Source organism: Aphelocoma coerulescens, unplaced genomic scaffold (assembly GCF_041296385.1).
Source record: "Aphelocoma coerulescens isolate FSJ_1873_10779 unplaced genomic scaffold, UR_Acoe_1.0 HiC_scaffold_77, whole genome shotgun sequence".
NCBI classification, from domain to species: Eukaryota; Metazoa; Chordata; class Aves; order Passeriformes; family Corvidae; genus Aphelocoma; species Aphelocoma coerulescens.
The window spans coordinates 1,409,084-1,955,990 of record NW_027184063.1 but is presented as its reverse complement, the minus strand read 5'-3'; the positions used below and the strand labels follow the sequence as shown (position 1 = coordinate 1,955,990).

Here is a 546,907-nt window from a genome sequence, read left to right as displayed (position 1 = left end):
ATATTTTGGGGATATTTTGGGAATATTTGCGGATATTTTCTGAATATTTTGGGGATATTTTGGAATATTTTGGGGATATTTTGGGGTATTTTGGGAATATTTTGGGGATGTTCGGGGAATATTTCAGGAACATTTTGGGGGATTTGTGGGAATATTTCAGGGACATTTTGGGAAAATGTTGGGAATTTTTTGGGGATATTTCTGGAATATTTCTGGAGCATTTTCGGGGTTTTTTTGGGGAATATTTTGGGAATGTTTTTGGGGATATTTTGGGAATATTTTGGGGATATTTTCTGAATATTTTGGGGATATTTTGGGGTATTTTGGGAATATTTCTGGAATATTTCTGCAACATTTTGGGGTTTTTTTGGGAATATTTTGGGAATATTTTGGGACTAATTCTGGAATATTTGGGGAATATTTTGGGAGTATTTTGGGGATATTTTGGGGATATTTCTGGAATATTTTGTGCATATTTTGGGGATATTTTGGGGACATTTTGGCCGTATTTCTGGAATTTCCCAAGGACATTTCCAGGACCATTTTGGGACCATTTTGGGGCCCATTCCGGACCCGGGTGGGGGGATGGGGGGTGGGGATGGGAAAACCAAAGATTTTGGGATTTTTTTGGAAATTTTTGGGAATATTTCGGGAACATTTTGGGGATGTTTTGGGAACATTTTGGGGATATTTTGGGGATATTTCAGGAATATTTTGGGGATCTTTTAGGAATATTTTGGGAATATTTTGGAAATATTTTGGGGTTATTTTGGGGATATTTTGGGAATTTTTTGGGAATTTTTTTGGAACATTTTGGGGACATTTTTTGGGATATTTTGGGAATATTTCCGGAATATTTTGGGAACGTTTTGGGGATATTTTGGGACTATTTCAGGAACAATTTGGGGGATTTGTGGGAATATTTTGGGGATATTTTGGGAACATTTTGGGGATATTTTGGGGGATTTGTGGGAATATTTTGGGGATATTTTCTGAATATTTTGGGGATATTTTGGGGTATTTTGGGAATATTTTGGGGATGTTCGGGGAATATTTCAGGAACATTTTGGGGGATTCTGTGGGAATATTTCAGGGACATTTTGGGAAAATTTTGGGAATTTTTTGGGGATATTTCTGGAATATTTCTGGAACATTTTGGGGTTTTTTTTTGGAAACATTCTGGGAATATTTTGGGACTAATTCTGGAATATTTGGGGAACATTTTGGGAATATTTTGGGGATATTTTGGGAATATTTCTGGAATACTTGACAGATATTTTGGGAATATTTTGGGAATATTTTGGGGATATTTTGGGACTATTTCAGGAACATTTTGGGGATTTGTGGGAATATTTTGGGAATATTTTGGGAAAATTTGGGGAATTTTTTGGGGGTATTCCTGGAATATTTCTGGAACATTTCTGGAACATTTTGGGGTTTTTTTGGGGAATATTTTGGGAATGTTTTGGGGATATTTTGGGAATATTTTGGGGATATTTTGGAGCATTTTGGGAATATTTTGGGGATGTTTGGGGCATATTTCAGGAACATTTTGGGGATTTGTGGGAATATTTTGGAGACATTTTGGGAAAATTCTGGGAATTTTTTGGGAAAATTTCTGGAATATTTCTGCAACATTTTGGGGTTTTTTTGGGGAACATCTTGGGAATATTTTGGGACTAATTCTGGAATATTTGGGGAATATTTTGGGAGTATTTTGGGGATATTTTGGGAATATTTCTGGAATATTTTGTGCATATTTTGGGGATATTTTGGGGACATTTTGGCCGTATTTCTGGAATTTCCCAAGGACATTTCCAGGACCATTTTGGGACCATTTTGGGGCCCATTCCGGACCCGGGTGGGGGGATGGGGGGTGGGGATGGGAAAACCAAAGATTTTGGGGATTTTTTTGGAAATTTTTGGGAATATTTCGGGAACATTTTGGGGATGTTTTGGGAACATTTTGGGGATATTTTGGGGATATTTCAGGAATATTTTGGGGATCTTTTAGGAATATTTTGGAATATTTTGGAAATATTTTGGGGTTATTTTGGGGATATTTTGGGAATTTTTTGGGAATTTTTTTGGAACATTTTGGGGACATTTTTGGGATATTTTGGGAATATTTCCGGAATATTTTGGGAACGTTTTGGGGATATTTTGGGACTATTTCAGGAACAATTTGGGGGATTTGTGGGAATATTTTGGGGATATTTTGGGAACATTTTGGGGATATTTTGGGGGATTTGTGGGAATATTTTGGGGATATTTTGGGAACATTTTGGGGATATTTTGGGGGATTTGTGGGAATATTTTGGGGATGTTTGGGAATATTTCAGGAACATTTTGGGGAATTTGTGGAATATTTTGGAGACATTTGGGGAAAATTCTGGGAATTTTTGGGGATATTTCTGGAATATTTCTGGAACATTTCGGGGTTTTTTTGGGAATATTTTGGGAATGTTTTGGGGATATTTTGGGAATATTTTGGGGATATTTTCTGAATATTTTGGGGATATTTTGGGAATATTTCTGGAATATTTCTGAACATTTTGGGGTTTTTTTTGGAAACATTCTGGGAATATTTTGGGACTAATTCTGGAATATTTGGGGAATATTTTGGGAATATTTTGGGGATATTTTGGGAATATTTCTGGAATACTTGACAGATATTTTGGGAATATTTTGGGAATATTTTGGGGATATTTTGGGAATATTTGGGGAACATTTTGGGAATATTTCTGGAATATTTGGGGAATATTTGGGGAATATTTTGTGGATATTTTGGGGGGTTTTTTGGGGATATTTTGGGGACATTCTGGCAATATTCCTGGAATTTCCCAAGGACATTTCAGGACCATTTTGGGACCATTTTGGGGGCCCATTCCGGACCCGGGGGGGGGGGATGAGGGGGTGGGGGATGGGAAAACCAAAGATTTTGGGGATTTTTTTTGGAAATTTTTGGGAATATTTTGGGAACATTTTGGGGATGTTTTGGGAACATTTTGGGGATGTTTTGGGGATATTTCAGGAACATTTTGGGGATCTTTTAGGAATATTTTGGGAATATTTTGGAAATATTTTGGGGATATTTTGGGAATTTTTTGGGAATTTTTTTGGAACATTTTGGGGACATTTTTGGGATATTTTGGGAATATTTCCGGAATATTTTGGTAATATTTTGGGGTATTTTGGGACTATTTCAGAAACATTTTGGGGGATTTGTGGGAATATTTTGGGGATATTTTGGGAATATTTTGGGGATATTTTGGGGGATTTGTGGGAATATTTTGGGGATATTTTGGGAATGTTTTGGGATATTTTGGGGGATTTGTGGCAATATTTTGGGGATATTTTGGGAACATTTTGGGGATATTTTAGGGGATTTGTGGGAACATTTTGGGGATATTTTCTGAATATTTTGGGGATATTTTGGAGTATTTTGGGAATATTTTGGGGATGTTCGGGGAATATTTCAGGAACATTTTGGGGAATTTGTGGGAATATTTTGGAGACATTTTGGGAAAATTTTGGGAATTTTTTGGGGATATTTCTGGAATATTTCTGGAACATTTTGGGGTTTTTTTTGGAAACATTCTGGGAATATTTTGGGACTAATTCTGGAATATTTGGGGAATATTTTGGGAATATTTTGGGGATATTTTGGGAATATTTCTGGAATACTTGACAGATATTTTGGGAATATTTTGGGAATATTTTGGGGATATTTTGGGATTATTTCAGGAACATTTTGGGGGATTTGTGGGAATATTTTGGGAATATTTTGGGAAAATTTGGGGAATTTTTTGGGGGTATTCCTGGAATATTTCTGGAACATTTCTGGAACATTTTGGGGTTTTTTTGGGGAATATTTTGGGAATGTTTTGGGGATATTTTGGGAATATTTTGGGGATATTTTGGAGCATTTTGGGAATATTTTGGGGATGTTTGGGGAATATTTCAGGAACATTTTGGGGGATTTGTGGGAATATTTTGGAGACATTTTGGGAAAATTCTGGGAATTTTTTGGGAAAATTTCTGGAATATTTCTGCAACATTTTGGGGTTTTTTTGGGGAACATCTTGGGAATATTTTGGGACTAATTCCGGAATATTTGGGGAATATTTTGGGAGTATTTTGGGGATATTTTGGGAATATTTCTGGAATACTTGGCAGATATTTTGGGAATATTTTGGGAATATTTTGGGGATATTTTGGGAATATTTGGGGAACATTTTGGGGATGTTTTGGGAATATTTTGTGGATATTTTGGGGGGTTTTTTGGGGATATTTTGGGGACATTCTGGCAATATTCCTGGAATTTCCCAAGGACGTTTCCAGGACCATTTTGGGCCCATTTTGGGGCCCATTCCGGACCCGGGGGTGGGGGATGGGGAGGAATGGGGGGGGATGGGGGAGGGGTCTCACCCGTCTCCGCCGCCGCCGCCGCTCCGCTCTGGGGGGGTCCCGGGCTGGGGGTGGGGGAGGGGTTGGGTGGGGGAGGGGCGGCCGGCAGCACCCTCAGCAGGGGGGGCCGGCCGGGGGCGGGGCTGGGGGCGGGGGAGGGGCCGGGGGGAGGGGGAGGGGCGGCCGGGGGGGGTCCCTGGCGCACCACGATCTTCACCACCCCCCCGCTGTTCACCAGCGGCGCCGGCACTGGGGGAGGGGAGCCAGAACGGAACCCGGTCAGGGACCCCACCCCCCCCCCAAAAAAAAATCATCCACGGGGGGGGGTGGGACCCCCCAAAAATGGGGATCCCCCCCCCAAAAAAACACCCACAGGGATCAGGACCCCCCCAAAGTCACCCACGGGGCTGGGACCCCCCAAAAATGGGGATTCCCCCCCCCAAAAAACACCCACAAAGGGGCTGGGACCCCCCCAAGAATTGGGATCCCCCCCCAAAATCACCCAGAGGACTCAGGAGCCCCCCAAAGTCACCCAGAGAGGGCTGGGACCCCCCAAAATCGGGATCCACCCCCCAAAAAACACCCACAGGGATCAGGACCCCCCCCCCAAAATCACCCACGGGGCTGGGACCCCCCCAAAAATCGGGAACCGCCCCCCAAAAAACACCCACGGGGATCAGGACCCCCCCCCAAAGTCACCCAGAGGGAGCTGAGACCCCCCAAAAATGGGGATCCCCCCCCAAAATCACCCAGAGGGGTCTGGGAGGGGGAGAATTGAAGGGGGAGGGTCCCTAAATGGGTCTGGGGGGGGGTCCCAGGGGGCTTTGGGGGGGTCCTGGAGAGGTTTTGGGGTCTCTAAATGGGTCTGGGGTCTCTGGGGGGGTCCCGGGGGGATTTTGGGGTCCCCAAATGGGTTTGGGGTCTCTAGGGGGGGGTCCCCAAATGGGTCTGGGCTCCCCAAATGGGTCTGGGGGGTGTCCCCAAATGGGTCTGGGGTCTCTCGGGGGGGTCCCAGGTGGATTTTGGGGTCCCCAAATGGGTCTGGGGGTGTCCCCAAATGAGTATGGGGTCCGCAAATGGGTCTGGGGTCTCTGGGGGTGTCCCAGGGGGGGATTTTGGGGTCCCCAAATGGGTCTGGGGTCTCTCGGGGGGGTCCCCGGTGGATTTTGGGGTCCCCAAATGAGTCTGGGGTCTCTGAGGGGTTCCCCAAATGGGTCTGGGGTGTCCCCAAAACGGGTCTGGGGTCTCTGAGGGAGTCCCCAAATGGGTCTGGGGGGGTCCCAGGGGTGATTTTGGGGTCCCAAATGGGTCTGGGGGGGGTCCCCAAATGGGTCTGGGGTCTCTGAGGGGGTTCCCAAATGGGTCTGGGGGGGTCCCAAGATTGTCCCAGGGGGGATTTTGGGGTCCCCAAATGAGTCTGGGGTCCCTCCCTCTCCCCCTCCCCCCCTTACCTTGAGCGGCCGCCAGGGGGAGTCCCAGGGCCGGGGGGGGGCTGGGCCGGGCTGGGCGCCCCTCCCCCCCCAAATGAGTCTGGGGTCCCCAAATGGGTCTGGGGGCGTCCCAAGGGTGTCCCAGGGGGGATTTTGGGGCCCGCAAATGGGTCTGGGGTCTTTGGGTGGGGGTGTCCCCAAATGGGTCTGGGGTCTCTCGGGGGGGTCTCCGGTGGATTTTGGGGTCCCCAAATGGGTCTGGGGGGGGTCCCAGGGGGGATTTTGGGGTCCCAAATGGGTCTGGGGTCCCAAATGGGTCTGGGGGTGTCCCAGGGGGGATTTTGGGGTCCCCAAATGGGTCTGGGGTCTCTGAGGGGGGTTCCCAAATGGGTCTGGGGTCTTTGGGTGGGGGTGTCCCCAAATGGGTCTGGGGGGTGTCCCAGGGGGGATTTTGGGCTCCCCAAAATGAGTCTGGGGTCCCTCCCTCTCCCCCTCCCCCCCCTTACCTTGAGCGGCCGCCAGGGGGAGCCCCAGGGCCGGGGGGGGCTGGGCGCCCCTCCCCCCCCCAAATGAGTCTGGGGTCCCCAAATGGGTCTGGGGGCGTCCCAAGGGTGCCCCAGGGAGGAGTTTGGGATCCCCAGATGGGTCTGGGGTCTTTGGGGTGTCCCCAAATGAGTCTGGGGGGGTCCCAAGAGGGTCCCAGGGGGGATTTTGGGGTCCCCAAATGGGTCTGGGGTCTTTGGGTGGGGGTGTCCCCAAATGGGTCTGGGGGTGTCCCAGGGGGGATTTTGGGGTCCCCAAATGGGTCTGGGGTCTTTGGGGTGTCCCCAAATGGGTCTGGGGGTGTCCCAGGGGTGATTTTGGGGTCCCCCAAATGGGTCTGGGGTCTCTGAGGGGGTTCCCAAATGGGTCTGGGGGGGTCCCAAGAGGGTCCCAGGGGGGATTTTAGGGTCCCCAAATGGGTCTGGGGTCTTTGGGGTGTCCCCAAATGGGTCTGGGGGTGTCCCCAAATGGGTCTGGGGTCTCTGGGGGAGGTCCCAGGGGGGATTTTGGGGTCCCCAAATGAGTCTCGGGTCCCTCCCCTGTCCCCAAATGAGTCTGGGGTCTCTCCCCCCCCTCCCCCCCTTTACCTTGAGCGGCCGCCAGGGGGAGCCCCAGGGCCGGGGGGGGCTGGGCGCCCCTCCCCCCCCCAAATGAGTCTGGGGTCCCCAAATGGGTCTGTGGGGGTCCCAGGGGGGGATTTTGGGGTCCCCAAATGGGTCTGGGGGGGTGTCCCCAAATGGGTCTGGGGGGGTCCCAGGGGGGGATTTTGGGGTCCCCAAATGGGTCTGGGGACTTTGGGGTGTCCCCAAATGGGTCTGGGGGGGGTCCCCAAATGGGTCTGGGGTCTCTGAGGGGGGTCCCAAATGGGTCTGGGGGTGTCCCAGGGGGAATTTTGGGTCCCAAATGGGTCTGGGGTCTTTGGGGTGTCCCCAAATGGGTCTGGGAGGGGTCCCAGGGGGGATTTTGGGGTCCCAAATGGGTCTGGGGGGGGTCCCAAGAGGGTCCCAGGGGGAATTTTGGGGGTCCCCAAATGGGTCTGGGGGGGTGTCCCCAAATGGGTCTGGGGTCTCTCAGGGGGGTCCCCGGTGGATTTTGGGGTCCCCCAAATGAGTCTGGGGGTCCCTCCCCCCCAAATGAGTCTGGGGTCCCTCCCCCCCTCCCCAAATGAGTCTGGGGTCTCTCCCCCTCCCCCCCCTTACCTTGAGCGGGCCGCCAGGGGGAGCCCCAGGGCCGGGGGGGGCTGGGCCGGGCTGGGCGCCCCTCCCCCCCCCAAATGAGTCTGGGGTCCCCAAATGGGTCTGGGGGGGGTCCCAGGGGGATTTTGGGGTCCCCAAATGGGTCTGGGAGGGTCCCCAAATGAGTCTGGGGTCTCTGAGCGGGGTCCCCAAATGGCTCTGGGAGGGTCCCACGGGGAATTTTGGGGTCCCCCAAATGAGTCTGGGGTCCCTCCCCCCCCCCCCAAATGAGTCTGGGGTCCCTCCCCCGTCCCCAAATGAGTCTGGGGTCTCTCCCCCCCCCAAATGAGTCTGGGGTCTCTCCCCCTCCCCCCCTTACCTTGAGCGGCCGCCAGGGGGAGCCCCAGGGCCGGGGGGGGCTGGGCCGGGCTGGGCGCCCCTCCCCCCCCAAATGAGTCTGGGGTCCCCAAATGGGTCTGGGGTCTTTGGGGTGGCCCCAAATGGGTCTGGGGGGGTCCCCAAATGGGTCTGGGGTCTCTGAGGGGGTTCCCAAATGGGTCTGGGGGGGTCCCAGGGGGGATTTTGGGGTCCCCAAATGGGTCTGGGGTCTCTGAGGGGGGTTCCCAAATGGCTCTGGGAGGGGTCCCAGGGGGGATTTTGGGCTCCCCAAATGAGTCTGGGGTCCCTCCCCCTCCCCCAAATGAGTCTGGGGTCCCTCCCCCCCCCCAAATGAGTCTGGGGTCCCTCCCCCTCCCCCCCTTACCTTGAGCGGCCGCCAGGGGGAGCCCCAGGGCCGGGGGGGGCTGGGCCGGGCTGGGCGCCCCTCCCCCCCCAAATGAGTCTGGGGTCCCCAAATGGGTCTGGGGGGGGTCCCAGGGGGGATTTTGGGGGTCCCAAATGGGTCTGGGGTCCCTCCCTCCCCCTCCCCCAAATGAGTCTGGGGGTGTCCCAGGGGGGATTTTTGGGTCCCAAATGGGTCTGGGGTCTTTGGGGTGTCCCCAAATGGGTCTGGGGGTGTCCCCAAATGGGTCTGGGGTCTCTGGGGGAGGTCCCAGGGGGGATTTTGAGCTCCCCAAATGAGTCTGGGGTCCCTCCCCCCCCCAAATGAGTCTGGGGTCTCTCCCCCTCCCCCCCCTTACCTTGAGCGGCCGCCAGGGGGAGCCCCAGGGCCGGGGGGGGCTGGGCCGGGCTGGGCGCCCCTCCCCCCCCAAATGAGTCTGGGGTCCCCAAATGGGTCTGGGGTCTTTGGGGTGGCCCCAAATGGGTCTGGGGGGGTCCCCAAATGGGTCTGGGGTCTCTGAGGGGGTTCCCAAATGGGTCTGGGGGGGGTCCCAGGGGGGATTTTGGGGTCCTCAAATGGGTCTGGGGTCTCTCAGGGGGGTTCCCAAATGGCTCTGGGAGGGGTCCCAGGGGGGATTTTGGGCTCCCCAAATGAGTCTGGGGTCCCTCCCCCATCCCCCAAAATGAGTCTGGGGTCTCTCCCCCTCCCCCAAATGAGTCTGGGGTCCCTCCCCCATCCCCCAAAATGAGTCTGGGGTCTCTCCCCCTCCCCCAAATGAGTCTGGGGTCCCTCCCCCATCCCCAAAATGAGTCTGGGGTCTCTCCCCCGTCCCCAAATGAGTCTGGGGTCCCTCCCCCCCCCCAAATGAGTCTGGGGTCTCTCCCCCTCCCCCCCTTACCTTGAGCGGCCGCCAGGGGGAGCCCCAGGGCCGGGGGGGGCTGGGCCGGGCTGGGCGCCCCTCCCCCCCCAAATGAGTCTGGGGTCCCCAAATGGGTCTGGGGTCCCCAAATGGGTCTGGGGGGGGTCCCAGGGGGGATTTTGGGGTCCCCAAATGGGTCTGGGGGGGTGTCCCCAAATGAGTCTGGGGTCTCTCAGGGGGGTCCCCGGTGGATTTTGGGGTCCCCAAATGGGTCTGGGGTCTCTGAGGGGGGTCCCCAAATGGCTCTGGGAGGGGTCCCAGGGGGGATTTTGGGCTCCCCAAAATGAGTCTGGGGTCCCTCCCCCATCCCCCAAATGAGTCTGGGGTCCCTCCCCCATCCCCCAAAATGAGTCTGGGGTCTCTCCCCCTCCCCCAAATGAGTCTGGGGTCCCTCCCCCCTCCCCCAAATGAGTCTGGGGTCCCTCCCCCGTCCCCAAATGAGTCTGGGGTCCCTCTCCCCCCTCCCCAAAATGAGTCTGGGGTCTCTCCCCCTCCCCCCTTACCTTGAGCGGCCGCCAGGGGGAGCCCCAGGGCCGGGGGGGGCTGGGCCGGGCTGGGCGCCCCTCCCCCCCCCCCCCACGGGCGCCAGCAGCGTCACCTGAGGGGGAGGGGCCAGCAGGTGCGGGGCGCCCCCCGCGGCCACCAGGTGCAGCACGTTCCCTGGGGGGGGAGGGGAAACGGGGAGGGGTCACCAAGGGGGATTTGGGGAGGGGGGGTCTCTTCCTCCCCACCCCCACCTCGGTTTTGGGGCGTTTTGTGTCTTTTTTGGGGTTTTTTGTTCCAAAAAAAATCCAAAAAAAATTCCCCCGAAAGTTGATAAATGGCTGAATTTGCCCCAAATTTGCCGCCAAATGTCCTCAATTTCCCCCCCCAAAATCAAAAAAAATTCCCCCAAAATTCCCCAGAATTCCCCAAAATTCCCTAAAATTCCCCAAATCCCCACGTTTCTCCCAAATCCCCAAATTTGCCGCCAAACCTCCCCAATTTTCCCAGCTAAAAACCAAAAAAAACCCCCAAAAATCAAAAAAAAAATTGAAGAAATCACCAAAAAAAATTCCCAAGAAATTCCCAAAAAATTCCTGAAAATCCCCAAAGAATTCCCAAAAGTTCCCAAATTTCCACAGTCCCCAAATTCCTCAATTTTCCCTTAAAAAGTTCAAAAAAAACCCCAAAAAAGCCCCAAAAAATCAAAAAAAATTCCCCACCAGGTGCAGCACGTTCCCTGGGGGGGGAGGGGAAACGGGGAGGGGTCACCAAGGGGGATTTGGGGAGGGGGGGTCTCTCTTCCCCACCCCCACCTCGGTTTTGGGGCGTTTTGTGTCTTTTTTGGGGTTTTTTTTTGGGTTTTTTAGGTCAAGAAACGCCCCAAATTTGCCCCAAATTTGCCGCCAAACGTCCTCAGTTTTCCCTTAAAAAGTTAAAAAAAAACCCCAAAAAAGCCACAAAAAATCAAAAAAAATTCCCCAAAATTTCCTAAAATTCCCCAAATCCCCACATTTCTCCCAAATCCCCAAATTCCCGCCAAACCTCCCCAATTTTCGCAGCCAAAAACCAAAAAAAAACCCCAAACCCCCCCAAAATAAAAAAAGTTTAAAAAAGTAAAAAAAAAAAACTCCCAAAAAATTCCACAAAAATTCCACAAAAATTGCCCGAAAGTTCCTAAAAAATTCCCAAAAGATTCCCAAAAATTTCCTCAAATCCCTAAATTTCCCCAAAACCCCCAAATTCCCTCTAAAACACCCCAATTTCCCCCCCAAAAATAAAAAAAAAAACCAAAACACCCCCCGAAAATCGAAAAAAATTTCAAAAATAAGTCCAAAAAAAATTCAGAAAAAATCCCAAAAAATTCCAGAATATTCCCCAAAAATTCCCCCAAAATTCCCAAAATTTCCCAATTCCCTCAAATTCCCAAATTCCCGCCAAAACACTTCCCAAAAACCCTCAAAAAAACCCAAAAAGCCCCCAAAAAATCAAAAAAAAATCAAAAAAAACTCCAAAAAAATTTTTAAAAAACCCCAAAAAATTCCCAAAAATTCCCCAAAAAATCCCTCAAAAAATCCCAAACATTTCCACAAAAATTCCCCTAAAATTCCACAAAAATTCCCAGAAATTCCACTAAAATTCCCAGAAATTCCCCAAAATTCCCAGAAATTCCACAAACACTACCCAAAAGTTCCTAAAATTTCCCCAAAAACTTCACCCAAAATTCCCAAGATTCCAAAAAAATTCCCCCAATCCCTAAATTTCCCCAGAACCCCCAAATTCCCACCAAAACACCCCCAAAAAAACTCCCCCAAAATTCCTCAAAAAACCCCAAACACCCCCAAAAAATCTAAAAAAAAATCCAAAAAAATCCCAAAAAATCCCGAAAAATTCCAAAAAAATCCCAAAAATTCCCAAAAAATCCCAAAAACTCCCCAAAATCCCAAATCCCCCTAATTCCCAATTTCCCACCAAAATACTTCCCAAAAACCCTTAAAAACCCCCAAAACCCCCCAAAAATCCCCAAAAAAATCCCCAAAAAATCAAAAAAAAATCCCCAAAAAATCAAAAAAAAATCCCCAAAAAATCCCCAAAAATTCCCAAAAATTCCCCGCCCCTCCCCCACCCCCCCCCGGGTACTCACGCGCCACTCCGCGGTGTGGGGGAGGGGCGGCGGCCAGCGCCAGCTGCCGCAGGGGGGGGGGAGGGGGCCAAGGTCAATTTGCCAAAAAACCTCCCCCCCAAAAATCCCGCAAAAATCCCCCAAAAAAATCCCCCAAAAAATCCCCCAAAAATCCCAAAAAAATCCCAAAAATTTCCACTGAAATTCCCCTAAAATTCCACAAAAATTCCCAGAAATTCCCCCAAAATTCCCAGAAATTCCACAAAAAATCCCCCAAAGTTGCTAAAAAATTCCCAAAAGATTCCCCAAAATTCTGAAAAAATTCCCCAAAAATTCCCAAAATTTCCCAAATCTCCCAAATTCCCAAATTCCCTCCAAAACACTTTCCCAAAACCCTCAAAAAAACCCAAAACCCTCCAAAAAATCCCCAAAAAAATAAAAAAAAATCCAAAAAAAATACCAAGAAAACCCCAAAAAATCCAAAAAAATCCCCAAAACTCCCCAAAATCCCAAATCCCCCAAATTCCCAAATTCCCTCCAAAACACTTCCCAAAAACCCTCAAAAAAAACCCAAAACCCCCCCAAAAAAATCCCCAAAAAATCAAAAAAAAATCAAAAAAAATCCCAAAAAATCCCCAAAAAATCCCCAAAAAATCCCAAATATTCCCCAAAATCCCAAATCCCCCTAATTCCCAAATTCCCTCCAAAATACTTCCCAAAAAACCCCAAAAACCCCAAAACCCCCCAAAAAACTCCACAAAAATTCAAAAAAAAATTCTAAAAAATTAAAAAAAAAATCAAAAAAATCCCAAAAAATTCCCCAAAAAATCCCCAAAAATTCCCAAAAATTCCCCGCCCCTCCCCCACCCCCCCCGGGTACTCACGCGCCACTCCGCGGTGTGGGGGAGGGGCGGCGGCCAGCGCCAGCTGCCGCAGGGGGGGGAGGGGGCCAAGGTCAATTTGCCAAAAAACCTCCCCCCCAAAAATCCCCCAAAAATCCCCCAAAAAAATCCCTCAAAAAATCCGCCAAAAATCCCCAAAAAATCCCAAAAATTTCCACTGAAATTCCCCTAAAATTCCACAAAAATTCCCAGAAATTCCCCCAAAATTCCCAGAAATTCCACAAAAAATCCCCCAAAGTTGCTAAAAAATTCCCAAAAGATTCCCAAAAATTCTGAAAAAATTCCCCAAAAATTCCCAAAATTTCCCAAATCTCCCAAATTCCCAAATTCCCTCCAAAACACTTTCCCAAAACCCTCAAAAAAACCCAAAACCCTCCAAAAAATCCCCAAAAAATAAAAAAAAATCAAAAAAAATCCCAAAAAATTCCAAAAAATCTCAAAAAATTCCTAAAAAAATCCCAAAAATTCCCCAAAATCCCAAATCCCCTAAATTCCCAAATTCCCTCCAAAACACTTTCCCAAAACCCTCAAAAAAACCCAAAACCCTCCAAAAAATCCCCAAAAAATAAAAAAAATCCCCCCCAAATCCCAAAAAATCCCGAAAAATTCCCAAAAAATTCCCAAAAATTCCCCAAAATCCCAAATCCCCCTAATTCCCAATTTCCCGCCAAAACACTTCCCAAAAACCCTCAAAAAAACCCAAAAAATTCTCAAAAAATCCCCAAAAAAATAAAAAAAATCCAAAAAAATCCCCAAAAAATCCCAAAAAAATCCAAAAAAATCCCCAAAAAATCCCCAAAAATTCCCCAAAATCCCAAATCCCCCTAATTCCCAATTTCCCGCCAAAATACTTCCCAAAAACCCTCAAAAACACCCAAAAACCCCCCAAAAATCCCCAAAAAAATCCCCAAAAAATCAAAAAAAAATCAAAAAAAATCCCAAAAAATTCCCCAAAAAATCCCCAAAAATTCCCCAAAATTCCCCGCCCCTCCCCCACCCCCCCCGGGTACTCACGCGCCACTCCGCGGTGTGGGGGAGGGGCGGCGGCCAGCGCCAGCTGCCGCAGGGGGGGGGGAGGGGGCCAAGGTCAATTTGCCAAAAAACCTCCCCCCCAAAAATCCCGCAAAAATCCCCCCAAAAATCCCCCCAAAAATCCCAAAAATTTCCACAAAAATTCCCCTAAAATTCCACAAAAATTCCCAGAAATTCCACAAAAACTCCCAAAAAATCCCCCAAAAATTCCCAATAATTTCCACAAAAAGTTCCCAGAAATTCCACAAAAATTGCCCCAAAGTTCCTAAAATTTCCCCAAAATCTTCCCCAAAAATTCCCAAAAATTTCCCCAAAACGCTAAATTTCCCCAAAATCCCCAAATTCCCACCAAAACACCCCCAAAAAAACTCCACCAAAATTCCTCTAAAAAACCCCAAACACCCCCCGAAAATCGAAAAAAAATCCAAAAAAATCTAAAAAAAATCCCGAAAAAATCCCCAAAATCATCCCAAAAATTCCCAAAAAATCCCAAAAACTCCCCAAAATCCCAAATCCCCCAAATTCCCAAATTCCCTCCAAAACACTTCCCAAAAAAATCCCCAAAAAATCAAAAAAAAATCAAAAAAAATCCCAAAAAACCCCCAAAAAATTCCCCAAAAAATCTCCAAAAATCCCCAAAAATTCCCCGCCCCTCCCCCACCCCCCCCGGGTACTCACGCGCCACTCCGCGGTGTGGGGGAGGGGCGGCGGCCAGCGCCAGCTGCCGCAGGGGGGGGGAGGGGGCCAAGGTCAATTTGCCAAAAAACCTCCCCCCCAAAAATCCCGCAAAAATCCCCCAAAAAAATCCCCCAAAAAATCCCCCAAAAATCCCAAAAAAATCCCAAAAATTTCCACTGAAATTCCCCTAAAATTCCACAAAATTTCGCAGAAATTCCCCCAAAATTCCCAGAAATTCCACAAAAAATCCCCCAAAGTTGCTAAAAAATTCCCAAAAGATTCCCAAAAATTCTGAAAAAATTCCCCAAAAATTCCCAAAATTTCCCAAATCTCCCAAATTCCCAAATTCCCTCCAAAACACTTTCCCAAAACCCTCAAAAAAACCCAAAACCCTCCAAAAAATCCCCAAAAAATAAAAAAAAATCAAAAAAAATCCCAAAAAATTCCAAAAAAATCCCAAAAAATTCCTAAAAAAATCCCAAAAATTCCCCAAAATCCCAAATCCCCTAAATTTCCAAATTCCCTCCAAAACACTTCCCAAAAACCCTCAAAAACACCCCAAAACCCCCCAAAAAATTCCCAAAAAAATAAAAAAAAATCCAAAAAAAATCCCAAAAAAATCCCAAAAAAATCCCAAAAAATCCCCAAAAAATCCCAAAAATTCCCCAAAATCCCAAATCCCCCTAATTCCCAATTTCCCACCAAAATACTTCCCAAAAACCCTTAAAAACCCCCAAAACCCCCCAAAAATCCCCAAAAAAATCCCCAAAAAATCAAAAAAAAATCCCCAAAAAATCAAAAAAAAATCAAAAAAAATCCCAAAAAATTCCCCAAAAAATCCCAAAAAATCCCCAAAAATTCCCCGCCCCTCCCCCACCCCCCCCGGGTACTCACGCGCCACTCCGCGGTGTGGGGGAGGGGCGGCGGCCAGCGCCAGCTGCCGCAGGGGGGGGGAGGGGGCCAAGGTCAATTTGCTGCCCTGGAGCTGCAGCGTCAGCGGGGGCGGGGCCGGGGCCCCGGGGGGCGGGGCCAGAGGGGGGAGGGGCGCGGCTTTGGCCCCTCCCCCTCCCGCCGAAGCCCCGCCCCCTTGGGGGGGGCGCTGCTGGGCCAGGGCCGCCAATTGGCCCAGGCTGACGACTTCTCCCGCTGGAAGATTTTTGGGGGGAAAAAAAACCAAAAAATGGGAATTAGAGAGGCTGGAATTGTTTTTTTGGGGAAGTGGGGGAGGGTGGGGAGGGGATCGGGGAAAAAAATTGGGGGTGGTTATGCAAATGAGGTGTTAATTAGGGGGGTAATGAGGGAGTTTGGAGGAAATTTACGGAGATTTTTGGAAAAATTTGGTGGATTTTAGAGGGAAAATGGGAATTGGGGAGGCTGGAATTGGTTTTGGGAAGTGGGGGAGGGTGGGGAGGGGATTAGCAAAAAAATTTGGGGGGAATTATGCAAATGAGGTGTTAATTAGGGGGGTAATGAGGGAGTTTGGAGGAAATTTACGGAGATTTTGGGAAAAATTTGGGGGATTTTAGAGGGAAAATGGGAATTAGAGAGGCTGGAATTGGTTTTTGGGAGAAGTGGGGGAGGGTGGGGGGAAGATCAGCAAAAAAATTGGGGGGAATTATGCAAATGAGGTGTTAATTAGGGGGGTAATTAGGGAGTTTGATGAGTTCTCGGGGGGGGGTTGAAGAGATTTAGGGAGATTTTTGGGAAGAATTTTGGGAAATTTGGGGGGAAAAATGGGAATTAGAGAGGCTGGAATTGGTTTTGGGAAGTGGGGGAGGGTGGGGAGGGGATCGGGGGAAAAAAATTGGGGGTGGTTATGCAAATGAGGTGTTAATTAGGGGGGTAATGAGGGAGTTTGGGTGAATTTTAGGGGGTTTTGGGAAGGATTTTGGGGAAATTTGGGGGAATTTGGGGTGAAAAAGGGGAATTAGAGAGTCCCTAAATTATTTTTGGGAAGTGGGGGAGGGCGGGGAGGGGATTGGGAAAAAAAATTTGGGGGCAATTATGCAAATGAGGTGTTAATTAGGGGGGTAATGAGAGAGTTTGGAGGAGATTTACGGAGATTTTGGGAAAAATTTGGGGGATTTGGGGGGGAAAATGGGAATTGGGGAGGCTGGAATTGGTTTTTTGGGAAGTGGGGGAGGGTGGGGGGAAGACCAGCAAAAAAATTTGTGGGAAATTATGCAAATGAGGTGTTAATTAGGGGGGTAATTAGGGAGTTTGATGAGTTCTGGGGGGGGGTTGAAGAGATTTAGGGAGATTTTTGGGAAGAATTTTGGGAAATTTGGGGGGAAAAATGGGAATTAGAGAGGCTGGAATTAGTTTTGGGAAGTGGGGGAGGGTGGGGAGGGGATCGGGGAAAAGAATTAGGGGTGATTATGCAAATGAGGTGTTAATTAGGGGGGTAATGAGGGAGTTTGGAGGAAATTTACGGAGATTTTGGGAAAAATTTGGGGGATTTTGGGGGGAAAATGGGAATTGGGGAGGCTGGAATTGGTTTTGGGAAGTGGGGGAGGGTGGGGAGAAGATCAGCAAAATAATTTGGGGGGAATTATGCAAATGAGGTGTTAATTAGGGGGGTAATGAGGGAGTTTGGAGGAGATTTACGGAGATTTTTGGAAAAATTTGGGGGATTTTAGAGGGAAAATGGGAATTGGGGAGGCTGGAATTGGTTTTTGGGAAGTGGGGGAGGGTGGGGAGAAGATCAGCAAAAAAATTTGGGGGGAATTATGCAAATGAGGTGTTAATTAGGGGGGTAATGAGGGAGTTTGGGTGAATTTTGGGGGGGTTTGGGAAGGATTTTGGGGAAATTTGGGGGAATTTGGGGTGAAAAAGGGGAATTAGAAAGTCCCTAAATTATTTTTGGGAAGTGGGGGAGGGTTGGGAGGGGATTGGCAAAAAAATTTGGGGGGAATTATGCAAATGAGGTGTTAATTAGGGGGGTAATGAGGGAGTTTGGGTGAATTTTGGGGGGGTTTTGGGAAAAATTTGGGGAAATTTGGGGGAATTTTTGGGGCAATTTGGGGCCATTTTGGGGTGAACTTGGGGCCAATTTAGAGGCACAGGGAGGAGCTTCTACAAATTTATGCAAATGAGATGCTAATGAGAAAGTTCCCATTGCTTTTGTGGGGAGATTTGGGGAATTTTGGGGCGATTTTAGGGGAATTTTGGGGGAATTTGGCGCCATTTTGGGGTGAACTTGGGCCCAATTTAGAGGCACTGGGAGGAGCTTCTACAAATATATGCAAATCAGATGCTAATGAGAAAGTTCCCATTGCTTCTGTGGGGAAATTTGGGGAATTTTGGGGCGATTTTGGGGGAATTCAGGGCTATTCTGGGGGTGAACTTGGGGCCAATTTAGAGGCACTGAGAGAAATCTTTACAAATTTATGCAAATGAGATGCTAATGAGGCACATTAAACCCGTTCCAGGCACAAATTCGGGGAATTTTTGGGGCGATTTGGGGCCATTTTGGGGCAACTTTGGGGGGGGCTTGGAACCATTTAGGACGTGCTAAAAGCAGCTTTTGTGTATTTATGCAAATGAGATGCTAATGAGAAAGTTCCCATTGCTTCTGTGGGGGGATTGGGGGAATTTTGGGGCGATTTTAGGGGAATTTTGGGGGAATTTGGCGCCATTTTGGGGTGAACTTGGGGCCAATTTAGAAGCACTGGGGGGAGCTTCTACAAATTTATGCAAATGAGATGCTAATGAGACGCATTAAACTCCTTCCAGCCACAAATACGGTGAATTTTTGGGGCGATTTTGGGGCAATTTGGGGCCATTTCGGGGCGAACTTGGGCCCAATTTAGAGGCACTGGGAGGCGTTTTTACAAATATATGCAAATGAGATGCTAATGAGAAATTTCCCATTGCTTCTGTGGGGAGATTTGGGGAATTTTGGGCCGATTTTAGGGGAATTTTGGGGCCATTTTGGGGGAATTTTGGGGGAATTTGGCGCCATTTTGGGGCGAACTTGGGGCCAATTTAGAGGCACTGGGAGGAGCTTCTACAAATTTATGCAAACGACATGCTAATGAGACGCATTAAACCCCTTCCACCCACAAATTCCGCGAATTTTTCGGCGCTTTGAGGCCGTTTTGGGGCCAATTTTCGGGATTTTTTCCAACGGACTAACACCGCGAATGAACTACCGCGAACGACGCGCATGCAAATGAGATGCAAATGAAGAGGAAAGGGGGGGCGTGGCTTACAGGGCAGCCTGGCCTGCATGTCCGGGGCCAGCAGGAGCCGCTGGGGCAGCGCGAAGGTGGCCACGGGCGGGGGAGGCGGCGCCGGCCCCGCCCCTTTGCCCATATTTGGCGAGGGCGTGGCCGCGGGGGCGGGGCCTCCCGGAGGGGTGGGCGTGGCCAAGGAGGCGGCCGGAAGGGCTGGGGGAAAGGGGGGAGGGGAGAGCTCAGAGGCCACGCCCACCTCGTTTGCATACAACAAGCCCCACCCGCTTTCTCAGAGCCCTGTTTATGCAAATTAACCCGTGCTAACCCCGCCCCCTCATTAATTCCAGCCGTAATTAAGCCCCACCCTCAATTAAACCCCACTCGGAGCCCCTCCCCCCCTCATTAAGCCCTGCTTTAATTAAACCTCGCTCATTCAGTACCTCCCACTCAATTAACAGTGAACCTAATTAAGCTTTGCCGGCTAATTAAGTGCTACCTCTCATTAAGCTCCTCTTCATTAAGCCCCTCCCACCGCAACCCCCACCCTTCCTCATTAAGGCCCAATCCTTCATTAACCCCACACCCTCATTAACCCCACCCCAATTAACCCCCACCCCCTCATTAACCCCACCCCAATTAACCCCCACCCCCTCATTAACCCCACCCCAATTAACCCCACCCCTATTAACCTCCACGCCAATTAAACCCCACACCCTCATTAACCCCACCCCAATTAACGCCACCCCAATTAACCCCACCCCACTTAACCCCACCCCCATTAACCCCCACCCTCATTAACCCGACTCCCTCGTTAACCCCACCCCAATTAACCCCACCCCCATTAACCCCCACCCTCATTATCCCCACCCCAATTAACCCCACCCCCTCATTAACCCCACCTCAAATAACCCCCATTAACCCCCACCCTCATTAACTCCACCCCCTTATTAACCCCTCCCCAATTAACCCCACCCCAATTAACCCCCACCCCCTCATAAACCCCACCCCAATTAATCCCCACCCCAATTAGCCCTAATTAATCCCCACCCCAATTAACCCCAACTAAGCCCACCCCAACTAACCCCACCCCAATTAACCCCATCTCAATTAACCCCAATTAACCCCACCTCAATTGACTCCCATTAACCCCACCCTCATTAACCCCACCCCAATTAACCTCAATTAACCCCACCCCCTCATAAACCCCACCCCAATTAACCCCACCCCAATTAACCCCACCCCAATTAATCCCCACCCTCTCATTAACCCCAATTAACCCCAATTAACCCCCACCCCAATTAACCCCAATTAACCCCACCCCAATTAACCCCAACCCCTCATTAACCCCACCCCAATTAACCCCACCCCCTCATTAACCCCACCCCAATTAACCCCACCCCAATTAACCCCAATTAACCCCCACTCCCCATTAACCCCACCCCCATTAACCCCACCCCAATTAACCCTCACCCTCTCATTAACCCCACTCCCTCATTAACCCCCATTAGCCCCATTCTCTCATTAACCCCACTCCCTCATTAACCCCACCCCAATTAACCACAATTAACCCCCAGCCCCCATTCACCCCACCTCAATTAACCCCACCCCAATTAACCCCACCCCAATTAACCCCAATTAACCCCCACCCCCCAATTAACCCCCACCCTCATTACCCCCCCCATTAACCCCACCCCCTCATTAACCCCCCACCCCAATTAACCCCAATTAAACCCTCCCTCATTAACCCCCCCACCCCCTCACCGTGGGCGGGCCCGGCGGGGGGCGGGGCCAGCAGAGTGGGCGTGGCCCGGGGCGGGGCCAGAGCCAATCCCAGCCCCAGGTTCAGCCCCGCCCCCTGCGACGTCACCAAGGGGGCGGGGCCGGCGCCGGGGGGCGGGGCCTGGGCGGGGCCGAGGGCCACGAGGGGCGGGGCCACCAGCAGGGGGGCGGGGCCGGGGGCCGGGGGGGCGGGGCCGGGGGCCGGGGGGGCGGCAGGGGAGGGGCGGGGGGCGGGGAGCAGCAGCACCGCCCGGGGCTCCGCCTTCGGCACCGGCTGCAGCATCCTGGGGGGGGGGGATGGGAAGGGGGGGGAAAAGGGGGGGGTGGGGTCAGCCGGGGAGAGTCGGTGGGGTGCGGGGGGGACCCCAAAAACTCCCCCGGGGGACCCCAAAATCCACCCCAAAATCTCCCCGGGGTGACCCCAAAATCCCCCCCAAAAAACTCCCCCGGGTGACCCCAAAATCCCCCCCAAAAAACTCCCCCGGGGGACCCCCAAAATCCCCCCCAAAAAACTCCCCCGGGGGACCCCCAAAATCCCCCCCAAAAACTCCCCCGGGGGACCCCAAAGTGACCCCAAAATCCACCCCAAAAACTCCCCTGGGGGACCCCAAAATCCCCCCTAAAATCTCCCCTGGGTGACCCCAAAATCCCCCCCAAAAAACTCCTCCGGGGGACCCCAAAGTGACCCCAAAATCCACCCCAAAAACCCCCCTGGGTGACCCCAAAGTGGCCCCAAAATCCCCCCAAAAACTCCCCCGGGGGACCCCAAAGTGACCCCAAAATCCACCCCAAAAACCCCCCTGGGTGACCCCAAAGTGGCCCCAAAATCCCCCCAAAAAACTCCCCCGGGTGACCCCAAAGTGACCCCAAAATCCACCCCAAAAACTCCCCTGGGTGACCCCAAAGTGACTCCAAAATCCCCCCCTAAAATCTCCCCTGGGTGACCCCAAAATCCCCCCCCAAAAACTCCCCCAGGGGACCCCAAAGTGACCCCAAAATCCACCCCAAAAACTCCCCCGGGGGACCCCAAAATCCCCCCTAAAATCTCCCCCGGGTGACCCCAAAATCCCCCCCAAAAACTCCCCCAGGTGACCCCAAAATCCCCCCCAAAAACTCCCCCGGGGGACCCCAAAATCCCCCCTAAAATCTCCCCTGGGTGACCCCAAAATCCCCCCCAAAAACTCCCCCGGGGGACCCCAAAGTGACCCCAAAATCCACCCCAAAAACTCCCCTGGGGGACCCCCAAAATCCCCCCTAAAATCTCCCCGGGGTGACCCCAAAATCCCCCCCAAAAACTCCCCCGGGTGACCCCAAAATCCCCCCAAAATCTCCCCTGGGTGACCCCAAAGTGACCCCAAAATCCCCCCCAAAACACTCCCCCGGGGGACCCCAAAGTGACCCCAAAATCCACCCCAAAAACTCCCCCGGGGGACCCCAAAGTGACCCCAAAATCCACCCCAAAAACTCCCCTGGGTGACCCCAAACTGACCCCAAAATCCCCCCCAAAAACTCCCCCAGGTGACCCCAAAATCCCCCCCAAAAACTCCCCCAGGTGACCCCAAAGTGACCCCAAAATCCCCCCCCAAAATCTCCCCCGGGTGACCCCAGAATCCTCCTCAGGTGGCCCCAAAATCCCCCTCAGGTGACCCCAAAATTCTCCCCCCAAAATCCTCCTCAGGTGACCCCCAAAAACCCCCCCAAAATCTCCCCCGGGTGACCCCAAAGTGACCCCAAAATGCCCCCCAAAAACTCCCCCGGGGGACCCCAAAATCCCCCCCAAAAACTCCCCTGGGTGACCCCAGAATCCTCCTCAGGTGACCCCAAAAACCCCCCCAGGTGACCCCAAAATTCCGCCCCAAAATCCCCCTCAGGTGACCCCCAAAAACCCTCCAAGGAGACCCCAAAGTGACCCCAAAATCCACCCCAAAAACTCCCCCGGGGGACCCCAAAGTGACCCCAAAATCCACCCCAAAAACTCCCCTGGGTGACCCCAAAGTGACCCCAAAATCCCCCCCTAAAATCTCCCCTGGGTGACCCCAAAATCCCCCCCAAAAAACTCCCCCGGGTGACCCCAAAGTGACCCTAAAATCCCCCCCCAAAATCTCCCCTGGGTGACCCCAGAATCCTCCTCAGATGGCCCCAAAATCCCCCTCCGGTGACCTCAAAATTCTCCCCCCAAAGTTCTCCTCAGGTGACCCCAAAAACCCCCCCAAAATCACCCCCAAAACTCCCCCGGGTGACCCCAAAATCCCCCCCAAAAAACTCCCCCGGGGTGACCCCAAAATCCCCCCCAAAAAACTCCCCTGGGTGACCCCAAAGTGACCCCAAAATCCCCCCTAAAATCTCCCCCAGGTGACCCCAAAATCCCCCCCAAAAAACTCCCCCGGGGGACCCCAAAGTGACCCCAAAATCCACCCCAAAAACTCCCCTGGGTGACCCCAAAGTGACCCCAAAATCCCCCCCTAAAATCTCCCCTGGGTGACCCCAAAATCCCCCCCCAAAAACTCCCCCAGGGGACCCCAAAGTGACCCCAAAATCCACCCCAAAAACTCCCCCGGGGGACCCCAAAATCCCCCCTAAAATCTCCCCCGGGTGACCCCAAAATCCCCCCCAAAAACTCCCCTGGGTGACCCCAAAATCCCCCCCAAAAAACTCCCCCGGGGGACCCCAAAATCCCCCCTAAAATCTCCCCGGGATGACCCCAAAATCCCCCCCAAAAAACTCCCCCAGGGGACCCCAAAGTGACCCCAAAATCCACCCCAAAAACTCCCCCGGGTGACCCCAAAATCCCCCCCAAAAACTCCCCCGGGTGACCCCAAAATCCCCCCCAAAAAACTCCCCCGGGGGACCCCCAAAATCCCCCCCAAAAAACTCCCCCGGGGGACCCCCAAAATCCCCCCCAAAAACTCCCCCGGGGGACCCCAAAGTGACCCCAAAATCCACCCCAAAAACTCCCCTGGGGGACCCCAAAATCCCCCCTAAAATCTCCCCCGGGTGACCCCAAAATCCCCCCCTAAAATCTCCCCTGGGTGACCCCAAAATCCCCCCCAAAAAACTCCTCCGGGGGACCCCAAAGTGACCCCAAAATCCACCCCAAAAACCCCCCTGGGTGACCCCAAAGTGGCCCCAAAATCCCCCCAAAAACTCCCCCGGGGGACCCCAAAGTGACCCCAAAATCCACCCCAAAAACTCCCCTGGGTGACCCCAAAGTGACCCCAAAATCCCCCCAAAAAACTCCCCCAGGTGACCCCAAAGTGGCCCCAAAATCCCCCCAAAAAACTCCCCCAGGTGACCCCAAAGTGACCCCAAAATCCCCCCAAAAAACTCCCCCGGGTGACCCCAAAGTGACTCCAAAATCCCCCCCTAAAATCTCCCCTGGGTGACCCCAAAATCCCCCCCCAAAAACTCCCCCAGGGGACCCCAAAGTGACCCCAAAATCCACCCCAAAAACTCCCCCGGGGGACCCCAAAATCCCCCCTAAAATCTCCCCCGGGTGACCCCAAAATCCCCCCCAAAAACTCCCCTGGGTGACCCCAAAATCCCCCCCAAAAACTCCCCCGGGGGACCCCAAAATCCCCCCTAAAATCTCCCCTGGGTGACCCCAAAATCCCCCCCAAAAACTCCCCCGGGGGACCCCAAAGTGACCCCAAAATCCACCCCAAAAACTCCCCTGGGGGACCCCCAAAATCCCCCCTAAAATCTCCCCGGGGTGACCCCAAAATCCCCCCCAAAAACTCCCCCGGGTGACCCCAAAATCCCCCCAAAATCTCCCCTGGGTGACCCCAAAGTGACCCCAAAATCCCCCCCAAAACACTCCCCCGGGGGACCCCAAAGTGACCCCAAAATCCACCCCAAAAACTCCCCCGGGGGACCCCAAAGTGACCCCAAAATCTACCCCAAAAACTCCCCTGGGTGACCCCAAACTGACCCCAAAATCCCCCCCAAAAACTCCCCCAGGTGACCCCAAAATCCCCCCCAAAAACTCCCCCAGGTGACCCCAAAGTGACCCCAAAATCCCCCCCCAAAATCTCCCCCGGGTGACCCCAGAATCCTCCTCAGGTGGCCCCAAAATCCCCCTCAGGTGACCCCAAAATTCTCCCCCCAAAATCCTCCTCAGGTGACCCCCAAAAACCCCCCCAAAATCTCCCCCGGGTGACCCCAAAGTGACCCCAAAATGCCCCCCAAAAACTCCCCCGGGGGACCCCAAAATCCCCCCCAAAAACTCCCCTGGGTGACCCCAGAATCCTCCTCAGGTGACCCCAAAAACCCCCCCAGGTGACCCCAAAATTCCGCCCCAAAATCCCCCTCAGGTGACCCCCAAAAACCCTCCAAGGAGACCCCAAAGTGACCCCAAAATCCACCCCAAAAACTCCCCCGGGGGACCCCAAAGTGACCCCAAAATCCACCCCAAAAACTCCCCTGGGTGACCCCAAAGTGACCCCAAAATCCCCCCCTAAAATCTCCCCTGGGTGACCCCAAAATCCCCCCCAAAAAACTCCCCCGGGTGACCCCAAAGTGACCCTAAAATCCCCCCCCAAAATCTCCCCTGGGTGACCCCAGAATCCTCCTCAGATGGCCCCAAAATCCCCCTCCGGTGACCTCAAAATTCTCCCCCCAAAGTTCTCCTCAGGTGACCCCAAAAACCCCCCCAAAATCACCCCCAAAACTCCCCCGGGTGACCCCAAAATCCCCCCCAAAAAACTCCCCCGGGGTGACCCCAAAATCCCCCCCAAAAAACTCCCCTGGGTGACCCCAAAGTGACCCCAAAATCCCCCCTAAAATCTCCCCCAGGTGACCCCAAAATCCCCCCCAAAAAACTCCCCCGGGGGACCCCAAAGTGACCCCAAAATCCACCCCAAAAACTCCCCTGGGTGACCCCAAAGTGACCCCAAAATCCCCCCCTAAAATCTCCCCTGGGTGACCCCAAAATCCCCCCCCAAAAACTCCCCCAGGGGACCCCAAAGTGACCCCAAAATCCACCCCAAAAACTCCCCCGGGGGACCCCAAAATCCCCCCTAAAATCTCCCCCGGGTGACCCCAAAATCCCCCCCAAAAACTCCCCTGGGTGACCCCAAAATCCCCCCCAAAAAACTCCCCCGGGGGACCCCAAAATCCCCCCTAAAATCTCCCCGGGATGACCCCAAAATCCCCCCCAAAAAACTCCCCCAGGGGACCCCAAAGTGACCCCAAAATCCACCCCAAAAACTCCCCCGGGGGACCCCAAAATCCCCCCTAAAATCTCCCCCGGGTGACCCCAAAATCCCCCCCAAAAACTCCCCCAGGTGACCCCAAAATCCCCCCTAAAATCTCCCCTGGGTGACCCCAAAATCCCCCCCAAAAACTCCCCCGGGGGACCCCAAAATCCCCCCCAAAAACTCCCCTGGGTGACCCCAGAATCCTCCTCAGGTGACCCCAAAAACCCCCCCAGGTGACCCCAAAATTCCGCCCCAAAATCCCCCTCAGGTGACCCCCAAAAACCCTCCAAGGAGACCCCAAAGTGACCCCAAAATCCACCCCAAAAACTCCCCCGGGGGACCCCAAAGTGACCCCAAAATCCACCCCAAAAACTCCCCTGGGTGACCCCAAAGTGACCCCAAAATCCCCCCCTAAAATCTCCCCTGGGTGACCCCAAAATCCCCCCCAAAAAACTCCCCCGGGGGACCCCAAAGTGACCCCAAAATCCACCCCAAAAACTCCCCTGGGTGACCCCAAAGTGACCCCATAATTCCCCCCTAAAATCTCCCCTGGGTGACCCCAAAATCCCCCCCCAAAAAACTCCCCCGGGTGACCCCAAAGTGACCCTAAAATCCCCCCCCAAAATCTCCCCTGGGTGACCCCAGAATCCTCCTCAGATGGCCCCAAAATCCCCCTCCGGTGACCTCAAAATTCTCCCCCCAAAGTTCTCCTCAGATGACCCCAAAAACCCCCCCAAAATCACCCCCAAAACTCCCCCAGGTGACCCCAAAATCCCCCCCAAAAAACTCCCCCGGGGTGACCCCAAAATCCCCCCCAAAAAACTCCCCTGGGTGACCCCAAAGTGACCCCAAAATCCCCCCTAAAATCTCCCCGGGGTGACCCCAAAATCCCCCCCAAAAAACTCCCCCGGGGGACCCCAAAGTGACCCCAAAATCCACCCCAAAAACTCCCCTGGGTGACCCCAAAGTGACCCCAAAATCCCCCCCTAAAATCTCCCCTGGGTGACCCCAAAATCCCCCCCAAAAACTCCCCCAGGGGACCCCAAAGTGACCCCAAAATCCACCCCAAAAACTCCCCCGGGGGACCCCAAAATCCCCCCTAAAATCTCCCCGGGGTGACCCCAAAATCCCCCCCAAAAAACTCCCCCGGGGGACCCCAAAGTGACCCCAAAATCCCCCCAAAAACTCCCCTGGGTGACCCCAAAGTGACCCCAAAATCCCCCCCTAAAATCTCCCCTGGGTGACCCCAAAATCCCCCCCAAAAACTCCCCCAGGGGACCCCAAAGTGACCCCAAAATCCACCCCAAAAACTCCCCCGGGGGACCCCAAAATCCCCCCTAAAATCTCCCCCGGGTGACCCCAAAATCCCCCCCAAAAACTCCCCTGGGTGACCCCAAAATCCCCCCCAAAAAACTCCCCCGGGGGACCCCAAAGTGACCCCAAAATCCACCCCAAAAACTCCCCTGGGTGACCCCAAAATCCCCCCCAAAAACTCCCCCGGGGGACCCCAAAGTGACCCCAAAATCCACCCCAAAAACTCCCCTGGGTGACCCCAAAATCCCCCCCAAAAAACTCCTCCAGGAGACCCCAAAGTGACCCCAAAATCCACCCCAAAAACTCCCCCGGGGGACCCCAAAATCCCCCCTAAAATCTCCCCGGGGTGACCCCAAAATTCCCCCCAAAAACTCCCCCAGGTGACCCCAAAATCCCCCCCAAAAAACTCCCCCAGGTGACCCCAAAATCCCCCCCAAAAAACTCCCCCGGGGGACCCCAAAATCCCCCCCAAAAACTCCCCCGGGTGACCCCAAAATCCCCCCCCCAAAAAACTCCCCCGGGGGACCCCAAAATCCCCCCCAAAAACTCCCCCAGGTGACCCCAAAGTGACCCCAAAATCCACCCCAAAAACTCCCCCGGGTGACCCCAAAATCCCCCCTAAAATCTCCCCCGGGTGACCCCAAAATCCCCCCCAAAAACTCCCCCAGGTGATCCCAAAGTGACCCCAAAATCCACCCCAAAAACTCCCCCAGGTGACCCCAAAATCCCCCCCAAAATCTCCCCCAGGTGTCCTCAGGTGACCCCAAAATCCTCCTCAGATGACCCCAAAAACCCCCCCAGATGACCCCAAAATCCCCCCCAAAAATGCTCACAAGTGACCCCAAAATCCCCCTCAGATGACCCCAAAAACCCCCACAGGTGACCCTAAAATTCCCCCCCAAAATCCCCCTCAGGTGGCCCCAAAACCCCCACAGGTGACCCCAAAATTCCCCCCAGATGACCCCAAAACCCCCCCGGGTGACCCCAAAATCCTCCTCAGGTGACCCCAAAAACTCCCCCAGGTGACCCCAAAATTCTCCCCCCAAAATCCCCCCCAGGTGTCCTCAGGTGACCCCAAAATCTGCCCCAGATGGCCCCAAAATCACCCCCAAAACCCCCCCAGGTGACCCCAAAACTTCCCAGGTACCCCCCAGGTGCCCCCAACCCCCCCCAGGTGCCCTCCAGGTGTCCCCACACTCCCCCCAGGGGACCCCAACACCCCCCAAGTGACCCCAAAACCCCCCCAGGCGTCCTCAGGTGTCCCCCAACCCCTCCCCAGGTGACCCCAAAACCCCCCAGGTGCCCCCCAGGTGCCCCCAGGTGCCCCCAACCCAGCCCAGGTGCCCCCCAGGTGCCCCCAACCTCGCCCAGGTGCCCCCCAGGTGACCCCAATCCCCCCTGGGTACCCCCCAGGTGCTCCCAACCCCCCCCAGGTGACCCCAAAACCCCAAAACCCCCCCCAAAGTCCTCCTCAGGTGCCCCCAAACCCCCCCAGGTGCCCCCCAGGTGACCCCAAAACCCCCCAGGTGACTCCAAACCCCCCCCAGGTGCCCCCAACCCCACCCAGGTGCCCCCCAGGTGCCCCCAACCCCCCAGGTACCCCCCAGGTGCCCCCCAGGTGCCCCCAAACCCCCCAGGTGACTCCAAACCCCCCCCAGGTGCCCCCAACCCCACCCAGGTGCCCCCCAGGTGCCCCCAACCCCCCAGGTACCCCCCAGGTGCCCCCCAGGTGCCCCCAAACCCCCCAGGTGACTCCAAACCCCCCCCAGGTGCCCCCAACCCCACCCAGGTGCCCCCCAGGTGCCCCCAACCCCCCAGGTACCCCCCAGGTGCCCCCCAGGTGCCCCCAAAACCCCCCAGGTGACTCCAAACCCCCCCCAGGTGTCCCCAACCCCCCCAGGTGACCCCAAACCCCCCCCAAAGTCCTCCTCAGGTGCCCCCAAACCCCCCCAGGTGCCCCCCCAGGCACCCCCCAGGTGTCCCCCAGGTGACCCCAAAACCCCCCAGGTGCCCCCCAGGTGACCCCAATCCCCCCAGGTGTCCCCAACCCCCCCCAGGTGACCCCGAAACTTCCCAGGTACCCTCCAGGTACCCCCCAATTGACCCCAACCCCCTCCCCCAGGTAACCCAACCCCCCCCAGGTGCCCCCCAGGTGACCCCAAAACCCCCCAGGTGCCCCCAACCCCCCCCAGGTGCCCTCCAGGTGTCCCCACACCCCCCAGGTGGCCCCCAGGTGCCCCCAACCCCCCCCAGGTGCCCTCCAGGTGTCCCCACACCCCCCCCAGGTGACCCCAACCCCCCCAGGTGACCCCAAAACCCCCCCAGGTACCCCCCCAGCTGCCCCCAACCGCCCCCAGGTGCCCCCCGGGTGACCCCAAAACCCCCCAGGTGACTCCAAACCCCCCCCAGGTGTCCCCAAACCCCCCAGGTGCCCCCAACCCCCCCAGGTGACCCCAAAACCCCCCCCGAAGTCCTCCTCAGGTGCCCCCAAACCCCCCCAGGTGACCCCCAGGTGCCCCCAATCCCCCCCAGATGACCCCAAAACCCCCCAGGTGCCCCCCAGGTGCCCCCAATCCCCCCCCAGGTGACCCCAAAACCCCCCAGGTGCCCCCCAGGTGCCCCCAACCGCCCCCAGGTGCCCCCAACCCGGCCCAGGTGCCCCCCAGGTGTCCCCAAACCCCCCAGGTGCCCCCAACCCCCCCAGGTGACCCCCAAACCCCCCCCAAAGTCCTCCTCAGGTGCCCCCAAACCCCCCCAGGTGCCCCCCAGGTGACCCCAAAACCCCCCAGGTGACTCCAAACCCCCCCTAGGTGCCCCCAACCTCGCCCAGGTGCCCCCCAGGTGCCCCCAAGCCCCCAGGTACCCCCCAGGTGCCCCCCAGGTGCCCCCAAACCCCCCCAGGTGCCCCCCAGGTGCCCCCAAATCGCCCCAGGGTGCCCCCCAGGTGCTCCCAACCCCCCCAGGTGACCCCAAAACCCCCCCCGAAGTCCTCCTCAGGTGCCCCCAAACCCCCCCAGGTGCCCCTCAGGTGCCCCCAAATCCCCCCAGGGTGCCCCCCAGGTGCCCCCAACCCCCCAGGTACCCCCCAGGTGCCCCCCAGGTGCCCCCAAATCCCCCCAGGGTGCCCCCCAGGTGCCCCCAACCCCCCAGGTACCCCCCAGGTGCCCCCCAGGTGCCCCCAACCCCCCCAGGTGACCCCAAACCCCCCCCCAAAGTCCTCTTCAGGTGCCCCCAAACCCCCCCAGGTGCCCCCCAGGTGCCCCCCCAGGTGCCCCCCAGGTGCCCCTCACCTGTTGACCTTCATGCGGACGGGTTTGGGGCGCGGGGGGGGGGTCGGGGGCGGCGGCCACGTCCTCCACGAGGCGCCGGGTGACGCGGAAGCGCGGCAGGAACCAATCGGCCGCGTAGCGCGACAGGTGAGCCTCCAGGGCCACCAGCTCGAAGGGCGACAGGTCCACCTGCTGCGGGGGCACACCTGGGCATCACCTGGGGCACCTGGGCATCACCTGAATGAGCCCTGCCACACCTGGGATCACCTGGGCCATCTACAGCACACCTGGGCATCACCTGGGGCACCTGGGCCATCTACAGCACACCTGGGCATCACCTGAGTGATCTGTGCCACACCTGGGCACACCTGGGCAGCCCCAGGGACAGGTGAGCCTCCAGGGCCACCAGCTCGAAGGGAGACAGGTCCACCTGCTGCGGGGGCACACCTGGGCATCACCTGGGGCACCTGGGCATCACCTGAGTGACCTCTGCCACACCTGGGCATCACCTGAGTGACCTCTGCCACACCTGGGCACACCTGGGCAGCCCCAGGGACAGGTGAGCCTCCAGGGCCACCAGCTCGAAGGGCAACAGGTCCACCTGCTGCGGGGGCACACCTGGGCATCACCTGGGCCATCTACAGCACACCTGGGCATCACCTGAGTGACCTCTGCCACACCTGGGTGACCTCTGCCACACCTGGCATCACCTGGGCCATCTACAGCACACCTGGGAAGCCCCAGGGACAGGTGAGCCTCCAGGGCCACCAGCTCCAAGGGCAACAGGTCCACCTGCTGCGGGGGCACACCTGGGCATCACCTGGGGCACCTGGGCATCACCTGAGTGACCTGTGCCACACCGGTGCACACCTGGGCACACCTGAGTGACTTCTGCCACACCTGGGCATCACCAGAGTGACCTGTGCCACACCGGGGCACACCTGGGCACACCTGAGTGACCTGTGCCACACCGGTGCACACCTGAGTGACCTCTGCCACACCTGGGCACACCTGAGTGACCTCTGCCACACCTGGGCATCACCTGAGTGACCTCTGCCACACCTGGGCATCACCTGAGTGACCTCTGCCACACCTGGGCAGCCCCAGGGACAGGTGAGCCTCCAGGGCCACCAGCTCCAAGGGAGACAGGTCCACCTGCTGCGGGGGCACACCTGGGCATCACCTGGAGCACCTGGGCCATCTACAGCACACCTGGGCATCACCTGAGTGATCTGTGCCACACCTGGGCACACCTGGGCAGCCCCAGGGACAGGTGAGCCTCCAGGGCCACCAGCTCCAAGGGCGACAGGCCCACCTGCTGCGGGGGCACACCTGGGCATCACCTGGGGCACCTGGGCCATCTACAGCACACCTGGGCATCACCTGAGTGACCTGTGCCACACCTGAGTGACCTCTGCCACACCTGGCATCACCTGAGCCATCTACAGCACACCTGGGCACACCTGGGCAGCCCCAGGGACAGGTGAGCCTCCAGGGCCACCAGCTCCAAGGGCGACAGGTCCACCTGCTGTGGGGGCACACCTGGGCATCACCTGGGGCACCTGGGCATCACCTGAATGAGCCCTGCCACACCTGGGATCACCTGGGCCATCTACAGCACACCTGGGCATCACCTGAGTGACCTCTGCCACACCTGGGCACACCTGGGCAACCCCAGGGACAGGTGAGCCTCCAGGGCCACCAGCTCGAAGGGCGACAGGTCCACCTGCTGCGGGGGCACACCTGGGCATCACCTGGGGCACCTGGGCCATCTACAGCACACCTGGGCATCACCTGAGTGATCTGTGCCACACCTGGGCACACCTGGGCAGCCCCAGGGACAGGTGAGCCTCCAGGGCCACCAGCTCCAAGGGCGACAGGTCCACCTGCTGGGGGGGCACACCTGGGCATCACCCGGGGCACCTGGGCATCACCTGAGCCGTCTACAGCACACCTGGGCATCACCTGAGTGACCTCTGCCACACCTGGGCACACCTGGGCAGCCCCAGGGACAGGGGAGCCTCCAGGGCCACCAGCTCGAAGGGAGACAGGTCCACCTGCTGCGGGGGCACACCTGGGCATCACCTGGGGCACCTGGGCCATCTACAGCACACCTGGGCATCACCTGAGTGACCTCTGCCGCACCTGAGTGACCTCTGCCACACCTGGCATCACCTGGGCCATCTACAGCACACCTGGGCAGCCCCAGGGACAGGTGAGCCTCCAGGGCCACCAGCTCCAAGGGCGACAGGTCCACCTGCTGCGGGGGCACACCTGGGCATCACCTGGGGCACCTGGGCATCACCTGAGTGACCTGTGCCACACCGGGGCACACCTGAGTGACCTCTGCCACACCTGGGCACACCTGAGTGACCTCTGCAACACCTGGGAACACCTGGGCACACCTGAGTGACCTCTGCCACACCTGGGCACACCTGGGCAGCCCCAGGGACAGGTGAGCCTCCAGGGCCACCAGCTCCAAGGGCGACAGGTCCACCTGCTGCGGGGGCACACCTGGGCATCACCTGGGGCACCTGGGCATCACCTGAGTGACCTGTGCCACACCTGGGCATCACCTGAGTGACCTCTGCCACACCTGGGCACACCTGGGCAGCCCCAGGGACAGGTGAGCCTCCAGGGCCACCAGCTCCAAGGGCGACAGGTCCACCTGCTGCGGGGGCACACCTGGGCATCACCTGGGGCACCTGGGCCATCTACAGCACACCTGGGCATCACCTGAGTGACCTCTGCCGCACCTGAGTGACCTCTGCCACACCTGGCATCACCTGGGCCATCTACAGCACACCTGGGCAGCCCCAGGGACAGGTGAGCCTCCAGGGCCACCAGCTCCAAGGGCGACAGGTCCACCTGCTGCGGGGGCACACCTGGGCATCACCTGGGGCACCTGGGCATCACCTGAGTGACCTGTGCCACACCGGTGCACACCTGGGCGCACCTGAGTGACTTCTGCCACACCTGGGCATCACCTGAGTGACCTCTGCCACACCTGGGCACACCTGGGCAGCCCCAGGGACAGGTGAGCCTCCAGGGCCACCAGCTCCAAGGGCGACAGGTCCACCTGCTGCGGGGGCACACCTGGGCATCACCTGGGGCACCTGGGCATCACCTGAGTGACCTCTGCCACACCGGGGCACACCTGAGTGACCTCTGCCACACCTGGGCACACCTGAGTGACCTCTGCAACACCTGGGAACACCTGGGCAGCCCCAGGGACAGGTGAGCCTCCAGGGCCACCAGCTCGAAGGGCGACAGGTCCACCTGCTGCGGGGGCACACCTGGGCATCACCTGGAGCACCTGGGCCATCTACAGCACACCTGGGCATCACCTGAGTGACCTCTGCCACACCTGGCATCACCTGGGCCATCTACAGCACACCTGGGCAACCCCAGGGACAGGTGAGCCTCCAGGGCCACCAGCTCCAAGGGCGACAGGTCCACCTGCTGCGGGGGCACACCTGGGCATCACCTGGGGCACACCTGAATGACCTCTGCCACACCTGGGGCACACCTGAGTGATCTCTGCCACACCTGGGCATCACCGGAGTGAGCTCTGCCACACCTGGGTCACCTCCAGGTGTCTCCAAACCATCTCCAGGTGCACCCAAACCCCTTTTGGTGCCCCCAAACCATCTCCAGGTGCCCCCAAACCATCTCCAGGTGTGTCCAAACCATCTCCAGGTGTGTCCAAACCATCTCCAGGTGTGTCCAAACCATCTCTAGGTGTGTCCAAACCATCTCCAGGTTCTCCCAAAACATCTCCAGGTGTCTCCAAACCATCTCCAGGTGTGTCCAAACCCTCTCCAGGTGTGTCCAAACCCTCTCCAGGTGCTCCTGAACCATCTCCAGCTGCTCCAGGACCATCTCCAGGTGTGTCCAAACCATCTCCAGGTGTGTCCAGACCATCTCCGGCTACATCCAAACCCCTTTCGCTGCCCCTGAACCATCTCCAGGTGCTCCTAAACCATCTCCAGGTGTGCCCAAACCCTCTCCCGGTGTGTCCAAACCATCTCCAGGTGTTCCTGAACCATCTCCAGGTGTCTCCAAATGTTCTCCTACCGCCTTCAAGTCCTTCTTGGTGCCCCCAAACCTTCTCCAGGTACTCTGAGACTTTCTCCAGGTGTCGCCAAACCATCTCCAGGTGTGACCAAACCATCTCCAGGTGTCTCCAAACCATCTCCAGGTGTGACCAAACCCTCTCCAGGTGTTCCAGAACCATCTCCAGGTGTTCCAGAACCATCTCCAGGTGTTCCAGAACCATCTCCAGGTGTGACCAAACCATCTCCAGGTGCATCCAAATGTTTTTCAGACACCTTCAAGTCCTTTCTGGTGCCCCCAAACCATCTCCAGGTGCCCTCAGACTCTCTCCAGGTGTTTCCAAACCATCTCCAGGTACCCCCGAACCATCTCCAGGTGCCCCCAAACCATCTCCAGGTGTGTCCAAACCATCTCCAGGTGCGCCCAAACCATCTCCAGGTGTGTCCAAACCATCTCCAGGTGCGCCCAAACCATCTCCAGGTGTGTCCAAACCATCTCCAGGTGTGTCCAAACCATCTCCAGGTGCGCCCAAACCATCTCCAGGTGTGTCCAAACCATCTCCAGGTGTGTCCAAACCATCTCCAGGTGTGCCCAGACCATCTCCAGGTGTCTCCAAACCATCTCCAGGTGTGCCCAGACCATCTCCAGGTGTGTCCAGACCATCTCCAGGTGTGTCCAGACCATCTCCGGCTACATCCAAACCCCTTTCGGTGCCCCTGAACCTTCTCCAGGTGTTCCTGAACCAGCTCCAGGTGTTCCTGAACCAGCTCCAGGTGCATCCAAATGTTCTCCTGACACCTTCAAGTCCTTTTTGGTGCCCCCAAACCTTCCCCAGGTACTCTGAGACTCTCTCCAGGTGTCGCCAAACCATCTCCAGGTGTGTCCAAACCATCTCCAGGTGTTCCTGAACCAACTCCAGGTGTTCCTGAACCATCTCCAGGTGTGTCCAAACCATCTCCAGGTGTCTCCAAACCATCTCCAGGTGTTCCTGAGCCATCTCCAGATGTTCCTGAACCATCTCCAGGTGTTCCTGAACCATCTCCAGATGTTCCTGAACCATCTCCAGGTGTTCCTGAACCATCTCCAGGTGCCCCCAAACCATCTCCAGATGTTCCTGAACCATCTCCAGGTGTTCCTGAACCATCTCCAGGTGCCCCCAAACCATCTCCAGATGTTCCTGAACCATCTCCAGGTGTTCCTGAACCATCTCCAGGTGCCCCCAAACCATCTCCAGGTGTCCAAACCATCTCCAGGTGTCTCCAAACCATCTCCAGGTGTTCCTGAACCATCTCCAGATGTTCCTGAACCATCTCCAGGTGTTCCTGAACCATCTCCAGGTGTTCCTGAACCATCTCCAGGTGTCTCCAAACCATCTCCAGGTGTGTCCAAACCCTCTCCAGCTGCATCCAAACCATCAGCTGGAGACTCCCGACCCTCTCCAGGCATGTCCAAACAGTCTCCAGATTTGCCCCCACCATCTCCAGGTGTCTCCAAACCTGCTCCAGGTGTGCCCAAGTTCCTCCAGGTGCTCTTAAGCCCTCTCCAGGTGCATCCAAACCCCTTTTGGTGCCCCTAAACCACCTCCAGCTGCTCCTGAACCGTCTCCAGGTGTGCCCAAATTTCTCCACACGTGTCCAAACTTCTCCAGGTACCCCTAAACTGTCTCCAGCTGTGTCCAAACCATCTCCAGGTGCCTCCAAGCTCTCTCCAGGTGTCTCCAAACCGTCTCCAGATGTGTCCAAAACCCTCCAGGTACATCCAAACTCCTTTTGGTGCCTCCAAACCATCTCCAGGTGTCTCCAAACCGTCTCCAGATGTGTCCAAAACCCTCCAGGTACATCCAAACTCCTTTTGGTGCCTCCAAACCATCTCCAGGTGTATCCAAACCATCTCCAGCTGCTCCTGAACCATCTCCAGGTGCATCCAAAACATCTCCAGGTGTATCCAAACCCTCTCCAAGTGTTCCTGAACCATCTCCAGATGTTCCTGAGCCATCTCCAGCTGCTCCTGGACCATCTCCAGGTGTCTCCAAACCATCTCCAGGTGTGTCCAAACCATCTCTAGGTGTTCCTGAGCCATCTCCAGATGCTCCTGAACCATCTCCAGGTGTGTCCAAACCATCTCCAGGTGCACCCAAGTCCTTCTTGGTGCCCCCAAACCTTCTCCAGGTGCCCCCAAATCCCTTTTTGGTGCCCCCAGCCCCTCGTGCTCACCTGGAAGGGGCGTGGCTCACCCGGAAGGGGCGTGGCTCACCCGGAAGGGGCGTGGCTCACCTGGAAGGGGCGTGGCTCACCCGGAAGGGGCGTGGCTCACCCGGAAGGGGCGTGGCTCACCTGGAAGGGGCGTGGCTCACCTGGAAGGGGCGTGGCTCACCCGGAAGGGGCGTGGCTCACCCGGAAGGGGCGTGGCTCACCCGGAAGGGCGTGGCTCACCTGGAAGGGGCGTGGCTCACCCGGAAGGGGCGTGGCTCACCTGGAAGGGGCGTGGCTCACCCGGAAGGGGCGTGGCTCACCCGGAAGGGGTGTGGCTCACCCGGAAGGGGCGTGGCTCACCTGGAAGGGGTGTGGCTCACCCGGAAGGGGTGTGGCTCACCCGGAAGGGGCGTGGCTCACCTGGAAGGGGTGTGGCTCGAGGGCTCGCAGCACCAGGGCGGGGGTGGCGAGGCTGAGGCCGGGCGTGACCAGCGGGGAGGTGACCGGGCGCGGCTCGGGCAGAGCCCCTCAGGTGTGCCCAGGGCACCGCCAGGTGTGCCCAGAGCCCTCCAGGTGTGTCCAAACCCTCTCCAGGTGTGTCCAAACCATCTCCAGGTGTGACCACACCATCACCTCATCACCCCAAACCCTTCCCAGGTGAACCTGAACCTTCTCCAGGTGCATCCAAACCATCTCCAGGTGTGACCAGACCATCTCCTCATCGCCCTAGACCACCTCCAGCTGCTCCTGGACCTTCTCCAGGTGTGACCAGACCATCTCCAGGTGTATCCAAACCCTCTCCAGGTGTTCCTGAACCATCTCCTGATGTTCCTGAGCCATCTCCAGGTGTGTCCAAACCATCTCCAGGTGTGTTCAAACTATCTCCAGATGCGTCCAAATCCTCTCCAGGTGTTCCTGAACCATCTCCAGGTGCATCCAAACCATCTCCAGCTGCTCCTGAACCATCTCCAGGTGCATCCAAATCATCTCCAGGTGCATCCAAAACATCTCCAGGTGTTCCTGAGCCATCTCCAGCTGCTCCTGGACCATCTCCAGGTGTTCCTGAACCATCTCCAGGTGTTCCTGAACCATGTCCAGGTGTGTCCAAACCATCTCCAGGTGTCTCCAAATCATCTCCAGGTGTGTCCAAAGCATCTCCAGTTGCTCCTGAACCATCTCCAGATGTTCCTGAACCATCTCCAGGTGTTCCTGAACCATCTCCAGATGTTCCTGAACCATCTCCAGGTGTCTCCAAACCATCTCCAGGTGCATCCAAGTCCTTCTTGGTGCCCCCAAACCTTCTCCAGGTGCCCTCAAATCCCTTTTTGGTGCCCCCAACCCCTCGTGCTCACCCGGAAGGGGCGTGGCTCACCCGGAAGGGGCGTGGCTCACCCGGAAGGGGCGTGGCTCACCCGGAAGGGGCGTGGCTCACCCGGAAGGGGCGTGGCTCACCCGGAAGGGGCGTGGCACACCCGGAAGGGGCGTGGCTCACCCGGAAGGGGCGTGGCTCACCCGGAAGGGGCGTGGCTCACCCGGAAGGGGCGTGGCTCACCTGGAAGGGGCGTGGCTCACCTGGAAGGGGTGTGGCTCGAGGGCTCGCAGCACCAGGGCGGGGGTGGCGAGGCTGAGGCCGGGCGTGACCAGCGGGGAGGTGACCGGGCGCGGCTCGAACAGGTCGGGGTGGTTGCAGACCTTGCGCAGCTGCATCAGGACGTTGATGACGCTCATGAAGTGGCCACTGGCCAGCGTGGCCTTGGTGCTGCGGGGGAGGGGAGGCAGAGGTCAGCGGGGGTCACCGGAGGAATTTGGGAGGGGGGGTTTGAGGGGGAAATTCGGGGATTTGGGAGGAAATTTTAGAGATTTCGACCGAAATTTGGGGATTCCGAAGAAAATTCGGGGATTTTAAGGGAGAAATTGGAGAATTTAAGAGAAAAACTTGAAGATTTAAGACAAAATTTTGGAGATCTTGGAGGAAATTTGGGGATTTTGGGGGGAAATTTAGGGATTTAGGAGGAAATTTGGGGGTTTTGGAGGAAATTTGGGGGTTTTGGGGGGAAATTGGGGGGTTTTGGAGGAAATTTCGGGGTTCGGGGAGGCCTTGGTGCTGCGGGGGAGGGGAGGCAGAGGTCAGCGGGGGTCACCGGAGGAATTTGGGAGGGGGCTTGAGAGGGAAATTTGGGGATTTGGGAGGAAATTTTAGAGATTTTGTCCAAAATTTGGGGATTCCGAAGAAAATTCGGGGATTTTAAGGGAGAAATTGGAGAATTTAAGAGCAAAATTTGAAGATTTGAGACAAAATTTTGGAGGTCTTGGAGGAAATTTGGGGATTTGGGAGGAAATTCGGGGATTTTGGAGGAAATTTGGGGATTTGGGAGGAAATTTGGGGATTTGGGAAGAAATTTGGGGGTTTTGGAGGAAATTTGGGGGTTCGGGGAGGCCTTGGTGCTGCGGGGGAGGGGAGGCAGAGGTCAGCGGGGGCCACCGGAGGAATTTGGGAGGGGGTTTGAGGGGGAAATTTGGGGATTTGGGAGGAAATTTTGGGGATTTGGGAGGAAATTTTGGGGATTTAGGAAGAAATTTTGGGGATTTAGGGGAAAAATTGGGTGGTTTAAGAGAAAATTTGGGGGATTTAGGGAAAAATTTGGACATTTTGGAGGAATTTTTGGGGATTTGGGAGGAAAATTTTGGGGATATGGGAGGAAATTTTGGGGATTTGGGAGGAAATTTGGGAGATTTAGGATGAAATTTTGGGGGTTTAAGGAATGAATTTGAAGATTTAAGGGGAAATTTGGGGACTTGGGAGGAAATTTGGGGGTTTGAGGAAGGAATTTGAGGATTTAAGGGAAAATTTTGGAGATTTAAAGGAAAAATGTGGGGATTTAAAAGAGAAATTTGGGGGATTTAAGAAAAAAATTGGAAGTTTGGGGGAAATTGGGTGATTTAGGAGAAAATTTGGGGATTTAGGAGGAAATTTTAGAGATTTTGACCAAAATTTGGGGATTCAGAACAAAATTTGGGGATTTTAAGGGAGAAATTGAAGAATTTAAGACCAAAATTTGAAGATTTAAGAAAAAACTTTGGAGATCTTGGAGGAAATTTGGGGATTTAGGAGGAAATTTGGGGATTTCGGGTGTTTTGAGAAGAAAATTCGGGGATTTAGGAGAAAATTTTGGGATTTAAGAAAAAAATATGAGAATTTAAGAAAAAAATCTGGAGTTTTAGGATAAAATTTTGGGGGTTTTGGAGAAAATTTGGAAATTTAGAGGAAAAATTTGGGGATTTGTGGAGAAATTTTGGGATCTAGGAGAAAATTTTGGGGATTTAGAGAAAAATTTGGGAATTTAGAAAGAAATTCTGGACTTTTAAGAGAAAATTTTTGGTATTTAGAAGAAAATTTTGGAGGTTTAAGAGAAAATTTGGGGATTTTGGAAGAAATTTGGGGATTTTGGAGGAAATTTAGGAGATTTAGGATGAAATTTTGGGGGTTTAAGAGAAAATTTGGGAATTTAGGAGGAAATTTTGGGGGTTTGAGGAAAAAATTTGAGGATTTAAGAAAAAATTTAGGGGATTTAGAGGAAAATTTGAAGATTTAAGAGAAAATTTTGGGGGTTAAGGGAAAAATTTGGGGGATTTAGGAGAAAATTTGAGGATTTAAGAGAGAAATTTGGGGATTTAGACAAAAATTTGGGGATTCAGGGAAAAATTCGGAGATTTAAGAGGAAATTTGGGGGATTTGGAGGAAAAATTTCAGGATTTGGGAGGAAATTTGGAGATTCGGGGGGAAAAATTCAACAGGAATTTGGGGAATTTCCAGGAATTTTGGGTGCCCAGGGGTGCCCAGGTGTGCCCAGCTGTGCCACCCTCACCTGGCCAGGCCTGTGACGTCATCAGAGACCTCAAACAGGTGGATTTGGGGTGGATTTTGGGTGAATTTGGGCAAAATTTAGGCAAAATTTCACAAAACTTGGGCAGAATTCAACGGGAATTTGGGGAATTTCCAGGAATTTTGGGTGCCCAGGTGTGCCCAGGTGTGCCCAGCTGTGCCACCCTCACCTGGCCAGGCCCGTGATGTCATCAAAGACCTCAAACAGGTGAATTTGGGGTGGATTTTGGGTGAATTTGGGCAAAATTTAGGCAAAATTTCACAAAATTTGGGCAGAATTCAACGGGAATTTGGGGAATTTCCAGGGATTTTGGGCTCCCAGGTGTGCCCAGGTGTGCCCAGCTGTGCCACCCTCACCTGGCCTGGCCCGTGACGTCATCAGAGACCTCAAACAAGCGGATTTGGGGTGAATTTTGCGTGAATTCGGGCAAAATTCCGGCAAAATTTCACAAAATTTGGGCAGAATTCAACGGGAATTTGGGGAATTTCCAGGAATTTTGGGTGCCCAGGTGTGCCCAGGGGTGCCCAGGTGTGCCCAGCTGTGCCACCCTCACCTGGCCTGGCCCGTGATGTCATCAAAGACCTCAAACAGGTGAATTTGGGGTGGATTTTGGGTGAATTTGGGCAAAATTTAGGCAAAATTTCACAAAATTTGGGCAGAATTCAATGGGAATTTTGGGAATTTCCAGGAATTTTGGGCTCCCAGGTGTGCCCAGGGGTGCCCAGGTGTGCCCAGCTGTGCCACCCTCACCTGGCCAGGCCTGTAGCATCACCAGAGACCTCAAACAAGCGGATTTGGGGTGGATTCAATAGAATTTGGGGTGGATTTGGGCAGAATTTGACAGAATTTGGGCAAAATTCAACGGGAATTTGGGGAATTTTGGGCTCCAGCTGTGCCCAGCTGTGCCCAGCTGTGCCACCCTCACCTGGCCTGACCCGTGACGTCATCAGAGACCTCAAACAGGTGGATTTGGGGTGGATTCAATGAAATTCGGGGTGGATTTTATGGGATTTGGAGTGGATTTGGGCAGAATTCAACGGGAATTTGGGGCTCCCGGGTGTGCCCAGGTGTGCCCAGGTGTGCCACCCTCACCTGGCCTGGCCCATGACGTCATCAGAAACCTCAAACAGGTGGATTTGGGCTGAATTTAGGGCAGATTTGGGCAGAATTCGACAGAATTTAGGCAGAACTCAACAGGAATTTGGGGAATTTCGGGCTCCAGCTGTGCCCAGGTGTGCCCAGGTGTGCCCAGCTGTGGCCCCCTCACCTGGCCTGGCCCGTGACGTCATCAGAGACCTCAAACAGGTGGATTTGGGGTGGATTCAATGAAATTTGGGGTGGATTTGATGGGATTTGGGGTGGATTTGGCCACAATTCAATGGGAATTTGGGGAATTTGGGGCTCCCAGGTGTGCCCAGGTGTGCCCAGGTGTGCCCAGCTGTGCCACCCTCACCTGGCCTGGCCCGTGGCGTCATCAGAGACCTCAAACAGGCGGATTGGGGCAAAACTTGGGCAAAATTTGATGGAATTTGGCCAGAATTCAATGGGAATTTGGGGAATTTCGGGCTCCAGCTGTGCCCAGCTGTGCCCAGGTGTGCCCAGGTGTGCCCAGGTGTGCCACCCTCACCTGGCCTAGCCCATGACATCATCAGAGACCTCAAACAGGTGGATTTGGGGTGGATTCAATGAAATTTGGGGTGGATTTGATGGGATTTGGGGTGGAATTGGCCACAATTCAATGGGAATTTGGGGAATTTTGGGGCTCCAGGTGTGCCCAGGTGTGCCCAGGTGTGCCCAGCTGTGCCCAGCTGTGCCACCCTCACCTGGCCTGGCCCATGACATCATCAGAAGCCTCAAGCAGGTGGATTTGGGCTGAATTTAGGGCAGATTTGGGCAGAATTCGACAGAATTTAGGCAGAACTCAACAGGAATTTGGGGAATTTGGGGCTCCCAGGTGTGCCCAGGTGTGCCCAGGTGTGCCCAGCTGTGCCACCCTCACCTGGCCTGACCCGTGACGTCATCAGAGACATCAAACAGGCGGATTTGGGGTGGATTCAATGAAATTTGGGGTGGATTTGATGGGATTTGGAGTGGATTTGGGCAGAATTCAACGGGAATTTGGGGAATTTGGGGCTCCCAGGTGTGCCCAGGTGTGCCCAGGTGTGCCCAGCTGTGCCACCCTCACCTGGCCTGGTCCATGACGTCATCAGAAGCCTCAAGCAGGTGGATTTAGGGTGGATTCAATAGAATTTGGGGTGGATTTGGGCAGAATTTGACAGAATTTGGGCAAAATTCAACGGGAATTTGGGGAATTTTGGGCTCCCAGGTGTGCCCAGGTGTGCCCAGGTGTGCCACCCTCACCTGGCCTGGCCCATGACGTCATCAGAAACCTCAAACAGGTGGATTTGGGCTGAATTTAGGGCAGATTTGGGCAGAATTCGACAGAATTTAGGCAGAACTCAACAGGAATTTGGGGAATTTTGGGCTCCAGGTGTGCCCAGGTGTGCCCAGGTGTGCCCAGCTGTGCCACCCTCACCTGGCCTGGCCCGTGACGTCATCAGAGACCTCAAACAAGCAGATTCAGGGTGAATTTGGGCAGAATTCGACAGAATTTGGCCAGAATTCAACGGGAATTCTGGGAATTTCGGGCTCCAGCTGTGCCCAGGTGTGCCCAGGTGTGCCACCCTCACCTGGCCTGGCCCATGACGTCATCAGAGACATCAAACAGGCGGATTTGGGGTGGATCCAATGAAATTTGGGGTGGATTTGATGGGATTTGGGGTGGATTTGGGCAGAATTCAACGGGAATTTGGGGAATTTGGGGCTCCCAGGTGTGCCCAGCTGTGCCCAGGTGTGCCCAGGTGTGCCACCCTCACCTGGCCTGGCCCATGACGTCATCAAAAACCTCAAACAGGTGGATTTGGGCTGAATTTAGGGCAGATTTGGGCAGAATTCGACAGAATTTAGGCAGAACTCAACAGGAATTTGGGGAATTTGGGGCTCCCAGGTGTGCCCAGGTGTGCCCAGGTGTGCCCAGCTGTGCCACCCTCACCTGGCCTGGCCCGTGGCGTCATCAGAGACCTCAAACAGGCGGATTGGGGCAAAACTTGGGCAAAATTTGATGGAATTTGGCCAGAATTCAACGGGAATTTTGGGAATTTCAGGCTCCAGCTGTGCCCAGGTGTGCCCAGGTGTGCCCAGGTGTGCCCCCCTCACCTGGCCTGGCCCATGAAGTCGTCGTAGAGGAACCTCTGGCGCTTGGACAGGCGGCACCTGAGCACGTGCTCGTACTTCTTGGGCATCTGCTTCTCCACGTCCACCTTGAGGCGCCGCAGCAGGAACGGCCGCAGCACCTGCGGGCACCGCCACCGCTGGGCACCGCGGCCGCCCAGGTGTGCCCAGGTGTGCCCAGGTGTGCCCCAGGTGTGCCCAGGTGTGCCCCAGGTGTGCCCAGGGGTGCCCAGGTGTGTCCCAGGGGTGCCCAGGTGTGCCCAGGGGGGCCCAGGTGTGTCCCAGGGGTGCCCAAGTGTGCCCAGGTGTATCCCAGGTGTGCCCCAGGTGTGCCCCAGGGGTGCCCAGGTGTGTCCCGGTGTGCCCAGGTGTGTCCCAGGTGTGCCCAGGTGTGCCCCAGGTGTGCCCAGGGGTGCCCAGGTGTGTTCAGGGGTGCCCAGGGGTGCCCAGGTGTGCCCCAGGTGTGCCCAGGTGTGCCCAGGTGTGCCCAGGTGTGTCCCAGGGGTGCCCAAGTGTGCCCAGGTGTATCCCAGGTGTGCCCCAGGTGTGCCCAGGTGTGTCCCAGGTGTGCCCCAGGTGTGCCCAGGGGTGCCCAAGTGTGTCCCGGTGTGCCCAGGGGTGCCCCGGGGGTGCCAGATGTGCCCAGCTGTATCCCAGGGGGGTCCCAGCTGTACCCAGGTGTGCCCAGGTGTGCCCAGGTACCTTGTGGAGCCGTTTGACCAGGCTCTCGTTGTACTCCTGGCTGCCCTCGATCCCACCCGCCCCAGGTGTGCCCAGCTGTACCCAGGTGTGCCCAGCTGTACCCAGGTGTGCCCAGCTGTACCCAGGTGTACCCAGGTGTACCCAGGTGTATCCAGCTGTACCCAGGTGTGCCCAGGTGTGCCCAGGTACCTTGTGGAGCCGTTTGACCAGGCTCTCGTTGTACTCCTGGCTGCCCTCGATCCCACCTGCCCCAGCTGTACCCAGGTGTGCCCAGGTGTGCCCAGGTGTATCCCAGGTGTATCCCAGCTATACCCAGGTGTGCCCAGGTGTACCCCAGGTGTGCCCAGGTGTGCCCAGGTACCTTATGCAGCCTCTTGACGAGGCTCTCGTTGTACTCCTGGCTGCCCTCGATCCCACCCACCCCAGCTGTACCCAGGTGTGCCCAGGTGTGCCCAGGTGTGCCCAGGTGTATCCCAGCTGTACCCAGCTGTACCCAGGTGTGCCCAGGTGTGCCCAGGTGTGCCCAGGTACCTTATGGAGCCTCTTGACCAGGCTCTCGTTGTACTCCTGGCTGCCCTCGATCCCACCCGCCCCAGGTGTGCCCAGGTGTGCCCAGGTGTATCCCAGCTGTACCCAGGTGTGCCCAGGTGTGCCCAGGTGTGCCCAGGTACCTTATGGAGCCTCTTGACCAGGCTCTCGTTGTACTCCTGGCTGCCCTCGATCCCACCCGCCCCAGGTGTATCCAGCTGTACCCAGGTGTATCCAGCTGTACCCAGGTGTGCCCAGGTGTATCCCAGCTGTACCCAGCTGTACCCAGGTGTGCCCAGGTGTGCCCAGGTACCTTGTGGAGCCGTTTGACCAGGCTCTCGTTGTACTCCTGGCTGCCCTCGATCCCACCCACCCCAGGTGTGCCCAGCTGTACCCAGGTGTATCCCAGCTATACCCAGGTGTGCCCAGGTGTATCCCAGCTGTACCCACCTGTGCTCAGCTGTACCCAGGTGTGCCCAGGTGTACCCCAGCTATACCCAGGTGTGCCCAGGTACCTTATGCAGCCTCTTGACGAGGCTCTCGTTGTACTCCTGGCTGCCCTCGATCCCACCTGCCCCAGCTGTACCCAGGTGTACCCAGGTGTGCCCAGGTGTGCCCAGGTGTGCCCAGGTGTATCCCAGGTGTATCCCAGCTATACCCAGGTGTGCCCAGGTGTATCCCAGGTGTGCCCAGGTGTGCCCAGGTACCTTATGCAGCCTCTTGACGAGGCTCTCGTTGTACTCCTGGCTGCCCTCGATCCCACCCGCCCCAGGTGTGCCCAGCTGTACCCAGGTGTATCCCAGCTGTACCCAGGTGTGCCCAGGTGTACCCAGGTGTATCCCAGCTGTACCCAGGTGTGCCCAGGTGTGCCCAGGTGTATCCCAGCTATGCCCAGGTGTGCCCAGGTACCTTGTGGAGCCGTTTGACCAGGCTCTCGTTGTACTCCTGGCTGCCCTCGATCCCACCCGCCCCAGCTGTACCCAGGTGTACCCAGGTGTGCCCAGGTGTGCCCAGGTGTACCCAGGTGTATCCCAGCTGTACCCAGGTGTACCCAGGTGTATCCCAGCTGTACCCAGGTGTGCCCAGGTGTGCCCAGGTACCTTGTGGAGCCGTTTGACCAGGCTCTCGTTGTACTCCTGGCTGCCCTCGATCATGCCGGTGAGGGGGTTGTGGAACCACTCGCGGAACTCGCGGTGCGACTGGAAGACGCGCGGCATCAGGAAGTGCATCAGCGACCAGAGCTCCATCAGCGAGTTCTGCAGCGGCGTCCCCGTCAGCAGCAGCCGCCGCTGGCTGCCCACGCGCACCGGGGACACAGGGGGGACACAGGTGAGCCGCAGGTGAGCCGCAGGTGAGACACAGGGGACATAGGTGAGACACAGGTGAGCCGCAGGTGAGCCGCAGGTGAGACACAGGGGAGACACAGGGGACAGGCATGGGACACAGGGGACACAGGTGAGCCACAGGTGAGCCACAGGGGAGCCACAGGGGACAGACATGGGGCACAGGGGAGCCACAGGTGAGCCACAGGGGAGCCACAGGGGAGACACAGGTGAGACACAGGAGACAGGGGACAGACATGGGGCACAGGGGACACAGGTGAGCCACAGAGGAGACACAGGTGAGCCGCAAGTGACCCACAGGGGAGCCACAGGTAGCCACAAGTGACAGGTGACAGACACGGAGCACAGGTGAGGCACAGGTGAGAGGTGACAGACATAGGACACAGGTGAGCCACAGGTGAGCCACAGGGGAACCACAGGGGACAGACATGGGAAACAGAGGACACAGGTGAGTCACAGGGGAGCCACAGGTGACAGACATGGGGCACAGGGGACACAGGTGAGCCACAGGTGAGCCGCAGAGGAGACACAGGGGACAGACATGGGACACAGGGGACACAGGGGGGGACACAGGTGAGCCGCAGGTGAGCCACAGGTGAGACACAGGGGACAGGGGACAGACATGGGGACACAGGTGAGCCGCAGGTGAGCCACAGGTGAGCCGCAGGGGAGCCACAGGGGAGCCACAGGGGACAGACATGGGGCACAGGTGAGCCACAGGGGACAGGCATAGGGCACAGGGGACACAGGTGAGCCACAGGGGAGCCACAGGTGAGCCACAGGTGAGCCAAAGGTGAGCCACAGGGGACAGGGGACAGACATGGGGCACAGGTGAGCCACAGGGCACAGACATGGAGCACAGGGGACACAGGTGAGCCGCAGGTGAGCCACAGGTGAGACACAGGGGACAGGCATGGGGCACAGGGGACACAGGGGGGGACACAGGTGAGCCACAGGTGAGCCACAGGTGAGCCACAGGGGAGCCACAGGGGAGCCACAGGTGAGCCACAGGGGAGCCACAGGGGACAGGCATGGGACACAGGGGACACAGGGGGACACAGGTGAGCCGCAGGTGAGCCGCAGGGGAGCCACAGGGGACACAGGTGAGCCGCAGGTGAGACACAGGTGAGCCACAGGGGACAGGGGACAGACATGGGGACACAGGTGAGCCACAGGGGACAGACATGGGGACACAGGTGAGCCACAGGTGAGCCACAGGGGACAGACATGGGACACAGGGGACACAGGTGAGCCAAAGGTGAGCCGCAGGTGAGCCGCAGGGGACAGGCATGGGACACAGGGGACACGGGGGGACACAGGTGAGCCACAGGTGAGCCGCAGGTGAGACACAGGGGAGCCACAGGGGAGCCACAGGTGAGCCGCAGGTGAGCCACAGGGGAGCCACAGGGGAGCCACAGGTGAGCCACAGGTGAGCCACAGGTGAGACACAGGTGAGACACAGGGAACACAGGGGACAGGTGACAGATATGGGACACAGGTGAGCCACAGGCGAGACACAGGGGACAGACATGGGACACAGGGGACGGCATGGGACACAGGGGACACAGGGGGGGACACAGGTGAGCCGCAGGTGAGCCACAGGTGAGCCACAGGTGAGCCGCAGGTGAGCCACAGGGGACAGGCATGGGACACAGGGGACACAGGGGGGGACACAGGTGAGCCGCAGGTGAGCCACAGGTGAGCCGCAGGTGAGCCACAGGGGAGCCACAGGGGAGCCACAGGGGAGCCACAGGTGAGCCACAGGGGAGCCACAGGGGAGCCACAGGTGAGCCGCAGGTGAGCCACAGGGGACAGACATGGGACACAGGGGACACAGGTGAGGAACAGGTGAGGAACAGGTGAGCCACAGGGGAGCCACAGGTAGCCACAAGTGACAGGTGACAGACACGGAGCACAGGGGAGGCACAGGTGAGAGGTGACAGACATAGGACACAGGTGAGCCGCAGGGGAACCACAGGGAACAGGGGACAGACATGGGACACAGGGGACACAGGTGAGCCAAAGGTGAGCCAAAGGTGAGACACAGGTGAGACACAGGTGAGACACAGGTGAGACACAGGGGAGCCACAGGGGAGCCACAGGGGACAGGGGACAGACATGGGACATGGGGGACACAGGTGAGCCACAGGGGAGCCACAGGTGAGAGGTGACAGACATGGGGCACAGGGGACACAGGTGAGCCACAGGTGAGCCACAGGGGACAGGGGACAGACATGGGGCACAAGTGAGCCACAGGTGAGCCACAGGGGACAGACATGGGGCACAGGTGACACAGGTGAGCCACAGGTGAGACACAGGTGAGCCACAGGGGACAGACATGGGGCACAGGGGACACAGGTGAGCCACAGGTGAGCCACAGAGGAGCCACAGGTGAGAGGCGACAGACATAGGACACAGGTGAGCCACAGGTGAGCCACAGGGGAGCCACAGGGGAGCCACAGGGGACAGGCATGGGGCACAGGGGACACAGGGGGGGACACAGGTGAGCCACAGGGGAGCCACAGGTGAGAGGCGACAGACATAGGACACAGGTGAGCCACAGGTGAGCCACACGGGGAGCCACAGGGGAGGGACAGGTGAGAGGTGACAGACATGGGGCACAGGTGAGACACACGGGGCACAGGTGAGAGACACCAGGGCACAGGTGAGAGACATGGAACAGGTAGGGGACAGGGGAGAGGTGAGAGACACGGGGCACAGGTGAGACACACAGGGCACAGGTGAGAGACACACGGGGCACAGGTGAGACACACGGGGGACAGGTGAGACACAGGGGACAGGTGAGACACACAGGGCACAGGTGAGAGACATGGGGCACAGGTGAGAGACACAGGGGACAGGTGAGACACACAGGGCACAGGTGAGAGACACGGGACAAGTGAGAGACACACAGGGCACAGGTGAGAGACACACGGGGCACAGGTGAGACACACAGGGGACAGGTGAGAGACACACGGGGCACAGGTGAGACACACAGGGGACAGGTGAGAGACACACGGGGCACAGGTGAGAGACGCGGGACAGGTGAGAGACACGGCACAGGTGAGAGACACCAGGGCACAGGTGAGACACATGGGGCACAGGTGAGACACACGGGACAGGTGAGAGACACGGGACAGGTGGGGGACAGGGGAGAGGTGAGAGACACGGGGGACAGGTGAGAGACACGGGGCACAGGTGAGACACACGGGCACAGGTGAGAGACACCAGGGCACAGGTGAGACACACAGGGGACAGGTGAGAGACATGGGACAGGTGAGAGACACCAGGGCACAGGTGAGAGACATGGGACAGGTGAGAGACACGGGGGACAGGTGAGAGACACAGGGGACAGGTGAGAGACACAGGGCACAGGTGAGACACACGGGGCACAGGTGAGACACACGGGACAGGTGAGAGACATGGGACAGGTGAGAGACACAGGACAGGTGAGAGACACGGGGCACAGGTGAGACACACGGGGGACACGTGGGGACACAGGTGAGAAACGCAAGGGACAGGTGAGGGAGGGGTGAGGGACAGGTAGGAACACAGGTGGGAGACACGTGAGAGACACGGGGGACAGGTGAGGGACAGGTGAGGGACAGGGGAGAGACACAGGTGAGAAGTGGGAAACACAGAGGAACAGGTGAGGGACAGGTGGGGACAGGTGAAGGATGGGAGGGACAGTGGGGGGACACAGGTGAGAGACACGGGACAGGTGAGGGACAGGTGAGGGACAGGTGAGGAACGGGGGAGGGACAGGTGAGGGACAAATGAGAGCAGGTGGGGACACGGAACACAGGTGGGACAAGTGAGACAGGTGAGACCGGTAAGGACAGATGAGACAGGTGAGAGAAGTGTGACAGGTGAGGACAGGTGGGACAGGGGGGACAAGTGGGACAGGTGAGGACAGGTGGGACAGAGGGGACAGGTGGGACAGGTAAGACAGGTGAAGACAAGCGCGACAGGTAGGACAGGTAAGACAAGTTAAGACAAGTAAGGACACGTAAAAACAAGGGCAGGTGAGGGAGAGGTGAGGAACAGGTGAGGGACAGGTGAAGACGCGGAACACAGGTGGGACAAGGGAGACAGGTGAGATGGGCAAGGAGAGATGAGGCAGGTGAGAGAAGCGACAGGTGAGGACAGGTGGGACAGGTGGGACAGGTAGGACAGGTAAGAGGTTAAGACAAGTAAGGACACATGAAAACAAGTAAGGACAGGTAAGGACAGGTGAGGGACAGGTGAGGACAAGTGAGGACAGGTGAGCACAGGTGAGGGACAGGTGAAGACGTGGAACACAGGTGGGACAAGTGAGACAGGTGAGATGGACAAGGAGAGATGAGGCAGGTGAGAGAAGCGACAGGTGAGGACAGGTGGGACAAGTGGGACAGGTGGGACAGGGGGGACAGGTGGGACAGGGGGGACAGGTGGGACAGGTGAGGGAGGACACGTGAGACAGATGAGAACAGGTGAGGGCAAGTGCGACAGGTGAGAACAAGTGGGGCAGGTGAGAACAGGTGAGGGCAAGTGAGAACGAGACAGGTGAGGACAGGTGAGGACAAATGAGGGCACGTGGCACAGGTGAGAACAGGTGGGGCAGGTGAGGACAGGTGAAGACAAATGAGGGCAGATGGCACAGGTGAGAACAGGTGAGAACAGGTGAAGACAGGTGAGAACAGGTGAGAACAGGTGAAGACAGGTGAGAACAGGTGGCACAGGTGAGAACAGGTGAGGATGAATGAAAACAGGTGAGAACAGGTGGGGCAGGTGAGAACAGGTGGCACAGGTGAGGACAGGTGAGGATGAATGAAAACAGGTGAGAACAGGTGGGGCAGGTGAGAACAGGTGGCACAAGTGAGGACAGGTGAGGACAAATGAGGGCAGATGGCACAGGTGAGAACAGGTGAGAACAAGTGAAGACAGGTGAGAATGGGTGGCACAGGTGAGAACAGGTGGCACAGGTGAGGACAGGTGAGGATGAATGAAAACAGGTGAGAACAGGTGGAGCAGGTAAGGGCGGGAGAACAGGTGAGGACAGGTCAGGCACGTAAGGACAGGTAAGGACAGGTGAGGACAGGTGGGAGAAGTAAGGACAGGTAAGGACAGATAGAGACAGGTGGGACAGGTGAGGACAGGTAAGGACAGGTGAGCACACGTGGAATAGGTGAGAACAGGTGAGCACACATGGGACAGGTGAGGACAGGTGAGAACAGGTGAGCACAGGTGGGACAGGTGAGGACAGGTGAGCACAGGTGAGGACAGGTAAGGACAGGTGAGCACAGGTGAGGACAGGTGAGGACAGGTGGGACGGGCACAGGTGCCCCCTGGGCATCCCCAAGTGCCCCCGTGGCCACAGCTCCATCGGGGCCTTCTGGAGAGGCTCCAACTCAGATCAGCCACCCCCCTGCCCAGCTGTGCCCAGGTGTGCCCAGGTGTGCCCAGGTGTATCCCAAGTGTGCCCAGCTGTGCCCAGGTGTATCCCAGGTGCCCCCAGGTGCTCCCAGATGTACCCCAGGTACCCCCAGGTGCCCCCAGGTGTACCCACATGTAACCCATATACACCCAGGTGTGCCCAGGTGTGCCCAGGTGTACCCAGGTGCACCCCAAGTGCCCCAAAGTCCACCCCAGGTGTCCCCAGGTGCACTGAGGTGGAACCCAGGCACACCAAGGCGTGCCCCAGGTGTGCCCCGGTACCCCCAGCCGTGCCCAGGTACCCCCAGGTGTGCCCCAGGTGGGCCCAGCTCTGCCCAGGTGTGCTCAGCTGTCCCCAGGTGCCCCCAGCTGTGCCCAGCAGTCAGCAGGTGTGCCCAGATACCCCCAGCTGGGCCCACCTGTCCCCAGGTGCCCCCCAGTGTCCCCAGGTACCCCCAGGTGTCTCCAAGTGCCCCCAGGTGTGCCCCAGGTGCCCCCAGGTGCACCCAGGTGTGCCCAGGTGCCCCCAGTGTCCACAGCTGTGCCCAGGTGTCCCCAAGTGCCCCCAGGTGTGCCCAGGTGTCCACAGCTGTGCCCAGCTGCCCCCAGGTGTCTCCAAGTGCCCCCAGGTGTGCCCCAGGTGCCCCCAGCTGTGCCCCAGCTGTGCCCCAGGTGTGCCCCAGGTGTTCCCCAGTACCCCCAGGTGCCCCCACCTGTCCCCAGGAGGCCCCAGGTGTCTCCAAGTGCCCCCAGGTTTCCCCAGGTGCCCCAGCTGTGCCCAGGTGGCCCCAGGTGTTCCCCAGTGCCCCCAGCTGTCGCCAGGTGCCCCCAGGTGTGCCCCAGGTGCCCCAGCTGTGCCCAGGTGTCCCCAAGTACCCCCAGATGGCCCCAGGTGTGCCCAGGTGTCCCCAGGTACCCCCAGGTGTTCCCCAGGTGTCCCCAGGTGCCCCCAGGTGTGCCCCAGCTGTGCCCAGGTGTCTCCAAGTGCCCCCAGCTGTGCCCAGGTGTCCCCAGGTGTTCCCCAGTGCCCCCAGCTGTCCCCAGGTGCCCCCAGGTATGCCCAGGTACCCCCAGGTGCCCCCAGTGCCCCCAGCTGCCCCCAGCTGCCCCCCAGCGCCCCCAGGTACGCCCAGGTGCCCCCAGGTGCCCGGGCAGGTGCCCGCCAGGCCTCACCTGTTGAAGTTGAGCAGGGACTGCCAGCGCTGGGATTTGAAGTTCTTGATGTTCTGCGCCTCGTCCAGGATCAGGTACTTCCAGTTCTTCCGGCGGAACGCCTGGTGGTCCTGCAGCACCAGCTTGTAGGAGGTGATGCACACGTGGAACGCGTTCGGCTTCGTCCAGCCCTGCACAGGTGGGACAGGTAACACAGGTGGGACAGGTGAGGTCAGAACCCCAAAAAAAAACAGTCTTAAAATACCCTAAAACACCCCCAGGTGTGCCCCCAGGTGTGCCCAGGTGTGCCCCCAGGTGTGCAGCACCAGCCTGTAGGAGGTGATGCACACGTGGAACGCGTTCGGCTTCGTCCAGCCCTGCACAGGTGAGACAGGTGGGACAGGTGAGGTCACAACCCCAAAAAAACCAGTTCAGAATGTCCTAAAATGCCCCCAGCTGTGCCCCAGGTGTGCCCCCAGGTGTGCAGCACCAGCCTGTAGGAGGTGATGCACACGTGGAACACGTTCGGCTTCGTCCAGCCCTACACAGGTGAGACAGGTGGGACAGGTGAGGTCACAACCCCAAAAAAACCCCATCTAAAACACCCCCAGGTGTGCCCAGCTGTGCCCAGGTGTGCAGCACCAGCCTGTAGGAGGTGATGCGCACGTGGAACGCGTTCGGCTTCGTCCAGCCCTGAGCAGGTGGGACAGGTGAGGTCAGAACCCCAAAAAAAACTAGTCTAAAATGCCCTAAAACACCCCCAGGTGTGCCCAGGTGTGCCCAGGTGTGCCCAGGTGTGCCCAGGTGTGCCCCCAGGTGTGCAGCACCAGCCTGTAGGAGGTGACGCACATGTGGAACGCGTTCAGCTTCATCCAGCCCTGAGCAGGTGGGACAAGTAACACAGGTGAGGTCAAAACCCCAACAAAACCCCATCTAAAACACCCCCAGATGTCCCCAGATGTCCCCAGGTGTGCCCAGGTGTGCCCAGATGTGCAGCACCAGCCTGTAGGAGGTGATGCACACGTGGAACGCGTTCGGCTTCGTCCAGCCCTGAACAGGTAACACAGGTGAGACAGGTGAGGTCAGAACCCCCAAAAAAAACGGTCTTAAAATACCCTAAAACACCCCCAGGTGTGCCCAGGTGTGCCCAGGTGTGCCCAGGTGTGCAGCACCAGCCTGTAGGAGGTGATGCACACGTGGAACGCGTTCGGCTTCGTCCAGCCCTGCACAGGTGGGACAGGTGAGACAGGTGAGGTCAGAACCCCAAAAAAAACCCCATCTAAAACACCCCCAGGTGTGCCCCAGGTGTGCCCAGGTGTGCAGCACCAGCCTGTAGGAGGTGATGCGCACGTGGAACGCGTTTGGCTTCGTCCAGCCCTGAGCAGGTGGGACAGGTGAGACAGGTGGCACAGGTGAGGTCAGAACCCCAAAAAAACCCCATCTAAAGCACCCCCAGGTGTGCCCAGGTGTGCCCAGCTGTGCCCAGGTGTGCAGCACCACCTTGTAGGAGGTGATGCACACGTGGAACGCGTTCGGCTTCGTCCAGCCCTGAGCAGGTGGGACAGGTGAGGTCAGAACCCCAAAAAAAACTAGTCTAAAATGCCCTAAAACACCCCCAGGTGTGCCCAGGTGTGCCCAGGTGTGCCCAGGTGTGCCCCCAGGTGTGCAGCACCAGCCTGTAGGAGGTGACGCACATGTGGAACGCGTTCAGCTTTGTCCAGCCCTGAGCAGGTGGGACAGGTAACACAGGTGAGGTCAAAACCCCAACAAAACCCCATCTAAAACACCCCCAGCTGTGCCCAGGTGTGCCCCAGGTGTGCCCAGGTGTGCAGCACCAGCCTGTAGGAGGTGATGCACACGTGGAACGCGTTCGGCTTCGTCCAGCCCTGAACAGGTGGGACAGGTGAGGTCAGAACCACCCTAAAACACCTCCAGATGTGCCCAGATGTGCCCTCACACCTTCTCCAGGTGTTCCAACCCCATCCAGGTGCCAGCACAGCTGCTCCAGGTAACCAAAAACCACCCAAAACCCACCCAAAACCTCCCAAAAATAACACAAAGGCTCCCAAAAATGACAGAAACCCACCCAAAATCGCTCCAAAACTGCCTCAATCTGCCCCAAAATCTCCCCCAGCTGTGCCCAGGTGCCCCCAGGTGCCCTCACACCTTCTCCAGGTGTTCCAACCCCCCCTCAAACCCCACCCAGGTGGCACCACGGCTGCTCCAGGTAACCAAAAACCACCCAAAAATTACTCCAAACTACCCAAAAATGACCCCAAACCACCCAAAATTACTCCAAAACAGCCAAAACAGCCTCAATCCGCCCCAAAATCTCTCCCAGGTGCCCCCAGCTGTGCCCAGATGTGCCCTCACACCTACTCCAGATGTTCAAACCCCATTCAGGTGTCACCACAGCTGCTCCAGGTAACCAAAACCACCCAAAAATGACCCAAAACCACCCGAAATCACTCCAAACCGCCCAAAACCGCCTCAATCTGCCCCAAAATCTCCCCTAGCTGTGCCCAGCTGTGCCCAGGTGCCCCCAGGTGCCCTCACACCTTCTCCAGGTGTTCCAAACCCCCCCTCAAACCCCAGCCAGGTGTCACTGCAGCTGTTCCAAATAACCAAAAACCACCCAAAAATGACCCAAAACCTCCCAAAACCACCTCAGTCTGCCCCAAAATCTCTCCCAGGTGCCCCCAGCTGTGCCCAGATGTGCCCTCACACCTTCTCCAAGTGCCCAAACCCCACCCAGGTGTCACCGCAGCTGCTCCAGGTAACCAAAAACCACCCAAAAATGACAGAAAACCACCAAAAAATGACCCAAAACCACCCAAAATCACTCCAAACCACCCAAAACCGCCCCAATCTGCCCCAAAACCTCACCCAGCTGTGCCCAGCTGTGCCCAGGTGCCCCCAGGTGCCCTCACACCTTCTCCAGGTGTTCCAAACCCCCCCTCAAACCCCAGCCAGGTGTCACTGCAGCTGTTCTAAGTAACCAAAAACCACCCAAAAACGACCCAAAACCTCCCAAAACCACCTCAGTCTGCCCCAAAATCTCTCCCAGGTGCCCCCAGCTGTGCCCAGATGTGCCCTCACACCTTCTCCAGATGTTCCAACCCCATCCAGGTTTCACCACAGCTGCTCCAGGTAACCAAAAACCACCCAAAAATGACAGAAACCCACCCAAAATCACTCCAAAACCGCCTCAATCTGCCCCAAAATCTCCCCCAGCTGTGCCCAGGTGCCCTCACACCTTCTCCAGATGTTCCAACCCCCCCTCAAACCCCACCCAGGTGGCACCACAGCTGCTCCAAGTAACCAAAAACCACCCAAAAATTACTCAAAACTACCCAAAAATGACACAACCCCCCCCAGAAATGACACAAAACCTCCCAAAATCACTCCAAACCACCCAAAACCGCCTCAATCTGCCCCAAAATCTCGCCCAGCTGTGCCCAGCTGTGCCCAGGTGCCCTCACACCTTCTCCAGGTGTTCCAACCCCCCCTCAAACCCCACCCAGGTGGCACCACAGCTGCTCCAAGTAACCAAAAACCACCCAAAAATTACTCCAAACTACCCAAAAATGACCCCAAACCACCCAAAATTACTCCAAAACAGCCAAAACTGCCTCAATCTGCCCCAAAATCTCTCCCAGGTGCCCCCAGCTGTGCCCAGATGTGCCTTCACACCTTCTCCAAGTGCTCAAACCCCACCCAGGTGTCACCGCAGCTGCTCCAGGTAACCAAAAACCACCCAAAAATGACAGAAAACCACCCAAAAATGACCCAAAACCTCCCAAAATCACTCCAAACCGCCCCACACCGCCTCAATCTGCCCCAAAATCTCCCCCAGCTGTGCCCAGCTGTGCCCAGGTGCCCCCAGGTGCCCTCACACCTTCTCCAGGTGTTCCAAACCCCCCCTCAAACCCCAGCCAGGTGTCACTGCAGCTGTTCTAAGTAACCAAAAACCACCCAAAAATGACCCAAAACCTCCCAAAACCACCTCAGTCTGCCCCAAAATCTCTCCCAGGTGCCCCCAGCTGTGCCCAGATGTGCCCTCACACCTTCTCCAGATGCTCCAACCCCATCCAGGTTTTACCACAGCTGCTCCAGGTAACCAAAAACCACCCAAAAATGACCCAAAACCTCCCAAAATCACTCCAAACCACCCAAAAATGACAGAAACCCACCCAAAATCACTCCAAAACTGCCTCAATCTGCCCCAAAATCTCCCCCAGCTGTGCCCAGGTGCCCTCACACCTTCTCCAGGTGTTCCAACCCCCCCTCAAACCCCACCCAGGTGGCACCACAGCTGCTCCAAGTAACCAAAAACCACCCAAAAATTACTCAAAACTACCCAAAAATGACCCCAAACCACCCAAAATCACTCCAAAACAGCCAAAACCGCCTCAATCTGCCCCAAAATCTCTCCCAGGTGCCCCCAGCTGTGCCCAGATGTGCCCTCACATTTTCTACAGGTGCTCAAATTCCACCCAGGTGTCATCACAGCTGCGCCAGGTAACCAAAAACCACCCAAAAATAACTCAAAACCACCCCAAATCACTCCAAAACTGCCTCAATTTGCCCCAAAATCTCTCCCAGGAGCCCCCACGTGTGCCAGCTGTGCCCAGGTGCCCTCACACCTTCTCCAGGTGTTCCAACCCCCCATTAAACCCCAGCCCAGGGTCATCACAGCTCCTCCAGGTAACCAAAAACCACCCAAAAACGACAGAAAGCCACCCCAAAAATGACACAAAACCTCCCAAAACCACCTTGATTGGCCCCAAAATCTCGCCCAGCTGTGCCCAGGTGTGTCCAGGTGTGCCCAGCTGTGCCCAGGTGCCCTCACACCTTCTCCAGATGTTCCAACCCCCCCTCAAACCCCAGCCAGGTGTCACCACAGCTGCTCCAAGTAACCAAAAACCACCCAGAAACCACCTAAAACCGCCTCGATTTGTCCCGAAATCTCTCCCAGCTGTGCCCAGGTGTGCCCCAGGTGTGCCCAGGTGTGCCCAGGTGCCCTCACCTGTCTCTTGAGGCGCCGCTCCTTCTGGGCTCCGTAGTAGGTGAGGATTTTGAAGCTGGGGCACCAACGCTTGAGCTCCATCTCCCAGTTCAGCATCACCGAGGTGGGCACGATGATCAGGTGAGGGCCCCAGCTGCCTGCCAAAGGCACCCAAAAATGAGCCAAAAACACCCAAAAATGGCCAAAAACACCCCAAAAAAGGGGCTCAGGCGAGGCCCCAGCTGCCTGCCAAAGGCACCCAAAAATGAGCCAAAAACACCCAAAAACACCCCAAAAATGGGGCTCAGGTGAGGCCCCAGCTGCCTGCCAAAGGCACCCAAAAATGAGCCAAAAACACCCAAAAACACCCCAAAAATGGGGCTCAGGTGAGGGTTCAGCTGCCTGCCAAAGGCACCCAAAAACGGCCAAAAACACCCCAAAAAAGGGGCTCAGGTGAGGGCCCCAGCTGCCTGCCAAGGGCACCCAAAAATGACCCAAAAATGACGTAAAATACCCCAAAAAAGGGGCTCAGGTGAGGCCCCAGCTGCCTGCCAAAGGCACCCAAAAATGAGCCAAAAATGAGCCAAAAATAACCTAAAATGAGCCAAAAACACCCAAAATCACCCCAAAAAAGGGGCTCAGGTGAGGCCCCAGCTGCCTGCCAAAGGCACCCAAAAATGAGCCAAAAACACCCAAAAACACCCCAAAAATGGGGCTCAGGTGAGGCCCCAGCTGCCTGCCAAAGGAACCCAAAAATGAGCCAAAAACACCCAAAAACACCCCAAAAATGGGGCTCAGGTGAGGGCCCAGCTGCCTGCCAAAGGCACCCAAAAATGAGCCAAAAAACACCCAAAAACACCCCAAAAATGGGGCTCAGGTGAGGCCCCAGCTGCCTGCCAAAGGCACCCAAAAATGAGCCAAAAACACCCAAAACCACCCCAAAAATGGGGCTCAGCTGAGGGCCCAGCTGCCTGCCAAAGGCACCCAAAAATGAGCCAAAAATAACCTAAAATGAGCCAAAAACGGCCAAAAACACCCCAAAAAGGGGCTCAGGTGAGGCCCCAGCTGCCTGCCAAAGGCACCCAAAAATGACCCAAAAACGGCCTAAAATACCCCGAAAAAGGGGCACAGGTGAGGGCCCAGCTGCCTGCCACAGGCACCCAAAAATGAGCCAAAAATGGCCAAAAACACCCCAAAAATGGGGCTCAGGTGAGGGCCCAGCTGCCTGCCAATGGCACCCAAAAATGAGCCAAAAATGAGCCAAAAATGGCCAAAAACACCCCAAAAATGGGGCTCAGGTGAGGCCCCAGCTGCCTGCCAAAGGCACCCAAAAACGAGCCCAAAATGACCCAAAAATGACCCAAAAACACCCAAAAACACCCCAAAAAAGGGGCTCAGGTGGGCCCAGTTACCTGTGCACAGGTGAGGGACAGGAGAGCCTCAAAAACCCCAAAAAAACCCAAAAAAGACCCAAAAATGACCTAAAACACCCCAGAAAAAGGGGCTCGGGTGGGTCCTGCAGACCCCAAAGGTGCCCTGGTACACTGAGCTGCGTCCAGGTGTGCCCAGGTGTGCCCAGGTGTGCCCAGGTGTAACCCAGGTGTGCCCAGGTGTGCCCAGGTGTGCCCAAGTGTATCCCAGGTGTATCCCAGGTGTATCCCAGGTGTGCCCAGGTGCCCCCAGGTGTAACCCAGGTGTGCCCCGGTGTGCCCAGGTGTATCCCAGGTGTACCCCAGGTGTATCCTAGGTGTGCCCAGGTGTATTCCAGGTGTATCCCAGGTGTGCCCAGGTGTGCCCAGGTGTAACCCAGGTGTATCCCAGGTGTAACCCAGGTGTGCCCAGGTGTACCCCAGGTGTGCCCAGGTGTGCCCAGGTGTACCCCAGGTGTACCCCAGGTGTGCCCAGGTGTGCCCAGGTGTGCCCAGGTGTATTCCAGGTGTATCCCAGGTGTGTCCCAGGTGCCCCCAGGTGTATCCCAAGTGTATCCCAGATGTGCCCAGGTGCATCCCAGGTGTATCCCAGGTGTGCCCAGGTGTATCCCAGGTGCCCCCAGCTGTCCCAGGTGTATCCCAGGTGTATCCCAGGTGCCCCCAGGTGTACCCCAGATATCCCAGGTGTATCTCAGGAGTACCCCAGGTGTCCCAGGTGCACCCTACAACGTGTCCCAGGAGTACCCCAGGTGTCTCAACTGTATCCCAGGTACCTCAGGGGTACCCCAGGTGTATCCCAGGTGTATCCCAGGTTTCTCAGGTGTATCCCAGGTGTATCCCAAGCACCCCCAGGTCTCTCAGGTGTATCCCAAGTGCCTCAGATACATCCCAGGTGTATCCCAGGTGCCCCCAGATACACTCAGATGTGTGCCAGGTGTATCCTAAGTACACTCAGGTATCTCAGGTGTATCCCAGGTGCATCCCAGGTGTATCCCAGGTGTATCCCAGGTATATCCCAGGTGTCCCCAGGTGCATCCCAGGTATCTCGGTGGTATCCCAGGTGTAACCCAGGTGTGCCCAGGTACACTCAGATGTGTGTCAGATGTATACTAAGTACACCCCAGGTGGCTCAGGTGTATCCCAGCTGTGCCCAGGTGCCCCCAGGTGTATCCCAGATGTATTCCAAGTGCCCCCAGGTGTATCCCAGGTGTATTCCAAGTGCCCCCAGGTGTATCCCACATGTATCCCAGGTGCATCCCAACCACCCCCAGGTATACCTCACATATCCCAGGTACATCCCAGGTGTGCCCAGGTACCCCCAAGTGCCTCAGGTGTATCCCAAGTGCCCCCAGGCGTATCCCAGGTGTATCCCAAGTGCCCCCAGGTGCATCCCAAGTGCTCCCAGGTGTACTCCAGGTGCCTCAGGTGTATCCCAAGTGCCCCCAGGTGTATCCCAGGTGCACCACAGGTACCTCAGGTGTATCCCAAGTGCCCCCAGGTGTATCCCAGGTGTATCCCAGGTGTACCCCAGGTGCCTCAGGTGCATCCCAAGTGCCCCCAGGTGTACCCCAGGTGTATCCCAGGTGTATCCCAGGTGTATCCCAAGTGCCCCCAGGTGTATCCCAGGTGCCTCAGGTGTATCCCAGGTGTACCCCAAGTATATCCCAAGTGCCCCCGGGTGTATCCCAGGTGTATCCCAGATGTATCCCAAGTGCCCCCAGGTGTATCCCAGATATCCCACGTGTATCCCAGGAGTACCCCAGGTGTCTCAAGTGCATCCCAGGTGCCTCACGTGTGCCCCAGATGTACCCCAGGTATCCCAGGTGTATCCCAGGTGTATCCCAGGTGTAACTCAGGTGTAACCCAAGCGGCCCCAGGTGTATCCCATGTATCTCAGGTGTATCCCAGGTGCCTCAGGTGCATCCCAAGTGCCCCCAGGTGTATCCCAGGTGTGTCCCAGGTGTACCCCAGGTGCCTCAGGTGTATCCCAAGTGCCCCCAGGTGTGTCCCAGGTGTACCCCAGGTGTATCCCAAGGGCCCCCAGGTGTACCCCAGATGCACCACAGGTGCCTCAGGTGTATCCCAAGGGCCCCCAGGTGTGTCCCAAGTGCCCCCAGGTGTATCCCAGGTGTGTCCCAGGTGTACCCCAGGTGTACCCCAGGTGCCTCAGGTGTATCCCAAGGGCCCCCAGGTGCACCCCAGGTGTACCCCACGTGCCTCAGGTGTATCCCAAGTGCCTCCAGGTATGTCCCAGGTGTATTTCAAGTGCCCCCAGGTATATCCCAAGTGCCTCCAGGCATACCCCAGCTATCCGAGGTGTGCCCCAGGTGTGCCCAAATGCGCCCCAGGTGTGCCCAGGTGTGCCCCAGCTGTGCCCAGCTGTGCCCCAGGTGTGTCCCGGGCGTATCCCAAGCACCCCCAGGTGTATCCCAAGCGCTCCCAGGCGTACCCCAGCTATCCCAGCTGTGCCCCAGCTGTGCCCAGCTGTGCCCAGGTGTGCCCCAGCCGTGCCCAGGTGCGCCCGGCTCACCTTTCTCGCAGGCCAGGTGTGCCAGCAGGGAGATGGTCTGGATGGTCTTGCCCAGCCCCATCTCGTCGGCCAGGATCCCGTTGAGCTTCTTCTCGTACATGGTCACCAGCCAGTCCAGGCCGATGTGCTGGTACTCGCGCAGGGTGCCCCGCAGCAGGTGAGGGATCGGCGTCTTCACCTGCCCAGGTGTGCCCACAGGTGAGCCCAGGTGTGCCCAGGTGTGCCCAGGTACCCCTGTCACTGCCAGCCCACCCCCGGTGCTGGTACTCGCGCAGGGTGCCCCGCAGCAGGTGAGGGATCGGCGTCTTCACCTGCCCAGGTGAGGGCACTGGGGTGTCCCCACACCCCCAGGTGTGTCCCTATGGATCCCCAGCTGTGTCCCTATGGATCCCCAGATGTGTCCCTATGGATCCAGGTGCGTCCCTATGGATCCCCAGCTGTGTCCCTATGGATCCCCAGCTGTGTCCCTATGGATCCAGCTGTGTCCCTATGGATCCCCAGATGTGTCCCTATGGATCCCCAGCTGTGTCCCTATGGATCCCCAGCTGTGTCCCTATGGATCCCCAGCTGTGTCCCTATGGATCCAGATGTGTCCCTATGGATCCCCAGCTGTGTCCCTATGGATCCCCAGATGTGTCCCTATGGATCCAGGTGCGTCCCTATGGATCCCCAGCTGTGTCCCTATGGATCCCCAGCTGTGTCCCTATGGATCCAGCTGTGTCCCTATGGATCCCCAGATGTGTCCCTATGGATCCCCAGCTGTGTCCCTATGGATCCAGCTGTGTCCCTATGGATCCCCAGCTGTGTCCCTATGGATCCCCAGATGTGTCCCTATGGATCCAGGTGTGTCCCTATGGATCCCCAGCTGTGTCCCTATGGATCCCCAGCTGTGTCCCTATGGATCCAGGTGTGTCCCTATGGATCCAGGTGTGTCCCTATGGATCCCCAGCTGTGTCCCTATGGATCCCCAGCTGTGTCCCTATGGATCCCCAGCTGTGTCCCTATGGATCCAGCTGTGCCCCTATGGATCCCCAGCTGTGTCCCTATGGATCCAGCTGTGTCCCTATGGATCCAGGTGTGTCCCTATGGATCCCCAGCTGTGTCCCTATGGATCCAGCTGTGTCCCTATGGATCCAGGTGTGTCCCTATGGACCCCCAGGTGTGTCCCTATGGATCCCCAGATGTGCCCCTATGGATCCCCAGCTGTGTCCCTATGGATCCAGCTGTGTCCCTATGGATCCAGGTGTGTCCCTATGGACCCCCAGCTGTGTCCCTATGGATCCAGCTGTGTCCCTATGGATCCAGGTGTGTCCCTATGGATCCCCAGCTGTGTCCCTATGGATCCCCAGCTGTGTCCCTATGGATCCAGCTGTGTCCCTATGGATCCAGGTGTGTCCCTATGGATCCCCAGCTGTGTCCCTATGGACCCCCAGGTGTGTCCCTATGGATCCCCAGCTGTGTCCCTATGGATCCAGCTGTGTCCCTATGGATCCCCAGATGTGTCCCTATGGATCCCCAGCTGTGTCCCTATGGATCCAGCTGTGTCCCTATGGATCCCCAGGTGTGTCCCTATGGATCCCCAGATGTGTCCCTATGGATCCCCAGCTGTGTCCCTATGGATCCAGGTGTGTCCCTATGGATCCAGCTGTGTCCCTATGGATCCCCAGCTGTGTCCCTATGGATCCAGGTGTGTCCCTATGGATCCAGCTGTGTCCCTATAGATCCCCAGCTGTGTCCCTATGGATCCAGCTGTGTCCCTATGGATCCCCAGATGTGTCCCTATGGATCCAGGTGTGTCCCTATGGATCCCCAGCTGTGTCCCTATGGATCCCCAGATGTGTCCCTATGGATCCCCAGCTGTGTCCCTATGGATCCCCAGATGTGTCCCTATGGATCCCCAGCTGTGTCCCTATGGATCCAGCTGTGTCCCTATGGATCCAGGTGTGTCCCTATGGATCCAGCTGTGTCCCTATGGATCCCCAGCTGTGTCCCTATGGATCCCCAGCTGTGTCCCTATGGATCCAGCTGTGTCCCTATGGATCCCCAGCTGTGTCCCTATGGATCCAGATGTGTCCCTATGGATCCCCAGGTGTGTCCCTATGGATCCCCAGCTGTGTCCCTATGGATCCAGCTGTGTCCCTATGGATCCAGCTGTGTCCCTATGGATCCCCAGCTGTGTCCCTATGGATCCAGCTGTGTCCCTATGGATCCCCAGGTGTGTCTCTATGGATCCCCAGCTGTGTCCCTATGGATCCCCAGCTGTGTCCCTATGGATCCAGGTGTGTCCCTATGGATCCAGGTGTGTCCCTATGGATCCCCAGCTGTGTCCCTATGGATCCAGGTGTGTCCCTATGGATCCAGGTGTGTCCCTATGGATCCAGGTGTGTCCCTATGGATCTCCAGATGTGTCCCTATGGATCCAGATGTGTCCCTATGGATCCAGGTGTGTCCCTATGGATCCCCAGCTGTGTCCCTATGGATCCCCAGCTGTGTCCCTATGGATCCCCAGCTGTGTCCCTATGGATCCCCAGCTGTGTCCCTATGGATCCAGGTGTGTCCCTATGGATCCAGGTGTGTCCCTATGGATCCCCAGCTGTGTCCCTATGGATCCCCAGCTGTTTCCCTATGGATCCCCAGGTGTGTCCCTATGGATCCAGCTGTGTCCCTATGGATCCAGCTGTGTCCCTATGGATCCCCAGCTGTGTCCCTATGGATCCAGGTGTGTCCCTATGGATCCAGCTGTGTCCCTATGGATCCCCAGCTGTGTCCCTATGGATCCAGGTGTGTCCCTATGGATCCAGCTGTGTCCCTATGGATCCCCAGCTGTGTCCCTATGGATCCAGATGTGCCCCTATGGATCCCCAGCTGTGTCCCTATGGATCCAGCTGTGTCCCTATGGATCCCCAGATGTGTCCCTATGGATCCAGCTGTGTCCCTATGGATCCCCAGGTGTGTACCTGTGCCCCCAGGTGTGTCCCTATGGATCCAGGTGTACCCCTAGAGCTCCAGATGCCCCCAGGTGTGCCCCTATAGCTCTCGGTACCCCCCAGGTGTGCCCCGATAGCTCCAGCTGCACCCCAGGTGCCCCCCAGGTGCCCCCAGGTGTGCCCCTAGAGCTCCAGCTGCCCCCAGGTGCCCCCCAGGTGCCCCCCAGCTGCCCCCAGGTGCCCCCCAGCTGCCCCCCAGCTGCCCCCAGGTGCCCCCCAGCTGCCCCCCAGCTGCCCCCAGGTGCACCCCAGCTGCCCCCAGGTGCCCCCAGGTGCCCTCAGGTGCCCCCCAGGTGCCCCCAGGTGTGCCCCTATAGCTCCAGCTGCCCCCAGGTGCCCCCAGGTGCCCTCAGCTGCCCCCCAGGTGCCCCCCAGGTGCCCCCAGCTGCCCCCAGGTGCCCCCAGGTGCCCCCAGCTGCCCCCAGGTGCCCCCAGGTGTGCCCCTAGAGCTCCAGCTGCCCTCAGCTGCCCTCAGGTGCCCCCAGGTGCCCCCAGGTGCCCCCAGGTGCCCTCACCTGCGTGGTGGCCAGGGTGTAGCCCTTGGGCTGGAGGCTCTCGGCGGCCGCCGCGATGTCGCTGATCTCCTTCTTGGGGGCGGGGCCGGCGGCCGCGGCCGGGGCCACCTGGGCTACCTGGGCCGGGGCGGGCGGGGCCGGGCCCCCGGGGGCCGCCCCTCCCCCTCCCCCGCCGCCCTCCTGCCCCTCCCCCTCCTCCTCCTCCTCCTCGTCGTCGGCCTCGTCGTCGTCCTCGTCCTCGTCGTCGTCGTCGTCGTCCTCCTCCTCCTCCTCCTCGCTGTCGCCGCCAGGTGAGTCTGGGGGTGGGGGGAGGGGGACAGGTGAGGGCGAGGGTGGCACCTGGGGGGGTGGGGAGTACCTGGGAGGGGTTTGGGCACAGCTGGGAGGGGGTCGGGCACACCTGGGTGGGGGTCAGGAGACCTGGGAGGGGTTTGGGGCACCTGGGAGGGGTTTGGGCACACCTGGGAGGGGTTTGGGGCACAGCTGGGTGGGGTTTGGGGCACACCTGGGCGGGGTTTGGGGCACCTGGGAGGGGATGGGGCACACCTGGGAGGGGTTTGGGCACCTATGAGGGGTTAGGGCACACCTGGGAGAGGGTGGGGACACTTGGGCAGGGTTTGGGGCACACCTGGGAGGGGTTTGGGGCACACCTGGGAGGGGGTCAGAGGACCTGGGTGGGGTTTGGGGCACAGCTGGGCGGGGTTTGGGCACACCTGGGCGGGGTTTGGGGCACACCTGGGCGGGGTTTGGGGCACACCTGGGTGGGGGTCAGGAGACCTGGGTGGGGTTTGGGGCACACCTGGGCGGGGTTTGGGCACACCTGGGAGGGGTTTGGGGCACACCTGGGCGGGGAATGGGCACACCTGGGTGGGGTTTGGGGCACACCTGGGAGGGGGTCAGAGGACCTGGGTGGGGTTTGGGCACACCTGGGTGGGGTTTGGGCACAGCTGGGCAGGGTTTGGGGCACACCTGGGCAGGGTTTGGGGCACACCTGGGCTGGGTTTGGGCACACTTGGGCAGGGTTTGGGGCACACCTGGGAGGGGTTTGGGCACACCTGGGTGGGGGTGGGGACACCTGGGTGGGGGTTTGGGCACACCTGGGCAGGGTTTGGGCACACCTGGGCAGGGTTTGGGGCACACCTGGGCAGGGTTTGGGCACACCTGGGCAGGGTTTGGGCACACCTGGGTGGGGTTTGGGGCACACCTGGGAGGGGTTTGGGGCACACCTGGGCAGGGTTTGGGCACACCTGGGCCGGAGTTTGGGCACACCTGGGCAGGGGTTGGGGCACACCTGGGAGGGGTTTGGGGCACACCTGGGTGGGGTTTGGGGCACACCTGGGGAGGGGTTTGGGGCACACCTGGGTGGGGTTTGGGGCACACCTGGGAGGGGTTTGGGGCACACCTGGGAGGGGTTTGGGGCACACCTGGGTGGGGTTTGGGGCACACCTGGGGAGGGGTTTGGGGCACACCTGGGCAGGGTTTGGGCACACCTGAACGGGGTTTGGGCACACCTGGGCAGGGATTGGGCGCACCTGGGCAGGGATTAGGCGCACCTGGGAGGGGTTTGGGGCACACCTGGGTGGGGTTTGGGGCACACCTGGGCAGGGTTTGGGCACACCTGGGCGGGGTTTGGGCACACCTGGGCAGGGATTGGGCGCACCTGGGCAGGGATTAGGCGCACCTGGGCGTGCCCCTGGCACACCTGGGAGGGGTTTGGGCACACCTGGGCATGCCCCTGGCACACCTGGGCAGGGATTGGGCGCACCTGGGCAGGGTTTGGGGCACACCTGGGCGCGCCCCTGGCACACCTGGGCAGGGCTGGGCACTCACCTGAGCGGGGTTTGGGGCACACCTGGGCGCGCCCCTGGCACACCTGGGCAGGGCTGGGCACTCACCTGAGCGGGTGCTGCTGGCGCCGGGCGCGGAGTCGCAGTCGGAGTCGGTGAAGGCGCCGCGGTAGCGCTGCAGCAGCTCCTCCATGGGCAGCGCCCCTGCAACGGCAACGCCCGCTCACCGCGGGCACCTGGGCACACCTGGGCACCGCCGGCACACCTGGGGCACACCTGGGGTACAGCTGGGGCACCTGCGGGCACCTGCGGGCACCTGGGCACCGCTGGCACACCTGGGGCACAGCTGGGGTACAGCTACGGCTCACCTGGGGCACACCTACGGCTCACCTGGGGCACCTGCGGGCACCTGGGCACCACTGGCACACCTGGGGCACACCTGGGGTACAGCTATGGCTCACCTGGGGCACCTGCGGGCACCTGGGCACCACCGGCACACCTGGGGCACACCTACGGCTCACTTGGGCACACCTGCGGGCACCTGGGCACCGCTGGCACACCTGGGGTACAGCTACAGCTCACCTGGGGCACACCTGCGGCTCACCTGGGGCAGCTGCGGGCACCTGGGCACCGCTGGCACACCTGGGGTACACCTACGGCTCACCTGGGGCACCTGTGGGCACCTGGGCACCGCTGGCACACCTGGGGTACACCTACGGCTCACCTGGGGCACCTGGCACACACTTGGGGCAGGTGGCACATACCTGGGGCACCTGGGCACACCTGGGCACACCTGGGGGGCACCTGGGGGCACCTGGGCACACCTGGGCACACCTGGGCCGGGCTGTGGGTCCCGAGGCCTTTTTGGGGTATTTTGGGGTATTTAGGATAATTTGGAGGTGATTTTGGGGTGTTTGGGATGATTTTGGGTTATTTGGGGGGATTTTGGGGCATTTTGAGGTGATTTTGGGGTGATTTTGGGGCTATTTTACAGAGTTTGGGGTATTTCGGGGTAGTTTGGGTGTTTTTCAGCATTTTGGGTGGGTTTGGGGATTTTGGGGTGGTTTATGGTAATTTTTGGATGATTTTGGGTTATTTGGGGGGATTTTGGGGCATTTTGGGGTGGTTTTAGGGTGATTTTGGGGTATTTTGGGGTATTTAGGATAATTTGGAGGTGTTTTGGGGTGTTTGGGATGATTTTGGGTTATTTGGGGTGATTTTGGGGTGATTTTGGGGCATTTTGGGGTGGTTTTAGGTTGATTTTGGGGTGGTTTTGGGGTATTTAGGGTGTTGTGGGGTGGTTTGGGTGTTTTTTGGCATTTTGGGTGGGTTTGGGGATTTGGAGGCGATTTTGGGGTGGTTTAGGGAGATTTGGGATGATTTTGGGGTGTTTGGGTTGGTTTTGGGGTGATTTTGGGGCATTTTGAGGTGATTTAAGGTGGTTTTGGGGTGATTTTGGGGTGACTGCGGTATTTTGGGATGGTTTGGGGTGATTTTGGGGTATTTTTTCGGCATTTTGGGTGGGTTTGGGGATTTGGAGGCGATTTTGGGGTGATTTAGGGAGATTTGGGATGATTTTGGGTTAATTGGGTTGGTTTTGGGGTGATTTTGGGGCATTTTGAGGTGATTTTGGGGTGGTTTTGGGGAATTTAGGATAATTTGGAGGTGATTTTGGGGTGTTTGGGATGATTTTGTGTTATTTGGGGTGATTTTGGGGTGATTTTGGGGCATTTTGGGGTGGTTTTAGGGTGATTTTGGGGTGGTTTTGGGGTGATTTTGGGGTGACTCTGCGGTATTTTCGGATGGTTTGGGGTGATTTGGGGGATTTTTTGGCATTTTGGGTGGGTTTGGAGATTGAGATGATTTTGGGGTGGTTTAGGGGGATTTTAGGATGATTTTGGGTTATTTGGGGGGATTTTGGGGTGATTTTGGGGCATTTTGAGGTGATTTTGGGGTGTTTTAGGGTATTTAGGATAATTTGGAGGTGATTTTGGGGTGTTTGGGATGATTTTGGGTTATTTGGGGGGATTTTGGGGGGATTTTGGGGCATTTTGAGGTGATTTTAGGGTGATTTTGGGTGGTTTTGGGGTGATTTCGGGGTGACTGCGGTATTTTGGGATGGTTTGGGGTGATTTTGGGGGTTTTTTGGCATTTTGGGTGGGTTTGGGGATTTGGAGGCGATTTTGGGGTGGTTTAGGGGGATTTTAGGATGATTTTGGGTTGATTTTGGGTTGATTTGGGGGCATTTTGAGGTGATTTTGGGGTGTTTGGGGTGATTTTGGGGCTATTTTACAGCGTTTGGGATGTTTCGGGGTAGTTTGGGTGTTTTTCAGCATTTTGGGTGAGTTTGGGGATTTTGGGGTGGTTTATGGTAATTTTGGGATGATTTTGGGTTATTTGGGGTGATTTTGGGGGGATTTTGGGGCATTTTGGGGTGGTTTTAGGTTGATTTTGGGGTGGTTTTGGGGTATTTAGGGTGCTGTGGGGTGGTTTGGGTGTTTTTTGGCATTTTGGGTGGGTTTGGGGATTTGGAGGCGATTTTGGGGTGATTTAGGGAGATTTGGGATGATTTTGGGGTGTTTGGGCTGGTTTTGGGGGGATTTTGGGGCATTTTGAGGTGATTTAAGGTGGTTTTGGGGTGATTTCGGGGTGACTCTGCGGTATTTTGGGATGGTTTGGGGTGATTTTGGGGTTTTTGGCATTTTGGGTGGGTTTGGGGATTTTGAGGCGATTTTGGGGTGGTTTAGGGAGATTTTGGGATGATTTTGGGTTGTTTGGGTTGGTTTTGGGGTGATTTTGGGGCATTTTGAGGCAATTTTGGGGTGGTTTTGGGGTATTTAGGATAATTTGGAGGTGATTTTGGGGTGTTTGGGATGATTTTGGGTTATTTGGGGGGATTTTGGGGGGATTTTGGGGCATTTTGAGGTGATTTTAGGGTGATTTTGGGTGGTTTTGGGGTGATTTCGGGGTGACTGCGGTATTTTGGGATGGTTTGGGGTGATTTTGGGGGTTTTTTGGCATTTTGGGTGGGTTTGGGGATTTGGAGGCGATTTTGGGGTGGTTTAGGGGGATTTTAGGATGATTTTGGGTTGATTTTGGGTTGATTTTGGGGCATTTTGAGGTGATTTTGGGGTGTTTGGGGTGATTTTGGGGCTATTTTACAGAGTTTGGGGTATTTTGGGGTAGTTTGGGTGTTTTTCAGCATTTTGGGTGAGTTTGGGGATTTTGGGGTGGTTTATGGTAATTTTGGGATGATTTTGGGTTATTTGGGGTGATTTTGGGGGGATTTTGGGGCATTTTGGGGTGGTTTTAGGTTGATTTTGGGGTGGTTTTGGGGTATTTAGGGTGCTGTGGTGTGGTTTGGGTGTTTTTCGGCATTTTGGGTGGGTTTGGGGATTTGGAGGCGATTTTGGGGTGGTTTAGGGAGATTTGGGATGATTTTGGGGTGTTTGGGTTGGTTTTGGGGTGATTTTGGGGCATTTTGAGGTGATTTTGGGTGGTTTTGGGGTGATTTTGGGGTGACTCTGAGGTATTTTGGGATGGTTTGGGGTGATTTTGGGGCATTTTGGGGTGGTTTTAGGTTGATTTTGGGGTGGTTTTAGGGTGATTTTGGGGTGGTTTTGGGGTATTTAGGGTGTTGTGGTGTGGTTTGGGGGTTTTTTGGCATTTTGGGTGGGTTTGGGGATTTTGGGGGGATTTTGGGGTGGTTTAGGGGGATTTTGGGATGATTTTGGGTTATTTGGGGCGATTTTGGGGCATTTTGAGGTGATTTTGGGTGGTTTTAGGGTGATTTTGGGGTGGTTTTGAGGTATTTAGGATAATTTGGAGGTGATTTTGGGGTGTTTGGGGTGATTTTGGGTTATTTGGGGTGATTTTGGGGGGATTTTGGGGCATTTTGGGGTGGTTTTAGGATGATTTTGGGTGGTTTTGGGGTGATTTTGGGGTGACTCTGCAGTATTTTGGGATGGTTTGGGGTGATTTTGGGGTATTTTTTTGGCATTTTGGGTGGGTTTGGGGATTTGGAGGCGATTTTGGGGTGGTTTAGGGGGATTTTAGGATGATTTTGGGTTGTTTGGGTTGATTTTGGGGGGATTTTGGGGCATTTTGAGGTGATTTTGGGGTGTTTGAGGTGATTTTGGGGTGTTTGGGGTGACTTTGGGCTATTTTACAGCGTTTGGGGCGAGTTTTTGGGGCCATTTTGGGCTATTTTGGGGAATTTAGGATAATTTGGAGGTGATTTTGGGGTGCTGGGATGATTTTGGGTTGTTTGGGTTGATTTTGGGTTGATTTTGGGGCATTTTGAGGTGATTTTGGGGTGTTTGGGGTGACTTTGGGCTATTTTACAGCGTTTGGGGAGAGTTTTTGGGTGGTTTTGGGGTATTTTGGGGTATTTAGGATAACTTGGAGGTGATTTGGGGGTGTTTTGGGGTGATTTGGGGGTGTTTGGGGTGCCTCACCCTCCCTGGCGAGGTCATCGAGCTCCTGCTGGGGGTTTTGGGGTATTTTGGGTGATTTTGGGGTGATTTGGGGGTGTTTTAGGGGTATTAAGGATGATTTGGAGGTGATTTGGGGGTGTTTTGGGTAATTTTGGGGTGTTTTAGGGTGGTTTCAAGGTATTTAGGATGATTTGGAGGTGATTTTGGGGTGTTTTGGGGTGATTTAGGGGTGTTTTGGGGTGATTTAGGGGTGTTTGGGGTGCCTCACCCTCCCTGGCGAGGTCATCGAGCTCCTGCTGGTGGCTTTGGGGTATTTTGGGTGGTTTTGGGGTGTTTTAGGGTGGTTTTGGGGCGTTTGGGCTGTTTTGGGTAATTTTGGGGTGGTTTTGGGGGGTTTTAGGGGTATTTAAGATGATTTGGAGGTGATTCAGGGCTGTTTTGGGGTGATTTTGGGGTGTTTTAGAGTGGTTTTGAGGTATTTAGGATGATTTGGAAGCTATTTGGAAGTGTTTTAGCGTGGTTTTGGGGTGTTTGGGATGATTTGGAGGTGATTTTGGGGTGATTTAGGGGTGTTTTGGGGGTGTTTGGGGTGCCTCACCCTCCCTGGCGAGGTCGTCGAGCTCCTGCTGGTGGTTTTGGGGTATTTTGGGTGATTTTGGGTATTTTTGGGTGATTTTGGGGTGTTTTAGGGTGGTTTTGGGGTGTTGGGGGTGGTTTTGGGTAATTTTAGGGTGGTTTTGGGGTGTTTTAGGGGTATTTATGATGACTTGGAGGTGATTTTGGGGTGTTTTGGGGTGATTTGGGGGTGTTTGGGGTGCCTCACCCTCCCTGGCGAGGTCGTCGAGCTCCTGCTGGGGGTTTTGGGGTATTTTGGGTGGTTTTGGGGTGATTTTGGGGTGTTTTAGGGTGGTTTCAAGGTATTTAGGATGATTTGGAGGTGATTTTGGGGTGTTTTGGGGTGATTTGGGGGTGTTTGGGGTGCCTCACCCTCCCTGGCGAGGTCATCGAGCTCCTGCTGGTGGTTTTGGGGTATTTTGGGTAATTTTGGGGCGTTTGGGGGTGTTTTAGGGGTGTTTTAGGGTGGTTTTGGGGTGTTTGGGGTGATTTTGGGGTGTTTTGGGGTGATTTTGGGGTGTTTTGGGGTGATTTGGGGGTGTTTTGGGGGTGTTTGGGGTGCCTCACCCTCCCTGGCGAGGTCGTCGAGCTCCTGCTGGTGGTTTTGGGGTATTTTGGGTGATTTTGGGTATTTTTGGGGTGATTTGGGGTATTTTTGGAGGTGATTTTGGGGTGTTTTGGGGTGATTTGGGGGTGTTTGGGGTGCCTCACCCTCCCTGGTGAGGTCATCGAGCTCCTGCTGGTGGTTTTGGGGTATTTTGGGTGGTTTTGGGTGATTTTGGGGTGTTTTAGGGTGGTTTTGGGGCGTTTGGGCTGTTTTGGGTCATTTTGGGGTGGTTTTGGGGGGTTTTAGGGGTATTTAAGATGATTTGGAGGTGATTTAGGGCTGTTTTGGGGTGATTTTGGGGTGTTTTAGAGTGGTTTTGAGGTATTTAGGATGATTTGGAAGCTATTTGGAAGTGTTTTAGCGTGGTTTTGGGGTGTTTGGGATGATTTGGAGGTGATTTTGGGGTGTTTTAGGGTGGTTTTGGGGCGTTTGGGGTGGGTTTGGGTAATTTTGGGGTGGTTTTGGGGGGTTTTAGGGGTATTTATGATGACTTGGAGGTGATTTAGGGGTTTTTTGGGGTGATTTTGGGGTGTTTGGGGTGCCTCACCCTCCCTGGCGAGGTCGTCGAGCTCCTGCTGGGGGTTTTGGGGTATTTTGGGTGGTTTTGGGGTGATTTTGGGGTGTTTTAGGGTGGTTTCAAGGTATTTAGGATGATTTGGAGGTGATTTTGGGGTGTTTTGGGGTGATTTGGGGGTGTTTGGGGTGCCTCACCCTCCCTGGCGAGGTCATCGAGCTCCTGCTGGTGGTTTTGGGGTATTTTGGGTAATTTTGGGGCGTTTGGGGGTGTTTTAGGGGTGTTATAGGGTGGTTTTGGGGTGTTTGGGCTGTTTTGGGTAATTTTGGGGTGGTTTTGGGGGGTTTTAGGGGTATTTATGATGACTTGGAGGTGATTTAGGGGTTTTTTGGGGTGATTTTGGGGTGTTTGGGGTGCCTCACCCTCCCTGGCGAGGTCGTCGAGCTCCTGCTGGGGGTTTTGGGGTATTTTGGGTGATTTTGGGGTGATTTTGGGGTGTTTTAGGGGTATTAAGGATGATTTGGAGGTGATTTGGGGGTGTTTTGGGTAATTTTGGGGTGTTTTAGGGTGGTTTCAAGGTATTTAGGATGATTTGGAGGTGATTTTGGGGTGTTTTGGGGTGATTTAGGGGTGTTTGGGGTGATTTTGGGGTGTTTGGGGTGCCTCACCCTCCCTGGTGAGGTCGTCGAGCTCCTGCTGGTGGTTTTGGGGTATTTTGGGTGGTTTTGGGGTGTTTTAGGGTGGTTTTGGGGCGTTTGGGCTGTTTTGGGTCATTTTGGGGTGGTTTTGGGGGGTTTTAGGGGTATTTAAGGTGATTTGGAGGTGATTTTGGGCTGTTTTGGGGTGATTTTGGGGTGTTTTAGAGTGGTTTTGAGGTATTTAGGATGATTTGGAAGCTATTTGGAAGTGTTTTAGCGTGGTTTTGGGGTGTTTGGGATGATTTGGAGGTGATTTTGGGGTGTTTTAGGGTGGTTTTGGGGGTGTTTGGGGTGCCTCACCCTCCCTGGCGAGGTCGTCGAGCTCCTGCTGGGGGTTTTGGGGTATTTTGGGTGGTTTTGGGTGGTTTTGGGTGATTTTGGGGTGTTTTAGGGTGGTTTTGGGGCGTTTGGGCTGTTTTGGGTAATTTTGGGGTGGTTTTGGGGGGTTTTAGGGGCATTTAAGATGATTTGGAGGTGATTTAGGGGTGTTTTGGGGTGATTTTGGGGTGTTTTGGGGTGTTTAGGGGTGTTTGGGGTGCCTCACCCTCCCTGGTGAGGTCATCAAGCTCCTGCTGGTGGTTTTGGGGTATTTTGGGGTGATTTTGGGGTGTTTTAGGGGTATTTAGGATGATTTGGAGGTGATTTGGGGGTGTTTTGGGGTGATTTTGGGGTGATTTTGGGGTGTTTTAGGGTGGTTTTAAGGTATTTAGGATGATTTGGAGGTGATTTTGGGGTGTTTGGGGTGATTTGGGGGTGTTTGGGGTGCCTCACCCTCCCTGGCGAGGCCATCGAGCTCCTGCTGGGGGTTTTGGGGAATTTTGGGTAATTTCGGGGTGATTTGGGGGTGTTTTAGGGGTGTTATAGGGTGGTTTTGGGGTGTTTGGAGTGATTTTGGGGTGTTTGGGGTGATTTTGGGGTGTTTGGGGTGATTTTGGGGTGTTTTAGGGTGATTTGGGGGTGTTTGGGGTGCTTTTGGGGTGTTTTGGGGGTGTTTGGGGTGATTTTGGGGTGTTTGGGGTGCCTCACCCTCCCTGGCGAGGTCGTCGAGCTCCTGCTGGTGGTTTTGGGGTATTTTGGGTGATTTTGGGTATTTTTGGGGTGATTTGGGGTATTTTTGGAGGTGATTTTGGGGTGTTTTGGGGTGATTTGGGGGTGTTTGGGGTGCCTCACCCTCCCTGGTGAGGTCATCGAGCTCCTGCTGGTGGTTTTGGGGTATTTTGGGTGGTTTTGGGTGATTTTGGGGTGTTTTAGGGTGGTTTTGGGGCGTTTGGGCTGTTTTGGGTAATTTTGGGGTGGTTTTGGGGGTTTTAGGGGTATTTAAGATGATTTGGAGGTGATTTAGGGCTGTTTTGGGGTGATTTTGGGGTGTTTTAGAGTGGTTTTGAGGTATTTAGGATGATTTGGAAGCTATTTGGAAGTGTTTTAGCGTGGTTTTGGGGTGTTTGGGATGATTTGGAGGTGATTTTGGGGTGTTTGGGGTGACTTTGGGCTATTTTACAGCGTTTGGGGCGAGTTTTTGGGGCCATTTTGGGGTATTTTGGGGTATTTAGGATAATTTGGAGGTGATTTTGGGGGTGTTTGGGGTGATTTTGGGTTATTTGGGGTGATTTTGGGGGGATTTGGGGGCATTTTGAGGTGATTTTGGGGTGTTTGAGGTGATTTTGGGGCTATTTTAAAGAGTTTGGGGTGTTTTGGGGTGGTTTTGGGGGATTTTGGGGTGGTTTGGTTGTTTTTTGGCATTTTGAGTGGGTCTGGGGATTTTGTGGTGATTTTGGGGTGGTTTAGGGGGATTTGGGATGATTTTGGGGTGTTTGGGCTGGTTTTGGGGTGATTTTGAGGTGATTTTGGGGTGTTTGGGGTGATTTTGGGGTGACTGCGGTATTTTGGGATGGTTTGGGGTGATTTTGGGGGTTTTTTGGCATTTTGGGTGGGTTTGGGGATTTGGAGGCGATTTTGGGGTGGTTTAGGGGGATTTTAGGATGATTTTGGGTTATTTGGGTTGATTTTGGGGGGATTTTGGGACATTTTGAGGTGATTTTGGGGTGTTTGGGGTGACTTTGGGCTATTTTACAGCGTTTGGGGCGAATTTTTGGGGGGATTTTGGGGTATTTTGGGGAATTTAGGATGATTTGGAGGTGATTTTGGGGTGTTTGGGATGATTTTGGGTTATTTGGGGTGATTTTGGGGGGATTTGGGGGCATTTGGAGGTGATTTTGGGGTGTTTGGGGTGATTTTGGGGCTATTTTACAGAGTTTGGGGTGTTTTTGGGGGATTTTGGGGTGGTTTGGGTGTTTTTCGGCATTTTGGGTGGGTTTGGGGATTTGGAGGCGATTTTGGGGTGATTTAGGGAGATTTGGGATGATTTTGGGGTGTTTGGGTTGGTTTTGGGGTGATTTTGGGGCATTTTGAGGTGATTTTGGGTGGTTTTGGGGTGATTTTGGGGTGACTCTGAGGTATTTTGGGATGGTTTGGGGTGATTTTGGGGCATTTTGGGGTGGTTTTAGGTTGATTTTGGGGTGGTTTTAGGGTGATTTTGGGGTGGTTTTGGGGTATTTAGGGTGTTGTGGTGTGGTTTGGGGGTTTTTTGGCATTTTGGGTGGGTTTGGGGATTTTGGGGGGATTTTGGGGTGGTTTAGGGGGATTTTGGGATGATTTTGGGTTATTTGGGGCGATTTTGGGGCATTTTGAGGTGATTTTGGGTGGTTTTAGGGTGATTTTGGGGTGGTTTTGAGGTATTTAGGATAATTTGGAGGTGATTTTGGGGTGTTTGGGGTGATTTTGGGTTATTTGGGGTGATTTTGGGGGGATTTTGGGGCATTTTGGGGTGGTTTTAGGATGATTTTGGGTGGTTTTGGGGTGATTTTGGGGTGACTGCAGTATTTTGGGATGGTTTGGGGTGATTTTGGGGTATTTTTTTGGCATTTTGGGTGGGTTTGGGGATTTGGAGGCGATTTTGGGGTGGTTTAGGGGGATTTTAGGATGATTTTGGGTTGTTTGGGTTGATTTTGGGGGGATTTTGGGGCATTTTGAGGTGATTTTGGGGTGTTTGAGGTGATTTTGGGGTGTTTGGGGTGACTTTGGGCTATTTTACAGCGTTTGGGGCGAGTTTTTGGGGCCATTTTGGGCTATTTTGGGGAATTTAGGATAATTTGGAGGTGATTTTGGGGTGTTTGGGATGATTTTGGGTTGTTTGGGTTGATTTTGGGTTGATTTCGGGGCATTTTGAGGTGATTTTGGGGTGTTTGGGGTGACTTTGGGCTATTTTACAGCGTTTGGGGCGAGTTTTTGGGTGGTTTTGGGGTATTTTGGGGTATTTAGGATAACTTGGAGGTGATTTGGAGGTGATTTTGGGGTGTTTTGGGGTGTTTTGGGGTGATTTTGGGGTGTTTGGGGTGCCTCACCCTCCCTGGTGAGGTCATCGAGCTCCTGCTGGTGGCTTTGGGGTATTTTGGGTGGTTTTGGGGTATTTTGGGTGATTTTGGGGTGTTTTAGGGTGGTTTTGGGGTGTTTGGGGTGGTTTTGGGTAATTTTGGGGTGGTTTTGGGGTGTTTTAGGGGTATTTATGATGACTTGGAGGTGATTTTGGGGTGTTTTGGGGTGATTTGGGGGTGTTTGGGGTGCCTCACCCTCCCTGGCGAGGTCGTCGAGCTCCTGCTGGTGGTTTTGGGGTATTTTGGGTGGTTTTGGGGTGATTTTGGGGTGTTTTAGGGTGGTTTCAAGGTATTTAGGATGATTTGGAGGTGATTTTGGGGTGTTTTGGGGTGATTTGGGGGTGTTTGGGGTGCCTCACCCTCCCTGGCGAGGTCATCGAGCTCCTGCTGGTGGTTTTGGGGTATTTTGGGTAATTTTGGGGCGTTTGGGGGTGTTTTAGGGGTGTTTTAGGGTGGTTTTGGGGTGTTTGGGCTGTTTTGGGTAATTTTGGGGTGGTTTTGGGGGGTTTTAGGGGTATTTATGATGACTTGGAGGTGATTTAGGGGTTTTTTGGGGTGATTTTGGGGTGTTTGGGGTGCCTCACCCTCCCTGGCGAGGTCGTCGAGCTCCTGCTGGGGGTTTTGGGGTATTTTGGGTGATTTTGGGGTGATTTGGGGGTGTTTTAGGGGTATTAAGGATGATTTGGAGGTGATTTGGGGGTGTTTTGGGTAATTTTGGGGTGTTTTAGGGTGGTTTCAAGGTATTTAGGATGATTTGGAGGTGATTTAGGGGTGTTTTGGGGTGTTTTGGGGTGTTTTGGGGTGATTTTGGGGTGTTTGGGGTGCCTCACCCTCCCTGGTGAGGTCATCGAGCTCCTGCTGGTGGCTTTGGGGTATTTTGGGTGGTTTTGGGGTATTTTGGGTGATTTTGGGGTGTTTTAGGGTGGTTTTGGGGTGTTTGGGGTGGTTTTGGGTAATTTTGGGGTGGTTTTGGGGTGTTTTAGGGGTATTTATGATGACTTGGAGGTGATTTTGGGGTGTTTTGGGGTGATTTGGGGGTGTTTGGGGTGCCTCACCCTCCCTGGCGAGGTCGTCGAGCTCCTGCTGGGGGTTTTGGGGTATTTTGGGTGGTTTTGGGGTGATTTTGGGGTGTTTTAGGGTGGTTTCAAGGTATTTAGGATGATTTGGAGGTGATTTTGGGGTGTTTTGGGGTGATTTGGGGGTGTTTGGGGTGCCTCACCCTCCCTGGCGAGGTCATCGAGCTCCTGCTGGTGGTTTTGGGGTATTTTGGGTAATTTTGGGGCGTTTGGGGGTGTTTTAGGGGTGTTTTAGGGTGGTTTTGGGGTGTTTGGGCTGTTTTGGGTAATTTTGGGGTGGTTTTGGGGGGTTTTAGGGGTATTTATGATGACTTGGAGGTGATTTAGGGGTTTTTTGGGGTGATTTTGGGGTGTTTGGGGTGCCTCACCCTCCCTGGCGAGGTCGTCGAGCTCCTGCTGGGGGTTTTGGGGTATTTTGGGTGATTTTGGGGTGATTTGGGGGTGTTTTAGGGGTATTAAGGATGATTTGGAGGTGATTTGGGGGTGTTTTGGGTAATTTTGGGGTGTTTTAGGGTGGTTTCAAGGTATTTAGGATGATTTGGAGGTGATTTTGGGGTGTTTTGGGGTGATTTAGGGGTGTTTTGGGGTGATTTTGGGGTGTTTGGGGTGCCTCACCCTCCCTGGTGAGGTCATCGAGCTCCTGCTGGTGGCTTTGGGGTATTTTGGGTGGTTTTGGGTGGTTTTGGGGTGTTTTAGGGTGGTTTTGGGGCGTTTGGGCTGTTTTGGGTAATTTTGGGGTGGTTTTGGGGGGTTTTAGGGGTATTTAAGATGATTTGGAGGTGATTTAGGGCTGTTTTGGGGTGATTTTGGGGTGTTTTAGAGTGGTTTTGAGGTATTTAGGATGATTTGGAAGCTATTTGGAAGTGTTTTAGCGTGGTTTTGGGGTGTTTGGGATGATTTGGAGGTGATTTTGGGGTGTTTGGGGTGATTTGGGGGTGTTTGGGGTGCCTCACCCTCCCTGGCGAGGTCGTCGAGCTCCTGCTGGTGATCGACGTCGCCCTCGAGGCGCTCCTGGGCCTCGATCGTGTCCTCCTCATCCTCACCTGCCGGGGACAGCGTCACCAAACGGCCCCAAACCGCCCCAAAATGGCCCCAAAATGCCCCAAACCGCCCCAAACCGCCCCAAAATGGCCCCAAACCGCCCCAAAATGGCCCCAAAATGCCCCAAACGGCCCCAAACCACCCCAAAATGGCCCCAAAGTGGCCCCAAACGCCCCCAAAATGACCCCAGATGGCCCCAAAATGGCTCCAAATAACCCCAAAATGGCCCTAAACAATCCCAGGATGTCCCAAAATGGCCCTAAAACGGCCCCAAATGTCCCCAAAACGGCCCCAAATGTCCCCAAAATGTCCCCAAACAGCCCCAAAATGTCCCCAAACAGCCCCAAAATGTCCCCAAAATGGCCCCAAATGGCCCCAAAATGGCCCCAAAAGATCCCAGAATGTCCCAAAATGTCCCAAAATGGCCCCAAGTAACCCCAAAATGGCCCTAAACAATCCCAGGATGTCCCAAAATGGCCCTAAAACGGCTCCAAATGTCCCCAAAATGTCCCCAAACAGCCCCAAAATGGCCCCAGACAGCCCCAAAATGTCCCCAAATGGCCCCAAAATGGCCCCAAAATGTCCCCCAATGGTCCCAAACGGCCCCAAAATAACCCCGAAATGGCCCCAAATGATCCCAAAATGTCCCCAAATGGCCCCAAATAACCCCAAAACAGCCCCAAATGTCCCCAACGGCCTCAAAATGGCCACAAACAATCCCAGAATGTCCCAAAATGGCCCCAAATAACCCCAAAATGGCCCCAAAATGGCCCCAAGCGATCCCAGAATGGCCCCAAACGATCCCAGAACGTCCCAAAATGGCCCCAAATAACCCCAAAATGTCCTCAAATGGCCCCAAAACAGCCCCAGACAGCCCCAAAATCTCTCAAATTGACCCCAAACAGCCCCAAAATAGCCCCAAATGGCCCCAAAATGTCCCCAAACGCTCCCAGAATGTCCCAAAATGACCCTAGACAGGCCCTAAATGTCCCCAAATGGCCCCAAAATGACCCCAGATGGCCCCAAAATGGCCCCAAAAAACCCCAAAATGGCCCCAAAATGGTCCCAGAATGTCCCAAACAGCCCCAGACAGCCCCAAAATGACCCCAAATAACCCCAAAATGGCCCTAAACAATCCCAGGATGTCCCAAAATGGCCCCAAAACAGCCCCAAATGTCCCCAAAACGTCCCAAATGTCCCCAAAATGTCCCCAAACAGCCCCAAAATGTCCCAAAATGGCCCCAGACAGCCCCAAAATGTCCCCCAATGGTCCCAAACGGCCCCAAAATAACCCCGAAATGGCCCCAAATGATCCCAAAATGTCCCAAAATGGTCCCAAATAACCCCAAAACGGCCCCAAATGTCCCCAACGGCCTCAAAATGGCCACAAACAATCCCAGAATGTCCCAAAATGGCCCCAAATAACCCCAAAATGGCCCCAAAATGGCCACAAGCGATCCCAGAATGGCCCCAAACGATCCCAGAACGTCCCAAAATGGCCCCAAATAACCCCAAAATGTCCTCAAATGGCCCCAAAACAGCCCCAAACAGCCCCAAAATGTCTCAAATTGACCCCAAACAGCCCCAAAATAGCCCCAAATGGCCCCAAAATGTCCCCAAACGCTCCCAGAATGTCCCAAAATGACCCCAGACAGCCCCTAAATGTCCCCAAATGGCCCCAAATGGCCCCAAAATGCCCCCATCAGCCCCAAAATGGCCCCAAAAAACCCCCAAATGGCCCCAAACGATCCCAGAATGTCCCAAAATGACCCCAGACAGCCCCAAAATGACCCCAAATAACCCCAAAATGGCCCTAAACAATCCCAGAATGTCCCAAAATGGCCCCAAAACAGCCCCAAATGTCCCCAAATGGCCCCAAATGTCCCCAAAACGTCCCCAAACAGCCCCAAAATGTCCCAAAATGACCCCAGACAGCCCCAAAATGGCCCCAAAATGCCCCAAAATGGCCCCAAAAGATCCCAGAATGTCCCAAAATTACCCCAGACAGCCCCTAAATGTCCCCAAATGGCCCCAAATGGCCCCAAAATGCCCCCATCAGCCCCAAAATGGCCCCAAAAAACCCCCAAATGGCCCCAAACGATCCCAGAATGTCCCAAAATGACCCCAGACAGCCCCAAAATGACCCCAAATAACCCCAAAATGGCCCTAAACAATCCCAGAATGTCCCAAAATGGCCCCAAAACAGCCCCCAATGTCCCCAAACGGCCCCAAATGTCCCCAAAACGTCCCCAAACAGCCCCAAAATGTCCCAAAATGACCCCAGACAGCCCCTAAATGGCCCCAAAATGACCCAAAATGACCCCAGACGGCCCCAAAATGGCTCAAAATGACCCCAGACGGCCCCAAAATGGCTCCAAATAACCCCAAAATGGCCCTAAACAATCCCAGGATGTCCCAAAATGGCCCCAAAATGGCCCCAAAATGCCCCAAACGGCCCCAAACCGCCCCAAAATGGCCCCAAAATGCTCCAAAATGGCCCCAAAGTGGCCACAAACGCCCCCAAAATGACCCCAGATGGCCCCAAAATGGCTCCAAATAACCCCAAAATGGCCCTAAACAATCCCAGGATGTCCCAAAATGGCCCTAAAACGGCCCCAAATGTCCCCAAAACGTCCCAAATGTCCCCAAAATGTCCCCAGACAGCCCCAAAATGTCCCAAAATGACCCCAGACAGCCCCTAAATGGCCCCAGACAGCCCCTAAATGGCCCCAAAATGACCCAAAATGACCCCAGATGGCCCCAAAATGGCTCCAAATAACCCCAAAATGGCCCTAAACAATCCCAGGATGTCCCAAAATGGCCCTAAAACGGCCCCAAATGTCCCCAAAACGTCCCAAATGTCCCCAAAATGTCCCCAGACAGCCCCAAAATGTCCCAAAATGACCCCAGATGGCCCCAAAATGGCTCCAAATAACCCCAAAATGGCCCTAAACAATCCCAGGATGTCCCAAAATGGCCCTAAAACGGCCCCAAATGGCCCCAAAACGTCCCAAATGTCCCCAAAATGTCCCCAAACAGCCCCAAAATGGCCCCAGACAGCCCCAAAATGTCCCCAAATGGCCCCAAAATGGCCCCAAAATGTCCCCCAATGGTCCCAAACGGCCCCAAAATAACCCCGAAATGGCCCCAAATGATCCCAAAATGTCCCAAAATGGCCCCAAATAACCCCAAAACAGCCCCAAATGTCCCCAACGGCCTCAAAATGGCCACAATCAATCCCAGAATGTCCCAAAATGGCCCCAAATAACCCCAAAATGGCCCCAAAATGGCCACAAGCGATCCCAGAATGGCCCCAAACGATCCCAGAACGTCCCAAAATGGCCCCAAATAACCCCAAAATGTCCTCAAATGGCCCCAAAACAGCCCCAGACAGCCCCAAAATCTCTCAAATTGACCCCAAACAGCCCCAAAATGTCCCAAAATGGCCCCAAAATGTCCCCAAACGCTCCCAGAATGTCCCAAAATGACCCTAGACAGGCCCTAAATGTCCCCAAATGGCCCCAAAATGACCCCAGATGGCCCCAAAATGGCCCCAAAAAACCCCAAAATGGCCCCAAACGATCCCAGAATGTCCCAAACAGCCCCAGACAGCCCCAAAATGACCCCAAATAACCCCAAAATGGCCCTAAACAATCCCAGGATGTCCCAAAATGGCCCCAAAACAGCCCCAAATGTCCCCAAAACGTCCCAAATGTCCCCAAAATGTCCCCAAACAGCCCCAAAATGTCCCAAAATGGCCCCAGACAGCCCCAAAATGTCCCCCAATGGTCCCAAACGGCCCCAAAATAACCCCGAAATGGCCCCAAATGATCCCAAAATGTCCCAAAATGGTCCCAAATAACCCCAAAACGGCCCCAAATGTCCCCAACGGCCTCAAAATGGCCACAAACAATCCCAGAATGTCCCAAAATGGCCCCAAATAACCCCAAAATGGCCCCAAAATGGCCACAAGCGATCCCAGAATGGCCCCAAACGATCCCAGAACGTCCCAAAATGGCCCCAAATAACCCCAAAATGTCCTCAAATGGCCCCAAAACAGCCCCAAACAGCCCCAAAATGTCTCAAATTGACCCCAAACAGCCCCAAAATAGCCCCAAATGGCCCCAAAATGTCCCCAAACGCTCCCAGAATGTCCCAAAATGACCCCAGACAGCCCCTAAATGTCCCCAAATGGCCCCAAATGGCCCCAAAATGCCCCCATCAGCCCCAAAATGGCCCCAAAAAACCCCCAAATGGCCCCAAACGATCCCAGAATGTCCCAAAATGACCCCAGACAGCCCCAAAATGACCCCAAATAACCCCAAAATGGCCCTAAACAATCCCAGAATGTCCCAAAATGGCCCCAAAACAGCCCCAAATGTCCCCAAATGGCCCCAAATGTCCCCAAAACGTCCCCAAACAGCCCCAAAATGTCCCAAAATGACCCCAGACAGCCCCAAAATGGCCCCAAAATGCCCCAAAATGGCCCCAAAAGATCCCAGAATGTCCCAAAATTACCCCAGACAGCCCCTAAATGTCCCCAAATGGCCCCAAATGGCCCCAAAATGCCCCCATCAGCCCCAAAATGGCCCCAAAAAACCCCCAAATGGCCCCAAACGATCCCAGAATGTCCCAAAATGACCCCAGACAGCCCCAAAATGACCCCAAATAACCCCAAAATGGCCCTAAACAATCCCAGAATGTCCCAAAATGGCCCCAAAACAGCCCCCAATGTCCCCAAACGGCCCCAAATGTCCCCAAAACGTCCCCAAACAGCCCCAAAATGTCCCAAAATGACCCCAGACAGCCCCTAAATGGCCCCAAAATGACCCAAAATGACCCCAGACGGCCCCAAAATGGCTCAAAATGACCCCAGACGGCCCCAAAATGGCTCCAAATAACCCCAAAATGGCCCTAAACAATCCCAGGATGTCCCAAAATGGCCCCAAAATGGCCCCAAAATGCCCCAAACGGCCCCAAACCGCCCCAAAATGGCCCCAAAATGCTCCAAAATGGCCCCAAAGTGGCCACAAACGGCCCCAAAATGACCCCAGATGGCCCCAAAATGGCTCCAAATAACCCCAAAATGGCCCTAAACAATCCCAGGATGTCCCAAAATGGCCCCAAAATGGCCCCAAATGTCCCCAAAACGGCCCCAAATGTCCCCAAAATGTCCCCAAACAGCCCCAAAATGTCCCCAAACAGCCCCAAAATGGCCCCAAATAACCCCAAAATGGCCCCAAACGATACCAAATTTCCCCAAACAGCCCCAAAATGGCCCAAAATGGCCCCAAAATGGCCCCAAATAACCCCAAAATGTCCCAAAATAACCCCAAATTGGGTTCAACCCCCCAAAAATGGGTAAAAAAACCCAAAAATTGGACAAAAACCCCTCAAAAATGGGTAAAAAACCCCCCAGAAATCAGATATAAAAAAACCCCCAAAATTGGGTGAAAACCCTCAAAAATCGGGTGAATACCCCCCAAAATTGGGCAAAAACCTCTCAAAAATGGGTAAAAAACCCTCCAGAAATTGGATAAAAAAAACCCCAAAATTGGGTTAAAAAACCTCCAAAAATTTAGTGAAAAACCCCCAAAAATTGGGTGAAAAACACCAAAAATTGGGCAAAACTCCCTCAAAAATGGGTAAAAAACCCCCCAGAAATTGGATTAAAAAAAACCCAAAATTGGGTTAAAACCCCCCCCAAAATTGGGTGAAAACCCCCAAAAATTGGGCTAAAAACTTCCAAAATTGGATAAAAACCCCCCAAATTGGGCAAAAAACTCTCAAAATTGGGTGAAAGACCCCCCAAAAATTGGATAAAACCCACCCCAAAATTGAGTAAAAAAACCCCAAAAATTGGGAAAAAAAAACCCCAAAATTGAGTGAAAACCCCCCAAAATTGGGGAAAAAAACCCAAAAATGGGTAAAAAAACCCCAAAAATGGGTAAAAAACCCCCAAAAATTGGGAAAAAAACCCCCAAAATTGGCAAAACCCCCCCAAATCGGATAAACCCCCCCAAAAATTGGGTGAAAAGCCCCAAAAATTGGGAAAAAAAAACCCAGAATTGGGTTAAAACCCCCCAAAATTGGAGAAAAAACCCCAAAATTGGATAAAAAATCCCCCAAAATTGGGTTAAAAACTTCCAAAATTGGATAAAAACCCCAAAAATTGGGTGAAAACGCCCAAAAATTGGATAAAACCCTCCCAAATTGGGCGAAAACCCCCCAAAATTGGGGAAAAAAACCCCAAAAATGGGTAAAAACCCCCCAAAAATTGGGAAAAAAAACCCCAAAATTGGGCAAAACCCCCAAAATCGGATAAAACCCCCCAAAAATTGGGTGAAAACCCCCAAAAATTGGGAAAAAAAACCCCAAAAAATGGATAAAAAAAACCCCAAAAATTGGATAAAAACCCCCCAAAATTGGATAAAACCCCCCCAAAATTGGGGAAAAAAACCCCCAAAATTGGGGAAAAAAACCCCCAAAATGGGTAAAAAACGCCCAAAATTGGGAAAAAAACCCCAAAAATTGGGAAAAAAAACCCCAAAAATTGGGGAAAAAAAACCCAAAAATGGGTAAAAAAACCCCAAAAATTTGATAAAAACCCCAAAAATTGGATAAAAACCCCCAGAAATTGGGTAAGAAACCCCCAAAATTGGGTTAAAAACCCCCCAAATTGGGAAAAAAACCCCAAAACTTGGGAAAAAAACCCCCAAAATTGGGAAAAAAACCACCCAAAATTGGATAAAAAACCCCCAAAATTGGGTAAAAAAACCCCAAAAATGGGTAAAAAACCCCAAAAATGGGATAAAAAACCCCCAAAAATTGGGGAAAAAATCCCCAAAATTGGGTAAAAAAAACCCCAAAAAATGGGTAAAAAACCCCCAAAATTGGGTAAAAACCCCCCAAAAATTGGATAAAAAAAACCCCAAAAATTAGATAAAGAACCCCAAAAATTGGATAAAAAAACCCCCAAAATTGGGAAAAAAACCCCAAAATTGGATAAAAAAAGCCCAAAAATTGGGAAAAAAGCCCCCAAAATTGGATAAAAAAAACCCCAAAATTGGGTAAAACCCCCCAAAATTGGAAAAAAACCCAAAAATGGGTAAAAAACCCCCAAAATTGGGAAAAAAACCCAAAAATTGGGAAAAAAAACCCAAAATTGGGTAAAAAAACCCCAAAAATGGGTAAAAAACCTCAAAAATTGGGAAAAAAAAACCCCCAAAAATTGGATAAAAAAACCCCCAAAAATTAGATAAAGAACCCCAAAAATTGGATTAAAAAAACCCCAAAATTGGGAAAAAAACCACCAAAATTGGATAAAAAAAGCCCAAAAATTGGGAAAAAAGCCCCCAAAATGGATTAAACCCCCCAAAATTGGGGAAAAAAACCCAAAAATGGGTAAAAAACGCCCAAAATTGGGTAAAAAAAACCCCAAAAAATTGGGAAAAAAACCCCAAAAATTGGATAAACCCCCCCCAAAATTGGGTGAAAACCCCCAAAAATGGGATAAAAAACCCCCAAAAATTGGAAAAAAAACCCCCAAAATTGGATAAAAAAACCCCCCAAAATCGGATAAACCCCCCCAACACGGGGTGCCCCCCCCTCCCCCCAGCCCCTCCCCCCAGCCCCTCCCCCCCTCACCCTCCTCCTCCTCGGCCTCGAACTCTTCGTCCTCCTCGCGGGGGCCCCAGGGTGGGGGAGGGGCCCGGTCCCGCTCCCTCCTCAGCACCTGGGGGGGGGTGGGGGAGGGGCGCCGTGAGGGGGGTGGGGGAGGGGCCCGGGGGGGGCCCCAGGGTGGGGGAGGGGCGGGGGAGGGGCGGTACCTGCGGGGGGAGGGAGCCCAGGAGGTCCCCGAGGGGGCGGGGGGGGCCCTCGGCGGAGGCTGCGGAGGGGGGAGGGGAAAGGAGGGGGGGGGGGGGTCAGGGTCACCTGGGTGAGCAACAGGGGGCACCTGGGCTACCAAAGGTGGCACCTGGGTAACCAATAGGGGACCCTGGGCAACCAAAGGGGGCACCTGGGCGACCAAAGGGGGCACCTGGGCGACCAACAGGGGGCACCTGGGTAACCAAAGGGGGCACCTGGGCTACCAAATGTGGGCACCTGGGTGACCAAAAGTGGGACCTGGGCGACCAATAGGGGACCCTGGGCAACCAAAAGTGGGACCTGGGCTACCAAATGTGGGATCTGGGCTACCAAGAGTGGGACCTGGGCAACCAAAGGGGGCACCTGGGCGACCAACAGGGGCACCTGGGTGACCAAAGGGGGCACCTGGGCGACCAACAGGGGGCACCTGGGTGACCAAAAGTGGGACCTGGGCTACCAAGAGTGGGACCTGGGCAACCAAAGGGGGCACCTGGGCAACCAATAGGGGACCCTGGGCAACCAAAGGGGGCACCTGGGCGACCAATAGGGGACCCTGGGCGACCAAATGTGGCACCTGAGCAGTCAAAGGGGGCACCTGGGCAACCAAAGGGGGCACCTGGGCGACCAACAGGGGGCACCTGGGCGACCAATAGGGGATCCTGGGCAACCAAAGGTGGCACCTGGGCAGCCAAAAGTGGCACCTGGGCTACCAATAGGGGACCCTGGGCTACCAAAGGGGGCACCTGGGTGACCAAAAGTGGGACCTGGGCTACCAATAGGGGACCCTGGGCAACCAAAAGTGGGACCTGGGCTACCAAATGTGGGATCTGGGCTACCAAGAGTGGGACCTGGGCAACCAAAGGGGGCACCTGGGCGACCAACAGGGGCACCTGGGCAACCAAAAGTGGGATCTGGGCAACCAATAGGGGACCCTGGGCAACCAATAAGGGACCCTGGGCAACCAAAGGGGGCACCTGGGCAACCAAAAGTGGGACCTGGGCTACCAAGAGTGGGACCTGGGCAACCAATAGGGGACCCTGGGCAACCAAAGGGGGCACCTGGGGGACCAAAGGGGGCACCTGGGCAACCAAAAGTGGGACCTGGGCTACCAAAAGTGGGACCTGGGCGAGCAAAGGGGGCACCTGGGCGACCAACAGGGGGCACCTGGGCGACCAAAAGTGGGACCTGGGCTACCAAGAGTGGGACCTGGGCAACCAAAGGGGGCACCTGGGCTACCAAATGTGGGATTTGGGTGACCAATAGGGGACCCTGGGCACTCAAAGGTGGCACCTGGGCAGCCAAAAGTGGCACCTGGGCAACCAAAGGGGGCACCTCGGTGACCAATAGGGGACCCTGGGCAACCAAATGTGGCACCTGAGCAGTCAAAGGTGGCACCTGGGCAACCAATAGGGGACCCTGGGCAACCAAAGGGGGCACCTGGGCGACCAACAGGGGGCACCTGGGCGACCAAAGGGGGCACCTGGGCGACCAACAGGGGGCACCTGGGCGACCAAAGGGGGCACCTGGGCGACCAACAGGGGGCACCTGGGCGACCAAAGGGGGCACCTGGGCAACCAAAGGGGGCACCTGGGCAACCAATAGGGGACCCTGGGCACTCAAAGGGGGCACCTGGGCGACCAAAGGGGGCACCTGGGCAATCAAAGGGGGCACCTGGGCTACCAAATGTGGGACTTGGGTGACCAATAGGGGACCCTGGGCAACCAAAGGTGGCACCTGGGCGACCAAAAGTGGCACCTGGGCTACCAAAAGTGGAACCTGGGCTACCAAAAGTGGCACCTGGGCTACCAAAGGGGGCACCTGGGTGACCAAAAGTGGGACCTAGGCTACCAAATGTGGGATCTGGGCTACCAAGAGTGGGACCTGGGCAACCAAAGGGGGCACCTGGGCAATCAAAGGGGGCACCTGGGCAAGCAAAGGGGGCACCTGGGCTACCAAATGTGGGACTTGGGTGACCAATAGGGGACCCTGGGCAACCAAAGGTGGCACCTGGGCGACCAACAGGGGCACCTGGGTGACCAAAAGTGGGACCTGGGCTACCAAGAGTGGGACCTGGGCAACCAAAGGGGGCACCTGGGCAACCAACAGGGGGCACCTGGGCGACCAACAGGGGGCACCTGGGCTACCAAAAGTGGGACCTGGGCTACCAAGAGTGGGACCTGGGCAACCAAAGGGGGCACCTGGGCGACCAAATGTGGGACTTGGGTGACCAATAGGGGACCCTGGGCAACCAAAAGTGGCACCTGGGCAACCAAAGGGGGCACCTGGGCGAGCAAAGGGGGCACCTGGGCGACCAATAGGGGACCCTGGGCGACCAAAGGGGGCACCTGGGCACCCCCAGGTGACCCCCAGACCCTCCAGGTGCCACCTAAACACCCCCAGGTGCCACCTGAACCCCCCCAGGTGACCCCCAAACCCCCCCAGGTGACCCCCAAACCCCCCCAGGTGCCACCTAAACCCCTCCCAGACCCCTCAGACGCCCCCCACCTCCCCCAGGTGACCCCCAAACACCCCCAGGTGGCCACCAAACCCCCCCAGGTGACCCCCAAACACCCCCAGGTGGCCCCCAAACACCCCCAGGTGGCCACCAAACCCCCCCAGGTGACCCCCAAACCCCCCCAGGTGACCCCCAAACACCCCCAGGTGACCCCCAAACACCCCCAGGTGCCACCTAAACCCCTCCCAGACCCCTCAGACGCCCCCCACCTCCCCCATGTGACCCCCAAACCCCCCCAGGTGCCCCCAAACCCCCCCAGGTGACCCCGAAACACCCCCAGGTGGCCCCCAAACCCCCCCAGGTGACCCCCAAACCCCCCCAGGTGCCCCCCAAACCCCCCCACGTGGCCACCAAACCCCCCCAGGTGACCCCCAAACCCCTCCCAGACCCCCCCATTCCCCCCCCACTCCCCCCCCCCCCGCGGCGTTGGGGCGCACCAGGACGGGCGGCGCTGCCGGTGGCCGTGGCGGTGGCCGGGTCGGTAGCCACGCCGGTAGCCACGGCGGTAGCCACGCCGGTAGCCACGCCGGTAGCCGTGCCGGTAGCCACGGCGGCGGCCCCGGGGGGGGGCGCGTTGAGGCTGCGGCTCAGCAGGTCCGAGTAGCGCTCGGTCTGGCCCACGATGAAGTCGAGCTGCAGGTCCAGAGCCTTCTTGCGCTTCTCCTCCAGCCGCGAGTGCTGCTTGAACTGCACCACCTGGGGGGGAATGGGGGAACTGGGGGGGACTGGGGGCACTGGGGGGGTACTGGGGGGTCAGCAATGGGCACTGGGGGGCACTGGGGGGTCAGCAATGGGCACTGGGGGGCACTCTGCTTGAACTGCACCACCTGAGGGGGAACTGGGGGTACTGGGGGGTACTGGGGGGTACTGGGGGCACTGGGGGCACTCTGCTTGAACTGCACCACCTGGGGGGGAACTGGGGGTACTGGGGGGTACTGGGGGGTACTGGGGGCACTGGGGGGCACTCTGCTTGAACTGCACCACCTGGGGGGGAACTGGGGGTACTGGGGGGGACTGGGGGGGCACTGGGGGTACTGGGGGGGACTGGGGGACTGGGGGTACTGGGGGCACTGGGGGGGACTGGGGGGGACTGGGGGCACTCTGCTTGAACTGCACCACCTGGGGGGGAACTGGGGGTACTGGGGGCACTGGGGGCACTGGGGGGGCACTGGGGGGTACTGGGGGGGACTGGGGGGCACTGGGGGGGCACTCTGCTTGAACTGCACCACCTGGGGGGGAACTGGGGGTACTGGGGGCACTGGGGGGCACTGGGGGGCACTGGGGGGGCACTCTGCTTGAACTGCACCACCTGGGGGGGAACTGGGGGTACTGGGGGGGACTGGGGGCACTGGGGGGCACTGGGGGGATGGGGGTACTGGGGGGCACTGGGGGCACTCTGCTTGAACTGCACCACCTGAGGGGGAACTGGGGGTACTGGGGGCACTGGGGGGACTGGGGGGGCACTGGGGGGAATGGGGGGACTGGGGGGCACTCTGCTTGAACTGCACCACCTGGGGGGGAACTGGGGGGTACTGGGGGGGACTGGGGGGGCACTGGGGGTACTGGGGGGGACTGGGGGCACTGGGGGGCACTGGGGGGCACTGGGGGGGCACTGGGGGCACTCTGCTTGAACTGCACCACCTGGGGGGGAACTGGGGGTACTGGGGGGCACTGGGGGGGCACTGGGGGGTACTGGGGGGTCAGCAATGGGCACTGGGGGGCACTCTGCTTGAACTGCACCACCTGAGGGGGAACTGGGGGTACTGGGGGGTACTGGGGGGTACTGGGGGCACTGGGGGCACTCTGCTTGAACTGCACCACCTGGGGGGGAACTGGGGGTACTGGGGGCACTGGGGGGAATGGGGGGGACTGGGGGGGACTGGGGGCACTCTGCTTGAACTGCACCACCTGGGGGGGAACTGGGGGTACTGGGGGGGACTGGGGGGGACTGGGGGGGACTGGGGGGGCACTGGGGGGGCACTGGGGGGCACTCTGCTTGAACTGCACCACCTGGGGGGGAACTGGGGGTACTGGGGGGGACTGGGGGGCACTGGGGGCACTGGGGGGTCAGCAATGGGCACTGGGGGGCACTCTGCTTGAACTGCACCACCTGGGGGGAACTGGGGGGTACTGGGGGGCACTGGGGGGGACTGGGGGGGCACTGGGGGGTCAGCAATGGGCACTGGGGGGCACTCTGCTTGAACTGCACCACCTGGGGGGGCACTGGGGGTACTGGGGGGGACTGGGGGGCACTGGGGGGCACTGGGGGGTCAGCAATGGGCACTGGGGGCACTCTGCTTGAACTGCACCACCTGGGGGGGAACTGGGGGGGACTGGGGGGACTGGGGGGGACTGGGGGGGAATGGGGGCACTCTGCTTGAACTGCACCACCTGGGGGGAACTGGGGGTACTGGGGGGGACTGGGGGTACTGGGGGCACTGGGGGGATGGGGGGCACTCTGCTTGAACTGCACCACCTGGCGGGGGAACTGGGGGGTACTGGGGGGACTGGGGGCACTGGGGGGGACTGGGGGGGCACTGGGGGGCACTCTGCTTGAACTGCACCACCTGGGGGGGAACTGGGGGGTACTGGGGGCACTGGGGGGTACTGGGGGGTACTGGGGGGTACTGGGGGGAATGGGGGCACTGGGGGGAATGGGGGGGATGGGGGGGACTGGGGGGCACTGGGGGGGCACTCTGCTTGAACTGCACCACCTGGGGGGGAATGGGGTACTGGGGGGCACTGGGGGGAATGGGGGGGCACTCTGCTTGAACTGCACCACCTGGGGGGGAACTGGGGGTACTGGGAGGGACTGGGGGCACTGGGGGGCACTGGGGGGCACTGGGGGCACTGGGGGCACTCTGCTTGAACTGCACCACCTGGGGGGGAACTGGGGGGTACTGGGGGGGCACTGGGGGGCACTCTGCTTGAACTGCACCACCTGGGGGGGAATGGGGAACTGGGGGGACTGGGGGCACTGGGGGGCACTGGGGGGCACTGGGGGACACTGGGGGGATGGGGGGCACTGGGGGGTACTGGGGGCACTGGGGGGCACTGGGGGGTACTGGGGGGGCACTGGGGGGCACTGGGGGGACTGGGGGGCACTGGGGGGCACTGGGGGGGCACTGGGGGGTACTGGGGGGGCACTGGGGGGGCACTGGGGGGCACTGGGGGGACTGGGGGGCACTGGGGGCACTGGGGGGATGGGGGGCACTGGGGGGCACTGGGGGGCACTGGGGGGTACTGGGGGGCACTGGGGGGCACTGGGGGGTACTGGGGGGCACTGGGGGGATGGGGGGCACTCTGCTTGAACTGCACCACCTGGGGGCGGAACGGGGGTACTGGGGGCACTGGGGGCACTGGGGGCACTGGGGGGAATGGGGGGTACTGGGGGGCACTGGGGGGACTGGGGGGCACTGGGGGGCACTGGGGGGGCACTGGGGGCACTGGGGGGCACTGGGGGGACTGGGGGGCACTGGGGGGACTGGGGGGCACTGGGGGGCACTGGGGGGCACTGGGGGGGCACTGGGGGGGCACTGGGGGGCACTGGGGGGCACTGGGGGGGCACTGGGGGGGCACTCTGCTTGAACTGCACCACCTGAGGGGGACGGGGTACTGGGGGGACTGGGGGGAACGGGGGGAATGGGGGGCACTGGGGGCACTGGGGGGCACTGGGGGGCACTGGGGGGTACTGGGGGGGACTGGGGGCACTGGGGGGCACTGGGGGAACTGGGGGGAATGGGGGGAATGGGGGGAATGGGGGCACTGGGGGGACTGGGGGGAATGGGGGCACTGGGGGGACTGGGGGGTACTGGGGGGGCACTGGGGGAATGGGGGCACTCTGCTTGAACTGCACCACCTGGGGGGAATGGGGTACTGGGGGGACTGGGGGTACTGGGGGGGAATGGGGGGGACTGGAGGCACTGGGGGGCACTGGGGGGAATGGGGGGCACTGGGGGGCACTGGGGGGTCAGCAATGGGCACTGGGGGGCACTGGGGGCACTGGGGGCACTGGGGGGAATGGGGGCACTGGGGGCACTGGGGGCACTGGGGGCACTGGGGGGCACTGGGGGGCACTGGGGGGGCACTGGGGGGAATGGGGGGCACTCTGCTTGAACTGCACCACCTGGGGGGGGAATGGGGTACTGGGGGGGGACTGGGGGGTACTGGGGGGGGAATGGGGGGCACTGGGGGCACTGGGGGGCACTCTGCTTGAACTGCACCACCTGGGGGGAAGGGGGTACGGGGGGGACTGGGGGGACTGGGGGGAATGGGGGGGCACTGGGGGGGGCACTGGGGGGTCAGCAATGGGCACTGGGGGGGCACTCTGTTTGAACTGCACCACCTGAGGGGGAACGGGGGGGTACTGGGGGCACTGGGGGGCACTGGGGGGACTGGGGGGAATGGGGGCACTGGGGAAATGGGGGGCACTGGGGGGAATGGGGGCACTGGGGGGCACTGGGGGGCACGGGGGGCACTGGGGGGCACTGGGGGGGCACTGGGGGGCACTGGGGGGCACTGGGGGGGCACTGGGGGGGCACTCTGCTTGAACTGCACCACCTGGGGGGGAACTGGAGGGGGTACTGGGGGGACTGGGGGGAATGGGGGGGTACTGGGGGGAATGGGGGGGACTGGGGGGCACTGAGGGGGCACTGGGGGCACTGGGGGGCACTGGGGGTCATTAGGGGCCATCCCCGGCCATCACTTGCCACCATTGGCCATCACTGGCCACCATTGGCCACCAACTGCCCCTGACGGCCACCCACGACCCCCAGAACCTGCTGAGACCGTCCCTGCCCACGGCCCCCATCCCCCGGTGCCCCCAGGTGTGCCCAGGTGTGCCCAGGTGTGCCCAGGTGTGCCTGACCTATCCCAGGTGTGCCCAGGTGTGCCTGACCTATCCCAGGTGCCCCCAGGTGCCCCCAGGTGTGCCCAGGTGTGCCCGACCTATCTCAGGTGCCCCCAGGCACCCCCAGGTCTGTCCCAGGTGCCCCCAGGTGTGCCCAGGAGCGCCCCAGGTGTGCCCAGGTGTGCCCCATGTCTGTCCCAGATGCCCCCAGGTGTCTCCAGGTGTGCTCCAAGTGTATCTCAGGTGCCCTCAGGTACCCCCAGGTGCCCCCATCTGCCCCTAGGTGTGCCCAGGTGTGTTCCAGGTGTGCCCAGGTGTGTTCCAGGTGCGCCCCAGGAGTGCCCCAGGTGCCCCCAGGTGTGCCCAGGAGTGCCCAAGTGTGTCTGACCTATCCCAGGTGTCCCCAGGTGCCCCCAAGTGCATCTCAGCTGCCCCCAGGTGTATCTCAGGTGCCCCCAGGTGTGCCCAGGTGCCCCCAGCTGTGCCCCCAGCTGTGCGCCCCAGGTGTGTCTCAGGTGTGCCCAGGTGCCCCCAGGTGTATCTCAGGTGCCCCCAGCTGTGCCCAGATGCCCCCATCTGCCCCCAGCTGTGCCCCAGGTGTGTCCCCAGGTGTGCCCAGCTGTGCCCAGGTGCCCCAGATGCGCCCAGGTATATCCCAGGTGTGCCCAGGTGCCCCCAGCTTTGCCCCCAGCTGTGCCCATCTGCCCCCAGCTGTGCCCCAGGTGTGCCCAGGTGCCCCCATCTCCTCCCAGGTGCACCCAGGTGTGCCCAGGTGTGCCCCAGGTGCTCCCAGGTGTATCTCAGGTGCCCCAGATGCCCCCAGCTGTGCCCAGGTGCCGCCAGCTGTGCCCAGGTGTGCCCCCAGGTGTGTCCCAGGTGTGCCCAGGTACCCCCAGGTGTGTCCAGATGCCCCCAGCTGTGCCCCAAGGGCCCCCAGGGGCCCCCATCTGTGCCCCAGGTGTGCCCAGGTGTGCCCCCAGGTGCGCCCAGCCGTGCCCAGGTGTGCCCCAAGTGCCCCCATCTGCCCCCAGCTGTGCCCCTAGGTGTGCCCAGGTGTGCCCATCTGCCCCCAGCTGTGCCCAGGTGCCCCCATCTGCCCCTAGGTGTGCCCCAGGTGTGCCCCAGGTGTGCCCAGGTGCCCCCAGCTGTGCCCCAGGTGTGCCCAGGTGTGCCCATCGGCCCCTAGGTGCCCCCAGGTGTGTCCCAGGTGTGCCCAGGTGCCCCCAGGTGTGCCCAGGTGCCCCCAGCTGTGCCCAGCTGTGCCCCAGGCGTGCCCAGATGTGTCCCAGGTGTGCCCAGGTGTATCTCAGGTGCCCCAGGTGTGCCCAGGTGTGCCCAGGTGTGCCCATCTGCCCCTAGGTGCCCCTAGGTGCCCCCAGGTGTGCCCAGGTGTGCCCAGGCGTGCCCGCGGTACCTTCTCCACGCTGCTCCAGAAGTGGCGCACCTCGCGGGCGATGGCGGCCGCCACCCGGCGCAGCTTGGCCTGCTCCTCGCGCTTGGCGCGCTCCTGGCGCTGCCGCTGCTCCTCGTGGTGCCGCATCACCATGCGCACCACCTGTGCCAGGGCGGGGCAGGGCAGGGACAGGTGAGGGGCACGGCAAAGAAACCCCAAAAAAACCCCAAAAAAACCCCAAAATCTGACCCCAAACCCAACGGAATCGGCACAAAAATCCACGAAATGACCCCAAAATTCATGGGAATTCGCCCCAAAACGGCCCAAATTCGGCACCTCCGGCTCCTCCTGGGACAGGGCACGGACAGGGCAAAGAAACCCCAAAAAAACCCCAAAATCTGACCCCAAACCCAACAAAAACAGCCCCAAAAAGCAACGAAATGACCCCAAAATCCACCCCAAAACGGCCCAAATTTGGCACCTCCGGCTCCTCCTGGGACAGGGGAGGGGCACGGCAAAGAAACCCCAAAAAAACCCCAAAATCTGACCCCAAACCCAACGAAATCGGCACAAAAATCAATGAAATGACCCCAAAATCCATCCCAAAACTGCCCAAATTCGGCACCTCCGGCTCCTCCTGGGACAGGGCAGGGACAGGGCAAAAAAACCCCAAAAAAACCCCAAAATCTGACCCCAAACCCAACGGAATCGGCCCAAAAATCAACGAAATGACCCCAAAATCCATCAAAACTCTGCCCAAATTCAGCATTTTGGGGTTCTGGGGACAGGGCGGGGACAGGGCAAAGAAACCCCAAAAAAACCCCAAAATCTGACCCCAAACCCAACGGAATCGGCACAAAAATCAACGAAATGACCCCAAAATTCATTGGAATTCACCCCAAAACGGCCCAAATTCGGCACCTCCGGCTCCTCCTGGGACAGGGGAGGGACAGGGCAAAGAAACCCCAAAAAAACCCCAAAATTTGACCCCAAACCCAACGGAATTGCCCCAAAAATCAATGAAATGACCCCAAAATCCATCAAAATTCTGCCCAAATTCAGCATTTTGGGGTTCTGGGGACAGGGCAGGGACAGGGCAAAGAAACCCCAAAAAAAACCCAAAATTTGACCCCAAAATGCAACAAAAACAGCCCTAAAAATCAACGAAATGACCCCAAAATTCACCGAAATCTGCTCCTAAATCACCCCAAATTCGGCACCTCCGGCTCCTCCTGGGACAGGGCAAAAAACCCCAAAAGGGTTAAAAACAACCCCAAAATTCGATCCCAAACCCAACGGAATCGGCCCCAAAAAGCAACGAAATGACCCCAAAATTCACCCCAAAATGGCCCAAATTTGGCACCTCCGGCTCCTCCTGGGACAGGGGAGGGGCACAAGAAAGAAACCCCAAAAAAAACCCCAAAATTTGACCCCAAACCCAACAAAAACAGCCCCAAAAATCAACGAAATGACCCCAAAATCCACCCCAAAATCATCCCAAATTCGGCACCTCCGGCTCCTCCTGGGACAGGGCAGGGACAGGGCAAAGAAACCCCAAAAAAACCCCAAAATTTGACCCCAAACCCAACGGAATTGGCACGAAAATCAACGAAATGACCCCAAAATCCATCGAAATTCCACCCAAATTTGGCACCTCCGGCTCCTCCTGGGACAGGGGAGGGGCATGGCAAAAAAAATCCCAAAAAACCCCAAAATCTGACCCCAAACCCAACGGAATCGGCACAAAAATCCACGAAATGACCCCAAAATTCACCGAAATCTGCTCCTAAATCACCCCAAATTCGGCACCTCCGGCTCCTCCTGGGACAGGGTAAAAAACCCCAAAAGGGTTAAAAACAACCCCAAAATTCGATCCCAAACCCAACGGAATTGGCACAAAAATCCACGAAATGACCCCAAAATTCACCCCCAAATGGCCCAAATTCGGCACCTCCGGCTCCTCCTGGGACAGGGGAGGGACAGGGGAAAGAAACCCTAAAACAACCCCAAATTTGACCCCAAACCCAATGGAATTGCCCCAAAAATCAATGAAATGACCCCAAAATCCATCAAAATCTGCTCCTAAATCACCCCAAATTCGGCACCTCCGGCTCCTCCTGGAACAGGGGAGGGGCACAGGAAAGAAACCCCAAAAAAAAACCCAAATCTGACCCCAAACCCAACGGAATTGGCACAAAAATCAATGAAATGACCCCAAAATTCATTGGAATTCACCCCAAAATGGCCCAAATTCGGCACCTCCGGCTCCTCCTGGGACAGGAGAGGGGCACGGCAAAGAAACCCCAAAAAAAACCCAAAATTTGACCCCAAACCCAACAAAAACAGCCCCAAAAATCAACGAAATGACCCCAAAATCCATCAAAATTCACCCCAAAACTGCCCAAATTCGGCATTTTTGGGTTCTGGGGACAGGAGAAGGACAGGGCAAAGAAACCCCAAAAAAACCCCAAAATCTGACCCCAAACCCAACAAAAACAGCCCCAAAAATCAACAAAATGACCCCAAAATCCAACAAAATCCACCCCAAAACTGCCCAAATTTGGCACCTCCGGCTCCTCCTGGGACAGGGGAGGGACAGGGCAAAGAAACCCCAAAAAAACCCCAAAATCTGACCCCAAACCCAACAAAAACAGCCCCAAAAATCAACAAAATGACCCCAAAATTCACCGAAATCGGCTCCTAAATCACCCCAAATTCGGCACCTCCGGCTCCTCCTGGGACAGGGCAAAAAACCCCAAAAGGGTTAAAAACAACCCCAAAATTCGATCCCAAACCCAACGGAATTGGCACAAAAATCCACGAAATGACCCCAAAATTCACCCCCAAATGGCCCAAATTCGGCACCTCCGGCTCCTCCTGGGACGGGGAGGGACAGGGGAAAGAAACCCTAAAACAACCCCAAATTTGACCCCAAACCCAATGGAATTGCCCCAAAAATCAATGAAATGACCCCAAAATCCATCAAAATCTGCTCCTAAATCACCCCAAATTCGGCACCTCCGGCTCCTCCTGGAACAGGGGAGGGGCACAGGAAAGAAACCCCAAAAAAAACCCCAAAAGCTGACCCCAAACCCAACAAAATCGACCCAAAAATCAACGAAATTACCCCAAAATCCATCAAAAACCACCCCAAAACTGCCCAAATTTAGCACCTCCGGCTCCTCCTGGGACAGGGAACGGACAGGGGAAAGAAACCCCAAAAAAACCCCAAAATGCAACAAAAACAGCCCCAAAAATCCACAAAATGACCCCAAAATCCACCCCAAAACTGCCCAAATTCTGCATTTTTGGGTTCTGGGGACAGGGCAGGGACAGGGCAAAGAAACCCCAAAAAAACCCCAAAATCTGACCCCAAACCCAACGGAATCGGCCCAAAAATCAACGAAATGACCCAAAAATCCACCCCAAAACGGCCCAAATTCGGCATTTTGGGGTTCTGGGGACAGGGCAGGGACAGAGGTGCCCAGGTGTGCCCAGGGGTGCCCAGGGGTGCCCAGGGGTGCCCAGGGGTGCCCAGGTGCCACCTGAGCTTCTCCAGGTGCTCAGAACCCACCTGAGATGCCACCAGGCAACCAGAAACCATCAAAAATCACCCAAAAATCACCCGAATTTCACCCAAACTCCACCCAGGTGTGCCCAGGGGTGCCCAGGTGTGCCCAGGGGTGCCCAGGTGCTCAGAACCCACCTGAGATGCCACCAGGCAACGAACAAACACCATAAATCACCCAAAAATCACCCAAAAATCACCCGAATTTCACCCGAACTCCACCCAAACTCCACCCAGGTGTGCCCAGGGGTGCCCAGGGGTGCCCAGGTGCTCAGAACCCACCTGAGATGCCACCAGGCAACTAAAAACCACCAAAACCCACCGAAAAATCACCCAAAAATCACCCAAATTTCACCCAAACTCCACCCAGGTGTGCCCAGGTGTGCCCAGGGGTGCCCAGGTGCCACCTGAGCTTCTCCAGATGCTCAAAACCCACCTGAGATGCCACCAGACAACCAGAAACCATCAAAATTCACCCAAAAATCACCCAAAAATCACCCAAACTCCGCCCAAACTCCGCCCAAACTCCACCCAAACTCTGCCCAGGGGTGCCCAGGTGCTCAGAACCCACCTGAGATGCCACCAGGGAACCAAAACCCACCAAAAATCACCCAAAAATCACCCGAATTTCACCCAAACTCCACCCAGGGGTGCCCAGCAGTGCCCAGGTGCCACCTGAGCTTCTCCAGGTGCTCAGAACCCACCTGAGATGCCACCAGGCAACCAAAACCCACCATAAATAACCCAAAAATCACCCCAAAATCACCCGAATTTCACCCAAACTCCACCCAAACTCCGCCCAGGTGTGCCCAGGTGAGCCCAGGTGTGCCCAGGGGTGCCCAGGTGCCACCTGAGCTTCTCCAGGTGCTCAGAACCCACCTGAGATGCCACCAGGGAACCAAAAAACACCAAAAATCACCCAAAAATGTCCCAAAACTCAACCAAAATTGATCCAAATTTCAGCCAAACTCCACCCAAATTTCACCCAAACTCTGCCCAAACTCTGCCCAGGTGTGCCCAGGTGTGCCCAGGTGCTCAGAACCCACCTGAGATGCCACCAGGCAACCAAAAACCACCAAAAATCACCCAAAAATCACCCAAAAATCACCCGAATTTCACCCAAACTCCACCCAAACTCCGCCCAGGTGTGCCCAGGGGTGCCCAGGGGTGCCCAGGTGCCACCTGAGCTTCTCCAGGTGCTCAAAACCCACCTGAGATGCCACCAGGGAACTAAAAACCACCAAAAATCACCCAAAAAATCACCCAAAAATCACCCAAAAATCACCCAAAAATCACCCAAAAAATCACCCAAATTTCACCCAAACTCCACCCAGGTGCCACCTGAGCTTGTCCATGTGTCCAAACCCACCTGAGATGCCACCAGGGAACCAAAAAACACCAAGAATCACCCAAAAATGTCCCAAAACTCAACCAAAATTGATCCAAATTTCAGCCAAACTCCACCCGAATTTCACCCAAACTCCGCCCAAACTCCGCCCAAACTCCGCCCAGGGGTGCCCAGGGGTGCCCAGGTGCCACCTGAGCTTCTCCAGGTGCTCAGAACCCACCTGAGATGCCACCAGGCAACCAGAAATCGCCCAAAAATCACCCGAATTTCACCCAAAAATCACCCGAATTTCACCCAAACTCCACCCAAACTCCACCCAGGTGTGCCCAGGTGTGCCCAGGGGTGCCCAGGTGCCACCTGAGCTTCTCCAGATGCTCAGAACCCACCTGAGATACCACCAGGGAACTAAAAACCACCAAAAATCACCCAAAAATCACCCAAAAATCACCCAAATTTCACCCAAAAATCACCCGAATTTCACCCAAACTCCGCCCAGGTGTGCCCAGGGGTGCCCAGGGGTGCCCAGGTGCCACCTGAGCTTCTCCAGATGCTCAAAACCCACCTGAGATGCCACCAGGCAACCAAAACCCACCATAAATCACCCAAAAATCACCCAAAAATCACCCAAAAATCACCCAAACTCCACCCAAACTCCACCCAGGTGTGCCCAGGGGTGCCCAGGGGTGCCCAGGTGCCACCTGATCTTCTCCAGATGCTCAAAACCCACCTGAGATGCCACCAGGGAACTAAAACCCACCATAAATCACCCAAAAATCACCCGAATTTCACCCAAACTCCACCCAAACTCCGCCCAGGTGTGCCCAGGGGTGCCCAGGGGTGCCCAGGTGCCACCTGAGCTTCTCCAGGTGCTCAAAACCCACCTGAGATGCCACCAGGCAACCAAAACCCACCATAAATCACCCAAAAATCACCCAAAAATCACCCAAAAATCACCCAAACTCCACCCAAACTCCACCCAGGTGTGCCCAGGTGCTCAGAACCCACCTGAGATGCCACCAGGCAATGAACAAACACCAAAAATCACCCAAAAATCACCCAAAAATCACCCGAATTTCACCCAAACTCCACCCAGCAGTGCCCAGGTGTGCCCAGGGGTGCCCAGGTGCTCAGAACCCACCTGAGATGCCACCAGGCAACCAGAAACCACCAAAAATCACCCAAAAATCACCCGAATTTCACCCAAACTCCACCCAAACTCCGCCCAGGTGTGCCCAGGTGTGCCCAGGGGTGCCCAGGGGTGCCCAGGGGTGCCCAGGTGCCACCTGAGATTCTCCAGATGCTCAGAACCCACCTGAGATACCACCAGGCAACCAGAAACCACCAAAAATCACCCAAAAAACACCCAAAAATCACCCGAACTTTACCCAAACTCCACCCAAACTCCGCCCAGGTGTGCCCAGGGGTGCCCAGGTGCCCACCTTCCTGGCCACGCCCCTCTTCCAGCGGCGCTCCTGGGCGAAGTCGGCCGCCAGCCACTGCATCTCCTCGCACAGGTAGTCCCAGTGCACCTTGGGCCGCGCCGGCTCGGGCACCTTGGGCAGGCGCCGCAGCGACCAGAAACCCTCGCGCTTCATCTCGGCCACGCGGTGCTCGACCTCGGCCTCCTGGCATTGGGGGGGGAAAAACGACCCCAAAAGGGTTAAAAACGACCCCAAAAAGGGTTAAAAACGACCCCAAAAGGGTTAAAAACGACCCCAAAAATGGTTAAAAACAACCCCAAAAAGGGTTAAAAACAACGACCCCAAAAAGGGTTAAAAACGACCCCAAAAAGGGTTAAAAACAACCCCAAAAAGGGTTAAAAACAACGACCCCAAAAGGGTTAAAAACGACCCCAAAAAGGTTAAAAACGACCCCAAAAATGGTTAAAAACAACCCCAAAAAGGGTTAAAAACGACGACCCCAAAAGGGTTAAAAACGACCCCAAAAATGGTTAAAAACAACCCCAAAAAGGGTTAAAAACAACGACCCCAAAAGGGTTAAAAACGACCCCAAAAAGGTTAAAAACGACCCCAAAAAGGGTTAAAAACAACGACCCCTAAAGGGTTAAAAACGACCCCAAAAAGGTTAAAAACGACCCCAAAAATGGTTAAAAACAACGACCCCAAAAAGGGTTAAAAACGACGACCCCAAAAGGGTTAAAAACGACCCCAAAAGGGTTAAAAACGACCCCAAAAAGGGTTAAAAACAACCCCAAAAAGGGTTAAAAACAACGACCCCTAAAGGGTTAAAAACGACCCCAAAAATGGTTAAAAACAACCCCACAAAGGGTTAAAAACAACGACCCCAAAAAGGGTTAAAAACAACGACCCCAAAAGGGTTAAAAATGACCCCAAAAAGGTTAAAAACGACCCCAAAAATGGTTAAAAACGACCCCAAAAAGGGTTAAAAACAACGACCCCAAAAAGGGTTAAAAACAACCCCAAAAAGGGTTAAAAAAAACGACCCCAAAAGGGTTAAAAACGACCCCAAAAATGGTTAAAAACAACCCCACAAAGGGTTAAAAACAACGACCCCAAAAAGGGTTAAAAACAACCCCAAAAAGGGTTAAAAACAACCCCAAAAAGGGTTAAAAACAACGACCCCAAAAGGGTTAAAAACGACCCCAAAAATGGTTAAAAACGACCCCAAAAAGGGTTAAAAACAACGACCCCAAAAGGGTTAAAAACGACCCCAAAATTCGATCCCGAACGCAAAAAAAAGGGCCCAAAAATTCAATGAAATGAGCCCAAAATCGGCTCTGAAATCATCCCAAATTCAGCATTTTGGGGTTCTGGGGATAAGGGAGGGACAGTGGAAAGAAACCCCAAAAGGGTTAAAAACAACCCCAAAAAGGGTTAAAAACGACGACCCCAAAAGGGTTAAAAACGACCCCAAAAATGGTTAAAAACAACCCCACAAAGGGTTAAAAACAACGACCCCAAAAAGGGTTAAAAACAACCCCAAAAAGGGTTAAAAACAACCCCAAAAAGGGTTAAAAACAACGACCCCAAAAGGGTTAAAAACGACCCCAAAAATGGTTAAAAACAACCCCAAAAAGGGTTAAAAACAACGACCCCAAAAAGGGTTAAAAACTACCCCAAAAAGGGTTAAAAACAACCCCAAAAAGGGTTAAAAACGACGACCCCAAAAGGGTTAAAAACGACCCCAAAAAGGGTTAAAAACAACGACCCCAAAAAGGGTTAAAAACGACCCCAAAAAGGGTTAAAAACAACGACCCAAAAAGGGTTAAAAACGACCCCAAAAGGGTTAAAAACGACCCCAAAAATGGTTAAAAACGACGACCCCAAAAGGGTTAAAAACGACCCCAAAAGGGTCAAAAACGACCCCAAAAAGGGTTAAAAACAACGACCCCAAAAGGGTTAAAAACGACCCCAAAAATGGTTAAAAACGACCCCAAAAATGGTTAAAAACAACCCCAAAAAGGGTTAAAAACAACCCCAAAAGGGTTAAAAACGACCCCAAAAGGGTTAAAAACGACCCCAAAAAGGGTTAAAAACGACCCCAAAAGGGTTAAAAACGACCCCAAAAAGGGTTAAAAACGACCCCAAAAATGGTTAAAAATGACCCCAAAAAGGGTTAAAAACAACCCCAAAAAGGGTTAAAAACAACGACCCCAAAAGGGTTAAAAACGACCCCAAAAGGGTCAAAAACGACCCCAAAAAGGGTTAAAAACAACGACCCCAAAAGGGTTAAAAACGACCCCAAAAAGGGTTAAAAACAACGACCCAAAAAGGGTTAAAAACGACGACCCCAAAAGGGTTAAAAATGACCCCAAAAAGGGTCAAAAACGACCCCAAAAAGGGTTAAAAACAACCCCAAAAAGGGTTAAAAACGACCCCTAAAGGGTTAAAAACGACCCAAAAAAGGGTCAAAAACAACCCCAAAAAGGGTTAAAAACGACCCCAAAAGGGTTAAAAACGACCCCAAAAAGGGTTAAAAACAACGACCCCTAAAGGGTTAAAAACGACCCCAAAATTCGATCCCAAACGTAAAAAAAACGGCCCAAAAATTCAATGAAATGAGCCCAAAATCCATCAAAATTCACCCCAAAATGGCCCAAATTCGGCATTTTTGGGGTTCTGGGGACAGGGCAAAGAAACCCCAAAAAACCCCAAATTTGACCCCAAATGTAAAAAAATCGGCCCAAAAATTCAACGAAATGACCCCAAAATTCCATCGGAATCGGCTCCTAAATCACCCCAAATTCGGCACCTCCCAGTGCCCCCCAGTGCCCTCCAGTCCATCCCAGTGCCCCCAGTGCCCCCCAGTCCATCCCAGTGACTCCCAGTCCATCCCAGTGTCTCCCAGTGCCCCCCAGTCCATCCCAGTGACTCCCAGTGCCTCCCAGTGCCTCCCAGTGCCCCCCAGTGCCCCGCAGTGCCCCCCAGTGCCCCCCAGTCCATCCCAGTGTCTCCCAGTGCTCCCCAGTCCCTCCCAGTCCATCGCAGTGCCCCCTGTGCCCCCCCGTGACTCCCAGTGCCCCCAAATCCCCTCCCAGTGCCCCCAAATCTCCTCCCAGTCCCTCCCAATCCCCTCCCAGTCCCTCCCAGTGCCCCCCAATCCCCTCCCAGTCCTCTGCAGTCCATTCCCAGTCCCTCCCAGTCCATTCCAGTGCCCCCAAATCCCCTCCCAGTCCCCCCCAATCCCCTCCCAGTCCATCCCAGTGCCCCCAAATCCCCTCCCAGTGCCCCCCAAACCCCTCCTAATCCCCTTCCACTGCCCCCAATCCCCTCCCAGTCCCTCCCAGTGCCCCCCAGTCCCTGCCAATCCCCTCCCAGTCCATCCCAGTGCCCCCAAATCCCCTCCCAGTGCCCCCAAATCCCCTCCCAGTGCCCCCAAATCCCCTCCCAGTCCATCCCAGTGCCCCCAAATCCCCTCCCAGTCCCTCCCAATCCCCTTCTAACCCCCTCCCAGTGCCCCCAAATCCCCTCCCAGTCCCTCCCAATCCCCTCCCAGTCCATCCCCGTGCCCCCAAATCCACTCCCAGTCCCTCCCAATCCCCTCCCAGTCCCTCCCAGTCCATCCCAGTGCCCCCAAATCCCCTCCCAGTCCCTCCCAGTGCCCCCCAAATCCCCTCCCAGTCCCTCCCAATCCCCTCCCAGTCCATCCCAGTGCCCCCCAAATCCCCTCCCAGTCCCTCCCAATCCCCTCCCAGTCCCTGCCAATCCCCTCCCAGTGCCTCCCGGTCCCTCCCAGTGCCCCCCAGTCCCTGCCAATCCCCTCCCAGTGCCCCCCAGTCCCTGCCAATCCCCTCCCAGTCCCTCCCAGTGCCCCCCAAATCCCCGCCAATCCCCTCCCAGTCCATCCCAGTGCCCCCCAAATCCCCTCCCAGTCCCTCCCAATCCCCTCCCAGTCCCTGCCAATCCCCTCCCAGTGCCTCCCGGTCCCTCCCAGTGCCCCCCAGTCCCTGCCAATCCCCTCCCAGTGCCCCCCAGTCCCTGCCAATCCCCTCCCAGTCCCTCCCAGTGCCCCCCAAATCCCCGCCAATCCCCTCCCAGTCCATCCCAGTGCCCCCAAATCCCCTCCCAGTGCCCCCAAATCCCCTCCCAGTCCCCCCCAAACCCCTCCTAATCCCCTCCCAGTGCCCCCAAATCCCCTCCCAGTCCATCCCAATCCCTTCCCAGTGCCTCCCAGTCCATCCCAGTGCCCCCAAATCCCCTCCCAGTCCCTCCCAGTGCCCCCAAATCCCCTCCCAGTCCCTCCCAATCCCCTCCCAGTCCCTCCCAGTGCCCCCCAGTCCCTGCCAATCCCCTCCCAGTGCCTCCCAGTGCCCCCCAGTCCCTGCCAATCCCCTCCCAGTGCCCCCCAGTCCCTGCCAATCCCCTCCCAGTCCCTCCCAGTGCCCCCAAATCCCCTCCCAGTGCCCCCCAGTCCCTGCCAATCCCCTCCCAGTCCCTCCCAGTGCCCCCCAGTCCCTGCCAATCCCCTCCCAGTGCCCCCCAGTCCCTGCCAATCCCCTCCCAGTGCCTCCCAGTGCCCCCCAGTATCCCTTACGTGCTTGGCCTGCTCGGCGATCTCGGCGTGGCTGCGCTCCCACAGCCAGGGGGGCTCGGGGGGGCCGGGGGGGCCCTCGGGGGGGCCCTCGGGGGGAGCGTCCGGCCGGGGGGGCCCGGGGGGGGAGGGGCTGCCGGGGGACCCCGCGGACGAGGCCGGGGACACGGGGCTGGAGCCGGTCATTCTGCCCGCCGGGACCTGGGGATTTGGGGGGACAGGGGGGTTTGGGGGGGTTTGGGGGGGATTTGGGGGGATTTTGGGGTGATTTGGGGGGGATTTGGGGGGATTTGGGGGGGTTTGGGGGGATTTTGGGGGGATTTAGGGGGGGTTTGGGGACCCCGCGGACGAGGCCGGGGTCACGGGGCTGGGGCCGGTCATTCTGCCCGCCGGGACCTGGGGGGCACAGGGGGGGTTTGGGGGGGTCCTGAGGGGATTTGGGGGGTTTTGGGGTGATTTGGGGGGGTTTGGGGGGATTTTGGGGTGGTTTGGGGGGGTTTGGGGACCCCACGGACGAGGCCGGGGACACGGGGCTGGAGCCGGGCATTCTGCCCGCCGGGACCTGGGGGGGACAGGGGGGTTTGAGGGGGTTTGGGGGGGTCCTGAGGGGATTTGGGGGGATTTTGGGGTGATTTGGGGGGGTTTGGGGGGATTTTGGGGTGATTTGGGGGGATTTGGGGGGGTTTGGGGGGATTTTGGGGTGGTTTGGGGGGGTTTGGGGACCCCACGGATGAGGCCGGGGCCACGGGGCTGGGGCCGGTCATTCTGCCCGCCGGGACCTGGGGATTTGGGGGGACAGGGGGGGTTTGGGGGGGTCCTGGGAGGATTTTGGGGGGTCCAGAGGGGTTTTGGGGTGGTCCAGAGGGGATTTGGGGGGGTTTGGGGGGGTCCTGGGAGGGTTTGGGGGGGTTCGAGGGCACTTTGAGAGGGTCTGGATGGGATTTGGGGGGGTCTTAGGATGATTTTGGGGTGGATTTGAGGGGTCTTGGGAGAGTTTAGGGGGTCCTAGAGAGGGTTTGGGGGGTCCTGGGGGGAACTTTGGGGGATCCAGAGGGGTTTTGGGGTGATTTGGGGGAATTTGGGGGGATTTTGGGGGGGTTTGGGGGGGTTTGGGGACCCCGCGGACGAGGCCGGGGACACGGGGCTGGAGCCGGTCATTCTGCCCGCCGGGACCTGGGGATTTGGGGGGCACAGGGGGGGTTTGGGGGGGTTTGGGGGGGTCCTGGGAGGATTTTGGGGGGGTTTGGGGGGATTTGGGGGGGATTTGGGGACCCCACGGACGAGGCCGGGGTCACGGGGCTGGGGCCGGTCATTCTGCCCGCCGGGACCTGGGGGGCACAGGGGGGGTTTGGGGGGGTCCTGAGGGGATTTGGGGGGATTTTGGGGTGATTTGGGGGGGTTTGGGGGGATTTTGGGGTGATTTGGGGGGATTTGGGGGGGTTTGGGGGGATTTTGGGGTGGTTTGGGGGGGTTTGGGGACCCCACGGATGAGGCCGGGGCCACGGGGCTGGGGCCGGTCATTCTGCCCACCGGGACCTGGGGATTTGGGGGGACAGGGGGGGTTTGGGGGGGTCCTGGGAGGATTTTGGGGGGTTTTGGGGTGGTTTGGGGGGGATTTGGGGGGATTTTGGGGGGATTTGGGGGGGGTTTGGGGTGGTTTGGGGGGGTTTGGGGTGGTTTGGGGACCCCACGGATGAGGCCGGGGCCACGGGGCTGGGGCCGGTCATTCTGCCCGCCGGGACCTGGGGATTTGGGGGGACAGGGGGGGTTTGGGGGGGTCCTGGGAGGATTTTGGGGGGTTTTGGGGTGGTTTGGGGGGGATTTGGGGGGATTTTGGGGGGATTTGGGGGGGGTTTGGGGTGGTTTGGGGGGGTTTGGGGGGGTTTGGGGACCCCACGGATGAGGCCGGGGCCACGGGGCTGGGGCCGGTCATTCTGCCCGCCGGGACCTGGGGATTTGGGGGGACAGGGGGGGTTTGGGGGGGTCCTGGGAGGATTTTGGGGGGTCCAGAGGGGTTTTGGGGTGGTCCAGAGGGGATTTGGGGGGGTTTGGGGGGGTCCTGGGAGGGTTTGGGGGGGTTCGAGGGCACTTTGAGAGGGTCTGGATGGGATTTGGGGGGGTCTTAGGATGATTTTGGGGTGGATTTGAGGGGTCTTGGGAGAGTTTAGGGGGTCCTAGAGAGGGTTTGGGGGGTCCTGGGGGGAACTTTGGGGGATCCAGAGGGGTTTTGGGGTGATTTGGGGGAATTTGGGGGGATTTTGGGGGGGTTTGGGGGGGTTTGGGGACCCCGCGGACGAGGCCGGGGACACGGGGCTGGAGCCGGTCATTCTGCCCGCCGGGACCTGGGGATTTGGGGGGCACAGGGGGGGTTTGGGGGGGTCCTCAGGGGATTTTGGGGGGTTTTGGGGTGATTTGGCGGGGTTTGGAGGGATTTGGGGGGGTTTGGGGACCCCACGGACGAGGCCGGGGACACGGGGCTGGAGCCGGGCATTCTGCCTGCCGGGACCTGGGGATTTGGGGGGCACAGGGGGGGTTTGGGGGGGTCCTGGGAGGATTTTGGGGGGTCCAGAGGGGTTTTTGGGGGGTTTGGGGGGGTTTGGGGGGATTTTGGGGGGGTTTGGGGACCCCACGGATGAGGCCGGGGACACGGGGCTGGAGCCGGGCATTCTGCCCGCCGGGACCTGGGGATTTGGGGGGACAGGGGGGGTTTGGGGGGGTCCTGGGAGGATTTTGGGGGGTCCAGAGGGGTTTTGGGGGAGTTTGGGGGGATTTGGGGGGATTTTGGGGTGGTTTGGGGGGGTTTGGGGGGATTTTGGGGGGGTTTTGGGGGGTTTGGGGACCCCATGGACGAGGCCGGAGCCACGGGGCTGGGGCCGGGCATTCTGCCCGCCGGGACCTGGGGGGCACAGGGGGGGTTTGGGGGGGGTCCTGAGGGGGTTTGGGGGGGTCCTGAGGGGATTTGGGGAGGATTTTGGGGGGTTTTGGGGTGATTTGGGGGGATTTGGGGGGATTTTGGGGTGGTTTGGGGGGGTTTGGGGACCCCGCGGACGAGGCCGGGGACACGGGGCTGGGGCCGGTCATTCTGCCCGCCGGGACCTGGGGGGCACAGGGGGGGTTTGGGGGGGTCCTCAGGGGGTTTTGGGGGGGTCCAGAGGGGTTTTGGGGGGATTTGGGGGGATTTTGGGGGGATTTGGGGGGATTTGGGGGGATTTTGGGGGGATTTTGGGGTGGTTTGGGGGGATTTGGGGGGATTTTGGGGTGGTTTGGGGGGGTTTGGGGACCCCGCGGACGAGGCCGGGGCCACGGGGCTGGAGCCGGGCATTCTGCCCACCGGGACCTGGGGGGGACAGGGGGGTTTGGGGGGGTCCTGGGAGGATTTTGAGGGGTTTTGGGGTGATTTGGGGGGGGGTTGGGGGGATTTTGGGGTGGTTTGGGGTGGTTTGGGGGGGTTTGGGGATCCCGTGGACAAGGCCGGGGCCACGGGGCTGGGGCTGGGCATTCTGCCCGCTGGGACCTGGGGGGGGCAGGGGGGATTTGGGGGGGTCCTGGGAGGATTTTGGGGGGTTTTGGGGTGATTTGGGGGGATTAGGGGGGATTTGGGGTCCCCACGGACGAGGCCGGGGTCACGGGGCTGGGGCCGGGCATTCTGCCCGCCGGGACCTGGGGAGGGGGCACAGGGGGGTTTGGGGGGGTCCTGGGAGGATTTTGGGGGGTTTTGGGGTGATTTGGGGGGGGGGGTTGGGGTGATTTGGGGGGGTTTGGGGTGATTTGGGGGGGTTTGGGGGGGTCCTGGGAGGGTTTGGGGGGATTTGGGGGCGCTTTGAGAGGGTCTAGATGGGATTTTGGGGGGTCTCAGGATGATTTTGGGGTGGATTTGAGGGGTCTTGGGAGAGTTTAGGGGGTCCTAGGGAGGGTTTGGGGGGTCCTGGGGGGGACATTGGGGGGGTGCAGAGGGGTTTTGGGGGGGTTTGGGGGAATTTGGGGGGATTTTGGGGGGTTTGGGGACCCCACGGATGAGGCCGGGGCCACGGGGCTGGAGCCGGGCATTCTGCCCGCCGGGACCTGGGGAGGGGGCACAGGGGGGTTTGGGGGGGTCCTGGGAGGATTTTGGGGGGTCCAGAGGGGTTTTGGGGTGGCTTGGGGGGGTCCTGGGGGACTTTGGGGTGGTTTGGGGGGTCTTGGGAGGGTTTGGCTGGGTCCAGAGGGGGTTTGGGGGGTCCTAGGGGGGACTTTGGGGGGCTCCAAAGGGGGTTTGGGGTGGTTTGGGGGGGGCCTAGAACAATTTGGGGTGGTCTGGGGGGTCCAGGGAGGGTTTGGGGTGGTCTGGGGGGTCCAGGGAGAGTTTGGGGTGGTTTGGGGGGTCCTGGGGGGGTTTGGGGGCGCTTTGAGAGGGTCTGGATGGGGTTTGGGGGGGTCTTAGGATGATTTTGGGGTGGATTTGAGGGGTCTTGGGAGAGTTTAGGGGATCCCAGGGGGGACTTTGGGGTGGTTTTGGGGGGTCCTGGGGGGACTTTGGGGGGTCCAGAGGGGTTTGGGGGAGGGTTTGGGGTGGTCTTGGGGGGGGTCCTGGGGGGGTTTTTGGGGTGGTTTGGGGGGGTTGGGGGGGGCCCAGAGGGGATTTGGGGGGACCCAGAGGGGATTTGGGGGGGTTTGGGAGGGTCCTAGAACAATTTGGGGGGGGTCTGGGGGGTCCAGAGTAGTTCTGGGGGGGTTTTGGGGGGTCCTGAGAGGGTTTGGGGGATCCTAGGGGGAACTTTGGGGGGTCCTGGGGGGGACTTTGGGGGGTCCAGAGAGGATTTGGGGTGGTTTGGGGGGTCCTGGGGGGGTTTGGGGGCGCTTTAAGAGGGTCTGGATGGGATTTGGGGGGGTCTTAGGATGATTTTGGGGTGGTTTTGAGGGGTCTTGGGAGAGTTTAGGGGATCCTAGGGGGGAGTTTGGGGTGGTTTTGGGGGGTCCTGGGGGGACTTTGGGGGGTCCAGAGGGGTTTGGGGGAGGGTTTGGGGTGGTCTTGGGGGGGTCCTGGGGGGGTTTTTGGGGTGGTCTGGGGGGATTTGGGGGGGTTTGGGGGGGTCCTAGAACAATTTTGGGGTGGTCTGGGGGGTCCTGGGAGGGTTTGGGGGGTCCTAGGGGGAGCTTTGGGGGGTCCTGGGAGGGTTTGGGGGGGTCCAGAGGAGATGTGGGGTGGTTTAGGGGGGGTCCTGGGATGATTCTGGGGTGGTTTTGGGGGGTCCTGAGAGGGTTTGGGGGGGTCCAGAGGGGATTTGGGGTGGTCCCAGGACGATTTCGGGGTGGTTTGGGGGTCCCGGGAGGGTTTGGGGAGGCTCCAAAGTGGATTTGGGGTGGTTTGGGGGGGTCCCAGAACGATTTTGGGGTGGTTTGGGGGGTCCTGGGGGGACTTTGGGGGGTCCTGGGGGGAACTGTGGGGGGTCCAGAGAGGATTTGGGGTGGTTTGGGGGGGGCCTAGAACAATTTTGGGGTGGTTTGGGGGGTCCTGGGATGATTTTGAGGGGGTCCAGAGAAGGTTTGGGGGGTCCTGGGATGATTTTGGGGGGTCCTGGGGGGTTTGGGGGGGGGGGTGGGGGGTCCAGAGGGGTTTTGGGGTGGTTTGGGGGGGTCCTGGGAGGGTTTGGGGGGTCCTAGAGGGGACTTTGGGGGTCCTGGGACAATTTTGGGGGGTCCAGAGGGAGTTTGGGGTGGGTTTGGGGGGGTCCTGGGGGGATTTGGGGGCTCCAGAGAGGATTTGGGGTGGTTTGGGAGGGTCCTAGAACAATTTTGGGGGGGTTTTGGGGGGTCCTGGGACGATTTTGGGGTGGTTTTGGGGGGTCTTGAGAGGGTTTGGAGGACCCGAGGAAGGATTTTGGGGGGGTTTTGGGGTGCGTTGAGAGGATCCGGATGGGATTTGGGGGGGTCTTAGGATGATTTTGGGGTCCTGGGAAGGGACTTGGGGGGTCCTAAAATAATTTTGGGGTGGTTTTGGGGGGTCCCGGAAGGGCTTGGGGGGTCCTGAGAGGGTTTGGGGGGCTCCAAAGGGGATTTGGGGTGGTTTTGGGGGGTCCTGGGATGATTTTGGGGGGGTCCTGGGACGATTTTGGGGGGGTTTGGGGGTCCTGAGGTGATTTTGGGCCGATTTTAGGGAGGTCCTGGGATGATTTTGGGGTGGTTTGGGGGGATCCTGGGGCGATTTTGGGGTGGTTTGGGGGGTCCTGGGACGATTTTGGGGTGGTTTGGGGCGGTTTTTGGGGGGTCCAGAGGGGTTTTGGGGTGGTTTGGGGGGGTCCTGGGGGGATTTGGGGGCTCCAGAGAGGATTTGGGGTGGTTTGGGGGGGTCCTAGAACAATTTTGGGGTGGTTTTGGGGGGTGCTGGGGCGATTTTGGGGGGTCCTGGGACGATTTTGGGGTGGTTTGGGGGGTCCTGGGATGATTTTGGGGGATCCTGGGGCGATTTTGGGGTGGTTTGGGGGGTCCTGGGGCGATTTTGGGGTAGTTTGGGGGGGTCCTGGGACGATTTCGGGGTGGTTTTGGGGTGGTTTGGGGGGTCCTGGGACGATTTTGGGGGGTCCTGGGGTAATTTTGGGGTGGTTTGGGGGGTCCTGGGGCGATTTTGGGGGTCCTGGGGTGATTTTGGAGGGGTTTTGGGCCGATTTTTGGGGGATCCTGGGACAATTTTGGGGTGGTTTGGGGGGTCCTGGGACGATTTTGGGGTGGTTTTGGGAGTCCTGGGACGATTTTGGGGGGGTTTTGGGGTGGTTTTGGGGGGTCTTGGGATGATTTTGGGGGGTCCTGGGATGATTTTGGGGTAGTTTGGGGGGTCCTGGGACTATTTTGGGGGATCCTTCGGCGATTTTGGGGTGGTTTGGGGGGTCTTGGGGCAATTTTGGGGGGTCCTGGGGCAATTTTGGGGGGTCCTGGGACGATTTTGGGGTGGTTTTGGGGGTCCTGGGATGATTTTGGGGGGTCCTGGGATGATTTTGGGGTGGTTTGGGGGGTCCTGGGGCAATTTTGGGGTGGTTTTGGGGGGTCCTGAGATAATTTTGGGGGGTCCCAGGGCGATTTTGGGGTGGTTTGGGGGGTCCTGGGATGATTTTGGGGTGGTTTGGGGGGTCCTGGGACGATTTTGGGGGGGTTTTGGGGTGGTTGGGGGGTCTTGGGACGATTTTGGGGGGTCCTGGGGCAATTTTGGGGTGGTTTTGGGGAGTCCTGGGGCTATTTTGGAGTGGTTTTGGGGGGTCCTGGGATGATTTTGGGGGGTCCTGGGATGATTTTGGGGTAGTTTGGGGGGTCCTGGGACGATTTTGGGGGATCCTTCGGCGATTTTGGGGTGGTTTGGGAGGTCTTGGGGCAATTTTGGGGGGTCCTGGGGCAATTTTGGGGGGTCCTGGGACGATTTTGGGGTGGTTTTGGGGATCCTGGGATGATTTTGGGGGGTCCTGGGATGATTTTGGGGTGGTTTGGGGGGGTCCTGGGGCAATTTTGGGGTGGTTTTGGGGGGTCCTGAGATGATTTTGGGAGGTCCCAGGGCGATTTTGGGGTGGTTTGGGGGGTCCTGGGACGATTTTGGGGGGGTTTTGGGGTGGTTTGGGGGGTCTTGGGACAATTTTGGGGGGTCCTGGGACGATTTTGGGGTGGTTTTGGGGGGGTCCTGGGGAGATTTTGGGGTGGTTTTGGAGTGAGTTTGGGGGGATTTGGGGGCTCCCAAAAGGATTTTGGGGGGTCCTAAAGGGAATTTGGGGCCATTTTAGGGTGATTTTGGGGGGTTTTGGGGCCAGTTTTGGGTCGTTATAGGATCAGTTTTGGGGTCAGTTTTGGGGCTGTTCTGGGGGATTTTAGGGCCATTTGGGGTCAGTTTTGGGGGGCTCTTAGGGGGATTTTGGGGTCAGTTTTGGGAAGTTTTTAGGAGGATTTTAGGGTCAGTTTTGGGGTGATTTTAGGGGAATTTCGGGGTCAGTTTTGGGGTGGTTTTAGGGGGTTTTGGGGGCAGTTTTGGGGGGATTTTAGGGGGATTTTGGGGTCTGTTTTGGGGTGATTTTAGAGGATTTTGGGGTCTGTTTTGGGGTGATTTTAGGGGATTTTAGGGTCAATTTTGGAGTGATTTTAGGAGGATTTTGGGGTCAGTTTTGGGGTGATTTTAGGGGGTTTTGGGGTCAGTTTTGGGGTGATTTTAGGGGGATTTTGGGGTCAGTTTTGGGGTGGTTTTAGGGGGATTTTGGGGTCAGTTTTGGGGTGGTTTTAGGGGGTTTTGGGGTCAGTTTTGGGGGGATTTTAGGGTCATTTTTGGGGAGATTTTAGGGTCAGTTTTGGGGTGATTTTGGGGTCAGTTCTTGGGCAATTCAAAGGCATTTTAGGGTCAGTTTTGGGGCGTCTTTAGGAGATTTTGGGGTCAGTTTTGGGGTGATTTTAGGGGAATTTTGGGGTCAGTTTTGGGGTGGTTTTAGGGGGTTTTGGGGTCTGCTTTGGGGGGCTTTGGGGGGGATTTGGGAGAAGATTTTGGGGCATTTTGGGGGAGATTTTGGGCTGTTTTGAGGGGATTTTGGGTTGATTTTGGAATCACTTCAGGTGAATTTTGGGGCTGTTTTGGGGTCATTTTGAGAGAATTTTGTAACCATTTCGGGGGGATTTTGGGGCCTTTTTAAGAAAAATTCTAGGGTCACTTTTTGGGAGATTTTGATCTGTTTTAGGGGGGATTTTGGGGCCATTTAGGGGGGTTTTGGGGGAATTTTTGGGGAGATTTTAGGACCATTTTTGGGGTGATTTTGGGGCCATTTGGGGGGATTTTGAGGAAGTTTCGGGACCAATTTAGGAGAAATTTTGGGGATATTTTGGGGTGATTTTGGGGCATTTTAGTGAAGATTTCGGGGCCACTTTAAGGGGGAATTTTTGGGCCATTTTGGGGAATTTTGGGGCTGTTTTGGGGGAATTTGGGGCCATTTTAGGGATGAATTTGGGGCCACTTTAGGGGGAATTTTTGGGCCATTTTGGGGCTGTTTTGGGGCCACTTTAGGGGACGTTTTGGGGCCATTTTAAAGGGAATTTTTGGGCCACTTTGAGGAATTTTGGGGGGAATTTGGGGCCACTTTAGGAGAAATTTTGTGGCTATTTTAGAGACAATTTTTGGGCCATTTTGGGGAATTTTGGGGCCACTTTAGGGGGAATTTTGGGGCCTTTTTAGAGGGAATTTTTGGGCCATTTTAGGGAAGTTTGGGGCTGTTTTGACGCCACTTTAGGAGCAATTTTGGGGCCATTTTAAAGGGAATTTCAGGGCCACTTTGGGGAATTTTGGGACTGTTTTGGGGTTGCTTTATGGGAACTTTTGGGGCCATTTCAAGGTGAATTTTTTGGCCACTTTGAGGAATTTTGGGGGGAATTTTTGGGCCACTTTGGGCGGAATTTTTGGGCCACTTTGGGGAATTTTGGGGGGAATTTTTGGGCCACTTTAGGAGGAATTTTGGGGCCATTTTAAGGGGAACTTTTGGGCCACTTCGGGTATTTTTGGAGGAAATTTGGGGCCATTTTAGGGAGGGTTTTGGGGCCATTTTAGGGGGAATTTTTGGGCCATTTTGGGGAGTTTTGGGGGGAATTTGGGGTCATCTTAGGGATGATTTTGGAGCCATTTTAAAAGCAATTTTTGGGCTATTTCGGGGAATTTTTCGGCCATTTCAGGGGAATTTTTGGGCCACTTTGGGGAATTTTGGGGCTGTTTTGGGGCCACTTTACGGAGGAATTTTTGGGCTATTTCAGGGGAATTTTTGGGCCACTTTGGGGAATTTTGGGGGGAATTTTTGGGCCACTTTGGGGAATTTTGGGGGGAATTTTTGGGCCACTTTGGGGAATTTTGGGGCCACTTTACGGAGGAATTTTGGGGCCATTTCAGGGAAATTTTGGAGCCGTTTTTTGGGGATCCCCGAGCGGATTCGGAGAGGAATTTTGGGGTATTTGGGGTCCCCCCTCCCCCCCCCCCCGCCCCTCCCCCGCTTACCTGGGGGTGCAGGGGTGGGTGGGGGTGGGGCGGGGGGGCCCCGGGGCTGCCCCCCCCCCCCGGCCGCAGGGGCTGCTGGGTAGGGGGCGCCTCATGCTGGGGGGGGGCGCCCGGGCGGCCCAGCCTCACCTGCGCCGCGGCACCTGCACAGGTGAGAGCCCACCTGAGACACCTGAGCCCCCCCACATCCACCTGAACCCCCCCAGATCCACCTGAGCCCCCCCAACCTCACCTGAACCCCCCCAGATCCACCTGAGCCCCCCCAGCCTCACCTGAGCCCCCCCACATCCACCTGAGCCCCCCCAGCCTCACCTGCGCCGCGGCACCTGCACAGGTGAGAGCCCACCTGAGACACCTGAACCCCCCCAGATCCACCTGAGCCCCCCCAGCCTCACCTGAACCCCCCCACATCCACCTGAGCTCCCCCAACCTCATCTGAGCCTCCCCAGCCCTACCTGAACCCCCCCAGATCCACCTGAACCCCCCCAGATCCACCTGAGCCCCCCCAGATCCACCTGGGAGCTCACTTGACCCCCCCCAGATCCACCTGAGCCCCCCCAGCCTCACCTGAACCCCCCCCACATCCACCTGAGCCCCCCCAGCCTCACCTGAACCCCCCCCAGATCGAGCTGAGATTTCACCTGGGACCTCACCTGAACCCCCAGCCCCACCTGGAGCCCCCCCGGCCCCACCGGTGCCGCAGCACCTGCACAGGTGAGAGCCCACCTGAGACACCTGGGAGCTCAGCTGAACCCCCCAGATCCACCTGACACACCTGCGGCCTCACCTGGGACCTCACCTGAACCCCCCCAGCCCCACCTGAGGCCCCCAAATCCACCTGAACCCCCCTGGCCTCACCTGCACAGGTGAGAGCGCACCTGAGACCTCACCTGCCCCGCTCAGCCCCACCTGAGACACCTGGGAACTCCTCTGGGCCCTCACCTGAGACCCCCCAGATCCCCCTGAGACATCCGGGAGCTCACCTGAGCCCCCCAGATCCACCTGAGCCCCCCAGATCCACCTGAGACCCCCCAGATCCCCCTGAGACATCCAGGAGCTCACCTGAGCCCCCCAGATCCACCTGAGCCCCCCAGATCCACCTGAGACCCCCCAGATCCCCCTGAGACATCTGGGAGCTCACCTGAAGCCCCCCAGATCCACCTGAGGCACCCCCAGATCCACCTGAGGCCTCACCTGAGGCACCCCAGATCCACCTGAGCCCCCCCAGATCCACCTGAGCCCCCCCCAGATCCACCTGAGCCCCCCAGATCCACCTGAGGCACCCCCAGATCCACCTGAGGCACCCCCAGATCCACCTGAGCCCCCCCCAGATCCACCTGAGCCCCCCAGATCCACCTGAGGCACCCCCAGATCCACCTGAGGCACCCGCAGCCTCACCTGAGCCCCCCCAGATCCACCTGAGCCCCCCCCAGATCCACCTGCACAGGTGACAGCACACCTGAGATGCCTGGGGCCTCACCTAAGCCCCCCCAGCCCCACCTGAGCCTCACCTGAACCCCCCCAACCCCCCCGAGCCTCACCTGAGCCCCCCCCAGCCTCACCTGCGCTCCCCCAGCCTCACCTGAGACACCTGAGAGCTCATCTGGGACCTCACCTGAGCCCCCCCAGCCTCACCTAACCCCCCCCAGCCCCACTTAAGCCCCCCCAGCCCCACCTGAGCCCCCCCAGCCCCACCTGAGCCCCCCCAGCCTCACCTGAGCCCCCCCAACCTCACCTGAGCCCCCCCGGCCCCACCTGAACCCCCTCAGCCCCACCTGAGACACCTGAGAACTCATCTGGGCCCTCATCTGAGACCCCCCAGATCCCCCTGAGACATCCGGGAACTCACCTGACCCCCCCAGCCCCACCTGACCCCCCCGAGCCCCCCCTGAGCCTCACCTGAGCCCCCCCAGCCCCACCTGAGCCCCCCTAGCCTCACCTGAGCCTCACCTGAGCCCCCCAGCCCCACCTGAACCCCCCCAGCCCCACCTGAACCCCCCCAGCCCCACCTGAGCCTCACCTGAGCCCCCCCAGCGCCACCTGAGTCCCCCCATCCCCACCTGAGCCCCACCTGAGCCCCCCCAGCCCCACCTGAGCCCCCCTAGCCTCACCTGGAGCCCCACCTGAGCCCCCCAGCCCCACCTGAGCCCCCCCAGCCCCACCTGAGTCCCCCCAGCCCCACCTGAGCCCCACCTGAACCCCCCCAGCCCCACCTGAGCCCCCCCAGCCCCACCTGAGCCCCCCCAGCCTCACCTGGAGCCCCCCATCCCCACCTGAGCCCCACCTGAACCCCCCCAGATCCACCTGAGCCCCCCCAGCCTCACCTGACACCCCCCAGCCCCACCTGAACCCCACCTGAACCCCGCCAGCCCTGAACCCCCCCAGCCCCACCCGAATCCCTCCAACCTCACCTGAAATACTTGGGAGCTCACCTGAGCCCCCCCAGCCCCACCTGAGCCCCCCCCAGCCCCCCCTGAACCCCACCTGAGCCCCCCCAACCCCACCTGAGCCCCCCCAGCCCCACCTGAGCCCCCCCAGCCTCACCTGAGCCCCCCTAGCCTCACCTGAGCCTCACCTGAACCCCCTCAGCCCCACCTGAACCCCTCCAACCTCACCTGAAATACCTGGGAACTCACCTGAGCCCCCCCAGCCTCACCTGAACCCCCCCAGCCCTACCTGAGCCCCCCAGCCCCACCTGAGTCCCTCCAACCTCACCTGAAATACCTGGGAGCTCACCTGAGCCCCCCCAGCCCCACCTGAGCCCCCCCAGCCCTACCTGAGCCCCCCCAGCCCCCCCTGAACCCCACCTGAGCCCCCCCAGCCCCCCCTGAACCCCACCTGAGCCCCCCCAGCCCCACCTGAGCCCCCCCAGCCCCCCCTCACCTGTGTGCGCGGGGCCCTCCTCCTCCTCCTCACACTCCACTTCCACGGTGCCGGTGAGGCGGGGGGGGCGTCCTGGGGGGAGGGGACAGCGCGGTCGGGGGGGGCACACACCTGGGGGGCACACACCTGGGGGGCACACACCTGGGGGGCACACACCTGAGAACACCTGGGGGGCACACACCTGGGGGGCACACACCTGGGGGGCACACACCTGGGGGGCACCTGGGGGCACCTGGAGGGCACCTGGGGGCACCTGGGGGGCACCTGGGGGCGTCCTGGGGGCGTCCTGGGGGGAGGGGACAGCGTGGTCGGGGGGGGCACACACCTGGGGGCACCTGGGGGGCACCTGGGGGGGAAACTGAGAACACCTGGGGGCACCTGGGGGGTCCTGAGAACACCTGGAGGGCACCTGGGGGCACTTGGGGGGTACCTCGGGGGCACCTGGGGGTTCCTGAGAACACCTGGGGGCACCTGGGGGCACTTGGGGGCACCTGGGGGGCACCTGGGGGCATCTGGGGGCGTCCTGGGGGAGGGGACAGCGTGGTCGGGGGGGGCACACACCTGGGGGGCACCTGGGGGGGGAACTGAGAACACCTGGGGGCACCTGGGGGCACCTGGGGGTTCCTGAGAACACCTGGGGGCATCTGGGGGCACCTGAGAACACCTGGGGGGCACCTGGGGGGGGAACTGGGAACAGCTGGGGGGCACCTGGGGGCACCTGGGGGGTCCTGAGAACACCTGGGGGGCACCTGGGGGGTCCTGGGGGCACCTGGGAGCATCTGAGGGCACCTGGGGGGCACCTGGGGGAGGGGACAGCAGGGTCAGGGGCGGGCACACACCTGGGGGGCACCTGGGAGGTCCTGAGAACACCTGGGGGCACCTGGGGGGTACCTGGGGGAGGGAACAGCGCAGTCAGGGGTGGGGCACACACCTGGGGGCACCTGGGGGGCACCTGGGGGCACCTGGGATGTCTGGGGGGGGGGGGTCCTGAAGGCACCTGGGGGGGTGTGGAGGGATCCTGGGGGCACCTGGGGGGTCCTGAGGGGTCCTGGGGGGCACCTGAGGGCACCTGGGCGGCACCTGGGGGGTGTTGGAAGGGCCCTGGGGGCACCTGGGGGGGGGGGCACCTGGGCACACCTGGGCACACCTGGGGCTACCTGGGCGCACCTGGGCGCACCTGGGCACACCTGGGCACACCTGGGTGCTCCTGGGCACACCTGGGCGCACCTGGGTGCTCCTGGGCACACCTGGGCACACCTGGGCACCTGTGAGGTTCCCCCCCCTCCTCAGGTGCCCTCTGAACTTTGACCTTGGGGGGGAGGGGACAGCGCAGATTTGGGGGGCACCTGGGGGCACCTGGGGGCACCTGTCCCACACGGGGACCCCCAGACCCCAAAGTGACCCCAAAATCCTCACTGGGACCCCAAAATAACCACAAAGTGACCCCAAAGTGACCCCAAAATCCTCACTGGGACCCCAAAGTGACCTCTGACCCCAAATTGGGACCCCAAAGTGACCCCTGACCCCAAAGTGACCCCTAACCCCAAACGGGGACCCCAAACTCCAAACAGGGACCCCAAAGTGACCCCAGACCCCAAAGTGACCCCTGACCCCAAATTGGGACCCCAACCTATAAACTGGGACCCCCAAGTGACCCCTGACCCCAAACTGGGACCCCAAAGTGACCCCAAACTGGGACCCCAAAATCCTCACTGGGACCCCAAAGTGACCCCAGACACCAAACTGGGACCCCAAAGTGACCCCAAAGTGACCCCTGACCCCAAACTGGAACCCCAAAGTGACCCCAAAGTGACCCCTGACCTCAAACTGGGACCCCAAACTCCAAACTAGGACCCCAAAGTGACCCCAGACCCCAAACCGGGACCCCAAACAGGGACCCCAGACCCCAAAGTAACCCCAGACCCCAAACGGGGACCCCAAACTCCAAACTGGGACCCCAAAGTGACCCCAAAATCCCCACTGGGACCCCCAAAGTGACCCCAGACACCAAACTAGGACCCCAAACTGGGACCCCAAACTGGGACCCCTGACCCCAAAGTGAGACCCCAAAGTGACCCCAAAATCCTCACTGGGATCCCAAAGTGACCTCTGACCCCAAACTGGGACCCCAAAGTGACCCCTGACCCCAAAGCGACCCCAAACTCCAAACCGAGACCCCAAAGTGACCCCAAAATCCCCACTGGGACCCCCAAAGTGACCCCTGACCCCAAACCGGGACCCCAAAGTGACCCCTGACCCCAAACTGGGACCCCAAAGTGACCCCAGACACCAAACCGGGACCCCAAAGTGACCCCTGACCCCAAACTGGGACCCCAAAGTGACCCCAAACTCCAAACTGGGACCCCAAAGTGACCCCAGACACCAAACCGAGACCCCAAAGTGACCCCAAACTCCAAACTGGGACCCCAAAGTGACCCCAGACACCAAACCGGGACCCCAAAGTGACCCCAAAGTGACCCCTGACCCCAAACCGGGACCCCAAAGTGACCCCAAACTCCAAACTGGGACCCCAAAGTGACCCCTGACCCCAAACCGGGACCCCAAAGTGACCCCTGACCCCAAACTGGGACCCCAAAGTGACCCCAAACTCCAAACGGGGACCCCAAAGTGACCCCTGACCCCAAACCGGGACCCCAAAGTGACCCCTGACCCCAAACTGGGACCCCAAAGTGACCCCAAACTCCAAACGGGGACCCCAAAGTGACCCCACACCCCAAAATGACCCCAAAGTGACCACAAAATCCTCAAACTGGGATCCCAAAACGACCCCTGACCCCAAACTGGGACCCCAAAGTGACCCCTGACCCCAAACTGGGACCCCAAAGTGACCCCAGACACCAAACCGGGACCCCCAAAGTAACCACAAACCCCAAACCGACCCCAGACCCCAAAGTGACCCCTGACCCCAAACTGGGACCCCAAACTCCAAACCGGAACCCCTAAAGTGACCCTAAAGTGACCCCAGACCCCAAACTAATCTCTGACCCCAAAGTGACCCCAATGTGACCCCAAAATCCTCACTGGGACCCCAAAGTGACCCCTGACCCCACACTGGGACCCCAAAGTGACCCCTGACTGACCCCAGACCCCAAAGTGGGACCCCCAAACCCCGCACGGGGGTCTCAAGCCCCACTCCAGCCCCTCACCCCACACTGGGACCCCCAAACCCCACACCGGGACCCCCAAACCCCTCACGGGGGTCTCAGGCCCCTCACCCCACACTGGGGGTCCCTCACCCCACACCAGGACCCCCAAACCCCACCCTGGGGGTCCCTCTGGGTGCTCCCACCCTGGGGGTCTCTGACCCCACACTGGGACCCCAAAACTGACCCCAAACCCCACACTGGGACCCCCAAACTGACCCCAAACCCCACACGGGGACCCCCAAACCCCACACTGGGACCCCCAAACTGACCCCAAACCCCACACTGGGGTCTCAGGCCCCACTCCAGCCCCTCACCCCACACTGGAGACCCCAAACGCCACACCGGGACCCCCAAACCCCTCACGGGGGTCTCAGGGGGGTCTCAGGCCCCTCACCCCACACTGGAGACCCCAAACCTCACACCGGGACCCCCAAACCCCTCACGGGGGTCTCAGGGGGGTCTCAGGCCCCTCACCCCACACTGGGACCCCCAAACCCCTCACGGGGGTCTCAGGCCCCTCACCCCACACTGGGACCCCCAAACCCCACACTGGGACCCCCAAACTGACCCCAAACCCCTCACTGAGACCCCCAAACCCCATACGGGGGTCTCAGGCCCTCACCCCACACTGGGGGTGCCTCACCCCACTCCAGTCCCAAACCCCACACTGGGACCCCCCTGACCCCAAACCCCACACTGGGACCCCCAAACCCCAAACCCCTCACTGGGACCCCCAAACTGATCCCCAAACCCCACACTGGGACCCCCAAACTGACTCCCAAACCCCACACTGGGACCCCCAAACTGACTCCCAAACCCCTCACTGGGACCCCAAAACCCCACACTGGGACCCCCAAACTGACCCCAAACTCCACACTGGGACCCCCAAACTGAGCCCCAAACCCCACACTGGGACCCCCAAACTGACCCCAAACCCCTCACTGAGACCCCAAAACTGATCCCCAAACCCCACACTGGGACCCCCAAATTGAACCCCAAACCCCTCACTGGGACTCCCAAACTGACCCCAAACCCCACACTGGGACCCCCAAACTGACCCCAAACCCCTCACTGGGGTCTCAGGCCCCACTCCAGCCCCTCACCCCACACTGGAGACCCCAAACCTCACACCGGGACCCCCAAACCCCTCACGGGGGTCTCAGGGGGGTCTCAGGCCCCTCACCCCACACTGGGACCCCCAAACCCCTCACGGGGGTCTCAGGCCCCTCACCCCGCACGAGGACCCCCAAACCCCACACTGGGACCCCCAAACTGACCCCAAACCCCTCACTGAGACCCCCAAACTCCATACGGGGGTCTCAGGCCCTCACCCCACACTGGGGGTGCCTCACCCCACTCCAGTCCCAAACCCCACACTGGGACCCCCCTGACCCCAAACCCCACACTGGGACCCCCAAACTGACCCCAAACCCCACACTGGGACCCCCAAACTGATCCCCAAACCCCACACTGGGACCCCCAAACTGACCCCAAACCCCACACTGGGACCCCCAAACCCCACACTGGGACCCCCAAACTGACCCCCAAACCCCACACTGGGACCCCCAAACCCCACACTGGGACCCCCAAACTGACCCCCAAACCCCACACTGGGACCCCCAAACCCCACACTGGGACCCCCAAACTGACTCCCAAACCCCTCACTGGGACCCCAAAACCCCACACTGGGACCCCCAAACTGACCCCAAACCCCTCACTGGGACCCCCAAACTGATCCCCAAACCCCACACTGGGACCCCCAAACTGACCCCAAACCCCACACTGGGACCCCCAAATTGAGCCCCAAACCCCACACTGGGGTCTCAGGCCCCACTCCAGCCCCTCACCCCACACTGGAGACCCCAAACCCCACACCGGGACCCCCAAACGCCCTCATGGGGGCCTCAGGGGGGTCTCAGGCCCCTCACCCCGCACTGGGGGTCCCTCACCCCACACTGGGACCCCCAAACCCCTCACGGGGGTCTCAGGCCCCTCACCCCGCACGAGGACCCCCAAACCCCACACTGGGACCCCCAAACTGACCCCAAACCCCTCACTGACACCCCCAAACCCCATACGGGGGTCTCAGGCCCTCACCCCACACTGGGGGTGCCTCACCCCACTCCAGTCCCAAACCCCACACTGGGACTCCCCTGACCCCAAACCCCTCACTGAGACCCCCAAACCCCATATGGGGGTCTCAAGCCCTCACCCCACACTGGACACCCCCAAACCCCACACTGGGACCCCCAAACTGACCCCCAAACCCCACACCGGGACCCCCAAACTGACCCCCAAACCCCACACTGGGACCCCCAAACTGACCCCCAAACCCCACACCGGGACCCCCAAACTGACCCCCAAACCCCACACTGGGACCCCAAAACCCCACACTGGGACCCCCAAACTGATCCCCAAACCCCACACTGGGACCCCCCTGACCCCAAACCCCACACTGGGACCCCCAAACTGACCCCAAACCCCTCACAGGGGTCTCAGGCCCCACTCCAGCCCCTCACCCCACACTGGAGACCCCAAACCCCACACTGGGACCCCCAAACCCCTCACGGGGGTCTCAGGCCCCTCACCCCGCACTGGGGGTCCCTCACCCCACACTGGGACCCCCAAACCCATCACGGGGGTCTCAGGCCCCTCACCCCGCACGAGGACCCCCAAACCCCACACTGGGACCCCCAAACTGACCCCAAACCCCTCACTGACACCCCCAAACCCCATACGGGGGTCTCAAGCCCTCACCCCACACTGGACACCCCCAAACCCCACACTGGGACCCCCAAACTGACCCCCAAACCCCACACTGGGACCCCCAAACCCCACACTGGGACCCCCAAACTGACCCCCAAACCCCTCACTGGGACCCCCAAACCCCATACGGGGGTCTCAGGCCCTCACCCCACACTGGAGACCCCCAAACCCCTCATGGGGGTCTCAGACCCCACCCCAGCCCCTCACCCCCTACCACAGACCCCCAGACCTCGCACCGGGACCACCGGGCTGCCCCACATGGGAGCCCCCAAGCCCCACACCGGGACCCCCAAACGCCCCATTGGGGACTCAGGCCCCTCACCCCACACTGGGGGTTCTTCACCCCCTATCGGGGACCCCCAAACCCCACACTGGGGGTCTCTCACCCCACACTGGGACCCCCAAGCCCCACACTGGGGGTCTCTCACCCCCTATCAAGGACCCCCAAACCCTACACTGGGGGTCTCTGACCCCACACTGGGACCCCCAAACCCTACACTGGCGGTCTCTCACCCTACACTGGGACCCCCAAACCCCACACTGAGACCCCCAAACCCCACACTGGGGGTCTCTGACCCCACACTGGGACCCCCAAACCCCACACTGGGGACTTGGACCCCTCACCCCACACAAGACCCCCCTCACCCCACACTGACACCCCCAAACCCCACCCTGGGGGTCCTTCATCCCCTATCAGGGACCCCCAAACCCCTCACGGGGCTCTCAGGCCCCACTCCAGCCCCAAACCCCACACTGGGACCCCCAAATCGAGCCCCAAACCCCACACTGGGGACCCTCTGGGTGCTCCCACCCTGGGGGTCTCTGACCCCACACCAGGACCCCCAACTTGGCCCACGGCCCCACACCGGGGCCCTGCGGCTGCCCCACACTGGGGGTCCCTACAGCAGGGCCCCCAAACCCCTCACAGCCCCCTCACCCCACAGCGGGACCCCCAAACCCCTCAGAGCCCCCTCACCCCAAACCAGGCACCCCCAAACCCCTCACAGCCCCCTCACCCCACAGAAAAGGCCCCCCAAACCCCTCACAGCCCCCTCACCCCACAGCAAGACCCCCAAACCCCTCACAGCCCCCTCACCCCACAGCAGGACCCCCAAGCCCCTCACAGCCCCCTCACCCCAAACCAGGGACCCCCAAACCCCTCACAGCCCCCTCACCCCACAGAAAAGGCCCCCCAAACCCCTCACAGCCCCCTCACCCCAAACCAGGCACCCCCAAACCCCTCACAGCCCCCTCACCCCAAACCAGGCACCCCCAAACCCCTCACAGCCCCCTCACCCCACAGCAAGACCCCCAAACCCCTCACAGCCCCCTCACCCCACAGCAGGACCCCCAAGCCCCTCACAGCCCCCTCACCCCAAACCAGGGACCCCCAAACCCCTCACAGCCCCCTCACCCCACAGAAAAGGCCCCCCCAAACCCCTCACAGCCCCCTCACCCCACAGAAAAGGCCCCCCAAACCCCTCACAGCCCCCTCACCCCAAACCAGGCACCCCCAAACCCCTCACAGCCCCCTCACCCCACAGCAGGACCCCCAAACCCCTCACAGCCCCCTCACCCCACAGCAGGACCCCCAAGCCCCTCACAGCCCCCTCACCCCAAACCAGGGACCCCCAAACCCCTCACGGGGCCCTCACCCCAAACCAGGCACCCCCAAAACCCTCACAGCTCCCTCACCCCAAACCAGGCACCCCCAAACCCCTCACAGCTCCCTCACCCCACAGAAAAGGCCCTCCCAAGCCCCTCAGAGACCCCTCACCCCAAACCAGGCACCCCCAAACCCCTCACAGCCCCCTCACCCCAAACCAGGGACCCCCAAAGCCCTCACAGCCCCCTCACCCCAAACCAGGCACCCCCAAACCCCTCACAGCCCCCTCACCCCAAACCAGGCACCCCCAAACCCCTCACAGCCCCCTCACCCCAAACCAGGGACCCCCAAGCCCCTCACAGCCCCGTCACCCCACAGAAAAGGCCCCCCCAAGCCCCTCCCGGGGCCCTGCGGCCTCCCGGGCCGCCCCTCCCCCCTCGGGGCTCCCTCCCCCCACACGGGGCCCCCCAAACGCGGGGGCTCCCGGGCCCCCTCCCCGCTCGCTCGTTACCGATCGCTCCCGGCCGGTCCCGGCGCCTCACGGAGGGGGGGAGGGGGAGCCGGGGTGGGGGGGGGGGCGGAGGAGGAGAAGGAGGAGGCGGAAGGACGGGAGGGGAGGGGGGGGGCCCCGGGGAGGCGCCTCCGCTCCCGCTCCGCCTCCAACGCCAAATGGCGGCCGGGTCCCCCTCCCCCTCCTCGATACCAGCCCCCTACACCCCCAGAGCCCCCCCTGGACCCCCCCAAGCCCCCCCCCGGGCCGTCCTTCCCCCCCCTTTCTCCACATCCCCCCCCCCCCCCCTCCCTCAGGGCTCACGGGAAATGGAGTCCGGGGACTGAGGGAGACGCCGGCAAAATGGCGGCGGTCGCGCGCGCGCCCGCCGAGCTCTCGCGAGAGCGCAACGCTTCCCTACGGGAGATCTCGCGAGATCTCGCTCCGTCCTCACCGCCCCCCCCCGCCTCCACCTCCCGCCTTTCCCCTTTCCCGCCCTCTCTACCCGCCCCCCCTCAGGTCTCGCGAGATCTCCCATGGACACGCATTGCGATCTCGCGAGATCTTGCCCCCCGCCCGTCTTCGGCCTTCGCTCGCTCCTCCTTCCCGCCCTCCCGCCACGCAAAATCTCGCGAGATCTCCAATTGCGTTGCATAGCGATCTCGCGAGATCTCGCTCCCCACCTCCTCGCCCCTCACGCCCTCCTCCTTCTCGGCCTCCCGCCACTCAAAGTCTCGCGAGAGCGCTGTGCGTTTCAATGGGAGCTCTCGCGAGATCTCGGCCCTGCTCCTCCCCCACCGCCTTCCCCGCTCGCTCCTCCTTCCCGCCCTCCCGCCACGCCAAGTCTCGCGAGATTCTAACGTTTCCCTATGGGCGCTCTCGCGAGATTTTAGCCGCCTCCTGCTTTCCGTCCTTCCTTCAGGCGTCCCTCAGGCCTTCTTCCCCGCCCTCATCCTCCTCCCGCCACACCACGTCTCGCGAGATCCTACCGCTTCTCTAGGGGCTCTCTCGCGAGATTTCAACACCCTCAGAAAGGGATGCTTTTCCCTCACTCGCGCCTCCTCCTCTCCTCTCTCCCGCCTCCTTCCCGCCCTCCACGCCGAGTCTCGCGAGATCGCCATGCCTCTCCATGAGTGTTCTCGCGAGAATTCCCCCCCTTTCCGTTCTCCCGCCGCTCCAAACCTCGCGAGACCCACGACGCGACTCAATGGGTGTTCTCGCGAGATCTTCCCCCTCCGCCTTTTCCCGCCCTCCCGACTCTCGCGAGATCCTCAACGCCTTTCTATGGGCGGTCTCGCGAGGTTTCGCTCCGATCCGACTCCCCCCCATTCCCGCCTCTCCCGCCCCCGCCTCCCGCGCGCTCTCGCGAGATTTGGCGTGAGGACAGCGGGAGGCCCGTGGTTGGCCACGCCCCTTTGTGGGCGTGGCTTAACCAAGGGGCGTGGTCAGTCCCGAACGTCACAGACGCACCCCCACTTCCGGTCCGCGCCACTGCTTCCGGTGAGGGCGCCGCCATCTTGGCCCCTCGCCCACGTGGAACCCAGCGCGCCGCCATCTTGGCCCGCGGGCGCCGCCATCTTGGCCGTGCCGCTGAGGCTGCCGGGATTGGCCCCTTGCCCATCCCCCACCTCCCCCTCCCCCCCCCCCCCATTTCCCGAAAGTTCCGGACAAATTTTGGGCGATTTTTGAACTTTTTTTTATCCAAACGGAGCCAAAACGGGGCAGAAACACAAAAAAAAACCAAACCCCCAAATTTCCCCGTTTTCGCCCCAAAACGCGCGCGGGGGGGAGGGGGGGGGGGGAGGGGACCCAGCCGGGGGCGGGGCAGGGTCCCCCAAAAGTCATGGGCGGCCCCAGGGGTCACCTGGGGTCACCTGGGGGCGGGGGGGGTCCTCAAAACGCACCCAGGGGTCACCCAGGGGTCACTGAGGGGTCACCCAGCCTCGTCCATGCCCCAGATGTGCCCCAGGTGTGCCCAGGTGTGCCCAGGTGAGCCCAGGTGTGCCCACAAGTTCCCCCAGGTCTCCCCCAGGTGCCCCAGGTATGCCCAGGTGTGCCCCAGGTGCCCCCAGGTGTGCCCCAGGTGTGCCCCCAGGTATGCCCAGGTGTGCCCCAGGTGTACCCAGGTGTGTCCCCCAGGTGTACCCAGAAGCCCCCAGGTGTGCCCAGGTCTACCCCAGGTACCCCCAGGCGCCACAGGTGCCCCCAGGTGTGCCACCAGGTGCTTCCAGGTACTCCCAGGTGTGCCCCAGGTCTATCCCAGGTGTGCCCAGGTGTGCCCCGGTGCAGCCAGGTGTGCCCCCAGGTACCCCCAGGTCTATCCCAGGTGCCCCCCGGTGTGCCCAGGTCTATCCCAGGTATGCCCAGGTACTCCCAGATGTACCCCCAGGTGACCCAGGTGCCCCCAGGTCCCCCAGGTGTGCCCCCAGGTGTGCCCAGGTGTGCCCAGGTACTCCCAGGTGTGCCCAGGTCTATCCCAGGTATACCCAGGTACTCCCAGATGTACCCCCAGGTGCCCCCAGGTGTGCCCCCAGGTGTGCCCAGGTGTGCCCAGGTACTCCCAGGTGTGCCCAGGTACTCCCAGGTGTGCCCAGGCGCCCCCAGGTGTATCCCAGGCGTATCCCAGGTGTGCCCCCAGGTGCCCCCAGGTGTGCCCCAGGTGCGCCCCAGGTGCTCCCAGGTGTACCCCCAGGTGTACCCCAGGTGTACCCAGGTGCCCCCAGGTGCCCCCAGGTGCGCCCCAGGTGCTCCCAGGTGTACCCCCAGGTGTACCCCAGGTGTACCCAGGTGCCCCCAGGTGCGCCCAGGTGTGCCCCGGTCTATCCCAGGTGCCCCCAGGTGTGCCCAGGTGCCCCAGGTGCCCCCAGGTGTGCCCCCAGGTGCGCCCAGGTGTGCCCAGGTGTGCCCAGGTGCCCGCGGGTCACAGGAAGTAATCCGCCACGGGTTTCTTGGCGGGGATGCCGCGCGTCTCCTGCGGCGCCGCCTCGAAGATGATGAACTCCTTCTGCAGGTGCTCGTCCAGCTCCAAGATGGCCGCCACGTTCCCGCACCTGCCGCGCGGCAGCGGCTCATTTGCATCTCATTTGCATCTCATTTGCATCTCATTTGCATCTCATTTGCATCTCATTTGCATCTCATTTGCATATTTAAAGCTCTAACTTGCATTCTTTAAATGTGGTTTCAGCACGCTCTGACCTGCCCGGCTCACCTGCAGCCCCCAGCCCCACCTGAGCGCCCCCAGCGCAATCCCCTCTGTGTCTCAGCTCACCTTCGCATCTCATTTGCATCTCATTTGCATCTCATTTGCATATTAAAGCTCTAATTTGCATGCTTTCAATGCGCTTTCAGCACGCCCTCACCTGCCCGGCTCACCTGCAGCCCCCAGCCCCACCTGAGCGCCCCCAGCCCAATCCCTGCCCACCATCATCCACACCTCATTAGCATCTCATTAGCATACCGGCAGCAGCAATCAGGCTCCGGTCCCACCCCTGGCCTGAGCCCCTCCCCCGGATCCCGCCCAGGTGTGCCCCACCCCCACCTGTACCCCATGTAACCCACACCTAATTATGACCTCATTAGCATCTCATTAGCATCTCATTAGCATACCGGCAGCAGTAATTAGGCGCTGCCCACACACTGAGCACGCTCTCACTGAGGAGCCACCTGTGCCCCTCCCTCCCGCCCAGGTGTGACACCTGGCCCCCATTCGCACCCCATGCAACCCCTGCCTAATTTCCCCGTCATTATCAACTCATTAACATCTCATTAGCATACCAGGTGCAGTAAGTAGGTGCTGCCCACACGCTCTCCCTGAGGTGCCACCTGTGCCCCTCCCTCCTGCCCAGGTGTGACACCTGTCCCCCATTCAACCCCCACCCAATGACCCTCTAATTCCCCTCTCATTAGCATCTCAGTAGCACCTCATTAGCATACCAGCAGCAGTAATTAGGCGCTGCCCACACGCTGAGCACGCTCTCCCTGAGGTGCCACCTGTGCCCCTCCCTCCTGCCCAGGTGTGACACCTGTCCCCCATTCAACCCCCACCCAATCACCCTCTAATTCCCCCCTCATTAGCACCTCATTAACATCTCATTAGCATACCAGGTGCAGTAAGTAGGTGCTGAGCACGCTCTCACTGAGGTGCCACCTGTGCCCCTCCCTCCTGCCCAGGTGTGACACCTGGCCCCCATTCAACCCCCATGTAACCCCCACCTAATTCCCCCCTCATTAGCATCTCATTAGCATCTCATTAGCATACCAGCAGCAGTAATCAGGTGCTGCCCACACACTGAGCACGCTCTCCCTGAGGTGCCACCTGTGCCCCTCCCTCCTGCCCAGGTGTGACACCTGGCCCCCATTCGTACCCCATGTAACCCCCACCTAATTCCTCCCTCATTACCCCCTCATTAGCATCTCATTAGCATACCAGCAGCAGTAATTAGGTGCCAACCACACACTGAGCACGCTCTCGCCGAGGTGCCACCTGTGCCCCTCCCTCCTGCCCAGGTGTGACACCTGGCCCCCATTCGCAACCCATGCAATCCCCACCTAATTCCCCCCTCATTAGCATCTCATTAGCATACCGGCAGCAGTAATTAGGCACTGCCCACACACTGAGCACGCTCTCACTGACGAGCCACTTGTGCCCCTCCCTCCTGCCCAGGTGTGACACCTGGCCCCCATTCAACCCCCACCCAATGACCTTCTAACTCCCCCCTCATTAGCATCTCATTAGCACCTCATTAGCATGCCAGGTGCAGTAAGTAGGTGCTAAGCACGCTCTCCCTGAGGTGCCACCTGTGCCCCTCCCTCCTGCCCAGGTGTGACACCTGGCCCCCATTCGCACCCCATGCAACCCCCACCTAATTCCCCCCTCATTAGCATCTCATTAGCATCTCATTAGCATACCAGCAGCAGTAATTAGATACTGCCCACACACTGAGCACGCTCTCCCTGAGGTGCCACCTGTGCCCCTCCCTCCTGCCCAGGTGTGACACCTGTCCCCCATTCAACCCCCACCCAATCACCCTCTAATTCCCCCCTCATTAGCATCTCATTAACATCTCATTAGCATGCCAGGTGCAGTAAGTAGGTGCTGAGCACGCTCTCACTAAGCAGCCACCTGTGCCCCTCCCTCCTGCCCAGGTGTGACACCTGGCCCCCATTCGCACCCCATGCAACCCCCACCTAATTCCCCCCTCATTACCCTCTCATTAGCACCTCATTAGCATCTCATTAGCATCCCAGCAGCAGTAATCAGGCGCTGCCCACACGCTCAGCACGCGCTCCCTGATGTGCCACCTGTGCCCCTCCCTCCTGCCCAGGTGTGACACCTGTCCCCCATTCAACCCCCACCCAATGACCCTGTAACTCCCCCCTCATTCCCCCCTCATTAGCATCTCATTAGCATACCGGTAGCAGTAATTAGGCGCCGACCAGACGGTGAGCACGGTCTCGCCGAAGTGCCACTTGTAGCCCTCCATGACGAGCTGGTGGGCGCGGCAGATCATGGACACCTCGTTGGCCGCGTTGAACTGGGCGACCACGTCCGAGCCGAACAGGTACCCGGCACCCCGGGGAGACACGCCCCAACCTGTGGTGTCTGACAGGTGAGAGACAGGTGAGAGACAGGTGAGAGACAGGGGAGAGACAGGGGAGAGACAGGTGAGAGACAGGTGAGAGACAGGTGAGGGACAGGTGAGAGACAGGTGAGAGACAGGGGAGAGACAGGTGAGAACACACCTGGGACAGGTGAGAGACAGGTGAGAACACACCTGGGACAGGTGAGAACAGGTACCCGGCACCCCGGGGGGAAACGCCCCAACCTGTGGTGTCTGACAGGTGAGAGACAGGTGAGAGACAGGTGAGAGACAGGTGAGAGACAGGGGAGAGACAGGTGAGAGACAGGTGAGACAGGTGAGGGACAGGTGAGAGACAGGGGAGAGACAGGGGAGAGACAGGTGAGAGACAGGTGAGACAGGTGAGGGACAGGTGAGAGACAGGGGAGAGACAGGTGAGGGACAGGTGAGAGACAGGTGAGAGACAGGGGAGAGACAGGTGAGAGACAGGTGAGAGACAGGTGAGAGACAGGTGAGACAGGTGAGGGACAGGTGAGAGACAGGGGAGAGACAGGGGAGAGACAGGTGAGAGACAGGTGAGACAGGTGAGGGACAGGTGAGAGACAGGTGAGAGACAGGGGAGACACACCGGGGACAGGTGAGAGACAGGTGAGAGACAGGGGAGACACACCGGGGACAGGTGAGAGACAGGTGAGAGACAGGTGAGACAGGTGAGAGACACCTGGGGCAGGTGAGAGACAGGTGAGGGACAGGTGAGAGACAGGTGAGAACACACCTGGGACAGGTGAGAACAGGTACCCGGCACCCCGGGGGGACACGCCCCAACCTGTGGTGTCTGACAGGTGAGAGACAGGTGAGACACACCTGGGACAGGTGAGAGACAGGTGAGACACACCTGGGACAGGTGAGAGACAGGTGAGAGACAGGGGAGAGACAGGTGAGACAGGTGAGACAGGTGAGAGACACCTGGGGCAGGTGAGAGACAGGTGAGAGACAGGTGAGAGCACACCTGGGACAGGTGAGAACAGGTACCCAGCACCCCGGGGGGACACGCCCCAACCTGTGGTGTCTGAGACACCTGGGACAGGTGAGACAGGGGGAAGGACAGGTGAGATACACCTGAGACAGGTCAGACATGGGAGAGACAGGTGAGAGACAGGTGAAAACACACCTGGGGCAGGTGAGAACAGGTGAGACGGGGAGACAGGTGAGGGACAGGTGAGAGACAGAGGAGACATGGGGAGACAAGGGAGACAGGGAGGGGCACCTGGGACAGGTGAGATGGGGAGACAAAGGAGATACACCTGGGACAGGTGAGAGACAGGTGAGACAGGTGAGACACACCTGGGACAGGTGAGAGACAGGTGAGAGACAGGTGAGAACACACCTGGGACAGGTGAGAACAGGTACCCGGCACCCCGGGGGGAAACACCCCAACCTGTGGTGTCTGACAGGTGAGAGACAGGTGAGAGACAGGTGAGAGACAGGTGAGGGACAGGTGAGAGACAGGTGAGACACACCTGGGACAGGTGAGATGGGGAGACAAAGGAGATACACCTGGGACAGGTGAGAGACAGGTGAGAGACAGGTGAGAGACAGGTGAGAACACACCTGGGACAGGTGAGGGACAGGTGACACACCTGGCTCAGGTGAAGGACAGATGACATACCTGACTCAGGTGAGGGACAGGTGACACACCTGGGACAGGTGAGGGACAGGTAAGAACACACCTGGGACAGGTGAGGGACAGGTGACACACCTGGCTCAGGTGAAGGACAGGTGATTTTTGGGACAAATTAATGTTTTTTTTTTTTTTTTTTGAGGCATTTCCGTGAAGTTTGGGGTCAGATTTTGGGATTTTTGGGATTCTTTCAGGAGCGTTCCTGGGGGGTCTGGGAACGCCCAACCCTCCCCTGTCCCTGCCCTGTCCCCAAAACCCCAAAACACCAAATTTGGGCACTTTTGGGGTGGATTTCGATGGATTTTGGGGTCATTTTGTTGATGTTTGAAGCAATTTTGTGGCATTTGGGGCAAAATTTTGAGGCTTTTGGGGATTTTTGGGGGTTTTTTTTGCCCTGTCCCTCCCCTGCTCCTCCAGAACCCCAAAAATGCCGAATTTGGGCCATTTTGGGGTGGATTTAGATGGATTTTGGGGCGCTCTCGTTGCTTTTGGGGCCGTCTCAGCGAGTTTTGGGGCAGAACCCAGGAGTTTTTGAGGTTTTTTGGGTTTTTTTTTTTGCCCTGTCCCTGCCCTGTCCTCCAGAACCCCAAAACTGCCAAATTTGGGCCATTTTGGGGTGGATTTCGATGGATTTGGGGGCGTTCTCGTTGCTTTTGGGGCCGTTTCAGTGAATTTTGGGGTAGAACCCAGGAGTTTTTGGGGTTGTTTTTTGCCCTGTCCCTCCAAACCCCAAAACGCCGAATTTGGGCCGTTTTGGGATGGATTTCGATGGATTTTGGGGTCATTTTGTTGATTTTGGGGTGGATTTTGTGGCGTTCGGGGTCAAATTTTGGGGTTTTGGGGGTTTTTTTTTGCCCTGTCCCTCCCCTGTCCCCAAACCCCAAAGTGCAGAATTGGGGCAGTTTTGGGGTGAGTTTCGATGGATTTGGGGGTCATTTCGTTGATTTTTGGGCCATTTCAGTGAATTCTGGGGTAAAATTTTGGGGTTTTTTGAGGTTTTTTTGCCCTGTCCCTGCCCTGTCCCCCAGAACCCCAAAAATGCCGAATTTGGGCAGTTTTGGGGTGGATTTTGATGGATTTGGGGGCGCTCTCGTTGCTTTTGGGGCCATTTCAGTAAATTTTGGGGTAGAACCCAGGGGTTTTTGGGGTTTTTTTCGCCCTGTCCCTCCCCTGTACCCAGAACCCCAAAGTGCAGAATTTGGGCAGTTTTGGGGTGGATTTTGATGGATTTGGGGGCGCTCTCGTTGCTTTTGGGGTCATTTCAGTGAATTTTGGGGCAGAACCCAGGGGTTTTTTGGCGTTTTTTTTTTGCCTGTCTCTCCCCTGTCCCCAAAACCCCAAAACTCCGAATTTGGGGAGTTTTGGGGTGGATTTCGATGGATTTTGGGGTCATTTCGTTGATTTTTGGGCTGTTTTAGTGAATTTTGGGGCAAAATTTTGGGGTTTTTTGCCCTGTCCCTCCCCTGTCCCCAGAACCCCAAAGTGCAGAATTTGGGGAGATTTTCAGTGAATTCAGGTGATTTTTTGGGACAAATTATCGGGATTTGGGGTGATTCTGTGACTTTTGGGGTCAAATTTGGGTTTTTTTTTGATTTTGGGGGGCTTTTTTGGGATCTGGGAATGTCCAACCCTCCCCTGTCCCTACCCTGTCCCCAAACCCCAAAAATGCCAAATTTGGGCAGTTTTGGGGTGGATTTTGATGGATTTTCAGATCATTTCGTTGATTTTTGGGCCATTTTAGGGAGTTTTGGGGCAAAACTTTGGGGTTTTGGGGGATTTTTGGGGGTTTTTTTTGCTCTGTCCCTCCCCTGCTCCTCCAAACCCCAAAATGCCGAATTTGGGCAGTTTTGGAGTGGATTTTGATGGATTTTGGGGTCATTTCATTGATTTTTGGGCTGATTTTGGGGCGCTCGGGGTCAAATTTTGGGGTTTTGGGGGCTTTTTTTTGCCCCGTCCCTCCCCTGTCCCCAACCCCAAAATGCCAAATTTAGGCAGTTTTGGGGTGGATTTCGATGGATTTGGGGGCGTTCTCGTTGCTTTTGGGGCCGTTTCAGTGAATTTTGGGGTAGAACCCAGGAGTTTTGGGGGTTTTTGGGGTTGTTTTTGCCCTGTCCCTGCCCTGTCCCCAAACCCCAAAACACCGAATTTGGGCAGTTTTGGGGTGCATTTTGATGGATTTTGGGGTCATTTCGTTGATTTTTGGGCCATTTCAGTGAATTCTGGGGTAAAATTTTGGGGTTTTTTGAGGTTTTTTTGCCCTGTCCCTGCCCTGTCCCCCAGAACCCCAAAAATGCCGAATTTGGGCAGCTTTGGGGTGGATTTCGATGGATTTGGGGGCGCTCTCGTTGCTCTTGGGGCCGTTTCAGTGAATTTTGGGGTAGAACCCAGGGGTTTTTGGGGTTGTTTTTGCCCTGTCCCTCCCCTGTCCCCAAACCCCAAAACACCGAATTTGGGCAGTTTTGGGGTGGATTTCGATGGATTTGGGGGCGCTCTCGTTGCTTTTGGGGCCGTCTCAGCAAGTTTTGGGGCAGAACCCAGGAGTTTTTGGGTTTTTTGGGGTTTTTTTTTTGCCCTGTCCCCAAACCCCAAAACTCCGAATTTGGGCAGTTTTGGGGTGGATTTCAATGGATTTGGGGGCGCTCTCGTTGCTTTTGGGGCCGTCTCAGCGAGTTTTGGGGCCAAATTTTGGGGTTTTTTTTGCCCTGTCCCCAAACCCCAAAACACCGAATTTGGGCAGTTTTGGGGTGGATTTTGGGGGCGCTCTCGTTGCTTTTGGGGCCGTCTCAGCGAGTTTCGGGGCAGGCCCCGGGGGTTTTGGGGTCCCCGGCCGTACCCTCGGGGTCGGACCAGAGCAGGTCGCACATGGGGCCGTCGTGGGGCACCTCCTGCTTGCGGTCGATGGTGCGGATCTGGTCCAGGGTCTGGATGGACGGAGAGAGGCCGCCGTGGACGCAGAAAATCTGGGGACAGACGGACAGAGGGATGTCAGGGGACAGACGGACAGAGGGACACGGGGTCTGGATGGACGGAGAGAGGCCGCCGTGGACGCAGAAGATCTGGGGACAGACGGACAGAGGGATGTCAGGGGACAGACGGACAGAGGGGACAGACGGACAGAGGGGAGGTCAGGGGACAGACGGACAGAGGGACAGAGGGACACGGGATGTCAAGGGACAGACAGAAGGACAGAGAGACAGAGAGGACAGAAGGGACAGACGGACACGGGGAGGTCAGGGGACAGACGGACAGAGGGACAAGGGACAGACAGAGGGGATGTCAGGGGACAGAGGGACAGAGGGACAGAGGGACAGACAGAGAGACAGAGGGGATGTCAGGGGACAGACGGACAGAGGGACAGAGGGACAGAGGGACAGATGGACACGGGGACGTCAGGGGACAGACGGACGGACACAGGGGATGTCAGGGGACAGACGGACAGAGAGGACAGGGTCTGGATGGACGGAGAGAGGCCGCCGTGGACGCAGAAGATCTGGGGACAGACGGACACGGGGACGTCAGGGGACAGACGGACAGAGGGGAGGTCAGGGGACAGACGGACACAGGGGATAGAGGAACAGAGGGACAGACAGACGGACAGAGAGGACAAGGTCTGGATGGAGAGAGGCCGCTGTGGACGCAGAAAATCTGGGGACAGAGGGGACGTCAGGGGACAGACGGACACGGAGATGTCAGGGGACAGAGGGACAGAAGGACAGAGGGACAGAGGGGACATCAGGGGTCAGAGGAACAGAGGGACACAGGACACACAGAGAGGAGAGAGAGGACAGACGGACACAGGGGACGTCAGGGGACAGACAAACAGAGGGACAGAGGGACAGGGGATGTCAGGGGACAGACAGAGGGACAGAACAGAGAGGACAGACAAAGGGGACAGAGGGACAGAAGGGACAGACGGACACAGGGGATGTCAGGGGACAGACGGACGGACACAGGGAACCTCAGGGGACAGAGGGACAGAGGGGAGAGAGGGACAGACAGAGGGACACAGGGGACAGAAGGACACGGGATGTCAGGGGACAGAGGGACAGAGGGGACACAGGGGACAGACAGACAGAACGACAGAGGGACAGAGGGACAGAAGGGACAGACGGACACAGGGGACATCAGGGGTCGGACAGAGGGGACAGAGAGGACACAGGGACACGGGACAGACAAAGGGACAGAGAGGACAAATGGACACAGGGGACAGACAGAGGGACAGAGGAACACAGGAGGTGTCAGGGGACAGAGGGACAGACAGACGGACAGAGGGGACAGGGTCTGGATGGACGGAGAGAGGCCGCTGTGGATGCAGAAGATCTGGGGACGGACGGACAGAGGGACGTCAGGGGACAGACGGACAGAGGGACAGAGGGGACAGAAGGACACGGGACAGACAGAGAGGACAGAGGGACAGACGGACAGAGGGGACAGAGGGGACAGAGAGGATGTCAGGGGACAGACGGACAAAGGCACAGAGGGACACAGGGGACGTCAGGGGACAGAGAGAGGGACAGACAGACAGACGGGACATCAGAGGTCGGACAGAGGGACAGAGGGACACAGGGGAGGTCAGGGGACAGACAGAGAGGACAGAAGGGACAGACGGACACAGGGACAAAGGGGACAAACAGAGGGGATAGAGGGGACAGACGGACAGACAGAGAAACAGAGGGGATGTCAGGGGACAGACAGACAGACAGAGAAACAGAGGGGATGTCAGGGGACAGACGGACAGAGGAGACAGAGGAACAGAGGGACACAGGGACACAGGGGATATCAGGGGGACAGACGGACACAGGGACAGAGAAACAGAGGGGACAGACAGACAGAAGGGACAGAGGGACAGAGGGGAGATCGGGGACACTGGGAGTGATTGGGGTCATTGGGGGGATTTGGGGACATTGGGGGGATTTGGGGACATTGGGGGATTTGGGGACATTGGGATCAGTGGGGGGGATGGGGGACATTGGGGACATTGGGGACATTGGGGGGATTTGAGAACATTGGGGACATTGGGGGGATTTAGGGACATTGGGGACATTGGGGGATTTGGGGACATTGGGATCAGTGGGGGGGATTGGGGACATTGGGGAAATTAGGGGTGATTGGGGACATTTGGGGACACTGGGGATGATTGGGGTGATTGGGGACACTGGGATCAATGGGGATACTGGGATCAATGGGGACACTGGGGGACATTTGGGGACACTGGGGATGATTGGGGTGATTGGGGACACTGGGGACATTTGGGGTGATTGAGGACGTTGGGGACACGGGGATCAACGGGGGATATTTGGGGACATCAGGGCCATCAAGGGACATCGGGGGACACTGGGGGTGTCGGGGTCATTGGGGACACTGGAGAATATTTGGGGACATTGGGGACACTGGGAGTGATTGGGGTCATGGGGGACATTGGGGTCATTGGGGTCATTGGGGTCATGGGGGACATTGGGGTCATTGGGGTCATGGGGGACATTGGGGTCATTGGGGGCGTTGGGGTCATTGGGGTCATTGGGGACATTGGGGGCGTTGGGGTCATTGGGGGTGTTGGGGTCATTGGGGTCATTGGGGTCATTGGGGACACTGGGGTCATTGGGGACATTGGGGACATTGGGGTCATGGGGGACATTGGGGACATTGAGGTCATGGGGGACATTGGGGACATTGGGGACATTGGGGTCATGGGGGACATTGGGGTCATTGGGGTCATTGGGGACATTGGGGGCGTTGGGGTCATTGGGGTCATTGGGGGCGTTGGGGTCATTGGGGTCATGGGGGACATTGGGGACATTGGGGTCATTGGGGGCGTTGGGGGCGTTGGGGACATTGGGGTCATTGGGGGCGTTGGGGGCGTTGGGGGACATTGGGGTCGTTGGGGGCGTTGGGGGACAGAGAAGCATTGGGATCAATGGGGATATTTGGGATCACTGGGGATATTTGGGGACACTGGGATCACTGGGCACACTGGGGGATATTTGGGATCGGTGGGGGACATTTGAGGACACTGGGATCACCGGAGATATTTGGGATCACTGGGAATATTTGGGGACGCTGGGGACACTGGGACACTGAGGGATATTTGGGGGTACTGGGATCACTGGGATCACTGGGGACACTGGGATCACTGGGATCATGGGGATCACTGGGATCACTGGGGACACTGGGATCACTGGGATCATGGGGATCACTGGGGATATTTGGGATCACTGGTGACACTGGAGACACTGGGATCACTGGGGATATTTGGGACACTGGGATTACTGGGGACACTGGGGACACTGGGGACACTGGGATCAATGGGGACACTGGGGACACTGGGGACACTGGGGATCACTGGGATCAATGGGGACACTGGGGACACTGGGGACACTGGGATCACTGGGGATCACTGGGGATCACTGGGATCAATGGGGACACTGGGGACACTGGGATCACTGGGGATCACTGGGATCACTGGGGATCACTGGGATCAATGGGGACACTGGAATCACTGGGATCACTGGGATCACTGGGCTCACTGGGAACACTGGGGACACTGGGGACACTGGGATCACTGGGGATCACTGGGATCAATGGGGACACTGGGGACACTGGGATCACTGGGATCACTGGGGATCACTGGGATCAATGGGGACACTGGAATCACTGGGATCACTGGGATCACTGGGATCACTGGGCTCACTGGGAACACTGGGGACACTGGGGACACTGGGATCACTGGGATCAATGGGGACACTGGGCTCACTGGGAACACTGGGGACACTGGGGACACTGGGATCACTGGGGATCACTGGGATCACTGGGCTCACTGGGAACACTGGGGACACTGGGGACACTGGGATCACTGGGGATCACTGGGATCAATGGGGACACTGGGGACATTGGGGGTGCCCCAGGTGTGCCACCCCCGCCACCTGCCCCAGGTGTGCCCCAGCTGTGCCCGGGTGCCCCCAGGTGTGCCCCAGCTGTGCCCCAGGTGTGCCCAGGTGTGCCACCTGCCCCAGCTGTGCCCCAGGTGTCCCTAAGTGCCCCCAAGGTGCCCCCAAGTCTGTCCCAGATACCCTCCGGTGTATCCAGATGTGCCCAGGTGTGCCCAGGTGTGCCCCAAGTACCCCCAGGTGGCCCTGAGTGCCCCTAAGGTGCCCCCAAGTCTATCCCAGATACCCCCAGGTGTGCCCAGGTGCCCCCAGGTGCACCCAGCTGTGCCGCAGATGCCCCCAGGTGTGTCCAGCTGTGCCCCAGGTACCCCCAGGTGCACCCAGCTGTGCCCAGGTGCCCCCAGATGCCCCCAGGTACCCCCAGGTGTCCCCCAGGTACCCCCAACTGTATCCCAGGTACCCCCAGATACCTCCAGGTGCCCCCAGATACCTCCAGGTGCCCCCAGATGCCCCCAGGTGCCCCCCAGCTGTACCCCAGGTACCCCCAGGTACCCCCAGCCATACCCCAGGTACCCCCAAATACCTCCCAGTACCCCCAGGTACCCCCAACCGTACCCCAGGTGCCCCCAGGTATCCCCCAGCTACCCCCAAATACCTCCAGGTGTCCCCCAGGTGTCCCCCAGGTGCCCCCCAGCTGTACCCCAGGTACCCCCAAATACCTCCAGGTACCCCCAGGTGTGCCCAGCTATACCCCAGGTACCCCCCAGCTATACCCCAGGTACCCCCAGATACCCCCAGGCACCCCCAGGTGTCCCCCAGGTACCCCCCAGCTGTACCCCAGGTAGCCCCAAATACCCCCAGGTGTCCCCCAGGTGCCCCCAGGTGCCCCCAGCTGTACTCCAGGTGTGACCCAGTTGTACCCCAGGTACCCCCAAATACCTCCAGGTACCCCCAGGTGTCCCCCAGGTGTCCCCCAGGTGCCCCCCAACTGTACCCCAGGTAGCCCCAGGTACCCCCAGGTGTCCCCCAGGTGTGCCCCAGCTGTACTCCAGGTACCCCCAAATACCTCCAGGTACCCCCAGGTACCCCCAGATGCCCCCAGGTGCCCCCAGCTGTACCCCAGGTGTGCCCCAGTTGTACCCCAGGTACCCCCAAATACCTCCAGGTGCCCCCAGGTGTCCCCCAGGTGCCCCCAGCTATACCCCAGGTGTGCCCCAGTTGTACCCCAGGTACCTCCAGATACCCCCAGGTGCCCCCCAGGTGCCCCCCAGCTGTACCCCAGGTGCCCCCAGATGCCCCCAAGTACCCCCAGCTGTACCCCAGGTACCCCCAGATACCTCCAGGTACCCCCAGGTGCCCCCCAGCTGTACCCCAGGTGCCCCCAGATACCCCCAGGTGCCCCCAGGTGTCCCCCAGGTGCCTGCCACCCCCCCAGGCGCCCCCAGGTGTCCCCCAGGTACCCCCAGCTGTACCCCAGGTACCCCCAGCTACCCCCAGCTACCCCCAGGTACCCCCAGGTGTCCCCCAGGTACCCCCAGGTGTCCCCCAGGTACCCCCAGGTGTACCCCAGGTACCCCCAGCTACCCCCAGCTACCCCCAGGTGCCCGTCACCCCCCCAGGTGTGCCCCAGTTGTACCCCAGGTACCCCCAGGTACCCCCAGGTGCCCCCAGGTGCCCGGCCCCCCCCCAGGTGCCCGCGCGGTGCCCACCTTGCCGTCGATGATGGCCGACAGGCTCAGGTAGTCGAAGATCTCGGTGCAGTAGCGCCACACGGTGACCGAGCCGTACTTGCGCAGGCACTCGTCGTAGAAGCCGTAAACCTGCGTGATCTGCCGGGACTCGTGGTTCCCCCGGATCAGCGTGATCCGGTCCGGGTACCGCACCTGGGCACACACACACACACCTGGGTCACACCTGGGCACGGGGACACACCCAGAGAACCACCTGTGCCACCTGTGCCACCTGTGCCAGGTGTGCCCCTACACCTGCGTGATCTGCCGGGACTCGTGGTTCCCCCGGATCAGCGTGATCCGGTCTGGGTACCGCACCTGGGCACAGGTGAGACACACCTGGGTCACACCTGGGCACACCTGGGCACACCTGGGTTACACCTGGGCACGGGGACACACCCAGAGAACCACCTGTGCCACCTGTGCCACCTGTGCCAGCTGTGCCAGGTGTGCCCCTACACCTGCGGGAGCTGCCGGGACTCGTGGTTCCCCCGGATCAGCGTGATCCGGTCCGGGTACCGCACCTGGGCACACACACACACACCTGGGTCACACCTGGGCACACCTGGGCACACCCACACAGCCACCTGTGCCACCTGTGCCAGGTGTGCCCCTACACCTGCGGGATTCACCCTGGGCACACAGTGACACACCTGGGTCACACCTGGGTCACACCTGGGCACACCTGGGCACACCCACAGAGCCACCTGTGCCACCTGTGCCACCTGTGCCAGGTGTGCCCCTACACCTGCGGGAGCTGCCGGGACTCGTGGTTCCCCCGGATCAGCGTGATCCGGTCCGGGTACCGCACCTGGGCACACACAGACACACCTGGGTCACACCTGGGCACGGGGACACACCCACAGAGCCACCTGTGCCACCTGTGCCACCTGTGCCAGCTGTGCCAGGTGTGCCCCTACACCTGCGGGAGCTGCCGGGACTCGTGGTTCCCCCGGATCAGCGTGATCCGGGCCGGGTACCGCACCTGGGCACAGGTGAGACACACCTGGGTCACACCTGGGCACACCTGGGCACACCCACACAGCCACCTGTGCCACCTGTGCCAGGTGTGCCCCTACACCTGCGGGATTCACCCTGGGCACACAGTGACACACCTGGGTCACACCTGGGTCACACCTGGGCACACCTGGGCACACCCACAGAGCCACCTGTGCCACCTGTGCCACCTGTGCCAGGTGTGCCCCTACACCTGCGGGAGCTGCCGGGACTCGTGGTTCCCCCGGATCAGCGTGATCCGGTCTGGGTACCGCACCTGGGCACACACACACACACCTGGGTCACACCTGGGCACACCTGGGCACACCCACACAGCCACCTGTGCCACCTGTGCCAGGTGTGCCCCTACACCTGTGTGATCTGCCGGGACTCATGGTTCCCCCGGATCAGCGTGATCCGGTCCGGGTACCGCACCTGGGCACAGGTGAGACACACCTGGGTCACACCTGGGCACACCTGGGCACACCCACACAGCCACCTGTGCCACCTGTGCCAGGTGTGCTCCTACACCTGCGGGAGCTGCCGGGACTCGTGGTTCCCCCGGATCAGCGTGATCCAGTCCGGGTACCGCACCTGGGCACAGGTGTGACACACCTGGGCACACCTGGGCACAGGGACACACCCACACAGCCACCTGTGCCACCTGTGCCACCTGTGCCAGGTGTGCCCCTACACCTGCGTGATCTGCCGGGACTCATGGTTCCCCCGGATCAGCGTGATCCGGTCCGGGTACCGCACCTGGGCACAGGTGAGACACACCTGGGTCACACCTGGGCACACCTGGGCACAGGGACACACCCACACAGCCACCTGTGCCAGCTGTGCCACCTGTGCCAGGTGTGCCCCTACACCTGCGGGATCTGCCGGGACTCGTGGTCACCCCGGATCAGCGTGATCCGGTCCGGGTACCGCACCTGGGCACAGGTGAGACACACCTGGGTCACACCTGGGCACACCCACAGAGCCACCTGTGCCACCTGTGCCACCTGTGCCAGGTGTGCCCCTACACCTGCGGGAGCTGCCGGGACTCGTGGTTCCCCCGGATCAGCGTGATCCGGTCCGGGTACCGCACCTGGGCACACACACACACACCTGGGTCACACCTGGGCACACCTGGGCACACCCACACAGCCACCTGTGCCACCTGTGCCAGGTGTGCCCCTACACCTGCGGGATTCACCCTGGGCACACAGTGACACACCTGGGTCACACCTGGGTCACACCTGGGCACACCTGGGCACACCCACAGAGCCACCTGTGCCACCTGTGCCACCTGTGCCAGGTGTGCCCCTACACCTGCGGGAGCTGCCGGGACTCGTGGTTCCCCCGGATCAGCGTGATCCGGTCTGGGTACCGCACCTGGGCACAGGTGAGACACACCTGGGTCACACCTGGGCACACCTGGGCACACCTGGGCACGGGGACACACCCACACAGCCACCTGTGCCACCTGTGCCAGGTGTGCCCCTACACCTGCGGGATCTGCCCTGGGCACACAGTGACACACCTGGGCACAGGGACACGGCCATGGTGTCACCAAAATGGGCTTGGAGGCACCTGGCACACCTGGCACACCTGGGCAGGTGAGCTGAGGGCAGTGACGCACCCACAGGGTCACAGAGGTGAGGCTGGGGCACACCTGGGGCACACCTGGGCACACCTGGGGCACACCTGGGCACAGAGACAGGCCCACGGTGGCACTAAAGCGGGGTGTGACGCACCTGGGCACATCTTGGCACATCTGGGCACACCTGAGCTCACCTGGGCTCACCTGTTGTGCCAGCTGGAGCAGAAAAGTGCCCACGCTGTCCCACCTGTCCCTCACCTGTCCCTCACCTGTTCCAGATGTGTCCCAGATGTGCCCCAGGTGTGTCCCACCTATCCCATACCTGCCCCAGGTGTGCCCAGGTGTGCCCACCTGTCCCATACCTGTCCCAGCTGTGTCCCAGGTGTGCCCAGGTGTGCCCACCTGTCCCATACCTGTCCCAGCTGTATCCCAGGTGTGCCCAGGTGTGTCCAGGTGTGCCCAGGTGTGTCCCTCACCTTCAGTGCCAGCAGCAGCAGGAAGGTCTCCACACTGTCCCACCTGTCCCATACCTGTCCCACCTGTCCCAGGTGTGTCCCAGCTGTGCCCAGGTGTGCCCAGATGTGTCCCACATGTCCCACCTGTCCCTCACCTGTCCAGGTGAGCTCACCTTCAGTGCCAGCAGCAGCAGGAAGGTCTCCACGCTGTCCCACCTATCCCATACCTGTCCCGGGTGTGCCCAGGTGTGCCCAGCTGTATCCCAGCTGTGTCCCAGCTGTGTCCCAGGTGTGTCCCAGGTGTGTCTCTCACCTTCAGCACCAGCAGCAGGAGGAAGGGGCTGTGACCCCTCACCTGCCCCATACCTGTCCAGGTGTGTCCCAGGTGTGCCCAGGTATGCCCAGGTGTGTCCCAGGTGTGTCCCACCTGTCCCATACCTGTCCCAGCTGTGTCCCAGGTGTGTCCCTCACCTGTCCAGGTGAGCTCACCTTGAGTGCCAGCAGCAGCAGGAAGGTCTCCACGCTGTCCCACCTGTCCCATACCTGTCCCACCTGTCCCATACCTGTCCCGGGTGTGCCCAGGTGTGCCCAGGTGTATCCCAGGTGTATCCCAGGTGTATCCCAGGTGTGTCCCAGCTCTGTCCCAGGTGTGCCCAGGTGTGCCCAGGTGTGCCCAGGTGTGTTTCTCACCTTCAGTGCCAGCAGCAGCAGGAAGGTCTCCACGCTGTCCCACCTGTCCCATACCTGTCCCGGGTGTGCCCGGGTGTGCCCGGGTGTGCCCAGGTGTGCCCAGGTGTATCCCAGGTGTATCCCAGGTGTGTCCCAGCTCTGTCCCAGGTGTGCCCAGGTGTGCCCAGGTGTGCCCAGGTGTATCCCAGGTGTGCCCAGGTGTATCCCAGGTGTGCCCAGGTGTGCCCAGGTGTGCCCAGGTGTATCCCAGGTGTGTCCCAGCTCTGTCCCAGGTGTGCCCAGGTGTGCCCAGGTGTGCCCAGGTGTGTTTCTCACCTTCAGTGCCAGCAGCAGCAGGAAGGTCTCCACGCTGTAGAAGCCGCGGTCGACGAAGTCGCCCATGAACAGGTAATTGGTCTCAGGGACGTCCCCGCCCACCTGGGGACAGGGGAGGGACAGGTGAGGGACAAAAACCCCAAAAGGACCCAAAAAGGACCTAAAACACCTCAAAAAAGGGGCTCAGGTGAGTCCTGGAGTGCTCAGGTGAGGGCCCAGCTACCTGTGCACACGTGAGGGACAGGGGAGCCTCAAAAACCCCAAAAGGACCCAAAAATGAGCCAAAAAATGACCTAAAACACCCCAAAAAAGGGGCTCAGGTGAGGCCCCAGCTGCCTGCCAAAGGCACCCAAAAATGACCCAAAAACGGCCAAAAACACCCCAAAAAAGGGGCTCAGGTGAGGGCCCAGTTACCTGTGCACAGGTGAGTGACAGGGGAGCAGCAAAAACCCCAAAAATGACCCAAAAATGACCCCAAAATGACCCAAAAACACCCCGAAAAAGAGGCTCAGGTGAGGACTCAGTTACCTGTGCACAGGTGAGGGACAGGGGAGCCTCAAAAACCCCAAAAATGACCCAAAAATGACCCAAAAAGGACCCAAAAACGGCCAAAAACACCCCAAAAAAGGGGCTCAGGTGAGGCCCCAGCTGCCTGCCAAAGGCACCCAAAAGTGAGCCAAAAATGAGCCAAAAATGGCCAAAACCACCCCAAAAAAGGGGCTCAGGTGAGGGCCCAGCTACCTGTGCACAGGTGAGGGACGGGGGAGCCTCAAAAAACCCAAAAACGACCCAAAAATGACCCAAAAATGACCCAAAAAAACCCCAAAAAAGGGGCTCAGGTGAGGGCCCAGTTACCTGTGTACAGGTGAGGGACAGGGGAGCCTCAAAACCCCCAAAAATGACCCAAAAAGGACCCAAAAAATGACCCAAAAATGACCAAAACCACCCCAAAAAAGGGGCTCAGATGAGGGCCCAGCAGCCTGCCAAAGGCACCCAAAAATGACCCCAAAATGAGCCAAAAAAGACCCAAAAATGACCTAAAACACCCCAAAAAAGGGGCTCAGGTGAGGGCCCAGTTACCTGTGCACAGGTGAGGGACAGGGGAGCCTCAAAAACCCCAAAAATGACCCAAAAATGACCCAAAAATGACCCAAAAATGAGCCAAAAACGGCCAAAAACACCCCAAAAAAGGGGCTCAGGTGAGGCCCCAGCTGCCTGCCAAAGGCACCCAAAAATGAGGCAAAAATGACCCAAAAACGGCCAAAACCACCCCAAAAAAGGGGCTCAGGTGGGCCCCAGGTGCTCGGGGCAGGGCCAGGGGAGGGCCCAGCTCCAAAAAGCCCCAAATTTGATCCCAAAATTGACAAAATCGGCCCCAAAATCAACGAAAAAGCCCCAAAATCCATCGAAACCACCCCAAAACGGCCAAAGGTCACTCAGGGGTCACTGAGGGGTCACTGAGGGGTCACTCCGGGGTCACGCAAGGGTCACTCAGGGGTCACTCAGAGGTCACTCAGGGGTCACTCAGAGGTCACTCAGAGGTCACTCAGGGCTCACTCAGGGGTCACTCAGGGGTCACTCAGAGGTCACTCAGGGGTCACTCAGGGCTCACTCAGGGGTCACTCAGGGGTCACTCCGGGGTCACTCAAGGGTCACTCAGAGGTCACTCAGGGGTCACTCAGAGGTCACTCGGGGTCATTCAGGGGTCACTCAGAGGTCACTCAGGGGTCACTCAGGGGTCACTCAGGGGTCACTCCGGGGTCACTCCGGGGTCACTCAGGGGTCACTCCGGGGTCATTCAGGGGTCACTCAGGGGTCATTCAGGGGTCACTCAGGGGTCACTCCGGGGTCACTCCGGGGTCACTCACCCGGAAGAGCTCCTTGAGGTCGTAGAACTGCCCGTGGATGTCCCCGCACACCTGGGGGGGCACAGACCCCAAAATTACCCCAAATTCGCCCCAAATCCACCCAAAATCGCCCCAAAATTGCCTAGAAATCGCCCCAAATCCACCCAAATCCACCCAAAATCGCCCAAAATCCACCCAAAATCACCCCAAATCCACCCCAAAATCACCCAAAATCACCCCAAATCCACCCAAAATCCACCCAAATTCACCCCTAATCCCCCCAAATCCACCCAAAATCCACCCAAATCCCCCCAAAATCACCCCAAATCCACCCCAAATCGCCCCAAATCCCCCCAAAATCGCCCCAAATCCCCCCAAAATCCCCAAAATTCCCAAAAATATCCCCCCAAATTTTCCCCCAAACCCCAAAAAATGGCTCTAGAATTCCCCCAAAACTCCCCAAATCCACCCAAAATTCCCCAAATTTTCCCCCAAACCCTCCCAGGATCCCCAAAACTTTGCTAAAAATTCCCAAAATTCCCCAGAAATTCCCAAAATCCCCCTATTCCCCAAAAAATTGCCCTCAAATTCCCCCAAAACTCCCCAAATTCACCCAAATCCCCCCAAATTTCCCCCAAACCCTCCCAGGATTCCCCCAAATTCCTAAAAACTCCCAAAATTCCCCCCAAAACCTCCAAAATTTGCTCTAAATTTCCCCCAAAATTCCTCAAATCCTCCCCAAATCCCCCAAAATTTCCCCCAAATCTTCCCAGAACTCCTGAAATTCCCAAAATATTCCCAAAATTCCCAAAAATTCCCAAAAATTCCCCAAAATTCCCAAAAAATCCCTTCAAAATTGCTCTAAAATACCCCAAAACTCCCCAAATCCTCCCCAAACCCCCCAAAATTTCCCCCAAAACCCTCCCAGAATCCCCAAAATTCCCCAAAATTCCCCAAAAATTCCCAAAAAATTCCCAAAAAATTCCCAAAAATTCCCAAAATCCCACCAAAATCCCCCTATTCCCCCAAAAAATTGCCCTCAAATTCCCCCAAAACTCCCCAGATCCACCCAAAATTCCCCCAAATTTCCCCCAAACCCTCCCAGGATCCCCCAAAATTCCTAAAAAACTCCCAAAATCCCCCCCAAAATCTCCTAAATTTGCTCTAAATTTCCCCCAAAACTCCCCAAATCCACCCAAAATTCCCCAAATTTTTCCCCCAAACCCTCCCAGAACCCCCAAAAATTCCCAAAAAATTCCCAAAATTTTCCCAAAATCCCCCAATTCCCCCCCAAAATTGCTCTAAAATCCCCCCAAAACTCCCCAAATCCTCCCCAAATCCCCCAAAAATTTCCCCCAAAACCCTCCCAGCATCCCCAAAATTCCCCAAAATTCCCCAAAAATTCCCAAAAATTCCCCAAATTCCCCAAAATCCCCCAAATCCCCCCAGTCCCCGCGGGGCTCACGGTGACGGGCGAATCCACCCTCTGCACGTTGCTCTCCTCCACCAGGATCTCCCTGCAAAGCCCCAATTAACGCCAATTAGCGCCAATTAGCGCTCAATTAGCGCTCAATTAGGGCACAATTAGCGCTCAATTCGTGCCCAGTTAGTGCCCAATTAGTGCGCAATTAGCGCTCAATTAGCGCTCAATTAGGGCCCGATTAGCGCCCAATTAGCTCCCAATCAACAGGCAATTAGCGACCAATTAGGGCCCAACTAGAACCCAATTAGAGCCCAATTAGTGCCCAATTAGCACCCGATTAGCACCCAATTAGGGCCCAATTAGTGCACTATGAGTGCCCAATTAGCACCCAATCAGGGCCCAACTAGAGCCCAATTTGTGCCCAATTAGCGCCCAGTTGGCGCTCAATTAGCGCCTGATTAGCGCCCAATTAGGGCCCAACTAGAGGCCAATTAGCGCACAATTAGTGCCCAATTAGCGCCCAATTAGCGCACAATTAGCGCCCAATTAGGGCCTAACTAGAGGCCAATTAGCGCACAATTAGCGCCCAATTAGCGCACGATATGCACCCAATTAGCGTGCAAATAGGGCCTAATCAGGGGTCAACTAGAGCCCAATTAGCGCGCAATTAACACCCGATTAGCGCCCGATAAGCGCCCAATCAGCACCAATTAGGGCCCAACTAGAGCCCAATTAGTGCTCAATTAGCGCCCGATTAGCACCCAATTAGTGCACAATTAGTGCCCAATTAGTGCCCGATAAGCATCCAATTAGGGCCCAACTAGAGCCCAATTAGCGCACAATTAACACCTGATAAGCACCCAATTAGGGCCCAACCAGAGCCCAATTAGCGCCCAGTTGACGTTCAATTAGCGCCCAATTAGCGCCCAATTAGGTCCCAACTAGAGCCCAATTAGCACCCAATTAGCGCCTGATAAGCGCCCAATTAGTGCCCAGTTAGTGTCCAATTAGCATCCAATTAACGCCCAATTAGAACACAATTAACACCCAATTAGTGCCCAATCAGCGCCAAATGAGCACACAAATAGTGCCCGATTAGCACCCAATTACCGCCCAATTAGGACCCAGTTAACACCCAATTAGCGCCTAATTGACCCCCCCATTAGTGTCCAATTAGCATCCAATTAACGCCCAATTAGAACACAATTAGCACCCAATTAATGCCCACTTAGAGCTCAATTTGTGCTTAATTAGTGCCCGATTAGTGCCCAATTAACGCCCAATTAATGCCAATTACCACCCAATTAGCGCCCACTCAACACCCAATTAGCACATGATCAGTGCCCAATTAGTACCTGATTAGCACCCAATTAATGCCCAATTAGGGCCCAATCAGCGCCCGATTAACGCCCAATTAATGTCAATTAGCGCCCAATTAGCGCCCAATTAACGCCCCCTCCCCTGGGGCAGCCAGGGCTCCACCAGGCATTAATGAGATGTTAATTAGGGGTTAATTAGGCATTAACCAGGAGTGAACTAGGGGTTAATTAGCGGTTAATTAGCGGTTACTTAGGAGTTCATTAGGGGTTAATTAGGGGTCAATTAGGGGCTTGCTAAGGGTTCATTGGGGTTCATTGGGGTAAATTAGGGCTCATTAAAGGTTTGTTAGGGGTAAATTAGGGGTTCACTAGGGGTTAATTGGGGTTTCACTAGGGGTTCATTAAGGGTTCATTAGGGGCTCATTAGGGCTCCATTAGGAGTTCATTAAGGGTTCATTAGGGGCTCCGTTAGGGGTTCATTCGGGGTAAATTAAAGGTTCATTTGGGGTAAATTAGGGGTTCATTAGGGGTTCATTAAGGGCTCATTAAGGGTTCATTGCGGTAAATTAAGGGTTCATTAGGAGCTCATTAGGCGTTCATTAGGGGTCCATTAGGAGTCCATTAGGAGTTCATTAAGGGTTCATTAAGGGTTCATTAGGAGTCCATTAGAGGTAAATTAGGGGTTAATTAGGGGTAAATCAGGGGTTCATTAAGGGTTTATTAGGGGTCCATTAGGAGTCCATTAGGAGTTCATTAGGGGTTCATTGAGGGTTCATTAGGGGTTCATTAGGAGTTAATAAGGGGTTCATTAAGCGTTCATTAGGGGTCCATTAGGGTTTCATTAGGGCTCCATTAGGGGTTCATTAAAGGTAAATTAGGGGTTACTTAGGGGTAAATTAGAGGTTCATTAGGGGATCATTAGAGCTCCATTAGGGGTTCATTAGGGGTCCATTAAGGGTTCATTAGGGGTTCATTAGGAGCTCATTTGGGGTTTATTAGGGGTTCATTAGTGGTTCATTAGGGCTCCATTAGGGGTTCATTAGCAGTTAATTAGGAGTTCATTAGGGGCTCATTAAGGGCTCCATTAGGGGTTCATTAGGGCTCCATTAGGGATTCATTAAGGGTTCATTAGGGGCTCATTAGGGGTTCATTTAGGGGTCCATTAGGGCTCCATTAGGGGCTAATTAGGGGTTCATTAGGGGTTCATTAGGAGCTCATTAGGAGTTCATTAGGGCTCCATTAGGGATTCATTAAGGGTTCATTAGGGCTCCATTAGGGGCTAATTAGGGGTAAATTAAAGGTTCATTCAGGGTAAATTATGGGCTCATTAGGAGTTCATTAGGGGTTCATTAAGGGCTCATTAGGGGTTCATTGCGGTAAATTAAGGGTTCGTTAGGGGCTCATTAGGGGTTCATTAGGGGTAAATTAGCGGTTCATTAGCAGTTCATTAGGGGTTCAATAGGGGTTCCTTAGGGCGAATTAGGGGTTCATTAGGGGTCCATTAGGAGTTAATTAGGAGCTCATTAGGGGTTCATTAAGGGCTCATTAGCGGCCCATTAAGGGCTCATTAAGGGTTCATAAGTGGTTCATTAGGGGTTCATTAAGGATCCATTAGCAGTTCATTAGGGGTTCTTTAGGAGTTCCTAAGTGGTTAATTAGGAACTCATTAGGGGTTCATTAGGTGCTCATTAGGAGTTCATTAGGTGCTCATTAGGAGTTCATTAGGAGTTCATTAGGGCTCCATTAGTGGTTCATTAGGGGCTCATTAGGGGCTCATTAGGGCTCCATTAGGGGTTCATTAGGGGTTCATTAGGGCTCCATTAGGGATTCATTAAGGGTTCATTAGGGGCTCATTAGGAGCTCATTAGGAGCTCATTAGGAGCTCATTAGGGCTCCATTAGTGGTTCATTAGGGATTTATTAGGAGCTCATTAGGGGCTCATTAGGAGCTCATTAGGGCTTCATTAGGGGTTCATTAGGGGTTCATTAGGAGCTCATTAGGGGTTCATTAGGGGTTCATTGGGGTCCATTAGGGGTTCATTAGGTGTTCATTAAGGGTTCATTAGGGGTCCATTAGGGGCTAATTAGGGGTAAATTAAAGGTTCATTCAGGGTAAATTAGGGGGTCATTAGGGGTTCATTAGTGGTTCATTAGGGGTTCATTAAGGGCTCATTAGGGGTTCATTGCGGTAAATTAAGGGTTCGTTAGGGGCTCATTAGGAGTTCATTAGGGGTAAATTAGCGGTTCATTAGCAGTTCATTAGGGGTTCATTACGGGTTCAATAGGGGTTCCTTAGGGCGAATTAGGGGTTCATTAGGGGTCCATTAGGAGTTAATTAGGAGCTCATTAGGGGTTCATTAAGGGCTCATTAGGAGCTCATTAGCAGCCCATTAAGGGTTCATTAAGGGTTCATTAGTGGTTCATTAGGGGTCCGTTAAGGGTTTATTCGGGGTTCATTAGGGATCCATTAGCATTTCATTAGGGGTTCATTAGGAGCTCATTAAGGGTTCATTAGGAGCTCATTAGGGGTTCATTAGGGCTCCATTAGGAGTTCATTAGGAGCTCATTAGGGATTCATTAGGGGCTCATTAGGAGTTCATTAGGGCTCCATTAGGGATTCATTAAGGGTTCATTAGGGGCTAATTAGGGCTCCATTAGGGGTTCATTAGAGCTCCATTAGTGGTTCATTAGGGGTTCATTAGTGGTTCATTAGGGGCTCATTAAGGGTTCATTAGAGCTTCATTAGGGATTCATTAAGGGTCCATTAGGAGCTCATTAGGGATTCATTAAGGGTTCATTAGAGCTCCATTAGGAGCTCATTAGGGGTTCATTAGGGGCTCATTAGGAGTTCATTAGAGCTCCATTAGGGGTTCATTAGAGCTCCATTAGGAGTTCATTAAGGGCTCATTAGGGGCTCATTAGGAGCTCATTAGGGGTTCATTAGAGCTCCATTAGGGGTTCATTAGAGCTCCATTAGGGGCTCATTAAGGGCTCATTAGGGGTAATTAGGGGCTCGTTACCGGGCCTTGGCGCACAGGGCCTTGACCTCGCTCTCCTTGATGAGCTCGCAGCGCCGCAGCTGCTCGATCTGCCGGTCCAGGTCGCTCAGCTCCCCCATGGCGGCGCTAATTAACCCCTAATTCATTAATTAGGACCCTCATTAATCAATCTGCCTCCCCCCTGCCGAGTTTGAGGGTAATTAATGAGCCCCGAGGGTAATTAAGCCCCAGTTTCCCATGAAAAAGGGTGGGAAAAAGGGGATTAAAGCCTCGTGGATGCATTAATTTACCCCCTAATTAATTAATTAGGACCCTCATTAATCAATCTGCCTCCCCCCCGCCGAGTTTGAGGGTAATTAATGAGCCCCGGGGGTAATTAAGCCCCAATTTCCCATGAAAAGGGGTGGGAAAAGTGGCTTGGAAAGGGTTAAAAGTCTCAGGGATGTGTTAATTAAAGCCTAATTTAATCAATTAGGGCCCTCATTAATTGATTAAGGTGACCCAGGGGGAGTTTGAGGCGTTCTGGGGGTAATTAATGAGCCCTGGGGGTAATTAAGCCCCAATTTCCCATTAAAAAGGGTGGGAAAAAGGGGATTAAAGCCTCGTGGATGCATTAATTAACCCCCTAATTAATTAATTATCTCATTAATTACCCCAAAATCGCTCCTCCCCAACCCCAAAGACCCCCTGGGACCACCCAAAATCCATCAGGGGCTCCCAAATCCCCCAAAATCGCCCCAAAATTCCCCCAAATCCTCCCAAAATCCCCCCAAATCCCCCCAAAATTCCCCCAAATCCCCCCAAAATCCCCCCAAAATCCCCAAAATCCCCCGAAAATTCCCCAAAATTCCCCAAAATCCCCAAAATCCTCCCAAAATTCCCCCAAATCCCCCCAAAGTTCCCCAAAATCCCCCTAAAATCCCCCCAAAATCCCCCAAATCCCCCCAAAATCCCCCAAATCCCCCCAAAATCCCCCCCAAAACCCCAAAATCCCCCAAATCCCCCCAAAATCCCCCCAAAATTCCCCCAAATCCCCCCAAAATTCCCCAAAATCCCCAAAATCCTCCCAAAATTCCCCCAAATCCCCCCAAAGTTCCCCAAAATCCCCTCAAAATCCCCAAAATCCTCCCAAAATCCCTCAAAGAAATCCCCAAATCCTCCAAAAAAACCCCAAAAATCCCAAAGTCCCCAAAATAACCCCCGAAAAACCCCAATATCCCCCAAAAAAACCCCAAACCTCCCCAAAACGTCCCCAAAAAAACCCAAAACCCCCCGAAAAAAACCCCAAAACCTCCCAAAAAACCCCAAAATTCCCTCCAAAAAACCCAAAATCCCCCCAAATCCCCCCAAATCCTCCCCAAAAAGCCCCAAATCCACCCAAAAAGCCCCAGATTCCCCAAAAAACCCCAAAATTCAAAAAAAACCCGAATTTCCCCCCAAAAATCCCAAATTCCCCCCAAAACCTTCCCTAAAACCCCAAAATCCCTCCAAAAAACCCAAAATCCCCCAAAATAACCCCAAAACCTCCCTAAAAAAACCCAAATCCCCCAAATAACCCCAAAATTGCCCCCAAAAACCCCAAAAATCTCCCCCAAAATCCCCCCGAAAAAAAAACCAAAATTCCCTCCAAAGAAACCCAAAAATCCTCCAAATAACCCCAAAATTCCCCCCCAAACTTCCCCAAAAAGCCCCAAATGCTCCCAAAAATCCCAAAACCTCCCCAAATAACCCCAAATAACCCCAAAATGCTCCCAAAAAACCCAAATTTCCCCCCAAATCCCCAAAATCTCCCCCAAAACCTGCCCAAAAACCCCAAAATCCCCCCAAAATCTCCCCAAATCCCTCCAAAATCTCCCAAAATTCCCCAAAATCCCCCCAAAATCGCCCCAAAATCCCCTCCAGGACCCCCCAAATCCCTCCCAAAACCTTTGGGACCCCCCAAAATCGCCCCAAATCTGACCCCAGACCCCCCAAATGCCCCCAAAATCCCCCAAAAATCCACCCAAAGTGCCCCAAAATTCCCCCTTTTCCCCCCAAAACCCCTCCCAGACCCCGCAAAATCCACCCAAAATCCCCAAAATTGCCCCAAATCCCCCCAAAATCCCCCAAATCCCCTCCCAGACCACCCAAATCCACCCAAAATCCCTCACTGAACCCTCAGGACCCCCCAAAATCTCCAAAAATCCCCTCAAAACCCCCAAAATCCCCCCAAATCCACCCAAAATCCCCCAAATTCCCTCCCAGACCCCCCCAAATCCACCAAAATCCCCCCAAAATGCCCCAAAATCCACCCAAATCCCCCAAAACCCCCCAAATTTCCCCTCCACGACCACCCAGGACCCCCCAAATTCCCCCCAAAACTTTCCAGACCCGCCCCAAAAATCTCCCCCAAATGCCCCCAAAATCCCTCCCAGAACCCCCAAAACGCCCCAAAATCTCCCCAAAATCCCCCCCAGGCACCCCAAAATCCCTCAGAAAACCCTCGAGAGCCCCCAAATCCCCCAAAATCCCTCCCAGAGCCCCCAAAATCCCCCAAATCCCCCCAAAATCCCCCAAAATTGCCCAAAATCCCCCCAAAATCCCCCCAAATCCCCCCCAAATCCCCCCAAAATCCCCCAAAATCCCCCCAAATCGCCCCAAATCCACCCAAAATCGTGCCAAATCCCCCCAAAATTGCGCCAAATCCCCCAAAATCGCCCAAATCCCCCAAAATCCCCCCAAATCCCCCCCAAATCCACCTAAATCCCCCAAAATCCCCTCTCAAGACCCCCCAAAATCCCCCCAAATCCCCTCAAAGTCACCCCCAAAATCCCCCAAATCTCCCCCAAATCCACCTCAACCCCCCCAAATCCCCCTCAATGCCCCCCAAATCCCTCACGGACCCCTCCAATTCCCCCCAAAATGCCCCAAAAATGCCCCAAAATCCCGGCCCAGACCCCTCAAATTCCCCCAAATCCCCTCAAAGACCCCCCCCCAAACTCCCCAAAATCTGCCCAAAATCTGCCCAAAATGCCCCAAAATTCCCTCTTTTCCCCCAAATCCCCTCAGAGACCTCCCCAGATCCCCCCAAATCCCCCCAAAATCCCCCATGGAACCCTCAGGACCCCCCAAAAATCCACCCAAATCCCCTCAGAAACCCCCAAAATTCACCCAAATCCTCACAAAATCCCCCCAAAATCTCCCAAATCCACCTGAATTCCACCCCAAATCCCCCAAATCCCCCCAAAATCCTTCACAGAACCCTCAGGACCCCCAAAAATGGCCCCAAATCCCTTCAGAAACCCCCAAAATTGCTCCAAATCACCCCAAAATTGCCCCAATTCCCCCGAATTCCTTCCCAGACCCCCCAAAATCCACACGAAATCCCCCCAAAATGGCCCAAAATCTCCCCAAAATCCACTCAAATTCCCTCCCAGACCCCCAAATCCACCCAAAATCCCCCCAAATCCACCCAAAATACCCCCAAATCCTCCACAGACCCCCCAAAATCTGTCCAAATCCACCCAAATCCCCCAAATTCCCTCCCAGACCCCCCAAATCCACCAAAATCCCCCCAAAATGCACCCAAATCTCCCCCAAAATCCACCTGAACCCCCCCAAAATCCCCCAAATCCACTCACAGACCCCCCAAATCCCCCCAAAAATCCTCAAATCCCCTCAGAAACCCCCAAATCCCCCCAAAATCCCCCCAAAATCTCCCAAATCCCCTCCCAGACCCACCAAATTCACTCAAATTCCCCCAAAATGACCCAAACCTCCCCAAAATCCCCCCCAAAATTCACCGAAATCCCCCCCAAAATCCCCCAAATCCCTCACAGACCCCCCAAAATCCCCCCAAAATCCCTCACAGAACCCTCAGGACCCCCAAAAATCCCCCAAAATCCCCTCAGAAACCCCAAATCCACCAAAATCCCCCCAAATTCTCCCAAATCCCCTCCCAGACGCCCCAAATTCACCCAAATTCCCCCAAAATGACCCAAATCTCCCCAAAATCCACCCAAAATTCACCCCAAAATCCCCTCCAGACCCCCCAAAATCCCTCACAGAACCCTCAGGACCCCCAAAAATCCCCCCAAATCCCCTCAGAAATCCCCAAAATCCCCCCAAATTCCCTCCCAGACCCCCCAAATCCACCCAAAATGCCCCAAATCTCCCCAAAATCCACCCAAATCCCCCCCCAATTCACCTAAATTCCCCCCAAACCCCCCCAAATTCCCTCACAGACCCCCCAGGGCCCCCCCAAATCCCTCATGGAACCCTCAGGACCCCCAAATCCACCCAAATCCCCCCAAAATCCACCCAAATCTCCCCAAAATTCACCTGAAGCCCTCCCAAACCCCCCCAAAATCCCCCAAATTCCCCCCACGTTCACCTAAATCCCCCCAAATCTCCCCAAAATCCACCCAAAATCCCCCAAATCCCCTCAGAAACCCCCAAAATCTCCCCAAATCCACCCAAAATGCCCCCCCCCAAATCCCCCAAATCCCCCCAAAATCTCCCCAAATCCACCCAAAATGCCCCCCCCAAAATCTCCCCAAATCCCCCCAAAATCCCCCAAATCCCCTCCCAGACCCCCCAAAATCCCCCCCAGTCCCTCACGGAACCCTCCAATTCCCCCCAAAATGCCCCAAAATCCCAGCCCGGACCCCCGAAATCCCCTCAAAGACCCCCAAAACCCCCCAAAATCTGCCCAAAATGCCCCAAAATTCCCCAAATTCCCTCCCAGACCCCCTCCCCCCAAATACACCGAAACGCCCCCAAAATCCACCTGAATCTCCCCAAAATCCCCCAAATCCCCTCACAACCTCCCCAAATCCCTCAAATCCCCCCAAAAATCACCCAAATCCCCCCCCAAGCCCTCACGGGATCCTCCAATTCCCCCCAAAATGCCCCAAAATGCCCCAAAATCGCCCCAAAATCCCAGCCCGGACCCCCCAAATCCCCCCCCCAGAGCGCTCAGGATCCCCGCGGACCCCACAAATCCCCCCCCAAACCCCTCCGAGAGCCCCCAGAGCCCTCCCAAAACCTCCGAGAGCGCCTCAAATCGCCCCCAAATGGCCCAAAATGACCCAAAATCACCCAAAATCGCCCCAAAATCCCAGCCCGGACCCACCGCCGGCCCCGCCACCGCCTCCGTTGCGTCACTTCCGGCCACGCCCACCAGGAAGCGGAGGGAACCGGAAGAGGCCGGAAGAGGGAGGGTCCCAAAATGGCGCCCGGGAAGCGCGAAAAAAGTCGCGGTAAAGGCGGGCCTGGAAACGCGGCGCGAAAAAAGTCCCCGAAAGTGAGGGGAAAAGGGCCCCAAAATGAGGCGAAATCGCAGAATTTGGGGGGAAAAAGGGACCCCAAAAGATCCGGGACGGCAAAATTGGGGTGAGAAAAGGAATCTGAACCTCCCTGGGAGCCCCAAAAGCTCCGAATTTGGGGGAGAAGGGACCCTAAAATCACCCGGGAGCCCCAAACCGAGGGGAAAAGGGACCCAAAAAATCCCCGAAATCCCCAAAATTGTGGGGAAATGGGAGCCGAAAAATGCCCGGGACCCCCAAAATTGGGGTGAAAAGGGACCCAAAATGACCCAAAACCGCTCGGTTTGTGGGGGAAAGGGTCCTGAAGGAGTCGGGACCCCAAAATTGAGATTAAAAGGGTCCCTGAAGCTCCCCGGGACCCCCAAATTTGGGATGGAACCCCCCAAAACCCCCCCAGAACCCCCAAATTTGGGATGGAACCCCCCAAAACCAGCCCAGAACCCCCAAATTTGGGATGAAACCGCCCCAAAACCCCCCCCAGAACCCCCAAATTTGAAGTGAAACCTCCGAAAGCCGCCCCAGGACCCCCAAATTTGGGATGAAACCCCCCAAAATGCCCCCAAATTTGGGATGGAAGAGGTCCCCAAACGCCTCTGGGACCCCTAAAATTGGGGTGAAACCCCCAAAACCCCAAAAATGGGGCTGAAGCTCCTCAAAACCAGCCCAGAACCCCCAAATTTGGGGTGAAACCCCCCGAGGCCTCCCCAGGACCCCCAAATTTGGGGTCAAAACCCCCCAAAACCAGCCCAGAACCCCCAAATTTGGGCTGGAAAAGGTCCCCAAACTCCTCTGGGACCCCCAAATTTGGGGTCATAGCACCCCAAAGCCGCCCCAGGACCCCCAAATTTTGGCCAAACCCCCCAAAACCCCACCAGGATCCCCAAATTTGGGATCAGAACACCCCAAAACCACGCCAGGACCCCCAAATTTGGGGTGAAACCCCCCGAGGCCTCCCCAGGACCCCCAAATTTGGGGTCAGACCCTCCTAAGCCCCCCCAAAACCCCCAAATTTGGGCTGGAAAAGGTCCCCAAACTCCTCTGGGACCCCCAAATTTGGGATGAAACCTCCGAAAGCCCCCCCAGAACCCCCAAATTTGGGATGAAACCCCCCAAAATGCCCCCAAATTTGGGCTGGAAAAGGTCCCCAAACTCCTCTGGGACCCCCAAATTTGGGGTCAAACCCCCCACAACCCCACCCGGACCCCCAAATTTGGACTGAAACACCCCAAAACCACCCCAGGACCCCCAAATTTGGGGTCAGACCCTCCTAAGCCCCCCCAGAACCCCAAATTTCGGCTGGAAAAGGTCCCCAGACTCCTCTGGGACCCCCGAATTTGGGGTGAAACCCCCCCAAGGACCCCCAAATTTGGGCTGGAAAAGGTCCCCAAATGCCCCCAGGACCCCCAAATTTTGGCCAAACCCCCCCAAACACCCCCAGGACCCCCAAATTTGGGATTAAACCCCCAAATCACCCAAATTTGGGCTGGAAAAGATCCCCAAACTCCTCTGGGACCCCCAAATTTGGGTTGAAACCCCCCCCAAACCCCCCCCAGAACCCCCAAATTTGGGGTGATATCCCCCAAAACCACCGCAGGACCCCCAAATTTGGGGTCAAGCCCCCCCCAGAACCCCCAAATTTGGGGTGAAATCCCCCAAAACCACCGCAGGACCCCCAAATTTGGGGTCAAGCCCCCCCCAGAACCCCCAAATTTGGGGTGGAGCCCCCCCAAAAAAGCCCCCCCGGAGCCTCCTGGGTTCATCCGCGACCTTTTTATTGCTGGGGGGGGGAGGGGAGGGGGCGGGGCCTGGCCGGGTGGGCGTGGCCACGGCGCGGGCAGTGGGCAGGGGGCAGTGGGCACTGGTCAGTGGGCACAGGGCAGGGGTCAGCGGTGGGCAGCGGGCACTGGTCAGCGGTCAGGGGGCAGTAGTCAGTGGGCACTGGTCAGCGGTCAGGGGGCAGTAGTCAGTGGGCACAGGGCAGTGGTCAGTGGGCACAGGGCAGTGGGCAGGGGGCACTGGTCAGCGGGCAGTGGGCAGGGGTCAGTGGGCACAGGGCACTGGTCAGCGGGCAGGGGTCAGTGGGCACAGGGCAGGGGTCAGTGGTGGGCAGGGGTCAGTGGGCACAGGGCAGGGGTCAGCGGGCAGTGGGCACGGGTCAGTGGGCACAGGGCAGGGGTCAGTGGTGGGCAGGGGTCAGCGGGCACTGGTCAGCGGTCAGTGGGCACAGGGCACTGGTCAGCGGGCAGTGGGCAGGGGTCAGCGGGCACAGGGCAGGGGTCAGTAGGCACAGGGCACTGGTCAGCGGGCAGTGGGCAGGGGTCAGTGGTGGGCAGTGGTCAGCGGGCAGGGGGCAGGGGTCAGCGGGCACAGGGCACTGGTCAGTGGGCACAGGGCAGTGGTCAGCGGGCACAGGGCAGGGGTCAGCGGGCAGTGGGCACTGGTCAGCGGGCAGGGGGCAGGGGTCAGTGGTGGGCAGGGGTCAGCGGGCAGGGGGCAGGGGTCAGTAGGCGTGGTTGGACACGAAGAGGGACTCGCTGGCGGCCGCCCCCGCGGTGCCACTCGGGGTGTACTTGCCCTGGCACGCCAGAGAGTTGGCCTGGGGACAGACGGACGGACGGACGGACGGACATCAGGGAGGGACGGGGATGGACGGGGGGACAGACAGACAGACAGACAGATGGACATCAGGGACAGAGAGGACACAGGGGGGACTGGGCCCATTGGGGCCGTTGGTGTCCCCAGGGTGTCCCCAGGTGCCCCCAGGTGCCCCCAGGTGCCCCAAGGTGTCCCCAGGTGCCCCCAGGTGCCCCAAGGTGCCCCCAAGGTGTCCCCAGCTGTCCCCAGGGTGTCCCCAGGTGCCCCCAGGTGCCCCAAGGTGTCCCCAAGGTGCCCCCAGGTGCCCCCAGGTGTCCCCAGGTGCCCTCAGGTGCCCCCAGGATGTCCCCAGCTGTCCCCAGGTGCCCTCAGGTGCTCCCAGGTGCCCCCAGGTGCCCTCAGGTGCCCCCAGCTGTCCCCAGAGTGCCCCCAGTGTCCCCAGGTGCCCCCCAGTGCCCCCCACCAGCGCTCTCTTCACGTGCTCCTCCTGGGCCACCTGGGTGTTGTCCCCATCCCTGTCCTTGTGTCCCCACCTGTCCCCAGGTGCCCCCAGGTGCCCCCAGGTGCCCCCAGGTGCCCTCAGGTGCCCCCAGCTGTCCCCAGATGCCCCCAGGTGCCCCCAGTGCCCCCAGAGTGTCCCCAGGTGTCCCCAGGTGTCCCCAGGTGCCCTCAGGTGCCCCCAGGTGCCCCCAGGTGCCCCCAGGTGTCATCCCCAGCTGTCCCAGTTGTCCCCCAGGTGCCCCCAGCTGTCCCCAGGTGTCCCCCAGAGTGCCCCCAGCTGTCCCCAGGTGCCCTCAGGTGCCCCCAGGTGCCCCCAGGTGTCATCCCCAGATGCCCCAGTTGTCCCCCAGGTGCCCCCAGCTGTCCCCAGGTGTCCCCCAGAGTGCCCCCAGCTGTCCCCAGGTGCCCTCAGGTGCCCCCAGGTGCCCCCAGGTGTCATCCCCAGCTGTCCCAGTTGTCCCCCAGGTGCCCCCAGCTGTCCCCAGGTGTCCCCCAGAGTGCTCCCAGGTGCCCCCAGGTGCCCTCAGGTGCCCCCAGCTGTCCCCAGATGCCCCCAGGTGTCCCCAGGTGCCCCCCAGGTGCCCTGTACCAGCGCTCTCCTCACGTGCTCCTCCTGGGCCACCTGGGTGTTGTCCCCATCCCTGTCCTTGTGTCCCCAGGTGCCCCCAGGTGCCCTCAGGTGCCCCCAGCTGTTCCCAGAGTGTCCCCAGGTGTCCCCAGGTGCCCCCAGATGCCCCCAGGTGTCCCCAGGTATCCCCAGGTGCCCCCAGGTGCCCTCAGGTGCCCCCAGCTGTCCCCAGGTGTCCCCCCAGTGCCCCCCAGTGCCACCTACCAGCGCTCTCCTCACGTACTCCTCCTGGACCACCTTGGTGTTGTCCCCATCCCTGTCCCCCAGTGCCCCCAGGTGTCCCCAGGTGCCCTCAGGTGCCCCCAGTGTGCCCCCAGCTGTCCCCAGTGCCCCCAGCTGTCCCCAGTGCCCCCAGGTGCCCCCAGAGTGCCCCCAGTGCCCCCAGCTGTCCCCAGTGCCCCCAAGTGCCCCCAGTGCCTCCAGGTGCCCTCAGGTGCCCCCAGATGCCCCCAGCTGTCCCCAGGTGTCCCCAGGTGCCCCCAGAGTGCCCCCAGTGCCCCCAGATGCCCCCAGTGCCCCCCAGTGCCCCCCAGTGCCACCTACCAGCGCTCTCTTCACGTACTCCTCCTGGGCCACCTTGGTGTTGTCCTTCTTGCCGGCCCAGGCCTTGAGGGCCGAGGCCTGCAGGGCGCGGCCGTAGGAGAAGGTCAGAGCCCAGGGCCGCGGCAGAGGGCAGCGGTTGATGGCGTTGAGGTTCAGGGACGCCTCCTCCTCGCTCTGCCCGCCCGACAGGAACGTGATCCCTGCGCGGGGACAGAGGGACAGACGGACAGGGGACAGTCAGACAGGGCTTGGGGACAGGGGACAGTCAGAGAGGGACATGGGGGGACAGAGGGACAGAGGGACAGAGGGACACGGGGACAGAGGGACAGGGGACAGTCAGACAGGGACAGGGGAGGGACAGTCAGACAGGGACATGGGGGGACAGAGGGACAGAGGGACAGAGGGACAGGGACACGGGGACAGAGGGACAGAGGACAGTCAGACAGGGACAGGGGAGGGACAGTCAGACAGGGACACGGGGGACAGAGGGACAGGGGACAGTCAGACACGGCTTGGGGACAGGAGAGGGACAGTCAGACAGGGACACGGGGGGACAGAGGGACAGAGGGACAGAGGGACAGGGACACGGGGACAGAGGGACAGGGGACAGTCAGAGAGGGACATGGGGACAGAGGGACAGAGGGACAGAGGGACAGGGACACGGGGACAGAGGGACAGGGGACAGTCAGAGAGGGACACAGAGGGACAGAGGGACAGGGGAGGGACAGTCAGACAGGGACACGGGGACAGGGGGGGACAGTCAGACAGGGACACGGGGGGACAGAGGGACAGAGGGACAGAGGGACAGAGGGACAGGGACACGGGGGGACAGAGGGACAGAGGGACAGAGGGACAGAGGGACAGGGACACGGGGGGACAGAGGGACAGAGGGACAGAGGGACAGAGGGACAGGGACACGGGGACAGAGAGAGGACACTGAGGGGACACTCAGCGCTCAGGGACACGGGTGTGCCACAGGCACACAGGTGGCACAAAGGTGACGCACACAGGTGGCACAGAGCTGGCACAGAGCTGGCACCAAGAGGTGACACACAGGTGGCACACACAGGTGGCACACAGGTGACACACAGGTGGCACACAGGTGGCACACGGGTGGCACAGAGGGGGTGGCACAGAGGAGGTGACACAGAGGTGGCACAGAGGGGGTGACACACACAGGTGACACAAAGGTGTCATAGAGGTGGCACAGAGGGGATGACGCACAGGTGACAGACAGGGATGGCACAGAGGGGTGGCACAGAAGGGGTGACACACAGGTGGCACACACAGGTGGCACACAGGGGTGGCACAAAGGGGATGGCACAGAGGGGGTGACACACACAGGTGACACACAGGTGGCACACAGGGGTGGCACACAGGTAACAGACAGGGATGGCACACAGGGGTGGCACACAGGGGGTGACACACACAGGTGACACACAGGTGGCACAAAGGTGGCACAGGTGACACACGGGTGGCACACACAGGTGACACACACAGAGGTGACACACAGGGGTGGCACACAGGGGTGGCACACAGGGGTGGCACAGAGGGGATGGCACACACAGGTGGCACACACAGGTGGCACACACAGGTGGCACACACAGGTGACACAGAGGGGTGGCACAGAGGGGGTGGCACACACGTGGCACACAGAGGAGACACAAACACAGGTGGCACACACAGGTGGCACAGAGGTGGCACAGAGGGGGTGGCACAGAGGGGGTGACACACACAGGTGACACACCCAGGTGGCACACAGGGGTGGCACAGAGGGGGTGGCACACACAGGTGACACACAGGGGTGACACACACGGGTGGCACAGAGGGGGTGACACACACAGAGGTGGCACACAGGGGTGGCACACACAGGTGACACACAGGTGACACAGGGGTGACACACACAGGGGTGGCACAGAGGGGGTGACACACACAGCTGGCACACACAGGTGGCACACACAGGTGGCACAGAGGGGGTGACACACACACAGGTGACACACAGGGGTGGCCCAGAGGGAGTGGCACACACAGGTGACACACACACAGGTGGCACACACAGGTGGCACACAGGGGTGGCACACAGGGGTGGCACACACAGGTGAGACACACAGGTGGCACAGAGGGGGTGGCACAGAGGGGGTGGCACACACAGGTGACACACACAGGTGGCACAGAGGGGGTGGCACAGAGGGGGTGGCACACAGGTGGTACACAGGGGTGACACAGAGGGGGTGACACACACAGGTGGCACACACAGGTGGCACACAGGGGTGACACACAGGTGGCACACAGGTGGCACAGGGGGTGGCACACAGGTGGCACAGAGGGGGTGGCACACAGGTGGCACAGAGGGGATGGCACACACAGGTGACACACAGGTGGCACAGAGGGGTGGCACACAGGGGTGGCACACACCGGTGACACACACAGGTGGCACACAGGGGTGGCACACACAGGGGTGGCACACACAGGTGGCACACACAGGTGACACACAGGTGACACACACAGGTGGCACACAGGGGTGGCACAGAGGGGGTGACACACACAGGTGGCACACAGGTGGCACACAGGGGTGGCACACACAGGTGGCACACACAGGTGACACAGGGGTGACACACACAGGGGTGGCACAGAGGGGGTGACACACACAGGTGGCACACACAGGTGGCACAGAGGGGGTGACACACACACAGGTGACACACAGGGGTGGCCCAGAGGGGGTGGGACACACAGGTGGCACACAGGGGTGGCACACAGGGGTGGCACACACAGGTGACACAGAGGGGGTGACACGCACAGGTGGCACAGAGGGGGTGACACACACGGGTGGCACACACAGGTGGCACACACAGGTGGCACAGAGGGGGTGGCACAGAGGGGGTGGCACACAGGTGGTACACAGGAGTGACACAGAGGGGGTGGCACACACAGGTGGCACACACAGGTGGCACACACAGGTGACACACACAGGTGACACACACGGGTGACACACACAGGTGACACACAGGGGTGGCACACAGGGGTGGCACACACAGGTGGCACACACAGGTGGCACACACAGGTGACACACACGGGTGACACACACAGGTGACACACACAGGTGACACACAGGGGTGGCACAGAGGGGGTGACACACACACGGGTGGCACACACAGGTGACACACACAGGTGACACACACAGGTGACACAGAGGGGGTGGCACACACAGGTGACACACAGGGGTGGCACACAGGGGTGGCACAGACCAGGCACGGCGGGTGACACACACGGGTGACACACACAGGGGTGGCACACAGGGGTGGCACAGACCGGGCACGGCGGGTGACACACACAGGTGACACACACAGGGGTGGCACACAGGGGTGGCACAGACCGGGCACGGCGGGTGGCACGGTGCGGCGCAGGGCGGTGACCGTTGCCATGGCGATCTCCTCGGGGCTGTACTTGGTGCTGCAGGCGTGGCCACCGGTCACCATGTTGGGCTTGAGCAGCGTCCCCTCGAGGTACACGTGGTGGTCACTGAGGGCTTTGTACACGGCTGCCAGGACCTGGGGGCACCAATGGGGACATTGGGTACACGTGGTGGTCACTGAGGGCTTTGTACACAGCTGCCAGGACCTGGGGGCACCAATGGGACACGTGGTGGTCACTGAGGGCTTTGTACACAGCTGCCAGGACCTGGGGGCACCAATGGGACACGTGGTGGTCACTGAGGGCTTTGTACACAGCTGCCAGGACCTGGGGGCACCAATGGGACACGTGGTGGTCACTGAGGGCTTTGTACACAGCTGCCAGGACCTGGGGGCACCAATGGGACACGTGGTGGTCACTGAGAGCTTTGTACACAGCTGCGAGGACCTGGGGGCACCAATGGGACACGTGGTGGTCACTGAGGGCTTTGTACACAGCTGCCAGGACCTGGGGGCACCAATGGGACACGTGGTGGTCACTGAGGGCTTTGTACACGGCTGCCAGGACCTGGGGGCACCAATGGGACACGTGGTGGTCACTGAGAGCTTTGTACACGGCTGCCAGGACCTGGGGGCACCAATGGGGACACGTGGTGGTCACTGAGGGCTTTGTACACGGCTGCCAGGACCTGGGGGCATTGGGGACACGTGGTGGTCACTGAGGGCTTTGTACACGGCTGCCAGGACCTGGGGGCATTGGGGACACGTGGTGGTCACTGAGGGCTTTGTACACGGCTGCCAGGACCTGGGGGCACCAATGGGGACATTGGGTACACGTGGTGGTCACTGAGGGCTTTGTACACGGCTGCCAGGACCTGGGGGCACCAATGGGGACACGGGGTGGTCACTGAGGGCTTTGTACACAGCTGCCAGGACCTGGGGGCACCAATGGGACACGTGGTGGTCACTGAGGGCTTTGTACACGGCTGCCAGGACCTGGGGGCACCAATGGGGCACTGGGAGGGGACTCAAAGCCACCCAGGTGCCACCAAACCCTCCCAGGTGCCACCTCCCGGTGCCACCCCACGAACCGGAACCCCCCCAGCGGCCTGGGGCCACTCGGGGCCACTCAGGGACCCTCGGGGCCACTTGGGGAGCCTCAGGGCCACTCAGGGCCAACCAGGGGCTGCCCGGGGCCACCGCTCGGTGGCACTCGTGGCCAGTGCCCGGTGGCATCCGTGGCCTGCACTCGTGGCATTCATGGCCTGCACTCGTGGCACTCGTGGCCAGCACTCGGTGGCACCTGTGGCCAGCACTCGGTGGCACTCGTGGCCAGTACCAGTGGCACCCATGGCCAGCACTCGTGGCTCCCGTGGCCAGCGCTCGGTGGCACTCGGGGACACTCAGTGGCACCCATGGCCAGTGCTCGGTGGCATCCGTGGCCAGCGCCCGGTGGCACTCGCGGCCAGCCTGTGGCACCCATGGGCCAGCACTCGTGGCACCCATGGCCAACACTTGGTGGCACTCGTGGCCTGCTCATGGCACCCATGACCAGTGCCGGTGGCACTCGTGGCCAGCACTCAGTGGTACCCATGGCCAGCGCTCGGTGGCACCCGTGGCCAGCCCATGGCACCCGTGGCCAGCACTTGTGGCACCCGTGGCCAGCACTCGGTGGCACCCGTGGCCTGCCCGTGGCACCCGTGGCCAGCACTTGTGGCACTCATGGCCCGCTCGTGGCCCCCATGGCCAGTGCCGGTGGCACCTGTGGCCAGCACTCGGTGGCATCCGTGGCCAGCGCTCAGTGGCACCCATGGCCCGCCCGTGGCACCCGTGGCCCGCCCGTGGCACCCATGGCCAGCACTCGGTGGCATCCATGGCCAGCGCTCAGTGGCACCCGTGGCCAGCACTTGTGGCACCCGTGGCCTGCCCATGGCACCCAGGGCCTGCGCTCAGTGGCACCCATGGCCCGCCCGTGGCACCCGTGGCCAGCGCTCGGTGGCAGTTGTGGCCGGCTCTCGGTGGCACCCATGGCCCGCCCGTGGCATCCATGGCCAGCGCTCAGTGGCACCCGTGGCCAGCACTTGTGGCACCCGTGGCCTGCCCGTGGCACCCACGGCCAGCGCTCAGTGGCACCCATGGCCCGCCCGTGGCACCCGTGGCCAGCGCTCGGTGGCAGTTGTGGCCGGCTCTCGGTGGCACCCATGGCCCGCCCGTGGCAGCCGTGGCCAGCGCTCAGTGGCAGCTGTGGCCCGCCCATGGCAGCCATGGCCAGTGCTCGGTGGCACTCGTGGCCCGCTCGTGGCACCCATGGCCAGTGCCCAGTGGCACCTGTGGCCCGCGCTCAGTGGCTCCCGTGGCCAGCGCTCGGTGGCACCCATAGCCAGTGCCAGTGGCACGGCCCGCTTGTGGCACCCGTGGCCAGCGCTCGGTGGCATTCATGGCCAGCGCTCGGTGGCACCTGTGGCCAGCGCTCGTGGTACTTGTGGCCCGCCCATGGCACCCGTGGCCAGCGCTTGGTGGCACTTGTGGCCAGCGCTCGGGGCACCCGTGGCCCGCCTGTGGCAGCTGTGGCCAGCACTCAGTGGCACTCGTGGCCAGCACTCGTGGCACCCAGGACCAGTGCTTGGTGGCACTCGTGGCCCGCTCGGTGGCACCCATGGCCAGCGCTCATGGCACTCGTGGCCAGCGCTCGGTGGCACTCAGTGACACTCGGTGGCACTCCTGGCCAGCACTCATGGCCCGCTCATGGCACCCATGGCCAGCGCTCGGTGGCACCTGTGGCCAGCGCCCAGTGGCACCCATGGCCAGCACTCGGTGGCACCCGTGGCCAGCACTTGGTGGCACTTGTGGCCCGCTCAGTGGCAGTCGTAGCCAGTGCTCGGCGGCACCCGTGGCCAGCACTCGGCAGCACTTGTGGCCCGCTCGGTGGCTCCCGTGGCCAGCACTTGTGGCACTCATGGCCCGCTCGTGGCACCCGTGGCCAGTGCCCGGTGGCACTCGTGGGCAGCGCTCGTGGCACCCACAGCCCGCTCATGGCACCCGTGGCCAGCGCTTGGTGGCACTTGGGGCCCGCTTGTGGCACCCGTGGCCAGCACTCGGTGGCACTCGTGGCCAGCACTCATGGCACTCGGGGACACTCAGTGGCACCCATGGCCAGCGCTCGGTGGCACTTGGGGACACTCGTTGGCACTCGTGGCCCGCTCGCGGTACTCGTGGCCAGCACTCGGTGGCACTCGTGGCCAGTGCCCGGTGACACCCAAGGCCAGTGCCCGGTGGCACTTGTGGCCCGCCCGTGGCACGCGTGGCCAGCGCTCGGAGGCACCCGTGGCCCACCTGTGGCCTGCCTGTGGCACCGGTGGCACCCATGGCCCGCCCATGGCCCGCCCATGGCCCACCCGTGGCCCACCCGTGGCCCGCCCGTGGCCCGCCCGTGGCACCGGTGGCACGCACCTTCTCGGTGACGTACTGGCACGTCTTGAGGTCGTGGTCGCCGTCCGGGAGGATCTCGGGCTCCACGATGGGCACGATGCCGTTCTGGGGGCACGGAGGGCACGTTGGGCACAGCCCAGGGCAAGGGCACCAGGTGGCCCCAGGGCACTGACGTGCCACCAAACCCCGCCCAGGTGCCACCAAACCCACCCAGGCACCACCAGACTCTCTCTAGGTGCCACCAAACCCCGCCCAGGTGCCACCAAACCCACCCAGGTGCCCCCAAACCCTCTCTAGATGCCACCAAACCCCGCCCAGGTGCCACCAAACCTTCTCTAAATGTCCCTAAACCCCACCCAGGTGCCACCAAACTCTCTCTAGGTGCCACCAAACCCTCTCCAGATGCCACCAAACCCTCTCTAGATGCCACCAAACCCTCCCAAGTGCCATCAAACCATCTCTAGATGCCACCAAACCTTCCCAGGTGCCACCAGCTATCACCAAACCCCTCCCAGGTGCCACCAAACGCCACCCAGGTGCCACCAAACCCTCTCTAGATGCCACCAAACCCACCCAAGTGCCACCAAACCCTCTCTAGATGCCACCAAACCCCGCCCAGATGCCACCAAACCCTCTCTAGATGCCACCAAACCCACCCAGGCACCACCAAACTCTCTCTAGATGCCACCAAACCCTCTCTAGATGCCACCAAACCCCTCCCAGGTGCCACCAAACCCACCCAGGTGCCACCACACCCCACCCAGGTGCCACCAAACCCTCTCTAGATGCCACCAAACCCCGCCCAGGTGCCACCAAACCCCACCCAGGTGCCACCAAACCTTCCCAGGTGCCACCAAACCCCGCCCAGGTGCCACCAAACCCTCTCTAGATGCCACCAAACCCCTCCCAGGTGCCACCAAACCCTCTCTAGATGCCACCAAACCCTCTCTAGATGCCACCAAACCCCTCCCAGGTGCCACCAAACCTTCCCAGGTGCCATCAAACCCCGCCTAGATGCCACCAAACCCTCTCTAGATGCCACCAAACCCTCTCTAGGTGCCACCAAACCCCACCCAGGTGCCACCAAACCCCCCCAGCCGCCCCTTTCGACGCCGTGGCCGCCGCGGTGGGACCTGCTGGCAGATGCTGGCGTAGCGCGCCAGGACGTTGGCGTTCTCCATGACCGCCAGGCGCGTCGGGGTGTGCGCCGAGATCTTCAGCACGCAGCGCCACTTGGCAAAGTCCGCGCCGTCCTTCTTGTACTGGGCACAGCGCTCCATCAGCCCGTCCAGCCCTGCCGACACAGCGGGGGTTGGGCACAGCGCGGGGGCGTCGGGGACACTGAGGGCGTCAGGGACAGCGGGGGTGTTGGGGACAGCGGGGACATCGGGGACATGGGGGGCATCGGGGGCGTCAGGGACACCAGGGGACATCGGGGACATTGAGGATATTGGGGGCGTTGGGGGGGACATTGGGGGCATTGGGGGAGTTGGGGACATTGGGGGTGTTGGGGACATTGGGTACATTGGGGACATTGGGGGACATTGGGGTCATTGGGGGACATTGGGGGACATTGGGGGACATTGGGGGACATTGGGGACATCGGGGACATTGGGGGGACGTTGGGGACATTGGGGGACATTGGGGTCATTGGGGGACATTGGGGACATCGGGGACATTGGGGGGACGTTGGGGACATTGGGGGACATTGGGGACATTGGGGGCGTTGGGGACATTGGGGGACATTGGGGACATTGGGGGTGTTGGGGACATTGGGGGACACTGGGGACATTGGGGACATGGGGGACATTGGGGGACATTGGGGGACATTGGGGGCGCTGGGGACATTGGGGGCGTTGGGGACATTGGGGGACATTGGGGACATTGGGAGCGTTGGGGCATTGGGGACATTGGGGGGATTGGGGACATTGGGGGACATTGGGGGACATTGGGGACATTGGAGGCGTTGGGGGCATTGGGGGCATTGGGGACATTGGGGACATTGGAGGCGTTGGGGGTGTTGGGGACATTGGGGACACTGGGGACACTGGAAACATCAGGGGTGTTGGGGGCATTGGGGGACATTGGGGACACCGGGGACATCGGGAGCATTGGGGGCATCGGGGACATCGGGGACATTGGGAGCTTTGGGGGCATCGGGGGCATCGGGGACACTGGGGACAGCGCAGGGTGTTGGGGACAGTGGGGACGTTGGGGGCAGTGGGGACATTGGGACATGGGGGGAGTTGAGGGCATTGGGGGTGTTTGGGGGCATTGGGGACGTTGGGGGCATTGAGGGTGTCGGGGACATCAGGGGCATCGGGGACCTTGGGGACATGGGGGGTGTCAGGGACATCGGGGGCATCAGGGGCATTGGGGAGCATTGGGGACATCGGGGACCTTGGGGACATTGGGGGCGCTGTGGACGTGGGGGCATTGGGGGCGTAGGGGACATCAGAGGACATTGGGGACATCGGGGACACTGGGGGCATTGGGGACATTGGGGACATCGGGGACATTGGGGACACTGGGGGCATTGGGGACATTGGGGACATCGGGGACACTGGGGGCATTGGGGACATCGGGGACATGGGGGACATTGGGGACATGGGGAGTGTTGGGGACATCAGGGGACATCAGGGGCATCGGGGGCATTGGGGACATTGGAGGTGTTTGGGGGCATCGGGGGCATTGGGGACATCGGGGGTGTTGGGGACAGTGGGGACGCTGGGGGCAGTGGGGACATCGGGGACATCGGGGACACTGGGGACATGGGGGATGTTGGGGACATCAGGGGTGTTGGGGACACCGGGGGACATTGAGGACATTGGGGACATCAGGGGTGTTGGGGACATTGGGGACATTGGGGACATTGGGGACATTGGGGACATTGGGGGGCGTCAGGGACACCAGGGGACATTGGGGACATCGGGGACATCGGTGGGACAGAGGACACGGGGCACTGAGGGGGTTCAATAAGGTCGTCCAGCCCTGGGGACATCGGGGACGGAGGGGACAGAGGGGACATCAGGGACAGCACAAGGACAGGGATGGGGTTGGGAAGGTGACACAGGGATGGGGACACGGGGGTGACATCGGGGATGGGGACAGGGGTGACATCGGGGATGGGGACACAGCGGTGACACAGGGATGGGGACAGGGGGGTGACACTGGGATGGGGACACGGGGGTGACATCGGGGATGGGGACAGGGGGGTGACACAGGGATGGGGACACGGGGGTGGTACAGGGATGGGGACAGAGGGGTGACACAGGGATGGGGTTGGGAAGGTGACACAGGGATGGGGACGGGGGGTGGCACAGGGATGGGGACGGGGGGTGACATCGGGGATGGGGACACGGGGGTGACATCAGGGATGGGGACACAGGGATGGGGACAGGGGGGTGGCACAGGGATGGGGACAGGGGGCTGACATCGGGGATGGGGACCCAGGGATGGGGACACAGCGGTGACATCAGGGATGGGGACACAGGGGTGGCACAGGGGACATGAGAGTGACATCGGGGATGGGGACACGGGGGTGACACAGGGATGGGGACACGGGGGTGGCACAGGGGACATGAGGGTGACACAGGGATGGGGACACGGGGGTGACACCGGGATGGGGACAAGGGGTGACATCGGGGATGGGGACAGGGGGGTGACATCAGGGATGGGGACGGAGCGGTGACACAGGGATGGGGACGGGGGTGGCATCGGGGACAGGGCTGTGGCAAGGACAGGGGCATGGTGGTGGCATCAGGGACAGGGTGGTGGCATCAGGGACAGGGCAGTGGCATTGGGGACAGCGCTGTGACATCGGGGACAGGGCTGTGACAGGGACAGGGTGGTGGCATCGGGGACAGGGCAGTGGCATTGGGGACAGCGCTGTGACATCGGGGACAGGACTGTGACAGGGACAGGGACACAGCAGTGGCATCAGGGACAGGGCGGTGGCATCGGGGACAGGGCGGTGGCATTGGGGACAGGGCTTTGACAGGGACAGGGACACGGTGGTGGCATCAGGGACATGGCAGTGGCATCGGGGACAGGGCGGTGGCATCGGGGACAGGGCTGTGACAGGGACAGAGACAGGGTGGTGGCATCAGGGACGTGGCGGTGACATGGGGGACAGAGCTGGGACAGGGACGCGGTGGTGGCATCAGGGACAGGGTGGTGGCATCGGAGACAGGGCTGTGACAGGGACAGGGATGCGGTGGTGGCATCAGGGACAGGGTGGTGACATGGGGGACAGGGCTGTGACAGGGACAGGGACGCGGTGGTGGCATCAGGGACAGGTGGTGGCATCGGGGACAGGGCTGTGACAGGGACACAGGGGTGGCATTGGGGACAGGGTGGTGGCATTGGGGACAGGGCTGTGACAGGGACAGGGCGGTGGCATCGGGGACAGGGCTGTGACAGGGACAGGGACAGGGTGGTGGCATCAGGGACATGGTGGTGGCATTGGGGACATGGCTGTCACTCACCCTGGGTCGTGGTCTCGCCATCAGTGCCAGCCAGGGGCACCACTCCTTTGTCCACCTGGGGACAGCGACAGCGTCACCGCGGCCACCAGGGCCACCAGGGCCACCAGGGCCACCCTGCTCCGTGTCCCCGCCCTGGGGTGACCGAGCTGGGTCACAGAGCACCCAACCTCCCCGAGCCCCCTGACGTCCCCAGGGTGTCCCCAACACCCCAAAGATGTCCCCAAGGTGTCCCTGATGTCCCCAAGATGTCCCCAACACCCCGATGACATCCCCAAGGTGTCCCTGACACCCCCAAGGTGTCCCCAACACCCCAATGATGTCCCCAAAGTGTCCCTGACACCCCTGAGGTGTCCCCAACACCCCTGAGGTGTCCCCAACATCCCAATGACGTCCCCGAGCCCCCTGACGTCCCCAAGATGTCCCCAACACCCCAAAGATGTCCCCAAGGTGTCCCTGACACCCCTGAGGTGTCCCCAACACCCCTGACGTGTCCCCAACATCCCGATGATGTCCCCAAGGTATCCCCAACACCCCCAAGGTGTCCCCAACACCCCAAAGACATCCCCAAGGTGTCCCTGAAGTCCCCAAGGTGTCCCTGACGTCCCCAAGGTGTCCCTGACACCCCTGAGGTGTCCCCAACACCCCAAAGACATCCCCAAGGTGTCCCTGACGTCCCCAAGGTGTCCCTGACGTCCCCGAGGTGTCCCCAACACCCCCAAGGTGTCCCCAACACCCTGATGACATCCCCAAGGTGTCCCTGACATCCCCGAGGTGTCCCTGACACCCCTGAGGTGTCCCCGACACCCCAAAGACATCCCCAAGGTGTCCCTGACGTCCCCAAGGTGTCCCCACCACCCCGAGGTGTCCCCACCGCCCCGAGGTGTCCCCACCTCTCTCTCCAAACCCACCACGGCCCTCTCGGACCCGGTCCCGCCGTGGCCACCGCTGACCCCACGCGCTGACCGCCCCCCACCCCCCGAGGCGTCCCCGAGGCACCCCCGAGGTGCCCACCCACCTTGATGCCCACCAGGGCGCCCTTGTCGCGGATAACCTGCGGGAAGGGGCGGCCGTCGTCGGCCTTCTGGTACATGGTCTCGTGGAAGAGGATGACGCCGCCGATGCACGGCTCCACGCGCTTGTCGGCCGTGAAGAGCAGCTGCCGGTACCAGCGCCGGTTCTCCTCCGTGTTCTCGGCGCCCACCGAGCTCAGCCGCTTGGCGATGCTGCCTGCGGGGCGGGGCGGGGCGGGAACAATGGGATGGGGTGGGATCAATGGGATGGGATGGGATGGGATGGGATGGGATGGGATGGGATGGATGGGGTGGGGTGGGGTGGGATGGGATGGATGGGGTGGGGTGGGGTGGGATCAATGGGATGGGGTGGGGTGGGATGGGATGGGGTGGGATCAATGGGATGGGGTGGGATGGGGTGGGATGGATGGGGTGGGGTGGGATGGATGGGGTGGGATGGGGTGGGGTGGGATGGGATGGATGGGGTGGGGTGGGATGGATGGGGTGGGATGGGGTGGGGTGGGGTGGGATCAATGGGATGGGGTGAGGTGGGATGGGATGGGATGGGATGGGGGGATGGGATGGGGTGAGGTGGGATGGGATGGGATGGGGTGGGATGGGATGGGATGGATGGGATGCGGGGGATGGGATGGATGGGATGGGATGGGATGGGATGGGATGGGATGGGATGGGATGGGATGGGATGGGGTGGGATGGGGTGGGATGGGATGGGATGGGATGGGATGGGATGGGGTGGGATGGGATGGGGTGGGATGGGATGGGATGGGATGGGGTGGGATGGGATGGGATGGGATGGGTGGGATGGGATGGGGCGGGGTGGGATTGGGATGGGATGGGATGGATGGGATGGGATGGGATGGGGGGGATGGGATGGGATGGATGGGATGGGATGGGATGGGGGGATGGGATGGGATGGGGGGGATGGGATGGGATGGATGGGATGGGATGGGATGGGATGGGATGGGATGGGATGGGGTGGGATGGGATGGGATGGGATGGGATGGGATGGGATGGGATGGGATGGGATGGGATGGGATGGATGGGATGGGGTGGGATGGGATGGGATGGGATGGGATGGGAGGGGATGGGATGGGATGGGATGGGATGGGATGGGATGGGATGGGATGGACGGGATGGGATGGAGCGGTTAGAACCGGTATGGAGCGGCTAGAACCGGTATGGAGCGGTATGAACCGGTATGGAGCAGGTGGTGCCCAGTAGAAACCAGTACCGGTGTGTCCCAGTGCCTCCCAGTAGCTCCCAGTTCAGCCTCAGGACCACCCTCAAGTCCCCAGATGGTCCCCCAGGCACCCAGTCGCCATCCCAGTATAAACCAGTATAAACCAGTATAAACCAGTATAAACCAGTATAAACCAGTGTAGACTAGTTAGGACCAGTACAAACCAATTACAATCAATTAGGACAAGGATGGAGGTGTTAGGACCAGTTAGGACCAGTACAGGTCAGTTGGGCCCAGTACAGACCAGTACAGACCAGTTACACCCAGTATGGACCAACAGTATACATCAGTCGGAACCAGTATAGACCAGTTACGACCAGTATCAATCTGTTTAGACCAGTATGGAGCGTTTAAGACCAGTACGGACCAGTATGAACCAGTATGGAGTGGTTAGAGCTGGTACGGAGCAGGGGGTGCCCAGTAGAAACCAGTACTGGTGTGTCCCAGTGCCTCCCAGTAGCTCCCAGTTCAGCCTCAGGACCACCCTGAAGTCCCCAGATGCTCCCTCAGGCACCCAGTCGCCATCCCAGTATAAACCAGTATAAACCAGTATAAACCAGTACACACCAGTATGAACCAGTAACACTTACTGATCTCCCTTTTCTGCCCCAGTGCCTCCCAGTAGCTCCCAGTTCAGCCTCAGGACCACCCTCAAGTCCCCAGATGCTCCCCCAGGCACCCAGTCGCCATCCCAGTATAAACCAGTATAAACCAACATAAACCAGTATAAACCAATATGGAGTAATTAGCTTCTGGTAGAAACCAGTCAGGACCAGTATGGAGCTGGGGGTGTGGCACGGGTTCAGGGTCTCCCAGTAGCTCCCAGTACAGCTTCAGGAGGTCCCAGTGACACCCTGAAGTCCCCAGATGCTCCCCCAGCCCATCCCAGTATAAACCAGTATAAACCAGTATAAACCAGTATAAACCAGTACACACCAGTATAAACCAGTACACACCAGTATGAACCAGTAACACTTACTGATCTCCCTTTTCTGCCCCAGTGCCTCCCAGTAGCTCCCAGTTCAGCCTCAGGACCACCCTCAAGTCCCCAGATGCTCCCCCAGGCACCCAGTCGCCATCCCAGTATAAACCAGTAAAAACCAGTATAAACCAGTATGGAGTAATTAGCTTCTGGTAGAAACCAGTCAGGACCAGTATGGAGCTGGGGGTGTGGCACGGGTTCAGGGTCTCCCAGTAGCTCCCAGTACAGCTTCAGGAGGTCCCAGTGACACCCTGAAGTCCCCAGATGCTCCCCCAGCCCATACCAGTATAAACCAGTATAAACCAGTACACACCAGTATAAACCAGTACACACCAGTATGAACCAGTAACACTTACTGATCTCCCTTTTCTGCCCCAGTGCCTCCCAGTAGCTCCCAGTACAGCTTCAGGAGGTCCCAGTGACACCCTGAAGTCCCTAGATGCTCCCCCAGCCCATCCCAGTATAAACCAGTATAAACCAGTTTATCCCAGTATAAACCAGTTTATCCCCAGTATAAACCAGGAACCCAAACCAGGCTCCGGGCATTGCGTCGGTGCTTCCCAGTGCTCCCCCAGTGCCTCCCAGTAACTCCCAGTGCTCCCCCAGTAGCTCCCAGTGCCTCCCAGTATGCCACAACCCCCTTCCCAGTCACTTCCAGTGCTTCCTCATCTCATTCCAGTCCCTCCCAGTCTGTCCCAGTCCCTCCCAGTCTGTCCCAGTCCCTCCCAGTGCCTCCTTATCTCTCCCCAGTCCCTCCCAGTTTACCCCAGTCCCTCCCAGTGCCCTTGCACGGACTCTCAGTCCCCTCCCAGTTCCCTCCCAGTGCCCCCAGTCCCTCCCAGTCCCCTCCCAGTGCTCCCAGTCCCTCCCAGTGACTCCTTATCAGTGCCCTCCTTATCTCATCCCAGTCCCTCCCAGTCATTCCCAGCGCTTCCTCATCTCATTCCAGTCCCTCCCAGTTTACCCCAGTGCCTCCCAGTGCCCTCGCACGGACTCTCAGTCCCCTCCCAGTTCACTCCCAGTGCCCCCAGTCACTCCCAGTTCACTCCCAGTGCTCCCAGTCACCCCCACTGACTCCTTATCAGTGCCCTCCTTATCTCGTCCCAGTGCCCTTCCAGTGCCTCCGGTCACTCCCAGTCCATTCCCAGTCCCTCCCAGTCTGTCCCAGTCCCTCCCGTTTACCCCAGTCCCTCCCAGTTCACTTCCAGAACCTCCAGTCCATTCCCAGTCCATTCCCAGTGGCTCCCAGTCCATTCCCAGTGCCCCCCAGTCCATTCCCAGTCCATTCCCAGTGACCCCCAGTGCCCCCCAGTCCATTCCCAGTCCATTCCCAGTGGCTCCCAGTCCCTCCCAGTGGCTCCCAGTCCATTCCCAGTGCTCCCAGTCCGTACCAGTGGACTCATCGGCGGCCAGGATGCCCTTGCCGGGGGCCACGATGCGCTGGGCGATGGTGGCCACTGACCCCCAGTGCCCCCCAGTCCCTCCCAGTCCATTCCCAGTCCATCCCAGTCCATTCCCAGTGCTCCCAGTCCGTACCAGTGGACTCATCGGCGGCCAGGATGCCCTTGCCGGGGGCCACGATGCGCTGGGCGATGGTGGCCAGTGACCCCCACTGCCCCCCAGTCCCTCCCAGTCCATTCCCAGTGCCCCCCAGTCCATTCCCAGTGCCCCCAGTCCCTCCCAGTCCATTCCCAGTGCCCCCCAGTCCATTCCCAGTGCCTCCCAGTCCATTCCCAGTGCTCCCAGTCTGTACCAGTGGACTCATCGGCAGCCAGGATGCCCTTGCCGGGGGCCACGATGCGCTGGGCGATGATGGCCAGTGCCCCCCAGTGCCCCCCAGTCCATTCCCAGTGGCTCCCAGTCCCTCCCAGTCCATTCCCAGTGCTCCCAGTCCATTCCCAGTCCCTCCCAGTCCATTCCCAGTGCTCCCAGTCCGTACCAGTGGACTCATCGGCAGCTAGGATGCCCTTGCCGGGGGCCACGATGCGCTGGGCGATGGTGGCCAGTGCCCCCCAGTGCCCCCCAGTGCCCCCCAGTCCATTCCCAGTCCATTCCCAGTGGCTCCCAGTCCCTCCCAGTCCATTCCCAGTGCTCCCAGTCCGTACCAGTGGACTCATCGGCGGCCAGGATGCCCTTGCCGGGGGCCACGATGCGCTGGGCGATGGTGGCCACTGACCCCCAGTGCCCCCCAGTCCCTCCCAGTCCATTCCCAGTGCCCCCCAGTCCATTCCCAGTGGCTCCCAGTCCGTTCCCAGTGCTCCCAGTCCATTCCCAGTGCTCCCAGTCCGTACCAGTGGACTCATCGGCGGCCAGGATGCCCTTGCCGGGGGCCACGATGCGCTGGGCGATGGTGGCCAGTGACCCCCAGTGCCCCCCAGTCCATTCCCAGTGGCTCCCAGTCCATTCCCAGTCCATTCCCAGTGCTCCCAGTCCGTACCAGTGGACTCATCGGCGGCCAGGATGCCCTTGCCGGGGGCCACGATGCGCTGGGCGATGGTGGCCACTGACCCCCAGTGCCCCCCAGTCCCTCCCAGTCCATTCCCAGTGGCTCCCAGTCCATTCCCAGTGCCTCCCAGTCCATTCCCAGTCCCTCCCAGTCCGTTCCCAGTGCTCCCAGTCCGTACCAGTGGACTCATCGGTGGCCAGGATGCCCTTGCCGGGGGCCACGATGCGCTGGGCGATGGTGGCCACTGACCCCCAGTGCCCCCCAGTCCCTCCCAGTCCATTCCCAGTCCCTCCCAGTCCATTCCCAGTGGCTCCCAGTCCATTCCCAGTGCTCCCAGTCCGTACCAGTGGACTCATCGGTGGCCAGGATGCCCTTGCCGGGGGCCACGATGCGCTGGGCGATGGTGGCCAGTGACCCCCAGTGCCCCCCAGTGCCTCCCAGTCCATTCCCAGTGCCCTCCCAGTGCCTCCAGTTGCTCCCAGTCCATTCCCAGTGCCCCCCAGTCCATTCCCAGTTGCTCCCAGTCCATTCCCAGTGCTCCCAGTCCGTACCAGTGGACTCATCGGCGGCCAGGATGCCCTTGCCGGGGGCCACGATGCGCTGGGCAATGGTGGCCACTGACCCCCAGTGCCCCCCAGTCCCTCCCAGTCCATTCCCAGTGCCCTCCCAGTGCCTCCCAGTCCATTCCCAGTGCTCCCAGTCCGTACCAGTGGACTCATCGGCGGCCAGGATGCCCTTGCCGGGGGCCACGATGCGCTGGGCGATGGTGGCCAGTGACCCCCAGTGCCCCCCAGTCCATTCCCAGTGCCCCCCAGTCCATTCCCAGTGACCCCCAGTGCCCCCCAGTCCATTTCCAGTCCCTCCCAGTCCATTCCCAGTGCTCCCAGTCCGTACCAGTGGACTCATCGGCGGCCAGGATGCCCTTGCCGGGGGCCACGATGCGCTGGGCGATGGTGGCCACTGACCCCCAGTGCCCCCAGTCCCTCCCAGTCCATTCCCAGTGGCTCCCAGTCCATTCCCAGTGCCCCCAGTCCGTACCAGTGGACTCATCGGCGGCCAGGATGCCCTTGCCGGGGGCCACGATGCGCTGGGCGATGGTTGCCAGCTCCTTCTTCTGCTCGGGGCTCAGCGCGGGCACGGGCGGGGCCATGGCGGCTGCGGGACAGCGGCGCTGACTCAGCACCTGCCCGACGGGGGGAGGGGACACGGGGACCCCCCCAAAGGGTGTCCCCAAAAACGGGGGCACTGGGGAGCACTGGGAGGGACTGGGAGTGAACTGAGGGCACTGAAAGTGAACTGGGAGGGGACTGAGGGCATTGGGAGTGAACTGGGAGGACATTGGGGGACACTGGGGGGGCACTGGGGGGGCACTGGGGGGACACTGGGGGACACTGGGGGGCACTGGGGGGGCACTGGGGGACACTGGGGGGACACTGGGGGGACACTGGGGGGCACTGGGAGTCACTGGGGGGCACTGGGGACACTGGGAGGGCACTGGGGACACTGGGGGCACTGGGGGGCACTGGGGGGGCACTGGGGGACACTGGGGGACACTGGGGGGCACTGGGGGGGCACTGGGGGGACACTGGGGGGAACCCCAGGATTTGGGCGGGAGAACCCCCAGGATTTTGGGGAAGAACTCGGAGATTTTGGGACAGGGGAAGCGCAGGATTTTTGGGGGAAGAACCCCAGGATTTGGGGAGGGGGAACCCCAAAATTTGGAAAAACCCCAAGATTTTAGGGAAAAACCCCCAAGATTTTAGGGAAAAAAAACCAAATTTGGAAAGTAAAAACTGCAAGATTTTAGGGAAAAACTCCAAGATCTGGAAGGGAAAAAACCCCCAAAATTTGGAAGGTAAAAACCCCAAGTTTTTAGGGAAAAAACCCCCAAGGTTTTAGGGAAAACCCCCAAATTTGGAAGGTAAAACCCCCACGATTTTAGGGGAAAACCCCAAGATTTTAGGGAAAAACACCAAGATTTCAAGGAGGAAATACCCCCAAGATTTGGAAGGTAAAAACCCCACGATTTTAGGGGAAAACCCCCAAATTTGGAAGGAAAAACCCCAAGATTTTAGGGAAAAACCCCCAAGGTTTCAGGGTAAAACCCCCAAATTTGGAAAGGAAAAACCCCAAGATTTTAGGGAAAAACCCCCAAGGTTTCAGGGTAAAACCCCCAAATTTGGAGGAGGAAAACCCCCAAGATCTTAGGGAAAAATCCCCAAGATTTCAGAGTAAAACCCCCAAATTTGGAAGGGAAAACCCCCACGATTTTACGGAAAAAACCCAAGATTTTAGGGAAAAAAAACCCAAATTTGAAGGGAAAAACTCCAAGATTTTACGGAAAAACCCCAAGATTTGGAAGGTAAAAACCCCAAGATTTTAGGGAAAAACCCCCAAATTTGGAGGAGGAAAACCCCCAAGATTTTAGGGAAAAACTCCAAGATTTTAGGGAAAAAACCCCAAGATCTTAGGGAAAGATTCCAAGATTTTAGGGAAAAACCCCAAGATTTGGAAGGTAAAAACCCCAAGATTTTAGGGAAAAACTCCAAGATTTTAGGAAAAAAAACCCCAAGATTTTAGGGGAAAAAACCCCAAATTTGAAGGGAAAAACTCCAAGATTTTAGGGAAAAACCCCAAGATTTGGAAGGTAAAAACCCCAAGATTTTAGGGAAAAACTCCAAGATTTTACGGAAAAAACTCCAAGATCTTAGGAAAAACTCCAAGATTTTAGGGAAAAACTCCTACGATTTGGAAGGTAAAAACCCCAAGATTTTAGGGAAAAACCCCAAGATTTGGAAGGTAAAAACGCCAAGATTTGGAAGGTAAAACCCCCAAGATTTTAGGGAAAAAACCCCAAATTTGAAGGGAAAAACTCCAAAATTTTAGGGAAAAATCCCCAAGATCTTAGGGAAAAACTCCAAGATTTTAGGGAAAAACCCCAAGATTTGGAAGGTAAAAAACCCCAAGATTTGGAAGGTAAAAAACCCCAAGATTTTAGGGAAAAACCCCCAAATTTGGAAGGAAAACCCCCAAGATCTTAGTGAAAAACCCCGAAGGTTTCAGGGTAAAACCCCAAGATTTGGAAGGTAAAACCCCCAAGATTTTAGGGAAAAAACCCCAAATTTGAAGGGAAAAACTCCAAAATTTTAGGGAAAAATCCCCAAGATCTTAGGGAAAAACTCCAAGATTTTAGGGAAAAACCCCAAGATTTGGAAGGTAAAAAACCCCAAGATTTGGAAGGTAAAAAACCCCAAGATTTTAGGGAAAAACCCCCAAATTTGGAAGGAAAACCCCCAAGATCTTAGTGAAAAACCCCGAAGGTTTCAGGGTAAAACCCCAAGATTTGGAAGGTAAAACCCCCAAGATTTTAGGGAAAAACTCCAAGATTTTAGGGAAAAACCCCTAAGATTTGGGGCAAGGGAAGAACCCAGGATTTTTCGGGGGGGGTGGGGGCACCGACCGAGTGTCCGGGAGTGTCCGGCGGTGTCCGGGAGTGTCCGGAGGTGTCCGGGAGTGTTCGGCGGTGTCCGGGAGTGTCCGGAGGTGTCCGGGAGTGTTCGGGAGTGTCCGGGAGTGTCCGGAGGTGTCCGGGAGTGTCCGGCGGTGTCCGGGAATGTCCGGGAGTGTTCGGCGGTGTCCGGAGTGTCCGGGAGCTGCGGGAGCCGAGCCGGGAATGCCTCAGGGGGGGCCCCGAAATCCGGGAATGGCCCCGGGCCGGCCCCGCCCCCCCCAAGGGCGTTTCAAGGGGAGGAGGAGGAGGAGGAGGAGGAGGAAGGAAAAAAAACCAGGAAGGGACCGGGAAGGGGCCCCTCCCCTCCCCCACCGCCGCTTTCACCCCAAAATCGCGGCTTTCACCCCCAAATTCCGCCTTTTTCACCCCTCAAATTCGACTTTTGCACCCCAAAATCTGCCCCCTTCACCCCCGAATTTGTAATTTTCACCTCGGATTTCACCTTTTTCACCTCAGGTTTGACCCTTCCTGCCCCAAATCGGACTTTTTGCAGCCCCAAATCTCCCTCCAAGCAGCAAAAGCAGCTTTTTAACCCCAAATCTGCCCCTTTTCACCCCAGATTGCCCATTTTAACCCCAAATCTGCGCCTTTTCACCCCAAATTTCCCATTTTTACCCCAAATCTGCCCCTTTTTGCCCCAAATTTCCCATTTTTACCCCAAATCTGCGCCTTTTTGCCCCAATTTTGCCATTTTTACCCCAAATCTGCCCCTTTTTGCCCCAAATTTCCCATTTTTAACCCCAAATCTGCCCCTTTTTGCCCCAATTTGGCCATTCTCACCCCAAATCTGCCCCTTTTTGCCCCAAATTTCCCATTTTTAACCCCAAATCTGCCCCTTGTTGCCCCAATTTGGCCATTCTCACCCCAAATCTGCCCCTTTTCACCCCAAATTTCACATTTTTACCCCAAATCTGCCCATTTTTAACCCCAAATCTGCCCCTTTTTGCCCCAATCTGGCCATTTTTACCCCAAATCTGACCCTTTCCACCCCAAATTTCCCATTTTTACCCCAAATTTGCCCCTTTTTGCCCATTTCTGCCCCAAAATCTCCCTTTTTGCCTCAAAATCCGACTTTTTAGCCCCAAATCTGCCCCCCAGGCACAAAAATCTGCCATTTTCACCCCAAATCTGCCCTTTCCACCCCAATATTGACCTTTTACACCTCAAAATCTCCGTCCAGGCACCAAAATCTGCCCCTTTCACCCCAAAATCTGCATTTTCTGCCCAAAACCTGCTCCAGCCCCCCTCAAATCTTCATTTTCACCCCAAAATCTGTGGCCAGACCCCAAAATCTCATTTTTTTGCCTCAGAATTTTCTCCCCAAATCCCAAGATTTACCTTTTCACCCCAAAATCTGCATTTTTACCTCAAAATTTGTCCTTTTTACCCAAAATTCTGCCTTTTCAACCTCACAATTTCCTACCACACACCCAATTCTGCATTTTTTTACTCCCAAATCGGCCCCAGATGCCCCAAATCTGCGTTTTTTAACCCCAAAATCCACCCCAATCCCCAAATCTGCACTTTTTCCCTCAAAATCTGCTCCTTTCACCTCAGGATTTCCTTCCAACACCCCAAATTTGCAGTTTTTACCTCAAAATTTGCATTTTTTACCCCACGATTTCCTCCCACACCCCAAAATCTGCCCCAGACCCCAAAATCTGCACTTTTCATCACAAAATCTGCACTTTTCTACCTCAGGATTTCCTCCCAAACCCCAAAATTTGCATTTTTTACCAGAAAATCTACTTTTTTACCTCAAAACCTGCACTTTTTACCTCACAAATTGCTCCCATCCCCAAAACCTCCCCGCAGATACCAAAATCTGCCCTTTCTCTCCCAAATTTCGCCTTTTTCACCCCAAATTCAGCCCCTTTTCCCTCACAACTCCCCACCCACCCCCAAAATCGCCCTTTTTCACCCCAAAATCTGCCCCACACCCCAAAATTTGCATCTTTTACCTCAAAATCTGAACTTTTTGCCTCACAATTTCCTCCCACTCCCCAGAATCTGCCTCAGACCCCAAAATCTGCACTTTTCACCTCAAAATCTCCACTTTTCACCCGAAAATCTTCACTTTTGTACTTCAGGATTTCCTCCCAAGCAACAAAATTTCCATTTTTTACCTCAAAATCTGCTTTTTGCCTCACCATTTCCTCCCACTCCCCAAAATCCGCCCCAGACCCCAAAATCTGCACTTTTCATCTCAAAATCTGTACTTCTGCACTTCAGGATTTCACCCCACGCCCCAAAATCTGCCTTTTTCACCCCCAAATCTGCATTTTTATCTCAAAATCCGCACTTTCTACCTCAAAACCTGCACTTTTTACCTCAGACCCCGAACTTTTTACCTCACCATTTCCCCCCACTTCCCAAAACCTCCTCCAGGACCCCCAATTTTGCCTTCACCCCCCAAATTCCGCCTTTTCCACTCCAAATTCAGACCCTTCTCCCTCACAACTCCCCGCCCGGCCCTAAAATCGCCCTTTTTCACCCCAAAATCTGCCCCGCACCCCAAAATTTGCATCTTTTACCTCAAAATCTGCTCCTTTCCCCTCATGATTTCCTCCCACTCCCCAGAATCTGCCTCAGACCCCAAAATCTCCACTTTTCACCTCAAAATCTGCACTTTCTTACTTCAGCATTTCATCCCAAGCCCCAAAATCTGCCTTTTTCATCCCCAAATCTGCATTTTTATCTCAAAATCCGCACTTTCTACCTCAAAACCTGAACTTTTTACCTCACCATTTCCTCCCAATCCCCAAAACCCGACCCCAAACCCCAAAGTCTGCCTCAGACCCCAAAATCTTCACTTTTCACCTCAAAATCTGCACTTTCTTACTTCAGCATTTCATCCCAAGCCCCAAAATCTGCCTTTTTCATCCCAAAATCTGCATTTTTATCTCAAAATCCGCACTTTCTACCTCAAAACCTGAACTTTTTACCTCAAAACCTGAACTTTTTACCTCACCATTTCCTCCCACCTCCCAAACCCTTCCCCAGGACCCCAAATCTTCACTTTTCACCTCCAAATCTGCACTCTTTTACTTCAGCATTTCATCCTAAGACCCAAAATCTGCCTTTTTCACCCCAAAATCTACTTTTCTACCTCAAAACCTGCACTTTTTACCTCAGACCCCAAACTTTTTACCTCACCATTTCCCCCCACCTCCCAAAACCTCCTCCAGGACCCCCAATTTTGCCTTCACCCCCCAAATTCCGCCCTTTCCACCCCAAATTCAGCCCCTTTTCCCTCACAACTCCCCACCCACCCCCAAAATCGCCCTTTTTCACCCCAAAATCTGCCCCACACCCCAAAATTTGCATCTTTTACCTCAAAATCTGCACTTTTTACCTCACGATTTCCTCCCAGACCCCAAAATCTGCCCCAGACCCCAAAATCTCCACTTTTCACCTCAAAATCTGCACTTTCTTACTTCAGCATTTCACCCCACGCCCCAAAATCTGCCTTTTTCACCCCCAAATCTGCATTTTTATCTCAAAATCCGCACTTTCTACCTCAAAACCTGGACTTTTTACCTCAAAACCTGAACTTTTTACCTCACCATTTCCTCCCAATCCCCAAAACCCGACCCCAGACCCCAAACTCTGCCTCAGACTCCAAATCTGCACTTTTCACCTCCAAATCTGCACTTTTCACCTCAAAATCTGCACTTTTTTACTTCAGCACTTCATCCTAAGACCCAAAATCTGCCTTTTTCACCCCAAAATCTACTTTTCTACCTCAAAACCTGCACTTTTTACCTCAGACCCCGAACTTTTTACCTCACCATTTCCCCCCACTTCCCAAAACCTCCTCCAGGACCCCCAATTTTGCCTTCACCCCCCAAATTCCGCCATTTCCACCCCAAATTCAGACCCTTCTCCCTCACAACTCCCCGCCCGGCCCTAAAATCGCCCTTTTTCACCCCAAAATCTGCCCCGCACCCCAAAATTTGCATCTTTTACCTCAAAATCTGCACTTTTTACCTCACGATTTCCTCCCAGACCCCAAAATCTGCCCCAGACCCCAAAATCTCCACTTTTCACCTCAAAATCTGCACTTTCTTACTTCAGCATTTCACCCCACGCCCCAAAATCTGCCTTTTTCACCCCCAAATCTGCATTTTTATCTCAAAATCCGCACTTTCTACCTCAAAACCTGAACTTTTTACCTCAAAACCTGAACTTTTTACCTCACCATTTCATCCCATCCCCCAAAACCCGACCCCAGACCCCAAACTCTGCCTCAGACTCCAAATCTGCACTTTTCACCTCCAAATCTGCACTCTTTTACTTCAGCATTTCATCCTAAGACCCAAAATCTGCCTTTTTCACCCCAAAATCTACTTTTCTACCTCAAAACCTGCACTTTTTACCTCAGACCCCGAACTTTTTACCTCACCATTTCCCCCCACTTCCCAATACCTCCTCCAGGACCCCCAATTTTGCCTTCACCCCCCAAATTCCGCCATTTCCACCCCAAATTCAGACCCTTCTCCCTCACAACTCCCCGCCCGGCCCCAAAATCGCCCTTTTTCACCCCAAAATCTGCACCGCACCCCAAAATTTGCATCTTTTACCTCAAAATCTGCTCCTTTCCCCTCATGATTTCCTCCCACTCCCCAGAATCTGCCTCAGACCCCAAAATCTGCACTTTTCACCTCTAAATCTGCCCTTTCTTACTTCACGATTTCACCCCACGCCCCAAGATCTGCCTTTTTCACCCCAAAATCTGCATTTTTATCTCAAAATCTGCACTTTCTACCTCAAAACCTGGACTTTTTACCTCAAAACCTGAACTTTTTACCTCACCATTTTCTCCCACCTCCCAAACCCTTCCCCAGGACCCCAAATCTGCACTTTTCACCTCCAAATCTGCACTTTTCACCTCAAAATCTGCACTTTTTTACTTCAGCACTTCATCCCAACCCCCAAAATCTGCCTTTTTCACCCCAAAATCTACTTTTCTACCTCAAAACCTGCACTTTTTACCTCAGACCCCGAACTTTTTACCTCACCATTTCCCCCCACTTCCCAATACCTCCTCCAGGACCCCCAATTTTGCCTTCACCCCCCAAATTCCGCCATTTCCACCCCAAATTCAGACCCTTCTCCCTCACAACTCCCCGCCCGGCCCCAAAATCGCCCTTTTTTACCCCAAAATCTGCTCCGCACCCCAAAATTTGCATCTTTTACCTCAAAATCTGCTCCTTTCCCCTCATGATTTCCTCCCACTCCCCAGAATCCGCCTCAGACCCCAAAATCTGCACTTTTCACCTCTAAATCTGCCCTTTCTTACTTCACGATTTCACCCCACGCCCCAAAATCTGCCTTTTTCACCCCAAAATCTGCATTTTTATCTCAAAATCTGCACTTTTTACCTCAAAACCTGAACTTTTTACCTCACCATTTTCTCCCACCTCCCAAACCCTTCCCCAGGACCTCAAATCTGCACTTTTCACCTCCAAATCTGCACTTTTCACCTCAAAATCTGCACTTTTTTACTTCAGCATTTCATCCTAAGACCCAAAATCTGCCTTTTTCACCCCAAAATCTACTTTTCTACCTCAAAACCTGCACTTTTTACCTCAGACCCCGAACTTTTTATCTCACCATTTCCCCCCACCTCCCAAAACCTCCTCCAGGACCCCCAATTTTGCCTTCTCCCCCCAAATTCCGCCATTTCCACCCCAAATTCAGACCCTTCTCCCTCACAACTCCCCGCCCGGCCCCAAAATCGCCCTTTTTCACCCCAAAATCTGCCCCGCACCCCAAAATTTGCATCTTTTACCTCAAAATCTGCTCCTTTCCCCTCATGATTTCCTCCCACTCCCCAGAATCTGCCTCAGACCCCAAAATCTGCACTTTTCACCTCTAAATCTGCGCTTTTGCACTTCAGGATTTCACCCTAACCCCCAAAATCTACACTTTTCACCCCAAAATCTACATTTTTGTCTCAAAATCCGCACTTTCTACCTCAAAACCTGAACTTTTTACCTCAAAACCTGAACTTTTTACCTCACCATTTCCCCCCACTTCCCAAAACCTCCTCCAGGACCCCCAATTTTGCCTTCACCCCCCAAATTCCGCCCTTTCCACCCCAAATTCAGACCCTTCTCCCTCACAACTCCCCGCCCGGCCCCAAAATCGCCCTTTTTCACCCCAAATTCCGCCTCCCCCCCTCCCCCCCCCCCCCACCTGGGCCCGGCAGTGGCGCTCGGGGGACGGCGCGGGGCTTGTGGCGGTGACGTCACCGCGTACCCGCCCCAAGTGGGCGGAGCCTTAAAAGGGCAACGCCGCGAGCTGAGTCACGGTGGGGCCCACCCGGGGTCTGGGGGTCCCCGGGGGGATTTTGGGGTTCCCTGGAGAATTTTGGGGTTCCCGAGGGGATTTTGGGGGGGTCCAAGAGGAATTCGTGGTTTCTGAGGGGTGGCCCTGAGGTTTCTGGCGTTCAGGGGGTGTCCGGGTGTTTGGGGAGGGTCATTTTTGGGGTACAAAGGGGAGACTTTGAGGGGTTCGGGCGGCGTTTTGGGGTTCAGAGGGGGTCGTTTTTGGGGGTTCTTGGCGGAGTTTTGGGGTTCAGGGTCAATTTTGGGGTCCAGGGAAATTTTGGGGGTTCGGAGGGATCAGTTTTGGGGTTCAGACGGGGCAAATTCGGGGCTCACGAGGGTCAGTTTGGGGGTTCGGGGGGGGTAAAAAATGGGGGGTTCGGCGGCAGTTTTGGGGTTCAGGGTCAGTTCTGGGGTCCCGGGGGGTCATTTCTGGGGTTTTGGGGGGGTCAGGAAGGGAATTTTGGGGTCCAGTGTGGGTTTTGTGGTGCCCGGGATCAAGTTTGGGCACTGGGGGCAGGTTTGGGGTGCAGGGGGATTTTTGGGGGTGTCCCAGCCCCATCTCGGGGGGGGGAATTTGGGGTTTGGGCGGGATTTTGGGTCTGAGGGGGATTTGGGGACAATCCCGGGGGGATTTTGGGGTCTGAGGGGGATTTGGGGACAATTCCGGGGGGATTTTGGGGTCCGGGGGGGGAATTTGGGGACAATCCCAGGGGTGATTTTGGGGTCCGGGAGGATTTTGGGGTCCGGGGATAATTTGGGGTGCGGGAGGATTTTGGGGTCCGAGGGGGATTTGGGGACAATCCCGGGTGGATTTTGGGGTCTGAGGGGATTTGGGGACAATCCCGGGGGGATTTTGGGGTCTGAGGGGGATTTGGGGACAATTCCGGGGGGATTTTGGGGTCCCGGGGGGGGAATTTGGGGACAACCCCGGGGGGATTTTGGGGTCTGAGGGGGATTTGGGGACAATCCCGGGGGGATTTTGGGGTCCCGGGGGGGAATTTGGGGACAATTCCGGGGGGATTTTGGGGTCTGAGGGGGATTTAGGGACAATCCCGGGGGGATTTTGGGGTCTGAGGGGGATTTGGGGACAATCCCGGGGGGATTTTGGGGTCCGGGGGGATTTGGGGACAATCCCGGTGGGGATTTTGGGGTCCCGAGGGGGGATTTGGGGACAATCACGGGTGGATTTTGGGGTCCCGGGGGGGGATTTGGGGACAATCCCGGGGGGATTTTGGGGTCCCGGGAGGGATTTTGGGGACAATCCCAGGGGTGATTTTGGGGTCCGGGAGGATTTTGGGGTCCAGGGATAATTTGGGGTGCGGGAGGATTTTGGGGTCCGAGGGGGATTTGGGGACAATCCCGGGGGGATTTTGGGGCCCCCGGGGGGGATTTGGGGACAATCCCGGGGGGATTTTGGGGTCCCGGGGGGGAATTTGGGGACAATCCCGGGGGGATTTTGGGGTCCCGGGGGGGGGATTTGGGGACAATCCCGGGGGGATTTTGGGGTCCCGGGGGGGAATTTGGGGACAATTCCGGGGGGATTTTGGGGCCCCCGGGGGGGATTTGGGGACAATCCCGGGGGGATTTTGGGGCCCCCGGGGGGGATTTGGGGACAATCCCGGGGGGATTTTGGGGTCTGAGGGGGATTTGGGGACAATCCCAGGAGGGATTTTGGGGTCTGAGGGGGATTTTGGGACAACCCCGGGGGGATTTTTGGGGCCCCCGGGGGGGAATTTGGGGACAATCCCGGGGAGGTTTTGGGGTCTGAGGGGGATTTGGGGACAATCCCGGGGAGGTTTTGGGGTCCCGGGGGGGAATTTGGGGACAATCCCGGGGGGATTTTGGGGTCCGAGGGGGATTTGGGGACAATCCCGGGGGGATTTTGGGGTCTGAGGGGGATTTGGGGACAATCCCGGGGGGATTTTGGGGTTCCGGGGGGATTTGGGGACAATCCCGGGGGGATTTTGGGGTCCGGGGGGATTTGGGGACAATCCCGGGGGGATTTTGGGGTCTGAGGGGGATTTGGGGACAATCCCGGGGGGATTTTGGGGTCTGAGGGGGATTTTGGGGTCCGAGGGGGATTTTGGGGACAATCCCGGGGGGATTTTGGGGTCTGAGGGGGATTTGGGGACAATCCCGGGGGGATTTTGGGGTCCGAGGGGGATTTGGGGACAATCACGGGGGGATTTTGGGGTCTGAGGGGGATTTTGGGGTCCGAGGGGGATTTTGGGGACAATCCCGGGGGGATTTTGGGGTCTGAGGGGGATTTGGGGACAATCCCGGGGGGATTTTGGGGTCTGAGGGGGATTTGGGGACAATCCCGGGGGGATTTTGGGGTCTGAGGGGGATTTGGGGACAATCACGGGGGGATTTTGGGGTCCCGGAGGGGGATTTGGGGACAATCCCGGGGGGATTTTGGGGTCCCGGGGGGGATTTGGGGACAATCCCAGGGAGGTTTTGGGGTCCCGGGGGGGGATTTGGGGACAATCCCGGGGGGATTTTGGGGTCTGAGGGGGATTTGGGGACAATCCCGGGGGGATTTTGGGGTCTGAGGGGGATTTGGGGACAATCCCGGGGGGATTTGGGGGTCTGAGGGGGATTTGGGGACAATCACGGGGGGATTTTGGGGTCCCGGAGGGGGATTTGGGGACAATCCCGGGGGGGATTTTGGGGTCTGAGGGGGGGAATTTGGGGACAATCCCGGGGGGGATTTTGGGGTCTGAGGGGGGGAATTTGGGGACAATCCCAGGGAGGTTTTGGGGTCCGGGGGCATTTGGGGACAATCCCGGGGGGATTTTGGGGTCCCGGGGTGGGGGATTTGGGGACAATCCCGGGGGGATTTTGGGGTCCGGGGGGGGGAATTTGGGGACAATCCCAGGGGTGATTTTGGGGTCCGGGAGGATTTTGGGGTCCGGGGATAATTTGGGGTGCGGGAGGATTTTGGGGTCCGAGGGGGATTTGGGGACAATCCCGGGGGGATTTTGGGGTCTGAGGGGGATTTGGGGACAATCCCAGGGAGGTTTTGGGGTCCCGGGGGGGGATTTGGGGACAATCCCAGGGAGGTTTTGGGGTCCGGGGGGATTTGGGGACAATCACGGGTGGATTTTGGGGTCCGGGGGGATTTGGGGACAATCCCGGTGGATTTTGGGGTCCCGGGTGGGGATTTGGGGACAATCCCCCCCTCCCCCTCCCCCAGGCGGATTTTGGGGGGGTTTTTTTTGGGGGGGGTCACTCACCGTGGGGTGTCCGGGGCCGCGAGGGGACCCCGGGGGCTCCCCCTTATATCGGGGTGGGGGGGCCCCCCCTTCCCGTGACCTTCTCGGGTCCCCTCTGCCCTTTCGGGAGCCCAAAATAGCCCCGCCCCTCCCCCACCCCTGCTCCGGGACGGTGGGGGAGGGGTGCGGCCCCCGCCCCTCCCCCTCCAACCCCCCCCCGAGGCGATTTTGGGGACCCCTCCCCCCTTTATTTAACCCCAATTTTTGGGGCTTTCCTTCCTTTTTTGGGGACCCCTTTTGCGGCCCCTCCCCCACTTTTTTAGGACCCCTCCAATTTTGGGGGCCCCTCCCCCTCTGTTTTTTGGTCCCAACCCCCGGTTTTGGGGACCCCCCTTCCCTCCCAGTTCCCCAATTTTGGGGAACCCCCCCTTTTCCCCCTCCCCCCATTTTGGGGTGGAATCCCCCACCCTCTTTTTGCCCCTCCCCTCCCCCATTTTGGGACCCCCCCCCCCACCTCAATTTTGGAGACCCCTTTTTACCCCTCCCCCCATTTTAGGGGCACCCCCTTTTAGCCCCTCCCCCCTCATTTTGGGACCCCTCCCCAAATTTTGGGGGTCCCCCTTTTACCCCGCCCCCTCTTTTGGGGGGTGTTCAATGAGGGGGCGTGGCCTCTGCCACGAGGGGCGTGGCCACCTCCCATTCCCCCAGCGTCACTATTAAACCTCTCATTAATATTCATGAGCGCCGCGTCGCGTGTTTAATTGTACTATGCTAATTACATCGCGCGTAGCCCCGCCCCGCTCATAAATATGCAATAAAAATGGCGCCGTCGCCATGGCAACCCCTCCCCGCGGGCCCCCATTGGCCGCCCGCCCCTCAAACCCCGCCCCTCTCCCCGTAGCCAATCAGCGCCGCTCCCTTTCCCTCCTCAGCCAATCAGAGCTGCCCGCCCCGCTAGCCCCCCCGCTCTGCCCGGCAACGCCCTCTGATTGGCTGCCGCCCCTGGCCAATCAGCGCGCGCGGCGTTCCCGCCGTTGCTGTGGAGACGCCGCGGCCGCCTGAGGGGAGGGGGAGCGGCGCGCATGCAAATTTATGTAAATGAACCGCGGGACGGCCCCGCTGAATATTCATGAGGCGTTGAAGGAGGCCGCAGACCCGCCCGGGTGTCGGTGAGGGGGAGATTTATGCAAATTAAGCGTGGGGGGAGGGGGGAGAGACAGGGGTGGGCCTGTGAGGGGGAGGGGCTTCGGGATTGGCCACGCCCCCTTAGGCCACGCCCCTTTCGCAGCCCACAGACCACGCCCACTTCCGCGGTCACCCCCTTATTGAGCCACAAGCCCCGCCCCCACTGGCCACGCCCACCGGTCAGGCCCCGCCCCCTCAGCCCCTCATCGGAAGCCACGCCCCTTACACCGAGGCCCCGCCCCTTCCCGCCGGCCCCGCCCCCCAGCCTGTCCCCTTGTCCCCACCCCCGTTGACCCCTCCCCTTAAGCCACGCCCCTTCCCCAAGCCACGCCTCCTTCCCCAAGCCACGCCCCCTCACCCATTCCCGTTATCCCGGTGTCCCTTCCCTTGTCCCTCCTGCCCCTCCCAGTGTCCCCCTTGTCCCCTCCCCCACTGACCCCTCCCCCACTGACCCCTCCCCCTTTATCCCCGCCCCCTTAAGCCCCGCCCCACCCCTGCTGTCCCCTCCTGCCCTTCCCAGTGTCCCCCCTGTCCCCTCCCCCACTGACCCCTCCCCCTTTATCCCCGCCCCCTTAAACCCCGCCCCACCCCTGCTGTCCCCTCCTGCCCTTCCCAGTGTCCCCCCTGTCCCCTCCCCCACTGACCCCTCCCCCACGTAGCCCCGCCCCCTCAAGCCCCGCCCCCTCCATCCCTGCCATTATCCCGCTGTCCCCTCCTGTCCCTCCGCTGTCCCCTCGTCCCTTCCCCCACTGACCCCTCCCCCCCACTGACCCCTCCCCCCACTGACCCCTCCCCCCACTGACCCCTCCCCCCACTGACCCCTCCCCCCACTGACCCCTCCCCCACCGGCCCCGCCCCCTCCGGCCATGCCCGTTCTCGCCGCTGTCCCCGCGCTGTCCCCGCGCTGTCCCCTCGCTGTCTCCCCGTCCCAGCCGCTGTCCCCCCGCCGCCCATCCCCCTCCCGGCCGCCGAGCCCCCTCCCCCTGACGCCCCTCCCCCCCCCGGCAGGCCCCGCCCCGCCCGGCCATGCCCGGGGGCGCGTTGTCGCCGCCGTTGTCGCCGCCGTTGTCGCCGCCGTTGTCGCCGCCGGTGTCGCCGCCGGTGTCGCCGCCGCTGTGGCTACCGGTGTCGCTGCTGTGGCTACCGGGGCTCCTGTTCTTCCCGGGGCTCTTCCTGCTCGCCCGTCACGCGCTCGGCGCCATCGCCGGCTGTCCCCGAGCCAGGGCCACCGTGCTGGCAGCCAGGTGACAGCCGGGACAGGGCGGGGGGACAGCGGGGGGGGGCGGGGATGGGGACAGGGATGGGGACAAGGAAGGGACAGGGATGGGGCAGGGATGGGGCAGGGATGGGGACAGAGATGGGGACAGGGATGGGGCAGGGATGGGGCAGGGATGGGGACAAGGAAGGGACAGGGATCGGGACAAGGAAGGGACAGGGATGGGGACAAGGAAGGGACAGAGATGGGGCAGGGATGGGGCAGGGATGGGGACAAGGAAGGGACAGAGATGGGGACAGGGATGGGGACAAGGAAGGGACAGGGATGGGGACAGGGATGGGGCAGGGATGGGGACAAGGAAGGGACAGAGATGGGGCAGGAATGGGGCAGGGATGGGGACAGGGATGGGGACAAGGAAGGGACAGAGATGGGGCAGGGATGGGGCAGGGATGGGGACAGAGATGGGGCAGGGATGGGGACAAGGAAGGGACAGAGATGGGGCAGGAATGGGGCAGGGATGGGGACAGGGATGGGGACAAGGAAGGGACAGGGATGGGGACAGGGATGGGGCAGGGATGGGGACAAGGAAGGAACAGAGATGGGGCAGGGATGGGGCAGGGATGGGGCAGGGATGGGGACAGGGATGGGGACAGGGATGGGGCAGGGATGGGGCAGGGATGGGGACAGGGACGGGGATGGGGGAGGACAACGGAGGGACAGAGATGGGGACAGGGAAGGGACAAGGAGGGGGATGGGAGGGACAGGGAGAGGACAAGGAGGGGACAGGGAAGGGACAGCGATGGGATAGGGAAGGGACAAGGAAAGGACAGGGAGGGGGATGGGAGGGACAGGGATGGGACTTGAAGGGGACAAGGAGGGGACAGGGAAGGGACAAGGAGGGGACAGGGATGGGGACAGGGATGGGGGCAGGGATGGGGACAGAGAGAGCGATGGAGGGGACGAGGAGGGGACAGGGATGGGGACAACGGGGGAACAGGGATGGGGGCAGGGAGGGGACAAGAAAGGGACAGCGATGGGGACAAGGAAGGGACAGGGATGGGGACAGGAGGGGGACAAGGAAGGGACAGGGATGGGGGACAGGGATGGGGGACAGGAGGGGGACCCCCCCCAGGGCCACCGTGCTGGCGGCCAGGTGGGCTTGGGGACAGCCAGGGGACAGGGATGAGGACAGGGATGGAGATAAGGAGGGAGATAAGGAGGGAGATAAAGAGGGGGAGGGGACGGGGACATGGAGGGGACAAGGAGAGGACAGGGAGGGGGATGGGAGGGACAGGGATGGGACCTGGAGGGGACAAGGAGGGGACAGGGATGGGGACAGGGATGGGGACAGGGATGGGGACAGGGATGGGGACAAGGAGAGGACAGGGAGAGGGATGGGAGGGACAGGGATGGGACCTGGAGGGGACAGGGATGGGGACAAGGAGAGGACAGGGTTGGGGATGAGAGGGACAGGGAGAGGACAAGGAGGGACAGGGATGGGGGCAGGGATGGGGACAGGGATGGGGACAAGGAAGGGACAGGGATGGGGGCAGGGATGGGGACAGGGATGGGGACAGGGATGGGGACAGGGAGGGGGACAAGGAGGGGACAAGGAGGGGACAGGGATGGGGCAGGGATGGGGACAGGGACAGGACAGGGAGGGGGATGAGAGGGACAGGGAGAGGACAAGGAGGGGACAGGGCTGGGGACAGGACTGGGGACAGGGATGGGGACAGGGATGGGGACAAGGAGGGACAGGGATGGGAACAGGGATGGGGACAAGGAGAGGACAGGGAGGGGGATGAGAGGGACAGGGAGAGGACAAGGAGGGGACAGGGATGGGGACAGGACTGGGGACAGGGATGGGAACAGGGATGGGGACAAGGAAGGGACAGGGCTGGGGACAGGGATGGGAACAGAGATGGGGACAAGGAAGGGACAGGGATGGGAACAGGGATGGGGACAGGGAGAGGACAGGGAGGGGGATGGGAGGGACAGGGAGAGGACAAGGAGGGGACAGGGCTGGGGACAGGACAAGGCCAAGGCCGGAGGTGGCCCCGGGAGGGGACAGGGCTGGGGACACCAACAGGGATGGGTGGCACCGGGCCAGGGATGGGGATGGAGGGGACACAGGGAGGGGACACAGGGAGGGGACACAGGGAGGGGACACAGGGAGGGGACAGGGCCACCTCCAGGGCTGTGGCAGTGACAGTGACGAGGCCAGGCCGGCCGGGGGGGTTGGGGACAATCCGGGCCGGGGGATCAGGGCCAGGACGGCGACAATCCGGGGGGGGGGGGGGCAGGGCGGGATTAGCCGCAGCTCACGGCCGGTGACGCGGGGACAGCGCGGGGACAGCGCGGGGACAGCGCGGGGACAGCGCGGGGGACACGGGGACACGGCTTAGGGACGTCAGCGCGGAGCCTCGGCCCATCCCCCACCCCCCGTGTGTCACCCGTGTCCCCCCGTGTCCCCCCGTGTCCCTCCGTGTGTCACCCCGTGTCCCCCCGTGTCACCCCGTGTCCCCCCGTGTCACCCCGTGTCACCCCGTGTCTCCCAGTGTCCCCCCGTGTCCCCCCGTGTCCCCCCGTGTCACCCCGTGTCACCCCGTGTCTCCCAGTGTCCCCCCGTGTCCCCCCGTGTCCCCCCGTGTCACCCCGTGTCCCCCCGTGTCACCCCGTGTCCCCCCGTGTCACCCCGTGTCACCCCGTGTCTCCCAGTGTCCCCCCGTGTCCCCCCGTGTCCCCCCCGTGTCCCCCCGTGTCACCCCGTGTCTCCCAGTGTCCCCCCGTGTCCCCCCGTGTCCCCCCGTGTCACCCCGTGTCCCCCCGTGTCTCCCAGTGTCTCCCCGTGTCCCCCCGTGTCACCCTGTGTCCCTCTGTCCCCTCCGTCACCCCGTGTCCCCCCGTGTCCCCCATCCCTCTGTGTCCCTCTGTGTCCCCCCGTGTCACCCCGTGTGTCACCCCGTGTGTCACCCCGTGTGTCACCCGTGTCCCCCCGTGTCACCCCGTGTCCCTCCTTGTGTCACCCGTGTCCCTCTGTCCCCTCCGTCACCCCGTGTCCCCCGTGTCCCCCCGTGTCACCCCGTGTCCCTCTGTCCCCTCTGTCACCCCGTGTCCCTCTGTCCCCTCTGTCACCCCGTGTCACCCCGTGTCCCCCGGTGTCCCCCCGTGTCCCCCCGTGTGTCACCCGTGTCTCCCAGTGTCCCCCCGTGTCCCCCGTGTCCCTCTGTCCCCTCTGTTATCCCGTGTCCCCCCGTGTCCCCCCGTGTCCCCCATCCCTCAGTGTCCCTCTGTGTCCCTCCGTGTCCCTCTGTGTCCCTCTGTGTCCCCCCGTGTCCCCCCGTGTCCCTCTGTCCCCTCCGTCACCCGTGTCCCCCCGTGTCCCTCTGTCCCCTCCGTCCCCCCGTGTCCCCCAGTGTCCCCCCGTGTCTCCCCGTGTCACCCCGTGTCACCCCGTGTCACCCGTGTCACCCCGTGTCACCCCGTGTCCCTCTGTGTCCCTCTGTGTCCCTCTGTGTCTCCCATGTCCCCCTGTGTCCCCCCATGTCCCCCCGTGTCCCCCCATCCCTCTGTGTCTCCCGTGTCCCCCAGTGTCTCCCGTGTCCCCCTGTGTCCCCCCGTGTCCCCCAGTGTCCCCCCGTGTCCCCCCGAGTCACCTCGTGTCCCCTGACGTCCCCCGGTGTCCCCCCGTGTCCCCCCGTGTCCCCCCGTGTCCCCCCCGTGTCCCCCCGTCTCCCCCCGTCTCCCCCGTGTCCCCCCGTGTCCCCCCGTCTCCCCCGTGTCCCCCCGTGTCCCCCCGTGTCCCCTGACGTCCCCCCGTGTCCCCCCGTGTCCCCCCGTGTCCCCCCGTGTCCCCCCCGTGTCCCCCCGTGTCCCCCCGTGTCCCCTGACGCCCCCCGGTGTCCCCCCGGTGTCCCAGGCTGGTGTCATCGGTGCAGGCAGTGATGGCGTCCACGGCCGGGTACATCATCTCCAGCTCGTGCCAGCACGTCATCGATGACCAGTGAGTGACACCCTGGGGACACCCTGCAGACACCCTGGGGACACCCCCAGACCCTCAGGGACACCCTGGGGACACCCCCAGACCCTCAGGGACACCCTGGGGACACCCTGCGGACACCCTGGGGACACCCCCAGACCCTCAGGGACACCCTGGGGACACCCCCAGACCCTCAGGGACACCCTGGGGACACCCCCAGATCCTCAGGGACACCCTGGGGACACCCTGCGGACACCCTGGGGACACCCCCAGACCCTCAGGGACACCCTCGGGATACCCCAAAACCCCTGGGGACACCCCCAGATCCTCAGGGACACCCTGGGGACACCCCAAAACCCCTGGGGACACCCTGGGGACACCCTGGGGACACCCCCAGACCCCCAGGGACACCCTGGGGACACCCCCAGACCCTCAGGGACACCCTCGGGATACCCCAAAACCCCTGGGGACACCCCCAGATCCTCAGGGACACCCTGGGGACAGCCTGGGGACACCCTGAGGACACCCCAAACCCACAGGGACACCCTGGGGACACCCTGGGGACACCCCCAGACCCTCAGGGACACCCCAAACCCACGGGGACACCCTGGGAACACCCCCAGGAACACCTGAAACCCACAGGGACACCCTTGGGGACAGCCCCAGGGACACCCCAAAACCCTGGGGACACCGCAAACCCACAGGGGCACCCTGGGGACAGCCCCGGGGACACCCCAAACCCACAGGGCCAGCCTGGGGACACCCCAAAACCCTGGGGACCCTGCAAACCCACAGGGGCACCCTGGGGACAGCCCCGGGGACACCCCAAACCCACAGGGCCAGCCTGGGGACACCCCAAAACCCCTGGGGACACCCCAAACCCACAGGGACACCCTGGGGACAGCCCCAGGGACACCCCAAACCCCTGGGGACACCCCCAGGGGACACCCCCAGACCATGGGGACACCCTGGGGACACCCCCAGACCCTCAGGGACACCCCCAGGGACACCCCAAACCCACAGGGACACCCTGGGGACAGCCCCAGACCCTCAGGGACACCCCCAGACCATGGGGACACCCCCAGGGACACCCCCAAACCCACAGGGACACCCCCTGACCCCCAGGGACACCCCCAGACCATGGGGACACCCCCAGGGACACCCCCAAACCCACAGGGACACCCCCTGACCCCCAGGGACACCCCCAGACCATGGGGACACCCCCAGGGACACCCCCAAACCCACAGGGACACCCCCAGCCCCCTGGGGACACCCTTGGGACACCCCCAGATCCTCAGGGACACCCTCAGGGACACCCCAAACCCACAGGGACACCCCCAGACCCTCAGGGACACCCCCAGACCCCTGGGGACACCCTGGGGACACCCCCAGACCCTCAGGGACACCCCCAGGGACACCCCCAGACCATGGGGACACCCCCAAAACCCAGGGGACACCCCCTGACCCCCAGGGACACCCCAAACCCCCAGGGACACCCCCAGCCCCCTGGGGACACCCTGGGGACACCCCAGACCCTCAGGGACACCCCCAGCCCCCTGGGGACACCCCCAGACCCTCAGGGACACCCTCAGGGACACCCCAAACCCACGGGGACACCCTGGGGACACCCCCAGACCTGGGGTGTCCCCAAATTTTGGGGGGGGGGCGGTTCCAGCTCCCCTCCACACCTGGGGACACCTGGGACCCCCCAAATTGGGGTCACTCGGGGTCACCTGGGGGTCCCCAGGGGTGTCCCCAAGGTCCTGGGGGTCACCTCAGTCCCTGAATTTGGGGTCCCCTGCACACCTGGGACCCCCCCAAATTGGGGTCCCCAAGGCCACCTGGTCACCTGGGGCACAGCTGGGCACAGCTGGAGCTCACCTGGGCACCCCTGGGGCACCTGGGATCCCCAAACTGGGGTCACTCAAGGTCACCTGCACATCTGGGTGTCCCCAGGGGTGTCCCCACGGTCACCTGCACACCTGGGACCCCCCAAATTTGGGTCCTCAAGGTCTCTGGGTCACCTGGGCACACCTGGGACCCACCTGGGCACACCTGGGGCACACCTGGGGCACACCTGGGGCACACCTGGGGCACCTGAGACCCCCAAATTGGGGTCCCCAAGGTCTCTGGGTCACCTGGGCACACCTGGGACCCACCTGGGCACACCTGGGGCACACCTGGGGCACCTGAGACCCCCAAATTGGGGTTCCCAAGGTCTCTGGGCACACCTGGGACCTCCCAGGTTGGGGTCCTTGGGACCTCTGGGTCACCTGGGACCCCCAAAATGGGGTCACTCGAGGTCACCTGCACACCTGGGCACACCTGGGGCACACCTGGGGCACACCTGGGCACACCTGGGGCACACCTGGGGCACCTGAGACCCCCAAAGTGGGGTCACTCGGGGTCACCTGCACACCTGGGTGTCCCCAGGGGGTGTCTCCAGGGTCCCTTGCACATCTGGGCACAGCTGGGCTCACCTGGGCTCACCTGGGCGCATCTGGGGCACATCTGGGCACACCTGGGCAGACCTGGGGACACCTGAGACCCCTAAATTTGGGTCCCCATGGTCTCTGGCACAGCTGGGCACACCTGGGGCACACCTGGGGCACACCTGGGGCACACCTGGGGCACCTGGGACCCCCAAAGTGGGGTCACTCGGGGTCACCTGCACACCTGGGTGTCCCCGGGGGTGTCCCCAAGGTCGCTGAGGTCACCTCGGTACCTGAATTTGGGGTCACCTGCACAGCTGGGCACACCTGGGCACACCTGGGGCACACCTGGGCACACCTGTCCCACCTGGGCTCACCCGGTGTGCCGGTGTCCCCGCAGGCACGGGCTGGCCGTTCATGGGGCACACCTGGGCACACCTGGGGCATACCTGGTATACACCTGGGCACACCTGGGCACACCTGGGCACACGTGGGGCATACCTGGTATACACCTGGGCACACCTGGGCACACCTGGGGCACACCTGGGGCACACCTGGGCACACCTGGGACACACCTGGGCACACCTGGGCACACCTGGGGCACACCTGGGCACACCTGGGGCACACCTGGGACACACCTGGGGCACACCTGGGGCACACCTGGGGTACACCTGAGCCCACCCTGGCACACCTGGGGCACACCCGGACACACCTGGGGCACACCTGGGACACACCTGGGGCACACCCGGGCACACCTGGGCACATCTGTGGCACATCTGAGGCTCCCCCGTGTGCCCGCAGGCACTGGCTGGCCATTCATGGGGCACACCTGGGGCACACCTGGGACACACCTGAGGCACTCCCGGGCACACCTGGGCTCACCTGGGCACAGCTGGGGCACACCCGGGCATACCTGTGGCACACCTGAGCACACCCGGGCACACCTGGGCTCACCTGGGACACACCCGGGCACACCTGGGAGCATCTGGGGCACACCCGGGCACACCTGGGCACACCTGGGGCACACCTGGGGCACACCAGGGGCACACCCGAGCACACCTGGGCACACCTGGGCTCACCTGGGCACACCTGGGGCACACCTGAGCACACCTGGGCACACCTGGGCTCACCTGGGCTCACCTGGGCACACCTGGGGCACACCTGGGGCACACCTGGGGCACACCTGTGGCTCCCCCGTGTGCCCACAGGCACTGGCTGGCCGTTCATGGGGCACACCTGGGGCACACCTGGACACACCTGGGGCACACCTGAGGCTCCCCCGTGTGCCCGCAGGCACTGGCTGGCCGTTCATGGGGCACACCTGGGGCACACCCGGGCACACCTGGGCACATCTGTGGCACATCTGAGGCTCCCCCGTGTGCCCGCAGGCACTGGCTGGCCATTCATGGGGCACACCTGGGGCACACCTGGGACACACCTGGGGCACACCTGAGGCTCCCCCGTGTGCCCGCAGGCACTGGCTGGCCGTTCATGGGGCACACCTGGGGCACACCCGGGCACACCTGGGCACATCTGTGGCACATCTGAGGCTCCCCCGTGTGCCCGCAGGCACTGGCTGGCCATTCATGGGGCACACCTGGGGCACACCTGGGACACACCTGGGCACACCTGGGGCACACCTGGGGCACACCTGGGGCACACCCGGGCACACCTGGGCTCACCTGGGCACAGCTGGGGCACACCCGGGCACACCTGTGGCACACCTGGGCTCACCCGGGCACACCTGGGCTCACCTGGGGCACACCCGGGCACACCTGGGAGCATCTGGGGCACACCCGGGCACACCTGGGCACACCTGGGGCACACCTGGGGCACACCTGGGGCACACCTGGGCTCACCTGGGCACACCTGGGGCACACCCGAGCACACCTGGGCACACCTGGGCTCACCTGGGCTCACCTGGGCACACCTGGGGCACACCTGGGGCACACCTGTGGCTCCCCCGTGTGCCCACAGGCACTGGCTGGCCGTTCATGGGACACACCTGGGCACACCTGGGGCACACCTGGGGCACACCTGGGGCACACCTGAGGCTCCCCCGTGTGCCCGCAGGCACTGGCTGGCCGTTCATGGGGCACACCTGGGGCACACCTGGGCACACCTGGGGCACACCTGAGGCTCCCCCATGTGCCCGCAGGCACTGGCTGGCCGTTCATGGGGCACACCTGGGGCACACCCGGGCACACCTGGGCTCACCTGGGCACACCTGGGGCACACCCGGGCATACCTGGGCATACCTGGGGCACACCTGGGCACACCTGGGAGCATCTGGGGCACACCTGGGGCACACCTGGGGCACACCTGGCGCACACCTGAGGCTCCCCCGTGTGCCCGCAGGCACTGGCTGGCCGTTCATGGGACACACCTGGGCACACCCGGGCACACCTGGGCTCACCTGGGCACACCTGGGGCACACCCGGGCATACCTGGGCATACCTGGGGCACACCTGGGCACACCTGGGAGCATCTGGGGCACACCCGGGCACACCCGGGCACACCTGGGCTCACCTGGGCACACCTGGGCACACCCGAGCCCACCTGGGGCACACCCGGGCACACCTGGGCTCACCCGGGCACACCTGGGGCACACCTGGGCACACCTGGGGCACACCTGGGCTCACCTGGGCACACCTGGGGCACACCTGGGCTCACCTGGGGCACACCTGAGGCTCCCCCGTGTGCCCGAAGGCACTGGCTGGCCATTCATGGGGCACACCTGGGGCACACCCGGGCAAACCTGGGCTCACCTGGGCACACCTGGGGCACACCTGGGGCACACCCGGGCAAACCTGGGCTCACCTGGGCACACCTGGGGCACACCTGGGGCACATCCGAGCACACCTGGGCACACCTGGGCTCACCTGGGCACACCTGGGCACGCCTGTGGCACACCTGTGGCACACCTGAGGCTCCCCCGTGTGCCCGCAGGCACTGGCTGGCCGTTCATGGGACACACCTGGGGCACACCCGGGCACACCTGTGGCACACCTGAGCACACCTGGGCATGCCTGGGACACACCTGGGCACACCTGGGGCACACCCAAGCACACCTGTTGCACACCCGAGCACACCTGGGGCACACCTGGGCACACCTGGGCTCACCTGTGGCACACCTGAGGCCCCCCCGTGTGCCCGCAGGCACTGGCTGGCCGCGGCCTACCCGCCCTTCGCCGTGCCCTACTTCGTGTACGACGTGTACGCCATGTACCTGTGCCACCGGCAGCGCGCCCAGGTGAAGGGGCACGGGGACGCCCCCCTGGCACCGCGCGCCGCCGCCGCCGCCTTCCTGCGCCACGAGCTGCTGATGGTGCTGCACCACGCCGCCATGGTGCTCGTCTGCTTCCCCGTGGCCACCGTGAGCCGGCGCGGGGCTACCGCCCGCCGTGGCGCACACCTCCGGGGCACCGGGGGGGGGCACCTGGGGGGCACCTGGGGGGCACCTGAAACACCTGGGGGGCACCTGCGGGGCACCGGGGGGGGCACCTGGGGGGCACCTGGGGGGGTGGGATGCACCTGCGGGGCACGGGGGGGCACCTGGGAGGGGGTGGGACACACCTGGGGGGCACCTGGGGGGGTGGGACACACCTGGGGGCACCGGAGGGGGGTGGGACACGCCTGGGGGCACCTCTGTGGGTGGGACAGACCTGGGGGGCACCAGAGGGGGGTGGGACACACCTGGGGGCACCTGCGGGCACCTGGGGGGCACCTGGGGGGGGTGGGACGCACCTGCGGGGCACCGGAGGAGTGGGACACGCCTGCGGGGCACCTGGGGGTACCTGAGGGATGAAACACACCTGGGGGGCACCTGGGGAGGGTGGGACACACCTGGGGGGGCACCTGCGGGCACTTGCGGGGCACACCTGGGGGACACCTGGGGGGGCACCTGGGGGGCACCTGCAGGCACCTGGGGGGTTGGGACACACCTGGGAGGCACTGCGGGCACCTGCGGGCACCTGCGGGGGGTGGGACACAGCTTGGGGTGGAGGAGGAGGGGGGGAAAGGTGGTGGTGGCATCTCGGGGGGGTTTGGGGGCGACAATGGGGACACTCCGGAAGGGACCCCGAGGTGGTTCTGGGGGTTGGGGAGGTTTGGGAGGGAATTTCTGGGGAATTTGGGGGTTTTTGGAGGAATTTGGGAGGAGAATTTGGGGGGTTGGGGGGGGTTGGGGCCACCTGGGGCCACCCTGTGGCCAGCTCGGGGTGACGCCGGTGTCCCCGCAGCTGTGGCGGCAGGGCAAGGGCGACTTCTTCCTGGGCTGTCTGCTGATGGCCGAGCTGAGCACCCCCTTCGTGTGCCTGGGCAAGGTCCTCATCCTGGTGAGATGGCCCCCAACGGCCCCAGATGGCCACAAATGGCCCCAGATGGCCACAAATGGCCACAAATCCCAAAAAATCCCCCCCCCAAATGGGGCAAATCCCAAAAAAATTGGGGAAAATCCACCCCAAATCCACCCCAAACTCCACCCCAAACTCCACCCCAAAACCCCCTCGTGGGCCTGGGCAAGGTCCTCATCCTGGTGAGATGGCCCCAGATGGCCAAAGATGGCCCCAGATGGCCCCAAATGGCCCCAGATGGCCCCAAATGGCCCCAAATGGCCCCAAATCCCAAAAAATCCCCCCCAAATGGGGCAAATCCCACAAAAATTGGGGAAAATCCCAGAAAAATCCACCCCAAATCCACCCCAAAACCCCCTCGTGGGCCTGGGCAAGGTCCTCACCCTGGTGAGATGGCCCCAGGTGGCCCCAAATGGCCCCAAATGGCCCCAAATCCCAAAAAATCCCCCTCAAAATGGGGCAAATCCCACAAAAGTTGGGAAAAAATCCCAGAGAAATCCACCCCAAATCCACCCCAAAATCCCCTCGTGGGCCTGGGCAAGGTCCTCACCCTGGGGAGATGGCCCCAAACGGCCCCAGATGGCCCCAGATGGCCCCAAATGGCCCCAAATCCCAAAAAATTCCCAAATCGCCCCAAAAATGGCCAAGAAATGAGAAAATCCCATAAAAATCCCACAAAATGTCCCCAAACCCCCCCAAAAACTTAGAGGAGACCCCGAAATCCCCTCCAAATATCCCAAAAATATCCCCAAAAATCCCCCAAAAAATCCGCAGACCCCAAAAAATCCAAAATCCCCCAAAAACAAATAAAAAAATCCCACAAAAATGGGAAAGTCCCATAAAAATGCCACAAATTATCCCCCAAATCCCTCCAAAAACTTAGAGGAGACCCCGAAATCCCCTCCAAATATCCCCAAAAATCCCAAAATCCCCAAAATTCCGAAACCCCCAAAAATCCCCCCAAAATCCCCCAAAAACCTGAAAAAATCCCACAAAAAATGCGAAAATCCCATTAAAATCCCACAGATTGTCCCCAAAGACCCCCAAAAACTTAGAGGAGACCCCGAAATCCCCTCAAATATCCCAAAAATATCCCCAAAAATCCCCCAAAAAATCCCAATACCCCAAAAAATCCAAAATCCCCCAAAATCCCACAAAACCAGAAAAAATCCCACAAAAAATGCAAAAATCCCATAAAAATGCCACAAAATATCCCCAAAATCCCCTAAAAACTCAGAGGAGACCCCAAAATCCCCTCCAAATATCCCAAAAATATCCCAAAAAATCCCCAGACCCCAAAAATTCCAAAATCCCAAAAAATCCCCCCAAAATCCCCCAGAAAATGAAAAAATCCCCCCAAACCCCGAGGTGAGACCCCAAAAATCCCCAAATTCCCCAAAATCCCAAAAAAAGCCCCCAAAACCGGGAAAGGCCCCAAAACCTCCCCCAAAATCCCAGAAAATCCCCCCAAAAACCCCAAAATCCCCCAAAAACCCCAAACTCCCCCCAAAAAACCCAAAATCCCCCCAAACCCCCAAATTCTCCCCCCAAATTCCTCCAAAAACCCCCAAATTCCCCAGAAATTCCCTCCAAACCTCCCCAGCCCCCAGAACCACCTCGGGGTCCCTTCCGGAGTGTCCCCATTGTCGCCCCCAAACCCCCCCGAGATGCCACCACCACCTTTCCCCCCCTCCTCCTCCACCCCAAAAACCTTTTTGGGGTCTCCCCGTGTCCATCCCAGCCCGGAGACCCCATAGCACCTTTGGGGTCCTCAGCCGGGGGTCCTTCCTTGTCCCCCCCCAAACCCCCCCGAGATGCCACCACCACGGTTCCTTCACCCCATGGCCACCCCGCGGACCCTTTTAGGGTTTCCCTGTGCCCTCAGCCCTCAGACACCCCACAACCACATCGGGGTCCCCTCCAGAGTGTCCCCATTGTCCCCTTCCAAACCCCCTGAGATGCGACCACCACCATTTCCCCCCTTCATTCTCCTCCCACCGCACCCTTTGACATCTCCTTGGCTTCCCCGACCCCCAGAGACCCCAGAACCACATCGAGGTCCCCTTTCCCATCCCCATTTGGTTCCTCCCCCAAACCCCCTTGAGATGCGACCACCACGGTTCCTTCACCCCATGGCCACCCCACGGACCCTTTTAGGGTTTCCCTGTGCCCTCAGCCCCCAGAGACCCCAGAACCACATCGAGATCCCCTTTCCCACCCCCATTTGGTTCCTCCCAAACCCCCCCGAGATGCCACCACCACCATTTCCCCCCTTTATTCTCCTCCCACCGCACCCTTTGACATCTCCTTGGATTCCCCAACCCTTGTAGACCCCAGAACCACATTGAGATCCCCTTTCCCACCACTCAATGGTTCCTCCCAAACCCCCCTGAGATGCCACCACCACCCTTTTCCCCCCTTCATCCTCCTCCCACCGCACCCTTTGACCCCTCCCTGTGTTCCCCACCCCCCGCAGACCCCATAACCACATTGGGGTCCCCTTTCCCACCTCTCAACCGGTTCCTCCCCCAAACCCCCCCGAGATGCGACCACCACGGTTCCTTCACCCCGTGGCCACCCCACGGACCCTTTTAGGGTTTCCCTGTGCCCTCAACCCCCAGAGACCCCACAACCACATCGGGGTCCCCTTTCCCACCTCTCAACCGGTTCCTCCCAAACCCCCCCGAGATGCCACCACCACCATTTCCCCCCTTCATCCTCCTCCCACCGCACCCTTTGACATCTCCTTGGATTCCCCAACCCTTGTAGACCCCATAACCACATTGAGATCCCCTTTCCCACCACTCAATGGTTCCTCCCAAACCCCCCCGAGATGCCACCACCACCCTTTCCCCCCTTCATCCTCCTCCCACCGCACCCTTTGACCCCTCCCTGTGTTCCCCACCCCCCGCAGACCCCATAACCACGTCCCCGCCCCCGCTGTGTCCCCTCTCTGTGCCCGCAGTTCCGGCGCCAGCACACGGCGCTGCACAAGCTCAACGGGCTGGCGCTGCTGGTGACCTTCCTGGGCTGCCGCGTGCTGCTCTTCCCGTACCTGTACTGGGCCTACGGGCGGCAGCGGGGGCTGGCGCTGCTGCGCGTCCCGGCCGCGCTGCCCCCGTCCTACAACGCGGCCGCCGCCGCCCTGCTGGCCCCGCAGCTCTACTGGTTCGGCCTCATCTGCCGCGGGGCCTGGCGGCTCTTCCGGCCCGCGGGGGGGACCCCGCCCCGGCCACCCTGAGGGGGGCGCTGGGGGGGATGGGGGGGGGGGGGGGGGGACGACACGGAGCCCGGAGAGCTGGGGGAGGGGGTGGAGGGGGGGGGTGGGGTGTCCTGGGTGGTCCTGGAGTGGTTGTGGGGTCACTGTGGGGCACTGTGGGGTGTCCATGGGGTGTCCTGGAGTGGCTGTGGGGTCACTGTGGGGCAGCCTGGGGTGTCCATGGGGTGTCCTGGAGTGGCTGTGGGGTCACTGTGGGGCAGCCTGGGGTGTCCATGGGGTGTCCTGGAGTGGCTGTGGGGTCCCTGTGGGGCAGCCTGGGGTGTCCATGGGGTGTCCTGGAGTGGCTGTGGGGTCCCTGTGGGGCACCTTGAGGGGTCTTGGAGTCCCTATGGAGCAGCCTGGGGTGTCCATGGGGTGTCCTGGGGTGTCCTGTGGGGTCCAGGAGTGGCTCCAAAAAAGCAGGAAAAGAACCCAAAATAAGAGAGCCGAAAAATCCCCCGAAGATGTCCATGGGGTGTCCATGGGGTGTCCATGGGGTGTCCATGGGGTGTCCTGGAGTGGCTGTGGGGTCCCTGTGGGGCAGCTTGAGGGGTCTTGGAGTCCCTGTGGGGCAGCCTGGGGTGTCCATGGGGTGTCCATGGGGTGTCCTGGATTGTCCTGGGGTGTCCATGGGGTGTCCAGGAGTGGCTGTGGGGTCCCTATGGGGCAGCCTGGGGTGTCCATGGGGTGTCCTGTGGGGTCCTGGAGTGGCTGTGGGATCACTGTGGGGCACCATGAGGGGTCTTGGAGTCACTATGGGACACCGTGAAGTGTCCATGGGGTGTCCTGGGGTTTCCTGGGGTGTCCTGGGGTTTCCTGGGGTGTCCTGGAGTGGCTGTGGGGTCACTGTGGGGCAGCCTGGGGTGTCCATGGGGTGTCCTGGAGTGGCTGTGGGGTCCCTATGGGGCACCTTGAGGGGTCTTGGAGTCCCTGTGGGGCAGCCTGGGGTGTCCTGTGGGGTCCTGGAGTGGCTGTAGGGTGCCTATGGAGCAGCCTGGGGTGTCCATGGGGTGTCCATGGGGTGTCCTGGGGGGTCCAGGAGTGGCTCTGAAGAAGCAGGAAAAGAACCCAAAATAAGAGAGCCGAAAAATCCCCCAAAGATGTCCATGGGGTGTCCGTGGGGTGTCCTGGGGGGGTCCTGGAGTGGCTGTGGGGTCCCTGTGGGGCACCGTGGGGTGTCCATGGGGTGTCCTGTGGGGTCCTGGAGTGGCTGTGGGGTCCCTGTGGGGCAGCTTGAGGGGTCTTGGAGTCCCTATGGGGCAGCCTGAGGTGTCCTGGAGTGTCCATGGGGTGTCCTGGGGTGTCCTGGAGTGGCTGTGGGGTCACTGTGGGGCAGCCTGGGGTGTTCATGGGGTGTCCTGAAAGGTCTTGGAGTCACCTGGGGCATCTATGGGGCACCCTGGGGTCCCTATGGGGCACCCTGGGGCATCTATGGGGCACCTTGACGGGTCCCTATGGGGCACCCTGGGGGATCTATGGGGTGTCCTGGGTCCCCTGTGGGGCACCTTGAGGGGTCTCGGAGTCCCTATGGGGCAGCCTGGGGTGTCCATGGGGTCCTGGGGTCCCTGTGGGGTCTCTATGGGGTCTCTGTGGGGCTTCTATGGGGTTCCTGTGGGGTCTCAGTGGGGTCCCTGTGGGGTCTCAGTGGGGTCCCTGTGGGGTCTCTGTGGGGTCTCTGTGAGGCAGGCCCGGGGTCCCTGTGGGGTCTCTGTGGGGTCCCTGTGGGGTCTCTATGGGGTCTCTGTGGGGTTTCTATGGGGTCCCTGTGGGGTCTCAGTGGGGTCCCTGTGGGGTCCCCCCTCCCCTCCCCTCCCCTCCCCTCCCCTCCCCTCCCCGCCCCTCCCCCATTAAAGAGCTTCTGGGCACTTTTGGGGTCTCGAAGCCTCGTTCTTGGGGGGGGAGGGGCAGCGGGACCCAAAGGGACCCGGGAGTGACCAATGAGTGACCTCTGAGTGACCCCTGAGTGACCCCTGAGTGACCTCTGAGTGACCTCTGAGTGACCCCTGAGTGACCAATGAGTGACCCCTGAGTGACCCCTGAGTGACCTCTGAGTGACCTCTGAGTGACCCCTGAGTGACCCCTGAGTGACCCCCGAGTGACCCCTGAGTGACCCCTGAGTGACCAATGAGTGACCCTGAGTGACCCCTGAGTGACCCTGAGTGACCTCTGAGTGACCTCTGAGTGACCCCTGAGTGACCAATGAGTGACTCCTGAGTGACCCCTGAGTGACCAATGAGTGACCCTGAGTGACCCCTGAGTGACCCTGAGTGACCTCTGAGTGACCCCTCAGTGACCCCTGAGTGACCCCTGACCTCTGAGTGACTCCTGAGTGACCCCTGAGTGACCCCTGAGTGACCCCTGAGTGACCAATGAGTGACTCCTGAGTGACCCCTGAGTGACCCCTGAGTGACCCCTGAGTGACCCCGGAGTGACCCCTGAGTGACCGATGAGCAACCACTGACCTCTGAGTGCCCCCTGACCCCTGAGTGACCGATGAGTGACCGATGAGTGACCCCTGAGTGACCCCCGAGTGACCCCTGAGTGACCCCTGAGTGACCCCCGAGTGACTCCGACCCCTGAGTGACCCCTGAGTGACCGATGAGTGACCCCTGACCCCCGAGTGACCCCCGAGTGCCCCCTGCACATGGGAGAACCCCGGGAACAAAAATTCCCAAAAATTCCCAAAAATTCCAAATTAAAAGAAAAAAAATTCCAAAGGAACCCCCAAATTCCGAAGAAATCCCCAAATTCCGAAGAAATCCCCAAATTCCGAAGAAATCCCAACATTCCAAAGGAATCCCCAAATGCCGAAGGAATCCCCAAATTCCGAAGGAATCCCCAAATTCCGAAGGACCCGCGGTGGGCCCGGCCGGAGGGGGAGCTGTGGGGTGGGAAAGGGGGGGTTGGGCTCAAAGGGGGGAGGGGAAACCAAAGAAAGGGAGGAGACCCCAAAAAAACCAGGAAAGGAACCCCAAAAATCCCCAGGAGACCCCAAAAATCACCAGAAGACCCCAAAAACCCAGGAGAAGAACCCCAAAAATCACCAGGAGACCCCAAAACCAGGAGGAGACCCCAAAAATCACCAGGAGACCCCAAAAACCACCAGGAGACCCCAAAAATCACCAGAAGACCCCAAAAAACCCAGGAGAAGAACCCCAAAAATCACCAGGACACCCCAAAGTCAGGAGGAGACCCCAAAAATCACCAGAAGACCCCAAAATCAGGAGAAGACCCCCAAAAACCCAGGAAAGGAACCCCAAAAATCACCAGGAGACCCCAAAATCGGGAGGAGACACAAAAATCCCCAGGAGACCCCAAAATCGGAAGGAGACCCCAAAAATCACCAAGAGACCCCAAAATCAGGAGAAGACCCCCAAAAACTCAGGAGATCCCAAAAATCACCAGGAGACCCCAAAATCCCAGGAAAGGAACCCCAAAAATCACAAGAAGACCCCAAAATCAGGAGGAGACCACAAAAATCACCAGGAGGAGACCCCAAAAATCACCAGGAGACCCCAAAACCAGAAGGAGACCCCAAAAATCACCAAGAGACCCCAAAAACCACGAGAGCACCCCAAAAATCACCAGGAGACCCCAAAAAACCCAGGAAAAGAACCCCAAAAATCACCAGGAGACCCCAAAACCAGGAGGAGACCCCAAAAATCACCAGAAGACCCCAAAATCAGGAGAAGACCCCCAAAAACCCAGGAAAGGAACCCCAAAAATCACCAGGAGACCCCAAAATCGGGAGGAGACACAAAAACCCCCAGGAGACCCCAAAATCACCAGGAGACCCCAAAAATCACCAAGAGACCCCAAAATCAGGAGAAGACCCCCAAAAACTCAGGAGATCCCAAAAATCACCAGGAGACCCCAAAATCCCAGGAAAGGAACCCCAAAAATCACAAGAAGACCCCAAAATCAGGAGGAGACCACAAAAATCACCAGGAGGAGACCCCAAAAATCACCAGGAGACCCCAAAACCGGGAGGAGACCCCAAAAATCACCAGAAGACCCCAAAAACCACGAGAGCACCCCAAAAATCACCAGGAGACCCCAAAACCAGGAGGAGACCCCAAAAAGCCCAGGAGACCCCAAAAATCACCAGGAGACTCCAAAACCAGGAGGAGACCCCAAAAATCACCAGGAGACCCCAAAAACCACCAGGAGACCCCAAAAATCACCAGGAGACCCCAAAAAACCCAGGAGAAGAACCCCAAAAATCACCAGGACACCCCAAAGTCAGGAGGAGACCCCAAAAATCACCAGGAGACCCCAAAATCAGGAGAAGACCCCCAAAAACCCAGGAAAGGAACCCCAAAAATCACCAGGAGACCCCAAAATCGGGAGGAGACACAAAAATCCCCAGGAGACCCCAAAATCACCAGGAGACCCCAAAAATCACCAGGAGACCCCAAAATCAGGAGAAGACCCCCAAAAACTCAGGTGATCCCAAAAATCACCAGGAGACCCCAAAAAACCACGAGGAGACCCCAAAATCCCAGGAAAGGAACCCAAAAAATCACCAGGAGACCCCAAAATCAGGAGGAGACCCCAAAAATCACCAGGAGACCCCAAAAACCACGAGGAGACCCCAAAAACCCAGGAAAAGAACCCCAAAAATCCCCAGGAGACCCCAAAATCAGGAGGAGACCCCAAAAAACCCAGGAGACCCCAAAAATCACCAGGAGACCCCAAAATCGGGAGGAGACCCCAAAAACCACGAGGAGACCCCAAAAAAACCGAGGAGAAGAACCCCAAAAATCACCAGGAGACCCCAAAGTCAGGAGGAGACCCCAAAAATCCCCAGGAGACCCCAAAATCAGGAGAAGACCCCAAAAAACCCAGGAGAAGATCCCCAAAAATCACCAAGAGACCCCAAAAAACCCAGGAGAAGAACCCCAAAAAACCATGAGAAAACCCCAAAATCCTGGAAAAAAAAAAAACCCTAACCCCAGAAAAAATCCCAAAGAAGCCCCAAGAAGAGCCCAACAAAGCCCCGAGACCCCAAAAATCTTGAGGAGACCCCAAAAACCACCAGGAAGATCCCAAAAAAGAAAAACCCCACGGAAAGACCCCGAAAAAGCCACGAGGAGACCCTGGAAAAGCAGGAAAAGAACCCAAAATAAGGAGGAGAGCCCCAAAATCCCCAAAAGATCCCAAAAGACCCCAAAAAACCCCACGAGGAGACCCCAAAAACCCCAAAGGAAACCCCAAAACCCCAAAGGAACCCCAAAACCCCAAAGGAGACCCCAAAACCCACGCGGAGACCCCAAAAAGCCACATGGAGACCACAAAATTCCCAAGGAGACCCCAAAAACCACGAGGAGACCCCGAAACCCCACCGAGAGACCCCAAACGTCCTTGAGGAGACCCCAAAATCCTCAAGGAGACCCCAAAACCACAAGAAGACCCCAAAAAAACACGAGGAGACCCCCAAAAAACCACAAAAAGACCCCAAAACCCACGAGGAGACCACAAAAAACCCAAGGGGACCCCAAAACCCCAAAGGAAACCCCAAAACCCCAAAAGAACCCCAAAAATCCAAAGGAGACCCCAAAACCCCAAAGGACACCCCAAAACCCACGAGGAGACCCCAAAACCCCCCAAGAAAACCCCAAAACCTCAAGGAGACCCCAAAAACCACGAGAAAACCCCAAAAAACCCCAAAGGAGACCCCAAAGCCCCAAATGAGACCCCAAAAACCCCAAATGAGACCCCAAAACCCCAAAAGAACCCCAAAAACCCCAAAGGAGACCCCAAAAACCCCAAAGGAACCCCAAAACCCCAAGGGAACCCCAAAACCTCAAGGAGACCCCATAAAATCACGAGAAAACCCCAAAAAACCCAAAGGAACCCCAAGAACCCCAAAGGAGACCCCAAAAACCCCAAGGGGACCACGAGAAAACCCCAAATGAGACCCCAAAACTCCCAAGGAGACTCCAAAAACCACGAGAAAACCCCAAAAACCCCAAAAAACCCAGAAAACCTCAAGGAGACCCCACAAGATCCTGAGGAATCCCAAAAAACCCCAAGGGAACCCCAAAAACCTCAAGGAGACCCCCAAAACCCCAAAGGAGACCCCAAAATCCCCAAATGAGACCCCAAAAAAGCCACATGGAGACCCCAAAACTCCCAAGGAGACCCCAAAAACCACGAGAAAACCCCAAAAACCTCGAGGAGACCCCGAAACCCACAAGGAGACCCCAAAACCCCCCAAGAAAACCCCATCAAACCTCGAGGAGATCCCAAAAAACCACGAGAAAACCCCAAAGCCACGAGGAGACCCCAAAACCCCACCGAGAGACCCCAAACGTCCTTGAGGAGACCCCAAAATCCTCAAGGAGACCCCAAAACCACAAAAAGACCCCAAAAAAACACGAGGAGACCCCAAAAAAACACAAAAAGACCCCCAAACCCCAAAGGAGAGCCCAAAAACCCCAAAGGAACCCCAAAAACCCCAAAGGACACCCCAAAACCCCAAGGGAACCCCAAAACCTCAAATGAGACCCCAAAACCCCAAAAGAACCCCCAAAACCCCAAAGGAGACCCCAAAAACCCCAAAGGAACCCCAAAAACCCAAAGGAAACCCCAAAACCCCACGAGGAGACCCCAAAACCCCAAAAGAACCCCAAAAACCCAAAGGAAACCCCAAAAACCCCAAAGGAGACCCCAAAACCCACGAGGAGACCCAAAACCCGCCAAGAAAACCCCAAAACCTCAAGGAGACCCCATAAAACCACGAGAAAACCCCAAAAACCCCAAAGGAAACTCCAAAAACCCCAAAGGAAACCCCAAAACCCCACGGAAAGACCCCAAAACCCCACGAGGAGACCCCAAGAACCCCAAGCGAACCCCAAAACCCCAAAGGAGACCCCAAAACCCCAAGGGACCCCAAAAACCTCAAAGGAGACCCCAAAAACCCCAAGGGGACCCTACAAGGTCTTGAGGACCCCCAAAAAAACCCAAAATCCCAAAACCCCCCAAAACCCCAAAGGAGACCCCCAAAAACCCCAAAGGAGACCCCAAAACCCCAAGAGAGACCCCACAAAACCTTGAGGAACCCCAAAAACCCCACGAGACCCAAAAACCCCACGAGGAGACCCCAAAAAACCCCAAAGGAGACCCCAAAAACCCCAAAGGAGACCCTAAAACCCCAAAGGAGACCCTAAAACCCCCAAGGAGACCCTAAAACCCCCAAGGAGACTCCAAAACCCCAAAGGAAACCCCAAAACCCCAAAGGAAACCCCAAAACACGAGGAGACCCCAAAAACCCCAAGGGAACCCCAAAACCTCAAGGAGACCCCAAAAACCACGAGAAAACCCCAAAAAACCCAAAGGAAACCCCAAAAACCCCAAAGGAGACCCCAAAAACCCCAAGCGAACCCCAAAACCCCAAAGGAGACCCCAAAACCCCAAGGGACCCCAAAAACCTCAAAGGAGACCCCAAAAACCCCAAGGGGACCCTACAAGGTCTTGAGGACCCCCCAAAAAACCCAAAATCCCAAAACCCCCCAAAACCCCAAAAGAGCCCCCAAAACCCCAAAAGAGCCCCAAAAAACCCCAAAGGAGACCCCAAAACCCCAAACCCCAAATCCCAAAACCCCAAGGAAGCCCCAGGGGGAGGGGCCACGGTGGGGATTTGGGGTTTGGGGTTTTTGGGGTTTTTGGGGTTTGGGGTTTTTGGGGTTTGGGATTTTTGGGGTTTGGGGGGGTTGGGGGTTTTGGGGGGGGGTTGGGTTTTTGGGGTTTTGGGGGTTTTGGAGGTTTGGTGGTTTGGGGTTTTGGGGTTTTTGGGGTTTTTGGGTTTTGGGGGTTTGGTGGTTTCGGGGTTTGGGGTTTTTGGGGTTTGGGGTTTTGGGGGTTTTTGGGTTTTGGGGATTTTTGGGGTTTTGGGGTTTTGGTGGTTTTGGGTTTTTGGGGTTTTTGGGGTTTTAGGGTTTTGGGGATTGTGGTTTTTGTGGGGTTTGGGGTTTGGGGTTTTTGGGTTTTTGGGGTTTGGTGGTTTCGGGGTTTGGGGTTTTTGGGGTTTGGGGTTTTGGGGGTTTTTGGGTTTTGGGGATTTTTGGGGTTTTGGGGTTTCGGTGGTTTTGGGGTTTTTGGGGTTTTAGGGTTTTGGGGAATGTGGTTTTTGTGGGGTTTGGGGTTTTTGGGTTTTGGGGTTTTTGAGGTTTTTGGTGTTTTGTAGTTTTGGGGTTTGGGTTTTTTGGGGTTTGGGGTTTTGGGGGGTTTTTGGGGTTTTGGGGGTTTTTTGGGGGGTTTGGGGTTTTGGGGTTTTGGTGGTTTTGGGGTTTTTGGGGTTTTTGGGTTTGGGGTTTTGGGGTTTTTTTGGGGTTTTGGGATTTTTTTTAGGTTTTGGGGTTTGGGGTTTTTGGATTTTGGGAATTTGGGGGTTTGGGGGGGTTTGGGGTATTTTGGGGTTGTCTGGGGATTGTGGAGGTTTGGGATTTGCAGGTTTTGGGCTCTTGGGGGTTTTGGGATTTTGGGGCGTTTTGGGTTTTTGGGATTTTGGGGGTTGGGATTTGGGGGTTTTGGGGGGGATTGGAGTTTTTGGTGGGTTTGGGGGTTTTGGGCGTGGATTTGGGATTTGGGGCTTTTGGGATTTCAGGGTTTTGGGGGTTGGGGGTTTTGGGGTCTCTTTGGGTTGTTTTGGGGTCGGGGTGGTCGGGGGAGCTGGGTGATCCTACAGAGGTTCCTCGTCCATGGGGAGAAGTTCCCGACGTCCTTGGGGACAACGTCGGTGCCACCTCCACCTCGGTGCCACCCTGACCTCAAGGAGACCCCAAAATACCCCAAGGAGACCCCAAAACCCTCAAGGAACCCCCCAAAAACCCCAAAGGAACCCCAAAAACTGCAGTGGTGCCACCCCCTCCTTGGTGCCACCCTCGCCTTGGTGTCACCCTGACCTTGGTGTCACCTTCCAAGGTGCCACCCTGTCCTCGGTGCCACCCTGACCTCGGTGCCACCCTCACCTCGGTGTCACCCTCACCTTGGTGCCACCTTCACTTTGGTGTCACCTTCATTGGTGCCACCCTGACCTCGGTGCCACCTTCACTGGTGCCACCAGCCTCAGTGTCACCCTCACCTTGGTGCCACCTTCCATGATGTCACCAGCTCCTCAATGCCACCCTCTCCTTGGTGCCACCACCTCCTCAGTGTCACCCTCTCCTTGCTGTCACCCTGGCCTTGGTGCCACCTTGACCTTCGTGTCACCAGCCTCGGTGTCACCTTTACGTTGGTGTCACCTTCATTAGTGTCACCCCCTCCTTGGTGCCACCCCCTCCTTGGTGCCGCCCTCCTTGGTGCCACCTTCTCCTCTGCACCAGCCCCTCCTTAGCGTCACCCTGTCCTTGGTGTCACCTTCACCTCGGTGTCACCTTCCATGGTGTCACCAGCCTCGGTGTCACCATAACCTTGGTGCCACCCCCTCCTCGGTGCCACCTTCATTGGTGTCACCCTCGCCTTGGTGCCACCTTCTCCTCCGCACCACCCCCTCCTTAGTGTCACCCTGTCCTTGGTGCCACCTTCACCTCGGTGTCACCTTCCGTGGTGTCACCAGCCTCGGTGTCACCCTCACCGTGGTGTCATCCCATCCTCGGTGCCACCTTCGCCTCGGTGCCACCCACGTTGGTGTCACCCCCACCCCAGTGTCACCCTCAGTGGTGCCTCCTCGGTGTCACCCTCTCCTTGGTGCCACCTTCTGCCCCTGTGCCGCCTTCTCCTCAGTGCCACCCTGTCCTTGGTGTCACCCTCGCCAGCCTCGGTATCGCCCTCACCTTGGTGTCACCCCCACCTCAGTGCCACCCCCACCTCAGTGCCACCCCCTCCTTGGTGCCACCCTCACCTTGCTGTCACCCTCACCTCGGTGTCACCTCCTCACTGGTGCCACCCTCACCTTGGTGTCACTCCCTCCTCAGTGCCACCTCCTCATTGGAGTCACCCCCCCTCGGTGCCACCTCATAGGTGCCACCCTCCCCTTGGTGCCACCTCCTCATTGGTGTCACCCCCTCATTGGTGTCACCCTCACTGATGTCACCCCCCTCCTTGGTGCCACCTCCTTGGTGCCACCCTCCCCTTGTTGTCACCTCCTCATTGGTGCCACCCTCCCCTTGGTGCCACCTCCTCATTGGTGCCACCTTCATTGGTGTCACCCTCACCTTGGTGTCACCCTCATTGATATCACCCCCCCCTTGGTGCCACCTCCTTGGTGTCACCTCCTCATTGGTGCCACCTCCTCATTGGTGCCACCTCCTCATTGGAGTCACCCTCACCTCGGTGTCACCCTCACCGATGTCACCTTCACCTTGGTGCCACCCCCTTCTCAGTGCCACCCCCTCCTTGTTGTCACCTCCTCATTGGTGCCACCTCCTCATTGGTGCCACCCTCACCTTGGAGTCACCCTCACCTTGGTGCCGCCTCCTGCGTGTCACCTCCTCATTGGTGCCAACCTCACCTTGGTGTCACCTCTTTGATGTCACCCTCATCTTGGTGCCACCTCCTCATTGGTGCCACCCTCACCTTGGTGCCACCTCCTGGGTTTCACCTCTTTGATGTCACCCTCACCTCGGTGTCACCCTCATCGATGTCACCCCCTCCTCGGTGCCGCCTCCTTGGTGTCACCGCCTTTATGTCACCCTCACCTTGGTGCCACCCCCTCCTCGGTGCCACCCCCTCCTTGGTGTCACCTCCTCATTGGTGCCACCCTCATCTTGGTGTCACCCTCACCTTGGTGCCACATCCTGGGTTTCACCTCCTCACTGGTGCCACCCTCACCTTGGTGTCACCTCCTCATTGGTGTCACCTCCTCATTGGTGCCACCCTCACCTTGGTGTCACCTCCTCATTGGTGTCACCCTCATTGGTGCCACCTCCTCCTTGGTTTCACCCTCACCTTGGTGCCACCTCCTCAGTGTCACCTCCTCACTGGTGTCACCTCCTCATTGGTGTCACCCTCATTGGTGCCACCTCCTCATTGGTGCCACCCTCACCTTGGTGTCACCCTGATTGATGGCACCCCCTCCTCGGTGCCACCTCCTTGGTGTCACCGCCTTTATGTCACCCTCCTCATTGGTGCCACCCCCTCCTTGGCGTCACCTCCTCACTGGTGCCACCCTCACCTTGGTGTCACCCTCATTGATATCACCCCCTTCTTGGTGTCACCTCCTCATTGGTGCCACCCTCATTGGAGTCACCCTCACCTTGGTGCCACCCCCTCCTCGGTGCCACCCCCTCCTTGTTGTCACCTCCTCACTGGTGCCACCACCCTCACCTTGGTGTCACCCTCAACTTGGTGCCACCTCCTCAGTGTCACCTCCTCATTGGTGCCACCCTCACCTTGGTGTCACCCTCAACTTGGTGCCACCTCCTCAGTGTCACCTCCTCATTGGTGCCACCCTCACCTTGGAGTCACCCTCATCGTGGTGCCACCTCCTCATTGGTGTCACCCTCACCTTGGTGCCACGTCCTGGGTTTCACCTCCTCACTGGTGCCACCCTCACCTTGGTGTCACCTCCTCCTTGGTGTCACCCTCACCTTGGTGTCACCCTCATCGATATCACCCCCTCCTCAGGGCCACCTCTTCATTGGTGCCACCTCCTCAGTGTCACCTCCTCATTGGGGCCACCCTCATTGGTGTCACCGTCACCTTCGTGTCACCTCCTGGGTTTCACCTCCTCACTGGTGCCACCCTCACCTTGGTGTCACCTCCTCATTGGCGTCACCCTCAGCTTGGTGCCACCTCCTCAATGTCACCTCCTCATTGGTGCCACCCTCACTTTGGGGTCACCCTCATTGATGTCACCCCCTCCTCGGTGCCACCTCCTTGGTGTCACCGCCTTTATGTCACCCTCACCTTGCTGCCACCCCCTCCTCGCTGCCACCCCCTCCTCCCTCTCCCCACCCCCAAACCTCCCAAATTCCCATTTTTCCCCCCCCCAAAATTCCCTCGGGATCCTCCCAACCCCTCCCCCAACCTCAGGGTCCAACCCCGAATGTCCCCAAATGTCGCAAGAGCCACCCTTGAGTCACCTCCCGGCCGTGGCGTCACCGGGCGCGGCCGGCGATGGGGATTGCGCCACTTTTCCATCGGATTTGGGGCCGCTTCCTCTTTTTCCGAGAGTTTCGGGGTCACGTGAGGGGAGGGGACGGGGACGGCCGGGGACCAGCCATGGAGCTCCGGAGCTTCGTCCCGGTCCTCGGTGAGGCCTCCTCGTCCTCCTCCTCTTCTGCCTCTTTGCCCAGTTTTCCCCTTTTCCCCCCCATTTCCGTGCCCTTCATCCCAACTCATCCTCTTCCTCCTCCATCCCTTTTTTCCCAGTTTTCCCCTTTTCCCCCCCATTTCCGTGCCCTTCATCCCAACTCCTCCTCTTCCTCCTCCATCCCCATTTTTGGCCCCCATTTTTCCCTTTTTTCTCCCCATTTCCGTGCCCTTCATCCCAACTCCTCCTCTTCCTCCTCCATCCCTTTTTTACCCAATTTTCCCTTTTTCTCTCCCAGTTTCCGTGCCCTTCATCCCAACTCCTCCCGTCCCACTCATCCTCTTCTTCCTCCTCCTCTTCCTCCTCCATCCCCTTTTACCCAATTTCCCCCTTTTTTCCTCATTCTCTGCCCATTTTCCCAACTCCTCCTCTTCCTCCTCTATCCCCATTTTTTTGGCCCCCAATTTCCCCTTTTCCCCCCCATTTCTGTGCCCTTCATCCCAACTTCTCCTCTTCCTCCTCTTCCTCCTCTATCAGTTTTTTCACCCAATTTTCCCCTTTTTCCCCCATTTCTGTGCCCTTCATCCCAGCTCCTCCCATCATCCTCATCCTCTTCCTCCTCCCGTCCCCCTCCTCCTCTTCCTCCTCCATCCCCATTTTTGGCCCCCATTTTTCCCTTTTTTCTCCCCATTTCCGTGCCCTTCATCCCAACTCCTCCTCTTCCTCCTCCATCCCTTTTTTACCCAATTTTCCCTTTTTCTCTTCCAATTTCCGTGCCCTTCATCCCAACTCCTCCCGTCCAACTCATCCTCTTCTTCTTCCTCCTCTTCCTCCTCCTCTTCCTCCTCCATCCCCTTTTACCCAATTTCCCCCTTTTTTCCTCATTCCCTGCCCATTTTCCCAACTCCTCCTCTTCCTCCTCTATCCCCATTTTTTTGGGCCCCCAATTTCCCCTTTTCCCCCCCATTTCTATGCCCTTCATCCCGACTCCTCCTCTTCCTCCTCTTCCTCCTCTATCAGTTTTTTCACCCAATTTTCCCCTTTTTCCCCCATTTCCGTGCCCTTCATCCCAATTCCTGCAGTCCTCCTCATCCTTTTCCTCCTCTTCCCCCTCCTCTTCCTCCTCCATCCCCATTTTTGGCCCCCATTTTTCCCTTTTTTCTCCCCATTTCCGTGCCCTTCATCCCAACTCCTCCCATCCTCTTCCTCCTCTTCCTCCTCCATCCCTTTTTTCCCAATTTTCCCCCTTTTTCCCCCCATTTCTGTGCCCTTCATCCCAACTCCTCCTCTTCCTCCTCCATCCCTTTTTTACCCAATTTTCCCTTTTTCTCTCCCAGTTTCCGTGCCCTTCATCCCAACTCCTCCCGTCCCACTCATCCTCTTCTTCCTCCTCCTCTTCCTCCTCCATCCCCTTTTACCCAATTTCCCCCTTTTTTCCTCATTCTCTGCCCATTTTCCCAACTCCTCCTCTTCCTCCTCTATCCCCATTTTTTTGGCCCCCAATTTCCCCTTTTCCCCCCCATTTCTGTGCCCTTCATCCCAACTCCTGCCATCCTCCTCATCCTCTTCCCCCCATCCTCTTCCTCCTCCCCTTCCTTCTCCATCCCTTTTTTCCCAATTTTCCCCCTTTTCCCCCCATTTCCGTGCCCTTCATTCCAACTCCTGCCATCCTCCTCATCCTCTTCCTCCTCTTCCCCCTCCTCCTCTTCCTCCTCTTCCTCCTCCATCCCCATTTTTGGCCCCCAATTTTCCCCCCCATTTTTGTGCCCTTCATCCCAACTCCTCTCGTCGTCCTCATCCTCTTCCTTCTCCTCTTCCTCCTCTTCCTCCTCTTCCTCCTCTTCCTCCTCTTCCTCCTCTTCCTCCTCTTCCTCCTCCATCCCCATTTTTGGCCCCCAATTTTCCCTTTTTTCTCCCCATTTCCGTGCCCTTCATCCCAACTCCTCCTGTCCCCCTCCTCTTCCTCCTCCTCCTCTTCCTCCTCTTCCTCCTCTATCCCCATTTTTGTCCCCCAATTTTCCCTTTTTTCTCCCAATTTCCTTGCCCTTCATCCCAACTCCTCCTCTTCCTCCTCCATCCCTTTTTTCCCCAATTTTCCCCCTTTCCCCCCATTTCCGTGCCCTTCATCCCCACTCCTCATCCTCTTCCTCCTCCTCTTCCTCCTCCATCCCTTTTTTCCCATTTTCCCATTTTTTCCCGATTTTCCCTTTTTTCCCCCCATTTCCGTGCCCTTCATCCCAACTCCTCCTGTCCCCCTCCTCTTCCTCCTCCTCCTCTTCCTCCTCCTCCTCTTCCTCCTCTATCCCCATTTTTGGCCCCCAATTTTCCCTTTTTTCTCCCAATTTCCTTGCCCTTCATCCCAACTCCTCCTCTTCCTCCTCCATCCCTTTTTTCCCAATTTTTCCCCATTTTTTCCCATTTTTCCCCATTTTCCCTTTTCTCCCCCATTTCCGTGCCCTTCATCCCAACTCCTCCTCTTCCTCCTCCTCCATTTTCCTCCATTTTTTCCCCAATTCTCTTTTATTTTCCCCTAAACCCTCATTTTTTAACTCTTTTCTTGCCATTGTTTTGCCTTTTCCCCCATTTTTTCCCTCGTTTTCCCCCCATTCCTTTCACTTTTCCCCATATTTTGCTTTTCCCCCATTTTTTTTCCCTTTTTCCCACTTTTTTTTCTTTTTTTCCCCCATTTCCTCCTTTTTAAAATCCCCTCGGAGCCATTTTGGGGCTTTTCCTTTTTCTTGGACTTTTTCCTTCTTTTTATTTGAAAATTTCATTCAATTTCTTTTTCTTTTTCATTTCCTTTTATTTGAAAATTTCTTTTTAATTTTAAAATTTCTTTCTATTTTTAATTTTGTTTCACTTTAAAATCCATTTTTAATTTATTGTCATTTTGTAATTCTTCTTATTTTGGATTTCCTCTTAATTTCTTTTTATTTTAAAATTTATTTTATTTTAAAATTTCTTTTAATATTTAATTTTTTTTAAAAATTTCCTTTTTCTTTTTAATTTCTTTTAAATTTCCTTTTATTTTAAATTTCCTTTAATTTTTCTTTTTTCTTTTTAATTTCTTTTTAATTTCTATAATTTTTAATTTCCTTTTATTTTTAATTTCTTTGTCACTTTTTCTTTATTTTTTAAATTTCATTTTATTCTAAATTTCATTTTAATTTTTAATTGCTCATCATTGAAAATTTATTTTTAAAAAATTCTTTTTATTTTAAATTTCTTTTATTTTTAATTTCCTTTTATTTTTAACTGTCATTTTAAACTTCTTTTATTTTTAAATTTCTGTTAAATTTTAATTCCTTTTATTTTTAAATTTTATTTTGTTTTTAATTTCCTTTTATTTTTAATTTCTCATCATTTTAAAATTTTTTAATGTTTAAATTTCTTTTTATTTTTAATTTCGTTTTATTTTAAATTCATTTTTAATTTTCAATTTCTTTTAGTTTTTAATTTAGTTTTGAAAATTCTTTTTATTTTCTTTAAAAATTTTTATTTAAAAATTTCTTTTCCTTTAAAATTTCTTTTATTTGTTAATTTGCTTTAATTTTGAATTTTCAATTTCTTTTCTTTTAATTTTCTTTTATTTTAAAATTTCTCTTAAATTTTAATTTTTTTTTATTTTTTAATTTTTAATTTTTAAATTTATTTTTTATTTTTGATTTCTCATATTTTAAAATTTCTTTTAATGTTTAAATGTCTTTATTTTTAAATTTCCTTTTAATTTGAATTTATTTTTAATTTTCAATTTCCTTCATTATTCAATTTAATTTTGAACCTATTTTTTAATTTTAAATTTCTTTTTGCTTTTAATTTCCTTTTATTTTTAATTTATTTTTAATTTTTATTTTAAAATTTCTTTCCTTTAAAAATTTCTTTTATTTTTAATTTCCTTTAATTTTTAATTTTTAAGTTTTAATTTCTTGTCATTTTTAATTTTTCTAATTTTTAAATTTCTTTTATTTTTCAATTTCTTTAAAATTTTTTTTAATTTTTAATTTTTTTTAATTTTACTTTCTTTTTATTTTTAATTTCTTTTTAATTTTTAATTTCTTTTTAATTTTTAATTTCTTGTCATTTTGAACGTCTTATACTTTTAAAATTTCTTTTTATTTTAAATTTCCTTTTATTTTAAATTTCTTTTAAATTTTTATTTTAAAATTTCTTTCCTTTAAAATTTTCTTTTATTTTTAAATTGCCTTTAGTTTTTAATTTATTGTCATTTTTAATGCCTCTGATTTTTAAATTTCTTTTATTTTTCAATTTCTTTAAATTTTTTTTAATTTTTGGATTTCTTTCATTTTTAATTTCTTTTCATTTTAAATTTCCTTTTATTTTTAATTTCCTTTTATTTTTAATTTCTTTTTAATTTTAAATTTCTTGTCATTTTCAATTTCTTTGACTTTTAAAATTTCTTTTTATTTTTAATTTCCTTTTATTTAAAATTTCTTTTAAACTTTCTTTTATTTTTTAATATCCTTTAATTTTTAATTTTTTTTCATTTTTAATTCCTCCGATTTTTAAATTTCTTTTATTTTTCAATTTCTTTTAAAATTTTTTTAATTTTAAAATTTCTTTTATTTTTAATTTCTTTTAATTTTTAATTTCTTGTCATTTTCAATTTCTCTTAAAATTTCTTTTATTTCTTCATTTCCTTTGGTTTTATTTCCTTTTCTTCAAATTTCTTTTACATTTCCTTTTTAAATTTTTTAAAATTTCCATTGTAAATTTTATTTCGAATTTTTAATGTTTAATTAATTTTTAATTTCTTTAAAATTTCTCTTTATTTTCAATTTAATTTTTTTAACTTGATTTTTAATTTCGTTTCCCTGTTTAATTCCCCTTTTCCCACCTTTTCCTTTTTCCCTTTCTTTTCCCATCCCCATTTTTCTTTTTTTACCCTTTTAAATTTTCCTTTTTTCCCCTTTTTCCTCTCATTTTCCATTTCTTCTTTTCCAGGTAATTTTTTCTTCGAATTTCTCTTTTTCCCCCCCAGTTTTCCTCCTTCTTTTTTTTCTCTTTCCATTTTTTCCCAATTTCCTCCTTTTTCATTTAATTTTCTTTTACTTTTCATTTCCTCGCAATTTCCCTTTTCCCTCCCATTTTTCCCTATTTATTAATTAATAAATAATTTGATTGATTTCCTTTTTATTCCCAATTTTTCCGTTTCCCTTTTTCCTCCCATTTCCCCTTTTTTTTATAATTTCTTCTCTTTTATCTCAATTTCCCCTTCACATTTTCCCCTTTTCCCCCCCCATTCTTTCCCTTCCTTTCTCCCATTTTTCCTCCTTTTCCCCATTTTTTTTTTCACTTTTCCCATTTTTTTCCTCTTTTCCAGCCTCTCTTCCGATCCTTTTCCCATCGGTGACACCTGCAGGTAACACAAATTTCCCACAAAAATCGGGATTTTGGGAAAAACTGGGTGCTTCCTCTCCATCTTCTCCATTTCCACCTCCAAAATGTGGAATTTTGGGCCATTTTTAGGCCTTTCCGGACCCAATCCAAACCCCAAAATCTTCCCGGGCTTGGTGGCACCTCCAGGACCATCCAGGTGGTTCCAAACATCTTCTGGCCGCCAAAAATTGGGATTTGGGGAAAAACTGGGTGATTCCTCTCCATTTTCTCCACCCCCACCTCCAAAATGTGGAATTTTGGGCCATTTTTTGGCTTTTTTGGGCCCAATCCAAGCCCAGCCCAAGCAGGGTCATGGTGGCACCTCCAGGACCATCCAGGTGGTTCCAAACCTCTTCCAGACAGCAAAAATTGGGATTTTGGTAAAAATTGGGTGGTTCCTCTCCATCTTCTCCATCTTCTCCATTTCCACCTCCTCCAACTCCCAAAATGTGGCATTTTTGGGCCATTTTTAGGCTTTTTTGGGCCCAATCCAAGCCCAGCCCAGCAGGGTCATGGTGGCACCTCCAGGACCCTCTCGGTGGTTCCAAACCTCCTCCAGACACCAAAAAAATTGGGATTTTGGGAAAACCTGGGTGCTTCCTCACCATCTTCTCCATTCCCACCTCCAAAACATTGGATTTTTGGGCCATTTTTAGGCTTTTTTGGACCCTTTTTCCTCCCCAGACCTCCCTCCCCCCGCCCCCAACATCTCGGTGACGCCGGCAAAGCTGCGGTTCCTCATCGGCGACACCGTGTCCATCATCTGCACCGCGCCGGGGAGCAAGGACAGGATCCAAGGGTTCCGCTTTTCCGGGACGGCCGGTTGGGCCACGGACTTCCGGTCATCCAAGAGGACCTTTGTCCACACCTTCAACGTCACCGGCCCGCGGGACGGCGGCTTCCACACCTGCTCCTACACCGTCTTCCGGCCATCCCACGGCCCCACCCAGTCCCTGAACAGCCAGGCCGTGGTCATCAACGTCCAAGGTTTGGGGACACCTCGGGTGTCACCTCCCCGCCTTGGGGTTTTGAGGGTTTTGTCTCCAAATTCGTCCCTGTTGACCAAAAATGTTGGCTTTGGTCCAATGGGGGTGTTTTTATCCCAAAATTTGTCCCCGTTGAGGTCCAACGTTGACTGTTTCACCCAACTGGGCATTTTTATCCCAAAATTCATCCCTGTTGACCAAATTGTGGGGTTTTGGTCCGACGGGGGTGTTTTTATCCCAAATTCATCCATGTTGTGGCCCAACATTGACTTTTCCACCCAATGGGGGCGTTTTTATCCCAAAATTTGTCTCTATTGAGGTCCAAACTCGACTTTCCCGTGCAACGTTGACTTTTCCACCCAATTGGGCATTTTTATCCCAAATTCATCTCTGTTGAGCTCCAACATTGACTTTTCCACCCAATTGGGCATTTTTATCCCAAATTCATCTCTGTTGAGCTCCAACGTTGACTTTTCCATCCAATTGGGCATTTTTATCCCAAAATTCATCCCCGTTGATGTCCAACGTTGACTTTTCCATCCAATTGGGCATTTTTATCCCAAAATTCATCCCCGTTGATGTCCAACGTTGACTTTTCTCCCCAATGGGGCGTTTTTATCCCAAATTCATCCCAACTGAGGTCCCATGTTGACTTTGGGTCTTCTTCTCCCACCAGATCGTCCAACCCAACCCAACTTGACGGTGACACCTTCCAGTGTCACCGTTGAAGGGCAGCCCCTTGTCTTCTTCTGCGTGGCCCCACCGGGCGATGCCGAGAGGAGATTTGGGCTCTTCCAGGAGGAACTCAAGGTCACGGATGGGATCCAAGAAGATTCCGGAGGCGCCGGCATCCGGCTGCGGGTGGAGAAGAGTGGCCTGAACCAGACCGGGAATTTCAGCTGCCGCTACGAGGAGATGACTGAGGGACGTTGGATCGAGTCCTACCCCAGTGACTCCATCCAGGTCATCGTCAAAGGTGATTTTGGGGATAAATCCGTGTTTTCCAGGCACGGGGATGGGCATGGAGCAACCTCAGGGTTGGGTTTGGAGGAGGTTGAGGAGATGCGAAAGTTGGGTCATGGTTGGGTTTGGTTGGGCAGTGGTTGGGTCATGGTTGGGTCATGGTTAGGTCATGGTTGGGCCACGGTTGGGTCATGGTTGGGCCATGGTTGGGCCATGGTTAGACAATGGTGGGGTCATGGTTGGGTTTAGTTGGGTCAATGTTGGGTCATGGTTGGACCATGGTTTGGTCATGGTTGGGTCATGGTTGGGCCATGGTTGAGGTCATGGTTGGACCACAGTTGGGTCATGGTTAGACAATGGTTGGGTCATGATTGGGCCATGGTTGGGTCATGATTGGCCATGGTTGGGCCATGGTTGGGCTGTGGTTGTGTTTGGTTGGGTCATGGTTGGGCCATGGTTACACAATGGTGGGGTCATGGTTGGGTTTGGTTGGGTCAATGTTGGGCCATGGTTGGGTCACGATTGGCCATGGTTGGGTCATGGTTGGGCCATGGTTGGACAATGGTTGGGTCATGATTGGCCATGGTTGGGTCATGGTTGGGCCATGGTTGGGCTGTGGTTGTGTTTGGTTGGGTCATGGTTGGGCCATGGTTACACAATGGTGGGGTCATGGTTGGGTTTGGTTGGGTCAATGTTGGGCCATGGTTGGGTCACGATTGGCCATGGTTGGGTCATGGTTGGGCCATGGTTGGACAATGGTTGGGTCATGATTGGCCATGGTTGGGTCATGATTGGGCCATGGTTGGACAATGGTTGGGTCATGATTGGGCCATGGTTGGGCCATGGTTGGGCCATGTTTGGGTCATGACCCCAAAACTCCTGAATGTCCAAAATTGAGGATTTCAAGGTATTTTCCTGACTTTTGTTGGGAAGCTCTGCCCGCGTGCCCAAGATTGAGGATTTCAAGGGGTTTTCCCAATTTTTCCAAAATACTGAAGTTTTTGGGGGCCATTTTTAGCCCTTTTTGGACCCAATCCAAGCCCAACCCAAGCAGGGTCATGGTGGCACCTCCAGGACCCTCTGGGTGGTTCCAACACTCCTTCCGCCACCAAAAATTTGGGATTTTGGTAAAAATTAGGTGGTTCTTCTCCATCTTCTCCATTTCCACCTCCAAATCATTGAATTTTGGGGCCATTTTTAGGCCATTTTGACCCAAACCAAGCCCAACCCAAGCAAGGTCATTGTGGAACCTCCGGGACCATTCAGCTGGTCCCCAACCTTCGCCAGATGACAAAAATGGGGATTTTGAGGAAAATTTGGGTGGTTCTTCTCCATCTTCTTCATTTCCCCCTCCAAAACATCAAATTTTCCAGCCCTTTTAAAGCCTTTTTAGACCCAACCCAAACAGAAAGGAAAATTGACGGTTCCAAGGGTTTTTTCCCAATTTTTCCCCCCTGCCCCAGATCCGTGTCCTCCCCCACACCTGTCCGTGGAGCCGTCCTCGGGCGTGGTGGCCGTGGGTCACTGGCTCCGCCTGACCTGCGCCGCACCCCGGGACGACTTCCGGCGGCGCTTCCGCTTCTTCCGGGACGGGGCCGAGGTGACATTGGGCACCGGCGACACCAGGGACACCGGGGATGGCGCCGAGCTGCTCTTCCCACAGATTTCCCAGGAACTCGCCGGGAATTTCAGCTGCCGAGTGGAGGAGGAGGTGGGCGGGGCCTGGGTGGAGGCCCCGCCCAGCCGGGGCGTGGTCGTGGTGGTCAGGGGTATGTGGGGACTTTGGGGAGAAAAGTGGATTTGGGGAAAAGGGACAGCGGACGGTTCGGGGGGGAGGGGTACGGGCGCCATCTTGGGAGGGGAGGTTCGGGCACTGAGATTCATCGGCGTGGCCACGACCACACCATTGGCCACGCCCTCCCAACTGACCACTCCCACCCCAATGACCGCACCCCAACATTGACTACGCCTCTCCCATTGACCACACCCATCCCAATGGCCACACCCCACTGACCACCCCATTGACCACACCCCAATGCCCACACCCCCATTGACCACACTGACCCCACTGACCACCCCCATTGACCACACCCCACTGACAACCTCCTACTGACCACCTCCTACTGACCACCCCCATTGACCACACCCCACTGACCACCTCCTACTGACCACCCCATTGACCACACTCCATGGACCACCCTCAATGACCACACCCCAATTGACCACACTGACCCCACTGACCACCTCTTACTGACCACCTCCTACTGACCACCCCCATTGACCACACCTCATTGACCACCTCCTACTGACCACCCCATTGACCACAATCAATGACCACACCCCAATGCCCACACACCCATTGACCACACTCAATGACCACACTCCCATTGACCACAGCCACCCCAATGACCACACCCCCATACTGACCAAACCCATCCTATTGACCACACCCCCATTGACCACACCTCACTGACCACCTCCTACTGACCACCCCATTGACCACAATGGCCACATCCCAATGCCCTCACACCCACTGACCACTCATTAACTACACCTCACTGACCACATCCTCCCTAATGACCACACCCCCCTTGACCACATCCCAATTGACCACACCCCCTTATTGCCACACTCTTACTGACCACACCCTCAATGCCCATTCCCCCACTGACCACCCATATTGACTACCCCACTGACCACGCCCCCTATGACCACCCCCATTTGCCACATCCCCTTGGACCACCCCAATGACCACATCCATTGACCACACCTCCATACTGACCACGTGCAGCCCAATGACCACTCTCCCATATTGTCCACACCCTCCCTAATGACCACGTGCAGCCCAATGACCACACCCCTATTGACCACTCTCAATGCCCACACCTCCATTGACCACACTGTAATGACCACACCCACCCCATTGACCACATCCCACTGGCCACACCCCCATTGACCACACCCCCACTGTCCACACCCACCCCAATGACCACACCCCTTGCATTGACCACACCCACTGACCACCCCCCACTGGCCACACCCTTCCCGTGTCCCCCAGGCCCTCCCTCCCAGCCCGTCCTCCTCCCCTTTTACCACATCCAGACCTGAGTGACCACACCCCTCCCATTGACCACCCCCTTACACTGACCATCTCCACCCCAACGACCACCACCATTAACCACACCCATTGACCACATCCCATTGACCTCTCCCACTGACCACTCCCTCAATGACCACACCCCAATGACCACACCCCTCCCATTCACCACACCCCACTGACCACCCCCATTGACCACACCCCAAGCCCACACTCCACTGACCACCGCCACTGACCACCCAGATTGACCACACCCCACTGACCACCCCCACTGACCACCCTACAATGACCACGCCCCACTCCATTGCCCATGCCCACAAAATGACCACGCCCCACCCCATTGCGCACACCCAACCCAATGACCACACCCATTGAAATGACACCTATCTCAATGGCCACACCCCCACTGACCACAGCCACCCAAATGACCACAGCCTCGTGACCACACCCCTTTAATTGCCACACCCTCACTGACCACACCCACCCCCAAACCAGCACCCCACTCATTGACCACACCCCAATGACCACACCCCTTTATTACCACACCCTCGCTGACCACACTGTCCATAATGACCACACCCACCCCAATGGCCACACCCCTCCCCTTGACCACACCCCCAACTGACCCCACCCCAATGACCACACCCCTTTATTACCACACCCTCGCTGACCACACTGTCCATAGTGACCACACCCACCCCAATGGCCACACCCCTCCCTTTGACCACACCCCCAACTGACCACACCCCAATGACCACACCCCCATTGACCACACCCCCCTGGCCACACCCCTCCCATTGGCCACTCCCTTGCCATTGATCACAGTGACCCCAATGACCACCACACCCGCTCTCAATGACCTCACCCTCACTGACCACGCCCACCCCAATGGCCACACCCCAACTGACCACAGCCCAATGACCACACCCCCTTTATTACCCACCCTCAACTGACCACACCCTCCTTAATGACCGCACCCACCCCAATGACCACACCCCTCCCATTGACCACACCCCACTGACCACACCCCATATTGACCTCACCCACCCCACTGACCACACCCCACTGATTTACCACACCCCACTGACCACCCCCGCTGACCACACCCCACTGACCACACCCCACTGACCACCCCTGCTGACCACCCCCACTGACCACACCCCACTGACCACACCCCACTGACCACCCCCACTGACCACCCCCTTCCCGTGTCCCCCAGGCCCTCCCTCTCAGCCCGTCCTCCTCCTCTCCCCTCCCTCGGACCCTCCGGATGGCTCCGAATCCCAAATTTCCCTCACCTGCCTCGTCCCCTCCCCCTCCGGCCACGCCCGGCGCCGCTTTCGCTTCTACCACGACGGCTCCGAGACCACCACGAGCCTCCTGGCCGAAATCTCCATCCCTGTCCCCTCTCCGGCCACGGCCGGAACCGGACACTTCAGCTGCCAGTACGAGGAGGAGCTGGACGGCCGCTGGGTGCTGTCCCCACCCAGCGCCCCCGTCACCGTCCCCGCCCCCGCCCCCGGTGAGGCCCTAAATTGGGGTGCGGGACCTCGAGGAGGTCAAAAATGGGGGGAAATGGAGAATTTTGGGGTGGGGTAATGAGGCCAGAATTGGGGTCAGGATTGGGGTGTCCAGAATTCGGGGTCAGCACGAGGGGTTGGGGGGATTTTAGGGGGGTTTTTGGGTATTGCTTGACCCAGGGGGAGTTTTGGGGGGTTTTTGGTTCACCTGGGGGGGGGTTGGGATCTTTTGGGGGGATTTTGGGGGGATTTTCCGGGGTTTTGGTAAACGTGGTGGTTTTGTAGGGGGGCTTTGGGGTTTCTCAGTTCACCTTGGGGGTTTGGGTTTTTTTTGGGGGGGGTTTTGGTTGATCTTGGGGGTTTTTGGGGTGTGTTGGTTGACCTGGGAGGTTTTGGGATCTTTTGGGGGGATTTTGGTCAATGTGGGGGGGGAATTTTTTGGGATTTTCAGGGGTTTTGGTTTACCTGGGGGGGGGCTTTAGGGGTTTTGGGGTTTTTTGGGGGGGGAAGTATTGGTTGACCCATGGGGTTTGGGGGGGAAGTTGTGTTTTTTTGGGGGCTGTTGGCTGCCCCAGTGGTTTTGTGGGGGAACTTTGGGGATTTGGGGTTTTGGGGGGAATTTTTGGTTGATCTTGGGGGTTTGGGGGGGGTGTTGGTTGACATGGGGGTGTTTGAGGAGGTTTTTGAGGGTTTTTGGGGGGTGTTGGTTGACCTGGGGAAGTTTTTTTGTTTTTTAGGGGGGACGGTTGGGGCTTTTGGGGAGTTTTGGGTTTTTTGGGGGGCATTTCCTGAACTGGGTTTTGTTGGGTTTTTTGAGGGGCTTTGGGGTTTTTGGGTTTTTTTTTAGGGGGGCGGATTTGGTTGACCGGGGAATTTTTGGGGAATTTCTGGGAGTGTTTGATGAGCAGGGGTTTTTGGGGGGAGGTTTTTGGGTGGTGTTGGTTGACCTGGGGAATTTGGGGTTTTTTTTGGGGAGGTTTTTGGGGGTTTCGGGGGGTTCTGGGTTGATGCAGAAGGGTTTGAGGGGGGGATTTTTTGGGGTGTTTTGGGGTTTTCAGGGTTGACCCAGAGGTGTTTTGGGGATCTTTGTTGACCTGGGCGGTTTTGGGGGGGTGTTGGTTTACCTGGGGAGGATTTTGGGGGGAGTTTTTGGTTTTGGGGCGTACTTGCTCATCCAGGGGTTTTTTGGGGTGGTTTTGGGGTATTTTCTGACCATGGGGGTTTTTTTGGAGTGGTTTCGTGGGGTCTTTGGGATATTTGCTGACCCAAATTTTTTTTTGGGGGGGGTTTCTCAGCCCCAGATCAGTTTGGGCTCCTCCCATTGGTCATCGGCATCGTCGTAGGCGTGGCCGTGCTGCTCCTGGGGCTCCTATTGGCTGCTTGGCTGTGCTGGAGGAGGAGGGGTCAGTGGGGGGAGGGGAGGATTTTGACCCCAAATCATCCCCAAATTTCCCATTTCAAAATCCGATATTGACCCTTTTTGCCCCCAAATTTCCCATTTCAACCCCAAAATTGTCCATTTTAACCCAAAATTGGCCCTTTGCCCCAAAATCGCCCATTTTGACCCTGAAATGCCCATTTTGACCCCAGTTTCTCCATTATAATCCAAAATTTGACCCTTTTGCCCCCCAAATCGTCCATTTTGACCCCAAAATTGTCCCCAAATTCCCCATTTTACTCCAGAATTGACCCTTTTGTCCCCAAATTCCCCATTTTGACCCCATATTGCTTCCAAATTGTCCATTTTTACCTCTAAATTTTTCCATTTTAGTCCGAACTTTGGCGCTTTCGTTCCCAAATTGTCCATTTTGACCCAAAGGTCTCCATTTGAGTCCCAAAATCGATCCTTTTTCCCCCAAATTGCCCATTTTGATCCCAAATTTTCCCCAAATCGCCCATTGTGACCCCAAAATTGTCCTCTTTAGTCCAAAAATGGATTCTTTTGCCCCCAAATTGCCCATTTTTACATCAAAATTGTCCATTTTACTCCAAAATTGCCCATTTTTCCCCCAAATTGCTAATTTTGACCCCCAAATCATCCATTTTGACCCAAGTTTGTCCATTTTATCCCAGAATTTGCCCCAAAATTACCCCTAAATTGTCCATTTTTACCCCAAAATTGTTTTACTCCAACATTGACCCTTTTGCCCCCAAAATTGCCCATTTTGACCCCCAAATTGCCCCTCAAAGTGCCAATTTTAACCCAAATTTCTCCATTTCAGTCCAAAAATTGACTCTCTTGCCCCCAAATCGCCCACTTGGACACCAAATTTCCCATTTTGAGCCCAAATTTCCCCCAAATCTCCTGTTTTAACCCTGGAGTTGGTCATTTTGACCCCCAAATCACCCATTTTGACCCCAAAAATGCCCCCAAATCCCCAATTCTGACCCCAAATTCCCCATTTCAGCCCAAAAATTGACTCTTTTATCCCCAATTCGCCCATTTTAACCCAAATTTGTCCATTTAACCCCAAAATTGACCCTTTTGCCCTGAAAGCGCCCATTTTGACCGTCCAATCGAGCCCTTTGGTCCAAAAATTGACCATTTTGCCCCAAATTTAAACTCCAGTTTGTCCATTTTACCCCAAAATTGGCCATTTTCCCCCCAAATTGTCCTTTCCTGTCCCCCAATTGCCACTTTGACCCTCAAATTCCCAAATTTCTCACCAAAAAAGTCTCTCTTGCCCTAAAATGCCCCTTTTAACACTGAAATTCAGCTCTTCTCACCCCAAATTTCTCATTTTTTGGCTAAAATCACCCATTTAGCCCCAAACGTTGCTCCTTTGTCCTCAAATCGCCCATTTCAATCCCAAATTCCCCATTTTCATCCCCAAATCGCCCATTTTGATCCCAAAATTCCCCATTTCCCCCCAAATCGCCACTTTTCCCCCACAAATTCCCATTTTCACCCCAATTTTTCCCACTTTCCTCCCCACCCAAAACCTTCCCCCTCTAAACTCCCAATTTTCAGCCCCAAATCGCCCCAAAATTGCCTTTCTTTGCCCTCAAATCGCCCACTTTTACCCCAAATTCTCTATTTTGAGCCTAAAATCTCCTTTTTGCCCCAGAATCTCCCATTTTACTCCAAAATCACCCATTCTGCCCCAAAATTTCCCCTTTCCCCCCAAACTTGTCTCATTTTGTCTCCACACCACCTCAGCTCGACGCCGAAATCGCCCAATTTAACCCCAAAATCTCCTTTTTCCCCCCTAAAAATCCTCAATGCGCTCCAAATTTGTTTCTTTCCCCCAAAACTTCCTGTGTTTTTTCTCCAAAATGGATCTTTTTGCCCCCAAATCTTCCATTTTCTGCCCCATCCAGGTGGTTCCCGCTGGCGGGGGCTGCGCCCCGGGGACGACACCGGGGCCTTCCCCATGGGGGACGTCGAAGTGGCCACCTGAGCCTGGCCACGCCCACCAAGATGGCCGCCGCTGCCGCCGAGACCACGCCCCCAAAATGGCCGAATCCACGCCCCCAAGGTGGCCAAAACCACGCCCCCAAGGTGGCCAAAACCACACCCCCAAAATGGCCAAAACCACGCCCCCAAGGTGGCCAAAACCACACCCCCAAAATGGCCAAAACCACACCCCAAGGTGGCCACCAGCACAAAAGACACGCCTACAAAATGGCGCCGAGACCACGCCCCAAGATGGCCGCCAGAATAAAGGACACGCCCCAAATATGGCTGACAAGATGGCGGCGGTGGGCGGGGCCGGGCCAAGGCAGCCAATGAGGATTGGTGGAGCCTGGCGGCGCCGTGTACTGATTGGTCGATTCTGGGCTGTGTGTGGATTATGCAAATGAGATGCTAATGAGGGGGTGCAAATGGTCTCTGCAGGGGGTCCTGGGGAGCTTGGGGGTATTTATGCAAAGGAGATGCTAATGAAGGGTGTGGGAGAGTCTCTGGATGGGTTTTGAGGAGTTATGGAAATGAGATGCTAATGAGGGGCACGGGATGGTTTCTTGAGGGGCCTGGGTGGATTTGGGGGCTATCAAGGCACGTTTATGCAAATTCGATGCAAATTAGGGGCACAGGGAGGGTCTCTGGGGGTGTTTTGTGGAGATTTAGGGGAAATTAAGGAGTTCTTATGCAAATGAGATGCTAATGAGGGGCTGCAGTCTCTGCAGGAGTCCTGGGGCATTTGGGGGGTGTTTATGCAAATGAGATGCTAATGAGGGGCATGGGTAGGTTTCTTGAGGGGTCCCGGGGGGATTTGGGGGCTATCAAGGTCTGTTTATGCAAATTAGATGCAAATGAGGGGCACAGGGAGGGTCTCTGGGGGTGTTTCGGGGGAAATTAAGGGTTTCTTGTGCAAATGAGATGCTAATGAGGGGCGTGGTCAGGACGGGGTCAGGTTTGGGGGAGGGGGGAGGAGGGAGGATCCGGGATCCGCCAGGTCTGGGATGGACAGGAGCCGGGATGATCCGGAACTGGAATCTCCGGGATCCGGGATGGATGGGCCGGGATGATCCGGAACTGGAATCTCCGGGATCTGGGATGGATGGGCTGGGATGATCCGGAACTGGAATCTCCGGGATCCCGGATGGATGGGGCGGGATGATCCGGAACTGGAATCTCCGGGATCCAGGATGGATGGGGCGGGATGATCCGGAACTGGGATCTCCAGGATCCGGGATTGGCCGGGTCTGGGATGGATGGGGACCAGGATGATACGGAACTGGAATCTCCGGGATCTGGGATGGATGGGCATCGGGATGATCCGGAACTGGAATCTCTGGGATCTGGGATCTGATGGGTCTGGGATGGACGGGCACCGGGATGATCTGGAACTGGAATCTCCAAGATCCAGGATGGATGGGGGCTGGGATGATCTGGAACTGGAATCTCCAGGATCCGGGATGGACGGGCACTGGGATGATCCGGAACTGGAATCTCCGGGATCCGGGATCGGCCGGGTCTGGGATGGACGGGGGCGGGGTGATCCGGAACTGGAATCTCGCACATCCAGGATCTGCCGGGTCTGGGATGAATGGGGTCTGGGATGATCCGGACCCAGAATCTCCGGGATCTGGGATCTGCCAGGTCTGGGATCTGCTGGAACTGGGATGGACGGGGACTGGGATCTGCTGGGCTTGGGATCTGCTGGAACTGGGATCTGCTGGGCTTGGGATCTGCTGGAACTGGGATCTGCTGGGTCTGGCATGATCTGGAACTGGAATCTTTTAGATCTGGGATCTCCTGGATCTGGGATCTGCCGGGGTTGGGATCTGCTGTACTTGGGATCTGCTGGGTCGGGATTAGATCCGGGATCTGCTGGGGTTGGGATCTGCCGGGGTTGGGATCTGCCGGGTCAGGGATCAGATCTGGGATCTTCCAGGTTGGGATCAGATCCAGGGTCTGCCGGGGTTGGGATCTTCTGGGTCAGGGATCAGATCTGGGGTCTGCTGGGTCAGGGATCAGATCCAGGATCTGCCAGGGTTGGGATCTGCTGAGTGAGTCAGGGATCAGATCCAGGATCTGCTGGGGTTGGGATCTGCCGGGATTGGGATCTGCCGGGTCAGGGATCAGATCTGGGATCTTCTGGGTTGGGATCAGATCCAGGATCTGCTGGGGTTGGGATCTGCTGGGTTGGGACCAGATCCAAGATCTGCCGGGGTTGGGATGAGCAGCTGCTGGGGTGATCCGGAACTGGGATCTCTGGGATCTGGGATCTGCTGGACCTGGGGCAGTCGCTCTGTGGGGATCCGGAACTGGGATCTGCTGGGTCAGGGAGGTGCAGGGCTGGGACCCGCTGGGGTCTGGAGGGGTGGGACTGGGATCCGCCAGCCCTGGGATCTCTGGGATCCGGGACCTGCTGGGATTGAGAGATGCAGAGGCGGGATCTGCTGGGGCTGGGATCTGCTGGGTTTGGGATCTACAGGAGTTGAGAACGGTGGCTCTGGGATCTGCTGGACCTGGGATCCGCTGGCAGCTTTGGTCTGGGAGCAACCCCTGGATATTGGGAATTTGGGAGGTGGAATCCCAGTTTTGGCCACGGGCACCTTGTTGAGAAGGACGGGATTTTTCCATGTGCAAGAAAAGCACAAATTCCAGGTGTTTGGGAAGAAGATGAGAGGTGGCCGCCATGGGCGAGGGGAGCCAGACCTGTCTCTCATGGCAGCTTTGGCCTGGGAGCCATCCAGGGAAATCCGGAAATTTGGGGGTGGATTCTTTTAGAGGGGGGGGAGGTCCCGGGTGCAGGGGAACCAGCTGGAGACACGAACGCCAATATGATTTGAGCATCGTGCTCCAGTTTTATTGTTTACTTACACCAAGTTATACTTTGCAAAGGTCACGCCCCTTTCCCATGAGAAAGCCTCTAAGCAGTGGGGGAGCTGACCAGTGTATACCCTTTGCCAAGGCTGTTCAAGGCTGCCGGCTAGCAGGCGCCTTGCAAGCCTATCTTCAGCCTGAGGCCCCGTCAGGGTTGCTTCTGCAACAACCCTGGGGTGCCCAAGCTCTCCTGGGGTATCATATGCCCCCATTCCACAAGGAATTCCTCTACATATCCTTTGTTTTCTTTTTGGGCAATCCAGGCCTGGTCGATGATTTTTCGCAGCCCAACTTTAAGGCAAGAAAAAATACACCCAAGTACTATTAAGCCTAATCTAACTACAAATAGCAATTGGCAGCCTTTTACTTCTAAGGTACGCAGCCATCCGGTGATACTCAGACCCTTAAGCCCATTTCCAATAGGGTTGTCATTCTCCCAAAGCTTGTGCAGGCCCCTCTGGAGGTCAGAGAGGTGCTTGTGAATTGAGACAGAGTGGTCAGAAAGATTCATACAGCACATTCTCTGGAACTTTTCATCGCTGCGGCCGTGAGCTAGTAGTAGAAAATCAATGGCTACTTGATTTTGTAATACTGCATGTCTAACACTAGTAACATCTGTGCTTAGCTCATTAAGCATCTGCAAAGTTATGTTTAGCTCATCCCTCACCCAGCAAGCAAGTTTATGCAAAATAGCGTCAGCCTTGGCTGCTGAAGCACCAGGTACAAACATAGATGCTTGCCAAATTATACTACGATTCCAAAAGACGGGATCTTCATTCCTTTTACGTTTGAGCTCATGGATTGAACGCTGCACCTTGCTTTTAGTGCGGTGGGTGATATTTAAGAGTCGATGCAGGCCTGGATGGAACAGAGTGAGTTTCCCTAAGTAGCACGGTCCTCCATGTGGGCTGGCTGGAACCCCATTCCGCGCGCGGTCACCGCATATTAAGAACGTACCACTGGGGAGGCGTTTCAGGGCTTGACCCGCGAGGTTGATTCGGTTGTAAATTGCTTCGGACTCGTGGTTTCTCAGAAACCAGTCTGCAAGAGGGTCGACAGTGGCCCAAAGGCGCCTATTAACATTTAATTGACGGGTAGCGGGAGGCTCGAATGTCATGTAACCATCCCCAGTTTGGTTTGTGGAACCCAGTAGATCTAACTCTTCTGGTGTTCCCATGGTGACATTGATGCTTATCAAGAATGCACCTTGCCAGCAGGCAGGCTGCTGCGCAGGCTTGAGTCCGGTCAGCCCTGAACACTTGCCATTGTTTGTGCCGTTCCCTATCAGGGAGCTGCTGTTTAGCATCCCTCGGAAGTCTTGCGGGTTAAAATGTGGGACCCCGATTAAACAGGTGCAAAATGGGTCCCCTGGCGTGGCCAGGCTCAGACACATGGAGCCTTGCCCCATTAAATCAGCTAGGGTGACCCACATGTTTTGTCTCTTCCGGATTGCTGTCAACATTGCGCGGGACCCGGTTAGGATGCTTACGAGAAGCAAACCTCTCCGAATGTTTGCATTACGGACAACTCCACTCCATCTCCGTCACAATGGATCAGTCCTCGCCGTCAGGGCTGACGGAGGCGATGGCTGCACCTCCTCTCGCAGGAAGGGAGGGGCCGTAGGCACTGTGCTCGGTTCTCCCGACGGGAACGCAGGAGTTCTGGTGGCTCTCTTGACCGGTGGGTGCACAGGACGCCATGGTGCTGATGGTGTGGTTTCGCAAGCCTTAGACTCCAGCGCGTCCTGACGTGTAGGCAATTCAGCAAGCTTCTTGATTACTTCATGCATCATCTCTCGGTGGTTCTCCTCCTCTTGAGGCTGACCCCCGGCAGCCCTGGCTGGCTCTGGCTCTGTGGGTGACAAAGCCGTAGAGGCTGCTTCACCGTCGGACGATGATCCGCTGTCCGGCAGAGGGGAGTGGTGCGGTGCCATTTGCGGCCGGGAGCTAGGACTGCTCGTTTCTCCTCTGCTCCACCCCCAGGGTCGGGAGCCTGCGCTTCCACCTTTGCAGCCATTTCTCCCTCAGACTTTGGAGGGGTAACTTCACCTCGTCGGTACCATTAATGAAGCGACACTCAGACTTTACCACGTGCTGGAAGAGCCCTGTGTATGCAGGACACAGGTCAGGGGGTGCCCCCCCAGCAGCCCCAAGCACCCCACAGCAAGCCAAGAGCTCAGGGGGCCACCCCAGATCCCCACTCCACAACCCCTTGCTCCACGGCCGCCATGGGACCTTCCTTCCTGCAGTCCCACCCTCATTTCCACCCTTTTTCTCTTTTCTCCCCTCCTTTCCTATCAATCCCCAGCTGCCAGCCCCAGCCCCCATCAGTTTGGGGGTCCCAGTCCCCCCTTTTAACCCTTTCCCAACCCTTTTCACACAATCCTCCCAATCCCCACCCCCCTCCTGCCCAGTTTTGAGATCCCATCCTTCCATTCCCCAATTTCTAAGCTTTTCCACGCCTCTCCCATCATCCCCCAGTCCTCATCCACCTTCCCATTCTTGCTTTAGGGGGTCCCACTCCTTGGCTCACCTCAGAGCTCCATGCCTGTGGCCAGGGGGGCTCCCAGAACCACCAGTGCCACCAGTATGGCCCCAGCTGCCCCAACCCCAGCTCTGGGCAGGTGCTGAAACCTCCCCTCTCTCCCTTAATTCTGCTCCCGGGGGGCACTGGAGGAGAGGGGGGCCCAGGTGGGGAGGTCTTTGTGCAGCAGATCTGCCTGGCACCTGGGCAGTCATCAGCGAGAAAAGCTCAGAGTGGCTCAAAATTGTTTAGTGACTTCTTTGGTTGGCTGAGGAAAGGCCCAGGAGCTGAGATAAGGACCAGGAGAGCTCCTGCCCTGATCACCAGCACGGAAAAACAGACCCAGTCTGGGGACAGGGATTGCATTTCTTAGCAATGAAATCAGAGCACGAGAATGAGAAGGGAAATAAATCTCTCAAACATCTTCCCCCCACAATGGGGATCATCTGGAACAGGGGTCACCAGGTCTCTGCCCAACGGGGGTCACTCTGGATCACCCCACAGGGATCCTCTGCTGCGAGATGAAGTTGGAGCAGTGCACAAAGCTTTTCCTGCACTCGGGGCACTCGCAGGGCTTCCCTTACTGGTGGGACCGTTGGTGTCTGGTCAAGTGAGAGCTCTGGCTGAAGCTCTTCCCACACTCGGGACACTCGTAGGGCCTCTCCCCAGTGTGGATCCTCTGGTGGCAGCTAAGACTATATCTCTGCCTGAAGCTCTTCCCACACTCGGGACACTCGTAGGGCCTCTCGCCGGTGTGGATGCCTTTGTGCCTGATGAGGTGGGAGTTGCTCTTGAAGCCCTTCCCGCAGTCGGGGCAGCGGAAGGGCCTCTCATCTGTGTGAATCCGCTGGTGCAGGAGAACTCTGGAGCTGGTCTGAAACGTCTTCCCACATTCGCCACACTCGTAGGGCCTCTCGCCAGTGTGGATCTTCTGGTGGTGAATCAGGCTGGAGCTCTGTCTGAAGCTCTTCCCACATTCCCCACACACATAGAGCCGTTCCCCAGTATGAATCAACCGGTGTTGGATCAGGTTGGAGCTCTGTCTGAAGCTCTGCCCACATTCCCCACACACGTAGGGCCGTTCCCCAGTATGGATCAACTGGTGGTGGATCAGGTTGGTGCTCCGGCTGAAGCTCTTCGCATATTCCAAGCACTTGTAGCGTTTCTCCCTAGCGTGACGCTGCTCATGGACCACCACGTCTGAATGCTGGCTGGATCTCTGGCCACCTTCCTGGCACAGGGTGGGTCTTTCCTCCTCACAACTCCCTGGGCTGCGTTTGCAGCCCCTCCTCCTGCACGATCTCCGGTGGTTTTCCTCCCCGTTGGATTCCTGCACTGTGGAGCTGCTCAAAACGGCCTCTTCCACCAGGTGTTGCCGTGGGGATTTGTCCTCCCTGGGCTCCATCCTCAGCTCCTTGTCTGGGGAGGAAGGACAAGGAGACGATGGGATTTGCCTCCGTGCCAGAGGGAAGGGGAAGGAGATCCCCCCAGTCCATCCCCGGCAGGATGGCATCGGCAGCGGGGTTGTCCTGCAGCCGGGGGTGATGCTGGGCTGGGAGATGGAGCAGGAGAGAGGGGGAAAGGGGCAGGGACTTCCTCCTCACCTGTCTGGGTGTCCCGGGGCATCTTCCTCTTTCTCACAGCCTCCTCCTCCATCTGGCCAAGGTTTGGGAGTGGGAAATCCTGGTTTGGAGGGAAAAACAAGGTGTGAGAGTGTTGGCTTAGGGGTTGCTCCCGCCCATGTCCTTCTCTAGAAGTCACCGGGCATATCATGACTGTAAAATCCTCTCAAACACCGTGCTGGTTTAACTGGCACGAGAAATAAACCCCACTGATCTGCCCCAAGAGAGATGAAGGTGGGAGTTACAATTCACCAAAGAGATGACAAGAAATACCATGATACAGCTGTAACCCACAAAGGCTGAGTATAACCAGGCACCCTGGGACAAGAGCAGAACGGTGGTGGTTAGTTCCTGTGCTGAGCACCACCTGGTCCCGCTGCATGCAAAGCAAAAGGAAAGAAAACAAAACCTGTTGGTTGCAGTGGTAGACACACTGTCCTGTCCAAGTGATGGGTGCAGTCTTGTCGACAGCAGTGGCCACAGTCCTGTTGGAGTTCTGCTCCTGCCCTGGATCTGCTGAGTGTTGCCAGAAGGCCTCAAACCCAGATTTTATATGCTCAGGTTCAGGTGGGAATGCTCAGCCCCTCCCCCAGGGTGGGCAGTTTCACAATGGAATGATGTCATCCTGGGAGTCATGGGATATTTTGGGAGCCCTGATGGTCTCAGTCCTTGCAGCTGCCCATTGTGCTGGGGCCATTCAGTCCATGATGGCCCATCAGCAGAGGTGAGCCCTCAGGCTGGGTGGGACTGTGCTGCTGCTGCTACCCCCGAGGGAGTTATCACAGCTGAGTCATTGGTGTGCAGAAAAAGAAACACTGCCCTGCCTCCCAGGGTTTGCCTCTCCTTCCTTATCTCATTTAACAGCCAGCTCCTCATAGCCTGAGGGGTCGGGGGTGCACTGGGCAGCTTCCTGCAAAGGACCCATCATGAACAGCTCATCAGAAATGAGATAAGGGGAGTGGAATGCACAGTTTGGTCCCACCCACAGAGGGCTAAAGTGGCACCCTGCTCCTGTCAGCAGCACAGGCTGGCAGGGAGATGGCATTGTAAGGTCTTGCTCCACTTGGCTTTCAGCCCACTAACCCACGGGCAGGGTCCCTTCCCACCCCAATCCTTCTGGGCTTCTGGCAGGGACTCGCTTCCCTTTCCTTCCTCCCTCTGCTTCCAGCTGGGAATGTGCTGGGAAATGTCCAGCAAAGCAGCCTTTGCTGTCTGCTCTGGGAGCCCACCCAGCTGCTGCACCTTGTCCCCTGGCCATGCACAGCTCCCGTGGGAGGCACGGCAGGACCAGCACCATGCGAGCCTCGGGAATGCCCCTCTGGCATCCACGGCACACCCTCCAGGCATCTGGAATTCCAGTTCCCAGCAAGGAGAAAATGTTCCTGCCCTTGAAGGCAAAGCTCTCAGGAAGGAGCCAAAAGCCAAGTGCAGCAAGATCTTCCAGTGACATTTCACTGCCAGCCTTCATCACCTCATCCATGGTTGTTTTAGCTGGTGGATTGGGAACAAAATCAGGGACGGGCCTTTGGTGGGAGCTGCCCTGGCTCCAGAGAGACACTGAGAGACAAACAGAGCAGGCAAAGAAAGGCAGAAGGGAAAGGAGAACACAAATACAATCAGCTGAGAAGGTGGCACTCTGGAAACCAGACCAGAACTGACTGAAAATGAACGAGACAGAAAGAAAGAATTTGGAATTGTGATTTCCTATCAAAATACAATTTCCTGCCTTTCTCACAAACCTCCTCCTGCTGTCATTCAGCAGGGCTTTCACAAAGTGCTCTGCTGGGAGTGGATGTTCCAGGCTGCAGACACAAGGAAACCTGGAATGGGCTTCTTCCTGCTCCTGGGGAGTTTGACATCCTCAGCCGAGGAGATGAGGAGGCAGCAGAAGAAAAGGGCAGCTGGGCTTCACCCTTCCACAGGAATAAGAGGGGGAAAGTCTCTCGTCCTCTCTGTCTCTGCTCCGCCAGGGATGTGAAGGCTGATCCCAGACCCCCAAGGGTGACAGTCAGGGCTGCCTTCCTGGAATGCTCATGTGGAATGGCGGGGCAGCGTGGCAGCACCTGGATCTTGGACCACCGAGCTGCCCCCCATGATTGGAGGTGCCTGAGGGGGGCTGGGACAGAACCAGGGACATCGTGCAGTGACACCTCAGCTGTCCCACTCTGCGTGCGCTCAGTCCCAAACCTCACCCTGATCCTGATCTCAATCTCACTCCACGTTTAGACACACTCACAGTCCCATGTTTAATCTCATCCCAGTCCCAGACTCATCTAGTCCCAGACCCAATCCCAACCCCAGCCCTAAAGCCAATCCCATGTTTAGCCTTAACCCCAATCCCAGCTCTAATCCAAATCTCAGCCCTAACTCCAACCCCAGCCCTAATCCCATCCCCTTTCTAAACCCTCAGCCCCAAAACAAATCCCACATTTAGCCCGACTGGCAATCCCAGCTGCAATTCCAGCCTCTTCCCCAGCCTCCAGCCTTATCCCAAATCCCACGTTCAGCCCTAACTCCAAACCCAGCCTCCATCTTTATCCCAAATACCACATTCAGCCCTAACTCCAAACCCAGCCTCCATCTTTATCCCAAATACCACATTCAGCCCTAACTCCAAACCCAGCCTCCATCTTTATCCCAAATCCCACATTCAGCCCTAACTCCAAACCCAGCCCCAATTCTAACTCTAACCCCAACCCCAGTGCCAAATTTAGCCCTAACTCCAGCCTCAACACCAGCCCCGGCCCACACTCCAGTACCACATTTAGCTCTAAATCCAAACCCCACCCTAGCGGCTGACCACATCCCATACCATTATTAGAGCTAATCCCAATCCCTGTTCCAGCCCCAATCCCAGCCCCAGCCCTCACCCCAATCCCACCTGTCGTGGGTTAGCAAAGCATCGTCTCGGGAGTGATGTTCTTGCAAAGGGGTGCTTACAGCTTCCTCTGTGACCTTACAGAACCTATCAGCTGGCCAGTTTGAATATGGACAATTCTTTAAACCACTTAAAATTGTGACCGCCTCTGTGATCCACATGTAAGAATAGACAAAGCCCAGGCAGAGCTCTCTCTTGTTTCTGGCGCTGGGACAGGTGGCTGCAGGCGCCGTGCAGGGGCTGCTCGGGCCAGGCCAGGTGCGGCCACGGCCATCCTGGAGCAGAATGGGCCCTGTTCCACCCGCGGAACCCCCCCACAGCCCTGCCCTGTGAAGACGCGCTCCCCCTCTCCAGTGTGGCCAAGATTCAGCTGAAGCTGCCCTGCTGTCTGGCAAAGATCATGTCAGCAACAGCGATAAGCGACATTCCAGCTGTAAGGCCTGGGTGACATTAACCCTTTTAGTGCTGTGAAGAGCTGAAAACCTGAGGGAAGAGAAAGAGGAGATGCTTGAAGCTGAAATTCTGTTGGAAAGCTATGATGTATCAGAGTACCCGTTGTAATTTCATGAAGGCATGGGGGGGTGGAGCGTTCAACTTGTGCTTGAGAGCAAAAGCAGCTGCGCTGAGATAGGCAGATGCTGAAGCAGCTGTAATTTCAAGAGAAGTTTGAACAGGGAGAGATGGAAGCGATGAAGACCTTTGCTCCAAATGGAAAAGGAGAAGACCTCAGTTCCTAGAGGTGCTCCCAGAGATAGTCCTAGAGATGAAGATGAGGAAGACCCTTTGCTCCCAGGGAAGGAGAAGGGCCTCTGTTCTTAGAGATGAAATGCTCCCAGAGATGGGTGAAGAGAACTTTTGTTTCTGGACGGCTCAACCTTAAAATTGCACCCCAGTAGCTCAAGATTGGACCCTCAAAGGCAGTTGTGGGAAAAGCTGCAGGTCGTGGGAGGGGACTCTCACATGATGTGAGCAGAGAACCAACCCGGGCAGCTGTCTCGTTGTGATAATGTTTTCATAGCATGGGCAAGAGAGACTCCTCTTCCTAAATGGACTGGACAAGGTTATTATGGAAGTGGTAAACAGACTGAACATCTCAAGGGTTGTCTTTTTACACTGTCAGAGGAAGAAGGGAGAAAGGTGTGGGGGGGAAGAGAAGTGTTCAGAAGGTGTGGTATGATTTTTTTATTCTTTTAGGTCAGTTAATAAACTTCTTTATATTCTTTCAAGTTTGGTGCCTGCTCTGCTTTTCTCCTAATTCTTATCTCACAGAAGGTAAACAGTAATGAGTATTTTGGACCAAACCACTACATACCTTTAGCCCTGACCCCAGTCCCAGCTCTAAGCCCACCCTCTGCCCCGTCCCCAGCCCCCTCTCAGCCCCAATCCCAGCCTAATCCAGCCCAAATCCCGGTTTCACAGCAACCCCTCCCCAACCCCATTCCTGGCCCCACTCCTGCCTGAAGCCACGCCCACCCCATCCCTCTCAGAACCTGCGCCCTCTCGACCAACCATGTTTCTTTCTCATGTTCTTTGCTCCGCCCCTCATTATTTGTCCCTCGACATCCATTGGCTGCTGCCATGGGGGGGCGGGGTTCCCATACCCATATAAAGGGGCGATCGGGGGCTGTTGTTTAGTGCGGGATCTGGTGCTGCTGCGGCACAGAGGAGCGGGGAGAGAGGAGTGGAGAGGGGGGAGAGGAGCAGGGTGAGCAGAGTGGAGTGGGCAGAGTGCAGGGGTGAGAGCCGAGCGGAGAAGACAGAGCCGAGAAAAGCTCTGCGCCCTCGGCCCCGAATGGCGGGAACCCCGAGACCAGCTCTGGCTGGAGGGTGTGTGGTTGGTTGGGGGGAGGTGGGAGCAGCGCCCGCCCCGTGGGCCCAATCACAGCACGATGTGGAGGGGGAGCCCCACCCCAGCTCCCTCGTGCCCCGAGCCGCCACTGTGCCATGTGTCGCTGCTGCCGGTAACGGGTGCATGGGCTGTACACCAGCGGCCACAGTGAGCAGAGCAAGAGGGACGGAGAGCTCCCTCTCCGAGGGCACAGACACGGAGAGCCCCACACCCCCCCACGTATGGATGGAGGATGAAGGACACCCCCAGCTCTCCCCAAAGGGGAGAAGGACAGAGACCTCCTGGTCCAGCCGGAGTGGAAGTGGATGGACAGCACTGCGGTTCCCCTCATGGTTCCCCCAAGGGTGAGGAAGATGTAGACCCCCTTGGGCCCCCTAAAGGGGAAGATGACAGAGACCTGCCTGTGGCCTTTCCCCTGGGCAAGAAGGGTGGAGACCACCCCCAGCCCCCCTAAAGGTAAAGAGGATGGAGACCATCCCAGGGTCCCCCCTAAAGAGGAAGAGGATGGAGGCCTCCCTGAGGCAAGAAGAACAGGGACCACTAGGGTTGCACCAAAGGTAAGGAGGAAGCAGAATCCCCCAGGGCAACAAGGACAGAGTCCACCCCTGTCCCCCTGCAAAGGTAAGGAGAATGGAGTCCAGGCACTGTCGCCCCAAAGGAAAGGAGGATGGGGATGCCTTGGCCCCCCTCAAATGGGAGGAGGACAGAGATAACCCTGGCCCCACATTTGGGATAGGAGCACAGCAATCCCCCCGATCCATCCCGTGGAAGAGGAGGACACACAGCCCAGGGTTGTCTCTGTCCCTCTCCTACCTGGGGAGTCCTGGGGGGGTCTCCAAGCCTCTCTTGTCTGGGAACGATTCGGGGCTGGGGATGGTCTCTGTCCCTCTCACCCCACTCAGTGCCTGGTGAGGGTCTCTGTCCATCTCCCCTTGGAATTCTCGGGAGGTGCTTATGGGAGCTTTGGGGGTATCTCTATCACTCTCACCCCAATGGTGCTTGGGCAGGGTCACCCCAGGGGTGAGAGGGACAGAGACCCCCAGGGCTTCACCAGGTATGAGAAGGTCAGAGAGCACCAGAGTGCACTCAGCAGTGTGAGGGACATAGAGCCTCTGGTCCCAGCCCTGCACAAGCATTCCCTAGGGCAAGAGGGATGGAGATACCCAAGCGTCCCCAAGGGGGAAAGGGACAGGGATAACCCCTCAGGAATGCCCTGGGGTGAGAGCGACAGGGACACACTCTTGTGAATGCCCTGCAGTTAAAGGGACAGGGACAACTCCTCGGGAATGCCCTGGAGTGAGAGGGACAGGGACAACCCCACCAAGCCCCTCCCCAGCATCCCCCAGGGAGAGAGGCACACAGACCCCTTGAGCATCCCCTGGGCACCGGACAAAATAAACTTGGCAGAAATCAAACTTAACTCTACCGAAAATGCTTGGAGGAATGTTTGCTCTTCCCACAAGTCACTTGTGATGAAAACGCAAACAAACCCCAACCATGAATGAACCGACAGCACAAGCAGTTATGGTGGCAATTCAAAGGTCCAGTGGTTCCCGCACAGCTCCAGCTCAGCTGCTGGCAGGTTCCTGTCAAAGAAAAGTGAAAGTTCGGCCCAATACAGATGATTTAAAGGAAGGATAAACTCTGTGTAGCTGCCACAGAGGTGACAGGGATGAAGAGAAAAATGATTCTCATATTTGGCAAAGGCCCCCAGCCTGTGAAAGAGAAGAGGGGGGAGAGCAAGGGAGTGACAGGGACAGAGACCTCCCCTGGGGAGGGGCGAGTGTGACACTGTCCCCTGTGTGTGTGGCCTTCCCGGGGTGGGGGTTTCACAGCGGAGCCAGTCTGGGTAAGGGGGGTGGTGTTCACTCCCCCTGGGCTGGGGTTACCCCACACCCCCAAACTCTCCTCCTGCCCCCTTGGTTGGGGGATGGGGGTGCAAACCTGGCCTCAGCAAATGGGTCTGGGGGCTGGGGCCTCCCCCAGCCAGGGCTGATTTTCAGGACAGCTCTGGCCTTGGCTTTCTGGTGGATTCATTCTCCTCCCTCAGCCTTGTTTCCTTCTCCCTAGACCTGAGATCCCTGGCTAAGAGTCCCCCTTTCCCTGATCTCAAGGTCCCTTAGCTCAACTCGCAGCTCAAAGTTCCCCTCAGGAGGCACATTCAGGGACAGGGGGTGCTTGGGTGGTGGCAGCTCCTTTATACAGTTCTGCCATAATGGGCAAAAAGCTCTTCCTGACAAAGTTTCAGCTGTGAACCACAACATTTCAGTCTCTCAGCTGCCCACAGAGTGTTGTTTGTTCTGTTGTGCTCTCTGTATTTTATAGCAAAGAGCTGTTCCTCCTTTTCCTGCATTTTTGCTTAGGAGCCCTGTAATTTTGGAATTGGATGCAAGGGGATCATCGGGGCACTGCTGGGCCCCATGGAAGCAAGGGGCCAGTGTGATTCTGAGAGGCCCCATGGATCCAAGGAGACCATTGTGCTCCTGCAGGTCCTCATGGAATCACAGAGTCCATTGTGACACTGCTGGGCCCCCTGGAACCAAGGACACTTTTGTGACACTGAGGGGCCCTGTGGAACCAAGGGAACCTGGAACAGCTCTGGCTGCCTTGGCCTCCTGGTGGTCACCTGACAGCTCCAGCTGATCTTGGAATGTTGAGAGTCGCTTCTCATCTGCCCCTGGAGCTCTGGGCCTCCGTGCTTTCCTTCCTATGGAACAGATCTGTCCTTCTCCTCCAGGGGCCCATGGCCAAAACTGAGATTCCTCTTCCAAATTTCTGTGTATCCAAGGACTGTTGCCAGATGAAACCTGCCAGGACAATCAGATCTGTCTGGCTTTGCCTCCCAGAGACCCCCTCTCCTCTGCCTTTGTGACACTGAAGTCTGTTTGGCGTCAGGCTGTTCCGCAGGCTATCCCGCTTCCTTCAGGGCTGCTGTTGCCCCTGTGCCCACTGCCCCCCAAAAGAACAGGCTGCCCTGTGGGGGAACAAATGCTGCTTCTCCTGGGGAAAGCCTCAGCGAGGGCTCAGTTTGACATTGGTCATTGCGGTGACTGCAGGAAAGGGGCACCCCACCATGGGGCATTTCTTGGTCAGCTCCAGACATAAAGAGTGGGAAACTGTCTGAGACTCGGGTTGTGGCCTCGAAGGCACCGCTGTGGTTTGCAGGGAGCTGCAGGGTGGCACGGCCCTGGCAGTGCCCCGGAGCGGTCACTTTGGAGGTGGTGTTGGATCTGATGGGGACAAGGGGTGCCCTGTGGGGCAAGGGGCTGGGGGTGGCCTTGAGAGTCTCCATGGCACTGAGGAGGAGCTCCATAGATGGTGGTTGGTGTCTGGGGCTGAGGGGCCATAGGGGATTGGGAGAGCTGTACCTGGCCAGGGGAATGTGTGTTGGGGGGAAGCCGTGACCTCTCGGCCCAGTATGTCCTCCAGAGCCACCGTTTCCACTCTGTCTCTGTCCCCAGCCATCACCCCAAAGCTGCTCAGGGGCTCTGGGGAATGGGCAAAGATTCATTCGGGACAGGGGCAGGAAGACCATGGGGGTGTCCTCAAACTGGGCACTGTGCGGGTCCCAGGCGGGGACAGGACTCAGTGGGTGGGAGGAGCGGGACTGGGCTGGGCTGTGCCCAGGCTGGGGGGATGTGTCCGAGGGTCCCCGACCCCTGTGGTGTGGGGGTGCATTGGGGGCCCCTCTGTGGCCTGTGGGGGTGCTGGAACCCCCCACCCATGGGTGCTGTTGCTGCAGGTTCTGGGTGTCTCTGCTGTGCTGTGTGCCACAACAACTCCTCCAGCCGTCATTTCATGTCACCGAGGGGCTGGATACCACTTGCATGACCCTGGGGACAAGAGGAGAAGACTGGGGACAGTCACTTCAGATGGAAGGAGAGAGAGTTGCACATTTTGATCGAGCCCCACGAGGGCCAGTACAAGGTGAGACCCCCAGCAGTGGCAGATCAGCTCCCCATGGCAGGCACAGCCGTGCTCCTGGGGGCATCGGTCACCCACTGTCCCTGATGTCCCTGCTGTCCCCTCTGTCCCTGCCATCCCCATGTCCCTGCAAATCACGGTGAACCAACAGAAATTGCTGTGGAAAGTGGAAACATCCTGTCCTCGGGCCGGGCTCTCAGGGTGGCAGGAGATGTCACCCTGGAGCTCGTGGAATGGAACCCACATGACTGGTGCTGGTATGGGTGGGGACCTGCTGGGCTGGGGACCTCCAGGGGGACAGGGACCTCTAGGGATGGTTGTGGACTCCTCCAGGAGGCTGAGGAGGTCCATGGACTGGAGATCCCCAGGGGCTCAGAGGACACACAGAGGTGGGGAATGGGGTGGGTGAGGTCGCTGTGCCACGATGGCCCTGTTCCCAGCTCCATGTGCCTCTGCTCCCCCTCACACATGGCTGCAGGTGTCAGGGATGCCTGGACAGGGTGGGAGGGGTGTCAGAGTGGGGGGTACCTTGGAATAGCCCACGTGGGTTGTGGGGTGGGGGGCACAGGAGGGTCTGTGGACAGATGGGTACCTGGCTGCACGGGCCCCTGGGAGTACCCTGGCCGTCCCACCATGCTCGTGTTTCCCAGCCCCTACCTGAGCCTGTGGGGGCACCTGTGGAGGACCAGGTGACTCAGAATGTCTCCTAGTGGGGCCTGATGGAACACAGGAGACCATAGTGAGGGTATGGAGCCCCATTGATCCAAGGGTCCAGTGTGACACAGAGGAGCCTCATGGAAGCCAAGGGACCAGAGAAAGGTTATGGAACCTCATGCAACCATGGCTCCACTATGACACACCAGGGCCTAATGCAGCTTCAGGAGACCACATTGAGGTTCTGGAACCTCATGGAAAAAAGCCTTAAAATGACACAGTGTGGCCTCACGGAACCCAGGATACCATAACCACTGTATAGAACCTCACGGAACCAAGGCTGCAGTGGGACACAGCGGGTCCTCACGGAACCCAATAGTCCATAGTGAGGTTATGGAAACTCCTGGAACCAAGGCTATATAGCAACGAACCAGGGCCTCATGGAACACAGGAGACCATTCTGAGGCTGTGGAATCCCATGGAACCAAGGCAACAGTATGTTTCAGCAGGGCATAACACAGCTCAGGAGACCACAGTGAGGTCTTGGAACCTCATGGAAGCAAGGCTCTGATTTGACACAGTGAGGCCTGATGGAATAAAAGAGACCACAGTGGAGTTCTGGATCCCAATGGAACCAGGGCTCTACTGTGACTCAACGGAGCCTCATGGAACCCAAGAGACCACAGTTGTGGAATATGGGATTACATTTGTTAAAGTGATTGAAGCTTATGCTCAGCAGAAGGCCCTGTGGGAAAGGCCCCGCTGCGGGCTGGGCGGTTGGAAGTTGGGTGAAGGGTGAGAGGCAGCTGCGAGTGAGGAGAGAGTCGGTTGAGTGACAATTGGCAGAGGGACTGTGATTGGCTGGAGGAAGGTTTGCACAGCATATGAGCGGGAAGCTGACTGGCTGATAGGACGCGTGGACCGCAGCACGGCAGCTGTGCCAGCCAATGGGTGCCCTTCTGCTGTTAAGTTCTGTTATGGTTCTTCAGTTTGGTTTCATTTGAGATAAAGGGTATAAAGAGGGGGTGATTCTGGAAATAAAGGGATCTTCTTGGGTCATACAAGGGGGTCTGTTGTCTTTGTTCCCCATTGCTGCAAGTGGCTGGCCCGAATTGGGACCAATAAAAGCGGTGAAGGGTGTGCACCACTCCGATAGCAATTTCCACTGTGTTAGGAATTGGTTGATCGGGAAGAGTTCGGGGAAGGAACTCAAGGAATTCAAGTGCGCGCACCTCACCTATCAGGTGAGTAACCAGTGGAAGCGATATGGGAGGTGGAATATCCCTGGAACAAAGAAGGAGATTGGACCTGTATGGCGGCTCCTACATCGGCAAACTACTGATATTGCGGATGTGAAATTAAGCACCCTGCAGGACTGGCTGCCCGATCACTTTAGAGATTTTCCCTTCAGTGTGCCCCTTCAATCAGAAGCCTGACAAGTGGTAGGGCAGAGACTTTTTGATATCGCCAGGGACAGCAATGCCGAAGCTTGCGGGCACCTCGCTACATGGGGAACGATCATGGCGGACTTTAAGGGAAGTTCCATGGATGTTGGCCATTACGCAGCTTCAGAAGCTGATTCCCCTGAGCCCTCAGCACCTCCTGAACCCGTATCCAATGCATCTGGCTACGCTGAGATTAACCCATCCCCTAGGGAATTGCTTTACCCTGATAAAAAAATCCCTACACACTTGGCTGCCTCAGCGGTGAACTCCCAGACCGCGAGCAAGCATCGGACTCCCTTCCTGACCACAGTTATGACATTGTAACCCAGCACTCATGGAAGTGTAGGGAAGCCGCGATGGAGGAGGGCGACCTTGCAGTCGTTACTGCCTGTCCGGTTATATATGCGCCGAAGCAACGCCCGGCCTACAGGGAACTAGACTATAAAGTAATCAAAGAACTGAGGACGCTAGTAATGAAAAGCAGTGTATCCTCCTGTCACGTCCTAACTTACCTAGAGTCCATAAGTACCACGTACATCCTCGTACCTAATGACTGCAAAAGCATAATGAGAATGATCTTGACCGTGACGCAGTTTGCAGGCTGGCTCACCGACTACCGTGAGCTGTGTACTACCCAGGCGGAAGTGCTGCAAGACAGAAATCCACCCATCGTTGCCGCACAGCTGACCGGAGAGGGTTCGTACGCTGTCATTACAGCACATACAGGCTATCTGTGTGACGTCTATGATATCATCACCCACCTAGCCCGGCAAGCCCTGCGGCGACTCTTGGGGACGGGTATTGATGCTAACGTGTCTTTTGCTAAGATCTTACAGGGTCTGGCGGAGTCGTTTGTACAGTTCCTGGACAGACTGCAAGCCGCACTCTGCTGGAGAGCCAGTAAGGATGAGGCCAGAGCTTTTCTGTTGCAGCAGCTTGCTTTGTAAATGCAAATGAAGACTGCAGAAAAGCATTGCTCGCTGTTCGTAACCCGCACACTTGCGACATAGCAGATATGGTTAGAGCATGCCAAAATGTGGGTTCTGCCACTCATGGAACCAAGGCTCTGATGTGACACCGTGGGGCCTATGTGAACACAGGAATCCATTGTGACTCTATGGAATCTTCTGGACCAAGGCTCCAAAGTGACACAGCGAAGCCTCATGGAACCAGGAGACCACAGCCACCAAATGGAACCTCATGGAATTAAGCATCCAGTGGGACAGAGCGGGGCCTAATGCAGCTCAAGACTGAGTCCATAGTGAGGTTATGGAACCTCATGGAGCCAAGGCATAAAGCTGATAGGGACTGAAATGGTTCATGCCTTAAACATTGTTATGAAGGAGTTTTGCCCATTCTAGCAAAAACTGTATCAAGAAGCTACAGCCACAGAAGCCCAGCCCTCCTTGAAGATGCCTGACTGGCACTTTGGACTGGGAGTTCAGTCACAGAGCTAAGAGAAAGGGGACACTACTGTGCAATCATCTCAGGTTCTAGGCAGAAGTAATCAAGGCTGAGGGAAAAGAACGCATCCACAAGAAAACCAAAGAGCACAAAAGCATGGCTGGCTGGGTTTGGGGTGGAGGAGACCACAGTCCACAGAGGGCTTACACAGGTTTACACAGACTCCCCTGCCACTGAGGGGGGACAAGGAGGTTTCAGGTCTGTGGTGCTACCTCCGGTCAGAGGCACTGAACACCCATCCTCCCTTACACAAACTGGCCCAGCTGGGAAACCTCCAACACTGGAAAGCCCATATCCATGGGACATTCACATGAGAGGCAGCTGAGGGGGTGTCATAATCCATCAAAGACCTCCCAAAGTGCTCCCAAAACTTATTCCTGAAGCCTTGCTCCACAGGACTGCACATGATGCAAAGTGATGCAGCAGACCCAGAGTCTTCTGCAAGAGACAGTGTCCAAGTACCCTCCCCCAGGTGCCTTCTTTCTACTGGGCCTTGCAATGTTTCTGTGGCCGCTGTGTTCCATGAGGCCCCTCTCTATAACAACCGGCCCTTGATTCCATGAGATTCCATTGCATCACAAAGATGTTCTGGGTTCCATGAAGCCCCACTGTGTCACAAGGACACTGGGTTCCATGAGTGGTGGCACTGTTTCCACATCACCTCTGTCTGAAGAGGCCCCACTTTGTCACAATTGACTCTGGGTTCCATGGGCTGGGAAGAGCAGAGGTGGGAAGAGGCCCGGCCATTGTCCCTGGCTGTGCTGCTGTGCTGGGAGTCTCTTCCCTCCAGCTGTGCCCACAGGCACTGCCCCTGCAGAGCCAGAGAAGGGCTGAAGAACAAACCTTGGACACACAAGTCAGGGCAGACACTCCTTTTGATTCAAATGCACAGGGAAGAAGCCTCGTGAAAGTCTTTGTGTTTCCAAAGAAAGGCAGACGTTCATCTAGAAATGCTAAGAGCAGTACTACAGGATTTTATAAAAAACAGCATAACACTAGAAAAAGAAGAAAAGAAGGCACCAATGAAAAAATGGACAAATAGGAAAAAAAAAGCTGAGATTGTAAAGAGTTACATTCTGAAGGTTCTGGGGCAGAAAAGAGAGAGTTTATTGCTTCTGAAAAGATACAGTCATCATTTTCCTCAGGGCATCCTTGAGCTCCTGGTTCCTCAGGCTGTAGATGAGGGAGTTCAGGGCTGGAGGCACCACCGAGTTCAGAACTGACACCACCACATCCAGGGATGGGGACGAGATGGAGGGGGGCTTCAGGTGAGCAAATGTGCCAGTGCTGAGAAACAGAGAGACCACGGCCAGGTGAGGGAGGCACATGCAAAAGGCTTTGTGGCAGCCCTGCTCAGAGGGGATCCTCAGCACGGCCCTGAAGAACTGCACATAGGAGAAAAGCATGAACAAAAAACAACCCAAAAAAGGAGAAGTACTAAATGCAAGAAGCCCAAATTCCCTCAGGTATGTGTTGGAGCAGGAGAGCGTGAGGATGTGTGGGATTTCACAGAAGAACTGGCCCAGGGCATTGTCCTGGCATAGGGGCAGAGAAAATGTATTGGCCGTGTGCAGCAGAGCAGTGAGAAAGCCACTGGCCCAGGCAGCTGCTGCCATGTGGGCACAAGCCCTGCTGCCCAGGAGGGTCCCGTAGTGCAGGGCTTTGCAGATGGACACGTAGCGGTCATAGCACATGAGGGTGAGGAGGAAATCCTCTGTTCCAAGAAAGAAGACAATCAGAAACACCTGAGCAGCACATCCTGTGTAGGAGATGTGGCTGGTGCCCCAGAGGGAATTGTGCATGGCTTTGGGGACAGTGGTGCAGATGGAGCCCAGGTCGCTGAGGGCCAGGCTGAGCAGGAAGAAGAACATGGAGCTGTGCAGGTGCTGGCTGCAGGCTCCAGCACTGATGATGAGGCCGTTGGCCAGGAGGGCAGCCAGGGAGATGCCCAGGAAGAGGCAGAAGTGCAGGAGCTGCAGCTGCCGCGTGTCTGCCAATGGCAGCAGGAGGAAGTGGCTGATGGAGCTGCTGTTGGACATTGCTGTGTCTGGCCATGGGCACCTGTTCATGGAGAAAGGACAGTGACAAGTCAGGACAGGCTGCTTGGAGCCAAACCTGTGCCATTCCCTGCAGACTGTGCCGCTGGGACTGCCCCACCTTTGTTCCTGCTCTGGGAAAACCTTCACCCAGTTGCCTGCCTGAGCTCCACTTGTGCTGTCTGAGTGTGCCAGGAGCAGCCAGGCCTGTGCCTGGGGGCTCTCGAGGAGCCATTGCTGCCCCGCTGCCCTGGGTTTGTGGCCGTGTGGCAGAGGGACAAGGCTGGAGAGTCAGGATTTGTCAGTGCAATCCCTCCTAGAAAGGCTTGGTAGCAGTTTTACTCTCAGTTCCACAGGACAGGGATGGCAGGAGTGAGTTTTAGGAAAGGTTTTCCTACCCACACATCATTCCTGCTTCTCTGAGGTCAGAAATCCCCAGCATTTCTGCTGCACTCCACCTTTGCCACTGAGAGAGGTGAGAGGCAAAGGATTCCCTGTGGCTCAGGGCAAGCTGAGGGGCTGCATGGGCTTGTTCCCAACTGCCCTGGGCTTGCCCCTTTGGCTGCTGTCCGAGCACAATCACACTCCCGGCTCACCCTGGCATAAACCAGACCCTGCCCAGAGCACAGGGATCCCTGAATGTCTCACCCTCTCTAAAGGTCTCTGAGCAAGGTCTCAGCACGCCCTTCTGCCAGGGATACTCACGCTGCCCTTGGCAAACTCAGCAGCATTTCCTCAGCTGTGGCATCTCTGCACTTCCCCGGGGGACATTCAGGGCACGCCGAGAGGCTCTGGCACAGATTTGCACCCAGGAGGGCAGCTCAGAGCTTGGAAGGACACAGTGAGGAGAGCTCTGGGTGTACCCATGATGGTATCTCCGGGAGGGAGGTTCAGCTCATTCCCCTTTCCCATGGACTGCTTTGCCCACAGCCCCACAGGGCACTGGAAAGCTCGGACACCCCATTCCCATGGACAGCCCTGTCTGGCAGGAATCCCAAGGGCAGAGCCTGACTCAGCTGCTGCAGATCCCAGCGCCCCCCTGAGAGCACCAGATAGCAGTGACAATGTCAGAGGAGTAATAATAATAACAACTATAACAAGGACAATAGCAGAGACTCAGAATGTTCTGTCATTCTGGGATTCCAACTCCTGTTCTGCTTCTCTCATCCCGCAACCTTCCCATCCTGCTCCAAGCAGGAAATTCAAACAGGCTCAGGAATGCTCCTAATCTTGACAGCAATCCCTGGCTTACCTTCTTTTGGGAAGTTCCTCTGGAGCTGTGGCCAGGCTGGTGTGGAGCTGGGAGCAGCCCTGCCCCAGCCAGCAGCTCTCAGCAGCAGCACCTGCCCTGCTCAGGGTCACTCCTTCCCCCCACAGCTCCTCCCCCAGCGCTGGCAGCAGCTCCCCGGGCCGGCTGAGAGCTGCCCCTGGCAGGCAGCAGAGTCCCTGCCCCAGCACAGCGCCCTGGGCTGCAGGACCCTGCTCTGCAGGACAGCCCTGGCCACCCCTGGCTGCAGCCCCAGCCGAGAGGTCACTGCCGTCCTCACACACATTCCCCTGGCCAGGTACAGCTCTCCCAATCCCCTATGGCCCCTCAGCCCCAGACACCAACCCACATCTATGGAGCTCCTGCTCAGTGCCATGGAGACTCTCAAGGCCACCCCCAGCCCCACAGGGTACACCCTTGTCCCCATCAGATCCGACACCACCTCCAAAGTGACCGCTCCCGGGCACAGCCAGGGCTGTGCCACCCTGCAGATCCCTGCAAACCACAGCGGTGTCTTCGAGGCCACAACCCGAGTCTCAGACAGTTTCCCACTCTTTATGTCTGGAGCTGACCAAGAAATGCCCCATGGTGGGGTGCCCCTTTCCTGCAGTCACCGCAATGACCAACGTCAAACTGAGCCCTCGCTGAGGCTTTCCCCAGGAGAAGCCGCGTTTGTTCCCCCACAGGGCAGCCTGTTCTTTTGGGGGGCAGTGGGCACAGGGGCAACAGCAGCCCTGAAGGAAGCGGGATTGCCTGCGGAGTCTGCTGGTTCCACTCCAGTGTACAAAGGCAGAGGAGAGGGTGTCCCTGGGAGGCCAAGCCAGACAGATCTGATTGTCCTGGCAGGTTTCATCTGGGAACCGTCCTTGGATACACAGACATTTGGAAGAGGAATCTCAGTTTCGGCCATGGGCCCCTGGAGGAGAAGGACAGATCTGTTCCATAGGAAGGAAAGCACAGAGCCCCAGAGCTCCAAGGGCAGATGAGAAGTGACTCTCAACATTCCAAGATCAGCTGGAGCTGTCAGGTGGCCACCAGGAGGCCAAGGCAGCCAGAGCTGTTCCAGGTTCCATTGGTTCCACGGGGTTCCTCAGTGTCACAAAGGTGCCCTTGGTTCCAAGGGGCCCAGCAGTGTCACAATGGACCCTGTGATTCCATGAGGACCTGCAGGAGCACAATGGTCTCCTTGGATCCACGGGGCCTCTCAGAATCACACTGGCCCCTTACTTCCATGGGGCCCAGCAGTGCCTCAATGATCCCCTTGCATCCAATTCCAAAATTACAGGGCTCCTAAGCAAAAATGCAGGAAAAGGAGGAACAGCTCTTTACTATAAAATACAGAGAGCACAACAGAACAAACAACACCACGGGAACAGAAGGCTCCCACCTGCCAAGCACAAACCATCATGGGATACTGCATCCCTGACTCAGCCCCAAGACAGGTTTGAGAAATGAGCCTTATGGTAGCCCACCTGCCACAGAGGATTTTCCATCTGGCAACACCGGGGATGCTCTGGGGGCTGCTGAGAGACTGAAATATTGTGGTTCACGGCTGAAACTTTGTCAGGAAGAGCTTTTTGCCCATTATGGCAGAACTGCATAAAGGAGCTGCCACCACCCAAGCACCCCCTGTCCCTGAATGTGCCTCCTGAGGGGAACTTTGGCCTGCAAGTTGAGCTAAGGAACCTTGAGATCAGGGAAAGGGGGACTCTTAGCCAGGGATCTCAGGTCTAGGGAGAAGGAAACAAGGCTGAGGGAGGAGAATGAATCCACCAGAAAGCCAAGGCCAGAGCTGTCCTGAAAACCAGCCCTGGCTGGGGGAGGCCCCAGCCCCCAGACCCATTTGCTGAGGCCAGGTTTGCACCCCCATCCCCCAACCAAGGGGGCAGGAGGAGAGTTTGGGGGTGTGGGGTAACCCCAGCCCAGGGGAGTGAACACCACCCCCCTTACCCAGACTGGCTCTGGTGTGAAACCCCCACCCCGGGAAGGCCACACACACAGGGGACAGTGTCACACTCGCCCCTCCCCAGGGGAGGTCTCTGTCCCTGTCTCTCCCTTGCTCTGCCCCCTCTTCTCTTTCACAGGCTGGGGCCTTTGCCAAATGTGAGAATCATTTTTCTCTTTATCCCTGTCACCTCTGTGGCAGCTACACAGAGTTTATCCTTCCTTTAAATCATCTGTATTGGGCCGAACTTTCACTTTTCTTTTACAGGAACCTGCCAGCAGCTGAGCTGGAGCTGTGCGGGAACTGCTGGACCTTTGAATTGCCACCATAACTGCTTGTGCTGTCGGTTCATTCATGGTTGGGGTTTGTGCGCATTTTCATCACAAGTGACTTGTGGGAAGAGCAAACATTCCTCCAAGCATTTTCGGTAGAGTTAAGTTTGATTTCTGCCAAGTTTATTTTGTCCGGTGCCCAGGGGATGCTCAAGGGGTCTCTGTGCCTCTCTCCCTGGGGGATGCTGGGGAGGCGCTTGGTCCCTGTCCCTCTCACTCCAGGGCATTCCCAAGGCAGTGTCCCTGTCCCTTTCAGCCTTGGGGATGCTCGGGCATCTCCATCCCTCTTGCCCCAGGGAATGCTTGTTCGGGACTGGGGACCAAGGGCTCTGTGTCCCTCACACTGCTGAGTGTGCTCAGGGGCTCTCCAACCTTCTCATACCTGGGGAGGCTGGGGGAGTCTCTGTCCCTCTCAACCCTGCAGTGACCCTGCCCAAGCACCATCGTGGTGAGAGCGACACAGACACCCCCAAAACCCCTCACACGCGCCTCCTGAGAATCCCAAAGGGGAGAACTACAGAGACCCTCACCAAGCACTGAGTGGGGTGAGAGGGACAGAGACCATCCCCACCCCCCAATCATTCCCAGACAAGAGAGGCTTGGAGACCGCCCCGGGACTCCCCAGGTAGGAGAGGGACAGAGAAACTAAACTTGGGGGGGCAGCTGGGTGGTCCAAGATCCGGGTGCTGCCACGCTGCCCCTCCAATCCACACGAGCATTCCAGGAAGGCAGCCCTGAATGTGACCCTTGGGGGTCTGGGATCAGCCTTCACATCCCTGTGGGAGCAGAGACAGAGAGGACAAGAGACTTTCCCCCTCTTATTCCTGTGGAAGGGTGAACCCCAGCTGCCCTTTTCTTCTGCTGCCTCCTCATCTCCTCGGCTGAGGATGTCAAACTCCCCAGGAGCAGGAAGAAGCCCATTCCAGGTTTCCTTGTGTCTGCAGCCTGGAACATCCACTCCCAGCAGAGCACTTTGTGAAAGCCCTGCTGAATGACAGCAGGAGGAGGTTTGTGAGAAAGGCAGGATATTGTATTTTGATAGGAAATCACAATTCCAAATTCTTTCTTTCTGTCACATTCATTTTCAGTCAGTTCTGGTCTGGTTTCCAGAGTGCCACCTTCTCAGCTGATTGTATTTGTGTTCTCCTTCCTCTTCTGCCTTTCTTTGCCTGCTCTGTTTGTCTCTCAGTGTCTCTCTGGAGCCAGGGCAGCTCCCACCAAAGGCCCTCCCCTGATTTTGTTCCCAATCCACCAGCTAAAACAACCATGGATGAGGTGATGAAGGCTGGCAGTGAAATGTCACTGGAAGATCTTGCAGCACTTGGCTTTTGGCTCCTTCCTGAGAGCTTTGCCTTCAAGGGCAGGAACATCTTCTCCTTGCTGGGAACTGGAATTCCAGATGCCTGGAGGGTGTGCCGTGGATGCCAGAGGGGCATTCCCGAGGCTCGCATGGTGCTGGTCCTGCCGTGCCTCCCACGGGAGCTGTGCAGGGCCAGGGGACAAGGTGCAGCAGCTGGGTGGGCTCCCAGAGCAGACAGCAAAGGCTGCTTTGCTGGACATTTCCCAGCACATTCCCAGCTGGAAGCAGAGGGAGGAAGGAAAGGGAAGCGAGTCCCTGCCAGAAGCCCGGAAGGATTGGAGTGGGAAGGGACCCTGCCCGTGGGTTAGTGGGCTGAAAGCCAAGTGGAGCAAGACCTTACAATGCCATCTCCCTGCCAGCCTGTGCTGCTGACAGGAGCAGGGTGCCACTTTAGCCCTCTGTGGGTGGGACCAAACTGTGCATTCCACTCCCCTTATCTCATTTCTGATGAGCTGTTCATGATGGGTCCTTTGCAGGAGCTGCCCAGTGCACCCCCGACCCCTCAGGCTATGAGGAGCTGGCTGTTAAATGAGATAAGGAAGGAGAAGCAAACCCTGGGAGGCAGGGCAGTGTTTCTTTTTCTGCACACCAATGACTCAGCTGTGATAACTCCCTCGGGGGTAGCAGCAGCAGCACAGTCCCACCCAGCCTGAGGGCTCACCTCTGCTGATGGGCCATCATGGACTGAATGGCCCCAGCACAATGGGCAGCTGCAAGGACTGAGACCATCAGGGCTCCCAAAATATCCCATGACTCCCAGGATTACATCATTCCATTGTGAAACTGCCCACCCTGGGGGAGGGGCGGAGCATTCCCACCTGAACCTGAGCATATAAAATCTGGGTTTGGGGCCTTCTGCCAACACTCAAGAGATCCAGGGCAGGAGCAGAACTCCAACAGGACTGTGGCCACTGCTGTCGACAAGACTGCACCCATCACTTGGACAGGACCCTCTCCACCACTGCGACCAACAGGTTTTGTTTTCTTTCCTTTTGCTTTGCATGCAGCGGGACCAGGTGGTGCTCAGCACAGGAACTAACCACCATCGTTCTGCTCTTGTCCCAGGGTGCCTGGTTATACTCAGGCTTTGTGGGTTACAGCTGTATCATGGTATTTCTTGTCATCTCTTTGGTGAATTGTAACTCTCACCTTCATCCCTCTTGGGGCAGATCAGTGGGGTTCATTTCTCATGCCAGTTAAACCAGCACGGTATTTGAGAGGATTTTACAGTCATGATACGCCCGGTGACTTCTAGAGAAGGACTTGGGCAGGAGCAACCCCTAAGCCAACACTCTCACACCTTGTTTTTCCCTCCAAACCAGGATTTCCCACTCCCAAACCTTGGCCAGATGGAGGCGGAGGCTGTGAGAAAGAGGAAGATGCCCCAGAACACCCAGGCAGGTGAGGAGGAAGTCCCTGCCCCGTTCCCCCTCTCTCCTGCTCCATCTCCCAGCCCAGCATCACCCCCGGCTGCAGGACAACCCCACTGCCGACGGCGTCCTGCCGGGGACAGACTGGGGGGATCTCCTTCCCCTTCCCTGTGGCACGGAGGCAAATCCCATCCTCTCCTTGTCCTTCCTCCCCCAGACAAGGAGCTGAGGATGGAGCCCAGGGAGGACAAATCCCCACGGCAACACCTGGTGGAAGAGGCCATTTTGAGCAGCTCCACAGTGCAGGAATCCAATGGGGAGGAAAACCACTGGAGATCCCGCAGGAGGAGGGGCTGCAAACGCAGCCCAGGGAGCTGTGAGGAGGAAAGACCCACCCTGCGCCGGGAAGGTGGCCGGAGATCCAGCCAGCATTCAGACTTGGTGGTCCATGAGCAGCGTCACGCTAGGGAGAAACGCTACAAGTGCTTGGAATGTGCGAAGAGCTTCAGCCAGAGCACCGACCTGATCCACCACCAGTTGATCCATACTGGGGAACGGCCCTACGTGTGTGGGGAATGTGGGCAGAGCTTCAGACAGAGCTCCAACCTGATCCAACACCGGTTGATTCATACTGGGGAACGGCCCTATGTGTGTGGGGAATGTGGGCAGAGCTTCAGACATAGCTCCAACCTGATCCAACACCGGTTGATTCATACTGGGGAACAGCCCTATGTGTGTGGGGAATGTGGGAAGAGCTTCAGACAGAGCTCCAGCCTGATTCGCCACCAGAAGATCCACGCTGGCGAGAGGCCCTACGAGTGTGGCGAATGTGGGAAGACATTTCAGACCAGCTCCAGAGTTCTCCTGCACCAGCGGATTCACACAGATGAGAGGCCCTTCCGCTGCCCCGACTGCGGGGAGTGCTTCAGGTACAGCTGCAGCCTCACCAGGCACAATCGAATCCACACAGATGAGAGGCCCTTCCGCTGCCCCGACTGCGGGGAGTGCTTCAGGTACAGCTGCAGCCTCACCAGTCACAAACGAATCCACACTGGGGAGAGGCCCTATGAGTGTCCTGAGTGTGGGAAGAGCTTCAGGCAGAGATGTCACCTTATCTGCCACCAGAGGATCCACACTGGGGAGAGGCCCTACAAGTGTCCTGAGTGTGGGAAGAGCTTTATCCAGAGCTCTCACTTAACCAGACACCAACGGTGCCACCAGTAAGGGAAGCCCTGCGAGTGTCCCGAGTGCAGGAAGAGCTTTGTGCACTGCTCCAACTTCATCTCGCAGCAGAGGATCCCTGTGGGGTGATCCACAGTGACCCCCGTTGGGCGGAGACCTGGTGACCCCTGTTCCACATGATCCCCATTGTTGGGGAGGATGTTTGAGAGATTTATTTCCCTTCTCATTCTCGTGCTCTGATTTCATTGCTAAGAAATGCAATCCCTGTCCCCAGACTGGGTCTGGTTTTCCGTGCTGGTGGTTGGGGCAGGAGCTCTCCTGGTCCTTATCTCAGCTCCTGGGCCTTTCCTCAGCCAACCAAAGATGTCACTAAACAATTTTGAGCCACTCTGAGCTTTTCTCGCTGATGAGTGCCCAGGTGCCAGGCAGATCTGCTGCACCCAGACCTCCCCACCTGGGCCCCCCTCACCTCCAGTGCCCCCCGGGAGCCAAAATAAGGGAGAGAGGGGAGGTTTCAGCACGTGCCCAGAGCTTGGGATGGGGCAGCTGGGGCCATACTGGTGGCGCTGGTGGTGCTGGGAGCCCCCTGGCCACAGGCATGGAGCTCTCAGGTGAGCCGACGGGGGTGGGAAGAGGAGTCCAGGTATGGTGGGAAAGGTGGGGAGAGGAGGGAAAATGGGTGTGTGGGACCCATAAAAGGAGTTGGAGGGGGAGTGGGACCCCCTAAAGACAGAATGGGAAGGGGGCTGAGGACTGGGGGATGATGGGAGAGGCATGGGAAAGCTTAGAAACTGGGGAATGGAAGGGTGGGATCGCAAAACTGGGCAGGAGGGGGCCGGGGATTAGGAGGATTGTGTGAAGAGGGTTGGGAAAGGGTTAAAAGGGGGGACTGGGACCCCCAAACTGATGGGGGCAGGGGCTGGCAGCTGGGGATTGATGGGAAAGGAGGGGAGAAAAGAGAAAAAGGGTGGAAATGAGGGTGGGACTGCGGGAAGGAATGTCCCATGGCGGCCATGGAGCAAGGGGTTGTGGAGTGGGGATCTGGGGTGGCCCCCTGAGCTCTTGGCTTGCTGTGGGGTGCTGGGGGCTGCTGGGGGGGCACCCCCTCACCTGTGTCCTGCATACACAGAGCTCTTCCAGGACATGGTAAGGTCCAACTGTTGTTTCATTAATGGTACTGACCAGGTGGGGTTTGTGGTGAGGTTCAGCTCCAGCCTGGAGCAGCTCCTGCACTTGGACAGCAATGTGGGGCACTGCGTGGGGGACACACTGTATGGGGAGAAACAGGCCCGCTACTGGAACACTGTCCTGGGGTGATGTTATGAGGCTGCTTTATTCCTTAACCCTCTGCTCAATGCCCAATGATGCTGTGTCTTTAGGATGGACCTGGGGGTGGGGCCAGAGCCATGGGACACGGGTGAGGGTCAGTTCAATGGCTAGAGCCCAACGGCTCAGGGGCTCCTGGGTCTCGACAGGGTCTGGGAGGGTGTGCGCCGGGGGCGTTGTGCGGCTCCTTGGGTTTTTGGTGTTGTGGCTAGCTGGAAGAAGGTTCTGTTGGGTTTTCTTGTTCTTTTTCCCTTCCCTCCCCCTTGCCTCACTGCCTCCCTTCCCTTCCCTCTTGTCCGGGGAGCCTGCAGGGTGGCCCCAGCGGGCCCGCGGGGTGTCCCCGGCTGGTCCGAGCCCGTGTGTCTGTTCCCTCTCCAGGAATTTGTTGTATTTCGGGGTTTGTTTCCCCTGTTCTACCCTGCTTTGTTTGGTGTTAATAAACAGTTTGGGGTTTTTCCCACTTTACGTTCTTGTGACCCACTTGTCTTACTGGTGGAGGAAATGGGGAGGTCCTTTTCCCTTTGGAGGAGACACTCATTCCAGAGTGTTTCCTCCTGAAGTCTTGTCTCCAAAACCGAGACATAAATTTGGCACCCAACTTAAGGGGCACGTGGAATTGGGGGAAAAAAATCAAAACCATTTTGGTTTGAATCACTTTTGTATTGAGGTACAGCAGTAAGACCATGCTGTTTGATTTAATAATTTTTCTGTGGAAGCTAGCCATAAGTACATGTCTGTCGGGGTCTCCTCCCCCCGCCATGTAGCCCTGAGGGGAGACACGGGGTTTCCCTGCCCCTGGTCAGCCTCGTTCCCCATTGGTTGGTTTGTGTTTCCTGCGCAGGCAAGGACCCTCGGTTCCTCCTGCCTGTAACAGTTCCTGGGCAGAGCCTGGCCATGTGGCTGGGGAAATAAACATCTCTGAAACATCTATCAAGAATCCGTCTATATGTATTTCTTTTCCACGGGACTCCTGGTTTGATATAGGCGTGTTACAGTATCCCCACTGCAACAAAATGGTGGGGAACTGTGAGCAGAACAATCCCCAATCCCTAAGCAACCGATTTGTGTGAGTAAACCCTAGAAACTTTGGATTCCTCTTCTTGGCTTTGTTTTGCTATTCCATATCTAAACTATGGAGGAACCGTGGGAAGACTCTTGGCTTTCAGAGCCGCATATGGACATTTATCTTAAACTTAAAATGATTCTTGAACAACGATTTGTAAATTTTAGCTTGATTCAAGCTCAAAAAGAACTGAAACACTTCCTGGCATGGTTGTTTAAGAACTTTTTCTATGTTTCTTGGGATTTAGCTCTTACCAAGGGCTTTTGGAAGACCGTTTGGACACAGTTAATATTTGAGTCAAAATATATGCCAATGGAACAGTATTTTCGTGAATATTATTTAATTACCAAGACTGTTGAGCAATGTCAGCTGTGTCCTGGTGAAGGGAATCCTGGCTCAGGGACCGTGCGACCCAGGCCACGTGCACCGAGCGCTCTGCGAGCAGCAGCGAGGCAGCTCCCGCGCACGGGCAGAGGCACGCGAGCCGCAGTGTCAGTGGTGGAGCGGGGAGCGGCGGGAGCGGCACTGCCCAGCGGTGCCCGCCCGGCCCCGTGCAGCGCGTGGTGGAGCGAGCCCCGTGAACGCCCGAACGAGAGGGGCGGCGCGCGGGCGGCGGCTGGTGGCGGTGGCGGTAGAGCGGAGCTGCGCCCAGCCGAAACGCGCGCTGGAGCAGGGCACGGGGGGGTCATCGCTTGGGGGCGCAGAGACGTGGGTGCAGCCCCAGGCAGCGGCAGCAAAGCTGCGACCAGAGGAGGCGAGGCATGGCAAACAGAGCGGCGCGGCTTGGCCCGGCCCGCGCGGCCCCGAATGTGATCCCGGGAAAGGCGCGCAGGAACCAGCAGCGCCGACAATTCCAAAATGGGAGCGACCAAAAGAGAGAGCAAAGACACAGCGAGACACAAAACAGCAGCCACTCGGAAAAAGGAAAAGACCATAGTAGCTAAGAACTTAGGGATAGTGAAATGGTATAATGTTAAACAAAATTACGGTTTTATAACAAGATGTGATAACCAGCAAGACATATTGGTGCATAGAACTGCTATTAAAAAGAATAACCCTGAAAAATGCATCCCAAGCTTGGGAGATGGAGAGGTGGTGGAATTCAAAATCATACAAGGTAGAAAAGGGTTACAAGCATCGCAGGTCACTGGGCCTGATGGTGTTCCTGTGAAAGGCAGTATATATGCTAAAAATCGTAGTCATGTTAGACAATATCTCCTTGGTAGGCCCCCCTACAGTCTCCCTTTCCTAATCCCACCTTTCCCTTTTACCCTATGTCCTATTACCCCCAGTGTATTCCAAATCCGTTTTTCCATCCATGGTTTCCCTCACAAAACCATACCTTTGCCAATTGTTTCCCCAAAAATCCCTTTCCAATGCCGAGAGGGGGATGAAAAGGGGGAGGGAAGAAATTAAACCCTCTCCTGCCTCAGTTTCCCTACAAAGCATGCTCAGAGAGTTCTGTCTCCCTTCTGTCAGCCCTAAGATGTTCTACAGAATCTGTTTGGACATTTAAAGACTCAGGAGGGTGGCTTGTTTTGTTTTGAAACTGTTCTTGTTATGTTTATCCAGTTGTCTTCATTCTCCGTTTATTAAAATAAAACGGGGGAAATGTCGGGGTCTCCTCCCCCTGCCATGTAGCCCTGGGAGAGGGGCCCTGAGGGCACAGAAACACGGGGTTTCCCTGCTGTTACAGTGGGGATACTGCAACACGCCTATATCAAACCACGAGTCCCGTGGAAAACAAATATATATGGACGGATTCTTGCTAGATGTTTCAGATATGTTTATTTCCCCAGCCGCATGGCCGGGCTCTGCCCAGGAACTCTTACAGTCAGCACCCGAGCTCCTTTGCCCGCGCAGGGAAACACAAACCAACCCATGGGGATGAGGCTGACCAGGGGCAGGGAAACCCCGTGCCTCCCCTCAGGGCTCCCGGGGCTACATGGCGGGAAGAGGAGACTCCGACACCCTGCCCCGGTCAGCCTCATTCCCCATGGGTTGGTTTGTGTTTCCTGCGCGGGCAAGGACCCTCGGTTCCCTGTGACTCTAAATGTTCCTCAGCAGAGCCCGGCCGTGCGGCTGGGGAAATAAACATCTCTGAAATATCTATCAAGAATCCGTCTGTATATATTTCTATTCCACGGGACTCCTGGTTTGGTATAGGCATGTTACAGTATCCCCACTGCAACACATGTCCACAGCTATGGGCAGTTGGGTCCCTGGCTTACACTTTTAGAAGTCAGGAATAAGAATCAGCACTGCCATTTTAATATGCCTGGTGCCAGTGATTCATCGAAGTTTTGCTGGAGTAATGGAAGCCATGGAGAAGGTGTATGTCATGTTGTTTTCCCATTCTGGCCTTGGTAGTTTCCTTTTGGAATGTATTAGAAATTACACCCAGCTTGTTAGGGGAAAAGCAGGGGATGATAATTCCCAGCCCTTCATCTCCTTCTTCCCCTTCAGATCTGGCACGTCACCTTTTGAAAGTGTCCAGTTTCCCCTGGATGTCAAAGATGCCACCTCCTTGTTATGTTATCTTGCAGGGTTTCTCAATGTGGTCTCCAGTTTGTCTAAAATAAGGGCTGAGATTTCCAGAGGGGTTGCCCAGACACCTGCCCCAGTTGCAGAAAATCCTAAGTGCTGTGGGGTATGGGAGGACATAGGCCTGACCCTGAAGCACTTTTCTGACCCAGGAGCCTGGAACCTCCCCCCTGAACAAATTCAGAATCCAGCTGAGGTGGGGAAGTATCTGAAGGAAAACTGCAATAACAACACTGATGAAAAGGAAAAGCTCATTGCCATGTGCTGGGTCCTGGCTAATGCTAACCGCACGCTGCTGGATTCTGTAGGGCAGAAGATACAGCCAGAGGGGCAGGAGAATAAGGCAGCAGACACCCCAATCACTCCAGCTGCAGCTAAAGCAGATGGGGAGCCTAAACCAACAACAATTGCCCCTGTCCAGAGAAAGAAACACAAAGCCAAATCCATTTGCCCGCTGGATGATGATGGGCAGCCAGGACCTTCACAGCCAGCAGAGCAAGTGGAACCTGAAATCATTACCGAGTCCCTGTCCATAGAGGGCCTTCGTACCCTGAGGAAGGATTACACCCAACGGCCTGATGAAACTATATTAAGTTGGATGGTCCAAATCTGGGACGCTGCAAGCGATGGTATATTCTGGATGGCACTGAAGCGAGGCATTTGGGGTCCCTGTCACTTGATCTAAGTATCGACCAAGGGATGACAAGGGGCCCTGAAGCTCTCAGTTTCTGGACAGTCTTACTGCTGTACCTCAATACAAAAGTGAGTCAAACCAAAATGATTTTAATATGTTTTTCCGCTTCCACGTGACCCTTAAGTTGGGCACCAAATTTATGTCTTGTTTTTGGAGACAAGACTTCAGGAGGAAACACTCTGGAATGAGTGTGTCCTCCAAAGGGAAAAGGGCCTCCCGTTTTCCTCCAGCAGTAAGACAAGTGGGTCACAAGAACTGAAAGTGGAAAAAAAACCCCAAACTGTTTATTAACACCAAACAAAGCACGGTAGAATAGGGGAAGAAACCATGAAATACAACAAATTCCTGGAGAGGGAACAGACGCACAGGCTCAGACCAGCTGGAGCCACCCCGCAGGCCCACTGGGGCAAACCAGCAGGCTCCCTGGACTGGTGGGAAGGGAAGGGAGGCAGTGAGGCAAGGGGGAGGGAAGGGAAAATGAACAAGAAAACCCAACAGAACCTTCTTCCAGCTAGCCAGAAAACCAAAAACCTGAGTCGCACAGCGCTCCCAGCTCACTCCCTCCCAGACCCTGCCGAGACCCAGGAGCCCCTGAGCCGTTGGGCTCTAGCTGTTGAACTGACCCTCACTCGCGTCCCGTGGCTCTGGCCCCACCCCCAGGTCCATCCTAAAGACACAGCGTCCTTGGGCATTGAGCGGAGGGTTAAGGAATAAAGCAGCCTCATAACATCACCCCAGGACAGTGTTCCAGCACTGGACCTGTTTCTCCCCATACAGCGTGTCCCCCACGCAGTGCCCCACATTGCTGTCCAAGTGCAGGAGCTGCTCCAAGCTTTAGCTGAACCTCACCACAAACCCCACCTGGTCTGTACCATTAATGAAACAACAGTTGGACTTTACCATGTGCTGGAAGAGCTCTGTGTATACAGGACACAGGTCAGGGGGTGCTCCCCCTGAAACCCAACACCCCACAGCAAGCCAAGAGCTCAGGGAGCCACCCTGGATCCCCACTCCACAACCCCTTGCTCCACGGCTGCCATGGGACCTTACTTCCTGCAGTCCCACCCTCATTTCCACCCTTTTTCTGTTTTCTCCCCTCCTTTCCCATCAATCCCCAGCTGCCAGCCCCTGCCCCCATCAGTTTGGGGGTCCCAGTCCCCCCTTTTAACCCTTTCCCAACCCTTTTCACACAATCCTCCCAATCCCCGGCCCCCGTCCGGCCCAGTTTTGGGATCCCACCCTTCCATTCCCCAATTTCTAAGCTTTCCCATGCCTCTCCCATCATCCCCCAGTCCTCAGCCCCCTTCCCATTCTTGCTTTAGGGGGTCCCACTCCCCCTCCAACTCATTTTATGGGTCCCACACACCCATTTTCCCTCCTCTCCGTACCTTTCCCACCATACCTGGACTCCTCTTCCCACCCCCTCGGCTCACCTCAGAGCTCCATGCCTGTGGCCAGGGGGGCTCCCAGCACCATCAGTGCCACCAGTATGGCCCCAGCTGCCCCAACCCCAGCTCTCGGCAGGTGCTGAATTCTCCCCTCTCTCCCTTAATTTGGCTCCCGGAGGGCACTGGAGGTGAGGGGGCGCCCAGGCGGGGAGGTCTGGGTGCAGCAGATTTGCCTGGCACCTGGGCAGTCATCAGCAAGAAAAGCTCAGAGTGGCTCAAAATTGTTTAGTGACTTCTTTGGTTGGCTGAGATAAGGCCCAGGAGCTGAGATAAGGGCCAGGAGAGCTTCCGCCTTGATCACCAGCACGGAAAAGCAGACCCAGTCTGGGGACAGGGATTGCATTTCTTAGCAATGAAATCAGAGCACGAGAATGAGAAGGGAAATAAATCTCTCAAACATCCTCCCCCCACAATGGGGATCATCTGGAACAGGGGTCACCAGGTCTCTGCCCAATGGGGGTCACTGTGGATCACTCGACCTGGATCCTCTGCTGCGAGATGAAGTTGGAGCAGTGCACAAAGCTCTTCCCGCACTCGGGGCACTCGTAGGGCATCCCTTACTGGTGGCACCGTTGGTGTCTGGTCAAGTGAGACCTCTGGATAAAGCTTTTCCCACACTCAGGACACTTGTAGGGCCTCTCCCCAGTGTGGATACTCTGGTGGTAGATAAGGTGACATCTCTGCCGGAAGCTCTTCCCACACTCAGGACACTCGTAGGGCCTCTCGCCAGTGTGGATCTTCTGGTGGTTGATAAGGTGACATCTCTGCCTGAAGCTCTTCCCACACTCGGTACACTCGTAGGGCCTCTCGCCAGTGTGGATCCTCTGGTGGTGAATCAGGCTGGAGCTCTGTCTGAAGCTCTTCCCACATTCCCCACACACATAGGGCCGTTCCCCAGTATGGATCAACCGGTGGTGGATCAAGTCGGTGCTCCGGCTGAAGCTCTTCGCACATTCCAAGCACTTGTAGCGTTTCTCCCTAGCGTGATGCTGCTCATGGACCACCAAGGTTGAAGGCTGGCTGGATCTCTGGCCGCCTTCCTGGCACAGGGTGGGTCTTTCCTCCACACCACTCCCTGGGCTGCATTTGCAGCCCCTCCTCCTCTGGGATCTCCGGGGCCTTTCCTCCACTGTTGAGCTGCTCAAAATGGCCTCTTCCACCAGGTGTTGCCGTGGAGATTTGTGCTCCCGGGGCTCCATCCTCAGCTCCTTGTCTGGGGGAGGAAGGACAAGGAGAGGATGGGATTTGACTCTGTGCCACAAGGAAGGGGAAGGAGATTCCCCCTATCCGTCCCCGGCAGGACGGCCTCGGCAGCAGGGTTGTCCTGCAGCCGGGGGTGATGCTGGGCTGGGAGATGGAGCAGGAGAGAGGGAAAAGGGGCAGGGACTTCCTCCTCACCTGTCTGGGTGTCCTGGGGCATCTTCCTCTTTCTCAGAGCCTTCGCATCCATCTGGCCAAGGCTTGGGAGTGGGAAATCCTGGTTTGGAGGGAAAAACAAGGCGTGAGTGTGTTGACTTAGGGGTTGGCTTAGTTCTTCTTAGAGGTTGGCTTAGTCCTTCTCTAGAAGTCACCGGGCATATCATGACTGTAAAATCCTCTCAAATACCGTGCTGGATTTAACTGGCGCGAGAAATGAACCCCACTGATCTACCCCAAGAGAGATTAAGGTGAAAGTTACAATTCACCAAAGAGATGAGAAGAAATACCATGATACAGCTGTAACCCACAAAGGCTGAGTATAACCAGGCACCCTGGGACAAGAGCAGAACGGTGGTGGTTAGTTCCTGTGCTGAGCACCACCTGGTCCCGCTGCATGCAAAGCAAAAGGAAAGAAAACAAAACCTGTTGGTCGCAGTGGTAGACACACTGTCCTGTCCAAGTGATGGGTGCAGTCTTGTCGACAGCAGTGGCCACAGTCCTGTTGGAGTTCTGCTCCTGCCCTGGATCTCTTGAGTGTTGGCAGAAGGCCCCAAACCCAGATTTTATATGCTCAGGTTCAGGTGGGAATGCTCCGCCCCTCCCCCAGGGTGGGCAGTTTCACAATGGAATGATGTCATCCTGGGAGTCATGGGATATTTTGGGAGCCTTGATGGTCTCAGTCCTTGCAGCTGCCCATTGTGCTGGGGCCATTCAGTCCATGATGGCCCATCAGCAGAGGTGAGCCCTCAGGCTGGGTGGGACTGTGCTGCTGCTGCTACCCCGCAGGGAGTTATCACAGCTGAGTCATTGGTGTGCAGAAAAAGAAACACTGCCCTGCCTCCCAGGGTTTGCCTCTCCTTCCTTATCTCATTTAACAGCCAGCTCCTCATAGCCTGAGGGGTCGGGGGTGCACTGGGCAGCTCCTGCAAAGGACCCATCATGAACAGCTCATCAGAAATGAGATAAGGGGAGTGGAATGCACAGTTTGGTCTCACCCACAGAGGGCTAAAGTGGCACCCTGCTCCTGTCAGCAGCACAGGCTGGCAGGGAGATGGCATTGTAAGGTCTTGCTCCACTTGGCTTTCAGCCCACTAACCCACGGGCAGGGTCCCTTCCCACCCCAATCCTTCTGGGCTTCTGGCAGGGACTCGCTTGCCTTTCCTTCCTCCCTCTGCTTCCAGCTGGGAATGTGCTGGGAAATGTCCAGCAAAGCAGCCTTTGCTGTCTGCTCTGGGAGCCCACCCAGCTGCTGCACCTTGTCCCCTGGCCCTGCACAGCTCCCGTGGGAGGCACAGCAGGACCAGCAAAATGCAAGCCTCAGGAATGCCCCTCTGGCATCCACGGCATGCCCTCCAGGGATCTGGAATTCCAGTTCCCAGCAAGGAGAAGATGTTCCTGCCCTTGAAGGCAAAGCTCTCAGGAAGGAGCCAAAAGCCAAGTGCAGCAAGATCTTCCAGTGACATTTCACTGCCAGCCTTCATCACCTCATCCATGGTTGTTTTAGCTGGTGGATTGGGAACAAAATCAGGGGAGGGCCTTTGGTGGGAGCTGCCCTGGCTCCAGAGAGACACTGAGAGACAAACAGAGCAGGCAAAGAAAGGCAGAAGAGGAAGGAGAACACAAATACAATCAGCTGAGAAGGTGGCACTCTGGAAACCAGACCAGAACTGACTGAAAATGAATGTGACAGAAAGAAAGAATTTGGAATTGTGATTTCCTATCAAAATACAATTTCCTGCCTTTCTCACAAACCTCCTCCTGCTGTCATTCAGCAGGGCTTTCACCAAGTGCTCTGCTGGGAGTGGATGTTCCAGGCTGCAGACACAAGGAAACCCGGAATGGGCTTCTTCCTGCTCCTGGGGAGTTTGACATCCTCAGCCGAGGAGATGAGGAGGCAGCAGAAGAAAAGGGCAGCTGGGGTTCACCCTTCCACAGGAATAAGAGGGGGAAAGTCTCTCGTCCTCTCTGTCTCTGCTCCGCCAGGGATGTGAAGGCTGATGCCTGACCGCCAAGGGTCACATTCAGGGCCGCCTTCCCGGAATGCTCTTGTGGAATGTATGGGCAGCGTGGCAGCACCTGGATCTTGGACGACCCAGCTGCCCCCCAAGTTTAGTTTCTCTATCCCTCTCCTACCTGGGGAGTCCCGAGGGGGGTCTCCAAGCCTCTCTTGTCTGGGAATGATTCGGGGCAGTGGGGATGGTCTCTGTCCCTCTCACCCCACTCAGTGCCTGGTGAGGGTCTCTGTCCTTCTTCCCTTGGGATCCTTGGGAGGTGCTTGTGTGGGTTTGGGGGTGTCTGTGTCGCTCTCACCACGATGGTGCTTGGGCTGGGTCACCCCAGGGGTGAGAAGGACAGAGACTCCCCCGGCATCCCCAGGTATGAGAAGGTTGGAGAGCCCCTGAGCACACTCAGCAGTGTGAGGGACACAGAGCCCTTGGTCCGCAGTCCCGAACAAGCATTCCCTGGGGCAAGAGGGATGGAGATGCCTGAGCATCCCCAAGGCTGAAAGGGACAGGGACACTGCCTTGGGAATGCCGTGGAGTGAGAGGGACAGGGACAGCCCCACCAAGCCCCTCCCCAGCATCCCCCAGGGAGAGAGGCACAGAGACCCCTTGAGCATCCCCTGGGCACCGGACAAAATAAACTTGGCAGAAATCAAACTTAACTCTACCGAAAATGCTTGGAGGAATGTTTGCTCTTCCCACAAGTCACTTGTGATGAAAACACAAACAAACCCCAACCATGAATGAACCAACAGCACAAGCAGTGATGGTGGCAATTCAAAGGTCCAGCGGTTCCCGCACAGCTCCAGCTCAGCTGCTGGCAGGTTCCTGTCAAAGAAAAGTGAAAGTTCGGCCCAATACAGATGATTTAAAGGAAGGATAAACTCTGTGTAGATGTCACAGAGGTGACAGGGACGAAGAGGAAAATGATTCTCACATTTGGCAAAGACCCCAGCCTGTGAAAGAGAAGAGGGGGGAGAGCAAGGGAGTGACAGGGACAGAGACCTCCCCTTGGGAGGGGCAAGTGTGACACTGTCCCCTGTGTGTGTGGCCTTCCCGGGGTGGGGGTTTCACAGCGGAGCCAGTCTGGGTAAGGGGGGTGGTGTTCACTCCCCCTGGGCAGGGTGTACCTCACACCCCCAAACTCTCCTCCTGCCCCCTTGGTTGGGGGATGGGGGTGCAAACCTGGCCTCAGCAAATGGGTCTGGGGGCTGGGGCCTCCTCCAGCCAGGGCTGATTTTTAGGACAGCTCTGGCCTTGGCTTTCTGGTGGATTCATTCTCCTCCCTCAGCCTTGTTTCCTTCTCCCTAGACCTGAGATCCCTGGCTAAGAGTCCCCCTTTCCCTGATCTCAAGGTCCCTTAGCTCAACTTGCAGGCCAAAGTTCCCCTCAGGAGGCACATTCAGGGACAGGGGGTGCTTGGGTGGTGGCAGCTCCTTTATACAGTTCTGCCATAATGGGCAAAAAGCCCTTCCTGACAAAGTCTCAGCTGTGAACCACAACATTTCAGTCTCTCAGCAGCCCCCAGAGCATCCCCCGCGTTGCCAGATGGAAAATCCTCTGTGCCAGGTGGGCTCCCACAAGGCTCATTTCTCAAACCTGTCTTGGGGCTGAGTCAGGGATGCAGTATCCCATGATGGTTTGTGCTCAGCGAGTGGGAACCTTCTGTTCCCGTGGTGTTGTTTGTTCTGTTGTGCTCTCTCTGTATTTTATAGTAAAGACCTGTTCCTCCTTTTCCTGCATTTTTGCTTGGGAGCCCTGTAATTTTGGAATTGGATGCAAGGGGATCATCGGGGCACTGCTGGGCCCCATGGAAGCAAGGGGCCAGTGTGATTCTGAGAGGCCCCATGGATCCAAGGAGACCATTGTGCTCCTGCAGGTCCTCATGGAATCACAGGGTCCATTGTGACACTGCTGGGCCGCATGGAACCAAGGACATTTTTGTGACATTGAGGTGCCTATGGAAGCAAGGGAACCTGGAACAGTTCTGGCTGGCTTGGCCTCCTGGTGACCACCTGACAGCTCCAGCTGATCTTGGAATGTTGAGAGTCGCTTCTCATCTGCCCCTGGAGCTCTGGGCCTCCGTGCTTTCCTTCCTATGGAACAGATCCGTCCTTCTCCTCCAGGGGCCCATGGCCAAAACTGAGATTCCTCTTCCAAATTTCTGTGTATCCAAGGACTGTTCCCAGATGAAACCTGCCAGGACAGACAGCTCTGCCGGGCTTGGCCTCCTAGAGACCCCCTCTCCTCTGCCTTTGTGACACTGAAGTCTGTTTGGCGTCAGGCTGTTCCGCAGGCAATCCCGCTTCCTTCAGGGCTGCTGTTGCCCCTGTGCCCACTGCCCCCCAAAAGAACAGGCTGCCCTGTGGGGGAACAAATGCTGCTTCTCCTGGGGAAAGCCTCAGCGAGGGCTCAGTTTGACGTTGGTCATTGCGGTGACTGCAGGAAAGGGGCACCCCACCATGGGGCATTTCTTGGTCAGCTCCAGACATAAAGAGTGGGAAACTGTCTGAGACTCGGGTTGTGGCCTCGAAGACACCACTGTGGTTTGCAGGGATCTGCAGGGTGGCACGGCCCTGGCAGTGCCCAGAAGTGGTCACTTTAGAGGTGGTGTCGGATCTGATGGGGACAAAGGGGATTCTGTGGGGCTGGGGGTGGCCTTGAGAGTCTCCATGGCACTGATGGGGAGCTCCATAGATGGTGGTTGGTGTCTGGGACTGAGGAGCCATAGGGGGTTGGGAGAGCTGTACCTGGCCAGGGGAATGTGTGTGAGGACAGCAGTGACCTCTCAGCCAGGGCTACAGCCAGGGGTGCCCAGGGCTTTCCTGCAGAGCAGGGTCCTGCAGCCCAGGGCGCTGTGCTGGGGCAGGGACTCTGCTGCCTGCCAGGGGCAGCTCTCAGCCGGCCCGGGGAGCTGCTGCCAGCGCTGGGGGAGGAGCTGCGGGGGGAAGGAGTGACCCTGAGCAGGGCAGGTGCTGCTGCTGAGAGCTGCTGGCTGGGGCAGGGCTGCTCCCAGCTCCACACCAGCCTGGCCACAGCTCCGGAGGCACTTCCCAAAAGAAGGTAAGCCAGGGATTGCTGTCAAGATCAGGAGCGTTCCTGAGCCTGTTTGGATTTCCTGCTTGGAGCAGGATGGGAAGGTTGCGGGATGAGAGAAGCAGAACAGGAGTTGGAATCCCAGAATGACAGAACATTCTGAGTCTCTGCTATTGTCCTTGTTATTGTTATTATTATTACCCCTCTCACATTGTCACTGTTAATCTGGTGCTCTCAGGGGGGCTCTGGGATCTGCAGCAGCTGAGTCAGGCTCTGCCCTTGGGATTCCTGCCAGACAAGGCTGTCCATGGGAATGGGATGTCCAAGCTTCCCTGTGCCCTGTGGGGCTGTGGGCAAAGCAGTCCATGGGAAAGGGGAATGAGCTGAGCCTCCCTCCTGGAGATACCATCATGGGTACACCCAGAGCTCTCCTCACTGTGTCCTTCCAAGCTCTGAGCTGCCCTCCTGGGTGCAAATCTGTGCCAGAGCCTCTCGGCGTGCCCTGAATGTCCCCCGGGGAAGTGCAGAGATGCCACAGCTGAGGAAATGCTGCTGGGTTTGCCAAGGGCAGCGTGAGTATCCCTGGCAGAAGGGCGTGCTGAGACCTTGCTCAGAGACCTTTAGAGAGGGTGAGACATTCAGGGATCCCTGTGCTCTGGGCAGGGTCTGGTTTATGCCAGGGTGAGCCGGGAGTGTGATTGTGCTCTGACTGCAGCCAAAGGGGCAAGCCCAGGGCAGTTGGGAACAAGCCCATGCAGCCCCTCAGCTTGCCCTGAGCCACAGGGAATCCTTTGCCTCTCACCTCTCTCAGTGGCAAAGGTGGAGTGCAGCAGAAATGCTGGGGATTTCTGACCTCAGAGAAGCAGGAATGATGTGTGGGTAGGAAAATCTTTCCTAAAACTCACTCCTGCCATCGCTGTCCTGTGGAACTGAGAGTAAAACTGCTACCAAGCCTTTCTAGGAGGGATTGCACTGACAAATCCTGACTCTCCAGCCTTGTCCCTCTGCCACACGGCCACAAACCCAGGGCAGCGGGGCAGCAATGGCTCCTCGAGAGCCCCCACGCACAGGCCTGGCTGCTCCTGGTACACTCAGACAGCACAAGTGGAGCTCAGGCAGGCAACTGGGGGAAGGTTTTCCCAGAGCAGGAACAAAGGTGGGGCAGTCCCAGTGGGACAGTGTGCAGGGAATGGCACAGGTTTGGCTCCAAGCAGCCTGTCCTGACTTGTCACTGTCCTTTCTCCATGAACAGGTGCCCATGGCCAGACACAGCAATGTCCAACAGCAGCTCCATCAGCCACTTCCTCCTGCTGCCATTGGCAGACACGTGGCAGCTGCAGCTCCTGCACTTCTGCCTCTTCCTGGGCATCTCCCTGGCTGCCCTCCTGGCCAACGGCCTCATCATCAGCGCCGGAGCCTGCGGCCAGCACCTGCACAGCCCCATGTTCTTCTTCCTGCTCAGCCTGGCCCTCAGCGACCTGGGCTCCATCTGCACCACTGTCCCCAAGGCCATGCACAATTCCCTCTGGGGCACCAGCCACATCTCCTACCCAGCATGTGCTGCTCAGGTGTTTCTGATTGTCTTCTTTCTTGGAACAGAGGATTTCCTCCTCACCCTCATGTGCTACGACCGCTATGTGTCCATCTGCAAAGCCCTGCACTACGGGACCCTCCTGGGCAGCAGGGCTTGTGCCCACATGGCAGCAGCTGCCTGGGCCAGTGGCTTTCTCACTGCTCTGCTGCACACGGCCAATACATTTTCTCTGCCCCTGTGCCAGGACAATGCCCTGGGCCAGTTCTTCTCTGAAATCCCACACATCCTCAGGCTCTCCTGCTCAGACACATACCTGAGGGAATTTGGGCTTCTTGCTTTTAGTACTTTTCCTTTTTTGGGTTGTTTTGTGTTCATGCTTTTCTCCTATGTGCAGATCTTCAGGGCCGTGCTGAGGATCCCCTCTGAGCAGGGCTGCCACAAAGCCTTTTGCACGTGTCTCCCTCACCTGGCCGTGGTCTCTCTGTTTATCAGCACTGGCACATTTGCTCACCTGAAGCCCCCCTCCATCTCGTCCCCATCCCTGGATGTGGTGGTGTCAGTTCTGAACTCGGTGGTGCCTCCAGCCCTGAACCCCCTCATCTACAGCCTGAGGAACCAGGAGCTCAAGGATGCCCTGAGGAAAATGATGACTGTATGTTTTCAGAAGCAATAAACTCTCTCTTTTCTGCTCCAGAACCTTCAGAATGTAACTCTTTACAATCTCAGGGGTTTTTTTCTATTTGTCCATTTTTTCATTGGTGCCTTCTTTTCTTCTTTTTCAAGTGTTACGCTGTTTTTTATAAAATCCTGTAGTATTGCTCTTAGCATTTCTACATGAACATCTGCCTTTCTTTGGAAACCCAAAGACTTTCAGGAGGCTTCTTCCCTGTGCATTTGAATCAAAAGGAATGTCTGCCCTGACTTGTGTGTCCAAGGTTTGTTCCTCAGGCCTTCTCTGGCTCTGCAGGGGCAGTGCCTGTGGGCACAGCTGGAGGGAAGAGACTCCCAGCACAGCAGCACAGCCAGGGACAATGGCCCAGCCTCTTCCCACCTCTGCTCTTCCCAGCCCATGGAACCCAGAGTCAATTGTGACAAAGTGGGGCCTCTTCAGACAGAGGTGGTGTGGAAACAGTGCCACCACTCAGGGAACCCAGTGTCCATTGTGACACAGTGGGGCTTCATGGAACCCAGAACATCTTTGTGATGCAATGGAATCTCATGGAATCAAGGGCCAGTTGTTATAGAGAGGGGCCTCATGGAACACAATGGCCACAGAAACATTGCCAGGCCTAGTAGAAAGAAGGCGCCATTGTGGCACAGCAAGGCTTCATGGGACCTAGGAGAGCACAGGGTCACAATGGAGTTTCATGGAACCAGTGGTCAATTGTGACATGGCAGGGTCTCATGGAACCCAGATTCCACTGGGACATTGCCAAGGCTGGTGCAATCAAGGGTCCACTGTGACACAGAAAGGCCCCGTGGCACCCAGGAGACCAGTGTGGGGCAATGGATTCTCATGCATCCAAGGCGCCATTGGAACAAAGCAGGGCCTGAGGGCCAGCCAGTGCCACTGGGACATCTCCAGCCTTTGAGGAAGCAAGTGTCCATGGTGACACAGCACAGCCTGATGAATCACAGGAGAGCACAGTGACGCCATGGAATCTTGGGGAACCAAGTGTCCATTGTAAAGACAGTGGGGCCTCAATGAAGCCAGGAGACCATTGTGATGCAATAGAACCTCCGGGAAGCAAGTCTCAGTTGTTCCAAAGAGGGGCTGCATGGAAACCAGGAGACCATTGGAACACCGAGGAAACCGATGGGAGCAAATGTCCACTGTTTGATGTTGTGGCCTCACAGAGCACTGGAAGCCATTGACACACAATGGAAAAACATGGAACTACGGCTCCCTAGTGGCAGAGGAGGGCCTCATGGAACCAAGGAGACTTCTGTGATGCAATGGAATCTCCAGGAACCAAGAGTCAATTGTCAACACATCAGCCTCTCCTGAAACTAAGGAGAACATTGTGATGCAGTGAAATCTCATGGAACCAAGTGTCAATTGTGAACACAGCAGCGCCTCATGGAAGCCAGGTGCAACTGGGACCGTGGCATGGCTCATGGATGGAAGGGGCTATTGTGACACAGTGGGGCCTCTTGGAACCCAGGAAACCATTGGGGGCAATGGAATCTCATGGAACCAAGGCTCTATTGTGACACAGTGGGGCCTCTTGGAACCCAGGAGAACATTGTCACACAGAGATATCTCATGGAACTAAGTGTAAACTCTCAGCACAGCAGGATGTCACAGTCCAATCTTGAAAGGAATTAGAAATGCCTCTGCCCAAATTAAGGTGCAAACAAGACCAAGACCAAAGTCAATAGTATGGGCTTTATTTAATAGCAAATATGAGAGAGAGAGAGAGAGAGAGACAGAAGAGAAAGATAGAAAAGAGGTTGGGGGGGCAGAGAGTGAAAGAGACAGATGAAAGAAAATACACCACTCCACAGATCCCACTGGGATCCCAATGATGCTCTCCAGCTGGTCTTTTTGGTGGTAAGAGTCCCCCTAAAAGCACAGAATCCAATGGATTAATATATGCTCAGGGCAGGTGGGAATGCCCAGGTACCTCCCCTGGGGGAGGGCACTTGCACACTGTCTCTTGCAGCAGACTCTGGGTCTGCTGCATCACTTTACATCACGTGCAGTCCTGTGGAGCAAGGCCTCAGGAATAAGTTTTGGGAGCACTTTGGGAGGTCTTTGATGGATTATGACACCCCCTCAGCTGCCTCTCATGTGAATATCCCGTGGATATGGCCTTTCCAGTGTTGGAGGTTTCCCAGCTGGGCCAGTTTGTGTAAGGGAGGATGGGTGTTCAGTACCTCTGACCAGAGGTAGCACCACAGACCTGAAACCTCCTTGTCCCCCTCAGTGGCAGGGGAGTCTGTGTAAACCTGTGTAAGCCCTCTGTGGACTGTGGTCTCCTCCACCCCAAACCCAGCCAGCCATGAAACTTTGTCAGGAAGGGCTTTTTGCCCATTATGGCAGAACTGTATAAAGGAGCTGCCACCACCCAAGCACCCCCTGTCCCTGAATGTGCCTCCTGAGGGGAACTTTGGCCTGCAAGTTGAGCTAAGGAACCTTGAGATCAGGGAAAGGGGGACTCTTAGCCAGGGATCTCAGGTCTAGGGAGAAGGAAACAAGGCTGAGGGAGGAGAATGAATCCACCAGAAAGCCAAGGCCAGAGCTGTCCTGAAAATCAGCCCTGGCTGGGGGAGGCCCCAGCCCCCAGACCCATTTGCTGAGGCCAGGTTTGCACCCCCATCCCCCAACCAAGGGGGCAGGAGGAGAGTTTGGGGGTGTGGGGTAACCCCAGCCCAGGGGGAGTGAACACCACCCCCCTTACCCAGACTGGCTCCGCTGTGAAACCCCCACCCCGGGAAGGCCACACACACAGGGGACAGTGTCACACTCGCCCCTCCCCAGGGGAGGTCTCTGTCCCTGTCACTCCCTTGCTCTCCCCCCTCTTCTCTTTCACAGGCTGGGGACGTTTGCCAAATATGAGAATCATTTTTCTCTTCATCCCTGTCACCTCTGTGACAGCTACACAGAGTTTATCCTTCCTTTAAATCATCTGTATTGGGCCGAACTTTCACTTTTCTTTGACAGGAACCTGCCAGCAGCTGAGCTGGAGCTGTGCGGGAACCGCTGGACCTTTGAATTGCCACCATAACTGCTTGGGCTGTCGGATCATTCATGGCTGGGGTTTGTTTGCGTTTTCATCACAAGTGGCTTGTGGGAAGAGCAAACATTCCTCCAAGCATTTTCGGTAGAGTTAAGTTTGATTTCTGCCAAGTTTATTTTGTCCGGTGCCCAGGGGATGCTCAAGGGGTCTGTGTGCCTCTCTCCCTGGGGGATGCTGGGGAGGGGCTTGGTGGGGTTGTCCCTGTCCCTCTCACTCCAGGGCATTCCCAAGGCAGTGTCCCTGTCCCTTTCAGCCTTGGGGATGCTCGGGCATCTCCATCCCTCTTGCCCCAGGGAATGCTTGTGCGGGACTGGGGACCAAGGGCTCTGTGTCCCTCACACTGCTGAGTGCGCTCAGGGGCTCTCCAACCTTCTCATACCTGGGGAGGCCGGGGGAGTCTCTGTCCCTCTCACCCCTGGGGTGACCCAGCCCAAGCACCATTGGGGTGAGAGCGACACAGACACCCCCAAACCCACACAAGCACCTCCCGAGGATCCCAAGGGGAGAAGGACAGAGACCCTCACCAGGCACTGAGTGGGGTGAGAGGGACAGAGACCATCCCCAGCCCCGAATCATTCCCAGACAAGAGAGGCTTGGAGACCGCCCCGGGACTCCCCAGGTAGGAGAGGGACAGAGAAACTAAACTTGGGGGGGCAGCTCGGTGGTCCAAGATCCGGGTGCTGCCACGCTGCCCCTCCAATCCACACGAGCATTCCAGGAAGGCAGCCCTGAATGTGACCCTTGGGGGTCTGGGATCAGCCTTCATATCCCTGTGGGAGCAGAGACAGAGAGGACGAGAGACTTTCCCCCTCTTATTCCTGTGGAAGGGTGAACCCCAGCTGCCCTTTTCTTCTGCTGCCTCCTCATCTCCTCGGCTGAGGATGTCAAACTCCCCAGGAGCAGGAAGAAGCCCATTCCGGGTTTCCTTGTGTCTGCAGCCTGGAACATCCACTCCCAGCAGAGCACTTTGTGAAAGCCCTGCTGAATGACAGCAGGAGGAGGTTTGTGAGAAAGGCAGGAAATTGTATTTTGATAGGAAATCACAATTCCAAATTCTTTCTTTCTGTCACATTCATTTTCAGTCAGTTCTGGTCTGGTTTCCAGAGTGCCACCTTCTCAGCTGATTGTATTTGTGTTCTCCTTCCTCTTCTGCCTTTCTTTGCCTGCTCTGTTTGTCTCTCAGTGTCTCTCTGGAGCCAGGGCAGCTCCCACCAAAGGCCCTCCCCTGATTTTGTTCCCAATCCACCAGCTAAAACAACCATGGATGAGGTGATGAAGGCTGGCAGTGAAATGTCACTGGAAGATCTTGCAGCACTTGGCTTTTGGCTCCTTCCTGAGAGCTTTGCCTTCAAGGGCAGAAACATTTTTCCTTGCTGGGAACTGGAATTCCAGATCCCTGGAGGGTGTGCCGTGGATGCCAGAGGGGCATTCCCGAGGCTCGCAGGGTGCTGGTCCTGCCGTGCCTCCCACGGGAGCTGTGCAGGGCCAGGGGACAAGGTGCAGCAGCTGGGTGGGCTCCCAGAGCAGACAGCAAAGGCTGCTTTGCTGGACATTTCCCAGCACATTCCCAGCTGGAAGCAGAGGGAGGAAGGAAAGGGAAGCGAGTCCCTGCCAGAAGCCCGGAAGGATTGGGGTGGGAAGGGACCCTGCCCGTGGGTTAGTGGGCTGAAAGCCAAGTGGAGCAAGACCTTACAATGCCATCTCCCTGCCAGCCTGTGCTGCTGACAGGAGCAGGGTGCCACTTTAGCCCTCTGTGGGTGGGACGAAACTGTGCATTCCACTCCCCTTATCTCATTTCTGATGAGCTGTTCATGATGGGTCCTTTGCAGGAGCTGCCCAGTGCACCCCCAACCCCTCAGGCTATGAGGAGCTGGCTGTTAAATGAGATAAGGAAGGAGAGGCAAACCCTGGGAGGCAGGGCAGTGTTTCTTTTTCTGCACACCAATGACTCAGCTGTGATAACTCCCTCGGGGGTAGCAGCAGCACAGTCCCACCCAGCCTGAGGGCTCACCTCTGCTGATGGGCCATCATGGACTGAATGGCCCCAGCACAATGGGCAGCTGCAAGGACTGAGACCATCAAGGCTCCCAAAATATCCCATGACTCCCAGGATGACATCTATCTATTGTGAAACTGCCCGCCCTGGGGGAGGGGCTAAGCATTTCCCACCTGAACCTGAGCATATAAAATCTGGGTTTGGGGCCTTCTGGCAACACTCAAGAGATCCAGGGCAGGAGCAGAACTCCAACAGGACTGTGGCCACTGCTGTCGACAAGACTGCACCCATCACTTGGACAGGACAGTGTGTCTACCACTGCAACCAACAGGTTTTGTTTTCTTTCCTTTTGCTTTGCATGCAGCAGGACCAGGTGGTGCTCAGCACAGGAACTAACCACCACCGTTCTGCTCTTGTCCCAGGGTGCCTGGTTATACTCAGCCTTTGTGGGTTAGAGCTGTATCATGGTATTTCTTGTCATCTCTTTGGTGAATTGTAACTCCCACCTTCATCTCTCTTGGGGCAGATAAGTGGGGTTCATTTCTCATGCCAGTTCAATCCAGCACGGTATTTGAGAGGATTTTACAGTCATGATATGCCCGGTGACTTCTAGAGAAGGACATGGGCAGGAGCAACCCCTAAGCCAACACACTCACACCTTGTTTTTCCCTCCAAACCAGGATTTCCCACTCCCAAACCTTGGCCAGATGGAGGCGAAGGCTGTGAGAAAGAGGAAGATGCCCCATGACACCCAGGCAGGTGAGGAGGAAGTCCCTGCCCCTTTCCCCCTCTCTCCTGCTCCATCTCCCAGCCCAGCATCACCCCCGGCTGCAGGACAACCCCACTGCCAAGGCCGTCCTGCCGGGGACGGACGGGGGGGATCTCCTTCCCCTTCCCTGTGGCACGGAGGCAAATCCCATCCTCTCCTTGTCCTTCCTCCCCCAGACAAGGAACTGAGGATGGAGCCCAGGGAGGACAAATCCCCACAGCAGAACCTGGTGGAAGAGGCCATTTTGAGCAGCTCCACAGTGCAGGATACCAACGGGGAGGAAAACCACCGGAGATCGTGCAGGACGAGGGGCTGCAAACGCAGCCCAGGGAGTTGTGAGGAGGAAAGACCCACCCTGCGCCGGGAAGGTGGCCAGAGATCCAGCCAGCATTCAGCCTTGGTGGTCCATGAGCAGCGTCACGCTAGGGAGAAACGCTACAAGTGCTTGGAATGTGCGAAGAGCTTCAGCCGGAGCACCAACTTGATCCACCACCAGTTGATCCATACTGGGGAACGCCCCTACGTGTGTGGGGAATGTGGGCAGAGCTTCAGACAGAGCTCCAACCTGATCCAACACCGGTTGATTCATACTGGGGAACGGCTCTATGTGTGTGGGGAATGTGGGAAGAGCTTCAGACAGAGCTCCAGCCTGATTCACCACCAGAAGATCCACACTGGCGAGAGGCCCTACGAGTGTGGCGAATGTGGGAAGACGTTTCAGACCAGCTCCAGAGTTCTCCTGCACCAGCGGATTCACACAGATGAGAGGCCCTTCCGCTGCCCCGACTGCGGGGAGTGCTTCAAGAGCAACTCCCACCTCATCAGGCACAAACGCATCCACACCGGCGAGAGGCCCTACGAGTGTCCTGAGTGTGGGAAGAGCTTCAGGCAGCGACATAGTCTTAGCTGCCACCAGAGGATCCACACTGGGGAGAGGCCCTACGAGTGTTCTGAGTGTGGGAAGAGCTTCAGCCAGAGCTATAGTCTTAGCTGCCACCAGCGGATCCACACCGGGGAGAGGCCCTACGAGTGTTCTGAGTGTGGGAAGAGCTTCAGCCAAAACTCCAGTCTCCTCTGCCACCAGAAGATCCACAGCGGGGAGAGGCCCTACGAGTGTCCCGAGTGTGGGAAGAGCTTCTCCAGGAGCTCTCACTTGACCAGACACCAACGGAGCCACCAGTAAGGGAAGCCCTGTGAGTGCCCCGAGTGCAGGAAAAGCTTTGTGCACTGCTCCAACTTCATCTCGCAGCAGAGGATCCATGTCGGGTGATCCACAGTGACCCCCGTTGGGCAGAGACCTGGTGACCCCTGTTCCAGATGATCCCCATTGTGGGAGGAGGATGTTTGGGAGATTTATTTCACTTCTCATTCTCGTGCTCTGATTTCATTGCTAAGAAATGCAATCCCTGTCCCCAGACTGGGTCTGGTTTTCCGTGCTGGTGATCAGGGCAGGAGCTCTCCTGGTCCTTATCTCAGCTCCTGGGCCTTTCCTCAGCCAACCAAAGAAGTCACAAAATAATTTTTAGCCACTCTGAGCTTTTCTCACTGATGACTGCCCAGGTGCCAGGCAGATCTGCTGCACCCAGACCTCCCCACCTGGGCCCCCTCCGCTCCAGTGCCCCCCGGGAGCAGAATTAAGGGAGAGAGGGGAGGTTTCAGCACGTGCCCAGAGCTTGGGATGGGGCAGCTGGGGCCATACTGGTGGCACTGGTAGTGCTGGGAGCCCCCCGGCTACAGGCATGGAGCTCTCAGGTGAGCTGAGAGGGGGTGGGAAGAGGAGTGCGGGTATGGTGGGAAAAGTGGGGAGAGGAGGGAAAATGGGTGTGTGGGACCCATAAAATGAGTTGGAGGGGGAGTGGGACCCCCTAAAGACAGAATGGGAAGGAGGCTGAGGACTGGGGGATGATGGGAGAGGCATGGGAAAGCTTAGAAATTGGGGAATGGAAGGGTGGGATCGCAAAACTGGGCAGGAGGGGGCCGGGGATTGGGAGGATTGTGTGAAAAGGGTTGGGAAAGGGTTAAAAGGGGGGACTGGGACCCCCAAACTGATGGGGGAAGGGGCTGGCAGCTGGGGATTGATAGGAAAGGAGGGGAGAAAAGAGAAAAAGGGTGGAAATGAGGGTGGGACTGCAGGAAGGAAGGTCCCATGGAGGCCGTGGAGCCAGGGGTTGTGGAGTGGGGATCTGGGGTGGCCCCCTGAGCTCTTGGCTTGCTGTGGGGTGCTGGGGGCTGCTGGGGGGGCACCCCCTCACCTGTGTCCTGCATACACAGAGCTCTTCCAGCACATGGTAAAGTCCAACTGTTGTTTCATTAATGGTACCGACCAGGTGGGGTTTGTGGTGAGGTTCAGCTCCAGCCTGGAGCAGCTCCTGCACTTGGACAGCAATGTGGGGCACTGCGTGGGGGACACACTGTATGGGGAGAAACAGGCCCGGTGCTGGAACACTGTCCTGGGGTGATGTTATGAGGCTGCTTTATTCCTTAACCCTCCGCTCAATGCCCAAGGACGCTGTGTCTTTAGGATGGACCTGGGGGTGGGGCCAGAGCCACAGGACGTGAGTGAGGGTCAGTTCAACGGCTAGAGCCCAACGGCTCAGGGGCTCCGGGGTCTCGACAGGGCCTTGTAGGGAGTTCGCCGGGGGCGTTGTGCGGCTCCTTGGGTTTTTGGTGTTGTGGCTAGCTGGAAGAAGGTTCTGTTGGGTTTTCTTGTTCTTTTTCCCTTCCCTCCCCCTTGCCTCACTGCCTCCCTTCCCTTCCCTCTGGTCCGGGGAGCCTGCAGGGTGGCCCCAGCGGGCCCGCGGGGTGTCCCCGGCTGGTCCGAGCCCGTGTGTCTGTTCCCTCTCCAGGAATTTGTTGTATTTCGGGGTTTGTTTCCCCTGTTCTACCCTGCTTTGTTTGGTGTTAATAAACAGTTTGGGGTTTTTCCCACTTTACGTTCTTGTGACCCACTTGTCTTACTGGTGGAGGAAATGGGGAGGTCCTTTTCCCTTTGGAGGAGACACTCATTCCAGAGTGTTTCCTCCTGAAGTCTTGTCTCCAAAACCAAGACATAAATTTGGCACCCAACTTAAGGGGCACGTGGAATAGGGGGAAAAAAATCAAAACCATTTTGGTTTGAATCACTTTTGTATTGAGGTACAGCAGTAAGACCATGCTGTTTGATTTAATAATTTTTCTGTGGAAGCTAGCCATAAGTACATGTCTGTCGGGGTCTCCTCCCCCCGCCATGTAGCCCTGAGGGGAGACACGGGGTTTCCCTGCCCCTGGTCAGCCTTGTTCCCCATGGGTTGGTTTGTGTTTCCTGCGCAGGCAAGGACCCTCGGTTCCTCGTGACTGTAACAGTTCCTGGGCAGAGCCCGGCCATGTGGCTGGGGAAATAAACATCTCTGAAACATCTATCAAGAATCCGTCTATATGTATTTCTTTTCCACGGGACTCCTGGTTTGATATAGGCGTGTTACAGTATCGCCACTGCAACAAAATGGTGGGGAATTGTGAGCAGAACGATCCCTGATCCCTTAGCAACCGATTTGTGTGAGTAAACCCTAGAAACTTTGGATTCCTCTTCTTGGTTTTGTTTTGCTATTCCATATCTAAACTATGGAGGAACCGTGGGAAGACTCTTGGCTTTCAGAGCCGCATATGGACATTTATCAAACTTAAAATGATTCTTGAACAACGATTTGTAAATTTTAGCTTGATTCAAGCTCAAAAAGAACTGAAACACTTCCTGGCATGGTTGTTTAAGAACTTTTTCTATGTTTCTTGGGATTTAATTCTTACCAAGGGCTTTTGGAAGACCGTTTGGACATAGTTAATATTTGAGTCAAAATATATGCCGATGGAAGAATATTTTCGTGAATATTATTTAATTACCGAGACTGTTGAGCAATGTCAGCTGTGTCCTGGTGAAGGGAAGCCTGGCTCAGGGACCGTGCGACCCAGGCCACGTGCACCGAGCGCTCTGCGAGCAGCAGCGAGGCAGCTCCCGCGCACGGGCAGAGGCACGCGAGCCGCAGTGTCGGTGGTGGAGCGGGGAGCGGCGGGAGCGGCACTGCCCAGCGGTGCCCGCCCGGCCCCGTGCAGCGCGTGGTGGAGCGAGCCCTGTGAACGCCCGAACGAGAGGGGCGGCGCGCGGGCGGCGGCTGGTGGCGGTGGCGGTAGAGCGGAGCTGCGCCCAGCCGAAACGCGCGCTGGAGCAGGGCACGGGGGGGGCATCGCTTGGGGGCGCAGAGACGTTGGTGCAGCCCCAGGCAGCGGCAGCAAAGCTGCGACCAGAGGAGGCGACGCACGGCAAACGGAGCGGCGCGGCGCGGCCCAGCCCGCACGGCCCCGAAGCTGACCCCGGGAAAAGCGCGCAGGAACCAGCAGCGCCGACAATTCCAACATGGGAGCGACCAAAAGAGAGAGCAAAGACACAGCGAGACACAAAACAGCAGCCACTCGGAAAAAGGAAAAGACCATAGTAGCTAAGAACTTAGGGATAGTGAAATGGTATAATGTTAAACAAAATTACGGTTTTATAACAAGATGTGATAACCAGCAAGACATATTGGTGCATAGAACTGCTATTAAAAAGAATAACCCAGAAAAATGCATCCCAAGCTTGGGAGATGGAGAGGTGGTGGAATTCAAAATCATACAAGGTAGAAAAGGGTTACAAGCATCGCAGGTCACTGGGCCTGATGGTGTTCCTGTGAAAGGCAGTATATATGCTAAAAATCGTAGTCATGTTAGACAATATCTCCTTGGTAGGCCCCCCTACAGTCTCCCTTTCCTAATCCCACCTTTCCCTTTTACCCTATGTCCTATTACCCCCAGTGTACTCCCAATCCGTTTTTCCATCCATGGTTTCCCTCACAAAACCATACCTTTGCCAATTGTTTCCCCAAAAATCCCTTTCCAGTGCCGAGTGGGGGATGAAAAGGGGGAGGGAAGAAATTAAACCCTCTCCTGCCTCAGTTTCCCCACAAAGCATGCTCAGAGAGTTCTGTCTCCCTTCTGTCAGCCCTAAGATGTTCTACAGAATCTGTTTGGACATTTAAAGACTCAGGAGGGTGGCTTGTTTTGTTTTGAAACTGTTCTTGTTTTGTTTATCCATCCAGTTGTCTTCATTCTCCTTTTATTAAAATAAAACGGGGGAAATGTCGGGGTCTCCTCCCCCTGCCATGTAGCCCTGGGAGAGGGGCCCTGAGGGCACAGAAACACGGGGTTTCCCTGCCTCTGGTCAGCCTCATTCCCCATGGGTTGGTTTGTGTTTCCTGCGCGGGCAAGGACCCTCGGTTCCCTGTGACTCTAACAGTTCCTCAGCAGAGCCCGGCCGTGCGGCTGGGGAAATAAACATCTGAAATATCTATCGAGAATCCATCTATATATATTTCTTTTCCACGGGACTCCTGGTTTGATATAGGCGTGTTACAGTATCCCCACTGCAACACATGTCCACAGCTATGGGCAGTCGTGTCCCTGGCTTACATTTTTATAAGTCAGGAATAAGAATCAGCACTGCCATTTTAATATGCCTGGTGGCAGTGATTCATCGAAGTTTGGCTGGAGTAATGGAAGCCATGGAGAAGGTGTATGTCATGTTGTTTTCCCATTCTGGCCTTGGTAGCTTCCTTTTGGAATGTATTAGCAATTACACCCAGCTTGTTAGGGGAAAAGCAGGGGATGATAACTCCCAGCCCTTCATCTCCTTCTTCCCCTTCAGATCTGGCACGTCACCTTTTGAAAGTGTCCAGTTTCCCCTGGATGTCAAAGATGCCACCTCCTTGTTATGTTACCTAGCAGGGTTTCTCAGTGTGGTCTCCAACTTGTTTAAAACAAGGGCTGAGATTTCCAGAGGGGTTGCCCAGACACCTGCCCCACTTGCAGAAAATCCTAAGTGCTGTGGGGTATGGGAGGACATAGGCCTGACCCTGAAGCACTTTTCTGACCCAGGAGCCTGGAACCTCCCCCCTGAACAAATTCAGAATCCAGCTGAGGTGGGGAAGTATCTGAAGGAAAACTGCAATAACAACACTGATGAAAAGGAAAAGCTCATTGCCATGTGCTGGGTCCTGGCTAATGCTAACCGCACGCTGCTGCTGGATTCTGTAGGGCAGAAGATACAGCCAGAGGGGCAGGAGAATAAGGCAGCAGACACCCCAATCACTCCAGCTGCAGCTAAAGCAGATGGGGAGCCTAAACCAACAACAATTGCCCCTGTCCAGAGAAAGAAACACAAAGCCAAATCCATTTGCCCGCTGGATGATGATGGGCAGCCAGGACCTTCACAGCCAGCAGAGCAAGTGGAACCTGAAATCATTACCGAGTCCCTGTCCATAGAGGGCCTTCGTACCCTGAGGAAGGATTACACACAACGGCCAGATGAAACTATATTAAGTTGGATGGTCCAAATCTGGGACACTGCAGGTGATGGTACAATTCTGGATGGCACCGAAGTGAGGCATTTGGGGTCCCTGTCACGTGATCTAAGTATCGACCTAGGGATGACAAGGGGCCCTGAAGCTCTCAGTCTCTTGACACGGCTCTTAAGAAGGAAAGATGCCTGTGCCGGGAAGATCTCCAGAGTCAGCTAAACCCCTGCCAGACCAAGGAACAGGGGATCCAATGCCTGAGGGAACTGGCAGTGATAGAGATCATATTCTCAGATGACCAAGCAATTAGGAGCCCTGACATGGTAAAATGTACACCGGTGATGCGGCTGAAACTTGCACGACACACACCACCAGAATACACCCCTGCTTTAGCAATGATGACGTGGAATGACGGGGACGAGACAGTGAGTTCTGTGGTGAGGAGGCTCCGGGCGTATGCAGACACTGTGCAAGGCCCAACACAAGCAAGAATCGCAGCTGTGGAAAAGAGTCTTTCAGAGACCATAGAGAAGATGGAAGATAGGATGGACAAGACTCATCAGAAACTCAGGAAGGAGCTGAAAGAGGGCCTTTTCCAAATCGCATCAGTGCAGACCAGAGGCCCTGTTACCAGAAGCAGACGTCCCACGGCTAGAAGAGAGGGAACACCCCAAGAACTGAACTATGGTTCTTCCTGTGTGACAGTGGGGAAGACATGAGGAGGTGGGATGGAAAACCAACTTCTGTCCTGGCAGCACGGGTGTGTGAATTGAAGGATGGTAATGCTGAGAGAGGAAGTTACCCCAGAAGGGAAGTAGCAAGAGTTTTGAATGATAACCAGCACTAGAGGGGCCCTGCCTCTAGCCAGGTAGAGGTCAGGGAAAATTGCATCTTTTGGGCAGTGTGGGTCCGATGGCCTGGCACATCAGAACCACAGAAATAGGAAGCCTTGGTTGGCATGGACGTGCAGTGCACCTTGATTCCATTGCGACACATCAGGGCAGAGCCGGTTTCTACTTCTGGAGTGACAGAGGGATCGCAGCAGTTGACCCTGCTTGAAGCTGACGTGAGCCTAACTGGACAAGAGTGCAAGAAACATCTCATTGTGACTGGCCCAGGGGCCTCGTGTATTCTGGGCATAGACTTTCTCCGGAGTGGGTATTTCAAAGACCTGAGGGGACTCAGGTGGGCCTTTGGAATCTGCTGTGGAGGCAGAGGGCATTAGGCAATTGAACACCTTGCCTGGGTGTAGCGGGTTGGGTTTGTAACCAGGCAGAAACACCAATTTAGTGCTTTGGTCCAAGATACTCATTACTGTTTACCTTCTGTGAGATAAGAATTAGGAGAAATGCAAAGCAGGCACCAAACTTGAAAGAATATAAAGAAGTTTATTAACAGACCTAAAAGAGGGAAAAAAAATATTATACCATACTTTTAGAACTCTCCTCCTCCCCCCACCTTCCTCCCTTCTCCCACTGACAATGTGAAAAAAGACAACCCTTAAGATGTTCAGTCTGTTTACCACTTCCATAATAACCTTGTTCAGTCCATTTGAAAGAGAAGTCTCTTCTTGCTCATGCTATGAACACATTATCACAACGAGACAGCCACCCACTTCCAAATATTGTTCAGTCCATTTAGGAAGAGGTCTCTCTGCTCGCATGTGAGTCCCTTCCCCCAACCTGCAGAGCTTTTCCCACAACTGCGTTTGAGGGTCCAATCTTGAAGTTTTTTGGGGTACAATTTTAATGTTGAGCCGTTCAGAAACAGAAGTTCTCTTCACCCATCTCTGGGAGCATTTCATCTCTAAGAACAGAGGCCCTTCTCCTTCCCTGGGAGCAAAGGGTCTTCCTCATCTTCATCTTTAGGACTATCTCTGGAGGCACCTCTAGGAACTGAGGTCTTCTCCTTTTCCATTTGGAGAAAAAGTCCTCATCTGGTTCATCTCTTCCTGTCCAAACTTCTCTTGAAATTACAGCTGCTTCAGCATCTGCCTATCTCATCACAGGTGATTTTGCTCAGGAGTTGAACACTCCACCCCCCATATCTTCATGAAATTACAATGGGATACTCTGATATACCATAGCTTCACAACAAAATTTCAGCTTTAAGCATCTCCTCTTTCTCTTCCCTCAGGTTTTCAGCTCTTCACAGCAATAAAAGGGTTAATCTCACCTCAGCCTTGCAGCTGGAATGTGGCTTCTCGCTATTGGTCACCTGACCTCTGCCAGACAGCGGTGCCGCTTTTGCTGAAATCTTGGCCGCAGTGGAGGGGTGGGTTGGGGGGGGGGAAGCCGAGCCGCTCTGGCTGCCCACAGCCCTGCTGGGGGCAGGGGGGCGAGGTTCATCCTGGAGCCATGGCCCGGCCTGGCCCGAGCAGGCCTGGGCGTGGCCCACTGGCTCCCCACTCAGGCCCTGCAACCACCTGTCCCAGCACCGGAAATGAGAGAGAGCTTGAGGAGGAGTTTGTCTATTCTTAAGTGTGTATCACAGAGGCAGTCACAATTTTAAGTGGCTTAAAGAATTGTCCATATTCAAACTGGCCATCTGATAGGTCCTGTGCAGTCATAGAGGAAGCTGAAAGAAGAACATCAATTCCGAGACCCAGCTTGCTAACCTATGACAACTGGGCTAACCAAGAATCCTTCTGCAGTTGGGCTCCTGAAAGTAGAAGAGCATTGAGTGCCAATGGCCACCTCAACAGTGCATCACCGGCAGTACCGAACAAATAGAGATGCCATAATTCCCAGCCACATGACGATCCGTGAGCTGGAGAGCCAAGGGGTTCTCAACAAGACCCACTCACCCTTCAGCAGCCCCATGTGGTCTGTGCGCAAGTCTGACGGGGAATGGTTATTGACTGTGGACTATCGTGCCTTGAATGAAGTGACTCCACCATTGAGCGCTGCCGTACCGGACATGTTGGAGCTCCAGTACAAGCTGGAGTCCAAAGCAGTGAAGTGGTATGCCACTATTGACATTGCCAATGCATTTTTCTCCATTCCTCTGGCAGCAGAGTGCAGGCCTCAATTTGCTTTCACCTGGAGGGGTGTGCAGTACACCTGGAACCAACTGCCCCAGGGGTGGAAGCACAATCCCACCATCTGCCGTGGACTGATCCAGACTGCACTGGAAAAGGGTGAGGCTCCAGAACATCTGCAGTACATCGACGACATCACTGTGTGTGGGAACACAGCAACAGAGGTATTTGGGAAAGGAGAGAAAGTCATCCAGATTCTCCTGGAAGTCGGCTTTGCCATCAAGAAGAGCAAAGTCAAGGGACCTGCTGAATAGATTCAGTTCCTGGGCCTGAAGTGGCAAGATGGACGGCATCAGATTCCCACTGAGGTCATCAAGAAGATCACAGTGATGTCTCCACCAACCAACAAGAAGGAAACACAAGCTTTCCTAGGTGTCATAGGCTTTTGGAGGATGCACCTTCCCGAGTACAGACAGATCGTGAGCCCTCTCTACCTGGTCACCCGTAAGAAGTATGATTTCCACTGGGGCCCTGAACAGCAGCAAGCCTTTGCCCAGATCAAGCAGGAAATCGCTCATGCGGTAGCCCTGGGCCCGGTAAGGACAGGAGCAGAGGTGAAGAACGTGCTCTACTCTGCAGCTGGGAACAATGGTCTGTCCTGGAGCCTGTGGCAGAAGGTGCCTGGTGAGACTTGGGGTCGACCACTGGGATTCTGGAGCCAAAGCTACAGAGGCTCAGAATCCCACTGCACTCCAACAGAGAGGGAAATCCTGGCAGCCTATGAAGGAATCCAAGCCGCTGAGGAGGTCATTGGCACTGAAGCACAACTCCTCCTGGCACCCAGACTACCGGTGCTGGGGCGGATGTTCCAAGCAAAGGTTCCCTCTACCCACCACACCACCGATGCTACATGGAACATGTGAATTGCTCTCATCACACAACTCGCCTTGGAAACCCAAATTGCCCTGGGACCTTAGAAATAATCACAAATTGGCCCAAACGTGAAAGCTTTGGTCTCAGTGACGAAGAAGAACAGGAACAAGTGACACGCGCTGAGGACGCTGCACCGCACAACCAACTGCCAGAACAAGAAACACACTACGCTCTTTCCACTGATGCTTCTTGTCGCATTGTAGGGATGAAATGAAAATGGAAAGCAGCCATATGGAGTCCCACACGGCAGGTTGCAGAAGCCACTGAGGGAGAAGGTGGATCGAGCCAACTTGCCGAACTCAAAGCCATCCAGTTGGCTCTGGACATTGCTGAAAGAGAGAAGTGGCCAGAGCTCTACCTCTACACTGATTCATGGATGGTAGCCATCCATAGCCCTGTGGGGGTGGCTGGAAAGGTGGAAAAAGGCCAACTGGCAGCTCAAGGGAAAATCAATCTGCGCCGCTGATGAGTGGAAAGGCATTGCCACTTGGGTAGAGAAGCTAGCCGTGAGAGTCCGCCATGTAAATGCCCATGTCCCAAAGAGTGGGGCTGATGAAGAACACGGAAACAATGAACAGGTAGATCAGGCTGTGAAAATAGAGGTGTCCAAGATAGATTTGGGTTGTCAGCACAAGGGAGAGTTGTTCCTAGCGTGATGGGCCCATGATGCCTCAGGCCATCAAGGCAGAGATGCCACCTGTAAGTGGGCACAAGGCTGAGGGGTGGATCTAACCATGGACAGTATCTCCCAGGTTATCCATGGCTGTGAGACATGCGCTGCAATCAAGCAGGCCAAGCAGGTGAAGCCTCTGTGGTACGGTGGGTGATGGTCCAAATACAAGTATGGAGAGGCCTGGCAGGTTGATTACATCACACTGCCTCAAACCTGCCAAGGCAAGCGCTATGTGCTCACAATGGTGGAAGCCACCACTGGATGTTGGGGTCCCTCCCCCCTGCCATGGAGCCCTGGGAGAGGGGACCTGGGGGAAAACCATGAAGTTTCCCTGCCCCTGGTCAGCCTCATTCCCCATTGGTTGGTTTGTGTTTCCCTGTGTGGCCAAGGACCCTCGGGTCCCGTGACTGGAGGAGTTCCTCAGCAGAGCCCCGGTCATGCGACTGGGGAAATAAACATCTCTGAAACATCTACCACAAATCTGTCCATATATATTTTTTTCCACGGGACTCCTGGTTTGATATATGCATGTTACTGTAATCCCCGCTGTAACAAACTGGTGGAGGAATGCGGGGGACGACACCGATCCCTGAGGAAAATTCGTGAGTAAAAACCACTCTAGTCCTCTCTCGTCTCATCTTGGTTTGGATATTCTCTCTAGACTATGGAAGAATCGTGGGAAATGGGGCTCTCTGAGCCACAGAAAAAATGTATCTAGAAGTAAAAGGAATCCTTGAACAACAAAACAAAAAAGTATTGGAACCGGGCAATCTAGAACATTTTTTAACTGGCTTTTCAAAACGTTCTTTTATATTTCTTGAGACTTACTTTTTGATATTGAACCTCCTGGATCTTGTCAGGGGTGTTTCTGGGACGAGATCTGGGATAAGGTAAGGGATCAACCAGAACATGGACTAGCGATAGAAGCTCTCCGTGCACCCCTTACAATCAGTGAAGCTCTTGAGGAGCATTTGTATGGTCCAATTACCCCTAAAGCAGAGGATCATACTTATCCCGTGGCCGAGACCGCACGGCCGCCATCCCAGGGGTACGTGACTGCAGCCGTGCCAGCGGAGGTGCCTGTGCTGGATGCACACCCCCCCCCCTCGAGAGCACACGCCTTATTGCAGACCCCATCCCTGTCTCGGGGTCCCCAGCCACATGACCGCGAGTGAGGGAGTGATGCTGCAGGCGCCGTGGGTGTCATGGGCCACGAGCAGCCAGGAACCGGGCATTGGCGTGGCAGGCCGCTCTGAGCAGCTGGCTCGGAGAGCCCTGTGGAGGGAGAAACGGCGGTTCCCACAGCGACACAAGAAGCCGCGCAGCGCAGTGCCAAGCCAAAAAGAGGCCGCTCTCAAAGCAACGTGGAGTTTGCAGAGCGGAACCACTCACAGGGCACGGGGCCAGCGGCGATGGCAATGCGGGGCCACGCAGAGCCGAGACATGCGCCAGAGCAGAGTCACTTGGAGAACGCGGCGCAGCCGCAACGTGGGCGCCTGGCTGAGACGTCAGAGTCAGCGAGGCGGCGGCCACGCGGAACCGGCACCCACGACGAACACGCAAGCATGTGATAGGAGAAGTTATAGCAACGAAAATCACAGGAACTGTGAAATGGTACAATGCAAAAAACAACTATGGATTTATAACACGAGATGATACAGGGGAAGATTTATTCATCCATAGAACTGCCATTAAAAGGAATAACCCTAAAAATTACCTGCAAAGTGTAGGAGATGGGGAAGTTGTGCAGTTTGATATAGTGCAAGGAAAGAAGGGTTTACAAGCAGCAAATGTTACTGGGCGTGGAGGTATTCCCGTCAAAGGCAGCCGTTATGCACAAAATTATAAACAATATCCATCCCAGCAATTTGCCTACCCACAGCCTACTTTCCCCTTTTACCCTATACCCAATATGAACCCTTTCCTAAGTTTACCCCATCCCCAGTTTATTCCTAATCCGTTTTTCACCCCATGGCTTCCCTGTACAATTCCCTTTCCCTACAATTCCTCTCCGATGCCGAGGGGGGGATGAAAAGGGAGAGGGAAGAAATTAAACCCCCTCCGGCCTCAGTTTCCCCACAAAGCATGCCCGGAGATTTCTGTCTCCCTTTGGTCAGCCCTAAGATGTTCCACAGAATCTGTTTGGACATTTAGGGACTCAGGAGGGTGGCTTGCTTTGTCTTGAAACGGTTCTTGTTATGTTTATCCAGTTGTTTTCATTCTCCTTTTATTAAAATAAAACGGGTGAGATGTTGGGGTCCCTCCCCCCTGCCATGGAGCCCTGGGAGAGGGGCCCTGGGGGGGAAAAACACGGGGTTTCCCTGCCCCTGGTCAGCCTCATTCCCCATTGGTTGGTTTGTGCTTCCCTGTGTGGCCAAGGACCCTCGGGTCCCGTGACTGGAGGAGTTCCTCAGCAGAGCCCCGGTCATGCGGCTGGGGAAATAAACATCTCTGAAACATCTACCACAAATCTGTCCATATATATTTCTTTTCCACGGGACTCCTGGTTTGATATATGCGTGTTACCGTAATCCCCGCTGTACCAACTGGATGGTTGGAGACCTACCCTGCGCCTCACGCTACTGCCCGGAACACCATCCTGGGCCTGGAAAAGCAAGTCCTTTGGAGGCATGGTACCCCTGAGAGAATTGAGTCTGACAATGGGACTCATTTCAAGAACAGCCTTATCAACACCTGGGCTAGAGACCATGGCATTGAGTGGGTATACCACATCCCTTACCATGCACCAGCAGCTGGGGAAGTGGAACAGTGCAATGTCCTGCTCAAAACCACCTTGAAGGCACTGGGTGGGGGAACTTTCAAAACCTGGGAGGTGCATTTAGCTAAGGCCTCATGGTTGGTGAACACCTGAGGCTCCACCAACCGAGCAGGGCCTGCCCAATCCAAACCCCTGCATATAGTAGGGACATGGTCCCAGCAGTGCATGTCAGGGGACTCTTGGGAAAAACTGTTTGGATTACTTCCGCATTGAGTACAGACAAACCCATCCGTGGGGTTGTCTTTGCTCAGGGGCCAGGTTGTACATGGGGGATAATGCAGAAGGATGGAGAAACACATTGCATACCGCAGGGAGATTTGATGGTGGGTGAGAACCGCTTGTAATTTCTGAATGCCTGTACATGTTTGTTGAGTGTCACTGCCACTGTTTGTATATAGCTGTATAAATATGGATAAATGTGTGTGTTTTGAGTTGAAATGTATTAATTTGGGCATTGAGCAGACGGTATGGAATAAGGGGTGGAATGTCCTGGGATGATGTTGTGAAGCCGCTTTATTCCTTAACCGTCTGCTCAATGCCCAAGGAGGCTGCATCTTTAAGGTGGACCCCGGGGGCACGGCCAGAACCATGGGACCGAGTGGGGGTCGGTTGAATGGTGGGGGCCCAATGGCTCAGGGGCTTGAGAGTCTCGGCGGGGCCTGGGAGGGAGTGCGCTGGGAGTGCTGTGTGGCTCTTTGGGGTTTTGTTCTGGCTAGCTGGAAAAAGGTTCAGTTGGAGATTTTTGGTCTTTTTCCCTTCCCTCAACCTTGCCTCACTTCCTCCCTTCCCTTCCCTCTGGTCTGGGGAGCCTGCGGGGTGGCCTCAGCGGGCTTGCAGGATGGCCCCAGCTGGTCCGAGCCTCTGTGTCTGTTCCTTCTCTGGGCATTTGCTGTATTTTGAGGTTTGTTTTTTCCTCTTCTACCCTGTTTTCTTTTGTGTTAATAAACTGTTTGGGGTTTTTTCCCACTGTCACTTGCTGTGAACAATTGGTCTCATTGGTGGAGGAAAAGGGGAGGCCCTTTTCCCTTTGGAGGAGGGGCTCATTCCGGAGCACTTCTGATGCCTTAAGAGGCCTCCTAGAAACAGAGACTAGACAGGAGTAAGGGAATAAAAGTAGGTATTTATTTGAAAGGCCTTCAAAGGTACCCCCTGGGGAGCCAGAGGCTAGTGCCAAGTTGGACCCCAAGATGGATGACAGCTCACAAGTTCTTCACACTTTTATAGGTTTGGTTCATTTACATAGCAGGCTTAATTCTCCAATTAAAGCTTCAGTTTAATGACGTCATTTTCCCTCTGCTTCCTCCCCTTAGAGGCTCTTTGGGTGATACTTTTTGGGCCTAGGATGGTCTGGGTGTCCTTGAAGAGCAGGCCCAGAGAGGCTTTGTTATGTCTACCTAGCACGAGAGAGCAGAAATGAACAGGCTACAAGAAACTTCCGAGTTACACACTAAGCAGTACAGAATTTGAAAAATAGAGAAGGTAAAACCTAAGGCATCACTTCCTCCTAAAATTTTGTCTCAAAAAACCGAGAGACTGGTCAAGGAGGAACCTGTGCCTTTCTAGGACAGGAATGTTCACTTCTACCAGTGATGGGTTTGAAGTCCAACAATCAGGAATCACCTCGATAGAAAGAGCAGTAGAAGAGTGACAGGAAGAAGAAAATTCTTCTTGGTGTCATTGGCTTCATGGCTGCCAAATTGGAGGCTGCTGTGCAATGCATTTGTGGCAGTCACTGTAATCACTGCAGTGTGAGCACTTGGTGTGTTATGATTCCATGTGAGAGCTCTTGTGACACTTTGGGCTGGGAAATGGAGCACTGAGACTTGTCTAAAAAGAGACACAGTCTCAAGAAAAAAGGTGGATATGAATATAATAACAGAGAATAGTGACTAATTAGGCGTGTTTTAAAAAGAATGTGAATTATAGCTCTGGGTAAAGAACTTGAAGAGAACTTAATTGAAGAACAAGAGGCGATGCTGTACTAGTTGGAAAACAAACTAGTGGGAGACACCAAGTCAGAATAACAATTTAATAGGAAAACAAAAATAAAGGCAGAAAACACTGGTTCAGACTGACAGAGTCAAGATACAACCTGAGTCCCTGTTAATCAGGGTGGTGGTAGCAGTCTGGTAGAATGGTGGCTGCAGTCCTCTGAAGTGGTGATGCTGTAGAAAAAAGGGTCTGCTCTTCCTCAGGTCCAGTGGTGGCTGAGTAGCTCCTGTCCTCTGGAAATCCAGTGGAAGGGTAGTTTCTGGTGTTCAGAATCTCAGATTATATCCAGGATGGAATGCTTGGTTCCTCCCTCTGGGTGGAACATCTCACAATGGGGTAATGAGTCATGAGGCCAAGTGTTGATTAGGCTCATTAACAGAAGATAGCCTGGAGGGAGTTATCTCTGAGTCATGGGCCAGGACAATGATGGGCCATTAACAGCAAGATAGTCTGGGGGGAGGAGGCAAGGAAACACTGCCCCACCTGATTTCCACTGCTCATGAGGATGGTAATAGAACACACTGCAACCCAGGACAGATGCCTTTATGCCTAATACTTAAATCGAAGGTTCTATTATCGAAAGAATTGGTATGCAGGTTGTAATTCATCTGTAGGTCCAAGCACGGATTAAAGCAGCAAGGCCTGAACAACAGGCCCTGAGTCAAAGTTGACCTCTAGATGAACCTTCCAACCAAAAGTTATCTTTGTATCTGCTCATTCATGAAGCATTATGAGCAATATGATCTCTCTATGTGTTCATTGGTGAAAGGTGGATTTACCTTTCTGTGTTTGAAAACCAGACAAGACCCCATCTGGCCTTGTTTGGGGGTGAAGGATCAAAGTCAACTCCCTTGGCTCCTCCTTGAGCCCTGGCCAGGCTTTAGGAGAAGCCAAAGAGAAGACTGAAACCAAATGTTCCCACACTGGAAGTGATGTCAGCTTGTTTGTTTGACAGTGTAAAAGCTGGGCCCCTCTCACAGCGAGGGTGGAGCCTCGTTGCCTGCAAAGGTGGAGGCACTGCAGGAATTCCCAGTGTGCAGGAGTGGCTCTGCAGTCCTTGGCTGGGACAGTTTCCCCCAGCTGATGGGTGGGTCTGGCTGATGGTAAAGTCTGAGGGTTACAGGGGATGGAGCTTGGTTAATCACTGCAGGCAATCTTTGGCAGTGATGATTGGGGGCATTGCTGAGCTTAACCTTTTGTAATTATTTGCTAATGATTGTGTGCTTTGCTGAGCTTCCCTTTTTGTAATTCTTTGCAGTTTTGCATTATATAAATTACACAATTCCATCAGTTGGTGTCTGTGTCTTTGGTGCTGACCCTGCCCACTGGCAAAACAGGACCCCATCCTGCCTAAGAGTTACCTGGGAAAACACAAACCCTCACTCCAAATGTCCCCCCTTCCTCCTTGTTCCCCCCACTTATACACTGGCCATGATGTCCTGTGGTCTGGGATATCCCTGAGGTCACTTGGGGTCACCTGTCCTGGCTGTGACCCCTGCCAAGCTCCCCCGCACCCCCAGCCCCTCCCCAGCATGGCCGGATGATGGGCAGGAAAGGCCTTGGCTCTGTGCAGGCTCAGCAAGAACAAAACCATCTCTCTGTGATCAATGCTGTGCTCAGCGCAGACCCAAACACAGCCCCTCAGAAAGGCCTGGCAAGGAAATTCCCTCTGCCATAGCCCACAGCAGCACCCTGTGGCCATCCACCATCACCACGGCTCCATGGGCTCCTTTCCATGACCCTGGCCCTGGCCACGGGACCTTGGGCTGGTGGCCACGGCAGCCAACTGTGGCACAGGGCTCCGTGCCCGTGTCCATGGCAGCAGTGCCCGGCCACGGGCCCTGAGTGCAGGTGACCGTGCCAATCCCCATGGCAGCGGGGCCAAGCGTTGGTGTCCGTGGCACCAAAGTGAGGAACGGGTCCCTGTGGCCGCTGCCGTGGCACCTGAGGGCATCAGCGAGTGTCACTGCAATTGTAGCTGGCACCAGCCCCGGCACTGCTCTGTCCTGAGGGCTGCCATGGCAGCCGAGGGCAGCCACAGGTCTGCGGGCAAGTGGCCACGGACCCTGACTGCAGCAAAGGGTCCTGGCAGGGTTTCCAAGGGAATTGGAACTGCTGAGGGTTGCCATGGCATCCAACCCCTGCAGTAGGGGTCAGTGTCCATGGCCACAGCATTGGTCAGTGTCCATGACCACAGTCCCTTGCAATGGCCCAGTGCAGGTTGGGATGATCATCCACCCTCACAGCTGGCCCAGGCCATGCCTGGAGTGGTCTTGGTGACACCTTGGGCTTGGCACACTTTGAGAAGGGTGCCTGTTTTCAGTGGGGAAACTTAGGAATTTCAGATTCTTTAAAAAAAAAGAAGGAAACCCCTCCTTGGCTGAGTGCAGCCAGTTCTCCAAGCAAAGCGGGTCCCAGGTGAGTGAGGAGAGACAGCATGGGCTTGGGGATGTGGAGCAGCGTTGTCCACACTGGGTCAGACCTCAAGGCACAGCTTCTGTGACCAGGCCAGACCTCCTGAGGAGAGACCCTGCACCAATAGCAATCACAGAATGCTGCAATCACCTCTTCTCTAAAGAGAACAGCAATGAAATACACCCCTTAAAACAAGAATACGTATTTATTGGAAGCTCTTTGAAATATTTCTCCACAACTGCAGTAGGAAACTTTCCTAATGAACTGCACTCGAGCAGAGGGAAATCAAGGCCGAGCCGCGGTTTGTCAGGACTTGCTTGATCCTAATGAGCCCCGTGGTGCATTTGATGCTGAGCCCTGGAACCTCAGGGCCTGAGAGGAGATTGCACAAACCTCTCATAGTGTTGGTATCAAAAGGGAAGCACCAAGTACTTACAAAACAGAAGCACCTTCTGAAGCATTAATGAGCCCCACTGAGTGTTGGTACTGACAAAGGCTCTCCAGGGACTAATTAAAGCAGATAATTGGGGGCCTGGATTGCACAAACCTCTCCTAGAGTTGGTATCAATAGGGAAGCACCAAGTACTTACCAAACAGAAGCACCCTGATGTTGCAAAATGAATCGACGACTTAGGTGAGGAGAGACATTGCAGGCAACCCATACGATTGATATATGCAAGCTCCGTTTATTAGCAATACAAAGGCACTTATATAGAGTATTGAATACAAGCTTATCAGTTCTTTAATTAGTTGAAACTTATAAAAGCACATTCTGACCTCTACATAATCGGGTTAGATAAAAGACTACATTTGGCAAGCTTCTTATTGTTTATGTTTTGTCTTGAGAGATCAAAGATCTTCCTCCCTTCTTAGGGATAGTCCATCTTATCAGCACAGCTGCACCTCTCAAAACTCCCTTCTGGTTCCCAGGTTGGTTTCTCACACAGGGATTTGTCTCATGCAGAATTTTTCTCACACAGGCCTTTTTACTCGTAGGGTTGGATTATTGATCCAATCATTCTATCAATGAGCCATGTCCCTGCTCCTCTAACCATTCTCCAATACCCTGAAGCAATAATGAGCCCCACTGAGTGTTGTTACTGACAAAGGCTCTCCAGGGACTAATTAAAGCAGATAATTGGAGGCCACGATTGCACAAAGCTCTCAGACATTCCAAGACAAAAGCCAAAGCCAAAGTCCTTTGGAAAACCTGCAGTCCCTGGGAGCATTCAGGAGCCCCCCAGGGCCATTCCTGACCAAGGCTCCCCAGGGACTCCTTCCAGCACTGGGATGTAGGAGGGGATGCTGAGAGCAGGACAAGGGGCTGACAGTGCCCATCACAGCCCTTGGTGGCACAGATGCTGCTGTGCCCCAGGGTACCAAGACTTGGCTTCTCTTTGTCCACTCCTGTCCTCCCTGCCTCCAGTTCTCTGCTCTGACTGCAGCCTGGGGACACTTTCTCAGTCATGTCCCTCACTGAGACCCATTAACAGTGTCAGGAATTTTGAGTTTGAATCTGACTCAGAATTCTTGAGAGGTTTTTGCCAGTCCCTATCAGGGACTGATGTTCAGGGCCTCAGCACCAAGCCCTGAGAAGGTCATTACAGTCCTTGTGCTGTATCTGTGCTGCTGAGCTGGGCCGGGCTCCTGGCACACAGGCAGCACTTGGCAAGTGGCAGCGCTGCAGAGAGACAGCTCTGGCCAGGAGCAGCTCCTGGGCACAGCCCAGCAGGGCTGGGGCACTGCCTGTAGCCAGCCCGGGCACAGCACAGAGGCACACAGGGCTTCAACTCAGCCGGGGCTGGGAGCACAGAGCAGAGCTCACTGAGGGCTCACCAGAGCAGAAATCCTCAGAGAGTTTGAAACAGTCATTGTCTGGCTGTGGGAAGAGAAGCTGCAGCTCCTGGAGGCATCTCCTGAAGCTGGCCCATCCCACAGCTTTTCAGAGCTTTGCAGAGCACTCCCAGAGTTGCTGCAGTCTGGGGGATGTGGCCCTAGGGCAGGGCTGGGTTTCCGTGCTGCAGCACCCAAGGCCCAGCACAAGGCAGCTCCTGCTGCCAGGCTCTGCTGCAGGGCTGAGCAGCCGGGGCTGCAGCCAGGGGTGCCCAGGGCTGTCCTGCAGAGCAGGGTCCTGCAGCCCAGGGCGCTGTGCTGGGGCAGGGACTCTGCTGCCTGCCAGGGGCAGCTCTCAGCCGGCCCAGGGAGCTGCTGCCAGCGCTGGGGGAGGAGCAGTGGGGGGAAGGAGTGACCCTGAGCAGGGCAGGTGCTGCTGCTGAGAGCTGCTGGCTGGGGCAGGGCTGCTCCCAGCTCCAGACCAGCCTGGGCACAGCTCCGGAGGCACTTCCCAAAAGAAGGTAAGCCAGGGATTGCTGTCAAGATCAGGAGCGTTCCTGAGCCTGTTTGGATTTCCTGCTTGGAGCAGGATGGGAAGGTTGCGGGATGAGAGAAGCAGAACAGGAGTTGGAATCCCAGAATGACAGAACATTCTGAGTCTCTGCTATTGTCCTTGTTATAGTTATTATTATTACTCCTCTGACATTGTCACTGCTATCTGGTGCTCTCAGGTGGGCTCTGGGATCTGCAGCAGCTGAGTCAGGCTCTGCCCTTGGGATTCCTGCCAGTCAGGGCTGTCCATGGGAATGGGATGTCCAAGCTTCCCTGTGCCCTGTGGGGCTGTGGGCAAAGCAGTCCATGGGAAAGGGGAATGAGCTGAGCCTCCCTCCCTGAGATACCATCATGGGTACACCCATGGCTCTCCTCGCTGTGTCCTTCCAAGAACCTCAGAGAAGCAGGAATGATGTGTGGGTAGGAAAATCTTTCCTAAAACTCACTCCTGCCATCCCTGTCCTGTGGAACTGAGAGTAAAACTGCTACCAAGCCTTTCTAGGAGGGATTGCACTGACAAATCCTGACTCTCCAGCCTTGTCCCTCTGCCACACGGCCACAAACTCAGGGCAGCGGGACAGCAATGGCTCCTCGACAGCCCCTAGGCACAGGCCTGGCTGCTCCTGGCACACTCAGACAGCACAAGTGGAGCTCAGGCAGGCAACTGGGTGAAGGTTTTCCCAGAGCAGGAACAAGGGTGGGGCAGTCCCAGCGGGACAGTGTGCAGGGAATGGCACAGGTTTGGCTCCAAGCAGCCTGTCCTGACTTGTCACTGTCCTTTCTCCATGAACAGGTGCCCATGGCCAGACACAGCAATGTCCAACAGCAGCTCCATCAGCCACTTCCTCCTGCTGCCATTGGCAGACACGCGGCAGCTGCAGCTCCTGCACTTCTGCCTCTTCCTGGGCATCTCCCTGGCTGCCCTCCTGGCCAACAGCCTCATCATCAGCGCCGGAGCCTGCGGCCAGCACCTGCACAGCCCCATGTTCTTCTTCCTGCTCAGCCTGGCCCTCAGCGACCTGGGCTCCATCTGCACCACTGTCCCCAAGGCCATGCACAATTCCCTCTGGGGCACCAGGCACATCTCCTACACAGGATGTGCTGCTCAGGTGTTTCTGATTGTCTTCTTTCTTGGAACACAGGATTTTCTCCTCACCCTCATGTGCTACGACTGCTATGTGTCCATCTGCAAAGCCCTGCACTACGGGACCCTCCTGGGCAGCAGGGCTTGTGCCCACATGGCAGCAGCTGCCTTGGCCACTGGCTTTCTCACTGCTCTGCTGCACACGGCCAATACATTTTCTCTGTCCCTGTGCCAGGACAATGCCCCGGGCCAGTTCTTCTCTGAAATCCCACACATCCTCAGGCTCTCCTGCTCAGACACATACCTGTGGGAATTTGGGCTTCTTGCTTTTAGTACTTTTCCTTTTTTGGGTTGTTTTGTGTTCATGCTTTTCTCCTATGTGCAGTTCTTCAGGGCCGTGCTGAGGATCCCCTCTGAGCAGGGCCGGCACAAAGCCTTTTGCACGTGCCTCCCTCACCTGGCCGTGGTCTCTCTGTTCTCAGCACTGGCACATTTGCTCACCTGAAGCCCCCCTCCATCTCGTCCCCATCCCTGGATGTGGTGGTGTCAGTTCTGAACTCGGTGGTGCCTCCAGCCCTGAACCCCCTTGTAGGTGACTAGGGACAGGCGTTCGGAAGATATCGCGTTGTACGGGACAGGTAAAACCCCTCCCCTCTACAGGTGATAGGTGAGCAGAAGGAAGTGACGTGGCAAACCCAGGTTATTTAACCCTATGTAATCCACGAATAAACGCCCTTTTGCCGTCCACCACATTGGTGTCTGTGAGCTGATGGTCCAAACGACCTGAGGTGGTCGTCGTGCCGTTCCTGAACCAGGTCGCTACGCCTCCGAGAGGCAACAAGTGGTGCCGAAACCCGGGAACCAGAATCGGAATCGGGATCGGGAATTCGCCTGGACGGGTGAACGGCGGCCGGTGCAGCAGGACCAGCCCGGCGGGGAGGACGCTCCCGGACCAGCGAGGAGGATGGAAGCTCTCGCGAAGGTCGTATCTCAGATTCATAAGCAATGGGGTATCGATTGCAAACCGAAAGATTTTACACTCGCTGTTGCGAGGCTATTGGAAATTGGGGTCATAGACCGACCGGTGGATATCCTCCACCCAGAAGTATGGGACAGATGTACTAAGGCTCTAGCCGATGAAACAATGTCCTCGGGTTCGGGGAAATACCTTAAATTATGGGGAAAAGTCGTGCAGGCTTTGCGTAAGGCCCTGCGAGAGCAGGAGACCTGGAAAGCCGCACGGAACTGTTTGCTGGCCACACCGCGGTTGGGAGTTGGTGCGGCCACGCAAACTACAGATGAAAGCTGCCCTGCCGAGCGCACAGACTCGCAGGAGCAAGCACCCTCTCCACGGCCCCCCAGCCCAACCCTACCTACAGAGGGAAAGGAGCGGGTGCAGTCATTCTGGGGAGGGCTGGTGGAGGAAGCCAGGGAGGCTGCCATTAAAGCGGAGTCCGAAACGGCATGGACGAGACCCCCGCCCTATGCCCCGCAGAATGGCGCCGACCCCGGAGGGCATGGGGGGTGCACACACGCGGCCGGTGGGAGCGGGGGTGATGCGCCGGGGTGCACACACGCGGCCGGCGGGAGCGGCGGTGGTCCGCCGGGGTGCACACACGTGGCCGGCGGGAGCGGCGGAGGTTCGCCGGGGTGCACACACGCGGCCGGCGGGAGCGGCGGAGGTTCGCCGGGGTGCACACACGTGGCCGGCGGGAGCGGCGGAGGTCCGCCGGGGTGCACACACGCGGCCGGCGGGAGCGGCGGAGGTTCGCCGGGGTGCACACACGCGGCCGGCGGGAGCGGCGGAGGTTCGCCGGGGTGCACACACGTGGCCGGCGGGAGCGGCGGAGGTCCGCCGGGGTGTGCGCACGTGGCCGGCGGGAGCGGGGGTGATGCGCCGGGGTGCACACACGCGGCCGGCGGGAGCAGCGGTGGTCCGCTGGGGTGCACACACGTGGCCGGCGGGAGCAGCGGAGGTTCGCCGGGGGGCACACGCGTGGCCGGCGGGAGCGGCGGAGGTTCGCCGGGGTGCACACACGTGGCCGGCGGGAGCGGCGGAGGTCCGCTGGATGCCGCAGATGCGCGTGAACGGAAAAGGGGAGGGAATCCCGGAGGGGGAGCCAAGGCCAACCAGAGCGCTCGCCCGGAAACGTGCCCTTATATAGCAAGAGCCTCCCTCAGCAGGAGGCGGGGCGAGCCCAGGGGGAAGGAGCGGCCCAATCCTAAGAGAAGGGGGCGGGGTAGAAGCCCGGGGAAAAAGCTCCGGAGCCCGGAAGTATCCAGTCAGTCGACTTCCGGCTCCGAGTCGGACTATAGCTGGAGCGAGTGGCTTGACGAACGGTCCGTAACCGACTCCGACTCTGACAAAGATGATTTCAGAATAGATAAAAGCTATAACCACCGCGCTCCTACCCGGGCCAAGGGGAAATTTGAAAAAGAACGTACTCCGCTTACAGACTGGAGAAAGATAAAAACAGCCTGTGCTGAATGGGCCCCTTCAGCCTCGCTAGCTTTCCCGGTCCGAGTAGGAGGGCAAGCCGGAAACCAGAGGATTTACTCACCGATAAATCCTAAAGATATACAAGCAATTGTTAAAGCAATTGCAGACAAAGGGATCAATTCGGCTATGGTTTCCACCCTCATTGACAGCGTTTTTGGAGGGGATGACCTGCTCCCATTTGACATTAAACAAACCTGCAGATTAATTTTTGATGGGGCAGGGATGATTGTTTTCAAACAAGAATGGGAGGACAATTGCGCAAAGCAACTAGCCCTAGTAACTGGGGCAGACCACCCCCTCCACGGGTCCAGCCTACAGCGGCTAATGGGCACGGACCCGACCATGATCACCCCTCAGGCGCAGGCCGAGGGCCTACGGGCCCACGAAGTCACGGCAACTACCCGTGCCGCTAGAGAAGCTATCCGCTCTGCTTCCAGAGTTATTGCTAGACCATCGCCATGGTCCACAATAAAGCAGAGCGAGAGTGAAAGTTTCACACAGTTTGTGGACCGCCTCCAGGCAGCGGTTGATTCCTCTAACTTGCCCTCAGAAGCAAAGGGCCCTGTGGTGGCAGAATGCTTGCGCCAACAATGCAACTCTACCACTAAGGACATTTTACGGTCATTACCAGCCGGGTCCAGTATTGCAGATATGATTAAGCATGTCGCAAAAGAAGAACATCTGGCCCCAATCCAGGCAGCCGTCCGCACTGCGATAACGAGTGTAATGGCATGCTTTAAGTGTGGCCAGGCAGGCCACGCTGTAACAAATTGCCCCCAATTGGAGCCTCCATCAACAGCAGTTCCCCCACACCAGACGCGACCTAGAGGGCCATGCTGGGCATGTGGGAAAAAGGGGCATTTTGCCAGAGAATGCAGATCCAAGCTCCAGGGAAACGGGAGGGGGAGGGGGCATCCGGGCCGCACACAGCTCCCTCCCACTCGGGACATGAAGCGGCCCAGCTATGCCAATCCTCAATGGGCCGTGGAGCTCCCGCACCCACTGCCCCCCCGGGAAATGACCAATTCCACAGCTCAACCAATGGCTCAGTTAAACCTGTCTGCACTCCAGGCACAGCAGGAACAACCCCCTGGGAGCGAGACCCCTGGGTGGCTTTGGCCATGAAAGTGGGCAGCCACCCGCCGATAGTGTGGGGAGTTTGCTGTCTCCACAACAACCCAGGTGACCCTGCTATTCGTCTCCCCTTTTTGATTGATACGGGATCAGATGTTACTGTCATCCCAGAAACGTACTGGCCTATACACTAGGAACTGGAGGAGGCCCCCATGGTGGGTGGAGTTGGGGGATTATCTCGGGCCCAAAAAAGCACCCAACTGATAGCGATAACGCTCCGCACCGAAAAAGGACCGGAGAAAACTATCACCCTTTTCCCATATGTTATGCCAAAATGTCCACCCTTGTTGGGGAGGGATGCCCTTGCCCTGCTGAAAGTCAGGGTGACAAATTTATTCTAAGGGCCACTGCCGCATACCCACCGCTGCCCATCAAACTGGTATGGAAATCGGTTGACCCGGTGTGGATCGAGCAGTGGCCCTTGTCGAAGCCTCGAATGACCGCCCTCCTTGAGCTCGTTAGCCGCGAGCTACAGCGGGACCATATAGAGCCCTCCACAAGCCCATGGAACACCCCGGTTTTCATAATACCCAAACGATCTGGCGAGGGCTTCCGCCTCCTGCACGACCTGCGGGAGGTGAACAAGAAAATCCAACCAATAGGTCCGGTCCAAACCTTGCTGCCCATGAACTCGATGATACCAAAAGGGCAGCCCTGCGCGGTGCTTGACATTAAAGACTGTTTCTTTTCCATACCCCTGCATGATGAAGACAAAGAGCGGTTTGCCTTTTCCATCGTCTTCCCGAACAGCCAACGGCCTAACCTGCGCTTCCAGTGGAAGGTGTTGCCCCAAGGGATGGTCAACTCCCCCACCATCTGCCAAATCACGGTTGACCGAGCACTAGCACCAGTCCGCCACAGCGACCCAGCCGCAACCATTATTCAGTACATGGATGACATCCTGATTGCCGCGCCATCAGCGAGCCAGGTAGACCGACTAGTGTCAACAGTCTCAGAGACCCTGAAAGCAAATGGCTTTGAAATCGCGAGCGCGAAAATAAAAAAGGGACCATGTGTAACCTTTCTAGGAGTAGGAATTACAAGCTCCTACATAACCCTGCTCCAGATAAAAATTCGCAGAGATATCAAGACGCTCCATGATATGCAGCAGCTAGTGGGATCTCTACAATGGCTCCGTAACATCATCCTGATTCCTCCCGAGGTCATGGACCCCTTGAACGACCTCCTGAGAGGAAAAAACTCATGGGAACAGAAAGCTCTGACACCAGAAGCGACTAGCTCGCTCGACTTTATCGAGCAGCAAATATCTGTGAGTACGCTTGCTAGGTGGGACCTGGGAGCACCACTTGATTTATATGTACACTTTACAAAGAAAGGAGGGGTAGGAGCGCTAGCCCAGGGGCCCCCTGACAGAGCCCAGCCGATACAGTGGGTAGTCTTGGGAAAACCGTCACGCGCATTCTCCCCGGGAGTTGAGTGTCTTGGCAACCTTATCATGAAAGGGAGAAGACTTGCCCTAAGGCACTTGGGCACGGAGCCCGCCAGGATATACCTACCCTTCCGCAAGCAGCTCTCCGCGCAATCACCGACAATATCAGAGCTTTTAGCCATAGCCCTCACTGGTTTTGGAGGAGAGATTCGCTATGCTGCAAAACCCCCATGGACCCAGCTCCTTGCGATCATCGACATCGATCTCCCGCCAAAAGTCATCGACCGACCGCTACCAGGACCGACAGTCTTCACAGACGCATCGTCGCTGACCTCAACTGCAGCAGCGGTATGGCAGTCGGGAGAGCAGTGGCAGTGCATCAAAGCAACCGACCCTACGCTCTCGGTCCAGCAACTCGAAGCAGCCGCCGTAGTGCTGGCGTGTGGACTGTTCCCGGAGGAGCACCTCAACATTGTGACTGACTCTATGTTTGTAGCTAAGCTTTGCCTAGCCATGTCAGGGCCTGGCGTGTCAGTGTCCACGGTGGCTGTGATGCTTGAAGAAGCACTCTCTTCGCGGAAGGGCACCATATCTGTCATCCACGTTAACAGCCATAATTCGGTTAAAGGATTCTTTCAAATCGGAAACGACAAAGCAGACGCCGCCGCAAAAGGACTGTGGACACTGAGAGATGCCCGTCAGCTACATGAGTCTGTCCACATCGGAGCTAAAGCACTGGCAAAAAGATGTGGGATTTCGACCACTGACGCGAAACACATCGTAGCCACGTGCCCCCACTGTCAAAAATCACCGCTGTGGTCCAGTGGAGTCAACCCCAGAGGCCTTAAAGCCTCAGAAATATGGCAAACAGACTTTACACTATGTCATCTACTGAAGCCCCGAGCATGGCTTGCTGTAACTGTGGACACATATAGCGGAATGATTGTGGCCACACAACACCTAAGAACTGATTCTAAAGCAACCATCCAACATTGGCTGACAGCTATGGCGTGGCTCGGCGTTCCGAAGCAGATCAAGACAGACAACGGCCCGAACTTTATTTCAAAATCGAGCCAAACATTTGTTTCAAAGTGGGGTATCACTCTGGTACATGGCATCCCGTACAATAGCACCGGGCAGGCCATTGTTGAGCGGGCAAATCAAACCCTAAAAACCAAATTGGAAGTGCTAGCAAAAACAGAGGGCTTTACCAATTCCATTCCCCCAGGGGACCAGGCACGCATACTGGCAACTGCCCTGCTAGCACTGAACCAATTCCCTAGGGGGGATGAGACAAATAGTCCCGCTCAAAAACACTGGGTCACTCGAGCACTAGACGAAGGCCCGCAAGTTGTAATCAAAAACGAGTTGGGGGAATGGGAACAAGGCTGGAGACTAGTGCTCACGGGGCGAGGGTACGCGGCTGTTAAAAAAGATGGTAGAGTCAAATGGTGTCCACTTAGGTCAATCAAACCTGACCTTCAGAATAAGACTAATGAAAACTGCGAGGTTTTGTTTGCAGGACTGGATCTTTGGATGCCTCCATGACCGATACATCCCAGTGCGCAAAGAGAGCGACAAGTCATCGAGCAGCCCGACAGCGCCCGAGAATCCTGCACCAGTGAAATCCAAACAACAACGGTATCTTTGCGTAATTTTGCTTTTACAGCTTCTTGGCAGAGGGCAAGCCAATGCAGAACATCATCCTCACCAGCCATTCAGGTGGGTCCTACGCCACCTTTTGAGTGATAACCCAATCAAAGAAACCATCACACCAGGCAGTCCATCGTTTGATTTTAAGCTAAAAGACATTTTTCCCTCGTATCTACAATTCCCTAATTTTGGTGATTCCTCACTGTACCAAACCTATTGGTGTCCCGCTTCAAACCCAGGTAAAGACTACTGTAACTATCCAGGGTATGGACATTGTGGGTATTGGGGGTGTGAGACTATCGTGACAGGCAATAGATGGCAACCACAGCCACCTGATGAGTTCCTCCAAGTTAAGTATGCACCTCAAGGCTGTCGCGAACCAAAATTCTCACTTGACAAGCGAATATACCTGCCCCAAGATGGGAGTAGACACACTTGCGAACACTATAGAATGACAATTCTACAGCTGGCCCATAAGAGTTGGGCCTCGGGTAGAGCATGGACAGTGTATGTTCACGCCCCTACCAGCTATTGGGTGAACGTACAAATTGTCAAGCTCCTACCGTCAGAATCCCAACCAGTCGGGCCTAATCCGATTCTTACAGTAAATAGAAATCCCATCTTCTCCCCACGTGGCCCATTAGCTACCCACCAAACACCTAAATCAGCTCCTTACGATCAGTTTCTCAGCGTACTAAACGCTACCTTTTTGTCATTGAATCAATCAAACCCAAACTTTACAGAATCATGCTGGTTGTGTTATGATGCGCAACCCCCTTTTTACGAAGGCATTGCACTCAATGTTCCTCTTGGCTACTCAACAGCACTAAATCCACATCAGTGCAGGTGGGACGCCCCCCGAAGGGGAGTTACTCTGAGTCAGATCACAGGCCGAGGCAAGTGCTTTGGCAATGCGGCCTTAGCAAAACGAATAGGCAATGTCTGTACTGAATTTGTCAAACTTAACAAAACGATCAATAAGTGGGTGGTCCCATTCGCATCAGGGATGTTTGTTTGCCAGCGATCCGGAATAAGCCCCTGTGTGCTTCTTGATAAGTTCGATAACTCTACTGACTTTTGTGTCCAAGTTTTAATTGTTCCTAGAGTCCTGTATCACCAAGAAGAAGAAATGTACCACCTTCTTGAAGAACCTAGCCGGCTCCACAAGAGAGAAATAATAACAGGCATAACCATCGCAATGCTGCTCGGCCTCGGAGCCACCGGCGCAGCCACAGGTGTTTCAGCCCTCGTGACCCAACACCAGGGACTTTCTCAGCTGCAGATGACTATTGATGAGGACTTACAAAGAATCGAAAAATCCATCTCCTTTCTAGAGAAATCTGTCTCCTCTCTCTCAGAAGTCGTCCTGCAGAACAGGCGAGGACTGGACCTCCTGCTCATGCAACAAGGAGGCCTGTGTGCCGCCTTGAAAGAAGAATGCTGCTTTTATGCAGACCACACCGGAGTCGTACGGGACTCAATGACTGAACTAAGGGAAAGGCTAGCCCAGAGGAAAAGAGAAAGAGAAGCCCAACAAGGATGGTTCGAGTCATGGTTTAACCAGTCTCCATGGCTGACCACCCTTGTTTCCACTCTAATAGGCCCCCTCACTATGTTACTCCTAACGTTGATTTTTGGGCCTTGCATACTAAACAAATTGGTGTCATTTGTTAAAAGCCGGTTAGAAAAGGTTAACATTCTATTTGTTGACCGCCAACAATTGCTCTAGAGCGCATCTATTTTGTAAATGTTATACCACTTTTTATAACTTGTTATGTAGGTTTTACTAGTTCTTGAAATTTTATAGCATTTATACTTTGTATGTTTCTTAAATAAATCATGGTGGGGGGGAAATGCGGGTAATTCAGGATAGAGGGGGGGAAATGTAGGTGACTAGGGACAGGCGTTCGGAAGATATCGCGTTGTACGGGACAGGTAAAACCCCTCCCCTCTACAGGTGATAGGTGAGCAGAAGGAAGTGACGTGGCAAACCCAGGTTATTTAACCCTATGTAATCCACGAATAAACGCCATTTTGCCGTCCACCACATTGGTGTCTGTGAGCTGATGGTCCGAATGACCTGAGGTGGTCGTCGTGCCGTTCCTGAACCAGGTCGCTACGCCTCCGAGAGGCAACACCCCCTCATCTACAGCCTGAGGAACCAGGAGCTCAAGGATGCCCTGAGGAAAATGATGACTATATCTTTTCAGAAGCAATAAACTCTCTCTTTTCTGCTCCAGAACCTTCAGAATGTAACTCTTTACAATCTCAGGGGTTTTTTTCTATTTGTCCATTTTTTCATTGGTGCCTTCTTTTCTTCTTTTTCTAGTGTTATGCTGTTTTTTATAAAATCCTGTAGTACTGCTCTTAGCATTTCTACATGAACATCTGCCTTTCTTTGGAAACACAAGGACTTTCAGGAGGCTTCTTCCCTGTGCATTTGAATCAAAAGGAGTGTCTGCCCTGACTTGTGTGTCCAAGGTTTGTTCCTCAGGCCTTCTCTGGCTCTGCAGGGGCAGTGCCTGTGGGCACAGCTGGAGGGAAGAGACTCCCAGCACAGCAGCACAGCCAGAGACAATGGCCCAGCCTCTTCCCACCTCTGCTCTTCCCAGCCCATGGAACCCAGAGTCAATTGTGACAAAGTGGGGCCTCTTCAGACAAAGGTGGTGTGGAAACAGTGCCACCACTCATGGAACCCAGAACATCCATTGTGACACAGTGGGGTTTCATGGAACCCAGAACATCTTTGTGATGCAATGGAATCTCATGGAATCAAGGGCCAGTTGTTATAGAGTGAGGCCTCATGGAACACAATGGCCACAGAAACATTGCCAGGCCCAGTAGAAAGAAGGCGCCATTGTGGCACAGCAAGGCTTCATGGGATCTAGGAGAGCACAGGGTCACAATGGAGTCTCATGGAACCAGTGGTCAATTGTGACATGGCAGGGTCTCATGGAACCCAGATTCCACTGGGACATTGCCAAGGCTGGTGCAATCAAGGGTCCACTGTGACACAGAAAGGCCCCGTGGCACCCAGGAGACCAGTGTGGGGCAATGGATTCTCATGCAACCAAGGCGCCATTGGAACAAAGCCGGGCCTGAGGGCCAGCCAGTGCCACTGGGACATCTCCAGCCTTTGAGGAAGCAAGTGTCCATGGTGACACAGCACAGCCTGATGAATCACAGGAGAGCACAGTGACGCCATGGAATCTTGGGGAACCAAGTGTCCATTGTAAAGACAGTGGGGCCTCTTGGAACCCAGGAGAACATTGGCACACAGAAATATCTCATGGAACTAAGTGTAAACTCTCAGCACAGCAGGATGTCACAGTCCAATCTTGAAAGGAATTAGAAATGCCTCTGCCCAAATTAAGGTGCAAACAAGACCAAGACCAAAGTCAATAGTATGGGCTTTATTTAATAGCAAATATGAGAGAGAAAAGAGAAAGAGATAGAAAAGAGGTTGGGGGGCAGAAAGAGAGTGAGAGAGACAGATGAAAGAAAATACACCACTCCACGCATCCCACTGGGATCCCAATGATCCCCTCCAGCTGGTCTTTTTGGTGGTAAGAGTCCCCCTAAAAGCACAGAATCCAATGGATTAATATATGCTCAGGGCAGGTGGGAATACCCAGGTACCTCCCCTGGGGGAGGGCACTTGCACACTGTCTCTTGCAGTAGACTCTGGGTCTGCTGCATCACTTTGCATCATGTGCAGTCCTGTGGAGCAAGGCCTCAGGAATAAGTTTTGGGAGCACTTTGGGAGGTCTTTGATGGATTATGACACCCCCTCAGCTGCCTCTCATGTGAATATCCCGTGGATATGGCCTTTCCAGTGTTGGAGGTTTCCCAGCTGGGCCAGTTTGTGTAAGGGAGGATGGGTGTTCAGTACCTCTGACCAGAGGTAGCACCACAGACCTGAAACCTCCTTGTCCCCCTCAGTGGCAGGGGAGTCTGTGTAAACCTGTGTAGGCCCTCTGTGGACTGTGGTCTCCTCCACCCCAAACCCAGCCAGCCATGAAACTTTGTCAGGAAGGGCTTTTTGCTCATTATGCCTGAACCGTATAAAGGAGCTGCCACCACCCAAGCACCCCCTGTCCCTGAATGGTCCTCCTGAGGGGAACTTTGGCCTGCAAGTTGAGCTAAGGAACCTTGAGATCAGGGAAAGGGGGACTCTTAGCCAGGGATCTCAGGTCAAGGGAGAAGGAAACAAGGCTGAGGGAGGAGAATGAATCCACCAGAAAGCCAAGGCCAGAGCTGTCCTGAAAATCAGCCCTGGCTGGGGGAGACTCCAGCCCCCAGACCCATTTGCTGAGGCCAGGTTTGCACCCCCATCCCTCAACCAAGGGGGCAGGAGGAGAGTTTGGGGGTGTGGGGTAACCCCAGCCCAGGCGGAGTGAACACCACCCCCCTTACCCAGACTGGCTCCGCTGTGAAACCCCCACCCCGGGAAGGCCACACACACAGGGGACAGTGTCACACTCGCCCCTCCCCAGGGGAGGTCTCTGTCCCTGTCACTCCCTTGCTCTCCCCCATCTTCTCTTTCACAGGCTGGGGACGTTTGCCAATTACGAGAATCCTTTTTCTGTTTATACCTGTCACATCTATGACAGCTACACAGAGTTTATCCTTCCTTTAAATCATCTGTATTGGGCCGAACATTCACTTTTCTTTTACAGGAACATGCCAGCAGCTGAGCTGGAGCTGTGCGGGAACCGCTGGACCTTTGAATTGCCACCATCACTGCTTGTGCTGTCGGTTCATTCATGGTTGGGGTTTGTTTGCGTTTTCATCACAAGTGACTTGTGGGAAGAGCAAACATTCCTCCAAGCATTTTCGGTAGAGTTAAGTTTGATTTCTGCCAAGTTTATTTTGTCCGGCACCCAGGGGATGCTCAAGGGGTCTGTGTGCCTCTCTCCCTGGGGGATGCTGGGGAGGGGCTTGGTGGGGTTGTCCCTGTCCCTCTCACTCCAGGGCATTCCCAAGGCAGTGTCCCTGTCCCTTTCAGCCTTGGGGATGCTCGGGCATCTCCAACCCTCTCGCCCCAGGGAATGCTTGTGCGGGACTGGGGACCAAGGGCTCTGTGTCCCTCACACTGCTGAGTGCGCTCAGGGGCTCTCCAACCTTCTCATACCTGGGGAGGCCGGGGGAGTCTCTGTCCCTCTCACCCCTGGGGTGACCCAGCCCAAGCACCATTGGGGTGAGAGCGACACAGACACCCCCAAACCCACACAAGCACCTCCCGAGGATCCCAAGGGGAGAAGGACAGAGACCCTCACCAGGCACTGAGTGGGGTGAGAGGGACAGAGACCATCCCCACCCCCGAATCATTCCCAGACAAGAGAGGCTTGGAGACTGCCCCGGGACTCCCCAGGTAGGAGAGGGATAGAGAAACTAAACTTGGGGGGGCAGCTGGGTGGTCCAAGATCCGGGTGTTGCCACACTGCCCCTCCAATCCACACGAGCATTCCAGGATGGCAGCCCTGAATGTGACCCTTGGGGGTCTGGGATCAGCCTTCACATCCCTGGGGGAGCAGAGACAGAAAGGACGAGAGACTTTCCCCCTCTTATTCCTGTGGAAGGGTGAACCCCCAGCTGCCCTTTTCTTCTGCTGCCTCCTCATCTCCTCGGCTGAGGATGTCAAACTCCCCAGGAGCAGGAAGAAGCCCATTCCAGGTTTCCTTGTGTCTGCAGCCTGGAACATCCACTCCGAGCAGAGCACTTGGTGAAAGCCCTGCTGAATGACAGCAGGAGGAGGTTTGTGAGAAAGGCAGGAAATTGTATTTTGATAGGAAATCACAATTCCAAATTATTTCTTTCTGTCTCGTTCATTTTCAGTCAGTTCTGGTCTGGTTTCCAGAGTGCCACCTTCTCAGCTGATTGTATTTGTGTTCTCCTTTCCCTTCTGCCTTTCTTTGCCTGCTCTGTTTGTCTCTCAGTGTCTCTCTGGAGCCAGGGCAGCTCCCACCAAAGGCCCGTCCCTGATTTTGTTCCCAATCCACCAGCTAAAACAACCATGGATGAGGTGATGAAGGCTGGCAGTGAAATGTCACTGGAAGATCTTACTGCACTTGGCTTTTGGCTCCTTCCTGAGAGCTTTGCCTTCAAGGGCAGAAACACTTTTCCTTGCTGGGAACTGGAATTCCAGATCCCTGGAGGGTGTGCCGTGGATGCCAGAGGGGCATTCCCGAGGCTCGCAGGGTGCTGGTCCTGCCGTGCCTCCCACGGGAGCTGTGCAGGGCCAGGGGACAAGGTCCAGCAGCTGGGTGGGCTCCCAGAGCAGACAGCAAAGGCTGCTTTGCTGGACATTTCCCAGCACATTCCCAGCTGGAAGCAGAGGGAGGAAGGAAAGGGAAGCGAGTCCCTGCCAGAAGCCCAGAAGGATTGGGGTGGGAAGGGACCCTGCCCGTGGATTAGTGGGCTGAAAGCCAAGTGGAGCAAGACCTTACAATGCCATCTCCCTGCCAGCCTGTGCTGCTGACAGGAGCAGGGTGCCACTTTAGCCCGCTGTAGGTGAGACCAAACTGTGCATTCCACTCCCCTTAGCTCATTTCTGATGAGCTGTTCATGATGGGTCCTTTGCAGGAGCTGCCCAGTGCACCCCCAACCCCTCAGGCTATGAGGAGCTGGCTGTTAAATGAGATAAGGAAGGAGAGGCAAACCCTGGGAGGCAGGGCAGTGTTTCTTTTTCTGAACACCAATGACTCAGCTGGGATAACTCCCTCCGGGGTAGCAGCAGCACAGTCCCACCCAGCCTGAGGGCTCACCTCTGCTGATGGGCCATCATGGACTGAATGGCCCCAGCACAATGGGCAGCTGCAAGGACTGAGACCATCAGGGCTCCCAAAATATCCCATGACTCCCAGGATGACATCATTCCATTGTGAAACTGCCCACCCTGGGGGAGGGGCTGAGCAGTCCCCACCTGAACCTGAGCATATAAAATCTAGGTTTGGGGTCTTCTGGCAGCACTCAACAGATCCAGGGTGGGAGCAGAACACCAACAGGACTGTGGCCACTGCTGTCGACAAGACTGCACCCATCACTTGGACAGGACAGTGTGTCTACCACTGCGACCAACAGGTTTTGTTTTCTTTCCTTTTGCTTTGCATGCAGCGGGACCAGGTGGTGCTCAGCACAGGAACTAACCACCACCGTTCTGCTCTTGTCCCAGGGTGCCTGGTTATACTCAGCCTTTGTGGGTTACAGCTGTATCATGGTATTTCTTGTCATCTCTTTGGTGAATTGTAACTCCCACCTTCATCTCTCTTGGGGCAGATCAGTGGGGTTCATTTCTCATGGCACTTAAAACCAGCATGGTGTTTGAGACGATTTTACAGTCATGATATGCCCGGTGACTTCTAGAGAAGGACATGGGCAGGAGCAACCCCTAAGCCAACACACTCACACCTTGTTTTTCCCTCCACACCAGGATTTCCCACTCCCAAACCTTGGCCAGATGGAGGCGGAGGCTGTGAGAAAGAGGAAGATGCCCCGGGACACCCAGGCAGGTGAGGAGGAAGTCCCTGCCCCTTTCCCCCTCTCTCCTGCTCCATCTCCCAGCCCAGCATCGCCCCCGGCTGCAGGACAACCCCGCTGCCGACGCCGTCCTGCCGGGGATGGACTGGGGGGATCTCCTTCCCCTTCCCTGTGGCACAGAGGCAAATCCCATCGTCTCCTTGTCCTTCCTCCCCCAGACAAGGAACTGAGGATGGAGCCCAGGGAGGACAAATCCCCGTGGCAGAACCTGGTGGAAGAGGCCATTTTGAGCAGCTCCACAGCGCCGGAATCCAACGGGGAGGAAAAGCCCCAGAGATCCCGCAGGAGGAGGGGCAGCCCAGGGAGTTATGAGGAGGAAAGACCCACCCTGTGCCAGGAAGGCGGCCAGAGATCCAGTCAGAGCTCAAATCTGGTCGTCCATGGGCAGTGTCATGCTAGGGAGAAACGCTACAAGTGCTTGGAATATGCGAAGAGCTTCAGCCGGAGCACCAACCTGATCCACCACCAGATGATCCACATCGCAGAAAGGCCCTATGTGTGTGGGGAATGTGGGAAGAGCTTCAGCCAGAGCTCCTACCTAAACCGACACTGCCAGGTCCACACCGGGGAACGGCCCTATGTGTGTGGGGAATGTGGGAAAAGCTTCAGCACGAGCTCCTACCTGATTCGCCACCAGATGATCCACACTAGGAAACGGCCCTTCAAGTGTGGCGAATGTGGGAAGAGGTTTCAGACCAGCTCCAGTCTCCTCCTGCACCAGCAGATTCACGAGGATTAGAGGCCCTTCCGCTGCCCTGACTGCGGGAAGGGCTTCAGGTACCAACTCCAACTTCACCAGGCACAAATGAATCCACACTGGGGAGAGGCCCTACGAGTGTCCTGGGTGCAGGAAGAGCTTCTCCAGGAGCTCTCACTTGATCACACACCAACAGTGCCACCAGTAAGGGAAGCCCTGCGAGTGCCCCGAGTGCAGGAAGAACTTTGTGCACTGCTCCAACTTCATCTCGCAGCAGAGGATCCATGTCAGGTGAACCCCGTTGGGCAGAGACCTGGTGACCTCTGTTCCAGATGATCCCCATTGTGGGGGGAGGATGTTTGGGAGATTTATTTCACTTCTCATTCTCGTGCTCTGATTTCATTGCTAAGAAATGCAATCCCTGTCCCCAGGCTTGGTCTGTTTTTCCGTGCTGGTGATCAGGGCGGGAGCTCTCCTGGTCCTTATCTCAGCTCCTGGGCCTTTCCTCAGCCAACCAAAGATGTCACTAAACAATTTTTAGCCACTCTGAGCTTTTCTCGCTGATGAGTGCCCAGGTGCCAGGCAGATCTGCTGCACAAAGACCTCCCCACCTGGGCCCCCCTCACCTCCAGTGCCCCCCGGGAGCAGAATTAAGGGAGAGAGGGGAGGTTTCAGCACCTGCCCAGAGCTGGGGATGGGGCAGCTGGGGCCATACTGGTGGCACTGGTGGTGCTGCGAGCCCCCTGGCCACAGGCATGGAGCTTTCAGGAGAGCTGAGGGGGTGGGAAGAGGAGTCCAGGTATGGTGGGAAAGGTGGGGAGAGGAGGGAAAATGGGTGTGTGGGACCCATAAAATGAGTTGGAGGGGGAGTGGGACCCCCTAAAGACAGAACGGGAAGGGGGCTGAGGACTGGGGGACAATGGGACAGGCACGGGAAAGCTTAGAAACTGGGGATTGGGAAGGGTGGGATCCCAAAAGTGGGCAGGATGGGGGTGGGTATTACAAGAATTGTGTGAAAAGGGTTGGGAAAGGGTTAAAAGGGGGGACTGGGACCCCCAAACTGATGGGGGCAGGGGCTGGCAGCTGGGGATTGATGGGAAAGGAGGGGAGAAAACAGAAAAAGGGTGGAAATGAGGGTGAGACTGCAGGAAGGAAGGTCCCATGGAGGCCGTGGAGCAAGGGGTTGTGGAGTGGGGATCTGGGGTGGCCCCCTGAGCTCTTGGCTTGCTGTGGGGTTCTGGGGGCTGCTGGGGGGCCACCCCCTCACCTGTGTCCTGCATACACAGAGCTCTTCCAGCACATGGTAAAGTCCAACTGTTGTTTCATTAATGGTACAGACCAGGTGGGGTTTGTGGTGAGGTTCAGCTCCAGCCTGGAGCAGCTCCTGCACTTGGACAGCAATGTGGGGCACTGCGTGGGGGACACGCTGTATGGGGAGAAACAGGCCCGCTACTGGAACACTGTCCTGGGGTGATGTTATGAGGCTGCTTTATTCCTTAACCCTCCGCTCAATGCCCAAGGACGCTGTGTCTTTAGGATGGACCTGGGGGTGGGGCCAGAGCCACGGGACCCGGGTGAGGGTCAGTTGAACGGCTAGAGCCCAACAGCTCAGGGGCTCCGGGGTGTGGCAGGGCCTGGGAGGGAGTGCGCTGGGAGCGTTGTGCGACTCAGGTTTTTGGTGTTCTGGCTAGCTGGAAAAAGGTTCTGTTGGGTTTTCTTGTTCTTTTTCCCTTCCCTCCCCCTTGCCTCACTGCCTCCCTTCCCTCCAGTCCAGGGAGCCTGCTGGTTGGCCCCAGTGGGCCCACGCTGTGGCTCCGGCTGGTCTGAGCCTGTGTGTCTGTTCCCTCTCCAGGAATTTGTTGTATTTCGTGGTTTCTTCCCCTATTCTACCGTGCTTTGTTTGGTGTTAATAAACGGTTTGGGTTTTTTTTCCACTTTCAGTTCTTGTGACCCACTTGTTTTACTGGTGGAGGAAATGGGGAGGCCCTTTTCCCTTTGGAGGAGACACTCATTCCAGAGTGTTTCCTCCTGAAGTCTTGTCTCCAAAACCGAGACATAAATTTGGTGCCCAACGTAAGGGTCACGTGGAAGCGGGAAAAAAAATTAAAATCATTTTGGTTTGAATCACTTTTGTATTGAGGTACAGCAGTAAGACTGTCCAGAGACTGAGAGCTTCAGGGCCCCTTGTCATCCCTCGGTCGATACTTAGATCAAGTGACAGAGACCCCAAATGCCTCACTTTAGTGCCATCCAGAATATACCATCGCTTGCAGTGTCCCAGATTTGGACCATCCAACTTAATATAGTTTCATCAGGCCGTTGGGTGCAATCCTTCCTCAGGGTACAAGGGCCATCTATGGACAGGGACTCGGTAATGATTTCAGGTTTCACTTGCTCTGCTGGCTGTGAAGGTCCTGGCTGCCCATCATCATCCAGTGGGCAAATGGATTTGGCTTTGTGTTTCTTTCTCTGGACAGGGGCAATTGTTGTTGGTTTAGGCTCCCCATCTGCTTTAGCTGCAGCTGGAGTGATTGGGGTGTCTGCTGCCTTATTCTCCTGCCCCTCTGGCTGTATCTTCTGCCCTACAGAATCCAGCAGCGTGCGGTTAGCATTAGCCAGGACCCAGCACGTGACAATGAGCTTTTCCTTTTCATCAGTGTTGTTATTGCAGTTTTCCTTCAGATACTTCCCCACCTCAGCTGGATTCTGAATTTGTTCAGGGGGGAAGTTCCAGGCTCCTGGGTCAGAAAAGTGCTTCAGGGTCAGGCCTATGTCCTCCCATACCCCACAGCACTTAGGATTTTCTGCAAGTGGGGCAGGTGTCTGGGCAACCCCTCTGGAAATCTCAGCCCTTATTTTAGACAAGCTGGAGACCACATAGAGAAACCCTGCTAGATAACATAACAAGGAGGTGGCATCTTTGACATCCAGGGGAAACTGGACACTTTCAAAAGGTGATGTGCCAGATCTGAAGGGGAAGAAGGAGATGAAGGGCTGGGAGTTATCATCCCCTGCTTTTCCCCTAACAAGCTGGGTGTAATTGCGAATACATTCCAAAAGGAAGCTACCAAGGCCAGAATGGGAAAACAACATGACATACACCTTCTCCATGGCTTCCATTACTCCAGCCAAACTTCGATGAATCACTGGCACCAGGCATATTAAAATGGCAGTGCTGATTCTTATTCCTGACTTCTAAAAGTGTAAGCCAGGGACACGACTGCCCATAGCTGTGGACATGTGTTGCAGTGGGGATAATGTAACACGCCTATACCAAACCAGGAGTCCCATGGAAAAGAAATACATATAGACGGATTCTTGATAGATATTTCAGAGATGTTTATTTCCCCAGCCGCATGGCTGGGCTCTGCTGAAGAACTGTTAGAGTCACAGGGAACCGAGGGTCCTTGCCCGCGCAGGAAACACAAACCAACCCATGGGGAATGAGGCTGACCAGAGGCAGGGAAACCCCGTGTGTCTGTGCCCTCAAGGCTCCCAGGGCTACATGGCAGGGGGAGGAGACCCCGACATTTCCCCCGTTTTATTTTAATAAAAGGAGAATGGAGACAACTGGATAAACATAACAAGAACAGTTTCAAAACAAAACAAGCCACCCTCCTGAGTCTTTAAATGTCCAAACAGATTCTGTGGAACATCTTAGGGCTGACAGAAGGGAGACAGAACTCTCTGAGCATGCTTTGTGGGGAAACTGAGGCAGGAGAGGGTTTAATTTCTTCCCTCCCCCTTTTCATCCCCCACTCGGCACTGGAAAGGGATTTTTGGGGAAACAATTGGCAAAGGTATGGTTTTGTGAGGGAAACCATGGATGGAAAAACGGATTGGGAATACACTGGGGGTAATAGGACATAGGGTAAAAGGGAAAGGTGGGATTAGGAAAGGGAGACTGTAGGGGGGCCTACCAAGGAGATATTGTCTAACATGACTACGATTTTTAGCATATATACTGCCTTTCACAGGAACACCATCAGGCCCAGTGACCTGCGATGCTTGTAACCCTTTTCTACCTTGTATGATTTTGAATTCCACCACCTCTCCATCTCCCAAGCTTGGGATGCATTTTTCTGGGTTATTCTTTTTAATAGCAGTTCTATGCACCAATATGTCTTGCTGGTTATCACATCTTGTTATAAAACCGTAATTTTGTTTAACATTATACCATTTCCCTATCCCTAAGTTCTTAGCTACTATGGTCTTTTCCTTTTTCCGAGTGGCTGCTGTTTTCTGTCTCGCTGTGTCTTTGCTCTCTCTTTTGGTCGCTCCCATGTTGGAATTGTCTGCGCTGCTGGTTCCTGCGCGCTTTTCCCGGGGTCACACTCGGGGCCGCGCGGGCCAGGCCGCGCCGCGCCGCTCCGTTTGCCGTGCGTCGCCTCCTCTGGTCGCAGCTTTGCTGCCGCTGCCTGGGGCTGCACCAACGTCTCTGCGCCCCCAAGCGATGACCCCCCCATGCCCTGCTCCAGCGCGCGTTTCGGCTGGGCGCAGCTCCGCTCTACCGCCACCACCGCCAGCCGCTGCCCGCGCGCCGCCCCTCTCGTTCAGGCGTTCACGGGGCTCGCTCCACCACGCGCTGCACGGGGCCGGGCGGGCACCGCTGGGCAGTGCCACTCCCGCCGCTCCCCGCTCCACCACTGACACTGCGGCTCGCGTGGCTCTGCCCGTGCACGGGAGCTGCCTCGCTGCTGCTCGCAGAGCGCTCGGTGCACGTGGCCTGGGTCGCACGGTCCCTGAGCCAGGCTTCCCTTCACCAGGACACAGCTGACATTGCTCAACAGTCTCGGTAATTAAATAATATTCACGAAAATATTCTTCCATCGGCATATATTTTGACTCAAATATTAACTATGTCCAAACGGTCTTCCAAAAGCCCTTGGTAAGAATTAAATCCCAAGAAACATAGAAAAAGTTCTTAAACAACCATGCCAGGAAGTGTTTCAGTTCTTTTTGAGCTTGAATCAAGCTAAAATTTACAAATCGTTGTTCAAGAATCATTTTAAGCTTGATAAATGTCCATATGCGGCTCTGAAAGCCAAGAGTCTTCCCACGGTTCCTCCATAGTTTAGATATGGAATAGCAAAACAAAACCAAGAAGAGGAATCCAAAGTTTCTAGGGTTTACTCACACAAATCGGTTGCTAAGGGATCAGGGATCGTTCTGCTCACAATTCCCCACCATTTTGTTGCAGTGGCGATACTGTAACACGCCTATATCAAACCAGGAGTCCCGTGGAAAAGAAATACATATAGACGGATTCTTGATAGATGTTTCAGAGATGTTTATTTCCCCAGCCACATGGCCGGGCTCTGCCCAGGAACTGTTACAGTCACGAGGAACCGAGGGTCCTTGCCTGCGCAGGAAACACAAACCAACCAATGGGGAATGAGGCTGACCAGGGGCAGGGAAACCCCGTGTCTCCCCTCAGGGCTACATGGCAGGGGGAGGAGACCCCGACAGACATGTACTTATGGCTAGCTTCCACAGAAAAATTATTAAATCAAACAGCATGGTCTTACTGCTGTACCTCAATACAAAAGTGATTCAAACCAAAATGGTTTTGATTTTTTTCCCCCTATTCCACGTGCCCCTTAAGTTGGGTGCCAAATTTATGTCTTGGTTTTGGAGACAAGACTTCAGGAGGAAACACTCTGGAATGAGTGTCTCCTCCAAAGGGAAAAGGACCTCCCCATTTCCTCCACCAGTAAGACAAGTGGGTCACAAGAACATTGTGGGAGTGTTTATGTTGGTTCAGTCGGGGCATTCCCCTTAAGTTCTGTGTATTTGGTTTATCCCAGTTGGCGCCCTCCCTGTTTTATGTAAATCTCCCTATCTATCAGTTTTGTCTCCTCCCGGGGCTCTGTCTGTCACTCTGGTTCACCTCCCAGGCGTCTAGAAAGTTCTAGCCAGGGGGCCAGGCGATTGGTCCTGGGATAGGAGCCCCTCCCTTACTTTGTTACCATTTGTTCCTGTAAGTGTTCATCACCCTGTTTGCCCTACCCTTCCCCTGCCCTATTGGTTCTTTTGTAACCCCTCCCTTGACCACCACCCCCCCATAAAATCCCTTGCATGCCTTGGCTCAGTGCCATAGAGCTGGGCTCCCCTGGTTGGTGAGGACCTCTGTCTGGGGGTACAATAAACCTTCTGGATTCTACCCAACTCTAGGCCTGCCTCCTTTCCTCCGCCACCTGCTTCGGTCCCTGTGGTCCCCCGGAAGGATCCACGAGCCAGACCTCCGGTCACTCCTACACCGGAGGCTGGTCCCCGCAGCCTGCTGTGTCCAGAGCTGACCGGGCGTGGTAGGACCTGCTCTTACTGGACACAGAGGCAGAACATAAAGTGGGAAAAAACCCAAACTGTTTATTAACACCAAACAAAGCAGGGTAGAACAGGGGAAACAAACCCCGAAATACATCAAATTCCTGGAGAGGGAAGAGATGCACCAACTCAGACCAGCCGGGGCCACCCCGCGGGCCCACCGGGGCCAACCCACAGGCTCCCCGGACCAGAGGGAAGGGAAGGGAGGCAGTGAGGCAAGGGGGAGGGAAGGGAAAAAGAACAAGAAAACCCAACAGAACCTTCTTCCAGCTAGCCAGAACACCAAAAACCCAAGGAGCCGCACAACGCCCCCGGCGCGCTCCCTCCAAGGCCCTGTCGAGACCCAGGAGTCCCTGAGCCGTTGGGCTCTAGCCGTTGAACTGACCCTCACTCACGTCCCGTGGCTCCGGCCCCACCCCCAGGTCCATCCTAAAGACACAGCGTCCTTGGGCATTGAGCGGAGGGTTAAGGAATAAAGCAGCCTCATAACATCACCCCAGGACAGTGTTCCAGTAGCGGGCCTGTTTCTCCCCATACAGCGTGTCCCCCACACAGTGCCCCACATTGCTGTCCAAGTGCAGGAGCTGCTCCAGGTTGTAGCTGAACCTCACCACAAACCCCACCTGGTCTGTACCATTAATGAAACAACAGTTGGACTTTACCATGTGCTGGAAGAGCTCTGTGTATGCAGGACACAGGTGAGGGGGTGGCCCCCCAGCAGCCCCCAGCACCCCACAGCAAGCCAAGAGCTCAGGGGGCCACCCCAGATCCCCACTCCACAACCCCTTGCTCCACGGCCGCCATGAGACTTTTCTTCCCGCAGTCCCACTCTCATTTCCACCCTTTTTCTGTTTTCTCCCCTCCTTTCCCATCAATCCCCAGCTGCCAGCCCCTGCCCCCATCAGTTTGGGGGTCCCAGTCCCCCCTTTTAACCCTTTCCCAACCCTTTTCACACAATCCTCCCAATCCCCGGCCCCCTCCTGCCCAGTTTTGGGATGCCACCCTTCCATTCCCCAATTTCTAAGCTTTCCCGTGCCTGTCCCATTGTCCCCCAGTCCTCAGCCCCCTTCCCATTCTGTCTTTAGGAGGTCCCACTCCCCCTCCAACTCATTTTATGGGTCCCACACACCCATTTTCCCTCCTCTCCCCACTTTTCCCACCATACCCGCACTCCTCTTCCCACCACCTCGGCTCACCTGAGAGCTCCATGCCTGTGGCCGCGGGGCTCGCAGCACCACCAGTGCCACCAGTATGGCCCCAGCTGCCATATCCCCAGCTCTGGGCAGGTGATGAAACCTCCCCTCTCTCCCTTAATTCTGCTCCCGGGGGGCACTGGAGGTGAGGGGGGCCCAGGTGGGGAGGTCTGGGTGCAGCAGATCTGCCTGGCACCTGGGCACTCATCAGTGTGAAAAGCTCAGAGTGGCTAAAAATTGTTTAGTGACATCTTTGGTTGGCTGAGGAAAGGCCCAGGAGCTGAGATAAGGACCAGGAGAGCTCCCGCCCCGACCACCAGCACGGAAAAAAAGACCCAGTCTGGGGACAGGGATTGCATTTCTTAGCAATGAAATCAGAACACGAGAATGAGAAGTGAAATAAATCTCCCAAACATCCTCCCCCCACAATGGGGATCATCTGGAACAGAGGTCACCAGGTCTCTGCCCAACGGGGGTCACTGTGGATCACCCGACATGGATCCTCTGCTGCGAGATGAAGTTGGAGCAGTGCACAAAGCTCTTCCTGCACTCGGGGCACTCACAGGGCTTCCCTTACTGGTGGCTCCGTTGGTGTCTGGTCAAGTGAGAGCTCCTGGAGAAGCTCTTCCCACACTCGGGACACTCGTAGGGCCTCTCCCCGCTGTGGATCTTCTGGTGGCGGAGGAGACTGGAGTTTTGGCTGAAGGTCTTCCCACACTCAGAACACTCGTAGGGCCTCTCCCCGGTGTGGATCCGCTGGTGGCAGCTAAGACTATAGCTCTGGCTGAAGCTCTTCCCACACTCAGAACACTCGTAGGGCCTCTCCCCGGTGTGGATCCTCTGGTGGCAGCTAAGACTATAGCTATGGCTGAAGCTCTTCCCACACTCAGAACACTCGTAGGGCCTCTCCCCAGTGTGGATCCTCTGGTGGCAGCTAAGACTATGTCTCTGCCTGAAGCTCTTCCCACACTCAGGACACTCGTAGGGCCTCTCGCCGGTGTGGATGCGTTTGTGCCTGATGAGGTGGGAGTTGCGCTTGAAGCCCTTCCCGCAGTCGGGGCAGCGGAAGGGCCTCTCATCTGTGTGAATCCGCTGGTGCAGGAGGAGACTGGAGCTGGTCTGAAACGTCTTCCCACATTCGCCACACTCGTAGGGCCTCTCGCCAGTGTGGATCTTCTGGTGGTGAATCAGGCTGGAGCTCTGTCTGAAGCTCTTCCCACATTCCCCACACACATAGAGCCGTTCCCCAGTATGAATCAACCGGTGTTGGATCAGGCTGGAGCTCTGTCTGAAGCTCTGCCCACATTCCCCACACACGTAGGGCCGTTCCCCAGTATGGATCAACTGGTGGTGGATCAGGTTGGTGCTCTGGCTGAAGCTGTTCGCACATTCCAAGCACTTGTAGCGTTTCTCCCTAGCGTGACGCTGCTCATGGACCACCAAGTCTGAATGCTGGCTGGATCTCTGGCCGCCTTCCTGGCACAGGGTGGGTCTTCCCTCCTCAGAGCTCCCTGGGCTGCGTTTGCAGCCCCTCCTCCTGCGGGATCTCCGGTGGTTTTCCTCCCCGTTGGATTCCTGCACTGTGGAGCTGCTCAAAATGGCCTCTTCCACCAGGTGTTGCCGTGGGGATTTGTCCTCCCTGGGCTCCATCCTCAGCTCCTTGTCTGGGGGAGGAAGGACAAGGAGAGGATGGGATTTGCCTCCGTGCCACAGGGAAGGGGAAGGAGATCCCCCCCATCCGTCCCCGGCAGGACGGCCTCGGCAGCGGGGTTGTCCTGCAGCCGGGGGCGATGCTGGGCTGGGAGATGGAGCAGGAGAGAGGGGGAACGGGGCAGGGACTTCCTCCTCACCTGACTGGGTGTCCCGGGGCATCTTCCTCTTTCTCACAGCCTCCGCCTCCATCTGGCCAAGGTTTGGGAGTGGGAAATCCTGGTTTGGAGTGAAAAACACGGTGTGAGTGTGTTGGCTTAGGGGTTGCTCCTGCCCATGTCCTTCTCTAGAAGTCACCGGGCATATCATGACTGTAAAATCGTCTCAAACACCATGCTGGTTTTAACTGCCATGAGAAATGAACCCCACTGATCTGCCCCAAGAGAGATGAAGGTGGGAGTTACAATTCACCAAAGAGATGACAAGAAATACCATGATACAGCTGTAACCCACAAAGGCTGAGTATAACCAGGCACCCTGGGACAAGAGCAGAACGATGGTGGTTAGTTCCTGTGCTGAGCACCACCTGGTCCTGCTGCATGCAAAGCAAAAGGAAAGAAAACAAAACCTGTTGGTCGCAGTGGTAGACACACTGTCCTGTCCAAGTGAAAGTTGCAGTCTTGTTGACAGCAGTGGCCACAGTCCTGTTGGAGTTCGGCTCCTGCCCTGGATCTCTTGAGTGTTGCCAGAAGGCCTCAAACCCAGATTTTATATGCTCAGGTTCAGGTGGGGACTGCTCAGCCCCTCCCCCAGGGTGGGCAGTTTCACAATAGAAAGATGTAATCCTGGGAGTCATGGGATATTTTGGGAGCCCTGATGGTCTCAGTCCTTGCAGCTGCCCATTGTGCTGGGGCCATTCAGTCCATGATGGCCCATCAGCAGAGGTGAGCCCTCAGGCTGGGTGGGACTGTGCTGCTGCTGCTACTCCGGAGGGAGTTATCACAGCGGAGTCACGCAGCAGAGGTTTGCCTCTCCTTCCTTATCTCATTTAACAGCCAGCTCCTCATAGCCTGAGGGGTCGGGGGTGCACTGGGCAGCTCCTGCAAACGACCTATCATGAACAGCTCATCAGAAATGAGATAAGGGGAGTGGAATGCACAGTTTGGTCCCGCCTACAGAGGGCTAAAGTGGCACCCTGCTCCTGTCAGCAGCACAGGCTGGCAGGGAGATGGCATTGTAAGGTCTTGCTCCACTTGGCTTTCAGCCCACTAATCCACGGGAAGGGTCCCTTCCCACCCCAATCCTTCTGGGGTTCTGACAGGGACTTGCTTCCCTTTCCTTCCTCCCTCTGCTTCCAGCTGGGAATGTGCTGGGAAATGTCCAGCAAAGCAGCCTTTGCTGTCTGCTCTGGGAGCCCACCCAGCTGCTGCACCTTGTCTCCTGGCCCTGCACAGCCCCCGTGGGAGGCACGGCAGGACCAGCACCCTGCGAGCCTCGGGAATGCCCCTCTGGCATCCACGGCACACCCTCCAGGGATCTGGAATTCCAGTTCCCAGCAAGGAAAAATGTTTCTGCCCTTGAAGGCAAAGCTCTCAGGAAGGAGCCAAAAGCCAAGTGCAGTAAGATCTTCCAGTGACATTTCACTGCCAGCCTTCATCACCTCATCCATGGTTGTTTTAGCTGGTGGATTGGGAACAAAATCAGGGACGGGCCTTTGGTGGGAGCTGCCCTGGCTCCAGAGAGACACTGAGAGACAAACAGAGCAGGCAAAGAAAGGCAGAAGGGAAAGGAGAACACAAATACAATCAGCTGAGAAGGTGGCACTCTGGAAACCAGACCAGAACTGACTGAAAATGAATGTGACAGGAAGAAATAATTTGGAATTGTGATTTCCTATCAAAATACAATTTCCTGCCTTTCTCACAAACCTCCTCCTGCTGTCATTCAGCAGGGCTTTGCCAAGTGCTCTGCTCGGAGTGGATGTTCCAGGCTGCAGACACAAGGAAACCCAGAATGGGCTTCTTCCTGCTCCTGGGGAGTTTGACATCCTCTGCCGAGGAGATGAGGAGGCAGCAGAAGAAAAGGGCAGCTGGGGTTCACCCTTCCACAGGAATAAGAGGGGGAAAGTCTCTCGTCCTCTCTGTGGCTGCTCCCACAGGGATGTGAAGGCTGATCCCAGACCCCCAAGGGTCACATTCAGGGCTGCCTTCCTGGAATGCTCGTGTGGAATGGAGGGGCAGCGTTGCAGCACCCGGATCCTTGACGACCCGGGCGATCCCCAAGTTTAGTTTCTCTATCCCTCTCCTACCTGGGGAGTCCCGGGGGGGGGTCTCCAAGCCTCTCTTGTCTTGGAATGATTCCGGACTGGGGATGGTCTCTGTCCCGCTCACCCCACTCAGTGCCTGGTGGGGGTCTCTGTCCTTCTCCCCTTGGGATTTTTGGGAGGTGCTTGTGTAGGTTTGGGGGTGTCTGTGTCGCTCTCACCCCAATGGTGCTTGGGCTGGGTCACCCCAGGGGTGAGAGGGACAGAGACTCCCCCAGCCTCCCCAGGTATGAGAAGGTTGGAGAGCCCCTGAGCACACTCAGCAGTGTGAGGGACACAGAGCCCTTGGTCCCCAGTCCCGCACAAGCATTCCCTGGGGCGAGAGGGTTGGAGATGCCCGAGCATCCCCAAGGCTGAAAGGGACAGGGACACTGCCTTGGGAATGCCCTGGAGTGAGAGGGACAGGGACAACCCCACCAAGCCCCTCCCCAGCATCCCCCAGGGAGAGAGGCACAGAGATCCCTTGAGCATCCCCTGGGCACCGGACAAAATAAACTTGGCAGAAATCAAACTTAACTCTACCGAAAATGCTTGGAGGAATGTTTGCTCTTCCCACAAGTCACTTGTGATGAAAACGCAAACAAACCCCAACCATGAATGAACCAACAGCACAAGCAGTGATGGTGGCAATTCAAAGGTCCAGTGGTTCCTGCACAGCTCCAGCTCAGCTGCTGGCAGGTTCCTGTAAAAGAAAAGTGAAAGTTCGGCCCAATACAGATGATTTAAAGGAAGGATAAACTCTGTGTAGCTGTCACAGAGGTGACAGGGATAAAGAAAAAAATGATTCTCATATTTGGCAAAGGGCCCAGCCTGTGAAAGAGAAGAGGGGGGAGAGCAAGGGAGTGACAGGGACAGAGACCTCCCCTGGGGAGGGGCGAGTGTGACACTGACCCCTGTGTGTGTGGCCTTCCCGGGGTGGGGGTTTCACACCTGAGCCAGTCTGGGTAAGGGGGGTGGTGTTCACTCCGCCTGGGCTGGGGTTACCCCACACCCCCAAACGCTCCTCCTGCCCCCTTGGTTGGGGGATGGGGGTGCAAACCTGGCCTCAGCAAATGGGTCTGGGGGCTGGGGCCTCCCCCAGCCAGGGCTGATTTTCAGGACAGCTCTGGCCTTGGCTTTCTGGTGGATTCATTCTCCTCCCTCAGCCTTGTTTCCTTCTCCCTAGACCTGAGATCCCTGGCTAAGAGTCCCCCTTTCCCTGATCTCAAGGTTCCTTAGCTCAACTTGCAGGCCAAAGTTCCCCTCAGGAGGACCATTCAGGGACAGGGGGTGCTTGGGTGGTGGCAGCTCCTTTATACGGTTCAGGCATAATGAGCAAAAAGCCCTTCCTGACAAAGTTTCATGGCTGGCTGGGTTTGGGGTGGAGGAGACCACAGTCCACAGAGGGCTTACACAGGTTTACACAGACTCCCCTGCCACTGAGGGGGACAAGGAGGTTTCAGGTCTGTGGTGCTACCTCTGGTCAGAGGTACTGAACACCCATCCTCCCTTACACAAACTGGCCCAGCTGGGAAACCTCCAACACTGGAAAGGCCATATCCACGGGATATTCACATGAGAGGCAGCTGAGGGGGTGTCATAATCCATCAAAGACCTCCCAAAGTGCTCCCAAAACTTATTCCTGAGGCCTTGCTCCACAGGACTGCACATGATGCAAAGTGATGCAGCAGACCCAGAGTCTGCGGCAAGAGACAGTGTCCAAGTGCCCTCCCCCAGGGGAGGTACCTGGGTATTCCCACCTGCCCTGAGCATATATTAATCCATTGGATTCTGTGCTTTTAGGGGGACTCTTACCACCAAAAAGACCAGCTGGAGAGCATCATTGGGATCCCAGTGGGATCCATGGAGTGGTGTATTTTCTTTCATCTGTCTCTCTCACGCTCTTTCTGCCCCCCAACCTCTTTTCTATCTCTTTCTCTTCTCTCTCTCTCTCATATTTGCTATTAAATAAAGCCCGTACTATTGACTTTGGTCTTGGTCTTGTTTGCACCTTAATTTGGACAGAGGCATTTCTAATTCCTTTCAAGATTGGACTGTGACATCCTGCTGTGCTGAGAGTTTACACTTAGTTCCATGAGGTATCTCTATGTGACAATGTTCTCCTGGGTTCCAAGAGGCCCCACTGTGTCACAATAGAGCCTTGGTTCCATGAGATTCCATTGCCCCCAATGGTTTCCTGGGTTCCAAGAGGCCCCACTGTGTCACAATAGCCCCTTCCATCCATGAGCCATGCCACGGTTCCAGTTGCACCTGGCTTCCATGAGGCGCTGCTGTGTTCACAATTGACACATGGTTCCATGAGATTTCACTGCATCACAATGTTCTCCTTAGTTTCAGGAGAGGCTGACGTGTTGACAATTGACCCTTGGTTCCTTGAGATTCCGTTGCATCACAGAAGTCTCCTTGGTTCCATGAGGCCCTCCTCTGCCACTAGGGAGCCGTAGTTCCATGTTTTTCCATTGTGTGTCAATGGCTTCCAGTGCTCTGTGAGGCCACAACATCAAACAGGGGATATTTGCTCCCATCGGTTTCCTCGGTGTTCCAATGGTCTCCTGGTTTCCATGCAGCCCCTCTTTGGAACAACTGAGACTTGCTTCCCGGAGGTTCTATTGCGTCACAATGGTCTCCTGGCTTCATTGAGGCCCCACTGTCTTTACAATGGACACTTGGTTCCCCAAGATTCCATGGCGTCACTGTGCTCTCCTGTGATTCATCAGGCTGTGCTGTGTCACCATGGACACTTGCTTCCTCAAAGGCTGGAGATGTCCCAGTGGCACTGGCTGGCCCTCAGGCCCGGCTTTGTTCCAATGGCGCCTTGGTTGCATGAGAATCCATTGCCCCACACTGGTCTCCTGGGTGCCACGGGGCCTTTCTGTGTCACAGTGGACCCTTGATTGCACCAGCCTTGGCAATGTCCCAGTGGAATCTGGGTTCCATGAGACCCTGCCATGTCACAATTGACCACTGGTTCCATGAGACTCCATTGTGACCCTGCGCTCTCCTAGATCCCATGAAGCCTTGCTGTGCCACAATGGCGCCTTCTTTCTACTAGGCCTGGTAATGTTTCTGTGGCCATTGTGTTCCATGAGGCCCCTCTCTATAACAACCGGGCCTTGATTCCATGAGATTCCATTGCATCACAAAGATGTTCTGGGTTCCATGAAACCCCACTGTGTCACAATGGACACTGGGTTCCATGAGTGGTGGCACTGTTTGCACACCACCTCTGTCTGAAGAGGCCCCACTTTGTCACAATTGACTCTGGGTTCCATGGGCTGGGAAGAGCAGAGGTGGGAAGAGGCTGGGCCATTGTCCCTGGCTGTGCTGCTGTGCTGGGAGTCTCTTCCCTCCAGCTGTGCCCACAGGCACTGCCCCTGCAGAGCCAGAGAAGGGCTGAGGAACAAACCTTGGACACACAAGTCAGGGCAGACATTCCTTTTGATTCAAATGCACAGGGAAGAAGCCTCCTGAAAGTCTTTGTGTTTCCAAAGAAAGGCAGACGTTCATGTAGAAATGCTAAGAGCAGTACTACAGGATTTTATAAAAAACAGCATAACACTAGAAAAAGAAGAAAAGAAGGCACCAATGAAAAAATGGACAAATAGAAAAAAACCCCTGAGATTGTAAAGAGTTACATTCTGAAGGTTCTGGAGCAGAAAAGAGAGAGTTTATTGCTTCTGAAAAGATATAGTCATCATTTTCCTCAGGGCATCCTTGAGCTCCTGGTTCCTCAGGCTGTAGATGAGGGGGTTCAGGGCTGGAGGCACCACCGAGTTCAGAACTGACACCACCACATCCAGGGATGGGGACGAGATGGAGGGGGGCTTCAGGTGAGCAAATGTGCCAGTGCTGAGAAACAGAGAGGCCAGGTGAGGGAGGCACATGCAAAAGGCTTTGTGGCAGCCCTGCTCAGAGGGGATCCTCAGCACGGCCCTGAAGAACTGCACATAGGAGAAAAGCATGAACACAAAACAACCCAAAAAAGGAAAAGTACTAAAAGCAAGAAGCCCAAATTCCCTCAGGTATGTGTCTGAGCAGGAGAGCCTGAGGATGTGTGGGATTTCACAGAAGAACTGGCCCAGGGCGTTGTCCTGGCACAGGGGCAGAGAAAATGTATTGGCCGTGTGCAGCAGAGCAGTGAGAAAGCCACTGACCCAGGCAGCTGCTGCCATGTGGGCACAAGCTCTGCTGCCCAGGAGGGTCCCGTAGTGCAGGGCTTTGCAGATGGACATGTAGCAGTCGTAGCACATGACGGTGAGGAGGAAATCCTCTGTTCCAAGGAAGAAGACAATCAGAAACACCTGAGCAGCACATCCTGTGTAGGAGATGTGGCTGGTGCCCCAAAGGGAATTGTGCATGGCCTTGGGGACAGTGGTGCAGATGGAGCCCAGGTCAGTGAGGGCCAGGTTGAGCAGGAAGAAGAACATGGGGCTGTGCAGGTGCTGGCCGCAGGCTCCGGTGCTGATGATGAGGCCGTTGGCCAGGAGGGCAGCCAGGGAGATGCCCAGGAAGAGGCAGAAGTGCAGGAGCTGCAGCTGCCGCGTGTCTGCCAATGGCAGCAGGAGGAAGTGGCTGATGGAGCTGCTGTTGGACATTGCTGTGTCTGGCCATGGGCACCTGTTCATGGAGAAAGGACAGTGACAAGTCAGGACAGGCTGCTTGGAGCCAAACCTGTGCCATTCCCTGCAGACTGTGCCGCTGGGACTGCCCCACCCTTGTTCCTGCTCTGGGAAAACCTTCACCCAGTTGCCTGCCTGAGCTCCACTTGTGCTGTCTGAGTGTGCCAGGAGCAGCCAGGCCTGAGCGTGGGGGCTCTCGAGGAGCCATTGCTGTCCCGCTGCCCTGGGTTTGTGGCCGTGTGGCAGAGGGACAAGGCTGGAGAGTCAGGATTTGTCAGTGGACTCCCTCCTAGAAAGGCTTGGTAGCAGTTTTACTCTCAGTTCCACAGGACAGGGATGGCAGGAGTGAGTTTTAGGAAAGGTTTTCCTACCCACACATCATTCCTGCTTCTCTGAGGTCAGAAATCCCCAGCATTTCTGCTGCACTCCACCTTTGCCACTGAGAGAGGTGAGAGGCAAAGGATTCCCTGTGGCTCAGGGCAAGCTGAGGGGCTGCATGGGCTTGTTCCCAACTGCCCTAGGCTTGCCCCTTTGGCTGCTGTCCAAGCACAATCACACTCCCGGTTCACCATGGCATAAACCAGACCCTGCCCAGAGCACAGGGATCCCTGAATGTCTCACCCTCTCTAAAGGTCTCTGAGCAAGGTCTCAGCACCCCCTTCTGCCAGGGACACTCACGCTACCCTTGGCAAACTCAGCAGCATTTCCTCAGCTGTGGCATCTCTGCGCTTCCCTGGGGGACATTCAGGGCACGCCGAGAGGCTCTGGCACAGATTTGCACCCAGGAGGGCAGCTCAGAGCTTGGAAGGACACAGTGAGGAGAGCTCTGGGTGTACCCATGATGGTATCTCAGGGAGGGAGGCTCAGCTCATTCCCCTTTCCCATGGACTGCTTTGCCCACAGCCCCACAGGGCACAGGGAAGCTTGGACATCCCATTCCCATGGACAGCCTTGTCTGGCAGGAATCCCAAGGGCAGAGCCTGACTCAGCTGCTGCAGATCCCAGAGCCCAACTGAGAGCACCAGATAGCAGTGACAATGTCAGAGGAGTAATAATAATAACAATAACAAGGACAATAGCAGAGACTCAGAATGTTCTGTCATTCTGGGATTCCAACTCCTGTTCTGCTTCTCTCATCCCGCAACCTTCCCAGCCTGCTCCAAGCAGGAAATCCAAACACGCTCAGGAACGCTCCTGATCTTGACAGCAATCCCTGGCTTACCTTCTTTTGGGAAGCGCCTCCGGAGCTGTGCCCAGGCTGGTCTGGAGCTGGGAGCAGCCCTGCCCCAAACAGCAGCTCTCAGCAGTAGCACCTGTCCTGCTCAGGGTCACTCCTTCCCCTCACTGCTCCTCCCCCAGCGCTGGCAGCAGCTCCCCGGGCCGGCTGAGAGCTGCCCCTGGCAGGCAGCAGAGTCCCTGCCCCAGCACAGCGCCCTGGGCTGCAGGACCCTGCTCTGAAGGACAGCCCTGGGCACCTCTGGCTGCAGCCCCGGCCGAGAGGTCACTGCTGTCCTCACACACATTCCCCTGGCCAGGTACAGCTCTCCCAACCCCCTATGGCCCCTCAGCCCCAGACACCAACCCACATCTATGGAGCTCCCCCTCAGTGCCATGGAGACTCTCAAGGCCACCCCCAGCACCACAGAGTCCTCCTTGTCCCCATCAGATCCAACACCACCTCCAAACTGACCGCTCCGGGGCACTGCCAGGGCCGTGCCACCCTGCAGATCCCTGCAAACCACAGTGGTGTCTTCGAGGCCACAACCCGAGTCTCAGACAGTTTCCCACTCTTTATGTCTGGAGCTGACCAAGAAATGCCCCATGGTGGGGTGCCCCTTTCCTGCAGTCACCGCAAGGACCAATGTCAAACTGAGCCCTCACTGAGGCTTTCCCCAGGAGAAGCAGCATTTGTTCCCCCACAGAGCAGCCTGTTCTTTTGGGGGGCAGTGGGCACAGGGGCAACAGCAGTCCTGAAGGAAGCGGGATTGCCTGCGGAACAGCCTGACACCAAACAGACTTCAGTGTCACAAAGGCAGAGGAGAGGGGTTCCCTGGGAGGCCAAGGCAGGCAGATCTGATTGTCCTGGCAGGTTTCATCTGGGAACAGACCTTGGATACACAGAAATTTGGAAGAGGAATCTCAATTTTGGCCATGGGCCCCTGGAGGAGAAGGACAGATCTGTTCCATAGGAAGGAAAGCACAGAGCCCCAGAGCTCCAGGGGCAGATGAGAAGCGACTCTCAACATTCCAAGATCAGCTGGAGCTGTCAGGTGGCCACCAGGAGGCCAAGCCAGCCAGAGCTTTTCCAGGTTCCCTTGCTTCCATGGGCCCCTCACTGTCACAAACGTGTCCTTGGCTCCAGCAGTGTCACAATGGACCCTGTGATTCCATGAGGACCTACAGGAGCACAATGGTCTCCTTGGATCCACAGGGGCTCTCAGAATAACACTGGCCCCTTGTTTCCATGGAGCCCAGCAGTGCCCTGATGATCCCCTTGCATCCAATTCCAAAATTATAGGGCTCTTAAGCAAAAAATGCAGGAAAAGGAGGAACAGCTCTTTACTATAAAATACAGAGAGCACAACAGAACAAACAACACCACGGGAACAGAAGGTTCCCACTCGCTAAGCACAAACCATCATGGGATACTGCATCCCTGACTCAGCCCCAAGACAGGTTTGAGAAATGAGCCTTGTGGGAGCCCACCTGGCACAGAGGATTTTCCATCTGGCAACACGGGGGATGCTCTGGGGGCTGCTGAGAGACTGAAATGTTGTGGTTCACAGCTGAGACTTTGTCAGGAAGAGCTTTTTGCCCATTTTGGCAGAACTGTATAAAGGAGCTGCCACCACCCAAGCACCCCCTGTCCCTGAATGTGCCTCCTGAGGGGAACTTTGAGCTGCAAGTTTAGCTAAGGAACCTTGAGATCAGGGAAAGGGGGACTCTTAGCCAGGGATCTCAGGTCTAGGGAGAAGGAAACAAGGCTGAGGGAGGAGAATGAATCCACCAGAAAGCCAAGGCCAGAGCTGTCCTGAAAATCAGCCCTGGCTGGGGGAGCCCCCTGGCTGGGGGAGGCCGCTGCCCCCAGACCCATTTGCTGAGGCCAGGTTTGCACCCCCATCCCCCAACCAAGGGGCAGGAGGAAAGTTTGGGAATGTGGGGTAACCCCAGCCCAGGGGGAGTGAACACCACCCCCCTTACCCAGACTGGCTCAGGTGTGAAACCCCCACCCCGGGAAGGCCACACACACAGGGGACAGTGTCACACTCGCCCCTCCCCAGGGGAGGTCTCTGTCCCTGTCACTCCCTTGCACTCCCCCCTTTTCTCTTTCACAGGCTGGTGGCCTTTGCCAAATGTGAGAATCATTTTTCTGTTTATACCTGTCACCTCTGTGACAGCTACACAGAGTTTATCCTTCCTTTAAATCATCTGTATTGGGCCAAACTTTCACTTTTCTTTTACAGGAACCTGCCAGCAGCTGAGCTGGAGCTGTGCGGGAACCACTGGACCTTTGAATTGCCACCATCACTGCTTGTGCTGTTGGTTCATTCATGGTTGGGGTTTGTTTGCGTTTTCATCACAAGTGACTTGTGGGAAGAGCAAACATTCCTCCAAGCATTTTCGGTAGAGTTAAGTTTGATTTCTGCCAAGTTTATTTTGTCCGGTGCCCAGGAGATGCTCAAGGGGTCTGTGTGCCTCTCTCCCTGGGGGATGCTGGGGAGGGGCTTGGTGGGGTTGTCCCTGTCCCTCTCACTCCAGGGCATTCCCAAGGCAGTGTCCCTGTCCCTTTCAGCCTTGGGGATGCTCGGGCATCTCCATCCCTCTTGCCCTAGGGAATGCTTGTGCGGGACTGGGGACCAAGGGCTCTGTGTCCCTCACACTTCTCAGTGTGCTCAGGGGCTCTCCAACCTTCTCATACCTGGGGAGGCTGGGGGTCTCTGTCCCTCTCGCCCCTGGGGTGACCCAGCCCAAGCACCATTGGGGTGAGAGCGACACAGACACCCCCAAACCCACACAAGCACCTCCCGAGAATCCCAAGGGGAGAAGGACAGAGACCCTCACCAAGCACTGAGTGGGGTGAGAGGGACAGAGACCATCCCCACCTCTGAATCATTCCCCAACAAGAGAGGCTTGGACACCCCCGCGGGACTCCCCAGGTAGGAGAGGGACAGAGAAACTAAACTTGGGGGGGGAGCTGGGTGGTCCAAGATCCGGGTGCTGCCACGCTGCCCCTCCATTCCACACGAGTATTCTGGGAAGGCAGCTCTAAATGTGACCCTGCCAGAAGCCCAGAAGGATTGGGGTGGGAAGGGACCCTGCCCGTGGGTTAGTGGGCTGAAAGCCAAGTGGAGCAAGACCTTACAATGCCATCTCCCTGCCAGCCTGTGCTGCTGACAGGAGCAGGGTGCCACTTTAGCCCTCTGTGGGTGGGACCAAACTGTGCATTCCACTCCCCTTAGCTCATTTCTGATGAGCTGTTCATGATGGGTCCTTTGCAGGAGCTGCCCAGTGCACCCCCAACCCCTCAGGCTATGAGGAGCTGGCTGTTAAATGAGATAAGGAAGGAGAGGCAAACCCTGGGAGGCAGGGCAGTGTTTCTTTTTCTGCACACCAATGACTCAGCTGTGATAACTCCCTGCGGGGTAGCAGCAGCAGCACAGTCCCACCCAGCCTGAGGGCTCACCTCTGCTGATGGGCCATCATGGACTGAATGGCCCCAGCACAATGGGCAGCTGCAAGGACTGAGACCATCAAGGCTCCCAAAATATCCCATGACTCCCAGGATGACATCATTCCATTGTGAAACTGCCTGCCCTGGGGGAGGGGCTGAGCATTTCCCACCTGAACCTGAGCATATAAAATCTGGGTTTGAGGCCTTCTGGCTACACTCCGCAGATCCAGGGTGGGAGCAGAACTCCAACAGGACTGTGGCCACTGCTGTCGACAAGACTGCACTCATCACTTGGACAGGACAGTGTGTCTACCACTGCAACCAACAGGTTTTGTTTTCTTTCCTTTTGCTTTGCATGCAGCGGGACCAGGTGTTGCTCAGCACAGGAACTAACCACCACCGTTCTGCTCTTGTCCCAGGGTGCCTGGTTATACTCAGCCTTTGTGGGTTACAGCTGTATCATGGTATTTCTTGTCATCTCTTTGGTGAATTGTAACTCCCACCTTCATCTCTCTTGGGGCAGATCAGTGGGGTTCATTTCTCGTGCCAGTTAAAACCAGCACGGTGTTTGAGACGATTTTACAGTCATGATACGTCCGGTGACTTCTAGAGAAGGACTTGGGCAGGAGCAACCCCTAAGCCAAGACTCTCACACCTTGTTTTTCCCTCCAAACCAGGATTTCCCACTCCCAAACCTTGGCCAGATGGAGGCAGAGGCTGTGAGAAAGAGGAAGATGCCCCAGGACACCCAGGCAGGTGAGGAGGAAGTCAGTGCTCCTTTCCCCCTCTCTCCTGCTCCATCTCCCAGCCCAGCATCACCCCCGGCTGCAGGACAACCCCACTGCCGATGCCGTCCTGCCGGGGACGGACGGGGGGGATCTCCTTCCCCTTCCCTGTGGCACGGAGGCAAATCCCATCGTCTCCTTGTCCTTCCTCCCCCAGACAAGGAGCTGAGGATGGAGCCCAGGGAGGACAAATCCCCACGGCAACACCTGGTGGAAGAGGCCATTTTGAGCAGCTCCACAGTGCAGGAATCCGACAGGGAGGAAAACCACCGGAGATCCCACAGGAGGAGGGGCTGCAAACGCAGCCCAGGGAGTTGTGAGGAGGAAAGACCCACCCTGCACTGGGAAGGTGGCCGGAGATCCAGCCAGCATTCAGACTTGGTGGTCCATGAGCAGCGTCACGCTAGGGAGAAAGGCTACAAGTGCTTGGAATGTGCGAAGAGCTTCAGCCAGAGCACCGACCTGATCCACCACCAGTTGATTCATACTGGGGAACGCCCCTACGTGTGTGGGGAATGTGGGCAGAGCTTCAGACAGAGCTCCAACCTGATCCAACACCGGTTGATTCATACTGGGGAACGGCTCTATGTGTGTGGGGAATGTGGGAAGAGCTTCAGACAGAGCTCCAGCCTGATTCACCACCAGAAGATCCACACTGGCGAGAGGCCCTACGAGTGTGGCGAATGTGGGAAGACGTTTCAGACCAGTTCCAGTCTCCTCCTGCACCAGCGGATTCACACAGATGAGAGGCCCTTCCGCTGCCCCGACTGCGGGAAGGGCTTCAAGCGCAACTCCCACCTCATCAGGCACAAACGCATCCACACCGGCGAGAGGCCCTACGAGTGTCCTGAGTGTGGGAAGAGCTTCAGGCAGAGACATAGTCTTAGCTGCCACCAGAGGATCCACACTGGGGAGAGGCCCTACAAGTGTCCCGAGTGTGGGAAGAGCTTCAGCCATAGCTATAGTCTTAGCTGCCACCAGCAGATCCACACTGGGGAGAGGCCCTACGAGTGTTCTGAGTGTGGGAAGACCTTCAGCAACAACTCCAGTCTCCTCCGCCACCAGAAGATCCACAGCGGGGAGAGGCCCTACGAGTGTCCCAAGTGTGGGAAGAGCTTCTCCAGGAGCTCTCACTTGACCAGACACCAACGGAGCCACCAGTAAGGGAAGCCCTGTGAGTGCCCCGAGTGCAGGAAGAGCTTTGTGCACTGCTCCAACTTCATCTCGCAGCAGAGGATCCATGTGGGGTGATGCACAGTGACCCCCGTTGGGCAGAGACCTGGTGACCCCTGTTCCAGATGATCCCCATTGTGGGGGGAGGATGTTTGAGAGATTTATTTCACTTCTCATTCTCGTGTTCTGATTTCATTGCTAAGAAATGCAATCCCTGTCCCCAGACTGGGTCTGTTTTTCCGTGCTGGTGGTCAGGGCAGGAGCTCTCCTGGTCCTTATCTCAGCTCCTGGGCCTTTCCTCAGCCAACCAAAGAAGTCACTAAACAATTTTTAGCCACTCTGAGCTTTTCTCGCTGATGACTGCCCAGGTGCCAGGCAGATCTGCTGCACCCAGACCTCCCCACCTGGGCCCCCCTCACCCCCAGTGCCCCCCGGGAGCGGAATTAAGGGAGAGGGGAGGTTTCAGCACCTGCCCAGAGCTGGGGATGGGGCATCTGGGGCCATACTGGTGGCGCTGGTGGTGCTGGGAGCCCCCTGGCCACAGGCATGGAACTCTGAGGTGAGCCAAGGAGTGGGACCCCCTAAAGCAAGAATGGGAAGGGGGCTGAGGACTGGGGGAATGATGGGAGAGGCGTGGGAAAGCTTAGAAATTGGGGAATGGAAGGGTGGGATCCCAAAACTGGGCAGGAGGGGACCGGGGATTGGGAGGATTGTGTGAAAAGGGTTGGGAAAGGGTTAAAAGGGGGGACTGGGACCCCCAAACTGATGGGGGCAGGGGCTGGCAGCTGGGGATTGATGGGAAAGGAGGGGAGAAAACAGAAAAGGGTGGAAATGAGGGTGGGACTGCGGGAAGGAATGTCCCATCGTGGTTGTGGAGCAAGGGGTTGTGGAGTGGGGATCTGGGGTGGCCCCCTGAGCTCTTGGCTTGCTGTGGGGTGCTGGGGGCTGCTTGGGGGCCACCCCCTGAACTGTGTCCTGCATACACAGGACTCTTCCAGCACGTGGTAAAGTCCGAGTGTCGCTTCATTAATGGTACCGACGAGGTGAAGTTACCCCTCCAAAGTCTGAGGGAAACATGGCTGCAAAGGTGGAAGCGCAGGCTCCCGACCCTGGGGGTGGAGCAGAGGAGAAACGGGCAGTCCTAGCTCCCAGCCGCAAATGGCACCGCGCCACCCCCCTCTGCCGGACAGCGGATCATCGTCCGACGGTGAAGCAGCCTCTACGGCTTTGTCACCCACAGAGCCAGAGCCAGCCAGGGCTGCCGGGGGTCAGCCTCAAGAGGAGGAGAACCACCGAGAGATGATGCATGAAGTAATCAAGAAGCTTGCTGAATTGCCTACACGTCAGGACGCGCTGGAGTCTAAGGCTTGCGAAACCACACCATCAGCACCATGGCGTCCTGTGCACCCACCGGTCAAGTGAACCACCAGAACTCCTATGTTCCCGTCGGGAGAACCGAGCACAGTGCCTACGGCCCCTCCCTTCCCGCGAGAGGAGGTGCAGCCATCGCCTCCGTCAGCCCTGACGGCGAGGACTGATCCATTGTGACGGAGATGGAGTGGAGTTGTCTGTAATGCAAACATTCGGAGAGGTTTGCTTCTCGTAAGCATCCTAACCGGGTCCCGCGCAATGTTGACAGCAATCCAGAAGAGACAAAACATGTGGGTCACCCTAGCTGATTTAACGGGGCAAGGCTCCATGTGTCTGAGCCTGGCCACGCCAGGGGACCCATTTTGCACCTGTTTAATCGGGGTCCCACATTTTAACCCGCAAGACTTCCGAGGGATGCTAAACAGCAGCTCCCTGATAGGGAACGGCACAAACAATGGCAAGTGTTCAGGGCTGACCGGACTCAAGCCTGCGCAGCAGCCTGCCTGCTGGCAAGGTGCATTCTTGATAAGCATCAATGTCACCATGGGAACACCAGAAGAGTTAGATCTACTGGGTTCCACAAACCAAACTGGGGATGGTTACATGACATTCGAGCCTCCCACTACCCGTCAATTAAATGTTAATAGGCCCCTTTGGGCCACTGTCGACCCTCTTGCAGACTGGTTTCTGAGAAACCACGAGTCCGAAGTAATTTACAACTGAATCAACCTCGCGGGTCAAGCCCTGAAACGCCTCCCCAGTGGTACGTTCTTAATATGCGGTGACCGCGCGCGGAATGGGGTTCCAGCCAGCCCACATGGAGGACCGTGCTACTTAGGGAAACTCACTCTGTTCCATCCAGGCCTGCATCGACTCTTAAATATCACCCACCGCACTAAAAGCAAGGTGCAGCGTTCAATCCATGAGCTCAAACATAAAAGGAATGAAGATCCCGTCTTTTGGAATCGTAGTATAATTTGGCAAGCATCTATGTTTGTACCTGGTGCTTCAGCAGCCAAGGCTGACGCTATTTTGCATAAACTTGCTTGCTGGGTGAGGGATGAGCTAAACATAACTTTGCAGATGCTTAATGAGCTAAGCACAGATGTTACTAGTGTTAGACATGCAGTATTACAAAATCAAGCAGCCATTGATTTTCTACTACTAGCTCACGGCCGCAGCGATGAAAAGTTCCAGAGAATGTGCTGTATGAATCTTTCTGACCACTCTGTCTCAATTCACAAGCACGTCTCTGACCTCCAGAGGGGCCTGCACAAGCTTTGGGAGAATGACAACCCTATTGGAAATGGGCTTAAGGGTCTGAGTATCACCGGATGGCTGCGTACCTTAGAAGTAAAAGGCTGCCAATTGCTATTTGTAGTTAGATTAGGCTTAATAGTACTTGGGTGTATTTTTTCTTGCCTTAAAGTGGGGCTGCGAAAAATCATCGACCAGGCCTGGATTGCCCAAAAAGTAAACAAAGGATATGTAGAGGAATTCCTTGTGGAATGGGGGCATATGATACCCCAGGAGAGCTTGGGCACCCCAGGGTTGTTGCAGAAGCAACCCTGATGGGGCCTCAGGCTGAAGATAGGCTTGCAAGGCGCCTGCTAGCCGGCAGCCTTGAACAGCCTTGGCAAAGGGTATACACTGGTCAGCTCCCCCACTGCTTAGAGGCTTTCTCATGGGAAAGGGGCGTGACCTTTGCAAAGTATAACTTGGTGTAAGTAAACAATAAAACTGGAGCACGATGCTCAAATCATATTGGTGTTCGTGTCTCCAGCTGGTTCCCCTGCACCCGGGACCTCCCCCCCGCTAAAAAGAATGATGGGAGAGGTGTGGGAGAGCTTAGAAATTGGGGATTGGGAAGGGTGGGATCGCAAAACTGAGCAGGCGGGGGCCAGGGATTGGGAGGATTGTGTGAAAGGGTTGGGAAAGGGTTAAAAGGGGGGACTGGGACCCCCAAACTGATGGGGGCAGGGGCTGGCAGCTGGGGATTGATGGGAAAGGAGGGGAGAAAAGAGAAAAAGGGTGGAAATGAGGGTGGGACTGCGGGAAGGAAGGTCCCATGGCAGCCGTGGAGCAAGGGGTTGTGGAGTGGGGATCTGGGGTGGCCCCCTGAGCTCTTGGCTTGCTGTGGGGTGCTGGGGGCTGCTGGGGGGGCACCCCCTGACCTGTGTCCTGCATGCACAGAGCTCTTCCAGCACGTGGTAAAATTTGAGTATTGCTTCATTAATGGTACCAAACAGGTGAGGTTCATGGTGAGGTTCAGCTACAATCTGGAGCATCTCCTGCACTTGGACAGCAATGTGGGGCACTGCGTGGGGGACACGCTGTATGGGGAGAAACAGGCCCGCTACTGGAACACTGTCCTGGGGTGATGTTATGAGGCTGCTTTATTCCTTAACCCTCCGCTCAATGCCCAAGGATGCTGTGTCTTTAGGATGGACCCGGGGGTGGGGCCAAAACCACGGTACCCGGGTGAGGGTCAGTTCAATGGCTAGAGCTCAACGCCTCAGGGGCTCCTGGGTCTCGACAGGGCCTTGGAGGGAGTGCGCCGGGAGCGTTGTGCGGCTCCGTGGGTTTTTTGGCGTTCCAGCTAGGTGGAAGAAGGTTCTGTTGGTTTTTCTTGTTCTTTTTCCCTTCCCTCCCCCCTTCCTCACTGCCTCCCTTCCCTCTGGTCCACGGAGCCTGCGAGTTGGCCCCGGTGGGCCCGCGGGGTGGCCCCGGCTGGTTCAAGCCCGTGTGTCTTTTCCTTCTCTGGGAATTTGTTTTATTTCGTGGTTTATTTCCCCTGTTCTACCCTGCTTTGTTTGGTGTTAATAAACAGTTTGGGGTTTTTTCCCACTTTACGTTCTTGTGACCCACTTGTCTTACTGGTGGAGGAAAAGGGGAGGTCCTTTTCCCTTTGGAGGAGACACTCATTCCAGAGTGTTTCCTCCTGAAATCTTGTCTCCAAAACCAAGACATAAATTTGGCACCCAACTTAAGGGGCACGTGGAATTGGGGGAAAAAATCAAAACCATTTTGGTTTGAATCACTTTTGTATTGAGGTACAGCAGTAAGACCATGCTGTTTGATTTAATAATTTTTCTGTGGAAGCTAGCCATAAGTACATGTCCACAGCTATGGGCAGTCGGGTCCCTGGCTTACACTTTTATAAGTCAGGAATAAGAATCAGCACTGCCATTTTAATATGCCTGGTGCCAGTGATTCATCGAAGTTTTGCTGGAGTAATGGAAGCCATGGAGAAGGTGTATGTCATGTTGTTTTCCCATTCTGGCCTTGGTAGCTTCCTTTTGGAATGTATTAGCAATTACACCCAGTTTGTTAGGGGAAAAGCAGGGGATGATAACTCCCAGCCCTTCATCTCCTTCTTCCCCTTCAGATCTGGCACGTCACCTTTTGAAAGTGTCCAGTTTCCCCTGGATGTCAAAGATGCCACCTCCTTGTTATGTTATCTAGCAGGGTTTCTCAATGTGGTCTCCAGCTTGTCTAAAATAAGGGCTGAGATTTCCAGAGGGGTTGCCCAGACACCTGCCCCAGTTGCAGAAAATCCTAAGTGCTGTGGGGTATGGGAGGACATAGGCCTGACCCTGAAGCACTTTTCTGACCCAGGAGCCTGGAACCTCCCCCCTGAACAATTTCAGAATCCAGCTGAGGTGGGGAAGTATCTGAAGGAAAACTGCAATAACAACACTGATGAAAAGGAAAAGCTCATTGCCATGTGCTGGGTCCTGGCTAATGCTAACCGCAGGCTGCTGGATTCTGTAGGGCAGAAGATACAGCCAGAGGGGCAGGAGAATAAGGCAGCAGACACCCCAATCACTCCAGCTGCAGCTAAAGCAGATGGGGAGGCTAAACCAACAACAATTGCCCCTGTCCATAGAAAGAAACACAAAGCCAAATCCATTTGCCCGCTGGATGATGATGGGCAGCCAGGACCTTCACAGCCAGCAGAGCAAGTGGAACCTGAAATCATTACCGAGTCCCTGTCCATAGAGGGCCTTCATACCCTGAGGAAGGATTACTCCCAACGGCCTGATGAAACTATATTAAGTTGGATGGTCCAAATCTGGGACACTGCAGGCAATGGTACAATTCTGGATGGCACTGAAGCGAGGCATTTGGGGTCCCTGTCACTTGATCTAAGTATTGACCAAGGGATGACAAGGGGCCCTGAAGCTCTCAGTCTCTGGACAGTCTTACTGCTGTACCTCAATAAAAAAGTGAGTCAAACCAAAATGATTTTAATTTTTTTTTCCCCAATTCCACGTGACCCTTACGTTGGGGGCCAAATTTATGTCTCGGTTTTGGAGACAAGACTTCAGGAGGAAGCACTCTGGAATGAGTGTCTCCTCCAAAGGGAAAAGGACCTCCCCTTTTCCTCCACCAGTAAGACAAGTGGGTCACAAGAACGTAAAGTGGGAAAAAACCCCAAACTCTTTATTAACACCAAACAAAGCAGGGTAGAACAGGGGAAATAAACCTCGAAATACAACAAATTCCTGGAGAGGGAACAGACACATGGGCTCTGAGCAGCTGGGGCCACCCCGCGGGCCCACCGGGGCCAACTCTCAGGCTCCCTGGACTGGAGGGAAGGGATGGGAAGGGAGTGAGGCAGGGGGGAGGGAAGGGAGAAAGAACAAGCAAACCCAACAGAACCTTCTTCCAGCTAGCCAGAACACCAAAAACCCAAGGAGCTGCACAGCGCTCCCAGCTCACTCCCTCCCAGGCCCTGCCACACCCCGGAGCCCCTGAGCCGTTGGGCTCTAGCCATTGAACTGACCCTCACTCACGTCCCGTGGCTCCGGCCCCACCCCCAGGTCCATCCTAAAGACACAGCGTCCTTGGGCATTGAGCGGAGGGTTAAGGAATAAAGCAGCCTCATAACATCACCCCAGGACAGTGTTCCAGTAGCGGACCTGTTTCTCCCCATACAGTGTGTCCCCCACGCAGTGCCCCACATTGCTGTCCAAGTGCAGGAGCTGCTCCAGGTTGTAGCTGAACCTCACCACAAACCCCGCCTGGTCTGTACCATTAATGAAACAACAGTTGGACTTTACCATGTGCTGGAAGACCCCTGTCTATGCAGGACACAGGTGAGGGGGTGCTCCTCCAGCAGCCCCAGCACCCCACAGCAAGCAAAGAGCTCAGGGGGCCACCCCAGATCCCCACTCCACAACCCCTTGCTCCATGGCCGCCATGGGACCTTCCTTCCCGCAGTCCCACCCTCATTTCCACCCTTTTTCTGTTTTCTCCCCTCCTTTCCCATTAATCCCCAGCTGCCAGCCCCTTCCCCCATCAGTTTGGGGGTCCCAGTCCCCACTTTTAACGCTTTCCCAACCCTTTTCACACAATTCTTGTAATACCCACCCCCGTCCTGCCCACTTTTGTGATCCCACCCTTCCCAATCCCCAGTTTCTAAGCTTTCCCATGCCTCTCCCATCATCCCCCAGTCCTCAGCCCCCTTCCCACTCTGTCTTTAGGGGGTCCCACTCCCCCTCCTACTCATTTTATGGGTCCCACACACCCATTTTCCCTCCTCTCCCCACCTTTCCCACCATACCTCGACTCCTCTTCCCACCCCCTCTCAGCTCACCTGAGAGCTCCATGCCTGTGGCCAGGGGGCTCCCAGCACCACCAGTGCCACCAGTATGGCCTCAGCTGCCCCATCCCCAGCTCTGGGCAGGTGCTGAAACCTCCCCTCTCTCCCTTAATTTGGCTCCTGGGGGGCAGAGGAGCGGAGGGGGCCCAGGTGGGGAGGTCTGGGTGCAGCAGATCTGCCTGGCACCTGGGCAGTCATCAGCGAGAAAAGCTCAGAGTGGCTAAAAATTGTTTAGTGACTTCTTTGGTTGGCTGAGATAAGGCCCAGGAGCTGAGATAAGGACCAGGAGAGCTCCTGCCCCGATCACCAGCACGGAAAAACAGACCCAGTCTGGGGACAGGGATTGCATTTATTAGCAATGAAATCAAAACACGAGAATGAGAAGTGAAATAAATCTCCCAAACATCCTCCCCCCACAATGGGGATCATCTGGAACAGAGGTCACCAGGTCTCTGCCCAATGGGGGTCACTGTGCATCACCCCACATGGATCCTCTGCTGCGAGATGAAGTTGGAGCAGTGCACAAAGCTCTTCCTGCACTCGGGGCACTCGAAGGGCTTCCCTTACTGGTGACACTGTTGGTGTGTGGTCAAGTGAGAGCTCCTGGAGAAGCTCTTCCTGCACTCAGGACACTCGTAGGGCCTCTCCACAGTGTGGATTCGTTTGTGCCTGGTGAGGTTGGAGTTGGTACCTGAAGCCCTTCCCGCAGTCAGGGCAGCGGAAGGGCCTCTAATCCTCGTGAATCTGCTGGTGCAGGAGGAGACTGGAGCTGGTCTGAAACCTCTTCCCACATTCGCCACACTTGAAGGGCCGTTTCCTAGTGTTAATCATCTGGTGGCGAATCAGGTAGGAGCTCGTGCTGAAGCTTTTCCCACATTCCCCACACACATAGGGCCGTTCCCCGGTGTGGACCTGGCAGTGTCGGTTTAGGTAGGAGCTCTGGCTGAAGCTCTTCCCACATTCCCCACACACATAGGGCCTTTCTGCGATGTGGATCATCTGGTGGTGGATCAGGTTGGTGCTCCAGCTGAAGCTCTTCGCACATTCCAAGTACTTGTAGCGTTTCTCCCTAGCGCGACACTGCCCATGGATGACCAGATTTGAGCTCTGACTGGATCTCTGGCCACCTTCCTGGCACAGGGTGGGTCTTTCCTCCTCACAGCTCCCTGGGCTGCGTTTGCAGCCCCTCCTCCTGTGGGATCTCTGGCGCTTTTCCTCCCCGTTGGATTCCTGCGCTGTGGAGCTGCTCAAAATGGCCTCTTCCACCAGGTTCTGCCGCAGGGATTTGTCCTCCCTGGGCTCCATCCTCAGCTCCTTGTCTGGGGGAGGAAGGACAAGGAGACGATGGGATTTGCCTCTGTGCCACAGGGAAGGGGAAGGAGATCCCCCCAGTCCATCCCCGGCAGGACGGCATCGGCAGCGGGGCTGTCCTGCAGCCGGGGGTGATGCTGGGCTGGGAGATGGAGCAGGAGAGAGGGGGAACGGGGCAGGGACTTCCTCCTCACCTGCCTGGGTGTCCTGGGGCATCTTCCTCTTTCTCACAGCCTCCTCCTCCATCTGGCCAAGGTTTGGGAGTGGGAAATCCTGGTTTGGAGGGAAAAACAAGGCGTGAATGTGTCTGCTCAGGGGTTGCTCCTGCCCAAGTCCTTCTCTAGAAGTCACCGGGCGTATCATGACTGTAAAATCCTCTCAAACACCGTGCTGGATTGAACTGGCATGAGAAATGAACCCCACTGCTCTACCCCAAGAGAGATGAAGGTGGGAGTTACAATTCACCAAAGAGATGTCAAGAAATACCATGATACAGCTGTAACCCACAAAGGCTGAGTATAACCAGGCACCCTGGGACAAGAGCAGAACGGTGGTGGTTAGTTCCTGTGCTGAGCACCACCTGGTCCCGCTGCATGCAAAGCAAAAGGAAAGAAAACAAAACCTGTTGGTCGCAGTGGTAGACACACTGTCCTGTCCAAGTGATGGGTGCAGTGGTCACAGTCCTGTTGGAGTTCTGCTCCTGCCCTGGATCTGTTGAGCGTTGCCAGAAGACCCCAAACCCAGATTTTATATGCTCAGGTTCAGGTGGGAATGCTTAGCCCCTCCCCCAGGGCGGGCAGTTTCACAATGGAATGATGTCATCCTGGGAGTCATGGGATATTTTGGGAGCCCTGATGGTCTCAGTCCTTGCAGCTGCCAATTGTGCTGGGGCCATTCAGTCCATGATGGCCCATCAGCAGAGGTGAGCCCTCAGGCTGGGTGGGACTGTGCTGCTGCTGCTACCCCGGAGGGAGTTATCCCAGCTGAGTCATTGGTGTGCAGAAAAAGAAACACTGCCCTGCCTCCCAGGGTTTGCCTCTCCTTCCTTATCTCATTTAACAGCCAGCTCCTCACAGCCTGAGGGGTCGGGGGTGCACTGGGCAGCTCCTGCAAAGGACCCATCATGAACAGCTCATCAGAAATGAGATAAGGGGAGTGGAATGCACAGTTTGGTCCCACCCACAGAGGGCTAAAGTGGCACCCTGCTCCTGTCAGCAGCACAGGCTGGCAGGGAGATGGCATTGTAAGGTCTTGCTCCACTTGGCTTTCAGCCCACTAACCCACGGGCAGGGTCCCTTCCCACCCCAATCCTTCCGGGCTTCTGGCAGGGACTCGCTTGCCTTTCCTTCCTCCCTCTGCTTCCAGCTGGGAATGTGCTGGGAAATGTCCAGCAAAGCAGCCTTTGCTGTCTGCTCTGGGAGCCCACCCAGCTGCTGGACCTTGTCCCCTGGCCCTGCACAGCTCCTGTGGGAGGCATGGCAGGACCAGCACCATGCGAGCCTCAGGAATGCCCCTCTGGCATCCACGGCACAACCTCCAGGCATCTGGAATTCCAGTTCCCAGCAAGGAGAAGATGTTCCTGCCCTTGAAGGCAAAGCTCTCAGGAAGGAGCCAAAAGCCAAGTGCAGCAAGATCTTCCAGTGACATTTCACTGCCAGCCTTCATCACCTCATCCATGGTTGTTTTAGCTGGTGGATTGGGAACAAAATCAGGGGAGGGCCTTTGGTGGGAGCTGCCCTGGCTCCAGAGAGACACTGAGAGACAAACAGAGCAGGCAAAGAAAGGCAGAAGAGGAAGGAGAACACAAATACAATCAGCTGAGAAGGTGGCACTCTGGAAACCAGACCAGAACTGACTGAAAATAAATGTGACAGAAAGAAATAATTTGGAATTGTGATTTCCTATCAAAATACAATTTCCTGCCTTTCTCACAAACCTCCTCCTGCTGTCATTCAGCAGGGCTTTCACAAAGTGCTCTGCTGGGAGTGGATGTTCCAGGCTGCAGACACAAGGAAACCCGGAATGGGCTTCTTCCTGCTCCTGGGGAGTTTGACATCCTCAGCCGAGGAGATGAGGAGGCAGCAGAAGAAAAGGGCAGCTGGGGTTCACCCTTCCACAGGAATAAGAGGGGGAAAGTCTCTCGTCCTCTCTGTCTCTTCTCCCACAGGGATGTGAAGGCTGACCTCAGACCCCCAAGGGTCACATTCAGGGCTGCCTTCCTGGAATGCTCGTGTGGAATGGAGGGGCAGCGTGGCAGCACCTGGATCTTGGACCAGCCAGCTGCCCCCCATGTTTGGAGGTGCCTGAGGAGGGCTGGAATGGTTCCAGGGACATCCTGCAGTGACACCTCAGCTGTCCCACTTTGCGTCCGCTCAGTCCCAATCCTTACCCTGATCCTGATCTCAATCTCACTCCACATTTAGACAAACTCAAAGTCCCGTGTTTAATCTCATCCAAGTCCCAGACTCCTCTAGTCCTAGACCCAATCCCAACCCCAGCCCTAAAGCCAATCCCACGTTTAGCCTTAACCCCAATCCCAGCTCTGATCCAAATCTCAGCCCTAACTCCAACCCCTGACCCAATCCAGGCCCCTTCCTAAACCCCCACCCCCAAACCAAATCCCACCTTTAGCCCGAGCTGCAATCCTGGCTGCAATTCCAGCCCCTGCCCCTGCTCCAGCCTTATCCCAAATCCCACGTTTAGCCCTTACTCCAAACCCAGCCCCAATTCCAACTCTAGCCCCAACCCCAGTGCCAAATTTAGCCCTAACTCCAGCCTCAACACCAGCCCTGGCCCACAATCCAGTCCCAAATTTAGCTCTGGCCCACACTCAGCCCTAGCGGCAGCCCATACCCCATACCATTATTAGAGCTAATCCCAATCCCAGCCCCAATCCAGCCCCAATCCCAGCCCCAGCCCTCTACCCAATCCCACCTGTCGTGGGTTAGCAAAGCATCGTCTCGGGAGTGATGTTCTTGCAAAGGGGTGCTTACAGCTTCCTCTGTGACCTTACAGAACCTATCAGCTGGCCAGTTTGAATATGGACAATTCTTTAAACCACTTAAAATTGTGACCGCCTCTGTGATCCACATGTAAGAATAGACAAAGCCCGGGCAGAGCCCTCTCTTGTTTCTGGCACTGGGACAGGTGGCTGCAGGCCCCGTGCAGGGTCCGGCAGGCCTGGCCCATGCCTTGCTCGGGCCACGCCAGGTGCGGCCACGGCCATCCTGAAGCAGAATGGGCCCCGTTCCACCCACGGAACCCCCCCACAGCCCTGCCCTGTGCAGACGCGCTCCCCCTCTCCAGTGTGGCCAAGATTCAGCTGAAGCTGCCCTGCTGTCTGGCAAAGATCATGTGAACAACAGCGATAACTGACATTCCAGCTGTAAGGCCTGGGTGACATTAACCCTTTTAGTGCTGTGAAGAGCTGAAAACCTGTGGGAAGAGAAAGAGGAGATGCTTGAAGCTGAAATTCTGTTGGAAAGCTATGATGTATCAGAGTACCCGTTGTAATTTCGTGAAGGCATGGGGGGTGGAGCGTTCAACTTGTGCTTGAGAGCAAAAGCAGCTGCGCTGAGATAGGCAGATGCTGAAGCAGCTGTAAATTAATGAGAAGTTTGGACAGGGAGAGATGGAAGCGATGAAGACTTTTGCTCCAAATGGAAAAGGAAAAGACCTCAGTTCCTAGAGATGCTCCCAGAGATAGTCCTAGAGATGAAGATGAGGAAGACCCTTTGCTCCCAGGGAAGGAGAAGGGCCTCTGTTCTTAGAGATGAAATGCTCCCAGAGATGGGTGAAGAGAACTTCTGTTTCTGGACGGCTCAACCTTAAAATTGCACCCCAGTAGCTCAAGACTGGACCCTCAAAGGCAGTTGTGGGAAAAGCTGAAGGTCGTGGGAGGGGACTCTCACATGATGCGAGCAGAGAACCAACCTGGGCAGCTGTCTCGTTGTGATAATGTTTTCATAGCATGGGCAAGAGAGACTCCTCTTCCTAAATGGACTGAACAAGGTTATTATGGAAGTGGTAAACAGACTGAACATCTCAAGGGTTGTCTTTTTACACTGTCAGAGGGAGAAGGGAGAAAGGTGTGGGGGGGAAGAGAAGTGTTCATAAGGTGTGGTATGAGTTTTTTCTTCTTTTAGGTCAGTTAATAAACTTCTTTATATTCTTTCAAGTTTGGTGCCTGCTCTGCTTTTCTCCTAATTCTTATCTCACAGAGGGTAAACAGTAATGAGTATTTTGGACCAAACCACTACACACCTTTAGCCCTGACCCCAGTCCCAGCTCTAAGCCCACCCTCAGCCCTGCCCCCTGCCCCCAGCCCCCTCTCAGCCCCAATCCCAGCCTAATCCAGCCCAAATCCCGGTTTCACAGCAACCCCTCCCCAACCCCATTCCTGGCCCCGCCCCTGCCTGAAGCCACGCCCACCCCATCCCTCTCAGAACCTGTGCCCTCTCGACCAACCATGTTTCTTTCTCATGTTCTTTGCTCCGCCCCTCATTATTTGTCCCTCGACATCCATTGGCTGCTGCCATGGGGGGGGCGGGGCTCCCATGCCCAAATAAAGAGGCGATCGGGGGCTGTTGTTTAGTGCGGGATCTGGTGCTGCTGCGGCACAGAGGAGCGGGGAGAGAGGAGCAGAGCGGAGAGAGAGGAGCGGGGTGAGCGGAGTGGAGTGGGCAGAGTGCAGGGGTGAGAGCCGAGCGGAGAAGACAGAGCCGAGCAGAGCTCCGCGCCCTCGGCCCCGAAAGGCGGGGGTCTCCAATCTTCTCTTGTCTGGGAATGATTCGGGGGTGGGGATGGTCTCTGTCCCTCTCACCCCACTCAGTGCCTGGTGAGGGTCTCTCTCCTTCTCCCCTTGGCATTCTCGGGTGGTGCTTGTGAGGGATTTTGGGGTGTCTCTGTCGCTCTCACCCCGATGGTGCTTGGGCAGGGTCACCCCAGGGGTGAGAGGGACAGAGACCCCCCCGGCCTCCCCAGGTAAGAGAAGGTTGGAGAGCCCCTGAGCACACTCAGCAGTGTGAGGGACACAGAGCCCTTGGTCCCCAGTCCCGCACAAGCATTCCCTGGGGCAAGAGGGATGGAGATGCCCGAGCATCCCCAAGGCTGAAAGGGACAGGGACACTGCCTTGGGAATGCCCTGGAGTGAGAGGGACAGGGACAACCCCACCAAGCCCCTCCCCAGAATCCCCCAGGGAGAGAGGCACAGAGACCCCTTGAGCATCCCCTGGGCACCGGACAAAATAAACTTGGCAGAAATCAAACTTAACTCTACCGAAAATGCTTGGAGGAATGTTTGCTCTTCCCACAAGTCACTTGTGATGAAAACACAAACAAACCCCAACCATGAATGAACCGACAGCACAAGCAGTTATGGTGACAATTCAAAGGTCCAGTGGTTGCCGCACAGCTCCAGCTCAGCTGCTGGCAGGTTCCTGTAAAAGAAAAGTGAAAGTTCGGCCCAATACAGATGATTTAAAGGAAGGATAAACTCTGTGTAGCTGTCACAGAGGTGACAGGTATAAACAGAAAAATGATTCTCACATTTGGCAAACGTCCCCAGCCTGTGAAAGAGAAGAGGGGGGAGATCAAGGGAGTGACAGGGACAGAGACCTCCCCTGGGCAGGGGCGAGTGTGACACTGTCCCCTGTGTGTGTGGCCTTCCCGGGCTGGGGGTTTCACACCTGAGTCAGTCTGGGTAAGGGGGGTGGTGTTCACTCCCCCTGGGCTGGGGTTACCCCACACCCCCAAACTCTCCTCCTGCCCCCTTGGTTGAGGGATGGGGGTGCAAACCTGGCCTCAGCAAATGGGTCTGGGGGCTGGGGCCTCCCCCAGCCAGGGCTGATTTTCAGGACAGCTCTGGCCTTGGCTTTCTGGTGGATTCATTCTCCTCCCTCAGCCTTGTTTCCTTCTCCCTAGACCTGAGATCCCTGGCTAAGAGTCCCCCTTTCCCTGATCTCAAGGTTCCTTAGCTAAACTTGCAGGCCAAAGTTCCCCTCAGGAGGCACATTCAGGGACAGGGGGTGCTTGGGTGGTGGCAGCTCCTTTATACAGTTCTGCCATAATGGGCAAAAAGCCCTTCCTGACAAAGTTTCAGCTGTGAACCACAACATTTCAGTCTCACAGCAGCCCCCAGAGCATCCCCCGTGTTGCCAGATGGAAAATCCTCTGTGCCAGGTGGGCTCCCACAAGGCTCATTCCTCAAACCTGTCTTGGGGCTGAGTCAGGGATGCAGTATCCCATGATGGTTTGTGCTCAGCGAGTGGGAACCTTCTGTTCCCGTGGTGTTGTTTGTTCTGTTGTGCTCTCTCTGTATTTTATAGTAAAGAGCTGTTCCTCCTTTTCCTGCATTTTTGCTTAGGAGCCCTGTAATTTTGGAATTGGATGCAAGGGGATCATCGGGGCACTGCTGGGCCCCATGGAAGCAAGGGGCCAGTGTGATTCTGAGAGGCCCCATGGATCCAAGGAGACCATTGTGCTCCTGCAGGTCCTCATGGAATCACAGAGTCCATTGTGACACTGCTGGGCCCCATGGAGCCAAGGACACTTTTGTGACACTGAGGTGCCCTGTGGAACCAATGGAACCTGGAACAGCTCAGGCTGGCTTGGCCTCCTGGTGGCCACCTGACAGCTCCAGCTGATCTTGGAATGTTGAGAGTCGCTTCTCATCTGCCCCTGAAGCTCTGGGGCTCTGTGTTTTCCTTCCTATGGAACAGATCCGTCCTTCTCCTCCAGGGGCCCATGGCCAAAACTGAGATTCCTCTTCCAAATTTCTGTGTATCCAAGGACTGTTGCCAGATGAAATCTACCAGGACAATCAGATCTGCCGGGCTTGGCCTCCCAGGGATCCCTTCTCCTCTGCCTTTGTGACACTGAAGTCTGTTTGGCGTCAGGCTGTTCCGCAGGCAATCCTGCTTCCTTCAGGGCTGCTGTTGCCCCTGTGCCCACTGCCCCCTGAAAGAACAGGCTGCCCTGTGGGGGAACAAATGCTGCTTCTCCTGGGGAAAGCCTCAGCAAGGGCTCAGTTTGCCGTTGCGGTGACTGCAGGAAAGGAGCACCCCACCATGGGGCATTTCTTGGTCAGCTCCAGACATAAAGAGTGGGAAACTGTCTGAGACTCGGGTTGTGGCCTCGAAGACACCACTGTGGTTTGCAGGGAGCTGCAGGGCAGCACAGCCCTCTCTGTGCCCAGGAGCGGTCACTTTGGAGGTGGTGTTGGATCTGATGGGGACAAGGGTGTACCCTGTGGGGCTGGGGGTGGCCTTGAGAGTTTCCATGGCACTGAGGAGGAGCTCCATAGATGGGGGTTGCTGTCTGGGGCTGAGGGGCTGTAGGGGATTGGGAGAGCTGTACCTGGCCAAGGGAATGTGTGTTGGGGGGAAGCCGTGACCTCTCGGCCCAGTATGTCCTCCAGAGCCACCGTTTCCACTCTGTCTCTGTCCCCAGCCATCACCCCAAAGCTGCTCAGGGGCTCTGGGGAATGGGCAAAGATTCATTGGGGGCATGGGCAGGAAGACCATGGGGGTGTCCTCAAACTGGGCACTGTGCGGGTCCCAGGCGGGGACAGGACTCAGTGGGTGGGAGGAGCAGGACTGGGCTGGGCTGTGCCCAGGCTGGGGGGATGTGTCCGAGGTTCCCCGACCCCTGTGGTGTGGGGGTGCATTGGGGGCACCCCCCCGTGGCCTGTGGGGGTGCTGGAACCCCCCACCCATGGGTGCTGTTGCTGCAGGTTCTAGGTGTCTCTGCTCTGCCATGTGTCACAACAACTCCTCCAGCCGTCATTTTATTTCACCGAGGGGCTGGATACCACTTGCATGACCCTGGGGACAAGAGGAGAAGACTGGGGACAGTCACTTCAGATGGAAGGAGAGAGAGTTGCACATTTTGATCGAGCCCCACGAGGGCCAGTACAAGGTGAGACCCCCAGCAGTGGCAGATCAGCTCCCCATGGCAGGCACAGCCGTGCTCCTGGGGGCATCGGTCACCCACTGTCCCTGATGTCCCTGCTGTCCCCTCTGTCCCTGCCATCCCCATGTCCCTGCAAATCACGGTGAACCAACAGAAATTGCTGTGGAAAGTGGAAACATCCTGTCCTCGGGCAGGGCTCTCAGGGTGGCAGGAGATGTCACCCTGGAGCTCGTGGAATGGAACCCACATGACTGGTGCTGGTATGGGTGGGGACCTGCTGGGCTGGGGACCTCCAGGGGGACAGGGACCTCTAGGGATGGTTGTGGACCCCAGGAGGCTGAGGAGGTCCATGGACTGGAGATCCCCAGGGGCTCAGAGGACACACAGAGGTGGGGAATGGGGTGGGTGAGGTCCCTGTGCCACGATGGCCCTGTTCCCAGCTCCATGTGCCTCTGCTCCCTCCCACACATGGCTGCAGGTGTCAGGGACATCTGGACAGGGTGGAAGGGATGTCAGAGTGGGGGGTACCTTGGAATAGCCCACGTGGGTTGTGGAGTGGGGGGCACAGGAGGGTCTATGGACAGATGGGTACCTGGCTGCATGGGCCTCTGGGATTACCCTGGCTGTCGCACCATGCTCATGGTGCCCTTCCCTTCCCCCACCTGAGCCTGTGGGGGTACCTGTGGGGGACAGGGTGACTCAATGTCTCCTAGTGGGGCCTGATGGAACACAGGAGACCATAGTGAGGGTATGGAGCCCCATTGATCCAAGGGTCCAGTGTGACACAGAGGAGCCTCATGGAAGCCAAGGGACCAGAGAAAGGTTATGGAACCTCATGCAACCATGGCTCCACTATGACACACCAGGGCCTAATGCAGCTTCAGGAGACCACATTGAGGTTCTGGAACCTCATGGAAAAAAGCCTTAAAATGACACAGTGTGGCCTCACGGAACCCAGGATACCATAACCACTGTATAGAACCTCACGGAACCAAGGCTGCAGTGGGACACAGCGGGTCCTCATGGAACCCAATAGTCCATAGTGAGGTTATGGAAAGTCCTGGAACCAAGGCTATATAGCAACGAACCAGGGCCTCACGAACACAGGAGACCATTCTGAGGCTGTGGAATCCCATGGAACCAAGGCAACAGTATGTTTCAGCAGGGCATAACACAGCTCAGGAGACCACAGTGAGGTCTTGGAACCTCATGGAAGCAAGGCTCTGATTTGACACAGTGAGGCCTGTTGGAATAAAAGAGACCACAGTGGAGTTCTGGATCCCAATGGAACCAGGGCTCTACTGTGACTCAACGGAGCCTCATGGAACCCAAGAGACCACAGTTGTGGAATATGGGATTACATTTGTTAAAGTGTTTGAAGCTTATGCTCAGCAGAAGGCCCTGTGGGAAAGGCCCCGCTGCGGGCTGGGTGGTTGGAAGTTGGGTGAAGGGTGAGAGGCAGCTGCGAGTGAGAAGAGAGTCGGTTGAGTGAATATCCCTGGAAAAAAGAAGGAGATTGGACCTGTATGGCGGCTCCTACATCGGCAAACTACTGATATTGCTGATGTGAAATTAAGCACCCTGCTGGACTGGGTGTCCGATCAGGTTAGAGATTTTCCCTTCAGTGGGCCCCTTCAATCAGAAGCCTGGCAAGTGGTAGGGCAGAGACTTTTTGATATCGCCAGGGACAGCGATGCCAAAGCTTGCAGGCACCTCGCTACATGGGGAACGATCATGGCGGTCTTTAAGTGAAGTCGAATGGATGTTGGCCATTACGCAGCTTCAGAAGCTGATTCCCCTGAGCCCTCAGTGCCACCAGAACCTGTATCCAATGCATCCGGCTACCCCGAGATTCTCCCATCCCCTACGGGATTGATTTACATGATAAAAAAAATCCCTACACAGTTGGCCCCCTTGGCACGGAAGTCCCAGACCGCAAGCAAGCATCGGACTCCCTTCCTGCCCAGAACGATGACATTGTAACCCAGCACTGGCGGAAGTGTAGGGAAGCCGCGATGGAGGAGAACGACCTGGCGGTCGTTACTGCCTGTCCGGTTATATATGCGCCGAAGCAACGCCCGGCCTACAGGGAACTAGATTATAATCAAAGAACTGAGGATGCTAGTAAAGGAAAGCGGCGTATCCTTCTGTGATGTCCTAACTTACCTGGAGTCCATAAGTACCGTGTACGTCCTCGTACCTAATGACTGCAAAAGCATAATGAGAATGATTTTGACATTGGCGCAGTTTGCAGGCTGGCTCACCGACTACCGTGAGCTGTGTACTACCCAGGCGGAAGTGCTGCGAGACAGAAATCCACCCATCGTTGCCGCACAGCTGACCGGAGAGGGTCCGTACACAGTCCCTACAGCGCAGACAGGCTATCTGTGTGACGTCTATGATATCATCACCCACCTAGCCCGGCAAGCCCTACGGCGACTCTCGGGGACGGGTATTGATTCTAATGTGTCTTTTGCTAAGATCTTACAGGGTCTGGCGGAGTCATTTGTACAGTTCCTGGACAGACTGCAAGCCGCACTCTGCCGGAGAGCCGGTAAGGATGAGGCCAGAGCTTTTTTGTTGCAGCAGCTTGCTTTGTAAATGCAAATGAAGACTGCAGAAAAGCATTGCTTGCTGTTCGTAACCCGCACACTTGCGACATAGCAGATATGGTTAGAGCATGCCAAAATGTGGGTTCTGCCACTCATGGAACCAAGGCTCTGATGTGATACCGTGGGGCCTATGTGAACACAGGAATCCATTGTGACTCTATGGAATCTTCTGGACCAAGGCTCCAACATGCCACAGTGGAGCCTCATGGAACCAGGAGACCACAGCCACCAAATGGAACCTCATGGAATTAAGCATCCAGTGGGACAGAGCAGGGCCTAATGCAGCTTGAGACTGAGTCCATAGTGAGGTTATGGAACCTCATGGAGCCAAGGCATAAAGCTGTCAGGGACTGAAATGGTTCATGCCTTAAACATTGTTATGAAGGAGTTTTGCCCATTCTAGCAAAAACTGTAACAAGGAGCTACAGCCACAGAAGCCCAGCCCTCCTTGAAGATGCCTGACTGGCACTTTGGACTGGGAGTTCAGTCACAGAGCTAAGAGAAAGGGGACACTACTGTGCAATCATCTCAGGTTCTAGGCAGAAGTAATCAAGGCTGAGGGAAAAGAATGCATCCACAAGAAAACCAAAGAGCACAAAATCATGGCTGGCTGGGTTTGGGGTGGAGGAGACCACAGTCCACAGAGGGCTTACACAGGTTTACACAGACTCCCCTGCCACTGAGGGGGGACGAGGATGTTTCAGGTCTGTGGTGCTACCTCTGGTCAGAGGCACTGAACACCCATCCTCCCTTACACAAACTGGCCCAGCTGGGAAACCTCCAACACTGGATAGGCCATATCCATGGGACATTCACATGAGAGGCAGCTGAGGGGGTGTCATAATCCATCAAAGACCTCCCAAAGTGCTCCCAAAATTTATTCCTGAGGCCTTGCTCCACAGGACTGCACATGATGCAAAGTGATGCAGCAGACCCAGAGTCTGCTGCAAGAGACAGTGTCCAAGTGCCCTCCCCCAGGGGAGGTACCTGGGCATTCCCACCTGCCCTGAGCATATATTAATCCATTGGATTCTGTGCTTTTAGGGGGACTCTTACCACCGAAAAGACCAGCTGGAGAGCATCATTGGGATCCCAGTGGGATCCGTGGAGTGGTGTATTTTCTTTCATCTGTCTCTCTCACTCTCTGCCCCCCCAACCTCTTTTCTATCTTTCTCTTCTGTCTCTCTCTCTCTCTCTCTCTCATATTTGCTATTAAATAAAGCCCATACTATTGACTTTGGTCTTGGTCTTGTTTGCACCTTAATTTGGGCAGAGGCATTTCTAATTCCTTTCATGATTGGACTGTGACATCCTGCTGTGCTGAGAGTTTACACTTAGTTCCATGAGATATTTCTGTGTGACAATGTTCTCCTGGGTTCCAAGAGGCCCCACTGTGTCACAATAGAGCCTTGGTTCCATGAGATTCCATTGCCCCCAGTGGTTTCCTGGGTTCCAAGAGGCCCCACTGTGTCACAGCGGCCCCTTGCTTCCACAAGCCATGCCACGGTCCCAGTTGCACCTGGCTTCCATGAGGCGCTGCTGTGTTCACAATTGACACTTGGTTCCATGAGATTTCACTGCATCACAATGTTCTCCTTAGTTTCAGGAGAGGCTGACGTGTTGACAATTGACCCTTGGTTCCTTGAGATTCCGTTGCATCACAGAAGTCTCCTTGGTTCCATGAGGCCCTCCTCTGCCACTAGGGAGCCGTAGTTCCATGTTTTTCCATTGTGTGTCAATGGCTTCCAGTGCTCTGTGAGGCCACAACATCAAACAGTGGACATTTGCTCCCATCGGTTTCCTCGGTGTTCCAATGGTCTCCTGGTTTCCATGCAGCCCCTCTTTGGAACAACTGAGACTTGCTTCCCGGAGGTTCTATTGCGTCACAATGGTCTCCTGGCTTCATTGAGGCCCCACTGTCTTTACAATGGACACTTGGTTCCCCAAGATTCCATGGCGTCACTGTGCTCTCCTGTGATTCATCAGGCTGTGCTGTGTCACCATGGACACTTGCTTCCTCAAAGGCTGGAGATGTCCCAGTGGCACTGGCTGGCCCTCAGGCCCGGCTTTGTTCCAATGGCGCCTTGGTTGCATGAGAATCCATTGCCCCACACTGGTCTCCTGGGTGCCACGGGGCCTTTCTGTGTCACAGTGGACCCTTGATTGCACCAGCCTTGGCAATGTCCCAGTGGAATCTGGGTTCCATGAGACCCTGCCATGTCACAATTGACCACTGGTTCCATGAGACTCCATTGTGACCCTGCGCTCTCCTAGATCCCATGAAGCCTTGCTGTGCCACAATGGCGCCTTCTTTCTACTAGGCCTGGTAATGTTTCTGTGGCCATTGTGTTCCATGAGGCCCCTCTCTATAACAACCGGGCCTTGATTCCATGAGATTCCATTGCATCACAAAGATGTTCTGGGTTCCATGAAACCCCACTGTGTCACAATGGACACTGGGTTCCATGAGTGGTGGCACTGTTTCCACACCACCTCTGTCTGAAGAGGCCCCACTTTGTCACAATTGACTCTGGGTTCCATGGGCTGGGAAGAGCAGAGGTGGGAAGAGGCTGGGCCATTGTCCCTGGCTGTGCTGCTGTGCTGGGAGTCTCTTCCCTCCAGCTGTGCCCACAGGCACTGCCCCTGCAGAGCCAGAGAAGGGCTGAGGAACAAACCTTGGACACACAAGTCAGGGCAGACACTCCTTTTGATTCAAATGCACTGGGAAGAAGCCTCCTGAAAGTCTTTGTGTTTCCAAAGAAAGGCAGACGTTCATCTAGAAATGCTAAGAGCAGTACTACAGGATTTTATAAAAAACAGCATAACACTAGAAAAAGAAGAAAAGAAGGCACCAATGAAAAAATGGACAAATAGAAAAAAACCCCTGAGATTGTAAAGAGTTACATTCTGAAGGTTCTGGAGCAGAAAAGAGAGAGTTTATTGCTTCTGAAAAGATATAGTCATCATTTTCCTCAGGGCATCCTTGAGCTCCTGGCTCCTCAGGCTGTAGATGAGGGGGTTCAGGGCTGGAGGCACCACCGAGTTCAGAACTGACACCACCACATCCAGGGATGGGGACGAGATGGAGGGGGGCTTCAGGTGAGCAAATGTGCCAGTGCTGAGAAACAGAGAGACCACGGCCAGGTGAGGGAGGCACGTGCAAAAGGCTTTGTGCCGGCCCTGCTCAGAGGGGATCCTCAGCACGGCCCTGAAGAACTGCACATAGGAGAAAAACATGAACACAAAACAACCCAAAAAAGGAGAAGTACTAAAAGCAAGAAGCCCAAATTCCCTCAGGTATGTGTCTGAGCAGGAGAGCCTGAGGATGTGTGGGATTTCACAGAAGAACTGGCCCAGGGCATTGTCCTGGCACAGGGGCAGAGAAAATGTATTGGCCGTGTGCAGCAGAGCAGTGAGAAAGCCACTGGCCCAGGCAGCTGCTGCCATGTGGGCACAAGCTCTGCTGCCCAGGAGGGTCCCATAGTGCAGGGCTTTGCAGATGGACACGTAGCGGTCGTAGCACATGAGGGTGAGGAGGAAATCCTCTGTTCCAAGAAAGAAGACAATCAGAAACACCTGAGCAGCACATCCTGTGTAGGAGATGTGCCTGGTGCCCCAGAGGGAATTGTGCATGGCCTTGGGGACAGTGGTGCAGATGGAGCCCAGGTCGGTGAGGGCCAGGCTGAGCAGGAAGAAGAACATGGGGCTGTGCAGGTGCTGGCCGCAGGCTCCGGCGCTGATGATGAGGCCGTTGGCCAGGAGGGCAGCCAGGGAGATGCCCAGGAAGAGGCAGAAGTGCAGGAGCTGCAGCTGCCGCGTGTCTGCCAATGGCAGCAGGAGGAAGTGGCTGATGGAGCTGCTGTTGGACATTGCTGTGTCTGGCCATGGGCACCTGTTCATGGAGAAAGGACAGTGATAAGTCAGGACAGGCTGCTTGGAGCCAAACCTGTGCCATTCCCTGCAGACTGTGCCGCTGGGACTGCCCCACCCTTGTTCCTGCTCTGGGAAAACCTTCACCCAGTTGCCTGCCTGAGCTCCACTTGTGCTGTCTGAGTGTGCCAGGAGCAGCCAGGCCTGAGCGTGGGGGCTCTCGAGGAGCCATCCCTGCCCCGCTGCCCTGGGTTTGTGGCCGTGTGGCAGAGGGACAAGGCTGGAGAGTCAGGATTTGTCAGTGGACTCCCTCCTAGAAAGGCTTGGTAGCAGTTTTACTCTCAGTTCCACAGGACAGGGATGGCAGGAGTGAGTTTTAGGAAAGGTTTTCCTACCCACACATCATTCCTGGTTCTCTGAGGTTCTTGGAAGGACACAGCGAGGAGAGCCATGGGTGTACCCATGATGGTATCTCTGGGAGGGAGGCTCAGCTCATTCCCCTTTCCCATGGACTGCTTTGCCCACAGCCCCATAGGGCACTGGGAAGCTTGGACACCCCATTCCCATGGACAGCCCTGACTGGCAGGAATCCCAAGGGCAGAGCCTGACTCCGCTGCTGAAGATCCCAGAGCCCCCCTGAGAGCACCAGATAGCAGTGACAATGTCAGAGGAGTAATAATAATAACAATAACAAGGACAATAGCAGAGACTCAGAATGTTCTGTCATTCTGGGATTCCAACTCCGGTTCTGCTTCTCTCATCCCGCAACCTTCCCATCCTGCTCCAAGCAGGAAATCCAAACACGCTCAGGAACGCTCCTGATCTTGACAGCATTCCCTGGCTTGCCTTCTTTTGGGAAGTGCCTCCGGAGCTGTGCCCAGGCTGGTCTGGAGCTGGGAGCAGCCCTGCCCCAGCCAGCAGCTCTCAGCAGCAGCACCTGCCCTGCTCAGGGTCGCTCCTTCCCCCCACTGCTCCTCCCCCAGCGCTGGCAGCAGCTCCCCGGGCCGGCTGAGAGCTGCCCCTGGCAGGCAGCAGAGTCCCTGCCCCAGCACAGCGCCCTGGGCTGCAGGACCCTGCTCTGCAGGACAGCCCTGGGCACCCCTGGCTGCAGCCCCGGCTGCTCAGCCCTGCAGCAGAGCCTGGCAACAGGAGCTGCCTTGTGCTGGGCCTCGGGTGCTGCAGCACGGAAACCCAGCCCTGCCCTAGGGCCACATCCCCCAGACTGCAGCAACTCTGAGAGTGCTCTGCAAAGCTCTGAAAAGCTGTGGGATGGGCCAGCTTCAGGAGATGCCTCCAGGAGCTGCAGCTTCTCTTCCCACAGCCAGACAATGACTGTTTCAAACTCTCTGAGGATTTCTGCTCTGGTGAGCCCTCAGTGAGCTCTGCTCTGTGCTCCCAGCCCCGGCTGAGTTGAAGCCCTGTGAGCCTCTGTGCTGTGCCTGGGCTGGCTGCAGGCAGTGCCCCAGCCGTGCTGGGCTGTGCCCAGGAGCTGCTCCTGGCCAGAGCTGTCTCTCTGCAGCGCTGCCACTTGCCAAGTGCTGCCTGTGTGCCAGGAGCCCGGCCCAGCTCAGCAGCACAGATACAGCACAAGGACTGTAATGACCTTCTCAGGGCTTGGTGCTGAGGCCCTGAACATCAGTCCCTGATAGGGACTGGCAGAAACCTCTCAAGAATTCTGAGTCAGATTCAAACTCAAAATTCCTGACACTGTTAATGGGTCTCAGTGAGGGACATGACTGAGAAAGTGTCCCCAGGCTGCAGTCAGAGCAGAGAACTGGAGGCAGGGAGGACAGGAGGGGACAAAGAGAAGCCAAGTCTTGGTACCCTGGGGCACAGCAGCATCTGGGCCACCAAGGGCTGTGAGGAGACACCTTGTCCTGAGGCACCGGGGCCTCCTGGGCACAGCCCCAGCAAGGCTGGGCACTGTCAGCCCCTTGTCCTGCCCTCAGCATCCCCCCCACATCCCAGTGGCCTCAGGGATCTGCTGGAAGGAGTCCCTGGGGAGCCTTGGTCAGGAATGGCCCTGGGGGGGCTCCTGAATGCTCCCAGGGATTGCAGGTTTTCCAAAGGACTTTGGCTTTGGCTTTTGCCTTGGAATGTCTGAGAGCTTTGTGCAATCGTGGCCTCCAATTATCTGCTTTAATTAGTCCCTGGAGAGCCTTTGTCAGTAACAACACTCAGTGGGGCTCATTATTGCTTCAGGTTATTGGAGAAGGGTTAGAGGAGCAGGGACATGGCTCATTGATAGAATGATTGGATCAATAATCCAACTGTACAAGTAAAAAGGCCTGTGTGAGAAAAATTCTACATGAGACAAATCCCTGTGTGAGAAACCAACCTGGGAACCAGAAGGGAGTTTTGAGAGGTGCAGCTGTGCTGATAAGATGGACTATCCCTAAGAAGGGAGGAAGATCTTTGATCTCTCAAGACAAAACATAAACAATAAGAAGCTTGCCAAATGTAGTCTTTTTATCTAACCCAATTATGTAGAGGTCAGAATGTGCTTTTATAAGTTTCAACTAATTAAAGAACTGATAAGCTTGTATTCAATACTCTATATAAGTGCCTTTGTATTGCTAATAAACGGAGCTTGCATATATCAATCGTTATCGGTTGCCTGCAATGTCTCTCCTCACCTAAGTCGTCGATTCATTTTGCAACATTTGGCGCCCGAGCAGAGACTGGGACTTCGTTTTCTTGTCGAGGTGAGCGGCCGAGAGGCTTCGATAGCAGCGATCGAAAGGCAAAAGATCAGCGGCTGCAGGCAAGCGCCTGATCCGTGCCTGGGCTGACCTTAACAAGAGGGGTCCGCCGATACGGCTGACAAGGGCTAAACCTGGGAAAAGGCTGCACAACTCCTGTCGACAGGGAAAGCAGTAAGAGGCTGAGATTGCGGTAAAGACGCAGATATGGAAACAAAGGTGGCCCTTAATTTATTTTTACGCTTTTTAGAAAAGCGGGGACTTAAGTATACCTTTATAAGGAACTAGCTGATCCAAGATCGTTTAAAATGAAAGCTACAGAAACAAGAGCTCTCAAAGTCACCTGGAGAGCAGTAACCAGCACTTTCGCAGAAGTAAAAACAAAAAAGACAGTTGCCGTGGTTGCCATAGAGACTGTAGAGAGCGGCAGCGCGGGCTGTAGCAGCTCCGCGAAAGAAACAGACGTGGGACGTCCGGCAGCAGCGCGGCTTCTACGGTTTCGTCAGCTGCAGAGCCAAAGCCGGCCGGGGCGGCTCGAAAACAGCCCCAAAAGAAAGAGAAGTACCAACAAATGATACAAAAAGTAATTAAAAAGCTTGCTGACTTATCTACACAAAGCATTCTGCAGTTTATCTTTACAGCAGATGTCCTGTGTCCAAATGATTGCATCAGCATCACACAGTTGTTATTAACCCCTTCACAGTTCCTGCTCTGGGAACGAAAGTGCACTGCAACACTGCAGAATATCCTGCAACAACACGGACAAGTCATCGATACATCACTGACCAGAGAGGTGCCCAGCAAAGTGGTGCCATGCTACAGGACCCCGAAACGAGACGGCGCAGTCAGCATCAGCTCCTGAGAACAGTGATGCCACTACCATAACAGCTGGGACTGTGAGACCTGTCCTGAGGAGCCTTGAGAGAGGCTGAGACGTGGCTGAGTGAAGGAGCTGAGGACTTGCCAGATCCACCACTCTCCATAGCAGGAGAAATAGTGAGACTCTGGGGTGAATGTAACAGCTGCCCTAGGTGTTTGCTAGTGACTTGTGGTGGGTGTCAGAGAACTCTTTCCAAAGACAAAACTAAGAAAAATAATTGCATAAATTTTTGGGTATATTACATAAATTTTGGAGTATAACACCAAACTCAGAAGTAAAGTGAAAAATTGTTTTTCATCTGCCTTGAAATAAGAGTATTAGCAGGCATTTTCAATCAGCTGCCTGCCCATTTAGATCAAGTGAAAGCAGTCAATTTAGCAATTAGTTATGCATTTATGTTTTTACCTAGTGTTTTAGCAAACAAGCTTTATGCTATTTTGCTTAAACTTGCTTGCTGGAAGATGTTATGTTTAAGTTCTGTTACATTTAAGTTCTGTTAAGTTAAGTTCTTTTAACTTTAATTTCTGTTAAGCTTGAGTTCTGCAGAATTTAAGTGATAAGGTTAAGTTGTGTAACGTTTAAGTAGTGTTAAGGTTAATTCGTGTTAAGTGTTGTTAAGTTTAAGCAAAGTTAAGTTTATGTGAAGTTAATTTTAAGTTCTGCTAAGTTGAAGTTCTGTAAAGTTTAAGTGATGTTAAGGTTAAGTTCTGTTAAGTTTAAGTGATGCTAAGGTTAAGTACTGCTGGGTATTTGGCATAAACTGTTGGCCCAGTCTGGGCCCAGTTTAATATGGAGTTGAGGGATAAGTTGAATATAACCTTGCAAATGCTTAATAAGTTAAGTGTGTGTGTTATTAGTGTTAGACATATAATATTATAAAGTTAAGTAGCCATTGATTTTCTACTATTAGCCCACAGCCCCGGCTGTGAAAGGTTCCAAGGCTTGTGCTGTTTAAATCTTTCTAACCACTTTTTCCTACTTCACTAATAGATAAGTGAGTTACATCAATTAACTACGTAATTATAGAAAAAAAGAAGACGGTTTCAACTTAGAGGGATGGTTAAAGTCATTAGGTTTAAAATCATAACTAGTTTTATTTGTGTAGCATTTGATTACTGTAGGACTAGTAATACTATTAGCAATAGTGTGCTTACTGTGTTTGTGCCAGTGCTTGCAAAAAATGATATACAAAATTACTACATCTGTAGCCAATCAAATATTGCCTTTACAAAAAGAAAAAAGGGGAATTATTGGAGAATGGTTAGAGGAGCAGGGACATGGCTCATTGATAGAATGATTGGATCAATAATCCAACTGTACAAGTAAAAAGGCCTGTGTGAGAAAAATTCTACATGAGACAAATCCCTGTGTGAGAAACCAACCTGGGAACCAGAAGGGAGTTTTGAGAGGTGCAGCTGTGCTGATAAGATGGACTATCCCTAAGAAGGGAGGAAGATCTTTGATCTCTCAAGACAAAACATAAACAATAAGAAGCTTGCCAAATGTAGTCTTTTTATCTAACCCAATTATGTAGAGGTCAGAATGTGCTTTTATAAGTTTCAACTAATTAAAGAACTGATAAGCTTGTATTCAATACTCTATATAAGTGCCTTTGTATTGCTAATAAACGGAGCTTGCATATATCAATCGTATCGGTTGCCTGCAAGATCTCTCCTCACCTAAGTCGTCGATTCATTTTGCAACATCAGGGTGCTTCTGTTTGGTAAGTACTTGGTGCTTCCCTATTGATACCAACTCTAGGAGAGGTTTGTGCAATCAAGGCCCCCAATTATCTGCTTTAATTAGTCCTTGGAGAGCCTTTGTCAGTACCAACACTCAGTGGGGCTCATTAATGCTTCAGGGTGCTTCTGTTTTGTAAGTACTTGGTGCTTCCCTTTTGATACCAACACTATGAGAGGTTTGTGCAATCTCCTCTCAGGCCCTGAGGTTCCAGGGCTCAGCATCAAATGCACCACGGGGCTCACCTGGGACCTGCTTTGCTTGGAGAACTGGCTGCACTCAGCCAAGGAGGGGTTTCCTTCTTTTTTTTTAAAGAATCTGAAATTCCTAAGTTTCCCCACTGAAAACAGGCACCCTCCTCAAAGTGTGCCAAGCCCAAGGTGCCACCAAGACCACTCCAGGCATGCCCTGGGCCAGCTGTGAGGGTGGATGATCATCCCAACCTGCACTGGGCCATTGCAAGGGACTGTGGTCATGGACACTGACCAATGCTGTGGCCATGGACACTGACCCCCACTGCAGGGGTTGGATGCCATGGCAACCCTCAGCAGTTCCAGTTCCCTTGGAAACCCCCCCCAGGACCCATTTCTGCACTCAGGGTCCGTGGCCACTTGCCCGCAGACCTGTGGCTGCCCTCGGCTGCCATGGCAGCCCTCAGGACAGAGCGGTGCCGGGGCTGGTGCCAGCTACAATTGCAGTGACACTCGCTGATGCCCTCAGGTGCCACGGCAGCAGCCACAGGGACCCGTTCCTCACTTTGGTGCCACGGACACCAACGCTTGGCCCCGCTGCCATGGGGATTGGCACGGTCACCTGCACTCAGGGCCCGTGGCCGGGCACTGCTGCCATGGACACGGGCACTGAGCCCTGGGACACAGTTGGCTGCCGTGGCCACCAGCCCAAGGTCCTGTGGCCAGGGCCCGGGGCATGGAAAGGAGCCCATGGAGCCGTGGTGATGGTGGATGGCCACAGGGTGCTGCTGTGGGCTGTGGCAGAGGGAATTTCCTTGCCAGGCCTTTCTGTGGGGCTGTGTTTGGCTCTGTGCTGAGCACAGCGTTGATCACAGAGAGATGGTTTTGTTCTTGCTGAGCCTGCACAGAGCCAAGGCCTTTCCTGCCCATCGTCCGGCCATGCTGGGGAGGGGCTGGGGGTGTGGAGGAGCTTGGGAGGGGTCACAGCCAGGACAGGTGACCCCAGGTGACCTCAGGGATATCCCAGACCACAGGACATCATGGCCAGTGTATAAAGTGGGGGGAACAAGGAGGAAGGGGGGACATTTGGAGTGAGGGTTTGTGTTTTCCCAGGTAACTCTTAGGCAGGATGGGGTCCTGTTTTGCCAGTGGGCAGGGTCAGCACCAAAGACACAGACACCAACTGATGGAATTGTGTAATTTATATAATGCAAAACTGCAAAGAATTACAAAAAGGGAAGCTTAGCAAAGCACACAATCATTAGCAAAGAATTACAAAAGGTTAAGCTCAGCAATGCCCCCAATCATCACTGCCAAAGATTGCCTGCAGTGATTAACCAAGCTCCATCCCCTGTAACCCTCAGACTTTACCATCAGCCAGACCCACCCATCAGCTGGGGGAAACTGTCCCAGCCAAGGACTGCAGAGCCACTCCTGCACACTGGGAATTCCTGCAGTGCCTCCACCTTTGCAGGCAACGAGGCTCCACCCTCGCTGTGAGAGGGGCCCAGCTTTTACACTGTCAAACAAACAAGCTGACATCACTTCCAGTGTGGGAACATTTGGTTTCAGTCTTCTCTTTGGCTTCTCCCAAAGCCTGGCCAGGGCTCAAGGAGGAACAAGGGAGTTGACTTTGATCCTTCACCCCCAAACAAGGCCAGATGGGGTCTTGTCTGGTTTTCAAACACAGAAAGGTAAATCCACCTTTCACCAATGAACACATAGAGAGATCATATTGCTCATAATGCTTCATGAATGAGCAGATACAAAGATAACTTTTGGTTGGAAGGTTCATCTAGAGGTCAACTTTGACTCAGGGCCTGTTGTTCAGGCCTTGCTGCTTTAATCAGTGCTTGGACCTACAGATGAATTACAACCTGCATACCAATTTTTTCGATAATAGAACCTTCGATTTAAGTATTAGCCATAAAGGCATCTGTCCTGGGTTGCAGTGTGTTCTATTACTGTCATACATGAAATCCCTATTTGTGCTTGGTCTTTGCGTATTAAGTGCCTTAATTAATTTGAGCTTAATATTTTTAAATTGAATGTTAAAATTAACCCATCAGCCCAGGTACACAGATCAAGTTTTTATGGTCTTCCTGTGTTTACTGTATACTTTTACAAGTGATTTAAGATGTGTTGGATGTATTTTTTTATGTTTTACTTGTACCTTGGTTTCAAGGCAGATTTTAAAATCCCCGGTTGCAACAAACAGCCCAGCCCCCATAGCCATACCCCGGTAAGCTCCATGACTCTTATCTCAACTAATACCACCCCTCTGACAAGGAGGAGCCATTGGTTGACAGAGGTAATCTGTCAAAGGGAAAACACCAATCACCTTAAACTGTGGGCAGACTGTGGGTGGAGCAAAAGCTATAAAGGTGCAAGAGAAAGACACGTCCTCTCTCATTTCCCTTTCCCCTCCAGCTTGCTAAGTTCAGTGCTGGAGAAACCTACTCCTTTTCAGGGGCCTTTAGAAATATATATATTTCTTTTTGACCAGCCTAGCACTGCAAGTTTTTTTTCTCTACTTGAGGTTCAGAGCTGCCTAAGCCTGAAGCTCCCGAATCCCTGCGCTCCTGGGGCATACCTCCTGAGCCACTAGGATCCCAAATTTTTATATTTTGTTAATTTTTGCAATTTTTCAATTTTTCTGTTTTAATAAATTGTTTTAATTTCTACAAAGAGTTGTCTCATTCCTCACAATTACCATCCTCATGAGCTGTTGAAATCAGGTGGGGCAGTGTTTCCTTGCCTCCTCCCCCCAGACTATCTTGCTGTTAATGGCCCATTCCTGCCCCATGACTCAGAGATAACTCCCTCCAGACTATCTTCTGTTAATGAGCCTAATCAACACTTGGCCTCATGACTCATTACCCCATTGTGAGATGCTCCACCCAGAGGGAGGAACCAAGCATTCCATCCTGGATATAATCTGAGATTCTGAACACCAGAAACTACCCTTCCACTGGATTTCCAGAGGACAGGAGCTACTCAGCCACCACTGGACCTGAGGAAGAGCAGACCCTTTTTTCTACAGCATCACCACTTCAGAGGACTGCAGCCACCATTCTACCAGACTGCTACCACCACCCTGATTAACAGGGACTCAGGTTGTATCTTGACTCTGTCAGTCTGAACCAGTGTTTTCTGCCTTTATTTTTGTTTTCCTATTAAATTGTTATTCTGACTTGGTGTCTCCCACTAGTTTGTTTTCCAACTAGTACAGCATCGCCTCTTGTTCTTCAATTGAGTTCTCTTCAAGTTCTTTACCCAGAGCTATAATTCACATTCTTTTTAAAACATGCCTAATTAGTCGCTATTCTCTGTTATTTATCAAATCCACCTTTTTTCTTGAGACTGTGTCTCTTTTTAGACAAGTCTCAGTGCTCCATTTCCCAGCCCAAAGTGTCACAAGAGCTCTCACATGGAATCATAACACACCAAGTGCTCACACTGCAGTGATTACAGTGACTGCCACAAATGCATTGCACAGCAGCCTCCAATTTGGCAGCCATGAAGCCAATGACACCAAGAAGAATTTTCTTATTCCTGTCGCTCTTCTACTGCTCTTTCTATCGAGGTGATTCCTGATTGTTGGACTTCAAACCCATCACTGGTAGAAGTGAACATTCCTGTCCTAGAAAGGCACAGGTTCCTCCTTGACCAGTCTCTCGGTTTTTTGAGACAAAATTTTAGGAGGAAGTGATGCCTTAGGTTTTACCTTCTCTATTTTTCAAATTCTGTACTGCTTAGTGTGTAACTCGGAAGTTTCTTGTAGCCTGTTCATTTCTGCTCTCTCGTGCTAGGTAGACATAACAAAGCCTCTCTGGGCCTGCTCTTCAAGGACACCCAGACCATCCTAGGCCCAAAAAGTATCACCCAAAGAGCCTCTATGGGAGGGAGCACAGGGAAAATGCCGTCATTAAACTGAAGCTTTAATTGGAGAATTAAGCCTGCTATGTAAATGAACCAAACCTATAAAAGTGTGAAGAACTCGTGAGCTGTGTGAAGAACTCGTGAGCTGTCATCCATCTTGGGGTCCATCTTGGCAATAGCCTCTGGCTCCCCAGGGGGTACCTTTGAAGGCCTTTCAAATAAATACCTACTTTTATTCCCTTACTCCTGTCTAGTCTCTGTTTCTAGGAGGCCTCTTAAGGCATCAGAAGTGCTCCAGAATGAGCGTCTCCTCCAAAGGCAAAAAGGCCCTCCCCTTTTCCTCCACCAATGAGACCAATTGTTCACAGCAAGTGACAGTGGGAAAAAACCCAGTTTATTAACACAAAAGAAAACAGGGTAGAACAGGAAAAAACAAACCTCAAAATACAGGAAATGCCCAGAGAGGGAACCGACACAGAGGCTCGGACCAGCTGGGGCCATCCTGCGAGCCTGCTGAGGCCACCCCGCAGGCTCCCCAGACCAGAGGGAAGGGAAGGGAGGCAGTGAGGCAAGGTTGAGGGAAGGGAAAAAGAACAAAAAAACTCCAACTGAACCTTTTTCCAGCTAGCCAGAACAAAACCCTAAAGAGCCACACAGCACTCCTGGCGCACTCCCTCCCAGGCCCCGCCGAGACTCTCAAGCCCCTGAGCCATTGGGCCCCCACCATTCAACCGACCCCCACTCGGTCCCATGGTTCTGGCCGTGCCCCCGGGGTCCACCTTAAAGATGCAGCCTCCTTGGGCATTGAGCAGACGGTTAAGGAATAAAGCGGCTTCACAACATCATCCCAGGACATTCCACCCCTTATTCCATACCGTCTGCTCAATGCCCAAATTAATACATTTCAACTCAAAACACACACATTTATCCATATTTATACAGCTATATACAAACAGTGGCAGTGACACTCAACAAACATGTACAGGCATTCAGACATTACAAGCGGTTCTCACCCACCATCAAATCTCCCTGCGGTATGCAACGTGTTTCTCCATTCTTCTGCATTACCCTCCATGTACAACCTGGCCCCTGAGCAAAGACAACCCCACAGATGGGTTTGTCTGTACTCAATGCAGAAGTAATCCAAACAGTTTTTCCCAAGAGTCCCCTGACATGCACTGCTGGGACCATGTCCCTACTATATGCAGGGGTTTGGATTGGGCAGGCCCTGCTCGGTTGGTGGAGCCTCAGGTGTTCACCAACCATGAGGCCTTAGCTAAATGCACCTCCCAGTTTTTGAAAGTTCCCCCACCCAGTGCCCTCAAGGTGGTTTTGAGCAGGCCATTGCACTGTTCCATTTCCCCAGCTGCTGGTGCATGGTAAGGGATGTGGTACACCCACTCAATGCCATGTTCTCTAGCCCAGGTGTTGATAAGGCTGTTCTTGAAATGAGTCCCATTGTCAGACTCAATTCTCTCAGGGGTACCATGCCTCCAAAGGACTTGCTTTTCCAGGCCCAGGATGGTGTTCCGGGCAGTAGCGTGAGGCGCAGGGTAGGTTTCCAACCATCCAGTTGTTACAGCGGGGATTACTGTAACACGCATATATGTACCAGGAGTCCCGTGGAAAAAAATATATATGGAGAGATTCATGGTAGATGTTTCAGAGATGTTTATTTCCCCAGCCGTATGGCCGGGGCTCTGCTGAGGAAGTCCTCCAGTCATGGGACCCAAGGGTTCTTGGCCACACAGGGAAGCACAAACCAACCAATGGGGAATGAGGCTGACCAGGGGCAGGGAAACCCCATGTCTCCCCCCCAGGGCCCCTCTCCCAGGGCTCCATGGCAGGGGGGAGGGACCCCAACCTCCAGTGGTGGCTTCCACCATTGTGAGCACATAGCGCTTGCCTTGGCAGGTTTGAGGCAGTGTGATGTAATCAATCTGCCAGGCCTCTCCATACTTGTATTTAGACCATCGCCCACCATACCACAGAGGCTTCACCTGCTTGGCCTGCTTGATTGCAGCGCATGTCTCACAGCCATGGATAACCTGGGAGATACTGTCCATGGTTAGATCCACCCCTCAGCCTTGTGCCCACTTACAGGTGGCATCTCTGCCTTGATGGCCTGAGGCATCATGGGCACATCAAGCTAGGAACAACTCTCCCTTGTGCTGACAACCCAAATCTATCTTGGACACCTCTATTTTCACAGCCTGATCTACCTGTTCATTGTTTCAGTGTTCCTCATCAGCCCCACTCTTGGGGACATGGGCATCTACATGGCGGATTCTCACAGGTAGCTTCTCTACCCAAGTGGCAATGCCTTTCCACTCATCAGCAGCGCAGATTGATTTTCCCTTGAGCTGCCAGTGTGCCTTTTTCCACCTTTCCAGCCACCACCACAGAGCATTGGCTACCATCCATGAATCAGTGTAGAGGTAGAGCTCTGGCCACTTCTCTCTTTCAGCAATGTCCAGAGCCAACTGGATGGCTTTGAGTTCGGCAAGTTGGCTCGATCCACCTTCTCCCTCAGTGGCCTCTGCAAGCTGTTGTGTGGGACTCCATATGGCTGCTTTCCACTTTTGTTTCATCCCTACAATGCGACAAGAAGCATCAGTGGAAAGAGCGTAGCGTGTTTGTTCTGCTGGCAGTTGGTTGTATGGTGGAGCGTCCTCACGCATGTCATTTGTTCCTGTTCTTCTTCGTCACTGAGACCAAAGCTTTCACATTTGGGCCAATTTGTGATTATTTTTATGGTCCCAGGGCAATTTGGGTTTCCAATACAGGCGCGCTGTGTGATGAGAGCAATCCACATGTTCCATGTAGCATCAGTGGTGTGGTGGGTAGAGGGAACCTTTGCTTTGAACATCTGGCCCAGCACTGGTAGTCGGGGTGCCAGGAGGAGTTGTGCTTCGGTGCCAATGACCTCCTCAGCGGCTTGGATTCCTTCATAGGCTGCCAGGATTTCCCTCTCTGTTGGAGTGCAGTGGGCTTCTGAGCCTCTGTAGCTTTGGCTCCAGAATCCCAGTGGTTGACCCCAAGTCTCACCAAGCACCTTCTGCCACAGGCTCCAGGACAGACCATTGTTCCCGGCTGCAGAGTAGAGCACGTTCTTCACCTCTGGTCCTGTCCTTACCGGGCCCAAGGCTACTGCATAAGTGATTTCCTGCTTGATCTGGGCAAAGGCTTGCTACTGTTCAGGGCCCCAGTAGAAATCATTCTTCTTATGGGTGACCAGGTAGAGAGGGCTCACGATCTGTCTGTACTCGGGAAGGTGCATCCTCCAAAAGCCTATGACACCTAGGAAAGCTTGAGTTTCCTTCTTGTTGGTTGGTGGAGACATCACTGTGATCTTATTGATGACCTCAGTGGGAATCTGATGCCATCCATCTTGCCATTTCAGGCCCAGGAACTGGATCTCTTAAGCAGGTCCCTTGACTTTGCTCTTCTTGATGGGCAAAGCCGACTTCCAGGAGAATCTGGATGATTTTCTCTCCTTTCCCAAATACCTCCGTTGCCATGTTCCCATGCACAATGATGTCGTCGATGTACTGCAGATGTTCTGGAGCCTCAATCTTTTTCAGTGCAGTCTGGATCAGTCCATGGCAGATGGTGGGATTGTGCTTCCACCCCTGGGGCAGTCGGTTCCAGGTGTACTGCACACCCCTCCAAGTGAAGGCAAACTGAGGCCTGCACTCTACTGCCGGAGGAATGGAGACAAATGCATTAGCAGTGTCAAAATTGGTGTACCCCTTCGCTGCTTTGGACTCCAGCTCATACTGGAGCTCCAACATGTCCGGTACGGCAGCGCTCAATGGTGGAGTCACTTCATTCAAGGCACGATAGTCCACAGTCAATAACCATTCCCCGTCAGACTTGCACACAGAACAAATGGGGCTGTTGAAGGGTGAGTGGGTCGTGCTGACCACCCCTTGGCTCTCCAGTTCAGGATCGTCGTGTGGCTGGGAATTACGGCATCTCTATTTGTTCGGTACTGCCGGTGATGCACTGTTGAGGTGGCCATTGGCACTCAATGCTCTTCTACTTTCAGGAGCCCAACTGCAGAAGGATTCTTGGTTAGCCCAGTGTCATAGGTTAGCAAGCTGGGTCTCGGAAGTGAAGTTCTTCTTACATCTTCCTCTATGACTGCACAGGACCTATCAGATGGCCAGTTTGAATATGGACAATTCTTTAAGCCACTTAAAATTGTGACCGCCTCTGTGATACACACTTAAGAATAGACAAACTCCTCCTCAAGCTCTCTCTCGTTTCCAGTGCTGGGACAGGTGGTTGCAGGGCCTGAGTGGGGGGCAAGTGGGCCATGCCCAGGCCTTCTCAGGCCAGGCTGGGCCAGGCCACGGCTCCAGGATGACCCCCCCCCCAGCAGGGCTGTGGGCAGCCAGAGCAGCTCGGCTCTCCCCTCCCCCACCCCTCCACTGCGGCCAAGATTTCAGCAAAATCGGCACCGCTGTCTGGCAGAGGTCAGGTGACCAATAGCGAGAAGCCACATTCCAGCTGCAAGGCCGAGGTGAGATTAACCCTTTTAGTGCTGTGAAGAGCTGAAAACCTGGCGGAAGAGAAAGAGGAGATGCTTAAAGCTGAAAGTCTGTTGTGAAGCTATGATATATCTGAGTGTCCTGTTGTAATTTCATGAAGATATGGGGGGTGGAGTGTTCAACTCCTGAGGAAAAGCAGCTGCGCTGAGATAGGCAGATGCTGAAGCAGCTGTAATTTCAAGAGAAGTTTGGACAGGGAGACATGAACCAGGTGAGGACTTTTGCTCCAAATGGAAAAGGAGAAGACCTCAATTCCTAGAGATGCTCCCAGAGATAGCCCTAAAGATGAAGATGAGGAAGACCCTTTGCTCCCAGGGAAGGAGAAGGGCCTCTGTTCTTAGAGATGAAATGCTCCCAGAGATGGGTGAAGAGAACTTTTGTTTCTGGATGGCTCAACTTTAAAAGAGTACCCCAAAAACTTCAAGATTGAAACCTCGAAAGCAGTTGTGGGAAAAGCTCTGCAGGTTGGGGGAAGGGACTCACATGCGAGCAGAGAGACCTCTTCCTAAATGGACTGAACAATATTTGGAAGTGGGCGGCTGTCTCGTTGTGATAATGTTTTCTTAGCACGAGCAAGAAGAGACTTCTCTTTCAAATGGACTGAACAAGGTTATTATGGGAGTGGTAAACAGACTGAACATCTTAAGGGTTGTCTTCTTACATTTGTCAGTGGGAGAAGGGAGGAAGGTGGGGAGGGGAGGAGAGTTCTGAACGTATGGTATAAGTTTTTTTTTCCCTCTTTTAGGTCAGTTAATTAACTTCTTTATATTCTTTCAAGTTTGGTGCCTGCTTTGCATTTCTCCTAATTCTTATCTCACAGAAGATAAACAGTAATGAGTATTTTGGACCAAGCCACTACACTAAATTGGTGTTTGTGCCCGGGGGCAAACCGAACCCGCTACAGGCACTAAATTTATGTCTCGGTTTTGGAGACAAGACTTCAGGAGGAAACACTCTGGAATGAGTGTCTCCTCCAAAGGGAAGAGGACCTCCCCATTTCCTCCACCAGTAAGACAAGTGGGTTACAAGAACTGAAAGTGAGCAAAAAAACCCAAACTGTTTATTAACACCAAACAAAGCAGGGTAGAACAGGGGAAGAAACCACGAAATACAACAAATTCCTGGAGAGGGAACAGACGCACGGGCTCAGACCAGCTGGAGCCACCCCGCAGGCCCACTGGGGCCAACCAGCAGGCTCCCTGGACTGGAGGGAAGGGAATCAGTGAGGCAAGGGGGAGGGAAGGGAAAAAGAACAAGAAAACCCAACAGAACCTTCTCCCAGCGAGCCAGAACACCAAAAAACCCAAGGAGTCGCACAACACTCCCAGCTCACTCCCTCCAAGGCCCTGCCGAGACCTCAGAGCCCCGGAGCCATTGAACTGACCCTCACCCACGTCCCGTGGCTCTGGCCCCACCCCCAGGTCCATCCTAAAGACACAGCATCCTTGGGCATTGAGCGGAGGGTTAAGGAATAAAGCAGCCTCATAACATCACCCCAGGACAGTGTTCCAGTAGCGGGCCTGTTTCTCCCCATACAGCGTGTCCCCCATGATGTGCCTCATGTTGCTGTCCAAGTGCAGGAGCTGCTCCAGGCTGGAGCTGAACCTCACCATGAACCTCACCTGTTTGGTACCATTAATGACGTGACACTCAGACTTTACCATGTGCTGGAAGACCCCTGTCTATACAGGACAGAGGTGAGGGGATGCCCCCCCAGCAGCCCCCAGAACCCCACAGCAAGCCAAGAGCTCAGGGGGCCACCCCAGATCCCCACTCCACAACCCCTTGCTCCATGGCTGCCATGGGACCTTCCTTCCCACAGTCCCACCCTCATTTCCACCCTTTTTCTGTTTTCTCCCCTCCTTTCCCATCAATCCCCAGCTGCCAGCCCCAGCCCCCATCAGTTTGGGGGTCCCAGTCCCCCCTTTTAACCCTTTCCCAACCCTTTCACACAATCCTCCCAATCCCCGGTCCCCTCCTGCCCAGTTTTGAGATCCCACCCTTCCATTCCCCAATTTCTAAGCTTTCCCATGCCTATCCCATCATCCCCCAGTCCCCAGCCCCCTTCCCATTCTGTCTTTAGGGGGTCCCACTCCCCCTCCAACTCATTTTATGGGTCCCACACACCCATTTTCCCTCCTCTCCCCACCTTTCCCACCATACCTGGCCTCCTCTTCCCACCCTCTCAGCTCACCTGAGAGCTCCATGCCTGTGGCCAGGGGGCTCCCAGCACTACCAGTGCCACCAGTATGGCCCCAGCTGCCCCATCCCCAGCTCTGAGCAAGTGCTGAAACCTCCCCTCTCTCCCTTAATTCTGCTCCCGGGGGGCACTGGGGGTGAGGATGCCCCAGGTGGGGAGGTGTGGGTGCAGCAGATCTGCCTGGCACCTGGGCAGTCATCAGTGAGAAAAGCTCAGAGTGGCTCAAAATTGTTTAGTGACTTCTTTGGTTGGCTGAGGAAAGGCCCAGGAGCTGAGATAAGGACCAGGAGAGCTCCCACCCAAACCACCAGCACGGAAAAACGGACCCAGTCTGGGGACAGGGATTGCATTTATTAGCAATGAAATCAGAGCACGAGAATGAGAAGCGAAATAAATCTCGCAAACATCCTCCCCAACAATGGGGATCATCTGGAACAGGGGTCACCAGGTCTCTGCCCAACGAGGGTCACTGAGCATCACCCCACAGGGATCCTCTGCTGCGAGATGAAGTTGGAGCAGTACACAAAGCCCTTCCTGCACTCGGGACACCCGCAGGGCTTCCCTTACTGGTGGCTCCGTTGGTGTTTGGTCAAGTGAGAGCTCTGGATAAAGCTCTTCCCACACTCAGGACACTCGTAGGGCCTCTCCCCAGTGTGGATCCTCTGGTGGTAGATAAGGTGACATCTCTGCCTGAAGCTCTTCCCACACTCAGGACACTCGTAGGGCCTCTCCCCAGTGTGGATTCGTTTGTGCCTGCTGAGGCTGCAGCTGTACCTGAAGCACTCCCCGCAGTCGGGGCAGCGGAAGGGCCTCTCATCTGTGTGAATCCGCTGGTGCAGGAGAACTCTGGAGCTGGTCTGAAACCTCTTCCCACATTCGCCACACTCGTATGGCCTCTCGTCAGTGTGGATCTTCTGGTGGCGAATCAGGCTGGAGCTCTGTCTGAAGCTCTTCCCACATTCCCCACACACATAGAGCCGTTCCCCAGTATGAATCAACCGGTGTTGGATCAGGCTGGAGCTCTGTCTGAAGCTCTTCCCACATTCCCCACACACGTAGGGCCGTTCCCCAGTATGGATCAACTGGTGGTGGATCAAGTCGGAGCTCTGGCTGAAGCTCTTCGAACATTCCAAGCATTTGTAGCGTTTCTCCCTAGCGTGACGCTGCTCATGGACCACCACATTTGAATGCTGGCTGGATCTCCGGCCGCCTTCCTGGCACAGGGTGGGTCTTTCCTCCTCACAGCTCCCTGGGCTACGTTTGCAGCCCCTCCTCCTGCGGGATCTCCGGTGGTTTTCCTCCACTGTGGAGAGGCTCAAAATGGCCTCTTCCACCAGGTTCTGCTGTGGGGATTTGTCCTCCCTGGGCTCCATCCTCAGTTCCTTGTCTGGGGGAGGAAGGACAAGGAGAGGATGGGATTTGACTCCGTGCCACAGGGAAGGGGAAGGAGATCCCCCCAGTCCGTCCCCGGCAGGACGGCCTCGGCAGCGGGGTTGTCCTGCAGCCGGGGGCGATGCTGGGCTGGGAGATGGAGCAGGAGAGAGGGAAAAGGGGCAGGGACTTCCTCCTCACCTGCCTGGGTGTCCCGGGGCATCTTCCTCTTTCTCACAGCCTCCGCCTCCATCTGGCCAAGGTTTGGGAGTGGGAAATCCTGGTTTGGAGGGAAAAACAAGGTGTGAGTGTGTTGGCTTAGGGGTTGGTTTAGTCCTTCTTAGGGGTTGGCTTAGTCCTTCTTAGAAGTCACCGGGCATATCATGACTGTAAAATCCTCTCAAAGACTGTGCTGGATTGAACTGGCATGAGAAATGAACCCCACTGATCTGCCCCAAGAGAGATTAAGGTGAGAGTTAAAATTTACCAAAGAGATGACAAGAAATACCATGATACAGCTGTAACCCACAAAGGCTGAGTATAACCAGGCACCCTGGGACAAGAGCAGAACGGTGGTGCTTAGTTCCTGTGCTGAGCACCACCTGGTCCCGCTGCATGCAAAGCAAAAGGAAAGAAAACAAAACCTGTTGGTTGCAGTGGTAGACACACTGTCCTGTCCAAGTGATGGGTGCAGTCATGTCGACAGCAGTGGCCACAGTCCTGTTGGAGTTCTGCTCCTGCCCTGGATCTCTTGAGTGTTGCCAGAAGGCCTCAAACCCAGATTTTATATGCTCAGGTTCAGGTGGGAATGCTTAGCCCCTCCCCCAGGGTGGGCAGTTTCACAATGGAATGATGTCATCCTGGGAGTCATGGGATATTTTGGGAGCCTTGATGGTCTCAGTCCTTGCAGCTGCCCATTGTGCTGGGGCCATTCAGTCCATGATGGCCCATCAGCAGAGGTGAGCCCTCAGGCTGGGTGGGACTGTGCTGCTGCTACCCCGGAGGGAGTTATCCCAGCTGAGTCATTGGTGTGCAGAAAAAGAAACACTGCCCTGCCTCCCAGGGTTTGCCTTTCCTTCCTTATCTCATTTAACAGCCAGCTCCTCATAGCCTGAGGGGTTGGGGGTGCACTGGGCAGCTCCTGCAAAGGACCCATCATGAACAGCTCATCAGAAATGAGATAAGGGGAGTGGAATGCACAGTTTGGTCCCACCCACAGAGGGCTAAAGTGGCACCCTGCTCCTGTCAGCAGCACAGGCTGGCAGGGAGATGGCATTGTAAGGTCTTGCTCCACTTGGCTTTCAGCCCACTAACCCACGGGCAGGGTCCCTTCCCACCCCAATCCTTCTGGGCTTCTGGCAGGGACTCGCTTCCCTTTCCTTCCTCCCTCTGCTTCCAGCTGGGAATGTGCTGGGAAATGTCCAGCAAAGCAGCCTTTGCTGTCTGCTCTGGGAACCCACCCAGCTGCTGCACCTTGTCTCCTGGCCCTGCACAGCTCCCGTGGGAGGCACAGCAGGACCAGCACCCTGCAAGCCTCGGGAATGCCCCTCTGGCATCCACAGCACACTCTCCAGGCATCTGGAATATCAGTTCCCAGCAAGGAGAAGATGTTCCTGCCCTTGAAGGCAAAGCTCTCAGGAAGGAGCCAAAAGCCAAGTGCTGCAAGATCTTCCAGTGACATTTCACTGCCAGCCTTCATCACCTCATCCATGGTTGTTTTAGCTGGTGGATTGGGAACAAAATCAGGGGAGGGCCTTTGGTGGGAGCTGCTCTGGCTCCAGAGAGACACTGAGAGACAAACAGAGCAGGCAAAGAAAGGCAGAAGAGGAAGGAGAACACAAATACAATCAGCTGAGAAGGTGGCACTCTGGAAACCAGACCAGAACTGACTGAAAATGAATGTGACAGAAAGAAAGAATTTGGAATTGTGATTTCCTATCAAAATACAATTTCCTGCCTTTCTCACAAACCTCCTCCTGCTGTCATTCAGCAGGGCTTTCACAAAGTGCTCTGATGGGAGTGGATGTTCCAGGCTGCAGACACAAGGAAACCCGGAATGGGCTTCTTCCTGCTCCTGGGGAGTTTGACATCCTCTGCCGAGGAGATGAGGAGGCAGCAGAAGAAAAGGGCAGCTGGGGTTCACCCTTCCACAGGAATAAGAGGGGGAAAGTGTCTCGTCCTCTCTGTCTCTGCTCCCCCAGGGATATGAAGGCTGATCCCAGACCCCCAAGGGTCACATTCAGGGCTGCCTTCCTGGAATGCTCATGTGGAATGCAGGAGCAGCGTGGCAGCACCCGGATCTTGGACCACCCAGCTGCCCCCCAAATTTAGTTTCTCTGTCCCTCTCCTACCTGGGGAGTCCCGGGGCGATCTCCAAGCCTCTCTTGTCTGGAAATGATTCAGGACTGGGGATGGTCTCTGTCCCTCTCACCCCACTCAGTGCCTGGTGGGGGTCTCTGTCCTTCTCCCCTTGAGATTTTTGGGAGGTGCTTGTGTGGGTTTGGGGGTGTCTGTGTCGCTCTCACCCCAATGGTGCTTGGGCTGGGTCACCCCAGGGGTGAGAAGGACAGAGACTCCCCCGGCCTCCCCAGGTATGAGAAGGTCAGAGAGCACCTGAGCACACTCAGCAGTGTGAGGGACACAGAGCCCTTGGTCCCCAGTCCCGCACAAGCATTCCCTGGGGCAAGAGGGATGGAGATGCCCGAGCATCCCCAAGGCTGAAAGGGACAGGGACACTGCCTTGGGAATGCCCTGGAGTGAGAGGGACAGGGACAACCCCACCAAGCCCCTCCCCAGCATCCCCCAGGGAGAGTGGCACAGAGAACCCTTGAGCATCCCCTGGGCACCGGACAAAATAAACTTGGTAGAAATCAAACTTTACCGAAAATGCTTGGAGGAATGTTTGCTCTTCCCACAAGTCACTTGTGATGAAAACGCAAACAAACTCCAACCATGAATGAACCAACAGCACAAGCAGTTATGGTGGCAATTCAAAGGTCCAGCGGTTCCCGCACAGCTCCAGCTCAGCTGCTGGCAGGTTCCTGTAAAAGAAAAGTGAAAGTTCGGCCCAATACAGATGATTTAAAGGAAGGATAAACTCTGTGTAGCTGTCACAGAGGTGACAGGGATAAAGAAAAAAATGATTCTCATATTTGGCAAACGTCCCCAGCCTGTGAAAGAGAAAAGGGGGGAGATCAAGGGAGTGACAGGGACAGAGACCTCCCCTGGGGAGGGGCGAGTGTGACACTGTCCCCTGTGTGTGTGGCCTTCCCGGGGTGGGGGTTTCACAGCGGAGCCAGTCTGGGTAAGGGGGGTGGTGTTCACTCCCCCTGGGCAGGGTGTACCTCACATCCCCCAAACTCTCCTCCTGCCCCCTTGGTTGGGGGATGGGGGTGCAAACCTGGCCTCAGCAAATGGGTCTGGGGGCTGGGGCCTCCCCCAGCCAGGGCTGGTTTTCAGGACAGTCTTGGGGCTGAGTCAGGGATGCAGTATCCCATGATGGTTTGTGCTTGGCAGGTGGGAAACTTCTGTTCCCGTGGTGTTGTTTGTTCTGTTGTGCTCTCTCTGTATTTTATAGTAAAGACCTGTTCCTCCCTTTCCTGCATTTTTGCTTAGGAGCCCTACAATTTTGGAATTGGATCCAAGGGGATCATCGGGGCACTGCTGGGCCCCATGGAAGCAAGGGGCCAGTGTGATTCTGAGAGGCCCCATGGATCCAAGGAGACCATTGTGCTCCTGTAGGTCTTCATGGAATCACAGGGTCCATTGTGACACTGCTGGGCCCCGTGGAGCCAAGGACATTTTTGTGACACTGAGGTGCCCCGTGGAAGCAAGGGAACCTGGAACAGCTCTGGCTGGCTTGGCCTCCTGGTGGCCACCTGACAGCTCCAGCTGATCTTGGAATGTTGAGAGTCGCTTCTCATCTGCCCCTGGAGCTCTGGGGCTCCGTGCTTTCCTTCCTATGGAACAGATCCGTCCTTCTCCTCCAGGTGCCCATGGCCAAAATTGAGATTCCTTTTCCAAATTTCTGTGTATCCAAGGACTGTTCCCAGATGAAACCTGCCAGGAAAATCAGATCTGCTGGGCTTTGCCTCCCAGGGACCCCCTCTCCTCTGCCTTTGTGACACTGAAGTCTGTTTGGCGTCAGGCTGTTCCGCAGGCAATCCCGCTTCCTTCGGGGCTGCTGTTGCCCCTGTGCCCACTGCCCCCCAAAAGAACAGGCTGCCCTGTGGGGGAACAAATGCTGCTTCTCCTGGGGAAAGCCTCAGCGAGGGCTCAGTTTGCCGTTGCGGTGACTGCAGGAAAGGGGCACCCCACCATGGGGCATTTCTTGGTCAGCTCCAGACATAAAGAGTGGGAAACTGTCTGAGACTCGGGTTGTGGCCTCGAAGGCACCACTGTGGTTTGCAGGGAGCTGCAGGGCAGCACAGCCCTCTCTGTGCCCAGGAGCGGTCACTTTGGAGGTGGTGTTGGATCTGATGGGGACAAGGGTGTACCCTGTGGGGCTGGGGGTGGCCTTGAGACTCTCCATGGCACTGAGGAGGAGCTCCATAGATGGTGGTTGCTGTCTGGAGCTGAGGGGCCATAGGGGGTTGGGAGAGCTGTACCTGGCCAAGGGAATGTGTGTGGGGGGCTGCCGTGACCTCTCGGCCACCGTTTCCACTCTGTCTCTGTCCCCAGCCATCACCCCAAAGCTGCTCAGGGGCTCTGGGGAATGGGCAAAGATTCATTGGGGACAGGGGCAGGAAGACCATGGGGTGTCCTAAAACTGGGCACTGTGAGGGTCCCAGGAGGGGACAGGACTCAGTGGGTGGGAGGAGAGGGGCTGGGCTGGGCTGTGCCCAGGCTGGGGGGTTGTGTCCGAGGTTCCCCGACCCCTGTGGTGTGGGGGTGCATTGGGGGCCCCTCCGTGGCCTGTGGGGGTGCTGGAACCCCCCACCCATGGGTGCTGTTGCTGCAGGTTCTGGGTGTCTCTGCTCTGCCGTGTGTCACAACAACTCCTCCAGCTGTCATTTCGTGTCACCGAGGGGCTGGATGCCACTTGCATGACCCTGGGGACAAGAGGAGAAGACTGGGGACTGTCACTTCAGATGGAAGGAGAGAGAGTTGCACATTTTGATCGAGCCCCACGAGGGCCAGTACAAGGTGAGACCCCCAGCAGTGGCAGCTCAGCTCCCCATGGCAGGCACAGCTGTGCTTCTGGGGGCATCGGTGTCCCCACTGTCCCTGATGTCCCTGCTGTCCCCTCTGTCCCTGCCATCCCCATGTCCCTGCAAATCACGGTGAACCAACAGAAATCGCCGTGGAAAGTGGAAACATCCTGTCCTCGGGCAGGGCTCTCAGGGTGGCAGGAGATGTCACCCTGGAGCGCGTGCAATGGAACCCACATGGCTGGTGCTGGTATGGGTGGGGACCTACAGGGGCTGGGGACCTCCAGGGGGACAGGGACCTCTAGGGATGGTTGTGGACCCCAGGAGGCTGAGGAGGTCCATGGACTGGAGATCCCCAGGGGCTCAGAGGACACACAGAGGTGGGGAACGGGGTGGATGAGGTCGCTGTGCCACGATGGCCATGTTCCCAGCTCCATGTGCCTCTGCTCCCTCCCACACATGGCTGCAGGTGTCAGGGACATCTGGACAGGGTGGAAGGGATGTCAGAGTGGGGGGTACCTTGGAATAGCCCACGTGGGTTGTGGAGTGGGGGGCACAGGAGGGTTTGTGGACAGATGGGTACCTGGCTGCATGGGCCTCTGGGATTACCCTGGCCGTCGCACCATGCTCGTGGTGCCCTTCCCTTCCCCCACCTGAGCCTGTGGGGGCACCTGTGGGGGACAGGGTGACTCAGAATGTCTCCTAGTGGGGCCTGATGGAACACAGGAGACCATAGTGAGGGTATGGAGCCCCATTGATCCAAGGGTCCAGTGTGACACAGAGGAGCCTCATGGAACCCAAGGGACCAGAGAAAGGTTATGGAACCTCATGCAACCATGGCTCCACTATGACACACCAGGGCCTAATGCAGCTCAGGAGACCACAGTGAGGTTCTGGAACCTCATGGAAAAAAGCCTTAAAATGACACAGTGTGGCCTCACGGAACCCAGGATACCATAACCACTGTATAGAACCTCACGGAACCAAGGCTGTGGTGGGACACAGCGGGTCCTCATGGAACCCAATAGTCCATAGTGAGGTTATGGAAAGTCCTGGAACCAAGGCTATATAGCAACGAACCAGGGCCTCACGAACACAGGAGACCATTCTGAGGCTGTGGAATCCCATGGAACCAAGCCTCCAATATGTTTCAGCAGGGCATAACGCAGCTCAGGAGACCACAGTGAGGTCTTGGAACCTCATGGAAGCAAGGCTCTGATTTGACACAGTGAGGCCTGTTGGAATAAAAGAGACCACAGTGGAGTTCTGGAACCCAATGGAACCAGGGCTCTACTGTGACTCAACGGAGCCTCATGGAACCCAAGAGACCACAGTTGTGGAATATGGGATTACATTTGTTAAAGTGATTGAAGCTTATGCTCAGCAGAAGGCCCTGTGGGAAAGGCCCCGCTGCGGGCTGGGTGGTTGGAAGTTGGGTGAAGGGTGAGAGGCAGCTGCGAGTGAGAAGAGAGTCGGTTGAGTGAATATCCCTGGAAAAAAGAAGGAGATTGGACCTGTATGGCGGCTCTTACATCGGCAAACTACTGATATTGCTGATGTGAAATTAAGCACCCTGCTGGACTGGTTGTCCGATCAGGTTAGAGATTTTCCCTTCAGTGGGCCCCTTCAATCAGAAGCCTGGCAAGTGGTAGGGCAGAGACTTTTTGATATCGCCAGGGACAGCGATGCCAAAGCTTGCAGGCACCTCGCTACATGGGGAACGATCATGGCGGTCTTTAAGTGAAGTCGAATGGATGTTGGCCATTACGCGGCTTCAGAAGCTGATTCCCCTGAGCCCTCAGTGCCACCAGAACCTGTATCCAATGCATCCGGCTACCCCGAGATTCTCCCATCCCCTACGGGATTGATTTACATGATAAAAAAAATCCCTACACAGTTGGCCCCCTTGGCACGGAAGTCCCAGACCGCAAGCAAGCATCGGACTCCCTTCCTGCCCAGAATGATGACATTGTAACCCAGCACTGGCGGAAGTGTAGGGAAGCCGCGATGGAGGAGAACGACCTGGCGGTCGTTACTGCCTGTCCGGTTATATATGCGCCGAAGCAACGCCCGGCCTACAGGGAACTAGATTATAATCAAAGAACTGAGGATGCTAGTAAAGGAAAGCGGCGTATCCTTCTGTGATGTCCTAACTTACCTGGAGTCCATAAGTACCGTGTACGTCCTCGTACCTAATGACTGCAAAAGCATAATGAGAATGATTTTGACATTGGCGCAGTTTGCAGGCTGGCTCACCGACTACCGTGAGCTGTGTACTACCCAGGCGGAAGTGCTGCGAGACAGAAATCCACCCATCGTTGCCGCACAGCTGACCGGAGAGGGTCCGTACGCAGTCCCTACAGCGCAGACAGGCTATCTGTGTGACGTCTATGATATCATCACCCACCTAGCCCGGCAAGCCCTACGGCGACTCTCGGGGACGGGTATTGATTCTAATGTGTCTTTTGCTAAGATCTTACAGGGTCTGGCGGAGTCATTTGTACAGTTCCTGGACAGACTGCAAGCCGCACTCTGCCGGAGAGCCGGTAAGGATGAGGCCAGAGCTTTTTTGTTGCAGCAGCTTGCTTTGTAAATGCAAATGAAGACTGCAGAAAAGCATTGCTTGCTGTTCGTAACCCGCACACTTGCGACATAGCAGATATGGTTAGAGCATGCCAAAATGTGGGTTCTGCCACTCATGGAACCAAGGCTCTGATGTGATACCGTGGGGCCTATGTGAACACAGGAATCCATTGTGACTCTATGGAATCTTCTGGACCAAGGCTCCAACATGCCACAGTGGAGCCTCATGGAACCAGGAGACCACAGCCACCAAATGGAACCTCATGGAATTAAGCATCCAGTGGGACAGAGCAGGGCCTAATGCAGCTTGAGACTGAGTCCATAGTGAGGTTATGGAACCTCATGGAGCCAAGGCATAAAGCTGTCAGGGACTGAAATGGTTCATGCCTTAAACATTGTTATGAAGGAGTTTTGCCCATTCTAGCAAAAACTGTAACAAGGAGCTACAGCCACAGAAGCCCAGCCCTCCTTGAAGATGCCTGACTGGCACTTTGGACTGGGAGTTCAGTCACAGAGCTAAGAGAAAGGGGACACTACTGTGCAATCATCTCAGGTTCTAGGCAGAAGTAATCAAGGCTGAGGGAAAAGAATGCATCCACAAGAAAACCAAAGAGCACAAAATCATGGCTGGCTGGGTTTGGGGTGGAGGAGACCACAGTCCACAGAGGGCTTACACAGGTTTACACAGACTCCCCTGCCACTGAGGGGGGACGAGGATGTTTCAGGTCTGTGGTGCTACCTCTGGTCAGAGGCACTGAACACCCATCCTCCCTTACACAAACTGGCCCAGCTGGGAAACCTCCAACACTGGATAGGCCATATCCATGGGACATTCACATGAGAGGCAGCTGAGGGGGTGTCATAATCCATCAAAGACCTCCCAAAGTGCTCCCAAAATTTATTCCTGAGGCCTTGCTCCACAGGACTGCACATGATGCAAAGTGATGCAGCAGACCCAGAGTCTGCTGCAAGAGACAGTGTCCAAGTGCCCTCCCCCAGGGGAGGTACCTGGGCATTCCCACCTGCCCTGAGCATATATTAATCCATTGGATTCTGTGCTTTTAGGGGGACTCTTACCACCGAAAAGACCAGCTGGAGAGCATCATTGGGATCCCAGTGGGATCCGTGGAGTGGTGTATTTTCTTTCATCTGTCTCTCTCACTCTCTGCCCCCCCAACCTCTTTTCTATCTTTCTCTTCTGTCTCTCTCTCTCTCTCTCTCTCATATTTGCTATTAAATAAAGCCCATACTATTGACTTTGGTCTTGGTCTTGTTTGCACCTTAATTTGGGCAGAGGCATTTCTAATTCCTTTCATGATTGGACTGTGACATCCTGCTGTGCTGAGAGTTTACACTTAGTTCCATGAGATATTTCTGTGTGACAATGTTCTCCTGGGTTCCAAGAGGCCCCACTGTGTCACAATAGAGCCTTGGTTCCATGAGATTCCATTGCCCCCAGTGGTTTCCTGGGTTCCAAGAGGCCCCACTGTGTCACAGCGGCCCCTTGCTTCCACAAGCCATGCCACGGTCCCAGTTGCACCTGGCTTCCATGAGGCGCTGCTGTGTTCACAATTGACACTTGGTTCCATGAGATTTCACTGCATCACAATGTTCTCCTTAGTTTCAGGAGAGGCTGACGTGTTGACAATTGACCCTTGGTTCCTTGAGATTCCGTTGCATCACAGAAGTCTCCTTGGTTCCATGAGGCCCTCCTCTGCCACTAGGGAGCCGTAGTTCCATGTTTTTCCATTGTGTGTCAATGGCTTCCAGTGCTCTGTGAGGCCACAACATCAAACAGTGGACATTTGCTTCCTTCGGTTTCCACAGTGTTCCAATGGTCTCCTGGTTTCCATGCAGCCCCTCTTTGGAACAACTGAGACTTGCTTCCCGGAGGTTCTATTGCGTCACAATGGTCTCCTGGCTTCATTGAGGCCCCACTGTCTTTACAATGGACACTTGGTTCCCCAAGATTCCATGGCGTCACGGTGCTCTCCTTTGATTCATCAGGCTGTGCTGTGTCACCATGGACACTTGCTTCCTCAAAGGCTGGAGTTGTCCCAGTGGCACTGGCTGTCCCTCAGGCCGCGCTTGTTCCAATGGCACCTTGGTTGCATGAGAATCCATTGCCCCACACTGGTCTCCTGGGTGCCACGGGGCCTTTCTGTGTCACAGTGGACCCTTGATTGCACCAGCCTTGGCAATGTCCCAGTGGAATCTGGGTTCCATGAGACCCTGCCATGTCACAATTGACCACTGGTTCCATGAGACTCCATTGTGACCCTGTGCTCTCCTAGGTCCCATGAAGCCTTGCTGTGCCACAATGGCGCCTTCTTTCTACTAGGCCTGGCAATGTTTCTGTGGCCATTGTGTTCCATGAGGCCTCACTCTATAACAATTGGCCCTTGATTCCATGAGATTCCATTGCATCCCACAGATGTTCTGGGTTCCATGAAACCCCACTGTGTCACAATGGACACTGGGTTCCATGAGTGGTGGCACTGTTTCCACACCACCTCTGTCTGAAGAGGCCCCACTTTGTCACAATTGACTCTGGGTTCCATGGGCTGGGAAGAGCAGAGGTGGGAAGAGGCCCGGCCATTGTCCCTGGCTGTGCTGCTGTGCTGGGAGTCTCTTCCCTCCAGCTGTGCCCACAGGCACTGCCCCTGCAGAGCCAGAGAAGGGCTGAGGAACAAACCTTGGACACACAAGTCAGGGCAGACACTCCTTTTGATTCAAATGCACTGGGAAGAAGCCTCCTGAAAGTCTTTGTGTTTCCAAAGAAAGGCAGACGTTCATCTAGAAATGCTAAGAGCAGTACTACAGGATTTTATAAAAAACAGCATAACACTAGAAAAAGAAGAAAAGAAGGCACCAATGAAAAAATGGACAAATAGAAAAAACCCCCTGAGATTGTAAAGAGTTACATTCTGAAGGTTCTGGAGCAGAAAAGAGAGAGTTTATTGCTTCTGAAAAGATATAGTCATCATTTTCCTCAGGGCATCCTTGAGCTCCTGGCTCCTCAGGCTGTAGATGAGGGGGTTCAGGGCTGGAGGCACCACCGAGTTCAGAACTGACACCACCACATCCAGGGATGGGGACGAGATGGAGGGGGGCTTCAGGTGAGCAAATGTGCCAGTGCTGAGAAACAGAGAGACCACGGCCAGGTGAGGGAGGCACGTGCAAAAGGCTTTGTGCCGGCCCTGCTCAGAGGGGATCCTCAGCACGGCCCTGAAGAACTGCACATAGGAGAAAAGCATGAACACAAAACAACCCAAAAAAGGAGAAGTACTAAAAGCAAGAAGCCCAAATTCCCTCAGGTATGTGTCTGAGCAGGAGAGCCTGAGGATGTGTGGGATTTCACAGAAGAACTGGCCCAGGGCATTGTCCTGGCACAGGGGCAGAGAAAATGTATTGGCCGTGTGCAGCAGAGCAGTGAGAAAGCCACTGGCCCAGGCAGCTGCTGCCATGTGGGCACAAGCTCTGCTGCCCAGGAGGGTCCCATAGTGCAGGGCTTTGCAGATGGACACGTAGCGGTCGTAGCACATGAGGGTGAGGAGGAAATCCTCTGTTCCAAGAAAGAAGACAATCAGAAACACCTGAGCAGCACATCCTGTGTAGGAGATGTGCCTGGTGCCCCAGAGGGAATTGTGCATGGCCTTGGGGACAGTGGTGCAGATGGAGCCCAGGTCGGTGAGGGCCAGGCTGAGCAGGAAGAAGAACATGGGGCTGTGCAGGTGCTGGCCGCAGGCTCCGGCGCTGATGATGAGGCCGTTGGCCAGGAGGGCAGCCAGGGAGATGCCCAGGAAGAGGCAGAAGTGCAGGAGCTGCAGCTGCCGCGTGTCTGCCAATGGCAGCAGGAGGAAGTGGCTGATGGAGCTGCTGTTGGACATTGCTGTGTCTGGCCATGGGCACCTGTTCATGGAGAAAGGACAGTGATAAGTCAGGACAGGCTGCTTGGAGCCAAACCTGTGCCATTCCCTGCAGACTGTGCCGCTGGGACTGCCCCACCCTTGTTCCTGCTCTGGGAAAACCTTCACCCAGTTGCCTGCCTGAGCTCCACTTGTGCTGTCTGAGTGTGCCAGGAGCAGCCAGGCCTGAGCGTGGGGGCTCTCGAGGAGCCATCCCTGCCCCGCTGCCCTGGGTTTGTGGCCGTGTGGCAGAGGGACAAGGCTGGAGAGTCAGGATTTGTCAGTGGACTCCCTCCTAGAAAGGCTTGGTAGCAGTTTTACTCTCAGTTCCACAGGACAGGGATGGCAGGAGTGAGTTTTAGGAAAGGTTTTCCTACCCACACATCATTCCTGGTTCTCTGAGGTTCTTGGAAGGACACAGCGAGGAGAGCCATGGGTGTACCCATGATGGTATCTCTGGGAGGGAGGCTCAGCTCATTCCCCTTTCCCATGGACTGCTTTGCCCACAGCCCCATAGGGCACTGGGAAGCTTGGACACCCCATTCCCATGGACAGCCCTGACTGGCAGGAATCCCAAGGGCAGAGCCTGACTCCGCTGCTGAAGATCCCAGAGCCCCCCTGAGAGCACCAGATAGCAGTGACAATGTCAGAGGAGTAATAATAATAACAATAACAAGGACAATAGCAGAGACTCAGAATGTTCTGTCATTCTGGGATTCCAACTCCGGTTCTGCTTCTCTCATCCCGCAACCTTCCCAACCTGCTCCAAGCAGGAAATCCAAACACGCTCAGGAACGCTCCTGATCTTGACAGCAATCCCTGGCTTGCCTTCTTTTGGGAAGTGCCTCCGGAGCTGTGCCCAGGCTGGTCTGGAGCTGGGAGCAGCCCTGCCCCAGCCAGCAGCTCTCAGCAGCAGCACCTGCCCTGCTCAGGGTCGCTCCTTCCCCCCACTGCTCCTCCCCCAGCGCTGGCAGCAGCTCCCCGGGCCGGCTGAGAGCTGCCCCTGGCAGGCAGCAGAGTCCCTGCCCCAGCACAGCGCCCTGGGCTGCAGGACCCTGCTCTGCAGGACAGCCCTGGCCACCCCTGGCTGCAGCCCCGGCTGCTCAGCCCTGCAGCAGAGCCTGGCAACAGGAGCTGCCTTGTGCTGGGCCTCGGGTGCTGCAGCACGGAAACCCAGCCCTGCCCTAGGGCCACATCCCCCAGACTGCAGCAACTCTGAGAGTGCTCTGCAAAGCTCTGAAAAGCTGTGGGATGGGCCAGCTTCAGGAGATGCCTCCAGGAGCTGCAGCTTCTCTTCCCACAGCCAGACAATGACTGTTTCAAACTCTCTGAGGATTTCTGCTCTGGTGAGCCCTCAGTGAGCTCTGCTCTGTGCTCCCAGCCCCGGCTGAGTTGAAGCCCTGTGAGCCTCTGTGCTGTGCCTGGGCTGGCTGCAGGCAGTGCCCCAGCCCTGCTGGGCTGTGCCCAGGAGCTGCTCCTGGCCAGAGCTGTCTCTCTGCAGCGCTGCCACTTGCCAAGTGCTGCCTGTGTGCCAGGAGCCCGGCCCAGCTCAGCAGCACAGATACAGCACAAGGACTGTAATGACCTTCTCAGGGCTTGGTGCTGAGGCCCTGAACATCAGTCCCTGATAGGGACTGGCAGAAACCTCTCAAGAATTCTGAGTCAGATTCAAACTCAAAATTCCTGACACTGTTAATGGGTCTCAGTGAGGGACATGACTGAGAAAGTGTCCCCAGGCTGCAGTCAGAGCAGAGAACTGGAGGCAGGGAGGACAGGAGGGGACAAAGAGAAGCCAAGTCTTGGTACCCTGGGGCACAGCAGCATCTGGGCCACCAAGGGCTGTGAGGAGACACCTTGTCCTGAGGCACCGGGGCCTCCTGGGCACAGCCCCAGCAAGGCTGGGCACTGTCAGCCCCTTGTCCTGCCCTCAGCATCCCCCCCACATCCCAGTGGCCTCAGGGATCTGCTGGAAGGAGTCCCTGGGGAGCCTTGGTCAGGAATGGCCCTGGGGGGGCTCCTGAATGCTCCCAGGGATTGCAGGTTTTCCAAAGGACTTTGGCTTTGGCTTTTGCCTTGGAATGTCTGAGAGCTTTGTGCAATCGTGGCCTCCAATTATCTGCTTTAATTAGTCCCTGGAGAGCCTTTGTCAGTAACAACACTCAGTGGGGCTCATTATTGCTTCAGGTTATTGGAGAAGGGTTAGAGGAGCAGGGACATGGCTCATTGATAGAATGATTGGATCAATAATCCAACTGTACAAGTAAAAAGGCCTGTGTGAGAAAAATTCTACATGAGACAAATCCCTGTGTGAGAAACCAACCTGGGAACCAGAAGGGAGTTTTGAGAGGTGCAGCTGTGCTGATAAGATGGACTATCCCTAAGAAGGGAGGAAGATCTTTGATCTCTCAAGACAAAACATAAACAATAAGAAGCTTGCCAAATGTAGTCTTTTTATCTAACCCAATTATGTAGAGGTCAGAATGTGCTTTTATAAGTTTCAACTAATTAAAGAACTGATAAGCTTGTATTCAATACTCTATATAAGTGCCTTTGTATTGCTAATAAACGGAGCTTGCATATATCAATCGTTATCGGTTGCCTGCAATGTCTCTCCTCACCTAAGTCATCGATTCATTTTGCAACATTTGGCGCCCGAGCAGAGACTGGGACTTCGTTTTCTTGTCGAGGTGAGCGGCCGAGAGGCTTCGATAGCAGCGATCGAAAGGCAAAAGATCAGCGGCTGCAGGCAAGCGCCTGATCCGTGCCTGGGCTGACCTTAACAAGAGGGGTCCGCCGATACGGCTGACAAGGGCTAAACCTGGGAAAAGGCTGCACAACTCCTGTCGACAGGGAAAGCAGTAAGAGGCTGAGATTGCGGTAAAGACGCAGATATGGAAACAAAGGTGGCCCTTAATTTATTTTTACGCTTTTTAGAAAAGCGGGGACTTAAGTATACCTTTATAAGGAACTAGCTGATCCAAGATCGTTTAAAATGAAAGCTACAGAAACAAGAGCTCTCAAAGTCACCTGGAGAGCAGTAACCAGCACTTTCGCAGAAGTAAAAACAAAAAAGACAGTTGCCGTGGTTGCCATAGAGACTGTAGAGAGCGGCAGCGCGGGCTGTAGCAGCTCCGCGAAAGAAACAGACGTGGGACGTCCGGCAGCAGCGCGGCTTCTACGGTTTCGTCAGCTGCAGAGCCAAAGCCGGCCGGGGCGGCTCGAAAACAGCCCCAAAAGAAAGAGAAGTACCAACAAATGATACAAAAAGTAATTGAAAAGCTTGCTGACTTATCTACACAAAGCATTCTGCAGTTTATCTTTACAGCAGATGTCCTGTGTCCAAATGATTGCATCAGCATCACACAGTTGTTATTAACCCCTTCACAGTTCCTGCTCTGGGAACGAAAGTGCACTGCAACACTGCAGAATATCCTGCAACAACACGGACAAGTCATCGATACATCACTGACCAGAGAGGTGCCCAGCAAAGTGGTGCCATGCTACAGGACCCCGAAACGAGACGGCGCAGTCAGCATCAGCTCCTGAGAACAGTGATGCCACTACCATAACAGCTGGGACTGTGAGACCTGTCCTGAGGAGCCTTGAGAGAGGCTGAGACGTGGCTGAGTGAAGGAGCTGAGGACTTGCCAGATCCACCACTCTCCATAGCAGGAGAAATAGTGAGACTCTGGGGTGAATGTAACAGCTGCCCTAGGTGTTTGCTAGTGACTTGTGGTGGGTGTCAGAGAACTCTTTCCAAAGACAAAACTAAGAAAAATAATTGCATAAATTTTTGGGTATATTACATAAATTTTGGAGTATAACACCAAACTCAGAAGTAAAGTGAAAAATTGTTTTTCATCTGCCTTGAAATAAGAGTATTAGCAGGCATTTTCAATCAGCTGCCTGCCCATTTAGATCAAGTGAAAGCAGTCAATTTAGCAATTAGTTATGCATTTATGTTTTTACCTAGTGTTTTAGCAAACAAGCTTTATGCTATTTTGCTTAAACTTGCTTGCTGGAAGATGTTATGTTTAAGTTCTGTTACATTTAAGTTCTGTTAAGTTAAGTTCTTTTAACTTTAATTTCTGTTAAGCTTGAGTTCTGCAGAATTTAAGTGATAAGGTTAAGTTGTGTAACGTTTAAGTAGTGTTAAGGTTAATTCGTGTTAAGTGTTGTTAAGTTTAAGCAAAGTTAAGTTTATGTGAAGTTAATTTTAAGTTCTGCTAAGTTGAAGTTCTGTAAAGTTTAAGTGATGTTAAGGTTAAGTTCTGTTAAGTTTAAGTGATGCTAAGGTTAAGTACTGCTGGGTATTTGGCATAAACTGTTGGCCCAGTCTGGGCCCAGTTTAATATGGAGTTGAGGGATAAGTTGAATATAACCTTGCAAATGCTTAATAAGTTAAGTGTGTGTGTTATTAGTGTTAGACATATAATATTATAAAGTTAAGTAGCCATTGATTTTCTACTATTAGCCCACAGCCCCGGCTGTGAAAGGTTCCAAGGCTTGTGCTGTTTAAATCTTTCTAACCACTTTTTCCTACTTCACTAATAGATAAGTGAGTTACATCAATTAACTACGTAATTATAGAAAAAAAGAAGACGGTTTCAACTTAGAGGGATGGTTAAAGTCATTAGGTTTAAAATCATAACTAGTTTTATTTGTGTAGCATTTGATTACTGTAGGACTAGTAATACTATTAGCAATAGTGTGCTTACTGTGTTTGTGCCAGTGCTTGCAAAAAATGATATACAAAATTACTACATCTGTAGCCAATCAAATATTGCCTTTACAAAAAGAAAAAAGGGGAATTATTGGAGAATGGTTAGAGGAGCAGGGACATGGCTCATTGATAGAATGATTGGATCAATAATCCAACTGTACAAGTAAAAAGGCCTGTGTGAGAAAAATTCTACATGAGACAAATCCCTGTGTGAGAAACCAACCTGGGAACCAGAAGGGAGTTTTGAGAGGTGCAGCTGTGCTGATAAGATGGACTATCCCTAAGAAGGGAGGAAGATCTTTGATCTCTCAAGACAAAACATAAACAATAAGAAGCTTGCCAAATGTAGTCTTTTTATCTAACCCAATTATGTAGAGGTCAGAATGTGCTTTTATAAGTTTCAACTAATTAAAGAACTGATAAGCTTGTATTCAATACTCTATATAAGTGCCTTTGTATTGCTAATAAACGGAGCTTGCATATATCAATCGTATCGGTTGCCTGCAAGATCTCTCCTCACCTAAGTCGTCGATTCATTTTGCAACATCAGGGTGCTTCTGTTTGGTAAGTACTTGGTGCTTCCCTATTGATACCAACTCTAGGAGAGGTTTGTGCAATCAAGGCCCCCAATTATCTGCTTTAATTAGTCCTTGGAGAGCCTTTGTCAGTACCAACACTCAGTGGGGCTCATTAATGCTTCAGGGTGCTTCTGTTTTGTAAGTACTTGGTGCTTCCCTTTTGATACCAACACTATGAGAGGTTTGTGCAATCTCCTCTCAGGCCCTGAGGTTCCAGGGCTCAGCATCAAATGCACCACGGGGCTCACCTGGGACCTGCTTTGCTTGGAGAACTGGCTGCACTCAGCCAAGGAGGGGTTTCCTTCTTTTTTTTTAAAGAATCTGAAATTCCTAAGTTTCCCCACTGAAAACAGGCACCCTCCTCAAAGTGTGCCAAGCCCAAGGTGCCACCAAGACCACTCCAGGCATGCCCTGGGCCAGCTGTGAGGGTGGATGATCATCCCAACCTGCACTGGGCCATTGCAAGGGACTGTGGTCATGGACACTGACCAATGCTGTGGCCATGGACACTGACCCCCACTGCAGGGGTTGGATGCCATGGCAACCCTCAGCAGTTCCAGTTCCCTTGGAAACCCCCCCCAGGACCCATTTCTGCACTCAGGGTCCGTGGCCACTTGCCCGCAGACCTGTGGCTGCCCTCGGCTGCCATGGCAGCCCTCAGGACAGAGCGGTGCCGGGGCTGGTGCCAGCTACAATTGCAGTGACACTCGCTGATGCCCTCAGGTGCCACGGCAGCAGCCACAGGGACCCGTTCCTCACTTTGGTGCCACGGACACCAACGCTTGGCCCCGCTGCCATGGGGATTGGCACGGTCACCTGCACTCAGGGCCCGTGGCCGGGCACTGCTGCCATGGACACGGGCACTGAGCCCTGGGACACAGTTGGCTGCCGTGGCCACCAGCCCAAGGTCCTGTGGCCAGGGCCCGGGGCATGGAAAGGAGCCCATGGAGCCGTGGTGATGGTGGATGGCCACAGGGTGCTGCTGTGGGCTGTGGCAGAGGGAATTTCCTTGCCAGGCCTTTCTGTGGGGCTGTGTTTGGCTCTGTGCTGAGCACAGCGTTGATCACAGAGAGATGGTTTTGTTCTTGCTGAGCCTGCACAGAGCCAAGGCCTTTCCTGCCCATCGTCCGGCCATGCTGGGGAGGGGCTGGGGGTGTGGAGGAGCTTGGGAGGGGTCACAGCCAGGACAGGTGACCCCAGGTGACCTCAGGGATATCCCAGACCACAGGACATCATGGCCAGTGTATAAAGTGGGGGGAACAAGGAGGAAGGGGGGACATTTGGAGTGAGGGTTTGTGTTTTCCCAGGTAACTCTTAGGCAGGATGGGGTCCTGTTTTGCCAGTGGGCAGGGTCAGCACCAAAGACACAGACACCAACTGATGGAATTGTGTAATTTATATAATGCAAAACTGCAAAGAATTACAAAAAGGGAAGCTTAGCAAAGCACACAATCATTAGCAAAGAATTACAAAAGGTTAAGCTCAGCAATGCCCCCAATCATCACTGCCAAAGATTGCCTGCAGTGATTAACCAAGCTCCATCCCCTGTAACCCTCAGACTTTACCATCAGCCAGACCCACCCATCAGCTGGGGGAAACTGTCCCAGCCAAGGACTGCAGAGCCACTCCTGCACACTGGGAATTCCTGCAGTGCCTCCACCTTTGCAGGCAACGAGGCTCCACCCTCGCTGTGAGAGGGGCCCAGCTTTTACACTGTCAAACAAACAAGCTGACATCACTTCCAGTGTGGGAACATTTGGTTTCAGTCTTCTCTTTGGCTTCTCCTAAAGCCTGGCCAGGGCTCAAGGAGGAACAAGGGAGTTGACTTTGATCCTTCACCCCCAAACAAGGCCAGATGGGGTCTTGTCTGGTTTTCAAACACAGAAAGGTAAATCCACCTTTCACCAATGAACACATAGAGAGATCATATTGCTCATAATGCTTCATGAATGAGCAGATACAAAGATAACTTTTGGTTGGAAGGTTCATCTAGAGGTCAACTTTGACTCAGGGCCTGTTGTTCAGGCCTTGCTGCTTTAATCAGTGCTTGGACCTACAGATGAATTACAACCTGCATACCAATTTTTTCGATAATAGAACCTTCGATTTAAGTATTAGCCATAAAGGCATCTGTCCTGGGTTGCAGTGTGTTCTATTACTGTCATACATGAAATCCCTATTTGTGCTTGGTCTTTGCGTATTAAGTGCCTTAATTAATTTGAGCTTAATATTTTTAAATTGAATGTTAAAATTAACCCATCAGCCCAGGTACACAGATCAAGTTTTTATGGTCTTCCTGTGTTTACTGTATACTTTTACAAGTGATTTAAGATGTGTTGGATGTATTTTTTTATGTTTTACTTGTACCTTGGTTTCAAGGCAGATTTTAAAAACCCCGGTTGCAACAAACAGCCCAGCCCCCATAGCCATACCCCGGTAAGCTCCATGACTCTTATCTCAACTAATACCACCCCTCTGACAAGGAGGAGCCATTGGTTGACAGAGGTAATCTGTCAAAGGGAAAACACCAATCACCTTAAACTGTGGGCAGACTGTGGGTGGAGCAAAAGCTATAAAGGTGCAAGAGAAAGACACGTCCTCTCTCATTTCCCTTTCCCCTCCAGCTTGCTAAGTTCAGTGCTGGAGAAACCTACTCCTTTTCAGGGGCCTTTAGAAATATATATATTTCTTTTTGACCAGCCTAGCACTGCAAGTTTTTTTTCTCTACTTGAGGTTCAGAGCTGCCTAAGCCTGAAGCTCCTGAATCCCTGCGCTCCTGGGGCATACCTCCTGAGCCACTAGGATCCCAAATTTTTATAGTTTGTTAATTTTTGCAATTTTTCAATTTTTCTGTTTTAATAAATTGTTTTAATTTCTACAAAGAGTTGTCTCATTCCTCACAATTACCATCCTCATGAGCTGTTGAAATCAGGTGGGGCAGTGTTTCCTTGCCTCCTCCCCCCAGACTATCTTGCTGTTAATGGCCCATTCCTGCCCCATGACTCAGAGATAACTCCCTCCAGACTATCTTCTGTTAATGAGCCTAATCAACACTTGGCCTCATGACTCATTACCCCATTGTGAGATGTTCCACCCAGAGGGAGGAACCAAGCATTCCATCCTGGATATAATCTGAGATTCTGAACACCAGAAACTACCCTTCCACTGGATTTCCAGAGGACAGGAGCTACTCAGCCACCACTGGACCTGAGGAAGAGCAGACCCTTTTTTCTACAGCATCACCACTTCAGAGGACTGCAGCCACCATTCTACCAGACTGCTACCACCACCCTGATTAACAGGGACTCAGGTTGTATCTTGACTCTGTCAGTCTGAACCAGTGTTTTCTGCCTTTATTTTTGTTTTCCTATTAAATTGTTATTCTGACTTGGTGTCTCCCACTAGTTTGTTTTCCAACTAGTACAGCATCGCCTCTTGTTCTTCAATTGAGTTCTCTTCAAGTTCTTTACCCAGAGCTATAATTCACATTCTTTTTAAAACACGCCTAATTAGTCGCTATTCTCTGTTATTTATCAAATCCACCTTTTTTCTTGAGACTGTGTCTCTTTTTAGACAAGTCTCAGTGCTCCATTTCCCAGCACAAAGTGTCACAAGAGCTCTCACATGGAATCATAACACACCAAGTGCTCACACTGCAGTGATTACAGTGACTGCCACAAATGCATTGCACAGCAGCCTCCAATTTGGCAGCCATGAAGCCAATGACACCAAGAAGAATTTTCTTCTTCCTGTCGCTCTTCTACTGCTCTTTCTATCGAGGTGATTCCTGATTGTTGGACTTCAAACCCATCACTGGTAGAAGTGAACATTCCTGTCCTAGAAAGGCACAGGTTCCTCCTTGACCAGTCTCTCGGTTTTTTGAGACAAAATTTTAGGAGGAAGTGATGCCTTAGGTTTTACCTTCTCTATTTTTCAAATTCTGTACTGCTTAGTGTGTAACTCGGAAGTTTCTTGTAGCCTGTTCATTTCTGCTCTCTCGTGCTAGGTAGACATAACAAAGCCTCTCTGGGCCTGCTCTTCAAGGACACCCAGACCATCCTAGGCCCAAAAAGTATCACCCAAAGAGCCTCTATGGGAGGGAGCACAGGGAAAATGCCGTCATTAAACTGAAGCTTTAATTGGAGAATTAAGCCTGCTATGTAAATGAACCAAACCTATAAAAGTGTGAAGAACTCGTGAGCTGTGTGAAGAACTCGTGAGCTGTCATCCATCTTGGGGTCCATCTTGGCAATAGCCTCTGGCTCCCCAGGGGGTACCTTTGAAGGCCTTTCAAATAAATACCTACTTTTATTCCCTTACTCCTGTCTAGTCTCTGTTTCTAGGAGGCCTCTTAAGGCATCAGAAGTGCTCCAGAATGAGCGTCTCCTCCAAAGGCAAAAAGGCCCTCCCCTTTTCCTCCACCAATGAGACCAATTGTTCACAGCAAGTGACAGTGGGAAAAAACCCAGTTTATTAACACAAAAGAAAACAGGGTAGAACAGGAAAAAACAAACCTCAAAATACAGGAAATGCCCAGAGAGGGAACCGACACAGAGGCTCGGACCAGCTGGGGCCATCCTGCGAGCCTGCTGAGGCCACCCCGCAGGCTCCCCAGACCAGAGGGAAGGGAAGGGAGGCAGTGAGGCAAGGTTGAGGGAAGGGAAAAAGAACAAAAAAACTCCAACTGAACCTTTTTCCAGCTAGCCAGAACAAAACCCTAAAGAGCCACACAGCACTCCTGGCGCACTCCCTCCCAGGCCCCGCCGAGACTCTCAAGCCCCTGAGCCATTGGGCCCCCACCATTCAACCGACCCCCACTCGGTCCCATGGTTCTGGCCGTGCCCCCGGGGTCCACCTTAAAGATGCAGCCTCCTTGGGCATTGAGCAGACGGTTAAGGAATAAAGCGGCTTCACAACATCATCCCAGGACATTCCACCCCTTATTCCATACCGTCTGCTCAATGCCCAAATTAATACATTTCAACTCAAAACACACACATTTATCCATATTTATACAGCTATATACAAACAGTGGCAGTGACACTCAACAAACATGTACAGGCATTCAGACATTACAAGCGGTTCTCACCCACCATCAAATCTCCCTGCGGTATGCAACGTGTTTCTCCATTCTTCTGCATTACCCTCCATGTACAACCTGGCCCCTGAGCAAAGACAACCCCACAGATGGGTTTGTCTGTACTCAATGCAGAAGTAATCCAAACAGTTTTTCCCAAGAGTCCCCTGACATGCACTGCTGGGACCATGTCCCTACTATATGCAGGGGTTTGGATTGGGCAGGCCCTGCTCGGTTGGTGGAGCCTCAGGTGTTCACCAACCATGAGGCCTTAGCTAAATGCACCTCCCAGTTTTTGAAAGTTCCCCCACCCAGTGCCCTCAAGGTGGTTTTGAGCAGGCCATTGCACTGTTCCATTTCCCCAGCTGCTGGTGCATGGTAAGGGATGTGGTACACCCACTCAATGCCATGTTCTCTAGCCCAGGTGTTGATAAGGCTGTTCTTGAAATGAGTCCCATTGTCAGACTCAATTCTCTCAGGGGTACCATGCCTCCAAAGGACTTGCTTTTCCAGGCCCAGGATGGTGTTCCGGGCAGTAGCGTGAGGCGCAGGGTAGGTTTCCAACCATCCAGTTGTTACAGCGGGGATTACTGTAACACGCATATATGTACCAGGAGTCCCGTGGAAAAAAATATATATGGAGAGATTCATGGTAGATGTTTCAGAGATGTTTATTTCCCCAGCCGTATGGCCGGGGCTCTGCTGAGGAAGTCCTCCAGTCATGGGACCCAAGGGTTCTTGGCCACACAGGGAAGCACAAACCAACCAATGGGGAATGAGGCTGACCAGGGGCAGGGAAACCCCATGTCTCCCCCCCAGGGCCCCTCTCCCAGGGCTCCATGGCAGGGGGGAGGGACCCCAACCTCCAGTGGTGGCTTCCACCATTGTGAGCACATAGCGCTTGCCTTGGCAGGTTTGAGGCAGTGTGATGTAATCAATCTGCCAGGCCTCTCCATACTTGTATTTAGACCATCGCCCACCATACCACAGAGGCTTCACCTGCTTGGCCTGCTTGATTGCAGCGCATGTCTCACAGCCATGGATAACCTGGGAGATACTGTCCATGGTTAGATCCACCCCTCAGCCTTGTGCCCACTTACAGGTGGCATCTCTGCCTTGATGGCCTGAGGCATCATGGGCACATCAAGCTAGGAACAACTCTCCCTTGTGCTGACAACCCAAATCTATCTTGGACACCTCTATTTTCACAGCCTGATCTACCTGTTCATTGTTTCAGTGTTCCTCATCAGCCCCACTCTTGGGGACATGGGCATCTACATGGCGGATTCTCACAGGTAGCTTCTCTACCCAAGTGGCAATGCCTTTCCACTCATCAGCAGCGCAGATTGATTTTCCCTTGAGCTGCCAGTGTGCCTTTTTCCACCTTTCCAGCCACCACCACAGAGCATTGGCTACCATCCATGAATCAGTGTAGAGGTAGAGCTCTGGCCACTTCTCTCTTTCAGCAATGTCCAGAGCCAACTGGATGGCTTTGAGTTCGGCAAGTTGGCTCGATCCACCTTCTCCCTCAGTGGCCTCTGCAAGCTGTTGTGTGGGACTCCATATGGCTGCTTTCCACTTTTGTTTCATCCCTACAATGCGACAAGAAGCATCAGTGGAAAGAGCGTAGCGTGTTTGTTCTGCTGGCAGTTGGTTGTATGGTGGAGCGTCCTCACGCATGTCATTTGTTCCTGTTCTTCTTCGTCACTGAGACCAAAGCTTTCACATTTGGGCCAATTTGTGATTATTTTTATGGTCCCAGGGCAATTTGGGTTTCCAATACAGGCGCGCTGTGTGATGAGAGCAATCCACATGTTCCATGTAGCATCAGTGGTGTGGTGGGTAGAGGGAACCTTTGCTTTGAACATCTGGCCCAGCACTGGTAGTCGGGGTGCCAGGAGGAGTTGTGCTTCGGTGCCAATGACCTCCTCAGCGGCTTGGATTCCTTCATAGGCTGCCAGGATTTCCCTCTCTGTTGGAGTGCAGTGGGCTTCTGAGCCTCTGTAGCTTTGGCTCCAGAATCCCAGTGGTTGACCCCAAGTCTCACCAAGCACCTTCTGCCACAGGCTCCAGGACAGACCATTGTTCCCGGCTGCAGAGTAGAGCACGTTCTTCACCTCTGGTCCTGTCCTTACCGGGCCCAAGGCTACTGCATAAGTGATTTCCTGCTTGATCTGGGCAAAGGCTTGCTACTGTTCAGGGCCCCAGTAGAAATCATTCTTCTTATGGGTGACCAGGTAGAGAGGGCTCACGATCTGGCTGTACTCGGGAAGGTGCATCCTCCAAAAGCCTATGACACCTAGGAAAGCTCGTGTTTCCTTCTTGTTGGTTGGTGGAGACATCACTGTGATCTTATTGATGACCTCAGTGGGAATCTGATGCCATCCATCTTGCCATTTCAGGCCCAGGAACTGGATCTCTTAAGCAGGTCCCTTGACTTTGCTCTTCTTGATGGCAAAGCCGACTTCCAGGAGAATCTGGATGATTTTCTCTCCTTTCCCAAATACCTCCGTTGCCATGTTCCCATGCACAATGATGTCGTCGATGTACTGCAGATGTTCTGGAGCCTCAATCTTTTTCAGTGCAGTCTGGATCAGTCCATGGCAGATGGTGGGATTGTGCTTCCACCCCTGGGGCAGTCGGTTCCAGGTGTACTGCACACCCCTCCAAGTGAAGGCAAACTGAGGCCTGCACTCTACTGCCGGAGGAATGGAGACAAATGCATTAGCAGTGTCAAAATTGGTGTACCCCTTCGCTGCTTTGGACTCCAGCTCATACTGGAGCTCCAACATGTCCGGTACGGCAGCGCTCAATGGTGGAGTCACTTCATTCAAGGCACGATAGTCCACAGTCAATAACCATTCCCCGTCAGACTTGCACACAGAACAAATGGGGCTGTTGAAGGGTGAGTGGGTCGTGCTGACCACCCCTTGGCTCTCCAGTTCAGGATCGTCGTGTGGCTGGGAATTACGGCATCTCTATTTGTTCGGTACTGCCGGTGATGCACTGTTGAGGTGGCCATTGGCACTCAATGCTCTTCTACTTTCAGGAGCCCAACTGCAGAAGGATTCTTGGTTAGCCCAGTGTCATAGGTTAGCAAGCTGGGTCTCGGAAGTGAAGTTCTTCTTACATCTTCCTCTATGACTGCACAGGACCTATCAGATGGCCAGTTTGAATATGGACAATTCTTTAAGCCACTTAAAATTGTGACTGCCTCTGTGATACACACTTAAGAATAGACAAACTCCTCCTCAAGCTCTCTCTCGTTTCCGGTGCTGGGACAGGTGGTTGCAGGGCCTGAGTGGGGGGCAAGTGGGCCATGCCCAGGCCTTCTCAGGCCAGGCTGGGCCAGGCCACGGCTCCAGGATGACCCCCCCCCCAGCAGGGCTGTGGGCAGCCAGAGCAGCTCGGCTCTCCCCTCCCCCACCCCTCCACTGCGGCCAAGATTTCAGCAAAAGCGGCACCGCTGTCTGGCAGAGGTCAGGTGACCAATAGCGAGAAGCCACATTCCAGCTGCAAGGCCGAGGTGAGATTAACCCTTTTAGTGCTGTGAAGAGCTGAAAACCTGGCGGAAGAGAAAGAGGAGATGCTTAAAGCTGAAAGTCTGTTGTGAAGCTATGATATATCTGAGTGTCCTGTTGTAATTTCATGAAGATATGGGGGGTGGAGTGTTCAACTCCTGAGGAAAAGCAGCTGCGCTGAGATAGGCAGATGCTGAAGCAGCTGTAATTTCAAGAGAAGTTTGGACAGGGAGACATGAACCAGGTGAGGACTTTTGCTCCAAATGGAAAAGGAGAAGACCTCAATTCCTAGAGATGCTCCCAGAGATAGCCCTAAAGATGAAGATGAGGAAGACCCTTTGCTCCCAGGGAAGGAGAAGGGCCTCTGTTCTTAGAGATGAAATGCTCCCAGAGATGGGTGAAGAGAACTTTTGTTTCTGGATGGCTCAACTTTAAAAGAGTACCCCAAAAACTTCAAGATTGAAACCTCGAAAGCAGTTGTGGGAAAAGCTCTGCAGGTTGGGGGAAGGGACTCACATGCGAGCAGAGAGACCTCTTCCTAAATGGACTGAACAATATTTGGAAGTGGGCGGCTGTCTCGTTGTGATAATGTTTTCTTAGCACGAGCAAGAAGAGACTTCTCTTTCAAATGGACTGAACAAGGTTATTATGGGAGTGGTAAACAGACTGAACATCTTAAGGGTTGTCTTCTTACATTTGTCAGTGGGAGAAGGGAGGAAGGTGGGGAGGGGAGGAGAGTTCTGAACGTATGGTATAAGTTTTTTTTTCCCTCTTTTAGGTCAGTTAATTAACTTCTTTATATTCTCTCAAGTTTGGTGCCTGCTTTGCATTTCTCCTAACTCTTATCTCACAGAAGATAAACAGTAATGAGTATTTTGGACCAAGCCACTACACTAAATTGGTGTTTGTGCCCGGGGGCAAACCGAACCCGCTACAGGCACTAAATTTATGTCTCGGTTTTGGAGACAAGACTTCAGGAGGAAACACTCTGGAATGAGTGTCTCCTCCAAAGGGAAGAGGACCTCCCCATTTCCTCCACCAGTAAGACAAGTGGGTTACAAGAACTGAAAGTGAGCAAAAAAACCCAAACTGTTTATTAACACCAAACAAAGCAGGGTAGAACAGGGGAAAAAACCACGAAATACAACACATTCCTGGAGAGGGAACAGACGCACGGGCTCAGACCAGCTGGAGCCACCCCGCAGGCCCACTGGGGCCAACCAGCAGGCTCCCTGGACTGGAGGGAAGGGAATCAGTGAGGCAAGGGGGAGGGAAGGGAAAAAGAACAAGAAAACCCAACAGAACCTTCTCCCAGCGAGCCAGAACACCAAAAAACCCAAGGAGTCGCACAACACTCCCAGCTCACTCCCTCCAAGGCCCTGCCGAGACCTCAGAGCCCCGGAGCCATTGAACTGACCCTCACCCACGTCCCGTGGCTCTGGCCCCACCCCCAGGTCCATCCTAAAGACACAGCATCCTTGGGCATTGAGCGGAGGGTTAAGGAATAAAGCAGCCTCATAACATCACCCCAGGACAGTGTTCCAGTAGCGGGCCTGTTTCTCCCCATACAGCGTGTCCCCCATGATGTGCCTCATGTTGCTGTCCAAGTGCAGGAGCTGCTCCAGGCTGGAGCTGAACCTCACCATGAACCTCACCTGTTTGGTACCATTAATGACGTGACACTCAGACTTTACCATGTGCTGGAAGAGCCCTGTCTATACAGGACAGAGGTGAGGGGATGCCCCCCCAGCAGCCCCCAGAACCCCACAGCAAGCCAAGAGCTCAGGGGGCCACCCCAGATCCCCACTCCACAACCCCTTGCTCCATGGCTGCCATGGGACCTTCCTTCCCACAGTCCCACCCTCATTTCCACCCTTTTTCTGTTTTCTCCCCTCCTTTCCCATCAATCCCCAGCTGCCAGCCCCAGCCCCCATCAGTTTGGGGGTCCCAGTCCCCCCTTTTAACCCTTTCCCAACCCTTTCACACAATCCTCCCAATCCCCGGTCCCCTCCTGCCCAGTTTTGAGATCCCACCCTTCCATTCCCCAATTTCTAAGCTTTCCCATGCCTATCCCATCATCCCCCAGTCCCCAGCCCCCTTCCCATTCTGTCTTTAGGGGGTCCCACTCCCCCTCCAACTCATTTTATGGGTCCCACACACCCATTTTCCCTCCTCTCCCCACCTTTCCCACCATACCTGGCCTCCTCTTCCCACCCTCTCAGCTCACCTGAGAGCTCCATGCCTGTGGCCAGGGGGCTCCCAGCACCACCAGTGCCACCAGTATGGCCCCAGCTGCCCCATCCCCAGCTCTGAGCAAGTGCTGAAACCTCCCCTCTCTCCCTTAATTCTGCTCCCGGGGGGCACTGGGGGTGAGGATGCCCCAGGTGGGGAGGTGTGGGTGCAGCAGATCTGCCTGGCACCTGGGCAGTCATCAGTGAGAAAAGCTCAGAGTGGCTCAAAATTGTTTAGTGACTTCTTTGGTTGGCTGAGGAAAGGCCCAGGAGCTGAGATAAGGACCAGGAGAGCTCCCACCCAAACCACCAGCACGGAAAAACGGACCCAGTCTGGGGACAGGGATTGCATTTATTAGCAATGAAATCAGAGCACGAGAATGAGAAGCGAAATAAATCTCGCAAACATCCTCCCCAACAATGGGGATCATCTGGAACAGGGGTCACCAGGTCTCTGCCCAACGAGGGTCACTGAGCATCACCCCACAGGGATCCTCTGCTGCGAGATGAAGTTGGAGCAGTACACAAAGCCCTTCCTGCACTCGGGGCACCCGCAGGGCTTCCCTTACTGGTGGCTCCGTTGGTGTTTGGTCAAGTGAGAGCTCTGGATAAAGCTCTTCCCACACTCAGGACACTCGTAGGGCCTCTCCCCAGTGTGGATCCTCTGGTGGTAGATAAGGTGACATCTCTGCCTGAAGCTCTTCCCACACTCAGGACACTCGTAGGGCCTCTCCCCAGTGTGGATTCGTTTGTGCCTGCTGAGGCTGCAGCTGTACCTGAAGCACTCCCCGCAGTCGGGGCAGCGGAAGGGCCTCTCATCTGTGTGAATCCGCTGGTGCAGGAGAACTCTGGAGCTGGTCTGAAACCTCTTCCCACATTCGCCACACTCGTATGGCCTCTCGTCAGTGTGGATCTTCTGGTGGCGAATCAGGCTGGAGCTCTGTCTGAAGCTCTTCCCACATTCCCCACACACATAGAGCCGTTCCCCAGTATGAATCAACCGGTGTTGGATCAGGCTGGAGCTCTGTCTGAAGCTCTTCCCACATTCCCCACACACGTAGGGCCGTTCCCCAGTATGGATCAACTGGTGGTGGATCAAGTCGGAGCTCTGGCTGAAGCTCTTCGAACATTCCAAGCATTTGTAGCGTTTCTCCCTAGCGTGACGCTGCTCATGGACCACCACATTTGAATGCTGGCTGGATCTCCGGCCGCCTTCCTGGCACAGGGTGGGTCTTTCCTCCTCACAGCTCCCTGGGCTACGTTTGCAGCCCCTCCTCCTGCGGGATCTCCGGTGGTTTTCCTCCACTGTGGAGAGGCTCAAAATGGCCTCTTCCACCAGGTTCTGCTGTGGGGATTTGTCCTCCCTGGGCTCCATCCTCAGCTCCTCATCTGGGGGAGGAAGGACAAGGAGAGGATGGGATTTGACTCCGTGCCACAGGGAAGGGGAAGGAGATCCCCCCAGTCCGTCCCTGGCAGGACGGCGTCGGCAGCGGGGTTGTCCTGCAGCCGGGGGCGATGCTGGGCTGGGAGATGGAGCAGGAGAGAGGGAAAAGGGGCAGGGACTTCCTCCTCACCTGCCTGGGTGTCCCGGGGCATCTTCCTCTTTCTCACAGCCTCCGCCTCCATCTGGCCAAGGTTTGGGAGTGGGAAATCCTGGTTTGGAGGGAAAAACAAGGTGTGAGTGTGTTGGCTTAGGGGTTGGTTTAGTCCTTCTTAGGGGTTGGCTTAGTCCTTCTTAGAAGTCACCGGGCATATCATGACTGTAAAATCCTCTCAAAGACCGTGCTGGATTGAACTGGCATGAGAAATGAACCCCACTGATCTGCCCCAAGAGAGATTAAGGTGAGAGTTAAAATTCACCAAAGAGATGACAAGAAATACCATGATACAGCTGTAACCCACAAAGGCTGAGTATAACCAGGCACCCTGGGACAAGAGCAGAACGGTGGTGCTTAGTTCCTGTGCTGAGCACCACCTGGTCCCGCTGCATGCAAAGCAAAAGGAAAGAAAACAAAACCTGTTGGTTGCAGTGGTAGACACACTGTCCTGTCCAAGTGATGGGTGCAGTCATGTCGACAGCAGTGGCCACAGTCCTGTTGGAGTTCTGCTCCTGCCCTGGATCTCTTGAGTGTTGCCAGAAGGCCTCAAACCCAGATTTTATATGCTCAGGTTCAGGTGGGAATGCTTAGCCCCTCCCCCAGGGTGGGCAGTTTCACAATGGAATGATGTCATCCTGGGAGTCATGGGATATTTTGGGAGCCTTGATGGTCTCAGTCCTTGCAGCTGCCCATTGTGCTGGGGCCATTCAGTCCATGATGGCCCATCAGCAGAGGTGAGCCCTCAGGCTGGGTGGGACTGTGCTGCTGCTACCCCGGAGGGAGTTATCCCAGCTGAGTCATTGGTGTGCAGAAAAAGAAACACTGCCCTGCCTCCCAGGGTTTGCCTTTCCTTCCTTATCTCATTTAACAGCCAGCTCCTCATAGCCTGAGGGGTCGGGGGTGCACTGGGCAGCTCCTGCAAAGGACCCATCATGAACAGCTCATCAGAAATGAGATAAGGGGAGTGGAATGCACAGTTTGGTCCCACCCACAGAGGGCTAAAGTGGCACCCTGCTCCTGTCAGCAGCACAGGCTGGCAGGGAGATGGCATTGTAAGGTCTTGCTCCACTTGGCTTTCAGCCCACTAACCCACGGGCAGGGTCCCTTCCCACCCCAATCCTTCTGGGCTTCTGGCAGGGACTCGCTTCCCTTTCCTTCCTCCCTCTGCTTCCAGCTGGGAATGTGCTGGGAAATGTCCAGCAAAGCAGCCTTTGCTGTCTGCTCTGGGAACCCACCCAGCTGCTGCACCTTGTCTCCTGGCCCTGCACAGCTCCCGTGGGAGGCACAGCAGGACCAGCACCCTGCAAGCCTCGGGAATGCCCCTCTGGCATCCACAGCACACTCTCCAGGCATCTGGAATATCAGTTCCCAGCAAGGAGAAAATGTTCCTGCCCTTGAAGGCAAAGCTCTCAGGAAGGAGCCAAAAGCCAAGTGCTGCAAGATCTTCCAGTGACATTTCACTGCCAGCCTTCATCACCTCATCCATGGTTGTTTTAGCTGGTGGATTGGGAACAAAATCAGGGGAGGGCCTTTGGTGGGAGCTGCTCTGGCTCCAGAGAGACACTGAGAGACAAACAGAGCAGGCAAAGAAAGGCAGAAGAGGAAGGAGAACACAAATACAATCAGCTGAGAAGGTGGCACTCTGGAAACCAGACCAGAACTGACTGAAAATGAATGTGACAGAAAGAAAGAATTTGGAATTGTGATTTCCTATCAAAATACAATTTCCTGCCTTTCTCACAAACCTCCTCCTGCTGTCATTCAGCAGGGCTTTCACAAAGTGCTCTGATGGGAGTGGATGTTCCAGGCTGCAGACACAAGGAAACCCGGAATGGGCTTCTTCCTGCTCCTGGGGAGTTTGACATCCTCAGCCGAGGAGATGAGGAGGCAGCAGAAGAAAAGGGCAGCTGGGGTTCACCCTTCCACAGGAATAAGAGGGGGAAAGTGTCTCGTCCTCTCTGTCTCTGCTCCCCCAGGGATATGAAGGCTGATCCCAGACCCCCAAGGGTCACATTCAGGGCTGCCTTCCTGGAATGCTCATGTGGAATGCAGGAGCAGCGTGGCAGCACCCGGATCTTGGACCACCCAGCTGCCCCCCAAATTTAGTTTCTCTGTCCCTCTCCTACCTGGGGAGTCCCGGGGCAGTCTCCAAGCCTCTCTTGTCTGGAAATGATTCAGGACTGGGGATGGTCTCTGTCCCTCTCACCCCACTCAGTGCCTGGTGGGGGTCTCTGTCCTTCTCCCCTTGAGATTTTTGGGAGGTGCTTGTGTGGGTTTGGGGGTGTCTGTGTCGCTCTCACCCCAATGGTGCTTGGGCTGGGTCACCCCAGGGGTGAGAAGGACAGAGACTCCCCCGGCCTCCCCAGGTATGAGAAGGTCAGAGAGCACCTGAGCACACTCAGCAGTGTGAGGGACACAGAGCCCTTGGTCCCCAGTCCCGCACAAGCATTCCCTGGGGCAAGAGGGATGGAGATGCCCGAGCATCCCCAAGGCTGAAAGGGACAGGGACACTGCCTTGGGAATGCCCTGGAGTGAGAGGGACAGGGACAACCCCACCAAGCCCCTTCCCAGCATCCCCCAGGGAGAGTGGCACAGAGATCCCTTGAGCATCCCCTGGGCACCGGACAAAATAAACTTGGTAGAAATCAAACTTTACCGAAAATGCTTGGAGGAATGTTTGCTCTTCCCACAAGTCACTTGTGATGAAAACGCAAACAAACTCCAACCATGAATGAACCAACAGCACAAGCAGTTATGGTGGCAATTCAAAGGTCCAGCGGTTCCCGCACAGCTCCAGCTCAGCTGCTGGCAGGTTCCTGTAAAAGAAAAGTGAAAGTTCGGCCCAATACAGATGATTTAAAGGAAGGATAAACTCTGTGTAGCTGTCACAGAGGTGACAGGGATAAAGAAAAAAATGATTCTCATATTTGGCAAACGTCCCCAGCCTGTGAAAGAGAAAAGGGGGGAGATCAAGGGAGTGACAGGGACAGAGACCTCCCCTGGGGAGGGGCGAGTGTGACACTGTCCCCTGTGTGTGTGGCCTTCCCGGGGTGGGGGTTTCACAGCGGAGCCAGTCTGGGTAAGGGGGGTGGTGTTCACTCCCCCTGGGCAGGGTGTACCTCACATCCCCCAAACTCTCCTCCTGCCCCCTTGGTTGGGGGATGGGGGTGCAAACCTGGCCTCAGCAAATGGGTCTGGGGGCTGGGGCCTCCCCCAGCCAGGGCTGGTTTTCAGGACAGTCTTGGGGCTGAGTCAGGGATGCAGTATCCCATGATGGTTTGTGCTTGGCAGGTGGGAAACTTCTGTTCCCGTGGTGTTGTTTGTTCTGTTGTGCTCTCTCTGTATTTTATAGTAAAGACCTGTTCCTCCCTTTCCTGCATTTTTGCTTAGGAGCCCTACAATTTTGGAATTGGATCCAAGGGGATCATCGGGGCACTGCTGGGCCCCATGGAAGCAAGGGGCCAGTGTGATTCTGAGAGGCCCCATGGATCCAAGGAGACCATTGTGCTCCTGTAGGTCTTCATGGAATCACAGGGTCCATTGTGACACTGCTGGGCCTCGTGGAGCCAAGGACATTTTTGTGACACTGAGGTGCCCCGTGGAAGCAAGGGAACCTGGAACAGCTCTGGCTGGCTTGGCCTCCTGGTGGCCACCTGACAGCTCCAGCTGATCTTGGAATGTTGAGAGTCGCTTCTCATCTGCCCCTGGAGCTCTGGGGCTCCGTGCTTTCCTTCCTATGGAACAGATCCGTCCTTCTCCTCCAGGTGCCCATGGCCAAAATTGAGATTCCTTTTCCAAATTTCTGTGTATCCAAGGACTGTTCCCAGATGAAACCTGCCAGGAAAATCAGATCTGCTGGGCTTTGCCTCCCAGGGACCCCCTCTCCTCTGCCTTTGTGACACTGAAGTCTGTTTGGCGTCAGGCTGTTCCGCAGGCAATCCCGCTTCCTTCGGGGCTGCTGTTGCCCCTGTGCCCACTGCCCCCCAAAAGAACAGGCTGCCCTGTGGGGGAACAAATGCTGCTTCTCCTGGGGAAAGCCTCAGCGAGGGCTCAGTTTGCCGTTGCGGTGACTGCAGGAAAGGGGCACCCCACCATGGGGCATTTCTTGGTCAGCTCCAGACATAAAGAGTGGGAAACTGTCTGAGACTCGGGTTGTGGCCTCGAAGACACCACTGTGGTTTGCAGGGAGCTGCAGGGCAGCACAGCCCTCTCTGTGCCCAGGAGCGGTCACTTTGGAGGTGGTGTTGGATCTGATGGGGACAAGGGTGTACCCTGTGGGGCTGGGGGTGGCCTTGAGACTCTCCATGGCACTGAGGAGGAGCTCCATAGATGGTGGTTGCTGTCTGGAGCTGAGGGGCCATAGGGGGTTGGGAGAGCTGTACCTGGCCAAGGGAATGTGTGTGGGGGGCTGCCGTGACCTCTCGGCCACCGTTTCCACTCTGTCTCTGTCCCCAGCCATCACCCCAAAGCTGCTCAGGGGCTCTGGGGAATGGGCAAAGATTCATTGGGGACAGGGGCAGGAAGACCATGGGGTGTCCTAAAACTGGGCACTGTGAGGGTCCCAGGCGGGGACAGGACTCAGTGGGTGGGAGGAGAGGGGCTGGGCTGGGCTGTGCCCAGGCTGGGGGGTTGTGTCCGAGGTTCCCCGACCCCTGTGGTGTGGGGGTGCATTGGGGGCCCCTCCGTGGCCTGTGGGGGTGCTGGAACCCCCCACCCATGGGTGCTGTTGCTGCAGGTTCTGGGTGTCTCTGCTCTGCCGTGTGTCACAACAACTCCTCCAGCTGTCATTTCGTGTCACCGAGGGGCTGGATGCCACTTGCATGACCCTGGGGACAAGAGGAGAAGACTGGGGACTGTCACTTCAGATGGAAGGAGAGAGAGTTGCACATTTTGATCGAGCCCCACGAGGGCCAGTACAAGGTGAGACCCCCAGCAGTGGCAGCTCAGCTCCCCATGGCAGGCACAGCTGTGCTTCTGGGGGCATCGGTGTCCCCACTGTCCCTGATGTCCCTGCTGTCCCCTCTGTCCCTGCCATCCCCATGTCCCTGCAAATCACGGTGAACCAACAGAAATCGCCGTGGAAAGTGGAAACATCCTGTCCTCGGGCAGGGCTCTCAGGGTGGCAGGAGATGTCACCCTGGAGCGCGTGCAATGGAACCCACATGGCTGGTGCTGGTATGGGTGGGGACCTACAGGGGCTGGGGACCTCCAGGGGGACAGGGACCTCTAGGGATGGTTGTGGACCCCAGGAGGCTGAGGAGGTCCATGGACTGGAGATCCCCAGGGGCTCAGAGGACACACAGAGGTGGGGAACGGGGTGGATGAGGTCGCTGTGCCACGATGGCCATGTTCCCAGCTCCATGTGCCTCTGCTCCCTCCCACACATGGCTGCAGGTGTCAGGGACATCTGGACAGGGTGGAAGGGATGTCAGAGTGGGGGGTACCTTGGAATAGCCCACGTGGGTTGTGGAGTGGGGGGCACAGGAGGGTTTGTGGACAGATGGGTACCTGGCTGCATGGGCCTCTGGGATTACCCTGGCTGTCGCACCATGCTCATGGTGCCCTTCCCTTCCCCCACCTGAGCCTGTGGGGGCACCTGTGGGGGACAGGGTGACTCAGAATGTCTCCTAGTGGGGCCTGATGGAACACAGGAGACCATAGTGAGGGTATGGAGCCCCATTGATCCAAGGGTCCAGTGTGACACAGAGGAGCCTCATGGAACCCAAGGGACCAGAGAAAGGTTATGGAACCTCATGCAACCATGGCTCCACTATGACACACCAGGGCCTAATGCAGCTCAGGAGACCACAGTGAGGTTCTGGAACCTCATGGAAAAAAGCCTTAAAATGACACAGTGTGGCCTCACGGAACCCAGGATACCATAACCACTGTATAGAACCTCACGGAACCAAGGCTGTGGTGGGACACAGCGGGTCCTCATGGAACCCAATAGTCCATAGTGAGGTTATGGAAAGTCCTGGAACCAAGGCTATATAGCAACGAACCAGGGCCTCACGAACACAGGAGACCATTCTGAGGCTGTGGAATCCCATGGAACCAAGCCTCCAATATGTTTCAGCAGGGCATAACACAGCTCAGGAGACCACAGTGAGGTCTTGGAACCTCATGGAAGCAAGGCTCTGATTTGACACAGTGAGGCCTGTTGGAATAAAAGAGACCACAGTGGAGTTCTGGAACCCAATGGAACCAGGGCTCTACTGTGACTCAACGGAGCCTCATGGAACCCAAGAGACCACAGTTGTGGAATATGGGATTACATTTGTTAAAGTGATTGAAGCTTATGCTCAGCAGAAGGCCCTGTGGGAAAGGCCCCGCTGCGGGCTGGGCGGTTGGAAGTTGGGTGAAGGGTGAGAGGCAGCTGCGAGTGAGAAGAGAGTCGGTTGAGTGAATATCCCTGGAAAAAAGAAGGAGATTGGACCTGTATGGCGGCTCTTACATCGGCAAACTACTGATATTGCTGATGTGAAATTAAGCACCCTGCTGGACTGGTTGTCCGATCAGGTTAGAGATTTTCCCTTCAGTGGGCCCCTTCAATCAGAAGCCTGGCAAGTGGTAGGGCAGAGACTTTTTGATATCGCCAGGGACAGCGATGCCAAAGCTTGCAGGCACCTCGCTACATGGGGAACGATCATGGCGGTCTTTAAGTGAAGTCGAATGGATGTTGGCCATTACGCGGCTTCAGAAGCTGATTCCCCTGAGCCCTCAGTGCCACCAGAACCTGTATCCAATGCATCCGGCTACCCCGAGATTCTCCCATCCCCTACGGGATTGATTTACATGATAAAAAAAATCCCTACACAGTTGGCCCCCTTGGCACGGAAGTCCCAGACCGCAAGCAAGCATCGGACTCCCTTCCTGCCCAGAATGATGACATTGTAACCCAGCACTGGCGGAAGTGTAGGGAAGCCGCGATGGAGGAGAACGACCTGGCGGTCGTTACTGCCTGTCCGGTTATATATGCGCCGAAGCAACGCCCGGCCTACAGGGAACTAGATTATAATCAAAGAACTGAGGATGCTAGTAAAGGAAAGCGGCGTATCCTTCTGTGATGTCCTAACTTACCTGGAGTCCATAAGTACCGTGTACGTCCTCGTACCTAATGACTGCAAAAGCATAATGAGAATGATTTTGACATTGGCGCAGTTTGCAGGCTGGCTCACCGACTACCGTGAGCTGTGTACTACCCAGGCGGAAGTGCTGCGAGACAGAAATCCACCCATCGTTGCCGCACAGCTGACCGGAGAGGGTCCGTACGCAGTCCCTACAGCGCAGACAGGCTATCTGTGTGACGTCTATGATATCATCACCCGCCTAGCCCGGCAAGCCCTGCGGCAACTCCCGGGGACGGGTATTGATGCTAACGTGTCTTTTGCTAAGATCCTACAGGGTCTGGCAGAGTCGTTTGTACAGTTCCTGGACAAACTGCAAGAATGCCAAAATGTGGGTTCTGCCACTCATGGAACCAAGGCTCTGAGGTGACACCGTGGGGCCTATGTGAACACAGGAGTCCATTGTGACTCTATGGAATCTCCTGGAACAAGGCTCCAACATGTCACATTGGAGCCTCATGGAACCAGGAGACCACAGCCACCAAATGGAACCTCATGGAATTAAGCATCCAGTGGGACAGAGCAGGGCCTAATGCAGCTTGAGACTGAGTCCATAGTGAGGTTATGGAACCTCATGGAGCCAAGGCATAAAGCTGTCAGGGACTGAAATGGTTCATACCTTAAACATTGTTATGAAGGAGTTTTGCCCATTCTAGCAAAAACTGTATCAAGAAGCTACAGCCACAGAAGCCCAGCCCTCCTTGAAGATGCCTGACTGGCACTTTGGACTGGGAGTTCAGTCACAGAGCTAAGAGAAAGGGGACACTACTGTGCAATCATCTCAGATTCTAGGCAGAAGTAATCAAGGCTGAGGGAAAAGAACACATCCACAAGAAAACCAAAGAGCACAAAATCATGGCTGGCTGGGTTTGGGGTGGAGGAGACCACAGTCCACAGAGGGCCTACACAGGTTTACACAGACTCCCCTGCCACTGAGGGGGGACAAGGAGGTTTCAGGTCTGTGGTGCCACCTCTGGTCAGAGGCACTGAACACCCATCCTCCCTTACACAAACTGGCCCAGCTGGGAAACCTCCAACACTGGAAAGGCCATATCCACGGGATATTCACATGAGAGGCAGCTGAGGGGGTGTCATAATCCATCAAAGACCTCCCAAAGTGCTCCCAAAATTTATTCCTGAGGCCTTGCTCCACAGGACTGCACGTGATGCAAAGTGATGCAGCAGACCCAGAGTCTGCTACAAGAGACAGTTTCCAAGTGCCCTCCCCAGGCGCCTTCTTTCTACTGGGCCTGGCAATGTTTTTGTGGCCATTGTGTTCCATGAGGCCCCTCTCTATAACAACTGCCCTTGATTCCATGAGATTCCATTGCATCATAAAGATGTTCTAGCTTCCATGAGGTCCCACTGTGTCACAATGGACACTGGGTTCCCTGAGTGGTGGCACTGTTTGCACACCATCTCTGTCTGAAGAGGCCCCACTTTGTCACAATTGACTCTGGGTTCCATGGGCTGGGAAGAGCAGAGGTGGGAAGAGGCTGGGCCATTGTCCCTGGCTGTGCTGCTGTGCTGGGAGTCTCTTCCCTCCAGCTGTGCCCACAGGCACTGCCCCTGCAGAGCCAGAGAAGGGCTGAGGAACAAACCTTGGACACACAAGTCAGGGCAGACACTCCTTTTGATTCAAATGCACTGGGAAGAAGCCTCCTGAAAGTCTTTGTGTTTCCAAAGAAAGGCAGACGTTCATCTAGAAATGCTAAGAGCAGTACTACAGGATTTTATAAAAAACAGCATAACACTAGAAAAAGAAGAAAAGAAGGCACCAATGAAAAAATGGACAAATAGGAAAAAAAAGCGGAGATTGTAAAGAGTTGCATTCTGAATGTTCTGGAGCAGAAAAGTAGAGTTTATTGCTTCTGAAAAGAGACAGTCATCATTTTCCTCAGGGCATCCTTGAGCTCCTGGTTCCTCAGGCTGTAGATGAGGGGGTTCAGGGCTGGAGGCACCACCGAGTACAGAACTGACACCACCACATCCAGGGATGGGGACGAGATGGAGGGGGGCTTCAGGTGAGCAAATGTGCCAGTGCTGAGAAACAGAGAGACCACGGCCAGGTGAGGGAGGCACGTGCAAAAGGCTTTGTGCCGGCCCTGCTCAGAGGGGATCCTCAGCATGGCCCTGAAGATCTGCACATAGGAGAAAAGCATGAACACAAAACAACCCAAAAAAGGAAAAGTACTAAAAGCAAGAAGCCCAAATTCCCTCAGGTATGTGTCGGAGCAGGAGAGCCTGAGGATGTGTGGGATTTCACAGAAGAACTGGCCCAGGGCGTTGTCCTGGCACAGGGGCAGAGAAAATGTATTGGCCGTGTGCAGCAGAGCAGTGAGAAAGCCACTGGCCCAGGACGCTGCTGCCATGTGGGCACAAGGCCTGCTGCCCAGGGCTTTACAGATGGACACATAGCGGTCGTAGCACATGAGGGTGAGGAGGAAATCCTGTGTTCCAAGAAAGAAGACAATCAGAAACACCTGAGCAGCACATCCTGTGTAGGAGATGTGGCTGGTGCCCCAGAGGGAATTGTGCATGGCTTTGGGGACAGTGGTGCAGATGGAGCCCAGGTCGGTGAGGGCCAGGCTGAGCAGGAAGAAGAACATGGGGCTGTGCAGGTGCTGGCCGCAGGCTCCGGCGCTGATGATGAGGCCGTTGGCCAGGAGGGCAGCCAGGGAGATGCCCAGGAAGAGGCAGAAGTGCAGGAGCTGCAGCTGCCATGTGTCTGCCAATGGCAGCAGGAGGAAGTGGCTGATGGAGCTGCTGTTGGACATTGCTGTGTCTGGCCATGGGCACCTGTTCATGGAGAAAGGACAGTGACAAGTCAGGACAGGCTGCTTGGAGCCAAACCTGCGCCATTCCCTGCAGACTGTGCCACTGGGACTGCCCCACCTTTGTTCCTGCTCTGGGAAAACCTTCACCCAGTTGCCTGCCTGAGCTCCACTTGTGCTGTCTGAGTGTGCCAGGAGCAGCCAGGCCTGTGCCTGGGGGCTGTCGAGGAGCCATCCCTGCCCCACTGCCCTGGGTTTGTGGCCGTGTGGCAGAGGGACAAGGCTGGAGAGTCAGGATTTGTCAGTGGACTCCCTCCTAGAAAGGCTTGGTAGCAGTTTTACTCTCAGTTCCACAGGACAGGGATGGCAGGAGCGAGTTTTAGGAAAGGTTTTCCTACCCACACATCATTCCTGCTTCTCTGAGGTCAGAAATCCCCAGCATTTCTGCTGCACTCCACCTTTGCCACTGAGAGAGGTGAGAGGCAAAGGATTCCCTGTGGCTCAGGGCAAGCTGAGGGGCTGCATGGGCTTGTTCCCAACTGCCCTAGGCTTGCCCCTTTGGCTGCAGTCAGAGCACAATCACACTCCCGGCTCACCCTGGCATAAACCAGACCCTGCCCAGAGCACAGGGATCCCTGAATGTCTCACTTTAGAGAAAAGGTCTCTGAGCAAGGTCTCAGCACCCCCTTCTGCCAGGGACACTCACGCTGCCCTTGGCAAACCCAGCAGCATTTCCTCAGCTGTGGCATCTCTGCACTTCCCCGGGGGACATTCAGGGCACGCCGAGAGGCTCTGGCACAGATTTGCACCCAGGAGGGCAGCTCAGAGCTTGGAAGGACACAGTGAGGAGAGCCATGGGTGTACCCACGATGGTATCTCAGGGAGGGAGGCTCAGCTCATTCCCCTTTCCCATGGACTGCTTTGCCCACAGCCCCACAGGGCACAGGGAAGCTTGGACACCCCATTCCCATGGACAGCCCTGACTGGCAGGAATCCCAAGGGCAGAGCCTGACTCCGCTGCTGAAGATCCCAGAGCCCCCCTGAGAGCACCAGATAGCAGTGACAATGTCAGAGGAGTAATAATAATAACTATAACAAGGACAATAGCAGAGACTCAGAATGTTCTGTCATTCTGGGATTCCAACTCCTGTTCTGCTTCTCTCATCCCGCAACCTTCCCAGCCTGCTCCAAGCAGGAAATCCAAACACGCTCAGGAGCGCTCCTGATCTTGACAGCATTCCCTGGCTTACCTTCTTTTGGGAAGTGCCTCCAGAGCTGTGTCCATGCTGGTCTGGAGCTGGGAGCAGCCCTGCCCCAGCCAGCAGCTCTCAGCAGCAGCACCTGCCCTGCTCAGGGTCAGTCCTTCCCCCCGCAGCTCTTCGCCCAGCGCTGGCAGCAGCTCCCCGGGCCGGCTGAGAGCTGCCCCTGGCAGGTAGCAGAGTCCCTGTCCCAGCACAGCGCCCTGGGCTGCAGGACCCTGCTCTGCAGGACAGCCCTGGCCACCCCTGGCTGCAGCCCCGGCCAAGAGGTCACTGCTGTCCTCACACACATTCCCTTGGCCAGGTACAGCTCTTCCAACCCCCTATGGCCCCTCAGCCCCAGACACCAACTCACATCTATGGAGCTCCCCCTCAGTGCCATGGAGAGTCTCAAGGCCACCCCCAGCCCCACAGAGTCCTCCTTGTCCCCATCAGATCCAACACCACCTCCAAAGGGACCACTCCCGGGCACTGCCAGGGCTGTGCTGCCCTGCAGATCCCTGCAAACCACAGTAGTGCCTTCGAGGCCACAACCCGAGTCTCAGACAGTTTCCCACTCTTTATGTCTGGAGCTGACCAAGAAATACCCCATGGTGGGGTGCCCCTTTCCTGCAGTCACCGCAATGACCAATGTCAAACTGAGCCCTCGCTGAGGCTTTCCCCAGGAGAAGCAGCATTTGTTCCCCCACAGGGCAGCCTGTTCTTTTGGGGGGCAGTGGGCACAGGGGCAACAGCAGTCCTGAAGGAAGCGGGATTGCCTGTGGAACAGCCTGACGCCAAACAGACTTACTTCAGTGTCATGAAGGCAGAGGAGAGGGTGTCCCTGGGAGGCCAAGCCCGGTAGAGCTGATTGTCCTGGCAGGTTTCATCTGGGAACAGTCCTTGGATACACAGCAATTTGGAAGAGGAATCTCAGTTTTGGCCATGGGCCGCTGGAGGAGAAGGACGGATCTGTTCCATAGGAAGGAAAACAAAGAGCCCCAGAGCTCCAGGGGCAGATGAGAAGCGACTCTCAACATTCCAAGATCAGCTGGAGCTGTCAGGTGGCCACCAGGAGGCCAAGCCAGCCAGAGCTGTTCCAGGTTCCCTTGCTTCCACGGGGTCCCTCAGTGTCACAAAAGTGTCCTTGGCTCCACGGGGCCCAGCAGTGTCACAATGGACTCTGCGATTCCATGAGGACCTGCAGGAGCACAATGGTCTCCTTGGATCCATGGGGCCTCTCAGAATCACACTGGCCCCTTGCTTCCATGGGGCCCAGCAGTGCCCCGATGATCCCCTTGGATCCAATTCCAAAATTACAGGGCTCCCAAGCAAAAATGCAGGAAAAGGAGGAACAGGTCTTTACTATAAAATACAGAGAGCACAACAGAACAAAACACCACGGGAACAGAAGGTTCCCACTCGCTAAGCACAAACCATCATGGGATACTGCATCCCTGACTCAGCCCCAAGACAGGTTTGAGGAATGAGCCTTGTGGGAGCCCACCTGGCACAGAGGATTTTACATCTGGCAACACCGGGAATGCTCTGGGGGCTGCTGAGAGACTGAAATGTTGTGGTTCTCAGCTGAGACTTTGTCATGAAGGGCTTTTTGCCCATTATGGCAGAACTGTATAAAGGAGCTGCCACCACCCAAGCACCCCCTGTCCCTGAATGTGCCTCCTGAGGGGAACTTTGAGCTGCAAGTTTAGCTAAGGAACCTTGAGATCAGGGAAAGGGGGACTCTTAGCCAGGGATCTCAGGTCTAGGGAGGAGGAAACAAGGCTGAGGGAGGAGAATGAATCCACCAGAAAGCCAAGGCCAGAGCTGTCCTGAAAATCAGCCCTGGCTGGGGGAGGCCCCAGCCCCCAGACCCATTTGCTGAGGCCAGGTTTGCACCCCCATCCCCCAACCAAGGGGGCGGGAGGAGAGTTTGGGGGTGTGGGGTAACCCCAGCCCAGGGGGAGTGAACACCACCCCCCTTACCCAGACTGGCTCCGCTGTGAAACCCCCACCCCGGGAAGGCCACACACACAGGGGACAGTGTCACACTCGCCCCTCCCCAGGGGAGGTCTCTGTCTCTGTCACGCCCTTGCTCTCCCCCCTCTTCTCTTTCACAGGCTGGGGCCGTTTGCCAAATATGAGAATCATTTTTCTCTTCATCCCTGTCACCTCTGTGACAGCTACACAGAGTTTATCCTTCCTTTAAATCATCTGTATTGGGCCGAACATTCACTTTTCTTTTACAGGAACCTGCCAGCAGCTGAGCTGGAGCTGTGCGGGAACCGCTGGACCTTTGAATTGCCACCATAACTGCTTGGGCTGTCGGATCATTCATGGTTGGGGTTTGTTTGCGTTTTCATCACAAGTGGCTTGTGGGAAGAGCAAACATTCCTCCAAGCATTTTCGGTAGAGTTAAGTTTGATTTCTGCCAAGTTTATTTTGTCCGGCACCCAGGGGATGCTCAAGGGGTCTGTGTGCCTCTCTCCCTGGGGGATGCTGGGGAGGGGCTTGGTGGGGTTGTCCCTGTCCCTCTCACTCCAGGGCATTCCCAAGGCAGTGTCCCTGTCCCTTTCACCCTTGGGGATGCTCAGGCATCTCCATCCCTCTTGCCCCAGGGAATGCTTGTGCGGGACTGGGGACCAAGGGCTCTGTGTCCCTCACACTGCTGAGTGCGCTCAGGGGCTCTCCAACCTTCTCATACCTGGGGAGGCCGGGGGAGTCTCTGTCCCTCTCACCCCTGGGGTGACCCAGCCCAAGCACCATTGGGGTGAGAGCGACACAGACACCCCCAAACCCACACAAGCACCTCCCGAGGATCCCAAGGGGAGAAGGACAGAGACCCTCACCAGGCACTGAGTGGGGTGAGAGGGACAGAGACCATCCCCACCCCCGAATCATTCCCAGACAAGAGAGGCTTGGAGACCGCCCCGGGACTCCCCAGGTAGGAGAGGGACAGAGAAACTAAACTTGGGGGGGCAGCTGGGTGGTCCAAGATCCGGGTGCTGCCACGCTGCCCCTCCAATCCACACGAGCATTCCAGGAAGGCAGCCCTGAATGTGACCCTTGGGGGTCTGGGATCAGCCTTCATATCCCTGTGGGAGCAGAGACAGAGAGGACGAGAGACTTTCCCCCTCTTATTCCTGTGGAAGGGTGAACCCCAGCTGCCCTTTTCTTCTGCTGCCTCCTCATCTCCTCGGCTGAGGATGTCAAACTCCCCAGGAGCAGGAAGAAGCCCATTCCGGGTTTCCTTGTGTCTGCAGCCTGGAACATCCACTCCCAGCAGAGCACTTGGTGAAAGCCCTGCTGAATGACAGCAGGAGGAGGTTTGTGAGAAAGGCAGGAAATTGTATTTTGATAGGAAATCACAATTCCAAATTCTTTCTTTCTGTCACATTCATTTTCAGTCAGTTCTGGTCTGGTTTCCAGAGTGCCACCTTCTCAGCTGATTGTATTTGTGTTCTCCTTCCTCTTCTGCCTTTCTTTGCCTGCTCTGTTTGTCTCTCAGTGTCTCTCTGGAGCCAGGGCAGCTCCCACCAAAGGCCCTCCCCTGATTTTGTTCCCAATCCACCAGCTAAAACAACCATGGATGAGGTGATGAAGGCTGGCAGTGAAATGTCACTGGAAGATCTTGCAGCACTTGGCTTTTGGCTCCTTCCTGAGAGCTTTGCCTTCAAGGGCAGGAACATCTTCTCCTTGCTGGGAACTGGAATTCCAGATGCCTGGAGGGCATGCCGTGGATGCCAGAGGGGCATTCCTGAGGCTTGCATTTTGCTGGTCCTGCTGTGCCTCCCACGGGAGCTGTGCAGGGCCAGGGGACAAGGTGCAGCAGCTGGGTGGGCTCCCAGAGCAGACAGCAAAGGCTGCTTTGCTGGACATTTCCCAGCACATTCCCAGCTGGAAGCAGAGGGAGGAAGGAAAGGCAAGCGAGTCCCTGCCAGAAGCCCGGAAGGATTGGGGTGGGAAGGGACCCTTCCCGTGGGTTAGTGGGCTGAAAGCCAAGTGGAGCAAGACCTTACAATGCCATCTCCCTGCCAGCCTGTGCTGCTGACAGGAGCAGGGTGCCACTTTAGCCCTCTGTGGGTGAGACCAAACTGTGCATTCCACTCCCCTTATCTCATTTCTGATGAGCTGTTCATGATGGGTCCTTTGCAGGAGCTGCCCAGTGCACCCCCAACCCCTCAGGCTATGAGGAGCTGGCTGTTAAATGAGATAAGGAAGGAGAGGCAAACCCTGGGAGGCAGGGCAGTGTTTCTTTTTCTGAACACCAATGACTCAGCTGTGATAACTCCCTCGGGGGTAGCAGCAGCACAGTCCCACCCAGCCTGAGGGCTCACCTCTGCTGATGGGCCATCATGGACTGAATGGCCCCAGCACAATGGGCAGCTGCAAGGACTGAGACCATCAAGGCTCCCAAAATATCCCATGACTCCCAGGATGACATCTATCTATCGTGAAACTGCCCGCCCTGGGGGAGGGGCTAAGCATTTCCCACCTGAACCTGAGCATATAAAATCTGGGTTTGGGGCCTTCTGGCAACACTCAAGAGATCCAGGGCAGGAGCAGAACTCCAACAGGACTGTGGCCACTGCTGTCGACAAGACTGCACCCATCACTTGGACAGGAAAGTGTGTCTACCACTGCGACCAACAGGCTTTGTTTTCTTTCCTTTTGTTTTGCATGCAGGGGGACGAGGTGGTGCTCAGCACAGGAACTAAGCACCACCGTTCTGCTCTTGTCCCAGGGTGCCTGGTTATACTCAGCCTTTGTGGGTTACAGCTGTATCATGGTATTTCTTGTCATCTCTTTGGTGAATTGTAACTCCCACCTTCATCTCTCTTGGGGCAGATAAGTGGGGTTCATTTCTCATGCCAGTTCAATCCAGCACGGTATTTGAGAGGATTTTACAGTCATGATATGCCCGGTGACTTCTAGAGAAGGACATGGGCAGGAGCAACCCCTAAGCCAACACACTCACACCTTGTTTTTCCCTCCAAACCAGGATTTCCCACTCCCAAACCTTGGCCAGATGGAGGCGAAGGCTGTGAGAAAGAGGAAGATGCCCCATGACACCCAGGCAGGTGAGGAGGAAGTCCCTGCCCCTTTCCCCCTCTCTCCTGCCCCATCTCCCAGCCCAGCATCACCCCCGGCTGCAGGACAACCCCACTGCCAAGGCCGTCCTGCCGGTGACGGACGGGGGGGATCTCCTTCCCCTTCCCTGTGGCACGGAGGCAAATCCCATCCTCTCCTTGTCCTTCCTCCCCCAGACAAGGAACTGAGGATGGAGCCCAGGGAGGACAAATCCCCACAGCAGAACCTGGTGGAAGAGGCCATTTTGAGCAGCTCCACAGTGCAGGATACCAACGGGGAGGAAAACCACCGGAGATCGTGCAGGACGAGGGGCTGCAAACGCAGCCCAGGGAGTTGTGAGGAGGAAAGACCCACCCTGCACCGGGAAGGTGGCCAGAGATCCAGCCAGCATTCAGCCTTGGTGGTCCATGAGCAGCGTCACGCTAGGGAGAAACGCTACAAGTGCTTGGAATGTGCGAAGAGCTTCAGCCGGAGCACCAACTTGATCCACCACCAGTTGATCCATACTGGGGAACGCCCCTACGTGTGTGGGGAATGTGGGCAGAGCTTCAGACAGAGCTCCAACCTGATCCAACACCGGTTGATTCATACTGGGGAACGGCTCTATGTGTGTGGGGAATGTGGGAAGAGCTTCAGACAGAGCTCCAGCCTGATTCACCACCAGAAGATCCACACTGGCGAGAGGCCCTACGAGTGTGGCGAATGTGGGAAGAGGTTTCAGACCAGCTCCAGAGTTCTCCTGCACCAGCGGATTCACACAGATGAGAGGCCCTTCCACTGCCCCGACTGCGGGAAGGGCTTCAAGAGCAACTCCCACCTCATCAGGCACAAACGCATCCACACCGGCGAGAGGCCCTACGAGTGTCCTGAGTGTGGGAAGAGCTTCAGGCAGCGACATAGTCTTAGCTGCCACCAGAGGATCCACACTGGGGAGAGGCCCTACGAGTGTTCTGAGTGTGGGAAGAGCTTCAGCCATAGCTATAGTCTTAGCTGCCACCAGCGGATCCACACCGGGGAGAGGCCCTACGAGTGTTCTGAGTGTGGGAAGAGCTTCAGCCAAAACTCCAGTCTCCTCTGCCACCAGAAGATCCACAGCGGGGAGAGGCTCTACGAGTGTCCCGAGTGTGGGAAGAGCTTCTCCAGGAGCTCTCACTTGACCAGACACCAACGGAGCCACCAGTAAGGGAAGCCCTGCAAGTGCCCCGAGTGCAGGAAAAGCTTTGTGCACTGCTCCAACTTCATCTCGCAGCAGAGGATCCATGTCGGGTGATCCACAGTGACCCCCGTTGGGCAGAGACCTGGTGACCCCTGTTCCAGATGATCCCCATTGTGGGAGGAGGATGTTTGGGAGATTTATTTCACTTCACATTCTCATGCTCTGATTTCATTGCTAAGAAATGCAATCCCTGTCCCCAGATGGGTCTGGTTTTCCGTGCTGGTGATCAGGGCAGGAGCTCTCCTGGTCCTTATCTCAGCTCCTGGGCCTTTCCTCAGCCAACCAAAGAAGTCACAAAATAATTTTTAGCCACTCTGAGCTTTTCTCACTGATGACTGCCCAGGTGCCAGGCAGATCTGCTGCACCCAGACCTCCCCACCTGGGCCCCCTCCGCTCCAGTGCCCCCCGGGAGCAGAATTAAGGGAGAGAGGGGAGGTTTCAGCACCTGCCCAGAGCTTGGGATGGGGCAGCTGGGGCCATACTGGTGGCACTGGTGGTGCTGCGAGCCCCCCGGCTACAGGCATGGAGCTCTCAGGTGAGCTGAGAGGGGGTGGGAAGAGGAGTGCGGGTATGGTGGGAAAAGTGGGGAGAGGAGGGAAAATGGGTGTGTGGGACCCATAAAATGAGTTGGAGGGGGAGTGGGACCCCCTAAAGACAGAATGGGAAGGAGGCTGAGGACTGGGGGATGATGGGAGAGGCATGGGAAAGCTTAGAAATTGGGGAATGGAAGGGTGGGATCGCAAAACTGGGCAGGAGGGGGCCGGGGATTGGTAGGATTGTGTGAAAAGGGTTGGGAAAGGGTTAAAAGGGGGGACTGGGACCCCCAAACTGATGGGGGAAGGGGCTGGCAGCTGGGGATTGATAGGAAAGGAGGGGAGAAAAGAGAAAAAGGGTGGAAATGAGGGTGGGACTGCAGGAAGGAAGGTCCCATGGAGGCCGTGGAGCCAGGGGTTGTGGAGTGGGGATCTGGGGTGGCCCCCTGAGCTCTTGGCTTGCTGTGGGGTGCTGGGGGCTGCTGGGGGGGCACCCCCTCACCTGTGTCCTGCATACACAGAGCTCTTCCAGCACATGGTAAAGTCCAACTGTTGTTTCATTAATGGTACCGACCAGGTGGGGTTTGTGGTGAGGTTCAGCTCCAGCCTGGAGCAGCTCCTGCACTTGGACAGCAATGTGGGGCACTGCGTGGGGGACACACTGTATGGGGAGAAACAGGCCCGGTGCTGGAACACTGTCCTGGGGTGATGTTATGAGGCTGCTTTATTCCTTAACCCTCCGCTCAATGCCCAAGGACGCTGTGTCTTTAGGATGGACCTGGGGGTGGGGCCAGAGCCACAGGACGTGAGTGAGGGTCAGTTCAACGGCTAGAGCCCAACGGCTCAGGGGCTCCGGGGTCTCGACAGGGCCTTGTAGGGAGTTCGCCGGGGGCGTTGTGCGGCTCCTTGGGTTTTTGGTGTTGTGGCTAGCTGGAAGAAGGTTCTGTTGGTTTTTCTTGTTCTTTTTCCCTTCCCTCCCCCTTGCCTCACTGCTTCCCTTCCCTTCCCTCTGGTCCGGGGAGCCTGCAGGGTGGCCCCAGCGGGCCCGCGGGGTGTCCCCGGCTGGTCCGAGCCCGTGTGTCTGTTCCCTCTCCAGGAATTTGTTGTATTTCGGGGTTTGTTTCCCCTGTTCTACCCTGCTTTGTTTGGTGTTAATAAACAGTTTGGGGTTTTTCCCACTTTACGTTCTTGTGACCCACTTGTCTTACTGGTGGAGGAAATGGGGAGGTCCTTTTCCCTTTGGAGGAGACACTCATTCCAGAGTGTTTCCTCCTGAAGTCTTGTCTCCAAAACCAAGACATAAATTTGGCACCCAACTTAAGGGGCACGTGGAATAGGGGGAAAAAAATCAAAACCATTTTGGTTTGAATCACTTTTGTATTGAGGTACAGCAGTAAGACCATGCTGTTTGATTTAATAATTTTTCTGTGGAAGCTAGCCATAAGTACATGTCTGTCGGGGTCTCCTCCCCCCGCCATGTAGCCCTGAGGGGAGACACGGGGTTTCCCTGCCCCTGGTCAGCCTTGTTCCCCATGGGTTGGTTTGTGTTTCCTGCGCAGGCAAGGACCCTCGGTTCCTCCTGCCTGTAACAGTTCCTGGGCAGAGCCCGGCCATGCGGCTGGGGAAATAAACATCTCTGAAACATCTATCAAGAATCCGTCTATATGTATTTCTTTTCCACGGGACTCCTGGTTTGATATAGGCGTGTTACAGTATCGCCACTGCAACAAAATGGTGGGGAATTGTGAGCAGAACGATCCCTGATCCCTTAGCAACCGATTTGTGTGAGTAAACCCTAGAAACTTTGGATTCCTCTTCTTGGTTTTGTTTTGCTATTCCATATCTAAACTATGGAGGAACCGTGGGAAGACTCTTGGCTTTCAGAGCCGCATATGGACATTTATCTTAAACTTAAAATGATTCTTGAACAACGATTTGTAAATTTTAGCTTGATTCAAGCTCAAAAAGAACTGAAACACTTCCTGGCATGGTTGTTTAAGAACTTTTTCTATGTTTCTTGGGATTTAATTCTTACCAAGGGCTTTTGGAAGACCGTTTGGACATAGTTAATATTTGAGTCAAAATATATGCCGATGGAAGAATATTTTCGTGAATATTATTTAATTACCGAGACTGTTGAGCAATGTCAGCTGTGTCCTGGTGAAGGGAATCCTGGCTCAGGGACCGTGCGACCCAGGCCACGTGCACCGAGCGCTCTGCGAGCAGCAGCGAGGCAGCTCCCGTGCACGGGCAGAGCCACGCGAGCCGCAGTGTCGGTGGTGGAGCGGGGAGCGGCGGGAGCGGCACTGCCCAGCGGTGCCCCCCCGGCCCCGTGCAGCGCGTGGTGGAGCGAGCCCCGTGAACGCCCGAACGAGAGGGGCGGCGCGCGGGCGGCGGCTGGTGGTGGTGGCGGTAGAGCGGAGCTGCGCCCAGCCGAAACGCGCGCTGGAGCAGGGCACGGGGGGGGCATCGCTTGGGGGCGCAGAGACATTGGTGCAGCCCCAGGCAGCGGCAGCAAAGCTGCGACCAGAGGAGGCGACGCACGGCAAACGGAGCGGCGCGGCCCAGCCCAGCCCGCACGGCCCCGAAGCTGACCCCGGGAAAAGCGCGCAGGAACCAGCAGCGCCGACAATTCCAACATGGGAGCGACCAAAAGAGAGAGCAAAGACACAGCGAGACAGAAAACAGCAGCCACTCGGAAAAAGGAAAAGACCATAGTAGCTAAGAACTTAGGGATAGTGAAATGGTATAATGTTAAACAAAATTACGGTTTTATAACAAGATGTGATAACCAGCAAGACATATTGGTGCATAGAACTGCTATTAAAAAGAATAACCCAGAAAAATGCATCCCAAGCTTGGGAGATGGAGAGGTGGTGGAATTCAAAATCATACAAGGTAGAAAAGGGTTACAAGCATCGCAGGTCACTGGGCCTGATGGTGTTCCTGTGAAAGGCAGTATATATGCTAAAAATCGTAGTCATGTTAGACAATATCTCCTTGGTAGGCCCCCCTACAGTCTCCCTTTCCTAATCCCACCTTTCCCTTTTACCCTATGTCCTATTACCCCCAGTGTATTCCCAATCCGTTTTTCCATCCATGGTTTCCCTCACAAAACCATACCTTTGCCAATTGTTTCCCCAAAAATCCCTTTCCAGTGCCGAGTGGGGGATGAAAATGGGGAGGGAAGAAATTAAACCCTCTCCTGCCTCAGTTTCCCCACAAAGCATGCTCAGAGAGTTCTGTCTCCCTTCTGTCAGCCCTAAGATGTTCCACAGAATCTGTTTGGACATTTAAAGACTCAGGAGGGTGGCTTGTTTTGTTTTGAAACTGTTCTTGTTTTGTTTATCCATCCAGTTGTCTTCATTCTCCTTTTATTAAAATAAAACGGGGGAAATGTCGGGGTCTCCTCCCCCTGCCATGTAGCCCTGGGAGAGGGGCCCTGAGGGCACAGAAACACGGGGTTTCCCTGCCTCTGGTCAGCCTCATTCCCCATGGGTTGGTTTGTGTTTCCTGCGCGGGCAAGGACCCTCGGTTCCCTGTGACTCTAACAGTTCCTCAGCAGAGCCCGGCCGTGCGGCTGGGGAAATAAACATCTGAAATATCTATCAAGAATCCATCTATATATATTTCTTTTCCACGGGACTCCTGGTTTGATATAGGCGTGTTACATTATCCCCACTGCAACACATGTCCACAGCTATGGGCAGTCGTGTCCCTGGCTTACATTTTTATAAGTCAGGAATAAGAATCAGCACTGCCATTTTAATATGCCTGGTGGCAGTGATTCATCGAAGTTTGGCTGGAGTAATGGAAGCCATGGAGAAGGTGTATGTCATGTTGTTTTCCCATTCTGGCCTTGGTAGCTTCCTTTTGGAATGTATTAGCAATTACACCCAGCTTGTTAGGGGAAAAGCAGGGGATGAAAACTCCCAGCCCTTCATCTCCTTCTTCCCCTTCAGATCTGGCACGTCACCTTTTGAAAGTGTCCAGTTTCCCCTGGATGTCAAAGATGCCACCTCCTTGTTATGTTACCTAGCAGGGTTTCTCAGTGTGGTCTCCAACTTGTTTAAAACAAGGGCTGAGATTTCCAGAGGGGTTGCCCAGACACCTGCCCCAGTTGCAGAAAATCCTAAGTGCTGTGGGGTATGGGAGGACATAGGCCTGACCCTGAAGCACTTTTCTGACCCAGGAGCCTGGAACCTCCCCCCTGAACAATTTCAGAATCCAGCTGAGGTGGGGAAGTATCTGAAGGAAAACTGCAATAACAACACTGATGAAAAGGAAAAGCTCATTGCCATGTGCTGGGTCCTGGCTAATGCTAACCGCACGCTGCTGGATTCTGTAGGGCAGAAGATACAGCCAGAGGGGCAGGAGAATAAGGCAGCAGACACCCCAATCACTCCAGCTGCAGCTAAAGCAGATGGGGAGCCTAAACCAACAACAATTGCCCCTGTCCAGAGAAAGAAACACAAAGCCAAATCCATTTGCCCGCTGGATGATGATGGGCAGCCAGGACCTTCACAGCCAGCAGAGCAAGTGGAACCTGAAATCATTACCGAGTCCCTGTCCATAGAGAGCCTTCGTACCCTGAGGAAGGATTACACACAACGGCCAGATGAAACTATATTAAGTTGGATGGTCCAAATCTGGGACACTGCAGGTGATGGTACAATTCTGGATGGCACCGAAGTGAGGCATTTGGGGTCCCTGTCACGTGATCTAAGTATCGACCTAGGGATGACAAGGGGCCCTGAAGCTCTCAGTCTCTTGACACGGCTCTTAAGAAGGAAAGATGCCTGTGCCGGGAAGATCTCCAGAGTCAGCTAAACCCCTGCCAGACCAAGGAACAGGGGATCCAATGCCTGAGGGAACTGGCAGTGATAGAGATCATATTCTCAGATGACCAAGCAATTAGGAGCCCTGACATGGTAAAATGTACACCGGTGATGCGGCTGAAACTTGCACGACACATACCACCAGAATACACCCCTGCTTTAGCAATGATGACGTGGAATGACGGGGACGAGACAGTGAGTTCTGTGGTGAGGAGGCTCCGGGCGTATGCAGACACTGTGCAAGGCCCAACACAAGCAAGAATCGCAGCTGTGGAAAAGAGTCTTTCAGAGACCATAGAGAAGATGGAAGATAGGATGGACAAGACTCATCAGAAACTCAGGAAGGAGCTGAAAGAGGGCCTTTTCCAAATCGCATCAGTGCAGACCAGAGGCCCTGTTACCAGAAGCAGACGTCCCACGGCTAGAAGAGAGGGAACACCCCAAGAACTGAACTATGGTTCTTCCTGTGTGACAGTGGGGAAGACATGAGGAGGTGGGATGGAAAACCAACTTCTGTCCTGGCAGCACGGGTGTGTGAATTGAAGGATGGTAATGCTGAGAGAGGAAGTTACCCCAGAAGGGAAGTAGCAAGAGTTTTGAATGATAACCAGCACTAGAGGGGCCCTGCCTCTAGCCAGGTAGAGGTCAGGGAAAATTGCATCTTTTGGGCAGTGTGGGTCCGATGGCCTGGCACATCAGAACCACAGAAATAGGAAGCCTTGGTTGGCATGGACGTGCAGTGCACCTTGATTCCATTGCGACACATCAGGGCAGAGCCGGTTTCTACTTCTGGAGTGACAGAGGGATCGCAGCAGTTGACCCTGCTTGAAGCTGACATGAGCCTAACTGGACAAGAGTGCAAGAAACATCTCATTGTGACTGGCCCAGGGGCCTCGTGTATTCTGGGCATAGACTTTCTCCGGAGTGGGTATTTCAAAGACCTGAGGGGACTCAGGTGGGCCTTTGGAATCTGCTGTGGAGGCAGAGGGCATTAGGCAATTGAACACCTTGCCTGGGTGTAGCGGGTTGGGTTTGTAACCAGGCAGAAACACCAATTTAGTGCTTTGGTCCAAGATACTCATTACTGTTTACCTTCTGTGAGATAAGAATTAGGAGAAATGCAAAGCAGGCACCAAACTTGAAAGAATATAAAGAAGTTTATTAACAGACCTAAAAGAGGGAAAAAAAATATTATACCATACTTTTAGAACTCTCCTCCTCCCCCCACCTTCCTCCCTTCTCCCACTGACAATGTGAAAAAAGACAACCCTTAAGATGTTCAGTCTGTTTACCACTTCCATAATAACCTTGTTCAGTCCATTTGAAAGAGAAGTCTCTTCTTGCTCATGCTATGAACACATTATCACAACGAGACAGCCACCCACTTCCAAATATTGTTCAGTCCATTTAGGAAGAGGTCTCTCTGCTCGCATGTGAGTCCCTTCCCCCAACCTGCAGAGCTTTTCCCACAACTGCGTTTGAGGGTCCAATCTTGAAGTTTTTTGGGGTACAATTTTAATGTTGAGCCGTTCAGAAACAGAAGTTCTCTTCACCCATCTCTGGGAGCATTTCATCTCTAAGAACAGAGGCCCTTCTCCTTCCCTGGGAGCAAAGGGTCTTCCTCATCTTCATCTTTAGGACTATCTCTGGAGGCACCTCTAGGAACTGAGGTCTTCTCCTTTTCCATTTGGAGAAAAAGTCCTCATCTGGTTCATCTCTTCCTGTCCAAACTTCTCTTGAAATTACAGCTGCTTCAGCATCTGCCTATCTCATCACAGGTGATTTTGCTCAGGAGTTGAACACTCCACCCCCCATATCTTCATGAAATTACAATGGGATACTCTGATATACCATAGCTTCACAACAAAATTTCAGCTTTAAGCATCTCCTCTTTCTCTTCCCTCAGGTTTTCAGCTCTTCACAGCAATAAAAGGGTTAATCTCACCTCAGCCTTGCAGCTGGAATGTGGCTTCTCGCTATTGGTCACCTGACCTCTGCCAGACAGCGGTGCCGCTTTTGCTGAAATCTTGGCCGCAGTGGAGGGGTGGGTTGGGGGGGGGGAAGCCGAGCCGCTCTGGCTGCCCACAGCCCTGCTGGGGGCAGGGGGGCGAGGTTCATCCTGGAGCCATGGCCCGGCCTGGCCCGAGCAGGCCTGGGCGTGGCCCACTGGCTCCCCACTCAGGCCCTGCAACCACCTGTCCCAGCACCGGAAATGAGAGAGAGCTTGAGGAGGAGTTTGTCTATTCTTAAGTGTGTATCACAGAGGCAGTCACAATTTTAAGTGGCTTAAAGAATTGTCCATATTCAAACTGGCCATCTGATAGGTCCTGTGCAGTCATAGAGGAAGCTGAAAGAAGAACATCAATTCCGAGACCCAGCTTGCTAACCTATGACAACTGGGCTAACCAAGAATCCTTCTGCAGTTGGGCTCCTGAAAGTAGAAGAGCATTGAGTGCCAATGGCCACCTCAACAGTGCATCACCAGCAGTACCGAACAAATAGAGATGCCATAATTCCCAGCCACATGACGATCCGTGAGCTGGAGAGCCAAGGGGTTCTCAACAAGACCCACTCACCCTTCAGCAGCCCCATGTGGTCTGTGCGCAAGTCTGACGGGGAATGGTTATTGACTGTGGACTATCGTGCCTTGAATGAAGTGACTCCACCATTGAGCGCTGCCGTACCGGACATGTTGGAGCTCCAGTACGAGCTGGAGTCCAAAGCAGTGAAGTGGTATGCCACTATTGACATTGCCAATGCATTTTTCTCCATTCCTCTGGCAGCAGAGTGCAGGCCTCAATTTGCTTTCACCTGGAGGGGTGTGCAGTACACCTGGAACCAACTGCCCCAGGGGTGGAAGCACAATCCCACCATCTGCCGTGGACTGATCCAGACTGCACTGGAAAAGGGTGAGGCTCCAGAACATCTGCAGTACATCGACGACATCACTGTGTGTGGGAACACAGCAACAGAGGTATTTGGGAAAGGAGAGAAAGTCATCCAGATTCTCCTGGAAGTCGGCTTTGCCATCAAGAAGAGCAAAGTCAAGGGACCTGCTGAATAGATTCAGTTCCTGGGCCTGAAGTGGCAAGATGGACGGCATCAGATTCCCACTGAGGTCATCAAGAAGATCACAGTGATGTCTCCACCAACCAACAAGAAGGAAACACGAGCTTTCCTAGGTGTCATAGGCTTTTGGAGGATGCACCTTCCCGAGTACAGACAGATCGTGAGCCCTCTCTACCTGGTCACCCGTAAGAAGTATGATTTCCACTGGGGCCCTGAACAGCAGCAAGCCTTTGCCCAGATCAAGCAGGAAATCGCTCATGCGGTAGCCCTGGGCCCGGTAAGGACAGGAGCAGAGGTGAAGAACGTGCTCTACTCTGCAGCTGGGAACAATGGTCTGTCCTGGAGCCTGTGGCAGAAGGTGCCTGGTGAGACTTGGGGTCGACCACTGGGATTCTGGAGCCAAAGCTACAGAGGCTCAGAATCCCACTGCACTCCAACAGAGAGGGAAATCCTGGCAGCCTATGAAGGAATCCAAGCCGCTGAGGAGGTCATTGGCACTGAAGCACAACTCCTCCTGGCACCCGGACTACCGGTGCTGGGGCGGATGTTCCAAGCAAAGGTTCCCTCTACCCACCACACCACCGATGCTACATGGAACATGTGAATTGCTCTCATCACACAACTCGCCTTGGAAACCCAAATTGCCCTGGGACCTTAGAAATAATCACAAATTGGCCCAAACGTGAAAGCTTTGGTCTCAGTGACGAAGAAGAACAGGAACAAATGACATGCGTGAGGACGCTCCACCATACAACCAACTGCCAGCAGAACAAACACGCTACGCTCTTTCCACTGATGCTTCTTGTCGCATTGTAGGGATGAAACAAAAGTGGAAAGCAGCCATATGGAGTCCCACACAACAGCTTGCAGAGGCCACTGAGGGAGAAGGTGGATCGAGCCAACTTGCCGAACTCAAAGCCATCCAGTTGGCTCTGGACATTGCTGAAAGAGAGAAGTGGCCAGAGCTCTACCTCTACACTGATTCATGGATGGTAGCCATCCATAGCCCTGTGGGGGTGGCTGGAAAGGTGGAAAAAGGCCAACTGGCAGCTCAAGGGAAAATCAATCTGCGCCGCTGATGAGTGGAAAGGCATTGCCACTTGGGTAGAGAAGCTAGCCGTGAGAGTCCGCCATGTAAATGCCCATGTCCCAAAGAGTGGGGCTGATGAGGAACACGGAAACAATGAACAGGTAGATCAGGCTGTGAAAATAGAGGTGTCCAAGATAGATTTGGGTTGTCAGCACAAGGGAGAGTTGTTCCTAGCGTGATGGGCCCATGATGCCTCAGGCCATCAAGGCAGAGATGCCACCTGTAAGTGGGCACAAGGCTGAGGGGTGGATCTAACCATGGACAGTATCTCCCAGGTTATCCATGGCTGTGAGACATGCGCTGCAATCAAGCAGGCCAAGCAGGTGAAGCCTCTGTGGTACGGTGGGTGATGGTCCAAATACAAGTATGGAGAGGCCTGGCAGGTTGATTACATCACACTGCCTCAAACCTGCCAAGGCAAGCGCTATGTGCTCACAATGGTGGAAGCCACCACTGGATGTTGGGGTCCCTCCCCCCTGCCATGGAGCCCTGGGAGAGGGGACCTGGGGGAAAACCATGAAGTTTCCCTGCCTCTGGTCAGCCTCATTCCCCATTGGTTGGTTTGTGTTTCCCTGTGTGGCCAAGGACCCTCGGGTCCCGTGACTGGAGGAGTTCCTCAGCAGAGCCCCGGTCATGCGACTGGGGAAATAAACATCTCTGAAACATCTACCACAAATCTGTCCATATATATTTTTTTCCACGGGACTCCTGGTTTGATATATGCATGTTACTGTAATCCCCGCTGTAACAAACTGGTGGAGGAATGCGGGGGACGACACCGATCCCTGAGGAAAATTCATGAGTAAAAACCACTCTAGTCCTCTCTCGTCTCATCTTGGTTTGGATATTCTCTCTAGACTATGGAAGAATCGTGGGAAATGGGGCTCTCTGAGCCACAGAAAAAATGTATCTAGAAGTAAAAGGAATCCTTGAACAACAAAACAAAAAAGTATTGGAACCGGGCAATCTAGAACATTTTTTAACTGGCTTTTCAAAACGTTCTTTTATATTTCTTGAGACTTACTTTTTGATATTGAACCTCCTGGATCTTGTCAGGGGTGTTTCTGGGACGAGATCTGGGATAAGGTAAGGGATCAACCAGAACATGGACTAGCGATAGAAGCTCTCCGTGCACCCCTTACAATCAGTGAAGCTCTTGAGGAGCATTTGTATGGTCCAATTACCCCTAAAGCAGAGGATCATACTTATCCCGTGGCCGAGACCACACGGCCGCCATCCCAGGGGTACGTGACTGCAGCCGTGCCAGCGGAGGTGCCTGTGCTGGATGCACACCCCCCCCCTCGAGAGCACACGCCTTATTGCAGACCCCATCCCTGTCTCGGGGTCCCCAGCCACATGACCGCGAGTGAGGGAGTGATGCTGCAGGCGCCGCGGGTGTCATGGGCCACGAGCAGCCAGGAACCGGGCATTGGCGTGGCAGGCCGCTCTGAGCAGCTGGCTCGGAGAGCCCTGTGGAGGGAGAAACGGCGGTTCCCACAGCGACACAAGAAGCCGCGCAGCGCAGTGCCAAGCCAAAAAGAGGCCGCTCTCAAAGCAACGTGGAGTTTGCAGAGCGGAACCACTCACAGGGCACGGGGCCAGCGGCGATGGCAATGCGGGGCCACGCAGAGCCGAGACATGCGCCAGAGCAGAGTCACTTGGAGAACGCGGCGCAGCCGCAACGTGGGCGCCTGGCTGAGACGTCAGAGTCAGCGAGGCGGCGGCCACGCGGAACCGGCACCCACGACGAACACGCAAGCATGTGATAGGAGAAGTTATAGCAACGAAAATCACAGGAACTGTGAAATGGTACAATGCAAAAAACAACTATGGATTTATAACACGAGATGATACAGGGGAAGATTTATTCATCCATAGAACTGCCATTAAAAGGAATAACCCTAAAAATTACCTGCAAAGTGTAGGAGATGGGGAAGTTGTGCAGTTTGATATAGTGCAAGGAAAGAAGGGTTTACAAGCAGCAAATGTTACTGGGCGTGGAGGTATTCCCGTCAAAGGCAGCCGTTATGCACAAAATTATAAACAATATCCATCCCAGCAATTTGCCTACCCACAGCCTACTTTCCCCTTTTACCCTATACCCAATATGAACCCTTTCCTAAGTTTACCCCATCCCCAGTTTATTCCTAATCCGTTTTTCACCCCATGGCTTCCCTGTACAATTCCCTTTCCCTACAATTCCTCTCCGATGCCGAGGGGGGGATGAAAAGGGAGAGGGAAGAAATTAAACCCCCTCCGGCCTCAGTTTCCCCACAAAGCATGCCCGGAGATTTCTGTCTCCCTTTGGTCAGCCCTAAGATGTTCCACAGAATCTGTTTGGACATTTAGGGACTCAGGAGGGTGGCTTGCTTTGTCTTGAAACGGTTCTTGTTATGTTTATCCAGTTGTTTTCATTCTCCTTTTATTAAAATAAAACGGGTGAGATGTTGGGGTCCCTCCCCCCTGCCATGGAGCCCTGGGAGAGGGGCCCTGGGGGGGAAAAACACGGGGTTTCCCTGCCCCTGGTCAGCCTCATTCCCCATTGGTTGGTTTGTGCTTCCCTGTGTGGCCAAGGACCCTCGGGTCCCGTGACTGGAGGAGTTCCTCAGCAGAGCCCCGGTCATGCGGCTGGGGAAATAAACATCTCTGAAACATCTACCACAAATCTGTCCATATATATTTCTTTTCCACGGGACTCCTGGTTTGATATATGCGTGTTACCGTAATCCCCGCTGTACCAACTGGATGGTTGGAGACCTACCCTGCGCCTCACGCTACTGCCCGGAACACCATCCTGGGCCTGGAAAAGCAAGTCCTTTGGAGGCATGGTACCCCTGAGAGAATTGAGTCTGACAATGGGACTCATTTCAAGAACAGCCTTATCAACACCTGGGCTAGAGACCATGGCATTGAGTGGGTGTACCACATCCCTTACCATGCACCAGCAGCTGGGGAAGTGGAACAGTGCAATGTCCTGCTCAAAACCACCTTGAGGGCACTGGGTGGGGGAACTTTCAAAAACTGGGAGGTGCATTTAGCTAAGGCCTCATGGTTGGTGAACACCTGAGGCTCCACCAACCGAGCAGGGCCTGCCCAATCCAAACCCCTACATATAGTAGGGACATGGTCCCAGCAGTGCATGTCAGGGGACTCTTGGGAAAAACTGTTTGGATTACTTCCGCATTGAGTACAGACAAACCCATCTGTGGGGTTGTCTTTGCTCAGGGGCCAGGTTGTACATGGGGGATAATGCAGAAGGATGGAGAAACACATTGCATACCGCAGGGAGATTTGATGGTGGGTGAGAACCGCTTGTAATTTCTGAATGCCTGTACATGTTTGTTGAGTGTCACTGCCACTGTTTGTATATAGCTGTATAAATATGGATAAATGTGTGTGTTTTGAGTTGAAATGTATTAATTTGGGCATTGAGCAGACGGTATGGAATAAGGGGTGGAATGTCCTGGGATGATGTTGTGAAGCCGCTTTATTCCTTAACCGTCTGCTCAATGCCCAAGGAGGCTGCATCTTTAAGGTGGACCCCGGGGGCACGGCCAGAACCATGGGACCGAGTGGGGGTCGGTTGAATGGTGGGGGCCCAATGGCTCAGGGGCTTGAGAGTCTCGGCGGGGCCTGGGAGGGAGTGCGCTGGGAGTGCTGTGTGGCTCTTTGGGGTTTTGTTCTGGCTAGCTGGAAAAAGGTTCAGTTGGAGATTTTTGGTCTTTTTCCCTTCCCTCAACCTTGCCTCACTTCCTCCCTTCCCTTCCCTCTGGTCTGGGGAGCCTGCGGGGTGGCCTCAGCGGGCTTGCAGGATGGCCCCAGCTGGTCCGAGCCTCTGTGTCTGTTCCTTCTCTGGGCATTTGCTGTATTTTGAGGTTTGTTTTTTCCTCTTCTACCCTGTTTTCTTTTGTGTTAATAAACTGTTTGGGGTTTTTTCCCACTGTCACTTGCTGTGAACAATTGGTCTCATTGGTGGAGGAAAAGGGGAGGCCCTTTTCCCTTTGGAGGAGGGGCTCATTCCGGAGCACTTCTGATGCCTTAAGAGGCCTCCTAGAAACAGAGACTAGACAGGAGTAAGGGAATAAAAGTAGGTATTTATTTGAAAGGCCTTCAAAGGTACCCCCTGGGGAGCCAGAGGCTAGTGCCAAGTTGGACCCCAAGATGGATGACAGCTCACAAGTTCTTCACACTTTTATAGGTTTGGTTCATTTACATAGCAGGCTTAATTCTCCAATTAAAGCTTCAGTTTAATGACGTCATTTTCCCTCTGCTTCCTCCCCTTAGAGGCTCTTTGGGTGATACTTTTTGGGCCTAGGATGGTCTGGGTGTCCTTGAAGAGCAGGCCCAGAGAGGCTTTGTTATGTCTACCTAGCACGAGAGAGCAGAAATGAACAGGCTACAAGAAACTTCCGAGTTACACACTAAGCAGTACAGAATTTGAAAAATAGAGAAGGTAAAACCTAAGGCATCACTTCCTCCTAAAATTTTGTCTCAAAAAACCGAGAGACTGGTCAAGGAGGAACCTGTGCCTTTCTAGGACAGGAATGTTCACTTCTACCAGTGATGGGTTTGAAGTCCAACAATCAGGAATCACCTCGATAGAAAGAGCAGTAGAAGAGTGACAGGAATAAGAAAATTCTTCTTGGTGTCATTGGCTTCATGGCTGCCAAATTGGAGGCTGCTGTGCAATGCATTTGTGGCAGTCACTGTAATCACTGCAGTGTGAGCACTTGGTGTGTTATGATTCCATGTGAGAGCTCTTGTGACACTTTGGGCTGGGAAATGGAGCACTGAGACTTGTCTAAAAAGAGACACAGTCTCAAGAAAAAAGGTGGATATGAATATAATAACAGAGAATAGTGACTAATTAGGCGTGTTTTAAAAAGAATGTGAATTATAGCTCTGGGTAAAGAACTTGAAGAGAACTTAATTGAAGAACAAGAGGCGATGCTGTACTAGTTGGAAAACAAACTAGTGGGAGACACCAAGTCAGAATAACAATTTAATAGGAAAACAAAAATAAAGGCAGAAAACACTGGTTCAGACTGACAGAGTCAAGATACAACCTGAGTCCCTGTTAATCAGGGTGGTGGTAGCAGTCTGGTAGAATGGTGGCTGCAGTCCTCTGAAGTGGTGATGCTGTAGAAAAAAGGGTCTGCTCTTCCTCAGGTCCAGTGGTGGCTGAGTAGCTCCTGTCCTCTGGAAATCCAGTGGAAGGGTAGTTTCTGGTGTTCAGAATCTCAGATTATATCCAGGATGGAATGCTTGGTTCCTCCCTCTGGGTGGAACATCTCACAATGGGGTAATGAGTCATGAGGCCAAGTGTTGATTAGGCTCATTAACAGAAGATAGCCTGGAGGGAGTTATCTCTGAGTCATGGGCCAGGACAATGATGGGCCATTAACAGCAAGATAGTCTGGGGGGAGGAGGCAAGGAAACACTGCCCCACCTGATTTCCACTGCTCATGAGGATGGTAATAGAACACACTGCAACCCAGGACAGATGCCTTTATGCCTAATACTTAAATCGAAGGTTCTATTATCGAAAGAATTGGTATGCAGGTTGTAATTCATCTGTAGGTCCAAGCACGGATTAAAGCAGCAAGGCCTGAACAACAGGCCCTGAGTCAAAGTTGACCTCTAGATGAACCTTCCAACCAAAAGTTATCTTTGTATCTGCTCATTCATGAAGCATTATGAGCAATATGATCTCTCTATGTGTTCATTGGTGAAAGGTGGATTTACCTTTCTGTGTTTGAAAACCAGACAAGACCCCATCTGGCCTTGTTTGGGGGTGAAGGATCAAAGTCAACTCCCTTGGCTCCTCCTTGAGCCCTGGCCAGGCTTTAGGAGAAGCCAAAGAGAAGACTGAAACCAAATGTTCCCACACTGGAAGTGATGTCAGCTTGTTTGTTTGACAGTGTAAAAGCTGGGCCCCTCTCACAGCGAGGGTGGAGCCTCGTTGCCTGCAAAGGTGGAGGCACTGCAGGAATTCCCAGTGTGCAGGAGTGGCTCTGCAGTCCTTGGCTGGGACAGTTTCCCCCAGCTGATGGGTGGGTCTGGCTGATGGTAAAGTCTGAGGGTTACAGGGGATGGAGCTTGGTTAATCACTGCAGGCAATCTTTGGCAGTGATGATTGGGGGCATTGCTGAGCTTAACCTTTTGTAATTCTTTGCTAATGATTGTGTGCTTTGCTGAGCTTCCCTTTTTGTAATTCTTTGCAGTTTTGCATTATATAAATTACACAATTCCATCAGTTGGTGTCTGTGTCTTTGGTGCTGACCCTGCCCACTGGCAAAACAGGACCCCATCCTGCCTAAGAGTTACCTGGGAAAACACAAACCCTCACTCCAAATGTCCCCCCTTCCTCCTTGTTCCCCCCACTTATACACTGGCCATGATGTCCTGTGGTCTGGGATATCCCTGAGGTCACTTGGGGTCACCTGTCCTGGCTGTGACCCCTGCCAAGCTCCCCCGCACCCCCAGCCCCTCCCCAGCATGGCCGGATGATGGGCAGGAAAGGCCTTGGCTCTGTGCAGGCTCAGCAAGAACAAAACCATCTCTCTGTGATCAATGCTGTGCTCAGCGCAGACCCAAACACAGCCCCACAGAAAGGCCTGGCAAGGAAATTCCCTCTGCCATAGCCCACAGCAGCACCCTGTGGCCATCCACCATCACCACGGCTCCATGGGCTCCTTTCCATGACCCTGGCCCTGGCCACGGGACCTTGGGCTGGTGGCCACGGCAGCCAACTGTGGCACAGGGCTCCGTGCCCGTGTCCATGGCAGCAGTGCCCGGCCACGGGCCCTGAGTGCAGGTGACCGTGCCAATCCCCATGGCAGCGGGGCCAAGCGTTGGTGTCCGTGGCACCAAAGTGAGGAACGGGTCCCTGTGGCCGCTGCCGTGGCACCTGAGGGCATCAGCGAGTGTCACTGCAATTGTAGCTGGCACCAGCCCCGGCACTGCTCTGTCCTGAGGGCTGCCATGGCAGCCGAGGGCAGCCACAGGTCTGCGGGCAAGTGGCCACGGACCCTGACTGCAGCAAAGGGTCCTGGCAGGGTTTCCAAGGGAATTGGAACTGCTGAGGGTTGCCATGGCATCCAACCCCTGCAGTAGGGGTCAGTGTCCATGGCCACAGCATTGGTCAGTGTCCATGACCACAGTCCCTTGCAATGGCCCAGTGCAGGTTGGGATGATCATCCACCCTCACAGCTGGCCCAGGCCATGCCTGGAGTGGTCTTGGTGGCACCTTGGGCTTGGCACACTTTGAGGAGGGTGCCTGTTTTCAGTGGGGAAACTTAGGAATTTCAGATTCTTTAAAAAAAAAGAAGGAAACCCCTCCTTGGCTGAGTGCAGCCAGTTCTCCAAGCAAAGCAGGTCCCAGGTGAGTGAGGAGAGACAGCATGGGCTTGGGGATGTGGAGCAGCGTTGTCCACACTGGGTCAGACCTCAAGGCACAGCTTCTGTGACCAGGCCAGACCTCCTGAGGAGAGACCCTGCACCAATAGCAATCACAGAATGCTGCAATCACCTCTTCTCTAAAGAGAACAGCAATGAAATACACCCCTTAAAACAAGAATACGTATTTATTGGAAGCTCTTTGAAATATTTCTCCACAACTGCAGAAGGAAACTTTCCTAATGAACTGCACTCGAGCAGAGGGAAATCAAGGCCGAGCCGCGGTTTGTCAGGACTTGCTTGATCCTAATGAGCCCCGTGGTGCATTTGATGCTGAGCCCTGGAACCTCAGGGCCTGAGAGGAGATTGCACAAACCTCTCATAGTGTTGGTATCAAAAGGGAAGCACCAAGTACTTACAAAACAGAAGCACCTTCTGAAGCATTAATGAGCCCCACTGAGTGTTGGTACTGACAAAGGCTCTCCAGGGACTAATTAAAGCAGATAATTGGGGGCCTGGATTGCACAAACCTCTCCTAGAGTTGGTATCAATAGGGAAGCACCAAGTACTTACCAAACAGAAGCACCCTGATGTTGCAAAATGAATCGACGACTTAGGTGAGGAGAGACATTGCAGGCAACCCATACGATTGATATATGCAAGCTCCGTTTATTAGCAATACAAAGGCACTTATATAGAGTATTGAATACAAGCTTATCAGTTCTTTAATTAGTTGAAACTTATAAAAGCACATTCTGACCTCTACATAATCGGGTTAGATAAAAGACTACATTTGGCAAGCTTCTTATTGTTTATGTTTTGTCTTGAGAGATCAAAGATATTCCTCCCTTCTTAGGGATAGTCCATCTTATCAGCACAGCTGCACCTCTCAAAACTCCCTTCTGGTTCCCAGGTTGGTTTCTCACACAGGGATTTGTCTCATGCAGAATTTTTCTCACACAGGCCTTTTTACTCGTAGGGTTGGATTATTGATCCAATCATTCTATCAATGAGCCATGTCCCTGCTCCTCTAACCATTCTCCAATACCCTGAAGCAATAATGAGCCCCACTGAGTGTTGTTACTGACAAAGGCTCTCCAGGGACTAATTAAAGCAGATAATTGGAGGCCACGATTGCACAAAGCTCTCAGACATTCCAAGACAAAAGCCAAAGCCAAAGTCCTTTGGAAAACCTGCAGTCCCTGGGAGCATTCAGGAGCCCCCCAGGGCCATTCCTGACCAAGGCTCCCCAGGGACTCCTTCCAGCACTGGGATGTAGGAGGGGATGCTGAGAGCAGGACAAGGGGCTGACAGTGCCCATCACAGCCCTTGGTGGCACAGATGCTGCTGTGCCCCAGGGTACCAAGACTTGGCTTCTCTTTGTCCACTCCTGTCCTCCCTGCCTCCAGTTCTCTGCTCTGACTGCAGCCTGGGGACACTTTCTCAGTCATGTCCCTCACTGAGACCCATTAACAGTGTCAGGAATTTTGAGTTTGAATCTGACTCAGAATTCTTGAGAGGTTTTTGCCAGTCCCTATCAGGGACTGATGTTCAGGGCCTCAGCACCAAGCCCTGAGAAGGTCATTACAGTCCTTGTGCTGTATCTGTGCTGCTGAGCTGGGCCGGGCTCCTGGCACACAGGCAGCACTTGGCAAGTGGCAGCGCTGCAGAGAGACAGCTCTGGCCAGGAGCAGCTCCTGGGCACAGCCCAGCAGGGCTGGGGCACTGCCTGTAGCCAGCCCGGGCACAGCACAGAGGCACACAGGGCTTCAACTCAGCCGGGGCTGGGAGCACAGAGCAGAGCTCACTGAGGGCTCACCAGAGCAGAAATCCTCAGAGAGTTTGAAACAGTCATTGTCTGGCTGTGGGAAGAGAAGCTGCAGCTCCTGGAGGCATCTCCTGAAGCTGGCCCATCCCACAGCTTTTCAGAGCTTTGCAGAGCACTCTCAGAGTTGCTGCAGTCTGGGGGATGTGGCCCTAGGGCAGGGCTGGGTTTCCGTGCTGCAGCACCCAAGGCCCAGCACAAGGCAGCTCCTGCTGCCAGGCTCTGCTGCAGGGCTGAGCAGCCGGGGCTGCAGCCAGGGGTGCCCAGGGCTGTCCTGCAGAGCAGGGTCCTGCAGCCCAGGGCGCTGTGCTGGGGCAGGGACTCTGCTGCCTGCCAGGGGCAGCTCTCAGCCGGCCCGGGGAGCTGCTGCCAGCGCTGGGGGAGGAGCAGTGGGGGGAAGGAGTGACCCTGAGCAGGGCAGGTGCTGCTGCTGAGAGCTGCTGGCTGGGGCAGGGCTGCTCCCAGCTCCAGACCAGCCTGGGCACAGCTCCGGAGGCACTTCCCAAAAGAAGGTAAGCCAGGGATTGCTGTCAAGATCAGGAGCGTTCCTGAGCCTGTTTGGATTTCCTGCTTGGAGCAGGATGGGAAGGTTGCGGGATGAGAGAAGCAGAACAGGAGTTGGAATCCCAGAATGACAGAACATTCTGAGTCTCTGCTATTGTCCTTGTTATAGTTATTATTATTACTCCTCTGACATTGTCACTGCTATCTGGTGCTCTCAGGTGGGCTCTGGGATCTGCAGCAGCTGAGTCCGGCTCTGCCCTTGGGATTCCTGCCAGACAGGGCTGTCCATGGGAATGGGATGTCCAAGCTTCCCTGTGCCCTGTGGGGCTGTGGGCAAAGCAGTCCATGGGAAAGGGGAATGAGCTGAGCCTCCCTCCCTGAGATACCATCATGGGTACACCCATGGCTCTCCTCGCTGTGTCCTTCCAAGAACCTCAGAGAAGCAGGAATGATGTGTGGGTAGGAAAATCTTTCCTAAAACTCACTCCTGCCATCCCTGTCCTGTGGAACTGAGAGTAAAACTGCTACCAAGCCTTTCTAGGAGGGATTGCACTGACAAATCCTGACTCTCCAGCCTTGTCCCTCTGCCACACGGCCACAAACCCAGGGCAGCGGGGCAGCAATGGCTCCTCGACAGCCCCCAGGCACAGGCCTGGCTGCTCCTGGCACACTCAGACAGCACAAGTGGAGCTCAGGCAGGCAACTGGGTGAAGGTTTTCCCAGAGCAGGAACAAGGGTGGGGCAGTCCCAGCGGCACAGTCTGCAGGGAATGGCGCAGGTTTGGCTCCAAGCAGCCTGTCCTGACTTATCACTGTCCTTTCTCCATGAACAGGTGCCCATGGCCAGACACAGCAATGTCCAACAGCAGCTCCATCAGCCACTTCCTCCTGCTGCCATTGGCAGACACGTGGCAGCTGCAGCTCCTGCACTTCTGCCTCTTCCTGGGCATCTCCCTGGCTGCCCTCCTGGCCAACAGCCTCATCATCAGCGCCGGAGCCTGCGGCCAGCACCTGCACAGCCCCATGTTCTTCTTCCTGCTCAGCCTGGCCCTCACCGACCTGGGCTCCATCTGCACCACTGTCCCCAAGGCCATGCACAATTCCCTCTGGGGCACCAGGCACATCTCCTACACAGGATGTGCTGCTCAGGTGTTTCTGATTGTCTTCTTTCTTGGAACACAGGATTTTCTCCTCACCCTCATGTGCTACGACTGCTATGTGTCCATCTGCAAAGCCCTGCACTACGGGACCCTCCTGGGCAGCAGGGCTTGTGCCCACATGGCAGCAGCTGCCTTGGCCACTGGCTTTCTCACTGCTCTGCTGCACACGGCCAATACATTTTCTCTGTCCCTGTGCCAGGACAATGCCCTGGGCCAGTTCTTCTCTGAAATCCCACACATCCTCAGGCTCTCCTGCTCAGACACATACCTGTGGGAATTTGGGCTTCTTGCTTTTAGTACTTTTCCTTTTTTGGGTTGTTTTGTGTTCATGCTTTTCTCCTATGTGCAGTTCTTCAGGGCCGTGCTGAGGATCCCCTCTGAGCAGGGCCGGCACAAAGCCTTTTGCACGTGCCTCCCTCACCTGGCCGTGGTCTCTCTGTTTCTCAGCACTGGCACATTTGCTCACCTGAAGCCCCCCTCCATCTCGTCCCCATCCCTGGATGTGGTGGTGTCAGTTCTGAACTCGGTGGTGCCTCCAGCCCTGAACCCCCTTGTAGGTGACTAGGGACAGGCGTTCGGAAGATATCGCGTTGTACGGGACAGGTAAAACCCCTCCCCTCTACAGGTGATAGGTGAGCAGAAGGAAGTGACGTGGCAAACCCAGGTTATTTAACCCTATGTAATCCACGAATAAACGCCCTTTTGCCGTCCACCACATTGGTGTCTGTGAGCTGATGGTCCAAACGACCTGAGGTGGTCGTCGTGCCGTTCCTGAACCAGGTCGCTACGCCTCCGAGAGGCAACAAGTGGTGCCGAAACCCGGGAACCAGAATCGGAATCGGGATCGGGAATTCGCCTGGACGGGTGAACGGCGGCCGGTGCAGCAGGACCAGCCCGGCGGGGAGGACGCTCCCGGACCAGCGAGGAGGATGGAAGCTCTCGCGAAGGTCGTATCTCAGATTCATAAGCAATGGGGTATCGATTGCAAACCTAAAGATTTTACACTCGCTGTTGCGAGGCTATTGGAAATTGGGGTCATAGACCGACCGGTGGATATCCTCCACCCAGAAGTATGGGACAGATGTACTAAGGCTCTAGCCGATGAAACAATGTCCTCGGGTTCGGGGAAATACCTTAAATTATGGGGAAAAGTCGTGCAGGCTTTGCGTAAGGCCCTGCGAGAGCAGGAGACCTGGAAAGCCGCACGGAACTGTTTGCTGGCCACACCGCGGTTGGGAGTTGGTGCGGCCACGCAAACTACAGATGAAAGCTGCCCTGCCGAGCGCACAGACTCGCAGGAGCAAGCACCCTCTCCACGGCCCCCCAGCCCAACCCTACCTACAGAGGGAAAGGAGCGGGTGCAGTCATTCTGGGGAGGGCTGGTGGAGGAAGCCAGGGAGGCTGCCATTAAAGCGGAGTCCGAAACGGCATGGACGAGACCCCCGCCCTATGCCCTGCAGAATGGCGCCGACCCCGGAGGGCATGGGGGGTGCACACACGCGGCCGGCGGGAGCGGGGGTGATGCGCCGGGGTGCACACACGTGGCCGGCGGGAGCGGCGGTGGTCCGCCGGGGTGCACACACGTGGCCGGCGGGAGCGGCGGAGGTTCGCTGGGGTGCACACACGCGGCCGGCGGGAGCGGCGGAGGTTCGCCGGGGTGCACACACGTGGCCGGCGGGAGCGGCGGAGGTCCGCTGGCGTGCACACACGCGGCCGGCGGGAGCGGCGGAGGTTCGCCGGGGTGCACACACGCGGCCGGCGGGAGCGGCGGAGGTTCGCCGGGGTGCACACACGCGGCCGGCGGGAGCGGCGGAGGTCCGCCGGGGTGTGCGCATGTGGCCGGCGGGAGCGGGGGTGATGCGCCGGGGTGCACACACGCGGCCGGCGGGAGCAGCGGTGGTCCGCTGGGGTGCACACACGTGGCCGGCGGGAGCAGCGGAGGTTCGCCGGGGGGCACACGCGTGGCCGGCGGGAGCGGCGGAGGTTCGCCGGGGTGCACACACGTGGCCGGCGGGAGCGGCGGAGGTCCGCTGGATGCCGCAGATGCGCGTGAACGGAAAAGGGGAGGGAATCCCGGAGGGGGAGCCAAGGCCAACCAGAGCGCTCGCCCGGAAACGTGCCCTTATATAGCAAGAGCCTCCCTCAGCAGGAGGCGGGGCGAGCCCAGGGGGAAGGAGCGGCCCAATCCTAAGAGAAGGGGGCGGGGTAGAAGCCCGGGGAAAAAGCTCCGGAGCCCGGAAGTATCCAGTCAGTCGACTTCCGGCTCCGAGTCGGACTATAGCTGGAGCGAGTGGCTTGACGAACGGTCCGTAACCGACTCCGACTCTGACAAAGATGATTTCAGAATAGATAAAAGCTATAACCACCGCGCTCCTACCCGGGCCAAGGGGAAATTTGAAAAAGAACGTACTCCGCTTACAGACTGGAGAAAGATAAAAACAGCCTGTGCTGAATGGGCCCCTTCAGCCTCGCTAGCTTTCCCGGTCCGAGTAGGAGGGCAAGCCGGAAACCAGAGGATTTACTCACCGATAAATCCTAAAGATATACAAGCAATTGTTAAAGCAATTGCAGACAAAGGGATCAATTCGGCTATGGTTTCCACCCTCATTGACAGCGTTTTTGGAGGGGATGACCTGCTCCCATTTGACATTAAACAAACCTGCAGATTAATTTTTGATGGGGCAGGGATGATTGTTTTCAAACAAGAATGGGAGGACAATTGCGCAAAGCAACTAGCCCTAGTAACTGGGGCAGACCACCCCCTCCACGGGTCCAGCCTACAGCGGCTAATGGGCACGGACCCGACCATGATCACCCCTCAGGCGCAGGCCGAGGGCCTACGGGCCCACGAAGTCACGGCAACTACCCGTGCCGCTAGAGAAGCTATCCGCTCTGCTTCCAGAGTTATTGCTAGACCATCGCCATGGTCCACAATAAAGCAGAGCGAGAGTGAAAGTTTCACACAGTTTGTGGACCGCCTCCAGGCAGCGGTTGATTCCTCTAACTTGCCCTCAGAAGCAAAGGGCCCTGTGGTGGCAGAATGCTTGCGCCAACAATGCAACTCTACCACTAAGGACATTTTACGGTCATTACCAGCCGGGTCCAGTATTGCAGATATGATTAAGCATGTCGCAAAAGAAGAACATCTGGCCCCAATCCAGGCAGCCGTCCGCACTGCGATAACGAGTGTAATGGCATGCTTTAAGTGTGGCCAGGCAGGCCACGCTGTAACAAATTGCCCCCAATTGGAGCCTCCATCAACAGCAGTTCCCCCACACCAGACGCGACCTAGAGGGCCATGCTGGGCATGTGGGAAAAAGGGGCATTTTGCCAGAGAATGCAGATCCAAGCTCCAGGGAAACGGGAGGGGGAGGGGGCATCCGGGCCGCACACAGCTCCCTCCCACTCGGGACATGAAGCGGCCCAGCTATGCCAATCCTCAATGGGCCGTGGAGCTCCCGCACCCACTGCCCCCCCGGGAAATGACCAATTCCACAGCTCAACCGATGGCTCAGTTAAACCTGTCTGCACTCCAGGCACAGCAGGAACAACCCCCTGGGAGCGAGACCCCTGGGTGGCTTTGGCCATGAAAGTGGGCAGCCACCCGCCGATAGTGTGGGGAGTTTGCTGTCTCCACAACAACCCAGGTGACCCTGCTATTCGTCTCCCCTTTTTGATTGATACGGGATCAGATGTTACTGTCATCCCAGAAACGTACTGGCCTATACACTAGGAACTGGAGGAGGCCCCCATGGTGGGTGGAGTTGGGGGATTATCTCGGGCCCAAAAAAGCACCCAACTGATAGCGATAACGCTCCGCACCGAAAAAGGACCGGAGAAAACTATCACCCTTTTCCCATATGTTATGCCAAAATGTCCACCCTTGTTGGGGAGGGATGCCCTTGCCCTGCTGAAAGTCAGGGTGACAAATTTATTCTAAGGGCCACTGCCGCATACCCACCGCTGCCCATCAAACTGGTATGGAAATCGGTTGACCCGGTGTGGATCGAGCAGTGGCCCTTGTCGAAGCCTCGAATGACCGCCCTCCTTGAGCTCGTTAGCCGCGAGCTACAGCGGGACCATATAGAGCCCTCCACAAGCCCATGGAACACCCCGGTTTTCATAATACCCAAACGATCTGGCGAGGGCTTCCGCCTCCTGCACGACCTGCGGGAGGTGAACAAGAAAATCCAACCAATAGGTCCGGTCCAAACCTTGCTGCCCATGAACTCGATGATACCAAAAGGGCAGCCCTGCGCGGTGCTTGACATTAAAGACTGTTTCTTTTCCATACCCCTGCATGATGAAGACAAAGAGCGGTTTGCCTTTTCCATCGTCTTCCCGAACAGCCAACGGCCTAACCTGCGCTTCCAGTGGAAGGTGTTGCCCCAAGGGATGGTCAACTCCCCCACCATCTGCCAAATCACGGTTGACCGAGCACTAGCACCAGTCCGCCACAGCGACCCAGCCGCAACCATTATTCAGTACATGGATGACATCCTGATTGCCGCGCCATCAGCGAGCCAGGTAGACCGACTAGTGTCAACAGTCTCAGAGACCCTGAAAGCAAATGGCTTTGAAATCGCGAGCGCGAAAATAAAAAAGGGACCATGTGTAACCTTTCTAGGAGTAGGAATTACAAGCTCCTACATAACCCTGCTCCAGATAAAAATTCGCAGAGATATCAAGACGCTCCATGATATGCAGCAGCTAGTGGGATCTCTACAATGGCTCCGTAACATCATCCTGATTCCTCCCGAGGTCATGGACCCCTTGAACGACCTCCTGAGAGGAAAAAACTCATGGGAACAGAAAGCTCTGACACCAGAAGCGACTAGCTCGCTCGACTTTATCGAGCAGCAAATGTCTGTGAGTACGCTTGCTAGGTGGGACCTGGGAGCACCACTTGATTTATATGTACACTTTACAAAGAAAGGAGGGGTAGGAGCGCTAGCCCAGGGGCCCCCTGACAGAGCCCAGCCGATACAGTGGGTAGTCTTGGGAAAACCGTCACGCGCATTCTCCCCGGGAGTTGAGTGTCTTGGCAACCTTATCATGAAAGGGAGAAGACTTGCCCTAAGGCACTTGGGCACGGAGCCCGCCAGGATATACCTACCCTTCCGCAAGCAGCTCTCCGCGCAATCACCGACAATATCAGAGCTTTTAGCCATAGCCCTCACTGGTTTTGGAGGAGAGATTCGCTATGCTGCAAAACCCCCATGGACCCAGCTCCTTGCGATCATCGACATCGATCTCCCGCCAAAAGTCATCGACCGACCGCTACCAGGACCGACAGTCTTCACAGACGCATCGTCGCTGACCTCAACTGCAGCAGCGGTATGGCAGTCGGGAGAGCAGTGGCAGTGCATCAAAGCAACCGACCCTACGCTTTCGGTCCAGCAACTCGAAGCAGCCGCCGTAGTGCTGGCGTGTGGACTGTTCCCGGAGGAGCACCTCAACATTGTGACTGACTCTATGTTTGTAGCTAAGCTTTGCCTAGCCATGTCAGGGCCTGGCGTGTCAGTGTCCACGGTGGCTGTGATGCTTGAAGAAGCACTCTCTTCGCGGAAGGGCACCATATCTGTCATCCACGTTAACAGCCATAATTCGGTTAAAGGATTCTTTCAAATCGGAAACGACAAAGCAGACGCCGCCGCAAAAGGACTGTGGACACTGAGAGATGCCCGTCAGCTACATGAGTCTGTCCACATCGGAGCTAAAGCACTGGCAAAAAGATGTGGGATTTCGACCACTGACGCGAAACACATCGTAGCCACGTGCCCCCACTGTCAAAAATCACCGCTGTGGTCCAGTGGAGTCAACCCCAGAGGCCTTAAAGCCTCAGAAATATGGCAAACAGACTTTACACTATGTCATCTACTGAAGCCCCGAGCATGGCTTGCTGTAACTGTGGACACATATAGCGGAATGATTGTGGCCACACAACACCTAAGAACTGATTCTAAAGCAACCATCCAACATTGGCTGACAGCTATGGCGTGGCTCGGCGTTCCGAAGCAGATCAAGACAGACAACGGCCCGAACTTTATTTCAAAATCGAGCCAAACATTTGTTTCAAAGTGGGGTATCACTCTGGTACATGGCATCCCGTACAATAGCACCGGGCAGGCCATTGTTGAGCGGGCAAATCAAACCCTAAAAACCAAATTGGAAGTGCTAGCAAAAACAGAGGGCTTTACCAATTCCATTCCCCCAGGGGACCAGGCACGCATACTGGCAACTGCCCTGCTAGCACTGAACCAATTCCCTAGGGGGGATGAGACAAATAGTCCCGCTCAAAAACACTGGGTCACTCGAGCACTAGACGAAGGCCCGCAAGTTGTAATCAAAAACGAGTTGGGGGAATGGGAACAAGGCTGGAGACTAGTGCTCACGGGGCGAGGGTACGCGGCTGTTAAAAAAGATGGTAGAGTCAAATGGTGTCCACTTAGGTCAATCAAACCTGACCTTCAGAATAAGACTAATGAAAAATGCGAGGTTTTGTTTGCAGGACTGGATCTTTGGATGCCTCCATGACCGATACATCCCAGTGCGCAAAGAGAGCGACAAGTCATCGAGCAGCCCGACAGCGCCCGAGAATCCTGCACCAGTGAAATCCAAACAACAACGGTATCTTTGCGTAATTTTGCTTTTACAGCTTCTTGGCAGAGGGCAAGCCAATGCAGAACATCATCCTCACCAGCCATTCAGGTGGGTCCTACGCCACCTTTTGAGTGATAACCCAATCAAAGAAACCATCACACCAGGCAGTCCATCGTTTGATTTTAAGCTAAAAGACATTTTTCCCTCGTATCTACAATTCCCTAATTTTGGTGATTCCTCACTGTACCAAACCTATTGGTGTCCCGCTTCAAACCCAGGTAAAGGCTACTGTAACTATCCAGGGTATGGACATTGTGGGTATTGGGGGTGTGAGACTATCGTGACAGGCAATAGATGGCAACCACAGCCACCTGATGAGTTCCTCCAAGTTAAGTATGCACCTCAAGGCTGTCGCGAACCAAAATTCTCACTTGACAAGCGAATATACCTGCCCCAAGATGGGAGTAGACACACTTGCGAACACTATAGAATGACAATTCTACAGCTGGCCCATAAGAGTTGGGCCTCGGGTAGAGCATGGACAGTGTATGTTCACGCCCCTACCAGCTATTGGGTGAACGTACAAATTGTCAAGCTCCTACCGTCAGAATCCCAACCAGTCGGGCCTAATCCGATTCTTACAGTAAATAGAAATCCCATCTTCTCCCCACGTGGCCCATTAGCTACCCACCAAACACCTAAATCAGCTCCTTATGATCAGTTTCTCAGCGTACTAAACGCTACCTTTTTGTCATTGAATCAATCAAACCCAAACTTTACAGAATCATGCTGGTTGTGTTATGATGCGCAACCCCCTTTTTACGAAGGCATTGCACTCAATGTTCCTCTTGGCTACTCAACAGCACTAAATCCACATCAGTGCAGGTGGGACGCCCCCCGAAGGGGAGTTACTCTGAGTCAGATCACAGGCCGAGGCAAGTGCTTTGGCAATGCGGCCTTAGCAAAACGAATAGGCAATGTCTGTACTGAATTTGTCAAACTTAACAAAACGATCAATAAGTGGGTGGTCCCATTCGCATCAGGGATGTTTGTTTGCCAGCGATCCGGAATAAGCCCCTGTGTGCTTCTTGATAAGTTCGATAACTCTACTGACTTTTGTGTCCAAGTTTTAATTGTTCCTAGAGTCCTGTATCACCAAGAAGAAGAAATGTACCACCTTCTTGAAGAACCTAGCCGGCTCCACAAGAGAGAAATAATAACAGGCATAACCATCGCAATGCTGCTCGGCCTCGGAGCCACCGGCGCAGCCACAGGTGTTTCAGCCCTCGTGACCCAACACCAGGGACTTTCTCAGCTGCAGATGACTATTGATGAGGACTTACAAAGAATCGAAAAATCCATCTCCTTTCTAGAGAAATCTGTCTCCTCTCTCTCAGAAGTCGTCCTGCAGAACAGGCGAGGACTGGACCTCCTGCTCATGCAACAAGGAGGCCTGTGTGCCGCCTTGAAAGAAGAATGCTGCTTTTATGCAGACCACACCGGAGTCGTACGGGACTCAATGACTGAACTAAGGGAAAGGCTAGCCCAGAGGAAAAGAGAAAGAGAAGCCCAACAAGGATGGTTCGAGTCATGGTTTAACCAGTCTCCATGGCTGACCACCCTTGTTTCCACTCTAATAGGCCCCCTCACTATGTTACTCCTAACGTTGATTTTTGGGCCTTGCATACTAAACAAATTGGTGTCATTTGTTAAAAGCCGGTTAGAAAAGGTTAACATTCTATTTGTTGACCGCCAACAATTGCTCTAGAGCGCATCTATTTTGTAAATGTTATACCACTTTTTATAACTTGTTATGTAGGTTTTACTAGTTCTTGAAATTTTATAGCATTTATACTTTGTATGTTTCTTAAATAAATCATGGTGGGGGGGAAATGCGGGTAATTCAGGATAGAGGGGGGGAAATGTAGGTGACTAGGGACAGGCGTTCGGAAGATATCGCGTTGTACGGGACAGGTAAAACCCCTCCCCTCTACAGGTGATAGGTGAGCAGAAGGAAGTGACGTGGCAAACCCAGGTTATTTAACCCTATGTAATCCACGAATAAACGCCATTTTGCCGTCCACCACATTGGTGTCTGTGAGCTGATGGTCCGAATGACCTGAGGTGGTCGTCGTGCCGTTCCTGAACCAGGTCGCTACGCCTCCGAGAGGCAACACCCCCTCATCTACAGCCTGAGGAACCAGGAGCTCAAGGATGCCCTGAGGAAAATGATGACTATATCTTTTCAGAAGCAATAAACTCTCTCTTTTCTGCTCCAGAACCTTCAGAATGTAACTCTTTACAATCTCAGGGGTTTTTTCCTATTTGTCCATTTTTTCATTGGTGCCTTCTTTTCTTCTTTTTCTAGTGTTATGCTGTTTTTTATAAAATCCTGTAGTACTGCTCTTAGCATTTCTACATGAACATCTGCCTTTCTTTGGAAACACAAGGACTTTCAGGAGGCTTCTTCCCTGTGCATTTGAATCAAAAGGAGTGTCTGCCCTGACTTGTGTGTCCAAGGTTTGTTCCTCAGGCCTTCTCTGGCTCTGCAGGGGCAGTGCCTGTGGGCACAGCTGGAGGGAAGAGACTCCCAGCACAGCAGCACAGCCAGAGACAATGGCCCAGCCTCTTCCCACCTCTGCTCTTCCCAGCCCATGGAACCCAGAGTCAATTGTGACAAAGTGGGGCCTCTTCAGACAAAGGTGGTGTGGAAACAGTGCCACCACTCATGGAACCCAGAACATCCATTGTGACACAGTGGGGTTTCATGGAACCCAGAACATCCATTGTGACACAGTGGGGTTTCATGGAACCCAGAACATCTTTGTGATGCAATGGAATCTCATGGAATCAAGGGCCAGTTGTTATAGAGTGAGGCCTCATGGAACACAATGGCCACAGAAACATTGCCAGGCCCAGTAGAAAGAAGGCGCCATTGTGGCACAGCAAGGCTTCATGGGACCTAGGAGAGCACAGGGTCACAATGGAGTCTCATGGAACCAGTGGTCAATTGTGACATGGCAGGGTCTCATGGAACCCAGATTCCACTGGGACATTGCCAAGGCTGGTGCAATCAAGGGTCCACTGTGACACAGAAAGGCCCCGTGGCACCCAGGAGACCAGTGTGGGGCAATGGATTCTCATGCAACCAAGGCGCCATTGGAACAAAGCCGGGCCTGAGGGCCAGCCAGTGCCACTGGGACATCTCCAGCCTTTGAGGAAGCAAGTGTCCATGGTGACACAGCACAGCCTGATGAATCACAGGAGAGCACAGTGACGCCATGGAATCTTGGGGAACCAAGTGTCCATTGTAAAGACAGTGGGGCCTCTTGGAACCCAGGAGAACATTGGCACACAGAAATATCTCATGGAACTAAGTGTAAACTCTCAGCACAGCAGGATGTCACAGTCCAATCTTGAAAGGAATTAGAAATGCCTCTGCCCAAATTAAGGTGCAAACAAGACCAAGACCAAAGTCAATAGTATGGGCTTTATTTAATAGCAAATATGAGAGAGAAAAGAGAAAGAGATAGAAAAGAGGTTGGGGGGCAGAAAGAGAGTGAGAGAGACAGATGAAAGAAAATACACCACTCCACGCATCCCACTGGGATCCCAATGATCCCCTCCAGCTGGTCTTTTTGGTGGTAAGAGTCCCCCTAAAAGCACAGAATCCAATGGATTAATATATGCTCAGGGCAGGTGGGAATGCCCAGGTACCTCCCCTGGGGGAGGGCACTTGCACACTGTCTCTTGCAGTAGACTCTGGGTCTGCTGCATCACTTTGCATCATGTGCAGTCCTGTGGAGCAAGGCCTCAGGAATAAGTTTTGGGAGCACTTTGGGAGGTCTTTGATGGATTATGACACCCCCTCAGCTGCCTCTCATGTGAATATCCCGTGGATATGGCCTTTCCAGTGTTGGAGGTTTCCCAGCTGGGCCAGTTTGTGTAAGGGAGGATGGGTGTTCAGTACCTCTGACCAGAGGTAGCACCACAGACCTGAAACCTCCTTGTCCCCCTCAGTGGCAGGGGAGTCTGTGTAAACCTGTGTAGGCCCTCTGTGGACTGTGGTCTCCTCCACCCCAAACCCAGCCAGCCATGAAACTTTGTCAGGAAGGGCTTTTTGCTCATTATGCCTGAACCGTATAAAGGAGCTGCCACCACCCAGGCACCCCCTGTCCCTGAATGGTCCTCCTGAGGGGAACTTTGCCCTGCAAGTTGAGCTAAGGAACCTTGAGATCAGGGAAAGGGGGACTCTTAGCCAGGGATCTCAGGTCAAGGGAGAAGGAAACAAGGCTGAGGGAGGAGAATGAATCCACCAGAAAGCCAAGGCCAGAGCTGTCCTGAAAATCAGCCCTGGCTGGGGGAGACTCCAGCCCCCAGACCCATTTGCTGAGGCCAGGTTTGCACCCCCATCCCTCAACCAAGGGGGCAGGAGGAGAGTTTGGGGGTGTGGGGTAACCCCAGCCCAGGGGGAGTGAACACCACCCCCCTTACCCAGACTGGCTCAGGTGTGAAACCCCCACCCCGGGAAGGCCACACACACAGGGGACAGTGTCACACTCGCCCCTCCCCAGGGGAGGTCTCTGTCCCTGTCACTCCCTTGCTCTCCCCCATCTTCTCTTTCACAGGCTGGGGACGTTTGCAAATTACGAGAATCCTTTTTCTGTTTATACCTGTCACCTCTGTGACAGCTACACAGAGTTTATCCTTCCTTTAAATCATCTGTATTGGGCCGAACGTTCACTTTTCTTTTACAGGAACATGCCAGCAGCTGAGCTGGAGCTGTGCGGGAACCGCTGGACCTTTGAATTGCCACCATCACTGCTTGTGCTGTTGGTTCATTCATGGTTGGAGTTTGTTTGCGTTTTCATCACAAGTGACTTGTGGGAAGAGCAAACATTCCTCCAAGCATTTTCGGTAGAGTTAAGTTTGATTTCTGCCAAGTTTATTTTGTCCGGTGCCCAGGGGATGCTCAAGGGGTCTGTGTGCCTCTCTCCCTGGGGGATGCTGGGGAGGGGCTTGGTGGGGTTGTCCCTGTCCCTCTCACTCCAGGGCATTCCCAAGGCAGTGTCCCTGTCCCTTTCAGCCTTGGGGATGCTCGGGCATCTCCATCCCGCTCGCCCCAGGGAATGCTTGTGCGGGATTGGGGACCAAGGGCTCTGTGTCCCTCACACTGCTGAGTGCGCTCAGGGGCTCTCCAACGTTCTCATACCTGGGGAGGCCGGGGGAATCTCTGTCCCTCTCACCCCTGGGGTGACCCTGCCCAAGCACCATCGGGGTGAGAGCGACACAGACACCCCCAAACCCACACAAGCACCTCCCGAGGATCCCAAGGGGAGAAGGACAGAGACCCTCACCAGGCACTGAGTGGGGTGAGAGGGACAGAGACCATCCCCACCCCCGAATCATTCCCAGACAAGAGAGGCTTGGAGACTGCCCCGGGACTCCCCAGGTAGGAGAGGGATAGAGAAACTAAACTTGGGGGGGCAGCTGGGTGGTCCAAGATCCGGGTGTTGCCACACTGCCCCTCCAATCCACACGAGCATTCCAGGATGGCAGCCCTGAATGTGACCCTTGGGGGTCTGGGATCAGCCTTCACATCCCTGGGGGAGCAGAGACAGAAAGGACGAGAGACTTTCCCCCTCTTATTCCTGTGGAAGGGTGAACCCCCAGCTGCCCTTTTCTTCTGCTGCCTCCTCATCTCCTCGGCTGAGGATGTCAAACTCCCCAGGAGCAGGAAGAAGCCCATTCCAGGTTTCCTTGTGTCTGCAGCCTGGAACATCCACTCCGAGCAGAGCACTTGGTGAAAGCCCTGCTGAATGACAGCAGGAGGAGGTTTGTGAGAAAGGCAGGAAATTGTATTTTGATAGGAAATCACAATTCCAAATTATTTCTTCCTGTCACATTCATTTTCAGTCAGTTCTGGTCTGGTTTCCAGAGTGCCACCTTCTCAGCTGATTGTATTTGTGTTCTCCTTTCCCTTCTGCCTTTCTTTGCCTGCTCTGTTTGTCTCTCAGTGTCTCTCTGGAGCCAGGGCAGCCCCCACCAGAGGCCCGTCCCTGATTTTGTTCCCAATCCACCAGCTAAAACAACCATGGATGAGGTGATGAAGGCTGGCAGTGAAATGTCACTGGAAGATCTTACTGCACTTGGCTTTTGGCTCCTTCCTGAGAGCTTTGCCTTCAAGGGCAGGAACATTTTTCCTTGCTGGGAACTGGAATTCCAGATGCCTGGAGGGTGTGCCGTGGATGCCAGAGGGGCATTCCCGAGGCTCGCAGGGTGCTGGTCCTGCCGTGCCTCCCACGGGAGCTGTGCAGGGCCAGGGGACAAGGTCCAGCAGCTGGGTGGGCTCCCAGAGCAGACAGCAAAGGCTGCTTTGCTGGACATTTCCCAGCACATTCCCAGCTGGAAGCAGAGGGAGGAAGGAAAGGCAAGCGAGTCCCTGCCAGAAGCCCGGAAGGATTGGGGTGGGAAGGGACCCTGCCCGTGGGTTAGTGGGCTGAAAGCCAAGTGGAGCAAGACCTTACAATGCCATCTCCCTGCCAGCCTGTGCTGCTGACAGGAGCAGGGTGCCACTTTAGCCCTCTGTAGGTGAGACCAAACTGTGCATTCCACTCCCCTTAGCTCATTTCTGATGAGCTGTTCATGATGGGTCCTTTGCAGGAGCTGCCCAGTGCACCCCCAACCCCTCAGGCTATGAGGAGCTGGCTGTTAAATGAGATAAGGAAGGAGAGGCAAACCCTGGGAGGCAGGGCAGTGTTTCTTTTTCTGCACACCAATGACTCAGCTGGGATAACTCCCTCCGGGGTAGCAGCAGCACAGTCCCACCCAGCCTGAGGGCTCACCTCTGCTGATGGGCCATCATGGACTGAATGGCCCCAGCACAATGGGCAGCTGCAAGGACTGAGACCATCAGGGCTCCCAAAATATCCCATGACTCCCAGGATGACATCATTCCATTGTGAAACTGCCCACCCTGGGGGAGGGGCTGAGCAGTCCCCACCTGAACCTGAGCATATAAAATCTAGGTTTGGGGTCTTCTGGCAGCACTCAACAGATCCAGGGCAGGAGCCGAGCTCCAACAGGACTGTGGCCACTGCTGTCGACAAGACTGCACCCATCACTTGGACAGGACAGTGTGTCTACCACTGCGACCAACAGGTTTTGTTTTCTTTCCTTTTGCTTTGCATGCAGCGGGACCAGGTGGTGCTCAGCACAGGAACTAACCACCATCGTTCTGCTCTTGTCCCAGGGTGCCTGGTTATACTCAGCCTTTGTGGGTTACAGCTGTATCATGGTATTTCTTGTCATCTCTTTGGTGAATTGTAACTCCCACCTTCATCTCTCTTGGGGCAGATCAGTGGGGTTCATTTCTCATGGCACTTAAAACCAGCATGGTGTTTGAGACGATTTTACAGTCATGATATGCCCGGTGACTTCTAGAGAAGGACATGGGCAGGAGCAACCCCTAAGCCAACACACTCACACCTTGTTTTTCCCTCCACACCAGGATTTCCCACTCCCAAACCTTGGCCAGATGGAGGCGGAGGCTGTGAGAAAGAGGAAGATGCCCCGGGACACCCAGGCAGGTGAGGAGGAAGTCCCTGCCCCTTTCCCCCTCTCTCCTGCTCCATCTCCCAGCCCAGCATCGCCCCCGGCTGCAGGACAACCCCGCTGCCGACGCCGTCCTGCCGGGGATGGACTGGGGGGATCTCCTTCCCCTTCCCTGTGGCACAGAGGCAAATCCCATCGTCTCCTTGTCCTTCCTCCCCCAGACAAGGAACTGAGGATGGAGCCCAGGGAGGACAAATCCCCGTGGCAGAACCTGGTGGAAGAGGCCATTTTGAGCAGCTCCACAGCGCCGGAATCCAACGGGGAGGAAAAGCCCCAGAGATCCCGCAGGAGGAGGGGCAGCCCAGGGAGTTATGAGGAGGAAAGACCCACCCTGTGCCAGGAAGGCGGCCAGAGATCCAGTCAGAGCTCAAATCTGGTCGTCCATGGGCAGTGTCATGCTAGGGAGAAACGCTACAAGTGCTTGGAATATGCGAAGAGCTTCAGCCGGAGCACCAACCTGATCCACCACCAGATGATCCACATCGCAGAAAGGCCCTATGTGTGTGGGGAATGTGGGAAGAGCTTCAGCCAGAGCTCCTACCTAAACCGACACTGCCAGGTCCACACCGGGGAACGGCCCTATGTGTGTGGGGAATGTGGGAAAAGCTTCAGCACGAGCTCCTACCTGATTTGCCACCAGATGATCCACACTAGGAAACGGCCCTTCAAGTGTGGCGAATGTGGGAAGAGGTTTCAGACCAGCTCCAGTCTCCTGCACCAGCAGATTCACGAGGATTAGAGGCCCTTCCGCTGCCCTGACTGCGGGAAGGGCTTCAGGTACCAACTCCAACTTCACCAGGCACAAATGAATCCACACTGGGGAGAGGCCCTACGAGTGTCCTGGGTGCAGGAAGAGCTTCTCCAGGAGCTCTCACTTGATCACACACCAACAGTGCCACCAGTAAGGGAAGCCCTGCGAGTGCCCCGAGTGCAGGAAGAACTTTGTGCACTGCTCCAACTTCATCTCGCAGCAGAGGATCCATGTCAGGTGAACCCCGTTGGGCAGAGACCTGGTGACCTCTGTTCCAGATGATCCCCATTGTGGGGGGAGGATGTTTGGGAGATTTATTTCACTTCTCATTCTCGTGCTCTGATTTCATTGCTAAGAAATGCAATCCCTGTCCCCAGGCTTGGTCTGTTTTTCCGTGCTGGTGATCAGGGCGGGAGCTCTCCTGGTCCTTATCTCAGCTCCTGGGCCTTTCCTCAGCCAACCAAAGATGTCACTAAACAATTTTTAGCCACTCTGAGCTTTTCTCACTGATGAGTGCCCAGGTGCCAGGCAGATCTGCTGCACAAAGACCTCCCCACCTGGGCCCCCCTCACCTCCAGTGCCCCCCAGGAGCAGAATTAAGGGAGAGAGGGGAGGTTTCAGCACCTGCCCAGAGCTGGGGATGGGGCAGCTGGGGCCATACTGGTGGCACTGGTGGTGCTGGGAGCCCCCTGGCCACAGGCATGGAGCTTTCAGGAGAGCTGAGGGGGTGGGAAGAGGAGTCGAGGTATGGTGGGAAAGGTGGGGAGAGGAGGGAAAATGGGTGTGTGGGACCCATAAAATGAGTTGGAGGGGGAGTGGGACCCCCTAAAGACAGAACGGGAAGGGGGCTGAGGACTGGGGGACAATGGGACAGGCACGGGAAAGCTTAGAAACTGGGGATTGGGAAGGGTGGGATCCCAAAAGTGGGCAGGATGGGGGTGGGTATTACAAGAATTGTGTGAAAAGGGTTGGGAAAGGGTTAAAAGGGGGGACTGGGACCCCCAAACTGATGGGGGCAGGGGCTGGCAGCTGGGGATTGATGGGAAAGGAGGGGAGAAAACAGAAAAAGGGTGGAAATGAGGGTGAGACTGCAGGAAGGAAGGTCCCATGGAGGCCGTGGAGCAAGGGGTTGTGGAGTGGGGATCTGGGGTGGCCCCCTGAGCTCTTGGCTTGCTGTGGGGTGCTGGGGGCTGCTGGGGGGCCACCCCCTCACCTGTGTCCTGCATACACAGAGCTCTTCCAGCACATGGTAAAGTCCAACTGTTGTTTCATTAATGGTACAGACCAGGTGGGGTTTGTGGTGAGGTTCAGCTCCAGCCTGGAGCAGCTCCTGCACTTGGACAGCAATGTGGGGCACTGCGTGGGGGACACGCTGTATGGGGAGAAACAGGCCCGCTACTGGAACACTGTCCTGGGGTGATGTTATGAGGCTGCTTTATTCCTTAACCCTCCGCTCAATGCCCAAGGACGCTGTGTCTTTAGGATGGACCTGGGGGTGGGGCCAGAGCCACGGGACCCGGGTGAGGGTCAGTTCGACGGCTAGAGCCCAACAGCTCAGGGGCTCCGGGGTGTGGCAGGGCCTGGGAGGGAGTGCGCTGGGAGCGTTGTGCGACTCAGGTTTTTGGTGTTCTGGCTAGCTGGAAAAAGGTTCTGTTGGGTTTTCTTGTTCTTTTTCCCTTCCCTCCCCCTTGCCTCACTGCCTCCCTTCCCTCCAGTCCAGGGAGCCTGCTGGTTGGCCCCAGTGGGCCTGCGGGGTGGCTCCAGCTGGTCTGAGCCTGTGTGTCTGTTCCCTCTCCAGGAATTTGTTGTATTTCGTGGTTTCTTCCCCTATTCTACCGTGCTTTGTTTGGTGTTAATAAACGGTTTGGGTTTTTTTTCCACTTTCAGTTCTTGTGACCCACTTGTTTTACTGGTGGAGGAAATGGGGAGGCCCTTTTCCCTTTGGAGGAGACACTCATTCCAGAGTGTTTCCTCCTGAAGTCTTGTCTCCAAAACCGAGACATAAATTTGGTGCCCAACGTAAGGGTCACGTGGAAGCGGGAAAAAAAATTAAAATCATTTTGGTTTGAATCACTTTTGTATTGAGGTACAGCAGTAAGACTGTCCAGAGACTGAGAGCTTCAGGGCCCCTTGTCATCCCTCGGTCGATACTTAGATCAAGTGACAGAGACCCCAAATGCCTCACTTTAGTGCCATCCAGAATATACCATCGCTTGCAGTGTCCCAGATTTGGACCATCCAACTTAATATAGTTTCATCAGGCCGTTGGGTGCAATCCTTCCTCAGGGTACAAGGGCCATCTATGGACAGGGACTCGGTAATGATTTCAGGTTTCACTTGCTCTGCTGGCTGTGAAGGTCCTGGCTGCCCATCATCATCCAGTGGGCAAATGGATTTGGCTTTGTGTTTCTTTCTCTGGACAGGGGCAATTGTTGTTGGTTTAGGCTCCCCATCTGCTTTAGCTGCAGCTGGAGTGATTGGGGTGTCTGCTGCCTTATTCTCCTGCCCCTCTGGCTGTATCTTCTGCCCTACAGAATCCAGCAGCGTGCGGTTAGCATTAGCCAGGACCCAGCACGTGACAATGAGCTTTTCCTTTTCATCAGTGTTGTTATTGCAGTTTTCCTTCAGATACTTCCCCACCTCAGCTGGATTCTGAATTTGTTCAGGGGGGAAGTTCCAGGCTCCTGGGTCAGAAAAGTGCTTCAGGGTCAGGCCTATGTCCTCCCATACCCCACAGCACTTAGGATTTTCTGCAAGTGGGGCAGGTGTCTGGGCAACCCCTCTGGAAATCTCAGCCCTTATTTTAGACAAGCTGGAGACCACATAGAGAAACCCTGCTAGATAACATAACAAGGAGGTGGCATCTTTGACATCCAGGGGAAACTGGACACTTTCAAAAGGTGATGTGCCAGATCTGAAGGGGAAGAAGGAGATGAAGGGCTGGGAGTTATCATCCCCTGCTTTTCCCCTAACAAGCTGGGTGCAATTGCTAATACATTCCAAAAGGAAGCTACCAAGGCCAGAATGGGAAAACAACATGACATACACCTTCTCCATGGCTTCCATTACTCCAGCCAAACTTCGATGAATCACTGCCACCAGGCATATTAAAATGGCAGTGCTGATTCTTATTTCTGACTTATAAAAGTGTAAGCCAGGGACACGACTGCCCATAGCTGTGGACATGTGTTGCAGTGGGGATAATGTAACACGCCTATACCAAACCAGGAGTCCCATGGAAAAGAAATACATATAGACGGATTCTTGATAGATATTTCAGAGATGTTTATTTCCCCAGCCGCATGGCTGGGCTCTGCTGAAGAACTGTTAGAGTCACAGGGAACCGAGGGTCCTTGCCCGCGCAGGAAACACAAACCAACCCATGGGGAATGAGGCTGACCAGAGGCAGGGAAACCCCGTGTGTCTGTGCCCTCAAGGCTCCCAGGGCTACATGGCAGGGGGAGGAGACCCCGACATTTCCCCCGTTTTATTTTAATAAAAGGAGAATGGAGACAACTGGATAAACATAACAAGAACAGTTTCAAAACAAAACAAGCCACCCTCCTGAGTCTTTAAATGTCCAAACAGATTCTGTGGAACATCTTAGGGCTGACAGAAGGGAGACAGAACTCTCTGAGCATGCTTTGTGGGGAAACTGAGGCAGGAGAGGGTTTAATTTCTTCCCTCCCCCTTTTCATCCCCCACTCGGCACTGGAAAGGGATTTTTGGGGAAACAATTGGCAAAGGTATGGTTTTGTGAGGGAAACCATGGATGGAAAAACGGATTGGGAATACACTGGGGGTAATAGGACATAGGGTAAAAGGGAAAGGTGGGATTAGGAAAGGGAGACTGTAGGGGGGCCTACCAAGGAGATATTGTCTAACATGACTACGATTTTTAGCATATATACTGCCTTTCACAGGAACACCATCAGGCCCAGTGACCTGCGATGCTTGTAACCCTTTTCTACCTTGTATGATTTTGAATTCCACCACCTCTCCATCTCCCAAGCTTGGGATGCATTTTTCTGGGTTATTCTTTTTAATAGCAGTTCTATGCACCAATATGTCTTGCTGGTTATCACATCTTGTTATAAAACCGTAATTTTGTTTAACATTATACCATTTCCCTATCCCTAAGTTCTTAGCTACTATGGTCTTTTCCTTTTTCCGAGTGGCTGCTGTTTTCTGTCTCGCTGTGTCTTTGCTCTCTCTTTTGGTCGCTCCCATGTTGGAATTGTCTGCGCTGCTGGTTCCTGCGCGCTTTTCCCGGGGTCACACTCGGGGCCGTGCGGGCTGGGCTGGGCCGCGCCGCTCCGTTTGCCGTGCGTCGCCTCCTCTGGTCGCAGCTTTGCTGCCGCTGCCTGGGGCTGCACCCACGTCTCTGCGCCCCCAAGCGATGACCCCCCCATGCCCTGCTCCAGCGCGCGTTTCGGCTGGGCGCAGCTCCGCTCTACTGCCACCACCGCCAGCCGCTGCCCGCGCGCCGCCCCTCTCGTTCAGGCGTTCACGGGGCTCGCTCCACCACGCGCTGCACGGGGCCGGGCGGGCACCGCTGGGCAGTGCCGCTCCCGCCGCTCCCCGCTCCACCACTGACACTGCGGCTCGCGTGGCTCTGCCCGTGCACGGGAGCTGCCTCGCTGCTGCTCGCAGAGCGCTCGGTGCACGTGGCCTGGGTCGCACGGTCCCTGAGCCAGGCTTCCCTTCACCAGGACACAGCTGACATTGCTCAACAGTCTCGGTAATTAAATAATATTCACGAAAATATTCTTCCATCGGCATATATTTTGACTCAAATATTAACTATGTCCAAACGGTCTTCCAAAAGCCCTTGGTAAGAATTAAATCCCAAGAAACATAGAAAAAGTTCTTAAACAACCATGCCAGGAAGTGTTTCAGTTCTTTTTGAGCTTGAATCAAGCTAAAATTTACAAATCGTTGTTCAAGAATCATTTTAAGCTTGATAAATGTCCATATGCGGCTCTGAAAGCCAAGAGTCTTCCCACGGTTCCTCCATAGTTTAGATATGGAATAGCAAAACAAAACCAAGAAGAGGAATCCAAAGTTTCTAGGGTTTACTCACACAAATCGGTTGCTAAGGGATCAGGGATCGTTCTGCTCACAATTCCCCACCATTTTGTTGCAGTGGGGATACTGTAACACGCCTATATCAAACCAGGAGTCCCGTGGAAAAGAAATACATATAGACGGATTCTTGATAGATGTTTCAGAGATGTTTATTTCCCCAGCCACATGGCCGGGCTCTGCCCAGGAACTGTTACAGTCACGAGGAACCGAGGGTCCTTGCCTGCGCAGGAAACACAAACCAACCAATGGGGAATGAGGCTGACCAGGGGCAGGGAAACCCCGTGTCTCCCCTCAGGGCTACATGGCGGGGGGAGGAGACCCCGACAGACATGTACTTATGGCTAGCTTCCACAGAAAAATTATTAAATCAAACAGCATGGTCTTACTGCTGTACCTCAATACAAAAGTGATTCAAACCAAAATGGTTTTGATTTTTTCCCCCCTATTCCACGTGCCCCTTAAGTTGGGTGCCAAATTTATGTCTTGGTTTTGGAGACAAGACTTCAGGAGGAAACACTCTGGAATGAGTGTCTCCTCCAAAGGGAAAAGGACCTCCCCATTTCCTCCACCAGTAAGACAAGTGGGTCACAAGAACATTGTGGGAGTGTTTATGTTGGTTCAGTCGGGGCATTCCCCTTAAGTTCTGTGTATTTGGTTTATCCCAGTTGGCACCCTCCCTGTTTTATGTAAATCTCCCTATCTATCAGTTTTGTCTCCTCCCGGGGCTCTGTCTGTCACTCTGGTTCCCCTCCCAGGCGTCTAGAAAGTTCTAGCCAGGGGGCCAGGCGATTGGTCCTGGGATAGGAGCCCCTCCCTTACTTTGTTACCATTTGTTCCTGTAAGTGTTCATCACCCTGTTTGCCCTACCCTTCCCCTGCCCTATTGGTTCTTTTGTAACCCCTCCCTTGACCACCACCCCCCCATAAAATCCCTTGCATGCCTTGGCTCAGTGCCATAGAGCTGGGCTCCCCTGGTTGGTGAGGACCTCTGTCTGGGGGTACAATAAACCTTCTGGATTCTACCCAACTCTAGGCCTGCCTCCTTTCCTCCGCCACCTGCTTCGGTCCCTGTGGTCCCCCGGAAGGATCCACGAGCCAGACCTCCGGTCACTCCTACACCGGAGGCTGGTCCCCGCAGCCTGCTGTGTCCAGAGCTGACCGGGCGTGGTAGGACCTGCTCTTACTGGACACAGAGGCAGAACATAAAGTGGGAAAAAACCCAAACTGTTTATTAACACCAAACAAAGCAGGGTAGAACAGGGGAAACAAACCCCGAAATACAACAAATTCCTGGAGAGGGAAGAGATGCACCAACTCAGACCAGCCGGGGCCACCCCGCGGGCCCACCGGGGCCAACCCACAGGCTCCCCGGACTGGAGGGAAGGGAAGGGAGGCAGTGAGGCAAGGGGGAGGGAAGGGAAAAAGAACAAGAAAACCCAACAGAACCTTCTTCCAGCTAGCCAGAACACCAAAAACCCAAGGAGCCGCACAACGCCCCCGGCGCGCTCCCTCCAAGGCCCTGTCGAGACCCAGGAGTCCCTGAGCCGTTGGGCTCTAGCCGTTGAACTGACCCTCACTCACGTCCCGTGGCTCCGGCCCCACCCCCAGGTCCATCCTAAAGACACAGCGTCCTTGGGCATTGAGCGGAGGGTTAAGGAATAAAGCAGCCTCATAACATCACCCCAGGACAGTGTTCCAGCACCAGGCCTGTTTCTCCCCATACAGTGTGTCCCCCACGCAGTGCCCCACATTGCTGTCCAAGTGCAGGAGCTGCTCCAGGCTGGAGCTGAACCTCACCACAAACCCCACCTGGTCGGTACCATTAATGAAACAACAGTTGGACTTTACCATGTGCTGGAAGAGCTCTGTGTATGCAGGACACAGGTGAGGGGGTGGCCCCCCAGCAGCCCCCAGCACCCCCCAGCAAGCCAAGAGCTCAGGGGGCCACCCCAGATCCCCACTCCACAACCCCTTGCTCCACGGCCGCCATGAGACTTTTCTTCCCGCAGTCCCACTCTCATTTCCACCCTTTTTCTGTTTTCTCCCCTCCTTTCCCATCAATCCCCAGCTGCCAGCCCCTTCCCCCATCAGTTTGGGGGTCCCAGTCCCCCCTTTTAACCCTTTCCCAACCCTTTTCACACAATCCTCCCAATCCCCGGCCCCCTCCTGCTCAGTTTTGGGATGCCACCCTTCCATTCCCCAATTTCTAAGCTTTCCCGTGCCTGTCCCATTGTCCCCCAGTCCTCAGCCCCCTTCCCATTCTGTTTTTAGGAGGTCCCACTCCCCCTCCAACTCATTTTATGGGTCCCACACACCCATTTTCCCTCCTCTCCCCACTTTTCCCACCATACCTGGACTCCTCTTCCCACCACCTCGGCTCACCTGAGAGCTCCATGCCTGTGGCCGGGGGGCTCGCAGCACCACCAGTGCCACCAGTATGGCCCCAGCTGCCATATCCCCAGCTCTGGGCAGGTGCTGAAACCTCCCCTCTCTCCCTTAATTCTGCTCCCGGGGGGCACTGGAGGTGAGGGGGGCCCAGGTGGGGAGGTCTGGGTGCAGCAGATCTGCCTGGCACCTGGGCACTCATCAGTGTGAAAAGCTCAGAGTGGCTAAAAATTGTTTAGTGACTTCTTTGGTTGGCTGAGGAAAGGCCCAGGAGCTGAGATAAGGACCAGGAGAGCTCCTGCCCCGACCACCAGCACGGAAAACCAGACCCAGTCTGGGGACAGGGATTGCATTTCTTAGCAATGAAATCAGAGCACGAGAATGAGAAGTGAAATAAATCTCCCAAACATCCTCCCCCCACAATGGGGATCATCTGGAACAGGGGTCACCAGGTCTCTGCCCAACGGGGGTCACTGTGCATCACCCGACATGGATCCTCTGCTGCGAGATGAAGTTGGAGCAGTGCACAAAGCTCTTCCTGCACTCGGGGCACTCACAGGGCTTCCCTTACTGGTGGCTCCGTTGGTGTCTGGTCAAGTGAGAGCTCCTGGAGAAGCTCTTCCCACACTCGGGACACTCGTAGGGCCTCTCCCCGCTGTGGATCTTCTGGTGGCGGAGGAGACTGGAGTTTTGGCTGAAGGTCTTCCCACACTCAGAACACTCGTAGGGCCTCTCCCCGGTGTGGATCCGCTGGTGGCAGCTAAGACTATAGCTCTGGCTGAAGCTCTTCCCACACTCAGAACACTCGTAGGGCCTCTCCCCAGTGTGGATCCTCTGGTGGCAGCTAAGACTATGTCTCTGCCTGAAGCTCTTCCCACACTCAGGACACTCGTAGGGCCTCTCGCCGGTGTGGATGCGTTTGTGCCTGATGAGGTGGGAGTTGCGCTTGAAGCCCTTCCCGCAGTCGGGGCAGCGGAAGGGCCTCTCATCTGTGTGAATCCGCTGGTGCAGGAGGAGACTGGAGCTGGTCTGAAACGTCTTCCCACATTCGCCACACTCGTAGGGCCTCTCGCCAGTGTGGATCTTCTGGTGGTGAATCAGGCTGGAGCTCTGTCTGAAGCTCTTCCCACATTCCCCACACACATAGAGCCGTTCCCCAGTATGAATCAACCGGTGTTGGATCAGGCTGGAGCTCTGTCTGAAGCTCTGCCCACATTCCCCACACACGTAGGGGCGTTCCCCAGTATGAATCAACTGGTGGTGGATCAGGTTGGTGCTCCGGCTGAAGCTCTTCGCACATTCCAAGCACTTGTAGCGTTTCTCCCTAGCGTGACGCTGCTCATGGACCACCAAGGCTGAATGCTGGCTGGATCTCTGGCCGCCTTCCTGGCACAGGGTGGGTCTTTCCTCCTCAGAGCTCCCTGGGCTGCGTTTGCAGCCCCTCCTCCTGCGGGATCTCCGGTGGTTTTCCTCCCCGTTGGATTCCTGCACTGGGGAGCTGCTCAAAATGGCCTCTTCCACCAGGTGTTGCCGTGAGGATTTGTCCTCCCTGGGCTCCATCCTCAGCTCCTTGTCTGGGGGAGGAAGGACAAGGAGACAATGGGATTTGCCTCTGTGCCACAGGGAAGGGGAAGGAGATCCCCCCAGACCGTCCCCGGCAGGACGGCATCGGCAGCGGGGTTGTCCTGCAGCCGGGGGCGATGCTGGGCTGGGAGATGGAGCAGGAGAGAGGGGGAACGGGGCAGGGACTTCCTCCTCACCTGCCTGGGTGTCCTGGGGCATCTTCCTCTTTCTCACAGCCTCCGCCTCCATCTGGCCAAGGTTTGGGAGTGGGAAATCCTGGTTTGGAGTGAAAAACACGGTGTGAGTGTGTTGGCTTAGGGGTTGCTCCTGCCCATGTCCTTCTCTAGAAGTCACCGGGCATATCATGACTGTAAAATCGTCTCAAACACCATGCTGGTTTTAACTGGCATGAGAAATGAACCCCACTGATCTGCCCCAAGAGAGATGAAGGTGGGAGTTACAATTCACCAAAGAGATGACAAGAAATACCATGATACAGCTGTAACCCACAAAGGCTGAGTATAACCAGGCACCCTGGGACAAGAGCAGAACGATGGTGGTTAGTTCCTGTGCTGAGCACCATCTGGTCCTGCTGCATGCAAAGCAAAAGGAAAGAAAACAAAACCTGTTGGTCGCAGTGGTAGACACACTGTCCTGTCCAAGTGAAAGTTGCAGTCTTGTTGACAGCAGTGGTCACAGTCCTGTTGGAGTTCGGCTCCTGCCCTGGATCTCTTGAGTGTTGCCAGAAGGCCTCAAACCCAGATTTTATATGCTCAGGTTCAGGTGGGAAATGCTCAGCCCCTCCCCCAGGGCGGGCAGTTTCACAATAGAAAGATGTAATCCTGGGAGTCATGGGATATTTTGGGAGCCCTGATGGTCTCAGTCCTTGCAGCTGCCCATTGTGCTGGGGCCATTCAGTCCATGATGGCCCATCAGCAGAGGTGAGCCCTCAGGCTGGGTGGGACTGTGCTGCTGCTGCTACTCCGGAGGGAGTTATCACAGCGGAGTCACGCAGCAGAGGTTTGCCTCTCCTTCCTTATCTCATTTAACAGCCAGCTCCTCATAGCCTGAGGGGTTGGGGGTGCACTGGGCAGCTCCTGCAAACGACCTATCATGAACAGCTCATCAGAAATGAGATAAGGGGAGTGGAATGCACAGTTTCGTCCCGCCTACAGAGGGCTAAAGTGGCACCCTGCTCCTGTCAGCAGCACAGGCTGGCAGGGAGATGGCATTGTAAGGTCTTGCTCCACTTGGCTTTCAGCCCACTAACCCACGGGCAGGGTCCCTTCCCACCCCAATCCTTCTGGGGTTCTGACAGGGACTCGCTTCCCTTTCCCTCCTCCCTCTGCTTCCAGCTGGGAATGTGCTGGGAAATGTCCAGCAAAGCAGCCTTTGCTGTCTGCTCTGGGAGCCCACCCAGCTGCTGGACCTTGTCCCCTGGCCCTGCACAGCTCCCGTGGGAGGCACGGCAGGACCAGCACCCTGCGAGCCTCGGGAATGCCCCTCTGGCATCCACGGCACACCCTCCAGGCATCTGGAATTCCAGTTCCCAGCAAGGAGAAGATGTTCCTGCCTTTGAAGGCAAAGCTCTCAGGAAGGAGCCAAAAGCCAAGTGCTGCAAGATCTTCCAGTGACATTTCACTGCCAGCCTTCATCACCTCATCCATGGTTGTTTTAGCTGGTGGATTGGGAATAAAATCAGGGGAGGGCCTTTGGTGGGAGCTGCCCTGGCTCCAGAGAGACACTGAGAGACAAACAGAGCAGGTAAGGAAGGCAGAAGGGAAAGGAGAACACAAATACAATCAGCTGAGAAGGTGGCACTCTGGAAACCAGACCAGAACTGACTGAAAATGAACGAGACAGAAAGAAAGAATTTGGAATTGTGATTTCCTATCAAAATACAATTTCCTGCCTTTCTCACAAACCTCCTCCTGCTGTCATTCAGCAGGGCTTTCCCAAGTGCTCTGCTCGGAGTGGATGTTCCAGGCTGCAGACACAAGGAAACCCAGAATGGGCTTCTTCCTGCTCCTGGGGAGTTTGACATCCTCTGCCGAGGAGATGAGGAGGCAGCAGAAGAAAAGGGCAGCTGGGGTTCACCCTTCCACAGGAATAAGAGGGGGAAAGTCTCTCGTCCTCTCTGTGGCTGCTCCCACAGGGATGTGAAGGCTGATCCCAGACCCCCAAGGGTCACATTCAGGGCTGCCTTCCTGGAATGCTCGTGTGGAATGGAGGGGCAGCGTTGAAGCACCCGGATCCTTGACGACCCGGGCGACCCCCAAGTTTAGTTTCTCTAACCCTCTCCTACCTGGGGAGTCCCGGGGGGGGTCTCCAAGCCTCTCTTGTCTTGGAATGATTCCAGACTGGGGATGGTCTCTGTCCCTCTCACCCCACTCAGTGCCTGGTGGGGGTCTCTGTCCTTCTCCCCTTGGGATTTTTGGGAGGTGCTTGTGTAGGTTTGGGGGTGTCTGTGTCGCTCTCACCACGATGGTGCTTGGGCTGGGTCACCCCAGGGGTGAGAGGGACAGAGACTCCCCCAGACTCCCCAGGTATGAGAAGGTTGGAGAGCCCCTGAGCACACTCAGCAGTGTAAGGGACACAGAGCCCTTGGTCGCCAGTCCCGCACAAGCATTCCCTGGGGCGAGAGGGTTGGAGATGCCCGAGCATCCCCAAGGCTGAAAGGGACAGGGACACTGCCTTGGGAATGCCCTGGAGTGAGAGGGACAGGGACAACCCCACCAAGCCCCTCCCCAGCATCCCCCAGGGAGAGAGGCACAGAGATCCCTTGAGCATCCCCTGGGCACCGGACAAAATAAACTTGGCAGAAATCAAACTTAACTCTACCGAAAATGCTTGGAGGAATGTTTGCTCTTCCCACAAGTCACTTGTGATGAAAACGCAAACAAACCCCAACCATGAATGAACCAACAGCACAAGCAGTGATGGTGGCAATTCAAAGGTCCAGCGGTTCCCGCACAGCTCCAGCTCAGCTGCTGGCAGGTTCCTGTAAAAGAAAAGTGAAAGTTCGGCCCAATACAGATGATTTAAAGGAAGGATAAACTCTGTGTAGCTGTCACAGAGGTGACAGGGATAAAGAAAAAAATGATTCTCATATTTGGCAAAGGGCCCAGCCTGTGAAAGAGAAGAGGGGGGAGAGCAAGGGAGTGACAGGGACAGAGACCTCCCCTGGGGAGGGGCAAGTGTGACACTGACCCCTGTGTGTGTGGCCTTCCCGGGGTGGGGGTTTCACACCTGAGCCAGTCTGGGTAAGGGGGGTGGTGTTCACTCCCCCTGGGCAGGGGTTACCCCACACCCCCAAACGCTCCTCCTGCCCCCTTGGTTGGGGGATGGGGGTGCAAACCTGGCCTCAGCAAATGGGTCTGGGGGCTGGGGCCTCCCCCAGCCAGGGCTGATTTTCAGGACAGCTCTGGCCTTGGCTTTCTGGTGGATTCATTCTCCTCCCTCAGCCTTGTTTCCTTCTCCCTAGACCTGAGATCCCTGGCTAAGAGTCCCCCTTTCCCTGATCTCAAGGTTCCTTAGCTAAACTTGCAGGCCAAAGTTCCCCTCAGGAGGCACATCCAGGGACAGGGGGTGCTTGGGTGGTGGCAGCTCCTTTATACAGTTCAGGCATAATGAGCAAAAAGCCCTTCCTGACAAAGTTTCATGGCTGGCTGGGTTTGGGGTGGAGGAGACCACAGTCCACAGAGGGCTTACACAGGTTTACACAGACTCCCCTGCCACTGAGGGGGACAAGGAGGTTTCAGGTCTGTGGTGCTACCTCTGGTCAGAGGTACTGAACACCCATCCTCCCTTACACAAACTGGCCCAGCTGGGAAACCTCCAACACTGGAAAGGCCATATCCATGGGATATTCACATGAGAGGCAGCTGAGGGGGTGTCATAATCCATCAAAGACCTCCCAAAGTGCTCCCAAAACTTATTCCTGAGGCTTTTCTCCACAGGACTGCACATGATGCAAAGTGATGCAGCAGACCCAGAGTCTGCGGCAAGAGACAGTGTCCAAGTGCCCTCCCCCAGGGGAGGTACCTGGGTATTCCCACCTGCCCTGAGCATATATTAATCCATTGGATTCTGTGCTTTTAGGGGGACTCTTACCACCAAAAAGACCAGCTGGAGAGCATCATTGGGATCCCAGTGGGATCCATGGAGTGGTGTATTTTCTTTCATCTGTCTCTCTCACGCTCTTTCTGCCCCCCAACCTCTTTTCTATCTCTTTCTCTTCTCTCTCTCTCTCATATTTGCTATTAAATAAAGCCCGTACTATTGACTTTGGTCTTGGTCTTGTTTGCACCTTAATTTGGACAGAGGCATTTCTAATTCCTTTCAAGATTGGACTGTGACATCCTGCTGTGCTGAGAGTTTACACTTAGTTCCATGAGATATCTCTATGTGACAATGTTCTCCTGGGTTCCAAGAGGCCCCACTGTGTCACAATAGAGCCTTGGTTCCCCAAGATTCCATTGCCCCCAATGGTTTCCTGGGTTCCAAGAGGCCCCACTGTGTCACAATAGCCCCTTCCGTCCATGAGCCATGCCACGGTTCCAGTTGCACCTGGCTTCCATGAGGCGCTGCTGTGTTCACAATTGACACATGGTTCCATGAGATTTCACTGCATCACAATGTTCTCCTTAGTTTCAGGAGAGGCTGATGTGTTGACAATTGACCCTTGGTTCCTTGAGATTCCATTGCATCACAGAAGTCTCCTTGGTTCCATGAGGCCCTCCTCTGCCACTAGGGAGCCGTAGTTCCATGTTTTTCCATTGTGTGTCAATGGCTTCCAGTGCTCTGTGAGGCCACAACATCAAACAGTGGACATTTGCTCCCATCGGTTTCCTCGGTGTTCCAATGGTCTCCTGGTTTCCATGCAGCCCCTCTTTGGAACAACTGAGACTTGCTTCCCGGAGGTTCTATTGCGTCACAATGGTCTCCTGGCTTCATTGAGGCCCCACTGTCTTTACAATGGACACTTGGTTCCCCAAGATTCCATGGCGTCACTGTGCTCTCCTGTGATTCATCAGGCTGTGCTGTGTCACCATGGACACTTGCTTCCTCAAAGGCTGGAGATGTCCCAGTGGCACTGGCTGGCCCTCAGGCCCGGCTTTGTTCCAATGGCGCCTTGGTTGCATGAGAATCCATTGCCCCACACTGGTCTCCTGGGTGCCACAGGGCCTTTCTGTGTCACAGTGGACCCTTGATTGCACCAGCCTTGGCAATGTCCCGGTGGAATCTGGGTTCCATGAGACCCTGCCATGTCACAATTGACCACTGGTTCCATGAAACTCCATTGTGACCCTGCGCTCTCCTAGGTCCCATGAAGCCTTGCTGTGCCACAATGGCGCCTTCTTTCTACTAGGCCTGGTAATGTTTCTGTGGCCATTGTGTTCCATGAGGCCCCTCTCTATAACAACCGGCCCTTGGTTCCATGAGATTCCATTGCATGACAAAGATGTTCTGGGTTCCATTAAACCCCACTGTGTCACAATGGACACTGGGTTCCATGAGTGGTGGCACTGTTTCCACACCACCTTTGTCTGAAGAGGCCCCACTTTGTCACAATTGACTCTGGGTTCCATGGGCTGGGAAGAGCAGAGGTGGGAAGAGGCTGGGCCATTGTCCCTGGCTGTGCTGCTGTGCTGGGAGTCTCTTCCCTCCAGCTGTGCCCACAGGCACTGCCCCTGCAGAGCCAGAGAAGGGCTGAGGAACAAACCTTGGACACACAAGTCAGGGCAGACACTCCTTTTGATTCAAATGCACAGGGAAGAAGCCTCCTGAAAGTCTTTGGGTTTCCAAAGAAAGGCAGATGTTCATGTAGAAATGCTAAGAGCAGTACTACAGGATTTTATAAAAAACAGCATAACACTAGAAAAAGAAGAAAAGAAGGCACCAATGAAAAAATGGACAAATAGAAAAAACCCCCTGAGATTGTAAAGAGTTACATTCTGAAGGTTCTGGAGCAGAAAAGAGAGAGTTTATTGCTTCTGAAAAGATATAGTCATCATTTTCCTCAGGGCATCCTTGAGCTCCTGGTTCCTCAGGCTGTAGATGAGGGGGTTCAGGGCTGGAGGCACCACCGAGTTCAGAACTGACACCACCACATCCAGGGATGGGGACGAGATGGAGGGGGGCTTCAGGTGTGCAAATGTGCCAGTGCTGAGAAACAGAGAGGCCAGGTGAGGGAGGCACATGCAAAAGGCTTTGTGGCAGCCCTGCTCAGAGGGGATCCTCAGCACGGCCCTGAAGAACTGCACATAGGAGAAAAGCATGAACACAAAACAACCCAAAAAAAGGAAAAGTACTAAAAGCAAGAAGCCCAAATTCCCTCAGGTATGTGTCTGAGCAGGAGAGCCTGAGGATGTGTGGGATTTCACAGAAGAACTGGCCCAGGGCGTTGTCCTGGCACAGGGGCAGAGAAAATGTATTGGCCGTGTGCAGCAGAGCAGTGAGAAAGCCACTGACCCAGGCAGCTGCTGCCATGTGGGCACAAGCTCTGCTGCCCAGGAGGGTCCCGTAGTGCAGGGCTTTGCAGATGGACACGTAGCAGTCGTAGCACATGACGGTGAGGAGGAAATCCTCTGTTCCAAGGAAGAAGACAATCAGAAACACCTGAGCAGCACATCCTGTGTAGGAGATGTGGCTGGTGCCCCAGAGGGAATTGTGCATGGCTTTGGGGACAGTGGTGCAGATGGAGCCCAGGTCGGTGAGGGCCAGGCTGAGCAGGAAGAAGAACATGGGGCTGTGCAGGTGCTGGCCGCAGGCTCCGGTGCTGATGATGAGGCCGTTGGCCAGGAGGGCAGCCAGGGAGATGCCCAGGAAGAGGCAGAAGTGCAGGAGCTGCAGCTGCCGCGTGTCTGCCAATGGCAGCAGGAGGAAGTGGCTGATGGAGCTGCTGTTGGACATTGCTGTGTCTGGCCATGGGCACCTGTTCATGGAGAAAGGACAGTGACAAGTCAGGACAGGCTGCTTGGAGCCAAACCTGTGCCATTCCCTGCAGACTGTGCCGCTGGGACTGCCCCACCCTTGTTCCTGCTCTGGGAAAACCTTCACCCAGTTGCCTGCCTGAGCTCCACTTGTGCTGTCTGAGTGTGCCAGGAGCAGCCAGGCCTGTGCCTGGGGGCTGTCGAGGAGCCATTGCTGCCTCGCTGCCCTGGGTTTGTGGCCGTGTGGCAGAGGGACAAGGCTGGAGAGTCAGGATTTGTCAGTGGACTCCCTCCTAGAAAGGCTTGGTAGCAGTTTTACTCTCAGTTCCACAGGACAGGGATGGCAGGAGCGAGTTTTAGGAAAGGTTTTCCTACCCACACATCATTCCTGCTTCTCTGAGGTCAGAAATCCCCAGCATTTCTGCTGCACTCCACCTTTGCCACTGAGAGAGGTGAGAGGCAAAGGATTCCCTGTGGCTCAGGGCAAGCTGAGGGGCTGCATGGGCTTGTTCCCAACTGCCCTAGGCTTGCCCCTTTGGCTGCTGTCCAAGCACAATCACACTCCCGGTTCACCATGGCATAAACCAGACCCTGCCCAGAGCACAGGGATCCCTGAATGTCTCACCCTCTCTAAAGGTCTCTGAGCAAGGTCTCAGCACCCCCTTCTGCCAGGGACACTCACGCTACCCTTGGCAAACCCAGCAGCATTTCCTCAGCTGTGGCATCTCTGCACTTCCCTGCGGGACATTCAGGGCACGCCGAGAGGCTCTGGCACAGATTTGCACCCAGGAGGGCAGCTCAGAGCTTGGAAGGACACAGTGAGGAGAGCTCTGGGTGTACCCATGATGGTATCTCCAGGAGGGAGGCTCAGGTCATTCCCCTTTCCCATGGACTGCTTTGCCCACAGCCCCACAGGGCACAGGGAAGCTTGGACATCCCATTCCCATGGACAGCCCTGTCTGGCAGGAATCCCAAGGGCAGAGCCTGACTCAGCTGCTGCAGATCCCAGAGCCCAACTGAGAGCACCAGATAGCAGTGACAATGTCAGTGGAGTAATAATAATAACTATAACAAGGACAATAGCAGAGACTCAGAATGTTCTGTCATTCTGGGATTCCAACTCCTGTTCTGCTTCTCTCATCCCGCAACCTTCCCAGCCTGCTCCAAGCAGGAAATCCAAACACGCTCAGGAACGCTCCTGATCTTGACAGCAATCCCTGGCTTACCTTCTTTTGGGAAGCGCCTCCGGAGCTGTGCCCAGGCTGGTCTGGAGCTGGGAGCAGCCCTGCCCCAAACAGCAGCTCTCAGCAGTAGCACCTGTCCTGCTCAGGGTCACTCCTTCCCCTCACTGCTCCTCCCCCAGCGCTGGCAGCAGCTCCCCGGGCCGGCTGAGAGCTGCCCCTGGCAGGCAGCAGAGTCCCTGTCCCAGCACAGCGCCCTGGGCTGCAGGACCCTGCTCTGCAGGACAGCCCTGGGCACCTCTGGCTGCAGCCCCGGCCGAGAGGTCACTGCTGTCCTCACACACATTCCCCTGGCCAGGTACAGCTCTTCCAACCCCCTATGGCCCCTCAGCCCCAGACACCAACTCACATCTATGGAGCTCCCCCTCAGTGCCATGGAGACTCTCAAGGCCACCCCCAGCCCCACAGAGTCCTCCTTGTCCCCATCAAATCCAACACCACCTCCAAACTGACCGCTCCGGGGCACAGCCAGGGCCGTGCCACCCTGCAGATCCCTGCAAACCACAGTGGTGTCTTCGAGGCCACAACCCGAGTCTCAGACAGTTTCCCACTCTTTATGTCTGGAGCTGACCAAGAAATGCCCCATGGTGGGGTGCCCCTTTCCTGCAGTCACCGCAAGGACCAATGTCAAACTGAGCCCTCGCTGAGGCTTTCCCCAGGAGAAGCAGCATTTGTTCCCCCACAGAGCAGCCTGTTCTTTCAGGGGGCAGTGGGCACAGGGGCAACAGCAGCCCTGAAGGAAGCGGGATTGCCTGCGGAACAGCCTGACACCAAACAGACTTCAGTGTCACAAAGGCAGAGGAGAGGGGTTCCCTGGGAGGCCAAGGCAGGCAGATCTGATTGTCCTGGCAGGTTTCATCTGGGAACAGACCTTGGATACACAGAAATTTGGAAGAGGAATCTCAATTTTGGCCATGGGCCCCTGGAGGAGAAGGACAGATCTGTTCCATAGGAAGGAAAGCACAGAGCCCCAGAGCTCCAGGGGCAGATGAGAAGCGACTCTCAACATTCCAAGATCAGCTGGAGCTGTCAGGTGGCCACCAGGAGGCCAAGCCAGCCAGAGCTTTTCCAGGTTCCCTTGCTTCCATGGGCCCCTCACTGTCACAAAAGTGTCCTTGGCTCCAGCAGTGTCACAATGGACCCTGTGATTCCATGAGGACCTGCAGGAGCACAATGGTCTCCTTGGATCCACAGGGGCTCTCAGAATAACACTGGCCCCTTGCTTCCATGGAGCCCAGCAGTGCCCTGATGATCCCCTTACATCCAATTCCAAAATTATAGGGCTCTTAAGCAAAAAATGCAGGAAAAGGAGGAACAGCTCTTTACTATAAAATACAGAGAGCACAACAGAACAAACAACACCACGGGAACAGAAGGTTCCCACTCGCTAAGCACAAACCATCATGGGATACTGCATCCCTGACTCAGCCCCAAGACAGGTTTGAGAAATGAGCCTTGTGGGAGCCCACCTGGCACAGAGGATTTTCCATCTGGCAACACAGGGGATGCTCTGGGGGCTGCTGAGAGACTGAAATGTTGTGGTTCACAGCTGAGACTTTGTCAGGAAGAGCTTTTTGCCCATTTTGGCAGAACTGTATAAAGGAGCTGCCACCACCCAAGCACCCCCTGTCCCTGAATGTGCCTCCTGAGGGGAACTTTGAGCTGCAAGTTGAGCTAAGGGACCTTGAGATCAGGGAAAGGGGGACTCTTAGCCAGGGATCTCAGGTCTAGGGAGAAGGAAACAAGGCTGAGGGAGGAGAATGAATCCACCAGAAAGCCAAGGCCAGAGCTGTCCTGAAAATCAGCCCTGGCTGGGGGAGCCCCCTGGCTGGGGGAGGCCGCTGCCCCCAGCCCCATTTGCTGAGGCCAGGTTTGCACCCCCATCCCCCAACCAAGGGGCAGGAGGAAAGTTTGGGAATGTGGGGTAACCCCAGCCCAGGGGGAGTGAACACCACCCCCCTTACCCAGACTGGCTCAGGTGTGAAACCCCCACCCCGGGAAGGCCACACACACAGGGGACAGTGTCACACTCGCCCCTCCCCAGGGGAGGTCTCTGTCCCTGTCACTCCCTTGCACTCCCCCCTTTTCTCTTTCACAGGCTGGTGGCCTTTGCCAAATGTGAGAATCATTTTTCTGTTTATACCTGTCACCTCTGTGACAGCTACACAGAGTTTATCCTTCCTTTAAATCATCTGTATTGGGCCGAACTTTCACTTTTCTTTTACAGGAACCTGCCAGCAGCTGAGCTGGAGCTGTGCAGGAACCACTGGACCTTTGAATTGCCACCATCACTGCTTGTGCTGTTGGTTCATTCATGGTTGGGGTTTGTTTGCGTTTTCATCACAAATGACTTGTGGGAAGAGCAAACATTCCTCCAAGCATTTTCGGTAGAGTTAAGTTTGATTTCTGCCAAGTTTATTTTGTCCGGTGCCCAGGGGATGCTCAAGGGATCTCTGTGCCTCTCTCCCTGGGGGATGCTGGGGAGGGGCTTGGTGGGGTTGTCCCTGTCCCTCTCACTCCAGGGCATTCCCAAGGCAGTGTCCCTGTCCCTTTCAGCCTTGGGGATGCTCGGGCATCTCCATCCCTCTTGCCCTAGGGAATGCTTGTGCGGGACTGGGGACCAAGGGCTCTGTGTCCCTCACACTGCTGAGTGTGCTCAGGGGCTCTCCAACCTTCTCATACCTGGGGAGGCCGGGGGAGTCTCTGTCCCTCTCGTCCCTGGGGTGACCCTGCCCAAGCACCATTGGGGTGAGAGCGACACAGACACTCCCAAACCCACACAAGCACCTCCCGAGAATCCCAAGGGAAGAAGGACAGAGACCCTCACCAAGCACTGAGTGGGGTGAGAGGGACAGAGACCATCCCCAGTCTGGAATCATTCCAAGACAAGAGAGGCTTGGACACCCCCGCGGGACTCCCCAGGTAGGAGAGGGACAGAGAAACTAAACTTGGGGGGGGAGCTGGGTGGTCCAAGATCCGGGTGCTGCCACGCTGCCCCTCCATTCCACACGAGCATTCTGGGAAGGCAGCTCTAAATGTGACCCTGCCAGAAGCCCAGAAGGATTGGGGTGGGAAGGGACCCTGCCCGTGGGTTAGTGGGCTGAAAGGCAAGTGGAGCAAGACCTTACAATGCCATCTCCCTGCCAGCCTGTGCTGCTGACAGGAGCAGGGTGCCACTTTAGCCCTCTGTGGGTGGGACCAAACTGTGCATTCCACTCCCCTTAGCTCATTTCTGATGAGCTGTTCATGATGGGTCGTTTGCAGGAGCTGCCCAGTGCACCCCCAACCCCTCAGGCTATGAGGAGCTGGCTGTTAAATGAGATAAGGAAGGAGAGGCAAACCCTGGGAGGCAGGGCAGTGTTTCTTTTTCTGCACACCAATGACTCAGCTGTGATAATTCCCTCCGGGGTAGCAGCAGCAGCACAGTCCCACCCAGCTTGAGGGCTCACCTCTGCTGATGGGCCATCATGGACTGAATGGCCCCAGCACAATGGGCAGCTGCAAGGACTGAGACCATCAAGGCTCCCAAAATATCCCATGACTCCCAGGATGACATCATTCCATTGTGAAACTGCCTGCCCTGGGGGAGGGGCTGAGCATTTCCCACCTGAACCTGAGCATATAAAATCTGGGTTTGAGGCCTTCTGGCTACACTCCGCAGATCCAGGGTGGGAGCAGAACACCAACAGGACTGTGGCCACTGCTGTCGACAAGACTGCACCCATCACTTGGACAGGACAGTGTGTCTACCACTGCAACCAACAGGTTTTGTTTTCTTTCCTTTTGCTTTGCATGCAGCGGGACCAGGTGGTGCTCAGCACAGGAACTAACCACCACCGTTCTGCTCTTGTCCCAGGGTGCCTGGTTATACTCAGCCTTTGTGGGTTACAGCTGTATCATGGTATTTCTTGTCATCTCTTTGGTGAATTGTAACTCCCACCTTCATCTCTCTTGGGGCAGATCAGTGGGGTTCATTTCTCGTGCCAGTTAAAACCAGCACGGTGTTTGAGAGGATTTTACAGTCATGATACGTCCGGTGACTTCTAGAGAAGGACTTGGGCAGGAGCAACCCCTAAGCCAAGACTCTCACACCTTGTTTTTCCCTCCAAACCAGGATTTCCCACTCCCAAACCTTGGCCAGATGGAGGCAGAGGCTGTGAGAAAGAGGAAGATGCCCCAGGACACCCAGGCAGGTGAGGAGGAAGTCAGTGCTCCTTTCCCCCTCTCTCCTGCTCCATCTCCCAGCCCAGCATCACCCCCGGCTGCAGGACAACCCCACTGCCGATGCCGTCCTGCCGGGGACGGACGGGGGGATCTCCTTCCCCTTCCCTGTGCACGGAGGCAAATCCCATCATCTCCTTGTCCTTCCTCCCCCAGACAAGGAGCTGAGGATGGAGCCCAGGGAGGACAAATCCCCACGGCAACACCTGGTGGAAGAGGCCATTTTGAGCAGCTCCACAGTGCAGGAATCCAACAGGGAGGAAAACCACCGGAGATCCCACAGGAGGAGGGGCTGCAAACGCAGCCCAGGGAGTTGTGAGGAGGAAAGACCCACCCTGCACTGGGAAGGTGGCTGGAGATCCAGCCAGCATTCAGACTTGGTGGTCCATGAGCAGCGTCACGCTAGGGAGAAAGGCTACAAGTGCTTGGAATGTGCGAAGAGCTTCAGCCAGAGCACCGACCTGATCCACCACCAGTTGATTCATACTGGGGAACGCCCCTACGTGTGTGGGGAATGTGGGCAGAGCTTCAGACAGAGCTCCAACCTGATCCAACACCGGTTGATTCATACTGGGGAACGGCTCTATGTGTGTGGGGAATGTGGGAAGAGCTTCAGACAGAGCTCCAGCCTGATTCACCACCAGAAGATCCACACTGGCGAGAGGCCCTACGAGTGTGGCGAATGTGGGAAGACGTTTCAGACCAGCTCCAGTCTCCTCCTGCACCAGCGGATTCACACAGATGAGAGGCCCTTCCGCTGCCCCGACTGCGGGAAGGGCTTCAAGCGCAACTCCCACCTCATCAGGCACAAACGCATCCACACCGGCGAGAGGCCCTACGAGTGTCCTGAGTGTGGGAAGAGCTTCAGGCAGAGACATAGTCTTAGCTGCCACCAGAGGATCCACACTGGCGAGAGGCCCTACAAGTGTCCCGAGTGTGGGAAGAGCTTCAGCCATAGCTATAGTCTTGGCTGCCACCAGCAGATCCACACTGGGGAGAGGCCCTACGAGTGTTCTGAGTGTGGGAAGAGCTTCAGCAACAACTCCAGTCTCCTCCGCCACCAGAAGATCCACAGCGGGGAGAGGCCCTACGAGTGTCCCAAGTGTGGGAAGAGCTTCTCCAGGAGCTCTCACTTGACCAGACACCAACGGAGCCACCAGTAAGGGAAGCCCTGTGAGTGCCCCGAGTGCAGGAAGAGCTTTGTGCACTGCTCCAACTTCATCTCGCAGCAGAGGATCCATGTCGGGTGATGCACAGTGACCCCCGTTGGGCAGAGACCTGGTGACCCCTGTTCCAGATGATCCCCATTGTGGGGGGAGGATGTTTGGGAGATTTATTTCACTTCTCATTCTCGTGCTCTGATTTCATTGCTAAGAAATGCAATCCCTGTCCCCAGACTGGGTCTGTTTTTCCGTGCTGGTGGTCAGGGCAGGAGCTCTCCTGGTCCTTATCTCAGCTCCTGGGCCTTTCCTCAGCCAACCAAAGAAGTCACTAAACAATTTTTAGCCACTCTGAGCTTTTCTCACTGATGACTGCCCAGGTGCCAGGCCGATCTGCTGCACCCAGACCTCCCCACCTGGGCCCCCCTCACCCCCAGTGCCCCCCGGGAGCAGAATTAAGGGAGAGGGGAGGTTTCAGCACCTGCCCAGAGCTGGGGATGGGGCATCTGCGGCCATACTGGTGGCACTGGTGGTGCTGGGAGCCCCCCTGGCCACAGGCATGGAGCTCTGAGGTGAGCCAAGGAGTGGGACCCCCTAAAGCAAGAATGGGAAGGGGGCTGAGGACTGGGGGATGATGGGAGAGGCGTGGGAAAGCTTAGTAATTGGGGAATGGAAGGGTGGGATCTCAAAACTGAGCAGGAGGGGACCGGGGATTGGGAGGATTGTGTGAAAAGGGTTGGGAAAGGGTTAAAAGGGGGGACTGGGACCCCCAAACTGATGGGGGCAGGGGCTGGCAGCTGGGGATTGATGGGAAAGGAGGGGAGAAAACAGAAAAGGGTGGAAATGAGGGTGGGACTGCGGGAAGGAATGTCCCATCGTGGTTGTGGAGCAAGGGGTTGTGGAGTGGGGATCTGGGGTGGCCCCCTGAGCTCTTGGCTTGCTGTGGGGTGCTGGGGGCTGCTTGGGGGCCACCCCCTGAACTGTGTCCTGCATACACAGGACTCTTCCAGCACGTGGTAAAGTCCGAGTGTCGCTTCATTAATGGTACCGACGAGGTGAAGTTACCCCTCCAAAGTCTGAGGGAAACATGGCTGCAAAGGTGGAAGCGCAGGCTCCCGACCCTGGGGGTGGAGCAGAGGAGAAACGGGCAGTCCTAGCTCCCGGCCGCAAATGGCACCGCGCCACCCCCCTCTGCCGGACAGCGGATCATCGTCCGACGGTGAAGCAGCCTCTACGGCTTTGTCACCCACAGAGCCAGAGCCAGCCAGGGCTGCCGGGGGTCAGCCTCAAGAGGAGGAGAACCACCGAGAGATGATGCATGAAGTAATCAAGAAGCTTGCTGAATTGCCTACACGTCAGGACGCGCTGGAGTCTAAGGCTTGCGAAACCACACCATCAGCACCATGGCGTCCTGTGCACCCACCGGTCAAGTGAACCACCAGAACTCCTACGTTCCCGTCGGGAGAACCGAGCACAGCGCCTACGGCCCCTCCCTTCCCGCGAGAGGAGGTGCAGCCATCGCCTCCGTCAGCCCTGACGGCGAGGACTGATCCATTGTGACGGAGATGGAGTGGAGTTGTCTGTAATGCAAACATTCGGAGAGGTTTGCTTCTCGTAAGCATCCTAACCGGGTCCCGCGCAATGTTGACAGCAATCCAGAAGAGACAAAACATGTGGGTCACCCTAGCTGATTTAACGGGGCAAGGCTCCATGTGTCTGAGCCTGGCCACGCCAGGGGACCCATTTTGCACCTGTTTAATCGGGGTCCCACATTTTAACCCGCAAGACTTCCGAGGGATGCTAAACAGCAGCTCCCTGATAGGGAACGGCACAAACAATGGCAAGTGTTCAGGGCTGACCGGACTCAAGCCTGCGCAGCAGCCTGCCTGCTGGCAAGGTGCATTCTTGATAAGCATCAATGTCACCATGGGAACACCAGAAGAGTTAGATCTACTGGGTTCCACAAACCAAACTGGGGATGGTTACATGACATTCGAGCCTCCCACTACCCGTCAATTAAATGTTAATAGGCCCCTTTGGGCCACTGTCGACCCTCTTGCAGACTGGTTTCTGAGAAACCACGAGTCCGAAGTAATTTACAACTGAATCAACCTCGCGGGTCAAGCCCTGAAACGCCTCCCCAGTGGTACGTTCTTAATATGCGGTGACCGCGCGCGGAATGGGGTTCCAGCCAGCCCACATGGAGGACCGTGCTACTTAGGGAAACTCACTCTGTTCCATCCAGGCCTGCATCGACTCTTAAATATCACCCACCGCACTAAAAGCAAGGTGCAGCGTTCAATCCATGAGCTCAAACATAAAAGGAATGAAGATCCCGTCTTTTGGAATCGTAGTATAATTTGGCAAGCATCTATGTTTGTACCTGGTGCTTCAGCAGCCAAGGCTGACGCTATTTTGCATAAACTTGCTTGCTGGGTGAGGGATGAGCTAAACATAACTTTGCAGATGCTTAATGAGCTAAGCACAGATGTTACTAGTGTTAGACATGCAGTATTACAAAATCAAGCAGCCATTGATTTTCTACTACTAGCTCACGGCCGCAGCAATGAAAAGTTCCAGAGAATGTGCTGTATGAATCTTTCTGACCACTCTGTCTCAATTCACAAGCACGTCTCTGACCTCCAGAGGGGCCTGCACAAGCTTTGGGAGAATGACAACCCTATTGGAAATGGGCTTAAGGGTCTGAGTATCACCGGATGGCTGCGTACCTTAGAAGTAAAAGGCTGCCAATTGCTATTTGTAGTTAGATTAGGCTTAATAGTACTTGGGTGTATTTTTTCTTGCCTTAAAGTGGGGCTGCGAAAAATAATCGACCAGGCCTGGATTGCCCAAAAAGTAAACAAAGGATATGTAGAGGAATTCCTTGTGGAATGGGGGCATATGATACCCCAGGAGAGCTTGGGCACCCCAGGGTTGTTGCAGAAGCAACCCTGATGGGGCCTCAGGCTGAAGATAGGCTTGCAAGGCGCCTGCTAGCCGGCAGCCTTGAACAGCCTTGGCAAAGGGTATACACTGGTCAGCTCCCCCACTGCTTAGAGGCTTTCTCATGGGAAAGGGGCGTGACCTTTGCAAAGTATAACTTGGTGTAAGTAAACAATAAAACTGGAGCACGATGCTCAAATCATATTGGTGTTCGTGTCTCCAGCTGGTTCCCCTGCACCTGGGACCTCCCCCCCGCTAAAAAGGACGATGGGAGAGGTGTGGGAGAGCTTAGAAATTGGGGATTGGGAAGGGTGGGATCGCAAAACTGAGCAGGCGGGGGCCAGGGATTGGGAGGATTGTGTGAAAGGGTTGGGAAAGGGTTAAAAGGGGGGACTGGGACCCCCAAACTGATGGGGGCAGGGGCTGGCAGCTGGGGATTGATGGGAAAGGAGGGGAGAAAAGAGAAAAAGGGTGGAAATGAGGGTGGGACTGCGGGAAGGAAGGTCCCATGGCAGCCGTGGAGCAAGGGGTTGTGGAGTGGGGATCTGGGGTGGCCCCCTGAGCTCTTGGCTTGCTGTGGGGTGCTGGGGGCTGCTGGGGGGGCACCCCCTGACCTGTGTCCTGCATGCACAGAGCTCTTCCAGCACGTGGTAAAATTTGAGTATTGCTTCATTAATGGTACCAAACAGGTGAGGTTCATGGTGAGGTTCAGCTACAATCTGGAGCATCTCCTGCACTTGGACAGCAATGTGGGGCACTGCGTGGGGGACACGCTGTATGGGGAGAAACAGGCCCGCTACTGGAACACTGTCCTGGGGTGATGTTATGAGGCTGCTTTATTCCTTAACCCTCCGCTCAATGCCCAAGGATGCTGTGTCTTTAGGATGGACCCGGGGGTGGGGCCAAAACCACGGTACCCGGGTGAGGGTTAGTTCAATGGCTAGAGCTCAGCGCCTCAGGGGCTCCTGGGTCTCGACAGGGCCTTGGAGGGAGTGCGCCGGGAGCGTTGTGCGGCTCCGTGGGTTTTTTGGCGTTCCAGCTAGGTGGAAGAAGGTTCTGTTGGTTTTTCTTGTTCTTTTTCCCTTCCCTCCCCCCTTCCTCACTGCCTCCCTTCCCTCTGGTCCACGGAGCCTGCGAGTTGGCCCCGGTGGGCCCGCGGGGTGGCCCCGGCTGGTTCAAGCCCGTGTGTCTTTTCCTTCTCTGGGAATTTGTTTTATTTCGTGGTTTATTTCCCCTGTTCTACCCTGCTTTGTTTGGTGTTAATAAAGAGTTCGGGGTTTTTTCCCACTTTACGTTCTTGTGACCCACTTGTCTTACTGGTGGAGGAAAAGGGGAGGTCCTTTTCCCTTTGGAGGAGACACTCATTCCAGAGTGTTTCCTCCTGAAATCTTGTCTCCAAAACCAAGACATAAATTTGGCACCCAACTTAAGGGGCACATGGAATTGGGGGAAAAAAATCAAAACCATTTTGGTTTGAATCACTTTTGTATTGAGGTACAGCAGTAAGACCATGCTGTTTGATTTAATAATTTTTCTGTGGAAGCTAGCCATAAGTACATGTCCACAGCTATGGGCAGTCGGGTCCCTGGCTTACACTTTTATAAGTCAGGAATAAGAATCAGCACTGCCATTTTAATATGCCTGGTGCCAGTGATTCATCGAAGTTTTGCTGGAGTAATGGAAGCCATGGAGAAGGTGTATGTCATGTTGTTTTCCCATTCTGGCCTTGGTAGCTTCCTTTTGGAATGTATTAGCAATTGCACCCAGCTTGTTAGGGGAAAAGCAGGGGATGATAACTCCCAGCCCTTCATCTCCTTCTTCCCCTTCAGATCTGGCACGTCACCTTTTGAAAGTGTCCAGTTTCCCCTGGATGTCAAAGATGCCACCTCCTTGTTATGTTATCTAGCAGGGTTTCTCTATGTGGTCTCCAGCTTGTCTAAAATAAGGGCTGAGATTTCCAGAGGGGTGGCCCAGACACCTGCCCCAGTTGCAGAAAATCCTAACTGCTGTGGGGTATGGGAGGACATAGGCCTGACCCTGAAGCACTTTTCTGACCCAGGAGCCTGGAACTTCCCCCCTGAACAAATTCAGAATCCAGCTGAGGTGGGGAAGTATCTGAAGGAAAACTGCAATAACAACACTGATGAAAAGGAAAAGCTCATTGCCATGTGCTGGGTCCTGGCTAATGCTAACCGCACGCTGCTGGATTCTGTAGGGCAGAAGATACAGCCAGAGGGGCAGGAGAATAAGGCAGCAGACACCCCAATCACTCCAGCTGCAGCTAAAGCAGATGGGGAGCCTAAACCAACAACAATTGCCCCTGTCCAGAGAAAGAAACACAAAGCCAAATCCATTTGCCCGCTGGATGATGATGGGCAGCCAGGACCTTCACAGCCAGCAGAGCAAGTGGAACCTGAAATCATTACCGAGTCCCTGTCCATAGAGGGCCTTCATACCCTGAGGAAGGATTACTCCCAACGGCCTGATGAAACTATATTAAGTTGGATGGTCCAAATCTGGGACACTGCAGGCAATGGTACAATTCTGGATGGCACTGAAGCGAGGCATTTGGGGTCCCTGTCACTTGATCTAAGTATTGACCAAGGGATGACAAGGGGCCCTGAAGCTCTCAGTCTCTGGACAGTCTTACTGCTGTACCTCAATACAAAAGTGAGTCAAACCAAAATGATTTCAATTTTTTTTTCCCCAATTCCACGTGACCCTTACGTTGGGGGCCAAATTTATGTCTCGGTTTTGGAGACAAGACTTCAGGAGGAAGCACTCTGGAATGAGTGTCTCCTCCAAAGGGAAAAGGACCTCCCCTTTTCCTCCACCAGTAAGACAAGTGGGTCACAAGAACGTAAAGTGGGAAAAAACCCCAAACTCTTTATTAACACCAAACAAAGCAGGGTAGAACAGGGGAAATAAACCTCGAAATACAACAAATTCCTGGAGAGGGAACAGACACATGGGCTCTGAGCAGCTGGGGCCACCCCGCGGGCTCACCGGGGCCAACTCTCAGGCTCCCTGGACTGGAGGGAAGGGATGGGAAGGGAGTGAGGCAAGGGGGAGGGAAGGGAGAAAGAACAAGAAAACCCAACAGAACCTTCTTCCAGAACACCAAAAACCCAAGGAGCTGCACAGCGCTCCCAGCTCACTCCCTCCCAGGCCCTGCCACACCCCGGAGCCCCTGAGCCGTTGGGCTCTAGCCATTGAACTGACCCTCACTCACGTCCCGTGGCTCCGGCCCCACCCCCAGGTCCATCCTAAAGACACAGCGTCCTTGGGCATTGAGCGGAGGGTTAAGGAATAAAGCAGCCTCATAACATCACCCCAGGACAGTGTTCCAGTAGCGGGCCTGTTTCTCCCCATACAGCGTGTCCCCCACGCAGTGCCCCACATTGCTGTCCAAGTGCAGGAGCTGCTCCAGGTTGCAGCTGAACCTCACCACAAACCCCGCCTGGTCTGTACCATTAATGAAACAACAGTTGGACTTTACCATGTGCTGGAAGACCCCTGTCTATGCAGGACACAGGTGAGGGGGTGCCCCCCCAGCAGCCCCAGCACCCCACAGCAAGCCAAGAGCTCAGGGGGCCACCCCAGATCCCCACTCCACAACCCCTTGCTCCATGGCCGCCATGGGACCTTCCTTCCCGCAGTCCCACCCTCATTTCCACCCTTTTTCTGTTTTCTCCCCTCCTTTCCCATTAATCCCCAGCTGCCAGCCCCTGCCCCCATCAGTTTGGGGGTCCCAGTCCCCACTTTTAACCCTTTCCCAACCCTTTTCACACAATTCTTGTAATACCCACCCCCGTCCTGCCCACTTTTGGGATCCCACCCTTCCCAATCCCCAATTTCTAAGCTTTCCCATGCCTCTCCCATCATCCCCCAGTCCTCATCCCCCTTCCCATTCTGTCTTTAGGGGGTCCCACTCCCCCTCCTACTCATTTTATGGGTCCCACACACCCATTTTCCCTCCTCTCCCCACCTTTCCCACCATACCTCGACTCCTCTTCCCACCCCCTCTCAGCTCACCTGAGAGCTCCATGCCTGTGGCCAGGGGGCTCCCAGCACCACCAGTGCCACCAGTATGGCCTCAGCTGCCCCATCCCCAGCTCTGGGCAGGTGCTGAAACCTCCCCTCTCTCCCTTGATTCTGCTCCCGGGGGGCAGAGGAGCGGAGGGGGCCCCGGTGGGGAGGTCTGGGTGCAGCAGATCTGCCTGGCACCTGGGCAGTCATCAGCGAGAAAAGCTCAGAGTGGCTCAAAATTGTTTAGTGACTTCTTTGGTTGGCTGAGATAAGGCCCAGGAGCTGAGATAAGGACCAGGAGAGCTCCTGCCCCGATCACCAGCACGGAAAAACAGACCCAGTCTGGGGACAGGGATTGCATTTATTAGCAATGAAATCAAAACACGAGAATGAGAAGTGAAATAAATCTCCCAAACATCCTCCCCCCACAATGGGGATCATCTGGAACAGAGGTCACCAGGTCTCTGCCCAATGGGGGTCACTGTGCATCACCCCACATGGATCCTCTGCTGCGAGATGAAGTTGGAGCAGTGCACAAAGCTCTTCCCGCACTCGGGGCACTCGAAGGGCTTCCCTTACTGGTGACACTGTTGGTGTGTGGTCAAGTGAGAGCTCCTGGAGAAGCTCTTCCTGCACTCAGGACACTTGTAGGGCCTCTCCCCAGTGTGGATTCGTTTGTGCCTGGTGAGGTTGGAGTTGGTACCTGAAGCCCTTCCCGCAGTCAGGGCAGCGGAAGGGCCTCTAATCCTCGTGAATCTGCTGGTGCAGGAGGAGACTTGAGCTGGTCTGAAACCTCTTCCCACATTCGCCACACTTGAAGGGCCGTTTCCTAGTGTGCATCATCTGGTGGCGAATCAGGTAGGAGCTCGTGCTGAAGCTTTTCCCACATTCCCCACACACATAGGGCCGTTCCCCGGTGTGGACCTGGCGGTGGCGGTTTAGGTAGGAGCTCTGGCTGAAGCTCTTCCCACATTCCCCACACACATAGGGCCTTTCTGCGATGTGGATCATCTGGTGGTGGATCAGGTTGGTGCTCCAGCTGAAGCTCTTCGCACATTCCAAGCACTTGTAGCGTTTCTCCCTAGCGTGACACTGCCCATGGATGACCAGATTTGAGCTCTGACTGGATCTCTGGCCACCTTCCTGGCACAGGGTGGGTCTTTCCTCCTCACAGCTCCCTGGGCTGCGTTTGCAGCCCCTCCTCCTGTGGGATCTCTGGGGCTTTTCCTCCCCGTTGGATTCCTGCGCTGTGGAGCTGCTCAAAATGGCCTCTTCCACCAGGTGTTGCCGCAGGGATTTGTCCTCCCTGGGCTCCATCCTCAGCTCCTTGTCTGGGGGAGGAAGGACAAGGAGAGGATGGGATTTGCCTCTGTGCCACAGGGAAGGGGAAGGAGATCCACCCAGTCCATCCCCGGCAGGACGGCATCGGCAGCGGGGCTGTCCTGCAGCCGGGGGTGATGCTGGGCTGGGAGATGGAGCAGGAGAGAGGGGGAAAGGGGCAGGGACTTCCTCCTCACCTGCCTGGGTGTCCCGGGGCATCTTCCTCTTTCTCACAGCCTCCTCCTCCATCTGGCCAAGGTTTGGGAGTGGGAAATCCTGGTTTGGAGGGAAAAACAAGGCGTGAATGTGTCTGCTCAGGGGTTGCTCCTGCCCAAGTCCTTCTCTAGAAGTCACCGGGCGTATCATGACTGTAAAATCCTCTCAAACACCGTGCTGGATTGAACTGGCATGAGAAATGAACCCCACTGCTCTACCCCAAGAGAGATGAAGGTGGGAGTTACAATTCACCAAAGAGATGACAAGAAATACCATGATACAGCTGTAACCCACAAAGGCTGAGTATAACCAGGCACCCTGGGACAAGAGCAGAACGGTGGTGCTTAGTTCCTGTGCTGAGCACCACCTGGTCCCGCTGCATGCAAAGCAAAAGGAAAGAAAACAAAACCTGTTGGTCGCAGTGGTAGACACACTGTCCTGTCCAAGTGATGGGTGCAGTCTTGTCGACAGCAGTGGCCACAGTCCTGTTGGAGTTCTGCTCCTGCCCTGGATCTGTTGAGCGTTGCCAGAAGGCCCCAAACCCAGATTTTATATGCTCAGGTTCAGGTGGGAATGCTCAGCCCCTCCCCCAGGGTGGGCAGTTTCACAATGGAATGATGTCATCCTGGGAGTCATGGGATATTTTGGGAGCCCTGATGATCTCAGTCCTTGCAGCTGCCAATTGTGCTGGGGCCATTCAGTCCATGATGGCCCATCAGCAGAGGTGAGCCCTCAGGCTGGGTGGGACTGTGCTGCTGCTGCTACCCCAGAGGGAGTTATCCCAGCTGAGTCATTGGTGTGCAGAAAAAGAAACACTGCCCTGCCTCCCAGGGTTTGCCTCTCCTTCCTTATCTCATTTAACAGCCAGCTCCTCACAGCCTGAGGGGTCGGGGGTGCACTGGGCAGCTCCTGCAAAGGACCCATCATGAACAGCTCATCAAAAATGAGATAAGGGGAGTGGAATGCACAGTTTGGTCCCACCCACAGAGGGCTAAAGTGGCACCCTGCTCCTGTCAGCAGCACAGGCTGGCAGGGAGATGGCATTGTAAGGTCTTGCTCCACTTGGCTTTCAGCCCACTAACCCACGGGCAGGGTCCCTTCCCACCCCAATCCTTCCGGGCTTCTGGCAGGGACTCGCTTCCCTTTCCTTCCTCCCTCTGCTTCCAGCTGGGAATGTGCTGGGAAATGTCCAGCAAAGCAGCCTTTGCTGTCTGCTCTGGGAGCCCACCCAGCTGCTGGACCTTGTCCCCTGGCCCTGCCAGCTCCTGTGGGAGGCATGGCAGGACCAGCACCATGCGAGCCTCGGGAATGCCCCTCTGGCATCCATGGCACAACCTCCAGGCATCTGGAATTCCAGTTCCCAGCAAGGAGAAGATGTTCCTGCCCTTGAAGGCAAAGCTCTCAGGAAGGAGCCAAAAGCCAAGTGCAGCAAGATCTTCCAGTGACATTTCACTGCCAGCCTTCATCACCTCATCCATGGTTGTTTTAGCTGGTGGATTGGGAACAAAATCAGGGGAGGGCCTTTGGTGGGAGCTGCCCTGGCTCCAGAGAGACACTGAGAGACAAACAGAGCAGGCAAAGAAAGGCAGAAGAGGAAGGAGAACACAAATACAATCAGCTGAGAAGGTGGCACTCTGGAAACCAGACCAGAACTGACTGAAAATAAATGAGACAGAAAGAAATAATTTGGAATTGTGATTTCCTATCAAAATACAATTTCCTGCCTTTCTCACAAACCTCCTCCTGCTGTCATTCAGCAGGGCTTTCACAAAGTGCTCTGCTGGGAGTGGATGTTCCAGGCTGCAGACACAAGGAAACCCGGAATGGGCTTCTTCCTGCTCCTGGGGAGTTTGACATCCTCAGCCGAGGAGATGAGGAGGCAGCAGAAGAAAAGGGCAGCTGGGGTTCACCCTTCCACAGGAATAAGAGGGGGAAAGTCTCTCGTCCTCTCTGTCTCTTCTCCCACAGGGATGTGAAGGCTGACCTCAGACCCCCAAGGGTCACATTCAGGGCTGCCTTCCTGGAATGCTCGTGTGGAATGGAGGGGCAGCGTGGCAGCACCTGGATCTTGGACCAGCCAGCTGCCCCCATGTTTGGAGGTGCCTGAGGAGGGCTGGAATGGTTCCAGGGACATCCTGCAGTTACACCTCAGCTGTCCCACTCTGCGTCCGCTCAGTCCCAATCCTTACCCTGATCCTGATCTCAATCTCACTCCACATTTAGACAAACTCAAAGTCCTGTGTTTAATCTCATCCAAGTCCCAGACTCCTCTAGTCCTAGACCCAATCCCAACCCCGGCCCTAAAGCCAATCCCACGTTTAGCCTTAACCCCAATCCCAGCTCTGATCCAAATCTCAGCCCTAACTCCAACCCCTGACCCAATCCAGGCCCCTTCCTAAACCCCCACCCCCAAACCAAATCCCACCTTTAGCCCGAGCTGCAATCCTGGCTGCAATTCCAGCCCCTGCCCCTGCTCCAGCCTTATCCCAAATCCCACGTTTAGCCCTTACTCCAAACCCAGCCCCAATTCCAACTCTAGCCCCAACCCCAGTGCCAAATTTAGCCCTAACTCCAGCCTCAACACCAGCCCTGGCCCACAATCCAGTCCAACATTTAGCTCTGGCCCACACTCAGCCCTAGCGGCAGCCCATACCCCATACCATTATTAGAGCTAATCCCAATCCCAGCCCCAATCCAGCCCCAATCCCAGCCCCAGCCCTCTACCCAATCCCACCTGTCGTGGGTTAGCAAAGCATCGTCTCGGGAGTGATGTTCTTGCAAAGGGGTGCTTACAGCTTCCTCTGTGACCTTACAGAACCTATCAGCTGGCCAGTTTGAATATGGACAATTCTTTAAACCACTTAAAATTGTGACCGCCTCTGTGATCCACACGTAAGAATAGACAAAGCCCGGGCAGAGCCCTCTCTTGTTTCTGGCACTGGGACAGGTGGCTGCAGGCCCCGTGCAGGGTCCGGCAGGCCTGGCCCATGCCTTGCTCGGGCCACGCCAGGTGCGGCCACGGCCATCCTGAAGCAGAATGGGCCCCGTTCCACCCACGGAACCCCCCCACAGCCCTGCCCTGTGCAGACGCGCTCCCCCTCTCCAGTGTGGCCAAGATTCAGCTGAAGCTGCCCTGCTGTCTGGCAAAGATCATGTGAGCAACAGCGATAACTGACATTCCAGCTGTAAGGCCTGGGTGACATTAACCCTTTTAGTGCTGTGAAGAGCTGAAAACCTGTGGGAAGAGAAAGAGGAGATGCTTGAAGCTGAAATTCTGTTGGAAAGCTATGATGTATCAGAGTACCCGTTGTAATTTCGTGAAGGCATGGGGGATGGAGCGTTCAACTTGTGCTTGAGAGCAAAAGCAGCTGCGCTGAGATAGGCAGATGCTGAAGCAGCTGTAAATTAATGAGAAGTTTGGACAGGGAGAGATGGAAGCGATGAAGACTTTTGCTCCAAATGGAAAAGGAAAAGACCTCAGTTCCTAGAGATGCTCCCAGAGATAGTCCTAGAGATGAAGATGAGGAAGACCCTTTGCTCCCAGGGAAGGAGAAGGGCCTCTGTTCTTAGAGATGAAATGCTCCCAGAGATGGGTGAAGAGAACTTCTGTTTCTGGACGGCTCAACCTTAAAATTGCACCCCAGTAGCTCAAGACTGGACCCTCAAAGGCAGTTGTGGGAAAAGCTGCAGGTTGTGGGAGGGGACTCTCACATGATGCGAGCAGAGAACCAACCTGGGCAGCTGTCTCGTTGTGATAATGTTTTCATAGCATGGGCAAGAGAGACTCCTCTTCCTAAATGGACTGAACAAGGTTATTATGGAAGTGGTAAACAGACTGAACATCTCAAGGGTTGTCTTTTTACACTGTCAGAGGAAGAAGGGAGAAAGGTGTGGGGGGGAAGAGAAGTGTTCATAAGGTGTGGTATGAGTTTTTTCTTCTTTTAGGTCAGTTAATAAACTTCTTTATATTCTTTCAAGTTTGGTGCCTGCTCTGCTTTTCTCCTAATTCTTATCTCACAGAGGGTAAACAGTAATGAGTATTTTGGACCAAACCACTACACACCTTTAGCCCTGACCCCAGTCCCAGCTCTAAGCCCACCCTCAGCCCTGCCCCCTGCCCCCAGCCCCCTCTCAGCCCCAATCCCAGCCTAATCCAGCCCAAATCCCGGTTTCACAGCAACCCCTCCCCAACCCCATTCCTGGCCCCGCCCCTGCCTGAAGCCACGCCCACCCCATCCCTTTTAGAACCTGTGCCCTCTCGACCAACCATGTTTCTTTCTCATGTTCTTTGCTCCGCCCCTCATTATTTGTCCCTCGACATCCATTGGCTGCTGCCATGGGGGGGGCGGGGCTCCCATGCCCAAATAAAGAGGCGATCGGGGGCTGTTGTTTAGTGCGGGATCTGGTGCTGCTGCGGCACAGAGGAGCGGGGAGAGAGGAGCAGAGCGGAGAGACAGGAGCGGGGTGAGCGGAGTGGAGTGGGCAGAGTGCAGGGGTGAGAGCCGAGCGGAGAAGACAGAGCCGAGCAGAGCTCCGCGCCCTCGGCCCTGAAAGGCGGGGGTCTCCAATCTTCTCTTGTCTGGGAATGATTCGGGGGTGGGGATGGTCTCTGTCCCTCTCACCCCACTCAGTGCCTGGTGAGGGTCTCTCTCCTTCTCCCCTTGGCATTCTCGGGTGGTGCTTGTGAGGGATTTTGGGGTGTCTCTGTCGCTCTCACCCCGATGGTGCTTGGGCAGGGTCACCCCAGGGGTGAGAGGGACAGAGACCCCCCCGGCCTCCCCAGGTATGAGAAGGTTGGAGAGCCCCTGAGCACACTGAGAAGTGTGAGGGACACAGAGCCCTTGGTCCCCAGTCCCGCACAAGCATTCCCTGGGGCAAGAGGGATGGAGATGCCCGAGCATCCCCAAGGCTGAAAGGGACAGGGAAACTGCCTTGGGAATGCCCTGGAGTGAGAGGGACAGGGACAACCCCACCAAGCCCCTCCCCAGCATCCCCCAGGGAGAGAGGCACAGAGACCCCTTGAGCATCCCCTGGGCACCGGACAAAATAAACTTGGCAGAAATCAAACTTAACTCTACCGAAAATGCTTGGAGGAATGTTTGCTCTTCCCACAAGTCACTTGTGATGAAAACACAAACAAACCCCAACCATGAATGAACCGACAGCACAAGCAGATATGGTGACAATTCAAAGGTCCAGTGGTTCCCGCACAGCTCCGGCTCAGCTGCTGGCAGGTTCCTGTAAAAGAAAAGTGAAAGTTCGGCCCAATACAGATGATTTAAAGGAAGGATAAACTCTGTGTAGCTGTCACAGAGGTGACAGGGATGAAGAGAAAAATGATTCTCACATTTGGCAAAGGGCCCAGCCTGTGAAAGAGAAGAGGGGGGAGAGCAAGGGAGTGACAGGGACAGAGACCTCCCCTGGGGAGGGGCGAGTGTGACACTGTCCCCTGTGTGTGTGGCCTTCCCGGGGTGGGGGTTTCACAGCGGAGCCAGTCTGGGTAAAGGGGGTGGTGTCCACTCCCCCTGGGCAGGGCTTACCCCACACCCCCAAACTCTCCTCCTGCCCCCTTGGTTGGGGGATGGGGGTACAAACCTGGCCTCAGCAAATGGGTCTGGGGGCTGGGGCCTCCCCCAGCCAGGGCTGATTTTCAGGACAGCTCTGGCCTTGGCTTTCTGGTGGATTCATTCTCCTCCCTCAGCCTTGTTTCCTTCTCCCTAGACCTGAGATCCCTGGCTAAGAGTCCCCCTTTCCCTGATCTCAAGGTCCCTTAGCTCAACTTGCAGGCCAAAGTTCCCCTCAGGAGGCACATCCAGGGACAGGGGGTGCTTGGGTGGTGGCAGCTCCTTTATACAGTTCTGCCATAATGGGCAAAAAGCCCTTCCTGACAAAGTTTCAGCTGTGAACCACAACATTTCAGTCTCACAGCAGCCCCCAGAGCATCCCCCGTGTTGCCAGATGGAAAATCCTCTGTGCCAGGTGGGCTCCCACAAGGCTCATTCCTCAAACCTGTCTTGGGGCTGAGTCAGGGATGCAGTATCCCATGATGGTTTGTGCTTAGCGAGTGGGAACCTTCTGTTCCCGTGGTGTTGTTTGTTCTGTTGTGCTCTCTCTGTATTTTATAGTAAAGAGCTGTTCCTCCTTTTCCTGCATTTTTGCTTAGGAGCCCTATAATTTTGGAATTGGATCCAAGGGGATCATCGGGGCACTGCTGGGCTCCATGGAAGCAAGGGGCCAGTGTGATTCTGAGAGGCCCCATGGATCCAAGGAGACCATTGTGCTCCTGCAGGTCCTCATGGAATCGCAGAGTCCATTGTGACACTGCTGGGCCCCATGGAGCCAAGGACACTTTTGTGACACTGAGGGGCCCTGTGGAACCAATGGAACCTGGAACAGCTCAGGCTGGCTTGGCCTCCTGGTGGCCACCTGACAGCTCCAGCTGATCTTGGAATGTTGAGAGTCGCTTCTCATCTGCCCCTGGAGCTCTGGGGCTCTGTGCTTTCCTTCCTATGGAACAGATCTGTCCTTCTCCTCCAGGGGCCCATGGCCAAAACTGAGATTCCTCTTCCAAATTTCTGTGTATCCAAGGACTGTTGCCAGATGAAATCTACCAGGACAATCAGATCTGCCGGGCTTGGCCTCCCAGGGATCCCTTCTCCTCTGCCTTTGAGACACTGAAGTCTGTTTGGCGTCAGGCTGTTCCGCAGGCAATCCTGCTTCCTTCAGGGCTGCTGTTGCCCCTGTGCCCACTGCCCCCTGAAAGAACAGGCTGCCCTGTGGGGGAACAAATGCTGCTTCTCCTGGGGAAAGCCTCAGCAAGGGCTCAGTTTGCCGTTGCGGTGACTGCAGGAAAGGAGCACCCCACCATGGGGCATTTCTTGGTCAGCTCCAGACATAAAGAGTGGGAAACTGTCTGAGACTCGGGTTGTGGCCTCGAAGACACCACTGTGGTTTGCAGGGAGCTGCAGGGCAGCACAGCCCTCTCTGTGCCCAGGAGTGGTCAGTTTGGAGGTGGTGTTGGATCTGATGGGGACAAGGGTGTACCCTGTGGGGCTGGGGGTGGCCTTGAGAGTTTCCATGGCACTGAGGAGGAGCTCCATAGATGGGGGTTGCTGTCTGGGGCTGAGGGGCTGTAGGGGATTGGGAGAGCTGTACCTGGCCAAGGGAATGTGTGTTGGGGGGAAGCCGTGACCTCTCGGCCCAGTATGTCCTCCAGAGCCACCGTTTCCACTCTGTCTCTGTCCCCAGCCATCACCCCAAAGCTGCTCAGGGGCTCTGGGGAATGGGCAAAGATTCATTGGGGACATGGGCAGGAAGACCATGGGGGTGTCCTCAAACTGGGCACTGTGCGGGTCCCAGGCGGGGACAGGACTCAGTGGGTGGGAGGAGCGGGACTGGGCTGGGCTGTGCCCAGGCTGGGGGGATGTGTCCGAGGTTCCCCGACCCCTGTGGTGTGGGGGTGCATTGGGGGCACCCCCCTGTGGCCTGTGGGGGTGCTGGAACCCCCCACCCATGGGTGCTGTTGCTGCAGGTTCTGGGTGTCTCTGCTCTGCCATGTGTCACAACAACTCCTCCAGCCGTCATTTTGTTTCACCGAGGGGCTGGATGTCACTTGCATGACCCTGGGGACAAGAGGAGAAGACTGGGGACAGTCACTTCAGATGGAAGGAGAGAGAGTTGCACATTTTGATCGAGCCCCACGAGGGCCAGTACAAGGTGAGACCCCCAGCAGTGGCAGCTCAGCTCCCCATGGCAGGCACAGCCGTGCTCCTGGGGGCATCGGTCACCCACTGTCCCTGATGTCCCTGCTGTCCCCTCTGTCCCTGCCATCCCCATGTCCCTGCAAATCACGGTGAACCAACAGAAATCGCCGTGGAAAGTGGAAACATCCTGTCCTCGGGCAGGGCTCTCAGGGTGGCAGGAGATGTCACCCTGGAGCTCGTGGAATGGAACCCACATGACTGGTGCTGGTATGGGTGGGGACCTGCTGGGCTGGGGACCTCCAGGGGGACAGGGACCTCTAGGGATGGTTGTGGACCCCAGGAGGCTGAGGAGGTCCATGGACTGGAGATCCCCAGGGGCTCAGAGGACACACAGAGGTGGGGAACGGGGTGGGTGAGGTCCCTGTGCCACGATGGCCCTGTTCCCAGCTCCATGTGCCTCTGCTCCCTCCCACACATGGCTGCAGGTGTCAGGGACATCTGGACAGGGTGGAAGGGATGTCAGAGTGGGGGGTACCTTGGAATAGCCCACGTGGGTTGTGGAGTGGGGGGCACAGGAGGGTCTATGGACAGATGGGTACCTGGCTGCATGGGCCTCTGGAATTACCCTGGCCGTCGCACCATGCTCATGGTGCCCTTCCCTTCCCCCACCTGAGCCTGTGGGGGCACCTGTGGGGGACAGGGTGACTCAGAATGTCTCCTAGTGGGGCCTGATGGAACACAGGAGACCATAGTGAGGGTATGGAGCCCCATTGATCCAAGGGTCCAGTGTGACACAGAGGAGCCTCATGGAACCCAAGGGACCAGAGAAAGGTTATGGAACCTCATGCAACCATGGCTCCACTATGACACACCAGGGCCTAATGCAGCTTCAGGAGACCACATTGAGGTTCTGGAACCTCATGGAAAAAAGCCTTAAAATGACACAGTGTGGCCTCACGGAACCCAGGATACCATAACCACTGTATAGAACCTCACGGAACCAAGGCTGCAGTGGGACACAGCGGGTCCTCATGGAACCCAATAGTCCATAGTGAGGTTATGGAAAGTCCTGGAACCAAGGCTATATAGCAACGAACCAGGGCCTCACGAACACAGGAGACCATTCTGAGGCTGTGGAATCCCATGGAACCAAGGCAACAGTATGTTTCAGCAGGGCATAACACAGCTCAGGAGACCACAGTGAGGTCTTGGAACCTCATGGAAGCAAGGCTCTGATTTGACACAGTGAGGCCTGTTGGAATAAAAGAGACCACAGTGGAGTTCTGGAACCCAATGGAACCAGGGCTCTACTGTGACTCAACGGAGCCTCATGGAACCCAAGAGACCACAGTTGTGGAATATGGGATTACATTTGTTAAAGTGATTGAAGCTTATGCTCAGCAGAAGGCCCTGTGGGAAAGGCCCCGCTGCGGGCTGGGTGGTTGGAAGTTGGGTGAAGGGTGAGAGGCAGCTGCGAGTGAGAAGAGAGTCGGTTGAGTGAATATCCCTGGAAAAAAGAAGGAGATTGGACCTGTATGGCGGCTCCTACATCGGCAAACTACTGATATTGCTGATGTGAAATTAAGCACCCTGCTGGACTGGGTGTCCGATCAGGTTAGAGATTTTCCCTTCAGTGGGCCCCTTCAATCAGAAGCCTGGCAAGTGGTAGGGCAGAGACTTTTTGATATCGCCAGGGACAGCGATGCCAAAGCTTGCAGGCACCTCGCTACATGGGGAACGATCATGGCGGTCTTTAAGTGAAGTCGAATGGATGTTGGCCATTACGCGGCTTCAGAAGCTGATTCCCCTGAGCCCTCAGTGCCACCAGAACCTGTATCCAATGCATCCGGCTACCCCGAGATTCTCCCATCCCCTACGGAATTGATTTACATGATAAAAAAAATCCCTACACAGTTGGCCCCCTTGGCACGGAAGTCCCAGACCGCAAGCAAGCATCGGACTCCCTTCCTGCCCAGAATGATGACATTGTAACCCAGCACTGGCGGAAGTGTAGGGAAGCCGCGATGGAGGAGAACGACCTGGCGGTCGTTACTGCCTGTCCGGTTATATATGCGCCGAAGCAACGCCCGGCCTACAGGGAACTAGATTATAATCAAAGAACTGAGGATGCTAGTAAAGGAAAGCGGCGTATCCTTCTGTGATGTCCTAACTTACCTGGAGTCCATAAGTACCGTGTACGTCCTCGTACCTAATGACTGCAAAAGCATAATGAGAATGATCTTGACAGTGACGCAGTTTGCAGGCTGGCTCACCGACTACCGTGAGCTGTGTACTACCCAGGCGGAAGTGCTGCGAGACAGAAATCCACCCATCGTTGCCGCACAGCTGAGCGGAGAGGGTCCGTACGCAGTCCCTACAGCGCAGACAGGCTATCTGTGTGACGTCTATGATATCATCACCCACCTAGCCCGGCAAGCCCTGCGGCGACTCTCGGGGACGGGTATTGATTCTAATGTGTCTTTTGCTAAGATCTTACAGGGTCTGGCGGAGTCATTTGTACAGTTCCTGGACAGACTGCAAGCCGCACTCTGCCGGAGAGCCGGTAAGGATGAGGCCAGAGCTTTTTTGTTGCAGCAGCTTGCTTTGTAAATGCAAATGAAGACTGCAGAAAAGCATTGCTTGCTGTTCGTAACCCGCACACTTGCGACATAGCAGATATGGTTAGAGCATGCCAAAATGTGGGTTCTGCCACTCATGGAACCAAGGCTCTGATGTGATACCGTGGGGCCTATGTGAACACAGGAATCCATTGTGACTCTATGGAATCTTCTGGACCAAGGCTCCAACATGTCACATTGGAGCCTCATGGAACCAGGAGACCACAGCCACCAAATGGAACCTCATGGAATTAAGCATCCAGTGGGACAGAGCAGGGCCTAATGCAGCTCGAGACTGAGTCCATAATGAGGTTATGGAACCTCATGGAGCCAAGGCATAAAGCTGTCAGGGACTGAAATGGTTCATGCCTTAAACATTGTTATGAAGGAGTTTTGCCCATTCTAGCAAAAACTGTAACAAGAAGCTACAGCCACAGAAGCCCAGCCCTCCTTGAAGATGCCTGACTGGCACTTTGGACTGGGAGTTCAGTCACAGAGCTAAGAGAAAGGGGACACTACTGTGCAATCATCTCAGGTTCTAGGCAGAAGTAATCAAGGCTGAGGGAAAAGAACACATCCACAAGAAAACCAAAGAGCACAAAATCATGGCTGGCTGGGTTTGGGGTGGAGGAGACCACAGTCCACAGAGGGCCTACACAGGTTTACACAGACTCCCCTGCCACTGAGGGGGGACAAGGAGGTTTCAGGTCTGTGGTGCCACCTCTGGTCAGAGGCACTGAACACCCATCCTCCCTTACACAAACTGGCCCAGCTGGGAAACCTCCAACACTGGAAAGGCCATATCCACGGGATATTCACATGAGAGGCAGCTGAGGGGGTGTCATAATCCATCAAAGACCTCCCAAAGTGCTCCCAAAATTTATTCCTGAGGCCTTGCTCCACAGGACTGCACGTGATGCAAAGTGATGCAGCAGACCCAGAGTCTGCGGCAAGAGACAGTGTCCAAGTGCCCTCCCCCAGGGGAGGTACCTGGGCATTCCCACCTGCCCTGAGCATATATTAATCCATTGGATTCTGTGCTTTTAGGGGGACTCTTACCACCAAAAAGACCAGCTGGAGAGCATCATTGGGATCCCAGTGGGATCCGTGGAGTGGTGTATTTTCTTTCATCTGTCTCTCTCACTCTCTGCCCCCCCAACCTCTTTTCTATCTTTCTCTTCTGTCTCTCTCTCTCTCTCTCTCTCTCATATTTGCTATTAAATAAAGCCCATACTATTGACTTTGGTCTTGGTCTTGTTTGCACCTTAATTTGGGCAGAGGCATTTCTAATTCCTTTCATGATTGGACTGTGACATCCTGCTGTGCTGAGAGTTTACACTTAGTTCCATGAGATATTTCTGTGTGACAGTGTTCTCCTGGGTTCCAAGAGGCCCCACTGTGTCACAATAGAGCCTTGGTTCCATGAGATTCCATTGCCCCCAGTGGTTTCCTGGGTTCCAAGAGGCCCCACTGTGTCACAGCGGCCCCTTGCTTCCACAAGCCATGCCACGGTCCCAGTTGCACCTGGCTTCCATGAGGCGCTGCTGTGTTCACAATTGACACTTGGTTCCATGAGATTTCACTGCATCACAATGTTCTCCTTAGTTTCAGGAGAGGCTGACGTGTTGACAATTGACCCTTGGTTCCTTGAGATTCCGTTGCATCACAGAAGTCTCCTTGGTTCCATGAGGCCCTCCTCTGCCACTAGGGAGCCGTAGTTCCATGTTTTTCCATTGTGTGTCAATGGCTTCCAGTGCTCTGTGAGGCCACAACATCAAACAGTGGACATTTGCTTCCTTCGGTTTCCTCGGTGTTCCAATGGTCTCCTGGTTTCCATGCAGCCCCTCTTTGGAACAACTGAGACTTGCTTCCCGGAGGTTCTATTGCGTCACAATGGTCTCCTGGCTTCATTGAGGCCCCACTGTCTTTACAATGGACACTTGGTTCCCCAAGATTCCATGGCGTCACGGTGCTCTCCTGTGATTCATCAGGCTGTGCTGTGTCACCATGGACACTTGCTTCCTCAAAGGCTGGAGTTGTCCCAGTGGCACTGGCTGTCCCTCAGGCCGCGCTTGTTCCAATGGCACCTTGGTTCCATGAGAATCCATTGCCCCACACTGGTCTCCTGGGTGCCACGGGGCCTTTCTGTGTCACAGTAGACCCTTGATTGCACCAGCCTTGGCAATTTCCCAGTGGAATCTGGGTTCCATGAGACCCTGCCATGTCACAATTGACCACTGGTTCCATGAAACTCCATTGTGACCCTGTGCTCTTCTAGGTCCCATGAAGCCTTGCTGTGCCACAATGGCGCCTTCTTTCTACTGGGCCTGGCAATGTTTCTGTGGCCATTGTGTTCCATGAGGCCTCACTCTATAACAACTGGCCCTTGATTCCATGAGATTCCATTGCATCCCACAGATGTTCTGGGTTCCATGAAACCCCACTGTGTCACAATGGATGTTCTGGGTTCCATGAATGGTGGCACTGTTTCCACACCACCTCTGTCTGAAGAGGCCCCACTTTGTCACAATTGACTCTGGGTTCCATGGGCTGGGAAGAGCAGAGGTGGGAAGAGGCCCAGCAATTGTCCCTGGCTGTGCTGCTGTGCTGGGAGTCTCTTCCCTCCAGCTGTGCCCACAGGCACTGCCCCTGCAGAGCCAGAGAAGGGCTGAGGAACAAACCTTGGACACACAAGTCAGAGCAGACACTCCTTTTGATTCAAATGCACAGGGAAGAAGCCTCCTGAAAGTCTTTGGGTTTCCAAAGAAAGGCAGACGTTCATGTAGAAATGCTAAGAGCAGTACTACAGGATTTTATAAAAAACAGCATAACACTAGAAAAAGAAGAAAAGAAGGCACCAATGAAAAAATGGACAAATAGAAAAAAACCCCTGAGATTGTAAAGAGTTACATTCTGAAGGTTCTGGAGCAGAAAAGAGAGAGTTTATTGCTTCTGAAAAGATATAGTCATCATTTTCCTCAGGGCATCCTTGAGCTCCTGGCTCCTCAGGCTGTAGATGAGGGGGTTCAGGGCTGGAGGCACGCACCACCGAGTTCAGAACTGACACCACCACATCCAGGGATGGGGACGAGATGGAGGGGGGCTTCAGGTGAGCAAATGTGCTAGTGCTGAGAAACAGAGAGACCACGGCCAGGTGAGGGAGACACGTGCAAAAGGCTTTGTGCCGGCCCTGCTCAGAGGGGATCCTCAGCACGGCCCTGAAGAACTGCACATAGGAGAAAAGCATGAACACAAAACAACCCAAAAAAGGAGAAGTACTAAAAGCAAGAAGCCCAAATTCCCTCAGGTATGTGTCTGAGCAGGAGAGCCTGAGGATGTGTGGGATTTCACAGAAGAACTGGCCCAGGGCGTTGTCCTGGCACAGGGGCAGAGAAAATGTATTGGCCGTGTGCAGCAGAGCAGTGAGAAAGCCACTGGCCCAGGCAGCTGCTGCCATGTGGGCACAAGCTCTGCTGCCCAGGAGGGTCCCGTAGTGCAGGGCTTTGCAGATGGACACGTAGCAGTCATAGCACATGAGGGTGAGGAGGAAATCCTCTGTTCCAAGAAAGAAGACAATCAGAAACACCTGAGCAGCACATCCTGTGTAGGAGATGTGGCTGGTGCCCCAGAGGGAATTGTGCATGGCCTTGGGGACAGTGGTGCAGATGGAGCCCAGGTCGGTGAGGGCCAGGCTGAGCAGGAAGAAGAACATGGGGCTGTGCAGGTGCTGGCCGCAGGCTCCGGTGCTGATGATGGAGGCCGTTGGCCAGGAGGGCAGCCAGGGAGATGCCCAGGAAGAGGCAGAAGTGCAGGAGCTGCAGCTGCCGCGTGTCTGCCAATGGCAGCAGGAGGAAGTGGCTGATGGAGCTGCTGTTGGACATTGCTGTGTCTGGCCATGGGCACCTGTTCATGGAGAAAGGACAGTGATAAGTCAGGACAGGCTGCTTGGAGCCAAACCTGTGCCATTCCCTGCACACTGTCCCGCTGGGACTGCCCCACCCTTGTTCCTGCTCTGGGAAAACCTTCACCCAGTTGCCTGCCTGAGCTCCACTTGTGCTGTCTGAGTGTGCCAGGAGCAGCCAGGCCTGAGCGTGGGGGCTCTCGAGGAGCCATCCCTGCCCCGCTGCCCTGGGTTTGTGGCCGTGTGGCAGAGGGACAAGGCTGGAGAGTCAGGATTTGTCAGTGCACTCCCTCCTAGAAAGGCTTGGTAGCAGTTTTACTCTCAGTTCCACAGGACAGCGATGGCAGGAGTGAGTTTTAGGAAAGGTTTTCCTACCCACACATCATTCCTGCTTCTCTGAGGTTCTTGGAAGGACACAGCGAGGAGAGCCATGGGTGTACCCATGATGGTATCTCTGGGAGGGAGGCTCAGCTCATTCCCCTTTCCCATGGACTGCTTTGCCCACAGCCCAACATGGCACAGGGAAGCTTGGACATCCCATTCCCATGGACAGCCCTGTCTGGCAGGAATCCCAAGGGCAGAGCCTGACTCAGCTGCTGCAGATCCCAGAGCCCCCCTGAGAGCACCAGATAGCAGTGACAATGTCAGAGGAGTAATAATAATAACAATAACAAGGACAATAGCAGAGACTCAGAATGTTCTGTCATTCTGGGATTCCAACTCCTGTTCTGCTTCTCTCATCCCGCAACCTTCCCAACCTGCTCCAAGCAGGAAATCCAAACAGGTTCAGGAACGCTCCTGATCTTGACAGCAATCCCTGGCTTGCCTTCTTTTGGGAAGTGCCTCCGGAGCTGTGCCCAGGCTGGTCTGGAGCTGGGAGCAGCCCTGCCCCAGCCAGCAGCTCTCAGCAGCAGCACCTGCCCTGCTCAGGGTCGCTCCTTCCCCCCACTGCTCCTCCCCCAGCGCTGGCAGCAGCTCCCCGGGCCGGCTGAGAGCTGCCCCTGGCAGGCAGCAGAGTCCCTGCCCCAGCACAGCGCCCTGGGCTGCAGGACCCTGCTCTGCAGGACAGCCCTGGCCACCCCTGGCTGCAGCCCCGGCTGCTCAGCCCTGCAGCAGAGCCTGGCAAAAGGAGCTGCCTTGTGCTGGGCCTCGGGTGCTGCAGCACGGAAACCCAGCCCTGCCCTAGGGCCACATCCCCCAGACTGCAGCAACTCTGAGAGTGCTCTGCAAAGCTCTGAAAAGCTGTGGGATGGGCCAGCTTCAGGAGATGCCTCCAGGAGCTGCAGCTTCTCTTCCCACAGCCAGACAATGACTGTTTCAAACTCTCTGAGGATTTCTGCTCTGGTGAGCCCTCAGTGAGCTCTGCTCTGTGCTCCCAGCCCCGGCTGAGTTGAAGCCCTGTGAGCCTCTGTGCTGTGCCTGGGCTGGCTGCAGGCAGTGCCCCAGCCGTGCTGGGCTGTGCCCAGGAGCTGCTCCTGGCCAGAGCTGTCTCTCTGCAGCGCTGCCACTTGCCAAGTGCTGCCTGTGTGCCAGGAGCCCGGCCCAGCTCAGCAGCACAGATACAGCACAAGGACTGTAATGACCTTCTCAGGGCTTGGTGCTGAGGCCCTGAACATCAGTCCCTGATAGGGACTGGCAGAAACCTCTCAAGAATTCTGAGTCAGATTCAAACTCAAAATTCCTGACACTGTTAATGGGTCTCAGTGAGGGACATGACTGAGAAAGTGTCCCCAGGCTGCAGTCAGAGCAGAGAACTGGAGGCAGGGAGGACAGGAGGGGACAAAGAGAAGCCAAGTCTTGGTACCCTGGGGCACAGCAGCATCTGGGCCACCAAGGGCTGTGAGGAGACACCTTGTCCTGAGGCACCGGGGCCTCCTGGGCACAGCCCCAGCAAGGCTGGGCACTGTCAGCCCCTTGTCCTGCCCTCAGCATCCCCCCCACATCCCAGTGGCCTCAGGGATCTGCTGGAAGGAGTCCCTGGGGAGCCTTGGTCAGGAATGGCCCTGGGGGGGCTCCTGAATGCTCCCAGGGATTGCAGGTTTTCCAAAGGACTTTGGCTTTGGCTTTTGCCTTGGAATGTCTGAGAGCTTTGTGCAATCGTGGCCTCCAATTATCTGCTTTAATTAGTCCCTGGAGAGCCTTTGTCAGTAACAACACTCAGTGGGGCTCATTATTGCTTCAGGTTATTGGAGAAGGGTTAGAGGAGCACGGACATGGCTCATTGATAGAATGATTGGATCAATAATCCAACTGTACAAGTAAAAAGGCCTGTGTGAGAAAAATTCTACATGAGACAAATCCCTGTGTGAGAAACCAACCTGGGAACCAGAAGGGAGTTTTGAGAGGTGCAGCTGTGCTGATAAGATGGACTATCCCTAAGAAGGGAGGAAGATCTTTGATCTCTCAAGACAAAACATAAACAATAAGAAGCTTGCCAAATGTAGTCTTTTTATCTAACCCAATTATGTAGAGGTCAGAATGTGCTTTTATAAGTTTCAACTAATTAAAGAACTGATAAGCTTGTATTCAATACTCTATATAAGTGCCTTTGTATTGCTAATAAACGGAGCTTGCATATATCAATCGTATCGGTTGCCTGCAATGTCTCTCCTCACCTAAGTCGTCGATTTCATTTTGCAACATTTGGCGCCCGAGCAGAGACTGGGACTTCGTTTTCTTGTCGAGGTGAGCGGCCGAGAGGCTTCGATAGCAGCGATCGAAAGGCAAAAGATCAGCGGCTGCAGGCAAGCGCCTGATCCGTGCCTGGGCTGACTTTAACAAGAGGGGTCTGCCGATACGGCTGACAAGGGCTAAACCTGGGAAAAGGCTGCACAACTCCTGTCGACAGGGAAAGCAGTAAGAGGCTGAGATTGCGGTAAAGACGCAGATATGGAAACAAAGGTGGCCCTTAATTTATTTTTACGCTTTTTAGAAAAGCGGGGACTTAAGTATACCTTTATAAGGAACTAGCTGATCCAAGATCGTTTAAAATGAAAGCTACAGAAACAAGAGCTCTCAAAGTCACCTGGAGAGCAGTAACCAGCACTTTCGCAGAAGTAAAAACAAAAAAGACAGTTGCCGTGGTTGCCATAGAGACTGTAGAGAGCGGCAGCGCGGGCTGTAGCAGCTCCGCGAAAGAAACAGACGTGGGACGTCCGGCAGCAGCGCGGCTTCTACGGTTTCGTCAGCTGCAGAGCCAAAGCCGGCCGGGGCGGCTCGAAAACAGCCCCAAAAGAAAGAGAAGTACCAACAAATGATACAAAAAGTAATTAAAAAGCTTGCTGACTTATCTACACAAAGCATTCTGCAGTTTATCTTTACAGCAGATGTCCTGTGTCCAAATGATTGCATCAGCATCGCACAGTTGTTATTAACCCCTTCACAGTTCCTGCTCTGGGAACGAAAGTGCACTGCAACACTGCAGAATATCCTGCAACAACACGGACAAGTCATCGATACATCACTGACCAGAGAGGTGCCCAGCAAAGTGGTGCCATGCTACAGGACCCCGAAACGAGACGGCGCAGTCAGCATCAGCTCTTGAGAACAGTGATGCCACTACCATAACAGCTGGGACTGTGAGACCTGTCCTGAGGAGCCTTGAGAGAGGCTGAGACGTGGCTGAGTGAAGGAGCTGAGGACTTGCCAGATCCACCACTCTCCATAGCAGGAGAAATAGTGAGACTCTGGGGTGAATGTAACAGCTGCCCTAGGTGTTTGCTAGTGACTTGTGGTGGGTGTCAGAGAACTCTTTCCAAAGACAAAACTAAGAAAAATAATTGCATAAATTTTTGGGTATATTACATAAATTTTGGAGTATAACACCAAACTCAGAAGTAAAGTGAAAAATTGTTTTTCATCTGCCTTGAAATAAGAGTATTAGCAGGCATTTTCAATCAGCTGCCTGCCCATTTAGATCAAGTGAAAGCAGTCAATTTAGCAATTAGTTATGCATTTATGTTTTTACCTAGTGTTTTAGCAAACAAGCTTTATGCTATTTTGCTTAAACTTGCTTGCTGGAAGATGTTATGTTTAAGTTCTGTTACATTTAAGTTCTGTTAAGTTAAGTTAAGTTCTTTTAACTTTAATTTCTGTTAAGCTTGAGTTCTGCAGAATTTAAGTGATAAGGTTAAGTTGTGTAACGTTTAAGTAGTGTTAAGGTTAATTCGTGTTAAGTGTTGTTAAGTTTAAGCAAAGTTAAGTTTATGTGAAGTTAATTTTAAGTTCTGCTAAGTTGAAGTTCTGTAAAGTTTAAGTGATGTTAAGGTTAAGTTCTGTTAAGTGATGCTAAGGTTAAGTACTGCTGGGTATTTGGCATAAACTGTTGGCCCAGTCTGGGCCCAGTTTAATATGGAGTTGAGGGATAAGTTGAATATAACCTTGCAAATGCTTAATAAGTTAAGTGTGTGTGTTATTAGTGTTAGACATATAATATTATAAAGTTAAGTAGCCATTGATTTTCTACTATTAGCCCACAGCCCCGGCTGTGAAAGGTTCCAAGGCTTGTGCTGTTTAAATCTTTCTAACCACTTTTTCCTACTTCACTAATAGATAAGTGAGTTACATCAATTAACTACGTAATTATAGAAAAAAAGAAGACGGTTTCAACTTAGAGGGATGGTTAAAGTCATTAGGTTTAAAATCATAACTAGTTTTATTTGTGTAGCATTTGATTACTGTAGGACTAGTAATACTATTAGCAATAGTGTGCTTACTGTGTTTGTGCCAGTGCTTGCAAAAAATGATATACAAAATTACTACATCTGTAGCCAATCAAATATTGCCTTTACAAAAAGAAAAAAGGGGAATTATTGGAGAATGGTTAGAGGAGCAGGGACATGGCTCATTGATAGAATGATTGGATCAATAATCCAACTGTACAAGTAAAAAGGCCTGTGTGAGAAAAATTCTACATGAGACAAATCCCTGTGTGAGAAACCAACCTGGGAACCAGAAGGGAGTTTTGAGAGGTGCAGCTGTGCTGATAAGATGGACTATCCCTAAGAAGGGAGGAAGATCTTTGATCTCTCAAGACAAAACATAAACAATAAGAAGCTTGCCAAATGTAGTCTTTTTATCTAACCCAATTATGTAGAGGTCAGAATGTGCTTTTATAAGTTTCAACTAATTAAAGAACTGATAAGCTTGTATTCAATACTCTATATAAGTGCCTTTGTATTGCTAATAAACGGAGCTTGCATATATCAATCGTATCGGTTGCCTGCAAGATCTCTCCTCACCTAAGTCGTCGATTCATTTTGCAACATCAGGGTGCTTCTGTTTGGTAAGTACTTGGTGCTTCCCTATTGATACCAACTCTAGGAGAGGTTTGTGCAATCAAGGCCCCCAATTATCTGCTTTAATTAGTCCTTGGAGAGCCTTTGTCAGTACCAACACTCAGTGGGGCTCATTAATGCTTCAGGGTGCTTCTGTTTTGTAAGTACTTGGTGCTTCCCTTTTGATACCAACACTATGAGAGGTTTGTGCAATCTCCTCTCAGGCCCTGAGGTTCCAGGGCTCAGCATCAAATGCACCACGGGGCTCATTAGGATCAAGCAAGTCCTGACAAACCGCGGCTCGGCCTTGATTTCCCTCTGCTCGAGTGCAGTTCATTAGGAAAGTTTCCTACTGCAGTTGTGGAGAAATATTTCAAAGAGCTTCCAATAAATACGTATTCTTATTTTAAGGGGTGTATTTCATTGCTGTTCTCTTTAGAGAAGAGGTGATTGCAGCATTCTGTGATTGCTATTGGTGCAGGGTCTCTCCTCAGGAGGTCTGGCCTGGTCACAGAAGCTGTGCCTTGAGGTCTGACCCAGTGTGGACAACGCTGCTCCACATCCCCAAGCCCATGCTGTCTCTCCTCACTCACCTGGGACCTGCTTTGCTTGGAGAACTGGCTGCACTCAGCCAAGGAGGGGTTTCCTTCTTTTTTTTTAAAGAATCTGAAATTCCTAAGTTTCCCCACTGAAAACAGGCACCCTCCTCAAAGTGTGCCAAGCCCAAGGTGCCACCAAGACCACTCCAGGCATGGCCTGGGCCAGCTGTGAGGGTGGATGATCATCCCAACCTGCACTGGGCCATTGCAAGGGACTGTGGTCATGGACACTGACCAATGCTGTGGCCATGGACACTGACCCCCACTGCAGGGGTTGGATGCCATGGCAACCCTCAGCAGTTCCAGTTCCCTTGGAAACCCCCCCCAGGACCCATTTCTGCACTCAGGGTCCGTGGCCACTTGCCCGCAGACCTGTGGCTGCCCTCGGCTGCCATGGCAGCCCTCAGGACAGAGCAGTGCCGGGGCTGGTGCCAGCTACAATTGCAGTGACACTCGCTGATGCCCTCAGGTGCCACGGCAGCGGCCACAGGGACCCGTTCCTCACTTTGGTGCCACGGACACCAACGCTTGGCCCCGCTGCCATGGGGATTGGCACGGTCACCTGCACTCAGGGCCCGTGGCCGGGCACTGCTGCCATGGACACGGGCACTGAGCCCTGGGACACAGTTGGCTGCCGTGGCCACCAGCCCAAGGTCCTGTGGCCAGGGCCCGGGGCATGGAAAGGAGCCCATGGAGCCGTGGTGATGGTGGATGGCCACAGGGTGCTGCTGTGGGCTGTGGCAGAGGGAATTTCCTTGCCAGGCCTTTCTGTGGGGCTGTGTTTGGCTCTGTGCTGAGCACAGCGTTGATCACACAGAGATGGTTTTGTTCTTGCTGAGCCTGCACAGAGCCAAGGCCTTTCCTGCCCATCGTCCGGCCATGCTGGGGAGGGGCTGGGGGTGTGGAGGAGCTTGGCAGGGGTCACAGCCAGGACAGGTGACCCCAGGTGACCTCAGGGATATCCCAGACCACAGGACATCATGGCCAGTGTATAAAGTGGGGGGAACAAGGAGGAAGGGGGGACATTTGGAGTGAGGGTTTGTGTTTTCCCAGGTAACTCTTAGGCAGGATGGGGTCCTGTTTTGCCAGTGGGCAGGGTCAGCACCAAAGACACAGACACCAACTGATGGAATTGTGTAATTTATATAATGCAAAACTGCAAAGAATTACAAAAAGGGAAGCTCAGCAAAGCACACAATCATTAGCAAAGAATTACAAAAGGTTAAGCTCAGCAATGCCCCCAATCATCACTGCCAAAGATTGCCTGCAGTGATTAACCAAGCTCCATCCCCTGTAACCCTCAGACTTTACCATCAGCCAGACCCACCCATCAGCTGGGGGAAGCTGTCCCAGCCAAGGACTGCAGAGCCACTCCTGCACACTGGGAATTCCTGCAGTGCCTCCACCTTTGCAGGCAACGAGGCTCCACCCTCGCTGTGAGAGGGCCCAGCTTTTACACTGTCAAACAAACAAGCTGACATCACTTCCAGTGTGGGAACATTTGGTTTCAGTCTTCTCTTTGGCTTCTCCTAAAGCCTGGCCAGGGCTCAAGGAGGAACAAGGGAGTTGACTTTGATCCTTCACCCCCAAACAAGGCCAGATGGGGTCTTGTCTGGTTTTCAAACACAGAAAGGTAAATCCACCTTTCACCAATGAACACATAGAGAGATCATATTGCTCATAATGCTTCATGAATGAGCAGATACAAAGATAACTTTTGGTTGGAAGGTTCATCTAGAGGTCAACTTTGACTCAGGGCCTGTTGTTCAGGCCTTGCTGCTTTAATCAGTGCTTGGACCTACAGATGAATTACAACCTGCATACCAATTCTTTCGATAATAGAACCTTCGATTTAAGTATTAGGCATAAAGGCATCTGTCCTGGGTTGCAGTGTGTTCTATTACTGTCATACATGAAATCCCTATTTGTGCTTGGTCTTTGCGTATTAAGTGCCTTAATTAATTTGAGCTTAATATTTTTAAATTGAATGTTAAAATTAACCCATCAGCCCAGGTACACAGATCAAGTTTTTATGGTCTTCCTGTGTTTACTGTATACTTTTACAAGTGATTTAAGATGTGTTGGATGTATTTTTTTATGTTTTACTTGTACCTCGGTTTCAAGGCAGATTTTAAAAACCCCGGTTGCAACAAACAGCCCAGCCCCCATAGCCATACCCCGGTAAGCTCCATGACTCTTATCTCAACTAATACCACCCCTCTGACAAGGAGGAGCCATTGGTTGACAGAGGTAATCTGTCAAAGGGAAAACACCAATCACCTTAAACTGTGGGCAGACTGTGGGTGGAGCAAAAGCTATAAAGGTACAAGAGAAAGACACGTCCTCTCTCATTTCCCCTTCCCCTCCAGCTTGCTAAGTTCAGTGCTGGAGAAACCTACTCCTTTTCAGGGGCCTTTAGAAATATATATATTTCTTTTTGACCAGCCTAGCACTGCAAGTTTTTTTTCTCTACTTGAGGTTCAGAGCTGCCTAAGCCTGAAGCTCCCGAATCCCTGCGCTCCTGGGGCATACCTCCTGAGCCACTAGGATCCCAAATTTTTATATTTTGTTAATTTTTGCAATTTTTCAATTTTTCTGTTTTAATAAATTGTTTTAATTTCTACAAAGAGTTGTCTCATTCCTCACAATTACCATCCTCATGAGCTGTTGAAATCAGGTGGGGCAGTGTTTCCTTGCCTCCTCCCCCCAGACTATCTTGCTGTTAATGGCCCATTCCTGCCCCATGACTCAGAGATAACTCCCTCCAGACTATCTTCTGTTAATGAGCCTAATCAACACTTGGCCTCATGACTCATTACCCCATTGTGAGATGCTCCACCCAGAGGGAGGAACCAAGCATTCCATCCTGGATATAATCTGAGATTCTGAACACCAGAAACTACCCTTCCACTGGATTTCCAGAGGACAGGAGCTACTCAGCCACCACTGGACCTGAGGAAGAGCAGACCCTTTTTTCTACAGCATCACCACTTCAGAGGACTGCAGCCACCATTCTACCAGACTGCTACCACCACCCTGATTAACAGGGACTCAGGTTGTATCTTGACTCTGTCAGTCTGAACCAGTGTTTTCTGCCTTTATTTTTGTTTTCCTATTAAATTGTTATTCTGACTTGGTGTCTCCCACTAGTTTGTTTTCCAACTAGTACAGCATCGCCTCTTGTTCTTCAATTGAGTTCTCTTCAAGTTCTTTACCCAGAGCTATAATTCACATTCTTTTTAAAACATGCCTAATTAGTCGCTATTCTCTGTTATTTATCAAATCCACCTTTTTTCTTGAGACTGTGTCTCTTTTTAGACAAGTCTCAGTGCTCCATTTCCCAGCCCAAAGTGTCACAAGAGCTCTCACATGGAATCATAACACACCAAGTGCTCACACTGCAGTGATTACAGTGACTGCCACAAATGCATTGCACAGCAGCCTCCAATTTGGCAGCCATGAAGCCAATGACACCAAGAAGAATTTTCTTATTCCTGTCGCTCTTCTACTGCTCTTTCTATCGAGGTGATTCCTGATTGTTGGACTTCAAACCCATCACTGGTAGAAGTGAACATTCCTGTCCTAGAAAGGCACAGGTTCCTCCTTGACCAGTCTCTCGGTTTTTTGAGACAAAATTTTAGGAGGAAGTGATGCCTTAGGTTTTACCTTCTCTATTTTTCAAATTCTGTACTGCTTAGTGTGTAACTCGGAAGTTTCTTGTAGCCTGTTCATTTCTGCTCTCTCGTGCTAGGTAGACATAACAAAGCCTCTCTGGGCCTGCTCTTCAAGGACACCCAGACCATCCTAGGCCCAAAAAGTATCACCCAAAGAGCCTCTATGGGAGGGAGCACAGGGAAAATGCCGTCATTAAACTGAAGCTTTAATTGGAGAATTAAGCCTGCTATGTAAATGAACCAAACCTATAAAAGTGTGAAGAACTCGTGAGCTGTGTGAAGAACTCGTGAGCTGTCATCCATCTTGGGGTCCATCTTGGCAATAGCCTCTGGCTCCCCAGGGGGTACCTTTGAAGGCCTTTCAAATAAATACCTACTTTTATTCCCTTACTCCTGTCTAGTCTCTGTTTCTAGGAGGCCTCTTAAGGCATCAGAAGTGCTCCAGAATGAGCGTCTCCTCCAAAGGCAAAAAGGCCCTCCCCTTTTCCTCCACCAATGAGACCAATTGTTCACAGCAAGTGACAGTGGGAAAAAACCCAGTTTATTAACACAAAAGAAAACAGGGTAGAACAGGAAAAAACAAACCTCAAAATACAGGAAATGCCCAGAGAGGGAACCGACACAGAGGCTCGGACCAGCTGGGGCCATCCTGCGAGCCTGCTGAGGCCACCCCGCAGGCTCCCCAGACCAGAGGGAAGGGAAGGGAGGCAGTGAGGCAAGGTTGAGGGAAGGGAAAAAGAACAAAAAAACTCCAACTGAACCTTTTTCCAGCTAGCCAGAACAAAACCCTAAAGAGCCACACAGCACTCCTGGCGCACTCCCTCCCAGGCCCCGCCGAGACTCTCAAGCCCCTGAGCAATTGGGCCCCCACCATTCAACCGACCCCCACTCGGTCCCATGGTTCTGGCCGTGCCCCCGGGGTCCACCTTAAAGATGCAGCCTCCTTGGGCATTGAGCAGACGGTTAAGGAATAAAGCGGCTTCACAACATCATCCCAGGACATTCCACCCCTTATTCCATACCGTCTGCTCAATGCCCAAATTAATACATTTCAACTCAAAACACACACATTTATCCATATTTATACAGCTATATACAAACAGTGGCAGTGACACTCAACAAACATGTACAGGCATTCAGACATTACAAGCGGTTCTCACCCACCATCAAATCTCCCTGCGGTATGCAACGTGTTTCTCCATTCTTCTGCATTACCCTCCATGTACAACCTGGCCCCTGAGCAAAGACAACCCCACAGATGGGTTTGTCTGTACTCAATGCAGAAGTAATCCAAACAGTTTTTCCCAAGAGTCCCCTGACATGCACTGCTGGGACCATGTCCCTACTATATGCAGGGGTTTGGATTGGGCAGGCCCTGCTCGGTTGGTGGAGCCTCAGGTGTTCACCAACCATGAGGCCTTAGCTAAATGCACCTCCCAGTTTTTGAAAGTTCCCCCACCCAGTGCCCTCAAGGTGGTTTTGAGCAGGCCATTGCACTGTTCCATTTCCCCAGCTGCTGGTGCATGGTAAGGGATGTGGTACACCCACTCAATGCCATGTTCTCTAGCCCAGGTGTTGATAAGGCTGTTCTTGAAATGAGTCCCATTGTCAGACTCAATTCTCTCAGGGGTACCATGCCTCCAAAGGACTTGCTTTTCCAGGCCCAGGATGGTGTTCCGGGCAGTAGCGTGAGGCGCAGGGTAGGTTTCCAACCATCCAGTTGTTACAGCGGGGATTACTGTAACACGCATATATGTACCAGGAGTCCCGTGGAAAAAAATATATATGGAGAGATTCATGGTAGATGTTTCAGAGATGTTTATTTCCCCAGCCGTATGGCCGGGGCTCTGCTGAGGAAGTCCTCCAGTCATGGGACCCAAGGGTTCTTGGCCACACAGGGAAGCACAAACCAACCAATGGGGAATGAGGCTGACCAGGGGCAGGGAAACCCCATGTCTCCCCCCCAGGGCCCCTCTCCCAGGGCTCCATGGCAGGGGGGAGGGACCCCAACCTCCAGTGGTGGCTTCCACCATTGTGAGCACATAGCGCTTGCCTTGGCAGGTTTGAGGCAGTGTGATGTAATCAATCTGCCAGGCCTCTCCATACTTGTATTTAGACCATCGCCCACCATACCACAGAGGCTTCACCTGCTTGGCCTGCTTGATTGCAGCGCATGTCTCACAGCCATGGATAACCTGGGAGATACTGTCCATGGTTAGATCCACCCCTCAGCCTTGTGCCCACTTACAGGTGGCATCTCTGCCTTGATGGCCTGAGGCATCATGGGCACATCAAGCTAGGAACAACTCTCCCTTGTGCTGACAACCCAAATCTATCTTGGACACCTCTATTTTCACAGCCTGATCTACCTGTTCATTGTTTCAGTGTTCCTCATCAGCCCCACTCTTGGGGACATGGGCATCTACATGGCGGATTCTCACAGGTAGCTTCTCTACCCAAGTGGCAATGCCTTTCCACTCATCAGCAGCGCAGATTGATTTTCCCTTGAGCTGCCAGTGTGCCTTTTTCCACCTTTCCAGCCACCACCACAGAGCATTGGCTACCATCCATGAATCAGTGTAGAGGTAGAGCTCTGGCCACTTCTCTCTTTCAGCAATGTCCAGAGCCAACTGGATGGCTTTGAGTTCGGCAAGTTGGCTCGATCCACCTTCTCCCTCAGTGGCCTCTGCAAGCTGTTGTGTGGGACTCCATATGGCTGCTTTCCACTTTTGTTTCATCCCTACAATGCGACAAGAAGCATCAGTGGAAAGAGCGTAGCGTGTTTGTTCTGCTGGCAGTTGGTTGTATGGTGGAGCGTCCTCACGCATGTCATTTGTTCCTGTTCTTCTTCGTCACTGAGACCAAAGCTTTCACATTTGGGCCAATTTGTGATTATTTTTATGGTCCCAGGGCAATTTGGGTTTCCAATACAGGCGCGCTGTGTGATGAGAGCAATCCACATGTTCCATGTAGCATCAGTGGTGTGGTGGGTAGAGGGAACCTTTGCTTTGAACATCTGGCCCAGCACTGGTAGTCGGGGTGCCAGGAGGAGTTGTGCTTCGGTGCCAATGACCTCCTCAGCGGCTTGGATTCCTTCATAGGCTGCCAGGATTTCCCTCTCTGTTGGAGTGCAGTGGGCTTCTGAGCCTCTGTAGCTTTGGCTCCAGAATCCCAGTGGTTGACCCCAAGTCTCACCAAGCACCTTCTGCCACAGGCTCCAGGACAGACCATTGTTCCCAGCTGCAGAGTAGAGCACGTTCTTCACCTCTGGTCCTGTCCTTACCGGGCCCAAGGCTACTGCATAAGTGATTTCCTGCTTGATCTGGGCAAAGGCTTGCTACTGTTCAGGGCCCCAGTAGAAATCATTCTTCTTATGGGTGACCAGGTAGAGAGGGCTCACGATCTGGCTGTACTCGGGAAGGTGCATCCTCCAAAAGCCTATGACACCTAGGAAAGCTTGAGTTTCCTTCTTGTTGGTTGGTGGAGACATCACTGTGATCTTATTGATGACCTCAGTGGGAATCTGATGCCATCCATCTTGCCATTTCAGGCCCAGGAACTGGATCTCTTAAGCAGGTCCCTTGACTTTGCTCTTCTTGATGGGCAAAGCCGACTTCCAGGAGAATCTGGATGATTTTCTCTCCTTTCCCAAATACCTCCGTTGCCATGTTCCCATGCACAATGATGTCGTCGATGTACTGCAGATGTTCTGGAGCCTCAATCTTTTTCAGTGCAGTCTGGATCAGTCCATGGCAGATGGTGGGATTGTGCTTCCACCCCTGGGGCAGTCGGTTCCAGGTGTACTGCACACCCCTCCAAGTGAAGGCAAACTGAGGCCTGCACTCTACTGCCGGAGGAATGGAGACAAATGCATTAGCAGTGTCAAAATTGGTGTACCCCTTCGCTGCTTTGGACTCCAGCTCATACTGGAGCTCCAACATGTCCGGTACGGCAGCGCTCAATGGTGGAGTCACTTCATTCAAGGCACGATAGTCCACAGTCAATAACCATTCCCCGTCAGACTTGCACACAGAACAAATGGGGCTGTTGAAGGGTGAGTGGGTCGTGCTGACCACCCCTTGGCTCTCCAGTTCAGGATCGTCGTGTGGCTGGGAATTACGGCATCTCTATTTGTTCGGTACTGCCGGTGATGCACTGTTGAGGTGGCCATTGGCACTCAATGCTCTTCTACTTTCAGGAGCCCAACTGCAGAAGGATTCTTGGTTAGCCCAGTGTCATAGGTTAGCAAGCTGGGTCTCGGAAGTGAAGTTCTTCTTACATCTTCCTCTATGACTGCACAGGACCTATCAGATGGCCAGTTTGAATATGGACAATTCTTTAAGCCACTTAAAATTGTGACCGCCTCTGTGATACACACTTAAGAATAGACAAACTCCTCCTCAAGCTCTCTCTCGTTTCCGGTGCTGGGACAGGTGGTTGCAGGGCCTGAGTGGGGGGCAAGTGGGCCATGCCCAGGCCTTCTCAGGCCAGGCTGGGCCAGGCCACGGCTCCAGGATGACCCCCCCCCCAGCAGGGCTGTGGGCAGCCAGAGCAGCTCGGCTCTCCCCTCCCCCACCCCTCCACTGCGGCCAAGATTTCAGCAAAATCGGCACCGCTGTCTGGCAGAGGTCAGGTGACCAATAGCGAGAAGCCACATTCCAGCTGCAAGGCCGAGGTGAGATTAACCCTTTTAGTGCTGTGAAGAGCTGAAAACCTGGCGGAAGAGAAAGAGGAGATGCTTAAAGCTGAAAGTCTGTTGTGAAGCTATGATATATCTGAGTGTCCTGTTGTAATTTCATGAAGATATGGGGGGTGGAGTGTTCAACTCCTGAGGAAAAGCAGCTGCGCTGAGATAGGCAGATGCTGAAGCAGCTGTAATTTCAAGAGAAGTTTGGACAGGGAGACATGAACCAGGTGAGGACTTTTGCTCCAAATGGAAAAGGAGAAGACCTCAATTCCTAGAGATGCTCCCAGAGATAGCCCTAAAGATGAAGATGAGGAAGACCCTTTGCTCCCAGGGAAGGAGAAGGGCCTCTGTTCTTAGAGATGAAATGCTCCCAGAGATGGGTGAAGAGAACTTTTGTTTCTGGATGGCTCAACTTTAAAAGAGTACCCCAAAAACTTCAAGATTGAAACCTCGAAAGCAGTTGTGGGAAAAGCTCTGCAGGTTGGGGGAAGGGACTCACATGCGAGCAGAGAGACCTCTTCCTAAATGGACTGAACAATATTTGGAAGTGGGCGGCTGTCTCGTTGTGATAATGTTTTCTTAGCACGAGCAAGAAGAGACTTCTCTTTCAAATGGACTGAACAAGGTTATTATGGGAGTGGTAAACAGACTGAACATCTTAAGGGTTGTCTTCTTACATTTGTCAGTGGGAGAAGGGAGGAAGGTGGGGAGGGGAGGAGAGTTCTGAACGTATGGTATAAGTTTTTTTTTCCCTCTTTTAGGTCAGTTAATTAACTTCTTTATATTCTTTCAAGTTTGGTGCCTGCTTTGCATTTCTCCTAATTCTTATCTCACAGAAGATAAACAGTAATGAGTATTTTGGACCAAGCCACTACACTAAATTGGTGTTTGTGCCCGGGGGCAAACCGAACCCGCTACAGGCACTAAATTTATGTCTCGGTTTTGGAGACAAGACTTCAGGAGGAAACACTCTGGAATGAGTGTCTCCTCCAAAGGGAAGAGGACCTCCCCATTTCCTCCACCAGTAAGACAAGTGGGTTACAAGAACTGAAAGTGAGCAAAAAAACCCAAACTGTTTATTAACACCAAACAAAGCAGGGTAGAACAGGGGAAGAAACCACGAAATACAACAAATTCCTGGAGAGGGAACAGACGCACGGGCTCAGACCAGCTGGAGCCACCCCGCAGGCCCACTGGGGCCAACCAGCAGGCTCCCTGGACTGGAGGGAAGGGAATCAGTGAGGCAAGGGGGAGGGAAGGGAAAAAGAACAAGAAAACCCAACAGAACCTTCTCCCAGCGAGCCAGAACACCAAAAAACCCAAGGAGTCGCACAACACTCCCAGCTCACTCCCTCCAAGGCCCTGCCGAGACCTCAGAGCCCCGGAGCCATTGAACTGACCCTCACCCACGTCCCGTGGCTCTGGCCCCACCCCCAGGTCCATCCTAAAGACACAGCATCCTTGGGCATTGAGCGGAGGGTTAAGGAATAAAGCAGCCTCATAACATCACCCCAGGACAGTGTTCCAGTAGCGGGCCTGTTTCTCCCCATACAGCGTGTCCCCCATGATGTGCCTCATGTTGCTGTCCAAGTGCAGGAGCTGCTCCAGGCTGGAGCTGAACCTCACCATGAACCTCACCTGTTTGGTACCATTAATGACGTGACACTCAGACTTTACCATGTGCTGGAAGAGCCCTGTCTATACAGGACAGAGGTGAGGGGATGCCCCCCCAGCAGCCCCCAGAACCCCACAGCAAGCCAAGAGCTCAGGGGGCCACCCCAGATCCCCACTCCACAACCCCTTGCTCCATGGCTGCCATGGGACCTTCCTTCCCACAGTCCCACCCTCATTTCCACCCTTTTTCTGTTTTCTCCCCTCCTTTCCCATCAATCCCCAGCTGCCAGCCCCAGCCCCCATCAGTTTGGGGGTCCCAGTCCCCCCTTTTAACCCTTTCCCAACCCTTTCACACAATCCTCCCAATCCCCGGTCCCCTCCTGCCCAGTTTTGAGATCCCACCCTTCCATTCCCCAATTTCTAAGCTTTCCCATGCCTATCCCATCATCCCCCAGTCCCCAGCCCCCTTCCCATTCTTGCTTTAGGGGGTCCCACTCCCCCTCCAACTCATTTTATGGGTCCCACACACCCATTTTCCCTCCTCTCCCCACCTTTCCCACCATACCTGGCCTCCTCTTCCCACCCTCTCAGCTCACCTGAGAGCTCCATGCCTGTGGCCAGGGGGCTCCCAGCACCACCAGTGCCACCAGTATGGCCCCAGCTGCCCCATCCCCAGCTCTGAGCAAGTGCTGAAACCTCCCCTCTCTCCCTTAATTCTGCTCCCGGGGGGCACTGGGGGTGAGGATGCCCCAGGTGGGGAGGTGTGGGTGCAGCAGATCTGCCTGGCACCTGGGCAGTCATCAGTGAGAAAAGCTCAGAGTGGCTCAAAATTGTTTAGTGACTTCTTTGGTTGGCTGAGGAAAGGCCCAGGAGCTGAGATAAGGACCAGGAGAGCTCCCACCCAAACCACCAGCACGGAAAAACGGACCCAGTCTGGGGACAGGGATTGCATTTATTAGCAATGAAATCAGAGCACGAGAATGAGAAGCGAAATAAATCTCGCAAACATCCTCCCCAACAATGGGGATCATCTGGAACAGGGGTCACCAGGTCTCTGCCCAACGAGGGTCACTGAGCATCACCCCACAGGGATCCTCTGCTGCGAGATGAAGTTGGAGCAGTACACAAAGCCCTTCCTGCACTCGGGGCACCCGCAGGGCTTCCCTTACTGGTGGCTCCGTTGGTGTTTGGTCAAGTGAGAGCTCTGGATAAAGCTCTTCCCACACTCAGGACACTCGTAGGGCCTCTCCCCAGTGTGGATCCTCTGGTGGTAGATAAGGTGACATCTCTGCCTGAAGCTCTTCCCACACTCAGGACACTCGTAGGGCCTCTCCCCAGTGTGGATTCGTTTGTGCCTGCTGAGGCTGCAGCTGTACCTGAAGCACTCCCCGCAGTCGGGGCAGCGGAAGGGCCTCTCATCTGTGTGAATCCGCTGGTGCAGGAGAACTCTGGAGCTGGTCTGAAACCTCTTCCCACATTCGCCACACTCGTATGGCCTCTCGTCAGTGTGGATCTTCTGGTGGCGAATCAGGCTGGAGCTCTGTCTGAAGCTCTTCCCACATTCCCCACACACATAGAGCCGTTCCCCAGTATGAATCAACCGGTGTTGGATCAGGCTGGAGCTCTGTCTGAAGCTCTTCCCACATTCCCCACACACGTAGGGCCGTTCCCCAGTATGGATCAACTGGTGGTGGATCAAGTCGGAGCTCTGGCTGAAGCTCTTCGAACATTCCAAGCATTTGTAGCGTTTCTCCCTAGCGTGACGCTGCTCATGGACCACCACATTTGAATGCTGGCTGGATCTCCGGCCGCCTTCCTGGCACAGGGTGGGTCTTTCCTCCTCACAGCTCCCTGGGCTACGTTTGCAGCCCCTCCTCCTGCGGGATCTCCGGTGGTTTTCCTCCACTGTGGAGAGGCTCAAAATGGCCTCTTCCACCAGGTTCTGCTGTGGGGATTTGTCCTCCCTGGGCTCCATCCTCAGTTCCTTGTCTGGGGGAGGAAGGACAAGGAGAGGATGGGATTTGACTCCGTGCCACAGGGAAGGGGAAGGAGATCCCCCCAGTCCGTCCCCGGCAGGACGGCCTCGGCAGCGGGGTTGTCCTGCAGCCGGGGGCGATGCTGGGCTGGGAGATGGAGCAGGAGAGAGGGAAAAGGGGCAGGGACTTCCTCCTCACCTGCCTGGGTGTCCCGGGGCATCTTCCTCTTTCTCACAGCCTCCGCCTCCATCTGGCCAAGGTTTGGGAGTGGGAAATCCTGGTTTGGAGGGAAAAACAAGGTGTGAGTGTGTTGGCTTAGGGGTTGGTTTAGTCCTTCTTAGGGGTTGGCTTAGTCCTTCTTAGAAGTCACCGGGCATATCATGACTGTAAAATCCTCTCAAAGACCGTGCTGGATTGAACTGGCATGAGAAATGAACCCCACTGATCTGCCCCAAGAGAGATTAAGGTGAGAGTTAAAATTTACCAAAGAGATGACAAGAAATACCATGATACAGCTGTAACCCACAAAGGCTGAGTATAACCAGGCACCCTGGGACAAGAGCAGAACGGTGGTGCTTAGTTCCTGTGCTGAGCACCACCTGGTCCCGCTGCATGCAAAGCAAAAGGAAAGAAAACAAAACCTGTTGGTTGCAGTGGTAGACACACTGTCCTGTCCAAGTGATGGGTGCAGTCATGTCGACAGCAGTGGCCACAGTCCTGTTGGAGTTCTGCTCCTGCCCTGGATCTCTTGAGTGTTGCCAGAAGGCCTCAAACCCAGATTTTATATGCTCAGGTTCAGGTGGGAATGCTTAGCCCCTCCCCCAGGGTGGGCAGTTTCACAATGGAATGATGTCATCCTGGGAGTCATGGGATATTTTGGGAGCCTTGATGGTCTCAGTCCTTGCAGCTGCCCATTGTGCTGGGGCCATTCAGTCCATGATGGCCCATCAGCAGAGGTGAGCCCTCAGGCTGGGTGGGACTGTGCTGCTGCTACCCCGGAGGGAGTTATCCCAGCTGAGTCATTGGTGTGCAGAAAAAGAAACACTGCCCTGCCTCCCAGGGTTTGCCTTTCCTTCCTTATCTCATTTAACAGCCAGCTCCTCATAGCCTGAGGGGTTGGGGGTGCACTGGGCAGCTCCTGCAAAGGACCCATCATGAACAGCTCATCAGAAATGAGATAAGGGGAGTGGAATGCACAGTTTGGTCCCACCCACAGAGGGCTAAAGTGGCACCCTGCTCCTGTCAGCAGCACAGGCTGGCAGGGAGATGGCATTGTAAGGTCTTGCTCCACTTGGCTTTCAGCCCACTAACCCACGGGCAGGGTCCCTTCCCACCCCAATCCTTCTGGGCTTCTGGCAGGGACTCGCTTCCCTTTCCTTCCTCCCTCTGCTTCCAGCTGGGAATGTGCTGGGAAATGTCCAGCAAAGCAGCCTTTGCTGTCTGCTCTGGGAACCCACCCAGCTGCTGCACCTTGTCTCCTGGCCCTGCACAGCTCCCGTGGGAGGCACAGCAGGACCAGCACCCTGCAAGCCTCGGGAATGCCCCTCTGGCATCCACAGCACACTCTCCAGGCATCTGGAATATCAGTTCCCAGCAAGGAGAAGATGTTCCTGCCCTTGAAGGCAAAGCTCTCAGGAAGGAGCCAAAAGCCAAGTGCTGCAAGATCTTCCAGTGACATTTCACTGCCAGCCTTCATCACCTCATCCATGGTTGTTTTAGCTGGTGGATTGGGAACAAAATCAGGGGAGGGCCTTTGGTGGGAGCTGCTCTGGCTCCAGAGAGACACTGAGAGACAAACAGAGCAGGCAAAGAAAGGCAGAAGAGGAAGGAGAACACAAATACAATCAGCTGAGAAGGTGGCACTCTGGAAACCAGACCAGAACTGACTGAAAATGAATGTGACAGAAAGAAAGAATTTGGAATTGTGATTTCCTATCAAAATACAATTTCCTGCCTTTCTCACAAACCTCCTCCTGCTGTCATTCAGCAGGGCTTTCACAAAGTGCTCTGATGGGAGTGGATGTTCCAGGCTGCAGACACAAGGAAACCCGGAATGGGCTTCTTCCTGCTCCTGGGGAGTTTGACATCCTCTGCCGAGGAGATGAGGAGGCAGCAGAAGAAAAGGGCAGCTGGGGTTCACCCTTCCACAGGAATAAGAGGGGGAAAGTGTCTCGTCCTCTCTGTCTCTGCTCCCCCAGGGATATGAAGGCTGATCCCAGACCCCCAAGGGTCACATTCAGGGCTGCCTTCCTGGAATGCTCATGTGGAATGCAGGAGCAGCGTGGCAGCACCCGGATCTTGGACCACCCAGCTGCCCCCCAAATTTAGTTTCTCTGTCCCTCTCCTACCTGGGGAGTCCCGGGGCGATCTCCAAGCCTCTCTTGTCTGGAAATGATTCAGGACTGGGGATGGTCTCTGTCCCTCTCACCCCACTCAGTGCCTGGTGGGGGTCTCTGTCCTTCTCCCCTTGAGATTTTTGGGAGGTGCTTGTGTGGGTTTGGGGGTGTCTGTGTCGCTCTCACCCCAATGGTGCTTGGGCTGGGTCACCCCAGGGGTGAGAAGGACAGAGACTCCCCCGGCCTCCCCAGGTATGAGAAGGTCAGAGAGCACCTGAGCACACTCAGCAGTGTGAGGGACACAGAGCCCTTGGTCCCCAGTCCCGCAAAAGCATTCCCTGGGGCAAGAGGGATGGAGATGCCCGAGCATCCCCAAGGCTGAAAGGGACAGGGACACTGCCTTGGGAATGCCCTGGAGTGAGAGGGACAGGGACAACCCCACCAAGCCCCTCCCCAGCATCCCCCAGGGAGAGTGGCACAGAGAACCCTTGAGCATCCCCTGGGCACTGGACAAAATAAACTTGGTAGAAATCAAACTTTACCGAAAATGCTTGGAGGAATGTTTGCTCTTCCCACAAGTCACTTGTGATGAAAACGCAAACAAACTCCAACCATGAATGAACCAACAGCACAAGCAGTTATGGTGGCAATTCAAAGGTCCAGCGGTTCCCGCACAGCTCCAGCTCAGCTGCTGGCAGGTTCCTGTAAAAGAAAAGTGAAAGTTCGGCCCAATACAGATGATTTAAAGGAAGGATAAACTCTGTGTAGCTGTCACAGAGGTGACAGGGATAAAGAAAAAAATGATTCTCATATTTGGCAAACGTCCCCAGCCTGTGAAAGAGAAAAGGGGGGAGATCAAGGGAGTGACAGGGACAGAGACCTCCCCTGGGGAGGGGCGAGTGTGACACTGTCCCCTGTGTGTGTGGCCTTCCCGGGGTGGGGGTTTCACAGCGGAGCCAGTCTGGGTAAGGGGGGTGGTGTTCACTCCCCCTGGGCAGGGTGTACCTCACATCCCCCAAACTCTCCTCCTGCCCCCTTGGTTGGGGGATGGGGGTGCAAACCTGGCCTCAGCAAATGGGTCTGGGGGCTGGGGCCTCCCCCAGCCAGGGCTGGTTTTCAGGACAGTCTTGGGGCTGAGTCAGGGATGCAGTATCCCATGATGGTTTGTGCTTGGCAGGTGGGAAACTTCTGTTCCCGTGGTGTTGTTTGTTCTGTTGTGCTCTCTCTGTATTTTATAGTAAAGACCTGTTCCTCCCTTTCCTGCATTTTTGCTTAGGAGCCCTACAATTTTGGAATTGGATCCAAGGGGATCATCGGGGCACTGCTGGGCCCCATGGAAGCAAGGGGCCAGTGTGATTCTGAGAGGCCCCATGGATCCAAGGAGACCATTGTGCTCCTGTAGGTCTTCATGGAATCACAGGGTCCATTGTGACACTGCTGGGCCCCGTGGAGCCAAGGACATTTTTGTGACACTGAGGTGCCCCGTGGAAGCAAGGGAACCTGGAACAGCTCTGGCTGGCTTGGCCTCCTGGTGGCCACCTGACAGCTCCAGCTGATCTTGGAATGTTGAGAGTCGCTTCTCATCTGCCCCTGGAGCTCTGGGGCTCCGTGCTTTCCTTCCTATGGAACAGATCCGTCCTTCTCCTCCAGGTGCCCATGGCCAAAATTGAGATTCCTTTTCCAAATTTCTGTGTATCCAAGGACTGTTCCCAGATGAAACCTGCCAGGAAAATCAGATCTGCTGGGCTTTGCCTCCCAGGGACCCCCTCTCCTCTGCCTTTGTGACACTGAAGTCTGTTTGGCGTCAGGCTGTTCCGCAGGCAATCCCGCTTCCTTCGGGGCTGCTGTTGCCCCTGTGCCCACTGCCCCCCAAAAGAACAGGCTGCCCTGTGGGGGAACAAATGCTGCTTCTCCTGGGGAAAGCCTCAGCGAGGGCTCAGTTTGCCGTTGCGGTGACTGCAGGAAAGGGGCACCCCACCATGGGGCATTTCTTGGTCAGCTCCAGACATAAAGAGTGGGAAACTGTCTGAGACTCGGGTTGTGGCCTCGAAGGCACCACTGTGGTTTGCAGGGAGCTGCAGGGCAGCACAGCCCTCTCTGTGCCCAGGAGCGGTCACTTTGGAGGTGGTGTTGGATCTGATGGGGACAAGGGTGTACCCTGTGGGGCTGGGGGTGGCCTTGAGACTCTCCATGGCACTGAGGAGGAGCTCCATAGATGGTGGTTGCTGTCTGGAGCTGAGGGGCCATAGGGGGTTGGGAGAGCTGTACCTGGCCAAGGGAATGTGTGTGGGGGGCTGCCGTGACCTCTCGGCCACCGTTTCCACTCTGTCTCTGTCCCCAGCCATCACCCCAAAGCTGCTCAGGGGCTCTGGGGAATGGGCAAAGATTCATTGGGGACAGGGGCAGGAAGACCATGGGGTGTCCTAAAACTGGGCACTGTGAGGGTCCCAGGAGGGGACAGGACTCAGTGGGTGGGAGGAGAGGGGCTGGGCTGGGCTGTGCCCAGGCTGGGGGGTTGTGTCCGAGGTTCCCCGACCCCTGTGGTGTGGGGGTGCATTGGGGGCCCCTCCGTGGCCTGTGGGGGTGCTGGAACCCCCCACCCATGGGTGCTGTTGCTGCAGGTTCTGGGTGTCTCTGCTCTGCCGTGTGTCACAACAACTCCTCCAGCTGTCATTTCGTGTCACCGAGGGGCTGGATGCCACTTGCATGACCCTGGGGACAAGAGGAGAAGACTGGGGACTGTCACTTCAGATGGAAGGAGAGAGAGTTGCACATTTTGATCGAGCCCCACGAGGGCCAGTACAAGGTGAGACCCCCAGCAGTGGCAGCTCAGCTCCCCATGGCAGGCACAGCTGTGCTTCTGGGGGCATCGGTGTCCCCACTGTCCCTGATGTCCCTGCTGTCCCCTCTGTCCCTGCCATCCCCATGTCCCTGCAAATCACGGTGAACCAACAGAAATCGCCGTGGAAAGTGGAAACATCCTGTCCTCGGGCAGGGCTCTCAGGGTGGCAGGAGATGTCACCCTGGAGCGCGTGCAATGGAACCCACATGGCTGGTGCTGGTATGGGTGGGGACCTACAGGGGCTGGGGACCTCCAGGGGGACAGGGACCTCTAGGGATGGTTGTGGACCCCAGGAGGCTGAGGAGGTCCATGGACTGGAGATCCCCAGGGGCTCAGAGGACACACAGAGGTGGGGAACGGGGTGGATGAGGTCGCTGTGCCACGATGGCCATGTTCCCAGCTCCATGTGCCTCTGCTCCCTCCCACACATGGCTGCAGGTGTCAGGGACATCTGGACAGGGTGGAAGGGATGTCAGAGTGGGGGGTACCTTGGAATAGCCCACGTGGGTTGTGGAGTGGGGGGCACAGGAGGGTTTGTGGACAGATGGGTACCTGGCTGCATGGGCCTCTGGGATTACCCTGGCCGTCGCACCATGCTCGTGGTGCCCTTCCCTTCCCCCACCTGAGCCTGTGGGGGCACCTGTGGGGGACAGGGTGACTCAGAATGTCTCCTAGTGGGGCCTGATGGAACACAGGAGACCATAGTGAGGGTATGGAGCCCCATTGATCCAAGGGTCCAGTGTGACACAGAGGAGCCTCATGGAACCCAAGGGACCAGAGAAAGGTTATGGAACCTCATGCAACCATGGCTCCACTATGACACACCAGGGCCTAATGCAGCTCAGGAGACCACAGTGAGGTTCTGGAACCTCATGGAAAAAAGCCTTAAAATGACACAGTGTGGCCTCACGGAACCCAGGATACCATAACCACTGTATAGAACCTCACGGAACCAAGGCTGTGGTGGGACACAGCGGGTCCTCATGGAACCCAATAGTCCATAGTGAGGTTATGGAAAGTCCTGGAACCAAGGCTATATAGCAACGAACCAGGGCCTCACGAACACAGGAGACCATTCTGAGGCTGTGGAATCCCATGGAACCAAGCCTCCAATATGTTTCAGCAGGGCATAACGCAGCTCAGGAGACCACAGTGAGGTCTTGGAACCTCATGGAAGCAAGGCTCTGATTTGACACAGTGAGGCCTGTTGGAATAAAAGAGACCACAGTGGAGTTCTGGAACCCAATGGAACCAGGGCTCTACTGTGACTCAACGGAGCCTCATGGAACCCAAGAGACCACAGTTGTGGAATATGGGATTACATTTGTTAAAGTGATTGAAGCTTATGCTCAGCAGAAGGCCCTGTGGGAAAGGCCCCGCTGCGGGCTGGGCGGTTGGAAGTTGGGTGAAGGGTGAGAGGCAGCTGCGAGTGAGAAGAGAGTCGGTTGAGTGAATATCCCTGGAAAAAAGAAGGAGATTGGACCTGTATGGCGGCTCTTACATCGGCAAACTACTGATATTGCTGATGTGAAATTAAGCACCCTGCTGGACTGGTTGTCCGATCAGGTTAGAGATTTTCCCTTCAGTGGGCCCCTTCAATCAGAAGCCTGGCAAGTGGTAGGGCAGAGACTTTTTGATATCGCCAGGGACAGCGATGCCAAAGCTTGCAGGCACCTCGCTACATGGGGAACGATCATGGCGGTCTTTAAGTGAAGTCGAATGGATGTTGGCCATTACGCGGCTTCAGAAGCTGATTCCCCTGAGCCCTCAGTGCCACCAGAACCTGTATCCAATGCATCCGGCTACCCCGAGATTCTCCCATCCCCTACGGGATTGATTTACATGATAAAAAAAATCCCTACACAGTTGGCCCCCTTGGCACGGAAGTCCCAGACCGCAAGCAAGCATCGGACTCCCTTCCTGCCCAGAATGATGACATTGTAACCCAGCACTGGCGGAAGTGTAGGGAAGCCGCGATGGAGGAGAACGACCTGGCGGTCGTTACTGCCTGTCCGGTTATATATGCGCCGAAGCAACGCCCGGCCTACAGGGAACTAGATTATAATCAAAGAACTGAGGATGCTAGTAAAGGAAAGCGGCGTATCCTTCTGTGATGTCCTAACTTACCTGGAGTCCATAAGTACCGTGTACGTCCTCGTACCTAATGACTGCAAAAGCATAATGAGAATGATTTTGACATTGGCGCAGTTTGCAGGCTGGCTCACCGACTACCGTGAGCTGTGTACTACCCAGGCGGAAGTGCTGCGAGACAGAAATCCACCCATCGTTGCCGCACAGCTGACCGGAGAGGGTCCGTACGCAGTCCCTACAGCGCAGACAGGCTATCTGTGTGACGTCTATGATATCATCACCCACCTAGCCCGGCAAGCCCTACGGCGACTCTCGGGGACGGGTATTGATTCTAATGTGTCTTTTGCTAAGATCTTACAGGGTCTGGCGGAGTCATTTGTACAGTTCCTGGACAGACTGCAAGCCGCACTCTGCCGGAGAGCCGGTAAGGATGAGGCCAGAGCTTTTTTGTTGCAGCAGCTTGCTTTGTAAATGCAAATGAAGACTGCAGAAAAGCATTGCTTGCTGTTCGTAACCCGCACACTTGCGACATAGCAGATATGGTTAGAGCATGCCAAAATGTGGGTTCTGCCACTCATGGAACCAAGGCTCTGATGTGATACCGTGGGGCCTATGTGAACACAGGAATCCATTGTGACTCTATGGAATCTTCTGGACCAAGGCTCCAACATGCCACAGTGGAGCCTCATGGAACCAGGAGACCACAGCCACCAAATGGAACCTCATGGAATTAAGCATCCAGTGGGACAGAGCAGGGCCTAATGCAGCTTGAGACTGAGTCCATAGTGAGGTTATGGAACCTCATGGAGCCAAGGCATAAAGCTGTCAGGGACTGAAATGGTTCATGCCTTAAACATTGTTATGAAGGAGTTTTGCCCATTCTAGCAAAAACTGTAACAAGGAGCTACAGCCACAGAAGCCCAGCCCTCCTTGAAGATGCCTGACTGGCACTTTGGACTGGGAGTTCAGTCACAGAGCTAAGAGAAAGGGGACACTACTGTGCAATCATCTCAGGTTCTAGGCAGAAGTAATCAAGGCTGAGGGAAAAGAATGCATCCACAAGAAAACCAAAGAGCACAAAATCATGGCTGGCTGGGTTTGGGGTGGAGGAGACCACAGTCCACAGAGGGCTTACACAGGTTTACACAGACTCCCCTGCCACTGAGGGGGGACGAGGATGTTTCAGGTCTGTGGTGCTACCTCTGGTCAGAGGCACTGAACACCCATCCTCCCTTACACAAACTGGCCCAGCTGGGAAACCTCCAACACTGGATAGGCCATATCCATGGGACATTCACATGAGAGGCAGCTGAGGGGGTGTCATAATCCATCAAAGACCTCCCAAAGTGCTCCCAAAATTTATTCCTGAGGCCTTGCTCCACAGGACTGCACATGATGCAAAGTGATGCAGCAGACCCAGAGTCTGCTGCAAGAGACAGTGTCCAAGTGCCCTCCCCCAGGGGAGGTACCTGGGCATTCCCACCTGCCCTGAGCATATATTAATCCATTGGATTCTGTGCTTTTAGGGGGACTCTTACCACCGAAAAGACCAGCTGGAGAGCATCATTGGGATCCCAGTGGGATCCGTGGAGTGGTGTATTTTCTTTCATCTGTCTCTCTCACTCTCTGCCCCCCCAACCTCTTTTCTATCTTTCTCTTCTGTCTCTCTCTCTCTCTCTCTCTCATATTTGCTATTAAATAAAGCCCATACTATTGACTTTGGTCTTGGTCTTGTTTGCACCTTAATTTGGGCAGAGGCATTTCTAATTCCTTTCATGATTGGACTGTGACATCCTGCTGTGCTGAGAGTTTACACTTAGTTCCATGAGATATTTCTGTGTGACAATGTTCTCCTGGGTTCCAAGAGGCCCCACTGTGTCACAATAGAGCCTTGGTTCCATGAGATTCCATTGCCCCCAGTGGTTTCCTGGGTTCCAAGAGGCCCCACTGTGTCACAGCGGCCCCTTGCTTCCACAAGCCATGCCACGGTCCCAGTTGCACCTGGCTTCCATGAGGCGCTGCTGTGTTCACAATTGACACTTGGTTCCATGAGATTTCACTGCATCACAATGTTCTCCTTAGTTTCAGGAGAGGCTGATGTGTTGACAATTGACCCTTGGTTCCTTGAGATTCCGTTGCATCACAGAAGTCTCCTTGGTTCCATGAGGCCCTCCTCTGCCACTAGGGAGCCGTAGTTCCATGTTTTTCCATTGTGTGTCAATGGCTTCCAGTGCTCTGTGAGGCCACAACATCAAACAGTGGACATTTGCTTCCTTCGGTTTCCACAGTGTTCCAATGGTCTCCTGGTTTCCATGCAGCCCCTCTTTGGAACAACTGAGACTTGCTTCCCGGAGGTTCTATTGCGTCACAATGGTCTCCTGGCTTCATTGAGGCCCCACTGTCTTTACAATGGACACTTGGTTCCCCAAGATTCCATGGCGTCACGGTGCTCTCCTTTGATTCATCAGGCTGTGCTGTGTCACCATGGACACTTGCTTCCTCAAAGGCTGGAGTTGTCCCAGTGGCACTGGCTGTCCCTCAGGCCGCGCTTGTTCCAATGGCACCTTGGTTGCATGAGAATCCATTGCCCCACACTGGTCTCCTGGGTGCCACGGGGCCTTTCTGTGTCACAGTGGACCCTTGATTGCACCAGCCTTGGCAATGTCCCAGTGGAATCTGGGTTCCATGAGACCCTGCCATGTCACAATTGACCACTGGTTCCATGAGACTCCATTGTGACCCTGTGCTCTCCTAGGTCCCATGAAGCCTTGCTGTGCCACAATGGCGCCTTCTTTCTACTAGGCCTGGCAATGTTTCTGTGGCCATTGTGTTCCATGAGGCCTCACTCTATAACAATTGGCCCTTGATTCCATGAGATTCCATTGCATCCCACAGATGTTCTGGGTTCCATGAAACCCCACTGTGTCACAATGGACACTGGGTTCCATGAGTGGTGGCACTGTTTCCACACCACCTCTGTCTGAAGAGGCCCCACTTTGTCACAATTGACTCTGGGTTCCATGGGCTGGGAAGAGCAGAGGTGGGAAGAGGCCCGGCCATTGTCCCTGGCTGTGCTGCTGTGCTGGGAGTCTCTTCCCTCCAGCTGTGCCCACAGGCACTGCCCCTGCAGAGCCAGAGAAGGGCTGAGGAACAAACCTTGGACACACAAGTCAGGGCAGACACTCCTTTTGATTCAAATGCACTGGGAAGAAGCCTCCTGAAAGTCTTTGTGTTTCCAAAGAAAGGCAGACGTTCATCTAGAAATGCTAAGAGCAGTACTACAGGATTTTATAAAAAACAGCATAACACTAGAAAAAGAAGAAAAGAAGGCACCAATGAAAAAATGGACAAATAGAAAAAACCCCCTGAGATTGTAAAGAGTTACATTCTGAAGGTTCTGGAGCAGAAAAGAGAGAGTTTATTGCTTCTGAAAAGATATAGTCATCATTTTCCTCAGGGCATCCTTGAGCTCCTGGCTCCTCAGGCTGTAGATGAGGGGGTTCAGGGCTGGAGGCACCACCGAGTTCAGAACTGACACCACCACATCCAGGGATGGGGACGAGATGGAGGGGGGCTTCAGGTGAGCAAATGTGCCAGTGCTGAGAAACAGAGAGACCACGGCCAGGTGAGGGAGGCACGTGCAAAAGGCTTTGTGCCGGCCCTGCTCAGAGGGGATCCTCAGCACGGCCCTGAAGAACTGCACATAGGAGAAAAGCATGAACACAAAACAACCCAAAAAAGGAGAAGTACTAAAAGCAAGAAGCCCAAATTCCCTCAGGTATGTGTCTGAGCAGGAGAGCCTGAGGATGTGTGGGATTTCACAGAAGAACTGGCCCAGGGCATTGTCCTGGCACAGGGGCAGAGAAAATGTATTGGCCGTGTGCAGCAGAGCAGTGAGAAAGCCACTGGCCCAGGCAGCTGCTGCCATGTGGGCACAAGCTCTGCTGCCCAGGAGGGTCCCATAGTGCAGGGCTTTGCAGATGGACACGTAGCGGTCGTAGCACATGAGGGTGAGGAGGAAATCCTCTGTTCCAAGAAAGAAGACAATCAGAAACACCTGAGCAGCACATCCTGTGTAGGAGATGTGCCTGGTGCCCCAGAGGGAATTGTGCATGGCCTTGGGGACAGTGGTGCAGATGGAGCCCAGGTCGGTGAGGGCCAGGCTGAGCAGGAAGAAGAACATGGGGCTGTGCAGGTGCTGGCCGCAGGCTCCGGCGCTGATGATGAGGCCGTTGGCCAGGAGGGCAGCCAGGGAGATGCCCAGGAAGAGGCAGAAGTGCAGGAGCTGCAGCTGCCGCGTGTCTGCCAATGGCAGCAGGAGGAAGTGGCTGATGGAGCTGCTGTTGGACATTGCTGTGTCTGGCCATGGGCACCTGTTCATGGAGAAAGGACAGTGATAAGTCAGGACAGGCTGCTTGGAGCCAAACCTGTGCCATTCCCTGCAGACTGTGCCGCTGGGACTGCCCCACCCTTGTTCCTGCTCTGGGAAAACCTTCACCCAGTTGCCTGCCTGAGCTCCACTTGTGCTGTCTGAGTGTGCCAGGAGCAGCCAGGCCTGAGCGTGGGGGCTCTCGAGGAGCCATCCCTGCCCCGCTGCCCTGGGTTTGTGGCCGTGTGGCAGAGGGACAAGGCTGGAGAGTCAGGATTTGTCAGTGGACTCCCTCCTAGAAAGGCTTGGTAGCAGTTTTACTCTCAGTTCCACAGGACAGGGATGGCAGGAGTGAGTTTTAGGAAAGGTTTTCCTACCCACACATCATTCCTGGTTCTCTGAGGTTCTTGGAAGGACACAGCGAGGAGAGCCATGGGTGTACCCATGATGGTATCTCTGGGAGGGAGGCTCAGCTCATTCCCCTTTCCCATGGACTGCTTTGCCCACAGCCCCATAGGGCACTGGGAAGCTTGGACACCCCATTCCCATGGACAGCCCTGACTGGCAGGAATCCCAAGGGCAGAGCCTGACTCCGCTGCTGAAGATCCCAGAGCCCCCCTGAGAGCACCAGATAGCAGTGACAATGTCAGAGGAGTAATAATAATAACAATAACAAGGACAATAGCAGAGACTCAGAATGTTCTGTCATTCTGGGATTCCAACTCCGGTTCTGCTTCTCTCATCCCGCAACCTTCCCAACCTGCTCCAAGCAGGAAATCCAAACACGCTCAGGAACGCTCCTGATCTTGACAGCAATCCCTGGCTTGCCTTCTTTTGGGAAGTGCCTCCGGAGCTGTGCCCAGGCTGGTCTGGAGCTGGGAGCAGCCCTGCCCCAGCCAGCAGCTCTCAGCAGCAGCACCTGCCCTGCTCAGGGTCGCTCCTTCCCCCCACTGCTCCTCCCCCAGCGCTGGCAGCAGCTCCCCGGGCCGGCTGAGAGCTGCCCCTGGCAGGCAGCAGAGTCCCTGCCCCAGCACAGCGCCCTGGGCTGCAGGACCCTGCTCTGCAGGACAGCCCTGGCCACCCCTGGCTGCAGCCCCGGCTGCTCAGCCCTGCAGCAGAGCCTGGCAACAGGAGCTGCCTTGTGCTGGGCCTCGGGTGCTGCAGCACGGAAACCCAGCCCTGC

The 546,907-nt window shown here is 55.4% G+C and overlaps 16 protein-coding genes, 1 long non-coding RNA gene and 4 pseudogenes across 19 annotated transcripts; 7 read left to right on the top strand and 14 right to left on the bottom strand.

Moving 5' to 3' along the window:
• Nucleotides 1–14,471: 14,471 nt before the first annotated feature.
• Nucleotides 14,472–107,128, bottom strand: LOC138102483 (helicase SRCAP-like). The gene is given in 22 exon segments (XM_069000180.1): nucleotides 14,472–14,518; nucleotides 15,370–15,621; nucleotides 18,690–18,866; nucleotides 20,415–20,553; nucleotides 20,665–20,716; nucleotides 30,232–30,272; nucleotides 30,274–30,402; nucleotides 38,031–38,217; nucleotides 43,559–43,695; nucleotides 45,904–46,096; nucleotides 52,735–52,904; nucleotides 57,743–57,879; nucleotides 61,682–61,859; nucleotides 65,391–65,479; nucleotides 67,079–67,174; nucleotides 79,301–79,390; nucleotides 87,036–87,123; nucleotides 87,218–87,276; nucleotides 90,210–90,468; nucleotides 96,036–96,176; nucleotides 102,370–102,555; nucleotides 106,946–107,128. Coding segments are annotated over 22 exon segments (3,030 nt in total).
• A 9,846-nt stretch (nucleotides 107,129–116,974) lies between these two features.
• Nucleotides 116,975–120,686, bottom strand: LOC138102487 (uncharacterized). The gene is made up of 3 exons (XR_011147426.1): nucleotides 120,638–120,686; nucleotides 119,799–119,870; nucleotides 116,975–117,058 (listed from the first exon to the last, which is right to left on the bottom strand). It is a non-coding gene; the product is annotated as an uncharacterized lncRNA (long non-coding RNA).
• Nucleotides 120,687–130,747: 10,061 nt separating this feature from the next.
• On the bottom strand, nucleotides 130,748–160,479 carry PPP4C (protein phosphatase 4 catalytic subunit). The gene is made up of 9 exons (XM_069000183.1): nucleotides 160,446–160,479; nucleotides 155,354–155,469; nucleotides 151,058–151,109; nucleotides 149,614–149,664; nucleotides 147,746–147,847; nucleotides 143,681–143,854; nucleotides 137,921–138,047; nucleotides 133,240–133,429; nucleotides 130,748–130,877 (listed from the first exon to the last, which is right to left on the bottom strand). Exons 2-9 carry the CDS (start codon nucleotides 155,449–155,451, stop codon nucleotides 130,748–130,750), a joined length of 924 nt encoding a protein of 307 aa, XP_068856284.1. The 5' UTR covers nucleotides 155,452–155,469; nucleotides 160,446–160,479.
• Nucleotides 160,480–162,406: 1,927 nt separating this feature from the next.
• Nucleotides 162,407–185,474, bottom strand: ALDOA (aldolase, fructose-bisphosphate A). Its single transcript, XM_069000184.1, has 9 exons — nucleotides 185,391–185,474; nucleotides 182,969–183,085; nucleotides 177,247–177,458; nucleotides 176,232–176,286; nucleotides 172,878–173,038; nucleotides 171,766–171,849; nucleotides 168,279–168,453; nucleotides 164,906–165,105; nucleotides 162,407–163,234 (listed from the first exon to the last, which is right to left on the bottom strand). Exons 2-9 carry the CDS (start codon nucleotides 183,078–183,080, stop codon nucleotides 163,139–163,141), a joined length of 1,095 nt encoding a protein of 364 aa, XP_068856285.1. The 5' UTR covers nucleotides 183,081–183,085; nucleotides 185,391–185,474; the 3' UTR covers nucleotides 162,407–163,138.
• An 11,715-nt stretch (nucleotides 185,475–197,189) lies between these two features.
• TLCD3B (TLC domain containing 3B) lies at nucleotides 197,190–211,400 on the top strand. Of its 2 annotated transcripts, none has more exons than XM_069000182.1 (5): nucleotides 197,190–197,420; nucleotides 201,312–201,395; nucleotides 206,963–207,152; nucleotides 208,045–208,140; nucleotides 211,124–211,400. In XM_069000182.1, exons 1-5 carry the CDS (start codon nucleotides 197,203–197,205, stop codon nucleotides 211,397–211,399), a joined length of 864 nt encoding a protein of 287 aa, XP_068856283.1. In that variant the 5' UTR covers nucleotides 197,190–197,202; the 3' UTR covers nucleotide 211,400. The 2 variants fall into 2 exon arrangements, with proteins under 2 accessions (XP_068856283.1, XP_068856282.1); XM_069000181.1 differs by having other exon boundaries at nucleotides 206,963–207,179.
• Nucleotides 211,401–211,489: 89 nt separating this feature from the next.
• On the top strand, nucleotides 211,490–213,268 carry LOC138102482 (prisilkin-39-like). The gene is made up of 2 exons (XM_069000179.1): nucleotides 211,490–212,183; nucleotides 212,783–213,268. The coding sequence occupies exons 1-2, from the start codon at nucleotides 211,545–211,547 to the stop codon at nucleotides 213,266–213,268; spliced, it is 1,125 nt and encodes a 374-aa protein (XP_068856280.1). The 5' UTR covers nucleotides 211,490–211,544.
• Nucleotides 213,265–222,832, bottom strand: LOC138102481 (shematrin-like protein 2). Its single transcript, XM_069000178.1, has 6 exons — nucleotides 222,816–222,832; nucleotides 220,188–220,268; nucleotides 218,790–218,850; nucleotides 218,211–218,319; nucleotides 217,164–217,222; nucleotides 213,265–213,306 (listed from the first exon to the last, which is right to left on the bottom strand). Exons 1-6 carry the CDS (start codon nucleotides 222,830–222,832, stop codon nucleotides 213,265–213,267), a joined length of 369 nt encoding a protein of 122 aa, XP_068856279.1.
• Nucleotides 222,833–223,477: 645 nt separating this feature from the next.
• LOC138102498 (immunoglobulin superfamily member 1-like) lies at nucleotides 223,478–239,375 on the top strand. The gene is made up of 8 exons (XM_069000194.1): nucleotides 223,478–223,613; nucleotides 228,955–228,993; nucleotides 229,695–229,997; nucleotides 230,673–230,972; nucleotides 232,423–232,728; nucleotides 235,276–235,578; nucleotides 236,872–236,979; nucleotides 238,898–239,375. The coding sequence occupies exons 1-8, from the start codon at nucleotides 223,478–223,480 to the stop codon at nucleotides 238,975–238,977; spliced, it is 1,575 nt and encodes a 524-aa protein (XP_068856295.1). The 3' UTR covers nucleotides 238,978–239,375.
• A 5,578-nt stretch (nucleotides 239,376–244,953) lies between these two features.
• On the bottom strand, nucleotides 244,954–534,792 carry LOC138102480 (zinc finger protein 850-like; annotated as a pseudogene).
• On the bottom strand, nucleotides 259,316–262,203 carry LOC138102507 (olfactory receptor 14J1-like). Of its 2 annotated transcripts, none has more exons than XM_069000205.1 (2): nucleotides 261,498–262,203; nucleotides 259,316–260,270 (listed from the first exon to the last, which is right to left on the bottom strand). In XM_069000205.1, the coding sequence occupies exon 2, from the start codon at nucleotides 260,246–260,248 to the stop codon at nucleotides 259,316–259,318; it is 933 nt and encodes a 310-aa protein (XP_068856306.1). In that variant the 5' UTR covers nucleotides 260,249–260,270; nucleotides 261,498–262,203. The 2 variants fall into 2 exon arrangements, with proteins under 2 accessions (XP_068856306.1, XP_068856307.1); XM_069000206.1 differs by having other exon boundaries at nucleotides 261,955–262,203.
• Nucleotides 282,479–283,441, top strand: LOC138102506 (olfactory receptor 14C36-like). The gene has a single exon (XM_069000203.1). The coding sequence runs from the start codon at nucleotides 282,479–282,481 to the stop codon at nucleotides 283,439–283,441; it is 963 nt and encodes a 320-aa protein (XP_068856304.1).
• Nucleotides 289,215–290,459, top strand: LOC138102471 (zinc finger protein 211-like). The gene is made up of 3 exons (XM_069000171.1): nucleotides 289,215–289,266; nucleotides 289,453–290,009; nucleotides 290,073–290,459. The coding sequence occupies exons 1-3, from the start codon at nucleotides 289,215–289,217 to the stop codon at nucleotides 290,457–290,459; spliced, it is 996 nt and encodes a 331-aa protein (XP_068856272.1).
• Nucleotides 309,683–319,772, top strand: LOC138102470 (olfactory receptor 14C36-like; annotated as a pseudogene).
• On the bottom strand, nucleotides 340,951–343,192 carry LOC138102511 (olfactory receptor 14J1-like). Its single transcript, XM_069000210.1, has 2 exons — nucleotides 343,124–343,192; nucleotides 340,951–341,899 (listed from the first exon to the last, which is right to left on the bottom strand). Exon 2 carries the CDS (start codon nucleotides 341,875–341,877, stop codon nucleotides 340,951–340,953), a length of 927 nt encoding a protein of 308 aa, XP_068856311.1. The 5' UTR covers nucleotides 341,878–341,899; nucleotides 343,124–343,192.
• Nucleotides 370,282–371,244, bottom strand: LOC138102510 (olfactory receptor 14J1-like). The gene has a single exon (XM_069000209.1). It carries the CDS (start codon nucleotides 371,242–371,244, stop codon nucleotides 370,282–370,284), a length of 963 nt encoding a protein of 320 aa, XP_068856310.1.
• LOC138102509 (olfactory receptor 14J1-like) lies at nucleotides 399,427–400,389 on the bottom strand. Its single transcript, XM_069000208.1, has one exon. It carries the CDS (start codon nucleotides 400,387–400,389, stop codon nucleotides 399,427–399,429), a length of 963 nt encoding a protein of 320 aa, XP_068856309.1.
• On the bottom strand, nucleotides 427,035–430,110 carry LOC138102514 (olfactory receptor 14C36-like). The gene is made up of 2 exons (XM_069000214.1): nucleotides 430,059–430,110; nucleotides 427,035–428,034 (listed from the first exon to the last, which is right to left on the bottom strand). Exons 1-2 carry the CDS (start codon nucleotides 430,067–430,069, stop codon nucleotides 427,098–427,100), a joined length of 948 nt encoding a protein of 315 aa, XP_068856315.1. The 5' UTR covers nucleotides 430,070–430,110; the 3' UTR covers nucleotides 427,035–427,097.
• LOC138102518 (olfactory receptor 14C36-like) lies at nucleotides 454,741–456,643 on the top strand. Its single transcript, XM_069000217.1, has 2 exons — nucleotides 454,741–454,819; nucleotides 455,644–456,643. The coding sequence occupies exon 2, from the start codon at nucleotides 455,666–455,668 to the stop codon at nucleotides 456,533–456,535; it is 870 nt and encodes a 289-aa protein (XP_068856318.1). The 5' UTR covers nucleotides 454,741–454,819; nucleotides 455,644–455,665; the 3' UTR covers nucleotides 456,536–456,643.
• Nucleotides 485,961–488,203, bottom strand: LOC138102469 (olfactory receptor 14J1-like; annotated as a pseudogene).
• On the bottom strand, nucleotides 515,303–516,240 carry LOC138102468 (olfactory receptor 14J1-like; annotated as a pseudogene).
• A 9,981-nt stretch (nucleotides 534,793–544,773) lies between the features above and the next one.
• LOC138102508 (olfactory receptor 14J1-like) lies at nucleotides 544,774–545,736 on the bottom strand. Its single transcript, XM_069000207.1, has one exon. It carries the CDS (start codon nucleotides 545,734–545,736, stop codon nucleotides 544,774–544,776), a length of 963 nt encoding a protein of 320 aa, XP_068856308.1.
• Nucleotides 545,737–546,907: the final 1,171 nt, after the last annotated feature.

Coding starts and splice junctions, on each gene's coding strand:
- TLCD3B (XM_069000181.1), top strand. CDS start 197,203: ATGCCCGGGGGCGCGTTGTCGCCGCCGTTGTCGCCGCCGTTGTCGCCG. Junction 201,396..206,962: donor CAGCACGTCATCGATGACCA/GTGAGTGACACC, acceptor GTGTGCCCGCAG/GCACTGGCTGGCCGCGGCCT. Junction 207,180..208,044: donor TCTGCTTCCCCGTGGCCACC/GTGAGCCGGCGC, acceptor GTGTCCCCGCAG/CTGTGGCGGCAGGGCAAGGG.
- LOC138102509 (XM_069000208.1), bottom strand. CDS start 400,389: ATGAACAGGTGCCCATGGCCAGACACAGCAATGTCCAACAGCAGCTCC.
- LOC138102511 (XM_069000210.1), bottom strand. CDS start 341,877: ATGTCCAACAGCAGCTCCATCAGCCACTTCCTCCTGCTGCCATTGGCA.
- LOC138102508 (XM_069000207.1), bottom strand. CDS start 545,736: ATGAACAGGTGCCCATGGCCAGACACAGCAATGTCCAACAGCAGCTCC.
- LOC138102498 (XM_069000194.1), top strand. CDS start 223,478: ATGGGGATTGCGCCACTTTTCCATCGGATTTGGGGCCGCTTCCTCTTT. Junction 235,579..236,871: donor CGTCCCCGCCCCCGCCCCCG/GTGAGGCCCTAA, acceptor GGGGTTTCTCAG/CCCCAGATCAGTTTGGGCTC. Junction 236,980..238,897: donor GCTGTGCTGGAGGAGGAGGG/GTCAGTGGGGGG, acceptor TGCCCCATCCAG/GTGGTTCCCGCTGGCGGGGG.
- LOC138102518 (XM_069000217.1), top strand. CDS start 455,666: ATGTCCAACAGCAGCTCCATCAGCCACTTCCTCCTGCTGCCATTGGCA.
- PPP4C (XM_069000183.1), bottom strand. CDS start 155,451: ATGGGGGAGCTGAGCGACCTGGACCGGCAGATCGAGCAGCTGCGGCGC. Junction 143,855..147,745: donor TGCTGCTGCTGGCACTGAAG/GTGAGAAACACA, acceptor GTGTGTGCCCAG/GTGCGGTACCCGGACCGGAT. Junction 133,430..137,920: donor GCTCTGGTCCGACCCCGAGG/GTACGGCCGGGG, acceptor CTCACCTGTCAG/ACACCACAGGTTGGGGCGTG.
- LOC138102471 (XM_069000171.1), top strand. CDS start 289,215: ATGGAGGCGAAGGCTGTGAGAAAGAGGAAGATGCCCCATGACACCCAG. Junction 289,267..289,452: donor GCCCCATGACACCCAGGCAG/GTGAGGAGGAAG, acceptor TTCCTCCCCCAG/ACAAGGAACTGAGGATGGAG. Junction 290,010..290,072: donor CGTTTCAGACCAGCTCCAGA/GTTCTCCTGCAC, acceptor GACTGCGGGGAG/TGCTTCAAGAGCAACTCCCA.
- LOC138102510 (XM_069000209.1), bottom strand. CDS start 371,244: ATGAACAGGTGCCCATGGCCAGACACAGCAATGTCCAACAGCAGCTCC.
- LOC138102507 (XM_069000205.1), bottom strand. CDS start 260,248: ATGTCCAACAGCAGCTCCATCAGCCACTTCCTCCTGCTGCCATTGGCA.
- LOC138102481 (XM_069000178.1), bottom strand. Junction 218,320..218,789: donor TTTGGGGTTCGCTTGGGGTT/TTTGGGGTCTCC, acceptor GTCTCCTTTGAG/GTTTTTGGGGTCCCTTGGGG. Junction 217,223..218,210: donor TCTTTCCGTGGGGTTTTGGG/GTTTCCTTTGGG, acceptor GGTCTCCTTGAG/GTTTTGGGGTTCCCTTGGGG.
- LOC138102482 (XM_069000179.1), top strand. CDS start 211,545: ATGGGGTGTCCTGGAGTGGCTGTGGGGTCACTGTGGGGCAGCCTGGGG. Junction 212,184..212,782: donor GGAGTCACTATGGGACACCG/TGAAGTGTCCAT, acceptor GTGTCCTGAAAG/GTCTTGGAGTCACCTGGGGC.
- ALDOA (XM_069000184.1), bottom strand. CDS start 183,080: ATGGCCCCGCCCGTGCCCGCGCTGAGCCCCGAGCAGAAGAAGGAGCTG. Junction 176,287..177,246: donor GCGCCCTGGTGGGCATCAAG/GTGGGTGGGCAC, acceptor CGCTGTCCCCAG/GTGGACAAAGGAGTGGTGCC. Junction 163,235..164,905: donor AGTACGTGAAGAGAGCGCTG/GTAGGTGGCACT, acceptor GTCTGTCCCCAG/GCCAACTCTCTGGCGTGCCA.
- LOC138102506 (XM_069000203.1), top strand. CDS start 282,479: ATGAACAGGTGCCCATGGCCAGACACAGCAATGTCCAACAGCAGCTCC.